At 42.5% G+C, this 576,716-nt stretch overlaps 1 protein-coding gene, 6 non-coding genes and 1 pseudogene across 7 annotated transcripts; 7 read left to right on the top strand and 1 right to left on the bottom strand.

Moving 5' to 3' along the window:
• The first annotated feature begins 12,856 nt into the window (after nucleotides 1–12,856).
• trnastop-uca (transfer RNA opal suppressor (anticodon UCA)) lies at nucleotides 12,857–12,943 on the top strand. The gene has a single exon. It is a non-coding gene; the product is annotated as a tRNA-Sec (tRNA).
• Nucleotides 12,944–16,346: 3,403 nt separating this feature from the next.
• trnastop-uca (transfer RNA opal suppressor (anticodon UCA)) lies at nucleotides 16,347–16,433 on the top strand. The gene has a single exon. It is a non-coding gene; the product is annotated as a tRNA-Sec (tRNA).
• A 4,144-nt stretch (nucleotides 16,434–20,577) lies between these two features.
• Nucleotides 20,578–20,664, top strand: trnastop-uca (transfer RNA opal suppressor (anticodon UCA)). Its single transcript has one exon. It is a non-coding gene; the product is annotated as a tRNA-Sec (tRNA).
• A 4,681-nt stretch (nucleotides 20,665–25,345) lies between these two features.
• On the top strand, nucleotides 25,346–25,432 carry trnastop-uca (transfer RNA opal suppressor (anticodon UCA)). The gene has a single exon. It is a non-coding gene; the product is annotated as a tRNA-Sec (tRNA).
• Nucleotides 25,433–36,321: 10,889 nt separating this feature from the next.
• Nucleotides 36,322–36,408, top strand: trnastop-uca (transfer RNA opal suppressor (anticodon UCA)). The gene has a single exon. It is a non-coding gene; the product is annotated as a tRNA-Sec (tRNA).
• Nucleotides 36,409–40,221: 3,813 nt separating this feature from the next.
• On the top strand, nucleotides 40,222–40,308 carry trnastop-uca (transfer RNA opal suppressor (anticodon UCA)). The gene has a single exon. It is a non-coding gene; the product is annotated as a tRNA-Sec (tRNA).
• Nucleotides 40,309–91,854: 51,546 nt separating this feature from the next.
• On the bottom strand, nucleotides 91,855–489,185 carry LOC122542272 (glutamate receptor ionotropic, NMDA 2B-like). The gene is made up of 14 exons (XM_043679844.2): nucleotides 488,896–489,185; nucleotides 487,931–488,357; nucleotides 364,225–364,644; nucleotides 259,948–260,546; nucleotides 155,157–155,271; nucleotides 149,519–149,724; nucleotides 143,360–143,528; nucleotides 139,961–140,114; nucleotides 138,315–138,440; nucleotides 135,860–136,089; nucleotides 133,128–133,288; nucleotides 130,129–130,316; nucleotides 105,803–106,041; nucleotides 91,855–96,495 (listed from the first exon to the last, which is right to left on the bottom strand). Exons 3-14 carry the CDS (start codon nucleotides 364,630–364,632, stop codon nucleotides 94,687–94,689), a joined length of 4,404 nt encoding a protein of 1,467 aa, XP_043535779.1. The 5' UTR covers nucleotides 364,633–364,644; nucleotides 487,931–488,357; nucleotides 488,896–489,185; the 3' UTR covers nucleotides 91,855–94,686.
• LOC148141237 (uncharacterized) lies at nucleotides 357,691–364,092 on the top strand (annotated as a pseudogene).
• Nucleotides 489,186–576,716: the final 87,531 nt, after the last annotated feature.

Genomic DNA, 576,716 nt, shown 5'->3' with positions numbered 1-576,716 from the left:
TAACCTGCATGCACTGCAAGACTCTCCTTCCTATTGTCATGTCCTTATCACACATTTGTACCAAATCTTCAGCTTATGTCTAAGAATGTGGACATTGTTAAATTATCACTAGAAACATGACATCGCAGGCTCTATCCTACTTTGGTATTTTTATTCTTCAATCCTCAGCTTGTGCTTTCGAGAAATATTTGGTAACAAACATCAGCAACCAACTGGACTCGAGGAACTATGACACGTAACTAACCGGGCCATTGAGTGATTGCAGATAGCATTGACACGCATTCACATGAGGCTAGCATTACTTCAAGCTAATGTGCATGACTGAAAGTCAGCTTACTCCCATTAAAGAGGAGTTGCTGCATTGGGGTGGGAGAATTTGCTGCAAAGACATCCTGAGCAGGGTTAATACTGACTAGAGACCATGTCTTCAATTTCAAAGCGATAGCAATGGAAACCTTGCAATAGGAGATCTGTCCATGGAGAGCTGGAGAGTGGAGGCTATTAAATTCCAGGGATGTAAGAGTCAGAGGTTATACAGAGGAACCTCGATTACCCGAAGGACACAGGCGGGGAGTGTTTCATTTGGTTAATCAAATTCTGGAAAATTGAATGCCAGGTAACGTGGTGTAGCTGAGCATTGGGACCTTGCGATCTTGTCGCATAATCCACTATTCAGACAATCGACTGATGGATAATAGAGGTTCCTCTGTATTTGGAGGGAGATGTTAAGATATAGGGATTTGGGTTGGTTGGTGTTGGGGTAGGGTTTCTGATCAGATTGAGGTATGGTCAGTTTGGGGTTAGTGTTAAGTGGGAGGGTGTCAGTTTGAGATGGGGTTGGGTGGAGGGGATGTTGTTGAGCCAAGGGGTTTTGGGCTGGGCTGCTGTCCGGTTGGAGGGCTGTCTGGTTATTGTCAACAGACAAGGCCAGGATGGGGTGAGGGATTTTGGGTTGGCAGGTTGAGTTGAGGGCACTTGCCAGATCAGGGTGGGGTCTATCAAGTTCAGGGGTGTCAGGCACAGCAGCTGTGAAATGGGGGTGTGGAGGGGTCATTTTAAACAGTTACTTAGGTGTTAGAGTTTTCTTTTGAAATTAACATTTCCTGGGTTGCTGTCCAAGAACCCACCAAATTCTCCTATTTTAAAGGATTTATTCCAAGCACAGAGGAATTGCCCATTGGAAATTTCAATTTCCTGGTCCATTCCCATAGAGTCAGCTATTTTGGGATTTCTGCATTGCCCTGCTGAAAAACTCCAGTCTACAACACTGCAGTGAGTAACTCACCTCATGATTCGCCATCTATTCAACACGAGTCAGGGGTGTGATGGAAAACTCCCCACTTGTCTGGATGGGTGCAGCTCCAACAACACTCAAGAAGCTCAACACTATCCAAGGCAAAGCACCCACTTGATTGGCACCACATCCTCAAGAATCCACTCCCACCACCATCAATGCTCATTAACAGCAGAGTGTGCTATCCACAAGATGCAGAAGAAATTCTCCAAAGATCCTCAGACAGCACTTTCCAAACCCATGATCACTTCCATCTAGAAGGACAAGGTCTGCAGATACATGGGGACATCACCCCCCTGCAAGTATTTCTTGAAGCCACTCTCTTCCTGACTTGGAAATCTATTGTTGTTCCTTTGATCGAAAACATCGATTCTCTTGCTCCTTGGATGCTGCCAGACCTGCTGTGCTTTTCCAGTGTCACACTTTTTGGCTCTGACTCTCCAGCATTTGCAGTCCTCACTTTCTCCTAATGGTACCTGTGGGTCAACCCACAACAGGTGGACTGCAGTGGTTCAAGAAGGCAGCTCACCCCCACCTTCTCAAGGAGCAACAGGGGAATGGCAATAAATGCTGAGCCCAGCCAACAATGCCCACATCTCATAAGTGAATTAAAAAAGGCTTTAAATATCATTGACTGGGTGGGGTCCTTCGGCCTGGGAGAGGTCAAGACAGGCGAATTGATGTTGAAAATGCAACATTGGTGTCCAGTCAGTGTTAGACTTTGAATAAAGGCGAAATGCTGTGGTTGCTGGAGATCTGAAACAAACACAGAGAGTGGTGGAGAAACTCAGCTGGAGAGATAAACAGAGTTAACATTGAATCCTCTTCAGAACATTGAGTCTTGGGCTGTGTCTGATATCTCAATCTCATGGATCTTGATCTTGTCTCTTTGAACCAGAAGTGTGCAGAGTGCATCATGGTCACCATTTTGGACCTAAAATGGCACCCATGATACTGAAAATATGAACATAATGCAATCAGATTTTGTGACATGTGTCCACGTTCTTTGGCCCAATTAGTATACGTTTTGTCCTCCATATCCCCACCCTCATCAACAAACCCTAGAGAGACTTTCTGCTCATTGCAAACTGTGAAAAATGCCGCTTTCCATTGGCAAATTTGGTGGGATCTGACTCGTTTAAGCTTTATAGTTATCTATGAGCCGGTAGGGTGAGAGTTAGATACAGTAATACACCTCTGCTCTGATACTGGGCTGTCCTCCTCTTCCATTCAGTGTTTGAGTTGGTTTCTCTCCCATCCTGTGATGAAGGCAAGCCAGCCATAAGCTTGGACTGAACGCGCGCGCACACACACACACACATAATGATTGTGTTTGTGCAGTTAATTTCAGAGACAACTGGACCTGAGGGTTTGACAAGATTCCAGGGAACTGTACTGACCGACAGCTGAGAATGAATTCTCTCTATTTGAAGTCTAGCAGGCTCCATCAAAGTAGATTGAGTCTCTAAGGAAATGTGAGCCTCTGAATACAACAACTTCACAAAGGGAAGTGTGTGTGGAAAAGCTTAATGAAACAGCAGCACTGAGGAAGTGCTGCACTGTTGGAGGTCCCTCTTTGCAGTTGAGACTTTAAACCCTCTTTAACCCTCTAAGCTGAGTGTACAAGATCCAATGACAGTATTTGAAGAAAAGAGAGAGTTCTTAGGGGAGTCTTGGCCAATACCTATCCCTCAACAGATGACAATGTAAACTGGTCATGTACTTTATTGCTGATTTTGCAGTACAATGGTGTGTGCAAATTGGATGTTAGCTGAAAATGGGTTGCTGGAACAGCGCAGCAGGTCAGGCAGCATCCAGGGAATAGGAGAATCGACGTTTCGGGCATAAGCCCTTCTTCAGGAATGAGCTGAAAGTGTGTCCAGCAGGCTAAGATAAAAGTTAGGGAGGACGGACTTGGGGGAGGGGCGTTGGAAATGCAATAGGTGGAAAGAGGTCAAGGTGAGGGTGATAGGTCAGACTGGGGTGGAGGCGGAGAGGTCAGGAAGAAGATTGCAGGTTAGGAAGAAGGTGCTGAGTTCGATGGATTTGACTGAGACGAGGTGGGGGGAGGGGAAATGAGGAAACTGGTGAAATCCGAGTTCATCCCTTGTGGTTGGAGGGTTCCTAGGCGGAAGATGAGGCGCTCTTCCTCCAACCGTCGTGTTGTGGTCTGGCGATGGAGGAGTCCAAAGGCCTGCATATCCTTGGTGGAGTGGGAGGGGGAGTTGAAGTGTTGAGCCACAGGGTGGTTGGGTTGGTTGGTCCGGGTGTCCCAGAGGTGTTCTCTGAAACGCTCCGCAAGTAGGCGGCCTGTCTCCCCAATATAGAGGAGGCCATATCGGGTGCAGAGGATGCAATAGATGATGTGTGTGGAGGTGCAGGTGAATTTGTGGCGGATATGGAAGTTTCCTTTGGGGCCTTGGAGGGAGGTGAGGGGGGAGGTGTGGATGCAAGTCTTGCACCTCCTGCGGTTGCAGGGGAAGGTGCCGGGAGTGGAGGTTGGGTTGGTGGGGGGTGTGGATCTGACGAGGGAGTCACGGAGGGAGTGGTCTTTACGGAATGCTGATAGGGGAGGGGAGGGGAGGGAAATATATCCTTGGTGGTGGGGTCCGTTTGGAGGTGGCGGAAATGACGGCGGATGATACGCTGTACATGGAGATTGGTGGGGTGGTAGGTGAGGGTTCTGTCCTGGTGGCGGTTGGAAGGGCGGGGCTCAAGGGCGGAGGAGCGGGAAGTGGAAGAGATGCGGTGGAGGGCATCGTCAACCACATCGGGGGGGAAATTGCGGTCCTTGAAGAAGGAGGCCATCTGGGTTGTACGCTTTTGGAACTGGTCCTCCTGGGAGCAGATGCGGCGGAGACGAAGGAATTGGGAGAATGGGATGACTTTTTTACAGGGGGCAGGGTGGGAGGAGGTGTAGTCCAGGTAGCTGTGGGAGTCGGTCGGTTTGTAGTAGATGTCATTCCTGAAGAAGGGCTTATGCCCGAAACGTCGATTCTCCTATTCCCTGGATGCTGCCTGACCTGCTGCGCTGTTCCAGCAACACGTTTTCAGCTCTGATCTCCAGCATCTGCAGACCTCATTTTCTCCTCAAATTGGATGTTATACCTTTCTTCAAAGTATAAGTGATTATTGTAGAAATATGCAGATGAATCCTGAGATATGCACGGAATTATGACGTTAGCAGACAGAGACTATTCAGTTCATCATACCTGCTCCAGCTGTAATGTCTGGTGCCAATCTTTTGTCTTTTTCCCCAAAAAATGCCATTCCCTGACTGAGAACTAAATCCAGGGGCCACAGCAGTCCGAACCCTAAGTCCTAACCACTAGATGATACTTTGGGTCTTTGGAGGAAGTGCAGTGTAGGTTTCCTAGATGCCAGCAGGTGTCCATGACTTTGTGAGTTGGGCTGGCTACAGTAAGGTTGGGTGTGGGACTGCTTCAGTGCCAAATGAATGAATGCAAAGATTAAATGAATAGATGAATGAATCTGAAGATTGATTAAATGAATGAATGCAAAGTTTGAATGAGTGAATGAATGAATGAATGAACGAATGAGTGAACTGTTGGATCCTCAATGTAACTTGTACAAATAAAAGTAGTTTAATGACTCATGATTGGCTTGACTTTTGATGGACTCTTTCTACCCATATCCGAATAACTTTCAAAAGGGAACGGTAGACTATGGGTTTGGCCCAGTTTCTAACTGCGAGGCATTCACACCTCATTTCTGCACTGACAGTTCTAAGAGAGTTTGCAATCTCATTGGAAGCATGACCTTCTGAGTGAGACATAAAGTTAAAAGCAGTCCCTCTGTTCTTGGTCTTTAGAGGAAATGCAGCAAGGATTTCCCAGAATGATGCCTGGACTCTAACAGTTAAATTATGAGGGGAGATGACAGAAACAAAGGTTGTGTTTCCTGGAATTTTAGAATATTAAAGGATGATGAGATAAGAGTTTTCACATTGCATGAGGAAACAGAGGGCATTGGATTATTATTTAGATAGAAATGGCATGCAGGGATATGGAGATAAAGGCAGGAGATTGGCATTAGGGGATAGATCCGGTGCAGGGACAATGGGCTAAATGGTCTCCTTCTGTACCATAACAATTCTGTGATTGTATAAGCAGATAGATGAGATAGGCAAAAACTATTTCTCCAAGCTGAAGATTAGAGGGTATTGATTAAAAATTAGAACTAGAGTTTTGGAAGTGAAATTTGGAACTTCTGTACACAACGAAACACTCTTTCACAAAGAGGAACAGGAGTAGGCCATTTCACTTTCAAATCATTTTGCCGCAGTATCCACCCATTCCTTGATTCTTAGTACTGCTGTGAAAACTCTCAGTCTTGACCTTAATGTACTCAAATGATTGAGCCTTCTGGAGAAAGAAATGTAAAGATTCTCCGCCCTCTGCTTGAAGACATTCATCCTCATCTCAGTCCTAAGTGGGTTGCCCCTTATTCTGAGATAATGTCTCCTGGTACTAGATACCCACCAGTCAGGGCAGCATCATCCTTGTCTAGCCATTTTGGAAATTTCAATCAGATCATCGCCTTTTCTTCACAATAGCAGCATTCAAGAAACACCTGGAAGAATACATAAATTGGAAGGGAGCAAAGGGATACAGTTCCTGTAAGTGAAGACATTTTTTAGCATGGAAGGGCAAAATGTGTCAGCACAGGCTTAGAGAGCTAAAGGGCCTGTTCCTGTGCTGTAGTGCTCTTTGTTCTTTATTCTAAACTTGAGAGAACACAGTCCATGTTTGCTCACTCTCTCCCCATTGAACAATCCCATCATCCCAAGATTTAGTCTAGTGAACCTTTGCTGTACTCTCTCTATTGCAAGTTTGTCCTTCCTTATGTACGGTCTCACAAAGCCTCTATACAATCGTTCATAGGGGCTGGATTAATTGTTCATTTAAATTTGAAGCTGATAGATTTTGTCATCGAATGGTCTTATTTCAATAAATGACACAGACTCCAATAAGTCTGGGGTTGAAGGGTTTTAGGGCCAATTTGATAATAGCTAACGGATACTGCCTCAAGCAGAAGGCTTTCAAATTTTTTTTTAAAAAAAACACTTGTACAATGAAAGGGAGTGGCCAGTTCTTCCACTTCAGCTTTTCTCTGCTATCCCCACCATTACATGTGGGGACACCACTCACCATGTACATTGGAACCTCGATTATCAATTATTCAAATATCAGGTAATCCGAAGGGGAACTCAGGGTCCCGATAGAAACATTACACCAAAGAGTTGTTTCAACCCTGATTGCATCTTTTATTTACATGTACAGTGATTAAAAACGAACTCGGCTCACTGAAATGCTGCCGAGAACAATCCTGGACAGTCCAGGCACCATCTCTAAATGATTGACCTCCCGCCCTCTCTGTCTCTCCCAGCACCTTCCCTGAAGTTCTACACAGGGATGTACCCTAAACTTCCCCTTCCCCAGATAATCTCTCTAACATTGTCCTGAACAGGGCAGAGGTGGAACCTGTCAAAATGTTTGTATGTGTGTGTGTGTGTGTATGCGCACACGCAGGTTATTTGGAGATTTACTCCACAAAGGCAGCAGCAGTCTTACTGTTGGTGTCCAGTCAGCTGCCATGGAGGGTTGGAAGGCGGGGTGTGTGTTGGCCGGGAGGTGGGGCACAGACAGGGGTCAGATGGCGGGTGGAGATGGACAGAGGGCGGGGTTAGGGCGTGGGATTGGGGGGCAGGAGCGAATGGGGGGGTGGGGTCTTGTGCGCAGTGTGCTTTTACCTAGTTTCCTAAATGGGGAGCAAACTTCACAGAAAACATTTGACCTCGGACCTTCAGGTGTCCATCCTCCAAGGTGGACTTTGGGACAAGCAACAAAGCAAAGTGGCCGAGCAGAGGCTGTTAGTCAGGTTCGGCATCCATGGCGATGGCCTCAACCAGGACCTTGAGTTCATATCACACTACAGGTGATCCCACTACACTACACACAGACAGACAGACACACACTGACACTCCTACAGATGTACACACACACTCCTACAGACCCATACACTCACGCAGGCTCTCTCTCATATACAAGCTCTCTCTCGTATGCACACACATACGCACCCACACGTGCACCCTCTCACAGACCTATACCCCTTTATACTCATAATCACACACACACATACACATACACACGTGCACCCACTCTCTCACAGACACTCATACTCCCTCGTACACACACACCCACATGCACACATACACGTATAAGTTTGTGGAATGAACTTGTACTTGCAAAATTACATTTTATTTAGCTCAAAAACTGCAGAAATCCATGTGAGATTCTGTAAACTCCTTTTTTAGAAATAGAATCCGTCTGAACATTGGGGCACAGACAGCCTCACACAGGGCACCTCACACCTTTAATGCATTACCTGGGCCGACATGGCACCCATTGTTAAAGTTCATTTGAGAATGTAACTTTCAGAAAGTTCTGGAATTTATATATGAAAGAACTGAAACCAACATGCCTGTTCTAAAAGATGAGAGACTTAACAAACAATCCAGGTCTTTTTCAATATATAATTTTAGTTACATCACACTGTAACGTTTTGTTATAAATTCTGTGTCTTACGATCTTATATTCCACAACCGCCTAATGAAGGAGCAGTGCTCCGAAAGCTAGCGCTTCCAAATAAACATGTTGGACTATAAGCTGGTGTTGTGTGGTTTTTAACTTTCTCTGGCTTGGCTTGGTTTTTAGCAGTGTGTGAAAAGAAAGCTGCTGGACCCAAAGAAGTGGGTCTAGATTGGTATTTTCTCTCTGATTTCTATCCTGTAAGAACTTGTGTTTGACTTTACCTTTTGTGCCAAGGGGTATTTATGGGGAGTGTTGCAAGTATTTGGAACAGCATCATTAAATTGGGACGATCTGTTAAGATCATGAGAGGTTAAGATATTCGGTATTCTGTTTTCTGTTGTTTGTGTTTCATTCTATAATTTGTAAATAAATTCTGTTTTGTTTCACACGGAGTGGTTTCACCAGCTGCATCTCTCCTGGAATATACCTGCTTAAAACAACTATCAGAGTTAGGGTCTGGGTTTTGAGGGGTCTAGCCTAGTCCATAATAAGGGATATATGAAGTTAGTTCATGGTTGAGCCAAGGTATCACTGAGGGGCTGGAAAGGCCAGTTCTTGCTGCAGCATTCCTGTTTCATTGAAATTTAAAAACCTCATGCATCTTTTTCATGGAGAAAGGCAGGAGATTTTCCCAAGATTCTGGTCATATCTGCCCTTGGTCAATGTTAAATGATGGTCTGGAATTTCCTCCCTAAATAATTCCATTCCTCTAGCTCTTTCCTTTTGCTTTCTGATAATTGTTAGAACTCACCTGTTCAACCTAGTTGGGAAAAAGCTCTCTTGGCTTCCTCAGCATCAATTTCTGATTCCTAATGCTCCTGTAAAGTGTCTGGTGATATTGTATTGTAGGCAGTTTTCAGACACAGGTTGCTCTAAATCTGCAGGTGCTTTTGATATTCAATATCTTCACTCTCTTTACAAAACTAATGGAAAATTATATTAGAAATAAGTATTGCATCTGTTATATATCGAAACAGCTGGTGTTTTCAGTATTCCAAAGACATCACATCTGTAGGCAATGGGCTCAATGTAATGTTACGTGAAAGGGACATTCACTGTGCTTCACGCAACTGTTCAAGGGAGTTTCTTTTCTCCATATGTTCCTTTTAAAGAAAATTAATCCAAAACAAAATACGTCAGAAAATGCCCTAACCTCAAAATATGAAAGAAAACTTCTGCAAAGATACAATGTGGAAGGTATCTGTGACTGGCCAAGACAGAGTGGACTCTAGAAAAGATATAATCACTATAACCCATTTCATGGTGAATCAAAAATGAGTTATCTCAGCCCAGACAAACATCACCCATTGTCCTTTCACATAACAGTCATACATTATCCCCTTCTCCTCAGGCAAGTCTTGAACCCTGTATCTTCGCCATGCTATCTCCTGTACCAATGTTCCATCCCTCTCTCTGTTTTCTCTCTTTCTTTTCCTATAGTTTCCCTTGCTCTCGCTCCCTACCTTTCTCCATCTCCAGCATTCACAGGTTTTTGCTTATGCCTCCCTCCTCTCCTGTTAGCTTTTCCACCTCTCTTGTCCATTCTCTACTCATTCCCTTCCCTCCCTCTGCACCTTCATTCCTCCTTTTCCTCTCCATGACTCCCCTCAAACATCCTCCTCCTCCCTCATCGCCTTTTCCTCTGTCCCTTCTCTGCGCTGAATTCTTTGCTTCTCTTCCTCCCTCCCCCATCCAGCCTTCTCTCCACCTCCCTGTGGCCCATCTTCTTCTTCTCTCCTGCTTCTCCTCTCTCATGTCCTCAATTCCACAGGTAGTTTCTGTTCAAATGTGGACTTGGGAGGTGATAAAATAAGGAAGAGAATCAACACTTTTAAAATGGCAACTGAATTACATCTGTGGACCCAGTTTTAATTCGGCCCATTGTAACACTGCCTCATTTAAAGGTGAGAAGTGGGCTTAGCTCTCCATTGTATTCTCAAGAGAAAATGGCACAGGGAACTGCAGGGGCTTGAAGCCTCCTGGAACTCAATATTGGGGGAAAACTGAAGTAAAACTGGAGGTCCCCTACTGGAGTGTCTCACTGGCAGAAGGTGGACAGATGCCTCATTTCCAACTCACTGCTCTTTGAGAAACTCCTCGCTGTCATCATCCAAGTCCAACACCTAAAAAGAGACCAGAATGTTAGAGCACCCATCCAGTTAGAAAGGCGAGTTTCTGTAAGCAATAACAAAATTCAAGCATGCCCCCATTACTGAGGGCACAGTTTCTTGTCAATGATTGTGATCAGGAAGTGACTGTGTATTGCAGGACCGCACTCAGGTTGTTAGAGAGTGATAAATCCATTTGTCTGGAATTGTGGGATAATCTGATAGTTTGTGCCCTTACATCGACTGCCAATGAGCAGCGAATCCCGGCAACCTGAGTCTGAATGAGGATTTCTGTCGCCTCCCCAACAGCTCCATCCTAAACCAATCAATGAAAGCCACAGGATGTTTATTAACATGCAATCTGATTTGCATTATCAATTCATAGAAGGTTTGAAGATAAACACAGCTTTATTTAATACCAGTTTTGAATGTACATGGAAAATATTGGTAATGTGGATTGTGAATCTAAATATAACATTGAGAACTGGTTAGTTCACATTGACTATCTACTAACCCTGTACAACGTTCCCCTGTTTTATATAAGATTCTGTCCTCCTTTATTTAATGCCTGGATGATTCCTACCGGTCCAGGGTGCAGGCTTCAAACCAGGAGCTAACTAGTGACAGAGTGGTTCAATTCTGTCTTCCAGATGCAGTGTGGATAAGGGTTGCTGTCTGTGTTTATCTTGTGTTAGATGTTTTAAGGTTGGATCAGGTGTGCTATTTGTTAGAGGATATAAGGGGGCATTTGTTAAGATTATACTCATGTAATTTAAGAGCAAACATCAGAACCACTTCTTTACACACAAAGCAAGGATGCAGTTTGGTCCGACAGAGACTTGGCTTCATTTTCCCTGAGGTGGGGACAGGAACAGGAGGGGCAGTTGGAAAATAAGAAGTGGCAGGGTTTCCCGTGACATTGCACCATTCTCACCCAGATTGACCGTACCCACCAAGGAAGCTGTCAGCAACAGGAGATCATGTTCTCTTGTGTTTGGCTGCTCCACTCCCAACTCATCCCTGGTGTTGCCGTGACAATGGAATTGACCTCTCTCTGCCAGACCAGGAGATCACCAGTATGGATTTCCTGAGGTCATAAACAGGGATCCACAATGAAAAATGTTACGTTCCATGTGAAAGGATCAACACTGAGGCATGTCCCCTCATATTGTTTCAGCCCTAAACATTTTACTTTACAGTACCGGCTTCCCAATTCACACACCCCCATAGTTTGTGACCCACCTCAGCACTCCCAGCAGTGCTGCCTTCTGATTTGGTCAACTTCATCAAAGCTACACCCACTCCATCTGGCTTATCCCATTTCACTCGGAGTCACCAAAGGCAAATTGGTCACCCTTCTCCATCTCTCAGCCACCAAACCAAGTATTGTTATGGTGTGACAGGAGGCCATTTTGCCTGTGCTGGCCCTTCAGCCAAGCATCATTCCCTTGTTCCACTCTCCTGCCTTTTCCCCACATAACCTTGCTCACTATTTCTATCCAAATAATAATCCAATGTTCTCTTGCATGCCTGTTGAACCCTGTCTCCACAATACTCCCATGTAATTCATTTCATACCATAACTACTTGCTCAGGGAAAATGTCTTCTCTTCCATCACCAATCCCCATCTATCACCTCTCGTTCTTGGACCTTTTATGAGTGGGAAGAGTTTCTCCCTATCAACTCTATTCATCCTGGTCTCGGTTAATCCATTCCTCGTGCAATCCCGGCAGCATCTGTGGAGAGAAATCAGAGTTAAAGCTTTAGATCCAGTGACCTTTCTTCAGAAATGACGACACTTTGATTAAGCATAGATTTTATGCAGTAGATAGGGAGAGGGGAGGAAGGAAGAATAAAGGATGGTTGGAGATAGAGCCCCCAGAGACAGAAAAACAGTTGGACAGACAAAGGAGTGGATGAAGACCAGCCTGGGAGAATGATTCACTGCTAATGGGAACAATTAGTAGCTGACAATGGGTTGTGTGTGGTAGCAGCCTATGTAGTGATGAGACCTGATGTATCGGAGTGGGGGAAAGCTTGGGGAAAGTCATTCAAACACTAAATTGTTGAACTCAATAAGAAGTCCTGATTGCTGCAGGATTCCCAAATGAAAAATGAGGTGCTGTTCTTCCAGCTTGTGCTGAGCTTCACTGGAACACAGTAGCAAGACTGAGACAGAGATGTTGGCCAGGGTCCAGGCTGGGGTGTTGTAGTGACAGGCAACTGGAAGCTCAGGGTCTTCTTTGTGGACAGGATTTAAGTGTTCATCAAAATGGTCACCGGGTCTGTCTTTCGTTTCCGGAATGTACAGGAGAACACATCATGAGCAGATAAAGATGGAGATGAGATTATGGGATGTGCAGGTAAAGCGCTGCTTCACCTGGAAGGTGAATTTGGGACCTTAGGTGGTGAGGAGGGAGGAAGTAAATGGACAGATGTAGCACCTTCTGTGATTGCAGGGGAGTGTTCTGTTGGCTGTATATGCGGTGGGTGTGTTGGGAGTGAATGAGGAGTGCACTAGGGTGTCCTGGAGGGAATGGTCCTTGCGGATGATTGACAAGGGAGGGGATTGGAATATGGGTCTGGTGGTGGCATCCCTTTGGAGATCACAGAAATGTTGTCTAATGATCCTCATTTGCATTATTAATCCATAAAATTGTGAAGATAATCACAATTTTATTTAAAAGCAGTTTTAAAATCAATGGAAGATATTGGTAATGTGTTCGATGAACCTGCATGGAATGTTGAGAACTGGTTGGATGAGACTGACTATTAACCCTGAGTGTAAAGTATTGCAATTTCCTCTGTTTTATATAAGACTTTCTCCACCCATACCTGATGCCTGGATGATTCCTAGTGGTCTAGGGTGCAGGCTTCAAACCTGTAGCTGTTTAGCAACAGAGTGGTTCAATTCCACCTTCCAGGCGCAGTCTGTCTCGAGGCTTATGTCAGATGTTTAAAGGTCAGCTCAGGAACGTTACTTGAGGGGGGCACTTTTTTAAGATTATACTCATGATTAAAGAGCAAGCATCAAAACCATTTCTTTACACACAAAGCAAAGATGCAGTTTGATATGGCAGAGAGTTGATTTGTGTTTCTCTGAGGTGGGTGCAAGAACAGCAGGGACAGTTTGAACAAAGAGGTGGCATGGTGATGCATCTGGGGGGAGTGACGGACAGGTCAGGAGACCCATGCCGAGTTGGAGATTTGGGACTTGGATAATGTGGAGGGAGTGGAAATTAGGAAGCTGTTGAAATCCACATTTATATTGTGTGGTTACAGGGTCCCAAGATGGAATATGAGGCATTCCTCCTCCAGGCATTGGGTGGGAATGGTTTGCCGTAGAGGCAGCCCAGTACCTGCATGGCCTTGATGGAGTGGAAGGTGAAATTGGAATGTTCAGTCACAGGGCAGTGAGCATAGTTTTTATGCAGTATTATGGAGATGGGAGGCAGGAGGATTAAAGGATAGGTGGAGATAGAGCCCCAAGAGAGAGAAAAACAGTTGGACAGAAAATGGAGTGGATAAAGACCAGCCTGGGAGAAGGTGCTAATGGGAACAATGAGTCGCTGACAATTGGTTGTGTGTGGTAGCAGCCCATGTAATGAAGAGTCCTGGTGTGTGGGTGTGGGAGTGGGGGAAAGCTTGGGGAAATGGGTTCCAACCCTAACATTGTTGAACTTGATAAGAAGTCCAGAATGCTGCATTTTCCAAATGGGAAATGTGGTGCTGTCCTTCCAGCTTGCTCTGAGCTTCACTGGAGCACTGCAGTGAGCCTGAGACAGAGATGTTGACCAGGGGCCAGGGTGGGTTGTTGTAATGGCGGGCAACTGGAAGCTCTGGGTTTTTTCACGGACAGGATGTAGGTGTTCGACAAAACAGTCACCCAGCCTCTGCTTTGTTTCCCAAATGTACCAGAGACCACATCGTGAGCAGAGAAAGCAGGAGACAAGATTATGGGATGTGCAAGTAAAGTGCTGCTTCACCTGGAAGGTGTATTTGGGACCTTGGATGTTGAGGAGGGAGGAAGTAAATGGACAGATGTAACACCTTCTGTGGTTGCAGGGGAATGTTCTGTGGGGCTGTGGATGGGGTGGGTGTGTTGGGAGTGAAGGAGGAGTGCACCAGGGTGTCCCGGAGGGAACAGTCTTTGTGGACGGCTGACAAGGGAGGGGAGGGGGATATGGGTCTGGTGGTGGCATCCCTCTGGAGGTCACAGAAATGTTGTCTAATGATTGTCATTTGCATTATTAATTCATAAAATGGTGAAAATAATCACAGTTTTATTTAAAAGCAGTTTTGAACATCAGTGGAAAATTATGGTAATACGGGACATAAACCTGAATGCAATATTGAGAATTGAATGGAAGACACTGACTATCTATTCATCCTGAATACAAAATATTGGACTTTCCTCTGTTTCATATCAGACTGTCTCCACCCATGATTAATGCTTGGGTGATTCCTAGTGCTCTAGGATGCTGGCTTCGAACCTGCAGCGGTCTAGCGACAGAGTGGCTCAATTCCATCTTCCAGACGCAGTGTGAGTAGGGGCTCGTGTTTAACTTGTGGTTGATGCTTAAAGGTTGGCTCAGGAGTGTCATTTGTCAGAGGGGCATTTTGCTAAGGTTATACTCATGTAATTTAAGAGCAAACATCAAAACCACTTCTTTACACACAAAACAAAGATGCAGTTGGTACGACAGGGAGTTGGTTCATTTTCCCTGAGGTGGGAAGTGGAACAGGAGGGGTAGTTGGAACTAAGAAGTTGCATGGTTTCCTGTGACATTGCTCCATTCCTGCCCACATTGACTGTACCTACCAAAGATGCTGTCACCAAGAGTAGGTTGAGTTCTCCTGTGATCGTTCGCTCCACCCCCACCTCGTCACTGGTGCTACCATGTCAATGGAGTTGACCTCAGTTTGGCAGGCCAGGAGATCATCAGGGCAGAATTCCCGAGGTCAGAAAAAGGGATGGAAAATGTCACATTCCAGTCGGAACGATCAACAGCAAGATATATCCCATCTTGGTTCAATTGGTCTTATTGTGACAGGCCTCAACATTTTACTTTCCATTTGAAATTCCTGTTGAAGAGCTTATGCCCAAAACATCGACTCTCCTGCTCCTTGGATGCTACCTGACGTGCTTTGCTTTTCCGGCAACACACTCCCGACTCTGATCTCCAGCATCTGCAATCCTCAATTTCTACTTTGCCAATCCCTCGCCCAATCCAGACAGCATCTGTGAAGAGAAATCAGTGTTAAAGCTTTAGGTCCAGTGACCTTTCTTCAGAAGTGATGACACCTCGATGAAACATTGTTTTTATGCAGTAGAAAGGGAGCGGAGAGGCAGGAGGATTAAAGGATAGGTGGGGATAGAGCCCCAAGAGAGAGAGAAACATTTGGACAGAGAAAGGAGTGGATAAAGACCAGCCTGGGAGAATGATTTGCTGCTAATGAGGACAATTAGTCGCTGACAATGGGTTATGTGGTAGCAGCCCATGTAATGAAAAGGCCTGGTGTGTGGGAGTTGGGGAAAGGTACTCAAGCCCTATAATTGTTTACCTCAATAAGAAGAACTGTATACTTCCAAATAGAAAATGAGGTTCTGTTCTTCCAGCTTGTGCTAAACTTTGCTGGAGCACTGCAGCGAGACTGAGACAGAGATGTTGGCCAGGGACCAGGGTGGGGTGTTGTAGTGACAGGCAACTGGAAGCTCAGGGTCTTCTTTGCAGACAGGTTGTAGGTGTTGGACAAAATGGTCACCGAATCTGTTGTTCGTTTCTGGAAAGTACAGGAGACCATATCGTGAGCAAAGAAAGCAGGAGATGAGATTGTGGGATGTGCAGGTAAAGCGCTGCTTCACCTGGAAGGTGTATTTGGCACCTTAGATGGTGGGGAGGGAGGAAGTAAACGGACAGATGTAGCACCTTCTGTGATTGCAGGGGAATGTTCTGTTGGCTGTATATGCGGTGGGTGTGTTGGGAGTGAATGAGGAGTGCACCAGGGTGTCCTGGAGGGAATGGTCCTTGTGGACAGTTGACAATGGAGGGGATTGGAATATTGGTCTGGTCGTGGCATCTCTTTGGAGATCACAGAAATGTTGTCTAATGATCTCCATTTGCATTATTAATGCATAACATTGTGAAGATAATCACAATTTTATTTAAAGGCAGTTTTAAAATCAATGGAAAATATTGATAATGTGTTAGATGAACCTGCATGGAATATTGAGAACTGGTTGGATGAGACTGACTATCTACTAACCCTGAGTGTAAAGTATTGCAATTTCCTCTGTTTTATATAAGACTTTCTCCACCCATACCTGATGCCTGGATGATTCCTAGTGGTCTAGGGTGCAGGCTTCAAACCTGTAGCTGTTTAGCGACAGAGTGGTTCAATTCCACCTTCCAGGCGCTGTGTGTGTTGGGGCTTGTGTTTAACTTGTGTCAGATGATTAAAGGTTGGCTCAGTAGTTTTATTTGTCAGAGGATTGACAGGGGCATTTTGGTAAGATTTTACTCATGATTTAAGAGCAAACATCAAAACCATTTCTTTACACACAAAGCAAAGATGAGGTTTGATGTGGCAGAGAGTTGATTTGTGTTTTTCTAAGATGGGTGCAAGAACAGCAGGGACAGTTTGAACAAAGAGGTGGCATGGTTTCCTGTGACACAGCTCCATTCCTGCCCAGATTGACCGTTCCCACCGAGGAAGCCATCAGCAAGAGTAGGTCAGAATCTCTTGTGTCCAGATCCATATCCCCCACCTCATTACTGGTGCTGCTTTAAAGTGGAGTTGACTTCTCTCAGCCAGTCCAGAAGATCATCAGAACAAATTTCCCAAGGTCATAAACACGCATCTGCAGTGAAAATATGTTGCAATCCATCTGAAACAATCAACAGCAAGGCAAATCCCTTCATAGCTCAACTGGCCATATTGTTTTAGCCCTAAACATTTTACTTTCCAGCACCGGCCTCCCAATTCACACACCCGCATAGTTTGTGACCTGCCTCAGCACTCACAGCGGTACTGACCTCTGATTTGATCAACATAATCGAAGCCACACTCACTCCAATTGGCTTATTCCTTTCCACTCAAGGTCACCAAAGGCAAATTGGTCACCCTGCTCCATCTCTCAGTCAACGAATCTAGAATTGTTATGGTGTGACAGGAGGCCATCTTGTCTTCACTGGCCCTTCAGACAAGCATCATTCCCTAGTGCCACTGTCCTGCCTTTCCCCCATAGCCTTGCTCACTATTTCTATACAAATAATAATCCAATGTTCTCTTGCACGCCTGTTGTACCCTGTCTCCATCACACTCCCACAATGTTCGTTTTGTACAATAACTACTCACTCAGTGAAAATGCTTTTCTCTTCCATTACCAATCCCCATCTATGATCTCTCACCGCACCTTTTACGAGTGGGAAGTGTTTCTCCTTATCTACTCTCTTCGTCCTGCTCATCGTTTACCTAATCCCCTGCAATCCTGGCAGCATCTGTGGAGAGAAATCAGACTTAAAGTTTTAGGTCCAGTGACCTTTCTTCAGAAAGGAGGAAGTGAGGACTGCAGATGCTGAGGATCAGAGCCGAGAGTGTGTTGCTGGGAAAGCACAGCAGGTCACGCAGCATCCGAGGAGTAGGAGAATCGATGTTTCAAGCATAAGCCCTTCATCAGGAATGACAGTTGTGGGCTGCAATATAGGGGAGGGAGGTTGGGTTGTGTGAAGGTAGTTGAAAAAGCGATAGGTGGATGAAGGTGTGGGAGAAGGTGATGCGTCTGGGGGGAGTGACGGACTGGTCAGGAGACCCATGCCGAGTTGGAGGTTTGGGACTTGGATAATGTGGAGGGAGGGGAAATTAGGAAGCTGTTGAAATCCACATTTATATTGTGTGGTTACAGGGTCCCAAGATGGAATATGAGGCATTCCTCCTCCAGGCATCGGGTGGTAATGGTTTGCCGTGGAGGCGGCCCAGTACCTGCATGACCTTGATGGAGTGGAAGGTGAAATTGGAATGTTCAGTCACAGGGCAGTGAGCATAGTTTTTATGCAGTATTATGGAGATGGGAGGCAGGAGGATTAAAGGATAGGTGAAGATAGAGCCCCGAGAGAGAGAAAAACAGTTGGGCAGATAAACGAGTGGATAAAGATCAGCCTGGGAGAAGGTGCTAATGGGGACAATTAGTCGCTGACAATGGGTTGTGTGTGGTAGCAGCCCATGTAATGAAGAGGCCTGGTGTGTGGGGGTGGGAGTGGGGGAAAGCTTGGGGAAATGGGTTCCAACCCTAACATTGTTGAACTTGATAAGAAGTCCAGAATGCTGCATTTTCTAAATGGGAAATGTGGTGCTGTCCTTCCAGCTTGCTCTGAGCTTCACTGGAGCACTGCAGTGAGCCTGAGACAGAGATGTTGGCCAGGGTCAGGGTGGGTTGTTGTAGTGGAGGGCAACTGGAAGTTCAGGGTTTTTTCACGGACAGGATGTAGGTGTTCGACAAAACAGTCACCCAGTCTCTGCTTTGTTTCCCAAATATACCAGAGACCACATCGTGAGCAGAGAAAGCAGGAGACAAGATTGTGGGATGTGCAATTCCGTCTTCCAGACGCAGTGTGAGCAGGGGCTCGTGTTTAACTTGTGGTTGATGCTTAAAGGTTGGCTCAGGAGTGTCATTTGTCAGAGGGGCATTTTGCTAAGGTTTTACTCATGTAATTTAAGAGCAAACATCAAAACCACTTCTTTACACACAAAACAAAGATGCAGTTGGTACGGCAGGGAGTTGGTTCATTTTCCCTGAGGTGGGGAGTGGAACAGGAGGGGTAATTGGAACTAAGAAGTGGCATGGTTTCCTGTGACATTGCTCCATTCCTGCCCACATTGACTGTACCTACCAAAGATGCTGTCACCAAGAGTAGGTTGAGTTCTCCTGTGATCGGTCGCTCCACCCCCACCTCGTCACTGGTGCTACCATGTCAATGGAGTTGACCTCGGTTTGGCAGGCCAGGAGATCATCAGGGCAGAATTCCCGAGGTCAGAACAAGGGATCCGCAATGAAAAATGTCACATTCCAGCCGGAAGATCAACAGCAAGATATATCCCATCTTGGTTCAATAGGTCTTATTGTGACAGTCCTCAACATTTTACTTTCCATTTGAAATTCCTGTTGAAGAGCTTATGCCCGAAACATCGACTCTCCTGCTCCTTGGATGCTACCTGACCTGCTTTGCTTTTCCGGCAACACACTCCCGACTCTGATCTCCAGCATCTGCAATCCTCAATTTCTACTTTGCCAATCCCTCGCCCAATCCAGACAGCATCTGTGAAGAGAAATCAGTGTTAAAGCTTTAGGTCCAGTGACCTTTCTTCAGAAGTGATGACACCTCGATGAAACATTGTTTTTATGCAGTAGAAAGGGAGTGGAGAGGCAGGAGGATTAAAGGATAGGTGGGGATAGAGCCCCAAGAGAGAGAGAAACATTTGGACAGAGAAAGGAGTGGATAAAGACCAGCCTGGGAGAATGATTTGCTGCTAATGGGGACAATTAGTCGCTGACAATGGGTTGTGTGGTAGCAGCCCATGTAATGAAAAGGCCTGGTGTGTGGGAGTTGGGGAAAGGTACTCAAGCCCTATAATTGTTTACCTCAATAAGAAGTACTCTATGCTTCCAAATAGAAAATGAGGTTCTGTTCTTCCAGCTTGTGCTGAACTTTGATGGAGCACTGCAGCGAGACTGAGACAGAGATGTTGGCCAGGGACCAGGGTGGGGTGTTGTAGTGACAGGCAACTGGAAGCTCAGGGTCTTCTTTGCGGACAGGTTGTAGGTGTTGGACAAAATGGTTACCGAGTCTGTTGTTCGTTTCTGGAAAGTGGAGCACAGGCCATTCCTGAAGAAGGGCCTGTGCCCGAAACGTCGAATCTCCTGTTCCCTGGATGCTGCCGAACCTGCTGTGCTGTTCCAGCAATAAAGTTTCAACTTTGATCTCCAGCATCTGCAGACCTCACTTTCTCCTCGTTTCTGGAAAGTACAGGAGACCATATCGTGAGCAAAGAAAGCAGGAGATGAGATTGTGGGATGTGCAGGTAAAGCGCTGCTTCACCTGGAAGGTGTATTTGGGACCTTAGATGGTGAGGAGGAAGGAAGTAAACGGACAGATGTAGCACCTTCTGTGATTGCAGGGGAATGTTCTGTTGGCTGTATATGCGGTGGGTGTGTTGGGAGTGAATGAGGAGTGCACCAGGGTGTCCTGGAGGGAATGGTCCTTGTGGATAGTTGACAATGGAGGGGATTGGAATATTGGTATGGAGGTGGCATCTCTTTGGAGATCACAGAAATGTTGTCTAATGATCCTCATTTGCATTATTAATCCATAACATTGTGAAGATAATCACAATGTTATTTAAAAGCAGTTTTAAAATCAATGGAAAATATTGATAATGTGTTAGATGAACCTGCATGGAATATTGAGAACTGGTTGGATGAGACTGACTATCTACTAACCCTGAGTGTAAAGTATTGCAATTTCCTCTGTTTTATATAAGACTTTCTCCACCCATACCTGATGCCTGGATGATTCCTAGTGGTCTAGGGTGCAGGCTTCAAACCTGTAGCTGTTTAACGACAGAGTGGTTCAATTCCACCTTCCAGGCGCTGTGTGTGTTGGTGCTTGTGTTTAACTTGTGTCAGATGTTTAAAGGTTGGCTCAGTAGTTTTATTTGTCAGAGGATTGACAGGGGCATTTTGGTAAGATTTTACTCATGATTTAAGAGCAAAAATCAATACCATTTCTTTACACACAAAACAAAGATGCAGTTTGATATGGCAGAGAGTTGATTTGTGTTTCTCTGAGGTGGGTGCAAGAACAGCAGGGACAGTTTGACCAAAGAGGTGGCATGGTTTCCTGTGACACAGCTCCATTCCTGCCCAGATTGACCGTACCCACCGAGGAAGTCATCAGCAAGAGTAGGTCAGAATCTCTTGTGTCCAGATACATATCCCCCACCTCATTACTGGTGCTGCTTTAAAGTGGAGTTGACTTCTCTCAGCCAGTCCAGAAGATCATCAGAACAGATTTCCCAAGGTCATAAACACGCATCTGCAGTGAAAATATGTTGCAATCCATCTGAAACAATCAACAGCAAGGCAAATCCCTTCATAGCTCAACTGGCCATATTGTTTTAACCCTAAACATTTTACTTTCCAGCACCGGCCTCCCAATTCACACATCCGCATAGTTTGTGACCTGCCTCAGCACTCACACCGGTACTGACCTCTGATTTGATCAATTTAATCGAAGCCACACTCACTCCATCTGGCTTATTCCTTTCCACTCAAGGTCACCAAAGGCAAATTGGTCACCCTTCTCCATCTCTCAGTCAACGAATTTAGAATTGTTATGGTGCGACAGGAGGCCATCTTGTCTTCACTGGCCCTTCAGACAAGCATCATTCCCTAGTGCCACTGTCCTGCCTTTCCCCCATAACCTTGCTCACTATTTCTATCCAAATAATAATCCAATATTCTCTTGCACACCTGTTGAACCCTGTCTCCATCACACTCCCATGATGTACAATAACTACTCACTCAGTGAAAATGCTTTTCTCTTCCATTACCTATCCCCATCTATGATCTCTCACCGCACCTTTTACGAGTGGGAAGAGTTTCTCCCTATCTACTCTCTTCGTCCTGCTTGTCGTTTACCTAATCCCCTGCAATCCTGGCAGCATCTGTGGAGAGAAATCAGACTTAAAGTTTTAAGTCCAGTGACCTTTCTTCAGAAAGGAGGAAGTGAGGACTGCAGATGCTGAGGATCAGAGCCGAGAGTGTGTTGCTGGGAAAGCACAGCAGGTCAGGCAGCATCCGAGGAGTAGGAGAATCGATGTTTCAAGCATAAGCCCTTCATCAGGAATGACAGTTGTGGGCTGCAATATAGGGGAGGGAGGTTGGGTTGTGTGAAGTTAGTTGAAAAAGCGATAGGTGGATGAAGGTGAGGGAGAAGGTGATGCATCTGGGGGGAGTGACGGACTGGTCAGGAGACCCATGCCGAGTTGGAGATTTGGGACTTGGATAATGTGGAGGGAGTGGAAATTAGGAAGCTGTTGAAATCCACATTTATATTGTGTGGTTACAGGGTCCCAAGATGGAATATGAGGCATTCCTCCTCCAGGCATCGGGTGGTAATGGTTTGCCGTGGAGGCGGCCCAGTACCTGCATGACCTTGATGGAGTGGAAGGTGAAATTGGAATGTTCAGTCACAGGGCAGTGAGCATAGTTTTTATGCAGTATTATGGAGATGGGAGGCAGGAGGATTAAAGGATAGGTGGAGATAGAGCCACAGGAGAGAAAAACAGTTGGGCATATAATGGAGTGGATAAAGATCAGCCTGGGAGAAGGTGCTAATGGGGACAATTAGTCGCTGACAATTGGTTGTGTGTGGTAGCAGCCCATGTAATGAAGAGACCTGGTGTGTGGGGGTGGGGGAAAGCTTGGGGAAATGGGTTCCAACCCTAACATTGTTGAACTTGATAAGAAGTCCAGAATGCTGCATTTTCCAAATGGAAAATATTGTGCTGTCCTTCCAGCTTGCTCTGAGCTTCACTGGAGCACTGCAGTGAGCCTGAGACAGAGATGTTGGCCAGGGGCCAGGGGGGTTGTTGTAGTGGCTGGCAACTGGAAGTTCAGGGTTTTTTCACGGACAGGATGTAGGTGTTCGACAAAACAGTCACCCAGTCTGTGCTTTGTTTCCAAAATATACCAGAGACCACATCGTGAGCAGAGAAAGCAGGAGACAAGATTATGGGATGTGCAAGTAAAGTGCTGCTTCATCTGGAAGGTGTATTTGGGGCCTTGGATGGTGAGGAGGGAGGAAGTAAATGGACAGATGTAACACCTTCTGTGGTTGCAGGGGAATGTTCTGTGGGGCTGTGGATGGAGTGGGTGTGTTGGGAGTGAAGGAGGAGTGCACCAGGGTGTCCCAGAGGGAACAGTCCTTGTGGACGGCTGACAAGGGAGGGGAGGGGGATATGGGTCTGGTGGTGGCATCCCTCTGGAGGTCACAGAAATGTTGTCTAATGATTGTCATTTGCATTATTAATTCATAAAATGGTGAAAATAATCACAGTTTTATTTAAAAGCAGTTTTGAACATCAGTGGATCATTGGTAATACGGGACATAAACCTGAATGCAATATTGAGAATTGAATGGAAGACACTGACTATCTATTCATCCTAAATACAAAATATTGGACTTTCTTCTGTTTCATATCAGACTGTCTCCATCCATGATTAATGCTTGGGTGATTCCTAGTGCTCTAGGATGCTGGCTTCGAACCTGCAGCGGTCTAGCGACAGAGTGGCTCAATTCCATCTTCCAGACGCAGTGTGAGTAGGGGCTCATGTTTAACTTGTGGTTGATGCTTAAAGGTTGGCTCAGGAGTGTCATTTGTCAGAGGGGCATTTTACTCAGGTTATACTCATGTAATTTAAGAGCAAACATCAAAACCACTTCTTTACACACAAAACAAAGATGCAGTTGGTACGGCAGGGAGTTGGGTTCACTTTCCCTGAGGTGGGGAGTGGAACAGGAGGGGTAATTGGAACTAAGAGGTGGCATGGTTTCCTGTGACATTGCTCCATTCCTGCCCACATTGACTGTACCTACCAAAGATGCTGTCACCAAGAGTAGGTTGAGTTCTCCTGTGATCGGTCGCTCCACCCCCACCTCGTCACTGGTGCTACCATGTCAATGGAGTTGACCTCGGTTTGGCAGGCCAGGAGATCATCAGGGCAGAATTCCCGAGGTCAGAAAAAGGGATCCGCAATGAAAAATGTCACATTCCAGTCGGAACGATCAACAGCAAGATATATCCCATCTTGGTTCAATTGGTCTTATTGTGACAGGCCTCAACATTTTACTTTCCATTTGAAATTCCTGTTGAAGAGCTTCTGCCCGAAACATCGACTCTCCTGCTCCTTGGATGCTACCTGACCTGCTTTGCTTTTCCGGCAACACACTCCCGATTCTGATCTCCATCATCTGCAATCCTCAATTTCTACTTTGCCAATCCCTCGCCCAATCCAGACAGCACCTGTGAAGAGAAATCAGTGTTAAAGCTTTAGGTCCAGTGACCTTTCTTCAGAAGTGATGACACCTCGATGAAACATTGTTTTTATGCAGTAGAAAGGGAGTGGAGAGGCAGGAGGATTAAAGGATAGGTGGGGATAGAGCCCCAAGAGAGAGAGAAACATTTGGACAGAGAAAGGAATGGATAAAGACCAGCCTGGGAGAATGATTTGCTGCTAATGGGGACAATTAGTCGCTGACAATGGGTTGTGTGGTAGCAGCCCATGTAATGAAAAGGCCTGGTGTGTGGGAGTTGGGGAAAGGTACTCAAGCCCTATAATTGTTTAACTCAATAAGAAGTACTGGATACTTCCAAATAGAAAATGAGGTTCTGTTCTTCCAGCTTGTGCTGAGCTTTGCTGGAGCACTGCAGCGAAACTGAGACAGAGATGTTGGCCAGGGACCAGGGTGGGGTGTTGTAGTGACAGGCAACTGGAAGCTCAGGGTCTTCTTTGCGGACAGGTTGTAAGTGTTGGACAAAATGGTTACCGAGTCTGTTGTTCGTTTCTGGAAAGTGGAGCACAGGCCATTCCTGAAGAAGGGCCTGTGCCCGAAACGTCGAATCTCCTGTTCCCTGGATGCTGCCTGACCTGCTGTGCTGTTCCAGCAATAAAGTTTCAACTTTGATCTCCAGCATCTGCAGACCTCACTTTCTCCTCGTTTCTGGAAAGTACAGGAGACCATATCGTGAGCAAAGAAAGCAGGAGATGAGATTGTGGGATGTGCAGGTAAAGCGCTGCTTCACCTGGAAGGTGTATTTGGGACCTTAGATGGTGAGGAGGAAGGAAGTAAACGGACAGATGTAGCACCTTCTGTGATTGCAGGGGAATGTTCTGTTGGCTGTATATGCGGTGGGTGTGTTGGGAGTGAATGAGGAGTGCACCAGGGTGTCCTGGAGGGAATGGTCCTTGTGGACAGTTGACAATGGAGGGGATTGGAATATTGGTCTGGTGGTGGCATCTCTTTGGAGATCACAGAAATATTGTCTAATGATCCTCATTTGCATTATTAATCCATAACATTGTGAAGATAATCACAATTTTATTTAAAAGCAGTTTTAAAATCAATGGAAGATATTGATAATGTGTTAGATGAACTTGCATGGAATATTGAGAACTGGTTGGATGAGACTGACTATCTACTAACCCTGAGTGTAAAGTATTGCAATTTCCTCTATTTTATATAAGACTTTCCCCACCCATATCTGATGCCTGGATGATTCCTAGTGGTCTAGGGTGCAGGCTTCAAACCTGTAGCTGTTTAGCGACAGAGTGGTTCAATTCCACCTTCCAGGCGCTGTGTGTGTTGGGGCTTGTGTTAAACTTGTGTCAGATGTTTAAAGGTTGGCTCAGTAGTTTTATTTGTCAGAGGATTAACAGGGGCATTTTGGTAAGATTTTACTCATGATTTAAGAGCAAACATCAAAACCATTTCTTTACACACAAAGCAAAGATGCAGTTTGATATGGCAGAGAGTTGATTTGTGTTTCTCTGAGGTGGGTGCAAGAACAGCAGGGACAGTTTGAACAAAGAGGTGGCATGGTTTCCTGTGACACAGCTCCATTCCTGCCCAGATTGACCGTACCCACCGAGGAAGCCATCAGCAAGAGTAGGTCAGAATCTCTTGTGTCCAGATCCATATCCCTCACCTCATTACTGGTGCTGCTTTAAAGTGGAGTTGACTTCTCTCAGCCAGTCCAGAAGATCATCAGAACAGATTTCCCAAGGTCATAAACACGCACCTGCAGTGAAAATATGTTGCAATCCATCTAAAACAATCAACAGCAAGGCAAATCCCTTCATAGCTCAACTGGCCATATTGTTTTAGCCCTAAACATTTTACTTTCCAGCACAGGCCTCCCAATTCACACACCCGCATAGTTTGTGACCTGCGTCAGCACTCACAGCGGTGCTATCCTCTGATTTGGTCAACTTAATCGAAGCCACACCCACTCCATCTGGCTTATTGCTTTCCACTCAAGGTCACCAAAGGCAAATTGGTCACCCTGCTCCATCTCTCAGTCAACGAATTTAGAATTGTTATGGTGCGACAGGAGGCCATCTTGTCTTCACTGGCCCTTCAGACAAGCATCATTCCCTAGTGCCACTGTCCTGCCTTTCCCCCATAACTTTGCTCACTATTTCTATCCAAATAATAATCCAATGTTCTCTTGCACGCCTGTTGTACCCTGTCTCCATCACACTCCCACGACGTTCGTTTTGTACAATAACTACTCACTCAGTGAAAATGCTTTTCTCTTCCATTACCAATCCCCATCTATGATCTCTCACCGCACCTTTTACGAGTGGGAAGTGTTTCTCCTTATCTACTCTCTTCGTCCTGCTCATCGTTTACCTAATCCCCTGCAATCCTGGCAGCATCTGTGGAGAGAAATCAGACTTAAAGTTTTAGGTCCGGTGACCTTTCTTCAGAAAGGAGGAAGTCAGGACTGCAGATACTGAGGATCAGAGCCGAAAGTGTGTTGCTGGGAAAGCACAGCAGGTCAGGCAGCATCCGAGGAGTAGGAGAATCGATGTTTCAAGCATAAGCCCTTCATCAGGAATGACAGTTGTGGGCTGCAATATAGGGGAGGGAGGTTGGGTTGTGTGAAGGTAGTTGAAAAAGCGATAGGTGGATGAAGGTGAGGGAGAAGGTGATGCGTCTGGGGGGAGTGACGGACAGGTCAGGAGACCCATGCCGAGTTGGAGGTTTGGGACTTGGATAATGTGGAGGGAGGGGAAATTAGGAAGCTGTTGAAATCCACATTTATATTGTGTGGTTACAGGGTCCCAAGATGGAATATGAGGCATTCCTCCTCCAGGCATCGGGTGGTAATGGTTTGCAGTGGAGGCGGCCCAGTACCTGCATGACCTTGATGGAGTGGAAGGTGAAATTGGAATGTTCAGTCACAGGGCAGTGAGCATAGTTTTTATGCAGTATTATGGAGATGGGAGGCAGGAGGATTAAAGGATAGGTGGAGATAGAGCCACAGGAGAGAAAAACAGTTGGGCAGATAAAGGAGTGGATAAAGACCAACCTGGGAGAAGGTGCTAATGGGGACAATTAGTCGCTGACAATTGGTTGTGTGTGGTAGCAGCCCATGTAATGAAGAGACATGGTGTGTGGGGGTGGGGGAAAGCTTGGGGAAATGGGTTCCAACCCTAACATTGTTGAACTTGATAAGAAGTCCAGAATGCTGCATTTTCCAAATGGGAAATGTGGTGCTGTCCTTCCAGCTTGCTCTCAGCTTCACTGTAGCACTGCAGCGAGCCTGAGACAGAGATGTTGGCCCGGGGCCAGGGTGGGTTGTTGTAGTGGCGGGCAACTGGAAGTTCAGGGTTTTTTCACGGACAGGATGTAGGTGTTCGACAAAACATTCACCCAGTCTGTGCTTTGTTTCCAAAATATACCAGAGACCACATCGTGAGCAGAGAAAGCAGGAGACAAGATTATGGAATGTGCAAGTAAAGTGCTGCTTCACCTGGAAACTGTATTTGGGACCTTGGATGCTGAGGAGGGAGGAAGTAAATGGACAGATGTAACACCTTCTGTGGTTGCAGGGGAATGCTCTGTGGGGCTGTGGATGGGGTGGGTGTGTTGTGAGTGAAGGAGGAGTGCACCAGGGTGTCCCGGAGGGAACAGTCCTTGTGGACGGCTGACAAGGGAGGGGAGGGAGATATGGGTCTGGTGGTGGCATCCCTCTGGAGGTCACAGAAATGTTGTCTAATGATTGTCATTTGCATTATTAATTCATAAAATGGTGAAAATCATCACAGTTTTATTTAAAAGCAGTTTTGAAAATCAGTGGAAAATATTGGTAATACGGAACATAAACCTGAATGCAATATTGAGAATTGAATGGAAGACACTGACTATCTATTCATCCTGAATACAAAATATTGGACTTTCCTCTGTTTCATATCAGACTGTCTCCACCCATGATTAATGCTTGGGTGGTTCCTAGTGCTCTAGGATGCTGGCTTCGAACCTGCAGCGGTCTAGCGACAGAGTGGCTCAATTCCATCTTCCAGACGCAGTGTGAGTAGGGGCTCGTGTTTAACTTGTGGTTGATGCTTAAAGGTTGGCTCAGGAGTGTCATTTGTCAGAGGGGCATTTTACTCAGGTTATACTCATGTAATTTAAGAGCAAACATCAAAACCACTTCTTTACACACAAAACAAAGATGCAGTTGGTACGACAGGGGGTTGGTTCATTTTCCCTGAGGTGGGGAGTGGAACAGGAGGGGTAATTGGAACTAAGAGGTGGCATGGTTTCCTGTGACATTGCTCCATTCCTGCCCACATTGACTGTACCTACCAAAGATGCTGTCACCAAGAGTAGGTCGAGTTCTCCTGTGATCGGTCGCTCCACCCCCACCTCATCACTGGTGCTATCATGTCAATGGAGTTGACCTCGGTTTGGCAGGCCAGGAGATCATCGGGGCAGAATTCCCGAGGTCAGAAAAAGGGATCCGCAATGAAAAATGTCACATTCCAGTCGGAACGATCAACAGCAAGATATATCCCATCTTGGTTCAATAGGTCTTATTGTGACAGTCCTCAACATTTTACTTTCCATTTGAAATTCCTGTTGAAGAGCTTATGCCCGAAACATCGACTCTCCTGCGCCTTGGATGCTACCTGACCTGCTTTGCTTTTCCGGCAACACACTCCCGACTCTGATCTCCAGCATCTGCAATCCTCAATTTCTACTTTGCCAATCCCTCGCCCAATCCAGACAGCATCTGTGAAGAGAAATCAGTGTTAAAGCTTTAGGTCCAGTGACCTTTCTTCAGAAGTGATGACACCTCGATTAAACATTGTTTTTATGCAGTAGAAAGGGAGCGGAGAGGCAGGAGGATGAAAGGATAGGTGGGGATAGAGCCCCAAGAGAGAGAGAAACATTTGGACAGAGAAAGGAGTGGATAAAGACCAGCCTGGGAGAATGATTTGCTGCTAATGGAGACAATTAGTCGCTGACAATGGGTTATGTGGTAGCAGCCCATGTAATGAAAAGGCCTGGTGTGTGGGAGTTGGGGAAAGGTACTCAAGCCCTATAATTGTTTAACTCAATAAGAAGTACTGTATACTTCCAAATAGAAAATGAGGTTCTGTTCTTCCAGCTTGTGCTGAGCTTTGCTGGAGCACTGCAGCGAGACTGAGACAGAGATGTTGGCCAGGGACCAGGGTGGGGTGTTGTAGTGACAGGCAACTGGAAGCTCAGGGTCTTCTTTGCGGACAGGTTGTAGGTGTTGGACAAAATGGTTACCGAGTCTGTTGTTCGTTTCTGGAAAGTACAGGAGACCATATCGTGAGCAAAGAAAGCAGGAGATGAGATTGTGGGATGTGCAGGTAAAGTGCTGCTTCACCTGGAAGGTGTATTTGGCACCTTAGATGGTGGGGAGGGAGGAAATAAATGGACAGATGTAGCACCTTCTGTGATTGCAGGGGAATGTTCTGTTGGCTGTATATGCGGTGGGTGTGTTGGGAGTGAATGAGGAGTGCACCAGGGTGTCCTGGAGGAAATGGTCCTTGTGGACAGTTGACAATGGAGGGGATTGGAATATTGGTCTGGTAGTGGCATCTCTTTGGAGATCACAGAAATGTTGTCTAATGATCCTCATTTGCATTATTAATCCATAACATTGTGAAGATAATCACAATTTTATTTAAAAGCAGTTTTAAAATCAATGGAAAATATTGATAATGTGTTAGATGAACCTGCATGGAATATTGAGAACTGGTTGGATGAGACTGACTATCAACTAACCCTGAGTGTAAAGTATTGCAATTTCCTCTGTTTTATATAAGACTTTCTCCACCCACACTGGATGCCTGGATGATTCCTAGTGGTCTAGGGTGCAGGCTTCTAAACCTGTAGCTGTTTAGCGACAGAGTGGTTCAATTCCACCTTCCAGGCGCTGTGTGTGTTGCGGCTTGTGTTTAACTTGTGTCAGATGTTTAAAGGTTGGCTCAGTAGTTTTATTTGTCAGAGGATTGACAGGGGCATTTTGGTAAGATTTTACTCATGATTTAAGAGCAAACATCAATACCATTTCTTTCCACACAAAGCAAAGATGCAGTTTGATAGGGCAGAGAGTTGATTTGTGTTTCTCTGAGGTGGGTGCAAGAACAGCAGGGACAGTTTGAACAAAGAGGTGGCATGGTTTCCTGTGACACAGCTCCATTCCTGCCCAGATTGACTGTACCCACCGAGGAAGCCATCAGCAAGAGTAGGTCAGAATCTCTTGTGTCCAGATCCATATCCTCCACCTCATTACTGGTGCTGCTTTAAAGTGGAGTTGACTTCTCTCAGCCAGTGCAGAAGATCGTCAGAACAGATTTCCCTAGGTCATAAACACGCACCTGCAGTGAAAATATGTTGCAATCCATCTGAAACAATCAATAGCAAGGCAAATCCCTTCATAGCTCAACTGGCCATATTGTTTTAGCCCTAAACATTTTACTTTCCAGCACCGGCCTCCCAATTCACACACTCGCATTGTTTGTGACCTGCCTCAGCACTCACAGCGGTACTGACCTCTGATTTGGTCAACTTAATCGAAGCCACACCCACTCCATCTGGCTTATTCCTTTCCACTCAAGGTCACCAAAGGCAAATTGGTCACCCTGACCCATCTCTCAGTCAACGAATTTAGAATTGTTATGGTGCGACAGGAGGCCATCTTGTCTTCACTGGCCCTTCAGACAAGCATCATTCCCTAGTGCCACTGTCCTGCCTTTCCCCATAACCTTGCTCACTATTTCTATCCAAATAATAATCCAATGTTCTCTTGCACGCCTGTTGTACCCTGTCTCCATCACACTCCCACGACGTTTGTTTTGTACAATAACTACTCACTCAGTGAAAATGCTTTTCTCTTCCATTACCAATCCCCATCTATGATCTCTCACCGCACCTTTTACGAGTGGGAAGAGTTTCTCCTTATCTACTCTCTTCGTCCTGCTCATCGTTTACCTAATCCCCTGCAATCCTGGCAGCATCTGTGGAGAGAAATCAGACTTAAAGTTTTAGGTCCAGTGACCTTTCTTCAGAAAGGAGGAAGTGAGGATTGCAGATGCTGAGGATCAGAGCCGAGAGTGTGTTGCTGGGAAAGCACAGCAGGTCAGGCAGCATCCAAGGAGTAGGAGAATCGATGCTTCAAGCATAAGCCCTTCATCAGGAATGACAGTTGTGGGCTGGAATATAGGGGAGGGAGGTTGGGTTGTGTGAAGGTAGTTGAAAAAGCGATAGGTGGATGAGGGTGAGGGAGAAGGTGATGCATCTGGGGGAAGTGACGGACTGGTCAGGTGACCCATGCCGAGTTGGAGGTTTGGGACTTGGATAATGTGGAGGGAGTGGAAATTAGGAAGCTGTTGAAATCCACATTTATATTGTGTGGTTACAGGGTCCCAAGATGGAATATGAGGCATTCCTCCTCCAGGCATCGGGTGGTAATGGTTTGCCGTGGAGGCGGCCCAGTACCTGCATGACCTTGATGGAGTTGAAGGTGAAATTGGAATGTTCAGTCACAGGGCAGTGAGCATAGTTTTTATGCAGTATTATGGAGATGGGAGGCAGGAGGATTAAAGGATAGGTGGAGATAGAGCCACAGGAGAGAAAAACAGTTGGGCAGATAAAGGAGTGGATAAAGACCAACCTGGGAGAAGGTGCTAATGGGGACAATTAGTCGCTGACAATTAGTTGTGTGTGGTAGCAGCCCATGTAATGAAGAGACGTGGTGTGTGGGGGTGGGGGAAAGCTTGGGGAAATGGGTTCCAACCCTAACATTGTTGAACTTGATAAGAAGTCCAGAATGCTGCATTTTCCAAATGGAAAATATTGTGCTGTCCTTCCAGCTTGCTCTGAGCTTCACTGGAGCACTGCAGTGAGCCTGAGACAGAGATGTTGGCTAGGGGCCAGGGGGGTTGTTGTAGTGGCGGGCAACTGGAAGTTCAGGGTTTTTTCACGGACAGGATGTAGGTGTTCGACAAAACAGTCACCCAGTCTGTGCTTTGTTTCCAAAATATACCAGAGACCACATCGTGAGCAGAGAAAGCAGGAGACAAGATTATGGGATGTGCAAGTAAAGTGCTGCTTCATCTGGAAGGTGTATTTGGGACCTTGGATGGTGTGGTGGGAGGAAGTAAATGGACAGATGTAACACCTTCTGTGGTTGCAGGGGAATGTTCTGTGGGGCTGTGGATGGGGTGGGTGTGTTGTGAGTGAAGGAGGAGTACACCAGGGTGTCCCGGAGGGAGCAATCCTTGTGGACGGCTGACAAGGGAGGGAAGGGGGATATGGGTCTGGTGGTGGCATCCCTCTGGAGGTCACAGAAATGTTGTCTAATGATTGTCATTTGCATTATTAATTCATAAAATGATGAAAATAATCACAGTTTTATTTAAAAGCAGTTTTGAACATCAGTGGAAAATATTGGTAAGACGGAACATAAACCTGAATGCAATATTGAGAATTGAATGGAAGACACTGACTATCTATTCATCCTGAATACAAAATATTGGACTTTCCTCTGTTTCATATCAGACTGTCTCCACCCATGATTAATGCTTGGGTGATTCCTAGTGCTCTAGGATGCTGGCTTCGAACCTGCAGCGGTCTAGCGACAGAGTGGCTCAATTCCGTCTTCCACACGCAGTGTGAGTAGGGGCTCGTGTTTAACTTGTGGTTGATGCTTAAAGGTTGGCTCAGGAGTGTCATTTGTCAGAGGGGCATTTTGCTCAGGTTATACTCATGTAATTTAAGAGCAAACATCAAAACCACTTCTTTACACACAAAACAAAGATGCAATTGGTACGGCAGGGAGTTGGGTTCATTTTCCCTGAGGTGGGGAGTGGAACAGGAGGGGTAATTGGAACTAAGAGGTGGCATGGTTTCCTGTGACATTGCTCCATTCCTGCCCACATTGACTGTACCTACCAAAGATGCTGTCACCAAGAGTAGGTCGAGTTCTCCTGTGTTCGGTCGTCCACCCCCACCTCATCACTGGTGCTATCATGTCAATGGAGTTGACCTCGGTTTGGCAGGCCAGGAGATCATCAGGGCAGAATTCCCGAGGTCAGAAAAAGGGATCCGCAATGAAAAATGTCACATTCCAGCTGGAACGATCAACAGCAAGATATATCCCATCTTGGTTCAATAGGTCTTATTGTGACAGTCCTCAACATTTTACTTTCCATTTGAAATTCCTGTTGAAGAGCTTATGCCCGAAACATCGACTCTCCTGCTCCTTGGATGCTACCTGACCTGCTTTGCTTTTCCGGCAACACACTCCCGACTCTGATCTCCAGCATCTGCAATCCTCAATTTCTACTTTGCCAATCCCTCGCCCAATCCAGACAGCATCTGTGAAGAGAAATCAGGTTTAAAGCTTTAGGTCCAGTGACCTTTCTTCAGAAGTGATGACACCTCGATTAAACATTGTTTTTATGCAGTAGAAAGGGAGTGGAGAGGCAGGAAGATTAAAGGATAGGTGGGGATAGAGCCCCAAGAGAGAGAGAAACATTTGGACAGAGAAAGGAGTGGATAAAGACCAGCCTGGGAGAATGTTTTGCTACTAATGGAGACAATTAGTCGCTGACAATGCGTTGTGTGGTAGCAGCCCATGTAATGAAAAGGCCTAGTGTGTGGGAGTTGGGGAAAGGTACTCATGCCCTATAATTGTTTAACTCAATCAGAAGTACTGTATACTTCCAAATAGAAAATGAGGTTCTGTTCTTCCAGCTTGTACTGAGCTTTGCTGGAGCACTGCAGCGAGACTGAGACAGAGATGTTGGCCAGGGACCAGGGTGGGGTGTTGTAGTGACAGGCAACTGGAAGCTCAGGGTCTTCTTTGCGGACAGGTTGTAGGTGTTGGACAAAATGGTTACTGAGTCTGTTGTTCGTTTCTGGAAAGTACAGGGGGCCATATCGTGAGCAAAGAAAGCAGGAGATGAGATTGTAGGATGTGCAGGTAAAGCGTTGCTTTACCTGGAAGGTGTATTTGGGACCTTAGATGGTGGGGAGGGAGGAAGTAAACAGACAGATGTAGCACCTTCTGTGATTGAAGGGGAATGTTCTGTTGGCTGTATATGCGGTGGGTGTGTTGGGAGTGAATGAGGAGTGCACCAGGGTGTCCTGGAGGGAATGGTCCTTGTGGACAGTTGACAATGGAGGGGATTGGAATATTGGTCTGGTGGTGGCATCCCTTTGGAGATCACAGAAATGTTGTCTAATGATCCTCATTTGCATTATTAATCCATTAAATTGTGAAGATAATCACAATTTTATTTAAAGACAGTTTTAAAATCAATGGAAAATATTGATAATGTGTTAGATGAACCTGCATGGAATATTGAGAACTGGTTGGATGAGACTGACTATCTACTAACCCTGAGTTTAAAGTATTTCAATTTCCTCTGTTCTATATAAGATTTTCTCCACCCATACTTGCTGCTTGGATGATTCCTAGTGGTCTAGGGTGCAGGCTTCAAACCTGTAGCTGTTTAGTGACAGAGTGGTCCAATTCCACCTTGTTGGGGCTTGTGTTTAACTTGTGTCAGATGATTAAAGGTTGGCTCAGTAGTTTTATTTGTCAGAGGATTGACAGGGGCATTTTGGTAAGATTTTACTCATGATTTAAGAGCAAACATCAAAACCATTTCTTTACACACAAAGCAAAGATGAGGTTTGATATGGCAGAGAGTTGATTTGTGTTTTTCTAAGATGGGTGCAAGAACAGCAGGGACAGTTTGAACAAAGAGGTGGCATGGTTTCCTGTGACACAGCTCCATTCCTGCCCAGATTGACCGTACCCACCGAGGAAGTCATCAGCAAGAGTAGGTCAGAATCTCTTGTGTCCAGATCCATATCCCCCACCTCATTACTGGTGCTGCTTTAAAGTGGAGTTGACTTCTCTCAGCCAGTCCAGAAGATCATCAGAACAGATTTTCCAAGGTCATAAACACGCATCTGCAGTGAAAATATGTTGCAATCCATCTGAAACAATCAACAGCAAGGCAAATCCCTTCATAGCTCAACTGGCCATATTGTTTTAGCCCTAAATATTTTACTTTCCAGCACCGGCCTCCCAATTCACACACCCGCATAGTTTGTGACCTGCCTCAGCACTCACAGCGGTGCTATCCTCTGATTTGGTCAACTTAATCGAAGCCACACCCACTCCATCTGGCTTATTCCTTTCCACTCAAGGTCACCAAAGGCAAATTGGTCACCCTTCTCCATCTATCAGTCAACGAATCAAGAATTGTTATCTGAAAGACCAGCCTGGGAGCATGATTCATTTCTAATGGGGACAATAAGTCGCTGACAATAGGTTGTGTGTAGTACCAGCCCATGTAATGACAGGGCCTGGTGTGTGGGGGTGGGGGAAAGCTTGGGGAAAGGAGTTCAAGCCCTCAAATTGTTGAACTCAATAGCAAGTCCTGAATGCTGCAGGGTTCCCAAATTGAAAATGAGGTGTTGTTCTTCCAGCTTGTGCTGAGCTTCGCTGGAGCACTGCAGCAAGTCTGAGACACAGATGTTGTCCAGGGACCAGGGTGGGGTATTAAAGTGACAGGCAACTGGAAGCTCAGGGTCTGCTTTGTGGACAGGATGTCGGTGTTCAACAGAACGGTCGCCGAGTCTGTGCTTTATTTCCCTAATGTACCGGAGACCACATCGTGAGCAGAGAAAGCAGTAGATAAGATTGTGTGATGTGCAGGTAAAGTGCTGCTTCACCTGGAAGGTGTATTTGGGATCTTAGATGGTGAGGAGGGAGGAAGTTAAAAGAACAGATGTAGCACCTTCTGTGGTTGCAGGGGAATGTCCAGTGGGTCTGTGGGTGGGGTGGGTGTGTTGGGAGTGCACCAGCGTGTTCCGAAGGGAACGGTCTATGTGAACGGAGAGGGGAGGGGAATATGGGTCTGGTGGCGGCATCTCTCCGGAGGTCGCAGAAGTGTTGTCTAATGATCTTCATTTGCATTATTAACCCATAAAACTGTGAAGCTAATCACATTTTTATTTCATATCAGTGTTTAACATAAATGGAAAATATTGGCATCTTGGAACATGAACCTGAACGTAATATTGAGAACTGGTTGGATGACAGACTATCTACTAACCCTGAATATAAAGTGTTGCACTTTCCTCACTTTTATATAAGACTCTCTCCATGTTTGCCTAATTCCTGGCTGATTCCCAGTGGTCTTGGATGCAAGCTTCAAACCTGCTGCTGTCTAGCAACAGAGTGGTTCAATTCCACCTTCCAGGTGCAGCGTGAGTAGGGATTTGTGCTAGATGATTCAAGGTCACCTCAAGTGTGTTATTTATCAAATGATTTAAAGGGGTAGTTTGTTAAGGTTATACTCACATAATTTAAGAGCAAACATCAAATCCACTTCCTTACACATGAAGCAAGGATGCACTTTGGTACAGCAGAGACTTTGGTTCACTTCCTTGTGGTGGAGACAAGAACAGGAGGGGCAGTTTGAACTGAGATGTGGCATGGTTTCCTGTGCCATTGCTCCATTCCTGCCCAGAGTGACCATACCCACCAAGGAAGCTGTCCCCAAGCATAGGTCGTGTTCTCTTGTGCTCACCTCATCACTGGTGCTACCATGTCAATGGAGTTAACCCCTCTTTAGGGCAGGCCAGGACATCATCAGGGTCGAATTCCTCAAGTCCAAAACCAGGATCTGCAATGAAAAATGTCACATTCCAGCCAGAAAGATCAACAACGAGGTGTCACCCATTCTGGTTCAATAGGTCTTAATGTTACAGTCCTAAACGTTTTACTTTCCATCAGAAATTCCTGCTTTTCTGGCACCACACTGTCGACTCTGATCTCCAGCATCTGCAATCCTCACTTTCTCCTTTGCCTATCCCTCACCCAATCCCGGCAGCATCTGTGAAGAGAGATCAGAGTTAAAGCTTTCGATCCAGTGACCTTTCTTCAGAAGTGATGACACCTCGATTGAGTATAGTTTTTACGCAGTAGATAGGGAGACGGGAAGCAGGAGAATTAAAGGATAAATGGACATAGAACCCAAGAGAGAGAAAAAAACAGTTAGACAGATGAAAGAGTGAATAAAGACCAGCCTGGGAGAATGATTCCCTGATAATGGGTTGTGTGTGGTAGCAGCTCATTTAATGACGAGGCCTGGTGTATGGGGGTGGGGGAAAGCTTGGGGAAAGGTGCTCAAGCCCTATAATAGTTGAACTCAGTAAGAAGTCCTGAATGCTGCAGGGTTCCCAAATGAAAAATGAGGTGCTGTTGTTCCAGCTTGTGCTGAGCTTCGCTGGAGCACTGCAGCAAGTCTGAGACAGAGATGTTGGCCATGGACCAGGGTGGGGTGTTGTAGTGGCAGGCAACTGGAAGCTCAGGGTCTTCTTTGCGGACAGGTTGTAGGTGTTTTACAAAACGGTCACCAAGTCTGTGCTTTGTTTCCCTCATGTACCAGAGACCACATTGTGAGCAGAGAAAGCAGTAGACGAGACTGTGGGATGTGCAAGTAAAGCACTGCTTCACCTGGAAGGTGTATTTGGGACCTTAGATGGTGAGGAGGGAGGAAGTAAGTGGGCAGATGTAGCATCTTCTGTGATTGCAGGAGAATGTTCTGTGGGACTGAGGATGGGTTGGGTGTGTTGGATGTGAAGGAGGCGTGCACCAGGGTGTCCCGGAAGGAATGGTCCTTGTGGACGGCTGATAAGTGAGGGGAGGGGAATATGGGTCCGGTGGTGCCATCCCTTTGGATGTAGCAGAAATGTCAGCTAATGTTCTTCATTTGCATTACTAATCCACGAAAGTTTGAAGATAATCACAGTTTTATTTAATACCAGTTCTCAACATAAATGTGTATAATGGTAACACGGAACACGAACGTGGATGCAATATTGAGAACCAGTTGGTTCACACTGGCTATCTATTAACCCTAAATATAATGTGCTGCAATGTGGGGTGCAGTGGTGGCTCAGTGGTTAGTACTAGGAGTCCTGGTTCAATTCCTGTCTTGGGTGGAGATTGTGCATGTCTGCGTGTGTTTCCTCTGCGTGCTCTGGTTTCCTCCCACAATCCCAACAGATGCAGGTTAGGTGAATTGGTCATGCTAAATTGTATGTAGTGTTAGGTGGATTAGTCAGGGGTAAGTATAGGGGGGTGGGTTCCTCTTTGGAGGGTTGTTGGGCCAAAGGGCCTGTTTCCACACTGTAGGTAATCTAATTACTTCTGTTTTATATAAAGCACCCTCCACATTTTTGTAAAACATTATTTCAAAAATAGCTTCCATCTGTCCAGTTTCTGCCTCACTTTGCTGATACGCTCCTCCCAAGACTTGGGGCATGCCCCAGCCCCTCCGAACCAAATACCCAGCACCTTCAGGTGGTCGGTCCTGACGGTGAAGGGGATCGAGGATTGGTCGGCCCAGTTCCCGAAGAGCATGGCCTCGCTCTTGCCTCGGTTGATCTTGGCCCCCGAGGCCCATTTGAACTGGTCACATATGCACATGAGTCTGTGCATGGCCAGCGGATCCGAGCAGAAAACGGCGACGTCATCCATGTACAGGGAGGCCTTGACCTGCAGGCCCCCACTGCCAGGAATAGTCACCCCTCTCAGGCTCGCGTCCTTCCTGATGGACTCAGCAAATGGCTCTATGCAGCACACAAACAAGTCAGAGGAGAGAGAGGGCAGCCCTGCCTGATTCCAGATCTGACTGGGAAGCTATCTGATTCCCACCCATTGATTGAGACTGCACTGACAATGTTGGTGTAGAGCAGTCTGATCCAATTGCAGATTCCCTCCCCAAAGCCCATTTTGGAGAGAACATCTCTCATACACGGGTGTGATATCCTGTCAAAGGCTTTCTCCTGGTCCACGCTGTTCAGGCAGGTGTCCAACCCTCGGTACTGCACGTAGGCGATCGTATCCCTGAGGAGTGCGAGACTTTCAGTGATCTTCCTACCCGGTACAGCACAGGTTTGGTCAGGGTGAATCGCCGACCCCAGAGCAGACCTGACCCGGTTGGCGATTACTTTTGACAGAATTTTGTAATCTGCATTCAACTGTGAGATTGGTCTCCAATTTCTGAGTTCCTCCCTCTCTCCCTTCTGCTTGTAGATGAGGGTGATGATGCCTTTCCTCATGAATTCACTCATGGTACCTGCCCGAAGCATACTGACATACACCTCCAACAGGTCCTGGCCAATCAAGTCCCACAGAGCGGAATAGTGCTCGACCGGTAAGCCGTCGCTTCCGGGAGTTTTATTCTTTTCGAAGGACTCGAGGGCCTTGGTCAGCTCGTCCAGAGATAGCGGCTGGTCCAGCCTCTCCCGTGTTCTGTCGTCTAAGACCTCCGTGATAGAGGACAGGAACGACTGGGAGGCCACGCTGTCGGTCGGCTTCGCGTCATACAGACTGGCATAGAAGGATTTACTGATCCTCATGACGTCAGCCTGAGATGACGTTATCGAGCCATCTTCTTCCTTCAGGCTGCTGAGCACAGAGCTCCCTTTGTGCACCTTCTGGAAGAAGAAACGTGAGCATGTCTCATCCTGCTCCACCGAGCAGACCCTGGACCGGAAGATTATCTTGGAGGCCTCCGAGGCAAAGAGCGAGGCTTGCTGGCCCTTCACCTCCTTGAGGTCCTCCGTGACATCCACCCCCATCGTCTGCAGCAGGAGCAGGTTCTGCATACTTTCCTGGAGCTGGGACAGTTTTTCCCGCCTCTCTCTCACCTCCTGAACACCTTTGAGGATGAAGAACCTCTTGATGTTCCCTTTTACTGTTTCCCACCAGTCCACTGGGGACTCAAAGAGGGGCTTCATGGTTCTCCAACCTGCATAGTCCCTCTTGAGCTCCTCAATGTTTCCCGGGGTCAACAGCTTTGTGTTCAGCTTCCACGTTCCCTTACCAGCCCGCTGCTCGTCCTGTAGGTGACAGTCGGCCAGCAGGAGGCAGTGGTCAGAGAAGAACACCGGCTTGACGTCGGTGGATCTGACTGAGAGCGTTCGGGACACAAACAGGTAATCTATCCTTGAGCGGATAGACCCGTCTGCCCGTGACCATGAAACTCCCTCCACACATGCATGATGCCTGGATGATTGCTAGTGGTGTAGGGTGCAGGTTTCAAACCTGTAGCTATCTAGAGACAGAATGGTTCAATTCCACCTTCCAGGCGCAGTGCACATAGGGGCTTGTGCCTAACTTGTGTCAGATGTTTAAAGGTTGGCTCAGGAGTGTTATTTGTCAGAGAATTAAGAGGGGCATTTTGTTAAGATTATACTCGTGATTTAAGAGCAAACATCAGAACGACTTCTTTACACATGAAGCAAGGATGCTGTTGTTGGGTTCACGGCAGAGAGTTGGGTTCACTTTCTCTGAGGTGGGGACAGGAACAGGAGGGGCAGTTTGAAAATAAGAGATCAAAGAGTGTGGTACTGGAAAAGCACAGCTGGTCAGGCAGCATCCGAGGAGCACGAGATTTGATGTTTTGAGCGTAATCTCTTTGTCAGGAATCAGACTAAGAGGTGGGGCAGGGTTTCCAGTGACATTGCCCCATTCCTGCCCAGATTACCGTATCCACCAGCGAAGCCATCGGCAAGAGTAGGTCGTGTTCTCTTGTGTCTGACTGCTCCTCCCCCACCTCATCACTGGAGCTTCCATAACAAAGGAGTTGACCTCTCTCTGCCAGGCCAGGAGATCATCAGGGCTGAATTCCTAAGATCAGGAGTAGGGATCCGCAGTGAAAAATGTTACATTCCAGCCACAATGATCAACAGTGAGGCATCTCCCCGCCTAGTTCAATGGGCCTTATCGTTTCAGCCCTAAATATTTTACCTTCCAGTTCTGGCCTCCCAATTCAGACACAGCATAGTTTGTGACCCACCTCAGCAATCCCAGCAGTGCTGCCCTCTGATTGTGTCAACTTTATCGTAGCTACGCACACTCCATCTGGCTTATCCCATTTCACTCTGGGTCAACAAAAGAAAATTGGTCACCCTTCTCCATCTCGTCATTGCTGAATCACAAAATTGTTATGGTGTGACAGGAGGCCATCTTGGCTGCAATAGGCTTTCAAACCAGCATCATTCCCTAGGTCCACTCTCCTGCCTTTTCCCCCCATAACCTTGCTCACTATTTCTATCCAGCTAATCATCCAATGTTCTCTTGAATGCCTCCTTTGAACTTGTCTCCACTGCACTCCCAATTAGTTAATTTCGTACCATAACTACTCGCTCAGCGAAAATGTTTTCTCTTCCATCACCCATCCCCATCTATGATGTCTCGTTCTTGGACCTTTTACGATGGGAAGAGTTTCTCCTTGTCCACTCTATTTCTTCCGCTCATGGTTTACCCATTTCTCGCCCAATCCTGGGCTGCACCCGTGAAGAGAAATCATACTTATCGTTTCGAGTTCTGTGTCCTGTTATGGACCAGATCAGACCACCTCAATATACAAGGTAGCCTAGACCCTAACGTTCTCTCATTTTCGAGGTAGCTGTGAAGTGCCATATTCCAGATGCAATGCAACTTGTCAAAACTACTCAAAGTCAAGGAAAACAATTTATTTAAACACTATTGTTAAAATAAAAAGTAAGGAAAGAGGAATTTAGAATAACTTAACTATTGGCAAACCAAACAAATAATAGACACAGTAACTATTACTAATTAACTGTTCGATATAAGAACATCCCATAAACGCACCCCTTGACCAAAATGACAAATTCTGAAGCAGAATCTCAAATGCAGTTCTCCAATCTAAGAGGAAACAAAATCAAGAGAAAATTCAGAGAAAGTAGCTGCTAGGGGACAGTCACTGAAGCTGCCAGCTTGGATAGCATGGTGGCTCAGTGGTTAGCACTGCTACCTCACAGCAGCAGGGCCCCGGGTTTGATTCCTGCCTCAGGTGACTGCCTGTGTGGTGTTTGCCCATTCTCCCTGTGTGTGCATGGGCTTGCTTTGGTTTCCTCCCACAATCCAAAGGTATGCAAGCCAGGTGAATTGGTCATGCCGAATTACCCAGAGTGTTAGGTTAGTCAGGGGGAATAGGTCTGGTGGGTTTCTCTTTGAATGGTCAGTGTGGACTTGTTGGGCCAAATGGCCTGTTCCCATACTGTAGGGAATCTAATCTAGCTCTTTTGAGACGCCAGTAGTTTCTGTTTAAAACTAAACCTAAAAACTAAAAGAAAACTAGAAGGGCTGGCCACAGCCAGACTGCTTCCATTGTTCCAACTTTTAAAAATAAAACCCCAAGGCCTCACAATTTGTTTATTTTCTTAGAGACGCCTCTCCATGTCAGCATTCCAACCTCTCTTAAAAAAATACCAGGACGAAATAACCTGTCAAAGTGACAGCATTGTCATAGACCCTTCTTCAAAACTGATGGTAACTAGGAAAAGTTTGGCTTTAATGTCGAAGATGAGGGGAGAGGGGAGGGATAAACTTTAGGCAGAGGTGAAGCCAAAAGGGAGAGAAAAACAAATGGATGGACAAAGGAATGAATATAGACCAGCTTAGGGGAACAAGTTGCTGCTAATGGAGACTATTAGTAGCTGACAATGGGCTGTGTGTGGCATCAGCCCCTGTAATGACAAGGCCTGGTGTGTGGGGATGGGGGAAAGTTTGGGGAAAGGGACGCAAGACCTAAAGTTGTTCAACTCGATATTGAGTCCAGAAGGCTTAGAGTTCCCAAGTGGAAAATAAGGTGCTGTTCTTCCAGCTTGTCCTGAGCTTCGCTGGAGCACAGCAGCAAGCCTAAGACAGAGATGTGGGCCTGGGAACAGGCTGGGGCGTTGAAGTGGCAGGCGACTGGAAACATGGGTTAATTCTGTGGACAGAACGCAGTGTTCTATGAATCACTAACCCAGTCTATGCTTGGTTTCGCCAATGTAGAGGAGGCCACATTTTGAGCAATGAATGCAGTATTCTAGATTTGAGTGAAGGGCAGGTAAATGTGCTGGTTCACCTGGAAGGTATGTTTGGGCCCTTGAATACTGAGGAGGGAGGAAGTAAATGCACAAGTGTTACACTTTCTGCCATTCTGTCCTGGGGCTGTGGGGTGATGTTAGTGGTAATGGAGAGTATACCAGGTGTTCCAGATGGAAGGGTCCCTGCAGAAGGCTGGCAAGGGAGGGAAAGAGAGTATGTGACTGTTGGGGGCATCCTGCTGTAGGTGGCGGAAATCGTGCTAATGATCTTCTGGATGTGGATGCTGGTGAGATGGTAGGTGAGGACAAGGGAGACCATATCGCTGTTGTGGAAGGGAAGAGAAGGGCTAAGGGCTGAAGTGTGGGAGATGGGCCCAACCTGGCTGAGGGTCCCGTCAAGCAATGATGGGGAATCTTCGATTGAGGAAGAAGGTGGACATTTTGGAGGCTTCCTTTTAAAAGTTGGCATCATCAAAACAGATGCAATGGAGATGGAGAAACTGGAACAAAGTCTTTACAGGAAGCAGGGAAGCAGCAAGCAGGCTACGTGGAATATTCCTCATTCCAGTCAATGTTTTGACACTCCTGTTTATATCTATCAACCAGGGCTCCCTGAGTAGACCAGGTTAACAGCCCCACTCAGGGAACCCCTATTTTTGAGGCCCACTTGGCTGACTTCACTACACATATTCCAGTGCGGTACTGATGGACAGCTGCACTGTTGGAGATGCTGCCTTTCAGATAAGACATTGAACCAAGGGCCTTATCTGCTTTTTTTAGGTGAATCTAAACAGTCCCAAAATGTGATAATGAGAACGGAAGTTTTAGCGAACTTATCCCTCCATCAACATCTCAGAAATAGAAGTATCTGAGCATTGCTGCTTGTGGATGTTTGATGCGTGCAAATTGGTTGCTGTGTTTCCTACAGGACAGCAATACACATCTAATTGGCTATAAATGCAGAAGAGAGGAGGGGAAGTAGGCCATTTGGCCCATCGAGTCCGTAAATGCCCTGTGGTCAGGAGTGCTGCTGAATAACAGCATGTGTTTCTTATTTGGATCCTGGGGGAAGGAACTGCTCCTTCCTCGAAACCCAGGAACGGGAAATAGGAGCAGGGCCCAGTTGGCCCATTGAGCCCCGTTCAATATGATCATGGCTCATTCTATAACTCAACACCAAGTTCCCACTCTCTCCTGTACTTCTTGAAGCATATGGCTTCTAGAAATCTATCCATTCCTTTCTTAAATATATTCAGTGACCTCACCTCCATGGCTTTCTGTGGTAGAGAATTCCACAGGTTCACCACTCTCTGAGTGAAGACATTTCTCCTCATCTCACCCTTAAATGGTCCATTCCGCGTCCTGAGGCTGTGGCCTATTGTTCTAGAACTGCCAGCCAGGGAGAACATCATTCCTGCATCGCATTTGTCATAATTTTATAGGCTTCAATGAGATCTCCACTCCCCATATTTTGAATTTGAACACGATCCTTCCTAATGTGTCTTTCCACCCTTTAATTCGTAAGATATTTCAAACAGCACAGGATTGCTGATGAGTGCTGGCCATTCCTCATCCTGTCCATGCACAGCCAAAGTGATAACTGTCTCCTGTGGAACATAGAACATAGAACAGTGCAGCACTGGACCAGACCCTTTAGCCCACAACACTGTGTCGAACATGACACCAAATGAAATTAATTCCTTCTGTCTGCCTTGGTCCATATCCCTCTATTTCTTGCATATTCATGTGTTTATCTAAAAGTCCTTTAAATGTCTTTATTGTATCTACCTCCATGACCACCCTGGCAATGCATTCTAAACTCCCATCTCTGTCTGTGTAAAAACTTGCCCCTCAAGTCTCCTTTTAATTCTCCCCCCACCTCACCTTAAATACATGTCACCTAGTATTAGACAGTTCAACTCTGGGAAAAAGATTCTGACCATCAACTCTATCTATGGATGTCATAATTTTATAGACCCCTATCAAAGTCTCCCCTCAGCCTCCGCCGCTCAAGATAAAACAACCCGAGTTTTTCCAACCTCATCTTATTGCTCATACCCTCTAATTCAGGCAGCATCCTGATAAGCCTCGTCAACAACCTTTCCAAAAACCTTCCCATCCTTCCTGTAGTGTGGCAACCAGAATTGAACACAATACTTGAAGTGTGGCCTCACCAAAGAGACTACATGGATGGATCTTTGTGCTACAGTTCTCAGGATTTCAACTCCTGGGCACTAAAGCAACTCTCTTGGAGTCATGCCTTATTTACATGGCACCAATCAGGAAGGGAGGACACCCTGAGCAAATGCGGAAATCTTGGCCAATGTTTGGTCGAAGCAATGCCTTTTCAAGGAGCGAAGAGAATTGTGAGAGCTGGAGGTATTTGAGAAAGGAATTCTTGAGTTCGATGACTTGGCATCTGTGGGTGGCATGGTGGCACAGTGGTTAGCATTGCTGCCTCACAGCGTCAGAGAGCTGGCTTCAATTCCCGACTCAGGCGACTGACTGTGTGGAGTTTGCACATTCTCCCCGTGTCTGTGTGGGTTTCCACCAGGTGCTCTGGTTTCCTCCCACAGTCCAAAGATTTGCAGGTTAGGTGAATTGGCCATGCTCAATTGCCCGTAGTGTTAGGGGTATGGGTGGGTTGTGGATCGGTGTGGACTTGTTGGGCCGAAGGGCCTGTTTCCACACTGTAAGTAATCTAAAACTGTCTGTAGGATGTTCAAGAAGCACAGGTTAAAGCAAGGACCACCCATGAAAGGAAAATACCAAACCAGTTTATTTTATTTTGACCTTCCTCCTTGACGGTTGTTTTGGTTACGGAGAGTTAATCCACTTTGGAGTGTGAAGAGTGGAAATTTGCAGCTTACCTTCATAGCAGCTCATGGTGTAACAACCTTGTACTTTTCAAACAATACTGAGGCTAAGATGTGTTACGCTTCCAGTGCATAGGGACTCAGTTCATGTGGCAATGCCAGTTATTTTTTTTGGACCGTTTATTTAATGTCTTTGTTCATTGATACCACTCTCATATCTGAGTCAGAATGAGATGATACTGGATGGGTGAGCATTCATTACCCTGAGGCCAGCTAAGAGCCAAACAAATTGGTCTGGAATCATGTCTAGGCCAGTGAAGGACAGTAGATTTCCTTGCCTGAAGGAAATTAGTGAACCAGATGGGGTTTTTTGATGACAATTGACAGAGTTTACACAGTTGCCTTCAGTCTTCTTTGGCAACATCTTCCTCCTTGATGAGGATAGACACAAAGTAGCCATTCAAAATATTAACAGGAAAAGACCATGCAGATAAAGATAAACTCTTTCTCCTGGTTGGGATTCTAGAACTACGATGCATTGTCTGAGAATTAGGACCAGAGCTTTCAGGGGACATGTTAGGAAGCAGTTCGACACACAAAGGGTAGTACAGGTTTGGAACTCTCTCTTCCATCAACGGCAGTGGATGCTGTAACAGTTGTTAGTTTTAAATCTGAGATAAATACATTAAGTTATTAAGGTAAATGGGCCAAGATCAGGTAGAAGGAGTCAGGTGCAGATCAGCTATGATCTCATTGAATGGTGGAACAGGCTTGAAGGGGCCTCACTCCAAGCTTTAAGCACAAAACTCAAGTTGAAGAATCTAGCACTGTATTGGCAGCGATGCTTCCTTCTGGTTAGATGTTAAACTGAAGCTCTCCCCATCTGCCTGTTTGGGTGAAAACTAAGACTTGTGGTATTACTTGAAAGAAGAGCAGTGGACATGTCCTGTACATAGTAACAGAGGCAAAGAGTATAAAAACAAGGAGCTCATGTTAACCTCATATAAGACACTTCTGATTAAAGGTTCCAACCTGAAACGTCACCTCCCCTGCTCTTCTGATGCTGTTTGACTTGCCATGCTTTTTCCAGCTCCACACTTCATCGACTCTAACTTCCCAGCATCTGCAGTCCTCAGTATCTGTGAGACACAAATTCAACCTCAGTTGGAGTATCGCATCCAGTGTGGCTACCACATGCTATGAAGGATGTGAGCACATTGAAGAGAGTGCAGAAAAGGTTTGTGAGAACGGTTCCAGGGATGAGGAGCCTCAGTAGTGAAGATAGATTAGAGAAGAGAAGGCTGGAAGGAGATCTGATTGAAGTATTCAAAGTCCCCAGAGGCCTGGAAAGCGTAGATGGGGAGAAACTGCTCAAATTCATACAATGACCGAGAACAAGGAGAGCACAATTTTGATGCAATTAGGAAGAGAAGCAAAAGCAACATGAGGAAAGTCTTTTTCATACAACAATAGGTTCGGGTCTGGAATACACTGTGAGTGGGGAGGAGGCAGGTCTAATCGAGGCATTTAGAAGTGCGTTAAACCGTAATTTGAACAGGAACGATATGTAGGGTCATGGGGCAGGGAAGACGGGAGAATGGAACGAAGTGAAATACTCATTCAGAGAGCTGGTGCAGCCGTGCAGTGGGATCAACAATTTCCTGCTGCACGAGAACCGTCCTGTGAAACAGATGATGTGCTCATTAGCTCATTTTGCTGCTTGTGGCAGTCTTTTGTGTGACCACATTCTCCACATTAGAAAAGTGATCATACTTTAAAAGTATTTTAATGACTGGCACAGCAGTCTGAGACTTTCAGTGGTGGCAAAACACACTCTATAAATGAAATGCCTTCTTTCCTCATTTTAATCACTTTTTGTTCATCATCGATACAAGTTGAAGGTAACAAACCATTAGTCAGTATTCAGGCTATTAGAATCCACAACCTCGAGTATCTCACTTTCCACCAGTGCAGATCAGAACGGTATCTTAAGCATTGTAAATTCCAAACACTCAGTCCCTTTGTCTGGAAGACTAATGGCCTCAGATTTACAAGCTCTATATAGACATAACTGTACACAATGAACAGATTACTCAAAAGGCTTTCATTATCAGTGTACTGTAAACATTTTCTTCAGTTTCTGCCTAGGTTAAAATTAATACACTGAGACACAATTTATTACAACAATATACTGCACAGCCAAATCTAATTAAAAACAGTGGTGGTGGTTAATGAAAAATAATTTCTTACGGTTAAAGGAAGCTGTGGCAGATGCTGGGGACCAAATGCTGGAACACAATAAGCTTCCAGCATAACCAGCTCCCTGACAAGAAAATCTAATAGCTGTTTGCAGGGGTCATACATTTTCACTAACTCTATATTGTGGGTTGCTATTTTGCAGAGATTTGAATTACATTTGCATCTTGTTCATCTCCACCCCCCACCCCCCTCCCCCAACCCCCTTTCTTTAAATCGAGGAAGTAAGGTGGAAACTGAAGGCTTGCAGTGGGATGAAGCAGGAGAGCTGCTGAACTAAGCAAGGAAGCTGCAATATCCAACTTGGGACCTGCAAGTCAGTCAGGAGGAGCGAAGTCTGAGAGAGTGGCAGACACCCTCAGTCTGGGATTCCTGAGAACGAATTTGCTGCAATCAAGCAACTCCTCAGCTTATGGATGTCGGCTATACAACAAGAAGCTAGGGTGGGCAGGTCCATTTGTTATGATGCCCCATTCCAATGATTTGCAGATGCCGGTGTTGGACTGGGGTATACAAAGTTAAAAATCACACAACACCAGGTTATAGTCCAACAGGTTTAATTGGAAGTACACTAGCTTTTCGAATCACCTGATGAAGGAGCAGCGCTCCGAAAACTTGTGCTTCCAATTAAACGTGTTGGACTATAACCTGGTGTTGTGTGATATTTAACTTTGTCCATTCCAATGAAGACAGTATACTTATCTCCTGTGCTTCTAAAATCTCGTGGGTGCAATATTCCGCATTTTGTGAGACAGCAGGAATGTCCAGACGTCAGCTCCTTCATGAGCTCTGTCAGCCCTGAGGTGCAAATATTCTAGACAATATGGAAGCACAAGGGCTTCGGAAACCCCCTGCAGGAGGGGCTTTATACAATCATGGACTGGTTACAGTAAGATGAAAGTTATTCAGCTGTATAATAGCTCTCTGCAGGGGAAATTCACTTCATCCACCTCTTAACACTGCAAATCATAGAATGGAATCTCTATAGCGTCGGAGCAGGCCATTTGGTCCATCAAGTCCACATCAATGAGCATCCCACCCGGACCCAACCCCCTAACCCTGCATTCCCCATGGTTAATCCCCCTCGCCTACACATCCCTGAACACTATGGGCAATTTAGCCTGGCCGATCCACCTAACCTGTACATCTTTGGACTGTGGGAGGAAACTAGAGCACCCAGAGGAAACCCGAACAGACATGGGGAGAATGTCCAACCTCCACACAGACAGTCACCTCAGGTGGAATTGAACCTGGATCCCTGGCACTCTGAGGCAGCAGTGCTAACTGCTGAGCCTGAGTGCCGTCTTTATTTTCTTTTCAAATAGTTATTTAACTCCCTTTGAAAGCCATTATTGGATGTTTCACGCTTGGGCCTTCCATTCCAGATCCTGAGGAGAAGGAATATTGATTTTCCTCGTGTCACCTTTGTTTCTATGTTTGTTTCACCTCAAATTGAAGTCATGAACCATAGGATTAATCTCTGTTACCCTATTTAAAATACTCAATCAAATTAGTTCAATGCAATTAGTTTTTAACAAACCCATTTTGTCATCCTTCAATTCATCCACCTTTGTCCAAGTTTATTAATTTTTTATTTGCTGCAAAAGCTTGCTATTGCTACCATTCTTTGGGGAGAGCATACAGCATTTACAATTCACCCATCCGTGTCTCTAAGGAGGATTGGAATATCTTGGCCAGTACATCCACAATTTCTATCCTTACTTCCCTCAGTGTTCTTGGATGGATATCATCTGGTCCTGGTTATGTATTGTCTTTACGTTCAACCAGCTTTCCCAGTGCCTCGTCATCATTTTTTTTTAACCCGCCCTGCATCTCAGCTACCTGCTCTTTCGCTATGCCTTTGGCAACATCTTCCTCCTTGATAAAGACAGGTGCAGAGTATTCATTCAAAATATTAACAGGAAAAGACCGTGTAGATAAAGATAAACTGCTTCTCCAGGTGGGGGATTCTAGAGCCAGGGTGTGTTGTCTGAGAATTAGGGCCAGTCAGTTCAGGGAATATGTTAGGAATTAATTCTACACACAAAAAGATGGTGGTGGTTTGAAACTCTCTTCCACAAATGGCAGTTGTTAATTTTAAATCTGAGATAAATAACTTTTTGTTAAGCGAAGTTATTAAGGAAAATGGGATCAAGTACAGTAGAAACTCAATTATCCAAACATCAATTATCTGAATTTCAGATTATCTGAACAAGATCTCAAGGTCTTATTAAAAACGGTATCAGGTAACTCAGCATTCAGTTATCAGTTAAATGGCATTATGGTGAGAATTGCCAGATAACCGAGAAATGTTCAATAACCAGCACTCATAAATTACCGCTTGTTTCCGGTTATCCAATAACTGATCTATTAACCGAACAAAATATTCCCTGCCCATCGCGTTCGGATAATTGAGGTCCTACTGTTTATGGAGTTAGGTTTATCAGTTATGATCTCATCTAATGATTTAAAGGCTTGAAGTGCTGAGTGGCCTACTCATGTTCCCATTTGGTGCATTAGCCATGCTCTCTGTGTCCCCCTTTTAAGCCCCTACTCAGCCCAAAGCCATTTTTCTCACTGTTAGTTATTTTATGCCTATGAAAGACTTTTGTATTCCTTCAAATACTAACTGCCAGCATCTTCTCCTTCTCATTCTGCCTCACTTATTACTTTTCCCTTTACTTTTTTTACTTTTCTTTTGAATGTTTTACACTTAACCTAATTTTAATTTGCATTATTGATCTGTCATGGAGTCGTAGAGTCATACAACATTGAAACAGATCCTTCGGTCCAACCAGTCCATGCCAAACTTCATCCCAAGCTAAATTAGTCCCACCTTCTGCTCCTGACCCATATTCCTCCAAACCTTTCCCATTGATGTACTTAACCAAATGCCTCTTAAGTGCCCACATGAACCACTTGTTCAGGAAGTTCACTCCACACCTGAACCACCCTCTTCGTAAAACATTTGCCCCTCACAACTTTTAAAAATCTTTCACCTCTCACCTTAAACATGTGCCCCCTATTCTTGAAACCCCCCATCCTCGGCAAAAAAAAATCTGTAAGATATTTCCCCTTTCTTGCCTTTATCTTATCCTCTCTCCCTTTATTTATCCTGACAGTATCACCTTTCTCCCTCATGAGAACACTTTTCAGTTATGCCCAAATATGTCTATTCTTTAAAAGCAGTCATTGCTCTGATAACATCTAGAAAATTCAGGTTTGTAACTATTATGCCTCACTGAGCTAATATGCGGGAAATCAAGCCTCACTCTTCAAAGTGTTGTCGTAAAAGTTAAAGATTTTATAAAAACACGCAAAATTCCTCAATTTACCTGTTTTTAGACTCAGACTGACAGAAGACCAGATTTCTGTGCTTAAGAAGAATTCCTATTGATGACAACTGGATTCTAGCTACAGATAGGCAATTAAGAACCATCAACCTATAATTCGACTTATTAAAACTCTAACCCTCATGTAAACTCCCCCTACTCCCACATGTAGACAGACATAAAAACCATGATTTTATGGGCAGAGGGAAAGATTGGGATGGCAGTTCAATGATACCTGTCCACAGAGTTTGCTGAGATGACCTCTTTGGATTGTTAGGACTAGCTGCTCTTGGATCTCACTTTTCTAGGAGGCATAGAGCAACTGGTTCCAGGTTATAAAGTCTCTGACTTATTGGTTAAAAGCCACAATGTACAGCAACTGACAAAAAAAACAAGTAAACTAGCTTTCTTCAGGCTTGAAGTTTTTTTTTGCAGAGAAAAGGATGGTATCGTACTTTTTAGATGTCCAATGGTTTCTCATTCATACCCACAAACTGTTCAGCTACCTGAGAGCCAATCACATAATTGTTGATAGGCAGAAAACCTTTGTCATCAAGAATGGTCATCATACCACAGACCATTCAGCTACTTGTTGCCGGTCGAATCTCCCTTGGTGCACACTCCCTGGTCCAGCTTATTCATCATAACTTCCCCATTGGTGTGTATTCACATACAATGAGTGTCAGGTACTACGCTTTTAAAAAGAGGATAAATCGCTTCCACAATGCTTGGTTTTTAAGACAGTGCTTTTCTTCCATTTCAATCCACACTCAAAACTACAGAGGAAAAAGATATCATCTGTACATAACAAGGAAAAAAAAGTGATACCATTTTTGTAGTGTGTGCAGTTGTTCTGCTGGAGTTGCATGCCAATCTTGAATGCTATTTATTGAGGAATGATCCATTCTCACTCCACTGAAACTGGCCCTCAATTATATAATCTTGCTCGCGACTTTTCCTCATCTTTGTCCACAGCTAATTCAGCTTTGTACACAATGATCACAGGCCCCTAATCTTTCCTTACTGACACTTAATCCACTTTAAATTAATTCTGCAGAACCAGATTTAGTGAAGCCTCCTTCCTCACTTGGTCATACTGATTTAAATAATTCTGAAACTTTTGGAAACTTTTCTCCTCTCTGTCTTTTGCCAATTACTATCCCACTCTATATTAGGGAATTAATGTTCCTATTGTACCTACTATGAAATCTTGTGCATTTTTATAGAATTTCCTTACAAATTTCTCTATATTTGCCCCAATTGTTGGATGACTATAAAATACATCCGGTTGTGTAATACTTCCTTTATTGCTTCTGAATTCCAAAAATAGATTTTATCCTTTACCACCTTCAAGACATCCCTTCTCAAGGGAACAATTCAGGTCCTTGAGCCTGCCATTCAATTAATACATGGTTGAACGTCTATATCAACTCCACTTTCCTATTCAGATGCTTATATTGTTATGAAGTTGAAGGTGTGTACTGACCTTTAAGAGAGAGAGAATGCTGTTCTGAATTGAGAGCTTGCAAGCACCTGTGTATATGAGTAGATGGCAACCCCAGAGTGTATTGAAAATATGTAACATTTGTTTGTGAAATGGATACCTAGATTTGGTTGTCGTTTTGGCAATGATTCGTATTTACCCATTCAGTTCAAATTATGCCCCAGGATACAAAAGTCCAATTGAGTTTGAATGTATTGTTTTGCCAACATTGACCCAATGAGACAACCCTATGTTTGAGGGTATAAGAATGTAGACATTTTGAAAAATTAGTCAGAGAGCAACTGCATAGAGAGAGAGAGAGCTAACTGCCAATATAACATCTTGCTCTCCAAGAAATTAGGAAACACTCTCTATCAAAAGTACTTTTTCATGTGAAACATACTTGCATTAAAAGGAGATCCTCAGCTGGAAGAGCGAAGACACAGAGTGTGTAGTTTTGAAATTGAGTAAATGTAATTTTAATAAGTGTCTTATTGGAACAGCATATTGTTATAGAGTTGTAGGCAGATACTGAGCTGTTCAGAGAAAGAGGGGCTTAGATTTGTGAATAGTTTTTGTTTATTGTTCACTTTTAGAGTTATAAAATAAATTGACATTATTTTCTTTAAATAGTGGAATTTGGAAGTTCTCTGTCACTCATACTTTAACAGATTACGAGGCGAGGTGAGCTTCTCTGGGTGTTCGGTTTAATTAACAGAAAGGTTCACTGCTGTGTCATAAGATTATCCTTTGATATCCTTACTGCCCAAAGTTCCATTCAGTTTTGAAAATATTCAGGGACAAGGCACCCACAAGACTCTAGTAGAGAATGTCAATGACTTACAATATTGAATGAATATGTTGCTCCTCAACTCAGTACTAAACAGACAGCTGAGATTGTGACCCGTAGTTTTTGACTCTATAGCTGGGGAAATAATGGTGTTGATTTTCTCATGGGCTTCAGTACCTGAATGTCAAAATGAAATGGGAACCTGGCCGCCCACCTAATCAGCTGCCTCTACTTCCACTGTGTGATGAAGGTTCAAGGTGCATTATTATTGATATTTGGCATCTCCACTTCTGAAGTTGACATACCCACATAGAAATTTAAGGTTGAATTGCATTTCTATATTACTTGGGTTAAAAAGGGAAGCACATAGTTTTTGCTTCATTTTTGGTTCTGTGAGTCACATAGGATTGTCAGGAAATTTGTTACCACACATTCAAAGTAAGATTTTTCAGGAAAAAAAAGACTTCAGGTGAATAGTTCAATGCATTAGAAAATGAAGGTAGACAAAAGGGGAAAAACTTAGGCTGTTACTTAGCAACACTGTGTTATATGACACAGGGAAACAGATAGAAATAGTTCTATTTTAGTAACACAGCAGCATTCTGAAGGTCAGTGAATGTTCAGGTTTCTCTGAGAGAGAAGCAGACCATTCAGGAAGAAGTCTGCAACACCAGTGTTGCAGTTTCACAGTCTCCAGAACAAGAAAAGCAGAACAGAAGGGTTTGGAATGAGTTAGAAGTTAAGAAGAGGACACCAAGGCTTTAAGATGTCAGAGAGGATGACATTTTACAAGCCTGTTAAATGTATGGGTTTAATGAGTCGATGTTAAAAAAAAGGTAAGCTGTGTTAATAGTCTGTTTTGGGCCTTAGGGATAGACTAGGAGAAAATGAGGACTGCAGATGCTGGAGATCAGAGTCAAAGAGTGTGGTGCTGGAAAAGCGCAGTTGGTCAGGCAGCATCTGAGGAGCAGGAGAGTTGAGTTTTCGAGCATAAACTCTTCATCAACTTGTTCCTGATGAAGTGCTTATGCTTGAAACATCGACTCTGCTGTTCCTCAGATACTGCCTAACCAGATGTGCTTTTCCAGCACCACACTTGTCGACCTTTCGGGATAGACATCAACTAAAGAAATAGCATTGAAGAAATAACACTGGGTGAATTTGTTGAGAAGACACTGATTGTAATTATGCCAAGAGAACACAATTTTAAAGTGGAATCAGAGTGACCCTTTAATCAGGGTTATTTCGAAGAGAAAAATCTTGAATGACTATTTCGGATTAGGATAATTAAGACCATTTCAACTAGTTCTTGTATAACGTAAAATATTCTGCATTTTTATTAATTTTTGTGTGAACAAAACTTTGATATCTGTTGCTAGATTCTGGATTAGTGGTGCTGGAAGAGCACAGCAGTTCAGGCAGCATCCAAGTCTGTTGCTAGATGTACACTGGCAGCTTTTTGTGTTTATGTTCATTCACCGGGGTGGACAAATGACAAAAACAAAGCTTATGATCTATCAAGCCAGTTTTCCTTCTGGGATTTGACTTGTCTAGTGTTACCATCAGCTGGGGTCATCATAGGGTGAGCAGGGTGGGGCTGATGGGGATAATAAGAACGTGACTGAATTCTGGACAAGAGGAGGGAAGAAGGCATTTGGTATGTTTGCCTTTATTGGTCAGTGCATTGAGTATTGAAATTGGGATGTCATGTTGCAGCTGTAGAAAACATTGGTAAGGCCACTTTTTGAACACTGCATTCAATTCTGGTTTCCCTACTATAGGAAAGATGTTGTGAAACCTGAAAGGGTTTAGAAAAGATTTCAAGAATGTTGCCAGGGGTGGAGGTTTTGAGGTACAGGGAGAGACTGAATAGGCTGGGGCTGTTTTCCCTGGAGCATCGGAGGCTGAGGGGTGACCTTATGGATGTTTATAAAATCATGAGGGGCATGGATAGGGTAAATAGCCATGGTAGGGGACTCCAAAACTAGAGGCCACAGGTTTAAGGTGAGAGGGTAAGTTTTAAGGGGAATTGAAGGAGCAATATTTTCATGCAGAGAGTGGTGCGTGTATGGAATGAGTTGCCAGAGGAAGTGGTGGAGGCTGATACAGTTACAACATTTAAAAGGCATCTGGATGGGTGTTTGAACAGGAAGAGTTTTGAGGGAAATGGGCCAAATGTTGGCAAATGGAACTAGATTAATTAGGACATCTGGTTGGCATGGACATGTTGGACCGAAGGGTCTGTTTCCATGCTGTACATCTCTATGACTCTACAACTGGAGAAAAACACTAGAGGACAAGTATATGAAGATTAGCAACCAAAGATCCAACCTATGGACTGTCAGTTTGAGCCTAACGAAGCGGATCAGAATGAAGGTGTAGAGATGCTGGATGAAGGCTTGGAAAAAGTGAATGGCAGCAGATAATTAAAAGACAGGAATGGAAATTCAGCAACGGATTGGCTCTGATAGGAGTGACTGGAAGAAGTGCAATGGAGTGTTATGTGTTAGAATAATATCGCTGAAACTGAAAGATATAGTGCAGAGGGCAACATTAAGAGGAAGAGTGACTGGCGACCAACAAGATATGGATGTGGAGGTAGCCATGGGGAAATGCCAAAGGTCAAAATCAGGAACCAGTACATCATTGGGGTGGTCAGTGAAGATTGTGGGAGCATCAAAGGAAGTAGTCCGTGAAGAGCTATTGAAGTGGTATGGTCATCTGTTGTGAGAGAGAGTGGGAATGTGATGAGTTGAAAAATGGAGATGAGATTGCCAGGAAAACGCAGAAGAGGAGGCCTGAAACAAGATAGAAATATGAGGTGGTGCGAGTCTTAAACACAGACAGATCGGAAGAGGAAAAAAAAAATCGAAAGAACTGCGGACACTGGAAATCTGAAACAAAAACAAATTGCTGGAAAATCTTAGCAGGTCTGTCAGGTTCTGAGGAGTTAATGTTTTTGGGTTGAGTGAGGCTTCCTCTGTGCTGATGGTAGCTAGGATAAAGTTGGTTTTGATGTAGAAGATAAGGGGAAGGACTGATTGATAGGTGGAGATAGAGCCCTCAGAGAGAGAGAAGCACATTTGGACAGGCAAAGAAGTAGATGAAGATAAGCCTAGGAGAATGAATAGCTGCTAATGGGTAGTATTAATAGATGACAATGTGATGACAAGACCTGGTGTGTGGGAGTGGGGGAAAGCGGGGAGAAAGAGGGGGGAAAGGGTATCAAGCCTTTAAATAGTTGAACACCTTTGTCGGTCTAACAGTTTTTCTTCTCTCTTTGGTCTCTATCTCCACCTATCATTTACTCCTCCCACTTATCTTTTACATAAAAACTGTCCTTTTCTTCATTTAGAAGTATAGAATCCCTACAATGTGGAAGCAGGCCCTTCGGCCCAACAAGTCTACACTGACCCTCCAAAGAGTAATCCACCCAGACACATTCCCCGACCCTATTATCCTATATTTACCCCTGACTAATGCACCTCACCTACTTAGGTACCATCACTTTTGAAGAGGGATCACTGGACCCAAAACGTGAACTTTCTCCACCGTTTCTCTCTGCACATGCTGTCTGGATTAGGCGAGGAATGGATAAACCATGAGCAGTATGAGTAGAGCAGATAGGGAGAAGCCCTTCTCATTTGTAAAAGGTCCAAGAACAAGAGGTCATGGATAGGGATAGGCGATGGAAGAAAAAACATTTTCACTGGGCGAGTAGTTATGATATGAAATGAATTGCTTGAGGTGTGATGTAGACAGGATCAACTGAGGCATTCAAGGGAATATTGGATGATCATTTGGATAGAAATAGTGAGCAACGTTATGGGGGGATAGGGAGAAGACTGATACTCAGGAGTGATGCTTGTCTGAAGATGGCCTCCTGTCACACCATAACAATTCTGTGATTCAGTGATGGAGAGATGGGGAAAGGTGACCAATTTGCCTTTGGTGACCCCAAGTGAAATGGGATAAGCCCAATGGAGTGGGCGTGGCTAAGATAAAGTTGACCCAATCAGAGGGCAGCACCACTGGGAGTGCTGAGGCGGGTCGCAAGCTATGGGAATTGGGAGGCTGGCACTGGAAAGTAAAATGTTTAGGGCCGAAACAATATGGCCCATTGAATTATGAGGGGTTATGCCTCACTGTTCATCACTCAGAGCTGGAATGTAACATTTTTCACTGCGGATCCCTGCTCCTGACCTCGGGAATTCAACCCTGATGAGAGGCAGAGAGAGGTCCATTGTCATGGCAGCGTGAGGTGGGGAGGAGCAGTCGGACACAAGGGAACCCGACCTACTCTTGCTGATGGCTTCCTTGGTGGGTATGGTCAATCTGGGCAGGAATGGGGCAATGTCACAAGAAACCATGATACCTCTTATTTTCAAACTGCCCTTCCTGTTCCTCTCCCCCAGCTCTGGGAAATTAAACCAAGTCTCTGCCATACCAAACTGCACCCTTCCTTTCTGTGTGACAAAGTAGTTCTGATGTTTGCACCAAAATGGCATCGTAACTGCATGTCCCTTTAAATCCTCCATCAAGTTAGAGCACTGGGCCAACCTTTAAACAGCTAACACAAGCTAGAACACAGCCACTATCCTATATTCAAACTCCACCTGGAAGGTGGAATTGAACTACTCTGTCAGTCAAAACCTACAGGTTTGAAACCTACGTACTAGAACAATATGAATCCAGGTGCTAACCAAATGTGGAAAGAGTCTTATATAAACCAGAGGAAGGTGCAACACATTATATTCAGGTTTAGTAGATAATCAGTGTGAATCAAACAGTTTGCAAAATTACATTCCAGTTCATGTTCTATATTATTTTCCATTTATGTTGAGAACTGGTATTAACTAAAACTGTGCTTATCTTCCAAACTTTAATGGATTAATGATGCAAATTACATTGCATGTTATTAAACATCTTGTGGCTTTCATAGAATCATAGAGTTATAGAGCTGTACAGCATAGAAACTGACCCTTTGGTCCTACTCACCCTAAACCTCCATTTTTGGACTCCCCTACCCTGGGGAAAAGACCTCAGCCAGTCACCCAATCCATGCCCCTCATGATTTTATAAACCTCTTAAAGTCACCCCTCAGCCTCTGACGCTCCAGGAAAAATAACTCCAGCCTATTGGGCCTTTCTCTATAGCTCAAACATCTTTGTAAATCTTTTTTGAGCACTTTCAAGTTTCACAACATCTTTCCATAGTAGAAAGACTAGAATTGAATGTGGTATTGTAAAAGTGGCCTAACCAATGTCCTGTACAGCTGCAACATGATCTCCCAATTCCTATACTCAATGCATTGACCAGTAAAGGCAAGCATACCAAACACCTTCTTCACTATCCTATCTACCTGTGACTCCACTTTCAAGGAGCTATGAACTTGCAGTCCAAGGTCTCTTTGTTAAGCAACACTCCCCAGGACTTTACCATTCAGTGTGTAAGTCCTGCCTTGATTTGCCTTTCCAAAATGCAGCAGCTCATATTTATCTAAATTAAACTCTATCTGCCACTCCTCGGCCCATCTGATTCATTAATTGTTTGAGGATGCAGCTGTTGAAGAGGCCAAGCACCTTCGAGGATAAAGGAATCCTCATACAGACTCAAGTTCCCAGGATTCGCTGCTCATTGTCAGCTGAGGGAAAGGCACAAACTATTGAATAATACCACAATTACAAACGGATGGGAGCATCACTCTCCATAAATCTGAGTGCGATCCTGTAACACACACTCACTTCCTGATCACAATCATTGACAAGAAACTGTGTCCTCAGTAATGGGGGCATGCTTGAATTTTGTTATTGCTTACAGAAACTCGCCTTTCTAACTGGATGGGTGCTCTAACTTTCTGGTCTCTTTTTAGGTGTTGGACTTGGATGATGACAGCGGGGAGTTTCTCAAAGAGCAGTGAGTTGGAAGTGAGGTATCTGTCCACCTTCTGCCAGTGAGACACTCCAGTAGGGGACCTCCAGTTTTACTTCAGTTTTCCCCCCAGTATTGAGTTCCAGGAGGCTTCAAGCCCCTGCAGTTCCCTGTGCCATTTTCTCTTGAGAATACAATGGAGAGCTAAGCCCACTTCTCACCTTTAAATGAGGCAGTGTTACGATGGGCCAAATTAAAACTGGGTCCACAGATGTAATTCAGTTGACATTTTAAAAATGTTGATTCTCTTTTTTTATTTTTTCACCTCCCAAGTCCACATTTGAACAGAAAATATCTGAGGAATTGAGGACATGAGAGAGGAGAAGCAGGAGAGAAGGTGAAGACGGGCCACAGGGAGGTGGAGAGAAGGCTGGACGGAAGAGGGAGAGAAGTGAAGCAATGAATTCAGCGCAAAGGACGGGTCAGAGGAAAAGGGGATGAGGGGGGAATGGGTGTGTAGGGGAGAGGGAGGAGGAGAAATTGTGGAGGGGAGTCATGGAGAGGAAAAGGAGGAATGAAGGTGCAGAGGGAGGGAAGGGAGCAAGCAGGGAGTGGACAAAGAAGGGGGAAGAGCTAGGGGAGAGGAGAGAGGCAGGAGGAAAGAAACATGAATGCTGGACATGGAGAAGGGTAGGGAGCAAGAGCAGGAGAAACAATAGGAAGAGAAAGAGAGAAAGTAGTGAGAGGGATGGAATGTTGGTATAAGAGATACAGTGGATAAGGTGAAAGATACAGGGTTCAAGACTTGCCTGAGGAGAAGGGGATAATGTATGACTTTTATATGAAAGGACAATGGGAGATGTTTGTCTGGGTGTGATGCATTGCTGGAACAGTGGGCGGGGAGAACTTATTTTTGATTCACCGTGAAGTGGGTTATAGTGACTATATCTTTTCCAGAGTTCATTCTGTCTTGGCCAGTCACAGATACCTTCCACATTGTATTTTTGCAGAAGCTTTCTTTCATATTTTGAGGTTAAGGCATTTTCTGACGTATTTTGTTTTGGATTAATTTTCTTTAAAAGGAGCATATGGAGAAAAGAAACTCCCTTGAACAGTTGTGTGAAGCACGGTGAATGTCCCTTTCACATAACATTACATTGAGCCCATTGCCTACAGATGTAATGGCTTTGGAATACTGCAAAGTGGGTGGCACAGTGGTTAGCACTGCTATCTCACAGTGCTAGAGAACTAGGTTCAGTTCCCATCTCAGGCAACTGTTGGTGTGGAGTTTGCACATTCTCCCCATGTCTGTGTGGGTTTCCTCCCACAGTCCAAAAAGAAAGTGTGCAGGTTAGGTGAATTGGCCATGCTAAATTGCCCGTAGTGTTAGATGTAGGGAAATGGGTTGGTGTGGACTTGTTGGGTCAAAGGGCCTGTTTCCACATTGTAAGTAATCTAAATAAATGCCAGTTGTTTTGATACATAACAGATGCAATACTTATTTCTAATACTATTTTCCATTAGTTTTGTAAAGAGAGTGAAGATATTGAATATCAAAAGCACCTGCAGATTTACAGCAACCTTTGTCTGAAAACTGCCTACAATACACTATCACCAGACACTTTACAGGCACATTAGGAATTAGAAATTGACTCTGAGGAAGGCAAGAGAGCTTTTTCCCAACTAGCTTGAAGATGTGAGTTCTAACAAATATCAGAAAAAAAAAGTAGAGCTAGAGGAATAGAATTATTTAGAGAGGAAATTCCAAACCATCATTTAATATTGACCAAGGGCAAATATGACCAGGATCTTGGGAAAATTTCCAGCCTTTCTTCAAGAAAGAAATGCTTAAAGTTTTTAAAGTTTAATTAAACATTTAATTAAAATTGTGGGTGGCACGGTGGCACAGTGGTTAGCACTGCTGCCTCACAGCGCCAGAGACCCGGGTTCAATTCCAGCCTCAGGCGACTCTCTGTGTGGAGTTTGCACATTCTCCCCGTGTCTGTGTGGGTTCCCTCTGGGTGCTCCAGTTTCCTCCCAGAATCCAAAAATGTGCAGGTTAGGTGAATTGGTAAATGTAGGGGAGTGGGTCGTGCTTTGGCGGGTTGGTGTGGACTTGTTGGGCCGAAGGGCCTGTTTCCACACTGTAAGTACTCTAATCTAGAATGTTGGAGAGAGAAAACAGGTATTCTATCACTCAATGATATCTTGGCTGAACTGCAAACTAACTTCATATACCCATTGATTGCCCCTAGTAGTTTGATTAAGAATGTAATAAGACCTTTAAATAACAATAATCTAACAACTTGAAATTTAGAATGAACAATTAATCCAGCACCAATGAATGATTGTATGGATGCTTTGTGGGATCATACATAAGGAAAGATAAACTTGCAATACGGGAAGTGTCTCTTAGGTTCACTTGACCAAATCTTGGGCTGGAGGGACTGTCCAATGGGGAGAGATTGAGCGAAGTTGGACTGTAGTCTCGAGAATTAAGAATAACAGGAAATGATCCTATTGAAACTTCCAAGACAGGGAAGAGGCTGCCCTGACTGGGGGTTATCTAACACCAGGAGAATGTCCTGATAGGAAAGATTGAGCAGATTGAAATCTTACCCATCAGAGTTTAGTAAAATGAGATTGAAACATAGACAGTAAGTTCACGAGGAGTCTTGAGAGGGTGAGTGGTGAGAGAATGCTTCTTGTCACAGCATGTAAATCGTAAAGTTTAAAACTAAAGGACCTCCCATTTAGAGCAGAGATGGGGAGGAGCTTCTGCTCTCAGTGGGTTTAATTCTTACAAACCTCTCCTCCAGTCAGTGGTGTAGATCAGATTCTTTGAATCTACTTAAGGCTGTGTTACATCAACTTCTGGAAACTGAAAGAACTGCAGATGCTGTAAATCAGAAAACACAAACAGAAATTGTTGGAAAAGTTCAGCAGGTCTGGCCGTACCTGCGAAGAGAAATCAGAGTCAATGGTTCGGGTCCAGTGACCCATCCTCCAAACTTGAGCTTTTCTAGCAATTTCTGCTTTTGTTACATAGAGTTCTGATGACAAAGATGTCAAGACAAGCATTCATCAGCAATCATGTGCTCTCTTACAAATTAAAGCCTGTACTCTAAGAAGGACTGTGCTCAAAATCAAAATAAGGGGAGAGGAGATCTCATTGAAGTATATAAACTTCTCGATGCAGGAATGATGTTCTCCCTGGCTGGCGATTCTAGAACAACAGGCCACAGTCTCAGGACATAGAATGGACTAGTTAAGGGTGAGATGAGGAGAAATGTCTTTACTCAGAGGATGGTGAACCTGTGGAATTCTCTACCACAGAAAGGTCGTGGAGGTGAGGTCACTGAATACATTTAAGAAAGAAATGGAAAGATATTGAGAAGCTAGATTGCGTCAAGGAGTACAGGGAGAGTGTGGGAGTGTGGTGTTGAGATATAGTATGAGCTGTGGTCATGTTGAGCAGGGGTAAATGAGGTGGCACAGTGGCTCAGTGGTTAATACTGCTGCCTCACAGCACTAGGGACCTGGGTTCCATTCTACCCTTGGGTAACTGTCTGTGTGGAGTTGCACATTCTCCCCATGTCTGTGTGGGCTTCCTCCCACAGTCCAACATGTATAGGCTAGGTGGATTGGTGATGCAAAATTGCTCATAATAAGGGAATGGGTCTGGGTGGGTAACTCTTTGGAGGGTTGGTGTGGACTTGTTGGGCCAAAGGATCTGTTTCCACACTGTGAGGATTCTCTGGGCCCTGCTCTCATTTTCCGTTCCTGGGTTTTGAGGAAGGAGCAGTTCCTTCCCCCAGGCTCCACAAAAAGAAACACATGTTGTTATTCAGCAGCACTCCTCACCACAGGACATTTACAGACTCGATGGGCTGAATGGCCTACTTCCCCTCCTCTCTTCTACGTTTACAACCAAATTAGTTGTGCACTGCTGTCCTATAGGAAACACAGCAGACAATTTGCACACATCAAACATCCACAAGCAGCAACACTCAGATACATCTATTTTTGAGATGTTGATGGAGGGATAAATTGTCCAAGGCTTCCTTGCTCATTGTCAAAATCACACTTTGGGATTGCTTAGATTCACCTAAAAAAAAGCAGATAAGGCCCTTGGTTTAACATCTCATCTGGAAGGCAGCATCTCCAACAGTACAGCACTCTCTCAGTACCGCACTGGAGCATGAGTATATGAATAAGACACCACTTGGCCCTTTGGAACCTATTTCTGCCATTCAATAAGATCATGGCTGATTTATTTTTAACCTCCACTCAATATTCCTGCAGCTCCCAATAATCATTCATCCTCTTGGTCATCAAGAACCTATCTCGCTCTGCCTTAAAAATATTTAAAGTTGTAACATTCATTGCCTTTTCAGGAAGGGAATTCTAAAGAGTCACAAACCTCTGAGAAAAATAAAATTGTTTCTTTATGTCTGTTTTAAATGATTGCCCATTATTTTTAATCTTTGACCCCTAGTTCGGGATTGTCCCATAAAAGGAAACATCCTTTCAACATCCACTTTCCAAGTCCCCTCAGGCACTGTTAATGCTGAGCTTTGTATGATATCACCTGATTGACAGTATTGGCATCTTATGGTCTCTGCTACTTCTGCCAGAATGTGATACAGGGTGAGGGTTGTTTGAGGGAGCTCCTTGCCATCAATCCTCCCCTATTTCATACCATGTCTAAAACCTACATATTGTTCTGCTATAATGCGTGTTTCATGAACTTGAATTCTCTGTAACGCGATTAATGAATTGGGGATACTTCCTAAAGCTTGAACTTTTAAAACCTGAGTTGGTTGAAACATGATTATATTGCTAATACTTTAAACGCTGTTTTGAGCATAAGCCCTTCATCAGCACCATTCCTTTTGACTCTGATCTCCAGCATCTGCAGTCCTCTCTTTTTATAATGTGGAATTGTACAAGAACCCAACCATCGTGTTATAGGAGAACTACCTATATTTAATCATCTATTATAGAGAATAGTCTACTGGTTAGTCTGTACAGAAGAGACACGCCTTAGTTAACAAGGTGGCTTATTACATGATTGCAACGAGTACAGACTGTGCAGGACATTGGTTAGGGCCATTTTTGGAATGCTGCATTCAATTCTGGTCTCTCTCCCATAGGAAAGATATTGTTAAACTTGAAAGGGTTCAGAAAAGTTTTTGTGCTACAGTGAGTGTCTGAATAGACTGGGAGCATCAGAATCTGAGGGATGCCCTTGTAGTTTATAAAATCATGAAGGGCATGGATAGGGTGAATAGTCAAGCTTGTTTTCCCCAGGGTAGGGGAGTCCAAAACTAGAGGGGATAGGTTTAAGGTGTGAGGGCAAATATATAAAAAGGACCTAAGGGGCAACTTTTTCACGCAGAGGGTGATGTATGTATGGATAGAACTGCCAGAAGAAGTAATGGAGGCTGGTACAATTACAGCATTTAAAAGGCGTCTGGGCGGATGAATGAATGTGAAGGGTTTAAAGGGATATGGGCCAAATGCTGGAAAATTGGACAAGATTAATTTAGGATATCTGGTTGGCATGGACAAGTTGGACCGAAGGATCTGTTTCATGCTGTACATTTCTATGACTCTAAGTAGTACAAAATTAAAAATCACATAACACCAGGTTATCATCCAACAGGTTAGTGTTGTTGGATGTTTTTAACTTTGTCCACCCCAGTCCAACACCGGCACCTCCACATCTAAGTAGCGCAACATTGCTTATCAGGTTTAATTGCCAAGGAAACTCAAGGAACTGTACAGAATGCATCTGCTTCCTCTGAGAATGTGAGGCGATCTCATTGAAAAGGGATAGACAGGATAGGTGCAGGTAAGATGTTTCTCCTGGTTGTGAGGAAGGGACATCTGAAGCAAAGTCAGGTTCATTAATTTCTGTCACTGTCACCTTGATCTTAGCGTTGAGCATCAATGGCTATGGTAATGGTGTGCAGGGACATCTGAAGCAAAGTCAGGTTCATTCATTTCTGTCACTGTCACCTTGATCTTAGTGTTGAGCATCAATGGCTATGGTAATGTGTGCAGGTCCATCTGCATATTTGGCAGCCTCTGAGACCTCAGTTTCTATGGCAATCTGTCCACGGAGTCGGCCATTGAGACTGCATGCCAGGGCCAGCAGAGTTCCTGTAGGCTATCAAGGATACTCGAAGGGAGATCAGGTCGGGTAGGTTTGATTGACATTTACAAAGAGGTGACTCAATGTGTAGATGAGGGTAGTGCTGTGGATCTAGTCCATATGGAGTTCAGTAAGGGCAATGACAAGGTCTCATGTGGCAGACTGGTCAAGAAGGTAGGAGGAGAAAGTGAGGACTGCAGATGCTGGAGATCAGAGCTGAAAATGTATTGCTGAAAAAGCGCAGCAGGTCAGGCAGCATCTAAGGAACAGGAGAATCGACGTTTCGGGCATAAGCCCTTCTTCAAGATTCCTGACCTGCTGCACTTTTCCAGCAACACATTTTCAGCTCTGGTCAAGAAGGTAGTCAAAACGTGTGGCACTGGAAAAGCACAGCCAGTCAGGCAGCATCCGAGGAGCAGGAGAGTTGGCGTTTCAAGCATAAGCCCTTCATCAGCACCATACGTTTTGACTCTGATCTCCAGCATCTGCAGTCCTCTCTTTCTCCTGATCAAGAAGGTAAGAGACCAAAGGATGCAGAAGAAGTTTGGTTAACTGGCAGAAGGCAGAGAGAGATGGCTGAAGGGTGCTTTTAGTGATTGGAAACCTATACCCAGTGGCATACACAGTGTTCAGTACTCGGTTCCTGAAGTTTGATTTGATTTAATTTGATTTATTACTGTCACCAAGGTACAATGAAAAGTGTTGTCTTATATGCTTTACAGGCAGGCTGTACTATACATCAGGGTAACAGCACAGAGTGCAGGATGCAGTGTTACAGCTGATGAGAAGGTGCAGAGCGAGATCAATGTGAACATTAAAGAGGTCCATTCAAAAGTCTGATAACAATGGGGATAAAGTGCATTTTGATGATCAAGACATGAATGCAGAGGTTTGATCAGAAAGTTTAAAGATGACATGAATATTGGTGACATGATCAATAGTGAGGAGGGAAGTCTTAGATAACAGGATGCTATAGCCAGGCTGGGCAAGTGGGCAAAACAATGGCAAATGGAATTAAATCCTGAAGTGAATGAGGTGATGCATGTTGGAAAGAGTAACAAGATAAGGGAGTACATGATAAATGGTAGGACCACTGGAATTACAGAGGATCAGAGGGACCTTGGCATGCACGTCCATAGAACATTGAAGGCAGCAGGACAGTTGGATAAGATGGTTAAGAAGGCACGTGGAATACTTGTCTTTATTAGTTGAGGCATTGAAAACAAATGTCACTGCATATAGTATTAGTTAATTAGTTATCACTGTGTATAGTTCTGGTCACCACAATGTAAGAAGGATGTGATTGCACTAGAGAGGCTGCAGAGGAGATTTACCAGGATGTTACCTGAGCTGAAGTGATTCAGTGATAAAGAGAGACTAGATAGAATGGGGCTTCCATGGAGCAGAGATGGTGGTGGGGGGGAGCCTGATTGAGGTACACAAGGTCATGAGTGGTGTAGGTAGGGGACATTATCCCATCTAGCAGAGCACACAGATACAAGGTGAAAGGCAGAAGGTTTACAGGGGATTTATTTCACCCAGAGGATGATCTGGAACTCACTGCCTGAAGGGGTGGTAGAGGCAGGAACTATCTCAGAATTGAAGAAGGGTTTCGATGATTCCTTGAATTGCCACAGATTGGATTAGTTCTTGATGACCAGAATGGTCACAATAGCCCTTCATCCTGCCCGCTGTTCCTGTCACTGCGTGTACGGTTGTCTACAGCCTCTACAAAAACAGAAATTACTGGAAACGCTCAGTAGGTCTGGCAGCCTCTGTGGAGAGAAACCAGAGTTAATGTTTCAGATTTTTTTATGCAGAAGGTAGGGCCGAGGAAGGGGATAAGGAGTAAATGATAGGTGCAGTGAGAGCCCAAAGAGAGAAAACAGTTGCACAGACAAAGGAATGTATAATGGTCAGTCCAGGAGAACGAACAGCTACTAATGGGGACAATTAGTGGCTAACAATGGGTCGTGTGTAATAGCTGACTATAACAAGGAAAATGAGGTTCTATTCTTCCAGCTTGATCTGAGCTTCGCTGGAGCACTGCAGCAAGACTGAGACAGAGATGTTGGCCTGGAAACAGGGTGGGATGTTGAAGTGACAGGCAACTGGAAGCTCTGGACCTTTTTTGCAGGCAGAACGTAGATGTCATTTTCCTCTTTGGAACTCTGCAGCCTTCAGGACTCAATATTGAGTTCAACAACTTTAAGGATTTGAAGCTCCTTCTCCCATATCCTTACCCAAATCCCACACACCAGGCCTTGGCATCACATGGTCTGCTATTATACACAACCTATTGTTAGTCACTAATTGTCCCCAAAAGTTGATTTACAAACAAGTGCTTTGCGTTTGGAATGAACTTCAGAGGAAGTGATGGATCCAGGTACAGCTACAACATTAAAAAGACATTTGGATAAGTTTACGAATAAGAAATGTTTGGAGGGATACGGACCAAGTGCAGGCAGGTGGGACTAGTTTAGTTTGGGATTATGGTCGGTGTGGACTGTTTTGGACCGAAGGGTCTGTTTCTCTATGACGCTATGATCTTCCTGAAAGGTTTGGGGAGGAAGAGCAAAGAATGTTGATAACAGGTGATTTATGACTATCAAGTCAGTGGGAAAACCCCCTCAGGCTCCTGTTTATTTCTGCATTCCTTTCTCTCATGTGCCACCCTTCCTTACTGACATGATCTAATCCAGTGACTGGCTTTCACTGTGTTTGGCCTTGAAAGGAGAACAAGTTCTCTTTGCATAACTGGAGGATATGCCCACTCTAACCAGGCATGCACAGAACAAGTCTGCAGAGAGCACTGCACTTGGCTGCTCCCACAATATATCAAATTGACAAATGACGGATTGATTTAATGTCAGGAGGTGTAGTGTTGCAGCGTATTGAGCAACTTTGTCATTTCACTTGAAGAGTGTACAGACATTGATAGAATAGCCCAATTACTCGCCAATGTTCAGCATGTGGGGAATAAGGGAATAAATATGATACTTTGTTTTGCAAAGTTGTCAAAGCAAGAGCGAAGCCAAGCGATATTTTCAAAGTAGTGAATGATTTACTGACTTCAGCGCTAATCAGGTAGACAAATTGCATTGGGTCTGCCTTGATGATCATTTCTTTTGGGCATTATTATGGTGTTGTACAATTAAGACAAAGGCTGCACCTCGAGCTATTTAGACACATTGTTTTCCATTGATAGACCCTGGCTGTGAAAGATATTCAATGAGGTCTTCACATTGTTCTCAAAGGATGACATTTATTGTTTTGCTGCAATTTGTGAGTGAGGGGTGCGTGAGGAGAATTCTTTGCTATCACGAGGCAGAAAGCTTAGCCGTTTATTTCAGATATATCTGGAGTATCGTGGCCAGTTCAACTTCAGGCAAGGTGTGAAGAAATGAGAGAGATTGCAGGATAGGTTCACAAAGACAGTTCCAGGAATGGGAAACCCCAGTTACATGGACAGCCAGGAGATTTTGGGCTGTTTTTCATAGAGAAGGGAAGGCTGTGAGGTGATTTTTCATTCAAAATCATAAGCTGTCTGCACAAATGAAAACAATGGAAGAAAAGCATTTTCTCCCCACAGGAAGTGGTATTGGACTCTGGAATGGATTAGCTGAGAGGATAGTGGAGGTAGGTTCAACTGAGGCATTCAAGAGGCAATTCGATTATTACCTGAAAAGGAAGAATGTGAAGGATTAGGGGAGGAACATAGAAAATAGGAGCAGTAGGCCATTCAGCCCTTCAAACCTTCTTCGCCCATTCAATATGCTTGAGGCTGATTGTCCAATTCAGTCCCTGTTGCCATTTTCTCCCCATACCATTTGATCCCTTAAGCCCTAAGAATTATGTCTAACACCTGCTTGAAAACATTCAATGTTTTGGCCTCAACCACTCTTTGTGGCACAGAATTCCACAGGCTCACCACTCTCTGGATGAAGACATTTCTCCTCATCTCTGTTCTAAATGGACTACCTCATATCTTTAAAGTAAGACCCCTGGTTCTGAACATCCTAGTCATCAGGGCCATCCTTCCCACATTCACTCTATCTAGTCCTATAAATACTTACGGATCCCCCTGGTTCTTGAATCGCCGAGTAAAACCAAAAGCATCAGAATTACAGGAGGCTAGTGGTTGTAATATTCCTTAACTAAATCTGTCAACTCTTGGAAGGTTTTAGTATCTTGTGCCTCAGGGAAAATTAGGCTCCTAATAACCAAAAAGCTGTGGGTCCACAGGCTGTCAGGAGAATGGCTCGATGCTTTTCATCTGCCCCAATGTTAATTGCCTGGAAAAAAAACCCACAGCTTTCCACATATTGAACCCAGTCTTTGATGGCAGGATCAAATGAGTCAAGCTTCCAAAATAGCGGCATGGTGCCAGAAATGTTTACCCTGACTCAAAGACGAATGCTGCAAGTGAATTTCTTCTTGGATAGACGTAATTTAGAATTTATATGGATTTCTACGGGATCACCCCTCCTTCTCCTAAACTGTGAATATAGCCCTAACTGACCCAGTCTCTCTTTGTATGTCATTCAATCAGTCAGGTGAACTTTTGTTGCACTCCTGCCATAGCTAGACCATCCTTCCTCAGGAAAGGAGACCAGAACTGAAGAAGGTGGGTGGACTGACACTTAGTGCATTGTTCATTTGGAGAGCTGGTGTAAATACATTGGCCAACACGGTGAAATCACTCTGCGACTGACCAAGGAACAGGTCTGTACTTTCTGAGTGGATTAAAAAGCCTGAACTTGGCGTGGTTCTGGCTTAACTGGGTTAACTCATGTACATACGCAGTGAAATGAAAAGCTGAATAAAACTACGCAAGATGGAAGAATTCATCTTTTTCGCCTGTGTGAAATGAATGATGCATTGAGAAGTAAATTTGAAATCTGCAATGTTCTTGCCTATAGGGGCACCATGGATTAGGTTTCAGCTCCAACATTCTGACATTCAAAAAAATGTTGACTTTGATGTGACTAAACTGCAGGTGGTAGAACATCTTTCTGGTCTATGGAATGTATGTAATACTTAGTTTCCAGAACTTACAATGGAGCAATTTGCTGAAAATTTGTAAGTTACGAAACCTTCGGGCTAGAAGCTTGATGAAACTCGTTAATGTGTGATTACCATGTACCCACTTGTATTGATATTGGTAGTGCATGCTCATCAACACAGTTGTAGCCTGCAGCTTGACACTGCTGATTGGCTTCATTGCTCCGTATAGTATATATATTATGTATATATCAGTGGGTGTGGTTTTTTTTAGCATTCAGGAGATGTAAGCATTATTGGCTTGGGCAGAATTTATTCTCTATCCTTCATTGCCCTTGAGAAGGTGGTGGTGAATTGCCTTCTTAAACTGCTGCAGTCCATGTGCTGCAGGTAGATCCACAATACCATTAGGGAGGGAATTCCAGGATCTTGAACCAGTGGTACTGAAGAAACATGATATTGGCAAGTCAGGGCAACTTTCAGGCATGGTGCTCCCGGTGGGGTGGCATGGTGGCTCAGTGGTTAGCGCTGTTGCCTCACAGCGCCAGGGACCTGGGTTTGATTCCAGCCTCGGGCGACTGACTGTATGGAGTTTGTTCATTCTCCCCGTGTCTGCATGGGTTCCTCCGGGTGCTCCTGTTTCCTGCCACAATCCAAAGATGTGCAGGTCAGGTGGATTGGCCACGCTAAATTGCCCATAGTGTCCAGGGATGTGTAGGTTAGGTGTATTAGTCGGGGGTAAATGTAGAGTAATAGGGTAGGGGAATGGGTCTGGCTGGGTTACTCTTTGGAGGGTTGGTGTGGACTTGTTGGGTCGAAGGGCCTGTTTCCACACTGTAGGGATTCTATGTATCAGCTGCTGATGGCAATGGTTGTGGGTTTGGAAGATGCTGTCAAAGAAACCTTGGTGGATTTCTGGAGTGCATCTTATAGATGGTACACACTGCTGCGACTGAGGGTCAGTGGTTCAGTTGCTGATGCATCTACTAAGGAACAAAGTTTCTTCCTAACTAGCCATCTATGCCCCTCAGAACCTTGTACACTTCAATCAGGTTCCCCTTCTCTGATGTAAGGAAAACAAACCTATTTATTTTCTCTATATCCTGTGAAGGAATTTTTAAAAGAAATGTTGTATGTGTCTTGATGTGTGCAACAGTGTTTCCCTTATCAGAAAGATTTCAGTTTGGTTTATAGGGAACACTAGCTGCTGAGTATATCATAGAGAAAAGCAGCCCCTATGTATGCCATTGAGACTAACAGATTTCATGTTACATTATAGGGAGCTGCAAACCCTGTCTGTATTGTAAAAAACACAGCTGCTGCTGTGTATATTCTAGAGAATTGCAACCCATGTACATTGTAGTGAATAGAATATATGCATTGGAATGAGTAAAAGGCTTCTAGTTGTCCCAGTGATGTCAAACACAACTCAAATTCTGAAAAAGGGTCCCTGGATCTGAAACATGAATTCTGATTTCTCTCCACAGATGTTGCCAGACCTGCAGAGTTTTTCCAGCAATTTCTGTTTTATTTCTGATTTCCAGCATCCAGGAATCTTTTTTGAAAATTGCCAGCATCTTTTGGCTTTTCATTACAACTCAAGTTGTGTTTGCCTCATTTGTTTGTAGCTTTTGTGCGGAGTCTCCCCTCTGTCACAGGCATTTTACACAGTGAGGGAAGTAGGACGTCCTCACTCAGGGTTGGTTCCTGAAAAGCATGACTTTAAGTGAAACAACTTTAAGTGAAGCATGGTTTCCCATATGAATCAATGTTACAGCCAGAGTTTGGTCCCTGTGGAGACTTTCTTTGCTCAGAACAAAACAATGTACGGATTGAAATACCATACAATAGTGTGTATTCCTAACTGAAATAACCTGAAAAATAAAGTAAATCACTAAATAATAAAGAATCACTGCAGTTCAGTCATTAGAATGAAAGAATAGATGCCCAACAATGTGTGTGCAGGTCATTCGACTCATCAGATTTACACTGACCCTCTGAAGAGCATCCCACCCAGACCCATCACCTTCCCAAACCTGTAACCTTGCATTCCGCATGGTTAATCTACTTAACCCACACACCCCTGAACACTATGGATAATTTACCCTAACCTGCACATTGTTGGACTATGGGAGAAAACTAGAGCAATGGAGGAAACACACACAGACATGGGGGAAATGTGCAAACTCTACACAGTCACCCGAAGATGGAATCAAACCCAGGTCCCTAGTGCTGACAGGCAGCAGTGCTAACCACTGAGCCACCCCAGAATATTTTCAACAGAAAGCAACTTTATACCTACATTCATAAAATGATTTAACTTCTAAATTAAATCGTTTGTAGAAATAAAGGAATAACACAATATGAATGCAGTTATTCTAAATGCTAACATTAAACTTGGTTGATGTCTTTAATTGTCCTGACTCCATCTAATGGCACATGTTGGTCAGTGCAGGCAAAATTATTTGCACTAACCCACTTGTGTCAATAGGTGGAGTACAGTACTGAATGCAAGTTTAGAATGGCACCTTGAAGAACAAATGATGGAATCAGGGAGCCAGGGGAAGGGAGGTGTTGTGAAAAGAGATTGAGACCAGGGGCAGAAACCTGATGAATGACAGAAGGACTGGAGGTGTGAGCAGAAGCTTGGGAGAAAGGGTCCTGAGAGGCAGGCAGACCACAATGCTGAACTGAAACTCACAACTTTAAATGAGTATCTTGCAACTATTGTATCAACAATGTTGAAGTGAAACATTGATGTGGAGGTGTCAGTATTGGACTGGGATGGACAAGGTCAGAAGTCACATGACACCAGATTATAGTTCAACAGATTGATTTGAAATCACAAGCTTTCAGAGCATTGCCCCTTCATCAGGTGAAGGCACAGAATTTATAGCAGAGATCAAAAGATAATACGAATGGTGTGAGTGGAGTGTCGACAAGTTGAATAATAAGTCTTTTCTCGGTGATCAAAAGTGTCAGATGGTGTGAGTAAGGTGTGAGCAGCAAGTGAAGGGGATGACCTACAATCCAATTCATTGAGGCAGAGAGACTACAATTACAAAAAAATTGAAAATAAGGAGACAAACCAAATGTTTGGAATAGGTCTAAGAATTGCATGTCGAGGGTCGAACCAAAGTAACAAGTAATCCAAAACTGTACAAACTAATTAAGGTAGACCGATCATAACAAGTTATCAAGACAGTGGTTTCAAAACAGAACAGTAAGGAAGATTTTACAGATACAGAACATGATGGTGGGATTACATGTGGCACGGCATGAACCCATGATCACGGTTCAGGACGTCTTCACGGGTATGGAACTTGACTATCAATTTCTGCTCGGCGATTCTGTGTTGTTGTGTATCTCAAAGGCAGCTTTGGAGGACACTTACCCGAAGATCGGAGGCTGAATGTCTTTGACCACTGAAATGTTCCCCGACTGGGAGGGACCTTCCTGCCTGGCAATTGTTGAGTTGACTTTAAGCTGTTTTATTGTATTATGAGCCTTTGATAGCCCTTACTGTATTCAGAAGTTGATTGATGGTCTTTGTGTGTAGGTCAAGCCTGATTTTTATTCTCTCTCTTACAGAACAGAAATTACCTGAGGGATGTCTGGGTTGACTGAAAACGTGTATCTCTCAATTAGGATGAGCACATCCTTCGAAGTAATATTTACCTTTCCCATTCATGGCTTATTCTTTTGTGAGCTAACTTTGGTCCTGGGAGTTAGAGTGTTCACTACACAGGAGCCCAAATCTAGTCATGGTCAGCCCATCCTCTCATGACAGGCTTTGACTCCATGAAATGGAAGAGACAGTGAAACAAAACATCGAATTTCTGCCGTCATTTCAGGATCCTCGGAATCCTCCAGGAATCCCAGCAGTAGCTACATCTGAATGAATGCATGACCTTGGAGTAGATATACAGAGGAACCTCGATTATCCGGCATTTGATTATCTGAATTTCAAATTTTAGGGCAAGATTGCAAGGTCCTGATGTATGGCTAAACTGTGTTATTTGGCATTCAATTATCCGAACATTTAATTATTGACACAGGCGGGGTGTAGTAGTTTGTTCATTTGGATAATTGAGGTTCCTCTGTATTAATTCTGGAGGAGTGCATCTGCAGAATCACCTGAGATTTAAATTGAGGAAAGAGTCCAAAAATACCTTGTTATTCCTGGAATAAAGGAAAAAGAAACAAAAACAGTTTGCATTCACGTAGCGTTTCTCACACTCACTGGATTTCACCAAACACTTTACAGTGGAAGTTGGAATGTGGGAATAACCACAGTCAATTCGCACAACTCAAGTTCTCACAAACTGTAATGTGATAAGGACCACGTTATCTGTTCTTTCATGATAAAGTTTGGACTGGGCGCAGGGAGAACACAACCACTCCCAATCTTGCTTTGAAATAGTCCCATGGAATCTTCAATATCCACCCAGACGGAGGCTGAGTCTAACATCTCATCCACAATATAGCATTGCTGAATGCTTTCTGTATACTGCACTGAAGTGCCAGCCTTGATTTAAGAGCCTAAGGAGTGGCAACTGGACCTGGAACCTTGCATCTCTGAGCCAATAATGCTGTTGGAACACAAATGGTTTCTTATGATTTCAATGGAACTGGATGGTGGCGTAGAGAGAAATATTTCATAGCAGTTGGGCATAGGGGCTCAAGGACAAATGGAACACACTACAACTCTCTTGAGAGAGTGCTCTGGTATCAAAATCACTATTCCCTGAATTTCCAAAAATGTGAACATTTAATTAAACCACCAAAAAACCCAATGTACATGTCCACTTCAGATTGAAAGTAATACACAGCAGGGTTTTTTTTCTCATTAACAAGAAAATGGCTATTAATTGCAACCAAACTGATGTTCTCAACTAACCAGAAAACAAAAGAAAAATGAATTGATAATTTCTGATTGCACCTTACCCCGGTTAAAGATTCCTAGTCCCCACCTCCAACACACACACTCACTCACCAAAAGAAACAAAGAGAATACAAATATAATGATGGAGAAAAATAACAATAGTCTGGGAAACAATTATTTATCATCAATCCAGATCACAAAACGGAATGGGTTGATGTCACAATTCTTTTAATTCTTTGGTGATGTAACCGAACCAATCAGATACTTGTTACTATGCTGAGTTTTCCTGATAGTGTCAATTTGTCTGCATTTCAATGTTGTCTACACAGCGATGGACAGTCATTATTTCACTGATTGGACCAGGGTCTTTCCTTTTCCATTGGAATTTATAATGATGTTTTTCAGCATCTATTAGTACAGATTTCCTGTTCTTTTGACTGTGAATTGGAGAGAGGAAGTTTACAGCAAAGTGGAACAGAAAGAAAGATGGTCATGCAGCCAACTTTGAGAGATTTCTCCTTGCCTCTGTTTACATTTCTGTCTCAGGGTCTAGAAAGCTGCAACCTAACCAATCAGAGGACTGTTACTATGCTGAGCTCTCCTGAACCCACAACAGATGGCGCCAATTTGTTGGACCCAATGTTCCAAAAAAGCAACAGGACCCATATGCATCAGTTAGCTTAACTTTTTTTTTGAAGTTTAAAGAATTCCTTGTACATTCTCCTCTTTGAAAAGCAGTGCCCATTTCCCTCAATTTCAGTCCATAACCCAAAAAGAAAATAAAAGGTGGTCTTTGCAGACATAAAAATGCACAAAATAAGAGCCAAACCAAGGTGGGAAGTTAAAGGAACACCTTGTGCAAAAGGTGGTAAGTGGGGAACCAGAGGGCAAGTGATAGCACAGTAACACTACCCCAAGGCAAGTAATCAGGAACCCAGGCTAATGTTCTACTGACACAGTATGGATAAACCATGATAAATGGTGAAATTTGAATTCAATAACACACTGAAATAATAATCTGCTTCACCTAATGTCCTTTGCAGAAGGAAATTTGCTGTCCTAACCTAGTCTGGTTTTCATGTGACTCCAGACCCAGAGCAATGTAGTTACATAAGAATGTAAGACCTAGGAGCAAGAGTCAGCAATTCAACCCCTTGAGCCTGCTCCGCTATTCAATGTAATCACAACTGACCTCAACTTAATCTCAACTCCACTTTGCCCACTCTCGATAACCCTTTAGCCAGTTACTGATTAAAAATCTGTCTGTCTCCTCTTTAAATTTATTCCGTGTCCACCACTCCCTGGGCTGATGAATTCCATAGATTCATAAACCTTGGAAAGAAGTAATTTTCCATCATTTCTGTTTTAACTGTGCCATCTCTTACACAAAAACTATGGCCTCTCATTCTCACAAGGGAAAATACTCATTCCATGTCTACATTATAATGCTCTTTAGCATCTTTTATGTCCCAATTAGATCTCCTGTCATTCTTCTCAACTCCAGAGAGTTGAGGCTCAGGGGGATGTGATGGCCTAGTGGTATTATCATTGGACTATTCATCCAGAGACCCATATAATGTTCTGGGGACCTGGGTTTGAATCCTGTCATGGCAGATGGTGGAATTTGAATTCACTAAAAAAAAGTCTAATAATGACCATTAATGTCAATCTGGTTTACTAACATCCTTTCGGAATGGAAACGATCTTACTTAGTCTGGCCTACACGTAACTCTAGACCCACAGTAATGTGATTAGAGATTGCAATAAATGCTGGCCTAGCTGGCTATGCCCACATCCTGTGAATGAATAAAAAAAATGCTTAATATCTCTTCATAAGACAAATCCCTCAGCTCTGGAACCAATCTTGTGAACCTCCTCTGAACCACCTCCAAAGCAACTACATCTCTCCTCAAGTAAGAGGACCAATATTCCCAGCTCAGTCTCATTAATATCTTGTACATTTGCAGAAACACATCCCTAATTCTCTATACTTTAGTAACAAATGCCAAAATTCTATTTGCCTTCCTTAGCACCTGCCAACTGGTTTACTATAATTCATGCACAAGGACACCCAGATCCCTCTTCACTGAAGCACTCTTAAGTTTCTCTCCATTTAGGTAATAAGTTGTCTTTCCATACCTCTGATCAAAATGGATAACCACACACTTATCTATGATAAACTTTATCTGCTAAATTTTTGTCCTTTCGCCTAACCACTTACATATCCACTTACAGTATTTTTTTACTTCTTCATTGCAATTTACTTTCCTACCTATTTTAATGTCATGTACACATTTGGCTATAATACCATGCTTCCAAGTTATTAATACAGATTGTAAATAGTTGGGGCCTGAGGACCAAACCCTGTGGCACCTAAGTACATCTTGCCAACTAGAAAAATACCTATTTGTCCAGACTCTCTGCTTTCTGTTAGTACCCCAATTCTTTATCCAGCTAATAAATTACCTAAACCCATATCATCTTACCTTGTGCATTAACCTTTTGTGCAGAATCATATCAAATGCCTTCTGGAAGTCCCATTATATTACATCTAGAGGATCCCCATTATCCACTGTGCTTGTTATATCCTCAAAGAGCTCTAGAAAATTAGTCAAACATTATTCACCCTTCATAAAACGATGCTGATTCCGATGGATTGTGTTTTGATTTTCCAAATGTCCTATTATTGCTTCCTTAATGGATTCTAACAATTCCCCAATCACAATTGCTAAACTAACCAGTCTAGTTTCCTACTTTCTGCTTTCCTCCCTTTCTTGAATAAGGGTGCTAGCATAGCTTCTTTCCAATCCAACCCGAGACTTGTCTGACTTCAATCCCAGCAGCTTTTTCCCTAGTGATGACAATTATAGTCATAATTGTTCGAAGTTTCTTCTTTTCCTATAACCTACCTGACACTTACCTGATAAAGTGGGCAGTTAAGGATGGACAATAAATGCTGGCATAGGCACCTGCATTACAAGAACAGAAGAGAACTACTGCAATAAAACAGGAGACAGACAGTAGCTCTATTAAAGGTGTTTAAGGGATATGAAACCAAGCAAAGTACATGGAGTTAGGGGAGGAGTTAGTTGTGAGTTCATTGCAGAACAGGCTTGAGAGGCTGACAGGCTTAGTCCTGTTCTTGTGTTCCTAAGATGGCAAGGGTTTTTGTTAAAAGTGGATCCCTGAACCGGGCAGCCTCTGAAACTGTAAATTAATACAAGGTGAAATCAATATCTGATAAAATCAGAAATCTGTGTTTCTCCATGTTGATATCTGATTAGACACAGCAAACGTTGTTGAGGAACCAGGAAGAAACCCAGCGTGATGTTTTACACTGGACAGGCACTCACAGGAGAGTAATCAGAAGAGTGCGAAAGACTGATCAGCACTTTGAATGGATTCCCATGCCAGATAGTACGAAGAAAATCTGGATCCTGTGAAACAGATGCATGCTACAAGGAACACAAAACATTGAAGTTAGATGGTCTTAATGACCACACCTAAAAGTCTGTATTAACCAAGATAGCATTTTGAAGTTCTGGAGACTTTATTTTTTTGAATATAAAGTGACAAGAAATGATTTCCAATAGAAAAAAGAATCTTTCTGTATGTACAGAATTTTACATAGCAACGTCTGTGTATTTTTTTTTAAAACAACCGCACCATAGTTATATACAGAGGAAAATATTGTGGCAAAAACGGTTTGTCTCTCACTTCCCATTCCTTTTCAATTTTGGGCATTTATTTTTCTTGGTTTCAAGTGTTTTTTTCTCCAATTTTCTTCCCAAATAAAGTGGCAAAAGTGGAAATTAAGTTTCAACAGAGCCGAACTGATATAGAGGAAAGGAAGTCAGCCAGGAGGCCCCTGTCCCTTGATCAATAGTCAAACCCCAAGACACTTTACCCACTGGGAGTTTAACCTCACAAGGTAAATGAGGGAGAGGGATTGAAACCTGAGCTAAAAAGATGTTCTCACAGCAAGTACAGCCATAAAGGGCATCTCTGCATTGGCATGATTTCACAAGAACTCTTCTTTTTTGACCCCCATCCCAAATGTTTCTTCAAGGAGTGCTGCTTGATATTAGCAAGCTGACCTTGTTAAATATCGAATTCAAAGCTATTAACCTCCCTTAAAATCCTAAGTAGGGGAATTTTATTTCCATATGATGGCAAGTGAGTTGCTAATATCAGGGCAGCATCCCTTCCAGACCCCTCTCTTAATAAGGGTCTTCAAAATAGATTTTACCGCACAACGGTTGGCTTCCGAAATTCCCATCAGCTTGGCTCATACCCAACAAACTGTTGGCTTGTAAAGTATCAAATTACTACGTATTTGTGTAACACATCCACACTTTGTGTGCCTATTTAAAACAATAGGGTTCAATGACTGCCATGTAGGATGTGTCTCGTGACTTAAAGCCCCCACCCTCCTGGATGGGAATCCCACTTCATGCCTGATAGATTATGTCAGTGCCATTGCTGGTGAGGGTGTCCCCATCTGGGGTGGGGAGAAAGAGGGAGGAAACGAGTGGCAATTTGCTGCAGTCACAGTGCACCTCTTTTGCACTGCGTTGCACATTGGCACAGACTGTGAGGCCAAGAGGCACTGTGGGCCCAGTTCAACCTCTGCCCTCTGAACCGAAGGAGGTCACAAATAACCATCATCTAAATAAAATAATCCTTGGCAGTTGGTTAGTGACTCTGCTTTGTTCCACTTGTGAATGAATTTATGATGTTTATCTGAGATTGTGGCTCTATCACTATGAGGCTTGCTACGCTAGGCCTGAAGCCTAAAGAGAGACTTTACAGACAGCATACAGTGTACCACTCCGACTTTGTATGATATCAGGCTCATATAAGTAACATCATCAAGTCTCAGTTGCTTCTATGACAGGAAATATTTTTGCAGAGTTGGAAGGGCATGAGGGAGGAGAGCAGAGGTCATAAAAAGGGCCAAAGGCCTTCAGAATAACAGAGATGGATGGCAACTAATGCTCATAGGAAGTTTTGATACTTAGTTCATTTTTGCAAGGTGGGTGGGGCGTGTGTTACAATACGTAGTAAAGGATTCAAAGGAAAACTTCCACTTCAAGTCCCAAAACATTTCGATGTAGAAATCACTGGAAATGCAAATAAAAAAGCCATCACAATCTCAACGAAGGAAAGGTTATTTCTAAAATGATTCTCACGTAACACACACAGCATAGTTCATCTCAGTACCTGAATTTAAAACCTTTAACTGCTGGAGGAGGGCCCAACTATTCCAAAAAAGATACACGGTCTATCTTTGGGCATTGGCCCTTTGTACCAGGCAAGGCCCTCATTAATGCCAATCCATCCTCCTCCGTTAGTTAGCAAATTTGAGCATTAATTTAAAAAAAAATCATTCTCAGCTACCTAAAGTCCTGATATATATATGTACAAGCAACAAATTAAACACTGTACTACAAAGCTACCTAACACAGATATTAATTTCCCCATGAACTACATATTCTCTTGTTTAAAAAGTTTGAAAACCAAACAAAACAATACTTTCCTCTCTTGAGCTAAAATGGCTTCGGGCTCCATTTTCGAAATGCTGCCGGGTTTGCCTGGTTGGTGGTTTTGCTTTTGTTAAAAGCTCTCTGCCTTGTGCTATTTGTTTGGAACAATGACATGTGGCGGTGAAAGGGTGGGGGAGTATGTGTCGGTGGGGAGGGAGTGACGGCACGGACACAGATAGGAGAAAGTGCCGTCTCACTATCAGCAGGAGGGACAAAGTATTTAGCAGCTTTGGAAAGCTCTGGCAGAATCTAAGCAGCAAGCTCTCAACATGACAGGCTTGGCTGAGCTGCAAGTGGAGATGAGGGAAATGCAAAATAAAAGCAAAGATTTCAACATGCTTGTGTAGTAATCTTTCTGAAGAAAACCTGTAATTTGATCAGCCTTAAAATTTAGCGTAACTCCTTTTGAGTAGGAGTGGGGTTGTGGGGGGTTAGTCAGGATGAGCAAAGTTGTGTACTCTGACAATGTCAAACCGCACAGGTTACACTGAGAAAAACAAATTTGAGAAGAAAAATTAACCAGCAGTTTAAAAGGCTGTCAAGAGCGATATTTGTTTTTGAGATATAACCTGCACAGCTCGATCTCAACTTTTATAAATCAGAACACAAACTTTAGAAGATATGGCCCCATTGTGCATTGGGGTGTTAAATCACTTCTGTTAAATCAGGGAATATAACAGGCAAAGTTACTGGATGGGAGTATCTGCACTTTACTCAAATCTCGTTAAAATTTATTAATTTTGGTGTGGGCTGTAGACCAACAGCAAACCATATTCCGGAAAATAATCGGCAGAATGAAAAGAATCAGATAGTCGCAAATGAGCACTGAAATCTGAGAAAGAAGACCTACACACATACTTACAAAGGCACACATTCTACACTCATGTATATACACAGAGGTATTGAAGTGCACAGAACATGCACCCAGTTAATTAGACATGTTGGCACACAGACCCATGTGCATATGTACTCATCACAAACCTACACCCACGCTTGTATAGAGACATGAGTACACACACACTCATACACACCACATGCAAATAATCAAAGACAGGCACATCTCCCTTTGAGCCACTGTTGTTGTATCCAGGGGAGATCTGGTTCATCAGACAACACGGCTTGGAAACAGAATTCTGAGTTTGTTGAGAAACTCCTGGGAATAGAGAAAGCCAAATGAATATAGATTGAAGAATATAGGAGAAGCAAAGGTAGGAGATAGGAAGTGAAGGAAGAGAGAAAAAAAATGCCCCATTTGGGTTTGTTAAGGCCCAATATGGTTTGCTGTATTGGAATGTGTGAATTAGAAAGGTACACTGCAATGGAAATGACTCTGCCACAAATTGCTCAATGGCTGGCGAGAGCACACCCTGTTGATCCTGTAGAAAATGTTTACATAGTGCATGGTTTGCATCATCAGAACGTATGGTTCTCCCCCTCATTGTCCTTGGCCAAACTGTCAGCGCCCTAAGACACAGAGGTCTCAAACTATACAGGAGGGTTCTGACTTTGCAGAACGCAAGAGAGCCACAAGACCTCATGTGGAATCAATAGTTAACATAGGAACCACAGTCACCTGGTTTAGGTAGCAGTGAGTGAGCATGAGGTTAAAAATGCCCAGCCAAATTTGAAGAAATTCTTACTGCAGATGGGAACCTATGCCATAGTCAAAAGATGGTGAGGTTCAGGTTAGCTGTCCAGGGTCCTGAAATCCATGCAACTGTACTTTGGAGATGCTTGTAAATGCTACAATTTTACTCCAATTGGTCTTGTTCCTTCTTTCCTGCATGCGTAAGACTCCAGGGAGACCCAGCATATAAAGTGCATGATTGTTAGGTATCGGTTTATGAGATATTGACAGCATCAGAATTTTTGCAACTTCTGGACAAAATACATTCTGGGACAAACACTACTGGCGCCAGCAGGCAAGAATGAAGGAGGCGAGATGTTGGCACCTGTGGAGAGAGAACTTTCAATTATTGATGTGAAGCCTTCTCCAAAACAAAGCTTCACACATTCAGAATACTAGTGGGCAGAGTCCATTACTTGCAGATCTAACTGTTGAAAACTTCCTTTTTTTAACATAGGATCAACGCTCCTCCTTTAAGATCATCCAGTCACTTCTTGTACAATATGTACTTCAGGTCAGATAGCCCATTCATGTCCCTCTCAAGTTCTGGGCTTTACTGTTCATGGGAGGTCTGTTTAGTTTCAACCCTTTTTTTTTAAGGACAATCATTTTCAGGCAATAATATGGACACCTCAGCTGCCATATTGAAGTGTGCACTGTGTGTTACCAATGGACACTGCACAACACAAGAAATTTTACAAGATTTTGTGATAAAACACTATTAAAATACATTTTTAATGAGTTCACATGGATATCAGAACAGATTTCTTCAAAGGAACCATGCATTTCAAGATGAAAAATCAGGTTTTTTGTCAAAGGCAACAATGGAAGCGAATCGTTGCACAGTCCAATATGGCAGATCATCAGGGTCCTTCAGTTCACCAAGACATTCTTAAGTAAGGTCTACAGCCAATCCTTAATCAAACTTTATCATCACACAATATACATTATGAATTCAAGTAAAGTTTACAAATGTATTTCAGCGGCCCAGGTAGTCAGCGAAGCTTGTATTCTGTACATTTGTTTAGAAATTTCAGATGTACTTGTAGTTAATAACTAGGGAGGTTGCCCCTCCTTGATCAATAATTCAAAAAGTGTAAACAAATCATAACATAACACAACAGTTAAGAGTATTTTCTTTTCGTACACCCTGTATTGTTTTAATAAAAGTCTTAATTGAAATCTATTTCTAAGTTTAATCATTTACAAAAAGAGCAAAATCCAAAAAGAAATGTGTACCGATAAAGTACTTGAATAAGAGATTGTTGTTACATTCAGGCACCCATCACACATCCTATGTACACATTGTGTTAACTACTTGATCATTCCTGGCATTAAGTCACTGCTTGCTTATTGGCTTCAGATACCAATTTGTTTCATCCTCTGACAGTCAAGCCTTTCCACTTGTCAACTCTCTACCTAACTGCACCCTTGCCATACGAATTGCAGCAGTCAAAGAAGACGACAGCTCACTGCCATATTCTCAAGGGAAATTAGAGATGGGTAGCAAATACCAGCCTTGCCAGTGATGCCAACATCCAAGGAATGATTTTTTTTCTTAAATGAAAAAAAGCATTTGAAAAAAACGTGGCTTCGAAGTATGTGGCATGCCTGACAGACCAAACTAGTTTATGCCCTTGCAGAAATCTAAGAGTGGGTTAAGATTGTTGTATCAAATGTATCACCATTTGGCTTGTGGTTTGATATGAAGCATTCTGCAGTGTGAATATGTTACATGTGAACTTTTTTTCAAAACATGCTTTCTTTGAACACTTTTCAACAGCAATATCCACCTAGGTTTACGAACGGAAGTAATTTCAGTACCAGTCAACACTGCTGCCATGCAGCAACAACGTAGGAACACCATCACTTTTGAAGCACCCTTGTGAGTCCCATAATGTATGTCTCTTGATCAAAATGCTGAACACCCAATCTGATACCAATGTGCCATCACCAGAAGAACTGTCATGGCTCAAGAGAAAAGACAATTACAAGTTTCTCACTGTAACTAGGGATGTGCAGTAAATGCAACCATGCTCGCATTGCCTACATTCCCAGAACAAATAGTAAAAATAAATGTTCTCCATATATGTTGGGATATACAGCAATCCCTTTTCTAATCTTCTTCATATACATTGTAATAAATACTAATCCTCAATCCGGAATCCTTCATATACTGTATTTACACACTTATATCTATATAGAATCCAACCTAATATCCTCCATATAATGGGGGTGTGTACATTCATTTGCATCTAACAACCTCCATGTGTAGGTTGCTCAATAATCATTCCTCAATAAATATATATTGTGATATCAATACTCAATCAATAATCCGCCAAATGCCACATACATATTCCAATTCCCAAATATACCTAGTCCAACATCCTTAATAATATCCCCAGTCTTTGGTCCCATTTCTACTCTAATATTGATGACCTTTCTGAATTGTTTCAAATTTGCATCTCCAATCCAGCTGCTCTCAAACTATTCAATATACAATTTTATTACAGCTCTGGCTTAAAACATTTAAGAGGAGGATTGCAGATGCCATAAGTTGGCCTGCAATGAGAGGTTATTCAGCAAACTGTAACAGTGTCATAGTTATTCAATTATTTGCTATTCATTTATAGGGTCAATACCATTAGTCAGCATAGATCATGTATTCAGATGTCGAGGCACAGTGGGCACTGCCCAAATGCATCTGACTTTGCTTTGGATGGGCAACATTATTTGCAAGGTTACAGTCCAGCTACAGAGGTTAAAGAGAGGCAGACACGAAGGTGAGGGGTTGGGGGGGGGGGGGGGGGGTGGGGGGGAGAAGAGGCGGAGGAGTGGGTAAATGTTTTAATAGGGCTTATTCACCACTTGTCCAGAAAATTAAAAAAAACAGCATGGGTGGGTTGACTCTATAGGTACAGTGGTGTTGCCTGTGAAATACAAAGGCCACGTGAGGTGATTTGTTTTCCAGAAATTCCTAAACTCCATGGGCCTCCTCATCATGGATTCAAGCATCATGATGGATATTAAGAGCTGTCAGAGTTTCTTCTTGGGTCCATATCCAGAGAGCCCCTGCCTCTCCCACTGAGAGGACTATAGCTGGTGTAATATTGAGCCTCTGGCCTGATTTATGCTACATATTAAAGTGCTACCCCACCACAGACACACCATGCCTTTGAAGAGCACAAATGCCTGGCCCTCTTCCCAAGTAAAAAAATCCATGATTCATTCTGGGTAGGGCAGGGAGGTGGGGGTTGTCAGTGCTAAATGGGTAACAGGAGTTGGGGAAGTGTAATCATGTCCACTGTGGAGCAAGGGAATGGGCTGGAACTTTGCTGCTTCTAGCTCAGCAGCAAGATTTGCTTCAGAAGTATTTCCAAAACACACCAGACCTGTGGAGGGCGACTGCAGCTGGAATCCCAGACCTGTCCCTCACTGTGGCCTCCAAGGGTCAATGAGAAGTGTTAAAGTAGTTGTTGCAGTCGTTGTTTTATCCAAACATCAGGTGCCTCAATTCTAATATGACTGCCAATTTGGGACACTGGACTATGCTCCTCAAAACTGAACCTTGCGCTCCTATAAAACAAGTTCAATTTATATCCAAGTTGTATTCCTACAAAAGGCAGTCCCAGACAAGCCACAGTGCTGACTTCGCAGAGTTTACAGACTTGACGCTTTTCACACAGGGGTACAATTATTAGGTGTTCTTCATTCCCAACGGCTGAAGCCACTCGCACTGCAGAAACAGCATCCCAACACAATTTAGTCCGAAGGTTTTGAGATGCGTCAGTCACACTTCAGGTCTCACGTTTAAGATCATTAAGAAAAAGAGGAAGAGTTATATTCCATCAGTTTCCAATGACCTTGGGGCCAAACCGGCTTTGCAAAGAGCTGCCAATCTATAGAAAAATGCCTCACAGCAATGGATTTGTAACTGCCATTAATCTTTGCCTGTTTGCACAAATTAGACCTTGTGATCTTAAAAGGATGTACAGTCTCAACCCAAGTAACTGAAATAATGGGTTGTGCCTCTTATGGTGTAGTGTTGCCATTCTTACAAGCCAGTAATTCCTCAGTAAATTCAGCAGTTCTCTTGTAGCTCACAGTCCATAAGACAATAAATCCTCTTATGGACTCTGAGCTACAAGAGAACTGCTAAATTACTTTAATTTCTGAACTTGGAGTAATGTGTTTATTCAACTTTATGTTAATCTCTGGACTCAGCAAGATACTGCCCCATTTGCCTGACTCACTCAAAATAATATTTAAGATTTTGTTTTAAGGGCTTTAACGTTTGATGATCTGGGCTCCTACAAGAGAAAGAAACATTTAAATGTTCATAATGGTGCAGAACACCTTTTAAGAGAGGGAATCTTCACTCACCTCCTCGGTTCCTCAATCAAAGATGCACTTAAGGCCTAATTTTTAAGGCAGAAGTTGACTTACGTAATGTTGGAAAGATTTTGTACCATTGGCAGCCAAGACATCAGCTGCACATTGTAAGAAACATCTGAGGGAGACCAATACTGAAACAGGTTGAATGTGATTGTAGATCTCTCCTCAGGACCCTGTCTTGGAGTAAACGTCATGTGGGATAATAAGATGGTGCAGCCAATCAGAAAACAGATGCTCTTGAAAGCGATAAGTATCCATCCATTAATATCATCTCCACACCCCATGAGATAATTTCTTCTGCTATTCCTTCCCAGGAAACACAGCCACCGCTTCCCCCCACCCATGTCACTGCCTCCATATTTATTGTCTGATCTTTCACAGCTGTCCCACAACTTGCTGGGACTCTTCAGAGGGAAGTAGATGGGAGACCGTGGTATAATCTGGGAGGGGAGTCTTGTGTAGGTCTAGAATGGGTTCAGGACGCTTAGCTCCCTTCCCTTAAGGGGGCTAGGAAATTAGTTGGGGTTTTTCAGATGATCCTGCATCTTTTAGAAAAAAACCTTGCTATGGTAGGAATTTAATTCACAATCTCCATGCTGCCAGACTGGGTCCATTAATCACTAAACCAGCTCTTAATCTGAGCTGATGACAGCCCTGTAGTGGGCACACATTGCTTTACATAGGACGACCTTCCTCTAGTGGGAGATTCTAAACTGCACCTCACGATGAGATGGCAGTGCCCACTCCTTCCATAATTCACCCATTCATCACCAAAAACTCTTGAGCTCATTGAGCAGCTTGGGGAGTTGAGAGGCAGGCTGAGTTTATGATGAAAAACTGACACTTCCTTCTCTCGTCCACAGACAGGCTAGCATTTTCTGCTTCTGATTCCCAGCGCCTCCAGTTGGGGAATTTGCAGGAATGATGAATTTGAGATTTAAGTCAGAACAGCCATGATCATAATGAACAACGGAGCAGACTCAAAGGGCTGAATGGCCTACATTTGCTCCTTGTTTGCATGGATGACTATGTGGTATGGAGCCTGGCTTGATTGATCTGCCTTTGAAAGACAGGAACAGCACGCTATCACTACATCCGCAATTCTCGTTCTTCATTCAGTTAGATCAAGACAATTCACTTGTCTCTCATTCACCTGTCTTGGTTGGGTAGCCCTTAATACTACCTTAGCCCCAACAGGGCGTAACAACCATGGATTTCCTTTGGATTGATCCACCATTATAATTAGCAAAGTTTCTGTAGGCTGACGGACTGACCCAGAGACTCTCCCAGTCTGGAGAGATTTACAGAATGACAGTCAACCTGTTTGGCCATGTTATGACCACATCTTCCAATCAGTCCTGAAGTGGGATTCGAACCTTGCGTTTCAGGCCCAGAAGTGGCTCTGTCACAAGGCCTATTTTCCTTACTGCCCTACTCGACAAAAACCTGTCGACTGTCCAGTTTGAATGGACCCAGCTGTTGGGCTTTGGCTTTGAAGTTACATTCCTCATTGAAATGAATGGCATCCTCCGCGGTAGAGTGTGCTCCTCCCTATCACAGGCATCGCTGGTAAGTCTGTGCAAGGAAGAAGGCCTAAAATGGCAGAGACCTTTTGCCTCATAAATAAATAACATTCAATTGGAACATCATGCGAGTATGTTAATAAGATAGTTCCTGATATGGCCCAGCATGATTTCACACCAGACATTTGCTTTAACATATACATTAAAGGAGATCTTTGAGTAACTTTCTTCCAGTTGGATTTTCCACCACGTCAATGTTCCATCTTTTCGAAAGAGATTAGCATCCAAAGGCTAAAGGGTTAATCCACCTGCTTCAGTCAACCAGCAGGAACGTCATTGTGTTCCTCCTGATGAACATCATCTAAACACTTCGCAAAAGCTGTAAAGCAGAACAAAAGGCCAAAATTATCAAAAAGAAATTGCCAATAAAGCTCACTGAGATTTGCAGACAATGCAAATTTACATTTCTGCCACCCACACTTAAAACTCTTCGATGTGAATATGCACGTCCAATAAAACTATTGCCACTAATTAATCTTGGCTTTCCGAAATCTTCTTCGTACCAAGGTACTTCAAAAATCACACAAACAACAAAAGCATAAACATCCTATTAAAGCTCCATAAAAACAGTCAACCACACTCTTCCTCAAATAATGTATGTATCTGCAGTCACACTATGTACAAATTGAATTATCGGTAAAAATAATTCCTACTAAAGGTTTAGCAATGGGTGATGTGCTTGAGTCCATGGATGATCATGGGATGGTCATCACTGGACTATTTGGAGCGAAGGACTCTGGGAAAGCTGCTACTGGTACCTCAAGAGCTGAATGGAAACCATTTCAGGGTTTGAGATCACAGCTTGATATTTGAACACTCGCTATCCAAACACGAAAACATTTAAGCTACCTGGCCTTGTTTTTTATCAATCAAAATACCCCATGAATTATTCTGTCAAGAGTATACCTATTGCACAGCATCCTTTGTGCCCCTTCTCCTCTCTCTAGCAGAACTAAGATTTTTTTGAATTCCTTGTCAAGATTTGGTATCACAAAATAGCCTCCCTACTGTATCATTCACTCCTTTGTTTCATGTCTCCTCTCTTTTGAAAGAGTTCACCACCTGCACAGCTCTATAAAGTGTTTCTTCCTGTACAGATCCAGAATACCATTTCACAGCATTTCTTCCAGAACAGGCACCAGTGACTACATTAGCAACATACAGCAGTTTCAGGGTCCACAGAATCCATTCACAGGGGTTTCCTGACTTTGTGCTGTCCCCCGGCTTACAGATCTCCTTTCTCCACATTAAATTCACAGGTTGCTGCTGACTTCCATTCACTACTACCACACCTGATCCCCTCCCCCAACCCCCGGACCAGTCTGTTCCCTTAGCTCCAGATCATCTCAACCCTCAGTTTCTCCTTTCAGTGCAGCACTTACTCCTTGCCAGTGTTCCTGAGCTCAATAAGGTGCTTTTAGACCCATGACATACTGCCACCAAATTTGCCCGGCAACAACTCCATTTGCTAGGCTGCTGCCTTGACAGGGGAGCTCAGATGTTGACAGAGATCATAGGAAGCATCATGCCTTAACCCTTTCCCATCCTCATCATGTTTCAATAAACATTGATCACGTGAGGGTACACTACCCACAGGGCTTGTCTGGGGCACTAAGTGACGATTGCACCTCAGACTCCTATGATTGTAGTGCAGCACCATGCCAACCACTGCCATCTGAAATCTCCACAATGTTAAAAATTTCCAATTCCTGCTCAGCCTCTAGATCTTACCCTGCAATGAGGTTCTACCCTTCAAAAAATAGTGATGGGACACTGCATTCTGGAGGGGGCTTGTATCCCACCCACAGTAATGGTGGTAGACACTCCCAAAATCCAAGACAGCCATATTTATCACATCATTGCAGAAATCCCACCCCAAAATTATATAGGACCAGAAAACGCGTTCACAGCACTTGTTCCACAACGGGCACCAGTGACTACATTAGCAATATACAGCAGTTCAGGGCCCACCAGAGAAGGTAGCCCATTGCAGCCTACAGTGGCACTGTCTTCCATTTGGCACAAGGTGGTGCCAGGCATCGCAAAGGGTCCTCGGTCAACATGCCCAATGATGGGTTGTACCCACTGCCATATCTACACAGAACAATCTCGGTTATCCGAACATCCATTATCCAAATTTCGGATAATCTGAACAAGATCTCATGGTCCCGTAAAAACGTTATCCAATCAATCAATTATCCAAACGATCAGGTATCCGAACAAAATACTCCCCAACCGTCTTATTCAGATAATCAAGGTTGTTCTGTATTGATCTATTGCATTCATCGACCGAATGAAACGCTTGGGCAATTCTACCTTCAAAGCAAAGTTAAATTGGACAGCCAGTCTTCTTGGTTCTGTTACTGGGAAAGGTCCTGTCAGTGGGGGAGAGGGAGCATGGCCAGTTGGGTTGGGAGGAGGTTTGGGGGGGGGTTCATACTTTCAGACCATGCCCCAATCCTTTTGGGTTAGAGTCAGCCTAGCAGGAGTTGGATTAAAATGCTCCCTCCATAAATTCACACTGGATTTACAATCTTCACCCCCTAGGAGAAAGTGAGGACTGCAGATGCTGGAGATCAGAGCTTAAAAATGTGTTGCTGGAAAAGCACAGCAGGTCAGGCAGCATCAAAGGAGCAGGAGAATCGATGTTTCGGGCATAAGCCCTTCTTCAGAAACCATTTCAGGGTTTGAGATCACAGCTTGATATTTGAACACTCGCTATGCAAACTGTGATAGGACTCCAAACACGAAAACACTTAAGCTACCTGGCCTTGTTTTTTATCAATCAAAATACCCCATGAAGTATTCTGTCAAGAGTATACCTATTGCACAGCATCCTTTGTGCCCCTTCTCCTCTCTCTAGCAGAACTAAGATTTTTTGAATTCCTTGTCAAGATTTGATATCGCAAAATAGCCTCCCTACTGTATCATTCACTCCTTTGTTTCATGTCTCCTCTCTTTTGAAAGAGTTCACCACCTGCACCATTCCTGAAGAAAGGCTTATGCCCGAAACGTCGATTCTCCTGCTCCTTTGATGCTGCCTGACCTGCTGCGCTTTTCCAGCAACACATTTTTAATCTTCACCCCCTCCCAACTGAGTCTCCCTCAAATTTAACTTTCACACAATGGATTGAGAACAACAGGTTTAACAGGAGAGAACAGAACCACGTTGCCTGTTCTCCATTACCATCACATCTGTATCTCAGTTCTAGCTGTGCATCCAGAATCAGAAAATGATACAGCACAGGATCTATCATGTCCATGCCCAGAAATCTCATTGCCTGCTGCTTCCCATAATCCCAGTCTCACAGGGTAGCTGCAACTAATATCAGCACAAGCCCCATAGACTGGAGATCAAATCTGGGATCTGGGAATTGGTCAACCATGGCCATATTTGAGTGTCAAGCAGAAGGCAATCGGCCTGTCATTTCAGTGCTGGCTCTCTGCAACAGCAACACAGCTAGCCCCTCTCTCTGCCAAAGTTAGAGCATAACCCCCTGAGCCACAGTTAACATTGTTAGACACAAAAAAAAACTGCTCACACCCTTGAATCCAAATAGACAGGCAGGAGGCTGGAAGAACACAGCAAGCCAGGCAGCATCAGAAGGTGGAGAAGTCGACATTTCGGGTGAAACTCTTCTTCAGGATAGTTAACATTGTGCCATCGACTGCACACTAGTTGGCGACAAATCCAAGAACGGGCACATCTGAATATAAAACTTAGCAAGTACTTGTGAAGCTAAGGGAGCCCTTTGTTTATAGTCCAGGTATTTCTGCTGTCTATCAGTCAATGGGAGAGGAGAAAAGGGTCCTCTATAAGGTGTAAATTGAAAAGTTGCTCACGTTTCCATAACAATAACAAATAACTCCCAGCCGACACCACTTAGAGCTAAAATCTCCCCAAATATTTAAGCCAGCATCATTTCTGAATTATCTGTCGGCACCGTAATGGTGTTCCTGCATTCTTTTCAATTTACCACTGTGCTCTCAGCATCATCTATGTCTAAAAGTACAAGATGACGAGTTTTAAATGGTGTCACAGCTAGGAGAAAACTAACACAGTGTAGCCAAAGGCTTCCCTTCCTAGACAAAGTTAGCAGACCTCACTCAACTCCACCTAGCCTTTACCAGCAGGATTGATCTAACCAGTCACCATAGATCCTTAGGGCCCTCCAGTCAGCTTGGGAAGAATGGGAGCTACTGACTAGTCAGGTCAAGATTTATCTCTATTAGCATAGTTTATTCAATGTTTTGACATCATATGTTGCACTCAGACATATGCTATAGTTGGGAGTGAAGGAGCGCCTTTTAACTAAGGGAAGAAACATGCATCGATTAAATGCAGACCGCCACACTGATGATGATATGCTGTTGAATGCCCACCTACAGATGGGAAAGATAGTTAATTTTTCCCACAAGCGAAGAGCATCGCTGAATCACCATCCGCATAGCAGCAGTCCACTAATTCCTGATCAGAAATATCAAATACTACTAGATTGTAGTGCAATATCATGTTTCATTCTTATTGCAATGAAACTTCACATCACGAGGCACTGGTGCAGTGAAATTATCATCTTAACCCATGGAATGAGAAGAGACCATCAATATGCTAACTGACAGATAGCAGCGTTCCGTCATAGAAAGACCTGTGAGGACTTTGTAAGTGATAATTTAATTATGAGTCATTAGTTTCCCTTCCAGTCTGACAATAACGTTGTTGGACACTAACATTATCACTCACCGTGGTGGAATAAAATTGTTTTCCCTGTATTGATAATTAGAGGCTGCACCTGAATTGAAGATTCATCTTTTTCTGTAGGCCTCACTCTCACGGTGGTTGCAATTGCAATATGCATTTGATAGCCACAGACCTTAAAAAAACTGGCCTCGATACATATTTCAAGGGCTTCAAAATCATTGACTTCTTGAAACACACCCATGTTGCTGAAACTGTGACATCACTGACATACCAACATCACTGTCATCATGATGTCACTGACAGTGGCATTATTGGAACAGTGATGTCATAATTATTGTTATATTGGTGCCACTGTGACATCAGCCATCGTGACATAACTGACACTGTGACACCAGCCATTGTGACAGCGCTGACACTGAGCCATCAGTTTGACATCAGTTCTGCACGATATCACAGGTTCTGTGATACCACAACCAGTATGACATCACTGGGCTTGATGACTTCACAGTCACTGTGACATCACTACCATTGAGACATCACTGACTCTGTGATGTCACCGAATGTGTGATGTCACAATGTTTCACCACTATGAAGACCTGACAATGCCAGTATAGGCTGCCCCTGGAGAGCATACACATGTATTCACACACACGTCCATGACTGGAGATACACACTTACGCACGGTCTCACACACACACACACACACACCCACCACCGATCTGAGATCGCTTTTACTAGAAGCCACATCCACTCGTGCAATTGTTTTCCAGAACCCTGGAGAGGCATTCAGAACGAAGCCATATGGAGTTTTCAGTGGCGAATGGGTTAATCCAGCTTTTAACTGTACAGTATTGGCACTGATATTAATATTTACTATATTAATCATCACCCCCTACACAAAGATGCATCACCCGATGTAACTTGATACAAATGACATGCAGTTAGAATTTTGTCATATTGTACTGGACCAGACATAATATAAATCATGGAATCCGATTCACTCCCATAGAAATGCAATGGGAAAAGAAAACGATGTTCTGTGGTGTTTTGCATGAAGATCAAAAACTTAAAAAATAGAAAACGAAGCAGGTCCATCCGGAACTCCAGTACGTCGTCCAAATGGGGATCTCCTAAATGACAGCTCCCCCTCCCTCCCCCCGATAAGCAGGAGTGACTCCGACCTCAGACATCGGACTCAATACTGGAGAGTTTCTCGTATACGTGTCCGTTGGTGGACCCGTTGAAAGCCCTGGGAGTCTTGTTATTTGCCACACACACCGTCGGTTGGCTTCCTGTGCACATTTCCTTCTGAAACCTGGCCGGGATGGCGTTGAACATGGACGATGCGGCCTTGGCCGATGGGTGAAAGTCGAGGCGGGCTTTGGAAGCGGCCGGGTGCTTGAAGAAGTGCGACTTGCTGCCGTGGAGCAGGCACTGGTCATCGCCGAAGGTGGGGATGAAGGGGTTCTGGGTGACCCGGTCGGGGTACAGGGATTTGCTCAGGGTGTAGCGGCTCAGGTTGTGGCGTTCCGGGGCGGCAGCCTTACCGACGAAGGCCGGCTCCGGAGTCGCTTCGAACATGTGGGCGTACGGGCTGCCCTCCAGGAAGCGGTCCTTCTCCTTCAGGCTGACGCTCCTCGGGGCGATGGCCACGCTGTCCTCCTTCTGCAGCTCCACGAAGGTGTCGTACGAGTGCTGGCGCCGCAGCTTGCCGCGGTTGCGCCGCTGCAGCTTGGTGGAGTCGGTGGGGCTCTGGTGGTACTTGGAGAGGCCGGAGCCCGGCACCAGGGCCTGGTCCACGTCCTGCAGCGAGTTGTCCTCGCTGATGTCGTACAGGGTGGCAGTCTTCTTGCACGCCTCGCACCACAGGCACGGGCCGCCACGGTTGGCGTTCTGGCCGCCGTAGTTGTGCAGCTTGCTGGGGCAGTTGTGGCAGTAGCTGTCGGCCTGGCGCTCGTCGCCCCAGTCCGGCACGCCGCCGGCGCTCTTGTCCCACAGGCCGACCGTCGACGCGTGCAGGTTGGCCTTGGCGGACGGCGCGAACTCGCCCACGTGCACAGGGCGGGGCCGGCTCAGGCGCGAGCCCGGCCCCTCATGTTTGCCGAAGTCGTCGTCGTGAGCCTGGTAGAGGTCGCTGAGGTCCACGTGCTCCCAGCGCGAGCCAGCGTTCTCCTTGCACCGGAACTGGTCGCGGTAGAAGTCGCGGAGCTTGTCCTTGTTGAAGAAGCGCGCCTTCCGGTCCGAGGTGTGCGCCTTGCGGCGGTACGCCAGCTCGATCTCGTCGAACTCCTTCCGCGACTTGGCCGACGCCGGCCGCTTCTTCAGGCTGTCCTTGTACTGCTTGCGCCGCTTGGTGTTACCGATGTTGCCGTAGGTCACCGTGTGCGTGGAGATGTCCGAGACGTCCGAGCGGATCAGGTCGTCATGGGCGTAGCGGTCGTTCTTGAACAGGTACTTGTGGCTCTCGTAGCTGTCGCCGAGCGGCCCCTGGGCGTGCTTCAGGGGCAGGCCGATCTCGAAGGGTTTCCTCGCCAGGGCCCGGCCCTGGGTGCCAAACATAGCGTTGTCGCACTCGTACGGGATGTCCAGCGAGCTGGTGCTGGCGATGCTGTGCGGCCGGTGATGGTGGTAGTGGTCCTGGTAGATGCTGTTGGTGTCCTTGGCGTGGAGGTTGCCAAACGTCCTCTCCACCTCGCTGATGTAGTCGCTGAAGAGGTTGTCGTCGGGCTGGTAGGATTTGCAGTCGGAGTGGGTGAAGCTCCGCCGGTGCTCGGAGACGTCGAAGACCGAGGGGTCCCGCCCGATGAAATCGAGGGCGCTCTGGGGGGAGCCGAAGTGTGTGCCGTTGACCCCGGTCAGGTTGGCCATGCTCTTGGCTGTCCGCAACAGCCGCATGATGTTGGAGTGGGTGTCGTTCACGGTGGCGGTGGGGGACTCCATGCAAGACTTGTTATCCTCGATGGGGACTCCATGGATGCAGCTATATATACCCTGCAATAAACCACAGAGAGGATAAGGAGTAGATCGGGTTGTGGGGGTGTGCGCAGCATGAACAAAGAGGCTCAGCTGAAATGTTATTGAAATGCCTGTTAACCTGCTTTAGACAGCAATTATGCAGAATCTGCAGCACAGAAATAGAGCACTGGTCTATTTATGCTCCACATGAGCCTCCTCCTACACTGCTCCATCTAACCCTATCACCTTATCTTCCTTTTTGGGGACAACACGGTGGCTCAGTGGTTAGCATTGCTGCCTCACAGCACCAGGGACCGGGGTTCAAATCCAAACTCGGGCAACTGTCTGTGTGGAGTTTGTACATTCTCCCCGTGTCTGGGTGGGGTTTGCTCCGGTTTCCTGCTGCAGTCCAAAGATGTGCAGGTTAGGTGAATTGGCCACGCTAAATAGCCCGTGGTCATGTTCAGGGGTGTATAGGTTAGGTGTGTTAGTCAGGGATGAGGGAATGGGTCTGGGTGGGTTACTCTCACGTGGACTTGTTGGGCGTGGACTTGTTGGGCCAAAGGGTCTGTTTCCACACGGTAGGGATTCCATGATTGTCCTTCCTCCCCCATGTGCCTTCAAAGCATTTGAGACTATTCCCCTCAAATACTTCACGTGGTGGCAAGTTTGACATTCCCACTACTGTCTGGGCAAAGAAAGCATCCCTAAATTCCCAAATTTGTGGCTGTCTTATCTTCATGGCCCCATTACTGGTGGAATGTTTCCTCCTGAGTCTACCCTGTTCAGATTTTCACAGACTTCCATTACATAATTTCCTTCATCTAAAACAAAAAGCCCCAATCTAATTCAGTCCTTCTTTTGAAACTGGTAACTGCTACCGACTAGTGTCAGGAGTTAGTATGAAGTTATATTGAGTGTGTCACCATGCCTTCTGCTCAGGCAACATTGGAGTTGGCATGTTGGGGGAACTTTAGAACATGCTTCACTATGGTTATAAGCTAGAGGTAGCAGGCAGCTCATAGAATCCCTACAAGGTGAAAAAAGGCCAATTGGCCCAATAAGTCCACACTAACCCTCTGAAGAGTAACCCACCCAGACCCATTCCTCTACCCTATTATGCTACATTTACCCCTGACTAATAATGCACCTAACCTTCACATCCCTGTGACACTATGGGCAATTTAGCATGACCAGTTCACATAACCTGCACATCTTTGGATTGTGGGAGGAAACCGGAGCATCTGGAGGAAACCCATGCAGACAAGGGGAGAATGGGTAAACTCCACACAGACAGTTGCCTGAGGCTGGAATCGAACTTGGGTCCCTGGCGCTGTGAGGGAGCAGTGCTAACCATTATGCAACCATGTCTCTTCTGGGCCAGTTGCACATTATTGGAAGTAACCTGGTATATTGTTAGAGACATCACAATAATGCTGTTCCACACTGACTTTTGTGACCATTATTCATATAGAGTCAAACAATTTGTACAAAAAGCATATTGGATAAAGGTCATGTTTCTATCTATTATTAGAATGCAGACTGAATAACAGGCAGTGAATTGCCCTTCCATGGGATAGGGAGTTTATTGCCGATGCCAATATTTATTGCCCATTCCTAATTGACCCTGAGAAGGTGGTGGTGAGCTGTCTTCTTAAACTGTTGGAGACTATAGGGGTAAGTGCACTCACAGTGCTGCTGGGGAGGGAGTTCCAGGATTTGGATCCAGCATCAGTGAAGGAATGGCACTATTATGATGATGCTATGGCTTTAAGAGGTTGTTTTGTCCTTTTTTTTAAGAGTGGTTTTAAGACTGAGGTGCTGAGCCATTTAGTTGGCAAGTCAATACAGTAAGCAGTTTGTGAGGCCTTGTTTTTTTTAATGTTGGAACAATAGAAGCAGCCTGAATGTCTGGCCAGCTCTCACAGACCAGGATTTCTAGTTGATTTTAGATTAGATTCCCGACAGTGTGGAAACAGGCCCTTCAGCCCAACTAGTCCACACCGACCCTCAGAAGAGTAGCCCACCCAGACCCATTTTCCTCTGACTAATGCACCTCACACTATGGGCAATTTAGTATCGCCAATTCACCTGACCTGCACATCTTTGGACTGTGGGAGGAAACCAGAGCACCCAGAGGAAACCCCCACAGACACAGGAAGAATGTGTAAACTCCACACAGACAGTCACCAGAGGCTAGTATTGAACCTGGGACTCTGGTGCAGTGAGGCAGCAGTGCGAACCACTGAGCCACTGAGGTTTAGCTTTAAGCAGTTGCTGTTGTGGACTTGAAGAGATAGAAGCTATTTTCCCTCTCTTGATTGCAGCCAAAAGCTGGGGGTTCTCTTCCTGGGCTGCTGGATTGCATGTGAGACAAAGTCTGTTATCCTGACTTTGCCTTTTTGCCAAGGGGTGAGTTTATGGAACGTTACTATGGAACAGTTAATTAGTAATAATTATGGTATCTATGCTTCTGTTACATTTTCCAATAGAGGTAAGTTATTTAAAATTCCTCTTTCTTTTACAAACTGAAAGACCAGCCGATGCTGTAAATCAGAACTTCTGAGGAAAGGTCACTGGAACTGAAACGTTAATTTTGATTTCTCTTCACAGATGCTGCCAGACCTGCTGAGATTTTCCAGCAGCTTCTGTTTTTGTTTCCTTTTTTTGTTGTTTTTAAATGAACTGTGTTTTGCTTAACATTGAGTAGTTTGACCAGTCGCTTTGCATCTGAAACACACACTTCAAATTTGCCTTTAAAAGAAGAAAATGTTAGGGTCCTGGCTATCTTCTTAAAATATTTTGAGGGGGTTTGGTCTGGTCCATGGCACTATGCAGCCAAGTTAGGACAATGTTGGTAAGTTGCAAGTGGTGGTGTTCCCATGTATGTACTGTCCTTGTCCAAGGTGGTAGATGTCACAGGTTTGGGTGGTGCTATTCTACCTGGCACACTATTCCATACCCATTTGGCACCTGCAAAGTACAAGACATGGCTTGGCTGGTGGTGAGAAGGACTCTGCCTGTGAGATCCTTTATGCACGCCCGGACTCTCAGCTGCACCGCACGCTGCCCTCGAAGCGGCTGCGGGGGGGACGAGACTGTCACACACCTCCTTCTGGAATGTGCCTACGCAGAGGAAGTCTGGAGAGGAATGCAGTGGTGTTTGTCGAGGTTCGTCCCGAGCAGCGCCGTGACACGGGACTCCGTGCTCTACGGTCTGTTCCCCGGGACGCACACCGAGACGAACATCAACTGTGCCTGGAGGGTCATAAACTCGGTGAAGGACGCTCTCTGGGTGGTCCGAAACCTGCTGATCTTCCAGCTGAAGGAGTTGACCCCGACTGAGTGTTGCAGACTGGCACATTCCATGGTCCAGGACTACGTGTTGAGGGACGCGCTGAAGCTTGGGGCAGCTGCCGCCAAGGCGCGGTGGGGAAAGACCACTGTGTAAAGTCTGCCTGCCTAACGAAGAACAGGGGGCCCTGCTGGGTCATTTGGGCTCTGCTGACGCCTCGGCTAATTATATGGGCATATGATCAAAAAATGTACAGACCTGTATAAAAATGATAAGGTTTGATTTCTGTATGTACATGTTTACATATGTATGGCATGACCAACTGTGCAGACCATCAAATTATTTTATGAATAAAGTATATTTTTGAAATAAAAAAAATGTACAAGTGACAAAGGTGGTACACACTGCCTTTGTGTGCCGATGGTAAAGGGAGTGAATGTGACAGATGGGGCAACAATCAAGCAGGTTACTTTGTCCTGGATAGTGTTGAGATTCTTGAGTGCTGTTGGAGTTGCATGCATCCAGACAAGTGGGGAATATTCCTTCATACTCCTGGGCTTGTGACTTGTAGGCTTTAGAAAGATAGGAGGTGAGTTATTCGCTGCAGAATTCCTAACCTCTGACTTGTTCTCGTAGCCCTAGTTTTTATATGACTAGTCCAATTTAGTATCTGGTCAATGGTAACCCCTAAGGTGTTGATTACTGTGCTGCAAATACATCTTTTCACACAAATGACCCCTTCTCCATTTTAAAATGAGAAATGTCTTCAGTTCTGACAGGAGATTCTGACCAAGGCTCCTTTAGAAATGTAAAGCTGTACCTCTCATTCTGTCAGCTGTCTCGCAGTGCAGAATTGTGGAGGGGAAGACAAACACACGGCCTTTTCACAAGCAGTCAGACACCCTATTGTGAAGTTTAAAGTTCCAGAATCACAGGCAGCTACTTTAACAGCTGCTATCAAAAGTAGAAAGTTAGAGTGTCAAGTGGGTATGAGATAGTGTGCCAGGTGGAATAGGGTGCCAACTGGGGTCAGGCAAATGCACCAATGCCCTAGACGACCATAGGATTGCTCTGTCAGATTTTAACCTGAGGGTCACCACATCTCAGGTGAGGGATGAGAGGACAGGACTTTCAATGGTCACCTCAGGCAGTGTGGGAATCAAACCCATGCTGTTGGTGGAATTCTTCAAGGCAAGGCAGCCATCCAAACTAACTAAACTCCCAAGGTGGTAGATATCAGGGACTAGGATGCCAGATGTGTATGGCGTAGGATGCCAGTTGGGTAGGGGTTGGCTGCAAGTTGGCAATGGGGCTAGGGAAGTGAAGCAGTGTTCAGGGTAGGTTGAGATGGATGGTGCACATTGGCTGTGGTTTAGGAGAATCAGTGTTTGGGGTTGGGGGGAGCGGTGGTTTGGTCTAATGGGGGACAGAGCCAAATCAGGTCCAGAGCAGCAGAAGGTGTTTGAGGGGGGTCCATGGCAGATCAGGCACTCGGGGAGGGGGAGCTGTTCCAGAGAAGGGGGAGCAGGGACTGGATCTGGACTGCAGAAGGGATGTCCATCCAGGTGGAGAAAGGAGAGTCTAGGGATGTGTAAGTGGATTGCGGGAAGTGTAGTTGGGGGTGATTGAGGTAGGTATGAGCGTCAGTCTAACTTTTCCTGAGTAATTATTTACTTAATTTCATTGCAACCCTCCAAAATCTCCCATTGAAAAGGATACTTTCAGAAGGCTTCCTGTGTAAGGGAGTTGCTCAAAAGATTATTCAATTTCCCAGGCAATTCCTTTAGACTCTGCTAAGCTGTGAATTCTGCACAGTCTGTGCACAATTCCCATTCTGTACTGGAATAATGACTGACCATTGGAAAATCTGGACCAAAACATATATAAAGTGAAACCCATGGTGTTGGTTTTGTTCAGTGAGTAGCACACTGCCTTAGTCTCTTCACTTCAGGAACATGAACATTTCATTGCAGTGTTGAGGGAGTGTTGAAGATGGAAATGTTAAACATTGGCCCTGACTGACCCCTCAACTGACTGCAAAGGATCATATGGAACAATTGGAAGTAGAGAAGGAAATTATCTAGCAAGGTCGCATTTATTGCTTGTGGGAGCGTACTGTGCACAAATTGGAAAACATTTCTGTCCACATGACAAGAAGTAACGCCTTCAGATCTCCCGAAGATATGGTCAGGTGTGACAGAAATCAGGTGAGTGGTTGAGAGGTGGGTCATAGAGATGATGGATAAAGGGAAGGCATAATAGGAAAATTGCAGAATGGGTTTCAAAGACTTCATATTTTCACCTACTTATTAATGATGAAGGACCAGAGTCTTGTATTTCCAAGTTTGGAGAGTATACCAAATAAAGGGGAACAGTGTATTTTGTAGAAAGAAGCACTATAACAGGGTATAGTCAGAAAGTGAACAGACAAAATGACAGCTAATTATCCTTTAATTACACACAGTTTGGATCATAGCTTCCCTACAGTGTGTAAGCAGGCCATTCGGCCCACCAAACCCACACTGAAGAGCATCCCACCTAGACATTTCCCACTACCCTATCCCTGTATTTTCCATGGCTAATCCATCTAGCCTGCACATCCCTGGACACTATGTGCAATTTAGCATGGCCAGTCCACCTAAGCTGCACATCTTTGGATTGTAGAAAGAAACCGGAGCACCTAGGGAAAACCCACACAGACATGGGGTAAATGTGCAAACTCCTCACAGACAGTCGCTGAAAGGTAGAATTGAACTTGAGTCCCTGTAAGGGAGCAGTGCTAACCACTGAGCTACTGTGCCACCCCAGTGGTTTGGGAGTTAAACAACCGAAGAATTGTACATTGGCTACGGAGTGTCTTCCCATCCCGGCAAAGTCACAGGACTTTTTTTTTAAACAGTTTTCAATGAACAACAAGACCGTACAAAATTACAAGATTGCCTGAACCCATCAAGATTTTAACAGAAAGCAAAATCCTTTAAATAGACAACAGGAGAGAGACAGGGAGAGGACTGTAATGGAAGATACGGCCAAAGTGATTGCCCTTCAAATTTCATTTAAGGATCTTGGTCAAAAGGAAACAAATATTTGCAGTTATATAGAGGCTTCAGGATGTTTCTAGAATTAGAATTAGGATTTCTACAGTGTGGAAACAAGTCTTTCAGCGCAGCAAGTCCACACCGACCCTCTGAAGAGTAACCCACCTTGGTCCATTCCCCTCTTACTCTACATTTATCTCTGACTAATGCACCTAACCTACACATCCCTGAACACTATGGGCAATTTAACATGGCTAATTCACACCTTTGGAGTATGGGAGGAAACCGGAGAACCCGGAGGAGACCCACACAGACATGGGGAGAATGTGCAAACTCCACACAGTCACCTGAGGCTGGAATGGAACCTGGGTCCCTGGCACTATGGGGCAGCAGTGCTAACCACTGAGACACCGTGTTGCTCCCTATTCAAATACTTGAATATTTCAACATATTTTACAGTCAATGCAAAATGTTTACAGGGTAATCACTCCAGTAATGCAGGAAACACAGCAATGGGATATTGACCAGATAATCTACAGGAAATGGATGGTTATGGTCTGTTGCACAGATCGGGGATCAGGTTTGGAAATGTCCAGGTCTTTTTGTCCCCTAGTGACTGGGTGATGTGTTTAAACATTAGCCTCCAAAAGTGGGTCTCATTCATTGCTCTCTGGTCATAGGCATAGAGTTCTACAGAGACAGGCCCTTTGGCTCAAACTGGTCCATGCTGACCAAAATGTCCATCTGCGCTAACCCCATTTCCTTGCACTGTGCCCATATTCTTCTAAATCTTTCCTATCCATGTATTTATCCAAATGCCTCTTAAATATTGTTAATGTACCCACCTCAACCACTTCCGCTGGCAGCTCATTCCATATGTGTGCCACCCTATTGTGTAAAAAAACAATGCCCCTCAGGGTCCCTTTTATTCTTTCCCCTCTAACCTTAAACTGATGCCCTCTAGTCATCGATTCCCCAACCCTGGGAAAAAGACTGAGTGCATTCACCCGATCCATGTCTCCCATGATCTTATACACTTCTATAAGATCCTCCCCTCAATCTCCTACACTCTCAAGGAAACATCCTAGCTTGTCCAACCTCTCCCTCTTACTCAGTCCCGTGAGTCCTGGCAACATCCTTGTAAATTTCTTCTGCACTCTTTACAGTTTAATAACATCCTTCCTATAGCAAGGTGACAAAAATTGGAAACAAATGCTGCCTCACCAACATCCTGTACAACTGCAACATAACTTCCCAATTTCTATACTCAGTGCCCTGACTGATGAAGGCCAATGTGACAGCGTAGGTTAAACCCTCGATCCATTGACAGGGTATGTAATCATTTAGTAATCTACAATAGATGTCCTATAATAAGAATGAAACACTTAGAAAAGTGAGAAACAAGAACAGGTAAAGGTTGACGGGAATTCAATTTTTGGTCTTTCCCCCGAAAAGGAGTCAGAGTTGAGGCAGACGTTTTTGTGTTAGAAGAAATTACCTGTTCAGGCACATCACCTCATAGCTCCATGGCAGATGAGAACATGGACACTAAACCCCTGGCCCAGAGATAGGTGGCATTACCACAACACTAGCAGAGTAACCAAGCTAATCCTAGGTTTTTATATACTCAAGCATGTAGTGGGACGTGAACATACAGCTCAAAGGCTAACAAGTGTACCTATTTATATACAAGCAGATAAATCACCCAATGAGCATCAGTAAGCTGGGGTGGATCACTTAATCACTACCCAATCAGAAACAGTGAGCAGGTTTACATATCAAAGGACTGGAGGCCTGTTACCAGTAATGTTCAAAGAAGATCGGTGCTGGGTCCACTTTTGTTTGTCATTTATATAAATGATTTAGATGAGGATATAGAAGGTATGGTTAGTAAGTTTGCAGATGACACCAAAATTGGTGGTGTAGTGGGCAGTGAAGAAGGATGTCTAAGTTTAAAAAAGAGATGTTGATCAATTGGGTCAATGGGCTGAGGAGTGGCAGATGGAGTTTAATTTGGATAAATGCGAGGTGCTGCAATTTTGTAAAACAAACAAATAAACATTATACAATTAAAAGTAGGGCCTTGGTTAGTGCCTTAAAACAGAGAGACTAAAGGGTTCATGTACATAATTCTTTGAAGTTTGTGTCACTGTACATCTCTATGACTCTGTGTAGACAGGGGGGTTAAGAGGGTGTTAACACACTTGTCTTCATTGCTTAGACCTCTAAGTATAGGAGCTGGGGTGTCATGTTGAGGTTGTACAGGACTTTGGTGAGGCCTCTTCTGGAGCACTGTGTCAAGTTCCGGTCACCCTGTTATAGGAAGCATGTTATTAAGCTGGAGAGGGTTCAGAAGAGATTTACCAGGAGGTTGCCAAGAATGGGGGGGGAGTTTGAGTTATAAGGAGAAGCTGCATAGGCTGGGACTTTTTATTGGATTGTAGGAGGTTGAGGGGTGACCTTACAGAGATTTATAAAGACATAAGGGGTATAGATAAGGTGAATGGCAGGTGTCTTTTCCCTAGGGTGGGGGATTTCAAGATTAGAGATTATATTTTTAAGGTGGGAGGAGACAGATATAGAAAAGACATGAAGGGCAATTTTTGTTACACAGAAAGTGGTTCGTGTGTGGTATGAACTTCCAGGGGAAGTGGTGGATGCAGGTACAGTTACAACTTTTAAAAGACATTTGGATAAGTACATGGATAAGAAATGTTTGGAGGGATATGGACCAAGTACAGGAAGCTGGGTCTGGTTTAGGTTGGGATTATGGTCAGCATGGATTGGTAGGGCTGAAGGGTCTGTTTCCATGCTGTACGACTCTATAACACTGTAACCAAAAGCTTTTAAGCTCAAGGCTTTCAATCAAGAGTCCAGGAGATTGAATGATCCCCATTCTCTCTGTTGTGTGCAGGAGCACCATTCCACGTGTTGATTCTAAAACCCTCCAAAGCCAAGCTGTGATTAATAACATTGGCAAGCAGGCACAGATGGAGAGATGTGGCCTTACCCTGCTGACTGAAAACATGACACCTGGTTTGCCAGTGCAGACGCCCATGAAACAATGCCGCAGCTGCCAGTAGAAGAGATGCTCGCAGATGAACGTGAGGAGACTCAGCGTCATTGCAGCACCCAACATGTAGAACACGCCCGCCATGTTATCGACATCCAGCTGGCTGCTCATCACCTCATTCTTCTCATTGTGACAGATACCAGTCAGCCAGAGGGCTTCCAGCTCCTCCATATCTCCTAAGAACAGGACAGAGGAAAGGAACAATTTGAGTCTGGGGTTGTCCGAGAAATATTCAACTTATTCATCAGTACCTTTGCAGATAAACAGCAAATCTCCACCAGATAAAAACAGAAAGGATACACAAATAATTATTTGAATAAATTCAAAACAAAACAGTATCATATAGAACCCCTAGAGTGCAGAAACAGACCATTTAGTCCGTCGAGTCCACACTGGTTCTTTGACCCCTGCATCCAAATCCCTGCATTTCCCATGGCTAACCCACACATCCCTGGACACTATGGGCACCATAACATGGCCAATCCATCCTAACCTGCGCATCTTTGGACAGTGTGAGGAAACTGGAGCACCCAGAGGGAACCCACATAGACATGGGGAGGATGTGCAAACTCCACACAGACAGTCGCCTGAGGCTGGAATCGAACCTTGGTCTTTGGTGCTGTGAGGCAGCAATGTTAACCACTGAGACACTGTGAGGAGAAAGAATTCTTGGAAAATTATTGGCTTAATGTCTTGAAAGCTCCTAAGAAGAGTCACAACAGATTCCACAGAGGCCAGTATCCTGTCAACAAGTCACCCTTTATTTCCACATGGAGAGTCCTTGACACTAATCCAGCTCCCTTAGAGCCAGAACTCAGAGTGAACAGAACCTCTGGTATGCCAGTTTATATCTGTCAGCCAGGGCTCCCCGATTGGACCAGGTTAACAGCTCCAATAAGGTAACTCATATTCTGTGAGGTCCACCTGGCTAACCTCGTTAACAATCACTACAGAGGCAAAGGAAATAAAAATTAATGAAATTGGAGAGAATAGAATACCTTTCTTGCATTATCAGGACAGCATTGCAAGAATGCCAAATCTCAAAGGGAATAGCAATACCACCCTGCATGAGAAGATTCTGTCCTGATCAATGCAAGATGAAAAGCTTCACCAGCCCACGCCTCTTCTGTCAGCAATATTTAATTGGTATGAACATAGTCATAGGAGAGAGGCAGGTCGTCAGGGACCAGTCAAGTGACTTTCTTTTTGTAAAACCCGTCACCAAATTAACTACCTTAACCAATTGAACAGTAATAATTAACAAGCACTACCCACCAGGAGCAGTGTAATCAAGTGACTTTCTTCACAAAAAAACCTCCACCAAACCACATATGTCGCTAATTAAATTAATCAAGCGACATTGTTTCTTATCTATCAAGAGATGCTACTATACACCTCTGAACCTATTGTTTTATTACCTTGAAATTACTAATTAAGTTAATCGAGCAATGACTTTTTTTCTTCTTTCTTTATCTGATTAAGCAACTCTTTTTCTTTTTTCCCAACCAGAACTGCTCTTGTACATGACTGAACTTTTTGTTTTCCCCATCACCGAATCACCTTTATCATCTATTAACCACCATCAGTAAATTATCCATACTTTTTGATTAATTAATTTACATGCAAAGCCTGTTCAGGACAATGCATCAAGCAACTATTAACGAAAGGAGAAAACCTAAAGCGTGACTGGTTAATTAAGATCTTGAGAAGCACAACTCAAGCAAGAGGTGGGAGAATGGAGTCTTTCCATAGGATGGGGGAATTTCAATACTGGGGGCACATTTTTAAGGTGGGGGAGAGAGATTTAAAAAAGACATGAGGGGCAAATATTTTACAAAGAGGGTGGTTCGCGTGTGGAATGAACTTTTGGATGAAGTGGTGATGTGGGTACAATTACGTTTAAAAGACATTTGGATAAGTTCATGAATAGGCAAGGTTTGGAGGGATATGGACCAGGAGGAGGCAAGTGGGACTAGTTTAGCTTGGGATTATGTTCAGCATGGACTGGTAGGACCAAAGAGTCTGTTTCTATGCTGTATGACTACGACAATGAAAGGACCTGAGGAACAGAATCTGTGGATCAGCAGTGAAGGGGCCATGTACCTCACGTCATGGTTGCTATAAAATTAGTCGTTCTCCCTGGCTCTTTCCGTCTAGCCTTGAAAATTTCTCGTTTGCAAGCTGCTGACAAATTCAGTAATTTCTGCTGCCCGCCCCTTGAAGACAAAAAGGAAATTAGAAACTCAAAGTCCACCATTTTAATCTGGTACTAACCCATCGAACCGTGGCCTTGGTATCCAGAAACCTAGCAGAGTCTAATCTCATACTTCTGCGACACCTTGTACATTTTTCAATGCTGAATTTCTGCGTCTGCATTGATAATGCAGCCTGAATAAACTCATCACGTAACTATACCCTGCAGCCAGTGGCAGTGCTGAAAATATTCATTCTCTATGGCATCCTCCAATTACCTCTATTCTCTTTGCTTCCCAAATCGCTGTACCTCTTGCTATTTAGCAATAATTTATTTTTATATAATACTTTAATTTAACATAATTAAGACAGAATGTGTGGCTTTGAAATGAAGGCTGAAATGCATCCCATACGCAATTATGCAGTGCCCTTGAACTCCACTTTGTCTGAAAACAGCACAGACTTGATTCCCCATTGGCAAAGACACAGGAGATCGATGATATGTTAATGGCTCCTCTACAGGAGCAGGGTAAGGAATATCATGTGAATGCATCAAAAGTTAACTGGCTCGTATCATCAACAGACTGTACTGGCCTTATGTGTGTCAGCATTAAAAGAAAAGGGACAGTAAATTATGCCTGAATTTTACACTAATCAGTATTGCCATGCTAACCTTTAGGATTCCATTCACTTATCCTATCCAATCCCCAGATCCCTCAAATCCTTGTCAAACCCAATCTTTCTACCTCAGCCTTAAATGTATTCATTGTTGGAGATGCCATAACCCACCGAGGTACAAAATTCTGAAGATTCGCAACACTTTGAGGGAAGTTTATTTTCTTTACAGTCCTAACTGATCAACTCCTCACCCGAAGACTGAGTCCCTATGTTTCCAGATACCATAGCCAGAGGAAACAACATCTCAGTGCCTGCCCTGTCAAGCCCCTTCAGAATCTTCGAGACACCAGAATGCCGAGGTCTAAGTTACTCAGTCTCTCACACAACACTCTCAACCCTGGTATCACCCTTGTGAACTTCTTTATGCGCTGTCTCCAATGCAAGTATATCCTGCCTTAAGTACACAGACCTGTGGACGTGTATGAATTCATAAGTGCATGTGCCGAATATTTATTTGCATGCATGTGTGCACAGAGAAGATGATAACCCCAACAATGCTGCACTGGAGTGTCGACCTGGATTATATGTTCAACCCTAAACCGGTGCTTTTTCAAACTACAATCTTACAAGTAGGGGTGCTACCAAGGAAGCTAGGCTTTCACAAAACAGTTAAAGAGTTGGACATGAGGCAAGAGTAGAGGAAAAGAGGAGGTGACCAAGACATTGGCTTTAACAACATCAAAGATCCCTCCCACCCTGGTAATACTCTCTTCCACCAGGCAGAAGATACAGAAGCCTGAGCACATGCACCAACAGGCTCAAGAACAGTTGCTTGCCTGCTGTTATTAGACTGCTGAATGGACCTCTCTAATTTCACAGCTAATGGTGATTTTGCTTTTCTGCACATGCTCTGCAATTGTGACTTGGTGTGCCTTGCTCTGACTAAGCACCCTATGATCTTTATGTCCTTGTATGTTATGATCTTTCTGTACTGCCCACAAAATAAAACTTTTCACTGTACTTTAGCTACATGTGACAACAATAAATCAAATCAAGTAAACTAAGAGGGAAACTGTAGTCCATGGGTGCACACAGAAGACAGCAGAGGCTCTGACTACTTGGGGTCAAGATTAGAGTGGTGCTGGAAAAGCACAGCAGGTCAGGCAACATCCGAGGAGTAAGAAAATCGATGTTTCGGGCAGGAGCCCTGCATCAGGAATGAGGCTGAGGGCCTCCGGGGTGGAGAGATAAAAAACTGACTGCTAGCGGTCTCAGTACAAGAGCAAATAGGTCTTGTTGCATTATACACAGCATGGCTGAGAGTGCAGCTGGAGTACTGTATACAGTTTTGGTTTCCTTATCTAAGGAAGGAGCTACTTCCTATAAAGGGAGTGCAACAAATGTTGACCATTCCTGAGATGGCAGCATCACCATAAGAGGGCTGATTTAGGAGACTGTGCTTGTATTCTCAAATGAAAAGAATGAGAGGTCATCTCAATAATGTGTACAAAATTCCAAGTCTCCAATCATATGATGGGAAATCTTTGAAATTTTCGACACAGAGGACCATGGGAACTCTGTCACTGAGTACATTCAAGACAGAGATTCACAATGTAATGGATATTAAAGACATAAAGCGATATTGGAATAGTGCAGGAGTACAGCATTGAGGTGGAAGATCAATCATAATTTAGTTGAATAGTAGAGCAGACTTGAGAAGTCAAATGACTATTCCTATTTCCTGTGTGTCTATGATTTATTGTGCTTCAGTTGAAGGTGGGGAACATGTTAAAGACATCAAGGGATATGGGGTTAGTGCAGGAGTACAGCATTGAGGTGGAAGAGCAGTCTTAATTTTGTTTAATAATAGAGCAGACTACAGAAGCCAAATGACTTCCTATTTCCTATTGTGCTTTGGATGAAGGTGGGGAACATATGGCATGACCCCACTAGAAAATTGAAGAGTTGAGAGTCATGGCAGAGGAACATGGGCTCAAATCATTGTAGAGATTTGTAAATTGGGATCTTCAAAATAGTATATATAGACAGGTTGTCTTCAAGGTAGCTCTTTTCCTACCTTGTCTGTCCTGTAAACATTGGGGATATTCAGACCATTGGTAGTCCTGCTGAATCTCCAGATACAGACTGGCATTTACCTGCAATTAGTGCTGATTTCATGTTGCAACAACTAAAATAAATAACACATTCATCCAAACCTCAATTCAGAATACTGCAGGAGCTCTGCTGGAGCTCATCAAAAGATCTGGGTCATAGAATCTTTACAGTGCGGCAGGCTATTCAGCCCATCAAGGCATCACTGACCCTTTAGAGAGCATCTCATCCAATCTCACCCTATCCCTTTGACCATGCTTATCCCATGATTAATCCACCTAACCTACACACCACCCCTGGACACTATGGGCAATTTAGCCCAACCAATTCACCTAAATTCCTGCACATTTTTGGACTGTGGAGGAAACCAGAGCACCCGAAGGAAACCCACATGGGCAGAATGTGTAAACTCTGTACAGACAGTCACCTGAGGCTGGAATAAAACCTGGGTCCCCAATGCTGTGAGGCAGCAGTTCTAACCACTGAGCTGTTACGCCACTGGTTTACCGGGTTCAATTTAGTAAGATCCCAGTCTTTACAATCCTGCCCTGTTCTCCAGAACACGAACAAAACTGTCATATGTCCCTCTCTGAGCTCATTGTCCAGATTGCAGTATAATGAGTGTATATGTTAACGAAATAATGACATATAAGGTGATTTAACACTATCATCAGTTGCACGCTATTGAGATAGAGAAGAGGATGGAATAATTTGTACTAGAGAGCTGTAATACAGAAATCAATATTCTGCATGTTGGTATAGAAATAAAAGAGGAGAAAGTGAGGACTGCAGATGCTGGAGATCAGAGCTGAAAATGTGTTGCTGGAAAAGCGCAGCAGGTCAGGCAGCATCCAAGGAACAGGAGAATCAACGTTTCGGGCATAAGCCCTTCTTCAGGAATGGCTGAAGAAGGGCTTATGCCCGAAACGTCGATTCTCCTGTTCCTTGGATGCTGCCTGACCTGCTGCGCTTTTCCAGCAACACATTTTCAGCATAGAAATAAAAGAGTTTATTGAAACTACCAAGAGTCATTTTTAGCTAAGGTAGAGAAGGGTATGCAGCAGACTCAGAGTAGAGCGATATGAATAGATGAATATAGAACAAAAGTAGGCCATTCAGCCCCACGTGCCTGCTTGGCCATTCGATAATATCATGGTTGACCTGGTTGTGTTTTTGAATTCCACATTCCCATCTCCCTTTGATTCCCAAACCTATTTACCTCCACTGTAAAAATAAGGTACTCACATCCACTACCTTCTGAGGCAGAGTTCCAAAATCACACAGCCCTCTGAGAGAAAAAAGGATCTCCTCATTCCCATCCTAAAAGTGTGTCCCCTGTTTCTGGAGTCAGCTGCAAGAGCAAACATCTTTCCCCCATTCAACTTGTTAAGAAATTTTAGCCCACTTGAATCAAGTCATTCTGCACCTGTCTAACTTCCGGCACAAACAAGCCCAGTTTTGCTAATCTTTCTTCCTAGGTCAACCCATTCATTCCAGCTATCAATCTAGAAAGACAATCTAGTCTAAGACAGCAGCTGCTAAGAACTGTAGGACTGAATTCTAATGCGAGAGTGTGTTGCTGGGAAAGCACAGCAGGTCAGGCAGCATCTGAGGAGCAGGAGAATTGACATTTTGGGCATACGTCCTTCAGCAGGAATGAGGCTTGTGGGCCGGGGGGGCTGAGAGATAAATGGGACGAGGGTGGGGTTGGGGGGAAGGTAGCTGAGAAAGCCATAGATGAGGGAGAAGGTGATAGGTCAGAGGGGGGAGTGATGGACAGGTCCGGAGGGCAGTGCCGAGTTGGAGGCTTGGTACTGAGATAATGTGGGGGGAGGGGAAATGAGGAAGCTGTTGAAATCCACATTTATCCCATGTGGTTGCAGGGTTCCTGAATTCTAATGCCCAAACCTCATTGAAGGCAGCATCCATCTAATGAACTGAGGGTGTATTCAAGGTCAAATCAAGAAAATGAGGGATGTTAGTGCTGTAGGTGAATCCCAATCCATTGTGGTCACTTAATGTTTGTATCGAACACTGTTGGCCAATTACAGCCCAGTGAAATGCTTCAAATTCTGAACACTTCACAAGTCACAGCATTACCTCAGAAGAGGGTCACTTAACTGATCAGCTAGCCCCTTTGTAAGGGGGTTCATTAGACCCTAGGAACTAGATTTTGAGGATGTTGACCATGCCTGGACAGAGTGGGCATTGGGAAGATATTTCCATTGGCAGGATAGTCTAGGACCCGAGGTCACAGCCTTAGAGTAATGGGAAAACGTTTTAGAACAGAGATATGAGGAACTTCTTTCACCAGAGAGTGGTGAATCTGTCAAATTCATTGCTGTAGAAGGCTGTGGAGGCTAGGTCATTGAGTACATTTAAAACAGGGATAGATAGGTTCCTGGTTGTCAAGGGGATCAAAGGTTACGGGGAGAAAGCAGGATAATGGGGTTGAAAAACTTATCAGCCATGATTGAATGGTGGAGAAACCTTGATGGGCCGAATGGCCTCATTTCTGCTCCTATGGTCAGTAATCAGAGAAGATTTTGTTCTCTCTGGTCCCTTGGAGGGTGGAAAATAGGGAAGAGAGAGAGAAGGCTACATGCAGTGGCATCTTGTCCCTACTGAATAATAAACCATTGACCATAAGTGAGATAAAACCAAACATTTCTTGTGTATTGCGGTTGTGGTGTGAGATATTGCTAATGAACATGCAGTTGCTTTCAAACGGAAGAATGCAGAATGGGTTTGGTTTGGGAGAGAGGGAGAATGATCATCTTTTGTTCCTACAATGAAGGTAATTTGCTTCATCTGAATTCAATACTTCAAACGATTCAACATTCACCCGCCATTTCAACCATTTATTGAGATATTATCTTCCACTACTCTATAAGGGAATCCTTGCCTTATCTTGATTTCTGAATGTGTAATGAAGGTCCAAATATCAGAGCTTGTGCCCGTGCCAACTCAGGTTATTGTGGAGTTACACTTGAGTGAAACAGCATTGGAGGTGACTATTCTTCCTGCTGCTGGAATTGTATGTGAGACAATCTATTTTACTGAATTTGCCTTTGCCAAGTGTGTGTTCATGGGTTGTTATTTTATTGGAACTGTTAATTAATAGTAATAAATACATTATTTTGTTATGGATTTTGATAGAGTTATAGTTAAGGCAATTCTTTTTCTTATATTTTGTCTGTATTTTAACTGTGGTGTAAAAATAAGGTGTGTTTTGCTTAAAGCCGAGTTACTTGACCAATCAAATTGCATCCAGAATGCAAAACCTTACACTTTAAGATATGAAAACTTACAGTCCAGTCTATTTACTTAACATATTTTGAGGGGCTTTTGTCTAGTCTATAATTCATGTAAACATTACAGTGTTACAGTGTTAACAGGTACAGTACTTACATCGCAAAGCGAAAGTATATTCATTAGTGATATCACAGTTTTACACATTTATTACTGACATCAAGAGTGTTAACACATCCACTCTTGATATCACAATATTAAGGTTTGCATTATGAATATTACACAGCACCAACACTTCATTACTGATATCACATTCCATACTGACATTGCACACAACATGAGCACTGTTGACAGAGATCACAATCTCTGAACATATCCCTGACTGATATCACTGGAAATACACTGATAATAGATTAATATGGAAATCACACAATGTTAACACCTCATGTCTGATAGGACACATTGTTAACATCTTGATTACTGATATCATACCACATTCACCCATTCTTTATTGATGCCAGAAAATGTTGACACGGCATTACTGATACATTCATTACTAATATCACACTACTTGATACCTTCCTTACTGATATCGCAATGTTAATATGTTTCTTATTGGTATTGTAGCATTACCAGCTTACTACTGATTTGAAAATGTGAACATTTTCATTACTGATCTCATACAACGTTAACTCACTAATGACTCCTTGAAAGTGGAGTTGCACGTAGACAGCATAGTGAAGAAGGTGTTTGATATGCTTGTCTTTATTGGTCAGTGCATTGAGTATAGGAGTTGGGAGGTTATGTTGAGGCTGTACAGGACATTAGTTAGGTCACTTTTGGCAAACTGTGTGTAATTCTCATTCCCGTGCTTTAGGAAGGATGTTGTGAAACTTGAAAGGTTTCAGAAAAGATTTACAAGGAGGTTGCCAAGGTTGGAGGGTTTGAGCAATAGGGAAAGGTTGAATAGGCTGGAACTGCTTTCCCTGGAGCGCCAGAGGCTGAGGCTGAGGTTTATAAAGTCATGAGGTGCATGAATAGGGTGAATAGCCAAGGTCTTTTTCCCTAGGTATGGAAATCCAAAACTAGAGGGCATAGGTTTAAGGTGAGGAGAAAGATTTAAAAGGGACCTATGGGGCAACTTTTTCACATGGAGGGTGGCACGTGGATGGAACAAACTAGATTGGTACAGCATTTAAAAGGCATCTGGATGGGTATATGAATAGGGAGGGTTTAGAGGGATATGGGCCAAATGGGACTTGATTAATTTGGGATATCTGGTCAGCACAAATGAGTTGGACCAAAGGGTCTGTGACTAGAGTTGTACAGCACAGGGAAAGGCTGAATAGGCTGGGGCTGCTTTCCCTGGAGCGCCAGAGGCTGAGATTGAGGTTTATAAAATCACGAGATTCATGAATAGGGTGAATAGCCTATGACTAGATTAGGTTCTCTACAGTGTGGAAACAGGCCCTTTGGCCCAACAAGCCCACACCAACCCACCCAGACCCATTTTCCTCTGATTAATGCACCTAACATCCTGGGCAATTTCACATGGTCAATTCGCCTGATCTGCACATCTTTGGACTGTGGGAGGGAACCAGAGCACCTAGAGGAAATCCAAGCAGACACAGGGAGAATGTGCAACTCCACACAGACAGTTGCCCAAGGCTGGAATCGAACCCAGGTCCCTGGCACTGTGAGGCAACAGTGCTAATCACTGAGCTGACTGTATGACTGATATCACAATGTAATGTTTTTATGGCTGATATCAGTTTGCACAATCCTTCCAGATATCACACATCTCTAACATATTCAAACAGGGCATTAGACAATGTTAATTAGATATTACACATCTTCAACAATACTTATTACAAAAAACACACATTTATTGCTGAGAATAGAGAACAGAGAATTAACACAATAATTACTGACATCACACGCTTTGAATACACATTCCCAATCATACAAAATATTAGTTGCTGATGTAAAACAGTGTTGTTACATTCATTACTGACATCAATCAGTGTTGACACATCCAGAACGGATATCATCTCATGTTAAATATTTATTAATGTTATCACCTAGCATTTACATAACCATTATTGACCTCACAGAGCATAAGCACAATCATTACTGGTCTTACACAATGTTAACACATTCGTTACTGATACCTCGTTTACTTTTTGGATCAGTATTAACAGATTCATTATTGGTATCTGGGTGTTAAACATAGTGGTTACTGTTATCACATCATGTCAGAGTATTAGTATGTGAGTAATATCACACATTAGCTGATTCATTACTCTTTATCTCATGGTGTTGTTTTCCTCATGGTGTTAGCTTAGTTATCACTGATATTACACATTCTTTTCTGATATTACACAGCTGTAATATTATCACTGTTGATATTGCACAGGTTTAAAATATTTCTTATTGAAACCAAACAGCACTATTGCATTCATTAATGTGGTGAGGCAGACTCAAAGGTATTGAATAGCCTGCTTCAGCTCCTAATTTGTATGTTTGTATGTCACAGCGTCAATCCATCCATTGCCAATGCCATGCAGTGTTGATGCCTCATTATTAATATCACACCAATAATATTTAATGACTAATATCAAACAGAACAAATACACTCATCACTGACATCACAATGCTGATGTGTTCAACACTGATATCATACATAGAGAATGCATTCATTGCTCTCATCACACAGCAGTAATATTTGGTTATTGACAAACCACTCCGTTGACAGTTCATGACTGATATCACAAATTAAGCTCACTCTTTACACAAGTCACACAATAGTAATGATGCACTGATATCACATGTTAACCCTTTGTGATATCAGCAAAATGTTATTACTGATCATAGAATCCTTATGGAGTGGAAGCAGGCCATTCGGTCCATTGAGTCCACCCTGACCATCTGAAGAGTATCCCTAGACCTACCACCCTATCCTAACCTTTTGACCCTGCATTTCCATGTTAATTCACCTAACCTACATGTCCCTGAACACTATAGGGCAATTTAGCACAACCAGTCTACCTAACCTGCACATCTTTGAACTGTGGGTGGAAACCGGAGTACCCAGAGGAAACAAACTCCACACAGGTAGTTGCCTGAGGGTGAAATTGAAACTAGGTCCCTGGTGCTGTGAGGCAGCAGTGCTAACCACTGAATCACCATACCGCCATATTCAAAGTCTACTTACAATAGACACCGTCAATACATTCGTTACTGTTTCACAAACCTTATATGGTTATTGCTATCGTCACAGAGCTTTAAGCATCTTCACTGCCCATATTACACACATTTTCAAAAGTTGCCTTCGCTATTTACCTTATCCGTGCCCTTCATGATTTTATAAGCTTCTATAAAGTCACCCCTCAGCCTCCGATGCTCCAGGGAAAATAGTCCCAGACTATTCTGTGTGGAATGCTCTACCCCAGAGGGCAGTGGAGGCCCAGTCTCTGGCTTCATTTAAGAAAGAGTTGAATAGAGCTCTCAAAGATAGTGGAATCAAGGGTTATGGAGATAAGGCAGGAAGAGGATACTGATTAGGAATGATCAGCCATGATCATATTGAATGGCGGTGCAGACTCGAAGGGCTGAATGGCCTACACCTGCACCTATTGTCTATTATCTATTGTCTATTCAGCCTCCCTCGATAGCTCAAACTCTCCAATCCCAGCAACATTCTTGTAAATCTTTTCTGCGCCCTTTCAAGTTTAACAATATCCGATAGCGGGTAGACCAGAAGGAGGTCCTTAACAATTGCAGATGTGTTAACACACAACACTCATAAAGTTACCATAGCCCCACCATCACATTAAAGAGATTTAATGTGAGGAGCACCACACTCTCAGGGGAGAGGGAGGTTCAGAAAGCAGAATCTTCACGGTAACTTTAGCTGGTGCTAGATTTGAACCCATGCCGTTGGTGTCACCCTGTTGCAATTCAGCCATCCAGCCAACTGAGTGAACTGGCCACCAACATGATACTATGACATCCATTACTGATAATCATATAGTGTTAACAAATTAATTATTGATGTCAGACAGCTTTTGCACATTTATTAATGATGTAAATTGGATGAGAGATGGGAAACAGAGCAATGTTTAATGGGTATTTTTCAGGCTGGAGGAAGTGGAGGAGCCCTTGGATTGGTATTGGGACCCTTGCATTTCCTGATACAAATGTAAATGTTCTAGAACTTGGTGAGCAGGACAATTTCAAAGTATATGGAAGGGACATAACTTGGGAAGATGGCAAACTGAGAAGGACAGTGTAGAACATCAAAAAGGATAATAACAAGTGGTGGAATGGTCAGCTGAAGTTCAATGAGGAGAAGTGTGAGGTGATAATCATTGTCTTCTTCATTCATGGGATGTGGATATCATCAGCTAGGCCACCATATATTGCCAAATTCTAATTACCCAGAGGACAGCTAAGAGGCAAAAATATTTTGCGGTTCTGGAGTCTCATGTACATCAGACCAAGTAAAGCCCTTCCCAAAAGATAGCAGTGAACCACATCGGACTTTATGAAAACCAGCAGTGGTGTGTGGCTACTATTGGAATGGCTCTTTACTCCAGACATTTACTGAATTCAAGTTTTATGATCTCTTATGGTGTGTCTTGAACTCATGTCCTCAGAACATCACCTTGGAGTTCTGTATTTCTAGCTTAGTGACATTATCACTAGTGACATCATTGCTTGCTTTATATGGCAAACTAGTTACGCAAATGGTTCCCACAATGAGAAATGTCAGCTATGAGTGTAGATTGGAAAAGTTGAGATTGTTTTCCCTGAAGAAGAGAAAACTCAGAGGAGAATTGGTGGAAATTTTCCAAATCACGCAGGACTTAGAATAGCTAAGGAGCAACTGATCCCTTTTGAAAATGGATCAGAAGCAGTGCCCACAGTTCTGAACAAAGAAGAACAAAGAACAAAGAAAATTTACAGCCCAGGAACAGCCCTTCAGCCCTCCAAGCCTAAGCCGATCCAAATGTACTGTCTAAACTTGTTGGTCAATTACTAAGCACCTGTATCCCTCTGCTCCCCACCTACTCATGCATCTGTCCAAACGCATCTTAAATGAATTCACCGTGCCTGCCTCTACCACCTCTGCTAGCAACGCATTCCAGATGCCCATCACCCTCTGTGTGAAGTACTTGCTGCGTGTATCCCCCTTAAACTTTCCACTTCTCACCTTGAGAGAGAAACTTTTCACACAGTCAGTAGTTTGGTTTGAAATGCACTGACTGTAAGTGTGGCAGAGGCAGGTTCAATTGAGGCATTCAAGTGGGCATTGGAGGATTATTTAATTTGAAGCAATGTTTAGGGATATGGGGAAAAGGCAGGAGAATGCACCAAGTCAAAATCCTCAGACAACATGTGTGGATATGATGGCCTCCATTTGCAAAGTGACAATTCTGTGATATTGTGCGGTGTTACTATTCTGGTTAACAATATCACATAGGATTAACAATCATTACTGAAGGCGGGATTTTAACATGCATACTATTGATATTAAACCTTAACACATTGCATAGTATTTCCACAGAGCATTACACATTCATCTCTGATAATATGATATTAATACATTCATTGTTGTGGTTCTGTTCGCCAAGCTGGAAGTTTTTGTTGCAAACGTTTCATCCCCTGGCTAGGCGACATCATCAGTGCTTGGGAGCCTCCTGCGAAGCGCTTCTTTGATGTTTCCTCCGGTGTTTATAGTGGTCTGTCCCTGCCGCTTCCGGCTGTCAGTTTCAGCTGTCCGCTGTAGTGGTTGGTATATTGGGTCCAGGTCGATGTGTTTGTTGATGGAGTTTGTGGATGAATGCCATGCCTCTAGGAATTCCCTAGCTGTTCTCTGTCTGGCTTGCCCTATGATAGTAGTGTTGTCCCAGTCGAATACATTCACTAATGGTGTTCATAGGATCCAGGTGTTCCAATGCATGAGTCACAAAATGTTGTTATGCAGGTACAGTACATTATCACAAAAGCCTAATGGAATGTTATTCTTTGGAATGAAAGGAATTGAACAGAAAGTAAAGATGTTATGTTTCACTTATACTGGACATTGGTGAGACCATATCGCAGAATCTATTTAAATTTTATCCTCATTAATGAATTTTCTCATCCTCAGAACCACATAACTGAGCAGCAGAGAGCAGGTTATTGCTGTTGATGGAATTATTAAAGGCCCTTTCGATCAATTTGTTGAGGATTGAGAGGAGGCTGGTGGTGTGGTAGTTGATTGGGTTGAATCTTGAAGGCAGGAATGGCCTGGACAATTTTCCATAATACTGGGTAGATGCCAGTGCTTTAGCTGTACTGGAACAGCTTGGCTAGGGGCACAGCTAGTTCTGGAATATGTCTTCACTATTATCAACAATTTGTTGTCATTGCCCATAACCATTGCAGTATTCAATACCTTCAGCCATTTCTTGATATCACATGGTGTGAACCAAATATGCTGAAGACTGACCTCAGAAGAAGATTAAGATAGATCATTCACTCAGCATTTCTGGCTGAAGATGAATGCAAATGCTTCAGGTCTATCCTTTGCATTGATGTGCTGGGCATCCCCAACATTGAAGATGAAAATATTTGTGGATCCTCCTGCTCCTTTGGTTAGTTATAGAGTCATACAGCATGGAAACAGATCTTTTGGTCCAACCAGTCCATGCCAACCATAATCCCAAACTAAACTTGTCACACCTGCCTGCTCCTGGCCCATATCCATCCAAACCTTCCCTGTCCAGGTACTTACTAAATGTCTTTTACACATTGTAACTGTGCCCGCATCCACCACTTCCTCAGGAAGTTCATTCCACATGTGTAGAAATTGTCCCTTATATCTTTTTTAAATCTCTCACCTCTCACCTTAAAAATATGCCCCCTAGTCTTGAAATTCCCTATCCTAGGACAAAGACACTTACTATTAATCCTATTGATACTCCTCATGATTTTATAAGCTTCTATAAGGTTGTTTAATTGTCTATTACCATACATGATTGGATGTAGCAGGACTGGAGAGCTTAGATCAATTCATTTCAGTTGTCATGGAAACTTCATACATTCATGTTGATATTACAAAGATTAACACATGTATTACTGAAGCACATAATGCTATCGCATCCATTATTCACTTTCCACAACATTAACATATTAATTACTGATTTAAGACAAACCTAACATTTCCAATTCTAATATCACAGAACCTTAATACCTGTATCACTGATATCACAGTGTTAATGTGTTGATTAGAGCCTTTACACTGCTAAACATTCATTACTGAAGATATCAATCCAGCAGAGTATGGTTTTGAGAGTGTAACACTTCACTGATATCCCACAGTCTTCAACTTGGGCAGTCTCTCAAGACTGAGGTTGACTTTCTCCCACTCCGGAGTTGTGAGTCCTGAGGAATACAATGTTGGACCTGCAAATGCTGCTACAGGTGGAGCAGATGGGCTCTAAAGAGGTGAGTGGGTGGGAGGCTCTGATTTTCAAACATGCTCCTTCTTTTGGAACTTAGACTCAGCCTGTGCCTGTCAGAGATGCTAGCAAACAGAGATGTTTGTTACACCTTCAACCAATGCTTCTTCCTCAGTTTGGGTAGTCTCGGGCAGAGATTCCCAGGAGTCAATGGGAATGTTGCATTTTTTTCGGGACTTCCTTGAAGCATTTTCTTGATCCTCCTGCTAGCCACTTGCCATACAGACTTCAGAATGGAGGACCTGTTTTGAGAGTCAGTATGGAAACAATATGGCTGAACACAACATATTCGTTGGACATGGGTGCTGCTGGCTGGGTCAGGATTTATTACCCATCCCTAGTTGCCTTTCAGAAGGTGGAGGTGAGCTGCCTTCTTAAATCACTGCAGTCCATGTGCAGTAGGTAGACCCACATGACGGTGGCACAGTGGCTTAGTGGTGAGCACTGCTGCCCCACAGCGCCAGGGACCCAGGTTTGATTCTAATCTCGGGTGACTGTCTGTGTGGAGTTTGCACATTCTCCCCGTGTCTGCGTGAGTTTCCTTCGGGTGCTCCGGTTTCCTCCCACAGTCCAAAATGTGCAGATCAGGTGAATTGACCATGCTAAATTTCCCATAGTGTTAGGTGCATTAGTCAGAGGTAAATGCGTCTGGATAGGTTACTGTTCGGAGGGTTGGTGTTGGGCTTGTTGGGCTGAAGGGCCTGTTTCCACACTGTAGTGGAATCTAATCAAACCAATGCCCTTAGGGAAGGAATACCAGGATTTCGATAGTGAAGAAACAGCAATATATTTCCAAGTCAGGAGGTGAGTGGTTTGAAAGTAATAGCATTCCCATATACCTGCTGGCCTTGTCCTTACAGATGGTTGTGTTGGGAAGGTGCCAAATGATGATCTTAGATGCATTTCCACCATGCGTGTTGTAGATAATATACACTGATGCTACTGAGCATCTGTAGTTGAGTGACTGAACATTTATGGAGTTGTTGCCAATCAAGTGGGCTATTCTGTTCTGGATGGTGTCAAGCCTCTTCAGTGTTTTTGGAGCTGCATTCACGCAGGCAAGTGGGGAGTATTCCATTATACTCCTGACTTGTGCCTTGTAGATGGTTTATCAGGCTATGTGGAGTCAGGAGTTGAGTTATTCGCTGTAGCAATCTTGGCATCTGACTTACTCTTGTATCTATTGTATTTATCTGGTGAGTCAAGTACATTTTCTGCTCAATGGTAATCCCCAGGATGTTGATAGTGTGAGATTCAGTAATAGTTATGCTATTGAATGTTCAGGGGTGGTGGTTAGTTTCTCTCTTAATGGAGATGGTCATTGCCTGGCAATTGCAAAATGTTTACTTGCCGCTTGTCAGCCCAAAACTGGATATTGTGCAAGGGTCTTGTTGCATTTTAACATGGACTGCCTCAGTTGCTGAGGAGAAGCAAATGGTGTTGAATATTGTGCAATCACGGTAAACATCTCCAATTCTGACATTATAACAGAGGCGAGGTCATAAATGAAGCAGTTGGAGATGGTTGGGCCCAGGACACTACCCTGAGCAAGTCCTGAATAGATGTCCGAGAGCTGAGATGATTGATCTCCAACAACCACAACCATCTTCCTATATGCCAAGTATGACTCCAATGAGCAGAAAGTTTTCCCTGATTCCCATTGGCTCCAGTTTTGGTGCTATGGCTTGACACTACAATGCAGCCTCAAAGGTAGTCACTGTTATCTCACATCTGGAATTCAGCTGCTGTCCTGTTTTGAACTGAAGCTGTAAAGAGGTCAGAAGCTGTGTGGGCCATATTGACCAAAATCAGTGTCTCAGTGTCGGATGCTTGCCTGAGAGAAGATACTGACATTGGAGCATCTTTGCAGCTTTAAGGAGACAGTGCTGGTGGTACATCTCTCGGGATTTCAGGTGACTGTTGTACATTGTCTGTGATTCAGATGTTTTCAGATGGGCAGGTTGCACTATTGATCTTTGTCATCAAATGCTCTGCTTCTCAGATGGCCTATGACATTCTGGAGACAATAATGAATTTCATCATCAATGTTTGTCCTCATTAAGAGGAGGCTCCCAGGGTATAGGAACTGATCTACATTGTCTGGTGCCCCGTTGTAGGTCTTGATAGCCAGGGGAACAGGGACAAGGCAGGAGTGGACTGATAGAAGGTCTTTGATCTCTGGGTGTTGACCCTGTGGTCCTTTTTCTCATATGCCTCCGCAAATGTGTCGAAGATGGCTTAACACTCTGCCTTCGATATTTCTCACATACAAGCATCATCTGCTCATTCCACATGCATTGAGTCAATGGTAATCCATCGCTGAGGGTCACAGTTTGTATGCAAGGTAGAGGATGGTGGTGAATTTCAGTGCACAACAAAATATGAGGAGAATGTCCCACAGTCCTTCCTGGTTGACGCAGTCAAAGATCTTTGTGAAGTTGAAGAAAATCAGGTATAAAGGCTACTTTCCTTGAGCTTGTCTTGCAGTGAAGCCCATGTCCACTGAGACCCTTGATGGACTGAATCTGCATTGTGACTCCAAGAGGATATTTTCAGTTTCTGGGAACATGATTTTTGCAATGACCTTCCTTGTCTTGGACAGCAGGCAGACACCTGTGTCACACTGTATTGAGTCTTATCTCCTCTCTTTGAAAGTGGCTATAATTGTACAGTCTAAGACATTCGCTGGTACGATCTCCTCCTTTCTGATAAGGAAGAATACGTCATGTAATCATGCCAAGAGTGCTTCTTCACCATATTTCAGTATTTTGGTAGGTATTCCATCTGCTCTGTTGGCCTTATTCATCCTTAGTGGCCAGATGCCCTTTTCAACCTCATGTCAATTTGCGGTTGTGCTGACATGGTGGCAGGTAGCTTGCTGCTGGATGTGGCCAACTTAGTGGTTAGCACCCCTGCCTCACAGGGTGAAGGATACAGATTTGGGGGTGACTATGTGGAGTTTGCATATTTGCCCCGTGTCTGTGTAAGTTACCTTCGGGTGCTCTGGTTTCCTTCCATAATCCAAATATGCGCAAATGCGGTGGATTGGCCATGCTAAATTGTTCCATAGAGTCCTGGGATGTGCAGGAAAGGAGGATGGCAATGTTAATTCTCCCTGTAGTGTCCTGGGATGTGCAGGTTAGGGGGATTAGCCATGAGAAGTGTGGGGGTAGGGTGGGGCTTGGCTTGGATGGGATGCCCTTTGGAAGGTCAGTGCAGACTTCATGGGCTGCATGGCCTCTTTGTTGAAGGTGGCATTTGAGGTGATAATCAGACAGGCTGCTTTATCGTGGATGGTGTTGAGCTTCTTGCTGGAGCCACATTTAGGAATGTGGAGAGTATACTATCACACTCCTGACTTGGACTCTGTAGTGAGTTGCCAGACTTTGGGTAGATGGGAGATGGGTTACTTGCCCAGAATTTCTAGCCTCTGAGCTGTTATTTCGCCACAGCATTTATATAGCTCAACCAATTCCATTTCTGCACAACAGTAACCCCAATGATGTTCTGATATCACAGAGCTTAGGTTTAAATTTTTTGTACGTTTCAAATTTGTGGAACTCTGAGTAGCAGGTGGATCTGGATGTCAAAGAAGATGAATTGAAAAGATTGATATGCAGGTTCAGCAAGTAACTAGGAAAGCTAATAGAATGATTTTTTTGAAAGGGAAATTGAATACAAAAATATGGAGCCGAGGCTACAGTTATACAGGATACTGGTGAAACCACATCTGGAATATTGTACACACTATTGGTCTCCTTATTTAAGGAAGGAGGTAAATGTGTTAGAAACAATTCAGAATTGCTTTACTGGACTATACCTGGAATGGACAGCTTGTATTATAAGGTGAGATTGTGCAGGATAGGCTTGCATCCTTTGGAGTTAAGAAGTATAAGGGGCAACTTAATTGAAGTATATAAGATTATGAGGGGTCTTGAGTTGGTAGATGTGGAGAGGATGGTACCTCTTGCAGGAGAACATGAAATTCAGTGTCATTGTTGTAAAATAATGGGTTGCCCACTGAAAACATGGATAAGAATAAACTATGGAATACTCTTCCTCCAAGAGAGTGAAAGTGGAGACTTGGGATATTTTTAAGGCAGAGGTAGGTAGATTCTTGAGAAAGGAGTGAAAGTTTTTTTGAAGATAAGCAGTAATGTGAAGTAATCAGACCAGCCATGATCTTTTTTTAAAATTTATTCATTTGTTGGTATTGCTGGCTGGGCCCAGCATTTATTGCCCTTCCCTGGTTGCCCCTTGAGAAGGTGGGGGAGAGCTGCCTTCTTGAACCGCTGCTGTCACCTGCTGTGGGTTGACCCACAATGCCCTTAGGGAGGGAATTCCAGGATTTTGATGCAGCAATGGTGAAAGAACGGCAATATATGTCCAAGTTAGGATGGTGTGTGGCTTGGAGGGGAACTTGAAGGTGGAGGTGTTTCCATGTATCTGCTGCCATTGTCCTTCCAGTTGGAAGTGGTTGTGGGTTTGGAAGGTGCTGTCTGAGGATCTTGAGTGATGAAGCTGACTCAAGTGGTTTACTATTGTTCCTAACTCATAACTTCATAAGTGGTTTAATTCTCAACTGAATCCTAGCTAACTCAACCTGTGTTTTATCGAGATTACCTCTTTCTTCTTCAAGGTTCAAATATTGAGCCAATATCACATCCGTTTCTAACTCTGACTGCTTGCTTTGAAGTCAACTTTCAACTCTTCTGCTGTTATCTTCACATCAACCTTAGTTAACTGCTGCAAGGCACTCAAAGATAAGTTCTCTCTCTGACACACAGAATGCTTCAGCCATGGGTATAGCCATTTTAACTCTATAATAAATACTGGAATACTGAAAATGAACCAGAGAAAGGAATGCCAATGATCCCAAAGCCATGCACCAATTCCACCTCCAGGAAATAACTGTCAATGTGTGGTTAGAGATGCAACTCTAGGATTAGGATCATCAGTTACACAACATCCTACTGAATCACTGAACAGCAAGACACAAATTTCAAGGTGAACAATCATACATGTCAGTGAGCGATTGCCGCTGCCAATGACAATAAATACAATGAAAGGCGAAATCTTGCTCCTTTAAGCTGTGGCTAAATCCAACACACTTATCTGATCCTGTGGATTTGAAATCCCACAAGAGTCCCCAGTTTGGTACAATCCCCATAGAGACTGATCATTTCTGAGGAGAAGTTTAAACTTCAAGTTGATAAGCCATACAAGAAGAATTCATATTTTAAAACATTTCCTGTAATGAATATAGTGACAAAGGGTCACCGGACTTGGAACGTTAACTGTTTTTCCCTTCACAGATGCTGAAACTCTGCTGAGTTTCTCCAGCACTTTCTGATTCCGTTTCAGATTTCCAGCATCTGTAGCTCTTTGTTTTTATGTTCAAAGTGCTATTATCTAAATGCTTTTATTGAAAGTAACTTAGACTTTAAATTACTAGACAGAACCTTTCTCTTTTACTATTAACGCAACTGATATATAAAAAAAAACATCAGAGGTTAACCTTACACTGTCCATTGTGTCGTCATTTGATTTTCTCAGACCTTGTTCAAATTGATTCCTAGCTCCTAAGGGTTGACTTCCGTTTTTTTTTCATTTCCCAGCCTTAGTAACGTTTCATCTCAGATCTGTCTTTAATGGTAAGGGATTTTTTTCTGATGATTCTCTGTCTAGGGGAAACTAGGCACATTTTCCAGCTTCATTTTAAGTTCCCATGAATTTTGTTTTTTGTTCAATCCAAGCATGAACTCCCATCAATATTTCTAAACAGTCAGCCATTAAGACTGTTAGCGTTTAGATACAGACTGTCTCCTGGATCTTGGCAGACTGCCTGTACCAGTATCTTCACCTCTCAGAACCCACCACCATGATAATGTGAATCACAGGGGCCTTGTATCCAGGTTGAAATGCTGATTATCCGTCTTCAAGACACAAACTCCCTTATAATTTGGAAGTAAACAAATGGTGGGAACCTGGGAAGCACTGAGGATCAGCGGGACTTTGGTGCCTCCATCCACCAGTCCCTTAAGGTATCAGGATAGATGGATAAAGTGGTTAAAAAGGCATATGGAATACTTGCCTTAATCAGCCAAGGCAAAACAAAAGTGGGGTGGTACAGTGGCTCAGTGGTTAGCACTGCTGCCTGACAGCACCAGGGACCTGGGTTTGATTCCAGCCTCAAGCGACTGTCTGTGTGGAGTTTGCACATTCTCTCAGTGTCTGCGTGGGTTTCCTCCACTTTTCTCCCACAGCCTGAAAATGAGCAGGTTAGGTGGATGCCCATGCAACAGTGTCCAGGGCTGTGCAGGCTGGATAGATTAGCCATGGGGATTGCCGGGTTACATGGATAGGGTAGGGGGTTGGATCTTGATGGGATGGTCTTCAGAGAGTTGGCGTGGACTTAATAGAACAAATGGACTGCTTCCACACCCTAGGGATTCTTCATGCACTATAATCACTTTCTGCAAGTTTGTGAAATTCTTGATGGTACCAAATATCCTACACACCTTTTGTACACATTCATGTCTATGCTTACCAATCCCAAAGGGCACTTTATCTCTCCTGAAGGATCAATCCAAAATGGTAACCTAGATCTCTCAATAATTTCAGCAGCTTAAGACCTTTTCCTTCAAAGCTCCAAAATACAACCATCATGCATTGGTCAATCCAATAGCAAAAAGCTTCATCAGAGCTGATAAGAGTCATCTAGACTTCAAATGGTAGGTTTCTCTTTCTCATAGAGTCATAGTGATGTACAGCATGGAAACAGACCCTTCAGTCCAACTTGCCCACACCGAACCTAATCTAGTCCCATTTGCCAGCATTTGGCCTATATCCCTCTAAACCTTTCCTATTCATATACCCATTCTGATGCCTTTTAAATGTTTTATTTGTAGCAGCCTCCACCACTTCTTCTGGCAGCTTATTCCATACACACATCACCCTCTGAGTGAAAATAATTGCCCCTTAGGACACTTTAACAATTTTCCCCTCTCACCCTAGATCTGGACTCCCCCACCTTGGGAAATGACTTTGTCTATTTATCTTATCCATGCCCCTCATGATTTTATAAAGTTCTCCATGGATACTGCTTGACCTGCTGTGATTTCCAGCATTTCCTGTTTCCAATAATAAAAAACATGGGGCCTGTTTGAAGACATTGACACTCTTAGATGTTCAGATAGATGGGTGAATCATGGATGTGCAAACCAGAACCTGCCCTACTTCCCTCTAAACACCCCTCATTGAATCGTAGAATCCCTACAGTGTGGTAAAACATCAGTCAGCCTATCAAGTTCACACTGACCTTCCAAAAAGCATCCCACTCAGACCCAGCCCACCTCTCAATCCCTGTAACCCTTAATTTCCCATGGATAACCCACCTGGCCTGCACATCCCCAGACACTATGGGACAATTTAGCATGGCCAATCCACCTAATCTGCATATTTTTGGACATAATCCCCGACAATGATGGTGGATGTCAGAATTGGGAGAAGGACATCCAGAATCAGGGCTGCAGTGCCATTTTGGCTAAGTTGGAGACTGTTTCTGTTCCTCCGCAAATTCAGGTCCATTTCAAAACTTTCTTTAGAGATGCTACACTACTTCCATTATTAGTGTCACATGGTTTTAGCCCCTGGTACTGAACAGCAATAGCAAACTCACTTGTAATATTAATCAGCATGAACATTTTGATTTATAATGTCATGCAGTTTTAGCACTTTCATTACTGATACCTCACATGGCTAACATATTTATCATTAATATCATAGCAGTAATACATTGACTCCTGACATCACAGCATTGCTAAATTCAGTATTGCTCTCAGAACGTTAATACAAACACATTGCACAGCATTAACAGGTTCATTGCTGTCATCTCACATTACTGATATCACAACATTCTCTGTTGGCACCACACAACATTATCACATGGTGATGATACATTCTTCACTGGTATCACACTGTGTGAACTCTCAACACTGATATCTCACATTAGCACCTTAATTACTGATGTGGAGGTGCCAGTGTTGGACTGTGGTGGACAAAATCAGAAATCATACGACATCAGGTTATAGTCTATCAGATTTATTTGAAATCACAAGCCTTCAGAGCACTGCCCCTTCATCAAGTGAAGTGACTTCTCCTGACAAAGGTGGAGTGCTCTGAAAGCTTGTGATTTCAAATAAATCTGATAGGCTATGACCTGATGTTGTGTGACTTCTGACTTAATTACTGGTATCACACAAGCATTAAGGCATTCATCATTGATTTCACCGTGTTATCACATTCATTACAGATGTCAACGGTGTTACCACATTTAGCACGCCCATTAAAATGTGTTTACGCATATTAATTGAGAAAACACAGAGGTCCTGCCATCAGGATGTTAATACAGATTGAAATCAAGGTTCCATAATGAAAGGTCTCTGATGTAATTGGGTTCTGCTCAACCTCCCATTCCCCTCATCAACTAGACTGCTGCCTTGCTCGATTTGATTCTGCACACTTCAGATCCTTAGCCTGGTGATTACACGGATGTCAAATGATTGAATTCTCTCTTACCGTCACCAAATAACTGCAGGATGGCAAGGTCTACTGGACGTTTCCAGCCACTGCTTTTCTGGATGGCGATGCCGTAGCCAGTGGTTGCGAATACCTTGCCACTGCCGATCGTCACAAGCTTGCAGCCTTCATCTCTCCCGGCCATGTAATTCAGCACAGCCGCATCATAGATAAAAGCATCCAGCTTCCTGCAGGGAGAGGAAACATGGATCAGAGTTCCAGTTTCTGGTGAGAATGAACAACACGAAGAAAGAAATGTTGCTATTTCTACAGGACCTCCCCTTCAGAGAGGCGACAGAGTCTCCAAGAAGTGAGTTATTTTTATTATCAAGGCCCCATTTTCACCCATCACCATCCCATGGATCGCTGCTTTCTGGCAGTGTTTGTGGAGGGGGAAATCTGTTGATCAAAGCACAAGGAGAGTTCCTCTGCTGCCTCGTAAGCATAAATCTGCAGAAAGGAGTGGAAGCTAGTGCAATGTCTGAACCAAACAATAGCCAGGTAGCCTAAATCAGAGATGATCAAAATGGGATCCCACAAGGAGATCCCTGGGTGTTCCCAAGGTCAGCTACTTTTCTTCATATAAAGAAAGAGAACCAAAACAAAACACTTTTCTTCATATGTTGACTTATGAACATATCATTTCTGACGATGAATAAAGTGTTTTCATTGCAATTTTGCCATCAATTCCTTTGGCAATGTCTATGAGGAGGTTCAGATAGTCTTACAAGAACTTAATCTCAACCCCACCCATCCCAGCATGACATGATCACATTGGGTGGAACTTATTATAGTGTCCTACATGACATGAGCCTGCCAACAGTTGGAGATGACTCCTGTAAGTACATTAATATACAAGGATGTGGCGGGAGTCCATCTTCTTTTAATAGAACATAAGAATAGAAGAAATAGGAGCAGGAGTAGGCCATTTGGCCCATTGAGCCTGCCTCTCCATTCAATAAGATTATGGCTCCTTTGTGAACTCAGCTCCACTTACCTGCTCCACTCACCATAACCTTTTTTTTTTACTGTTAAAGCATCTGTCTATCTTTGTCTTAAAAACATGAAATATAACAGCTTTGGCTGTGGGTTCAAGTCTGAAAGTGAGGCATGAACTGTGAGCCTTCTGAAAAGGCTAAAGTGTTTTTCACTGAGTCAGCCTCTAATATAGGACATGTGTGGACAGAGACTCACCTTACAATAGCTAAGGAGACATAATAGCCATGTTACTGATCTAGTAATACATAATCCTGGACTAATAATTTGGAGATAGGAATTCAACCACCCACCCCATTATACCAGTTATGGAGTTTAAATTCAATTAAATCAATCTGGAATAAAAGCCATTATTAGTAATGGTGACCATGAAACTATTGTACAAATCCAGATGTTTCATAATGCCCTTAAGTGAAGAAAAGCCACAGTTTAAACTATCTGTTTAAATTAACTATACCTTTGAAGTGGCCTACCGAACCACTCAGTTATCCCATCAAACCTAAGAGTAATTAGGAATAACCAATAAACTGGCTTTGTCAGTGCCATCTGCTGTACCAAGTAATGGTTCTCAAAGAATTAATGTTGGAGAATATAATAAGCTCCACCCAATGAGATCATGTCATGCTGAGATGGGTGGGGATAAGGTTAGGTTCAGTATGATGGCCCAATGGTTAGCGCTGCTGCCTCACAGTGCCAAGGATCTGGGTTTGATTTCACACTCAGGCGACCGTCAGTGTGAAGTTTGAACATTCTCCCCCTGTCTGGGAGATGTACAGGTGAGGTGGTTTGACCATGCTAAATTGCCCATAGTGTTCAGGGATATGCAGGCTGGATGGATTAACCATGGGAAATGCAGGATCACAGGGATAGTGTAAGGAGTTGGGTCTGGTTTGGGTGCTCTTCGGAGGGTTGATGGACTGAATGGCCTGCTTCCACACTGTCAGGATTCCATAATCCTAAGAGAACTTTTGGCTTGGAGGTAGGGACAGTAGCATCACATCGCAACATATGAGATCTTTTGATAGCCTCAGTAGTAATACCTGATGAGCTAATGTAATTTACACCTATTAAGAAGGGATAATCTACATCTTGATAAGAGATATTTCTTATCAAGATTTGATCGTGTCTGATCTTCCAGATCTATCCCAGCCAAAGAAGAGATGTGGTCAAAGCAGTTTCCTCCCTCAAGTGCAGCAATGTGCCCATCTCTTGAATGAAGAAAAAGAAATATGCTTTGCATAAGTTAGCACACCAGACCAACTCTTTAAAACTCAACTTCAGATTCAGATTCAAGGCTCATGATCATGTTTTTCTATTTAGCACATCACAGACTTCAGTTATTTCCCTTCCTTCTAATTATTTTCAGGATTACCAGAGCTTAAAGTGTTAAATTACAGGCCACAGTTGCACAAACATGGGCAGCACTGCCTGCATTTCGAAGGGGGTGAAGTTAATAAGGTGTTTAAACCGATAAACGATAGGGAGAAGCTATTTCCTTTCCTGCGAGAATTTCAGCCAAAGCTTTATAATTAGAGTTGAGCCATTCAGGTTATGTGTTCAAGTCTCTAGAGTGGGGATTGAACCTGTGAACCGCTGAAACAGAGGCCAGAAGCACACAGTAATTTGTCCGTTATAGCTGTCTCTCTGGTATCAAGGATAAACCTTCCTGCTGTCTGTCAGGCAGCTTTTAGAGACTGGATAGGTGAACAAGATTAAAATCTGTGCAATTATAACATTTTTAATTCTACGATATTGAGAAAACTTTAACCACAAACAGATCAAAACATAAATAGAAAATGAAAATCTAACTGGCTGGCAAAACCTCTAGTAATTCAACATTATCTTAGGAAGTAGTGTAGTATAACAGCAACAGACAAAGGAATGATAATGTGATAATGAACTTCTTCCCGAAGCAAGACTTGGCCAATTAAATCTACCATTCGTGACATGGCACCCACATTAGCAGTAGCCCCCACAAGAAGGCGATTTCACAGAATTCTTACCCTGCCTTCAAGCTTATTAATGCATCCAGCACCGACTTCTGGTTGTACTTAGTCATGTAGCTGTGCATCTCAAAGTAATTGTTCCGGATGTTTCTCTCGGTGCTTCCATTGGGAACAGTCCCAAACCGAAAAGGAGGAGAAAAATCATTTGGTCTTTGAAACTGTGGAGTAAAAGAAAAGGCAAACTGACTCTGGCTGAGATTTAGATATATATCCGTGGGGAACCCACTCAAGCACACTCTTGTGCAGCCATATGATTTGAAAAGTGATGCGGAGGATTGGACTGATAATCCGCCAGAGCATTTTAAATAAGAAGCAGTATCAGTAAATGTCACTACGGGGCTGTTAGATTGTCACAAAATCCCATTGATTCATTCATGTCCTCACCTGCCACCTGTACCCACTCTGCCCAATATGTGATTCCAGTTTCACACAGTTGCCTTCTGAAGTGACCTGGAAAGCCACTTAGCCGTAAGTACAACAACGATGTGTATTTATATAGCACCTTGCAAAACGTTCAAAGCTATGTTCCCACTAACTTTCCTGACCCTCCCATTTTCATGCAGCTTATTAGTTTGAAGGCATTGAAACATTCCTGCATTGCATTGTCCAAAAGCTTAGGATGTGCCTGTGGGATAACAGCAACAGTCAAAGGAGTGAACTGGATTGTGATAATGAAATTCCTCCCAGAGCAAAACTCGACAATTATATGTGACATGGCATCCACCTTACCACAATCCCCAATTAAAACTATCATTCCCCTCCAAGCCACATGCCACCCTGACCTGGCAGTATAGCACTGTTATTTCACTACTTTTGCATCCAAATCCTGGGACTCCCTTCCTAACAGTGTCCCTACAGCCCAGGAACTGAAGCAGTTAAAGAAGGCAGCTCACCAGCTACTTCTCTCGGGCAACTTAGGCTGGACAATAACTGCCGCCCCAGCCAATGAGTCTCCCATCCCGTGAACTCATTTAAAAGAAAATGAATAGAACTTCACATCTAAAATATTAGGCCTATTAGAGTTAGGCAGTTAAACAGAACAGAAACAGACCCTTCAGCCCATTTTATCCACCCGACCAGATATCCTACATTAATCTAGTCCCATTTGCCAGCATTTGGCCCATATCCATCTATACCTATCCAGATGCCTTTTAAATGTTGTACTAGCCTCCACCACTTCCTCTGGCAGCTCATCCCATACACGCACCACCCTCTGCGTGAAAAAGTTGGCCCTTATGTCTCTTTTAAATCTTTCCCCTCTCACCCTCTAGGTTTGGACTCCCCCACCCTGGCAGAAAGACTTTGTCTATTCACCATATCCGTAACCCTCATGATTTTATAAACCTCTATAAGGTCACCCCTCTGATGTTCCAGGGAAAAGAGCTCCAACCTATCCTATCCTAGCCTCTCCCTATAGCTGCAACATCTTTGCAAATCTTTTCTGCAACCTGTCAAGTTTGGCAGCATATTTTCTGTAGCAGAATTGAACGCAATAATTCCCAAACTGGCTTCACCAACGTCCTATAGAGCCGCAACATGACCTACCAATTCCTGTACTTAATGCACAGATCAATAAAGGCAAGCATACCTAATCACCAAAAGCTTGTTCAAAAAGGTGGGTTGTTCAAAAAAGTAGAAAGAGAGGACGAGGGGTTTTGGGGAGGCAATTTCACAGTTTCGAGTTCAGACAGCTGAAGGAATAGCCACCAATGGTGGAGTCAGTAAGAACAGGGAATGTACAAGCAGTTGGAAGGTGAGCAGGGGCTGGATGGCCAGAGGAGACTGGAGAGGTAAGAAGAGATGAGCCCATGGAGTGATTTGAAAAACAAATGCAAACCCATAGACTTTGTAAACTGGAATCCAATCATTCAGGGGCTAAAGCATTAGAAGCTGCAGAAATTCTCAGAAAAAGGTCACTGCTACTTGCTCAGGGAATCGAAAGATATGCAAAAATAAAAGGCCAGCCTTGCCAACGAGACTGACACCTTGAGAATGAATAGCAGTAACTTTAACCAAATCCATTTGTCAAAATCAAAGACGGAAAAAACTGAGTCTGGGCTTAAACGGGTATTTTATCCAATCCCATGGGGTTCCGATCCATACAAGACCAGTTACAATAATAGCCTTGATGTCTCTTTCATAACTCAGCGTTTTATACGCATGTACACAACGCTGATAGTTCAGGTTGCCCTGTGAAGTATTTGCTCCTGTGCTCCTCTCCAACTCTATTTCACTGGTGAAATCAATTACACTGAAGCAGAGGGGAAGAAATACAAACCGTGGGCTTTACTGCTGCTGCTAGTCCTGGCCTCTGACCCAGACCTGAGCACAGCAAGCCCCTTTAGATCCTGCCATAGCCACCCTGTCCTGGAAAAGAATGCTTCCAGTAATCCAAGCCAATGTACCAAGGCCACCTTTGATAAAGTAGTGAGAGTACTTAGCATGTACAAATAATAATGCAGGAAAATCTCATCGCTCTTTCACAAACTTGTTTATTTGTGCGAATCTTAGTATACACCATTGTGAGTCTAATCTCCATTTAACTACAGATCTTTCAAAGAGATTTAAAGAAATCTTAATTCCTGGATCAGAAAGTGTGCATGTGCGCAGTCCACATGTTTGCTCACCAATAAGGAAACGCTGGCTTTCTCAGGTCAAATCAATAATTTACAGAGAATGGTCACTCAGCTATTCGAGTGCATCTGGGTTGAAGGTGGCTGGAACCTTACCTTCTTATCGCTGAGGCCTGATACTTGGTCCACATATTCCTCTTGGATCATAAATGCAGCGAGGTTGGCTGTGTAACTGGCCAGGAAGATCACAGCGAAGAAGGCCCAAACCGACACCATAATCTTGCTCGTGGTTCCCTTTGGATTCTGGACTGGCACCGAGTTGTTGAAAACAAGGCCCCAGAGCAGCCAGATGGCTTTGCCGATGGTGAAAGAAGGCCCTCCTGGTTCTGCAGGACATGATACGGGACAGGTTAATAGTTTCAAAGGCTGCAGCCCCACCATCATCCCACTTGAGTGAAAGCTTTGTGAGGGTATAGGCTATGAATGCTGAAACCATTGGCTCCTCACTCAGCATCACATTGTTGACTTCCTATTCAATCCAAGCCTCATAGGATGCATGTAGGACATGTATTGCAGCAGTAACCAGGGTAACATTGAGGGAAATTGTAGGTTATTCTAAGTAACTCTACTTGAGAAGGAAAAGATACCTGGGAGTGTGTTTGAAATTTGAATTTAATCAAGGAGTTCATGATGGTTCTGACGGGATAACAGATAGTCTTGGGTTAATTTCACAATGGTTTGACTCACTGAGGCACTCTTAAGTCAATTACAATCTGAAGTTTGCAGCAATCAGTCCCCAGTTGCTCCTAGTTTCCCCCCGTTCCAGTTTCACTGAGTCCCTGTCTCAAGGCAGCTTCCACCATTTCCAGAGAGTTTCATAAATCTACTAACAGCAGTGAAGCCTGCTTTGATGATTCATCTTCCCCTGATTCCTGACCCTTGAACAAATCTTTAGAAATCCTTAGAAGGTGGCAGGATGTGTCTCTTCGACTGTGACTGTCTCCATCCCATTCCCAGATATGGTAGTTTGCAACATTGTGAAGCTCATTCTTTCTACTGACTACACAGACCCTGCTGCTGGTCTGTGGTTTTTAGAGAACCCTGTAAACTAATCTCAAAATTGGCTTCTTCCTTATCTCAATGTGAAACACGTCAATCTTGTATTCAGGTAGAAATGCTAGTTAGCAATTTTAGCCTCAACTCTCTAACATCATAAGAAAACGTATGCCTGAAATGTCGATTCTCCTGCTCCTCAGATGCTGTCTGACCTGCCGTGCTTTTCCAGCACTGCACTCTCTACCTGATCTCCAGCATCTGCAGTCCTCACTTTCTCCCTGTGTACGACCTTCAGATAAACATGATGTGGAGGTGCCAGTGTTGGACTGGTGTGGACAAAGTTGGAAGTTCAGCTGATGAAGGAGCAGCGCTCCGAAAGCTTGTGATTTCAAATAAACCTGTTGGACTATAACATGGTGTCATGTGACTTCTGACTTTGTACAACCTTCAACACATTTCTGGGACTTTGGGAGACCCAGAACTTACCGATTTTGAACTCAGTCAATGCTGCCATTGTCTCCAAGTAAATACGCCTTGCACGTTCTTCCCAGTAAAACTATTTCAGCTATCCTTTGATCTCTAATGAACCTCCCAGTCTAACTCCAGAACATGTCACATGATCCCTTTTATTTATGCTAGATGTAAAGGCATAGCTTATAAAACCACACAATTGTAACAACAAATGATTGGTTGGGGGGTTTGTGTGGATTATAATAAAAATAACATGTAACTGGAAGCAACCCAAAATCAAATTCAATTGATGTTATCTAGAGAGTAATAGAAACTTAGGTGTGAGTTACAGACTGGAATACAATCTGAAGGTTCAGGATGGGGACCTATACAATTAATTTATTTGAAAGATTATAGCACCACCCTGATCAAAAGATCAAAAGGATTCTGTCACCGATGCATGTACTATCTAGAAGGTGCACTACAGAAGTTCACCAAAGATCCTTAGACAGCACCTTCCAAACCCACAACCACTTCCATCTAGAAGGTCAAGGGCAGCAGCTACATAGGAATATTACCACCCGATAAGTTTCTCTCCAAGCCACTCACCATCCTGACTTGGAAATATATTGCTGTTCCTTCACTGTTGCTAGGTCAAAGTTCTGGAGCTCCCATTATGAGTCAACCTACAGCAGGTGAACTGCAGCAGTTCAAGAAGGCAGCTCACCCCCACTTTCTCAAGGGCAACTAGGGGTGGGCAATACAATGCTGACTAGCCAGCGAAATCCATGTCCCATAAGTGAAGAAAAGAAATTGGATGGATAAAGTGTGTGAAAAAAAGATATACAAGTGTAAGTAAGGCACACAGGTTGGAACTTAACTGATGAAGTTTGATAGCCAAATTTGGAGAGCGATGTAGATTTCAACAGAGTCAGATCCCTTGCTTCAGGTAAAATCTGTTAAAGTGAGGCAGCAAGCTCAATTGTTTACTGCTGCTCTGTAATTGGGTTACAGCAAGCATTCTATTCAATTCCAGCTGTAAGATGTTTTATATATAGAATAAGAGGCTGGCTGAGAGATCAATGGCACGAATACAGCAGCTTACCCCTTCCATCAGCCAGACACCGGTTGTATCCCACAGGGCTGAAGTACTCAAAGACGAACACTGCGACAGCAGAGACAATCAGGAGCATTACGAACATCATCACCCAGACATCTGCACTGAATGGCTCTGTGGCATCAAAAAGCAAAATGTTAGAACCCACAGCATCAACACATCATACGTTAAACCCCCTGCATCCAAAACAGTGCTGCAACGGAGATAGTGAGTGTCATTGAGAGAATGAATATCCAATCAGCTCAGTAATACCTTTCATTTCAACACAAATGTGGGCCGCATCTTAAAAGAGAATGTCACAAATTTTCACCAAGATGAACTACTTAAGTTTAGGTGAGTTTTTTTTCTCAAATTTATTGTAGGGATGTCACTAACATGGCAGTAATTTGCTACACTTCTCAATATCAAAAAGGAATTCCTTCAGCCCAACTCATTATAGAATAAAGTTGTCCACCATGAAGAATTGTGGTTTTCAGTCAAAGCTCTATTACAAAAGATGAAAGGCACCCCTCAAAAATCTGAAAACCCAATCGTCATGATGCTCAGAGTTTAATTATCACTGGCACTGACCTGGGTCTTGCTGGTAATTTTGTGAACAAGAAAAGGAACAGTATTTGGAAAAGGCATTGTCAAAGTAAAGAGTAGACATTCCTTTCTATGTTGAATAAGAGGGCCAATGAGGTTCAGGTCAATGTTGTGGTTAAGGAAGGGGGGATGGGGAGGAGGAAAAGAGGGGGAAAGAATTGAGGAAGGAAAGCTTACATTTTTGTGGTGTCTTTCATGGCAGTCAGAAATCTCAAAGTGCTTTGTAGCTAATGACTGGGGTGGCATGGTGGCGCAGTGGTTAGCACTGCTGCCTCACAGCGCCAGGGACCTGGGTTCGAATCTAGCCTCGGGCAACTGTCTGCATGGAGTTTGCGTATTCTCCCTGTGGGTTTCCTCCCACAATCCAAAGGTGTGCAGGTTAGGTGAATTGGCTGAGCTAAATTGCCCCATAGTGTTCAGGGATGTGCAGTTTAGGTGCATTGTTGGGGGTAAATGTAGGGTAAGGCTTTGGGTGGGTTACTCTTTGGAGGGTCAGTTGGACTTGTTGGGCACACTGTATCGATTTGATGATGATGAAGAAATTTGGTCACTGTTACAATGTGACAGTTAATTGATCTTCAACAATCTTTCAAAAGCAGTAATGTGATAATGTCTAGATAATGCATTTTTGATGGAAGGTAAAATGTTGGCCATAACATCATGGATAACTCTCTACTTCTTCAAAATAGTACAATAGGATCTCTTAAATCCCACGCTGGAATGATTTAATGTCTCATCCAAAAAGATGGCATTGCCTATAGTCAGTATCATTGCCTCAATGTGGCATTGCAGGTCAATCTTGATTTTAGGGTTCAAGGACTGAAGTGGCTTCAATTCAGAACAATCTGACTCGCAAGGTATTACTTCTTCTAAGATGTCTTGGGGTTTCTGAGGATCATGATGATAAGGACAGCTAATGAGTGAAATTACCTCAGTTGGTGTCACAGAGAAACATTCCATTTAGTCAAGTCTCAAACTGAAATTACTCAACTTAGCATGACCTTTGACCACAAACAAAATGAAGGCATGGTGAACTTTAAGCCAGTTACCCAGAAACGCAGACGGTGACACAGTTCCATTGCTCCGTGACACCATTACACTGATTCCAGTCTCTATAAAAGGGACTGAGAAGTCCACCACCTCCGATCGTTCTTCATTAATAGTCAATGAGCCAACAGCCATCTGTGCCTGCTTCCTTACCACCTAGAAATAGAAAAGAGTACTTTCATAAAGGTGAGCATTAGCTATGTCACCAGCCATTTATTCCCAGTAATCAGTCAATTGGTATAACCCAATGACATAATGTGGATAGATCGTACCAAGTGTTTATTCCCTTGAGTACAGGAATATTAAGAATCATAGGATCCCTTAAGTGTGGAAGCAGGCCATTCAGCCTATCGAGTCCACACCGCCCCTCCGATCAGTATCCTACCTAGGCCCACTCCCTTACCCTATCCTGGTAACCCTGCATTTCCCATTGCTAATCTACGTAGTCTACACATCCCTGAACATGATGGGCAATTTAGCACTGCCAATCTGCCTAACCTATACATCTTCTGTTTAAGAATTGAATGAGATGAGTTTTTTTTTAATGGAGGGATTACAGAAGATATTTCACACAGAAATAGGCCTCTCAGCCCTCCATCCCTCTTCTTCTCCATCTCTCTCACTATATACCTCAATGCCATATGCTTCAATCACTGCATCCAATAAAAGGTTCAGCAATTTCTGTTAACAATTTTCTCCTAAATTCTCTGCATCAATTTTATTGCTAAACCCCTTTGTGGAATTGTTGACAAGTTGTCTAAATGAGACAGAAAACAGAGTGGGCTGTTAAAAGAGTTGCCAATCTACTGTCGCCTGTTTCATATTGAGACCCGACTTCATTGTCAGGTATTGTCGAGATCAGGTAGGAGAGTTAGGTAGACTTTGCAGAAGAACAAGGAACCATACTGACTTATACAACAATTCTGCAGCACTCACCATTATATCTCCGGCCTCAGCTCAACAATTTATTGAATTTGAATTCAGATTGCTATAGCAAGACTTAAACTCATGGCCTTCGAGTTACATGACCCCTCCTCTTCAGTACACTTTCTAAATGCTAACAATTTGTTAGAACCGGCCTTATATATATTTTGTTTTGCTTCTTTCTCTCTTCCACCTTCCCAATATATCTTTTTGAAAGTTGAAAAGGTTCAGAAAAGATTTATAAGGATGCTTCCAGGGTTGGAGGATTTGAGCTATAGGGAGAGGTTGAATAAGCTGGGGCTGTTTTCTCTGGAGTGTTGGAGGCTGAGGGGTGACCTCGTTGAGATTTATAAAATCATGAGGGGCATGGATAGGATAAATAGACAAAGTCATTTCCCTAGGATGGGGGAGTCCAGAACTATGGGGCATAGGTTTAGAGTGAGAGGAGAAAGATATAAGAGACCTAAGGGAGAACGTTTTCACTCAGAGGGTGGTGCATGTATGGAATGAGCTACCAGAGGAAGTGGTGGAGGCGAGTACAATTGCAACATTTAAAAGGCATCTGGATGGGTATATGAATGGGAAGGGTTTGGAGGGATATGTACCAGATGTTGGCAGGTGGGACTAGATTGGGTTGGGATATCTGGTCAGCATGGACGAGTTGGACCAAAGGGTCTGTTTCTATGCTGTACATCTCTATGACTGTATGAGGAGCAAGCCTGCTCCACCATTCAACAAGATCACAGCTAATCTGGTTGGGGGCATCTCAACTTCACTTTCCTTCATCTATTAAAATTCTATCTAACTCTGCCTTGAATAAACTCAATGATCCCACCACCATTGCTTTCTGGGGAAGAAAACTCTTTATACCAGTTACTCTTTAAGAGAAAAGTTCTCCCCATTTCTGCCTTAAAAGGGAGACAGCTTATTCTGAAGCTATGTTTCCTTGTTCTAAAATAAAAATAAATTATTGCAGAGATTGAAATAAAAACAAGAAAGTGCTAGAAGAGCTCAGCAAGTCTGGTAGCATATGTAGAAAGAGAAACAGAGTTAATATTTTGAGTTTAATGGTCATCTTCAGCACCTAATTTTAGTCTTTCCCATAATAGGAAGTATCTTCTTGCTCTTCACCCTATCCAGTTCCTTCACGGATCTCATACATTACAATAAGATCACCTCTCACTCTTCCAAACTCCAATGGATGAGACCCAGTTGGTTCAACCTTTCTTCATAAAATAAGCTCTCCGTCCCAGGAATGAGTCAATCAGATTCTCTCTGAACTGCATCTGACACAATTTTATCTTTTGTTCAAATAAGGGAACCAAAATTGTGAACTGCATTCCAAATGTGAAGATGTTTAAATGGAGAGAGATTACCGAACTCAGTGGTTCAGGAGCATCTGGGTGGCCTAGTAAATGCATCATATTTTAATATGCAGGTTCAGCTCACAGATAGGAAGGCAAATGTAATGCTGTAGTTCAATGCAAAGGGATTGGAATATAAAACTAGAGGCATTTAGGATAGCAATTTTCTTTTCAAAAAGAGATATTTCCTTACCTTAGTCCCGTCAAGCAATTACAAGTTGTCTTTTTTTTAAGGAAGCAGTTCTGCATGCGTTGGACACTCATTAGATTGTTTCTAAATTTCATATCTCAAATACAGGGGCCGCATGGTGGCCTAGTGATTAGCACTACTGCCTTAAAATACCGGCGATTTGAATTTGATTCCAGCCTCGGGCAACTGTCTGTGCAGAGTTTGCATGTTCTCCCCGTGTCTGTGTGGGTTTCCTTTGGGTGCTCTGGTTTCCTCCCACAGTCCAAAGATGTGCAGGTTAGCTGGATTGGCTGTGGGAAATTACCCACTGTGTCCAGGGATGTGCAAACAAGGTGGATTAGCCAAATGTAGAGTTATGGGGATAGGGTAAGGAGACATGGCTGGGTGGGATGCTCTTCAGAGAGTCAGTGAGGACTTGATGGGCTGAATGTCCGGCTTCCACACTATAGAGATTCTACTATTCTAAAACCAACAACCTTAATTGGCATCTTTTGAGCCGGCATCCTACAACTCTGTGTGGGTTTCCTCTGAGTGTTTCAGTTTCCTCCCACAGTCTGAATGTGCAAATTAGGTGAGGTGGCCATGGGAAGTTGCTAATAGTGTTCAGAGATGTGTAGGTTAGATGCATTAGTCAGCAGAAATGTGGGGTAATAGGGTAGGGGAATAGGTCTGGATGGGTTACTATTCGGAGGGTCGGTGTGGACTTGGTCTGTTTCCACACTGTAAGGATTCTGTGAATTCGATGAATTAATCCAATTTAAGAGTATAACCTATCAAAAAGTGGTTTTGAACTAATAACATTGGGTTACTAACACAATGCCAAAACAACTAAATGTCTGCTGCAACGTGAACTCACAGAATCTCTTAGTGACGCACAACCAGAGGCGATTCCATTTTGCAACAACTAAAGAGAATTGACTTACTTCTCCAACCAGGCCATTCCATGTCCCGTTGATTTTCTTCCCATGTTTTCCATTTGTCACCAGATATAAATCATATGTAAACTTGACGTACTTTGCAATTTTCTTCAAAATGTCAATACAAAATCCTTTACAGCACCGCTTGATGTAGATTCCTCCTTCAGTCTCGTTGCTGGGAGCAATAAAAAGAACAAAATAAATGGGTTTTTTTTGTTATGAAGAGCTGACGAAGATTCTTCCAGTGATTGTTCTCGTCTCCTTACACTGTCTTCACAATTTATGGATTCAGAAGCTGCTCTCCACTGAATTATTCCCAGGTTTTCCACTATCGTAGCTTTTATGACCTTGGCTTTTGCAATTATTTCTCCATTTTTTAAAGTAATTTCTGCCTCTTGCCCAGGTCATTTACAGACCTTTCCAATAAAACGATCATTCTCTACAGCAACAACAAAGTTAACAGGTAATTTATTTGTCTATTCTAGCCACCATCTTTCAGATATTAGTGATGTGATGTGTGGCACGAAGACACTGGAGCAAACACATCTACTTAACAATCAGAAAAGGACTGTTGGCATGTTATTTATTTAAGTATTTGAAATGATTAACGTCTTGCTTGCCTGGACATTGAGAACAGTTCTCTTTGCTCCTCAAATAAACCATTTCCTTCTCAAGGGAATACATAACAGAATATATCTGCTCTAAGATCTTTGATTAACTCCTTGCACGGACTAACTCAGTGAAGGCAGTCAACAAGGCAGTCACTCCTACAGAAAGATTCATCAAGAATTCAGGTCACAAAATAGTGTTGGATAAAATTCAGGTCCTTTTGCTATTTTGGAACAGTTTGTGCATTGAGTAAATCAAATATTGTGAGGGACTTGCCTTGGAACTGCTATTGCTTTAACAGCAGAATATTCCTCCAAGTGCATTAAGGAGCATAAACAGGGCTTTCTTTCAGTGCTTTCATGGTGAAATTACCATAGTATACCAAAGGCATTTCTAACAAAATTGCTGCCTGTGGCAATTTTTATTTTTATTTTTATTTTTTGCTCTGTACTTTGCTTCTATGTAATTACTTTAACTTTACAATAAATTTCATTCTTAGTTTAAGCCTGAATATAATGTTATGACAGTGTGACATTTACCAATTTGCAGAATGGTTATAGAATCAGAAAAGTTCAGCCAGTAATGCATCATGCAGTAGTAATAGGGATAATTGACATGGTAGCCCAAACATATCATCTAGAACATGAAAAAGTCAGCCTAAACTTAAACAGAGATTGTGAATTAAAATGGTGAGCATACGACAACATTCTGTTTCTGTTCCATAATAATATTCCATTTTATCAATGGAAGGAAATAGAGTATTAAAAGTATTAGTTGGCAGAATGGGTGAACACAATGCAGTTACACAATTGCAGATTCAGGAGCCTTAGAAGAATTTAGTGGTGCAGTGGCTTTGTTACTGGTAATACATCAATCTGAGTCAATTATCCAGAAGTACAAGCTCAAATCTCATCATAGTAGTTAGAGAATTTAAATTCAGGCAATAAACAATTATTTGTTTAATAAAAGCTTTGATTACTATGTCGAGCGTGTGGTGCTGGAGATGCACAGCTGGTCAGGCAGCATCTGAGGAGCAGGAGAATCAACGTTTTGGGCATAAGCCCTTCATCAGGAATGATGACTATGTAACTACCTGTTTGTTTTTAAAAAAATAATTTGATGTCCTTCAGAGAAATTGATTTGCTATCATTCATAGGTTGAGCCTTTATGTGACTCCAAACCTTAGCAATGTGGATGGTAGGAGACGGTGGTATAATGGTATCATGGACAGAGGGATAAACAGAAATCATCCCCAAAAATGCAGTCCCTTTTACATTATGATGTCTAAATTGCATTTCTTTTAAAATTGGACAACTTTACTGGACTCAGAAAACAGCTGAGTCAAAAAGTGTGGTGCTGGAAAAGCACAGCAGGTCAGGCAGCATCCAAGGAGCAGGAGAATCAATGAATGTCCTGATGAAGGGCTTATGCCTGAAACGTTGACTCTCCTGCGCCTCAGATGCTGCCTGACCTGCTGTGCTTTTCCAGCGCCACACTTTTCAACTCTGACTCTCCAGTATCTGCAGTCCTCACTTTCTCCTAGTCTCAAAAAACAGCTGAGGTCAATCATATTTCCAGCAGCTGTGAACCCTTGGAATTGTAGATATATCCCTTATATAGAGGGCTTCAAGCTGAGCTGCCTCCCTCCAGCCAACCCTGGACAAAGGAAAATTTCAAAACCCATCATGTTAAAGTGGGCACTAATGTTTTTACAATCCCTTCTTCACTTTGCAATGGGTAACTCTGACTGGGGAAATAAAGCTACACTGTTGGTGTTACAACCTTCCAATTATCCCACCGAGATGGGCCCACAGCATCTGAAATGACTATCTTTATGACCGAGCTTGTTTAATTGCTTTAGGATACAATTCTATGATTCTAAGTCATTTGCTGTTTGACTTCCAAAGGGAGAGCAGGACTCCAGGCTGAGTTGGTTGATTAGATTAGATTCCCTACAGTGTGGAAACAGGCCCTTCGGCCCAACAAGTCCACACCAACCCTCCGAAGAGTAACCCACCCAGACCCATTTCCCTCTGACTAATGCACCTAACACTATGGGCCACTTAACATGGTCAATTTACCTGACCTGCATATTTTTGGACTGTGGGAGGAAACCAGAGCACCCAGAGGAAACCCACGCAGACATGGGGAGAATGTGCAAACGCCACATAGAGGCTGGAATCAAACCTGGGACCCTGGTGCTGTGAGGCAGCAGGACTAACCACTGAGCCACCATAGCCTACCTCAGATTGCCATCTCTTACCCCAAGTTGCTGGCTAGAAAGAAACCCACAAGTTGCCTTCAAGAAATAAAACTATTGGACCTGGTCACTGATCACCAATAACTACCATTGGACATTGACATCTGAGAAGTTGTAATTCATTTGAACTGATTGTTAATATCTCTGGATTTACTAAAGCATGTAATTTGTAGCAAAAACAGAAATTGCCAGAAAATCTCAGCAGGTCTGGCAGCAAGTGTGAAGAGAAATCAATGTTAATGTTTTGCATCCAGTGACCCTTCCTCAGGGTCTCCCATCTCCTGTCTGGTCCTGTCCTGCTTAATACTTACGGATGTGGTTGCAATAACAAAGCAATCTCCCCACCTTTTTAGTCTTTTGTTAACAAACCTATCTTTGATTGCATTTTAGGGTGACACGGTGACTCAGCGATTTGCACTACAGCCTCACAGCACCAGGGGACCTGGGTTCAAATCCAGACTCAGATGACTGTCTGCGAGGAGCTTGTACAGTCTCCCCAGGCTTGTGTGGGTTTCCTCTGGGTGTGCAGGTTTCCTCCCACAGTCCAAAGCTGTGCAGGCTAGGCGAATTGGCCATGCTAATTGCCCCCGTTGTGTCCAGAGGTGTGCTGGCTAGTCATGGCAAATGCATGGTTACAGGGATGAGATGGGTCTGGGTGGGATGTTTTTCAGAGAGTTGGTGTGGACTTGATGGGCTGAATGGCCTAATTCCACACTGTAGGGATTCTATGAAAGGTTTTTGCTATGGGCTTAAACTGGAATCCAAAAACCATGGTTTGGGAACATCCTTCAGCCTACCTTAATAAGAGATGGGATTAAGACAGAAAGGGGTAAATCAACAGTACCTCACTGTCTTGGACTTAAGAGAGGAAAAGCAATCATAACTAAAATTCACCATCATTCTCTCTTTGTCTGTGACAATGATATTGCAATTAGCCTATCAATTCAGAGGCCTTGGCAAATGCTCTGGGGACACAGGTTCAAATCTTACTGTGGCAGCTAATGGAATTTCAATTTAATTAATAAATCTGGAATATAAAACTATACTCAGTAACAGTGACCATGAAGCTATTCTCAATTGTTCTAAAAACCCCTCTGCTTTCCTTATCTGGTCTGGCCAAGATGTGACTTAAGACGTACAATAATGTGGTTGACTGTTAAATACCCTCTGAAGTGGCATAACAAGCCACTCAGTTCAAGGGCAAATATAGCCAGGTGATAAATGCTGGAAGTGCCAGCTACATCCACATCGCATGAAAGGGTTGAAAAACGTTGTAGGTAACTCTTGTTGACTCTTGAAAATGGCCTGGGAATCCATTCCGCTCAGGACAATAAACATTGGCCTTGCTGGTCAACTTTCCACAAATGAATACAGCCACCATATCCAATGTACTGGCAGCAGAAAGTTGGCCTTTCAATATCTAAGAGATAAATGGAAAACTAATTTTGGGAAACAGTTTGACCAGGTTTGACCAAACCTCTCTGTCAGGAAACTGGTGTAACTTTGGTCGTCCATGACAACCAATTTTACTTCCTATTGAACTCAATTTTGAGTCTGACATAAAAACAGTTTTTTACCCAATCCTCTGGGTTCCCATCCAGTGAGTTTTATTAAAATAATAATCAATATTTCAGTGACTGGTCAATTGATTGAATGAGATCCACATTTCCATTGTAAAAACTGTTGGCATTGATTCATTCAAAACCAAAATTGCAGATTTATACAATGAAAACCATTAAAAAGAAGACCATTTGGCCCATCATGTTTGCACTGGCATTCCATGTGAGCAACTCACTTAATGTCATTCTCTAGTCTTATTCGTGTGACCCTGTAAATTGTGTCTTTTCAAACATAACTAACATCCATCTACGTATTGATTAAATCTGCCTCTACCTCACATTCCTGATGAAGCACTTATGCCCAAAACATTGACTGTCTTGCTCCTCGGATGCTGCCTGACCTGCAGTACTTTTCCAGCCCACTTTTCGACTCTGAGCTCCAGCATTTACAGTCCTCACTTTCTCCTCCACCTCACCTGTCAGGCAGTGCGTTCCAGACTGTAAATATTGACTGTGGGAAAAGTATTTTTCTCTTGTCACATTTGCTACCTTTGCTAATTTCCTTAAATCTGTGCCTGTTTGTATGTGAATGGGAACAATATCCCAAGGTGTCTACTCTATCCAGGTCCAGATTCAGTCTCTTTCAGAAAATAATATTTTACATTGAGACAATGCGGTAAGTTTGTGCAGAGTGAGGAGGATTGGACAAAACTAGGCCTCAATGGTTTCAACAGGTCTACATGTCTGAGTCTCTAGTTGACAAATTGATTGTCATGATTACTGAACGTCTCCATTGTCATTGCATTACTTGACGATACAGTACTGGGAAAGTCAAAGGCAAACTGGATGGTCAGTGGTCTTTCTTCCTCTTGTTTGTAAGGCAGCTCTGTTGCTGAAGCAGTCTCTGTGCCGTATGGGTTTTTTAAGTGGCTGCAGTTGTTCCCTGCTCCTGGAGGGCAGAAGCTTCTCCAATCTGTTTGCATTTCATGGGTGTGATGCAACTATCTGCAGGATTAATAGATCTGACAAAAAAATTAGGACGACCAGAGGTACAAGGCTCTCATTTGCACAGATAATCTTCCTTGGCTGCAAGGAGATAAGGGATTCTAGGAGACACTTCATGGAACAGCTAATGAGAAATTTAATTGCATTCCATATTCCTTGATTTAATGCAGATTGTGTAAGTGCTTCTTTTCTTTGATAATTTCATCACATAACAGTATAAGAGAGATGAGCTGGAGTAGTCTATTCAGCCCTTTGAGCCGACTCCACCATTCAAGATCTCAATTCAAGCTTTCCATACTCTTTCTATCTCCCTAAATTGTCTTCGTATCCAAGAATCTATCAACCTCTGTTTTGTAATACTTGATGCCCTAGCTAGAGGAGAAAATTCCTCTAGCTAGGGCATCCTCTAGCTAGAAGTAGCCCATTCAGCCCATTGGGTCTGCTCTGCCATTTAATGAGAACTTGGTTAATATGATAATCCTCAACTCCACCTCCTGCCTAGATTCTATTTGAGTAAGGAATCTCTCTCAAGGAGAATCAGGGCCCAGACAGCCAAAGGAATATATGCCAAACATACCTTTGGCACCAAGGTAGAATGGCTACTCATTATACTGCCTATCAACACTGCCTCAGTCTCCACAATTGTTAAAGTCAGGCCTCCACCCGGCTGTTCTGCCCCATTAGTGAACCATCATTGTAAAAGTAAAATGCATCAAAGTTGCCCAAACTTACATGGCTTTAACTTGCTTCCGGCAGGGCACTGTGTTTCTCATGCACGTTCCACTCAGTGAGTCGACATCCTCCACGATGACAAATGGCGCTTCCTCCAGCGTGACGATGCTCAAGTGGTCATCCTCCTCCTCCGACTCTGAGAACAAGTAGTACCGGGGCCAAACGTGGTACTTCATGGTCAACCTCTTTGCTTCCCATTTCCCGACCTGGAGAGAAGCAAACATGGACTGATGAGCAAAACAACAGGCAAATAAGCAGCACCCAAGTGAGGGCACATGGTAAATGGTGGTCACCAGAATCACCGGCTGGTCAGTTGAGTCTCATATGGTGTTCCCAATGAGACTCATTCTTTGGCTAGACCTGTAATTGTGCAGTTTGAAATTACAGTTTTGTATATTATTCATCCAGTAATTTAACAACATTACCATGCCCTGAGCCATTAATGGTCAGAGAATCATGCCAGATGTGGCATTGCAGGAAAAGATGTCCCACTGGGATATAGCACATTCAGAATCCTGTCGCATTTGTGTCATTTTGAGGCTCAGAATCATAGAATCTCTACAGTGTGGAAGCAGGCTATTTGGCCCATTAAGTATGCACTGACCCTTCAAAGAACATTTCACCCAAGCCCACCACCACCCACAAAACCCAACCCTATTCCCGTAACACTGCATTTCCCATGGCTAACCCACACATCCTTGGACACCAATGGGAAATTTAGCATGGCCAGTCCACCTAACCTACACATCTTTGGACTTTGGGAGGAAACCAGAGCACCCGGTAGAAACGTAGGCAGACATGGGGAGAAGGTGCAAACTCCTCACAGACTGCTTCCCAAGGCTGGAATCCAACCTGGATCTCTGGGGCCATGAGGAGGCAGTGCTGGCCTCTGAACCACTGGGCCACCCTGTCGCATTTGGCATGTCACATGAAACTTTCCGTGGTACATTAATGAAAATATGTTAAAGGAAGGTCCATCTGAACTCTGATTGACCCACAGCTTTGCAGCAGAAAGAAAATTGTTGTAAAGACTCAGCAGGTCAGACAGCATGAGGGAAGGTGAGACTTTCAGTTTTTTACCAGAACTGGCAGTCACTGCAAACATTTGGAAGACGTTTATTTGTACAGAGGGTGAGAAACCTATAAATGTCAATAGTATTAGACAGGGTAAATGCAGGAATGATGTTCTTAAGGCCCAGGGAGCCCAAAACCAGGGGTCACTGTCTAAGGATGTAGGGTAGGCCATTGAGGACTGAGATGAGGAGAAATTTCTTCACCCAAAGTCATAGAATCGTAGAGTTGTACAGCATGGAAACAGATCCTTCAGTCCAACTTGACAATGACAATCAGATATCCTAAATTAATCTAGTCCCATTTGACAGCCTTTGGCCCATATCCCTCTAAATCTTTCCTATTCATATACTCATCCAGGTGCCTTTTAAATATTGCAATTGTACTAGCTTCCACCACTTCCTCTGGCAACTCATTCCATACATGCACCACCCTCTGCATGAAAAATGCCCCTCAGGTCCTTTTTTAAATCCTATCCCTTTCACTTAAAACTATGCTCTCTATTCCTGATGAAGAACTTATGCCCAAAATGTTGATTCTCCTGCTCCTCGGATGCTGCCTGATCTGCTGTGCTTTTCCAGCACCACACTCTTGGCCCTATGCCCTCTAGTACTAGACTCCCCCATCTTGGGAAAAAGACTTTATTATATAAACCTCTATAAGATAACCTCTCAGTCTCTAAAACTGCAGGGAAATAAGCCCCAGCCTATTTAGCCTCCCCTAAAACTCAAACCCTCCAACCCTGGCAACATCCTGCTAAATCTTTTTTGCACCCTTTCAAATTTAACAACGAGTTTCCTCTATTATGCAGGTCAGAATTGAATGCAGTTTTCCAAAGGTGGCCTAACTAATGTCCTGTACAGCCACAATATGATCACCCAACTCCTATACTCAATGCACTGACCAATAAGGCATGCGTACCAAATGTCTTCTTCACCATCCTGTCTACCTGCGATTCCACTTTCAAGGAATTATGAACCTGCACAAACCTGTTGCTTTGTTCAGCAGCACTCCCCAGGACCTTACCATTTTAAGTGTAGAAGTCCTATCCTGGTTTGCCTTTCCAAAATGAAACACCTTACATTTATCTAAATTAAATTCCATCTGCCACTGACTCTGTGGAATTATCTGCCACAAGAAACAGTTGAGGCCAAAACGTTGAATATTTTTGAGAAGGAGTTAGATATAGTCCTTAGGGCTGGAGGGATCAAAGGATATGAAATGAAAGTGGGAACAGGGGACTGGGTTAGATGATCAGCCACAGTCATACTGAATGGAAAATTTGGCTCAAACGGATGAACGGTCTATTCCTGCTATTATTTTCTATGTTTCTATGTTAAAATCACACAGGATGCTTTAAGACACATGGCCATTGAAAAAAATTAGGCCGGGCAAGAAACAAAAACAAAATTATATGAAGAAGTATTTGGAAAGGGATTAATGTAGACAGCTCCAGCTGAAGAGGCAGTAATAGAACAGAGTCGAGAGAGTGGTGCTGGAAAAGCACAGCAGGTCAGGCAGCATCCAAGGAGCAGGAAAATCGACATTTCGGACAAAAGCCCTTCAAGCCGGAAATGTTGATTTTCCTGCTCCTCAGATGCTGCTTCATCTGCTGTACTTTTCCAGCACCACACTCTCGACTCTGATCTCCAGCATCTGCAGACCTCACTTTTGCCCAGTAATAGAACAGGTACAGTGGGCTGAATGGCCTCTCCTTGGACTTATTTGAGTTTTGATTGTAATGCCTCAAAGTGAGTGTGAGCTGCCAAAAAGAACAACAGTTCTGCACACAATACATTTCCATTAAAAAGTGTAATTTAATCCATATTTGTTGCACTGGTTGAGGGATCAATGCTGAATAGACATCCTCTCCCACCCTTGCAATTTGAAAATTGCCATAATATCTTTATTATATATCTGGACAGGTAAACAGAACCTCAAATTAGTATCACAACTGACTTAGAGGATTGTAGAGAGTCAAGTTATGAGGATAGCATGCATAAGTGTGACTTCCATTCTTTTTGAGTTTAGAAGATTGAAGGGTGACCTGATGGAGGTGGACCAGAAACGTTCACCGGTTTGACATCTCTCTGCAGATGCGTTGCATGTGGAAACCATCATTCAGAAAACAACTCATATATATGGCTGTTTAAAAGTCTCACACAAGGTCTTTATACATCAGCACAGATCTGAGTCAGTTAGTTATTGACTAACGAGCTGTCAAGCTCACCCATTTAGATGAGTATTTAACAGATTGGCATTTGGGAAGTTGTAAAGGTTCTCGTTAATTTATCTTACGTCTGCATTGTGTATGGAGATGATGCAACTAATCATCTCAATGATCAGTATCTTATTTAATAAACACTCCAACCCACAATAAAGTCTTGTTTCTATTCTGGAAATGCTTCCAAAAAATAACCACTTGATTAAAACAATCAACCTGGCGGCATTTAATTGGCATGAAATGTTATTGCAGCTACCCACTCTGAATGTGCTGGTGTTTAGAAGGATAAAAAGCAATTTAAAGGGTCTTCACGGGGTGGCTGTGATGAGGTCATTTTCACTGGTGGGAGAATCTAGATCTAGGGGTCATTGTTTAAAAATTAGACGCTGTTCATTTTAAACAAAGTTCAGGAGAATTTTAAAAATTCTCCTTAACTTTGTTTAAAATGAACGGCATCTAATTTTTAAACAATGAAGCTTTGGAATTCTCTTCCTCAAAAGTGAGTGAAAGCAGAGTCTTTGAATACAATTTTAGGCAAAGGCAATAGATTCTGGCTATGCAAAGGGGTGAAATGTTATCTGGCAGAGACAGGAGTTATAGAATCATACAGACAGAAACAGACCCTTCAGTTCAACCAGTCCATGCCGAACATAACCCCAAATCAAACTAGACCCCAGCTGCCTGCTCCTGGCCCATATCCCGCCAAACCTTTCCAATTCATGTACTTATCCAGATACCTATTAAATATTGTGATGATACCCACATCTACCACTTCTTCAGGAAGTTCATTCCACGTGTGAAGCACCTTCTGTGTAAAACATTTGCCCCGTGTGAAGTAATCAGATCAGATGTGATCTTATTGAATGGGTGGGGTAGGTATGAGGGGTCGAATGGTCTACTTATGAACCTTATAACGTGGTGAAGGTGGCAGGGGAGGGAGTGCAGTTTAAGGTATGCACAGTCCAAGATTTTATAAATAGAGGTATAGAGTACAAACAGGAAAGCTATGGTGAGTCTCTATGAAACTTTGGTCTGGCCTTAACTGGAATATCATGTCCAATTCTGGGCACCACAATTTGGGAAGAATGTGACTGTGTTTGAGAGATGACAGAAAAGATTTACGAGGATCATACTGGGTCTGAGAGATTTCAGTTACATGGATACTTTGGCAAAGCCAGGAACTGTGCTTCTAAAGAACAGAAGGTTGAGACAAGATTTGGCAAGATTTGATATTATCATGAGGAAAGTGGATAGATTGGAGAAATAGAAACTGTTCTGATTGGCAGCAGAGTCTAAAATCAGATAGCACTGGCTCGAAGTGCTTGACAAAAGAAGGAGAGACATTTATTTTTTGCAGTGAGTGGTTAGGATCTGGAATGTGTCATCTGGGAATGTGGAAGAGGAAGATTCAGCCATGGCTTTTAAGACGAATTGGGTGATTACCCAAGGAGAAAAGATTCTCAGAGCCATGGGCAAGTGAGATGAGATGAGGTGCTCTTGCAGAGAGCTTGGAGCAGATACGCCAGATCAAAAGTCTTCCTTTTGTGCTCTATTCAAACTATGGCACTGTGTTGCTGTGGCACGTGGATGCCAAACTAAAAGTCAACATGAAACAAACCGGGCTGGAAATATTATCATAAAATCCATATAGTGTGGAAGCAGTCCATTCAGTCCATCAAGTCCACCCTCCAAAGAGTACCCCACCTAGATCCATAATTCCCGTTGCTAATCCACCTAACCTGATCATCCCTGAACACTATGGGCAATTTCCCATGGCCAATCCTCCTAAATTGCACATCTTTGGACTGTGGGAGGAAACCGCAGCACCCTAAGGAAACCCACACAGACACAGGGAGAATATGCAACTTCACACAGACAGTCACCCAAGGGTGAAATCAAACCCAGGTCCCTTGCGCTCTGAGGCAGCAGTGCTAACTACTGAGCGACTGTACCACACTGTTAGCACTGTTTCTCATTCAATAGACACATTGCCGGAACTTGCTGATTTTATTTCAAGCTGACGTGAGGTGAAGTGACTAAATATTCAGTTAAAATGATGGGTTCACTGGAGGATTGCAAGTGGAAAGCTGCATTAGTTTCGGGTGATGCTGACAGGAAGAGCAGGAGGGATTATACAACAATCATGAAGATTTTCAATTATAACTATGGATAGGGTCATTCCTCAGCAACTTGTATTTGCTGTTAGTGGCTAAGCTGGTGGGTGCATAGGATAGACTGGACAAATTGTGCACTTTTGCTGCATTATTATGTCAAAGAATTTCACACAACACAAATGCATGCAGTAAATATTCCTTGCAAAGAAAGCCCCCTGAACGTCTTTACCTTCTCCCAAACTCGCTCTTTGTTGAGTAAGATAATAACTAATTTGGGATGCATCTGGTACCCGTCTTCACTGAAGGAAAGGTTTCTTCCCTCGAAGCTTACATTCATAAGGTATCTGCAAAAAATAGAAGAGAAGCTGGAGATTAATGTCGAGAATGCGGAGTTGCCTCTGTTTATTGTCAGTCATCACTAGGTGCTTAACAAAGCACTACAATTAGAAGCTCTGAAAAGAAACCATTACTCAATAGAGAAACCTGTGGGTTGGTTCTTCTTAAGGTTTATACTTGCAGTTAGCATTCACTGCCTGACTGTGTGATGCTATTTTCAGGGCATTCAAGAGCCAACTGTATTCAGTAATCTCCAAATCGACATGCTCAAATGTGCAAGGTTGAATATGCATCAATTATTATAGCACCTGCCTTTAGTGGCACCATAGGTTAGACAGTGGCCTGCCACACACAACTAAAACTTGCATTTGTATTGCGTCTGGGATGTAGAATATAAACAATCGGGAGGCGTTTTGCAGAGGAGTAGTCAGACAGAGAAATTGACACTGGACAAAGGGAGGAGGCGTTGCGAGATGTGGTCAAAAGATGGTCAGAAAAGTGGATTATAAGGAAGATTTTAAAAGGATGAGAGGGAAGTGGAGAGGCAAAGAGATTTACTGAGAGAATTACAAGGTAATGTTATGCATAACTTGCCAACCTGGAAAATTCACACATGATGACAATCTCCACATAGTTAAAAGCTCAAAATTAATAAAAGGAGGCCTGTGATTCTAGTCCCTCCACTCCACCTTTACAGGGGCTACGCTCAATTGCACATTAGTCCATGCTTAAGGAGCAGAGCACGACAATATAATCCATTTTCTGTGACAGGGTCAAAAGGCTTCATCCTTTTCAATGATACTTGAGACTCAAAACATAGAATGCAGAAAGGCACAAGCTTCCAGTAACCATAACTGCAGCTATTCCCAAAACTTTCCATCTTTTGAATTATGGAGAAATCGAAATTACACCAAATTGTAATCTGGGGATATAGTTTAAAAATTATACTGAGTGCTGTGCAGATACAGAAATGAGCATCAAGAGAACATGATCCAGGAGTTATATTAAACAGCAGGTAAAAAGAACAAATCAATGTGTTCAACAGTGGCCCTACACCATCTGAACTCGTATCACAAGTTTGATTTTCCAAATATTGCTACTTGTGCTATGCACTGAAGAACGTATCTGTAAATAAATTTCCTGTAGTTGATGGAATATTCAAATATTGCCTCCTCATATAAAATAATTAAACCCTAACAAATGGCAGATACACTGAGGAAGATTATAGTGCTGGAATATAGTGCTGAAACAATTACAGAACAACAGGAATAGGAATAGGTCATTCAGTCCATCAAGCCTACCCCATCATTCCCGATCTTCACTGGTCAAACACTTTAATACCTTTAACCCATCCCGTTACTACAACCCTGTACAATAGAAACACAGAAACAGGAGTAGGCCATTCAGCCCATTGAAGGAACAAATGTCTCAGAAAGAAAGCAAACATTATTTCTTTATATCCTTACAGATATGACCAGATTGCAGTCAACTTGGGAAAGGAATCGAGTGAATCATCCCATTTCAAGAAATTAGGTGATTCCCTGACAAATGACCAAGTTGTTCCCTGTGTTGAAGGGTTTGACTTTCATGGGATACAAGTTAGGACTGAGAAAGGTTGAAAGGGAGACTCACACAGAATTTTCCTGCCTCATAATTTACAGTGACAGAGAAAGACTTGTATTCAAAATTATGTTTTCCACAGATTTTGAATGTACCTAATACTTTCCAGTCAACACGAAATGTAACAGGCAATTGGCACTTACAAAGCTTTCACAGATAGTAAAATTATTGTCTCCTGTTAACCAGTCGATTGAGGGATAAAAAATCATCAGGACACAGGTCTAACTCTCCTGCAATTGTAGAATGGGATCTGTACAGCCCACCTGAGAAGGCAGAAGATTTAATGTTTCATTCAAGTGGCTGCTACCTCTAACAGTGTAGTACTCCCTCAGTGCAGCAGTCAGTGTGTCAGCCTGGATTTTGTCCTCAGATTCTGGTTTGAGGTTAGAAGCCCCCAACTTTCTGATTCAGTTGAGAATGCACTGAGCCACCATTAATGTCCATGTAATACACAGCACTTTTGACATGGAAAAGTGCTCCCAAAGTACAAAGCTGTGGACGGAGAAATTATGGAAGTTCCATGAAGCAGTCATTGCCACTGAGAATCTCCTTGGGGTATCTTTTGACTTCATCAATGGAATGAGCTAGGTTTGGGCACACAGCCAATCTCCAACCTATCTGAACTTATGCCCAATGAAGACTGGAGAGTAAACTCACATATCTGACCTGAATCCAACCCAACCCATTCTCCCGGAGTGATTCAGGTTACAATTTACTACTACAAGTTCTGTTCTCTTGTGTCTCTGTGCAGAGTGTGGCTCAGTGGCTCAGTGGTTAGCTCCGCTGCCTTGCAGCACTAGGGACCTGGGTTCGATTCCAGCCTCAGGTAACTGTCTGCGTGAGTTTGCACATTCTCCCTGTGTCTGTGTGGGTTTCCTCCGGGTGCTCCCATTTCCTTCCACAGTCCAAAGATGTGCGGGTCAGGTGAATTGGCCATGCTAAATTGCCCATAGTCACAGGTGCATTAGTAGGCAGTAGGCGAATGGGTCTGGATGGGTTACTCTCTGGAGTGTTGGTGTGAACTTGTTGGAATCTAATCTACCTCTGGGCCAGAAACTCAGAGTTCAATACCTGGTTCAGGACTTCATAGCTATGGAACACACTTCATAACACAGCCAAAAAGATTTCTTATCAATCTGTAAATCCTTTGGCTGGCTGTAAGTGCAGGAGATTTCTTTGTCATCCAGAAATGTGTGGTAGTCACAGCACAACAGCGTCCCTATGTTAGTAAGCATCACCTTCATTCTAAGGGACTACCACACACATATTCCATTTCACTCCAGGGGTCTGAAAAGAGGTAGACAGCAAAATCACTGATGTGTTGGTTATAATAAAACTCATTTGATTCAGGGAAGGTTCCTTTAAATCAGAAAATTGCTGATGTAACTCCTCATTCAAAAATGGAGGGATGTAAAGTAGGATGCAGGCCAGTAAACCTAACATCCGTCACAGCTAAAATGTTAGAAGCTATTATTAAAGGCATTATGGCAGAGAACTTGAAAAAATTCAAGGTAATCAGGCAGATTCAACATTATTTTGTCAAAGGGAAATCATGTTTGACTAATTTATTGGAGTTCTTCGAAGAATTAACTTGTGATGTAGACAAAGGGGAACTAGTGGACTTTTTAAAAAACTCATTCATGGGATGAGGATATTGCTGGCTAGGTCAGCACTCATTGCCCAGAGGGCAGTTAAGAGTCAACCACATTGCTGTGGGTCTGGTGTCACATGTAGTCCAGATCAGGTAAGGATGGCAGCTTCCTTCCCTAAAGGACATTAGTGAACTAGATGGGTTGTTCCTGACAGTCTACAATGGATTCATTAGACTCTTAATTCCAGATATTTATTGAATTCAAATTCCGCCATCTGCCATGGCAGGATTAGAACATTACTTGGGTCTCTGGATTAACAGTCCAGCAATAACATCAAGGCCATCACCTCCCCTTATTGTATTTAGATTTCCAGAAGGCATTTGATAAGGTGCTAGGTAAAGGTTATTGTGGAAAGTAAGAACTCATGGTGTTGGGATAATATGGCTAAGGGAAGTAGACTGACAGGATGTCATGGGTGCTGGGACCTCAACTCTTTACAATGTATATCAATTACTTGGATGAAGGGATCAAAGGTATGGTGACTAAATTTGCTGATGACACAAAATAGATAGAAAAGTGAGTTGGGAAGAGGGCATCAGCAGCCTACAAATGCATATAGGTAGGTTAAGTGAGTGGCAAGGATTGAGCAAATGAGTGCGATGGGAAAGTGTGTGAAATTGTCTATTTTGACAGAATTGATAAATAAGGTGGTTTAGCATTCTTGCCTTCATTGCTCAGACCTTTAAGTACAGAAATTGGGACGTTATGTTGAGATTGTACAGGATGTTGGTGAGGCCCCTTCTGACATACTGGTTGCCCTGTTATAGCAAGGATATTAAGCTAGAGAGGGTTCAGAAAAGATTTTCCAGGAAGTTGCTGAGTATGGAGAGTTTGGGTTATAAGGAGACATTGGATAGGCGGGAACATTTTTCACTGGAGTGTCTAGAGGTTTATAAAATCATGAGGAGTATAGATAAGGTGAGTGACAGGTGTCTTTTCCCTAAGGTGGTGGATTTCAAGACTAGGGGGCATATTTTTAAGGTGAGAGGAGAATGATTTAAAAAAGACATGCATGGCAATTGTTTTACGCAGAGTGGTTTATGTGTGGAATGAACTTCCAGAAAAATATGTTGGATGCAACTAAAGTTACAACATTTAAAAGACATTTGGATAAGTACATGAATAAGGAATGTTTGAAGGGAAATGGACCAGTGCAGGCAGGTGGAACTAGTTTAGTTTGGGATTATGGTTGGAATGGACTGGTTGGACCAAAGGGTCTGTTTCCGTGCTGTATGACTCTATGACTATATGTTATGTCCTTTTGTCAGCTTATGGACACAATATAAATGAATTTCTGGGCATGAGGTTCTGTATCCAATTTGCATGATTACGGGAATATTGATATACCAGTCACTGCTTTTGGAGTAAAGAAATGTCTTATGGTATGCTTAAAGATCCTTGCAGCAATCTGGACACTTCCTTTAGCACAATGGAATCTGAATTGCTTACCAACAGATCCCATAAGAAAAGTTTGTCTCCAAAGAGAATCATCAGATGCAGTTTGATGTGTTTTCAGAAGGAGGTAGAGTTGAGGTCGGGGTAAGGAAAGGAACTGGATTGCATTTACATAGCACTGAGGGAGGGAGGTACAGTTCAAGCTATACAGGCCAGAGGGTTGTTGTAGACATTGATGTTACTGCAAGTTATAGTGAAGAAGGGTAACTTTAACTGAGTATGGAGCAAGGAGATGGCAATTCAGCTCATTGGAGATGACTTAGGGAAGAAACATTGAGATTAATCAAGATGAGGTAAGGAGCAGAAGTTTGAGATTCTTGAGGTTGGACTAGACAGGAGAGATTGAGTTTATTAGGAATTAGATAAAAATAGGGTGTTGTTGCTCTTGGGATGGGGTAAGGGGGAGGCACTGAGGTTATTAAGAATGAAAGTTTTGGGTTATAGAGGATGGGGTAGGAATGAGGGGTCGAATTATATAGAAAAGAAATGGCAAAATGTGACTGATTCATCAGACTGGATACTCATTGAATCAATTGGTTCTGGTGTGAACCTAAAACATCTTAAGAGGCAGTCCAAGTGAAATTTGTTATTTTTAATCATTTTCTGATCTGTGATTCACAAATTAACAACTGACAGGCTTAAATTTCAAAATGCAGAGAGCCCTTTCTTTTCTCCCTCCAGACAAAGCAAATGCAGTTAGCAATAAAATTACTGATATATTCTAATTAAATCTTTATTTTTAAATTCCCTGGCATCAAAGACTTCGCATGCTGACTCAGACCCGCACATATCATGGTGACATCACATGTTTTAGTTGGCCAAATATTTACCTGTGTGGCTGACCGAGGCAGAACATGTTATTCCCTTGGGAATTCTGCACTGACAGAGATTTATATCCCCACTTGAAGCAAATAATTACTTACAAGGCAGTCTCTACCTAACCTCCAAATCGGTAGGAAAAATAAAGCTCATTAGCTTCAACTAATCTATCTACTTCAGGTAATAGCTTTTCTTCTTTTAGACACAGTTAGGTACAGGTCAATATTTAGTAATTTACATCTCTAGAGATCTTATTGTCAGCTTTTTTTTTTGGTGGTATTATTTTGATGGTGACAGTACTTGTTTAAGCCAATGCCAATGCTAAATCAGCAGACAATAAAACATGCATCAAATTTTCCAGCACTAACATTCCAAAAAGTGGCAAACAAGAGTTACGGTGGCTGCAGTTCTAACATCATCCATAAGAAGGTTTTTGCCACTGTTTCCCTGTTATTTACTATCTATGCTACTTAACTCTGTGATCTGCCTGTCTTGCTCACAAGGCAAAGCTTTTCACTGTGCCTCGGTACATGTGACAATAAATTCAATTCAATTCAATTCAATTCAATTCAATTCAATTCAATTCCATTCAATTCAATTCATTAGAAAGGATGATTTAGAGGTGCCAGTGTTGGGCTGGGGTGGACAAAGTTAAAAATCACACAACATCAGGTTATAGTCCAACAGGTTTATTTGGAAGCACTTTCAGAGCATTGCTGATGAACCACCTGATGAAGGAGCAGTGCTCCTAAAGCTAGTGCTTCCAAATAAACCTGTTGGACTATAATCAGGTGTTGTGTGATTTTTAAGAAAGGATGAAGTAAAGTTTGTTCTGCTTTAATAATGAACATCACACACTTAGCAGAAAGAACTCAGATGCTTATCTCTGAATGACAGCACAGATCCCATGAGTGATGAAGAGTATGCTTCCAAATGAGGTGAGTATTGTTCCACCCAACAGAGAATAAAACTGTTGCTTCCGCTGGGAAAATGACGCTGTTAATCCTGGTAGAAAACAGCTCTGTTATTCCCAGTGAAGAAAGCAGTTGCTCCCAATAGGGAAGAGCAGAGTTACACTACTGGGAAAGAGCAATATCACGCCCAAAGGAGAACAACTGTCAGCTACAAGGAGTTCAGTTTGTTTTAGTAACACTCAGTGGGTCTGACTCCAACTTTGGAGAGAAAACAGAGTGAACATTTTGAGTCTAGATCCTTCTTCAGCACCTTGGAAAATGCAGTATTCATGCTGATGATAGGCTGGGGAGGAGTGATAGATAGATGGAGACCAGAAAGAGAGGGAAAAAAAGTACCTTGCAAAAGGCAGGCACAGCTTACTTTAGTGCTGTCGTTCATGAATATTGATTAAGTGTAGTGTATCTGCAGTGAATTTATCTCAATCTTATATAATGTCAATTATATTGCTGCATCAAAAACTGGGTAAATTCATGAAGGAAGATTGTAAACTCATACAAAATGTATTCATTTTTCCATGACAACACTATGTATCACATCCCTGCATAGCAACAGTAAGTTCCAATTTTATTTTTCATTCATTGCTGAGATGAAATTTGTCTTGATTTCAAATCCTCCAACTGAAGAGGATACATTTTGACATTCTTCAGTAGTATACAATGAATGATAACAAATCAGAAACCCGTTTTACATTTTGCCTGATTTTTACTTCACTTGACGTCGAGAGGTAGTTTCTGGAAAATCTTGAGATGACAAAGGCCTGGCTCATTTCTGAAACCACTTTTGCAAGAGTGAAACCACTTTCAACCAATATTCAGCTCCTAATTAACATCTCTAAGGAGCCTAAAAATGAAGGTCATCAAAACTGAATATAGCACTGACCAGAATGTTCATGATTTTGCAGTTGGGCTGGGCCACTGGCCATACACTCAGTAAACTGAAGCAAAAACTGTCATTCTCCACTCTTACAAATTCCTTCTGTGCTATTTATTACTCAGAGCAGATCCATGCATTCTGGAATCCCAACTGAAAACTTGCAGACTGTTTAGAGTGGGATTTTTCAGAATTAAACACCCTTGAAGTTATGGAAAGGTTTATGGAGCACAAACTCTCAAATTAGTGCATCCAGACTACCCTTAGATTATCAACCTCTGAGATTAGCGTAGCCTCATTGCTGCATTCTCATTAGCACACAGTCAAATTGTTAGATTGTAAAACTGGTGCACTCTCAAATTGCACTTTCATATTGGTTCATTCTTATTAGTACCATTCACAATTGTTCAAATCTAAATGGATATAGTCAGCATGGTGCACTCTTAAAAGTGGTGCACTTTCAGACTGCGCACCCTTAAATTGATGCATGCTCATACCACACACCCTCAAATCGGTGTATCTTCATACTGCACACCCCAACTTGGTACACCTTTATACTGTGCAGACTCAACATGGTACACCTTCATACTGTGCACCCTCGAACCAGTATACCCTCATACTTGCGCATCCTTATTAGGTGCGTGCTCAGATAGAGCAACCTAACACCAGTGAACTACTAGAAAGTTCTACTCTCATTTGAACATTTCCAGACTGTTAAACTTACTACTGGACACACTCTCAATAGAAGATTATCAATTGCTGCACTCTCATTGATACAAACTATGATTGGACTACTTTTGGAATAGTACACTCAAAAGATGTTCTCATTTGTATATTCATTTAGTTACATTTCAAGATTGGTGAAATTTCATCAGTGCATTTTCTCACTTTTACCACATTGTTTTATATTCACACGTGTTCTGTTAGATTTGTACACTTTCAAACTGAGGCAGTCCCATTGGTATATGCTGCAATTGGTGCACTCAGATGAGTTTCATGGTGCATTCTTAGATTGTTACATGTAGATTCACGCAATCTTGGTTTTGCATTTTCTAAAATTGATGGAATTCCATTGGTACATCTTGGATTAATTTTCATGAGTGTACAAGCACACAGACACACAGAGTTTTTGGTGCACAAACAAGTTGAATCACCCATTTTTACACTCTTATATTGAATGATCATCATTGAGCACTCTCAGAGGAGTATTTTCTCATTTGTCCACACACAGATTCAACGTTGGGATCGCTTTACATATTCAAAGTGGTAAGCTCTCATTGTTACAAACTGAGTTTGTTATACTTGGGTTGGGCCATTCTCAGAGTGGTACATTATTCAACTGGTGCAACCTCAGCTTGTTAAATTTATCAGTACTCTCTAAATCAGATGATTATACTGCTAGTTTGCTGCACTGTCACTGATATAAAATAAAATTATTGGATACAGATTGGAATGGCACACTCTCAAGTGATTATACTACCAAAATGGTTCACTCTCACTGGGTACATCCTCAAACTATTAAACTTTCACTGGTACATGCTGAAATTCGGTTACTCTCAAATTGACACTGTCGTTGGTATTTTTTCAGAGTGTTACACTGCAAGATTGGTGCAATTCCATTGTTCTGCTCTCATATTGCTGTCCTGATGAAGGGCTTTTGCCAAAACATTGACTTTCCTGCTCCTCTGATGCTGCCTGACCTGCTGTGCTTTTCCAGCACCACTCTAATCTAGACTCTGGTTTCCAACATCTGCAGTCCTCACTTTTTCCTAGTCAGACAAATTGGGTTTGTTCTTGTTGATACATGTTCAGATTTGCACACAATAGATTGGAAAACTTTCATTGTTATATTATAATTATCATTGGTACACTGTTAGATTGTTACACTCACAGGTACACTCTCGGATTGGAGCACACTCAGTGGAACATGGAAATTAGTGCATCTCAGAATGGATTGTTCTAAATAGTAGATGCTCAGATTACTGCACTCAGCTTGTCACCCTCATTGGTATACTCAACTGGTATACACACACATTGAAACACTGTAGGATTGGTGTAAAATCATACATTTACTCTCTGATTGATGCAGATTAGCACACTCTTGTCATTACACTCTCATATCGGTGCAAACTCAATTTAGTGAACGCATATACTGAATTGGTACATTCACTGATTGTGTACAGAGTGATTGCACACTGTTATTAGTAGACTCGTTGACACATTCTCAGATGTTTGAACTGTTAGATGGGTGTCTTTTTAATCATGTACTCTGATTGTAGGGGACTAACTGGTATGCACCCAGGTTGTTAAATTGCCATATTGGTGTACATTCAATTAATTGGTGTGGCATGCATTTGTGCAAACTCATTAATATATTATCAAATGGGACATGTTCAGATTGTTCCAATTTTATTGATATACAGTACTTTCATATTGTTGCAGTGCCAGTCTGACACACTCTCAATGCCCCATTCTCAGACTGACACACTATCAGATTGACATACTCCCAAATTGGGTAGCTCTTGGATTGGTACACTCTTAGTGGTACACTGAGATTGAAGTGAACAGAAATGGATACACACTCAGATTGATGCACTGTCATTGGTACTGTCTCAGAATATTACAAAAAAAAATTACATGCCTGGCAGTACACTCTCAGACTTGTGTACTTCTAGATTGCTGTATTCACAGATTAATGCACACACAGGCTTTGGTAAATGAGTATTTGTTATACCTTGGATTTAGAACACTGTCAATGGTACACTCACATTTTGTCATCTCACTGGTATATTGGCAGAAAGTTCTCATGCTAATTTGGTGCCCTGTCAGTGATATTTTTTTTAGACTGATGCACACTCAGATTAACATAATCTCAATTTGACACCTTCTGATTTGTACGCTCTCCAGTAATGCACTCCTGGATTGGCACACTCTGAGACTGGTACACACTCATTGGTACACTCTCCAATATTTGCGTGCATTGCCAAAATCTTGCTGGTCTACTATCAAATTGGTACACTCTTTGGCAGACTGTTAGATTGTTACACTCCATACTTTCAGATTGTTTCACTCGAAAATGAGCACATTCAAAGATTGGTACATGCTCACTGGTACACAGATTGGTATGCCATGATTGGTCCATATTTAATGGTTTGTTGTCATTGCTGTACTCTGATTGGTAAACATGAATTGGCAAATACTTGAATTGTTGAACTGATAGGCTGGTGCAGTCTCATTGGTTCATTCACAGATTGATGTACTGTTTGATTGGTGCACATTTATTGGTCCACTTTCAGATTGGTTAATAATTAAAATGGTTCTCATCATTGGATTGGTACATACTCAGATTCTCACACTTTCAGTTTTGGTACTGAACACCCATTGGTAGGTTCTCAGATTTTTACACCTAGGTTGCTACCTCTGTATTGGTACACTGTCACATATTTACATTGTCACTAGTGCGCTGTTCAGTTTTAACAATGAATGGTGGCTCTTTTTTGGCACTCGCAGTTTCGCTTTCAAAGTGTTACAATGCCACATTGAGGCCCTTTAATTGGTAATCTCTTTTGCTTGCTCCAGTTGGTACACCCTACATATTCAAGATGAGTCAATCCCATTGACACAAACTTTGATTGCTACTTTAAACAGCACTCAGAAACAGAAACAGCTGAAAAATCTCAGCAGGTCTAACAGTATCTGTGGAGCGGAGTCGGAGATTCTCAAATAATCATACAATCAGAATACGCTGGTTCTCAAATAAACATACACTGTCAGAGTACTACACTCTTGTATTGCACGCTCAGTGAGCCTGAAAATTTGCCATTCTCTGGTTACTGCTCACTGTTTCACTCTCAATTTATTGCATTTTCAAATGGTTACACTGTTAGTTTGCTGCATTCAGATTGCTCCACTTTCACTGATACATTTTCAGATTGATACACTGCCAAATTTGTTCAGGCTGATTATTACTCCCACATGGTTCTTCTCTCATTGCTGCACTCACATTGATTACACTCTCCAATATTACACTGCTAGAGTGGAACTGCTTTGTTGGTAAACTCACACAGTTTCTTTATAAATTATTTCACTCAATTGGAACACTCTCAGATTTGTTCACTTTCTTTGGGATAGTCTTAGATTATTACTCTCTAACTGGTATACACTGTGCTTAGTGGTACTCCTGGTTTGGTGCACATACTGATATATTCTTAGACATTTCAATGTACAGATTTGTGTATTTTGATTAGGACACTCCCAGATTGTAAACTGCCAGATTGGTGACCCTGTTGCATTCTCAGATGAGTATGTTTGGATATTTATTGATACACTGGTACACTTTCAGATTTTCATGAATGATACATTTTCTCTGGCTTGCTCTCATATCATGCATGTTTGATCAGTACAAACATCAGAAAAGGATGCCCTCAGATTATTACCAGTTTAGATTAGTTCACTCTCATTGGTATGCTGTCAGTATTACACACACTCAAAGCCCCTTGAACAGTTGTTCTGCCCCTTTAGTGCAGTGTATTGGTGCATACAAATTGCTGCATGTTCAGAATTTGACACTCTTACATTGATGTACTTTGACTGTTGCTCTCTCATATTGGTACAAGCTGATTGGTGCAATATCAGAATGACACACTGTCAGATTGTGACCCTGCCCAATTGGATGCAATATCCACATTGGCAAACTCGCTAATTCAAGTTTACTAAGATCATCATTACGTGCTCAAACTGGTGCTTATTCAAACTCACTCCTACCGGTACACTCTTGATTGGTGTATGTTTGGCAATCTTGCAAGATTGGTACATTCACAGTTTGTTGCACTCATTGGCACACTTTTCAAAGTTTGCACTGCTAGATTGATGACCTCATTACTGCACTCTCATAGCGGTGCACTGTCAAATTCCATATCATATTGTTACCCACTATGCTGCACTCTCATAGCGGTGCACTGTCAAATTCCATATCATATTGTTACCCACTATGCTGCACTCTCATAGCGGTGCAATGTCAAATTCCATATCATATTGTTACCCACTATGCACTGTCACGCTAATGTATTTTCAGAACGTTACCCTGTCAGATTTGCAGACCTTCTGATTTATTTTCTGGTAAACTCCCAGATTGTTGCATTCTTAGATGGCTACACTTCAAGGTGGGTGATCTTTGGTTGATGCACTTGTAGACGGTTACATTCATTGGTACTTGTTCAAATGGTTATGTTGCTAGACTGGTCTTCTAATGGTGCACTCTCATACAGGAACAGAGTGGTTGGTGCATTAGAATGGCACAATTTCAAGACAGATACATTTTCATTTATTATCTCTCGAATTGTCACATTCATTGGTACACACTCAAATAATTATACATCCAGACCAGTTCACCCTTACTGGGCTTTCTGATTGAACATGCTCAGGTTGTTATGCTGGACGATTGATGTGCTTAGAAATATGCACTGACAGATTTGCTCCTTTCATTAACACATTCCAAGATTGGCGTATGCTATGATTAGTGCTCACTTAATGGCACACTCTTGGATTAGCATATTTGCATTGTTATGTTCTCAGTGTTGAACCTACAGATTGCTAGTTACATTTTTCTGAATGGTTACACAATGAGACTGATGCCCTCTTATGTGCTTCTTGACATTGTTACTCTTTCAGATGGAGCCATTCTGATTGTAACAATCTTTTTGGTACGCTCACATTAGTAGTGTCAGATTCTTCCATTCGGAGTTACATTCTCAGCTGGATGCATTGTCATGTGTGCACTCTCATTGATACTCTCTTGTACTGATGCACATTGGTAGGAAAATGTCAGAAAAGCACACGCTCAGGTTGTTACACTGACAGACTGGTGCATTCTTATTCGTTGGCCTACCCATTTTTAATCTCAATTTCTTGTACTCTTAAACAGATTCACTCTCATTGCTACAATTGCAGATTGGTGTATTCTTATGGGGAATATAATGGAGGCAATGAGGGTCGAGGATGAACGTACCATGTCATTTCCTTTAGAGGGGGTCCCATTATAAGCCAATCAGACAACGAATAGGCAACAGAACCTTCCAAGGAGAAGAACAAATTATAAACCAGTATTCATTTGCTCAAAAGCACCACCAGAGATGGAAATGTACTTACTAGAGAGCCCAGGGTTGTAGAATGACCTCAGCCAGATGTACATGACGGCAAGAGGGGTTTGGTGGGGATCATGCGGAGGTGGGAGTCACACAAGTGACAAATTTAAATCTAAATAAACGAGGACGGCACGTAGCAAGTCTCCCCTTCCTAATGCCATGTCCCACAACCTTAGAGTCCTTGAACAAGGGTCTTCCCCAAGTGACAACAAGCAACACCAATACATTTGCTGGGCGTGCTCCCCTCATGCTGGCTGACAGGTCTGCCTGCAGACAGACCTCAATATTGTGTGGGCAGGGTTCACACCAAAGCCCATCTCTCCCAATTAAATGCTTACTCCATCTCCAGACTGACTGGGAGGAGAATATGAGCTACTTCCTCAAAGTATTGCATGTCAAGTTTTGTACAATATCACCAGTGCAATCAGATTGGCACATTAACAACATTGATGCAGTCTCTGATACAGTTGAACATTGGTTCATCTAACACTGATACTTGCTGAGATCTTATTGCTGCCAGAATGGTACAACCTCAGACTGTTACACTGTCAATTGTTGAACTGGCATCCTCTCATTGGTACACTGTCAGGTTGGACTATTCAATGATAATTGTTCATAATGCTGTAGACTCTGATTGCAGCATTGGCAGCTTGATGTGCAGTCATTGTTATACATTGACTACCAGACTTTCAGATCATAACACTGCCAGATTGATGTCATCCCACCGCACACGCTTAGACTCTGACACTTTCAGATTAAGTCACTATATTGGTGAACTCTTATATTGGTGCACTCTTGTATAACTTCAGAATGTATATTTGTAGCTTGTCGCACTGCTGAATTGATGCTCTCTCACACACACTCTCAATTTATGTTCATTGTCACGATCTCATTAACACACCATGAAATTGCTGAACTCTCAGATTGCGACACTGTATAACCATACATTATTGCGCTGGATGCAGATTGTTACATTTAAGCTGACACATCCTCATCAGTATGCCTGTGTAATGCAATATCCTCATTGGTATACTGTCAGAATGGTATACGCATTATATTACACTCTCAAATTGGCACAAGCTCAGATTGGTGAGCTCGCAGACTGACACAATCTCATCAGTATACTCTCAGCTTTTAATCTCAGGTTAGCAAACTCTCATTAAAAGTTCTCAAATTCTTTCAGTCATATTCCTACATGAGCAGATGTTTACATCTATTGATATATTCTCAGATATCTATACTCCCAGAGTGGTGCAATCTGATTAGTGCACAATGATTGGCACACTCTCAGACTCTTAAATTGCCAGACTGATACAGCCATATTGGTAAACTCAGGCTGTGTCCCTTATCATTGGTATACTGTTAGACTGGAGCACACTCATTGTTAGTCTCAGATTGTTACAATGTAAGATAATTGCAGCCTCACTGGTGCACTTTCATTCAGATTGGTACACACCCAGATTGGTACATTCTCAGTTTGGTACATTGTCATAATTCTGAATTTGCAGATACTCTCACATAAAATGTATCAACAAATTGTGGCACTGCAGGCTTGTGTACAATGACACAACTCAAATTTATGCCCTCTCTTTGGTACATTTTCAAACTGTTACACTTTCCAACTATTACACTTTCAGACTGTGACACTCAGAGTGGCTTAGTCTCAATGGTCTATTTCCCAAATTGCTTATTTTCATCAGTAAATGCTCATTTGCCTCCATCTACCACACTATCAAACTGATACATTCTGCATTGTCAAAGTGATGCACTTTCTTTGAACAGCCCTCAGCTTCTTACATTTGATAGATTCACAAGTGTGATACAAATTTTAGAGTACTCATGTTTCCTGGAGCAGAATCTAAAACCATGGTTTACTACACCCTCTTTCTCAGGCAAAAGTAGATGGCAATCGCATGAGTGTAGAACTCTGAGGCCTGATGTTCATCAGGACTAGCAGAACCTTTGGGTCTCACCAATGAACTAAATACAGCCATGATCCTAATCACTATGGCCAAATTAATTGCATTGTAAATGAACATATATATTTTGTCAGTAACTGAAGCACAGATCCCATGTGGTGGAGCAGATACAAAGAGTCTGTCAGCCTACATGCTATAGCCATTCAGTGTAGTACGCTGAATGCAGCAATCAAGAGCTTTTCAAATAAAAGTAAAGGATACTCCTGGAAAACTGAATCCAAAGAGGAAATAGTGAAGCCACTCAGAAGGTCAGCCGCCATCTGTGGAGAGAAAAAAAATGAGTATCAACACTTCAGGTCAATAGTCTTTCATGAGAACTGAAGGAAGTTAGACTGTTAATGATGTAATGCTTCAAGAGGTTAGAGATGACTCAGATTGACTCCCGCCTATCAAATTGCTTTGACCCTTTGCAATTCATCTGCCAGCACAACAGGTCCACAGCAGTTGCCATCTCCCTGGCCATACAGTCATCCCTGGAGCATCTGGATAACAAGGGTACCTAGGACAGGCTCTGACTTATTGACTACAGTTTTGCCTTCAACCCCATAATTCCAAACAAACTCATCTCTAAACTCTGAGACCTAGGTCTCAGCTCCCTCCTCTATAACTGGATCCTTGACTTCCTGATCCATAGACTGCAATCACTAAGAATAGGCAACAACACCAGTGCCCCACAAGGCTGTTTATTCAGTCCGCTACTATACTCCTTATATACTCAATCATGTGGCCAAATTCTTCCCCGATTCCATTTATAAGTTTGTTGGCGACATCACCTTCATAGGTCAGATCACAAACAATGAGACAGAATACAGGAAAGAGATAGAGTGCCCAGCAGCATGGTATAGACAACAATCTCTCCATCAACATTAGCAAAATGAAGGATCCGAGCTTTGACTTCAGGAAGCGGAGTGGAAGCAAGCCCCTGTCTGCATCACTAGTGCTGAGGTGGAGATGGTTGAAAGTTTCAAGTTCCTGGGAGTGATGATCGCTAACAATCTGTCCTGGTCCACCCCCGAGAAAGTCTCCCCTTTCTCGGGAAGCTAAGGAAATATGGCATGTCCAGAAGGACGCTTACTAATTTTCATAAATGCACCATAGAAAGCATCCTTCTGGCAACTGCTCTTCCCAAGACCATAAGAAACTACAGAGAGTTGTGAACACAGCCCAGTCCATCACACAAACCAACCTTCCATCCATTGACTCCATCTACACTTCCCACTGCCTCAGGAAAGCAACCAACATAGTCAAAGGCCACCCACCCAGGCTATACTGTCGTCCAGCCTCATCTATCAGGCAGAAGATATAAAGTTCGAATACACTTACGAACAGATTCAAGAACAGCTTCTTCCCCACTGTTATGTCATCCGACTTCTGAATGGACCTCTCAAATGTTAATTCTGATCTCTCTCTCTGCACCTTCTCTGCATTGTAACACTGTTTTTTTCACTCTTTTCTGCTACCCTGATGCACTATCTGCCTGTACAGCAAGCAAAACAACACTTTTCACTGTATCTTGGTACATGTGACAACAATAAATCAATCAATCTATTTTTAAGCAATTATAGAGGCAGAAAAATAGAAGGGAACATAGAACTGTGATAAGGTGGAGGACATAAGTGATTAAATTATAAACATTGATCCTAAAAGGTAAAGAAAAAAAGGTGGGTTAGAGGAGGTGTAAATTGTAACAAGCAGAAACATTTCCAGCTACTACTGTACATGAAAATGGCAGCAGTGCCTAATGATCTAATGGGCGGCACAGTGGCACACTGCCTCACAGCACCAGAGATCCGGGTTCAATTCCCGCCTCAGGCGACTGACTGTGTGGAGTTTGCACGTTCTCCCCGTGTCTGCGTGGGTTTCCTCCGGGTGCTCCGGTTTCCTCCCACAGTCCAAAAATGTGCAGGTAAGGTGAATTGGCCATGCTAAATTGCCCGTAGTGTTAGGTAAGGGGTAAATGTAGGGGTATGGGTGGGTTGCACTTCGGCGGGGCGGTGTGGACTTGTTGGGCCTAAGGGCCTGTTTCCACACTGTAATGTAATCTAATCTAATGTAATGTAATCTAATCTAAACTGATTGAATTCAATGCTTTTTAATATTTGTTTCTCGAGATATAAATGGTAAAGGCAAACCCATCTTCTTAGTGACAAACATTCAATTCAGTGCTATCCCATGTTGGACAAATGATTGCCATTTCTCCAGTGGTGCTGGGAGTATGGTAGTCCAAACAAATGGCCCACCACATACTATTAGCTTGACTGCTGTTCACCAACAATTTTCCACCTATTTCTAAATAAGGCTTAGACTCGTAATCAAGAGGCATGAACTAATAATCCAGAGATTAAATCTCCAATGGCAGTTTGAGGATTTGAATTTAGTTTAAAAAAAAGCAGAAAAAAAACAGATGGTTTCAGAAAAAGTGACCACAGAACTGTGGAATTGTAGCAAAAATCCAAATGGTTTTTGAATATCCTCTTTGGCAAGGAATCGGGTCGTTCTCACCAGAGAATAAATTTAGAGTTGTACTCTAAGATTAGAAATTTATTAGTGGTGAGAGTGTGTCAGGTTTTGGTGCGACAATATTGCAATCATGTGTAAAAGATTGACAATGCTTCACACTTGAACCATTGCTATTCAAAATTACTTCCCTCCCCAATCCCCCCAACTCCCCAAGCCTGTTCCTTGCTCAACCCCATTCCCAAGCACCAGAATGTTAATCTATCTCCAAGGCATTGAAGGTGGGATGACATTTGACTCCATACAGGCAGTTCTGCTGGATGAAGATCAGAAACCTGGGGCTGTTTCTTTGTCATTATTAACTCAATGACACTGATGGACTTTAGTAAAAAATCAGCACCTACTTTGTATCTATCTAGAAATACACCAATATATGCTGCATTAAGACCATTCAAATTCTCACAGCGCCACCCCCCCCGTAATTTCCTTCAGTCAATAATCCTCCAAATTATCTCTTGAGCATCGCAGATTTCAGTTACTCCAATGGTGGCCCCGGTTTGAGCAGCCAAGGCCCTGGAATTCTCTCCCTAAACCTCTCTACCTCATTTTTCTTCTCTAAGGTGTCCCTTACAACTGTCTTTTTGACTAATCTGTTCGCTATTCTGCCTTAATATCTCTAATATTAGTTTGTGTCAAATTCTATCTTACAACATACAAGTGAGCACTTTGGGATGCTTTACTACATTAAAGGCACTATATTCACATTTTTGTTATGTAGAGGTTCAATTCTGGATATAGGTTTGCTTACTCAACTGGAAGGTTCATTTTCAGATATTTCATCACCATACGAGGTAACATCTTCACTGATGCCTTCCTGATGAAGGGCTTTTGCCCGAAACGTCGATTTTCCTGCTCCTCGGATGCTGCATGATCTGCTGTGCCTTTCCAGCACTACTCTAACCTTAACATCTTCAGTGAGTCTCCGGATGAAGCACTGGTGGTGTAGCCCACTTTCTATTTATATGTTTGGTTTTTCTTGGGTTAGTGATGTCATTTCCTATGGTGACATCATTTCCTGTTCTTTTTCTCAGGGGGTGGTAAATGGGATCCAAGCCAATGTGTTTGTTGATAGAGTTCCAGTTGGAATGCCGTGCTTCTAGGAATTCTCATGTGTGTCTCCAGGATACATGAACATCAACTAGCCACAAAAAGACATGACCCACTCTCACTAGTATCCTTACATATGGATGAGGAAGGACAACACTTTGACTGGGACAACACATCCATCCTAGGACAAACCAAACAGAGACACACACAAGAATTCCTAGAAGCATGGCATTCCAACCAGAACTCTATCAACAAACACATTGACTTGGATTCCATTTACCACACCCTGAGAAAAAGAACAGGAAATGATGTCTCCACAGGAAATGATGTCACCAACCCAAGGAACCCCAAACATATAAATAGAAAGTGGGCTACACCACCAGTGCTTCATCTGGAGGCTCACTGAAGATGTTACCTAGTATGGTGACGAAACATCTCAAAATGAAGCTTCCAGCTCAGTGAGCAAACCTACATTCAGAACCTCAACCTGAGCTACAAAGCTTCTCAAAACCCACTAAGAGGTTCAATTATTCTGGGGATTGGTTCTGTTATTTTGTCTGCAAAGTCAATGTTTTGTTCTATTACTAACTGAACCTATTCTTCCCAACTATTAAGACTTTGTATATGGTGTATTAATATTACAGACACTTATGCACTGGATCCAGGAATAACAGCTCGGATTTGATCTCAGCCAAAGCTATCCTTTAAAATCAGGCACTCCTGCTGTTATGGGGAGTCTTTGGAAGCAATATGTGAATGGTGTAGCTGAATATCTTTGGATGCCAGCTACTTGATCTGCCAACCTCATGTACGTCCAACAGTTCCTCTCTTCTGCCCATCACATCACCCATCTAAATGTGCATGAACCTGTTAGTCCAGTCTTTTAACCCCATGAAAAGATGGGATTTGAAAGCAAGGATACAATCTTTAAAATCAAGTAGTTTATAGAATCCCTTCTATGCATAAGTAGGCCATTCAGCCCATTGAGTCCACACCAACCCTCTTAAGAGCATCCCAATCAGACCCAGTCCCTCTACTCTATCCCTATATTTCTCATGGCCAACCAAGTAACCTGCACATCCCTGGACACTATGGGGAAGTTTAGCACTGCTAATCCACCTAACCTGAACATCTTTCGACTGTGGGAGGAAACAAGAGCATGCAGGCACAGGGAGATTGAGCAAACTCCACACATCCAGTCACCCCAAGGGTGGAATCGAACCTAGCTCCCTGGTAGTGTAAGGCAGCAGTACTAACCACTGAGCCACATGTCATCATAGTTGCTCCACCACGAGTCAATGAGGTCACTGACCTCAGGCTCAGTTGGTGAAAAGGATTTGCAAGCAGAGTTATGGATAACTACAAACTTCCATAGGGTCACAGAGGTAGATTGGTCAGTGCTGCATTGGAATAGTCAAGCCCAGAGATAATAACAGCAAATAAGAAAGCTCAGTAGCAGATGAGTTAGAGTAAGGTGGTGTTGTGGAGGTGAAAATGGGCAATCTTATTGACGACATGGCTACGTGGTTGGAAGTTTATCTCGGGGTCAGATACGACACCAAGGTTGTGAACAGAAAGGCTTAATTCAGACTGTTGTCAGAGAGATAGAGTAGGCAGGTAGAGTTTGTGGTAGAGTCTGAAGAGAATGGTATGTGATGTTCTCACTACCTGGATGTGGAAGTCAATGCATTGGCACCATTACAGGGGATTTCTGTTCATCCAGTACAGCATGTCAGTCAAGACATGTGACAGTTCAGAAACAGCAGAGGGGTGCAAAGAGGTTCTTATTGGCCAGAGCTGGGTGTCACAAATGTACATGTGCAAAATAGTCCTGCAATTTTGAATGATGTTGCCAAGGTTAATGTGTAGGTGAGAGGTTAGGAATAGAGTCAAGAGTTAAGTATGACCGTGTCTACAAGAATGCCATTAAGCATGTGAAGTCACCCAGCTGGACATTGGTACGTAGCTGTTTGAAAAGGATAGTGCAGTCAGCCTTGTCAAAGCTGCAGGCAAGTTGAGAAGGGATTAGTTTACCATTGCACATGCCATTTGTGACTTTGATAAAAGCTATTTTGGTAGTTAATAGCTGTAATTGCAAAGACACAAACATGAACTTATGGGAAAGAGGGACACCAACCAGAATACAAATTTGTTAACTTTTGCATCAAGACGTTGCTGCCTATGCATGGACTCTGGAGATCCACATGGTGGACAAAATTAGGAGAAGCATTAAAGGACAGAACTTTTTTACACAGCGTATATGGAATGAACTACCAAAGAAAGCAGTAGGGGCAGGTACACTTACAGTCAGTTCTGCTATAATGCAAGTAATTCTGCTCTTGTACAATTCTGCATTATAAGGAAATTGCACAATAGCAGCACCATTTCAACTAATAGGGCCGGAATCGCACTATAATCTATGCACGCTTTAAAAGCTCACACTTTAGAAACAGTGTCCCCAATTCATCAATGATGTTACAGCGCATTTGTATGAACAAAATGTATGTTATATAAGAATGACCGAGAGGAAAGTTAAAAACATTTGGACAGTTGCAGGAGTAGAAACGGTTTAGAGGGATATGGCCAAATATGGCAAAAGGGACTAGTTCAATTTAGGATGCCTGGTCGGCACAGACGAGTTGGACCAAAGGGTCTGTTTTTATTCTGTGTGACTCTGTAATTCAGTGATGTGGATTTGAAAGACAATATTACATTAAAGGATTTCAATGGAAAGGGAGGCGGGAGTTGGAGTGGTAAGGATGGTAGGGTCAAGAATTTGGAAAGGCGTCATGATAAGACTTGAAGGAGAGAGGGCATAGTACCAAAGGAGAGCCATTAACAATATTGGCTAACAGGGGGACCAAAGGGAAGTTGTAGGTCAACAGTTAAGAGGAAATGGGGTTGACGGAAAAGGATGTGTTCTCACAGATGCGATCCATTTCGAGAGGACATGAGGCGAGATGGGAGAGAAATGAGAAAGTACAGGGCTAGGACAAGTGTGAAAACAAGGAGGATATTTGTCTGATAGGCTTCCGGAAGGCAGTGATACATCAAAGACAACCAATTACATCGTCACAATTGTAGTGACAAAGAAGCTGATGAACTCCTCACTTTTGTTGTAACTCAGGATGGGGAAACCTAGCAAGACAAGGTTAAGAAGGCAGTTTGCAGTACAGAATGAATCTGGGGGTTATCTTTGCATTCCAGGCAGCAAATGTAGAGGTGTTGATGGGGTTTCCAGCACATTGGTAACTAACGTCACAGTAGGTAAAGGACAACCCTCTTGCATTTGGGGTTTTGGCTTTGACATTCTCAATGAATGGGGAGACTTTCTTTCCTGGAACAACCGTGGAAAGAATGAAGATTGGGAGATTGAAAGAACAAAAAGAGAAATAAGGGTCTTGGTGCTAAATAGATATTAGTGTCAAAGTTATAACAGCCAGTTGGTGCCATAGGAAATAGACCTTCATCTTTTGCTTACAGAATTCAACATTACCTACATCTGTCTCTTCTCTAACCAAAATACAATCTCTCAGAAGTCCTTCTTTTATTTTTTGTATACTTTCTAAACCATAGATGTATTTATTTATGGTATGGGTGCTATAGCGATTGGAACCAGATGGAACTCATTGACTATGAGATCCATGATTAGGGTATGATAACCTCGGCCAATTAGGGAGCCCTGGCTGACAGATATAAATGGGAGATTCAGAGAGTCTCCTGATTTCAAGAATTGACTCTGAGCTGCTGGTCACAGCCAGTGTACTGTGTATGTGTAAGTAACAGGTGACTTGTTGTCCAGATACCAGCCTCTGTGCAGTTACGTCAGACTCCTTGGTAGTTGACACAGTGCTATAGGAATCCATTTTGACACATTTGAGTTTTGGGATGGTTCACTCACTGTCTCCATTCCTGATGCAGCAATTTACCACCTTCATGTGACTATATGTTACACCTTTTGGCTTTAGTATTCCAATTATTATTTCCTCTTTCTCTTTGCAGGGTACCACAGTTACCACAAGTGAATTTCTTTGGCCCTGACATTCCTGAGACAGAGTCTGGTCTTGTTCCACTCCCTGTTAATTGATGAAGTTACCTTTGTCAGTTTCATTATGCATCTTCATCAATTTCATTATGCACTTGAGAGGCCATTCGAACATTCTCCTTTATTTTTATAAATTTGTGACTATTCCAACTTAGACTTACAGGCTTAATAAAGATCGAAAGAACTGTGGATGCTGTGAAAACAGAAATTGCTGGAAAGCTCAGCAGGTCTGACAGCATCTGTGGAGAGAAATCAGAGTTAACGTTTCAGAGCGAGTGAGGAGGGGTTCTGAGGAAGGGTCACTTGATCCGAAAAGTTAACTCTGATTTATCTCCACAGACGCTGTCAGACCTGCTGAGCTTTTCCAGAAATTTCTAGACTTTTGTGTTGATACAGGAGCCAGATAAAGCATGTGGGTATGTCTGTTTTCGTTGTTTATTTATCCTTAAAGCAGGTCACTAACCTGTCACCCGAGGGGCACCACTCCAAATCAAGCAAAGCTAAACAGGTGTCTACCTGATCTTACTGGCTGGCACAGACTGAATTGGAAAGATATACAATGTTACTAAATGTACTTCCCTCAGCCATCAAGTCCTGGAGTGGCATTTCAACCTGTAGCTTCTCGGTTAGAGAGTGGGACATGACCCACTGCTCCATAAAATCTGCTTGAGGGAAAATCAAAGCCAAATGTCAGGTTCAGGACCATGATTCAGGGTTTAAGAGAACTAAAAACTGGAAATTATTTTAAGTTTAAATCCATGCTGCTGTAGCTGAAATCCATGTTCCCAGAGATTAAGCAGGTTACAGTCTAATGACATTGCCATGAAAGCCCTGAGACTATGCTCTCGTTATTTTTTCTTTTTATCGTTAGTCTGATTGATCTAAACAGAGTGAATTATTGGGAGAATGCTTTTATGCCTTCAGGACCACCCTCCAGTTCAATGGCAGCATAAAGACTTGGACAACTTGCCACATTGTAAGGTGTAAGAGGCAGACAAAGCATTTGCTCAAGATCTATTTTCCATCGCTTCTTTCTTCCTAGAACATAACCCTAGTCAGAAGTCAGAAGGAAGCTCAAGTTTGAGTATCTACAGTCATTGGCCAGGGGCCTCTCCAGTTCTTAGTGCTTACCCAAGGTGTCTTGGAAGGATTTATAGATTAAGATTCAACCTGTTTGGCCATATTACATACACACCTTCCTTAACTGTCAAGTCCTAGTGTGGGACTTGAACCCAGAGCGTTCATCTCAGAGGCAGGGCCATTACTCACTGTGGCACAAGACGGCCCACCATTCTGTTGGGCTTTTATTGTCACCAATCTTTCTGTTATATTCCTTTTAATCTTTCTGTTATATTCATTACAGGTTATTCACTTTAAATTAAACCTCAGCACTGTGGACAGTATTTGAGAAGGAAAAGCAGTTTCACACCAATAGTTTGTTTTATTTTCTTCCTCAGTAATGTTTACATTTCCGTCCTCGCTCTTTCAGCTTTTTTCTGGTTCCATGAATACTGAGCGATCTGTTGCAGTTCATCATTCAAGTGGTCATTTTCATGTCTGAGCCTTCCCTAATGAGTTGCCAGCTGATTATTTGATTGCTGGGGTCTTATTCACTAAATGATTCCAGTCTTCAATCAAAATCCACACAATCAGTTCCAGTAAGGGCCACACTGGAGAGCGCCCAGGAGTAACAACCCTCTGTTCCAAACTCTTCAAGCCTAGAAAGAATTGGCTCTACTGTCTGCACTAACCCTTGCAACAAGTTAAAATGTGACACATACTTTTTGACATTGATTCCAACCTAACTGGCTTGCCTCTTAATCCATCATCAATCATATTTGCCAGGTCACCATTGACCAGAAACTGAACTGGACTAGCCATATAAATACAATGGCTACAAAAGGAGATCAGAGGCTAGGAATATTACAGCAAGTAACTCACCTCCTGACTCCCCAAATCCAGTCCACCATCTACAAGGTACAAAGTCAGGAGTGCGATGGAATACTTTCCTGAGTGAGTGCAACTCAAGAACTTTGGCACAATTCACATCAAAGCATTTGTGTTGCAGACGTTTCGTCCCCTGTCTAGGTGACATCCTCAGTGCTTGGGAGCCTCCTGTGAAGCGCTTCTGTGATCTTTCCTCTGGCATTTGTAGTGGTTTGAATCTGCCACTTCCAGTTGTCTGTTCCAGCTGTCCGCTGCAGTGGTCGGTATATTGGGTCCAGGTCGATGTGCTTATTGATTGAATCTGTGGATGAGTGCCATGTCTATAGGGATTCCCTGGATGTTCTCTGTTTGGCTTGTCCTATAATAGTAGTGTTGTCCCAGTCGAATTCATGTTGCTTGTCATCTGCGTGTGTGGCTACTAAGGATAGCTGGTCGTGTTGTTTCGTGGCTAGTTGGTGTTCATGGATGCAGATCGTTAGCTGTCTTCCTGTTTGTCCTATGTAGTGTTTTGTGCAGTCCTTGCATGGGATTTTGTACACTGCGTTGGTTTTGCTCATGCTGGGTATTGGGTCCTTCGTCCTGGTGAGTTGTTGTCAGAGAGTGGCTGTTGGTTTGTGTGCTGTTATGAGTCCTAGTGGTCGCAGTAGTCTGGCTGTCAGTTCGGAAATGCTCTTGATGTATGGTAGTGTGGCTAGTCCTTTGGGTTGCGGCATGTCTTCATTCCGTTGTCTTTCCCTTAGGCATCTGTTGATGAAATTGCGCGGGTATCCGTTTTTGGCGAATACATTGTATAGGTGATCTTCTTCCTCTTTTTGCAGTTCTGGTGTACTGCAGTGTGTTGTGGCCCTTTTGAATAGTGTCTTGATGCAACTTCTTTTGTGTGTGTTAGGGTGGTTGCTTTCGTAGTTTAGGACTTGGTCTGTGTGTGTGGCTTTCCTGTATACCTTTGTGGTGAATTCTCCGTTCGATGTTCTCTGTACCATCACGTCTAGGAATGGGAGTTGGTTGTCCTTTTCTTCCTTTTTAGTGACAACAACTCACCAGAACGAAGGACCCAATACCCAGCATGAGCAAAACCAATGTAGTGTACAAAATCCCAAGCAAGGACTGCACAAAACACTTCACAGGACAACAGGAAGCCAGCTAATGATCCGTATCCACCAACTAGCCACGAAACGACACGACCAGCTATCCTTAGTAGCCACACACGCAGATGACAAGCAACATGAATTCGACTGGGACAACACTACTATTATAGGACAAGCCAGGGAATTCCTAGAGGCATGGCACTCATCCATAGATTCAATCAATAAGCACATCGACCTGGACCCAATATACCGACCACTGCAGCAGACAGCTGGAACTGACAACCGGAAGCGGCAGATTCAAACCACTACAAATGCCAGAGGAAAGATCACAGAAGCACTTCACAGGAGGCTCCCAAGCACTGAGGATGTCACCTGGACAGGGGACGAAACGTCTGCAACACAAATTCCCAACTCGGCGAACAGAACCACAACAACGAGCACCCAAGCTACAAATCTTCTCACAGACTTTGATCACATCAAAGCAATTTGCCTCATTGGCGCCACTTCCACAAACATTTACTGACATTCAAAAGCAGCAACGGGTACCATCTACAAGACATATTGCTGAAATTCACAAAAGACCCTGAGGCAGTACCTTCCAAACCAACAAGCACTTCCATCCAGAAGGTCCAGGTCAGCAGATACTTGGAAACACTACCATCTGCAAATTTCTTTCCAAACCATTCATCATCATGGCTTGGAAATTGATCATTGTTCCTTCAATGTAATTGGATCAAAATCCGAGAATTCCTTCCCTAACGGCATTGTGGGTCTATCTATAGAGCATGGATTGCGGTAATTCAAGAAGGCAGCTCATCCCCACCTTCTCAAGGGCAGATAGGGATTGGCAATTAATGCTGGTCCAGCCAGCGACGCCCACACCCCACAAGTGGATAAGAAACTATGTACCACCTTTGACTGTAGGCTGCTCACCACAACTATTCCATTATGTCATTTTTGCTTTCAGCTACTCTAACTTGGACAGGCAGTGAGGAGCAGGAGGATTATGCTGAAGAGGCATACTATCGATAATCCGGACATTCTCAGCATCGACTCAGTTGCTGGAGGCTTAGAGGCAGGAGCCATGTGTAGTGAGGCATCATGGCTTGCCAGTGGGACAGGGAGAACTTGCCAGAAGGTGAGGTTGCACTCGAGTTTGGCTGCAGAGGAATTCAAAACGTCACACAGTGACCTGACTTTGAAGGAATGAAAATTCAGTTGTGGTACATCTCAAAGTGGACCTTTGATATCCACAAAGCAAAGTGTGCACAGTCAATAGTATACCACACAATAAGGGAAGCCTGCATGATGCTATGTGGTCAGTTGATCCACTTGGAATGCAGAATCTTAGTTCTTTTTTATTCTTGTGTGGGATGTGGGCATTATTGATGAGACTGGTATTCTTTGCCCACACCTTAATGGCCTTGAACTAAATGGCTTGCCACGCTATTTCAGATGGCAGCTGAGCCATTCATGTTGCCATAGGTCTGGAGCCATCCATAAGCTGTGCCAAGAATTGTAGTTTTACTTACTGGGTATTATTGAACTACAGATGGGTTGTTGAACAATTGACAGTGGGTATATGGTCACCATGAGACTAGATTTTAACTATTTCAAATTTCATCTCCTGCCACCATGGGTTTGAATGCACACCCCCTGGGTTACCAGCCCAGTGACACGACCACTGTGCCATGCCTCCCCTTTGCACATTGAAAGGTTTTGAAAATGTGATCTGCTGCAGACTGGAAGAAGCCAGGCAGCTCATGACCCATGTCAACTACACAGTCACCAGTATAGCTGTCCATGTGCTGCTCTGGGGCTGCAGTTATGGCAGATTCCAATGCAAATGCCCTGAGTGAAATAAAGTTGTTTGACACACTATTTCTGGAGTTTCACTTAAGAGGACAAATTTAAGAATTTAAGACAGGACCTCCAGCTGACAACATTTCTCACCCTTCTCCCTTTCCCGGCAGCTCGCACTCTGTATTGCTCATACTCATTGTCCATGCCTTGCTATGCTTCAAACAGCACAGCCACTGTACTCTTGTCTGGCAGAAATGTTGTTCTTGTAGAATCCTTGAAGTCAGGACAAAGTCCTTCCAATACCAGTTCCTGGATACCCCACTGACTTCAACAACTTTCAACAACTCCAAACACATTCACAATCACAGCTCAAGAGAGCAGAAATCAAACAGCAATCAAGCAGAAAGAAATCAATGATCCCTCTCAATAGCATTGGCAGGAGGGTGGGGGTGAGCGATGGGGAGGGTCATTTGTGTTACTGTCCAGCTGTGTGTGTTTAAGAGAGGGATTTCATTGGAGCACTGGGCTCCAATAATGGTAGCATTTCCTTCAGGCACTGATTAGAGTCAAAGTTATTCTAATCTGTATACATTCAGCCGCTGCGTCCCGTGTGTGCTAAACTCCTCACCAAACTGGCATCCAGCATGGCTGGCACCAGAGGCTTGCATGAATTTGTGAGTGTGCCCACATCATTATAGTGGCAAACAACTCACAGTATTCATAAAACAGGCACCAGGGAGTCAAATTCCATCAGCAAACTACATGGAATAGAATAGAATCCCTAAAGTGTGGAAACAGACCCTTCAGCCCAACAAGTCCACACTGACCCTCTGAAGGGTATCCTACCTAAACCCATTCCCCTAAATTTATCTCAGACTAATGCACTTAACCTATACATCCCTGAACCTATCCTGTTATGTACACCCTGTTCACAACTGGGCAGCAGATTACTACAATTAGCAAACAGGCTTAGATTAAAGACTATATTGACAACACATTACTACAGTAAAGGAGCTTTTTGATGTTGCAGGATTCAGCGCAGGAACAGATCACTGCAGAAAGAAATATACTGAGACGACAGGGTGTTCCATGGTCAAACACTGACCAAACATTCTTGGGAAAACAATGCTAGCCCATTGTTGATTTTGCCCAGTAATTTGTGGGTGGGCTAATGGCAGGGAAAGGGAAGGAAGAAATACCCCATGAGGTGATAATTGCCATAAAACTTTGATCCTTAGTCTCACAAAGTTCACAAACTACACCCTTGATGTTTTGTCCATACTGAGAAATTGTTGAATTTGTGTTGTAGAGATGAATACATCTCGCTTCTATCATTCAACTTAGAAACAAACTCACATCACAATTATCCCTTCAAGCATTTAGTTCATTGGAGCTTTATCTGCCCGACCTCCCAAGTCCGGGGGTGAGGGTAGGGGGCATGGTGTAAGGAAATGGCCCTGACACCTTCTTTCCTGCTGGTCTTGTATCCTTAGTGGGTGTTGCTCAGTAGGGGAATGTATTCAGGAGTTGCTGATCAAGCTATAAACTGACAAAGTCTACCTACATTGATGTCAAGATTGGTTGAATTCTGCAGTTGACCTCCAATTATTTTTATAATGACATTTAATGACATTTAATCTCTGAGCTCAGTGACCAAGTTATCTGCCCAACACCTCAGCCTCCATCTGCAATCAACTTTCTTCAATTTTCTCCATTCTTGAAATTCTCCTCTCATTGGTCCTCCGGCTGACTGCACCACATCCTACAGATGACCAAGGCACATATCTGCCAGCGCTCCCTCACCGACATTTCCCCAACGCTAACCCCTGAAAGCTTGGACTCAGGCGAAAAGCCCAACCTCACAAATCCCTCCTCCTGACCCCTGGTGGCATCAGCTTGATGGGATGCATGGCATGTATGAATCCGGCAGGAGTGGGAAGCAATGAGATGGGCGTGGGACAAGGGGATGAGGTGAATGCCACTCATGCATGCAATCTCCTCCTCTTCCTAAAGCAAGCCCATGACCACCTCCACCATCACACCCCACTCCTCCTCTGCCTCTCATCCCATTCAGAGAGTGCCCTCTGCAAGTCTTGCTGTCTTTGAGTTGCTGTGGACCTGTGAGAAATGAAAACAAAACAGTACCTGTTAAAGGAGGTCCAGAAGTCACACAGCATCATTGCATCAGTGTACAACACTGGCACAGACAAGGCAGCTCAAGCAGGCTTACATATCCCAGAATCCTCCTTTTCAAAAAGCCTGTACTCGCCCTGCAGTACAAAGATAATGCAGCCCATGGAACACACATGCAGTTCACAAGTCTCAATTCCCCTTCTTCTACTTCCTCAATCATCTTTGTTTTCTGGGAAGAATACAATAAAAGACAATGTGACACTCACCTCACCTGAGTCTAATCCCTCTTTGGAATTCTTTCGGGTTATCAGCAGGGTTGGTAGTGGAGGGATGTGGTTAAACCCCCTCAGGAATTACCCACCTCAAACCTTCGCCCATAATCTACACAGACAGAAAGCAACACATTAGTTGCTGGCGACTTATGGGGCATACTTTTAATCCATTCAACTACACTTTCACTGTTGCCTGGATAAAAAGGCACAAAATGGATCACCTTGGGAAGATTCGCTGTCACCCACGACAACGCAGTTTTTATAACTCACTTGACTGTGGGATTCAGCCGTCCATAAGCAACTTTGGAAAAAAAGTACTCACTGATGTGCAAACATATATTTACCCAATAAACTATACCTACCTTCCATGCTCTGGTAAGATCATTAGACTTCTTCCCTGCATCGGTCCATGGGATCCCGGGTGTTACAGTGAAATTCACTGCCACTTCCGTTTTGTGATTGCATGGTGAATTTGCCTCAATTTCTTGTTTTCCGGTCGACCCAAACATTTCATAACAACCTGGTCTAACAGCTTCTGCTGGTCATCTTTACATCTGACTGGTCTTTCAGGAGTGTTCTGTGAAGAAGTGCATAGGCAAACACTATCAGTTACTTTCGACTGCCTGGCATCATTTTAGTAACTTCCTAATGTTATCCTCAGTGAAATATGCCTTAATGGAGTTGAATTTTCAGTTGTTTACAGCACACTGCAGTTAACTTGTTTGACAACTGAGTGAGATGTCCTCGAGATACTTGAGGCTGCATCGACCCTGTCACACCATTATCAATACTCCTTGGCAGCGATTCAAGGTGCAAAACTAACATAGTCTCAAGGGTGAAGTCAAACAAGAATCCAATTCACAAGTCTCCAGCAATTTTTGAAGTACTCGTACAATAAATAAGATGATAAGATGCATCACAGCAATACAGCACAAGAGTAAGTAAATGCTGAGGCTATAGTCTGCATTGTGGCAACACCTTATTATAGTAAGTAGGCAGATTGAGGCTACATGCTTTATATTAACACATTACTTCAATAAATTATCACACAAATATTGTTGGGTATGTCACATTAAATTATTGCTATAATAGGTTTTACTTCAGTAAGTATCCGTACTGATGTTATTTGATGCAAGACAGCATTACATTACTACAGTAACTAAACCTACCAAGACTGTAGCGTTCACCAAGTACAGTATACTGAATACTGCAGTAGGTAAATGCATTGACTGGCTAAAAAGAGACGTCTATTTTCACTTAGAAAGTGGTCAGAATGTGGTCACAGCAAGAGCTTAGGTGTTTTCAGAAGGAAACTAGCCGGCCACATGAAAGAGAAAGATGTAGAAAGAAATCCTCACAAGCTGAGGTGAGCTAGGTTGATTGAGAGGAGACCCATATGGAGTATGAACAACATACAATGGATGGGCTGAATAGCCTGTTTCTGTGCTGTATAGTCAAATTAATTCTGTGTACTGAGGCTACAGTATACATCATAGCTATGTGTTACTGTTGGAAGTAGGGAGAATCTTAACCGTACATGTAGGAATTAAATTTAGAGACTAGAGTGTGCATCACTGTTTTGCGTTACTGAGACATGTAAACCTACTGAGGCAACAGGCTGATTTATGACCACAAATAACTGCAGCAGAAAATAAACTCAAGGTGAATCATGGCAACATGGGCAGTAAACCTTGAGCTAACAACAGCATCATAACAAACATGTTACTCCAGTAACTAAAATGAACACTGATAGATGATGCATCATAGCAATACCTTACCACAGCAAGTAAACGGACTGAGGGTGGAGGTAACATCATTGTAACACCTTACAGGAGTCAGAAAACATATTGTGTCTATAGAACTGCCATCATCATAATATGTAATTGGAGTAATTAAATGGACAAGACATTGTGGCAAACACCATAAGATACTAACTCTGCTGGCTGAGTTAGGTTAAAAGATTACTGGAGAACATAACCATACTTGGTCTATGTGGAAATGCAAAAACTGGAAAGCTAAGGCTAAATGGGATATTTTATTTCAAAAAATTACTAAATTAAGTAAAGGTACTGCAGCTACACATGGTTACAGAATATGAAAGACTGCATCTAAATGTCTAAGTTTCCTGATATACTGAAGCAACAAAGATATCGATTACAGTAAGTAAAAGTACAAAAGCTGCAGGGTGCATCATCGAAAGACAACATCACTGCAAGTAAAGACACCATTTGGGGAATAAGGCAAAACCTCTTCATTCAGCGAGTATATTGAATTTGGAAGTCATAGGAAGTGATTGAGTTAAAAAACACAGCGGTCAGGCAGCATCTGAGGATCAGGAGAGTTGACGTTTCGATTATAAGCTCTTCATCAGATACATAGAATATGTCCTCACTTTCTCCATAGGAAGTAGTTGAGGCAAATATAGTTTAGATGCTTTCGAAAGGAAATTAGGTGACTATATGAGGGAAAAGGGAATAGAAAGGCATGCTGGAAAGTTTCAATGAGGCATGTGGAATAGAAGAAAGCACATCTGGAGTATAAATAACAGGACAGTTGGGCTGAATGGTCTGTTTCTGTTTCTTATTGCATATTTTATGTACTCCGGTCATAGCAAGCATCATACAGAAAAATATTATTGCAGTAAGTAAACAGATTGGGACAGATGGTGCATTACAACAACATCACCACAGCAATTGTAGAGTGGAACATGGCAATACTTGCTCCGGTTTTCTTATATTACTTGAGAAATCAATATATTGAGGCTGCAGGTTCCCCCAAGGTGGCACAATACTACAAAAAGTGAACATATCGAGACTGTAGGATGTGGTTAGGCAACTTGCAATGACAGAACGTAAACATAGCGACAGAATCGAGTTCATCATTGGCAACATATTACCATATGAAGTGAACACATTGATGCTCGAAACAGCACTGTGACAGCATAAAAATGAGGCATTGGGACTCATTAGGGTCACAGATCACTGCAGTAAGTGCACATTTCAAGGAAAAAGTGAGGACTGCAGATGCTAGAGAGTCAGAGTTGAAAACTCTGGTGCTGGAAAAGCACAGTGGGCTGGCAGCATCCGAAGAGTAGGAGCGTACTGATGAAGAACTTATACCTGAAACGTTGACTCTCCTGCTCCTCAGATGTTGCCTGACCTGCTGTGCTTTTCCAGCACCACACGTTTTGATGCTAATCAGCATCTCAAGCCTAGTTGCACCATTTAATGAGATTGAAGCTGATCAGCATCTGAATTCTATCCAGCTATCCCATTCCAAATCCTGTTCTGTCACACGTTTATGGGGGAGGCAATGGCCTAGTGGTATTATCACCAGACTGTTGATCCAGAGACTCAAGGAATGGTCTGGGGAATCTGGGTTCAAATCCTGCCATGGCAGGTGTTAGAATTTCAATTCAATAAAAATCTGGAATTAGGAGTCTAAATATGACCTTGAATCCATTGCCAATTGTCAGGAAAACCCATCTGGTTCACAAATGTCCTTTAGGGAAAGAAACTGCCATCCTTGTCTGGTCTGGTCTCCATGCGACTCCAGCCCCACAGCAATGTGGTTGACTCTAAACTGGTGCTGGAAATTAGGGATGGGTAATAAATGCTGACCCAGTCTGAAACACCCTCACTTCATCAATGAATGATACACACAAATTTCCCAAATGATCAACTAAGAAAGAACCATTTGCTTGATGTGGGCAAGAATTGCACCCCTTGAAGACATATTTTCCAAAGTTATTTCCCATACGGCCTTTGTTTTTAAGCTTGTCCTTCAGTTTCAGTGGAAAACGGTATTCCTTATTTATCCAATCTATTCACATTAAAATTCCAGGATCCTCTATCCAATTACCCCTTAAACCCTCAATAAATCTGGGAACAAGTTACATCTCTTTGCCTCATACAGTAACCCTTGGAAACCTAGTGGCATTCTAATGAACATGCACTGCACTCCTTCAAAGCAACATGTCCTTTCTTTGGCAACGTCCACCTGAGACTGTGGGTGTTACCATGGCAACATATTATAACAGTAAAAGAAGATACTCTCTAATAGATGACCGCAATGCATTACAATGGTAAATAAACGTACCAAGGTGGAAGGTACATCTCTAGAAAAGTAACAATACATTACTACAGTAATGGAATATAATGAGGCTTTTGTTTGAATCATGGTCACATAGAACTAGAGTAAATCAATATTTTGAGGCCTGAAGGAGTAATTCTCTAACTTGACCCTCAGTGAGGAATAACTTATGAGATATTTGTGCTTTTAAAAGGGTGCTCTCTCTGAAAGCTGCCACCAACTGTACTCCCAACCACTACCTCAGAACAGGACTTGCACTGCATTTCCATTGGTTGTGAAAGGCACTGTGACTAGGAGCTTTCACGCATCCAAAACCTTCAAGGCTGGAACTGTTCGCAACATCGCAACATCTTGCAGTTCACTGTCACTGTTGACTGAGAGACAGAACTGATGATCTCTATTCTATGAGAGGTAACTACTTTTCATCCTTTCCCATCAGAGCTAAAGAGATTCCAATCCCTCCAACGAGTGTCTGACCATATGTTATTGCTCAGTGCCCTGGCAGCAATTTTGATGTCTTCGTTTTGTAGCGGTTCACCATACCATCTGTATGTCAGACCAAAGGCTGGTTACTGGGCGCAGTGCACACAAGAAGAGCCATGCTGCTATGTGGAATCTGATAGAGCAAATCATTGAGGTACTCAAACAATGTTTTCACTGCCAGAATCCTTTGAGAGAAACCCTGCACTACTCAGTAGAGAGGCTGTCAAGATTCATTGTAGCTTCAGGTATGCAGTACTTGACCATCCAGAGAGAACAGTCCTTCTCTAACTACACATCATTAATTCAGGAATGGGAGACATCTAGAATTTTTAGACTTCAGAAGGAGACCACTCAGTCCACCAATAGGCTCTTTGAATGAACGTTTCACTAATGCCATTCTCCCTGTAACCCTGTGCATTGTTCCTTTTCAATAACAGTCTAATTCTCTTTCAAATACGGTGATTAAAGCTGCCTCCACCACACTCTCTAGCTATTCAATCCAGACCCGAGCCACTTACTGCGTGTAAAAGCTTTTTCTCAGATTGCTTCTGCCTTTTGCCAATCACCTCAATTCTGTGCCTTCTTGTTCCTGCACCTCTTGGGAAAGGCAACAGTTTCTCCCTGACTGATCTGTCCTCGTGATTCTGAATTACCTTGATGAACCCTTCTCAGCCTTCTCTTTTTCAAGGAAAACAGTACCAACATCTCCAATTTATCTTCATAACTGAAATTACTAAAGTTCCTCATCCCTGGAGGCATCCTTGCAAACCTTTTCTCCATTGTCTCATGTGACCTCACATCCTTCTGAAACTGTGGCATCCACATTTTGGACAAGAGTCCGGCGGAGGCTGAACCCTTATCCAGTGGATTGTCCATTAAATACTCATCTGAATGCAATACCAGTAACTGCAACGCTAACTCCTCACTCCACAAGATACCTATATTTTACCTTCCTTCGTTCGTTGACCAGCAGTTGAGCCCAATGTCAAGTAAAGGTCACCACATAATAAATATTCCAAACCAAACTTCTAAATAAAAGCACTTCACAACCAAACTTCTAAATAAAAGCAGTCTCAATGGAGGAGGCTGCAGATGGTCACCAAGGATTACTTCAAAGAACTTTGAGTCTAGAAGGCCTCTCTGTGGACCACAACACTTTGGCGTGGACAGCGGTCTGGGCTGGCTTACTGATGGGCACCCACGGAGCTGTCCTAGAGTGGCCCAAATGTTGCCATCTTGAAAGAGTTCCAAAAGTCTGTGCTCCATAGAATCAGTGCCCTCCACATGGACAGTTGCTCAGCAATCTTATCTGGTTGAAGGACAGAGTGCTGCAGTGACCTGCTATGATCCACAGCCATTCGGGCAGGATCTTAAGTTAGGAGCAAGCTGCTTTGCACCATTTCAGGACTCCACACTGAGTCAACCTGCTGCTTGTGGAAGCAGTGACATTGACCATCGTATTGGCTCCCCAAAAGTGCTGACAGAGTTGGCCACCATTTCCAGACCAGAGAGGAAGGACCCCAAGCTCGGTGCATACCCATTGGTTCTCTTCTTTAAGCTACCCATTGAAATGCTTGACCTGAGTCCTCTGTAACAGAACTCATGTGTAACCACACCATCTGGAGAGTTGGAAGCTGTGCATCCATCTTCCCCTGACCTGGCTGCATAGCACTCATGTCCAGTGTCTCGCCATATGCAAGTCCCACCTCGATTGTTTCCTCAGTAAATGGACAATGTCGATATTTCAGCTTGTGGCCGTGAGTGTGAATTTAGTGACAAGGTTGAGTCTTCACCATTGCTCTCTTGTTGCTGTTCCTCCACTGCCTGGTCAAGCTGACCTTTTTGCAGCTGAAAGGAGAAATACACAAAGATAAAGCTGTAGTGCAGGGAAGAGAGCACCGTGTAAATCTGTCACATAGCAGGAGAGGAAATGGGTAGAAGCTAAGCTGTCAATCCAGAGAACCAGATAATGTCCCGTGGTCTTGAGTGCTAATCCCAGAATCTAGATGATGGTGTTTGAACTCAATATAAATCTGGCATAAAGAGTCTAATGGTATTCATAGAGTCCCTACAGTATGGAAGCAGGTCATTCGGCCCCTCAAATCCTACACCAACTCTCCAAAGGGTATCCCACCCAAACTCACCCCACCCTTGTGATTTCCCATGGCTAATCCACATACACTGCTCATTATTGGACATGGGAGGACACCCATGCAGAAACAGGAACAATATGCAAACTCCATACAGATAGTCACCTAAGGGTGGAATCGAACCCAGGTCCCTGGCGTTGTGAGGCAGTAATGCTAACCACTGAGACACCATGCCACCCAAATCTGGAATTGAAAGCTAGCCTTGGTGATGGTGATCATTAACCTATCATTGATGGTGAGAAAAAAATCTGGTTCAATAATGTCCTTACCAGGTCTGGCCTACCTGTGACTCCACAACAACAAAGTTGACACTTAACTACCCTCTGAAATGGCCCAGGAAACCATTCAATTTAAAAACAATTAGGGATGGGCAACAAACCCTTGCCTTGCCAGTGATGCATACATGCCATTAAACAATAAAGAAATAAAAGTTGAAAGAAACAGGGGCAAAATGGAATGTGGGAGAGAGAATTAGGGAGGGAGAATTGAAAATACCCTCACCTTTGATGGTTTCAGCACCTTCACTGATCATGGCCTGAGCAATGGCAGTCAACAGGATATGCTTGCCTCCAGTTAATTGCTGCCACCTCTGGCTTTGTGTCACATTCTCCTGCAAAAGAGAAGTGTCTCACTGAGTGTCATACAATCTGTGTGAGCGATGTGGCTGTCATTGTTCAATAATTGTTTGCGTACGCAAGGTCGGAAGAATGGAATTGAGCCTTGCATCAGTGTGAGGGTTTGATATAGCATAGAGACAGTAGGTAGGAATCTGCAACGATGGATGCAGTTGGTAAGTGATGGGGCTGAAGTGGATTGATCAGTGTCTGAGACTATTGGTGTATTTGGCAGGATACGGTGTTTGATGATTCACAATTTAATTGTCCCACTCATATGATGTCAATGGATGTCCTTTGGCACTGTGACATCCAGCTCCTCAGAGGTTGACACCTAGCATTAAGCTCCATAGCTATCTGCCCTCACCTCTTTCTAAGAATGTGTGTGAGCCTTTGTAGATATGGTACATTATCATTGCCATCCTGGATTTCTAATGACCTGAAGCTAACTGCTCCAATATATATAATAGGGCTGCAGCAGATCAGAAGCTGGGAATTCTGCAGTGAGTAACTCACCCGCTGACTCCCCAAAACCCATTCAGCATTTTCAAGTCACAAATTGGGACTGTGCTGGAATACTTCTTGTTTGCTGGGTAAATGCAACTCCAACAACACTCAAAGGATTTTGATACCATCCAAGACAAAGCGATTCCCTTGATTAGCACACCATCCATCACTTTCAAAATTCACTCCCATCAACTCAATGCACAGTAGCAGTAGTGTGTATCATTTACAAGATGTACTGCAGCAATTGACCAAGACTCCTTTAACAGTACCTTCCAAATTGTGGCCTCTAGCACTTAGAAGGATAAAGGTAGTAGATACATGGGAACACTATCATCTGCATATCCTCCTCAAAGCGACACATCAGCCTGACCCAGAACTATAATTGTCATTCCTTCACTGTTGTTGCTTCTTAATAGCACTGTGAACTTGGCTATACTTTACGGACTGCAGCAGTTCAAAATGGTGTAAAAACAATGACTGCAGATGCTGGAAACCAGATTCTAGATTAGTGGTGCTGGAAGAGCACAGCAGTTCAGGCAGCATCCAAGCAGCTTCAAAATCGACGTTTCAGGCAAAAGCCCTTCATCAGGAATAAAGGCAGAGAGCCTGAAGCATGGAGAGATAAGCTAGAGGAGGGTGGGGGTGGGGAGAAAGTAGCATAGAGTACAATGGGTGAGTGGGGGAGAGGATGAAGGTGATAGGTCAGGGAGGAGAGGGTGGAGTGGATAGGTGGAAAAGGAGATAGGCAGGTAGGACAAGTCCAGACAAGTCATGGGGACAGTGCTGAGCTGGAAGTTTGGAACTAGGGTGAGGTGGGGAAAGGGAAATGAGGAAACTGTTGAAGTCCACATTGATGCCCTGGGGTTGAAGTGTTCCGAGGCGGAGATGAGAGGTTCTTCCTCCAGGCGTCTGGTGGTGAGGGAGCTGCGGTGAAGGAGGCCCAGGACCCCCTTGTCCTCGGCAGAGTGGGAGGAGGAGTTGAAATGTTGGGCTACGGGGCGGTGTGGTTGATTGTTGCGGGTGTCCCGGAGATGTTCCCTAAAGCACTCTGCTAGGAGGCGCCCAGTCTCCCCAATTTAGAGGAGACCGCATCGGGAGCAACGGATACAATAAATGATATTAGTGGATGTGCAAGTAAAACTTTGATGAATGTGGAAGGCTCCTTTAGGGCCTTGGATAGAGGTGAGGGAGGAGGTGTGGGCGCAGGTTTTACAGTTCCTGCGGTGGCAGGGGAAAGTGCCAGGATGGGAGGGTGGGTTGTAGGGGGGCGTGGACCTGACCAGGTAGTCACGGAGGGAACGGTCTTTGCGGAAGGCGGAAAGGGGTGTGGAGGGAAATATATTCCTGTCTACATTGGGGAGACTGGGCGCCTCTTAGCAGAGCGCTTTAGGGAACATCTCCGGGACACCCGCACCAATCAACCACACCGCCCCGTGGCCCAACATTCCAACTCCCCCTCCCACTCTGCCGAGGACATGGGGGTCCTGGGCCTCCTACACCGGCGCTCCCTCACCACCAGACACCTGGAGGAAGAACACCTCATCTTCCGCCTCGGAACACTTCAACCCCAGGGCATCAATGTGGACTTCAACAGTTTTTTCATTTCCCCTTCTCTCACCTCACCCTAGTTCCAAACTTCCAGCTCAGCACTGTCCCCATGACTTGTCCGGACTTGTCCTACCTGCCTATCTCTTTTTCCACCTATCCACTCCACCCTCTCCTCCCTGACCTATCACCTTCATTCCCTCCCCCACTCACCCATTGTACTCTATGCTACTTTCTCCCCACTCCCATCCTCCTCTAGCTTATCTCTCCACACTTCAGGCTCACTGCCTTTATTCCTGAAGAAGGGCTTTTGCCCGAAATGTCGATTTCGAAGTTCAAAATGGTGGCTGACTGCCCCCTTCCTAAGAGCAATTAAGGATGTGTAACAAATGCTAGCTCACATCCCATGAAAAATTTTAGAAAATTCTTCTTTCAGTCTCATCGAAGAACTCCAGATAAAAATCCAAAAATCTTGAAGGCAGCGTTCTCCCATGCTGTGTCATTCTTTTCCAGGTCAGATTCAGGTCATGGAAGACTCACAGTGTCTATACCATCTTGTTAAGAGGCACAGGCTAACGGTGAGTCATGTTAGCTGGCTTTAACTGTTGCTAGCCACTCCTGATACTGTGTACACACATCAACCACCAGGGATCCCCCTTCCTCAATGTGGTTTGTGATCCAATTTCTGCAAATTTAGACAGTGTTCCCAGGACAGACACCACCATGGCTTTGTTCTGTCTTGCTAAGTGCTGGGGTGGCACGGTGGCTCAATGGTTAGCACTAATGCCTCACAGCACCAGGAACTGGGTTTGATTCTGGTCGCGGGCCACTTTCTGTGTGGAGTTTTTCTACCATCACCATAACACTTCAAGATATCTGCACTTGTCTAAGTCTGACCTCTTTTATTGTTGCTGTATTGCTGGCTGTACAAACAGTGGAAAAGGGCCCAAGCTTTGGGATTCCCTCAAACTCTTGACTTTGCTTTCCTCCTTTAAAGCGCTCCACAAAACCAACCCTTTTTGACCAGCTTTTGGTCATCCATTTCACTCCCAAATTTTATTGATTGATGTCCCTGTGAAGCAGATTTGGGTGGTTCATGATGCTAAAAGTGCAATAGAGGTTGTTGTTCAACAATGGCACTTATCGGAACTCTGATCCACTATGACTGACAGTGATACAAGGGCTGCCATTTGTGTGTTTGGTGCACTGAAGGTGCACTGCAGGTTCCTTGAAACCAAGTCTCCAGGCTGGTCCTGGTGGGCTGGGCTCTTCACAGCATTGCCAAGCAGGACATACAGGAAGACCATTGTGCAAATGTACAGATTATGGAGGATTCTGAGGAGAGGAGGGGAAAGGTGACTGAATAACATCTGTCCGGAATGTCAGTCATGCACTTGTTAATGCAAAATTTACTGAGTTGGTTCAGTCGAACCTTGTCATAGTTACAAGTTCCTCTCAGCCAATAATCCCTTGCAAATCACTACATCCCCACAATACTCCTGACGAATCCCATCTCTTGCCATTCATCATCAAGATGGTTAAAACTCAACAAATGAGCATTGGCAAGGACATAAAGTCTTACAAACTCAAAAATCATACAGAGGAATTTCAAAATATCACAATTTTTGCATGCAGTCATGTAGGTACTCTTCTACAATTACAAGACTTTAGTCTACCTTTCCTACCCATTTGGTTCCACCAGGGACGCAGACAGGCCATGCAGATCCATATATCCTGACTGCTAAGATGCTCTGGGCTGACAACATCCAGTTTCAGGAGCCCATGTGGGTCCCACCAGATACTGCTCCCCCTGAGGGGCCAAACTCAGTCATTGAGACTTGAGGTAGCATGTCGGATATTGACTGATGTGGGATGATGTGGAGCTCCACAGCTTTCCTTACTACCATTGTCTGCCCTTGTTCACTTGTTAGCAGGAGAAAAGCCAACTATCTGTCTCACTGAACCTACCAAATTGTGCATATCTGAGTGGGTTCATGGTCTGCATAAATCCTGTGACTGTGCTTCTTCAGAAAGGAACCAACTTCCCACTGAGGATCCACAAGGTCCACAGATTGCTGAAACTGGTGGAGAGAAAAGATATGAATTAGACCCGTCAAAGTAAGTAAGGCGCAAGTCATTATTCTGAACCTGATCAAATTTCACTCACTGTTGAAATGAAGTATGACATGGCTGTCACTGATATATTGTGTCAGCAGGATGTTGGGAGGTTCCCATTTTCCAGTGTCCCAGTGTCTCAGAGTCAGGGATGCTGAAATACCAGCACTCCCTCCTCTGAAGTTAATAGTTGGACTTTTGTGGAGTGACACTTGCTCTTATCTGAATAGCCTGTGCTCTTTTCTCCTGCAACAGGAAGAAGTGCAAATTTACTAGTGATTGCAATGGTAGATGTCCCAGCAATGGGTGCAATATTTTTTGGTCTGGCTGAGGGATAAGATAGCAGGAGGGTGACTTTGAGTGTCAATAGTAGATGGCTCACTGGAATCATGGGAATGTGCATACAAAGTGCATGGGGTGCACTTGGAAGGTGAGTGAGCGTGAGGAGCGATGGGATAGGTTGGCTTGGCAAGGGAGAACAAAGGGTTGAAGCGATCGACTTAGGAGATTGTGCAACCGTACTCACCCTCCCTGACCCTCGATAATTCGAAAACACTTCCTGCACTGAATCCAGAAGTGTGTCTTAATATCACTATTCCTGTCCTCTTGGACCACAATTCCTGCCAATGGCAACAGCACGTTCCCTTTGCCTGTCACTGAGGGACAGCATCTCCCTCACGTTTCCTCTCAGCAGTATGTCAAGGGAGGCATCACAGGCAAGGAGTGCACTAAGATGGGAACACAGACAGGGAGTGAATGGAGATAGGAACACAGACAGGGAATGCACTGGAGGAGGATCATAGACAGCCTTTGACTGTCCTGAAATTTCTGCCAATGCTTGGATTCTCTCGCTTGCAACTTCAGACTCGTCCAAATTCCACTCTTGGATTGGCCTTTCAAAATCCAGAGTTGAGATTGCTCACTCTGTCTCTCCAATAGCCTGACCGCTGAACACTCACTCCCAAAACTAAAGGCAATAAGATAATAAGCTGGCTGTGGTAAAATGTAACAGGCCAGAGGGAAAAACCTAGACAAACCAGTAAGAAATCTGCACGAAACCAGATCAAGATCTCCTGGTTTTGTCTGTTCAGGTATGGATTTGCCTTGGAGGTGACCACAAGACTGATCATTCTATTGGTCAGAAATCTGGTAGCAGTAGTTTCGTGCCTTTTCAGCACAGACTGTGATTACACCGCACTAAACCTTGAGTTCATGTCAATGTGAATGCTTGGATATGAAACCCCAGGAATGCTCATCATCTCATTTATCTTTTCCTTTATTTTCAAACATCTCCTGACCATTCACCTCCACCCTTGATTTCCCCACCCGCACAGTCCCTGTCCACATCACTCCACACCCTCACGTGCCCTGTCTCCAACACTCCCCACCCCCTCAGCCAGGCAGCTCTTTCTGCTGATGCAGATGACTCCCCACAGTCATGTGCTGCTCCTGGTCTGACTCTCCACCCTCACAGATCCTGCATGCACCGTGCACCCCAAACTCTATTATCATTCAAATGAATCTAAGAATTGCTGATGCTGGAAGTCTGAAAGGCAGAAATTGCTGGAGAAACTCAGCAAGTCTGGCAGCATCTGTGGAAAGGGAGAAAGCAGGGTTAATATTTCAAGTCCAGTGGTGAAATGTCTGAAGATGGCCCTGTGCCTGAAACGTTGAGTATGCTTTCTCTCTACAGACGCTGCCAGACCTGCTGATATATACTCCAGCAATTTCTGTTTTTGTCTTCGACTTTGTGATTGCTTTGTTTAAAGTCTTAGTAAGTGAAAAAAACAACAGAGCCGCATATTCATTGCTGCACCACTCATTTCACTTCATAATTAAGTATCACAAACTCATACACAAGTGGCTGCAAATGAAATGTCAACATCCAATGTCAATGTAGATGTAATGTCTGTGTGTTATTATGTATATGTAGCTATAATTGGTCCTTGTGTATGATGCATTAGGAGCTATGATCTACCTGTCTCAAGCATAGAACAATAAAACTGAATTCATTCATATTAATTCAATCTGAAAGAAATGAAATCTGCAATATCCACCTAGTTTAGAGCTACATAATTTGTCAAATAAGGATTGTAACATTTACCTTGAATGGATGGTCAGGGCAGTGTCTTGTACAGACTTTTAAATGCGTGAAGCTCTCCCATTTTCTGATTCTTGAATGGCGGAGCGTCCTCTATCAACATCTCCCTGACAATGAGCACACGGTTACCTAGTAAAGTCAGGATACTGCCTAGCTATGGGGGAGGTAATGGCCTAGTGGGATTGTCACTGGGCTCTTAATCCAGGGACCCAGGTTTGAGTCTTTTGGCAGATGATAGAATTCGAGTTTAAAAATGCCCCTGAAATTAAGACTCTAATGATGGTCGATTGGTATTATCGCTGGACTGTTAGTTCAGAGACCTTGGTAATGTTCTGGATTCTTCAAATGCTACCACGGCAGATGGTGGAATTTGAGTCCAATAAAAATCTGGAATCAAGAGTCTAATGATGATCACGAACCAATGCCAATTGTCAGAAAAAAGCCATCTGGTTCATTGACATCCTTTAGGGAAGGAAACTGCCATCCTTATTTGGTCTGGCCTACATGTAACTCCAAACCCACAGCAATGGGTTGATTCTTAACTCCCCTTTTGACAATTAGGAATGGATAACAAATGCTACCTATCCAGCAATGCCCTGATCCCTTGAATGAATTTTTAAAATTAGAGAGAAAACCCCACCTGGTTTTATCATGTCCTTTAGGGAAGATAGCTGCCATTTTACCTGGTCTTGCCTATATGTGACTCCAGACCTACTATAATGTGGTGTGCATTTACCTCAATAAGGGATAAGCAAGTATTGTTGGCAGTGAAGTCCATGTCCAGTGAATGAATTAAAAAAAGATGTTGACTGATTTTGTTCCTGCTGAACAGAGCTGGAAAATGCTCACTTTGCAATGTCCTGTACCATCTTGCACATTCTTTGATGCTCACAAACAATATCTACTTAATGTGAATACAGCTCCAACAATATAAGGCTGCCATTTCCTGACGATTTAACATTCTACTGTGACCTGTGCACCTCCCTAAAGATCTACAGGATTGTTTTCTCACCTTTTTTTGGGGCTTAACATAATGTAGCAGATTTCTGACTCACTCGTCAAGGATGGCAGATTCTGCAAGAGGAACAGCTCATGTACCACTTCGGAGGAAAAAAAACCCGAAACCTTTCAGCTGCTGCTTCACTTCCCATTTACACACCTCAAAGGAGAAGCAGGAATGTGACCACAAGAGTCCCTCCTGACTTCAGAATTGGGAAGATGCTTCAATGAGTGTACATTGTACATCACAGCTGCATCAGGATAGAGAATGTATCCTTCTGAAAATAAAAACATCAGTCTGCAAAGTGCTCATCTAAAGGAGGGAGGTAGGGGCAATTGACTTTTGCAACAGAATGAAAGGAGCCTGGATAAGGAGTGCCCAATGCTCCAGCTATTCCTGCGGGAGGACATAATATGGTGGACTATAAAGCAGCAGCTGTCTGTATCTCTCTTGAGGTCTGGTGGTACTCCCTTCTAGACAATGACCTCCTTCACAAACTTTAGGGGCTTAATGGAACAGCAAACGAGGACAGCCACAATTCAGTTAGCTGCCTTGTGACTCCCAGCAGAAGGCAACACATGAAGCCCATGGAGAATCCCCAAACTAGAGGGAAGTTTGGCAACTTGGGAAGTCAAAGAATAATACAAGCACAGGAACAGGCCCTTCGACCCACCAAGACCACGTCAACACCATGTCTTTCTAAACAAAAATCCTTAGCCTCTATATGATTTGTTTCTTTCGACTCCCTTCCCATACATGTGTCTGTCAAAATGCCTGTCAAACATTGCTACTGTATCCACCTCCACCACCTCCTCTGACAATGCATTCCAGGTATTTACTCTGTGTAAAAAAAAATGCCTCTCACATCTCCTTTAAACTTATCCCCTTTTACCTTAAACCTATGTCCCCTCGTAATGGACATTTCTACCCTGGGAAAATGACTGACTATTCACCCTATCCATACCTCTAACAATTTTGTAAACTTTTATCAGGTTGCCTCTCATCCTTCCACGTTCAAGTGGAAACAAATCAAGTTTATTCAATCTCTCCTCACAGTTAATACTTTCCAAACCTGGCCACATCCTGGTAAACCTCTTCTGTACTCTCTCCAAAGACTCCACATTCTTCAGATAGTGTGGTGACCAATATTTCAAATGTGGCCTAACTAAAATTCTATACAGCTGCAACATGACTTGTTCGGTTTTTTTACTCTATGCTCTGACAAATGAAGGCAAACATGCCATATGCCTTCTTCACTACCTTATCCACTTATGTTCCCACTTTCAGGGAATTGTGGACCTGTACATCTAGATCCCTCTGCATGTAGACGCTACTAAAGGACCTGCCATTTATTCTCTACTGTCAGAGGACTTGGGAGAGTACCTGTTGAAGCAGAAGCGGGTACTACAGACGCTGGAGATTAGAGTGGTGCTGGAAAAGCACAGCAGGTCAGGCAACACCTGACGAGAAGGAAAATCGATGTTTCAGGCAAAAGCCCTTCATCAGTACCTGTTGAGTCCTGACAATGGCTAGTACAAAGTGCATATCCTGTTTACTGGCGGGTAAGCCTGTAAGAGCAAAACATAAATAGAGAGCTTTGCAAAGAAAGGTATAAATGAATTTTTTTTAGTGTGTATGCGTTGCTAGAACATAGGTAATTGTTGTGCATTCCCCAAGTACAGAGACTCTAATGGATTTCGGGCTCAAAACACAAAGTGGAGGCTGATGAATTAGCCCCTCAAGGTCAGCACTGTTGCGTTTGAAAACAACGATGCCCAAGGTCTACAACGGCAGTACCATCCAGGTCAGGATGGCATTGAAAGCTAGCAGTACAAACAGGGTAGGTGATTAAACCACTCACTCATTCATGCCGGGCAGTGTATGTTAGCAGAATTGAGATGAATCTGTAGAGTAGCACATGGTGCGCAAAGCAAATCATTCTTAACAATACCAGAATGCAATCTCCAATCTGTCTTCGCTGATAGAAGCACAAGAGAGGACAGATGAAGAAGGCCCACAGGATACAGCTGCAGAATTGATGGATGGGGGTCATGTCAGGGCTTCCCAGCTGTAGTTCAGGGGCCTTGGCATTAGATCCCCCTCTATATCGGGGCAGGCTATGAATGAGGTGGCTTCTCCATCAACAGTAGTCTCTTTGGACATGGATGTCCCCGTATATTGAAGCAGATGAGACAGAGGAACTGGATGGATTGCATTTTAATCCATTGCCCACAAAGAAGAATGGACCAGCTTCACTCGCTGCCTCCAGAAAAACTCCTGAGTGACACAGTGTAAAATTTTGGATGCCAAAAACATAGATTGCTACTTTGATTCAGGATTATCTCTCTCCCCAAGACTATCAGTGAAAGTCTTGAGACGAGACCATGTCAGTCTTGATTGAGTTTGCCATCCAGCCTAATCTGATGTTGCCATACAACCAAGTCAAAAATCACACCAGGTCTTAGTGAGAATATGGAGTCTCTTGTATAACGTGTTGCATGATTTTTGACTTTGTCCACCCCAATCCAACACTGGCACTTCCTAATCATGGCCATACAACCCAGTCTGAGGTTGCCAACAAGGTTAAAGAACTCCCAATCATCTGGGGGAATTTCCAACACCTCCCCAATCATCTGGGGGAATATCCAACAAGGAAAATAATCTTTATCTCACCTAGTACCTTGTCTCTTTCTCATTCTAAATAGCCCACAACTGGGCAGAAAGAGTCAAGACAGATGATAAGCTGACTGATATTCAGCTCCTCACCCTTTATGTGGAGACTATCCTGACTCTGACTACCCAGAGTAGCTAACTGATCATGTCCAAGGTCCTGGACTGGTATCGAAGGTTGCCCTTGGCTTACTGAGCCAGGACCCCTGAGCGAATGCTATCCCTGGACTTGGCCAAGGTCTGCTGACAACCATGACAAGCTTCCGATCTTTATGTCCGTCCCAAACAATTATTTAATTTCCCTCCAATTTGGGAGTTTTTGTTTGGTCACCTTGACATCTGATGAGGATAGTTTAGTCATGACTGAGTTATAGACAATCGTCAATCCCACCTGTAAATCAGAATGCCTTGTGTACCTCAAGATTGACTTTTTGTAATCTATAGAAATGTTCAAAGCTCATTAGGCTTGTGTGTCCCCTTAATTAAGCGAATGGAAAAGCTGTAACAGCAAAGGGCTATAATTAAAACGCTGACCACAGAAGCTTTCAAATGAGGCAAATGAAAATGACATAGATCTGAATCACCCAGTCATGATCGTAACCATGGGAACTCACCTGGAACATTAGCTGTGAGTCAGTCAGTGGCACTTTGGGTTCAAGGTCAGAAAGTCATGGGTTCAAGTCCCATTCCACACCCATAGTGAAAATATCTAGGATCATGTTCTAGTGCAGTACTGTCAGAGTGATGACTTTCTTTTAGAAACCATACAGTGTGGAAACAGGCCATTCAGCCCACACTGTCCCTCTGAAAAGCATCCCACTCCAATCCCATAATCCTGCATTTCCCATGGCTAATCCACCCAACCTACACATCCCTTGACACTATGGACAATTTAACAAGGCCAATCCACCTAATCTGCATGCCTTTGTACCGTGAGAGGAAGCTCATACAGACACAGGGAGTACATGCAAAAGCCACACAGACAGTCATCCAAGGGTGGAATTGAACCCAGGCCCCTGGTGCTGTAAGGCAGCAGTGCTAACCACTGAGGCATCTCCCTTTCAGATGAAACAATAAACTTGCGAGCCTGTCTTCTCTCTCAGATGGTGCTATTTCAAAGAACAGCAAGGGTACATTATCTTATTACAACCCTTCAATTCAGGAGCATAAGATGGTTTTTACGATGGTCAGAATTTGGTGTCACAATAGTGATGAGGCATTTGTTAGTATCAGTACAGAAATAGCAAATTCAAATACTTTTCCAAGATAGTTTAATGAAAGCAACAGCACACTCTCTGCTTCACCACTGGAAAGCATTAGTAGTCTGTACTAAGTAAATTCACCAGTGAAAGTCAGTGCTTGACTGACATGATGATGGAGCATGCTTTGGCATCACCTAAAGTCCGTGCATATGTAATTTGGTCTTGATTCGGCCAGAGGGAGCTTTTTAGCTGCCAGAGAATTTTTTTTTCAGAGGGATCATCTGCGAGATCCAGGGTGTCAATGCTGTCAAATTTAAGTGACATCCACAGCCAAAGTGATTAAATAAACCAGTGAGATAAATGAGGGGAAAAAGAAAATGCCTCGTCCTCCTGGCATCATACCATTCATAATTGTATGGTACAACATCAAAACTGGCATATGGGACAACGGCTAATAACTGACACCGTGCCTGCAAACTGACCAAAACAAATAATTACCTACCTCAGAGAGTCACAGAGTGGGTGGTGTTTAAGGTGATGCCTGTGGAGCTGTGTGCATAACAAGAATAGGCATTGGCAAGGATGCCAACAACATGTTAAAATATCATTTTCAGCCACCTCCTTACTCCCATAGGGCCATCTCAATGGCCATGAAGGTACTGCAGCCTTGATGCATGAGGTCATTTCAGCTTGGCAGGTGGCAAGTGCATCACGCAATTGGCCTGGCAATAAGGTGATCTCAGATGCCATAGTCCACACAGCATCTGCGTTTATCCCCAGCACTAACCCATTTCACAGGATCGATTGATTCCACAGAGTGCAGTGAACATTAGAGAGACTCACAAACCCCATTGGAGATACAAAACAATTTGCCTGTAATCTACCTGAACAGGAACATAGTCCATTTGTAAAATCTGATCATTCTTTACAATATCGAATTGCAGATTGTAAATGTCAGTGCAAATCACTAGGATGGTGCTCCTGACGCTGTTGTCCTTCAGGATTGGAACTTATACTCCAGCACAGCAAGGGCCCAGATAGATGATCTACAACATCTCTACAACATCACCAACATCACCAACAGTCTCACAAAGAGGAGCATTCCAAGGATTAGGACTAAGATAAAGAGAAATTTCACGACTCATAGAGTTGAGAATCTTTGAAATTCTCCACCTCAGATGATTGTGGATGCTCAGCTGATAAATATATTCAAGACTGAGACTGATAGATTCTTGGACATGAAGGGAACCAACTGTTACTGGAATCTGGAAAGTTGCTATGATGTCCAAATTCATCCATAATGTTGTGAATGATGGAACAAGTTCACAGGAGTAAATAACATACTCCTGTTCCTGCTTCTTATGCCAAGTGGCATGTGCATTTTATTCCTCTTAAAAAAGGTTTTGCAGAGGTTGGATACTGTAGTGTAAGGGATTGACAGTATCTGAACTCTAAGAAGAGCATGTTCGAAACTTGCAATGTCATAGTGACATCCAATTCTGTGAACCAAAGCCTAAGTCCTTAGAGATCTGAAGGATATCATCCTGTACCATCCCCTACATATAACAGAGCCTATTAATGTTCACTCACACAGTGTGGAACGGGTCTTACTACAAATAAAACTCAGTGTCTTTAATATGTTCCTTCTCCAAAGAATATGAGTAAGTCAGTTGGGTTTTTATTACAATCTGATAGCTTTACAGTTACCAGAACTATTATCAGAATTTTATTCTGGATTTGTTTTATTAACTGATCTCAAATTCACAAATTGCCACAGTGAAGCACTGGCCAAGGGATTTGGATTATTAATCCTGAAACATAACCATTATGCTACAGTAGGCATTAAAATGTTCCACAAAACATGCTGAGGCCATTGGCTAAACCATGGCAATGCATTAATCGATATTAAGTGAACATAATTAGGGTACAGCATGTATTGCAGCAAGGCATTGCTGAAATAGGTAAATGTACTGAGGCTGAAGTGGGATCACAGCCACACCACTACAGATAAGCATAGTACATGGTGCAATGTGTCAACACTTTACTAATGAAAAGGGAGGTTATATGGATGTTCATGGCAATACATTCCTAAAATAAGTAAATAAACTCTGGATCCACTGCACCTCATGTCTATGAGACTATAAGAAGTAAATGTACTGATCATATATGATACATTATTCCCATAAGAAAAGAAATATGCAGAGTTTGCAGAAAATATGGCACCAGTGAGCAGAAGCAACGTAGCGAGGCTTTAAGGTACATTATCTGACTGAAACTATTGAGTGAATAATGGCAACCAAATTGCCACTCGAAAGGAACACATTGAGTCTTATAGCTACATTGAGGAAAACACACTGCAACAACACAGGATCTCATCGAGTGGATTGCGGCAATATGTTCCTGAACGAAATAGGTGCCAAGGCTTTAAGAGGCACCAATGCAACACAACATTGTTCTTACACTAAGGGAGTGCACTGGAACAACCTGCAGCACATTACTGTTTAAAAATAAATGTTCAACCACATGTCAACACTTAACTACAATAACAGAAGATTCTGTGTCAATAAAGTGGATCCCTGAATTTTGTTACTGCAATAAAGGGACATATGGAAGATATAAACCATGTTATGTCAATTCAGAAATATACTTTGGCTTTACAGTGCATCATGGCAACAAATTCCTGCAGCAAAGAAATGCGTTAAAGTGCAGCACAACTACATATGCTGCGGTTAATCTGCATTGCTTTAGGGTGCATCAAAGCAACAGATTATTACTAAGTGGGAATGTGCTGATCCAACAGGAGCCATAACTAAATCAACTAATATTTTTTTAATTTCAACATGGCGCATGAAGATGAAGAATATAGAATTATTTCAAGAATAAAATGTGTTTCATTGTGATGCATTACTGCAGTAAGTCAATGCACTGAAACTGTAGGGTGTACCATGCCAACTCTAAAATTGTAGAGGATTTTCTGAGGTTGTGGGTTGCAGTAAGGCAATACATTACTGCAGGAAACAAGGCTGAAGATGAATCATTGCAAAATATTACTTCAATAAGTAAAGCAAAAGGGATATTATACAGTGCATCATACCAGCACTACAGTGTGTGTTTTTTATGCGATAGAGTGTAATATGGTAAAACAATAACACAATAAGGCAGTATTCTGTGGCTCTCGGATGCATCCAGCAAATTGTGTCAAAGAATGCAGGGTTATTTGAGGATATGGTTGTGTTATAACAATGCATTTCCGTAATAATTTACTGAAGCTGTAGTTTGCATCACAGATTATTACAATAAGTAAAAATGTAGAAGCTAAGTCTTACTAGACTATCCCGAAAAAATTCAGGGACAAAGTAATGGAAAGACAGGAGAAGAATAATTGAATAGGTGTCAATTTAAATTTAACTTGAATTTTCAAAATGTTTTCAACAAATCGCAAGCCATAGCTCATGACAAAGGTTAGCGTGTATGAACAGCAGTTTTCCATAAATATCAGCGCTTTCCTAAATGTTGTACACACTTCACTTTGATGATTTGGACTCAGAAACAAATAGCTCAATATCAAAATTTGCAGATATTACAATGCAGGAAGCATAGCCAGAACTGAAGGAGAATGCAATACGTAGAGATAGGATTCTAAGAATACGTAGATGAGATAAGTTATGTTGTCACTATGACCTAAAAGTTGTGTATTAATGCTCTGTTAAGAAGGTAGAACCTGTATAGCTCAGAACATGCTGCTGTGTCGCCTTATCATCAAGTACATTCTAACAGTAGATATAATCTTATTGTTACCAAGAAGTACAACCCAAAATAGAACATGATCAAATACAAATTAGTACAAGAAGGCTTTGAAAAACTTATAGAATGGGCAGTTAAGTCAAAAATAAACTTTGTCATAGATAAATGTGAAGAGCTTTGGTAGGAAAAATGGAAAGATTGCCTGCAACCTAGAAAAGTAAAAAATAAACTGACGTGGGTAGAACAGCACGAGGTGGGGTGGTGGTCTGGGAATAGAAGGGAGCAGGTCATTAAAAGTAGTACAGCATGCAATCAAAACAATTAAAAGTGCTAACAAAGATCAAGTGGATCAAAGGTTACGGGGAGAAAGCAGGAGATTGGGATTGAGAATCATATCAGTCATGATCGAATAGCAGAGCAGACTCAATGGGCTGAATGGCCTCATTCCATTCCTATATCTTGTGGTCTAAGTCATTGCTATCTATTCTTTGGAACACATAACTCAGAAACAGTAAAGTTATATTAAACCTCTGGTCAGGTCCCAGTGCAGAGTATTGAACACCATATTATGAAAATGACACAAATTGATTGGAGCAAGTGCAAAATCAGTGACAAAGCTAGTACCACATTGAGAGATTACAACCTGGCAAGTTCAAATAGTAAAAGGCTGTCCCTTTATAAAAGATATGGAGTTGACCCAATAGAGTTCAATACCGAATCGGAAAGGGGAGATGCAGAGAAAATCTTTCCAACTGATGGGAGATTTTAGATCTAGAGGCAATCCAAACAACACACTAAATCTAAATGAGAAATTTGGAAGCGTTTGTTTATGCAGAGGGTGTTTAGAATGTAGCACTCACTACCACTGGTATTGATTGAGGTACCACCTTTCAGATGTTACAGAGTGAACGCGATGAGTACATGAAAGAAAAATGAACAGAAAGATATGCTTAAAGGCTGCAATGAAATACACTACACGAGAAGAGGTTTGTGTGAAACATAAATAACAACCCAGTCTAGCTGAGGCGAATGGTCTATTTTTTGTACTGTATATTCTTCGACATTTTATGAATATAGAGGATATATGGCCTATGATGATGACACATAGGAAGCAAACATGCTGAGGCTATTGGGTACAATATTACAACACATTGGTACAATGACTGAACATGATGAGCCAATAAGGTGTGAGTACAGACATTTTATTATGTTGAGATGTTATATTAGAATGCTATATACAAGATGTTGCATACAAGTTGCTGTAGTATCATGGCAACACATTCCCACATTAAATAAATGCACTGAAATGATCAGGTGAATCATGGCAACATATTGCTGCAGCTAATGAACATATTGAGCCAATAGGATATTACCTTGGTCATTTTTGCAACATATACATGATAAGTAGATTCCAACCCATTTGGAGGTACAGGAGAAATTATTCACTTTCGTAGCCTTGTCCAAAATGGATTGTATAGACAAGCTTGACATAATATAGCAACACATTAATATGAAGCAGGAATGTACAGAAGCTTTAAAGTGCCTCATGGAAACCTTACAACAGTAAAGTAACATACTGAAGGCTAATGGGAGCAACACTGCAATATCCAACTGCAGTTCATGAACATACTAAAACTATCAGAGCGACATCAGCATATGCTATTATTACAATAAGATAACATACTGCCCAGTAAGGTGTATTATTACAACATGGTATGGCATAAAAGGCAGATGTCAGACTGACACACTGTCTTGTGGCAAAACATTCCTCTGACAAGTAAAACACCAAAGATATAGGAAGTATCGAATAGTCGCTAAGTAAGAACATACTGAGATGACATCATGGTATCACTTTACTTTGGAAATAATGATATTGACACTGTAGTGTGAACCATAACAAAATGTTACTACAGGAAAGAAACATGTTGATATTGATGCTATAGAGTCCATGATGGCAACATATTACAACAAGAATAAACATACTGAGGTTACACATGAACAAAATAGTGTGGACACTGAAAATCTGAAATAACGATTCCTGACATTACAGTTAAAGATACTCAGGCTGTAGTTTGCCTCAGGTAAACACATTACCAAAAATAAGGAAACAGGCAGAGTCCATAGGGAGCATCATGTAAATGTGCAAACATTATCCTCTGGTCCATCCAGGCTGTCCCAAACAAGTGTGATAACTTAATGTGTGACACAATACTCTGTCCAATCCATACATAATTCTCTTGGGAGAGAGGAGTACAACTAAGCTGGAAAGCCCTTGGTCAAACATTCTGTGGAGTTCCTCACTGACTCCCCCTCAGTAATGAGGCAAGAGATCACTCTACTCCTGAACTCCTTGCACTGTCTACCTTTTGCAAGAAGTGACCTCCACTGCAGTCAGAGACAGTTCCATCTCTTGCTTGAGGGAAAAATCATACTCACTGCATATGCTGGCAGCCTCTCTCAGATGTTCATTGTTTTCTGTGGAAATGTAAAACTCTCCTGCAAAGATAATTATCTCTTACATGGAAGTTATTCACCTACATGATTCACAACTTTTGTAACAGCTATGCGACAGAAGATCGTCCAACCCAAATAGTAGTGTTCATAAGGTGTCTGATTTCACCAATCATGCTAAGTTTTGAAAAGTTATGGCAACACGTTACCTAAAATGGTTTAAGACTGAGATTGTAGAATACCACATGGCAATATTCAACAGTGAAGCATCATACTGAGGCCACTGGGTGTATCACTAGAATGCATTTCTACAGTCAGTTAACAGCCGTGCTATATGGTGCATCATAAAAATATACTATTTTGTAATTCCTACACAAATAGACGTATGGCATGCCTCATGACAAATCATTAAGTAAAAATGCTGAAGATATAGGTGCATCATGGTAAAACATTGCCTCTGAGTAGGAACTTTTGACGTTTCACATTACAAGGTATAACAATAACAGAGAAACATTTTGATCATTCAGTTTGCAACATGACAATATATCATGAGAATATAGGAACCAACAAGGGATTGTTGGTGAATCATGGCAATGCTACAGCAGGAAAAGAATTTAGCCTACCCTTTAAGGCCCATCATGGTAAACATTACTACAATAAATAAACATACAGAGGTGAGAGGTACATAGAGAAATATCTTGTACAATTATTATAGGTTCAGAGCTAATAGTGTCCATTATGGCAATACATTGCTAGAAAGCAGAAACACAGTGACATTACAGAGTGCCTCATGTAAACACATTACTAGAATTTGAGAGATACTGAGTCTATCAGGAACATTATGTGAATATACAAGCATTGCTTGGAACAAAAAGATCCATTGGCCCATCCTGACTGTCCCACATAATTACAATACCTCTTTGTGCTTCACAATTTCTAAATCCAAAATCCTGTGATTTTCCAGCCAGAAACAAGGGGAAGAAAATGAACATTAGCCCTGCTCAACTGAAGAAAAATATTTTGAAACATTCCTTGCCAACTCCCCTTCCTCAATGATTGAAACTAGGTCAGCAGTCTGTTATTTTAGTTTATTAACTAGGTCAGCAGTAATTGAAATACCTACCTTTGGTAAGAAATGATCTCCAGCTAGAAACAGGTCAAGGTCTTGCAGGATAGCAATCAATGAAATGGCATCCACCATTCGAACTGGTAGACTTTCCCACTGTCTCCTGAGGAAGTTTAGTACACTCCTGGAAAGATAATTGTCAGAGAGTCATAGAATCTTTACTAGCTAAGTCAATAGACAGTTGTTGTAATATGCACATAAAAGGAAGCTATTCAATCCAAATAGGAATTCAATGACTTGGTAATTTCTCAGATTCCTCCAAAACTCTTATAACTGATCACAGCTATACATCACCAATAGACACCTAATGAAGGTGTGGAGTATATAAGTGAGATCCTGAAGTAAGTTAAGGAAATTGAGACTATAAATGGTATATTATGGCAACATTATTATGGTAAGTAAATGCATTGAAGCTACTCTGTTGGGAACATCAGATCAAGAGTGGTATACAGCAAAAGACCCTTGGTCTAATCCTCCTGTCCCACTCAACTGTGATACCTTATTATGTTTTATGATATATCCACTCTACACTGAACCAAAACTATATACAGTATCTTGGAAGATATAAAAACCAGGTAAAAAATTAAATAAAGCTGGAGAAAGAAAAAAAAAACTCGAGGAAATTCATCTCTGACTTCCTTAGGTGACCAAAACTAGTCCAAGAGATCTCTCTCCCTCTCTTTCTCTCACTGGCTTGCTGGTTTATTTGATGTACTCACCTTTTTAAAAGGTCACCTGCCCCTGTCAGCCAGAATCATGTCTGGATCTCTCACAAGTTGATATTCGGTGCACTATACGAAATGCACAGCCCATTAATGACGTTCACTATTTTCTGTGAAAATATAAAACACTCCTGCAAAGATAATGTCTCTTAGGTACAAGTCATTGACCATCACAATGGACATTTTTTTTTGTGACACCCCTGACACTGGGATATCTAGCAATACAGAAATTGTTAATTTTTCATTTTTCACAGACTCTACCAGAATAGTTCCCACAGAAGATCATATGTTAAAACCTGGAGTATTATGGCAGCACCTTAATTGCTACAAAACAAGAATATACTGGGGCTATAATGTGCATCATATGCAACACATTCTTAGATTATACACTGTAGAATATACCACTGTAACATATTACTGCAATAGATAAATATATTGAAGCTTGGGTACAAATCATATCAATACATGATTATATCAAACAAGAAAATGGGTACATCATTGCAAGAGATTAAGAATAAGTAAACATTTGTAAACAATAGGGTGCACATCACAGCAACACTACAGTTTCAAAGGAATATATTAAATCCATGCGATGTACATTAGCGACAAAGTCTACCTAGGTTCTACTGTTCATTATGGCAGCACATGTGAACATCAAGGAACATACAGCAGCTATCAATTACATCATGGTAAAACTGTAACAACTGACAAATGTACTGAGATTATATGATGCACCATAGCAACAAAATTATAAAGACTTATACATTACAACAATGGAGTGCATTATGGAAACACATTCATATGGTAAGTAAATATGCTGAGGCTATAGAGTCATTATGGCAATACAAAAAAGGGCTAGGGCAAGGCTTTAGAGTCCATTATTGCAAAACGTTACGATGATATGCAAGCATACTGAGGTCAATGTTACACCATAATGCATTATAATGGTAACTAAGGCTATTTGGCACAACTTGTCCATACATTTTTCCATTAAACTCTGTGGCTCTGTGGGGTTGGAGGTGATATGTTGAGGGACAAATTGGTAGCTGCAATGGTCCAGCTTTATTGGTGTTAGGCAGAACAGTTGGATTAACCGATAATTTTTTACCTAACTGTTTTGTATATTGACATTGCTACAATGAAATACCTACCATGGCTGCAGGGTCCGCAAAGGCCACACAATATTATTGTCAAAAAATGCACGGAGGCAATGCAATGTGTCATGGTTAAACATTTTGTTCATCAACCTCTTTTCCTCTAAAGTTCAGGCAAAATGCTTTGATCAAGTGAAATATTATTGAATGTAAAGAGCAAACTTTATTTGTATAGCATAGGTGATGAAAACAGACAATGCGTAAGATAGTAAATCAGGTTGTCTTCCTCCTGCTACTGAACGTTAATGTACGACTCTGTCATTGTTACGTGCTGTTTCTTTGTCACAAAGACAATATTTCAAGGACAGTCAGATGGACCTGTAGATTGGCAGCTTCTTCCAATTTCTTTGAAATAATTTCTGACTGAGGACTACACTTGTCATTCATTTTCATAGTGTCAAGACCATGGATTACAATTCTCAACGTTATTCAAAGTATTTCTTTCAGTTTTTACACTTTAGTGAACCAGGGCACCATAATTTATGTTCATTATTACATCTCTTCTTGTATTTCCAAGGCAACCTGTAGACATATCTATCAGGTGTGGACATAATGGATTATTTTATTATTAACTCTCAATTTTTCCATATGTCCAACAGTTACTACAACAAACAAACATTAAAGCTCTAAGATGCATCTTGGTAACACATTGCTATAATACCAGAACATATGAGTCTAAAGGCTGCTTCTAGGAGGCACACTTCTATAGAAAAGGAGCATAATGAGCCTTTCTGCTATTGCTTGACAAAATATTACTGCAATAAAAGTCACACATTGAGTGGACAGTATTATCAGGACAACACATTAACCAAGGTAGCATGGCTATGAAGTCCATCATGGCAACTCTATTAAAAAAGAACAGACCTAAAGTGGTAGATGGATCATGGCAACACATTACGAGAAGAAGTAAACATACCAGGGCTATATGGCAACAAATCATTGCAATAAGTAAATATTCAGAAGCTATAGACTGCATCCTATAAGCACATCATTGGAATAATATTATATGTGTTATATGATGTATCACGGCATCACAGTTCAATAGTGGATGAATCTAATAGTGCTATAAAGTGCAATGTGGCAACATATTCATATAATGAAAATAATGTCCTGATGTTGCAGTGTATATTACAATGGCACAATAAAAAAATCAGAAAATATTGATGTCTTAGGATCCCTCACAGCATGATCAACACATTTGATATATGGTATTATTCTGATCGAGCAAGAGGCTGCAGAGTAGGTTGCAACCAGCAAAGATCAATACAATAAATAGATATATTCAGGATACAGGGTACACCAAGCTGGCATTGACCTGATGGGCCAAATGACCTCATTTTGTGCTGTAACCATTCTATGATTCTATGACTACAATCCAGCATGTATATGAAACAATAGCAACATGGCAACACATTATAATAGTCAATGAACATACTAATATCCACACATTTTCCAATGAGATTATAATACTGCATGGATTAGAAGATATGGGTGAAGGTTACAAATGTAGACTTTCTGGTCTAGCTAGCATTGTATGAGGAAACTGTTGAATCAGCTGGAATATTCCTGACTAGATATATTCCTGAAGTTCAGGATCTTACTGAGGTGATATTTTCTGCATTGGTAATACATTGCTATGGTCAAGAAACATACTTCAGCAATACCATGTCAGGACAAATCATTTCTGCTAATCAACCTTCTTCCCCCTACAGTTCCGGTAAACACGTATTTACTACAAACATCATGTTTACAGTATGGGTGATTAAATGAGACAATAAAAAGGGTAGCAATTTGAGTTTTCTTGCTCCTGTAGTAAATGTGCATTATTTTACTGTTTGTGTATCAAAGATGGCATTTTAAGCAAAACAGATGTTTTGATGGCAATGGCTTGTAACTCCCTTCTGGGATCATTTCTAACTGAGGATTACAATGGTTGCTTATTTCAAAGAATGCATAGGGCAGACCACAGTTCTATGTTATTTTACATTAATCACTCACAGTTGATATTCAAATTCAGTCGACACTTGTGAGGAACATGCTTCCATTATCTAAGCCTCATGTTTCCCAGACAACCAGCAGACACACTGACCAGTTGTGGGCACAACAGGATGATTTGCTTGTTATTGCAATTATTGCAACAAGTAAACATTCCGAACTGTAAGATGCCATAGGGCAACACAGTTCCACAATAATGGAACATAGTGAGACTTCGAGTTGGAACATGGCACCACATAATTATATTAAAAGTACACAGTGAGATGTAAGTAAATGCTGTCATAGAACCGGATCAGTCAAGCAAGGAAATATATCAAGGCTATACTGAAAATATAGCAACATTGATGAGCAAGAGGAGCATATGGAATCTACAAATTAAATCATGGCAACAAATTGCAATAACAAATAAATATACAGAGGGTACAGGATATGCCATGTCAACAAGTTACTGAAACGCAGGAACATATTGATGCTATACCTGTACAGTGCATCATGTCATCACAGTTGTGTAGGATATATCAGAGCTGAAAAATGTGTTGCTGGAAAAGCGCAGCAGATCAGGCAGCATCTAAGGAGCAGGAGAATCGACGTTTCGGGCTTTAGCCCTTTTTCAGGAATGAGAAGGGTGTGCCAAGCAGGCTAAGATAAAAGGTAGGGAGGAGGGACTTGGGGGAGAGGCGTTGGGAATGCGATAGGTGGAAGGAGGTTAAGGTGAGGGTGATAGGCCAGAGAGGGGGTGGGGGCGGAGAGATCGGGAAGAAGATTGCAGGTCAAGAAGGCGGTGCTGAGTCCAAGGGTTGGGACTGAGATAGGAGAAACCCTCCAACCACAAAGGATGAATGCAGATTTCTCCAGATTCCTCATTTCCCCTCCCCCCACCTTATCTCAGTCCCAACCCTCGGATTCAGCACTGCCTTCTTGACCTGCAATTTTCTTCCCGACCTCGCCGCCCCCACTCCCTCTCCGGCCTATCACCCTCACCTGAACCTCCTTCCACCTACTGCATTCCCAACACCCCTCCCCCAAGTCCCTCCTCCCTACCTTTTATCTTAGCCTGTTTGGCACACCCTCCTCATTCCTGAAGAAGGGCTTAAGCCCGAAACATCAATTCTCCTGTTCCGTGGATGCTGCCTGACCTGCTGCGCTTTTCCAGCAACACATTTTTCAGCTCTGATTTTCAGCATCTGCAGTCCTCATTTTCTCCTAGGATATATCAGAGGTTATAATGTGCCATCATGTGTTCATACAGCACAAAGGCCTGACTCATGTTGTAATGCATCAGGGCAACACTACAGAAACAATTATTAATTACCTGTTCAGAGATGTTATTACACATCTCTGGAGCAGGAGAGACTTGAACCCAGGCTTTCTGGCTCAGAGGTGGAGACACTACCACTGATCCACTGGACCCTTTTTACTGAGGGCTTAGAGTGCATGACGGTGGCATATTCCTATGACAGGGAAAGATGTGAGGCTTGATTACTACAGAAAAAGAAAATGTAGGATATATCAGGATGCATTTTACTACAAGCAGTAAAACATACTGAAGACAGATATATGTTGCATTATGGCAACGCTTTGGGTGGTGAGAAAAGCTACTAAGACTTTGGGGCTGTATCATGACACTACTTTGCCACAATACTGAGGTATTGGGGAATCATTGTTAATTATTATGACAGGAAGTGAATGTGTTGAACATCATGACAATAGGGTTAGTAGCAATATATAGGATATGGGCTGTCTCATCACGACATGTTATTATAATACATAGTGAAGCTCTAGGAGATCATTACAAAACATTATTGCATCAAAGATTAAGGCTTGCATTATATCAACACTTTGTTTCAATAAACTACATGCTTAGTCCATAGCCTGCTTCATAGCAATATAAAAATAATAGTTAGGTGATATGGTGAAAGATTACAACAATGCAGGATCATGCTGATAGCCATTAATGTAATAAATATATATCAAGGGATTACTTTGCATAGAGATTAAATATTTGGATTTACATAGCATTTTCAAGATATGATAAAGTACTTTACAACCATTGAAGTAATCATTGTCTTAGTGTAGGAAACATAACAATCAATGTTTTTAAAAATGTATTTGTCGGATCTAGGTGTCACTTGCCAGATCAACATTTACTGCCTGACTCTGATTGCCCAAAGGGCAGTTAGGAGTCACCCATGATGTTGTGGATCTGGAGTCACATGTCGGCCAGGCCAGTTAAGGATGGCAATTTCCTTCCCTACAGGACATTAGTGACCCAGATGGGTTTTTCTCAATAATTCTCAATGATTGCGTGGTCATCATGAAACTCTTAATTCCCAATTTTTAAAAAAAATTTATTTTAAACTCCACCATGACTTCATTCAATCCCAAGTCCCCAGCCCCTAGGTCTCTGGATTAGGTCTGGCAATAATTCCACTAGGCCATCACCTCTACCACATAGGCAGAAAACTCCCACTTGAAAGAACAGATAAAGTCTTGGTTGAATGTCTCATCCAGAAGACATCAGCAACACAAAACTGCACCAGAGCATCAGATAATATTCAGAGCTCAAGTCCTGGAGTGGAACTTGAACCCACAATCTTTTAAGTTAGAGGTAAGAACACCAAATCATGGCATGGGCTACGTCATAGCAACTTATTACTTACGTAAAATAAAATACTATGGCTATATGCGACACTTGAAGTAGTGAGTATCCATACTGCAACCAGCTGCTTTAATTCATGTCCATATCCCTCTGTGACTGATTTGGAAATCAGACAGTTGCCTTTATGAACATGTTGAATGAGTCAGCAGCCACAGTTCTTGCTGACAGGTTTTTTTTTTCAACTGTAAGTGAAATGGATACATTTCTATTTATTTTCTATGGATGCATTTATTTTAAGCTCTTTGCAAATGTTTATCTATTTTATAACTCAAATTGTACAATGCAAAAAGCACACTGACCTTTTCATCGCTGAATGAACTGAAAATTTGATCTGTAATTGTAGCAGTTTTGTAATCCCATTAAATCAGGTCTTGAATTACAGTACTGTAGCAGATCAAATAGCTGTCATTAATTATGTATGTCATTGTGTACCCAAGTGTCAGCATGGTTCAGTTTCTAACTCTCTCACTTCTCAGTCCACAGGTTGTAGATTGACGTTAACTAACTTTCTGAATGGATATGCAATTGGCAAATTCATTCTGATTAATATAAGTGTGAGGTGATAAATTTTGGTCAGGAGAGCAAGAGGCTACAGAATCATTGAAGATCAGCACCTGTGGCTACAAATGTGCAATAGTTTCTAATAAATCAGAAAGGAAATCGAGGAGAAACTTCTTTATCCTGAGAATGATCAGAATGTGCCATATGAAGAACATGAACAGGAGATGAAGAATTTAATAGGAAATGAAATAAATGCACGAGTTGTCAAGATAAGGTACTATCATATAAACAAGGTCTCAATAACTTCACTATCACCAGCATAATCACCTCAGCACACTGCATCCACCATCTGACTATGCTCTACTATGCTGACGCACCTATCACAATCTTTATTGGCACTTATACCTTAAATTTATCTCACATCTCTGCAAACATGCCAAGCATCACCCATGAACGCCTGCTAATCTGCTCAGTTACAATTACTACTCTTTCTCTTCTAGGACAAGGTAACAGCCAACAATAGAACCTGAGCACGAGAGGAAAGAATGACCTCAGGTGATTCCTTGCCTTAAGAAGGTAGTGATGGAGTAATTGGGAGAGAAGTGCCAGGGATATAGAGCCATAGAGTCATAGAGTTATGTAGCATGGAAACAGACCTTGCAGGGAGAAAGTGAGGACTGCAGATGCTGGAGATCAGAGCTTAAAAATGTGTTGCTGGAAAAACGCAGCAGGTCAGGAAGCATCAAAGGAACAGGAGAATAGACGTTTCGGGCATAAGCCCTTCTTCAGGAATTCCAGCAACACATTTTTAAACAGACCTTGCAGTCCAACTCATCCATGCTGGCCAGACATCCTAAACCTATCTTGTTCCATTTGCCAGCATTTGGCCCATATCCCTCCAAACCCTTCCCATTCATGTTCCCATCCAGTTGCCTTTTAATGTTGTAATTGTACCAGCCTCCAACACTTCCTCCGATAGCTGATTCCATACACGCACTGCCCTCTGTGTGAAAACATTCTCCCTCGGTCCCTTTAAAATCTTCCTCCTCTCACTTTAAACCTATGTCATCTAGTTTTGGACTGCCCTCCCCTGGGGAAAAGACCTTAGCTATTCACCCTATCCATGCCCCTCACGATTTTGTAAACTTCTATAGGACTTCCCATTGCTCTCCGACACTCTAGGGAAAATAGCCCTCCCTATTCAGCCTTTCCTTGTAACTCAAATCTTCCAATCCTGGCAACATCCTTGTAAAATGTTTCTGCAGTCTTTCAAGTCTAACAACATCTTTTCTATAGCAGGGAGACCAGAATAGAAGGCAATATTCCAAAAGGGCCTCACCAATGTCCTGTACAGCCACAACGTGACATGTCAACTCCAATACTCAATGCAATGACCAATAAAGGCAAGTGTGTCAAGCACTATCTCACAGCCCTGTCTCCTTGTGATTCCACCTTCAAGGAACCAGAACCCCTGCACCCCAAGGTCTCTTTTTTCGGCAACATTCCCTAAGACCCTACCATTAAGTGTATTAGTCCTGCCACAGGCACAAATATGCACCCACCCCAGCTTCCTTATACCAGACTATTCCTGAGCCCTGACCTCCAAACTGACCCTTACTCAATATGGTCTCATCATAACTGTAACGTGGTATAGCAGACACAAAGGCTGCTCCTTAACTCTCCCACATTGCAGACTCTCAGGAGCCAGAAGCAGCTCAGACCCTGCTACCCCGATACACTGGAAGAGCAAGACTCTCTCCTCCAAAACCCACCTCTGAGGACAGAGAAGGAGGAGGAAGAGAGCAGGGAGGAACTATCTGCCTTCTCAAAAGTGCATTTAAGTATTTTGAAGGGAGAAATTCTTGGTAAGGCAAGGGAGCTAAAAAGTAACTGGGGGTAGGTGTGAATGTGGATTTGAGGTAACAATCAGATTAGCCATTATCTTATCAAATGTCAGAGCAGCCTTGAGAGGCCAAATGGCCCCCAAAGTACTGCTGTTCCCAATTTGTATGTTGTATGTTTGTAGGTAAAAACAATGACTGCAGATGCTGGAAACCAGATTCTGGATTAGTGGTGCTGGAAGAACACAGCAGTTCAGACAGCATCCGAGGAGCAGTAAAATTGACGTTTCGGGCAAAAGCCCTTCATCAGGAATACGTGATGAAGGGCTTTTGCCCGAAACGTCGATTTTACTGCTCCTCGGATGCTGCCTGAACTGCTGTGCTCTTCCAGCACCACTAATCCAGAATGTTGTATGTTTGCAAGCAGGCACTATATTCATCACTACCACTGCCACAGATGATTTAGTCAATGGTACCATGCACAACATAGAGGCTAGGTTAGAAATTAGATCTTTTCAATGCCAGGCACTGATAGGTAACAAACATGTCAAGTAGAAGGGACATGGTAGGTAACACCTGACCAAGGGAGATGTATTCTAGTTTTGCTGCTGAGGGGCCACCTGTGGACCTCACTATGATAAGGCAATTTCTTGATCCAGTGAGTGGTCTGTCTGAATGTTTATGCTTCATGGCAAGAGAGATAAAGGAGTCGGTAAAAACAAGGACTGCAGATGCTGGAAACCAGAGTCTAGATTAGAATGGTGCTGGAAAAGCACAGGAGGTCAGGCAGCATCCGAGGAGCAGGAAAATTGACATTTCGGGCAAAAGCCCTTCATCAGGAAAAGGCTTTTGCCTGAAACATCGATTTTCCTGCTCCTCAGATGCTGCCTGACCTGCTGTGCTTTTCCAGCACCACTCTAATCTAGATAAAGGAGTCGATCATCAGTTCAGCCCATGGCCTGATGCAGAAGCCTGGCTCATGCAGTGACCTGCAGAAACCAATAGCATGCAACGTGTTAACTATGTTTGCAGCTTCTACTACAATTGTAACAGCTTGTACATGATAACAAATAGCTACAATAGAAGCACAAGTGATCATTGCATTGCTACATAGATCGTGGAGTGATAAGGTGATACAGTGAATTGCAGAATTAGAGAAATGACACAGTGCAGAATCACTGAGTTATTATGGCCCATATTGTCTGCACCCACTGTTTGAGCATTTTACCTTAGTAACGATCTCCCGCCTTTTCCCTGTAACTCTGCACATTGCTTCTACTTAAATAATCATCCAATCCCCTTTGGAATGCCTCAATTAAACCTGTCTTCATACACTCTCAGGCATTGCATTACAGAACCTACCTACTAACTGCCATTAACTAATTAAAGGAAGCATGGGCAGTTGTCATTGGGACTCAGGGCTCTTTTTTGGGAAGTCGTTTGCAGAATGTCAGAGCCAACAGAGACCTATTCTCTAGCAGATCACTGAACTGTTGAAAACACCAAATGAGAGAAGTGAGTGTAAATCTGCTGAGACCTCTCTCTCTCTCCAGCATTTTATCACCTCCCCATGGCTCAGTGGTTAGCTTTGCTGCCCCACAGCACCAGGAACCCGAGTCTGATTCCACCCTCAGGTGACTGTCTGTGTGGAGTTTGCACGTTCTCCCCGTGTCTGCATGGGTTTCTGCTGGGTCCTCTAGTTTCCTCCCACAGTCCAAAGATATGCGGGTTAGTGGCCCAGTGGTTAGCACTGCTGCCTTACAGCACCAGGGTCCCAGGTTCAATTCCAGCCTCGGGTGACTGTCTGTGTGGAGTTTGCACATTCTCTCCGTGTCTGTGTGGGTTTCCTCTGGGTGCTCTGGTTTACCTCCCACAATCCAAACATGTGCAGGCCAGGTGAATTGGTCATGCTAAATTGTCTCATAGTGTTAGGTCAATTAGTCAGATGGAAATGGGTCTGGGTGGGTTACTCTTCAGAGGGTCGGTGTGGACTGTAGGTAATCTAATTTTAGGTGAACTGGCTGTGCTAAATTGCCCCATTGTTTCCAAGGATGTATTGGCTAGGTGGATTAGCTGTGGGAAACATAGGGATTAGGTAGGGTGGTATGTCTGGCTGGGATGCTGTTCAGATAGTCAATGTTATCGTGATGGGCCAAATGGCCTCTTCCACATTGTAGGGATACTAAGGTGGAGCTGAATGTTGTCAGTGAATGTATGAAATCTGAAGTGTTTTAAGATCATATCACTGAGAGGCAGAATCTAGATGAAAATTAAAAACATCGTAACAGTGGCTCCTGAGGTAAAAGGGCATTTCGGGACGGGTGATAAATGCTCATACCCTGTGACTGAAGTAGAGAAAGAATGGTCTCCATCTTAGTGACAAAGAGGTCCACAATCTCCTTGCACTTGCTGCTGAGGTAAATATGGAAATAAAAGAGGTTAATGAATTGTTTTGCTGTATATTAAAAAGTGAGGGCTCTTCTTTGCATTCTAGGATGGTCTTGGAATAGTGTGTAGTTTTGACAGAAAAAAGGAAGACCCCATACTGCTTATCTGTCTCAGCTAGTTCTGGCAGTGATTTGACTCTGTATTCCTAGCAGGAAAAAGGAGGGTCATTACTGGCTGAGGCAGACTGATGTTTTTAAATGGGAACAAGGGCACCAAAGGCTTATCAGAAACTGTGATTGAGAGGATTGATAACTACAGAAATGTAGGGACAAAGGATAGTGTTGAGAATTTGGAAGTGCAGTGGCAAATGATCCCAGGGACAGCTTTGTGCAAGGATAAAGAAGTTCATTATTACAACACATTATTAAAATGAATGAAACACTGAGGCTGTTGTCTGTCTCACTGGGCTAATGCACCAAGCCCCACTATTCCTGAAGTTGTTGCAGTGTAAAAATTTGATTAGACCAAACTATCTAATTCAGGTCAAAAGAATATACATAGTGGACATTTTCATTAACAAGAGAATAATATATTTGTCAAACTGTTTTTAACGAAAGGCAAGAAAGAAACATGCAATGCTAACTTATAACTCCATGACTTAAACTCTACTCTCTTTTTATTTAAATTTCAATGCACATACATACAGAAAAAGACAAGAAACAAGTATTGTGGGTGGGGAAGTGAAATAAAGTAGGCATAAATGTACAGCTGGATCATAGACCACGATGAGTTGTTTTCTTTCAGTTCGTTTTTATTCCTTTTGACTTTTGGTTGAAACCACAAAGTTGAGGTTATGTTGATTTTGAGTCTTTCATTCGATGGTTGAGGATTTGTGCTTTCAGTGTCTCTGAAAGTGATTTCCCCCCTTTTTGCTTTCAGCAGGGAAATTTGTAGAGAGCAGCTTGCAGGAAACTAGTGAGTGAGAACAGCCACCATGAGGTTTTCTGTTATTTCTCCACACAAGTGGGAGAGAAAGATACTTAGGTGTTTTCCCTTTGCAGGCTGTCAGCTTTTCATCTATTGCCCACATATAGGGGTATAGTCACTTGCCCAGCAACTAATTAGGTCATCGTTTCTATGCTGAGTCTGCCTGAGCCCGCAACAATTGAAAAAAAGAGGATTGTCACTGGGCAAAATGTCCCTGAATGCAGCCACATGGAGCTGATAATGTCTTGTAACCTCCCCATTGCTGAATGAGGCAACATTGTAGATACAATTCTGCATGAGTTCCAGCAACCCGCTTTTAAAAGTACAACAGCTACTAATACATTTCCTTGGTTTAAGGCCCTCTGCATGATTGTTTTTAGTCCACAGTCCAAAAAAATTGTTGTGTTTCTACCATACAGAGCAACACAGTAACCTTACAGCACAGTAAATAAACCGAGTGTGTTCTTGAGGGAATGTCCTTATCTCTGAACCAAGAAACATGGGTTCAACTCCCAGCGACACCAGAGATGTGTAATAATATTTCTGAGTAGGTTGAGGTTGGTTCGTGTGTGGAATGAACTTCCTGAGAAAGTGGTGGATGTGGGTACAATTACAATGTTTAAAAGACGTGATAGGAAAGTACATGATAGGAAAGGTTTGGAGGGATATAGACCAGAAGCAGGCAGATGGGACTAGTTTAATTTGGGATTATGGCTGGCATGGACTGGTTGGACCGAAGGGTCTGTTTCCATGCTGTATGACTCAATGATTAGAAAACATATAGATAAATATACTGGGGCTTCAGGGTGTTAATTTATGTAAATATACAAGGTTTTATAGTGCATCAAGAGAAGGCATAATTATGGAATAGGATTGTACTGACATTATTAGGTTCTACTATTGTAAAACATTACTCTAGAAGTTCCTGAACCAGATTGGCTATCTGTGAAAATTTGTCAAGCCCTCTGCATGATTGAATAACTGCTACCATTTTCAGCAGACAGGATTATGATGTCTTTCCCAACAGAACTGGTGTCAAGTGAGGATGTGTGCTTAACCCATGCTTTTCTCCATTCTTCCAGCGGCCATATTTGGCATGGTCAAGGAGACCCTTGCACCCAGTCTCTGAATTAGGCACAGGTGCAACAGGATAGCTCTAGAATACAGGTAATTTTCTTTCTTGGCACACACAGTGGATTATCTACCCTTGACCTGTTTGAAGAATCCCATTGGTCTCTAGGACTGCACCTGAATTCCAAAAAGGCAAGAATCATCCTTCATTCAAAACCAGAAATCACGCCAAATCCCCTCAGCAAGAGAGAGAACAACAAGAAACTTCAAAAAGATGCACAACCCCTTACCAACTACAGATGCCCAACGTGATTGGGAATTATGTGACTTTCATTCATCTTTAAGGATGTTTCTCGCTAAGTCTTTTACTTTCACTTTTCCACCTCCTTCACCTTTCACTAACCTCGCTCCTCTCTCTTATAACCTCTCTCCTTCCATCTTTCCCTTACTTTTGATCACCATCTGTCTTTCCTTACTCTGGGACTCTATGAGAAAGTGAGGACTGCAGATGCTGGAGATCAGAGCTAAAAATGTGTTGCTGGAAAAGCGCAGCAGGTCAGGCAGCATCCAAGGAGCATGTGAATCGACGTTTCGGGCATGAGCCCTTCTTCGGGAAGGGTAGGTCAAGGGTAGGTAATTCCTGAAGAAGGGCTCATGCCCGAAACGTCGATTCTCCTGCTCCTTGGATGCTGCCTGACCTGCTGCGCTTTTCCAGCAACACATTTTCAGCTCTGGGACTCTATGACAAGTTTCACCCTCCCTGTGAGGGACTGCCAAGGCGAAGACTGCAGGAGGAAAACATGAGGAGATCATAAGTATCATCATTGCAAAACATGATCACGGTCAGCTGACAGTACTCAACAGAATGTCAAACCCTGAGTTGATCAAATCATAGGATACTGTCATTCTATTAAAAAAGAAAATGTCATGAAAGCTTTGCATCGTTTTGCATCAATTACAAAGGATGTGAAAATGCTGTCAAATGCAAATCAAGACAAAATTATAGAAAAACGTCAAAGAATAACTTGTTGCCATATGCTCTGTACTTAAGGTATTGCATGAGCAAGTGAAGAACGGTGAAGCCAGCATCAACTGTGTTTCAGGGCATAGAACTCTTGTCTCTGAGTCAGAATGGTGTGGTCTTAGATTCCACTCCAGGGGCTTTAGCAGAAAATTCTGGGCTAATACTCAGCAAAATGCTAAAGGAGTAGTGCCACACTGGAGATGTCACCTTTTGGATGAGATGTTAAACCCATATTCAATATGGACAAATACAAAACATTCTTAGACAGCGTTTTAAAGAAGTGAAAGGAAGTTATTGTATCCTGGACAATGTTTACCTCTCAATCAACAAGGAATTTTTACAATTTACAATTCTACTGGGGGGCTATAGAGTTTGTCACGGTAATATGTTACTGACCTATGAGACTACACGGTGCATATTTGCAACACACTACTCCAGACTAAACAAATATATAGAGTCATACAGCAGGGAATCAGATCCTTCTGTCCAACTCATCCACACCGACCTGACATTCCAATCTGACCTAGTCCCATTTTCCAGCACTTGGCCCATATCCCTCTAAACCCTTCCTATTCATGTACCCATCCAGATACCTTTTAAATATTTTAATTGTACCAGCTTCCACGACTTCCTCTGGCTGCTCATTCCATACACGCACCGCCCTCTGTGTGTAAACGTAATCTCTCAGGTCCTTTTTAAATCTTTCCCTCCTTCACCTTAAACCTATGCCCCCCTAGTTTTGAACTCCCCCAATCCTAGGAAAAAGACATTGGCTATTCACCCTACCCATGCCCCTCGTGATTTTATAATCTTCTACAAGATCACCCCTCAGCCTCCAATGCTCCTATTTAAAAAGACCCAGCCTATTCAGCCTCTCCTTATAATTCCAGTCCCGTTTTGAGGTATGAAAATGTGTTGCTGGAAAAGCGCAGCAGGTCAGGCAGCATCCAAGGAACAGGAGAATCGACATTTCAGGCATAAGCCCTTCTTCAGGACTTCTTCGGGCTTATGCCGAAACGTCGATTCTCCTGTTCCTTGGATGCTGCCTGACCTGCTGCGCTTTTCCAGCAACACATTTTCAGCTCTGATCTCCAGCATCTGCAGCCCTCACTTTCTCCCCATATTGAGGTATGTCATGGAAACATATTACCAAAGTTTACAATCATACTGATGTCAAAGAGCATATCATGGGAAATACCCTACTATGGGAAGTAAACATAATGATGCAATAACAAACAAGGAAAATGCTGGAGAAACTCAGCAGGTTTGATCAGTAGAGAGAGGAACAGAGTTAATGTTTCGAACCCTGTATGATGCTGCTTCAGTACCATCAAAACTATCAAGAGTCTTATTGAGTTTGAAACATTAAATCTGTTTGTCTCTCTCCACCAATTCTGCCAGGCCTGCTGAATTTCTCCAGTAATCTCTGTGCTTGTTTCCGATGTCCAGCAGTATAATGATGTAGATGATATATTTATAATGCTGAATCATGGCAACACATTAATAATGTGTAAATATTCTGAGAAAATTGGGCATATTGGAGCATCACATTGCCATGGTAAAAGAATACATATTGAGGCTATATTGTTCCTCATAGCAACTCATTCCTATGACTGTGGAATATACAGAGGCTACAAAGTGCTGCATAGTGATGACATGCCTCAACATCAGGGAAACATACTACTAACTTAAGTAACCACATCACGGCTTGTCTGTGCATCATGTCATCACATTACAAAAAAGATATAATTGCAACACATTACTGAAGAAATTTAACACACCGATGCTATGGAGCATATGATGGTAATGTAACAGCTTGGTAGGTTAACATACTTCAGTTATAAGTTGCATCATGCCAACATGTTACCACATAAAGTAAATGTGCAGATGCCATAGGGTCCACATTGCCAATGCATGGCTGAAATAACTAAACAGTTGAGGCTGTGGCGTATTGGTACAACATGTAACTGCACTGAAGAAACATGCTGAGGCTATATGCTACATTATGTTCACACTTCATAACAGTAAATCAACACAATGATGCTATAGGATAGAATGTGTGACACAAATCCAGGACAGTGCTACCTGGTCCACTTAAGTCTCACCCCATTCTGCTTCATGTAATCCCATCAACATATTCTTCCCTTTAATTTTCTTCATGTGTTGATCTAGCATCCCTTTAAATGCAATTACCCTTACCATTCTGCTACTGCTTGTAGTGTAGGTGCCACATTCTTTGTAAAGATGCACCTCTGTAATTTCTCATTTAGATATAATTGTGACTATCTTATATTTATCACCCAAAGTTCTGCCCTCCTCAGTAAATAGAAGCATCTTTCCTATATCTCTCCTATCACACACCTACAACATTTTAAGGCTCTGTCAGGTCACCTATTGGCCATTTGTTCCTGAGAAAAGTGCTTCAACCTGTCATTCCTTCCCCAGAATGAAAACATCTCAGTTCTGCTAGCATCTTCCCAGATTCCCCAATGCTGCTACATCCATTTTCTAAATTAAAAGGACCAATAAAAAAATGCACAGTACTTTAAGTGTATAAACCAAAGTTCCACACAGGTCCAATATAGATTAGATTAGATTAGATTAGATTAGATTAGATTAGATTAGATTAGATTACTTACAGTGTGGAAACAGGCCCTTCGGCCCAACAAGTCCACACCGACCCGCCGAAGCGTAACCTACCCATTCCCGTACATTTACCCCTTTACCTAACACTACAGGCAATTTAGCATGGCCAATTCACCTGACCTGCACATCTTTGGACTGTGGGAGGAAACCGGAGCACCCGGAGGAAACCCACGCAGACACGGGGAGAATGTGCAAACTCCAATATAATGTCTTAGCTTTTTAGTTCAATCCATCTAGAAATAAACCTAATGTTTTCTTCACTTTTTATGCATATTAGCATGTACATTAAGGGATTTGAGCACCTATACCACTTATTCCCTCTATCTCTCTTCCCTTTGTCAACTCTTATCTTCCAAGGAATATATGACTTTCCTATTCTTCCTATGAAATTGTAAATCCTTACAATTACAATGAGGTTAATTTGCAAATTGAACATCCATTCTGCGAGTTTATTGATGTCTCTGAAGTTTTTCGGAATTTTCCTCAACATGAACTAACTTAGAGTCATCCACAATTGTTAAAATTTTAATGATGATTACAGAGTCCAAATTGTTATGTAAATAGTGAAAAGTGGCTCCCATTCTGCTGCTTGACATCTGTCTCCATTTGCTCTGATTTTAGCTATGCATCCATAATGTGCTACTTTAACAAAAGCCTTTTGAAAATCCAAAATTATTAGATCTGTTATATTTCCTTGTCTACTCTTTTTGTCACTTCTTTAAATAATCTAGTCAGGTTCAATCAAGCATAACCTTTTCTTTTAAAGTCCATGCTGTCTACTCTTCTGTAATATTTTTGGTTGTTTTCCATTACATTTTTGAGAAAAGGTTCCCTTATTTTAAGCTTACTGGTTTAAAGTTGCTGAGTTTGTTCAATCTCCTGATTCTGCAAAATGAAAATCGCATAAACTGTCCACCAGTCCTCTACCAGTATTCTCAACTCTAATGAATTTTTATTTTTTTTGCACTTCAATTGCATTGCTTGTTAAGCACAGATGCAATAAATCCACTCTGAGGATTAATCCCTTTTAAGATCGATTAGTTGATCAATTATGTCCTGAGATTTTAAAAGGATTATATCTCCTTTGATCTCTTCTTCTCATAGCTCCCTAATGGGCAGTCTGATAACCATGAGGCAAATAAATTTTCACATTGTCATTACCCTTCACTAACATGTCTTTTGGATATATTGATAGATTTGGGACAGATATTAGGATTAGTTTCTTTAGTCAGAGAGTAGTAGCGACGTGGAACGGCCTGCCTGCAACAGTAGTAGACTCATTGACATGAAGGGCATTTAAATGGGCATTGGACATGCGTATGGATAATAATGGAACAGTGAAGGTTAGATTGGCATCAGATTAATTTCACAGGTCAGCGCAACATCGAGGGCCAAAGGGCCTGTACTGCGCTATAACGTTCTATGTTCTATATTATGACTTCATATCACTACAGTAAAGACACATACTTAGACCATAGATAGTATCACATCAACATATTATTCCTGTAAGGTAATGTACTGGAATTATAGTATGCATCAGGGTAACACATTACTGAAGTAAAGGAACATACCTAAACTACATACAATGGTATTGCAACTCATTACTACAGAAAGGCATATACTGAAAACATCAGTGGCTATACATGATCACAATAAGGTACATACTAAAAAAACTGGGCTAAATCTTCCAGGTCAAATAATATTGTGCCAATGCCATTAAGCATTATTAATGCCAATATTAGTTAGCATGTTTCAAGGTTTAAGGGATATGTTTATAAATATCTAATATTTGTTATTCTTTTACATAACTTTCTGTTTACTTCACACTAACGGACTCATGCCCTTGGCTTCCTCATTCCTTTGAATAATTCTATTGGATTTGTACATTAATTACACATTAAAGTCACTGCAAAATGTTAGGGCTGGAAAATAACAGCAACATTATATTTTTCAATAATGTGATAATTGTTGACATAACACTGTTCCATCTCTCTGCTGCACAAAGGAAACAATCTAAACTGCCATGGTGAATGTGTCTTTTTCACTCCTCGGGGTGCAGGAACTAAGAATTAACTGAGAGCGAAATACCTCTCTAAACAAAAGCTTTTATTTGCAATTATGACCAGTTTCACGGAGAACAATTCTTGCAATCATATTTAGCAATAAAACTGAGGAACAAAGATAATCAATTGTATGAATGGCACATTGAGGGATTCATTTTTCTTTGACACCTTTAACCACTCAGAGAAATATCTATAGACCATGTATTTTTATACCATGTTGCTCGTGTAAAACAACCTGTCGTTTCTCTCTCTTTCTCATTGTTTGAGAGGACAGCTGTGTTTTCCTTATCTCTAAACTTGTCCTTCCAAAGTATTATAAGCCGCTTGATGATACCAGTTAGTAGCAGCACATTTATTCATCAACATTCTAAAGCAGTCGTAATAACCAATTTGCCTTTCAAACAAAGTCAAGCTTTCCAAAATGCCTTCCAATTTCAATCAACTTTAACATTTCTCTGTTCCTTCCTCTGTCATGGAGAAAACTGTCCTTTTACACGTTCATGCCTTTAGTTATTTCCTAATCACCAGGCTAATGTCTCCCTGACAGTCCACTGACCTTAATTAATCTTGTTTAAGAGCAATACCAAAAAGGTCTAAATCTAAGGATTCTAATGCATTGTTTTCGTCATTCTTAAAAATTGGCGTTAAAGCTCATATTGAAAAGTCCATGATCTTTCAGACCCCCTCAACTGAGTAGGTGGTTGAACAAATCTCTTCAAGTTTTATCATTCTTTGAATCAGTACTGTCTTCACAACATATGAGGATAATCATTGTTGTTTCAAAAAGGTCAAGTCATAGGCATTTGCAGAAATGTTCTTCTGAGTACTACGAATAAAAATAATAGCATGCAACAAAAGTGCTGAAAGCACAAAAGAGCACAGACATGATTTTCACCAAAAGAAATGTTCCTCCACATTGTAGACTACCTCTTTCACCAGGCATGGTTCATCAATTGCAGATAACCTCTTTTCAATACTAGCATTACATTCTATCATATGCATTGATAATCCTACAGCGTTAGGGTTTTTAAAGTACAGCAATAATCCAAAATTGCTCCTTTAACAGCATTGTCTCCGCTCTCTTCAGGATTCAGGGGTGTTTTGTAAAGTCTGGATTAGTGGTGCTGGAAAAGCACAGCAGTTCAGGCAGCATCCGAGGAGCAGTTACTGCTCCTCGAATGCTGCCTGAACTGCTATGCTTTTCCAGCACCACTAATCCAGAATCTGGTTTCCAGCATCTGCAGTCATTGTTTTTACCCCGTTATGTAAAGTCCACATCTCAACTAATTTGTATCACATACTTAGCTGTAACCATTTGCTCTTTTGTCTACATTTTATTTAGTTAATAATACATTGTGACACAAAGACAAAAACATACAGAAAACTACGGTTGAAAATTAAGCTTTTCCCAAATGCTATTACATTATGAAGAAACGAGCAGATTTGAAAGATTCTCCAGCAGCTATTTTGTACTGTTATCTATCATGTAGGTCACTCTGAGAAAGTAATATTTCTCCTCAACAGTCAATTGTCACAACTTCACTCTTATTACAAAGGAATCCAATTTTGTAATTCCAAATTTTCCACCTCCCTTCAATTTAATTTCAATCCCTCAGATAGGAATCAGTGTGGTCAACTCTATCTCAATTGTTTCAATGGAGTAGGTGCCAGTTCCTTGATTAAAAGTTCAGCTCTGCATGTGTTCTCACACTCCACAGCTGTCTTAACCATTTCAATGGAGTGAAGTTGTCAATGTGACTGACTGTGTCAAGATCTATTCTTCAGTGCATCATCGTTATCGCTACATCGAAACTGATCATCTGACGGTAAAATAATCACATTCAGCACCATCCCAGATTTCCTATACATGAGATCAAATACAGATCACTCCTGCACATTCAAGCCATCTTATCAAAAGATTCTGGTGCTCCACAGGTCTTTCATTGTCTCCTTCAGTGGAGCGATCGAGCTACAGAATTGTACGAGGATGCTAATGTCTCAAATAGAAAGCTATTTTGACTACTCGTTCCTGACTTCAACTGGATTCTGCACTGATACCTCACTGATTTCCTTTGGTGATTATTTCCAAGTGATTGATGTTTCTCATGAATACACTCATACATTCTTTCCTGACCCTGGAACAGAGTATTGCAAAACTCTTATTAACTAAAGCAATTATTAACTAAAGTGTTGATTTTAAACCCCAGCTGGTGATGTTATTATCCTGTGCATGCTACATACTCTAATCACATGTTCAATTCAGTTAACCATCTCACAATATTACCATTTATTAGGGTCATGAGAAACCTTGGAGGAACAATGAAAAGTAAATCATTATCTCTTTAAATATACATTAAAATTCCTGTGCTGCTAATGTAGCAATATGGTTGTTAGTTTATTAATTCTTCTCTGGGTTTTCATATTATAGAAAGGAAGCTACCAAGACTGCTTTTTGCATTATAGCAACACATTAAGCAAGTCACATTAGACCTAATGACCAGCTTCAGCTGAAATATTGCATCCAGATCAGAGAAAGGATGTGAAGGCTTGAGTGAAGGTGCAGAGAATCTTCAAGAGAATGGGTCCAGAGATATGGGTGGCACGGTGGCTCAGTGGTTAGTACTGCTGCCTCACAGTATCAGGTTCCTGGGTTCGATTCCTGCCTGTCTGTGTGGAGTTTGCACAGTCTCCCTGTGGGGTGGAGTGGACTTGTTGGGCTGAAGGGCCTGTTTCCACATTGTAGAGAATCTAATCTAAAACGAGGAGCTTTAGTTATGTATGAGGATTGGGGAATATGAGACAGTTCTCCATAGAAACAAGAAGACTGATGGTGGCTCAGTGGTTAGCACTGCTGCATACAGTGCCAGGGGCCTCGGCTCAATTCCAATCTTGGGTGACTGTCTGTATGGAGTTTGCATGTTCTCCGCTTGTCTGCGTGAGTTTCCATTCTGTGCCCTGGTTTCCACCCACAGTCCAAAGATATTCAGGTTAGCTTTATTGGCCATACTAAATTGCCCTACATTGTACAGGGTTGTATAAGGTAGGTGGACTAGCCACTGTAAATGCAGGGTTATGAGGATAATGTAGGGGGTGTGAGACCGGGTGTAATGTTCTTCGGAGGATCGCTGCAGACTTGACGGGTCATATACCCTCTTTCTGTTCCACTGCATTAAAAAGAAAAGGTAGAGGAAAACTGTGCTGTTGCAAAAGTGTCCAATGGCATACAAAGGTAGAACAATCAGAAAGTCAGTATGGTGCCAGAGAGTGAAGGGGGCTGGTGGAGTTTAGAGGACTTTTGGGTTTGCTGCGAAAATAAAGTCATAGTGAGTTTAGTGTGCCGATTGTTTTCAGTGTATCAGGGAGAGATTCCAGATGAACACAGCTAGTACCTAGTGAATGAACTGAAATTCACCAGAAAAAATTACAGCATGCCAGCCTGAGCAAGCAGCCTTAATGTGGACGTAATAGTAACTATTCACTGAGGTTTGGGTGTATGTAAAAGGCTATTACTAGGATGAAAAGAATAATGTGAATTTGAATCCAGTTCTAAAGTCTGCAATTAACTCTACCCAACCTTTCTATTTTATTTAGTGTAACATAAATCATGCTTTTCTTCCTTAAATAAAGTTGTATTCTTTTTGATATTGGCAGCCTTCTCTAAATGTGCTCAATCATTTCAATGTTCAAACAAAAGATTAGGTGCTAACAAGCCAGGTTTCACTCTGGGATCTGCCTTGTCCAGTATTCACATCTAAAAACTGAGGCCTCTTATCGGATTGAGCACTGTTGCATTTTGGAGGTATCTGTCCATCCTTAAAAACACAAGTGTTTGGAGATACTCAGCATGGGCACAAGGGAGCTGCTGTGAAGTATATTGCAAAAGGTGGAATTTTAAAATGGCTTTGACTGTTGCTAAGTGTTTTGATTTGACTTGATTTGTTATTGTCACATGTACCTAGGTACAGCGAAAGGTTTTGTTTTGCATGCAGTACAGGCAGCTCATACCATACAAAGTATATTTGGGTAATAGAACAGAGTGAGGAATACAATGGTACAGCTGCAGAGAAGGTGCACAAAGAACAAGATCAATTTTAAATTTAAAATCTGAGTGGTCCATTCAGAATCTAATAACTTCTGTCTTTTCCGGAAGTAATGGATGTAATAGTAGATTATTTGAAATCCTTGACTATGGCTAAACTTTGTGTTATCAGACAAATTAAAACTGGGAATAAAAGCAAGATCCTGTCAGGATGAGATGACGAAAGTGTTTACCCAGTGGTTAGAACTAAGGGGAGTAAAACCATAAGATGGTATGGCACGGCTAGGATTAATTAAGATTTTGTTCTTAATAAAAATGATCTTGAATTGGAAATGTAAGAGGATAAGTGAAACAAACTTGAATTGAAGAAAAAACATAGAAATGAAATGGGAGGAGAAAGAATTAAAAAGAGAAATGGAGAGAGAGAAACTGAAATGAGAAAGCTTGAATTGACAAGCTGGGGAACGACAAAGAAACAGCGATGGAAAGGTTAATGGAATTTTTTTTAAAAACTTGAAATGATAGAGCAACAGAGAGAGGGAAAATTCAGACAGCATGGCTTACATAGTCATACAGCACAGAAACAGACCTTTCAGTCCAATCAGTCCATGCCAAACGTAATTCCAAACTAAGCTAATCTCACCTGCCTGCTCCTGGCCTGTATCCCTCCAAATCTTTCCTATTCATGTATCTACGCAAATGTCTTAGAAATGTTGTAATTGTACCCAAATCCACCACTTCCTCAGGACATACATTCCACAAGCAAACCACCCTCTGTGTAAAAGACTTGACCCTCATAAGTTTTTTTAAAATCTCTCTCCTTTCACCTTAAAAATTGCCCCTTAGTTTTGAAATCCCCCATCCAAGGGAAAAGACAGCTATCATTAAATATATTTATATCACTTATTATTTTATAAACTTCTATAAAGTCACCTCTCAACGTCTTACACTCCAGTGAAAAGAGTCCCAGCTTATCCAGCCTCTCTGTATAACTCAAAGCTTCCATACCCAGCAACATCCTGGTAAATCTTTCTGAACTGTCTCCAGCTTAATAATATCCTTCCAATAACTGGTTGACCAGAACTGGACACAGTATTCCAGTATAGGCCTCAGAAATGTCCTATACAACCTCAGCATAACTTTCCAATTACCATAATCAAAGAACTGAGCAATGAAAGTAAGTGTGCCAAATACCTTTTTAACCAAATACCTATATGTGATGCAAACTTCAAAGAATTATGCACCTGAACCCTCAGGTCCCTCTGTTCTACAACACTACTCAAGGCCCTAATATTAATTGTGTAAACCCCCCTACCCTTGTTTGTTGTACCAGAATGCAAGCAACAGAGTAAAGGATAGAAGAAGAGATAATAATTCAGGGGATGGTTCTGATTCCACGAGGGAATTCAACTGAACTAAAATTCTTTATTTAGTTCCTAAATTTATAGGGGAGGGAGTTGAGTGATAGTTCAATGTATTCAACAAGATAGTTCTAATATAGAAGTGACCAAAAGGTACTTTAATGTTAATGTTGTGGAGTGTCCTAACAGGTACAGCTATGAAAATGCACACCAGTCTGTCAGAAGTTTAGTTTGTTGATTATGAAGCAGCTAAACTCAATGCATATGCCTGTCCCTGAAGTTTATCAATTAAATTTTGGGACTATAAGAAAGAAACCTAATCAAACAATAGTAAGAAAAGAAAATCTTTGAGCAGCTGAGGAAAACCATGAAAATAGAACATTTCCAAAGTAGTATTCCAGTGATAGAATTCTAATAACCCTTAAGACATACTTTGGTGAGAATCAAGTCCCAAAAATCCAAGAGCTAACTGTTCTGGCCAATATTTATGACATATCAAGTACACAATTATGTGTGAGGTAATAGTCATAAGGGAAGCAACAAGGAAGTTGCAGGAATAGAAAATCTGAGGATGAAATACAAATGAGCCTTTGGGAACAACAGAAAGACACTAAAATAATAAATGAGAGAGGCTAGAACTTAAAAATGAGATAAAAATAAATAATATGCTTCCATTACAATAAGAAATGGCTCAGGATAGCCAAGAGAATTCTTCCTCAGTTATTGTGAGAGAGAGAGTCAGACTTCTTGAGCTTCTGGATGTTTTATCTTGAAGGAAGAAGTATTATCTTACTTCTCCAACAAAATAAGAAAGGCATCTATGGAAAAGATGATCTTTGTTTTAAAGAGGAGAGGTGTTCTCTTAATCTATTAATCAAGGGATTAGACCAATAAAGATATTGGCACGATTCAGTCAGTGATGCTGGCTAAGGATACACTTTGTCTGCCAGAAAGTCTAATGAAGGAAAAAACACTAATTAGCGATCTATCTAGAAGTTATAAACTGGTTCCATGTTATAGATTAGGATTAAAGAGTGACTTGGTCATTGGAGAATTATAGTTGGAGTTATGCATCAAACCCCTATACAAGAAATTGATTTTAACTTGGGGAAAATGACCTGGCTGATGCAAAATTATTAGCCACAGTGAAGGTGTTGGAACAACCAGAGGAAGCTAAAGAAAGTGAATATCCTGGATTGTTTCTTGACTGTGTTGTAACTAAGATCTCAGATCCACAGAATTAGAGAGGAGGAAGAATCTATACAAAAGGTGACATGGAAGTTAATTATTTTACCCTAATTTTGAAAATTTAAGTAAAAAGTAAGAAGTAAAAGCAAACAAGTCCAAAAGTAAATGAGTTCAGTCCATTTTCTTTAATAGATGGATCCTGAGTTGAGAGAGCTATATGAAACAGTCTACTCAGAAATTGAATCAGGCCAATATCTGACTTTTATTACAATATTTACAAGATAAAGTGTTCATGAGGAAATGGAGTCTATCTCAAATACCAGCCAATGAGAAATGGGCCATAGCTCATCAGGTGATAGTTCCTTTTGGGTATTATAGCAATGTTTTGCAAGTGGATGATGAAAATCCAATGGGAAATCACTTAGGTATGAGTAAAGCACAGGCTAAAATGTTTAAAAAGTCTTTATTAGCCAGGGTTGCCTAAAGACATGGTCATATTTTTCCCTACCACCTAATTTACATTAGGTGGTAGGGAAATCCCAGCCACAAACTAAACTTGCAACTGTAATTTTGATACCAGTCTTTAGAATGATGGTGGGATCCAATTCTAAGAATTCCACAATCACTCCCATTTCTGGTCATTTCTGCCAGCATAGGTTGCATTCATTAGATGGCAGCATGGTGAGATGGTGATTGTACAATGATGTTGCTGAGATGGAGATGTTGGTTTGATAGTGATGCTGTGATTTGGTCATGACATGGTAGTATTGGCATGATGGTGTCAGTGTTGATGAGGTAGGGATGTTGGAGAGATGGGAGTGTTAGTGAGACTGTGGCATTGGTGCTGCAAGTGAGATGTTGGCATGTTGATGGAGTTGGTAAGTTGGTGCTGAGTTAGGTGTTTGTAGGATGATGGTGCTGTTGATAGTGAGATAGTAGTCTTGGTGAGATTGAAATGCTGAATCTGATAAGATGTTGGCATAGCACTTGGCAAAATGTTGAAACTAGTAAAGTCTTGTTATTGCTTCTGATATCCATGCTGGCACTGAAATCATGTTGGTATTAAGTTTGTTGTTATTTATCCTTGTCATTGGTGCAATGTTGACATAATATTAGTGTTATTGTTGATGTGATGTTCATGTTGGTGGTATTCTGGTTTTGTACAATACTTTGGTTGATTTTTATGTTGGTGCCAGTAGTGACATTTAGTATTCCTATGACATAGACCTTGATGCAATGTTGGATTTTTTTTATTTGCTCATGGGAGGTGAGTATTGCTAGCTGGCCAGCATTTATTGCCCATCCCAAATTGGCCTGGAGAAGATGGTTTATTGAACTGTGCAATCCTTGGGATGTATCAACACACAAAGCGCTGCTCTGAAGGGAGTTCCAAGATTTTGACTCAGCGACAGTGAAAGAATAATGATATAGTTCCCATACAGAGTGGAGTTTGACCTGGAAATAAATTATAGGTAATTGTGTTCCCAATCATCTGCCACCTTTGTCCCCACTTAGTAGAGGTCACAAGTTTGGAAGTTGCTAACGACAGAATCTTAATGTCTTACTGTAGAGATTGTGCGGACAGCTATCATCATCTGTGGTTAAGGGAGTGAATGTTGAAGGTGGTGGATGTTGAAGGAGGGCTGCTTTGTGCTGGGTGGTGTCAAGTTTCTTGAGGAAGCTGCACCAGGTGAGTGAATAGTATTTCATCACATTATTGATTTGAGTGTGTTACTTGCTGCAGAATTTCCTGGTGCTTGATCTCCTCTGTAGCCACAGGATATATGAAGAGGTCCAATTCAGTTTCTAATCAATAGTAACCTTCAGAATGTTGACGCAGGGTTTGACATTGGTATTGCTGTGAATTTGGAATTAGTGTGCTTTTGCTTGGTATATTTTTGACATAAGGTTTGATGGTGGTATTGGTTTAAAGCTGGTACTGACGATATTGTCGATTAGAATTTGGATGTGAAATTATGCAAGACCAGATTTTATGGTCTCCTTTACTTTTATAACTCAAATGTCATTAGTTTTGTTTCCCCTCATTCATTCATTTTGCATATCATTCTGCAGTGACTCGAGAAAGGCGACATCAATGTACATTGCTTGATTAGTTGATTGATTTATTGTCGTCACATGTACCAGATACAGTGAAAAGTGTTGTTTTGCATGCTATATAGGCAGATCATACCATACCATATAGGGTAGCAGAACAGAGTGCAGAATATAATGTTATAGCCACAGAGAAGGTGCAGCAAGAGAGAAATCAGGATTAACACTTGGGAGATCCATTCAAAAGTCTGATAACAGTGGGGAGGAAGCTGTTCTTGAATGTTTTAGGGCATGTATTCAAACTTTTATATCTTCTGTTTGAAGTAAGAGGGTGGAAGAGAGTTAACCGTGCTGGAAGGGGTCTTTGATTATGTTGGTTGCTTTCCCGAGACATTGGGAAATGTAGATGGAGTCAATGGAAAGAGGCTGGTTTTTGTGTTGGGCTATGCTGTGTTGACGACTCTCTGTCCATGTCTGAGCTACATAAATAACACATCTTTGGGCATTGCAAAAAGCTTCCAACTTGGCATCAGAGTGTCTGAGAGTTCTGCTCCATCACTCCTAATTCACATGAATTTAAAGGGATAGTGAGAAAACAGTGCCATGAGGTGAAGGAAACAAAAGATTTCTCAACATATAGCAAGATTATTATGGATGGGTAGCACATCCATTAAGCATGGGGATCAGTCGTCAATAAGGTCAAACCATAGTGGTTCCTGATAGCTTGATGTACTGGAATTAAACCTTCAATTCAATCTAGATCAAAGTCAATCAACCTATTATACCTGCAAGTCTATCAGTCTCATGGTCAATCTGTTGTCTCACATGTAATGCATGCCATTTGCAAAATGCCCTGGAACCATTGTCATGCCTAACATCTACCATATGTAAAAAGCAATCAGTGTTAGAGTCAATGATGTGCTCAACTTCTACAATACATGATAGCTAACACCCCTGAAAGCAATCCAGAAAAATCAGTTGATGAAAGGTAAAACTGGAGCCAATCTTTTTGCACTTTTGTATTTGTTCACAGGCCTGCACATTACACACATCACCCAGGTTAACAAACTGATTTTTCTCTGTGCTGACTTTTGTAAGACTCAAGTGAATTCTCAATTAATGCCAATCATCTTCCTACAATTAAACACAATTAATATGCAATTAACATCCACTTGAGTCAATATGTGGCCCATGTAAGTATGTAAGTCATTAATCCCTTAAGGGAGCAATGTGCTTCCCTCAATGCAGTATCAGATAATGCTTATCCCTTGGATCAATAAATGCCCTGCATCTGCAGTTTGGTTCTAGGGGTTAATGACTCCCACAATGTATGGGCTCCATCTCCTGTCAGTGGAAATGAATATCCTTTAGAGGCAATATAGTGCTTTAGAGCCAATGCACAGGACAGATATAATTGGAAAAATAGGCAAAACAGAATGGATGACTGTCATTTAACTCGCACAGTTACAGTTAAATCAGCTCAGCAAGCAATACCTGGTTTGATCTGCAATTATTTTCCACGGCTATGAATGAACATTACACTTATTTGTTGTACACTGATGTCAATGGCAATCTAAGGAGGTACTAGATGTCAGCTGTAGTTTAATGACTGCTTTCACTAAATGTTATCCATTAATGGGATGCATGTACAGCACAAAAAGCAGGTAATAAAAATTACAGGCTGTAAAAATCGCACTTTACATGTTGTCAAGAATACTTGGGAGAGTGGGGAATAGGAAACAATTTGCATTTTTACAACACATTTCACCACCTCAAAATGTACCAAAACAATGGAGTGCTTTTGAAATGTAGGCACTGTCACAATGTAAAGAGACACGGCAGAAAATTTTCACAGAGCAAGATCCTACAAACAGAAGTACAAGAAATTTTAAAACATACAAAACAGGAGCAGGAATAGGCCACTTGACAACACAGGTCAGCATCACCATTCAGTAAGTACATGGCTTTTCTGATTAATCCTTATTCCTGCCTATCCACTACTCTTTCGTCCCTCTGCATAGCTCAGTTGGCTGAATGGCTGGTTTGTGATGCAAAGCACTACCAACGATTTCTGTTCAATTCCCACACTGCCTGAGGTTACTATGAAAGTCATTCCTTTGCAACCAGTTTTCTCTCTCTCTCTCTAAAGAGAGAGTAGCCTTTGGTCTGGTAAGACTACGGCATGGATGTAGGTTTGCTCACTGAGCTGGAGGGCTCATTTTCAGACGTTTCGTCACCATACTAGATAACATCTTCAGTGAGCTTCCGGATGCTCACTGAAGATGTTATCTACTATGGTGACGAAACGTCTGAAAATAAACCTTCCAGCTTCATCCAGCTTCGAGTCAGCTTCATCCAGAGGCTCTCTGAAGATGCTACCAAGTATGGTAATGAAACGTCTGAAAATGAACCTTCCAGCTCAGCGAGCAAACCTACATCCAGAACCTCAACCTGAGCTAAAATCTTCTCAAAGCTCACTAGGACTACAGCATTTGTACTTTTATCCATTGTCTATCTGTTTCTGCCTTAAGAAGTCCCTGCTTTCCCCACCTCTTAGGAAGGGTGCTTCAAAGACCCATGACTACCTGTGAGAACTGTTAAAGTCCCCAGCTGATGTTAGTACTGGACAATTCAGATCCCAGACAGAAATTAACAGATCATTTTTTATTTGTCCTTGTTATGATCTGGGTTGATGGTATTACGGACAAGTCAGATCCCAGACATGACTTTATATAGATGGATCATATTTTTATTTATTTTGGTTTCAGTGAAGTGGTCTCTCATGGAAACATCAGCACAGAATGCTGCAGATGTTGTTTTAACAATAAAATGGAAGCTTATTACAAAGAAGTGAAAATAAAATAGAATACTCCAGATTACTTATTTATAGTACAAATTTAAACATTTTAAATACAGTATAGGTATAATCTTATAAAACCCAAAACACTCCTTCTATAGTACCCAAATCACACCACAGTAAATGCCTAAAACAGCACTCACACAATCTCTACAGTGCAGAAAGAGGACATTCAGCCCATCAAGTCTGCACTGACCCTCCAACATGCCTCTCACTAAGACCCAGTCCCCACCCACCCCGATCTATCCTCATAACCTCATAATTCCACATTTACTATGGCCAATACATCTAATCTGCACATCTTTGGGCCATGGGAGGAATTCCATGTAGACAACGGGAGAATGTGCAAACTCAACACAAGGCTGGAATCAAACCTGGGTCCATGACGCTGTCAGGCAGTACTGCTAACCACTGAGCCAGTCTTGCAACACTCACTCCAGAATCCCTATATCTAACATCTTGGAGTGTTTAGGTCACTTGTGACTTCAATTTTTAGATCAAAACTACAGATAGCTTCTTCCTGGAGTTATCATATACCTGAGCTTAAATATATTCAGCTTCAACTAACCTCTTCAGGACTTTATCTAAACATTTCTGGTCTGGAATTAATGCTTCACTCGAAGGTAACCTAGTTCACTTATATCCTTCCCTTCTCAGGAGAGTTCTTTTACACAAATACTGAATTCCAAGGATTTTACATAGCTGCCCCATTCAAAGTCAAAATTCTCTCTCTGTCTCTCTCTCTCAGAGCTTTGGGCATTTCCCTTCAGCTCAAAAATAGCTTGAATTTTCATTTTCAGACGTTTTGTCACCATACTAGATAACATCTTCAGTGAGCTTCCGGATGCTCACTGAAGATGTTACCTATAGACTCTTGAATAAACTTTGATGCCCCATTCTTTAACTTGCTGGGTCACAAAACAATGTAAGTTAACAAAGTTCATTAGTAGTGCACAAGACCTATTTATCTAAAACAAAACCTCAAAACCCATTTCTTTTCAAGTAAATCACCATGGCTAGGGGGAGTTGTCAAAATTAGAGGATTGAGTTCAGATGTGGGGTCCAGGCTAACTAGAATTCAGTCTAAGAGATTCTATGGGTGCAGGCTGGTGGGTAACTGTCAGTGGGGGTGGGAGATATTATGGTTGAGAGAGAGTTGAGGTCCTAGGACGTTATAGGTGAGAGGATAGAGCTATCAACTGTTACAGGAGGTTATGCTTCATATGACTCATCATGTGACATATTTCTACAAAACAGCACTTACTTTCGAAAGGTTAGCTCTTGTGTTGTATATATACTCATGGCGCAGAAGAATAGGGAAGTCTTCTTGCAATTGTACAAAGTGCTGTTGAGACCACATCTGGAGTAATGTAAGCAGTTTTTATCCCTTATTTAAGGAAAGGAATCATTTCATTGGAGGCAGTTCAGAGAAGATTTACAAGGTTGATCCCTCGGATTGTCTTATGAGAAAACGTTAAACAGATAGGAACTTGACTCACTGGAGTTTAGAAGAATGAGAGGTGATCTCATTGAAACATATTGGATTCTTAAGGGTTAAATACTGACAGGATGCTTCCCCTATGGGAGAGTCGAGGACGGGAGGGCACAGTCTCAGAATAAAGGGGTTCCAATTTAAGACTGAGATGAGGGGGACCTTTTTTACTCTCAGAGGGTTGTGAGTTGAGGGAGGGGATGGCCAAGGTAGACAGTCAATCCAGAGACTCAAGTAATGTTTTGGGGACACAGGTTCAAATCCCTCCATGGCAGGTAGTGGAATTTGAATTCAATAATGAAAAGAAAATCTGGAATGAAGAGTCCAATGATGACCGTGAATCCATTGTCTATTTTTGGGAAAAACCCATCTGGTTTGCTAATATCCTTTCGAGAAGGAAACAGCCATCTTTACCTGGTCTGGCCTACATGTGATTCCAGACCCACAGCAATGTGGTTAACTCTTAACTACCCTCTGGGCAATTAGGGATGGGCAATAACTACTAGCCAGTAATGTCCTCACTCTGTGAATCAATTTTTAAAAAAGAAAGTCTTTGGAACACCTTGCCACAGACAGCTGTGGGAACGGAGTCCTTGTGTATATTTAAGGCTAAGATGGATAGATTTGCAATCGTTAGGGGGGAAATCAAGGGTTACAGGGAAAATGCAGGAAAATGGGCAGGAAGAATGTTGGATCAGCCATGATCCCATTGAATGGTAGTTAAGGCTCAAGGGGCCAAGTAGCCTACTCCTGTTCCTATTTCTTATGGCGTTATGGTAGTTGAATATTTTTGCATGTGGTTCTGTGCTACAAACAGTTGTTAGAGGTGTTCCAGTAACTAATTGGAATACTGGGTACACCCAGATATCACTCATAACTCATGGGCTTTATGTAATATGCTGTCATTCGATCTGTAACTGATAGTAGTCTTGAAGTCCACTCAGATTCACACTGAAACCAGTCAGAATTCTCCTGTGTTATTCAAGGCATCCAGTTCACTTCACTTTTAATAGGTCTATTTCTCTCTCTCTCTCTTTGTCTCTCCATCGCCTTGATCTCTCGTTCTGGAGTCAAAGAGTGGAACTTTCTGGCGTTGCCAAGGGCACTTAAAAGGGAGGGATGAGGACCTAAACTGGGGGTAGAGGCTAAAGTTCAGATTTCCCCACAACAGGTTAAAGTTCTGGTATTAAGTTCTCAGAATGTTTAAGGTGAGTTACCTTCCCCCACTATAATGATTGGGAATTTCTTTACATTCATTAGCACATCAAAGAGGAAAACCTCATGCTCACAATCCTGCCCATATAGAGGCATGTACTTGGCAAGGGAGACTTCGTCCTGGAAGCTGTAATGAATAAACACTTTATCTGTAACTTGATGAAGGGCTGAAGAAGGGCTTATGCACGAAATGTTCACTCTCCTGCTCCTCGGATGCTGCCTGACCTGCTATCCATTTCCAGTGCCACACTTTTCAATTCTGACTCTCCAGCATATGCAGTCCTCACTTTCTTCTATGCATACTGCCCGGTCTAATCAGTTTATGCATCGTCTCAATCATAACTGGTCTTACAAGATGCTGTTGTCAACCTCAAACCGCCATTGGGACATAGTCCAGTTGCACTGTCTGATGCCAGTAGACCTGACCAGGGCATGCATGAGGGGCTAATAACCAAAGGAGATGAAGAGGAATGTTACAAATAAAAGTGGGCAGGTATTTCAGGCAGTTACATAGTTAGGGGTGCCAGAAGGATCTTGGGCCTTGAAGGTACACCTCTGGGAGGCAGAGGGGTGAGTCACAGTGATCAGGACGAGGGGGACAAGGAAGGGTAGAAGATTGGGAACAATATTGTGCGGTTGAGGGGGAAGGAGAGGTGAATTGAATAAGGGGTTGTACAAAACAAATAGTGATGGTGAGGAGCTGGATGAGTGTGCATTTAGGGAGGGCAGAGCAGGAAGGTCAAGAGAAATTATGCAGCCACAGTTACGGGGGAGATGAGAGAGGGGACATCAGGGATGCAGGTTAGAGGAGAGGATTGAGGGTGAAGGAATCAAAAGAAAAATTGGCACAAAACAATATCCTAATCAGACCTGTCAAAAATAAAACACGACCCACCAAGAATGTATATTAGAAATAGGAAGGACCCGAGATCTGCTTGCACAACTTCCTCTTCAACACAAACATCCAGAGCTGAGTGAATCGAAGCACAAACCTAAGTAAAACTGATTTGTAAGCATTCTTTTGAGATTTTAACAGGCTCTAATTCAAGACCTATAACTCATGCTCAACAATATTGATGGTGGTGGCATTGGTGGTGGTGATCTAGCAGACTCGATAGGCCAAAGGGCCTTTTTATACACTCTATGATTGTACGGTTCTCTAAGCTATGCAGGACTGTGCACTGACCCAGGTATCTGAATCTTAAGGACATGTGGATGAAACTGTTATATAAGTTGTTGATTCCAAGATTGCTAGGTTGTGTCATAGTCAATAATGAATCAGAGAATACCTACAGTGTGGAAACATGCCCAACAAGTCCACAACAACCCTCTGAAGAGTAATCCACCCAGACACATTACCTTACTCTATTACTCTACATTTACTCTTGACAAATGCACCTAACATACATATCCCTGAACACTGTGGGCAATTTAGTTTGGTCAATTTACCTAACCTGCACATCTTTGGATTGTGGGAGGAAACCAGAACACCCGGAGGAAACCCAAGCAGACACGGGGAGAATGAGCAAACTCCACAGTTGCCTGAGGCTGGAATCAAACCTGGGTCCCTGGCGATGTGAGGCAGTAATGCTAACCACTGAGCCATCGTGCCACTCAATGAAGGCTGCCAAGAGTCAAAGTGAGCCACAATGCCACAGCAATAGAATGCACTATAAAGCTCAACACAAATTCCTTGCACATGACTGAATAAAGAAGAGGGCAAGCAGCCATGGGTCCTGCAGAATGGGCCTCACCATGTTGAGGTGACTGCAGAATAGGCTTTCGATTAAAATGCAAGCAACCTGATAAGGGCCTAAAGTTTTGGGTAATTCTCAAAGGGAAACCAAACATCTCTTCCTTGCTAGTTATCACAGATGCTTACTGTAAAGCAAACTGCTTGCCCAACTGAAGCCAGCAGCTGGTATGACTTTGGTGCAGTACAGGAGAGAAGATGAAGGAATTATCAGAACCAGTTGCACCAGGGACTGGGTGCTCAGGGGGTTCCAGCTGTGGATGAGAGAACAATTCCTGAAGAGAGAAACCAGAGTCTTCAGCATCGTCAAGCAGTGTACCAAGACAGGGACTATCAAGAATGGAGCAATGTATCAAGACAGGGTCTCCAAGATTGGAGTAGTATACCAAGACAGGGTCCACCAAGAATGGAGTAGTATATCAAGACTGGGTCCACCAAGAATGGAGTAGTATACCAAGACAGGGACTGCTGAGAATGGAGCAATATACCAAAACAGGATCAAGCAAGAATGGAGTAGTATTCCAAGACAGGGTCTACCAAGAATGGAGCAATGTATCAAGACATGGTCTACCAAGAATGGAGTAGTATACCAAGACAGGGTCCACCAAGAATGGAGCAGTGTACCAAGACAGGGTCTACCAAGAATGGAGCAGTGTATCAAGACAGGGTCTATCAAGAATGGAGCAATGCATCAATAAAGGGTCAACTAAGAATGGAGCAATGTATCAAGACAGGGTCTCCAAGATTGGAGTAGTATACCAAGACAAGGTCTGCTGAGAATGGAGCAATATACCAAGACAGGATCTAGCAAGAATGGAGTAGTATACCAAGACAGGGTCCACCAAGAATGGAGCAATGAATCAAGACAGGGTCTACCAAGAATGGAGCAGTGTATCAAGACAGGGTCTCCAAGGTTGGAGTAGTATACCAAGACAGGGTCCATCAAGAATGGAGTAGTATACCAAGATAGGGTCCACCAAGAATGGAGCAGTGTAACAAGACAGGGTCTGCTGAGAATGGAGCAATATACCAAACAGGATCTAGCAAGAATGGAGTAGTATTCCAAGACAGGGTCTAGCAAGAATGGAGTAGTATTCCAAGACAGGGTCTAGCAAGAATGGAGTAGTATATTAAGACAGGGTCTGCTGCGAATGGAGCAACGTTTCAAAACAGGGTCTACCAAGATTGGAGCAGTGTACCAAGACAGGGACTACCAAGAATGGAGCAATGTATCAAGACAGGGTCTACCAAGAATGGAGCAGTGTCCTAAGACATGGTCGACCGAAGATTTAGCAGGTACTGGCAGAGAGGTGCAGGGTCCTTCCGTGACTAGGAATATGATCATGTAAACCTGCCAGTCCCTGCAGTAAGATTTTCAGCCATGTGGCTTTGGAAGAAGCACTGTGCCTGGAGCACTGACGATCACAGTGGCATTGAACATCCTGACCAGTGACTCCGTTCAAACCTTAACTAGAAACATGTGTAGTAAAATGGTAAAGGTAACGTCATTGTAGACCTAGCAGGCTATAGGACTGCTCTCTCATTAGACAAATGACTGGTGATGGCTTAACTCAAGGGTAGGAAGTTGGGAAGGAGAATCCTTCATGATAAACATCAGCCAGAAGATTGTAGGATCGTTGGAGAGAGAAGTTCATAAAATATACAGTGTGCTGGGCTTTATTAATAGGGGCATAGAGTACAAGAGCAAGGGCATTACACTTTAGGAATAATGTGAAGGCATTGGAAAGAGTGTAGAAGGCGTTTACAGGGATTGGAAACTTCAGTTATGAAGATAGACTAGGAAGGTTGGGATTGTTCTCTTTGAAGAAGAACATGCTAATTCTGATAGAAGTTTTTAAAATCATAAAGGATCCGGATAGGGTTTCAATTTAATCATTCAAAAGATACTGCACTTTCCCATTGCAATAGGTCCAGTGATTCAAGGGCATTGCTCCTAATACACCATCACAATCCTACTCTACATGTTGGTCACTCTTCAATGTGGAGAGGCATTTCTTGACATCAGTTCTGAATTCATTCTCATTAGTGATCTCTTTTTCTGATTCTTCAATCTCAGGAGAATCTATCTGACAAAACTTGATAACTCGCATGCACCTTCCATCCAGGCAGAAATGTCCCCTGTCTTTCCAGTCCCTTCCCAACATTCCAACCCCGGATATGGGCATCAGCCTTGTGGCTTTTCTCTGTGCTGCTCCCAGCAATTATTTTTGTCACTTAATGACCAGAACTGGACATGGTATGCAAGCTGCAGTCTGACAAAAACCCTGTGCAGTTTGATCACAATTTTGATTTGATTTGACTTATCATTGTCATATGTACCTAGGTACAGTGAAAAGTTTTGTCTACAGCTCTACTCTCAATATTATAATCTCAATCAAAAGTATCTCTAAACTCCAAAACCTCGGTCTCTGCTCCATCCTCTGCAACTTGGATCCTTGACTTCCTGACCCACAGACCGCAATCAGTGAGGACAGGCAAGAGCACCTTCTCCACAACAATCCTCAACACCAGTGCCCCACAAGGCTGCGTACTCAATTCCTTACTGTTATGATACACTCATGACTGTGTGGCCAAATTTCATCTGAGTTGCACCTACAAGTTTGCTGGCGACACCATCAGTGTGACAGAATTTCCTCTGACTTACTTTTCACTCTTACTTCAAGGCCTTAATTTTGTGATGTCTGCCTTCATGGTTAAAAGTTGTCAAGGACTGAATCTATTAAATTGCCTAAGTCACCTGCTACTCCATTCTTGGAAGATGCAACATCATTCAGGAAGTCCAGTTCCAAGCATAATAACCATCTGCACTTGTCTTGGAACTTGGGCTTGTTTGAATGACTTTGAATGACTGTTTTTCAAAAGGCAGCGGAAAAATAGTCCTTGAATATTTCAAAGCCAGAGGTAGATAGTTTCTTGATAAGAAAGTTTTATCAGGGATATTCGGGAACATGAATTAATCAGATCAACCATGATCTGACAGAATGGTGAAACGGGCTTAACAGGTCAAGTGACCTACTCCTGCTCTCGATTGTAAGCTTGTGTATTTAGTTTGGGGATCTTTTGCCTTCATAACATCAATGAGTGAACTCAGAATTGTAACTTGATTTTATTCTGTTGTAAAAAAAGCCTGCATCTGACTCCTAGTGATATTTTATTCAGCTATTGTCTAGACCAAACTCATCCAGCTGAAAGGATTTGCATTATTAAAATAAAATTCCATTTTATTATTAAAATAGAAGTGACAAGATTAACATTTCACCTGCCAAAGGCAGCATGGTAAATTAGCAATCAAATTTCGACAGGGCGGCACTTTCAAAGCTGTTGAGGCTTTTCTCTGACATGCTGACCTCTCACAAAGTCAGGCGCTGTCAAAAGAGGCTTCAGGTAGGAAATTGTCAGCCTTTTTGTTCAGATACTGCAGTACTAAGAACAAGATTGACCTTTCCAACATGCCTGCAAACCCACTGCAGGAAGCCATTAGCAATGTCTTGAAAAAGATTGTTGCCTCCTTCCACACACCCCAGAGTAAATTTAATTTGCCTTCTGTAATTTCAAAATTCCTTCTTGAGATGCAACATCTTCCTATGACATCATATTCAGTTTCACATGTTAATATAGATCCCTACAGTGTTTTGAAGCAGGCCATTCAGCCCATTGAGTCCACACAAACCCTCTTAAGAGCATCCCATTCAGGCCCCAGCCCCCAACCTTATCCTTGTAACCCTGCATTCCCCATAGCTAATTCACCCAGCCTGCACATTCCTGGACACTATAGACAATTTAACATGGCCAATCCACCTAACCTTTACATCTTTGGCCTGTAGGAGAAACTGGAGCACCAAGAGGAAACCCACACAGGCACAGGGAGAATGTGCAAACTACACACAGACTGGAATCACACCCAATCCCTAGTACTGTGAGACAGCAGTGCTAATCGCTGAGCCATCATGATTTCCCATGCAAGGGTTCAACTGATTACTTATTCTCTGTCAACAAAGTAACTGTTCAATGCTTAAAAACAACTCTGTAAATCCTTCAGACACATATGTTTGCATTATGATGATGTCTGTGGTAATTATTAAATATGAAAAAGATTAAATAACTGTTTTCCTCTATGGATAATAAATTGTCAATGTAATGTTGCTGTTTAATCAATTCTGGTTGATGCCTATTTTGTGAGTGTAAGCCAGTGTAAGGAAAGAATTAAAGGACCTCAGAGCAGTATTTTTAATGTCAAAAACCAGATGGATGCAATACTTACTCATTACATCAGTACTTGTTAATTGCAGCGATAATACTGTATTGAATAAAGCAATTTATATTAGAACAGTAATTGTGGGCTGTTGTGGTGCTTTGGCAGTGTCCCGACCTCTGGATCAAAAGACCTGGATTCTAATCTCCAGAGATGAGTTGTTGCATGTCTGTACAGGTAGAGTTTTTTTAAAATATCTGGAATAGCAATCATAACAAGCTGGTTGGAATTAGGGTAAGATAATTGAAATCAGAGTGGAAATTCCTTTCTGAAGAAGGGTCACTGGACAGGAAACTCAGTTTCACGCTCCACAAATGTTGCCAGAGCTGTTGAGTTTCTCTGGCAATTTCTGTTTTTGTTTCTTTCAGATCTCCAACATCCAAAGTTTTTTGTTTTGTTATTTAGGCAGTCAGAATGGGACACTGATAGTGGGCTATCAGTGAACAACCCAATGGAAAATACCTTAACCAACCACCAGCCAATCATGCAATCAACAAAACTAACCTCCATCCAAGAGTATATCAGCTCTTTCTGAAACTGTATTCTGTAAGTCAAGCCCTGATAAGTCCCACACTGCAGCACTCAAGAAATAAGACAGAAGGTACATATTGACAGGAAAGGTCCTGGTGAACCAAGTGGCAAAATCTTAGCCATCTCATTTGCACCAACTGATTGGTAACTACATTGCTTCAGTGAAACTTTCATTTTTTAATTCCCTGTAATGGATTTAAGTAAAGGTAATGTCACCATTGTCTTACCAGACTGGAAGGCTCACCTCTCATTAGAGAGAGACAACTAGAGGTGTTTTAAACTGAGGGTAATCATGGAGAGAGATTGTAAAGGAGAATCCTTCAAGGTAACCTCAGCTAGTACAGGAATTGAACCCACCATGATAGTGTTACATCAGCAGTGCAAATCATCTTTCCAGCCAACCAAACCCAAAGGAAAAGTTAGCATAGTCTTACAGGTATCTATTTTAATAGGGTTGCTTTCTCATTAGACAGAGACAACTGGTGGCGGTTTAACCTGAAGGTCATCATGCCTCAGGAGAAGGGAAAGATTCAGAAGGAAAGTTCTTCATGGTAACCGAAGCCAGTGCAGGAACTGATTAAGCATGAAATGATATCAATCATGATTCTCTGCCCCAAATTTAAGAGGTGAAATCCCCTATATCAGTATAATTAATTAGTTCACATGCACTTGCTACACTGAGACACCATTAGAAACTGCTTGGACAAATGTAGATTAATTAAGGACAGACAGCATGGGATTTTGTTAAAGACAAGCTAACTAACTTGCTTCAGTTTTCTTATGAGAAATCGAGATTGACGAGGGTAATATGTTTGACGAAATTTCAAAAGGCATTCAATAAAGTGCCAAATAACAGACTTGCTGGTAAAGTTGAAGCGCATGGTATAAAAGGGACAATATCAATATGGTCTGGATTCAAGTCTGACTGAGTGACAAGAAATGGAAAACACTGGTGAACAAGTGTTTTTCAACATGGAGAAAGATAAATAATAGGATCTTCAGGGTTTGATTATGATATCTATTAATGAGCTATTGTACAATTTCAAAATTTGCAAAACTTGGAAGTGTTGTGATCTGTGAAGATGGTCTAGCAACTTAAGAAATGGTCAGATAAGTGGCTGATGAAATCAATGCAGAGAAGTGTGGAACATTACATTTTGGTAAATGGAATGAGGAAATTGTAAACAAAGAACGCAATTGTAATGAAAACATAGAAAATCCAGGTGGCACTTGGGTTCACACAGGGTGGATAGTGAAAAGATGATTCCCATTGTACAAGAGACCTAGAACTAGGTATGACTATCATGAGGCAGTGACAGCCTAGTGGTATTATTGCTGGACTCTTTATTTAGAGACCCATGTCATACCCTGGAGACTTGGGTTCAAATCCTGTCATGGCAGAATTTGAATTAAATAATATGTTTAGAAATACGAGTCTAATATGACTATGGACCTGTTGCCAATTATCAGGAAAAAATTATTTGGTTCACTACCATCCTTTAGGGAAGGAGACTGCCATCCTTACCTGACCTGGCTGGCATGTGACTCCAGACCCACAGCAAAATGGGTGACCCTTAACTGCCATTTGGTCATGAATGCTGACCTAACCAGTAATGCTCCATGTCTGGTAAACAAATAAAACAAAATTAAATGAGGACAATGTTTTTTCCTCTTGGAGGTTTGAGTCTTTGGAATCCTCATCCCATTGGAGTGGTGGAAGTGGGATAATTGAATACTTATAAAGGTCCCTCCCACTTATCTCTCCACCCTAGAGGCTCCCAGCCTCATTCCTGATGAAGGACTGATGCCCGAAACATCGATTCTTGGATGTTGCCTGACCTGCTGTGCTTTTCCAGCACCAGTCTAATGTTGACTTTGATCTCCAGCATCTGCAGTCCTCACTTTCGCCTCACCGAATACTTATTAAGGCAAAGGTAAATAGATTTTTAGTTAACAAGGGAGTCAAAGATCACCTGAGGTAGGTGGGAGTGTAGGAGTAGGCAACAATCAGGTCTGCCATGATCTATTTCAATTCTTTTAATCTCCACTGAGTACACACCCAACATACTCAACGTCTCCTCAAAATAAACTCTCTTCGTATCTGGCATTGAATGGCAGGGCAGGCACAAAGTACTAAATGGTCTACTCTTGCTTCTTGCTGGCATATAAGGAGGTGATTGGAAAAAAAAACAGGTGTCTGGATATAAATAAATAAGTACAGGTTGAGAAACTGACTAAGAGAGCGCACCTTAGAACCTGGACTTTAGTCCAGGTAGAGCATGTCGAGTATAAGAGCAAGTATGGTGAGCCTTTGTAAAACACTGGATTTGTCTCAACTGCAATGCTGTGACCTATGCTGGGTGCTACACTTTAGAAAGAATATGAAAACTTTAGAGAGGGTGTGAGAAAGATTTACGAGAATGGTTTCAGGGATGAGGGCACTGTGGATAGTTTACGGAAGCTGTGGGCTAGTGATCTTAGAGAAAAGGAGATTGAGAGAAGAGTCATGAAGGGTCTGGAAAAAGTAAACAGAGAGAAGCTGTTCCCATTGGCAGAAGGGCCAAGAATGACCCTTCTTGTAGACAATGAGTTAAGGTGATTAGAAAAAGAACCAAAAAAAAATCATTTTTTCACCCGGCAACTAGTTGGGATCTGGAATGCACTGCCTGAGAGTGTGGTGAAGACATGTTTAATTATCACTTTAAAAAGGAATTTGGATCTGTGAGAAAAAGATTTTCAAAGCTATGTGGCAAAGGATATGACAGTGGAACTAGTTGAGTTGTAGAAAGTGGACACTGGTATGATGGAGAAAGTGAGGACTGCAGATGCTGGAGATCAGAGCTGAAAAATGTGTTGCTGGAAAAGCGCAGCAGGTCAGGCAGCATCCAAGGAGCAGGAGAATCGACGTTTCGGGCTTAAGCCCTTCTTCAGGAGTGAGGAGGGTGTGCCAAGCAGGCTAAGATAAAAGGTAGGGAGGAGCGTTGGGAATGCGATAGGTGGAAGGAGGTTAAGGGCCAAATGGTCTGCTTCTACACTGAAGTACATTTCTTGGAAGACAGATGTTCAGTTCTGTGGCTGCTTGGTAGTTTCCATTAGACTAGATAAGACATATTCCAATTTGCAGAGTATTCTGGATATGGATGTCCACCATTAGCATTCAAATCATGGACTGCTTAATATTAAGGTCCAGTCTAGGAAAATCGAGATTGCACTAGGGAATCTATATAAATTAAATTAATCATTTATATAAGATTCCCTGACTGTGACCTTGAGAAATGAAAACGTGATAGAGCAAACCATAAATACAGAGTTGTTCTCCTTTGTTTTTTCCCAGTAACAAGCTCGGAGAGACAATACGTCCATTCTAAGACACCCCTGAGCAACCGTATTAATTACAAATGAAAGTAAACCCTTTAGTTCTTTAAAAATCAGACAAACATTGCTTTCAGGTAATTGGGCTACAATCAAAACCATAAAACCATATAATACATAGGAGCAGAAATAGGTCATTCAGCCCATCAAGTCTGCTCCACCATTCAATGAGATCATGGATGATCTGATAATGCTCAACTCCACTTTCCTGTCTTTATTCCCTAACCCTTGATTCTCCAACTGATAAAAAATCTAGTTGTCTCAACCCTGAATATACTTAATGATTCAATTTCTGCAGTAAAAAATTTCACAGCCTCACTACCCTTAGAGAGGAGAAATTCCTCCCCTGTCTGTCCTGATGGACATTTACTCTGTTATTATGTCCTCTGGTCCTGGACTGTCCCACAAACAATCTATCAGCATGACTCTGTCAAGCCTCCTAAGAAAACTATCTGTTTCAATTCTTTTAATTTCCACTGAGTACACACCCAACCTACTCAACCTCTCCTGAAAAGAAATTCTCTTCATATCTGTGATCAACCAAGTGAACCTTCTCTCAACTGCTTCCAATGCCTTTCCTTCACTGAGGGGCCCAAAACTGTTCACAGTATTCCAAGTGTGGTCTGACTTAGTGCCTTGTATAGTTTTAACAGCCCCTCCCTTACTTTTATACTCCAGTTCCTTTGAAATGAAAGTCAAGGTGCAATTTCAACATTAAACTTAATTTATCTCCTAATAATCTGAGCAGGATAAATACTTTTGTCCATGACTACAAAAGTTACATAGCCTTTAAGATACTGCAAAGTGTAAAATAAGCCATCATTGCATGTGAGCCCCAATTAGACAGGTTTATCTTGTTAAGGTGGCAGAAATCCTACAGCCTAAAACAAACTCACCTAACACAACCTGGCTATCATTAAAGTAATAGATTAACGCCCTGATTTCTAAAGGTGGAGACCATCCCATGAAAGTGCCAAAGAAAATTAACAAATTTGAAAGATTTTGTGAACATGCAAAGGGAAGAGGCTCTCTCCCACAACAAGTTCTTCTGAAGTTAGTCATTGCCAAAAGAAGTTTTAGGAGAAAGCTATTGGAATCCTGCAAGTGGCAATGTGACCATAACAACATTGCTGCAAATTTATCCATTAAGGCTATCCCTCTAAATTACAGCCCAGTTTTGGAACTCAGTAAACTCCTTTGTATTACATGTAATGGAGCGTGCTTGACACAAAATGTACATTATGAATGTAACCTTTAATGTTAAATTTTATAATTAGGGTTTAGATGAATGAGAAATGCTATTGATACTTGGCAGGGTGGATCCTAAAAGGATGTTTCCCTTTGTGGGAGAGACTTGAACCAGGTGGCACAGTTTAAAAGTAAAAGTTCTTTAAATTTAAGATAGCAATGAGGAGGAATTATTTTCTGTCAGTGAGTTGTGAATCGATAGTTATTGGTAATAGGTTGGAATGTGAAATGGTGGCCACAATCAGATCAGCCATGATCTTATTGAATGATGGATCAGGTCAATTGAGGGGCTGAATGGCCTGCTTATGCTCCTAATTAAACATTTATTTGTTCATAAATGTAGTCAAGACCCTCATGGCGCCACTTACCATACTGAAAAAATTTGAACTTTATTGCATTCTATATAATGTCAAATTTCAAAAAAGTACTTTCACAGATTTTATGATTTAAGTACATTTCCTGAAAAATTATTCATTAAGACAGCAGTCTCTTGAATAAACCTTTTACAACCTCTTCCATCATTGTACAATCACTCCCCTATTTACAACCCAGAGTAAATTTAATCACTTATTTACAACTTCAAAATTCTCATTTTTGAAATAAAATATGTCTATAATGATATATTCTAACAACATTCAGTGCATTTAATGTTCACTTTCGATGGATAACTTATTCTCTGTCAACAGAGTCTGGGAAGATGAAAGAAACAAATTCCCCACATGTACCAACACTTGAGCTCAGTGTAACCCCCACATGCACTTGCAGAGAGACACAAAAAATGCTACACATTACCGAGGAGTGATCCCTTTACACGCAAATTAGTGGATGATTCACCTTAATCTGAACAAATGAGAAGGCCATCACTTATCTCTGGAAGCTGCATTCATGAATTAACGTACCTACTTATGCATTTTGATGTCTGCAATAATTATCCAATATAAAGAATGAAAGCGCATATGTTTGTACCTTATAATTTTGACACACTGGCAATGTAATGTTGCATTTTAGTTAATACAGCTTGCTGCATAAGTTGTTGATTTGCCAACTTTATTATTACATACTTGCTGCACTGCTGGCATGACTTTTCACAATGCATCAAGCCCCTTTATTTCGCTGTCTATGGGTCACTCTTAAATCAGGTAAGGCCATAGCTCTTACTTATGTAATTCTCGGTATAGATAGCCACCATTAGGTCTCAGATTCTGCTTAGATTCTCTTTAGACTTAACTGAGGAAAATCACATTTTGAGCAGAAGATCAATACATTGGATTAGTTATTACTATAAGTTCCCTGACTGCAGCTCAAGCTGGCCCACAAGTAGAATTGGATTGGCACTAGCCACAAAAACAAAATGCTTTATCACTTAACTTGCCAGCACCAGGTCACAGGAGACCAAACATACAGGACACTTGCTTTGTTATAAACAACAAGCCCTGTTTTCAAAATTTATCTCACGTCTCAGGGCATTGGTTGTTGGGAGTTCACACTCAGAAACTTGCAAATACCATATATGTATGTAAGAGAAATAAAAAATCAAGTCATACATCACAAGTACTTTATTCCATTGTTAAAATGTAATGCATTAAAGATAAATTACAGTAAAGCTCAACATTTCATGGGGTGGACTTGCTCCCAGATCATCATCGAGAATAAAGTTGTGCCATCATTGATCAAATCCCCCTTCAGAAACATCAAAGAATTGCAATAAATGATGTAACTTTCATTTTAAATTATATAGCAATTCTATTCATTTGTGTTCTTAGAATAACTATTATTTCCACATGTTATAGACTGATCTACTGGGTTTCACTTTTTGCAAACAAATGGGAGTGAATAGCCAAATGTTATCAACGAAGCACCAGAACTGCATGCAATAAAAATGAGAACTTAACTCATCCGATTAATATAAAAGCAATTGTCCTTACCACTGCCTTAAGGCCAAGGTTGTTGTTTGAATTAATGCCAATTTTATAAATTGACTGGTCAACTGTTGCAGGTTCTCTACATTGATAGTCACATCACAAAGATGCTTATGTTTAAATTAGGTCTGAAACATTGGCACTTCATGGAACAAACCATATCTCTCGCATTTCACTAGGGTTCCCTATAGGATGCAATGGTTTAGTAATGTTAAACATATTGAAGGATTTTGAACATTGCCATTTTAATGCCTGCATTTAAGGATTACCAGATAGATGAACCAAAAACTCTAGATTAACTTGTTACAAAAAAAAAGAATTTGGTTAACAATTGTTAAGCTTAACCAAAGTCACAAGGCATGCTGGGCAACTGTTAAACTTGACCACGCTCACAAAGTACCATGAGTATCGTTATTGCTCTAAGTTGGAAGGATGTTTTAAAGACAAGCAAACCAGCAAAGACATACGTCTTCTCATCACACAAGAGGAAGGTAAGCTCTAAATAGACTTTTTCTGCCAGGAAGAAAATAGACACTTTATAATCATTCATAGGAGACAGAATGAAAAGCAGTTCAAAGAAGGTCTCAAAAAACAATTACCCCTCCACAAAAGGAATTGATCACTTCTGATTGAGTTGTGTTTCAGGTAAAGATTGGAGGCATCTCTATCTGCAAATCTAGGTTTCAAAGCATCACTAAAACCAATTAAATTGTAAAGTATTTCAATCTTGGTTGATTCTTACCTCTTGTATCCTAAGGAATACAAAAACATACATACACTCTCTCAAAACTTAACAAAATCTCAACATCATGAGTACAGTATTAGGCTTTCCTTTGGTGAGTGTAAAACTCAACCACACTGGTAATTGAAGAAATTTAGCACAACAAATACTGAACGAATTGACTCCTTTCTACCATTAGATAAATGCATATTATTGAGTGAAGATGCTAGAAACATTCAAAATCATCCAAGGAAGAGACAGATGGAAGTGGGCTGTTTCCATTAGCTGTGAGGTCAGTATTAATGGTTTGTAGGTGCAAGATTAAATATTAGCGATTTAGACCATAGGGTATGAGAAGCATTTTTATGCAAAGTGTGGAAATCAATTATGGTTAGTGGCTCAGCTAACAGCGATGTCAACATGAAAGGTCAACCTGGATAAGTGGATGAAGGAAAAGAATTAAAGGGATAATTATTAGTTGGTTCCTCTTTTGGCTTTTCCCATGTTACAAAGGATCGGCACAATATTGGTTCATCGCCTCCGCACCTACCATCAATTTTTGATATGGAAGGGTGGCTTTACAGCTGTTGGCCCGTCCTGCTACTAACTCCATCTTAATTACCTCAGCTGGGAGACTGAAGGGACAATCTAACCATTGGTAATCATGGTTTAGACTACTTTCTCACATGGAGAATAAACAAGCACATGGATTGGCTGGGCCAGAAGTCCAATTTCCATGATGTAACTTTGCTGTATATTCCTGGTGCAGTTGCAAGTCTCCGTTCTTCCACCAGCCTCAGATTTTGCTTCTATCTCTGAACCAAGGCCAATTGGAGGCTGCCAATCTCTGGAAGCTAGAATGGAGGTAATCTGCCTTCGGGTCAGTTGTAGGGTCCAAGAGCAGGAATGAAACATGTCTTTCAGAAACCATAAATTGCACATTAAAGAATGACAGGATTGTGAAATTTCCCAATATTTCTTCAACAAACAGTTATAGCTATACTTATAAGCTCTGGTTACTAAACCATTCCTGCTTCATGGGGTGGGTCCAGACTGAAGAAATCTGATGGTGCTGTCCAATCACGACCTTGAAATGATGACCGTGTTCTGAGCGACATTTAATTGTATTCACCACTGGGAATCCTGAGAAATGGCTAACTGCCACCTTGTAAGGTGTGCTGTAGTACTCAGAGAATATTAGCAAATGGCTAGCAGCATATGTTAGAATACTGTCAGAAGTTAACAAGTGCAGACATTGATAAAGGCAAATACATAGACAGCATGTGTTTTATGAGGTTGTGCATATACCTGCCGAGGTGCGTTTTCACCTGGCATGTCCTGTCCCTACCAATACTGCATTTCAACAATGCAACTCAACACTTGTTACTTAGTCATGAGTGTCAACACTTGCCAATTCCACAGCAAAAATCTTAGAATCAGGTCCTACCTGTGCAAAGTGTTTGATTGATGAGCCCTTCTCTCCTGTACACTGTAGCAGCTGGTTTTGGGTTCCATGATTTCCCTTCGTTCAGCCAGCATTGTCGAGGCTGCTGTGGTGATAATGGCCACTCCATCCCTCACCCTGGCTGGGAGTCCATAATCCCACTCGTCATAGGAAACGGAAATTAATCCTGTCGGGAATTCGGGCAGAATAATATCTGTGTTCCCTGTGACAGTACTTGGCACAATCCAGATGTAGCCATAGCCAGTGAGGCCAACTGACTCAGCCACCTCAAAGATATAGGTAGCCTCATCCTTGGTGCAAAAAAGGAGGATGACAGGGCTCTGAAGCTTCTTCAATTGGTTTTGGATTTTGGACTCACCATCGTCCATTGAAACATCCAGAGACATGACCTCCTCCATCTCCCAACCTACAAAACTGTTTTCAATGGTGCTTCGGATCTTATTGATAAACTCCTGGTATCCAGGGAAGTAGCTTGTTACAATAGAAAATATATACCAGTCATACTCCTCCATAACGTTCAACATCACTGAGGCCTGCTGTTCAATGGACGGTCCAAATTGGAAGAACATTGATGAATCATCCTGCAATACAGAACAGAGCAGAGTTACTGAACTAAGCTATTCCACTGTCACTTAGAAACCAACTTTTCTGGCATCTTCTGCTTTATTTTCTAAGCGAATTCCATCTCATTTTCCACCCGTCCCTTTTTCTTCTCCTTGTCTATTGGCCTCTCTCTGTAATAGATATTCATTCAAACTTTTTGACAAAAGGCTATTGATCTGGAATGTTAACTTTATTCCACTCTCCATTGAGTATTTCCAGTATCTTCTGTTAATTCAGATTTCCAGCATCTGCAATATTTTGCTCTTGTTTCATTCATTCTTTGCTCTGATGATGGGGTGGCATGGTGGCTCAGTGGTTAGCATTGAAACCTCACAGTGCTAGGGACCTGAGTTCAATTCCATCCATGGGCAACTGTGTGAAGTTTTCACATTCTCCCCATGTCTGCGTGGGTTTCCTCCCACAGTCCAAAGATGTGCAGGTTAGGTGGATTGCCCATGGTAATTTGCCCATAGTGTCCAGGGATGTGTGGGTTAGCCATGGGAAATGTGGGGTTATGGAGATAGGGTTAGTTTAGGTGGGATGCTCTTCAGAGAGTCAGAATAGCCTGCTCCCAAACTGTAGGGATCCTATGTCCTCAACATTCTGATTGTTAAATGGCGGAGCTGACATGTTACTCAAATTGATATTCACTTCCTGTTTGTGCCTATCTCTATCGTACCTTTCCTTCTACAACTACATCTGTTCATCTCTTATTTCCAGCTTTGCTAAATCTAAATTCTTTGCGAATGAGCAGCACGGTGGCTCAGTGGTTAGTACTGCTGCCTCACAGTGCCAGGGTCCCAGGTTCAATTCCAGTCTTGGGCAACTGTCTGTGTGGAGTTTGCACATTCACCCTGTGTCTACATGAGTTTCCTCTTCCCACAATTCAAAAACTTGCAGGTTAGGTAAATTGGCCATGCTAAATTGCCCATAGTGTGAGGTGCATTAATCAGGGGTAAATATGGGGGGTGGGTCACTCTTTAGAGGGTCGGTGTGGACTTGTTGGGCCAAAGGGCCTGTTTCTGTACTGTAGGTAATCTAATCTAATCTAAATCTCAGCTGTCTGCTCCACTCAGAGAGACTGACTCCTCAGTGCAATTCCTTTATCGCAATTTTCCTGTATCTGAGGTTTGATTATGCTACTGGAATAGACATGAACCAACTCCAATGACACTATCCCTTGGTGCACGTTGAATAATTGAACCAAATGGAAAAGTCACATCTTTGATACCCAGCCTATGCTCAGTTCAGAGTAGACAAGGAGGTAGTGACACCACTGCAATTGCCTCAGAAGTGGAGATGATGTATAGTGGTAATACCACATGAGTAATCTAGATACTAGGCCAAAGTTCTGGGAGCACAGGTCCCAATGCTATCATGGAAGCTGATGGAAATTCAATTCCACTCATAAAACCTGGAATTATAGGGTTCTTGTTGTGTAAAAACAGAAATTGCTGGTGAAACTCAGCAGTCTGGCAGCAGCTGTGGGAGGAAAGCAGAGATAATGTTTTGAGGCCGGAGACTGTTCATCAGAATCTTCATCAGTTCTGATGAAGTGTCACCAGACTTGTAGTGTTATCCCTTTTTTTTCCCCACAGATGCTACCAGACCAGCTGAGTTTCTCCAGCAATTTCTGTTTTTGTTTCCGATCTCAAGCATCCACAGTTCTTTGTTTTATTCTTGTCATGCAGTGGTAATGTCCCTACATCTGCTGGGGTTAAGATCCACCTGTTCCAGAGGTGTGTAATAATTTCTCTGCCACAGTTTGGTTTAAAAAAATACTGGGATTGAGAGTTGCGGACACCAGTGAGGTTGGAATGCATTATTTCCCCCTCCAACTCCATTTTAATTTAACCTCCCCTCTCTCTTCCCACACTCCCTATGTATGTTATTGTTGCACTCACCCTGGTGAATAGTGCTTGACAATAGTTCATTTAATTAGAAACACAGGTTACCTAGAGAGGGGGAACGGAGTTTTAAAAAAAACTGGGATTGACAACCATGACTACTATCGTTGGCAATTGCGAAAACGCATCGAGTTTAAAAATTAAGAGTTATGGAAGGCTGACCTGAAAGCGGAACTGAAACTACAACCAGCTAAGCATGACCTTATTGAATGGTAGAACCTGCCTGAATGGTATATTCTTGCTCTTAATACTCTCAGGGAAGGAAATTGCCCATCCTTGGCTGGTCTGGCCTAACTCCAGATGAACAGCGATGTGACTGTCTCTTATCTGCCCTCCAAAATTGCCTTGCAAGCAATTCAGCTTGAGGGTAGTGATGATTGGGCAAAAATACAGGCTTTGCTAGTTATGCCAAAGTACTTTTGCTCTGGCAGTGATTCTGGACAGGGATGTCCTCCACTGTCCCTTTCCAACTCTTGCTGTATTTTTATGGGATCATCAAAAGTGGGATGTAGCCAGTAATGTATACCTCCTTCTCTCATTCCGGTCCCTTTGCCTTTTCTCTTGTTGACTTAATTGCACAAGGATAACTGTAAAATGTCCCTGTTAAAATATCCTGTGTCTGTTATTTTTTGTGTTACTGTAGTAGTGCTTCCCTTGCAGAACTGATCAGATCCTATTGGGAGCGGTGGATTCACAATTTTTGATAGGAAGCTTGTCAGCAGTCTGTCCAATATACAATGCACCCAAAATCAGGAGAAATACGTCCTTCTTTGATGTTCAATGACATCATCATCACTGAATTCCCCACTATCAGCATCCTGAAGGTTAACATTGACCAGAAGCTGAATTGAAGTGAACAATGCAGAATGGAATTCCATGACAAGTAACTCACTTCCTGACTCCCCAAAGTTTATGATTCAATATCCTCCACTTGACCGGATGGGTTCAGCTCCAACAATTCTCAATAAATTCAACACCAGAACAAAATAGCCCACTTAGCACCCATCTACCATTTTAAACATTCACTCCCTCAATTACCAGTCACAGCATTGTGTAAGAATGCTGCAGGAATTATCCAAGTTATCTTCGATAGAACTTCCAAATCTGTGACTGTCAGCTCCCAGAAGGACAAGATCGGAAGTGAGCACTACCACCTGCAAGTTCCCCTCCAAGTCACATACCATCTTGACTTGGGAATATAATCACTGTTCTTTCATTTTCACTCAGCCAAAATCCTGGAACATCTCCCTATCAACACTGTGGCTGTCTTTTCACAACAGGGCCTGCAGCAGTTCAAGAAGGTGACACTCTACCACTTTCTCAAGGGATAATTACAGATGGGTAAAAGAAAAAATAAGCTTGCATCCCAGAAATGAATTTTGAAACAATGAGCCCCCAGTCATGCTGTATGACTTAGCAGTCTCACAATCAAGGTCAGAGGTCAGCTGTGCTGAGAAGCCTCAAAGAAGAAGTCTGCTGAGGTCATGTTCCGTCAGGGAAGGCAGTAGAAGTCTTGCCTTGATAACTCACCACATCCAGTGCAGAGAGTCAATTGATTGGAAAGTTGAGTCCAATCCTGTTCTCACCCACCGGCCCTGCATGCACTCAATGGAAAAAGGATAAGAATCAGGAACAGGAACTGTTCCTTTTGCTAACACAGGATAGCGAGAGAAATTGTAGCATTCCTACTTAATGGTGGGATAGAATCATGGAGATTTGCAGCATCTACCATGAGACTGTTTGCATTTAATGAAAGCAAGATATTGAGCCTAACCCATTATCCAGCTCGACACTTTCAGTGCATATTCAAAACTTTACTAAATGTGATGAATATTCCTGTCTCAACCCCCATTTCAGTCAGTGAGCTTCAGAGCTCATCAGCTTCAGTTGATAAAAGTACCCCATATCTCTCCTCTTATCATTCTACAATTATTTAAATGCTATTCTCTCTGCTAAAGGAAATATCCACTCTATCAAGGCCTCTTAGTTTGTATAAGTTGATTAAAACCCCACCTTTATTCTTGAGCTTCAAGTCGACAAGGACTTTTCCCTGGGGTGAGGGAGTCCAAAACTAGAGGGCATAGGTTTAGGATGAGAGGGGAAAAACTAAAAAGGGACATAAGGGGCAACTTGTTCATGCAGAGGGTGGTGCATGTATGGAGTGTGCTGCCAGAGGAAGTGCTGGAGGCTGGTACAATTACAACACTTAAAAGGCATTTGGATGAATAGGAAGGGATTAGAGGGATATAGGCCAAGTGCCAGTAAATGGGACTAAATTAGGTTAGGATATTGGTCGACATGGACGAGTTGGATCGAATGGTCTGTTTCTGTGCTGTACATCTCTATGACTCTATGACTCTATGACTCTAAACATTCCCAGTAATTCCAACCTCCCCCCTAGAGTCATTCCTCTAAAGGTCTGCTGGTCTATATATCCTAAAGACTTTGGAGGAGTTAAAAATTATTTATATACAAATCGAGAGTTTTCTATTATCCCTTAGAGGCAGAGAGCAGAATTGATGTTACAGAATGGAAAGCTGATGTGCTGTTTCTAGTGTAACAAATTTACCTCGGGGTGTTAAACTTTTAAAAGGAAGAAAATCTGTAAATTTATGATATTTGTCTCGAAGTGTCGGTCTCCAAATTTCCTTTAAGATAGCGCAATTGTACTCTCAATGATCTTTGGAAAAATTCCACCTGCTTTCTGACATCCCCAGGAATTCCTAAGACTTAATGTGATGGGTCAGCAAAACATCACAACCTTGGTCAAATCAGATACGACCCCAAAAGCAATCTAAGACAGTAGGAGGCATGAAAATTGGAAATCATGTTACAGGTCGATTGCCGGGTGTGCAAATTGCTGTGCCATGATTAAAGCTAAAGATCAAAACCAAAAAAGAAAGTAATCATCTGTGTGGGTGAGTCGTCTAAATTTGACATGCATCATGGGGCTTGTCACACCAAACAAGGCATTAGATGAGAACTGAAAGAACTCAGATTTATGCAGAATCTTTCATAACCTCAGAGCAGCCTAAAACCAATGGAATATTTCTGAAATATAGTAATCAAATATAGTGGGCAGTTCATACACAGCAAGCTCCCATAACAGCAATGTGATACTGAATCATGTTTTGGAGCTGAAGTACTTTCAGAAATCTGTTGAACAGAGTTGCGTGGATGGACAGCTACAGTTGGACCCCATCTATTACAGTAAGTCAATGCTATACACGTGTTTTGAAAAGATGTCTAAAATATTTACTGATCTATTCCCTTCTCTACTGGATATACAGTTCTGGATAGATAGTTTTTAAATCTGTTTCCATTGTCAGTACAGTTTCCTTTCACCAATTAGAAGCTTGTTTTAATAACATATATAAATATTGTCCAACATATGATGCATTTTATGTTATTGATGAACCTATATGAAGAAATATAGGTTTATTATGTGTAGTACCTGAATATGCAATGGTGAAAGGTATTAGAATAGTTTAGTCCTGTTCACCTATCTTTTGTATACATTGATATAAATCAAAGCAGGCAGCATGGTGACTCGGTGGCCAGCACTGCTGCCTCACAGTGCTAAGGATTTGAGTTCAATTCTAGCCTTTGTTGACTGTCTGTGTGGAGTTTGCACATTCTACCCGTGACTGCGTGGGTTTCCTCTGGTATTCTGGCTTCCTCCCATAGTCCAAAGATGGGCAGGTTAGGTGTATTGGCCATGGGGGTAACACCCCATGCAGGTTTATGGAGATGTTGGGTGTTCTTTGGAGGATTGGTGTGGGCTGAATGGCCTCTTTCTGCATTACAGGGATTCTATGACAAGATAGGCAGTTTTGGGTGTTGACTGAGGGGCAGATATTGTGCAGACTACTAAGGAGAACACCCCTGTCCTTCTTCGAAATCCTGCCTTGGTGATTATTTACATCTATCTGCGTGGTTAAAGTGGGCTGCACTATGATGAGTCATCCTGAAGACATGAACTTATGGGGGCGTTCACAGCATTTTCAACAAAAAAAAACTCCCATTGAAAAATAAATGCTTCAAATCCATTTTTTCCCAATTAATTATCATTCTGTTGCAGTCAGTTAGCAGATTATCAGAGCAAGGAAATAATCATTCACATGTTGACGATGAATGTCTAATTGCTTTACGTTTGACACTGGGAAGGCCCTTCCATGAGTGTGACAACACAGTAAATAAATCTTCATCTTAATGTGCTGCTCTGCTGGGCTGCTCTGAAGAGAGACAACTTAGGAAACACTGCGAGCTCACAGACACCTTTTTGGGTTCAGAAAGTCAGCCATTGATCTCGGCATGCCAGGGAAGAGGTGACAGCTTCACTTTATACTGCAGTGTGGAGCAGATCTGGAGCTCGTCATCGCTCATCAAAGACAGTGAACAGGAAAGGAGCATATTTAACCCTGGTTAGTAAAACGGGACAGAACAAACAGAGACATGTAAAGCGATGAGAACGACCAGGAGTAATGAGTGGTTTCTGTAGTCACTCCGCTTCTGATTCCAATTATCAAATGAGAAAAGATGACATGCTGTAACAGATCTGATTGTGACTGCCTTTCCTGTGGTGAAACCCACAACACAATAATTCAGGCATATTTATGCATCCTTAATGTTAATCACTTCACTATTACGTAGTGTTGCCAAAACTTTAAACACCGGAACTCCCTCCATACACCTCTCTGTTTGCTTCTCTATCCTGTTTTAAGACACTCCCTACAATGTAGCTCTTTAGCCCAGCTTTTCAAAACCCAGGAGGGTAGCCTGAGTCCACAAATTTCCTAACTTAGCAGACCTTTCTCAGTATTAAGTGCCCCTTTATACGTTATTCCCATTCTGGAGAGGTGAGAGAAGCTCTGGGACAGTGTGACAGCCCAGCCGGGTTGGTTAATAGGCCTCCACTTGGTTCTCTGGACAGATGTTGGGTGAGACAGTATTTTATGTCCTCTAGCCCTCACCCCTCTACCTTCGCAACCTCCACCACCCCATGCCAAATCCATGCCTCCACGCACCCATACTACTTATACCACCCAATGCCATCTCACGCTGCCCAACTATTTACATATCTTCATGCAACTCAATGCCAACTATATCAAACACAATGGCATCTCATGGTCCTTCCATGTCCATGCATCCAGTATACACTATGATTTGAACATTGAAATACAAGATCACAGAAGAATAACTTACTATATTTTAATCTAGATAGCAATCAACTTCAACACATTTCTCCATCGTTGGAACAAAATCTCTTACATAATGCTTGTCTGGACTCTAAGTGAAATTTTATTATGGAATGCTTAGTATCAACTGATTAGAACCTCTATTAATGATGATCTTATTTTCTGTTTGATTGACATTTTTATTGGGTTGTAAGAATAACAGTATTTTTTTTCTCAAAAATTATGAATAGATTTTTTTCTAAGCAATTTTATACATACCATTGTTACTATATGGCTCTGTACATAATGTATGATTAGATTAGAATACTTAGATTAGATTACTTACAGTGTGGAAACAGGCCCTTTGGCCCAACAAGTCCACACCGACCCGCCAAAGCGCAAAGACCCATTCTCCTACATTTATCCCTTCTATTAACACCACGAGCAATTTAGCATGGCCAATTCACCTAATGTATATTGGGTAAAAAGATATGGAATGACCATGATTGTCATGGAGGGTATAGGGGGCCAAATGGGTGTGAGTGGGCTCATGAATTGGCATGGAGCTGGCATGGAGAGATTAAACAGGGCTGACTCCACAAAAAAATTGCAGGGAAGCAGGAGCGGATGTCAAGGCCTCTAAGACATATTTCCCCCCACCATGAAGCCAGCCAAACCAGGAGTGCCAGATGTGGTTTTTCACTTTCCCCTCAGGTAAGTCAAAATGGGGGGTGTCGGTAATTAGGTAGCATTTCCATGACCCAATCCTATCTGCCTTTTCTAAATGGCTCTGGAGTCCCTTAGACGGTAAAATAAATCTGGCCCATAATATCTTTGGATGTTTTCTCATCATATAACTCCTCCCACCCTGGTCATACTCTCTTCCACCTGCTTCTATCAGGCAGAAGATATAAAAGTTTGAATACAAATTTTTTTCAAGAACAGATTCTTCCCTGCTGTTATCAGACTTTTAAACAGATCTCTTAAATGTTAATTCTGATCTCTCTCTCTGCACCTTATCTGCAGCTGTAATACTGTAAACTGCAATCTGTTCTGCTACCTTGATGCATTATGTATGGTATGATTTGCCTGTAAAGCACTCAAAACAACACTTTTCACTGTATCTCGCTACATGTGGCAATAATTAATCAGTTAATATATTGCATTGTGTGTTTTACAGTACTCCTGTGAAGCAGCTTAGGACACTTAATTATGTTAATGTAACAATGTAAATATGAGTTACTCGTGTTGTCAGGAGGTCAAATTTGTGCAGAATTGTGAGTGGAATGAACACAAGTTCCCAACTCTCACACAGATGTGATTATTGTAAGGACAGGTACAATAATGAACTCTTAGGGCAGTACCAACATTCCAGAAGGTAATGAGAGAAAACGAGCACAAGCTGAGTTGTACTGTCATACCTTGTCTGACTCACTGCCAGTCCCTTTAAGTTTTTCATTGACCAGGACAGGGACAGAGAAACAAAATATCCAACTGTATTCTGTGTCACTCTGTAGAAAATTATCAATCCCGCTCTAATACCTTTCTTTCAACGTTGTTTGTGAATGTTGCTCAGTTGCAACGTGTTCCAAACACCTCCTTCTCTATTCGTTTGTCATATGGCGGATGAGGACGGACAGAGAGGACATAGGTCTAAGGTAAAAAGGGGAAACTATAAGTGAGATGTGAGAGCAATGATTTTTACACAGAAGGTGTAAGTGCAAGGAATGTGCTGCCAGTGAAAGTGGTAGAAGCAGATGCAATAGCAATGTTTAAGGGTCATCTTAACAGATACAGAACAACCTTGGTTATCCGAACATCAATTATCTGGATTTCAGATTATCCGAACAAGATCTCAAGGTCCTGTAAAAACGTTATCCATTACCTGAACAATCAGTTATCCAAACAAAATACTCCCCGCCCATCTCATTCAGATAATCGAGGTTGTTCTGTACATGAATAGGCAGGGAATAGAAGGATGGGGGCTGCATGGAGGCAAGGGCTTTTAGTTTGGAAAGACATCTGTGTCAATGTAGGCTGATGGGCCAAAGGGCCTGTTCCCATACTGCACTGCTCTTTATCTTTGAGGGTGATGTTTTACCCGGTCCCTCTGCTTCTGGCCTAGCAGTGCTTCATTGTAAGGGTTACCAAAATGCAGCCTCTCTAACAAACACTGGTCAAGAGACATCCACATGGGGTTTTGCTCACTACAGAAGAGAACAGCAACACAGGATAACACAGAGAAAATGGCAAGCAACAATTGAGGAGGATGAGAGATGAGACAGCGGGTTGGCATGTCATTACTTTACCAAGTCTTTTAGAAGGTCTTTTAGAAGCAGTTTCTGCTGGAACAGTCATGATTTGGAGATGCCAGTGTTGGACTGGGGTGTACAAAGTTAAAAATCACACTACGCCAGGTTATAGTCCAACAGGTTTATTTGGAAGCCCTAGCTTTTGGAGCACTGGTAATCTGCTAGCTCTTATATTCTATTTCTTGGCCAATAAAGGCTTGTATCCTGTATCTTCTTGAACACTCTATTCACCCACCTTCAGGAATCTGTGGACCTGCTCTCTAAAATTGTCCTATATTTCTACACTTCTCAATATCCTGTCATTTTTTCTGTCTGCTCTTGTCTTGTTAACCTTTTCCAAAATGGAGTACCACCCACGTCTCCAGATTGAATCCACTTGCCGCTGTTCCCATATGTCTGACAAATCCATCGATAACTTCCTCCAGCTTACTTCTTCAGTCTCAACCACATAGTCAATTTTTGTAATGTTGATAAATTCCTTAGCCTTCATTCAAGTTCCAATCATTGAAAAATGCCTCAAACTTCAAAAGACTTTGTACTAAGCACTGCAGAACCTGCTGGAAAAAAGCCTTCACGTCACATAAATGCCCCACTAACCATTACCCAATGCTTCCCTCTTCTGAGCTATGTGAGACCTTCTAAAAGACTTGGTAAGTAATGATTCTCCAACCCACTGTCTCAGCTCTCATCCTCCTCAATTGTTGCTTGTCATTTTCTCTGTGTTATCCTGTGTTGTTGTTCTCTTCTGTAGTGAGCAAAACCCCATGTGGATCCTTCATCACAACCACCTGATGAAGGAGCAGCGCTTTGAAAGCTAGTGCTTCCAAATAAACCTGTTGGACTATAACCTGGTGTTGGGTGATTTCTAACAATGCTGGAACGGAAACTCTGTTGAGGCCTCAGCTTGCACATTTTGTACAGTTCCAGAGAGTGCATTATAGGAAAGAGATGATTGCACTAAAGAGGATACCGAGAAGACTTATGAAGATTTCACCTTTTTCTTTCATTGTTTTATTTGCTGGGCCAATATTTATTGCCCTTCGTAATTGCCCTTGAGAAGAAGGTTGTGAGCTGCATTTGTGAATCACTGCAGTTGTCGTGGTGTAGGTACAAGTGTTGTTACAGAGAGAGTTCCAGAACTTCGACCCAGTGAGGGTGAAGGAAAGTGATTTCACAGAATCCCTACAGTGCAGCAGCAGACCATTCAGTCCATCTGTTCCACACCGACCCTCCAAAGAGCATCCCACCCCCGCACCCTCCCCACCCCCCCACATCCCTGAAACCCTACATTCCCCATGGTTAATCCAGCTAGCCTGCATACTATGGGCAATTTAGCATAGCCAATCCACTTATTCTGCACAAGTTTGGACTGTGGGAGGAAACTGGAGCATCTGGAGGAAACCCACACAGTTGGGGAGAGAATGTGCAAATCCCATACAGACAGTCGCCTGAGGCTGGAATTGAACCTGAGTCACTAGCACTGTGAGGCAGCAGTGCTACCCACTATGCCAGTTAAATTAATTACCAATTAGGAGGTGTGTGACTTGGAAGGGAACTTGTAGGTGAAGCTTCCATGTGTTGTTGCCTTGTCCCTCTATGTGGTAGAGGATGCAGATTTGGAAAATTATGTCTTTATTGAGCCTCGGTGAGTTGTTGCACTGAATCTTAAAGATCTTACACACTACTGATGCTGTGCATCAACGGTGGAAGGTTTTAGATCGGATGCCAATCAAAGGTGGTTTCTATGACAACCAACAATGGTTCAAATTTCACCATCTGCCATAGTAGGATTTTAACAATTTCCCCCAGAGTATTATCCTGTATCTCTGAATTACTGGTCCAGTAACAATATCACTCTGCCACTACACCCCTACTGCCTGGACTGGTGTGATGTAATGCCATGGAATTGGTAATCCAGAGCAGCAGGCTAATATTCCCCAGACATGGGTTCAAATCCCATCATAGTGGATGGTGAAATTTGAACTCAGTAAAATCCAGTTAAACTGTCACCACACAATCACTGCTAAGTATTGTTTAAAAATAACTCATCTGGGCAGTTAGGGATGATCAGTAAATGCTGGCGTGGCCAGTGATGGCCACAATCTAAGACAAAAGAGGGGAAAAAAATTATGAGGGAAGACAGAACAATCAGGTGTTGTTTTCTACAGTACAGAGGAGGCTCTGAGAAGACCGAATTGATGAATATAAAATATAAGTGATGGAGAACTTTGGAAGGCTCTATTCCACTTGGTTGAGGGGCCCATAATCAGGAGACATTTGTTTAAGGGGAAATTCTTTCACACATCGGATGGTGGACTCTGCAATGCGCTGTCTGAAAGGGTGGTAAGTCCAGAAACCCTCATAACATCTGGTCCCCAACTTAGCAACGGTTTTTATGTACAAATAAGATCCCAATTGCCATTAATATTAACGATCCGACAAACAAACATTCACTTCTATTTATGAATGGTATCTGTTTTACTGTATAGTGTTTTCCAACGTCATCCAAATCAACTTAAGAATGTACTCAGGAATGGAATCCTTTCAGAACCTGGGAATTCCCCTGTACTTGGATATGCACTTGAAGTGCTGTGATCTGCAAAGTTATAAGCAAAGGGCTAGAAAATGGGATTAGGCTAGATGGCTATTTGTCAGTTGATATGGACACAATGGCTAAACAATAAGTTCCTATGATTCTCTTTTTCATTCTTGTGGGACTTGGGTATCGCTGGTTGGGCAGCATTTTATTGCCAATTCCTAGTTGCCCTGCAGAAGGTGGTGGTGAACTACCTTCTTGAACCGCTGCAGTCCATGTGCTGTAGGTTGACCCAAAATGCTATTAGGGAAGGAATGCCAGAATTTTGATCCAGCAACACTGAAAGAATGGCGATACATTTCTAAGTCAGAAGGATAATTGGATTGGAGGGGAACTTGGAGGTGGTGGTGTTTCCATATATCTGCTGCCCTTGTCCTTCTACATATAAGCAGTCGTGGGTGGGAAGGTGTTTATTGTCACTTCGTGGTTGAAGAAACCTGAGGATCCTGCCTCTGGCTAATCCTGATTTCACGAGAAGGCTGGTCTTCAGAGTATCACATATGTGTGCAGATGCTGAGGGCAGCCACCAACAATGTGCACTAAATGGCAGATCAAGTGGGAGGGTTCACAATTTACTGCTTCCCAGTTCTGGTGTACATCAGTAACAAGGCTGGTCTACAGGGAGATCTTCCATTGTGACCGAAAGACAGTCTATGCTTTGGCCTTTGACTGCTGACAAACTTCAAAACAGCAACAAGCCACTCAACCCTCTGAATTGGGATCGGGCTGCCTTAAAACAAGTAGAAATGTTACTAGATTAGCAATCCAGAGGCCTGGAATAATGGTCTGAAAATAAGATCAAGTCCAGCTCCATAAGTGGGGAGAATTAAAATTAATTAGTCAGTCTAAAATCAAAGCTAATCTCATTTAAAAATTATCATGAAGCTACCAAGTTGTCATTTAAACCCATCTGGTCCACACATATTCTTCCTTCAGCAAAGGAAATCTTCCATCCTTCCCTTGTCTGGCCTACAAGTGACTCCAGGTCCATTGCAAAAGGTTAATCCTTTACTGCATTCTGAAATGACCGATCACGCCACACTGTTGTACTTAGATCATATGGACTGCAGAAATTCAAGAAATGACCACACCACCACTTTCTCAAGGGTAATTAGAGAGGGCCAGGAAATACTGACCTTGCGAGTAACAATATCCAAATTTTAGAAGTATTCCTTGAGTTTGTGTCTCCTTTCAATCAATCAGGAATGAGCTGTGCCTCAACTCTGTTTACTCCATGTCCCTTGATACCATTACCCTACAGCAAAATGGATTTTTATGATGTCAGAGAGTAAAGATGGTTAATGGTAGCAACTGAAGACTTGGGGGGTAAATTGACCATTCACTTAACACTATGCCTGAATATCTACTGCAGCGTTCCATCCCGTATAACTTGAGAGATGCTAACACTAGACAGAGGGAGAGGGAAAAGGAGAGAAACTTTCATAATCGTGCTCTGAGCCTTGATCATGGAGGTAACAGGCTGGTTTTCCAGCCCCAGTGAACTATTCAGAACATTGATTCCTTGTTGTTACCAGTTGTAAGAGACTGCACCTCAGGCCAATTTTGCCCAGATGTGCACTCACAGTGGCAATGCGCTTGCTTGTTTCCTTGCTGAGAATCCAAGCAAGCTGATACTCTCTTAACGATGACTTGGTTAAATGTACTGCTTCTTTCCTCTGCCCTGGGACTGGGTCTGAATCACACCACTCACTGCTGTGATTCATTTGCCACATGCAATTATTTCAAACAGGCACAATTTCTTTCCTCTCTCCTCCCATTAGGCAATCCATAATTTCACCGCTGAATGAATTTGATTTCCAGTAATCATTTATGCTAAAGAGACACGTCTCTCACACTCAAGGAGCCTCAGTTCCACTCCTCATGATCTAAAACTGTAATTAGAGTGGTTTTAATTTAATTTTCTGATGATTATTTTCAACTGTAATTTTCCTCAGCTGTGACTCCCAGCAGTGTTAAACATTCTTTCTTTTTGACGTCTTTTCTGTGTTGCTTTCTTCTCCCTATATTTTTGACAGTTGAACCCTATCCCTATATTCCCCATTTCTATCTGGTGTACTTTTGACTACTTCTCTGTCTGATCTCCATGTTTCTATTTTTCTCTCTCGTCAATTTCTTTATTGTTGCTCTTTCCTTCTGTTTTTCTTACAGTGACTATGTCTCACTCTATCCTTGTTTTCATTATTTTTTTCCAATTCTCTTGTTGTCTTTTTTGTCCCTGTCTTCTCTTCCCCTTTACCTATTTTCTCTTTTGTATCTCTTCTTTCCCTTCTCCTTGTATTTGATAATTAAAGGAGATGGTGACCTTGATTTTGGGTCTTGTTTTTGGATGGGTGGGAGACTGGACATACCTCCCAAGATGTTCTACAGAACCCTTCAGAAAGGACTTTGTAAGAACTGCTTAGGAAGTTTGGACCTCTGATGGGCAGTTCTGTTGCTTCCTGGACCTTCTGAAAAAATCTCCAACCTTGAATTGGATTCATAGAACACAGAACAGTACAATACAGGAACAGGTCTTTTGGCCCATCATAGCTGGACCGACTATGGTGCTATCCTAAACTAATCCCATCTGCCTGCACATGGTTCATGTCTCTCTATTCTCTACCTGTTCATGTGTCTGTCTAAATGTCTCTTAAAATTTGCTATTGTATCTGCTTCTACCACCTTCCCCTGGCAGTACGTTCCAGGCACCTACTAGTCTCTGTGTATAAAAACTTTCCTCGCACATCTCTTTTAAACTTTCTCCCTCTCGCCTTAAACCTATGCCCTCTAGTATTTGACATTTCCACTCTGTCGGAGACTTTGTTCATTTCCGACATAGTTACCTGCATAGCTGCTGTATAGAGTGGGTCAGAATTGTTGATGATATTTGACAGCTGCATGACCTTGAATATGTCCTGTGATGGGTGACTCACATTCCTGTACATGCCAAAGACGGCACAACCAATTTGTTTTTCTGTACTTGTGGCTCATTACACTGTACAAGAGAGCGACTTTTGTTCTGAATCATTGGACTTCTCCTCAGACCAGGGAACGGTGCCAGGAACGAACTTAAACTTCCAAACCAGTCGTCGATCAAGGAGTCCACAACGGGCAGAAGGACATGAAAGTTATTGTTTTTCCCTTTCTTTTTCATCTTTTTATTTATTTGATAAATGCTTAAATTTAAGTAAATTTATGTTGTTGAGTCTTCTCTTAACTACATTTAACTGAACCCGAAGAATCGTTTGGATACAGTTTGTGATCCAAGACAAATACGCACGAAATTTTGTACATAAATATCCTAGTCTAACTTCTGAGTAACTGTGTAACTGACTCCTTTACCCCCATCACTCACACCGATACTCAGATTACTCTTTGACCTCCTCCCGCAAACATTGTCCCAATTGTCCAAACACCATCACTCACCTGACTCCACCTGTCTAGCTCCCATCCCATTTCCTCTGCCCTTCAGACCTCTGCCCTAATCTGGCCAGAAACTCCACCAAGCCTCACCTAACTAACCCCAAAGTGACAACCCTCCCTGCCCATTTACTCAACTTACCCACCTGTCACCTTACCTTTCTTAACCATCCTGCCCCCAGACATACATCCCTCAAACACTTGACATTGTCTCCCTAGTCTTTCAGAAAACCATTTAGACATTTAAACTTTACTTACTGAAACACAGCAAGAGTGCTATAAAAAATGGTAGTGTAGTTTCTACACTGCATCCCCCTAGAAGTTTTCTATTTTTAAATTCATTCATAGGATGTAGGTGTCACTGGCTAGGCCAGCATTTATTCCCAAAACAAAAGGCAGTTAAGAGTCAACTGCAGGCCACACCAGATAAGGATAGCAGATCCCTTCTCTAAAGGACATTAGTGAATCAGATGGGTTTCTCCTCAACAATTGATTCATGGTCATTACAAGACTTGTAAATCCAGACTTTTATTGAATTCAAATTCCACCATCTGCCGTAGTGGGATTTGAACCCAAATCTCCAGAATATTACTTGGGTGCCTCGATTAACAGTCCAATGATAATACTACTAGATCATTGCCACCCAACTGCACACAGTTGGTTTTAAAGAATCCTCCATCAGAAGATTGCTCGAGAAAAATCAGAGAATTGTAAATGGATCCAATCAAGGTCATTAATATGGTTTCCAATCCTGACTGGCAGAACTGGGCTGTTAACACACTTACTTCCCACACTCGATTAGATAATGTCAGTCACTGTATTTTTTCAGTGTGATACTGAATCACAATTTCTAAGCTTATGTTTCCTCAGGGAATTGTGTGTGAAGGAAGGGGTGTTCTATGTAATATACTCCCTTTCTTCTCAGGAGCCAAGGGGAACAGTGTCATATCGAGGACAGTACTCCACTTCAAAGCTCATTTCCAAAATAGCACAAGTGCTTTGTATAACTTTATTTGAATAAAGTTTTACATGTGTTGCAATGAAGTAGGCTGTTATTTTGTTAGAAAGCTTAAAACAAATGCAACCCAGATCTTTACATTATATACAATGATTTGAACATTTTTCATTCACTCATGAGGCATGGGCATCACTGGTTAACCAGCATTTATTGCCCCTAGTTGCCCCTTGAGTAATTGATGGTGAGTTGCCTTCTTGAACTGCTGCAGTCTATGTTCTATATGTTGACCCACAATGCCATTAGAGAGGGAATTCCAGGACTTTGAACTGGTCATAGTGAAAGAATGGCAATATATTTCCAAATCAGGATGGTGAGTGGCTTGGAGGGGATCTTGCAAGTGGGTGGTGTGCCCATGTATCTTCTGCTCATGTTCTTCCAGATGAAAGTGATCATGGATTTAGAAGATGCTGTCTAAGGATCTTTGGTGCATTTCTGCAGTGCATCTTATAGATTATAACACTACAGCTACCGAGCATCTGTGGTGGACGGAGTGGATGCTTATGGATGTCATGCCAATCATACAGGTTGCTTTGTCCTGGATGGCGTCAAGCTTCTTGAGTGTTGTTGGAGCTGCATCTATCCAGGCAAGTGGGTAGTATTCCATTACACACCTGACTTGTGCCTTGTATATGTTCGACAGACTTTGGAAAGTCAGGAGGAAAGTTACTCACTGCAGTATTCCTTGCCTCTGACCTGCTCTTGAGGCCATCTGGTGAGTCTGGGAGATTCAATGATGGTAACACTATTGAATGTCAAGGAATGGTGTTTAGATTGTCTCTTATTGTAGATGATCATTGCCTGGCATTTATGTTGCTTGTATGGTGCTAGTTGTCAGCCCAAGTCTGGACATTGTCCAGATTTTGTTGCATTTGAACATAGATTGCTTCATCCATCTGAGGAATCGCGAATGGTACTGAACATGGTACAACAAGTGGTAAACATCCCCACTTCTCACCTTGCAGTGGATGGGAGGGCATTGATGAAGTGGCTGAAGATAGTTGGGCCTATGACACCACCCTGAGAAACTCCTGCGGAGATGACCTGGAGCTGAGATGGCTGACTTCCAGCAACCACAACCGTCTTCCTATGTGCCAGGTATGACTCTAACCAATGGAGAGTTTGCCCTCTGAAACTCATTAATTCCAGTTTTGCTAGGACTGTGTGATGACACACCTCTATCAAATGTGGCCCCGATGTCAAGGACTTTCACTCTCACATCGCCTCTGGAATTCATCTCCTTTGTGCATGTTTGAACCAAGGTTATAATGAGGTCAGGAGCTGAGAGGCCCTGGCAGAACTCAAGCTGGACATCAACGAGCAGCTTATTATTGAGTAGGTGCTGCTTGATAGCACGGTTGATAACACCTTCCATCAATTAACTGATGATCAAGGGTAGACTGATGGAGTGGTAATTGACTGTGCTGAATTTGTCCTGCTTTTTGTGTTCAGGACAAACCTGTGCAATTTACACAGTGGTTAGCACTGCTGCTTCACAGTGTCAGAGACCCAGGTTTGATTCCAGCTTTGGGCAATGGTCTCTGTGGAGTTTGAGTGTTCTTCCCATGTCTGTCTGGGTATCTTCCAGCTACACTGGTTTCCACCCATATTCCAAAGATGTGTATGTTAGGTAGATTGGCCATGTTAAATTGTTCATAATATTCAAGGGTGTGCAGGCTGGCTGGATTAGCAATGGAAAATGTGAGGTGATGGTGATAGGATAGGCGATTGGGTCTGGGTGGGATGCTCTTTCAATGGTGTGGACCTGATGGGTCGAATGGCCTGCTTCCGCACTATATCTATTCTATGATTCTTTGAATTTTCCACATCGTCAGGTTGACGACAGTGTTGTAACTGCACTGAAGGAATTTGGAGAGGAGAATGGTAAGTTCTGGAGCATAAGTCTTCAGTACTATTGTCAGAATGTTGCCAGGGACCATAGGCATTGCAGTATCCAGTGCTTCCAAATGTTTTTGATATCACATGGAGTTGATCAAATTGTCTGAAGACCAGTATCTGTGATGGGTGAATGATTAGAGGAGGCCAAGATAGATCATCTACTTGGCGCATCTGGCTGAAGATGAGTATTCAGCCTTATCGTTTGCACTGATGTGGGCTCTTCCCTCAATGATATTTGTGGAGCCTCCTCCTTGAGTGAGTTGTTTAATTGCCACCCACCATTCACAACTGGATTTGCCAAACTACAGAGCTTAGGTCTGATTGGTTGCTTGTGGGATCAATTAGCTCTGAGCACTTGTTGCTAATGCTGTTTGGTATGCAAGTAGTCATTTTTGGTAGCTTCACCAGGTTGACACCTCATTTTTAGGTATGCCTGGTGCTGCTTCTGGCATGGCCTCCTGCACCCTCCATTGAATCAGATTGTTGCTCTCACATGATGTTAATGGTATTCAGATTGTATTGAATACTATTCTGTTGCTGTTGGTGGCTGACAATCCACCATGATTCGGCTGAATGGCGGGCTTGAGAGACCAAATGGCCTACCCCTTCTCCTCTTCTTTATGTTTTTATGACTGCCATGAAAATATTCATTTACCCCTTTCCTTTTGAGGAAACCAGCTCAAACATCACATGACCCTGCTCATAGTTAAACCCTTGAAATTCAAGTATCATTCTGGTGAACCTACAATTCCTCCAAATCCATTGTACTCTTCCAAATACATAATGCCCTGACCTGCCTACAGTACTCAAGAAGTATTCCAAACAGGTATATCTGAAGCATGACTTCTACCTCCTTGCTTTCTACTCCCTTGGTATCAGCTGGTTTTTTGTATGCCAGGTTTGTGAAGGTTTTTAGCTCAGGTTGAGATTTAGGGTGTAGGTTTGCTCGCTGAGCTGTAGGTTTGATATCCAGACGTTTCATTACCTGGCTAGGTAACATCATCAGTGGCACCCTTTGGAGGTCGCCACTGATGATGTTACCTAGCCAGGTAATGAAACGTCTGGATATCAAACCTACAGCTCAGCGAGCAAACCTATACCCTGTTTTTTTTTTATTCATTCACAAGATGAGGTTGTCACTGGCTAGGCCAGCATTTATCGCCCATTCCTAATTGCCCAGAGGGCGTTGAGAGTTTTAGATTAGATTAGATTACTTACAGTGTGGAAACAGGCCCTTCGGCCCAACAAGTCCACACCGACCCGCCGAAGCACACCCACCCAGACCCATTCCCCTACATTTACCCCTGCACCTAACACTACGGGCAATTTAGCACGGCAAATTCACCTAACCTGCACATTTTTGGACAGTGGGCGGAAACCGGAGCACCCGGAGGAAACCCACGCAGACACGGGGAGAATGTGCAAACTCCACACAATCAGTCGCCTGAGGCGGGAATTGAACCCGGGTCTCTGGCACTGTGAGGCAGCAGTGCTTGCCACCGTGCCACCCACAGAGAGTTAACCACTTTGCTGTGGCTCTAGAGTCACATGTAGACCAGACCAGGTAAGGATGGCAGTTTCTTTCCCTAAAGGACATTAGTGAACTAGATGGGGTTTTCCAACAATCCACAATGGATTCATGGCTATCATTAGACTCTTAATTCCAGATTTTTATTGAATTCAATTTCCACCATCTGCCGTGGTGGGAATCAAACCCGGGGCCCCAGAACATTACCTGGGATTCTGGATTAACAGCCCAACAATAATACCACTGGCCAAAGATCCCCTGCCATTGGAATATTTTCTGATCTATTCATTGGACCAAGGACTTAGGAGACAGGCCAAATGGTCTACTCCTTAAGGCCTGTTCTGCCATCATATAAGATCATGACTAATCTAGTTGTAGTTTCAACTCCGTTTTCCCATCTGTCCCCATCCCTCACCCCCTTTACCCTTAATTCCTTTATGTCAAGAACACTCTGAATTCTGGGAACGAGAATTCCACACCCTCTGAGATAAGAATTTCTCCTAATCGTTATGCTAATTCTTCTTGCTCTTAAACAATAGTGCCCCATAGTATTCATTTTTCCCTCAAATTAAAAGTTAATAATCTGTGTATCTGGGCCCCCAAGCCTCTTTGGATCCCATCTGTTTCCAGCTTTTCACTGTTTAGAAAGCACCCTGTTCTATCCTTTACCAAAGTGGACAACCTCACTTTTACCTGCACTGAAATCCATTTGCCACTATTTTGCCCACCGTCTGCCCGATACAGATACAGTGATTGCTCAGCTTTCAGCCTCACCAATCTAGGACTGCCCTAAGTCAAATAAACTGGAGTATTCCTGCAGGGATTGATTATGTGTCCCAGGGGAAGCATTTTCCACATGTATCAGGCTTCCTGTTCCCCAGAATGTTGAACTAAAACCAACATGGAGTCTCACTGGGTGGCAGCCTGGATTAGAGATGACGTGGGAAGGGGTTGAATCACTGTAACATGACTATGGCCAGTCACACCTAAAAATGTACCAATCATCAACAACTTTTGTCTTTCTGCAATATTAGTTCAGGCAACAGATCGTCATCTCAATTTGCAAATAGTATTCTGCACCATCCTCTCCCTATGCATTATGCACTATCCCCTCCCGCTTTGCCTGCATTCTATCCACACCATCTGTGCACTCCTTCTTTTGTCTACAAATCCATAATAAGTACTAACCTCTCAAGCCAGGAACTCAACGGCTTCTATTGGCAATGTCAACAGAGATCAAATACACTATTTCTGAACGATATGGAATAGGCTGCTCAGCCTGAAATCTGTTCTGAGAGCTGTGTTGGGGAATGGACATCTGACTGGAGGGAACTGAAGCAAAAGCAGACTGCTCTCACCCTCCTCAGTTCCAAGTTACTCCTGAGCTGACCTCCTAGGACCAATTACGTTTACTTCTCGCTGTGTTACTGTTGCACAATAACAAGGATTGAGCCAACTTAGAGTGGCTTCATTCAATTTCAGTGAAGCACCTCTCAGATATTGAACCTTGAGCCAACCAGCAGAGAGAATAATTGATTGGGTCTGCCTTAGCCAACGAGGGTGCTCAGTCTGCCAAAGTCTGCAGCATACTGCTGCCAGGTTAGTTGCCTGGCATTGCACACAATTATCACGCTGATTTAATAGGCTAGTTTTTTTTGTAAATTCTATCATGCAATGTAGATATCATTAGCAAAGCCAACATTTGTTGTTGGGTCCGAAATGCCCTTGAATTGAATGGCTTACTCAGTCATTTCAGAGGGCAGTTTAGAGTCAATCACATTGCTGTGAGTCTGGACTCACATATAGGTCAGACCAGGTAAGGATGGCAGATTTCCTTCCCTAAAGGACATTATTAAACCAGATGAGTTTTTGATGATAGTTTCATGGTTACAGAAATGAGATTTTAATTTCAGATTTAATTCATTGAATTTAAATTAAACTACAGAATCGTTAAGGCACAGAGGGAGGCCATTTGGCTCACCAGTTCTCTTACCCGGTGCCAATCTCCTACCTTTTTCCCATATCCCTGCACACCATTTCTATCCAAATGTCTTTTTGAATGCCTCAATTGAAACTGCCTCAACCACATTTCCAGGCAATCTATCTATGATTTGAACTATGCTCTCCCATGCTCTAGATCTGGACCTGTAGGTTTCTAGTCAATTGGCATTACCATTACACCACTATTTCCCCACTGATATTTCCCAATGACAGCTAAGGTGACAGCGCTTGCCATTATTGAATTGTAAGTAGTGCAGCAATGTCCTATGACCAAAATTATATACTGAAGTTTATAAGTTAAGATGATATGCTCTTCCCCATACTTTTGTAATAATGGGATCTCACCAACTGACCCACCATTTAAATACTTTGAAAAGCATGGAGTTCCTGTACTCACAGCTAGGAATTAAATTTAGCAGGAACAGGCATGGCTTGACTTTTTCATAATTTTAATTGTATCGCAAATCTTAACCATTGTGAAACAACTCCTTTGGTGCTGAAAATCATAGATTCCCTATAGTGTTGAAGCAGGCCATTCAGTTCACACCAACCCTCTGAAGAACATTCCATTCTGGTCCACCCCTCCACCCCATTATTTCCCATGGCTAATCCATCAAATCTTTGGCCTGTGAGAGGAAACCCACACAGACTTGGGAAGAATGTGCAAGCTTCACACAGACAGTTGCCCAGGACTGGAATTGAACCTAGGACCCGAGCACTACTAAGGACCCTAGGATAGCAGTGCTAACCAGTAAGCCACCCGAACAAAGCTTACAAAAGTATGAACAATTATTCATCCAGATTTTAATCTTTGTTGGAGATGTCAATGAAAAACAAATTTAAACCTTTTTCTTTTATGTTTTCTCTCTTAATCTCATTCTTTCTTTCCGTCTTTATTTTGCATTGCCTTTCTGATTTGATATTGAATTCAACATTCTAACTGACACCTCCTACTCCAATCTCTGACCTGCTTTGGTTCAAAATATACACGTTTACTTGTTAGGGTTATATGGGTCCTAGATGTTCTGAAGAGTGTGCTGAGCATTTTGTCTCTCCATGGTAAATTCCAGTGCAAAATTCCATTTAAAATTTGTGGAAAATTGGAATGAATTGTAGGAGCTGTATGCAGACTTCTGAATGTACATTGTAGGTTAGCTAGAGGTTGCATATCTGGGCCACATACTTTCACCTGAGACACATGGTCCCTTCCGGTATTTAACTGCAGATGCTGGAGATCTGAAACAAAAACAAAACTTAGTAGGTCTGGCTTTATCTGTGGTAGGAAAGCAGAGTTACCTTTCAGGTTCGCTCTTTCTTTTATCAGAAGAGTCTTCATCTAATGAAGAGTCATCATTCTGATTAAGAGTTACCAGACATGAAATGTTAATTCTGCTTTTTTCCACAGATGCCACCAGACCTGCTGAATTTTGCCAGCATTTTCTGTTTTTGTTTCCTTCCAGTACTGCTTGTCCTTGGAATCTGGTAGATGAGCTTGAAAGCCTCACAGTAAGTCACCTTTATTAAGAACACCAAATGTTTTCTGCTTAAGAAAAGTAGCAAATATTTAGATCTTTGGCCAACCAGTGTTCAGTACTGTTTCATGACTTGAAGATCCCTCTAAAGTTAAGAAATTTAAAATTAAGTTGACAAATCAGACCTCTAGAGACACATTCAGAACTTGGACATTCATTTTTGTTAGATAAAGGACAGGAATTTGGATAAGGAGAGTGAGGCAATGAGATTAATGTCGGATTGCACTAGCAAAGGGCTGGCAGAGACATAAGATTAGATTCCCTACAGTATAGAAACAGTCCCTTCGGCCCAACAAGTCCATACCAACCCTCTGAAAAGCAACCCACCCAGACCCATTCCTCCAGCCTATATTTACCCCTGACTAATGCACCTCTCACTATGGGCAATTTAGCATGGCTAATTTACCTGACCTGCACATCTTTGGATTGTGGGAGGAAACCGGAGCACCCAGAGGAAACCCATGCAGACACGGGGAGAACGTGCAAACGCCACACAGACAGTCACCTAAGGCAAGAATTGAACACGGGCCCCTAGCACTGTGAGGCAGCAGTGCTAACCACTGAGCCACCATGCCGCCCAATTGGCCCAAATGATCTTTCTAGTTCTGTGAATGTCTATGATCGTCTAAATGATGAGATGGGGCCAGCCTCAAGGCCATTTCTACTTTCTTAATCAAAGTTGGAGAGGGATAAATTTAACAAGGCCCTGAAGGTCAAAAGGATAAATTAAAATGCAAAGTATCAGAGACTCGCCTGTAAAGGAATGTCATTGTAATTGATTTAGAGTTTTGATCAATTAGCCAGGGAATCAGTGAGCTATTGACAGAATGTCAACATGGATCAGTGACCTGTTGAGTGGATGAAAGAATCTGTTGGAGTAAATTGTTGGTGTTTTAGGAAGGGGTGAGTCCCTGGGCTGATTATCATCCCAGTCTTTCAGAGGTCTTTATATACAACCTGGCTTTTTGCAACAGGAAGTTAGAGCTGGTAAAAGACACAAAGTGCAGCAGTGGTGGTGCAATCAATCTATTATATACACTGTCAGTGGGATCAACTGGCCTCCTTTAAGGCTTTTATGACAATCTGACAGCTTTGTGGTCACTTTTACAGAAATTTGTCTTTTGTTTAATTTCCAGACTTTATTTTGAATTGATTCCAAATTCTCACAAACTGTTAAAATGGGATTTAAACTCCCAATTTCTGGATTATCAGTTTGGAAATTAAGCCATAACTCCGTTGTTAAAGGCATTTATTTCACATTCCTCATGACCTCTGGATATCTCAAAGAATTTGAATAGCTAAGGGAGTGGAAGTGAAGAACAATCACTTCAGAAACACAGGCACTATAAACAGCAAACTGATAATGGCCAGAAGATCAGTTTTAATGATGTTAAGGGATAAATATAATACAGGGAGGGCAAGTCCTGGTTTATTAAAAGTGCCTTGGGATCTTTTCCACCCACGAGATGGAGCTGGATTGAAAGTCTCTTGTGGAAAATAGCCTCTCTGACTCTGCAGCACTCCCTCAATACTGCCAGGAGGTCAGTGAACCTTTGCTCCCACATGAGTTATGACAAAGACACTTATTTATGTACAAAGGATTGTGTTCCTGCTTTATTCTATCCTCCTGGGCTGCAGCTCTATTAAGGTGCTCCAAGACATTGTGCTAACTCACCACACCATCATTTATCATTGCTGACTCATGTAGCCTCATATTGGACACTTCCATCTCAGAAACATATTAATAATCTTTCTGTTCTTGTCTGGACAGGTAAAGAAATGTAATCTTCAGGGATGAATGAACACTACCATAAAATATTCACCGAGTAGCTCAGGGTTCCTACATAAATGATGGCATTTACTATTTTTAAATGTTTAATATGTTAACTGAAAATGATCTCTCATTCCGTCCCCCTCTCTCTCTTTCTAGTTTCTTTCATTCCATCTCTTGCTACTCAAAGGCAGGCCATTCTAAGCATCTTGGGCCTCTTCCCTGAGAGCACATTTTACTTAAAGATTAGAGGGCAGGACAGTCTATTGCTGTTGCGATTTAAATGAAGGGGTAAATTTTCATTGATAGCAGTCTGGCTCCAGAGTCACAGGGAAACAATTTTTACCATCAGGTCATGCGTGTTTGTTCAGGCTTCTTACTGCAGGCTGGTTAAATACCATTGTTCAGTTCTCGTGGTTGCTCACTTAGTAAAGGGGTCAAACATTTGAATCATAAATAATTGGAGATCTCAGGTTTGAAGCAACACATGTAAACCTATCCTCACTATTAACACTTTCCCTAGCCTATCACCACATTCAACCAACTAAAACTCCTGAAAAGGGGATGGAAACACATTCAAGGAATTACTTTCTGAGAAGAGTTGCATGTACAATGAAACATTTATACGGCTAAGGGGAAAGGGAAGTGGGACCAATTGAGGAGCGTTCAGGGCCGACAGAAAACTGATTGACCTTCTCCCACTCTGTAAAATTTCATTATTCTAGCTCTAGTGACACAGCCTTCAGCACATGAAAGTAGATCAGTCAGGTTCCCTTTCCAGTTCCTCCTGCTGGAATGTTCTTGTAGATGGCATGTGTGTAGTTTACAAAACTACAGGCACTAAGAGATATATGACAAGCACTCACAGACTCACCAGTTATTCACAGACACATCACAGGCACTCAGATACAACACGCACTCAGACATGACAGACACTCAGAAATAACAGGCACTAAATGATAGGTCGGGCAATCACAGATACAACAGGCACTCACAAAAATGACCGTCACTCCTAGACACAAAAGCACTCACAGAAATGACAGGTACTCATGAACATGACAGGCACTCGCTGATATGACAGGCACTCGTTGATACAACAGGCATTCACTGACATGACAAGCAATCACAGACACTACAGTGATTTACTGACACCACAGACACTCATTGATACTACCGAGCATGGAAGAACAATCAACCACTCAGGATACAGTAAAGCGCTGATGAAACTGGCATTCATTTTCATCACATTCACTGACTCTTTATCGAATCAATGATATTTTAGTGTAGCACTGACAGCATACTGAAGCTTTGGAGTTTCATATAAATATGCCTCTCTGTGTGTATGTATTTATGCATGCAAAGCTCTCTGTTAATAATTGTGTGTATATGCAAACATTGTAATGGTAGAATCATCAGATCATGCTGAAGAATACATTCAGTCCATGGTGCCTGTGCTAGCTCTTCAAAGGAGTTAATTAGTTTCATTTCCCCCAGTCTTTCCACATGGCCCTCCATGCGTATGTATATTGTGCCTTGCGTATGCAATATGTATATCCCTCCCTATCACTTCTTGTGCGTATGAACATCACTTTCTGTTTATAAAAACACCACTCCTTCTTGATACATACATTACTCCTTATGTATACAAACATTGTTTCCAGTGCATATAAACACTACATATTGTGTATACAAACACTGTTTATATGTACATCATTCCTTGTGTATATGAACATTCCCTGCTTATATGTATGTAAGTTCACCTGTATGTATACATCACTCCCTCCATACTTGCATCACTTCCTGCATATATGAACATCACTTTCTTTCTATATGAACTCCACTCCTTCTGTAAGTGGACATCAATGCTTGTGTATATGTGCACCATTAGTTTGTGCAGTGTAGCCAGTGAAATGTCACAGACTCAATTATTATTTTCCATGCATTCAATGCTCATTGTCATACTGATCAGAGCACTAGACAGCAGCGATCACTGACAGATCAGGGTCTTGAGAAAATAAGCTGCACAGGCACCTTTACTGAGCTGAGATTTTGGCCAAAGTCCACAGGTTGAGCAATGACAGGTATCCAACTTATTCAGTCACTGCAATAGGATTGAAGCCCAGACACAGGGCTGGATGTTTAATCACTGTGAATATCAAGGATCTTTCTGGGGAAATTAAAATAAATGAGCTTTTGAGATGGCTTTGATCCAGAACTGATTCTTTTTATTCTAATTCAATGCCTCAATCCCTCCTGAACATTCTTGCCGAGGCCGACTGGGGCCTGTTCTCTGCGCTTTCCACAGGATTAAAATCTGCCTCTGCAAGCATGAACACTCGCCAAATCACTTATAGGTGAAGCACAAGGTCAATGTTGTTGATGTTGTGTTTACCTGCTTCTGCAGGACTGCCCTCTCCAGCAGAAGCCACTGACTGTTGTCTGCTGCAGCTACTTGATCTTGCAGCTACCCCAGCCGAGATCAGCTTCCTGACTGTCACTCATTAATCCAAGCAGCAGGAAATAGTGATATCATGGTAATATCACTGGACTAGTAATGTAGAGCACCAGGCTAGTATCCTGGGGAGGGGGGTTTGAATCTCATCATGATACATGGTGAAATTTGAATTCAATGAGAATCTGCAATAGAAAGCTTTCCTAATGTCGACTAATGGCTCTTTTGAGGAAGGAATTCTGCAGTCTTTACCTGGTCAGGCTTATGTGCAATTCTAAACCAGCAGCAATGTGGTGGACTCTTAATTGATTTCTGGGCAAATTAGGGATTGGCAATAAATATTGGCCTTTCTCGTGATGCCCACATTCCATCCCAGCAGGAAGAAATGGTGATCACTGGAAATGAATGCACTGCATTTTGAAGTGTACAAGATGAGCCAGACTAATGTGTCTCAATTACTAGTTTTATTGGTTTCTCCTTCCAGGATAAACAACTACAAAAAAAAAGTTTCCACATTCACAAAGGCTTTGGGGAACTCACAATGGCAGTAATAGACAGGATGGGGTCTAGAAATTTGTGTCTTGGTTAAAATGTTGCTTTAAAGGACTCTACAAAAGGAGAGAGAAAGACAGAGAGGTTCAGGGAGACAGTAGCAGAGACAAGGGCTTGGGAAACTGAAGGCATGGCTACCAAAAATGGAACAAAAACCATGATTGACAGACAACCTTATGGGGAGGTGATGTAGTAGTAATATTAATATTAGGCTTAGTAATCTAGAATCCCAGTTTAATGTTCTAGGGTCATGGGTTTGAGTCCCACCATAGTAGATGGCAAAATTAATGTTCAATAAAAATCTGGAATTAAATGTTAGCCTAATGATGACAATGTCAATTGTCATTAAAAACCCTGTCCTTTTTCAATGTTATAGTGGGATAATAAAGCCTGAGCAGGTTTAAACAATTTTGGACCAAAAGTTCAACAACCCTTTAGCTCATTTCCATGTTAACTGAAACAGGAGTTTCAGTTAACATTCCTGAAGAAGGGCTTATGCCCGAAACGTCGATTCTCCTGTTCCCTGGATGCTGCCTGACCTGCTGCGCTTTTCCAGCAACACATTTCCAGCTCTGATCTCCAGCATCTGCAGACCTCACTTTCTCCTCAACTGAAACAGGAGCTCAGCCAAAGATCACCGATGAACTAGAATCTGAATGCGTAGACGCCTGACCTTAACCAGAGTTAAAGGATAAGTAGATCGAGACCGAAAAATCAATGGGGAGAAGAGGGGAGGCAAGGGATGGGTAAAACATCAGATGGGGCAGTCTCATCCTTCGAAAATTGCAGCTTAGGAGAGGGTGACCAGGGCATAGTGAGAAACTCCTAATCTCAGGAGTTCTATGTACTGAAACTGGAAATGTTGGCACGCATTTGTGTCCAGGTTCAGCTGCCATGCTCAATATGGCGCATGTCATTGCGGATAGGTAAAGCTGTCCAAAAGGTGGCACGTGATTTTGGAGGGAGTGGGATCGTGGAGGAGCAGGGTGTGGATCTCACTCGTTCGTGATGACCATCAGCGAACCCCTTCTGGGAACTCCCACGTGATCAAGAACCTGCCCCCTAATGGCCGTGGTCAACCAATGAGGAGGCGATCTCCCACCGGCCTCTTGGGGTCGGAGGTCACGGAAAGGCGGTAAAGTCCTGCGGCGGTTTAACTGCCCCTCCCTCAGCCCGCGGCCATCTTCCGAAGGGAGACCAAAGCAGCATAGGGAGGACGTCCAACTGGCAGCCACAGACGGCACTGAAAACTTTGAAGGCGGGGTGCCGGTTACCCCGTTTAAAATAAAAATCCTCGTGTGAAGGAGTCGATCACGCGAAGGTTCTGATCTCCTGTGGTTTTCTTTCTGGAGGCACGGGCGTCGTCGCGCGGAAAAGCTTTGCCGCCTAACCAGAGCGGGGAGGCGCCTGGTATCTTCACACGGAGAATCAGTAATTCGCAGGGCGTTAGTCAGGCATTACGCTACCCCGCTTACTGCAATGAAGTTTATATTCAGGAACACATCAGATGTCAGAGCCTGTAGAACCTCTCGGCTCGACGGTGTAATTTATGCATTTTAATCTGCATTCATAGCGTACTTGAACTCCGTGGCACTGGCTGCCTGCCTGAAAATCAAGAGAGCTGAGGCTCTTGAAAGGAACAAAGGAAACACATGTTAATGAAGTGATGGAATGAAAACTATTTAAAGGTAACCTCCAGGGGTGAAAGGGCACTATGTAATACATAAAGATAGCTATTCTCACTGCACGGAGGGCACTTGGGGTTTGGAGGGGAGGGAGTTGGTGGTGGCCCTTTTGGATAGAGGCATAGAGTCATACAGCACGGAAGCAGACCCTGAAGCTGACTAGGTATCCAAACTTAATCAGTCCCATTTGCCTGTGTTTGGTCCATATCCCTCTAAAACTTTCCTATTCGTGTATGAAATAAGTGCACAGAGGCCTGTATCCAGTCACATGTGCACTGTACACTGACTGACCAGCCAGCTCAGGGTCAGTCCCTTAAGTCAGGGACTCTCTGGTTCCTGTTTTTTTTTATTTTATTAAACAGTACAGTTTACAAAACAGTTAACATTAACAGCTGTATACAAAGAAACAGCAATTTTATAAGGGAGAGGGGCAGAAAGCCAGGCCCCAAACCCTGCCGTTCAAACAGTTTTCAGGGAAATGATGACAAACCTCCAATCCCAGTTTCAATCATCACAAAACAGTAACAATGACAAGTACATATAAGGTAGCCCAATTACATTTTTAAAAAGTGCACAAAATAGACCCCCAGCAAGCCACTCGTCCCTCCCACCTTCTGGCCACACTAAGGCAGCCCGCCCCATGTCCCTTCTGGCTCTCGGTCGGCCCCATGCCCCTTCTGGCTCTCAGTCTGCCCTGACGCACCTTCTGACCACTTCTAGGACAGTCTGTACTGGTTCCTAGGACGCCAGCGGTCAGGATGGCCTACTCACCTTCCAGCTTCCCTAACCACCCTTCGCACCTTCTGGCCACCTCTAGGACAGCCCGCCCTGCTACCTGCCCAGGGTGACAGTGCTGAGGGTGGCCTACCCACCTTTCGGATCTCTGTCTGCCCCGACGTACCATCTAGCTCTCGCCCATCCTGACACGCTATCTGGCCTGTGGACTACCCTTACACATCTGGTTGCCTCTAGGACAGCCCGTCCCTTCCCTGTGATGTCAGCACGCAGGCCAGCCCACAAGCCTTCCGGATCTCAGCCAGCCCCTACGCACCTTCTGGCTCTTGGCCGCTCTGACACACCTTCCGACACCTCTAGGACAGCCTGTCTCAATTACCCTTCTCAGGAAGACAACGCTCAGAACGGCCTACCCACCTTCCAGCTTTCGTGACAGCCTACCCACCTTCAGGTTTGCAGGACAGCCTACCCACCCTCGAGCTCTCAGGACAACAGCTTTCAGGACAACCTATGAGCCTTCCAAATCATGGTAAGGCCTGTCAGACTCAGGGACACAAGACAGTGCAGGTGATAAACCCAACAAACAACAAGACAAAGTCAATTATCAACAAACAGAGTCCCTTCTAATATAGAGTTTAGAACATATTTAGAGCATAGAATGTTACAGCACAGTACAGGTCCTTCGGCCCTCGAGCTGTGAAATTAATCTGATGCCCATCTAATCTACACCGTTCCATTATTATCCATATGTATGTCTGATGCCCATTCATTACGATAAACATTTCACTTCAAAATATAGAGTTCATTCCCAGGAACAGATCCACTCCAGTATACAAAGTGCATTGTCAGAAATAGAGTCCACTCCAAACTGCAGAGTCCATTGCTAAAAACAGTCCACAATCGAGGGCAGAGTCCATTCTTGAAGGCAGCTAATGCATGCCCCACAGCACATAGGTGTTCAGCCTCCACAGAGTCCTGGCCCATCCATAGAGAATCAGGTCCACTCACAGGAACACAGTACATTGTAAAGGTGCAGTTAACTCACAGGGGTTTAGTCCACTCCCAAAGGCAAGGTCTATTCCCAAACTCCAGGTTACAGCAAGTGCTACCTCCCAGCACACACACAGGTCTTCAGTCTTTGCAGAGGCCTAATCCTTGGGTCAGGCCTACCTACAGTAACAGCTGGAAAGTTGTATTTTTCTCACAAGGGCTCAGTCCAAACACCAAAAAACAGTGAAGACATATACAAAAACCAAAGAAAATTAGAGTTCAAGAGCTAAGCCCTACCACAAAATCAACATTGTCCTTTTCTCAAAGTAAAAGAGAAAAGAGTAATACACAGGATATAACCAGCCTGCGAAACAACAATCCCCTAATGAGAACTGAGTTACACCTGAAACACAGTGACTGTGTGGACAGGCAGTTTAAAAATCAGTCCTCGCTAAAAAAGGAATGCCAGTTAACAAACTGGCTATATAATTCAGCCAATTTGGAAATCCGGTTTCCCCCATAAAAGCAGAAACCCGGGTGTTTTCCTATCTTCCTGGTGGTGGAAATTGAATAAAGATTGGTGCACTTTGTGTCTTCCACTGTGTCTCACACCTGCACACACACACCATGGGTTCTGGGGATAAAATAAGCACTACCGCACTTAGGTGGTAGTGTGGGGGTTAATAGAAATAAAAAAAAGAGAAAAAAAAAAGCAGAAACCAACAATAGCAGTAACACACTGACTGTGGCCTAGCCAGCACAGAGTCAGTCCCTTAAGTCAGAGGACTCTCTGAATCCTCTGTTTATATATTTTCTTATTTTTTTCCCCAATGTGTGTATGCAGGTGTAGGACACAGTGAAGAAAAACAGGTGTACAAATCTTTATTCATTTCCCACCACCAGTGACAACCAAGGCGCTTCTCATCAAAGGACAATGCTGCGTGATCAAAAAAGTGAAAGGGAGGACAGGGATTAAATGAAAATAGAGTTGGAGGGGGAAATAAAACACTCCACTCCCTGCGGTGCTGACCTCTCCCTGAACAGCTCGATCCCCTATTTATTTATTCTTTGTTTCTTTTTTAGTGAACAGAATGTCTGACATTCCTGTTTTTTTTTTGTTCTTTTATTACCCCCACAATACTGCCTAACTGCAGTAGTGCTTATTTTTTCCCCAGCACCCATGTTGTATGTGTGCAGGCGTGAGACACCGTGAAAGACACAAGGTGCGCGAATCTTTATTCAGTTTCCATCACCAGGAAGAAAAGAAACACCCAAGTGGCCAGTGACAAGCAGTGCCCTTCACATCAAAGGGCAATGCGATGTGATCAAACAGTGAAAGGGAGGGTAGGGATTAAATCAAAATAGAGTTGGAGAGGGAAATAAAGCACTCAATTCCCTCCAAGTCACCAGTGCTGAAACTGACTTTCAATTCCACATCTTATTAATTGTAGGCTTTGTTAGCAAAGCCAGCACTTATTGCCCATTCCTCCGTTATTCCAAAGTCAACCACGATGTCAGTCTGGAGTTAGAGGCCAGATTGGGTAAAATCGGCAGATTTTCTTCCCGAAAGGACATTAGTGAATCAGATAAGCTTATACAAAATAGAGTTGGAGAGGGAAATAAAGCACTCCACTCCCTCCAAGTCACCAGTGCTGAAACTGACTTTCAATTCCACATCTTATTAATTGAATTTAAATTCCAGTGGCTGCCATAAAGTATTGACGACAGAGCCCACAGAGCTTGGCCTGGGGGTCTGAATTATGGTCCCAGTGATATTCCCAATACACAACTATATTGTTACTTATGTTGGGCTTGCTGTAAATATTAAGATATTCTGGGGGGGTGGGAGGAATCATTCTGTCAGATTCTTCACTGGGAACCTGTATATCTGTAAAACCTATGCTTGTACAAAATACAAATAAATTCTTCAAGTGTTCCATTGCTTTCCCCATTCCCACAGTCCTGAACACCACACAGAAATCACAGAATGATAACAGTACTGAAGAAGGCCATTGCCCATCAGATCTGTAACCAACTCTCTCCAAGAGCAACTCACCTGTGGGAGCTGCCATGTCTTTTCCTTCATAGTCTTGCATTTCCCCTTTCGTTTCAGTTAATTAACCTTTTGAAGGCTCAGATTGAACCTGGCTCCACCACGCTTGTAGGCTATTGAATTCCAGATCTTAAACATTCACTGAGGGGTGTTAGCTGGACACAACAATCCAATTACCACAATGGGGGAAAAGCCAGTAGAATTTGCAAATGACACACAGTGGGTCAGATTCATCTGGCATACTTCAAAATGGAGGGCTAGTACAAGCAATGCATTCTCTAAGTACCACAGTATTTTGACCCTACTGGGAAAGAAAACTTCATGGTGAAATGTCAACATTCTTTTAAGTCATTTATCTTTGAATGCTGCTGATGAACTGCACTGTGAACCACAGATGTGCAAGTTTTCACAATTAAAACTGTCACAAAGGGTAGTTTATTCATTGGTTGAAGGAGAGTGTTGCTCCAACTCTTTCAACCATGCCTAATATCTCGATTTGGAGATGCCAGTGTTGGACTGGAGTGTACAAAGTTAAAAGTCACACAACACCAGGTTATAGTTCAACAGGTTTAATTGGAAGCACACTAGCTTTCGGAGCGACGCTCCTTCATCAGGTGATAATGGAGGGCTCGATCGTAACACAGAATTTATAGCAAAAATTTACAGTGTGGTGTAACTGAAATTATACATTGAAAAATTGATTATCTGTTAAGCCTTTCATCTGTTAGAATGCAGTGATAGTTTCACTTCTTTCATGTGTAAATCACAAAACCTTTTTTTAAAAGTTGCATTCTCTGGTTAGCTGTTAACAATGGTGATAGCTAGACAATATGTTGACGGTGTTGGCCCCCTGTGTTCTCTGTCTATGCCATGATGTTTAGATTGATTCTAATCTAAAAAGTGAGATAACAGAGTTCTACATGAATGAATGCAGTTTTTGAGCAAAGTACAATGTAACTCTGCAAGTACAAATTCACCCCACAAAATATATGTGTGCATGTGGGTCTTTGTCTGTGTGTGTCTGTCTGTCTGGGGTGGGGGTTGAGTGTGAGAAAGTGTGTGTGTGTGTAATATCTCGAGGCATGGATTGGAGAGATATGGAACTCAGTGCTGCCATCCTCTGTCTGTTTTCATCATTGTACATTATTCCAGGTCTGTTTTACAGTATTTCCGATTGTAACGTGTCTCAGGATTTTGGTTTTGCCCTTAACACATGGAAATCTCAGCCAGCGAGATTACTAATGCAATTGTGTTGTCAGTTCTCCCACCCACCCACAAATAAATAGGTCTCTGATTCAAGGGCTGAACCCGGTGCAATTTGATCATTGTTTATTCCTGAAGGTGAACTCCGGTTCAGTTTGATTAAAATCAAAAATATAACTGCTGCATCTAAGAGGAAATGACTTTACCCCCCCCCCCCACACAAAAATTGGAAACAAGTAGGAGGACTCGTCTGACAGAGCAGCTGCCATACGCCGACCCCTTGTAACAAATTATTCCCACTTTCTTATTCACTTAATCACCCACTATCACATGGATTCAGTTGATTGCAAGCAGGCAGGTTGTGCAGAGCTGTGCTCAGTTGTGTGGAGGAGGTGTGTGTGCGTATGTGGAGGAGGGTTGAGTTGTATAAAAGACAGGATATGAGCACTACAAACAGGTATAATTTAGACAATTGTAGCTGAACTCAGTGCAGGTTTTGAAAGTGATTTTGAACATGTATTGGGATCCATTCAGGAATTTTACAGGAGGTCACATCCTAATGACGTGTTTTTCTAAAAATACACCAATTAATTTGTCTTCATGTGAAACAGGAATTTGGGTTCACGCACATTCATTATCTGAAACTACAGTTAATCAATGTCAAGTGGAATTGTTCATTGTTTCTGTTTGTCCTCAAGCTCTCAGTGGCAATCCAGGGGGAGAATACTTGTGTGATGTCGTCCAGAAGAAACCAGTTTGGAAGAAGCTTGTGTATGAAGGGACACAATTCTTTGAGAATTCCCATAGGCAAGATTGAATAGGGAAAAAAGAATCAGAGAAAGGAATGCCAATGATTTCAAGACCAAGAACTGTTCCTACTTCACAGAAACTCCTGCCAAATGTGTGGTTTGAGATGTGGCTCTAGGATCGGGCTTATCAGACACACAAGGACCCACAAAACCCATGACCAGTGACATGAAATTTCGGAGCGAGACGATAATTTTCATTAGCTTGTGATTGCTGACAACGGTGACTTTCTATTTGCCATTTCAGCTTCTGTCACTTCTTTCCATTGTTTCACTCTCCCCTTTTTCTGGGTGCTAGTTTCAGTTGCTATTTTCATTTTTCATCTGACAAGTGGGCACCTGACAGAGTATCTGATGGACATCGATTTAATGCCAAAGCCTTGCCTGATTAAATTGTCAATCAGGCCTTACATTTGAACTCCTGTACGAGAGGGGCAAAGAGATGTTGCAAGCATCCCCAGTTACAATTTTTAGATACAAATGGAGTGTGTGTTGTTATAGATAAAGCAATATCAAGCCTAAGTGAGTAAACCAATCATTTTTAAAGTTGATCGCAGTGAACACCTGGATTAAAAGAATGTCTTTTGTTGGCTTCAAGATCTCCCAGCCTAATGAATTTCCACTCTTGGTCATTTCCTGGGATTGTCAGCAATGGTTCTGCTGTTTGCACTCCTGTCTCTGAACCACAAAGGCTCTTGTTTCAACTCTTAATCTGAGGCAAAAGTGCAAAAATCTATGCTGACTCAGTAGTGCAACACAGATGTCGTACTACACTTTCAGAAGATGCTACAATTTAGACAAGATGACTATGTGAATTGCAATTGCTGAACATACTCCATAGGTTGAATGGACTTGTCCTCTGCTACAGTAATTCTACAGTTCCATGTTAAACCAAGGCCTTATCAGCCTGCTTGGATGGAAGTAAGATATCTCACCGTGTTATTTCGAAGGAGGATTTGGGGGAGTTACCACCCGTGCCCCAGTCAATGTTTTATTCTTCTATCAATATCACAAAAAATTCAGATTATCCAATCATTACTCCATGCTGTTTGTCGGAGCTTGCTATCCAAATTGGCTGTCGTGTCCCCTGCAGTCTGCAACGCGGATTATCATTTAAATAAAACAAAAACTGCCGGAGAAACTCAGCAGATCTAGCAGCATCTTTGTAGATGACAAATAGAGTTAATGTTCTGAGTCCAGTATGAATTCTTCAGAACTGTCAGAAGTAGTTGTGCAATCTAACGGAGGGTCACTGGACTGTAATTGTTAACTTTGTCTCTCTCTCCACAGAGGAGAAAGTGAGGTCTGCAGATGCTGGAGATCAGAGCTGGAAATGTGTTGCTGGAAAAGCGCAGCAGGTCAGGCAGCATCCAGGGAACAGGAGAATCGACGTTTCGGGCATAAGCCCTTCTTCAGGAAGAAGGGCTTATGCTCGAAACGTCGATTCTCCTGTTCCCTGGATGCTGCCTGACCTGCTGCGCTTTTCCAGCAACACATTTCCAGCTCTCTCTCCACAGATGCCACCAGACCTGTTGAGTTTCTCCAACATTTTATTTTTGTCAGATTGCCAGCATCTGCAGTACTTGGCTTTTATTTGACTAACTACATTTCATTGTAACACTTTTAACACCCTCTTGTTCAACCACTCTTCCATACTGCCAACTTGTTCTAAGAGCCGGTTTAAGTGAAATCCCCACCACTGCTTGTACATGTGGTGAAAACAAATCTGCATGTTATCAAGCGGCAGGTTTGCTTTCACCATTCTCTTTAACTGTAGGACACAATTGATCCTGCTCTATCTAATGTGGTAGAGGAAAACCCCTTCCTGGTCTAACTAAAAGAGGCCCTTGCACTGAACAAGAAGTAGCTTATTGAATGTTCGCAGCTAGTTACAAGTTAGATTAATATGAGAGATCTTGTTACAGAAGCTCTAAGACCGTAAGAAGACCATAAAACCCTAAAAAGTAGGAACAGGACTCGACTTAAGAATTTCGAGCTTGCTCCATCATTTAATAGGATCATGGCTGCTCCAACATTCCTCACATTCACTTTCCTGTTCTTTCTCCTAACCCTTTATTCCTCTATTGATTAATAATCTTTTTATCTCAGCATGAAATATACACAAGGATTCCATCTCCACAGCTGTCTGTGGCAAGTAGTTCCATAAACTCTCAACCCTCTCAGAGGAAAAAAAATACTCATCTCAGTTTTACGTTGGCACTCCTTAATTCTGAGGCTATGTCCTTTTGTCTTAGACTCTCCAGTGAGGGGAACATTCTTCAGAATTTGTCCTTACAAGCCCTTTAAGAATCCCATATGTTTCAATGAGATTATTTCTCATTTATCTAAATTCCAGGAAGGAGAGTTCCAACCTGTTTCACCTTTGTTCATAAGTCAATCCCTCCATGCCAGGGATCATCCTAGTGAACTTTCTTTGAACTGCCTCCAATTAAATAATATTTTTCCTTAAATAAGGCAATCAGAACTGCTCACAGTTCTCCAGATGTGGTCTCACCAGCATCTTTTCTATTCTTACACTCCAACCCCCTTGAAATAAGGGCCAATGTTCCATTGGTCTTCCTGATTACCTTGCGTATAACTTTGTGTTTCATGCACAAGTCCCTTTGTGTTGCAAAATTCTGCACATTTTCTCCCCATAATGTCAGGTCTTCCTCCTTTGAGTTCCTATGCTGTGGTTGCCTCCAGTCTGTCTTGACTTGAGGTAATCTAGAGGTTTCACTGATGAGATTTCTCTACACACTTGATAGATTGTTAAGTGTCTTTGTTGAAGCCAAATGACTTGCATACTTTTCCTGAACATTTTCCCTACTGAAAACAGGCAATTTCTGTTTTGCAATCTCAGGGATTTCCATTGTGGAGTATGGCTGCCCTGCTGAAACAAGCAATTTCTTCTTTTCAATATTCCAGATGTCCGATAAAGCGATTTTTCTTCACAGTATCTCAGATTGTTGCTCGTACCTTCTCAGTGGTATCTTACATGTAGTTGCATGCACCACATCAACAGATTGTATTCTCAATCTACTGGTAAATTTGTACTGAAGCGTGTAAACATTTTCCTTCAGTTTGTTGATTTGGCTTGGACGCTCTCATTTGAACTTAGCAATTGCATTATTGATGAAATCAACATGTTCCCTTCCTCAGTTGCATGTTTGAAAATTGCTTCTTACTTGGCATGATCTCTGTCCCTGTTGCTAAGGATTCTTCCTAGGAAGATAAGGAAATGAAATTCTCTGCTTGAACTTGTGTAATCCAAGTCACCTCAGAATCCACCATCAGACTGAAATCTGTCACTCCTATTTGTTCACCAATCTGAGTCTCACTTTAGATACGTCAGTTATGGCTTCATTGTTTAACTTAAATAGGGCATACGATTCATTAGCTATTGATTGCTCATGTTTCCATGCAAATTTTATTGATTCTTAAAATCTGGATTCTTTTCTGTGTTGGTAGCAGTGGAAAACATTTCTGCCAGTCCAGTACAGTCACTAGTTTCTGTCTTGCTAACAAAACGAAATCGATTCCTTTTGCTAACATAGCAAATCTCAGTAGATTTTGTCTTCTCTTTGGGTTCCAAGAGTCTCGGGAGCCCAATTAAATCCTCTGCTGGTTGTTCCACAACCAGCTGTTTCTTAACAGGCTGATCTTGGCTTACTATTCTATGGCTGGTTGCTCCTGAATCAGATGTTTCTTGCTTTTTAACTCTTCCACAATTTGAAGAGAATTGAGAGCAAGGTATACATTCATACTCTAGTGAAAATTCTTGATTTATAATAAATGTATATGTTTCTTACTATTTGGCATTCCTTACACTGGAGAGTTGCTTATACCATACCTTTAATCTTAAGTATCATGCTTCCTGGACCATGCAGTTGCAATGTTGACAGCTTGAACAGTTTTTCCTGCATCATGATGTATTATCTGATTTCTGTAGTAACATTTGTCCCAGTCTCTAAATTTATTAGATGACCATTGACATAAATATCCTCTTTCCAAAAGATAAGTTCTTCATTACTTATTTTCCCTTGGAATGTTTCTCATTTCTCTTCTGTTGTCAACTACTTCTGTGTGAGCAGTTATTTGAATCTTTGTTTCTCTGTAACTGTGTCCTATCTTGGTAAGTTTTCTGTAAGTGATCTTTGTGTTATAGATGGAGCATTTACTTTTAATAGCTGGGCACTGTCTGTGCCTCTGAGGCTTCTTGGCTCCACAGCACTGACAAGGACTGGTACCTATCCTACTCAGTGTGCTGATCTATTGCATGTATCTTTAATATCTTAAGATCTTTGTATCTTAAGAACTGAATGGATTTTGCTGATCCTCTGTGCTGAGTTTGATCTTCCCCTTTTAGGATTGATCTGTGACTTCTGTTTCAGTCACCATCTGAATGCCTTTCTCTAGAAGTAAAACATTCCTTAAATAAAAATACATCTCACGAGTCATAGAGACTTAGAACTTCAATGTCCACACACTCAGTAGAAGTAACACAACTTAGGAAATCTACACACCACTGTCATGCATTAGTCTGTTTCTCCTTTGGAGTTGTGCATGGCCCTTCTCTAGTATAGTTGCTAACTCTCTTCCTGCAGCAGGTATCTTTCCCAAAGTTTCTGTAAGTTCCCATCTTTCTATAAGTTTCTCCCCGTTACCTTTGATCCTCTTGGCAATGAAGAACATATCTATCTCTGTTTGAAATATACTCAATGACGTGACCTCCACAGCTTTCTGTGGCAATGAATTCCACAGATTCATGACTCTTTGGCCAAAGAAGCTTCTCCTTATCTCTGTTCTAAAAGGTCTTCCTTTTAAGCTGTGCTCCCGTATCCTTGTCTCTCCGGCAAATCAAAAATTTTCCTAACATGCATGCTATCAAGGCCATTTAGTATTCTAAAAGTTTCAATTAAATTCTCCCATATCCTCAACACCATCAAGTGTAGTCCTAGAGTTCTCAACATTCCTCAAATGTTAAACCTTTCATTTCTGGGGTCATTTTTGTTAACTTCCTGTGGACCTGCTCCAAGGCCAGTACATCTTTCCTGAGGTATGCGACTCAAAATTGCTCACTGCTCCCAGCATGTAATTGAAGGCAGTGAAATTAAGTCCTCACCACTGCTCACCATGTTTTATGAAGCAGTGGAAATTAAATTTCACCACTGCTCATCATTTTATATGTCGCAATGAAACCAGGTCTGCACTAATCTTATGGTTTGCTGCCACCATCCTCTTTAAATACAGGGATCTCCAGACCTAATCGGTCCAGTTATGCAGTCACTTAAACTACTCACTGGTCTAACTAGAGAAAGCTCTCATATTGAACAAGAAGTAGTAGCATGTTGGCAACTAGTTATGTGTAACATTAAAATGATTGGTACAGAGACTGTAAAAAGGATCTGATGTTAGGGTTCATTCTTTCGTGACCCTAAGTTGTTCTGTGCACAAGTCTACATGATATCATCATTACAGGTGGTGCTGATGTCACTCCTCAGTGTGAACCCTTTTAGACACTTATACCTATACAACACAACTTGCTAGCCTTTCCTTTAGAAACTAACTTTTAAAGGATTAAGGGGATGTCTTTATATGCTTTGAAGGGGAAGCTAGATAGATCCATGAAGGGGGAAGTGAGTATCTGACAGGTGAGATGGTTATGTTGGGAGAAGGCTTGAAGCATAAACGCCAGTCAAACTGCTTGTTTCTGTGCTGCAAGTGTATTGTAAATTTCAGACTTCCTAAACTAGTGTACTGAGCTGCCGTTGCCTCCCACTGCTCCCCACACCAGATCAGCTGAATTCAAATAAGGCTGAATCTGAAAATAGTTTGGCTCTCCCAACCATTGCTTTGAACAGATTCTGCAGACCACCCACCAACTCATGCCAACTGTGAGCACAGCTTGAAAATGTCGCCTTCCATCTCCTTCCTCATACTCTATTGCATTGTTGGTAATTCTGGCCATATCTCCTCTGTTGCTGCCTATGTGTCTCTTGCACACTCGCTGTATGTCTCCCTGTCTTTCTCTATTTCTGTTGCTGCTTGTTTCTCTTGAAATCTATTTCTGTTTGTATTGCCCTCTTGTCTGTACTTTTTTCTCTCACTCTGTGCTTCATTCTATTTCTCTTGATCTGTTTTTCTCTTTCTTGCTTTTCTCTGTTCTGTCTGTCTTTCTTTTTCTTTCCCTGTTTCTATCAATATCTCTGAGTCTACCTCTCCATCTTTTTGTGCCATTTTTTTTCTCTCTCTCTCTCACTCACTCACTCACTCACTCACTCACTCACTCACTCACTCACACTCACACACACACACACACACATACCATGTGTGTGCCTTTTTCCACTGTCTCCATCAATTCCTTGCCTCGGTCTCTAGCTCTTCTGCATCTCTCACTTTCTGTGTCTTTCTCATTTCTGCTTTCACTGTGTTTCTCTTGTTTTGTTTCTATTTGTTGCTTTTTCGGTCTCTCGCTCTCTTCTGTCCCCAGCTACAGTTCATGACAAGTACAATGGAATCTGCTTCAGCAGCCACTCCTCCTGCTGCTTCCCACCTCTGCACAGCCTTGTCCCTCAATTCACATCTTCCCAGGAGCTGTCCTTCCTCAAAGAGCCCCATAATTAAAATATCTGCTGCCTCCCACCTCTGAGACAAGCACCTCAAATTCACAGCATCTGGGGAGCAGCCAAGCTTTCCCGTGGTGGCAAAGACCCATAATTATAGTCCCCATGTTGTCTGTTCTCTGGAATCAAGAAGGGAAATAACACAACAGTCAACAGCAAGGCCGCCAGTTCTTCCTGCCTTCTGAATACTGTGTGTGTAAGACGCAGAAACGTCATAGCAACTTCTTTAGAATCCCTCACAGCAGCCAGTCATCCAGCAGTCATATACAGATTTTATTTATTCACTCAGATGGTTTTGTGCATTGTTGGAAGGTTGGCATTTGTTGCACAAATGCCCATCCCTAGGTGCCCATGAGAAGATGCTCATATGCATTATTAGTGACCCACTACTGCCTACAGAGGTGGTAGAAATGATGCTCCCACAGGAGTCTTAGTGAGGGATCTTCAGGGTTTTGGCCCAGCAATGATGAACGAACAGCAGGCAATGTATGTCCAAGATTGGGAGATTTTGCGATGCATAGGGAAACTTTTGAAGTGGTGATGTCTCCTTGTTCCTGTGAAGGTGAAGGTCATGGATGTGGAGTTGGCTAGGCGAGTTGCTAGTGCATCCTGAAGGTTGACACACAATGTCTACAGTGTGTACTGTGGTCAGGGATGGGAGCAGGGATAATGATAGTAGTACCAGATGATTTCCAGTGACATTACTAATTTCTTGTATGTATTGTCAAACTTCAGACATGCAGTTTAAGTAATCTCAAAAACGATGCCTTTCAGAGGAGACATTGAACCAAAATCCTATCTGTCCACTGAGTAGGCATAAAAGTGTTCATTACTAAGAAGAACAGTATAGTTCTCCCTGATATCTTGGCCGATATTTATCCCTCAATCAGGATTATTAAAAAGAGATGATCTGGTTGTTGTCACATTGCTGTTTTGGGAGCTTGCTTTGCACAAATTGACTGCCTTATTTCCTGTGTTACAACAGTTCAGAAATTCTGGCCATGATTGTGAAAATAAACTTTAGAATGTCCGGATAGTGTGAAAGTTGCTATAAAAGTCTAAATCTTTGATGTAAACTTTGCAAGGGTTTTATGATACTGTAAAAATAATGACAATAATGACCTCTCCCAGTGACATTGACTGACACAGTAGTTGATCATTCAGACAAATAGATCCTAGTTTGGCTCTCGTAGACTGAGTCTTTGAGTCAGTGATCAGGAATCTTAGTCTAAGGATATTGAGACCAATTGCAGCAGATCTCCATCCACCTGAACTGATGGCCTTTCAAAACCATGCTAGGCATTGACCTTAATCACTTGGTTTTCAAGAGAGCTTGAAGGGTTTCACTACTGAGGGAAAGAAAAACAGAGGTTTAGATACTTATTTAGGTAGCAGACCATTTCTCAGCCCCTTACAGAATCTGCTTATTCTATTACATCCCAGGTACCCACATCCGGTGAAAGGCACCTCATGCTAAGGTATGTAACAGTTAAAAGAAGTGCTAGATTCTCTGTTGATGAACACTGAATATTTGCATTTATTTCACAAATTGCTTGCTAATAGGTGACTTCAAATTGATTAATTTTGGTGTTTGTTCAGGAAGCATGACGTTGTCTCAGCCACACGTACAAAATAAACCCCACAGGTATATATTTCCCCACACACACAGTTATATGTATCCATATGCACAATAACCTTGCTGTAATTCACTAGCTCAGTGCACAATTTATGATGTAAATCCAGCTAATTGGTCAAATTAGATAGTGGCCAGCTTTTGGAACAAAATCCCTTTTTTTTTCTCTTTCAAGTAATTTTTTTTTGAGAGAAAGAAGGATTCAATTATAAAAATATTGTATATTTTAGAGGGGCCACTACAACTATGTATACAATAAACAGACTCAAATGCAGCAACCCCAGTGAGCAAGAGGCTTGCTGGTATACCAAGTCACACAAGAGTCCAGGTTCAATTGCAGGTCAGTCAGTTGGTCTCAGTCAAAAGAAAGAAGAGAATGGTAACTGGGCTGTGACTCTTGGCCTCAGTGCCCAAAATGGCTATCTCAAAAATCCCACACGGAACATGGTGCCTAGAGTTTGGCAGCAATGATAGGGAAGTACTGGAGCAAAGGATCCCTGTCACATTTAGATTCCTGAGCATCTCTAAGCATGAAATGAGAGGGAGAGAATGTTGTTCTCTTTATACACATGAACAAGGAGCTGGAAGTGTTTCTATGGAAACAGTGAACAAGTGAGTAAAGGTGTTACCATGGAAACATTCTGTAGAAATCGAAATACAAAGCATTGTATAATTTGCTTTCAATGCCTTATGGGTTAATAAAATATCTAGGTGCCACAGACCAGATGGGGATGGTGAGTGACTGAGAGAGGACCTTGAAACTGAAGGTAATCCCATGCTCCTGTAGCCAATACCATGCTCCTGTAGCCAATATACTCTCAGGTGGTGAAGGCTGTGGGCTTTGAATAGACCAGGTTGGACCATATCCTCTATATTTACATACCTGGTGGACTAACTTCCAACCTCCTGCACACTTCACTCATTCATAGTCAAGATCAAAAGGCACCTTTAACAAGGCCACATTCGAATGGCTTTCCCAATTAAATGAAGTGTTAAACCCTTTACTGGGGAAGTACAGGATTCAGTTCACAAATTACTGTTAATTTGGAATAGATGATTTCAAAATGATTGAAGCTTTCATCTACCACCTTGATGTTTACATAGGAGACAATGTGTATTATCTCACTCATCCCATAGTTACACATTCACTTACACCTCACATGAAGCATACACAAACACACTTCCCACCAGCCCCTCACAACCCCACAGAACTTTCATGTATCTATACCACAGTATCCTCACTATTATTCATTGCAGTCACCCAATGAATAATGTAAAGTATGAACCCAGCTAGTTGTCGAATTACAGCACTGACTAGATTTGAAAAAACACCCATGTTTCTTTCAAATGATTTAAAACACATTTTTGAAGGAAAGAGTGACCAATTAGTTAAAAAGAATCGTGGATGTCTCAGAGGAGATATATGAATAGCCTGAACATCTTCCCATTATGTCCATTGAAAATAAACATAATAATATCCACTTGATCAGCACCCCAACCACCCCTGGAACACTATTCCATCTCAACACTGAAGCATAATGGCACCAGTGTGTATTACAATCTAGAAAATCTGCTAGCTTCCTGCCAACGATCCTTTGACAGCACCTTCCAAACCATTACCTCTCCCTCTAGAAGGCCGAGGACAGCAGATGCATGGGAACACCACAAGCTGCAAGTTCCCCTCCAAGTCACTCAACATCCTGACTTGGAAATATATCGTTCCTTCAGTGTCACGAGGTCAAAATCCTGGATCTCCTTTCCTAACAGGACTGTGGGTGTTCTTATACAAGGACGACTGTAGCAGTTCAAGGAGGCAGCCAACCAGTACCTTCTCAAGGGACAATTAGGGAAGGTCTGGCCTTAATACTAACGTAACATACCAAGAACAAATTTTAAAAACACGGCAACTTCAAGGAATTATACCTGGACCCAGGTACAATTGCTGGTGGTTCAATTGGTTTAACTTGAGAGCAGGAAGAGAACGGCAACTGAGCTGTGATTATTAGCTTCAGTGGTTGTGGTAGTCCCACATAGGATAGCATTATGCCCTGGGATTGATGGCTTAGTGATGATGGAGGAAAGACTCCAAGTCACATTTAGATTCCTGAGCAGCTAAAAGGATGAAACAAGAGAGAGAAAATTGGTCCCTTTGTACACATGAACAAGGAGCTGGTTGTGTTTCCATGGAAACCAGGAACAAGTGAGTGAAGGTGTTGCTGTGGAAACGTTCTGCAGAAATCCACATACAATGCATTGTAAAATTAGTTTCACAGTGTTAGGGGTTAATAAAATATCTCTAGTGCCACAGGCAAATTTTTTTTTCCCTTCACTGTGTAATGTTCCAGCGGGCGTTCTGCGGCTGACGAACAAATCCAGAGCTTTGCTTCAACTAGTAATTTCAGCCCTTCAGCTGCAGGCAGGAGTGTGAGACAGGTATAATTATACTGTGCTGGAGGAACAAAGAGACAGCACTTTGAGCAGTGCTTTGAACCATCTCCTCCGCTACCATGCTCCACAGCAGGTTCAGCAATGGGACTGGTTTGGCATTCTGCAGACTGCATCCAAGCCTTTTAACCCTTGCTGAGCCTGCTCCCAGTGTGCTCAATCTTTTTCACAACCAGTGTCAGCAGAACATATAATTCTTGATCAAAAGTGGCTATTTAGTCCCTTTTAATTCAGTATTTCCAGGAGTTCTATCTTTCATTCCCCATTCTTTTCATTGCAGCAACCAACTGGTCCTTAAGTAAATCTTAGCATTTTCACACCCAATTCATTCCAAGTATTGGGAGAAAGTGAGGACTGCAGATGCTGGAGATTAGAGTCAAGAGTGTGATGCTGGAAAAGCACAGCAGGTCAGGCAGCATCCGAGAAGCAGGAGAATCGACGTTTTGGGCAAAAGCCCTTCATCAGGAATGAGGCTGTGAGCTGAGGGAATGGAGAGATAAATGGGAAAGGTTGGGGCTGGGGGGGCAAGGTGATAGGTCGGAGAGGAGGGTGGAGCGGATAGGTGGGAAGGAAAATGGACAGGTTAGGGCGGTGCTTAATTGGAAGAGTGGAACTGAGATGGGGGAGGATTAATGAGGAAACTGATGAAATCTATATTGATGTTGTGGTTGGAGGGTGCTGAGGCAGAAGATGAGGTGATCTTCCTCCAGGCGTTAGATGGTTAGGGAGTGGTGATGAGGAGGCCCAGGACCTGCATGCCCTTGGCGGAGTGGGAAAAGGAGTTGAAGTGTTCAGCCATGGGGCGGTGGGGTTAGTTGGTGCACATGTCCCAGAGATGTTCTCTGAAGGCCTGCTCCATTGCCACTCCCTAACCACCCGACCCTGGAGAAAGAATGCCTCATCTACTGCCTCGGGACCCCACAACCCCAAGGCATCAATATGGATTTCACCAGTTTCCTCATTTCAGCCCCCCCCCATCCCAGTTCTAACCTTTCAACTCGGCACTGCCCTCATGACCTGTCCTACCTGTCAATCTTCCTTCCTACCTATCTGCTCCACCCTTTTCTATGACCTATCACCACTACCCTCACCTCCATCTACCTATCACAATCTCAGGCACCTTCCCCCAGCCCCACCCCTCCCTTTTATCTCTCCACTCCCTTGGCTCACAGCCTCATTCCCCAAAACATTGTATCTCCTGCTCGTCAGATGCTGCCTGACTTGCTGTGCTTTTCCAACACCCCACACTCAACTCATTCCAGGTATTGACCATGCTAGTTTATGGAGTATATTTGGATATCGATCCTCCAATTGACCTTTCATTGCATTGAAACTGGTCTCCATGCTTTAATTGAAAGAACGTTGCAATAGTTATATCTGTGCCATGTTTATTTTTAGTTACCTCTATGGGACCAGACAATGTGTTTTTAATGATTTGAAGATGCTGGTGTTGGACTAGGGTGTACAAAGTTAAAAATCACACAACAACAGGTTATAGTCCAACAGGTTTAATTGGAAGCACACCAGCTTTCGGAGTGCCGCTCCTTCATCAGGTGATTGTGGAGGACACAATTGCAAGGCACAGAATTTATAGCAAAAATTTACTGTGTGATGTAACTGAAATAATACATTGAAAAATACCTTTCTTGTCTGTTGAGTCTTTCATCTGTTTGAATACCATGATAGTTTCACTTCTTTCATGTGTAAATTACAAAAACTTTTTTTAAAAGTTGCATTCTCGGGTTAACTGTAACATTTGGTGTTAGCTAGACAATATGTTGAAGTTGTTAGCCCCCTGTGTTCTCTGTCTGTGTGTTGATGTTTAGATTGACAGACACACAGACAGACACAAAGAGCCACATGCACACACATATTTTGTGGGGTGAATTTGTACTTACAGAGTTACATTGTACTTTGCTCAAAAACTGCATGAATTCATGTAAAGCTCTGTTATCTCACTTTTTTGATTCTAATTTAAAAAGTGAGATAACAGAGCTTTACATGAATTCATGCAGTTTTTGAGCAAAGTACAATGTAACTCTGCAAATACAAATTCACCCCACAAAATATGTGTGTGCATGTGGCTCTTTGTGTCTGTCTGTGTGTCTGTCAATCTAAACATCAACGCACAGACAGAGAACACGGGGCTAACAACTTCAACATATTGTCTAGCTAACACCAAATGTTACAGTTAACCTGAGAATGCAACTTTTAAAAAAAGGTTTTGTAATTTACACATGAAAGAAGTGAAACTATCATGGTATTCAAATAGATGAAAGACCCAACAGACAATCAAGGTATTTTTCAATGTATAATTTCAGTTACATCACACAGTAAATTTTTTGCTCTAAATTCTGTGCCTTACAATTGTCCTCCACAATCACCTGATGAAGGAGGCGGTGCTCAGAAAGCCAGTATGCTTCCAATTAAACCTGTTGGACTATAACCTGGTGTTGTGTGATTTTTAACTGTCTTTTTAATGAGGTTGCTTGAGAAATAAAATTGGGTGGGACACTGGGCTAAAGTCTGTTGCTTTTCTTTGATAAATTCTCTGGAGTCCTCCATACATCTGCCTAAGAGAACACATTCCGCCTTCGTAAGATGGCACCCGTTTCAGTGGGAACATTGGGAATGTTGGCCTGGATGAGGTGCTCAGTAAAACCATAGGAATAGGAGTAGACCATTCGATCCCCCGAAACTGCTCATTCTGGAGAGGATTTGGCCTCAGGAGATATACAACACACAAATGATTGGCAAATTGCTCACCTTGCAGTGAAATAGAATATAAATCCCAGTCCTTCCTGTTCTATAGGACACAGAAGTAGGCCATTGAGTCTGCTTTGTCATTCAGTGAGATCGTGCTGATCTAATAATCCTCAATTCTACTTTTCTGTCCTTTCTCATACTGATTACTGTTGAGATAATGCATCTGTTGACTGAGTGAAATGCAATAGGTCACCACTGAATGATGTGCTACAGCATTGAGGGGTTAATGTTGAGAGAAACGATCAGATTGACAAACATTCTAGCTAAGGTTGGAGATGTAAACTATCTTTAGACCCACTATGTCACTGACCACAGCATAAATTTCAATATATCAACCAATTAACAGTAGAGCCATTTCAATCATTTTTTCTATATTAGGCTTACAATAAAAAGATCCATCAACCATCTTTCTTCAATTAATAATAAAATGATTGTGAAAATGGGATTTATTTAGCAAAGATGTAAAGCTAATTGATACACAATTTGAAATATAAAGATAAATTCCCCAACATGAATGCAGAAACACACATGATACCAGAACATACAAATATCTTCCTCTGAAGAGATTCACTTTAGAAAAATAAACACTTTTTGGTCAAAGAGGGTTAGGTTTTGAAGATAAAAGGGATAAGATACGGAATATTCAGATTGTTGGTTCCAATATACTGTCATATGTTGCAGATAACACCAAACATAGGCAGTTATCTCTAGGATTTTTATAAATGTAGAATCCCAAGAAATGCAATAACTGAAGATTTTGCTTTTCAAGAGGGCCACCAGGTTTCATATTGAACTGTCGATTTTTTTTTTTCCCCAGAAACAGGAGAGCTAAGCTGGGATCTCCTTTCCTTCAGTAGGCTGGTCACCAGTGACCCAAAACTATATCCAAAGCAAATTGATTTGATTAGATTAGATTACTTACAGTGTGGAAACAGGCCCTTCGGCCCAACAAGTCCACACCGACCCGCCACCCACCCATACCCCTACATTTACCCCTAACCTAACACTACAGGCAGTTTAGCATGGCCAATTCACCTGACCTGCACATCTTTGGACTGTGGGAGGAAACCGGAACACCCGGAGGAAACCCACGCAGACACGGGGAGAACATGCAAACTCCACACAGTCAGTCGCCTGAGGCGGGAATTGAACCCGGGACTCTGGCGCTATGAGGCAGCAGTGCTAACCACTGTGCCACCACTGAGAGATTCTGGAACCTCACAGTCATAAACCTGCACAGGAGGTTCCAGTAAAGATGAAGTTACACAATATATGTGCATACCATGCATTTAAAAATGAATCAATGTTTTTTATTGACCTCTTCAAAAATAACCAATCCACAAAATATAATTGTAACATAATGTTTTCTTTATATGTTTTCTCAGGTCATTTGACCAAGTTAGATTTTGTGATGAATCATGGGTTGCATGTTCTACAGAGGAAAGAAACTTATGTTCTGTTTTCAACTATCCGAGCTCACTAACTTTCAGGTCTGACCTCACCTTGAACTAAAATGTTTCATCTTTAGATTAAAAAACTCATGGTGTTGGGGATGATCTATTTGCATATATAGAGTTTGATCCTCAGAAGGACTTGAGTATCCTTGTCCACGAGTCACTGAAAGTTCACACACAAGTACTCTAAGCAATTAAGAAAGAAAATGGTATGTTGGCCTTAATTGCAAGATGATTTGAGTACAGGAGTAAAGATATCTTTTTGAACTTATATGGAGCTTTGGATATTGTGTGCAGTTTTGGTCTTCCTACCAACAGAAAGATACACTTATAAATGAGGGAGTGCAACAAAGGTTCACCAAAGTAATTTCTGGTGTGGAGGGATTGCCTTCTGAGGAAGGGTTAAATACACTGAGCGTTTATTCTCTGGAATTTGGAAGATTGAAAAGTGATCTCATTCAAGATACAAAATTCTTACAGGGCTCAACAGGGTAAATGCAGAAAAGACATTTCCCGTGGCTGGGGCTATATATAACCAGGGGAAACATTCTCAAATAAGGGGTAAGCCATTTATGGTGGAAGTGAGATTCAGATGTTGATGAATCTTTGGAATTCCCTGCCCTAGGGGCTTTGGAGGCTCAATTCTGGGTATGTTCAAGATTGAGATTAATAGATTTGTACAGGTTATAAACCATAGAAGGATAGGGGATAGTGTAGGGAAAATGGTACTTATGCAGAAGGTCAGTCATGCCCTCATTAATGGCAGAGTGGGCTGAATGCTCTGATTTTTAGAATGTTCTTAGAAACAGAAGCTGTAATGTTTTTCCCTCCTAGAGGCAGTAAGAAAGGGAAATAGTCCTGCAAGTTACTCCCTTCTCACCATCTTACTTGCTATGTTCTGGTCAAGAAAGTCCATGTGCACCCTTCTCACCTTGCCAACTATTAGGGCCCTTAAGTAATCCATTAATGGCCACTCAAGGACCTCCAACTCACTATTGGCCAACTATCTGTCATCAGATCTATCTTCACAGTGAGCTGGTTTCCCACCTTTTTTTACCAGCCCTTCTTTCCCTATGAACCACACACAGGCATAAGATATTGCAACACCTTCCCCTCCCATCCTCCCTCATTTCAACCGTGGGAAGAAGAAAACAAACTTACCTCCTCCCTACTGAATCCTATAAGAATTAGGCCTTGATTGGCAATTCTTAAACCCAGAGGCTGCCAGCTTCTGATGGGCAAACAGCCCCAGTCAGCCCAGGATGTCAAAGCCCATTATCTAACTATGCTCTGCCAGTTGCCCCTTAAGCTCATTGGTTAAGTTTTCTCAGAAGAGGGGATGGCAAGTTATTCACTACCTAATACACTGACCCCCCCCCCCCCCCCCCACCTCTTCTCACAATCTTTTTTTAAATGAGAAAAATCATACCCAGAACATCAGGATAAATAAAAACAAAAGTGTTGGAGAAACCCAGCAGTTCTGGTTGCAAGAGAAATAGAACTAACCTTGCAGGTCCAAAATTGATTTTTCTTTGGAACTGATGATGCACGACCTGCTGAGTTCCTCAATCACTTTCTATTTTTCCTTCAGATCTCTGACATCCACATTATGTTGCTTTTTAGACAAGATAAATTGGCCATTTTCAGATCGGCAAATTTTAGTGGATTGGCAAATGGATCAGTACTTGGATTTCAACGACTGAATTTGCAATGTGTATTCATAACTTAGTTTAATAGCCTGAGTATATTACAAAGATACAAAGTCTGTTATGTGACATGGATAGGTTAGATGGGTAAGCAAAAGCTTGGAATGTAGAATATAATGTGGGAAACGGGTTGTCTACTTTGTCAGATAAAATAGAAAAGTAGGATTTAAATGGAGAGAGACTGTAGGTTGTACAAAAGGATTTGGGTGTCTTTCTAAAATTGCATGTGCAGACAGCAAGCACTTAGGAAGGCAAATGACATGTTGGTCTTTATTGCAAGTGGAATGGAGTACAAACATTGGGAGTATTTGCTGCAGCTGTACAAGGGCATTGGTGAGACTGCTCCCAAGTACAGTTTTGCTGTTATATAAACAAGGATATACTTCCATTCGAAGCAGTTCAAAGAAGGTTCACTCACCTGACTCCTGGATTGAAGGGATTTATTTATGAGGAATAGTTGAGCAGGTTGGGTCTGCCTCAATGGAGTTCTGAAGAATGAGAAGTGATCCTATTGAAACTTCTGAGTAAGATTCTGAGGGGTCTTGTCAAAGCTAGGTACTGAGAAGGTACTTCCTCTTGGCAATCTAGAACCGGTGGTACAGCTTAAAAACACTGGCCCTGCCATTTAAGAAGAGCAGGAGGACGTTTGGGGCAGCACAGTTGCTGAGTGGTTAGTCGGTGCAGACTCAATGGCCAAATGGCCTCTTTCCACACTAGGGATTCAATGATGTTTGTCAACCAGACGGCCTTTAGACCTACAAGTTTGCTTCCCCAAAATGGCTGCATCACTGAATACATTCAAGGCTTAATGCAGCAAATCTTTGCACGATGGAAAAATTAAAGGTTGTTGGGAATGAGTACGAATACGGAGTTCAGACCTCAATCAAATCCACCTTGACTTTATTGAATGGTAAGCAAGCTTGAGGAGCCAAATGGCATACTCCTGCTCTCTGTTCTTATGACCTTAAATCTAAACTGGACTAACTCCAGACAATAACCTTCTGAGAACTCTGCATTCCTTCAGTCTGGCCTCTTGCACATTCTCAATGGTCAAAACACAATTAGCAGCCATATCATCAGCTGTCTCAACCGCAAGCTGTGGAAATCAGCTTTTCAACTCTCTCCCCCTCCCCCCCTTTCCTACTAAAAATTTAGTTTCAGGTTTTGGGCAAGAGATGCAAAAGGTATTTCAGATAAAACATTTTTGCACAGTAAGCAGTTATGACTTTGAATTTGGCACTCGTGAAGATAGTGGAAATGGAGATGATAAGTGTTTCTGAAGGGAATTCGATAAGTGCTGGCAGGAAAGGAATTTGCAAATCTATGGAGCAGGAGAATACTCGAGAGAATCAGTATGGATCTAATAGGATGAATGACCTCCTTCCAAGCTGTAATGATTGTCACTCTTTATGTGGCCTGTCATTCACCATTTGATCTGGCAATGATATTGTGAAGTCCTGTGGGATGTCTTTGCTATGTTAAAGGCAGTAGAGAAATGAAATTTATTGGAATTGGGCCTTAGTTGTTCAGTTGGCTTTGATTAGTCCATATGGTCAGTATTTATTAACAGCCTGGAAGAGCTAACCTAAAATTCTGATGGTTGAACACTTGCTGGAGATCCATTCTCAAAAGCACAGATGAACTGATATACTGTGGAGACTTCAGGGCTAATGATGAGCAAAACCAAAGTTGATGCAAGTGTCAGTTGATTTGCCTTAAGCACACAACAGTGGGCGCAGCTCTGAAGCCTCCATATAGCATAATCTTCCACTAATGAAATGGATGGAAAGCTGTGTCACACATCATTCACTGATCCCAAAAACTGCAGTTCACCTGATTCATTATCAACTTTATTCAGGGTGTCAATCTCCCTCTGGAGCATGAATTAATTTCACTGTACCTCCAAAGCACTTTGCATCCAATAAATACCTTTGTGATTTCACTGTTGCAGGAAACACAGCAGCCAGTGTGCACATAGCAAAATTCCACATGCTGCTCCTGTTGTGATATACTGGCACAGAACACTTTTTATGCCCACCAGGCAATCTCAGTTTAACAGCTCACCTGAAAGACTGCAATACATGCTGTCTCCCCCCCATTACCACCAGGATTGTATTGGAGACCAGCCTTGATTTTTATGCTTAAGTCTCGGGAATGCAATTTGAAACCCAACTTTCCAACTCAGAGGTGGGAGTTCTGTCACTGTCCTGCCTGAAGATGGGATGTTGATCAAGAAAAACACTATTGATTATTCCTGAAGATTTTTGTTTTGGTTTTTCTTGGATGGAGATTTTCAGCATTGACTAATTAAACTTTTGTTCAACTTTCCTCTACAACCAAGTATTCTCAAGGCAATTACAATACAAGTTGACTGTAATGTATAAATTCCACAGCATTACTCAATAAAAATACCAATCTTGCAAACATCACTATAAGTCCATTGTCACCAATACCCATCCTTCATACCTACTCTGATGAACAATGCCAGTAAATGCCATTCTAAGGATGTTACTGTTTCAAAACGTGTGGCACTGGAAAAAGCACAGCAAGTTGGGCAGCATCTGAGGAGCAGGAGAGTCAACGTTTCAGGCATAAGCCCTTCATCAGGAATACTTTGGGAGAACCGTTTCTGGAGGCTTTGGAGCTGGTGTGGGTAGCAGTTGCCCCGGTCAGATCCAAATTGAGGTGGTCTGAATGTAGTTTGGACTCCATAGGGGATAGGTTGGTCGTGTAGGCAGATGCTGAGGAAGGAAATGTGGCTGTAGTAGTGGGGCTGCTTCAGGATGTGGTTGAAGAGCTTCAGGGCAGAGGAGATGACCTGGGGTGTGCAGCAGAAGAGAGACTCATTGAGATCCTTGTGGAAGGACGAGGAGAACTTCTTCAGGATGAGTAACAAGGCTTCGCAGTATGGTTTCAGTGACTAGAGGAAAGTGAGGATTGCAGAAGCTAGTCGAGAAAAAGCATAGCAATAAGCCCTTCAATGTCGACTGTCCTGCACCTCTGATATTGCCTGACCTGTTGTGCTTTTTCCAGTGTCACATTTTTTCACTCTGACTGTCCAGCATCTGCATTTCTCACTTTCTCCTCCATGCTACTGATTGATTCCCACACAAAACAAAATTGATTAAAGACTTCCCCAAGGGATATGTTGCAAATTGGTAAATGTCATCCCCAACACGAGGATTATCATATGAAATGGTTTAGTTCTCTCACGGGACATGCGAGTCGCTGACTGACCGGAGTTTATTGTCCATCCCTTGCAGTTAATACTTTTTAAAAATTGGATGCAAACTAGTTGTTAAGATGGCTTACCCAAATTATATGTTTTTGACATTTGGACTACATATTGGACCAAGTCTTGGGTGACTACCTAATTTGTATTGAAATAGGTGAGCCATCTGTGGAATTTACATATCTCATTATATAAGAATGGGCCCATACACAACATGGGTGCTGGGGGGAAAAAAGCACTACCGCAGTTAGGGGGTAGTGTGGGTTTTTTAAAAAAAAACAGGAGAGTCAGCCATTTAAAAAAAAGAACAGGACTGTCAGACATCCTGTTCAGTCTGGCAGCTGGCTCTAGGGATCAGTGTTGAAGACTCTCCACATATAAATAGAAGGTGATTTGGCAAAAGAAAAAATATATAAGAATGGGCCAACACTTAAAGACTATAGAGTTTCCAGACTGTCCATACTTGGCAACAGAGAAGATTGAAATTTAATGGCCTTTGTCAATTTGCCTTTGAATCATGAGGACGTCACCGACCAAACTAGTCTTGAAGCATTAATCCTGGTCATGTGATTGTAACTGGTTTCAAAACTGTGCCCTTATTACTCCAGGATTCAGCAGATTCATCAGAACCAACAGTCAGCTTGAAAACCAGACTCTGAAATGACCTATAAGACATCAAGCAACCAGAGTACTTCGTCCAGTTCAACATTCACGTAGATGCCACTTTCCCAGATACTCAACTGTAAGAAACTTCACAACCTGCTATGAGCACTTCACTTTACAAGACCCTCATGTCAATATTATAACATCAAATCTGCTTGACAAATCATAGTTCTACATGTACAGGACTGGAGTTCATAAAGCAGAAATTATGTTAATTGTAATTTGTAGAAGTGTACTATATGGAATCTGATTCTTATGCATTTATATGTGTTTGCATGAGACAAGTGTGTGATACAGGTCGTTCTGCTACAACACGCGTTTCGTTAATGCGAGTTTGCTTTAATGTGATTGACGAATTGAGGACACTTTCTAAAGCATGAACTTTTAAAACCTGTCTTGGCTGTAAAGTAATTGCATCACCAACAGTTTAAGTGCTATTTCTAAAGTGCAATTTTTCTATAACACAGGGTTGTACAAGAATGCAATCAATGCTTTATAGAAGAATTATCTGTATTGTGTTAATTTGGGTTGTGTGCGAGAATAAGCATTTTTTATTTTTAAATTTGCAAAAGTTTATTGCTAAAGTATATAACTGAAATACATGTTGAGGGTAAGAAAAGACACACTCTTTCCACATAAAACATTATGATTGCACATTGTACGAAACGCACTGTTTTGTCCAGGACGTAAAGCTGTCTATTCTGACAAACAGCTGTGCTTAGGAATGTACATTTCTAGAGTGCCTTCATGGGCATCTGTGGTGTAATAGTGATCTCCCTAATTCTGGGCCAGAGGACCTGGGCTCAAATCCCACCTACTCCAGAGGGATGTCAAACATATGTGAACATGTTGATTTGACATATCTAAAATTAAACCACTTTAGATTCACTGACGGAATGTTTAAGGCACTGGACAAAGCTGTCATTATGTCTACTCTCAGTATGCCAGTTAAGTTCTTATAGACTGTAGCATAACCTTATTTTCAGAGGGTCCTGTGACACAGTGGTTATATCCCTATCTCTGGACTAGAAGACCTGGGTCCAAGTTCCACAGGCGTGTCTGAACAGGGTGATTAAAACATTTCTATAGTGCCTTACATGATTTAGAATAATTGAAAATGCTTTACAGACAATAAAGTATTTTTGGAATGTGGCAGATAATTTACGGATGGGCAATAATTGCTCACCCAGTCAGCGACACTCATATCGTATGAATGAATAAAAAATAATTATTCATAGCAAGTTCTCACAAAAAACTATGTGATAATGACCAAAGAATCAATCTTTGTATGTTGTTTTAAGGATAAATATTGACCAGGGTGAACATTCCTGCTCTTTAAAATAGTGTCGTGGAATATTTATGTCCTCAGAGAGAAGGTGGGGTGAGTGTTTCTTTGATGTTACAGCCCTTTTCACATCAATTAACATTGACCTAGCCAAAGAAACACTGGCATCACTACTAGGAAAAGCAGGACCACAACCACCAGACAGCACCAACTTCATCAGCAAAGACAACATTCTCAAGTTAGCGGACTTGTGCCTCACCACCCACTTCATATTCAATAACAAAACCTACAAACAAGTCAACGGAACACCTATGAAATCACCAATATCAGGGCTCATAGGGGAAGCAGTAATGCAGAGACTTGAACAAGCTGCCCTGTCATCTATCCAATCCAAACTTTGGGTCTGCTATGTAGATGACACCTTTGTCATCACAAAACAGAACAAATTATAGGAAACATACAACACCATCAATAATATCCTGACAGGCATAAAATCCGCAAAAGAGGATGAGAATGACAACAGACTTCCATTCCTAGACATGACAGTTGAACGTACAGATAGTGGAGAGCTTCAAACCAGCGTCTACAGAAAAACAACACATCCAGACCAAATACTTCAGAAACAATCGTCCCAACACCCACAAACAGAGCTGCATCAAGACATTATTTCAACGAGCTACATTACACTGCAGCATCCAAGAACTACAAAAAGTAGAAGAATATCTACAATGTTTTCAAAAAAAAGTACCCAATAAACAGAATCAGCAGATTCCTCAGAAACCAACCCCAAACAAGCAGACACAACACAACTAAGAACTATAGCCACTTTACGTTACATCAAAGACATATCAGAAATGAGTTCCAGACTACCCAGACCCCTCGGCATCATGGTAGTCTGCAAACCTACCAACACATTTAAGCAGTGACTAATTAACCTAAAGGATCCATTAGATACCACCAATAAAACATGTCATTTACAAGATACTATGTAAAAACTGTAAAAAAAACACTACATCGGTCAAACTACCAGGATACATGAACACCAACTGGCCACCAAAAGACAGGATCCACTATCACTAGTTTTGATACATACAGACAAAGAAGGATACTGCTTTGACTGGGACAATACACGTCTTAAGACAGGCGAAACAAAGACACACATGAGAATTCTTAGAGGCATGGCATTCTAACCAGAACTTCATCAATAGGCACATGGATTTAGATCCAATCTACCTTCCCTTGAGAAAAAGAACTGGAAATGACAACACCCACCTTAAGAAACCAAGACCAATAAATAGAGAGGTGGGACATACCACCAGAAACTGCTTCACTAGAGACTCACACTAATAATGATTGTAGATATTCTTCTCCTTTTCGTAGTTATTGGATGCTGCAGTGTAATGTAGTATGGTGACGAAAATCTGAAAACAAACCTTCAAGCTCAGTGAGCTAACTTAGATACTTATCGTCAACCTGAGCTACAAATTTCTCAAAAATTGCTAAGTTTCTTTCTTTATCTGAAAGTCAATATCTCCAGTAGTGCAGGAGTAGAGGTAGAAATTTGTTTTGACTACCATCAATACTATCAACCTCTACAGCTGATGAAAAACTGCGCAGACTCATACCACTTGTGGTGTAGCTGCCAGCTGTCTGATAGGTGAAGGTAGATCTACAGATATTATAGCATAGTGCAAATTTCAGCAGTCCATCTCTTGTACCTGCTGATCTCCCAAGTATCACATCTTTTGTCTGGCAGCACTTAAAACATTTAACCAGGAGGAAGACATTGAGATGGAGTGGATAATTCAGAGAATGAGTTCAAACCCCAGTGTGACAGTTTATGAATTTGAGTTCAGTGAAAAAAGATGTGGAAACAAAAAGATGGAATTGATAGAAGTGACTACAAAGTCTTTACAGAAAGACCTGGCATCATTATTACCGCTGACCTCCATGTGACTCCACTCTGATACCAGCTCTTAACCAATCTCTGAAATGACCAATCAATCTATTCAGTAGATTCAAACTGCTCTCCAGTGGATTAAGAAAAGCAAGTACTAACACCTTATCACGACAATCAAAGATGGGCAATAAATGCCAGAAATATCCTAACAAATCCTGTGTTGGCGTTGTTTCAAAACATAGAAATTGTAGAAATATAAAGAATAAGAGGAGGCCATTCATTCCTCTAGCCTGCTCCTGTACCCAAACTAACAAACTCCCAACAATAATTTTGCATTTCCTTAGACACTGATGAAAGACTGAATGGCTTATGAGATCTTCTGAGACCTCACTCTGTTCCAAAGCTCTTTCCAGCCAACAAATAACTTTTTTGAGGTGAAATCACAGACATACAGAAACATTTTTGGTGTAGAAAGAGGTGCTCATCCCATCGTCCCTGCACAGGCTTGTTAAATGAATATTATTACCTGGTGTCAATCTCCTGCTTTTCCCCTTTATCCTTTCACAATTTTTTTTTACCCAAATAAATATCCAATGCTCTCTTGAATACCTCAATTAACTTAGGAAAATGGGAATTATTTTGCATAAAGCAAGGAGCAACCAACTGCAGTGCAATAATATTGTAACAATCTAGAATAGAACATAGGATTGTTCACTTTCACCTGATAAGAAAGGTAGGGCCTTCGTTTAACATTTCATCTCACAGATCTCCCACAGCATAGTGCTCCACCAGTCTTATACTGTACAGTGGAAACTTAGGTTTTGGGTACATAGTGGCTGGAGTGGGGTTTTAACCCATAACTTCAGATGGTGAGAGCAAGTGTTATCAACTGAATCATAGCTGACATTTAACATATGGTCTTATCATTTTGTCAGGCCCTGTGCAATATTGTAAGAGCTCCTTTTCCAGTTGAAGTCTTGCTAATGCTTCAATGATTAGCGAACTTAAACTGGCAAGTGTCCAGCTATTGTTGGATGGGAGCCAGTTTCTCTGGATGCCGATGCCTGCTCCACTCCTGAGCAACCAGTAAATATATCCTGCATGGTACAAGCTTTCTGTGGCTCTCAGTCAGCCATGGTTCAGCAACTTTGACCGAGGTGTGCAGGATCAACATCATAAATCAGCTACAGTCCATTTGGTTCTGCCGTATGCTTCTTTGGGAATTCTGTTTTTTTAAATCCTGTAATAAAATCAAATTATACAGCTGCTTCACAATAGTCTGAGCTCAGAGTGAAAAAGACAGCAACAGACTTTACAGCAGGACTCTTCAGAAATCAATTTGCAATGTTATCAAGTCACTTCTGTCTGCGGATAGGTGTTCAATACCTACCCAAGGTGAAGTCCATCAACAGGATTCAGCATCAACACAAATATAAATAGCCATGACACTATACCAATAAATTTTGGGTTAGAACACCAACAAGAAAATGAACTCAATGTGACCCATACTTCTCTTTCCTTTCTATCTGTTCCTCAGTTCTTTTCCTCCTATTGCTTTTCTCATTGCTTTCTGTCTTACTTCAGTTTCTTTCTCTCTCACGCATTTTTAAAATATATTTCTTTCTTGGCTCCCTCCCACATTCTATCGTCCATGAAGGTGGGCTCATCAAAACCTATCTTGCCCAAATTCAAATATATATCCCATTGAACCATCATCCCTAGCTTGACAGGACTGCCATCTCCTGGGTTTTTTAATACTTTTGTACAATTTTAAAATTCTCATTCTGATTTTCAATTCTCTCACCGCTTCCCATCCTGCAATCTTTTAATCAATTTTGGAAAATAGGATCAGAAACAGAAGTTCTCGATTTGGGAAGATCTAGTTTTAGGTCTAATGTGATTTAGCTAACAGTGGTTGCAAGGTAAATCAATGCCAGATCAGTGGGAGGCATTCAAAGAGACAGTGGGTTCAGAGCAAGATTGATCCCTCAAAGAAACAGCATGGGACTAACAAATCCAAAAGTTCCTGGAGGTCAAGGAGGCAGATAAAGAAAATGAGAGAGGTCTACGATAAGAGTGCAGTATCACAGCAAACTCAAAAATATAGAGAGTATAAGAATGAATTGAAACAGGTAATTAGGAAAGCAATAAGAAGGCATTCACAAATATCAAGGGTAAATTAGGGAACTTTGAAAGAGATAAGTGCATAAAGAGTATCATAACCACTCGTCAGTGTGCTATAGATAATAAGTCTTATTTAGCTACATGTTTTAAAAAGTATGATTCAAGTTGTAGTGATTGGAACGAGGTTGGCCAGGTGGATCTCATTAAGCATGAGATCCCTGAATGAGGCTGTTAACCTGGGCCAACAGGGAGCTCTGGCTGACAGAAATAAACAGGGAGAAATTGAATAAAGATTCTTGCACTTTGTGTCTCTCACTGTGTCTCACACCTACACACACACACCATGGGTGCTGGGGAAAAAATAAGCACTACCGCACTTAGGTGGTAGTGTAAAAAAAAATAAACAGGGTGAAATTGAATAAAGATTCGTGCACTTTGTGTCTCTCACTGTGTCTCACACCTACACACACACACCATGGGTGCTGGGGAAAAAATAAGCACTACCGCACTTAGGTGGTTGTGTGGGGGTTAAATTATATAAGAAAAAAGAGAAAAAAAATAAACAGGAGTGTTCTCCCTTTTTGATTTTATTAAAAAAAGAAAAAATAAATAAACAGGAGTGTTCTCCCTTTTTGATTTTCTTTAAAAAAAGAAAAAAATAAGTCTTATTTAGCTACATGTTTTTAAAAAAGTATGATTCAAGTTGTAGTGATTGGAACGAGGTTGGCCAGGTGGATCTCATTAAGCATGAGATCCTTGAATGAGGCTGTTAACCTGGGCCAATCAGGGAGCTCTGGCTGACAGAAATAAACAGGGAGAAATTGAATAAAGATTCTTGCACTTTGTGTCTCTCACTGTGTCTCACACCTTCACACACACACCATGGGTGCTGGGGAAAAAATAAGCACTACCGCACTTAGGTGGTAGTGTAAAAAAAAATAAACAGGGTGAAATTGAATAAAGATTCGTGCACTTTGTGTCTCTCACTGTGTCTCACACCTACACACACACACCATGGGTGCTGGGGAAAAAATAAGCACTACCGCACTTAGGTGGTAGTGTGGGGGTTAAAATAAAAAAAAAATTAAAAAAAATTAAAATTTAAAAAAAATAAACGGGGGATGAATAAGCACGAAAAAAAAATAAACAGGGACAAATTGAAAAAAGATTTGTGCACTTTGTGTCTCACACCTTCACATACACACCATGGGTGCTGGGGATAAAATAAGCACTACCGCACTTAGGTGGTAGTGTGGGGGTTAAAAAAGAAAGGGGAAAAAAAATAGAAAAAAAAATAAAATAAACAGGGACAAATTGAAAAAAGATTTGTGCACTTTGTGTCTCTCACTGTGTCTCACACCTTCACATACACACCATGGGTGCTGTGGAAAAAATAAGCACTACTGCACTTAGGTGGTAGTGTGGGGGTTAAAATAAAAAAAAAGGAATGTAAGAGCCCGGGTGTCCTTGAGAAAAAAAAGTAAACAGGAGTGTACACCCGGTACGGAGAAGGGAGGGCAGAAAAAAAGAAATAAACGGAGAAATTGAAAAAAGATTTGTGCACTTTGTGTCTTTCACTGTGTCTCACACCTGCACACACACACCATGGGTGCTGGGGATAAAATAAGCACTACCACACTTAGGTGGTAGTGTGTGGGTTAAATTTTTTTAAAAAAGAGTTTGAAAAAGAAAAAATAAATAAACAGGGAGAAATTGAAAAAAGATTCGTGCACTTTGTGTCTCTCACTGTGTCTCACACCTGCACACACACACACCATGGGTGCTGGGGAAAAAAATAAGCACTACCGCACTTAGGTGGTAGTGTGGGGGTTAATTAAAAAAGAAAAAAAAAACAGGTGTCTCGAAAAAAAAACAGGGGGTTACAAAAAAAAGAACAGGAGTGTCCGCGGTTATGTAAAAAAAAATAAACAGGGAGAAAGGGCAGTGTTTGTCACTGGCCACCCGGGTGTTTTCCTATCATCCTGGTGGTGGAATTTGAATAAAGATTCGTACACTTTGTGTCTTTCACTGTGTCTCACACCTGCACACACACACCATGGGTGCAGGGGATAAAATAAGCACTACTGCGGTTAGGCGGTAGTGTGGGGGGGAAAAAAAATACAGGAGCTTCACGCGGTACAGAGGAGGGAGGGCATGTCAAAAAAAAAGAAAAGGAAAAAAAAAATAAACAGGGAGAAAGGGCAGTGTTTGTCACTGGCCACCCGGGTGTTTTCCTATCTTCATGGTGGTGGAATTTGAATAAAGATTCGTGCACTTTGTTTCTCTCACTGTGTCTCACACCTGCACACACACACACACCATGGGTGCTGGGGAAAAAAATAAGCACTAAAAGAAAAAAAAGATAAACAGGGAGAAAGGGCAATGTTTGTCACTGGGCACCGAGGTGTTTTCCTATCTTCCTGGTGGTGGAATTTGAATAATGATTCGTGCACTTTGTGTCTTTCACTGTGTCTCACACCTGCACACACACACCATGGGTGCTGGGGGAAAAAAAAGCACTACCGCACTTCGGTGGTAGTGTGGGGGTTTAAAAAAAATTTTTTTAAAATGAGGGGATCACTCGAAAAAAATAAATAAACAGGGAGATTCAGAGGTCTTCTCAGTTTAGGGGACTCACTCTGTGCTGGCTGGTATTACAGTCAGTATGTTATTGTGAGCTTTTGCTTCCCTTTTTTGGAGGGGGAACCCTGATTCCTGAACTGGCTGAATTATTTAGCCAGTTTGTTAACTGGCATTCCTTTTAGTGAGGACTGATGATTGTTAAACTCCTGATGCACATAATGTGTTTCAGGTGTAACTCAGTTCTCATTAGGGGATTGTTGTTTCACTGGCTGGTTACAGCCTGTGTGTTACTCTCTCCTCTTTCTGAGAAAAGGACAATGTTAATTTTATGGTAGGGTTTGGCCCTTGGACTGTAGTTTTCTTTGTTTTTTGTATCTGTCTTCACTTTTTATTGGTATTTTGACTGAGCCCTTGTGGAAGACATACATTTTACCAGAGGAGCTGTTCCTGTGGGGAGGCCTAGCCCTGGGACTGGGCCTCTGAAGATTGAACACCTGTGTGTGTGCTGGGAGGTGAGCAGTTGCTGTATCCTGGAGTTTGGGAGAAGACCTTTCCTTCAGGAGTGGACCAAACCCCTGTGAGTTAACTGCACCTGTAGTATGTACTGTGTTCCTGTGAGTGGGCCTGGCTCTCCAAGGCTGGACCAGGACTCCATTGAGACTGAACACCCGTGTGCTGTGGGGTGTGCATTTGCTGCCTCCAGGAGTGGACTCTGCCCTTGGTTGTGGACTGTTTTTAGCAATGGACTCTACAGTTTGGAGTGGACTCTAACTCTGACATTGCACATTGTATACTGGAGTGGACTCCTCCTCCTGGAAATGTATTCCATATCTTGAAGACTGTGTATAGATTTGGACTGAGTACTAGCAAGAACTATGTTTTTTGGTAACTAACTGTATTGTGGTGTATCCTGGATCTATCACCCGCACTGTCTTGTATGTCCCTGGGTCTGGCAGGCCTTGCTGTGAGCGGGGAGGCTTATGGGTCGTCCTGAAAGCTGTCACCCCGAGAGCCAGAGAGTGGGTAGGTCAACCTGTGAACCTGAAGGGTGGTAGGCTGTCCTGAGAGCCAGATGGTGGGTAGGCCGTTCTGAGCGCTGTCATCCCGATAAGGGGTAATCGGGACGGGCTGTCCTAGAGGTGGTCGAAAGGTGTCAGAGCAGCCGAGAGCCAGAAGGTGCGTAGGAGCGGGCTGGGATCTGGAAGGCTTGTGGGCTACCCTACACGCTGTCATCCCAGGGAAGGGGACGGGCTGTCCTAGAGGTGGCCGAAAGGTGTGCCAGGATAGCCCACTGGTCAGAGGTGCAACGGTGTGGATGAGAGCCCAATGGTCTGTCGGGGCAGACCAAGAGCTAGAAGGTGGGTAGCCGTCCTCAGCGCTGGCACCCTGGGCAGGTACCGGGGCGGACTGCCCCAGAGGTGGTCGAAAGGTGCTGAGGGTGGTTAGTGAAGCTGAAAGATGGGTAGGCTGTCCTGACCGCTGTCTACCGGGGCGGGCTGTCCTAGAGGTGGTCGAAAGATGTATCAGGGCGGACCGAGAACTGAAAGGGGCATGGAGTGGACAGAGAACCGGAAGGTGGGTAGGGGCGGGCTGCCTTAGAGTGGTCGGAAGGTGGGAGGGGCAGGGGCTTGCTGGGTCTGTATTGTCTGCACTTTTGTATGTAACAGTTAGGTCTAATGTACAAATGTCATTGTTAATGTCTCTTTATATTTTCATATGTGAAACTGGGATTTGAGGTTTGTCCTCATGTCCCTGTAAACTGTTTGAATGGTAGTGTTTGGGGCCTGGCTTTGCTGCTCCTTTCCCTTGTAAAATTGCTGTCTCTTGTATGCAGCTGTAAATGTAACTGTTTATTTAAAAATTACAAAACAGTTTACAACAAAGAAAAACGGAGATTCAGAGGTCTCCTCAGTTTAGGAGACTGACTCTGTGCTGGCTGGTATTAGTCAGTATGTTACTGTTTCCCTTTCTTTTGGAGGGGGAAACCTGATTCCTGAACTGGCATTCCTTTTAGTGAGGACTGATTGTTAAACTCCTGATGCACATAATGTGTTTCAGGTGTAACTCAGTTCTCATTAGGGGATTGTTTCACTGGCTGGTTACAGCCTGTGTTTCTCCTTTTCTTGAGAAAAGGATAATGTTAATTTTGTGGTAGGGCTTAGCCCTTGGACTGTAGTTTTCTCTGGGTTTTTTTTGTATGTGTCTTCACTTTTTTTTAATTGGTGTTTGGACTGAGCCCTTGTGGAAGACATACATTTCACCAGAGGAGCTGTTCCTGTGGGGAGGCCTAGCCCTGGGACTGGGCCTCTGAAGATTGAACACCTGTGTGTGTGCTGGGAGGTGAGCAGTTGCTGTATCCTGGAGTTTGGGTGAAGACCTTTCCTTCAAGAGTGGACCAAACCCCTGTGAGTTAACTGCACCTGCACCTGCACAATGTACTATGTTTCTGTGAGTGGGCCTGGTTTTCCAAGGCTGGGCCAGGATTCCAAGGAGACTGAACACCTGTGTGCTGTGGGGTGTGAATTTGCTGCCTTCAGGCATGGACTCTGAAGTTTGGTGTGGACTCCATTTTGGACAATGCGCCTCAAACTGGAGAGGACTCCATTTCTGGAAATGGACTCTATATTTTGAAGACTCTATATTTGGAATGTGCACCAGAAAGGACTGTTTTTTTGGTAACTAACTGTATTGTGTTTGTTGGGTCTATCACTTGCACTGGATTGTGTGTCCCTGGGTCTGGCAGGCCTTAACTGTGAGCTGGGAGGCTCATGGGACATCCTGAAAGCTGTCACCCTGAGAGCCGGAGGGTGGGTAGACCATCCTTTTGAACTTGAAGGTTGGTGGGCTGTCCTAGAGGTGGTCAGAAGGTGTGTCGGGGCAGACGAGCACCAGAAGGTACGTAGGGGTGGGCTGAGATCCGGAAGGTTTGTGGGCTATCCTGCACGCTGTTGTCCCAGGAAAGGGGCTGGGGCTGGGGCTGGGGCTATCCTAGAGGTGGCCGGAAGGTGTGCCAGGATAGCCCACTGGCCGGATGGTGCGTCGGGGTGGGTGAGAGCCCAATGGTACGTAGGAGCAGACCGAGAGCCAGAAGGCGCGTAGCCATCCTCAGCGCTGTCACCTGGGGCAGGTGTTGGGGCAGGCTGCCCCAGAGGTGGTCGAAAGGTGTCGAGGGTGGTTAGTGAAGGTGGTTAGGGCGTCCTGACTGCTGTCACCCTGGGCGGGTACTGGGGTGGGCTGTCCTAGAGGTGGTTGAAAGGTCTCAGGGCAGACCGAGAGCCAGAAGGCGCATAGGGGCGGGCTGACTTAGAGTGGCTGGAAGGTGGGAGGGACGGGGGCTTGCTGGGTCTGTATTGTATGCACCAGTTTATGTAACTGGATTGTCCTTTTATGTACAAATGTCATTGTCCCTGTCTTTTATATGTGAAACTGGGATTTGAGATTTGTTCTCATCTCCCTGTAAACTGGTTGAACGGTAGGGTTTGGGGTCTGGCTTTGCTCCTCTCCCTTGCAAAATTGCTGTTGTAAACCGCTGTAAATGTTAACTTTTTTTTTCTTAACTGTTTTTTGTAAACTTTTGTAATTTGTTTAATAAATATTATAAACGGGGAGATTCTGAGGTCTTCTCAGTTTAGGGGGACTGACTCTGTGCTGGCTGGTATTAGTCAGTATGTTACTGTTGGTTTCTGCTTTTTTTTTGAAGGGGGAAACCTGATTACTGAACTGGCTGAATTACTTAGCCAGTTTGTTAACTGGCATTCCTTTTAGTGAGGACTGATTTGTGTTAAACTCCTGATGCACAATGTATTTCAGGTGTAACTCAGTTCTCATTAGGGGATTGTTGTTTCACTGGCTAGTTACAGCCTGTTACTCTTTATCCTTTTCTCAAAAAGAGTAAAAGGAGAAATGTTAATTTTGTGGTAGGGCTTAGCCCTTGGACTCTAGTTTTCTCTGGGTTTTTTTGTGTCTTTTTTTTTTAATTGGTGTTTGGACTGAGCCCTTGTGGAAGACATACATTTCACCAGAGGAGCTGTTCCTGTGGGGAGGCCTAGTCCTGGGACTGGGCCTCTGAAGATTGAACACCTGTGTGTGTGCTGGGAGGTGAGCACTTGCTGTATCCTGGAGTTTGGATGAACTCCTTTCCTTTAGGAGTGGACCAAACCCCTGTAAGTAAACTGCACCTGTACAATACTGTTCCTGTGAATGGGCCTGGTTTTCCAAGGCTGGGCCAGGACTCTATGAAGACTGAACACCTGTGTGCTGTGGGGTGTGCATTTGCTGCCTTCAGGAGTAGACTCTGCCCTTGGTTGCTGACTCTGTATTTAGCAATGGACTCTACAGTTTGGAGTGGACTCTCATTCTGATAATGCACATTGGATACTGGAGTGGACTCTTCCTGGAAATGGATTCTATATCTTGAAGACTGTATAGATTTGGACTGAGTACTAGCAAGAACTATGTTTTTTGGTAACTAACTGTATTGTGGTGTGTCCTGGGTCTATCACCTGCACTGTCCTGCGTGTGCCTGGGTCTGGCAGGCCTTCCTGTGAGCTAGGAGGCTCATGGGTCGTCCTGAAAGCTGTCACCCTGAGAACTGGCAGGTGGATAGGCTATCCTGTGAACCTGAAGGTTGGTAGCCTGTCCTGAAAGCCAGAGGGTGGGTAGGCCACCCTGATGCCAGTCGCCCTGAGAGCCAGATGGTGGGTAGGCTGTTCTGAGCACTGTCTTCCCAAGAAGGGGTAATCGGGACGGGCTGTCCTAGAGGTGGTCGAAGGTGTGTCAGAGCAGCCAAGAGCTGACAGGCTGAGATCCGGAAAGCTTGTGGCCTACCCTGCACACTGCCCTCCCAGGGAAGGGGAGGGGATGTCCTAGAGGTAGCTGCAAGGTGTCAGGATAGCCCACTGGCTGGATGGCGCATCAGGGTGGGTGAGAGCCCAATGGTATGTAGGCAGACAGAGCCAGAAGGCGGGTAGCTGGCCTTAGCACTGTCACCTGGGGCAGGTGTCAGGGCAGGCTACCCCAGAGGTGGTCGAAAAGTGCTGAGGGTGGTTAGTGAAGCCGGAAGGTGGGTAGGCTGTCCTGACCACTGTCACCCCGGGCGAGTACTGGGGCGGGCTATCCTAGAGGTGGTCAAAGGGTGTTGGGGTGGACCGAGAACTGGAAGGGGCATGGGCTGGACCGAGAGCCGGAAGGTGCGTAGGGGTGGGCTGCCTTAGAGTGGTTGTAAGGTGGGAGGGATAGGGGCTTTCTGGATCTGTATTGTCTGCAATTTTGTATGTAACAGTATTGTCTCATGTACAAATGTCATTGTCGCTGTCTTTTATATGTGGGACTGGGATTTGAGGTTTGTTCTCATTTCCCTGTAAACTGGTTGAACGGTAGGGTTTGGGGCCTGGCTTTGCTGCTCCTCTCCCTTGTAAAATTGCTGTTGTATACAGCTGTAAATGTTGATGGTTTTCCTTTTGTAAACTTTTGTAACTTTTTAATAAAATTAAACAGCAGTTACAAGAAGAGGGGGGAAAATACTTGGAAGTTTTCTAAGAAGGTCCGGGAATTATCAAAGGGGTCAACACAACATGTTAACTAGGAAACAATTCCATGATTCTGCAGCCTAGTGCCATTTATGTGCAAAAGTAGAGGCAGACAGCAAGAGGCTGAAAAGCAAAGGAATCATCAAACCAGTACAGTTTGTGGAACCAGTCATACCTATTGTGAAGCCTGATGGGTTGGTTTACCTTTGGGAGGATTTTAAGCAAATGGTAAACCGCTTCTTGCATCTGGATAAATACCTAATCCCTTGCCTATAAGATTTGTACACAAAACTGGCGGGGTGCTGTTCTTCACGAAGCTGGATATGAGCCATACTTCCCTGCAATTGCAATGAGAAGAGGTGTCCCAGCGGTATGCTACAATTAATACCTAGCATGATTTGCACCAATATGTGAGACTGCCATTTGGGGTATCATCAGCCTGTGCCTTTTTCAAGGGGACAATGGAGAACATTTTACAAAGTCTACCCCAGGATACCATTTATTTGGATGATGATCTAATAACTGGGAAGACCAATAAAGAGCACTTGGATATAGTGCTTAAATGTTTCTCCCAGGCAAGCTATGGTTTAGAAGGGAAAGATGTGTGTTCCAGGTACCACAAGTGATCTATGAGCTACAGAGTCAACAAGACCAGGTAACACCATTGGAAGATGAAGTGAGGGTGATCAACTGTTCCCTGACTCCCATGTCTGTACTGGAACTGAGGTCTTTGCATTAGGTTGGCAAATTATTACGGAAAATTCATACATAACCTGGCCTCCATCTTGACACCATCATGCTTGCTATTGAAAAAAGGTCTGCCTTGGCAATGGTCAAGTAACCAAGAAGTAGCCTTTAGGAGTTGAAAAAGCAGTTATTGTAGTCTGGGATGCTGGCCCACTATAATCCCAAGTGAGATGTAGTCCTGACATGCAATGCTTCCCTGTACGGTATCGGGATAGCGTTGGCTCACCAATGGCCCAATGGAGAGAAATGTCCAATAGTGTATGTTTCCTAGACTTTGGTCAAGGCCAAGCACAAATCCACTCAAATAGAGAAGGAAAGTTTGGTGGTAATCTTTGGTGTGAGAAAGTTCCATCAACACCTTTACGAATGTAGACTTGTAATAGTAATGTACCACAAACCCTTGCTCAGGCTACTTAAGTGCCATCCATAGCTTCTAGTCAAATTTAGCATGGGCCCTTATTCTCAGTGTCTAGATTAGAGTGGTGCTGGAAAAGCTCAGGTCAGGCAGCATCCGAGGAGCAGGAAAATCGATGTTTCAGGCAAAAGCCCTTCATCAGGAGTGGATGCAGGGAGCCTCCAGTGTGGAGAGGTTAATGGTGGAGGGTTGGCTGGAGAGAAGGTAGCAAAGGATACAATGGGTGGATGGGGGTGGGGATGAAGGTGATAGGTCAGAGGAGAGGGTGGAGTAGATAGATAGGAAGGGAGATTGGCAGGTAGGATAGGTCATGAGGATGGTGCTGAGCTGGAAGTTAGGAACTGGGGGAAGGGGAAATGAGGAAACTGGTGAAGTCTACATTGATGCCTGGGTTGAAGAGTTCCGAGGTGGAAAATGAGGCGTTCTTCCTCCAGGCGTCAGGTGATGAGGGAGCGGCAGTGGAGGAGGCCCAGGACCTGCATGTCCGTGGCAGAGTGGGAAGGAGAGTTGAAATGTTGGGCCATGGGGCGGTGGGTTTGATAGGTGCAGCATCTGCAGTCCTCACTTTTGCCTTATTCTCAGTGTGTACAATTACAAGTTGGAACACATCCAGGAGGTCATGTGACAAATGCAGATGCCTTGAGCCCCCCCCTCCCACTAGCAGATACACCGTCAGTGTGCCTCCCCTGGAAGGAGCAGTCCAAATGTTCAAGTCTTAAAGAAACAGCCAAAGCTTAACTTGATACCAAAGTGTCTTGGTTTCTATTCAATTATAGGACCACCCCTCATGCAACCACAAGGATAGCTGCGGCACAGAAGGTTGCTGATTCCAGACCTGATGTTGGTGGCTGTGGTGCGCAGTTGGGAGGGGGGAACGAAATGACATCCACAACACCAGTGCTGGCCACATACTCCACTAAGTGAAAGAGTTTACTTCAGGGGATAAGGTTTAGTGTTGGAACAATAGAATTGGCCCTGCATGGGTGTGAGGCGAGGTTGATGCAAGGTCAGGTCCCATGGTGCACACAGTTTGAGTAGGTGAGACAGTACTGAACAAGCATGTGGATCATGTGAAAGCTACTACCTCACAAATTGGGCAGGAGCAAAACATACCGGACCCCTCCGAACAGCCAGAAAGGCTGATAGAAACCGTGGCTTCTCCCTATCCATCTTGTGTCAAAGAAACCTCACAGTCTGAAATGGATACAGCCTCGATACTGTTACAGACTGAAGAGGAAGAGAGATTCCTCCCAAGGTGCTCTGAGTATAAAAGATGAACTAGTCTGGTACATACCAGAATCGGAGGAACTGGTTCTGAAGCAAAAGAAAACACCCCAGGAGAAGCTACAAGAAGAGCAGGCCTAAACATCTGGACTTAGTGTGGATGGGATGTAATAATTTGAACAAGGTTGGCCATGTGGCGCTCATTGAGTATGAGATTCCTGATTGGCCCAAGTTAACAGCCTCAATCAGGGTTTTCGGATATAAACAGGAGCCTCAGAGGACAGGCTGTGAGCTGGTCAGAGTCCACATGTGCAGTTATTTCAAGTGTTAAAGCAGACCAATAGTCAAAAAGTTTAAACAGGTTAAAGGTTAATTATTCCAAACTACCACTAATGAGAGAAAGCTATTCTTAAAAATGACAGATATCAGATCTAAATCAAATATAGGTCTGATCCAACTGTTGTGATGGTCTCTGTCATTGAATAGTAAGTATTTTGTTATGGACCTAGCAGGTCAAAAGACTGGGAGGGGGAGAGAGAAGATTTCTGGCTTGTGATTCTGCGGGTTTGGCTCTTTTTTAGCTGCACAATTACTCTCCATTGCAAACTATTAGCTATAAAAAGGTGTCTTTCTCTATGTCTCACTTTGGAGAGGAGTTTCTTCCAGATGGTTCAAGATGAAATCACCCTTTGTATAGGCAGCTTGCCTTTTGTTTCAGTCTCATAAGACAAGCTAAAATGATCGCTGTTACCAGAAACCTGTGCAAAAAGCTAAGTCACGTTCCATGTAAGGCAATGGCATTCCAGAAAATACCTTCTACCACTGCCAGTTCTTAGCATTTGTTCTGGTAAATGCCTAATTTTATATTTCCACTGTGTCAATGAAAGTCATTATCTCTTGGGCAAGAGTTTTAGAATGAAGGGTCATCTTATAACAGTCAGATTAAGTGTTTTTTTTGTTCCAAGAAAAGAGTAGCCTTTAAAAGTTTTCAGATCATAATTACACAATTGAGACAAGAGAATGATAACTAAAAGAAGGAGAATTGCCTGTTCGGAACCATAGGGGTGATCAATGGTGTGGAGGTAGAAGTTGTGAATATGATTCTTCATCAATACTTCAGTCTGTCTTCGCAAAAGAAAAGGATGATACACATTTTTTAGATCAGGGAGGAGAAATGTGAAGTACAAGATAAAATTGACATAGTGAAAGCGGAAGAATTAAGGGTTAACATCTTTGGAAGTCAATAAATCCCAAAGTCTGGAAAAATTGTTTCCTTGGCTGGTAAAGGAAGCAACAGACAAAATATTGAAGGCTCTGACCATCATTTTCCCAATCCTGTCTGGCTACAGGCACAATTCCAGAACCCGATAGAAAATTGCTAATTTTGTATTATTGTTTAAAACATGAGCAAGGGATAGATTGAGTTATCACAGACCAGTAAGCCTAATGTCAGTGGTTGGAAAGCTACTGGGAGCATTTCTGAGCAACTGAATAAATCTTCATTTAGAAAGACACACATTAATCAAGGAGTCAGGACAGATTTGTTAGGGAATGTTCAAGTCTGACTGACGGTTGAATTTTCTGAGGAATCAACAATCGGGCATTGATGGGAATCATGCATTTAATGTGTTTCATATGGACATTAGTGGAACTTTTGGTAAGGTCTTGAACTGGTCACAAGTTAAAATCCATGAGAGCTAAGCTAAAATGACAAGTTAGATCCATTATTGATTCAGTAACTGGAACAAATGTGTAATGCTCAATGGTTTTTTTTTGTGATTGAATCATAGAATCCCTTCTGTAAGGAAGCAGGCCATTCAGCCCACTAAGTCCATACTGGCCCACCAAAGAGCAACCCAACCAAACCTATCTCCCATCCCAACCCTGTACTTCCCATGGCTAATCCACCTAGCCTGCACATTCCTGGACACTGGGCAATCCACCTAACCTGTACATCTTTGCACTGTGGGAGGAAACCAGAGCACCCTGAGGGAACACGTGCAGACACAGGGAGAATGTGCAAACTCCACAAAGACAGTCGTCCGAGGGTGGAATCGAAACCGAGTCCCTTGCACTGTGAAGCTGTTATGCTAACCACCAAAAACACCCTGTGAAAAGGTTCAACTGATTACTTATTCTCTGTCAACAGAGTGGCTATTGAATGCAGACTGGAAGGCCGTTTCAAAGAACTTGGTACTAGGTTCTTTGCTGTTTGATGCTATGTCAAATATATTAAAACTAAGTGTCAGGTATATATCAAAGAAGTCTGTAGATGACACAAAAATTTGCCAAGTGGCTGATAATGGAAATAAAAATGGGTAGTACAGTGGTGAATAGAGTTCAATCTGAAGAAATGCTTTGGGGGAGGCTAATAAGACAAAGGGGATACTCAACAAGTGCTAAGATAGTTCAAAGTGTAAAGGAACAGAGGAACTATGTGTCCACAGATCCCTGAAGGAGTATAGACAAGGTAGTGAAGAAGGCATACTAAATACTTTCCTTTGGAATATATGCATTGGCAGGCTATGTGGAAACTAGAAGACACAGGTTAGAGCACAACTGAAGTACACATACAGTACCTGTCTTTGCTCTATTGGAGCATTGTGATTACAACTGAAGGAGTACAGAGGAATTTAGTTGGATGGACTGGAGAATTTCAGTTACTAGAAAGCTTGAATAGGGTTGAAAAAGACGGAGGGATATCCTTATAGAGGGCTTTGAACCTATAAAAGGTTTTGATGGAGTCGACTCCGAGGTATTCTTTTCTCTTGTGGGGCAGAATATTACAGAAGATCACTAATATTCAACTCATCAAGAAATCCAAGAGGGAATTCATTAGAAACCACATTGACCAAAGAGTGATGAGAATGTGGATTTGGGACCACAGAAACTGGGAGAATAAATAGTGAAAATCCATTTAAGGGAAAGCCAGACAATCATATGAGGGAGAAGAGAATACAGGATTACTGTAGCGATTGCAACAAGGTCAGCCAGCTGGACCTCATAGAATGAGTTCCCTGATTCGAACTGTTAATCTTGTCCAATCAGAGAGCCCTGTCTAACATTAAAGAGGTTAAATGTCAGAGATACTGACACTCTAGTGCCTGACTCTGTATGAACAGTCCTGGACTAAAGTACTGCCTCATATGTAAATAAAGGATTACTTAGATACAGGATACAGCCTCTGTACAGTTATTTCAGTTACGATGGTGGATTTAGATGACACAAGTTGGGGGTGGTGGCTAAAGTGGAGCCAAAACACAACCATGGACTGGATGGGCAGAATTGCTTGTTTCTATGCTGGATCCTTTAGAAGGTTCAGACCTATCTAATCCTTTTTAGAAGGCTCAGATGTGATATCACCCACCACAACAGACCAAGACACACAAATAGAAAGCAGGACAGAACACCAGCACTTCAACAGAGGCTCACTGATGATGTTACCTAGCACGGTGACAAAACGTCTTCCAAATCTTCCAGCTCAGCAAGCAAACTTACAATCTGATTCAAAGCTACCTCTGATAAGTTTTGATTATCTCACCTAGAGAATCTACCCAACTTAGTCCTAAAGATTTCACTAACCTCGTCACCACTGTCATTTGAAGCAGAGTTTCAAAGTCACACAGCTCCTCACCTTAGTTCTAAAAGGGCATACCCTAATTTTTAAACAGCTATCATCAGGTCTGGAGTCACCCACAACAGAAAAATGTCCTTTCCTTGTCAAGACCATTCAATATCTTGTATGCTTCAATCAAATGTCACCTTTCATTTTTATAAATTCTTCTGGAATCAAGCCCAATGTGTAAAATATTTTGTCATAAGACAACTAGGTCATTCCACATATCAATCTAGTGAACTTACTCTGAATGACCTCCAATGCATTTCCATCTTTCCTTAGTACAGTTTTGGTTTCCTTATCTATGATCTTACCAATGCTCTGCATAACTAAATGTCGCATCCTTGCCTTTATATTCACTTCCTCTCATAATAAAGGATAGCATTCCATTAGCCTCCTTAATTACTTTCTATAACTGCATACAAACTATTTGTAACTCATCCAAGAGGTGCTGTGAGCTATCAACAGTAGCAGCATTGTACTCCAGCACAGTCTGCAAGGTTATGGCCCAATATATTCCCACTCAACCATTACTATCAAGCCAGGGGATCAACCCTGGTTAGAATTCCCTACAGTATAGAAACAGGCCATTCAGCCCATCAAGTCCATATCGACCCTGCAAAGAGCATCCCACTCAACTCACAAACCTATCATTGCTTTTCCCATGGCTAATCCACATACCCCTGCACATCCCTGGACACTCTAAGCAATTTAGCATCGCCAATTCACCTAACCCATGCAGACACAGGGAAATTGCAAACTACACACAGTCACCTGAGGGTGCAATCTAACCAGGGTCCCTGGTGCTGTGAGGCAGCAGTACTAACCATGGTGCCACCTCAATGGACAGTGCAGGAGGACATGCCAGGAGCAGCACCTGGCATACATAGTGAAGCTACCAAACAGGACTAATTGTATATCAAACAGCATAAGCAGCAAATGTTAGAGCTAAACGTTCCCATAATCAGTGGATCAGATGTACACTCCCCAGTCCTGCTACATCTAGTAGTGGACAATTAAACAACTCACGGGAGGAGAAGGGTTCACAAATCTCTACATTGGATTTGTGTTCTATGCACTGTTTCTCATTTGATTGCACTGTATTGTTTGTGTTTGTTATTGTTATCTTTGTGATAACTGGAAGTGGGATTTAAGGTTTGTCCTCCGCCCCCTGAAAACTGGTTGAATTTTGGGGTTTGGCTTTGCTGCCCTTTCCCCTGTACTCCAGATTGTGGAGGTTGCAATCTCCATGTAGACAGTGGGTTTTTTTTTATGAACTACTGCTTTCTGTTTATTGTTAACTGTATTTTGTACTGTTTAATAAAACGTTTTTTAAAACTCCAGGGGAAGGCACGGAGCGGCGGTCAAGAAAGCTGGAAAGTGGCTAGGCTATCCTGATCACTGTCATCCCAAGGAAGATGGAGAAACAGGAGGGCCTGCCCTTGAGGTGACTGGAAGGTCTGTCAGGGTGCACCGAGAGCAGGAAGGGGCGTAGGGGCGGGCTGCCTTTGAGTGGGCGGAAGGTGGAGGGATGGGTGGTTTACTGGGTTGCCAGGGGTGTTTGTGCTAAATGCACTGTTTTATTGTGCGATTTACCGGACTGTTGTACGTAATTGTGTTTACTTTTTTTCTTTGATAATGTAAGGTGGAATTCGAGGTTCGTCCTTATTTCCCTGTGAACTGGTTGTATGGTGGGGTCTGGAGGTCTGGCTTGCCACCCTTTCCCCTGTAAATTGCTGTAAATGGCTGTTAATGTTAACTATTTGATTGTAACTTGTACTGTTTCATAAAATAAAAATGGTGTGGAGAGTCGGTCAGGGAAGCTGGAAGGTGGGTAGGCCACTCTGATAGTTGTCCCAAGGGGGTGGGGAAACAGGATGGGCTGTCCTAGAGAAGACCGGAATGTGTGTCAGATTGGACTGATAGTCGGAAGAGGCATGGGGCTGATCAAGAGCCGGGAGGGGCAGGCTGCCTTTGGCCAGAAGATGGGAAGGACGGTTGGTTCGTTGGGTTGGCAGGGGTGTTTGTGATATATGCATTGTTTTATTGTTCTGTTTATCGGACTGTCTATATGTGATTGCATCTACTGTTTCCTTTTTGATATAATAAGGTGTGATTGGAGGTTTGTCGTCTTTTCCAGGTGAACTGGTTGTATGGTGAGGTTGGGAGTTTGGCTTTGTTGCCACTTTGCCCAGTAAATTGCTGTTTCTTGTAAACTGCTGTTCATTGTTAACTGTTTGTTTGTAATTTGTACCGGTTAATAAAATTTTTAAAAATTAGAATCTCCTCAGTGGAGGACTGACTCTGAGCTGGCTGGCCACAGGTAGTGTGTACTGTTGTTGTTTTCTGTTTTTTGGGGGAAACCTGATTCATAAACTGGCTGATCTACACAGTCAGTTTGTTAACTGCTATGTTTTTTATTGGGGACTGATTTCTAAACTGCCTGATCTACACAGTCAATGTGTTGCAGGTGTAATTCAATTCTCAGTAGGGAACTTCTGTTTCACTGACTGGTTACAGCCTGTGTGTTACTCTTTTCTTTTACTTTTGAGAAAAGGATCATACTGATTTTGTGGCAGGGCTTAGCCCTTGCATTCTGGTTTTCTTTCTTTTTTGCATGTGTTTTCACTTTTTTTGGTATTTGGACTGAGGCCCTGTGAGATAACACACTTTTCCAGCTAACTGTTCCCTGTGGGTAGGCCTGGCCCTTTTGTGGGTTGACTAGGCCTCTGTAAAAACCGAAGGTGTTTGTGTGCTGGGAGGTGAGCATTTGCTACCCTACCTGTTGGAGTGGACCATCCCCTGTGAGTTAACTGCATCTTTTACAATGAACTGTATTCCTGTGAGTGGGTCTGGCTCTGTGTGGATGGACCAGGCCTCCATGGAGACTGAACACCTGTGTGTGCCCTGTGAGGTGGACTCTGCCTTCAGGTTTGGACTCTGCACGCTGCATTGTCTTGTGTGTCCCTGGGTATGGCAGGCTTCACTGTGAGCTGGGAGGCTCATAGGTCATCCCGAAAGCTGTCACCTCGTGAGCCAAAGGGTGGGTAAGCCATCCTGAGAACCGGAAGATGGGTAGGCTGCCCCAAGAGCCGTTAGGTCAGTAGGCCACCTGGATGCTGGTCACCCCGAGAGCCGGAGGATGGGTAGGCCGTTCTGAATGCTGTCGTTCTGGGAAAGTGTAATCGGGATGGGCTGTCCTAGAGGTGGCTGGAAGGTGTGACGGAGCAGCTGAGAGCCAGAAGGTGCATAGGGGCAGATGGAAATCTGGAAGGCTTGTGGGCTGCCCTGTGCACAGTCGTCCCAGGAAAGGGGACGAGCTGTTCTAGACACAGCCCAGACATTTGTCAGCACAGCCCACAGGCCGGGCGTGAGCCAGATGGTATGTAGGGGCAGACCAAGAGCGGGAAGGCAGGTAGGCCGTCCTCAGCACTTTCTCCCCAGGCAGGTACCAGGACGAGATGTCGTAGAGGTGGCCGGAAGGGTAGTCTGGGAAGCCGGAAGGTGGGTAAGCCGGCTTGATCACTGTCGTCTTGGGTGGTGATGGGGAAACAGAACGGGCTGTCCTAGAGGTGGCCGGAAGGTGTGTCAAGGCAGACCAAGAGCCAGAAGGGGCATAAGAGCAGGCTGCCTTTGATTGGCTAGAAGGTGGGAGAGACAGGTAATTTGCTGGGTTGTTAGGGGTGTCTGTGTATCGTGCACTGTTTTTTATTGTTCAGTTTTTCAGGCTGTCTGTAGGTGATTGTGTTCACTGTTTCCTTCTTGGTAATGTAAAGTGGGATTCGAAGTTATCAAGTTCCCTGCGAACTGGTTGTACGGTGGGGTTTGGAGTCTGGCTTGCCGCACCTTTCACTTGTAAATTGCTGTTGCTTGTATACGCCTGTTAAAGTTAACTGTTTGTATTTTGTACTGGTAAGTAAAATTATGAACGGGGGAAAACGTCTATAATTAGGAGTTTAGAGTCTTCTCAGTGGAGGACTGACTCCAAGCTGGCTGGCCAGCCGGCCACACAGCCAGTGTGTACTGCTACTGTTAGTGCCCGTGTTTGTTGGAGGAAACCTGATTCCTGAACTGGCTGAGTCTACACAGCCAGTTTGTTAACTGGTATTCCTTTTTTATTGAGGACTGATTTCTAAACTGGCTGACATTCAGTCAATGTGTTACAGGTGTAATTCAGTTCTCATTAGGGAACTGTTGATTCACTGGTTGGTTACACTGCCTGTATGTTACTCTTTTCTTTTAAAAAAGAAAAGGAGCATACTGATTTTGTGGCAGGGTTTAGCCCTTGAACTCTGGTTTTCTTACATTTTTGCATTCACTTTTATTGGTGCTTGGACTAAGCCCCTGTGAGAGACTGCACCTTTCCAGTTGAGCTGGTCCTCTGTGGGGTGACTAGGCCTCTAAAGACTGACCACCAGTGTGTGTGCTGGGAGGTGAGTATTTGTTGCAAGCTGGAATGTACTCTGCCTTCGGGAGTGACCAAACCTCTGTTAGTTAACTGCACCTTTATGATGAACTGTGTTCCTGTTAGTGGGCCTGGTCCTGGTCCTCTGTGTATGGACCAGGCCTCTACGGAAAGTGAAACACCTGTGTGAGTGCTATGAGGTGTACATTTGCTGCCTTCAGGAGTGGACTCTATTTCTGACAATGCACTTTGTATACTGGAGTGGACTCTGTTCCTGAGAATGGCCGCTGCATTTTGAAGAGAACTGTTTATGGTAATGGACTCTGTTTACCAGAAAGGACTTTGTTTGTAATTGGCTCTGTCTTGTTGCTTATTGGGTTTATTACTTGCACGGTTGTGTGTCCCTGGATCTAACAGGCCTTGCTGTGAACTGGGAGGCTCATGGGGTGACAGCTGCCAGGTCAACCTAAGAGCCGGAGATGGGCAGGACATATGGATGCAGGTTGCTGAGAGCCAGAAGGTGGGTAAGCCGTTCTGAGTGCTGTTGTCCTGAGAAGGGGTAATCAGGATGGACTGTCCTAGAGGTGGCTGGAAAGTATGTCAGAGCAGCTGAGAGCCAGCAGGTGCATACAGGCAGCTCAAGATCCAGAAGGCTTGTGGCTGCCCTGTGCGCCATTGTCCCAGGGAGGGAGAGGAGCTGTTCTAGATGTCTCAGGACAGTCCATAAGCCGGATGGTGCATAATGATGTGCGAGGGGCAGACCGAGAGCCAGAAGACGTGTAGGCCGTCCACGGTGCTGTCACCCCAGGAAGGTATCAGAGTGTGCTGTCTTAAAGGTGAGAGTATGGTGCTGGAAAAGCACAGCAGGTCAGGCAGTATCTGAGGAGCAGGAAATCAACTTTTCTGGCAAAAGCCCTTCATCAGGAATAAGGCTGGGAGCCTCCGATGTGGAGAGATAAATGGGTGGGGCTTGGGGGAAGGTAGCTGAGAGTGCAGTAAGTGGATGGAGGTGGCGATAATGGTAATAGGTCAGAGAGGAGGTGGAATGAAATGGTAGGTTGGAAGGAAGATGGACAGGTCATGGGGGTGGTGCTGAGCTGGAAGGTTGGAACTGGGATAAGGTGGGGGGAGGGGAATTGAGGAAACTAGTGAAGTTGACATTGATACCATGGGATTGGAGTGTCCCGAAGTGAAAGATGAGGCATTTTTCCTCCAGGCATCAGGTGGAAAGGGAGTGGAGATAGAGGAGGCCCAGGACCCTGCATGTCCTCAGCAGAGTTGGAGGGGGAGTTGAAGTGTTCGGCCACGAGGCGGTGGGGTTGGTTGGTGCAGGTGTCCTGGAGATATTCTCTGAAGCGCTCTGCAAGTAGACATCCTGTCTGCCCAGTGTAGAGGAGACTGTTTCAGGAAGAACAGATACAGTAAATGATATGTGTAGACATGCAGGTGAAATTTTTATGTATGTGGAAGGCTCCTTTGGGGCCTTGGATGGAGGTGAGGGGGAAGGTGTGGATGCAGGTTTTGCAATTCCTGCTGTGGCAGGGGAAGGTGCCGGGAGGGTGGGTTGTTTTATTTTGGCGGGGGCAGGGGAGGGAGTGTGGACTTGATGAGGTAATCGGGGAGGGAATGGTCTTTATGGAAAGCAGATAGGAGCAGGGAGAGAAATATATGTCTGGTGGTGGAGACCGTTTGTAGGTGGCAGAAATGGCAGAGGATGATGCGATGTATGTGGAGGTGAGGACCGGGGGGGGGGGGGGTTCTGTCCTTGTTGTGCTTGAAGGTGGGAGGAGGTATAATCCAGGTAGCTGGATTGGGAGGAGGTATAATCCAGGTAGCTGTGGGAGTCAGTGGCCCGGGAGGGTGGCTAGGGAAGCTGGAAGGTGGATAGACCATCCTATTCACTGTCATCTAGGATGGGGAAACAGGACAGGCTGTCCTAGAGGTGGCCGGAAGGTGTGTCAGAGTGGACCGAGAGTCAGAAGGAGCATGGGGTGGACCGAGAGCTGGAAGGGGCATAGGGGCGGGCTGCCTTTGAGTGACCGGAAGGTGGGAAGGATGGGTGTTTTGCTGGGCTGCCAGGAGTATATGTGATGTATGCATTATTTTATTGTTCAGTTTATTGGACTATCTGCATGTGATTGTGTTTACCATTTTCTTTTTGATATAATAAGGTGGGATTTGAGATTCGCCCTCTTTTCCCTGTGAACTGGTTGTATGGTAGGGTTTGTGGGTCTGGCTTTGCTGTGCCTTTCCCCTGTAAATTGCTGTTACTTATAAACTGCTGTTCATTGTTAACTGTTTGTGATTTGTACTGGTTAATAAAATAAATATAACTAAGGAAGAAAATATAAATAGGAGGTTAGAATCTCCTCAGTAGAGGACTGACTCCGAACTGGTCGGCCACAGCCAGTGTACTGTGCACTAGTAACTAGAGGGTGACTTGATGATGGGACCCAGCCTTTGTGCAGTTATTTCAGGTCTGTTCCTGTTTTCCGAAATAGTTTCAAGGAATGGAATGGCCGCCTCCTTCTTCCTATGTAATAAGTTGGATGGCCTACCTTTCCTATGTAACTGTTTAAAGAGGGTGAATGGCCTTCCCCTGTTCCAATGCAACAATCTCAAAGAACTGAGTAGTATAAACCTATTCCTATATCTTATTGAGTGAGCGGTTGAAAAATCTTCACCAGATGTTCTAAAACAAATTACTGATATCTGTCGTTCAGAATAAAAGATAACCGAGTCAAAATGATTAGCAGAAATAACAGCCATCAATATTAGACTAGATTTTTGCTTTTTGTACCTTTGGAAAATTGGGTGTTGTGAACGCATGGAATGCAAGCGGGGGCAAAGTCACACCTTTATAAAACACCCCCTTTCCTGTCCACCTAAACTGGCAGATGATAAACGAGATTCTGGATTAGTGGTGCTGGAAGAGCACTGCAGTTCAGGCAGCATCCAAGGAGCAGCGAAATCGATGATGTTGCCTGAACTGCTGTGCTCTTCCAGCACTACTAATCCAGAATCTGGTTTCCAGCATCTGCAGTCATTGTTTTTACCTAGATGGTAAACGAGGCAGACTGCATTAACATCTTTCTGATGAAGGGCTCCTCGGATGACCTGCTGTGCTTTTCCAACACCACTCTAATCTTGACTCTAATCTCCATCTGCAGTCCTCACTTTCGCCCTGCATTAACATCTTGTAAACTAGCTAGCCAGTGTTCAGGGCAAGTTCAATTGCTTCTGGGTGGCAAAAGTGTTTAGCACTGCTGTCTCAATGCCAGGGACCCAGGTTTGATTCCAGCCTTGAACAATTGTGTGGAATTTGCTTGTTCTCTCCATGTTTGTGTGGGTTTCCACCCACAGTCCAGAGGTGTGCAGGTTAGTTGGATTGGCCATGCTAAATTGCACCGGTGTCCAGGTATGTGTAGTTTAGGTAGATTAGTCAGGGTTAATGTGGGGTTATAAGTAGGGGAAATGGGTTTGGGGATGGGATGCTCTTCAGAGCCAAAAGGCCCCCGCACTGTAGGGATTCTATGATTGTGTTATATTCCTGCTAAAACAGGCAACGAACAAAACATGTTCATTGTGATAGCATCTTTTTAAAACAGCTGCCATATGATGTTCACACAAATGTGATCAGCCTTTGTCTTAACCAGCTCTGTCCCACCAGCTCCTCCAGGGGACAGTGTTTGATTATATTAAAAAATACAGTTGTTAAAAATCAATTTTCACTAACCATCTATGATTTCACAGAATTGTCGCCATTTGAATGTAGTTGTTGCATTTCCCCATTCACATACCAATCTCCAATCACACTTCATGCTTTGAGAGGTGAATGTCATCCAGCTGAAAGATCATGTAGATTTTGCCAGTGATTTTTGACCAGTTCCAGACTACCGAAAGCCAGAAAGGCAATTTGTACAACATCTGTCTATTCATGTTGTAAAAGTATGTTTGTATATGCCCTGAGCGCTATTTCCTTCCCAATTATAAATATCAGGTGCAGCAGAGTTTGCATATGTAAATGTGTCACTTTACCATGTTACCTTACCTTCCTGAGCAGCGCCACCATTGGCAAAAGCGTGTAAGTATGGCAGGCCATACAGCAGTTTACATGGAAACTTTATTGCATAAAAATATGGATGTGTGAATTCAAAATACAAAATTAAGGACAGAATGGGCTGATTATGTCATCACACCCTGATGCAATTATATCATACTATTTAACGTAGCTTCAGCTGAGGTCTACATATGTTCATAACAAGACTAAAGTTCAAATCACACAACACCAGGTTATAGTTCAACAGGTTTATAACAGGACTATAACCTGGTATTGTGTGATTTTGAACTTTGTCTACCCCAGTCCAACACCGGCACCTCCACATCATATCAAGACAGATCAGGAGATCAATCACCTATCCGTAGCGTCTATTACACTTTGATCATTTTGAGTTGGAAGGACATGATAGACACAGGTAGGCTTGTGAAAAAATATGTTTGTCCTTCAGCAAGTAGCCTTACTGATCAAAAGGTTCAGGGAACAAATATGAGAAGATGGTTCAGAGACTGTAATAACTTCAAAGCTTGGCTCTGCCAACTAACTTATGCAACATAATCATTTAATAGATCTAATAGCAGTTATTTACGGAGTATGTTATGTGGTCCTTATGTCCTAGCTCCCAATTTAACTGCTGGACAAGTCCCACACACTTCGTGCAAATTTCCCCACTCCATCTGTGTGGATGAACAGGTTACATGGCTCTTCCCTCTGAGCTTGTCCTTAAAGGAGCCAGCTACTACAATATAATGAGTAATATAATCCAAGCTCTTCAATCTGCCCATAGAGGAAGTGTGTGCTGAGGCCAATTGCTGTTTCTCAGGGAGGGTTAATACATAAGAAAATGTTAACTTTTATTTAAGATGTTGCCTATTTATTGGTGGGTTCCTGTTCCCATCCAGTTGTGATTTGCTCCTAAAAAATGGTTTCAGCAGAGAGTAAATCTGATCACATGTACATGTCCTGCATGAGGCATTTTCAAATGTGACATTTTGAGATGTCAGTACTGTCATATGTCAATTGGAAGATTGTCACAAGCAAAAGTAGATTCAACATGATCTAAGATTGGCTCTTCAGGAAACACATGACACAGTGGGTGCCATTCTTGCCTCTGCGAAGGTTTGAGTTTAAGTTCCACTCTGGATATCTGAGTACAAAATGAAGATCGCCACTTCAGAGGTGCTGTTTTTCAGATGAGATCTTAAATTAAAATGCCACCTGCAGGATTGGATGGATGTAATTGATCATGGTATTCTCTCAGGTATGCTAGCCAACACTTCTCTTGAATCTTTAAACAGGCTATCAAGTGACTATCTCATTGCTGAGTGCACAAACTGGCTGCTGTGTTTCCTACACCACTTCAAAAGTACTTCTGTAGCTGCAAAGTATCTTGGGACAGCCAGAGGTCATTAAAGCCTCAGAAAGCTAGCACACAGGTGCAGCAGATATTTGGGAAAGCAAATGGAATGTTGGACCTTATTTCAAGGAGGTTGGAATATGAGCCTTACTGTAATTGTACAAATGAGACCATATCTAGGGTCCTGTGAGCAGTTTTGATCTCCTTATTTAAGGAAAAAGATCATTTTAACTGGAGGCGGTTCAGAATAGGTTCACTGGAGCAGTCACTGGCATGGAGGGATTGTCTTATGAGCAAAGGTTAAACATGTTGGGGCTGTACTCAGGAGTTTAGAAGAATGAGAAGTAATCTCATGAAACATATGGGATTCTTAAGGGCTTGATAATGTAAATGCTGAGAGGATGCTTCCCCTCATGGAAGCGTCCAGGACCAAAGGGTATAGTCTCAATAAAAGGGTGCCAATTTAAGACTGAGATGTGGAGGAACTTCTTCTGTCAGAGGCTTGAGAGTCTTTGGAACTCCTTGCCACAGAGATCTGCGGAGCCAGAGTTCGTGTGCATATTCAGTGCTGCAATAAGTGGATTCTTGATCAGTAAGAGAATCAAGGGTTAATGGGAAAGGGCAGGAAAGTTGATGTGAGGAATGTCCGATAAGCCATAATCCTATTAAAAGCAAAGCAGATTTGAGAGGCTGAATGGCCTACTGCTATCCTGTTTACTATGGTATTATCACATAAATAATAGTGTTACTTCACAAGTAGACTCCACTATGGACCTTCACCTAGTTTTTTTTTATATATTCATTTATGGAATGTGGATATCACTGGATAGACCAACATTTATTGTCCATTCCTTGAAGTCCTTAAGAATTTGGTGGTAAGCTGCCTTCTTACACTGCTGCAGTCCATGTGTGTTAGTACACCCACAGTGTTGTTAGGGAGGGAGTTCCAGATTTTCTTTTTAGTGACAGGAACAGCAGTGTAATTCCAAGTCAGGATGGTGTGTGATTTGGCAGGGAGTTTGCTGGCGTGATGTTCCCATTCATCTGCAGCCTTCATCCTTTGAGATGATACAGATTGCAGTTTTGAAAGATGCTGTCGAATGAACAATGTCTACAAAACAAGGTGGAAGAGCCATTAAATGCTGCACTCAGTTGAGGTTTCCCAAATTCAAAATAAAATCTTTTTGGGATGCTGGTGACAGAAAGACAGCACACTATTCCTGAGGAACAGCTGCCCTTTCTTTGCCTCCCTTTTTTTTTTTGACACACCATCTGCTTTTAAATTGGAATGTGACCCTTTGTGAAACACTCAATGTTTAGAGACAGCTGGCTATGTGCTGCTGAGGATGTGAAGCCTTTCAGCTTCATTTCACCCCCTGTTGATAACAGGACCACAGGTCCTCAGCTCCCATTGATTCACAGTTTGATAGTAGACAAAGCGACCTTTTCATTTAGTGTTGGATAGACTGTGATCGGAGAGGTGGCTGCTGACTTTTAATTCCTCTGCGTCACACTGGATTGAATGATTTGCATTGGGTCAGATTGCTTGCCAAGAAAATATCTTTAGTACTTCTCACTTTGATGTGACTTAGTGATTTGACTCATCAAATCTGATTTACTTTCCTTCAAAAGCATAATTAATTCTTGTATTTAGAAAAAGGAAGTAGAGATATATTAATAGAAAGGGCTAATCCAAAGGTGAGTTCACAGATGGGCAGGCTTTGTTCAGGAAAATAAAGAGAGACTGAGATGTAATATAGAGGGAGACAATTACTGAAAAGAAAAACAGAAAAGTAGAGAGAGATTGAGAAACTATTCTCGCAAATTGACATTGTCTCAAAATTACAGTTAGACATGAAATTAGAAGGTCAATTATGGAGGGGTGGACTTCCACCTACTGCGTTGATCCAGAAATCAGTCGGCAACTACAGAGATAACACTGGGACTGGCAGCCTTTGAGTGCAGGATGGGATTTTAGCCCCTCAAGCACAGGAAGCTCCACCCCAAGGAACAAATATGTTTGTCCAGCAACTCTGTAGATACAATTGCGTTGTAGGACACTTGCCACTCCAGGGTTCTCATCCAGACCCTTGAAGAAGTGAAGGCATTTCCTGGAAGAACAAAAGACATTTTAAAGTGGTCCAGAGGAAGCAAGGATGAAGTGAGGAAAGCCTTTTTTCTTAGTGAGTAGTTAGAGTATGGAATGCACTGCCTGGAAAGGCACATATGATGATTATATGGATAACAATAATATTAAAGGTATGGGGGCAAAGCAGGAGATGTTTAGCAAATTGTTGGAACCATGCTAGAGGAAATCAGTTTTTAGGAGGCATTGTTAAACATGGGGAGGTGAGGCTTATTTGAAACCGAGAGATGGGAAAGCCAAAAGTGGTCACTAAGGGAGTTCAGGAGCATAGCATCAATCGGTACAGTTTCTGACTGCACATGGCTAGAGTGCCATCGCTGTGTTGCTCTAACCGTTCATTACATGACTATTTCATCATGTACAAAGTGATGTGTGGTTGTTGCAGGCTCTTGGATGGATCTTGGCCAGAATGTACACTTTCAGCTGGTATTATCTGATACTAAATTAAATCCTTCTATCTTCCATTAATTTCTATTCAATTATAGTTCCACAGTACAGCACAGCACAGAATGCTATATCTTGGATATGAACCAGACAGGTCCACAAATCTACCAAGATTTCCCATTTCACGATCTTCTATAATTTCTGTGCTAGTTACAGTCTAAAGTATAAAAGAAATATTTGGATTTATATCTTGTATCTAATTGAAAGACCTATTCACTTGGTCCAACTCCTGCAAATTCTCCATGGTAGCACAGTGGTTAGCACTGCTGCCTCACAGCGCCAGAGACCCGGGTTCAATTCCCACCTCTGGCAACTGTCTGTGCGGAGTTTGCACATTCTCCCCGTGTCTGTGTGGGTTTCCTCCGGGTGCTGTGGTTTCCTCACACAGTCCAAAGATGTACAAGTTAGGTTAATTGGCCGTGCTAAAATTGCACCTAGTATTAGGTGAAGGAGTAAGTGTAGGGGAATGGGCCTAGGTGGGTTGCTCTTCAGAGGGTCGAAGGGCCTGCTTCCACACTAAATAATCTAAATCTTAAAAAAAAATTAAACTTTTTTTCCTTTTCAACTACATATCCAGTTCCCCCTTAGAAAATTAATACTAAATTTGCTATCCAGACTTAGAAAATTTAGGGGGTATCACTCTTGTCTAGGAATCAGCTGAGTCTGGGTTCAAGTTCCATTCCAGGATCCAATGATTCCATCATACTTAAAAGTCCCATGTGGAACTGAGGGAGTGTTCCACTGTTGTGGATAAAATCTTTCAGATTAGATGTGAAACATCATTTTGAAGAACAGCAAGGAATTTATCCCTTTCATCCTGGTCAATGTTTATCCCTCAACCAACATTAGTAAAACAGTTTACCTGGCTATTATCACGTTGTTTGTGGGAGTTTACTGTGCAAATCAGCTCGACTTATCAATAACAAAGTTGTATAGTAAGTTAATTTTTTAAAAGTTAGAACACCAACTTCAATTCATAGACACTTCATAAAACATAGTGAAATGTTCAGTGGCCATGAAATGTACCATATAAATGTAAGTCATTCCTTTTGTTTTGTCTGTTTAGCACCCTCCAAATCTCACAAATGCATTGTGAAAAGATAGTCTCACTTCCTCCAGCCATACAAACATAAGGATCAGACATAGGAATAGGACGTTCAGCCCCTTGAGCCTGCTCTGTCATTCAATAAGATCATAGCTGAACTGATTCCTTCAAAAACCTGTTTATCACCCCATCCCCCACCCACCAATAAACTGTTTTCCCTTCCATATCATGTATCTATCTATGCCTTACAAATATTTAAAGACTATTTCCACAACCTTTTAGAAGAAGAGTTATGAAGACTCAGAACTCTGAGTAAAAAAACAAAATTCCCTGTCCCAATTGGGTGACCATTATGTTTAAACAGTTACCCCTAGTTCCAGATTCTTCCACAGAAGAAAACATCCTTTCCATATCTACCTCTCGGGATCTTATTTGTATCAATGAAGTCACATCCTAGTCTTTGCAATTCTAGTGGATATAAGCCTAGCCTACCCATCTTTCCTCAAGACAGCCTGTCCTTTCTGGGTATCTATCTAGTAAACTTTCTTTACAGATTCTTCCTTTAAATAAGGAGACCAATATGATATGCAAAGTTAAAAATCACACAACACCAGGTTATAGTCCAACAGGTTTACTTGGAAGCACACTAGCTTTCGGAGTGACGCTCCTTCATCAGGTAATCACCTGATGAAGGAGCGTTGCTCCGAAAGCTAGTGTGCTTCCAATTAAACCTGTTGGACTATAACCTGGTGTTGTGATTTTTAACTTTGCACACCCAGTCCAACACCGGCATCTCTGAAATATGATATGCAGTATTCCAGATGTGGTCTCACCAGTGCAGTGTATAACTGAAGCAAAGCCTCTGTATTTTTGTACTAAATTTTTCTCATAACAAATAAAAAGACATTCTTTTAGCTTTCCTAATTATTTGCTGTATGTGCATCCTATTTTTTGTGTTTCACGCACTTGTATGGCCAGATCTTTCTGCATCTCCGAGCTCTATAATCTCTCGCCATTGAGATTATATGTTCTTTCTTTAATTTTTCCTGATGAAAATGTCACATTTTCCCACATTATACCCCATTTGCCAGCTGTTTCTCCTACTCACAACTCATTGTTACATGTTCGTAACCTCCTTATGACATCCTCATAACTTGCAAGATTGGGATGAATGTGCAGTAAGTTTGCACCACTTGTGAAGCAGACTGGGGAATCTGTATGAGAAGGGCAGCAACTGTGAGAGATAAAAACTGGGCCAGAGAGTCTATCAAACCTTTTTGACCCTATCAGAGCGATATCACAGGAAAACAGGTAGCTGATTTGTGGGTATTTCTTCCAAGTCTCTCTTGATTTGCCAAACAGTTTAACTCGGGAGACGTTATTACGCTGAAAAGTACAGTTGGGAAATTCACTTTTAAACACCCAAATTAACTAACTGGAATAGGGATGGCTGAGCAGGTAATGTGTTGCAGCTGTAATATGTGGGAACTATGAACATTTGTGCAAAATCCATGGTGACCATGTCTGCAGCAGATGTTGGCTGCTTGAGGTACTTTGGCTCAGAGTTAATGTACTGGAGTCTGAGCTGTGGATGCTGACCCATCACAGAGCGGTGGTGTTGCTTGGACACTGTTTAAAGAGACAATCATGTTCATTAGAAGATTATTATTAAATCAATTTGAGTCTGTGGTCAGGGATGGATGTGACCGTCAAGCTATTGGGATCTTTGGAGAAGCCTTAGCCAGTGTCTTTGTCAAGATTCTTGCTCAAGTGGAGTTAGAAAAGAGAAATGTGGTAGAAATAAGGGATGACATAGTTAGGGGAACAAATACTGTTCTGTGTAGCAAAGCCTGGTTCCAAGGTTCGGAACATTCTCTGGCTGAAGAGGAACTTGAAGTGGGAGAAAAGGATCCAGTTTTCACAGTCCATTTTAGATACTAACAACATTGGTAGGACTAGGAAAGTGGTTCTACAGTGCAATTACAAGCAGCTGAAGGCTAAATCGAAAAGTCACTAAAATAACAATCTCAGGATTCCAAACTGAGCCACATGCAAAATGATGTAGAGTAAATAAGATTAGAGAGGAAAATGTGTGGCTAAAAGATTGGTGTAGGAGAAATTGGTTCTGAATCATGGGACACTAGCATTAGTACTGGGGAAAGCGAGAACTTTTCCGTTGGGGTGAACTTCATTTGAATCATGTTGGAACCTGTGTCCTGGCAAATCGTATAACTGCATAGGGCTTTATAATAATTCTTGGCAGTCGGAACTTGATTGAGTTTTTTAAAGAAGTAACAAAGAGGATTAATGAGGGCAGAGCAGTGGACATGATCTATATGGACTTAAGTAAGGCATTCAACAACGTTCCCCATGGGAGACTGGTTGGCAAGGTTAGATCTCATGGAATGCGGGGAGAACTGGCCATTTGGTACAGAACTGACTCAAAGATAGAAGACAGAGGGTAGTGATGGAGGGTTGCGACAAAGATTGGTGCACGGGTCCACTATTTTTCATCATTTATATAAATATTTGGATGTGAACATAGGAGGTGTAGTTAGTCGGTTTGCAGATGACACCAAAATTGGAGGTGTAGTGGACAGTGAAGAAGGTTACCTCTGAGTATAATGGGATCTAGATCAGATGGGCTAATGGGCTGAGGAGTGGCAGATGGAGTTTAATTTGGATAAATGTGAGGTGCTGCATTTTGGAAAAGCAAATCAGAGTAGGACTTAATGGTAAGGTTCTAGGGGGTGTTGCTGAACAAAGACTTTGGAGTGCAGGTTCATAGTTCCTTGAAAGTAAAGTTGCAGGTGGATAGGATAGTGAAGAAGGTGTTTGGTATGCTTTTCTTTATTGGTCAGAGCGTTGATTATAGGGGTTGGGAAGTCATGTTGCAGCTGTACAGGACATTGGTTAGGCCACTTTTGGAATATTGCATGCATTTCTGGTCTCCTTCCTATTGGAAGGATGTGGTGAAACTTAAAAGGGTTCAGAAAAGATTTACAAGGATGTTGCCAGGGTTAGAGGATTTGACCTAATAGGGAGAGGCTGAATAAGCCAGGGCTGTTTTTCCTGGGGCATTGGAGGCTGAGGGATGACCTTATAAGAGGCTTATAAAATCATGTGGGGCATGGATAGGATAAGTAGACAAGGTCTTTTTCCCTGGGGTGGGTGGAGTCCAGAACTAGAGGGCATGGGTTTAGGGTGAGAGGGTAAGATATAAAAGGGACCTAAGGGGCAACGTTTTCACGCAGAGAGTGGTGTGTATATAGAATGAGTTGCCAGAGGAAGTGGTGCAGGCTGGTACAATTACAGCATTTAAAAGGCAGCTGGATGGGTATATGAATAGGAAGGATTTAGAGGGATATGGGCCAAATGCTGACAAATGGGACTAGATTACCTGGTCAGCATGGACAAGTCGGACCGAAGGGTCTGTTTCCATGCTGTACATTTCTGACTCCAAGAGCAGTGTAGTGAAGAGGTGAACAATAATCAGGGAGGGGCAGAAAATATTAATGGCAGATCTGATAATGAATTTTATATTAATAAGGCATCTCCTGGTTAAGGATTCTCTGGAGCAGGGAAGGTAGCAATCACAACGGGGTAGAATTTCAAATTTAGTTTGAAGGACTTGGACCTCAAACCTCTGTGCTCAAATTAAATAGGCGTTGTCTAAAATGAGCGGGGCTGGGGTGGAGGGGGAGGAGTGAAGAAGACTGGGAAAGTTAATGGATAAGCAATGACAGACATTAAAGCGGATATTTCAACACAAGGAGAATTTATTTCATTCAAAAGAAGGACTTAATGAGAAAGATAAAACATCCACAATTAATAAAAGCAGTTAAGGAGAACATCCAATCAAAACCTAAGGCAAGCAGTTTCAGTGATTGGGCAACAATTTGGAATTAAATGCAGTGAAGTATGACGTCATGCATTTTGGTAGGAAAAATCAAAAGGCAGAGAATTATTTAAATAGAGAGACTCCTTTTTTAAAAAAAAAAGGCAGCACAGGAATTTGGGTGTTCTTCTGGATGAAACACAATGTTAGCATATAGATACAGCAAGTAATTAAGGAGGCAAAAGAAATTATGGCTTTTATTGGAGATTAAAAATAATGAAATCTTGTTGCAACTCTATGGGATATTGGTGAAGCTGCACCTGGAGTGGTATGTGCAGTTTTGGTCCCTGTTTTTAAGGAAGGATATACTAGCATTGGACACCATTCAAAAGAAATTCGCTAGGCTAATACCTGGGATGAGGGGGTTGACTTACCATGAATGGCTAAATAGGTTAGACCTTGCATCATTAGAGTTTAAAAAAAGGAGGATGATCTGACTGAAACATACAAGATTTTGAGGGGGCTTGCCAGGGTAGATGTTGAGAAAATGTTTCCACTGGTGTGGAAATTTCAAACTACAGGACATCATACAGATTAAGAGGGTAATCATTTAAAACTGAGTTTGCTGCACCCAGGCAGGAAAGGCCTTTCAGCCTGTCTGGAATACAGATTTTCAGCTCTGCCACCTCCAGGCAGTTTATCGGCCCTTGCTGTGTAATGACAGATTTACATCTAACAGCAGACGTTTTGTTCCAGGTTTTGCAAACATGGCTAAGGAAGGTGTTTCATGCTGTTACTATAGATTGGCTACATGAGTGACATTTTCCACTAACTGGCTATTGTCACCAATCCAAAGTAAAACTGCTGTTTTCCTCCTATCCAACAATTGAACAATGTCAAATTTCAATTTCAATGCCAGTGTATTGCTGGGTACATTGGTTGTACATCCCAGTGATTAGCTGATGAATGAACAAAAAGCTTGTTCTTTTGGTTATTCATAATTTGTAATGGGCAGAGTATGCATGATACTCAGCCAGCCTGAGTTTGCAAAACTCATACAATATAATGCATCCACCCTGCTGGATGTGATCCTGCAATTGGGTAACAAATGCTGAACAATCCCGAGTGAGTTTATGGCTATACTATCGACCAATTTAAGCTATTCACTCAAGCTCATCATAGGACTCATTTATATTTGCTAGAAATGACATGCATTCTTACAGAGGGACAAGTTCTTTGCAAACATAAGGAATATGCCTTCTATCATTATAGAATTTCCCATAAACTTGGGGTTCTTCAGTTCTCCACAATAAGCCAATCAGAGTCCATTCACCAAGCAATCAGCAACCTTTTCTCATATGTATAAATTGTTGTGATCACTTGAAATTTGGCATTCTTGCATTTGTCTTGATGAGTGCAAGTCAAAAAGCTTTGGTCTCTCTTTCCAGCAAATATTTAAGTTTTTCTTTAACCTTCTCACCTCTGGTCCCAAACCCAGCCAATGCTAAAATTCAAGCCCATGGTCTCTGAAAGGTTTAAACGTATCCAGGTTTGACAGTCTTAGGCTGTGCACTATGGTAGAGGGGACAGATTCAGTTTCCAGAGTGGAAATGGTCACATCTGACAATTGTCTCTCTGGTTCACTCGTCCTCTAAAAGCTGCAACTACAACGAGTGGCTACATTGCTTCCACATATGCAACTCCCAGGAGGTATGACTGTTATGGTGCCAAGGCACATAAATAGAGTTGAGTACATATCAGCTAAGTTCTAACTGAATTATTGAAGGAAAATCAAGGGATTGAACAGGCTAACCTGTTGCAAAGCCTGTCTGTTTCTGATTCTGTGAGTGGAATCCTCTATGTTAGGCAGGTTACTTACATACTGCCTGCAAAAGCAAAGAGGGACAGTGCCTATCAGGCACCCATGAGGATAGGCGGAGGCCCCCAGGAAATGAAGTCCCAACCCACCTAGCATTGGCAGCTATTCATTTCCAGTAGTTCTAGCATTTGGCACCACTATGGAGGAGATTGTGGCTGTGGTCAGTACAGCAACACCCCATTACTTGTAAAGTAATGGAGCGACTTGCTGGGGCAAGGAAAGGGTGTCCCACAGGGTGGGAGACAGTGAGGTCTACAGATGCTGGAGATCAGAGTCGAGAGTATGCTGTGCTTTTCCAGCAACATCCGAGGAAAATCAACGTTTCGGGCCAGAGCCCTTCATCAGGAATGAGGGCTCACAGGGTGGGCATTACGGAGAGAAAGGAGCTATGGCAGTTAGAAGCAAGGGCAAGAGATGACAGCTATTCTCCTGTCCATGTCAATGCCCACAATTATGCAGAAATAAGTGCACCCCTATTATCTCTCAGCCCACATGGAATAACCTATCAGATGAGCCATATATACTTGTCCCACCTACACCCCCAGCAGGAATAAGACCTTAAGTGGTCTTGAGGTGGTTGCTAATCAGCCATTTAGGAGGTGGAACAGGAAAGTCATCCATGGGCCATCCCACTTGGGGGAAGGTGGGAAAAGTTCAGGTATGTTTCCAGATGACAATATCTTTAATTTTCTGCACTTCCTCTGCCTCCTCTGGGCTCAGAAGATTCCATCAATTGATTTACATTCCCAACACATGAAATGCTGATGAAATATTTACTATCTTCAAGAGATCTTATCAATGTGAAAAGGAGGTGGAGGATGACGGAAGTCTGATGTTTGTTAATTTATCTCATTCTCAATTAGGTTTGATGATACACCATCAAAGCTCTGCACATTGGAATACAATAAGGTTTGAACCTATCTTATTGAAAATTGATAAAAACAAATTAAGGACACGCCAACCTGAGGTTGCCTTAATTTATATTGATTGCAATGTTACAATGTACAAAATTCATTAGAAGGATATTAATCATGGTACAAAAATAATTTGATTTAAGTGAATAGTCAACATACAAGAAATAGCAAGATAAAATATTAGATTTGGCCTTTCATCTTTGGTTTTCAATACACAAACAAGTCAGTCAATCCGATTTATCAATATTGGTGCTTTCTCTCATACAAGCCTCCTTCCATATAATTTCTGAGACTAGCAATTTGTCTGTCATGTATTTATCTACTTTTCCTCTACTGTGCAATTAATCTCAACTACCCCTTTAAATTGAAATGGAGACCCATCACAAAAGTCAGTGGTGCAGAACCTGGTACATGAATCTCGTAAAGTTCGTGAGCAGGTATAGCAAGTCAAGAGAAAGGTAAAGAGATGTTTATTTCAAGGGGAATTGATTATAGAAAATAAGTTTTTAATGGAGTTGTACAGGTCTTTAGTTATATCACAACTACCATGTGCACTTTTGATTTCCTTATTTGAAATAAAGAATCACAGAAGAGCTATGGTATAGGAGATGTTTTGATCAATCATATGCACACCAGCTCTTCAATGATGCTATGGACCAGACCAGACTCCCCAAAGTATATCATGGAGGTAGCCTAGACTCTAACTTTTATAATTTTTTTTAAAAGGCAAGTGTAAGGCGCTGTGTTGCAAACATTATTTGATTAATCCACCACTAAGCTTTAATCAAAACACACTTTTTATTCTTACAACACTGTTAAAATATAACAAAAGAAGAATTGGCACAATTTTACTCCGTGGAAATACTTAACAAGATAATGTATTATTTAACCACTAATCATCAACTGTTCCAATATATGCAGCATCCTAAGAAAATATATATAACCAGGAGATTAGGAAAAAAGAAAAGCAATATGCAGCATCCTATTCAATTCAGCAACAGAGTTATTATTCTCACAGGGTTCTGAGGAAGGGTCACCAGACTCAAAACGTTAACTTTGATTTCTGGATGCAGGTTTGCTCGCTGAGCTGGAAGGTTCATTTTCAGACATTTCATCACCATACTAGGTAACATCTTCAGTGAACCTCTGGACGAAGCACTGCTGGTGTTTCCTGCTTGCTATTTATATGATTGCGTTTCCTCGGGTTGGTGATGTCACTTCCTATGGTGATGTCATTTCCTGTTCTCTTTCTCCGGGGTTGGTAAATGGGGTCCAAGTCAATGTTTTTGTTGATAGAGTTCCGATTGGAATGCCATGCTCGTGTGTATCTCTGTTTGGCTTGTCCCAACATGGATGTTTTGTTCCAGCCAAAGTAGTGTCCTTCCTTATCTGTATGTAAGGATACCACCCAAGAATTCCTGATGACCATCAAAGACACCAGATAGAAGCGGATGAAATAATGGTGTCCTTTGTAACAGCCCTGTTCTAATCAATCAGCATCAACCTAGCCAAGGAAACACTGACTACACTATTAGAAGACCCAAAGACACACACACATCAGTGGGTGGACCTATGCCTTACCACCCAATTCGCCTTCAACAACAAAACCTACAGACAAACCAACAGAACACCCATGGGATCTCCGATATCCGGATTCTTAGCAGAAACAGTAATGCAGAGACTTGAACAAACAGCTCTGCCAACCATCCAACCCAAACTCTGGATCCGCTATATGGATGACAGCTTTGTCATCACTAAACAAAACAAATTAGAGGAAATCTTCAAGACTATCAATAATATCCTTACTGGCATAAAATTCATTAAAGAGGACGAAAACAACAGCAAACTGCCATTCCGAGATGTCACAGTAAAGCGAACAGCCAATGGGGAACTTCAAACCAGTGCTTACAGGAAAACAATACATATGGACCAAATATTCAACAACAGAAGCAATCATCCCAACATCCACTAGCTAAGCTGCATCTGAACACTATTTCCATGAGCCACCACACGCTACAGCACAGAGGAACTATGCAGAGCAGAGGGAAATCACCTATACAGTATATTCAAAAAGAATTGGTATCCAATGAACACAGTCCACCGATTTCTCAGCAACAAACGCAAAGAAGCTGACAAAATGCATCCGGAAATCCTAGTTACTCTCCCCTACATCAAAGACATCTCAGAAATGACTGCCAGACTACTCCGACACCTTAGCCCACAAACCCACCAACACACTAAAACAGCAGCTAATGAACTTGAAAGACCCTATGCAGACAACAAGCAAAACTAATGTCATTTACAAAATACCGTGCTAGAACTGTAACAAACACTACATTAGACAAACAGGCAGAAAACTAACCACCAGGATACATGAATTTCAACTAGCCACAAAACGACATGACCCTCTCTCACTACTGTCCTTACATACAGATGAAGAAGGATACCACTTTGACTGGGAAAACACATCCACTCTAGGACAAGCCAATCAGAAACATTCACAAGAATTCCTAGAAGCATGGCATTCTAACTGGAAATCTATCAACAAATACATTGACTTGGACACATGACAGGAAATGACATCACCAACCCAAGGAAACCCAAACATAAGAGTAGAAAGCAGGAAACACCAGCAGTGCTTCGTCCGGAGGCTCACTGAAGATGTTACCTAGTATGGCGATGAAATGTCCAAAAATAACCTTCCAGCTCAGCGAGCGAACCTACATCCAGAACCTCAACCTGAGCTACAAATCTTCTCAACTTGCTGGCTTTGATTTCTCTTCACAGATGCTGCCAGACCTGCTGAGCTTTTCCATCAACTTCTCTTTTTGTTTATTGTTCTCCCGTGCTGTCTCTCTCCAGTCCGGTAGAAAGAAACAATGTGCCCATACAATGTTTTAAGAGGAAGCCCCTCTGTCTAAGACTTCATTCCAGCATCAGCAAATCAAATCTTGCAGCTCCAGCAGCCAGAAAATAACACCGACTAACTGAAATCAAAATCATTTTAGGTCTGTGTAAGCCTGACCCCACCCACTCATGATTCTCTTGTCTTATTAAAAAAAAAAGCCATGATGAACTCAAAGCCAAAATAAAAGCAAATTACTGCGGATGCTAGAATCTGAAACCAAAAGAGAAAATGCTGGAAAATTTCAGCAGGTCTGGCAGCATCTGTAAGGAGAGAAAAGAGCTGACCTTTCGAGTCTAACTGACCTTTTACCAAAGCTTTGACAAAGGGTCAGTTAGACTCGAAACATCAGTTCTTTTTTTCTCTCCTTAAATGCTGCCAGACCTGCTGAGATTTTCCAGCATTTTTTCTTTTGGTTATGAACTCAAAGCTGTTTACCAACTGCCTGTCTGAAGCAAATATTTTGGCACCACTGTGACACCCCTCTGCAAGAGAAACAGGATAGAAGAGATATTTTAAAGGCTCAGTATTGTCACAAATGAGCATCGCCACCTCATGCCAAACTCCTTTACTCCACATATCCAAACAATCATCCTCTTGAATGCCTCCAACACACTTCAAGGCAGTGAATTCCATGCCCTGACTACTCACTGTGTGAAAATGTTTTCCCTCACATCACCTTTGCTTCTTTTGCAGATCATTTTAAATCTATTCCCTCATTTTGTTCCCTTTACGGACAAGAGTAATCATATGAGTTTAATCATACCTACTCTGTCTTGGAGTTTTAGCTCCATTTTTCTCATCTGCTCTCAAAAGCACAATTCATTTGTCTATTAAAAATGTGTCCAACTCAGCCTTGAATACATTTCACTATCTTCTAGGAAAGACAATTGCGCAGTTTTAACGACCATCTGAGAGAAGATATCTCTCCTCCTGTTTGTCTTAAAAGGGAGTCCTCTTACTCTTAGGCTAGTTTTAGTTTCCACCCAAGGCTAGTTTTAGTTTCCACCCAAGAATAAACATTCTCCAGGTATCCAGTCCTCTCAAGATCTTATATACATAAGTTTACTTCTTCTGAACCCTAATGGGTATAGGCCAGACTTAATCAAGCTTTATTAATAAGATTAGACTTTCATCCCAGGAATAAGTTGTAAACCTTCTCTCTGAACTGTTTCTAAGGTAATTTTCTGTTTTCAAAGGATGGATGTGAATGTATTAGAGAGAATGTAGAAGTCCTTTTCAAAAATGGTTTCAAGGTTGGGAAACTTCAGTTACGATGGCAGATTGAAGAAACTGGGACTATTCTCCATGGAGAGGAGAAGGCTACGAGGAGATTCAATAGAGGTTTTCAAAATCAGGAGCAGGATAGGAGTTTTAAAAGTCAGGAGTTTTACTCCTCCCATAGCTGACTGCCAAGCACATGGTGGAAAGTGCAGGGGTATCACAAAAGTCTGCATACAATGACATACTTTAAATTGTTTTTAGGTAGTCATTTCAAATTGTTTGTTCTAAATAATGTGAATATTGTTGTGTGTTTGTCAAGCCACACTGCTGTAATATGAATTTTTAATACTTACAGTTTACAAATTTCTTGAAAGGATGCCGTGCCTTCCAAGATTAGGTTTGTAATGAATCGTATTTTTGAGGGAAGACAGGCAAGTGGAACTGAAATCACAACTGGAGCAGCTATGATCTTATTGAAGAACCAAATGGCCTATTCATGTCTGTGTTTTCATCTGCCCTTGCAGTAGTAATTCACAGAAGGATAGAAGCACTGAATAATTACAGAACAGCAGGAAGCCATTCAACCCATTATGTCTGTACTGACTCTACAAAGGCCAGTCACCTTATCCCATTCCTCCACCTTTTCTCCATAGCCCTGCAATTTTTTTTCATCAGAATAATATCTGATTCTCTTTTAGAAACCATGTTTGAATCTGCCACTATACTATTTTCACATTCTCATGACCCTCTTGATAGACATTTCTGCAGAACTCCTCAGTGAATTTGTTTGTAACTATGGTCCCCAATCAGTTTTCTATTTTCTGTGCAATGCTTCCTACAAGTTATAACCTCTCAGTTCTGATATAATTCTAGTAGATACCGTTTGCACCTTTTGCTTATATCTATTTTATAATATGGAGATCAGAACTATTTGTGGTTACAGCAAATGTGGTCCAAGTAGATTTGGAGACAAGCTGGTGTCACTGCTTCCCAAAGCTGTCCCTCTACAAATGAACCCATGTTTTTTATTTCCATTTTTAAAATGATATTATGAACATGCAAGGAGTTTCTGTGATGCGTTAGGTGGCATTCCTCCTCTGGGTCAGAGGCTCTAAGTTCAAGTCCCACCTCAGGACTTAATAGCTATGGAAGACTTTTCTTTTGGCTATGGAAGACTTTTTAATTCATTCACAGGAAGTCGGCATAATTGTCTAACCCAGCATTTATTGCCCATCTTTAATTGCCCAGAGAGAAGTTAAGAGTTATCCACATTGCTGAGGGTCTGGAGTCTTACACAGGACAGAAGAGGTAAGGCAACTGATTTACTTCTCTGAAGGACATTAGATTGATGATTATCAGGAAAAAAATCTATGGTTTCATGCTGATCATTAGACTTTTTTTTTAATGCCAAATTTTTTTTTAACCGAATTCAAATTCCACCATGCCACATGGCAGGATTTGAACCCAAGTCTCCAAAATATTTACCGAAGTCTCGTGATTAATAATCTAGGCCATCAGCCCCCACCACTCCCCCAAAAGAAAAGGAGTGTCATACCGTCATCAAAAAGGTTGAATGTCGATCTATAAATCTTTCCATTAGGCTTATGCAAGGCAGTAAAAGCATTAGGGATTTATGCTCAGCTAGAACTATGCAGTAATGCAGTGCAACATGCATCCCAAGTTTAAAAACACTCCAGGTACGGTTCTTGTCATGAGCAAGCATTATCCGCCTTCAGACAGTACGTAAATTCATGTTTCATTAGACAGCAACAGTTGATTGGTCAAGACTCGATTACTGCAGTATTGTATCAGTATTGAGCCATGCAGCAGGGCACAACATCCAGATGGTCTACAGATCTCGCCAGTTTCTGGTGTGCTACTACAGATTAATTTCAATTAAAGGATAGCTACTCTCTCGAATTATTTCAGAAGAGGGTTTTTCAACTGATGAAGTCCATGGTGGCTCTCTGTTGAACAATCCCATTTCCAGTTCATCCCTTCCTCCCTCTGTATCCCCGTAGTCCTGCAAGTTAATTTCCTAACATTCAATGGTTTTTAAAGGAAATTGGAAGGCAATCTCCATTCCCACCAGCCTTGTCAGCTGGGTTTCAGGATATTATCACTCACTAAGTTTTTTAAAAAAAAAGTCCTTATCCAAATTCCACCTGCATCTCTTCCTCAGAACCATAAATTGAAGTCTGGCAACGAGTGTAGTTTTTCTTCTTCTGTACTATCTCAACTTGGCATCATTTTATAAACTTTACTAAATTTCCCTTGCTGAAGAAGAGGAACCCCAGCTCCTCTAACCTGATTTTGTAGTTAAAATCCTTCATCACTTAAACCATTCCATTTTTGTTTTTTCAGGAGATGTGGGTGTTGCTGGCTAGGCCAGCATTTATTGCTTATGCCTAATTGTTCAGAGGGCAATTAAGAGTCCACTGCATTAACGTGACTCTGGAGTCACATGTAGGCCAGATAGGGTAAGGGTGGCAGATTTCCTTCTCTAAAGGACATCAGTGACCCAGATGAGTTTTTACAACAATCAACAGTGGATATATGGACACCATTTGGTTATCTATTTATTCCAACTTTATTATTGAATTTTGAATTCAATAAAATCATGAGATTTGAACTGTTGCCTCAGAATACTAGCCTGGTATTCTGGTATTAATAGTCTAGTGGCATTACCACTACATCACTGTCTCCCCTTAAATCAGGCAAGTCTCTTCTGCAACCTCTCAAAAAAACTCTCATCCTTCAGAGGAGAAGTGTAAGACCGGGGGAGACAGTGCCTCACAGTGCCAGAGACCCGAGTTCAATTCCCGCCTCAGGCAACTGTCCGTGTGGAGTTTGCACATTCTCCCTCGTGTCTGCGTGGATTTCCTCCAGGTGCTCCGGTTTCCTCCCACCGTCCAAAAATGAGCAGGTTAGGCGAATTGGCCAAGCTAAATTGTCCATGGTGTTAGGTGAAGGGATAAATGTAGGGGAATGGGTCTGGGTGGGTTGCTCTTCGGAGGGTCGGTGTGGACTTGTTGGGCCAAAGGGCCTGTTTCCACACTGTAAGTAATCTAATCTAATCTATTATCAGCACACTCTTGCACTCACCTTAAATTGACATGTAGTGTCAGGAAGCACATGACTACACAGTCTTGATTACAGGTATTGAATTTTGCCCATGGATACTCGGAAAGTGGAAGAAATGCATTTTCAGAAAGAGAATGTACTCATGCAAAACAAATCAAACATTGAGGGTGATTTTGCTTCCTTGTCATGATATAATGTGACAATGGAGGATTCATTAAGACATAAAAGGAGGTTGTGCAGCAGGTTAGCACATCATCAAAGGTGGGATACTTGATTCCTCTCTCTGTTGGCTCTAAGTATCCTCCATGCTTGAGCAGTCGCAACACATACTCTCAGAGAAAAATAAAATGCTATCAGAATAAATTAGAACATAAAGCACAGAGAAAGGCTTTTTGACCCATTTGTGCCGATACCATTTGAAAGAGCTATCCATTTAGCTATTCAGACAACTCTGTTCATTCACTGTTGTCCTAGAAATTTCTTTTTAAATTTTTTTTTAAAGTTGTTATGGATTCTGCTTCTACCATCTCTCCAGCTAACACCTTTGAACAACAAACTGGATGGCTGGTGGAGAAAGTGAAAATGAATCACAGTGGCCAAAAATGTGATCTTCTATTGCTAGTAACTGAAGTAAAGCCACAGTGATGGTGAGTGAAACGAGTTTTTATCTTTAACCAATTGATGTTACATCTAATCATTAAAATTTGGTGTCAATAGTAGCAACATATTTCCTTACGCAGCACTGACCAACTCAAACAAAAACAAGCTAATTCTTACCTTGTCAGCCATTATCATCGAGGAACCACCATGTATTCCAAGAATTGGGATCATAGTCTGAGCTGAAATAAAATCCAAAATTTCTGCGATGGACTCATGATCCGTGTCATCACCAAAAACCACACCGTGCATTTTCATCCCAGACATGAGATCGCACACACGTGTAATGATACTCTTGGGGTCAGTCTCATTTACGGTCACCTGCACCACATTGGGATCAATGGGCAAATGTTGGAAATCATCTTTGTTCAAAACATCTTTGATGTCCATCTCACAGGATGTGCCCCCAAGGATCACGGCAATGTTCAAGGTAGGGGTACTTTTCAAGATTCCTTTTGCCCAATCCACATGAGACGCGAGTATTAATAAAATCTTCAGGAGTTGTAAGCCCATGTGCCTCATCTTCATTGAGTTTAATCCCTGCAATAGATAATAAACCTTAAAGAAAAGTGCATGTCAGATTCTAATCATACAACAATACAGTTCTGATGAATATTGATTATTACTCCTGCAACACCCAGTTGTAAGTCTGATGAAAAATCTGCACCTCCACCAATTGCTGGTAACTTGCTGATAAGTACTCCACATCAGGCCTTGTCCGACAATGTTGGCTTTGTGAATTTATATATTTACAGATGGAGAAAAAACATGTTTGATTGAACCACGCAATCAAAGTAATTACAGGTATTTAGAGTTTATTGTGAGAAAAAGTTGTTTTTCTTTGGAAGTCAATAAGCATTACATATTTGAGAAAGTTTTGTATCTTTACTCAATTGTCTCTTGATGTTTAGATAGGTAGGACAGCATCATTGCTGACCCACCTAGCTAGATATGTTTCCAAGAGTAAATCTAAGTAAGCACCAGTTCAGTTTTGTTTGAAGCCCATGCCCAGGGACTGAACGTCTAATCAAGACTGATACTGAGATATTAAATTGAGGCCTCCACCTCCCCTGTCAAGAGAATTGAAGTAATCCCATGACACTGTTCAAAAAAAGCAAAGGAATCTAATGTTTTCTGGTCTGATCTCCACCAAGAGTACCAAAAACAAATTGTCTGATCACGAAGCTTGCTGTGGATTGTGAATCACAGAATCCCGACAGTGTGGAAATACGCCATTGTCTCAAGACATCCACACCAACCCTCTGAAGAGTATCCCACCCAGACCCACTCCCCTACCCTATTACTCTACATTTCCCCTATTGCACCTAACCTACACATCCCTAAACACTATGGACAATTTAGCCTGGCCAGTTCACCTAACCTGCACATAGAACATTACAGCACATTACAGGCCCTTCAGCCCTCGATGTGTGAAATGACCTGTGAAATTAATCTAAACACCGTTCCATTATTATCCATTTTGTATGTCCAGTGCCCATTTAAATGCCCTTAACATCAACGAGTTTACTACTGTTGCAGGCAGGTCATTCTGAGTAAAGCTACTACCCCTGATATCTGTCCTAAATCTATCACCCCTCAATTTAAAGCTATGTCCTCTCACGTTGGCCTTCACCATCTGAGGAAAAAGGGTCTCACTGTCCACCCTATCTAATCCTCTGATTATCTTATACGCCTCAATTAAGTCACCTCTCAACCTCCTTCTCTCCAATGAAAACAGCCTCAGTTCCCTCAGCCTTTCCTTGTAAGACCTTCCTTCCATACCATGAAACATTCTAGTAAATCTCCTCTGAACCCTTTCCAAAGCTTCCACATCCTTCCTATAATGCGGTGACCAGAACTGTACGCAATACTCCAGGTGTAGCCTGACCAGTGTCTTGTACAGCTGAAGCATGACCTTGTGGCTCCAAAACTCAATCCTCCTACCAATAAGTGGCAACACACCATATGACTTCTTAACAACCCTACCAACCTGGGTGGCAACTTTCAGGGATTTAAGTACTTGGACACCGAGATATCTCTGTTCATCTACACTGCCAAGAACTTTACCATTAGCCCAGTACTCTGCATTCCTGTTATTTCTTCTGAAGTGAGCTACCTCACACGTTAATGCATTAAAGTCCATTTGCCATTTCTCAGCCCAGCTCTGCATCTTACCTATGTCCCTCTGTGACCCACAACATCCTTCGGCACTATCCACAACTCTGCCTACTTTAGTATCATCCACAAATTTAATAACCCAACCTTCTATGCCAACATCCAGATCATTTATAAAATTGACAAACAGCAGTGGCCTCAAAACAGATCCTTGCAGCACACCATTGGTAACTGAGCTCTAGGATGAATATTTCCCATCAACTACCACCCTATGTCTACTTTCAGCTAGCCCCAATTTCTGATCCAAACTGCTAAATCACCTTCAATCCTGAAACTCTGTGTATTTTGTACAATAGCCTACCATGTGGAACCTTCTCAAATGCCTTACTGAAGTCCATATACACCACATCAACGGCTTTGCCTTCTTGAAGAACTCAATAAGGTCAGTTACACACGACCTATCCTTTGCAAAACTGTGCTGACTATCCTTAATCAAACTATTCCTTTCCAGATTATTATAAATCCATTTATAATAACTCTTTCCAACACCTTACCCATAACCGAAGTAAGGCTCACTGGCCTATAATTACCAGGGTTGTCCCGACTCCCTTTTAAACAAGGGAACAACACTTGCTATCCTCCAGTCTTCTGGCACTACTCCTGTTGACAATGATAACATAAAGATCAAAGCTCTGCAATCCCCTCTCTGGCTTTCCAGAGAATCCGAGGATAAATACCACCTGACCCAGGATCCTATCTATTTTTAGATCTTCCAAAATTGCTAAAACCTCCTCTTTGTCAACCACAATCCTATCTAATTTAGTATCCTGTATCTTCATATTCTCACTAACATTGCCCTTCTCCAATGTGAATACTGACTAAAAGTATTCATTAAGCGCTTTCCCTATGTCCTCAGATTCCACACACAGCTTCCCACTATTGCATTTGATTGACCCTAATCTTACTCTAGGCGAAAGTGAGGACTGCAGATGCTGGAAACCAGAGTTTAGATCAGATTGATGCTGGAAAAGCAGAGCAGGTCAGGCAGCATCCGAGGAGCAGGAAAATCAATGTTTTGGGCAAGAGTCCTTCATCAGCTATACTCTAGTCATTCGTTTTTTTCCTAATGTATCGATAGAAGGCCTTAGGGTTTTCCTTGATCCTATCCGCCAACAATTTCTCATGTCCCCTCCTGGCTCTTCTTAGCCCTCTCTTTAGATCTTTTCTGGCTAACTTATAACTCTCAAGCCCCCTAACTGAGCCTTCACGCCTCATCCTCACATAAGCCTTCTTTCTCTTGACAAGAGCTTCAACTTCTTTAGTAAACTTATGGCTCCCTCTCTCGACAACTATCAACTGCCTGACAGGTACATACTTATCAAGGACCTGCAGTAGCTGTTCCTTGAATAAGCTCCACATTTCAATTGTGTCCATCCCCTGCAGTTTCCTTCCCCATCCTGTGCATCCTAACTCTTGTGTAATTGCATCATAATTGGCTTTCCCCCAATTATACCTCTTTCCCTGCGGTATATACCAATTCCTGCACATTGCTATTGTAAACATAACCGAATTATGGTCACTTTTCACTAAAGTGCTCACCTACCTCCAAACCTAACACCTGGGCCGGGTTTACTCCCTAGTATCAAATCCAATATGGCATCGCCCCTTGTTGGCCTGTCCCCATACTGTCAGAAAACCCTCCTGCACACATTGAACAAAAACTGACCCATCTAAACTACTTAAACTATAATGATCCCAGTCAATATTAGAGAAGTTAACGTCCCCCATAACAACTACCCTGTTACTCTCGCACCTATTGAGAATCATCTTTGACATCCTTTCCTCTACATCCCTGGAACAATTTGGAGGCCTATAGAAAGCTCCCAACAGGGTGACCTCCTTTCCTGTTTCTAACCTCAGCTCAAACTACCTCAGTAGATGAGTCCTCAAATGTTATCTTAGCTGTTGTAATACCACGCTTGATTAACAATGCTACACTCCCCTCTTTTATCATCTTCTCTGTTCATACTGAAACATCTAAATCCCAGAATCTGCAATAACCATTCCTGTCCCTCCTCTAGCCATATCTCTGAAATGGCCACAACATCAAAATCCCAAGTACTAACCCATGCTGCAAGTTCACCTACCTTATTCCGGATGCTCCTGGCACCGAAATACACATTTCAAACCAACATCCTGATTGCCAGTGCCCTCTTGCGACCTTGTAAACCCCTATCCCTGACCTCACTACCCTCAATCTCCTGTACACTGGGACTACTATTCAGGTTCCCATTCCCCTGCTGCATTAATTGAAGCCCCCCTGAAGAGCATTAGCAAATTTTTGCCCCAGGATATTGGTACCCCTCTGGTTCAGGTGAAGATCATCCTGTCTGTAGAGGTCCCACCTTCCTCAGAAAGAGCTCCAATTATCCAAGAATCCAAAACCCTCCCCCCTGCACCATCCCTGAAGCCATGTGTTCAGCTCCACACTCTCTCCCTGTTCCTCGCTTCACTAGTAGATGGCACATGCAACAAACCAAAAATAACAACTCTTTGTTCTAGCTCTAAGCTTCCATCCTAGATCCCTGAATTTCTGCCTTAGATCCCTGCCTTTCTTCCTAACTATGTCATTGGTGCCTATGTGGACCACGACTTGGTGCTGCTCTCCCTCCCCCTCAAGGATCCCAAAAACACGATCAGAGACATCACGAACCCTGGCACCTGGGAGGAAACACATCACTTGTGAGTCTCTCTCGTTCCCACAAAACCTCCTATCTGTCCCCCTAACTATCGAGTCCCCAGTGACTAAAGCTCTGCTCCTCTTACCCCTTCCCCTCTGAGCAACAGGGATAGACTCTGCACAAGAGACCTGCACCCCATTGTTTATCCCTGGGAAGCCATCCCCCTGAACAGTATCCAAAATGGTATAATTGTTGTTGAGGGGAACCACCACAGGAGATCCCCGCGTTGCCTGCCAGTTCCCTTCCCTATCCCTGACAGTAACCCATCTACCTCCTCCACATGGCTGTGGAGTAACTACCTACCTGTAGCTCCCCTCAATAACCCCCTCCACCTCCCAAATGATCTGAAGTTCATCTAACTCCAACTCCAGTTCCCTAACATGGTTCTCGAGGAGCTGGAGTTGGGTGCACTTCCTATAAATGAAGTCAGCAGGGACACTACAGTTGACCCTTAACCTCCCACATACTGCAGGAGGAACATTCAACTATCCTAACTCTATTCTCATCTTTGGACTGTGGGAGGAAACTGGAGTACCTGGAGGAAACCTACGCAGACACGGGGAATGTGCAAACTCTACACACACTTGCCTGAGGTTGGAATCGAATCCAGGTCCCTGGTGCTGTGCAAACCACTGAGTCAACATGCTGCCCCTAAAGTAAATCAAAGAATCCCTACAGTGTGGAAACAGGCCATTTGGCCCAACAAGTCCATACCAACGTTCCAAAGAGTATCCCACCCAGGCCCATTCCCTTTTTCCCCTGAACGGTGCACCCAACCAACACATCCCTGAACACTATGGGCAATTTAGCCTGGCCAATTCACCTAACCTGCACAGCTTTGGACTGTGGGGAAAAAACTGGAGCACCCGGAGGGGAACCCACACAGACACAGGGAGAGTGTGCAAACTGCACACAGACAGTTGCCTGAGGCTGGAATCAAACCTGGGTCCCTGGTGCTGTGAGGCAGCAGTGCTAACCACTGAGCCACCATGCCAACCATGAACTGGTTTGAGTCATGAACTATCAAACAAGTAACTAGCGCATAGATGGGTCAGAAAACATTTAACAGTAGACTAAATGCTTTCAATCAGCACACTAAACTGTTATTTTGGATGTAACATATTCAGTTACTGCCTGGTACTTTCCAGTTGTGCCAGTTAACTGGTCAAATCTATCTTTATGAAATTGCAAACCAATTACATTGGACATAAAAGTACAAAACCAGGCCATTCGGCCAACTGATTCATGCCAGTTTTTATGCTGCTCTCAAGCCTCCTTGATCTTCTTCATTTAACTCTATCACTGTAACCCTTTACTCTTTCCTTCTTCAACCATTCATCTAGATTCCTCTTAAGTGTGTCTATTCACATTAACTACTCCCAGTGCCAGCAAGATCCACATTCTCATCCTCAAGTTGAAAACGTTTCTCTTAATCCCCAATCTGATTTTTTGCATTCTTGCTAGAGCATTCTTGTGGCATGCTGAATGGTGAGTTGAGTGGCTGTCTGTGTCGTCTTGGGTCTGCATTATCCAACTGTGGAGATCATAGATCATGTGTGCAAAAAAAGCCCAATCTCCCGCGAGCCAAATGGTCATCTTCTCAGGAATTTCAAACAATGCTGGCATGAGAGCAAGAACAATGAGAAGGAATCATAGTACAAATCAAAGTACACATAGGGGCTCACTGATCTGGGTCGAGTACAGAGGTGGTGCACGATGGGAGAGGCCATTAATATGGGATACAGATAAGAAATATATTGGGTTTTTGATTGGGTTGTACGGATGGGGGAGTCACTGACTGGGGGAACACTGAGGGTGGTTGATACCAATTGGCTTAATTTCTGGTGGGACACTGATGAATAGACATTGATCAGGATCTCCAATGGCGGGTCACTGATGGCGGAGGGACAATGATGCAACTCATTGTGCAGTATACTGATGGAGGTACACTGGGAGGTAAACAGCTGATAGGAATAGAAGACTGACTATGGATGCTTTGATTTGGGAAACACCAATAATGGGAGGCAAATATGGAGTGACTAGTAGGGAGCACAGATTAGGGAGTCTTGGATCAGGCCATAACATCAAGAAGTAGACCTATTGAGTCTGCTCTGCCATTTGATCATGGCTGATATGTTTCTCAACCTCATTCTCCTACCTTCTCCCTGTAACCCTTGATTCACTTACTAATAAGATCATAAATTATGAGGTTACTTTGATTGGAATGAAACTGATGGAAGTGCACATATGGCGGGTCAAAGAGTGGAAGGTGGGTACACTGATGGTTGGTACCTGATAGGGCTACATGGACAGAGATTAAATCTATGTATGGGAACACAAGGAGTAGGGAGATAAAAAGGCGGTGTATCCCACTTGGCGTCTCATGCCTACTTAAGTGTTCCTGCCTCCAAACTTGCCTCAGAGAGAGCATTAAGTTCAATGCATATAAAACTGAGACAATTCATAGAACACACTGTAACACTGGATATCATGCAAAAGCCTCACTAAACCTGTCAAGTTGGAAGCTGCAAAATGTCAATCCATAGACTCACTTTGTTCAGGCTGAAATAACTAATCAAGTGTAATTATAATTAATCAGTTGCAAAAGGCAAATGTTATCCATCAAAGTAAAGATATGTAAAAGGTGTGCATCTGTTAAAGTCAACCCAATAAGCTATACATCAGTAATCATTTTCAGTTCCAAGAGATCTGTGTTTGTGAAAGTAGAATAATGTATGCTTTCATTATAGAATTCCTTCTTTCTGACATCTTCAGAATGAGAAACAGCAATGATGGATGGGTGCCACAGTTTAATTTTTAACAATGTTTAATGTAGTGTCATTTGGCTCAATGGTGCCACCCATGCCTCTAAGCCAGAAATTAATAGCACCATAACAGGCCATTTGGCCCAACTGATCCATGTCAGTGTTTAAGCATCATAAAAGGACCTCCTCCCACTATGCTTCATTTAACTCTATCAACATGACCTTTAATCCCTTTGCCCCTCATGTACTTACTTAGCTCAGCTTAAATATACCTGCGTAATTTGATTTAACTCTTTGCTGTAGTCATGTCCAGCTATTCTGTAGGTAAGGATGTTTTCCCCCAAATTCCCAGTTCAGTTTATTAGTGATTATCTTCATTTTGAACTCACCATATATGAGAAAAATATTTTCTACGTCTTCACTATTAAAGGCTGACATGATCTTTTTTCCTTTATTTCTTCATGGGATATGCACACCACTGGCTAAGTCAGCATTTATCACCCATTTATAATTGCCCAGATGGCAGTTAAGAGTCAACCAACTGTGGGCCTGAAGTCACATGTTGGCCAGACCAGGTAAGGACAGCAAACTCTCTTTCCTAAAGGAATCAGATGGGTTTTACAACAATTAAAAATGGTCAGCATTAGGCTGTTAACCCAGGTTTTTATTAAATTCCAAATTCATTAACTGCCACAGTAGGATTTGAACCCATTTCCCCCGTAACATTAGCCTGGGATTTTGGGCTGTTAGTCCAATGACATTATCACTACATCACTGCCACTGAGATGAGGTTAATGCCTTTGCCTACTTTCCTCCTGACAGAACAGCCCAGCTTGTTCAGTTTGTCACAAGATCACAAAAGAAAGTAGAGACTATTCAGGCCCTCCAGTGCACTCTGGCATTTGATAACACCATACTGATCCAACTGTACCCCCTATTTGCTTTCCTGTACCATCACTCCCCACCCCACCACGATGCCCTCTTAACTTTTGACTCCCTTTATAGATCAAAAATCTGTTCTAAATACATGTAATGAGTAGCCTCCACTGATCTCTATGATAGTGAATTCCAAAGATTAACAAACCTCTGAGAGCAGAACTTTCTCATCTTCCTTTTAAATGGGAAACCCCTTATTTTAAAACTGCCCCTCATAGTTCTAGATGTCCCCATGAGGGAAAACATCCTCTCAAAATGTACCTATTCAAACCCCCTCAGAATTTTACATCTTACCTCTAATTCTTCTAAACTCTAACAAGTATAGGCCCAACCTTCACAACTTCATCACAGGACTACTATATCATGGCCATCAAATCAACAGGTCAATCTAGTTCAGATAATGTTGACTACATTCATAAATGTTGGTGAATACGGAGTTTGTTCATGATTCGAACACGATAGAAAGAAGCGGGAATCAGTCTAGTGAACCTTCTCTACAGTACTTTCAATATAAGTATAACCCTCCTTAAATAAAATGACCAAAACTGCACACTACAATAGGAGTGGTTTCATCAATATTTTGTACAGCTTTAGCAAGATTTCCTTGCTCTTATACTTCATTATCAATGCATTAAAAGCCAACATTCAATTTGCCTTCCCAAATACTTTCTGCATCTACACACAAATGTTTTTGTGATTCCTGTACAGTAACACCCAGATCCCTCTGTACTAAGCATTCTCTAGTCTTGTTCCATTCAAATAATATTCCCCTTTCATATTCTTCCTGCCAAAGTAGACAACCTCCTATTTCTCGCATGATTAGATTAGATTAGATTACTTTACAGTGTGGAAACAGGCCCTTCGGCCCAACAAGTCCACACCGACCCGCCGAAGCGTAACCCACCCATACCCCTACATTTACCCCTTACCTAACACTACGGGCAATTTAGCATGGCTAATTCACCTGACCTGCACATCTTTGGACTGTGGGAGGAAACCGGAGCACCCGGAGGAAACCCACGCAGACACGGGGAGAACGTGCAAACTCCACACAGTCAGTCGCCTGAGGTGGGAATTGAACCCGGGTCTCTGGCGCTGCGAGGCAGCAGTGCTAACTACTGTGCTACCGTGCCGCCCATGAACGTTACCTGCTAAATTTTGCCCACTCTTTACCTATCTGTATCCTTGTGCAGATGCATAGGCTGGATTCTCCTCATGGAGTCAGGAATTTTCCTACTGCCACAATCTTGCCAGTATCCTGAAAGTGCTGGCCAGCTGATCTTTCATCCTTTAGGGGAAGGAGCATCCTGGAATCAAGTCTGAGGCAGAGACTGAGGTAAGCTGATTGCAAGTTGGCCATGTGCAAAAGTAGAATTCACAAGGACATCAACCTAGTTCCACAGAGCCTTCATTCCCTGACACTACTCCCAGCCCCCCAGATGCCTCAACCTGTCTCTGAACCCTTAAACATCACCCCCACCCCCCAACCTTTGAAACAGACCCACTTTCCTTAACTCCTTTATCCCACTAAGACTCCCCTCAGCCTTCAACCAACCACACACGTCCCCTGTTCGGAAAATTATGACTTATGATTCCACAGTTTAGGCATGTGGCAAAAACTTGACACATAGAATATAATATGGGAAAATGTGATGTTATGTGCTTTCGTAGGACTGCTGAATGTTATTTAAATGACGAAAGACTGCAGAAAGTTGCTGAACAGGAAGATTTGGGAATCCTTATGCATGAATCACAAAAAGCTAGCATACAATTTCAGCAGGCAATGGAATGTTGGACTTTATTTCAGAAAGAATGGAATATAAAAATAGAGAATTCTTGCTGTAAGTATGCAAGGCACTAGTTAGACCACACCTGGAGTAAACTGAACACTTTTAGGTCCACTTATCTAAGGAAAGATGTACTGGCATTGGAGAATTCCAGAGAAGGTTCACTAGGTTGATACCACATGTGGAAGGATTGTCTTTTGAGGAGAGGTTGAATTGTTTGAGTCCGTACTCAATGGAGCTTGGAATAATAAGAGACAACTTTATTCACCCATAAAAGATTCTTACGGGGCTTGACAGGGTAGATATGCAGAGTTTGTTTTCCCCAGTGAAAGATTCTGGGACCTAAGGGCCTCAGATTAAGGGGTCACCAGTTAGGACAGAGATGAGGAGGAATTTATTATTTCAGTGGGTAGTGATTCTGAGGAATTCCTTAATGCAGAGGGCGCTAGGTGTTGGGTTGTTAGGTACTTTCAAAGTTGAGATGCTCAGAACCTTCAATAATAGAGTAAAAGGTTATGGGGAGGAGCCATGGAAGTGGAGTTGAGGATTATCAGATCAACCATGATCTCTTTAAATAGGGAAGCAAACTTGATGGGCTGAATTGCGTACTTCCGCTCCTACATCTTATGATCTTTTCAGAATCTTGGGAAATTTGGAAGATTACAGCAATGTATCCATTACTGCTTTCAAATTGTCACTGTCAATTTAAAATCTGGAAGTGCAGGCCATAGCTCTAAGAGGCTGATCACTTTTTAATCCCATGAGTTTTTTTTTGTACCTTGTGCGATCCTATTTATTCCTTTCTCCCTTTATCACTACTGTGAATGTCAATAATAAATACTTGCTCAAAGTCTCAAATGCTACTTCTCCAGTCTCACCTCCAAGGGACCAACACTAACTGTGCCACTTACTTTGGTTTTTATCTACTCGCAGAGTTATAGAGTCATACAGCATGGAAACTGACCTTTCAGTCCAACCAGTCCATGCTGACCATAATCCCAAACTAAACTAATCCCACCTGCCTGTGCTTGGCCCACATCTCTCCAAACATTTCTTATTCATGTACCTATCTAAATGTCTTTAAAACATTGTAACTATACTCACATGCACCACTTCCTCTGGAAGTTCATTCCAGACACAAATTACCCTCTGTGTGAAAAAGTTGCCACTCAAGTCCTTTTTGAAATATGCCCCCTGGTTTTGAACTTAACCATTTTAGGGAAAATACACCTGCCATTCGCCTTATCTTATACCCCGCCTGATTTTACAAACCTCTGTAAGATCACCCCACAACCTCCTACACTTCAGTGAAAAAAGTACCAGCCTATCCAGCCTCTCCTTATAGCTCAACACCATGGGGTGGCATGGTGGCTCAGTGGTTAGCAATGCTGCCTCACAGTGCCAGAGACCTGGGTTTGATTCCCACTTTGGATAACTGCCTGTGTGGAGTTTGCACATTCTCCCTGTGTCTGTGTGGGTTTCCTCCGGGTGCTCTGGTTTCCTCCCACAATCCCAAAGACATGCAGGCTAAGTGAATTGGCAATGCCTAAATTGCCCATAGTGTTAGGTGCATTAGTCAGGGGTAAATATGAGTCTGGGTGGGTTACTCTTTGGAGGGTCGGTGTGGACTTGTTGAGCCAAAGGGCCTTTTTCCATACTATAGGGAATCTAATCTAATCAAACCCTCCATTCCCGGCAATATCCTGGTCAATCTCTTCTGAACCTGCTCGACATTAATAGTATATTTCCTAAATAGGGAGACCAAAACTGAACACCATACTCCAGAAGAATATAAGTCTTTACTGTCTTCTTTTTCATATTTCTTTGGTTTTCTTTCAAGTTATAACTTCTTTTATTTTTGTCACCCTTTGCTGGTTTCCAAAATTCCCCAATCTTCTAGTCTACTACTAATCTTTGAGTAATTGTACAACTTTTCGGTAAATTTGATACCATTTTCTTAGTAAGTCTCAGATGACACATTTTTCTCATAAATTAGTTTTTGCTCAATGGAATATATTTTTGGTGGGAGCTATGAAATATCTCTGTAGAATGTCTGACACTATTTCTCTACCCTCTTACCATTTAAACTACCTTCCCATTCCATTTTAATGAACTCTGTCTCTGTTGCCTCATGATTGCCTTCATTTAAATTTAAGACATTAATTTCAGACTCCATCATCTCACCCACAATCCAAACATGAAGTTCCTTAATCTTATGATCACTCTTGCCTAGAAAATTCTTCACTATAATATTATTAATTAATCTTGTCTCATTAAACATTACCAAGTCTAAAATATCTGTTTGCTGGTTGGATTCAAAGAATTTGTGCATTAATTGGCTTCAAATACACTCTATCTATAAACTCATTCTTCATTTGTTTGATTTCTTGATTTCTATTCTGTTCTACAGTATGATTACTGTCAAGGGCCCAAAACTACTAATTTTCTTTGCTGCCTTTCAAAGGGCCTGTGACTTTATTTGAAAAATAATGTCAACCTTTCTAGACATCCTAGCCTATATTTACCCCTCAACCAATACCTAAAGCAGATTTTCTGGTTATTTTCCAAAGGCACGAGATAGAGTTGGATTAGATACGGAAGGCAGTGTAGGCACAATGGACCCAATGGCCGCCTCCTGCACCATAATAATTGTGTTCTCATTGCTCATTGCTTGCGGATTCGTTACCATGTTTCCTACGTTAAAAACTGACTTGCACTTCAGAAATACTTCATTAAGTGGAAATTTTTGAAATGGTTGAAAAGATACTGTATAAATAAATGTCTTTTGCTTTGCCTATCGTGAGTCATTCCAGGCAGATGCACAGGAATGTGCTTTATACTAACAAATTATTACACGATTTAAATCCTATTATCAAAGATATCTAAGTTTAAGACATGCTTCTTTGTTTAGAGGTAGACATCTGCAGGACAGAGCTTCTCACCAGTCAAATTAGAATAGTTTATAACAAGAACTAACATTTTTCTCTCAATGAGGCACGTTCATTTTTTTGTTAACAACCCATCGGCTGCTGAGCCCAGCTTCTCTCCCACAACACACCCACTAATGCGATGAAATATTTCTTTTTCAATTTGTGTCCCTCATTTCCTCGAGGCTCTTACATAAGAATTCCCTGGGGAATCTGACCCAACTGGTCATTATCCAGGGAGCAATAATTTGAAGATAATTGGCGAAACAACCAAAAGAGTCGAAGAGTGTGGTGCTGGGAAAGCATAGCCGGTCAGGCAGCATCTGAGAGTCGACGTTTTGGGCATAAGCCAGTCATCAGGAATGAGGCTTGTGGGCCGAGCAGGCTGAGAGATAAATGGGAGGGAGGTGGGACTGGGGGGAAGGTAGCTGGGAATGCAATAGATCGATGAAGGTGGGGGTGATAGGTCAGAGAGGAGGGTGGAGCAGATAGGTGGGAAGGTAAATGAACAGGTAGGACCATTCAAGAAGGTGGTGCTGAGTTGGGAAGTTGAGATTGGGATGAGAGGGGAGGGGAAAGGGAGAAACTGGTGAAATCCACATTGAACCCATGTGGTTGAAATGTCCCAAGATGGGAGATGAGGCATTCTTCCTATAGGCATCAGATGGTTAGGGTTTGGAGATAGAGGAGGCCCAGGACCTGCATGTTCTTGGCAGAGCAGGAGGAGGAGTTAAAATGCTCAGCTACCGGTTGTTGTGGGTATCCAGAGATGTTCTCTGAAACAATCCACAAGTTGGCATCCTGTCTCCCCAGTGCAGAGAAGGCCACAACAGATAGATGCAATTGATGATGTGTGGAAATACAGGTAAATATCTGTTGGATCTGGAAGGATCTGTTAAGGCCTTGGAGATGAGGTGGGAGGTGTGGGCGCAGGTTTTGCATTTCCTGTGATGGCAAGGGAAGGTGCTGAGAGGGGAGGGTGGATTGGTGGGGAGCATGGACCTAACAAAGGAGTCACGGAGGGAATGGTCACTCCAGAGGGCAGATGGGGTGGGGAGGGAAATATATCTCCGGTGGTAGGGTCTGTTTGTAGGTGGTGGAAATGGCAGAGGATGATGCAGTGTATCTGGAGTTGGTGGGGTGGAAGGTGAGGACCGGGGGTTCTGTCGTTGCGGTTGGAGGGGTGGAATTCAAGGGCAGAGGTGCAGAAAGTGGAGGAGCTGGAGGGCATCATTGACCACATGGGAGCGAAAATTGCAGTCTTTGAAGAAGGAGGCCATCTGGGATGTTCTATGGTGGAATTGGCCCTCCTGGAAGCCAATGCAGCAGAGGCAGAGGAATTGGGAATAAGGGATAGCATTTTTACAGGAGGCAGGGTGGGAGGAGGTATAGATCAAGTAGCTGTGGGAGTCGGTGGGTTTGTAGTGGATGTCCATGTTGAGTCGGTCACCGGAAATGGAGATGGAGAGGTCCAGAAAGGAGAGCGAGATGTATGAGATCCAGCGAGATCTCAGAGATCCGTCTGAGGTCGGGGTGGAAGGTGTTGGTGAAGTTGATGAACTGTTCAACTTCCTCGTAGGCACGAGGTGGCACCGTTACAGTCATCGATGTAGCAGGGGAAAAGGTGGGGAATTATGCCATTATAGCGGAACATGGACTGTTCCACATACCTGACAAAGAGGCAGGCATAGCTGGGGCCCATATGGGTGCCCCTTTGGTCTGGAGGAAATGGGAAGATTGGAAGGAGAACTTGTTGAGGTTGAGGACCAGTTTAGCCAGACGAATGAGAATGTCAGTGGAGGGGTTTTTGAATATAGCAAATTTATGTGATCTGCCTGAATGGTGTTGGAAGCAGGTTCTATTGATAAGTTTTTAAAGGAAATGGGATATATAAATAAAAAAGGAAAACAAAAAAAATTGTAGCACCATAGGTCACAAAACAAGACGATGGATTACTAGATAATTTCTCCAAACTGCTAGAACAGACATAAAATGCTAAATGGCCTAATTATCTGGAATGACAGATTATCTTATGAGGAACATTTGGAGGGGCTAAGTTTGTATATGTCACAATTTTGAAGATTAAGAGGAAATTTGATTGAAAAATACAAAATCCTGCGGCATCTTGACTGGATAGATGTGGAATGGATGTTTCCTCTTGTGAAAGAGTCTAGAACTTGGGGTCATTGTTTCACAATAAGATTTTTTTTCTCAGTGTTGTGAGATTTTGTAACTCTCTTCCTCTAAAGGCAGTGGAAGCAAAGTCATTGGATATTTTTAAGGCTGAGGTCGACACAGCCTTGATAAGCAAAGGGGGTGAAAACCCATAAGGTATAGGCAGGACTGTGGAGTAATGGGGTCAGCTATGAACACATTTAATAGCAGAGCAGGCACAAAAGAGCCGAGTGTTGTGTTCTTGCTCCTAGTTCATATCTTGCATGGCCTCCTATGTGTGATTCTACTTTAGGAAAGGAAAGCCCATCTGGATTCAGAAGATTGGGATCCTCCATCCACACAATGCTGACAGATCTCAGAGCCTCCATCCACACAGCCCAATCAAGTCCAAGCCATTCGTTCTGTTCAGTGCTGACAAAGGCTAGGAATTTTGTGAGCCTCATTCCTGATGAAGGCCTTATGCCTGAAACGTCGATTCTCCTGTTCCCCGGATGCTGCCTGACTGGCTGTGCTTTTCCAGCACCACACTCTTGACTCGTCTGTCACATGGCCAGCATTTACTGCATATCCCTATTAGTCACAGAATCATGTAGTTCAAAGGGAGCCCTTCAGACAAGCAAGTCTATACTATCAAGCATACACTATTACCTACACAAATCCCATTTCCCACTCCTACACAATCATGTTATGACACTTCAAGTGTTCATCCAAGAACTTTTCTGAAGATTGTGAGATTTCCCATCCCAACTACCCTTCCAGTTCCCCACAATGCTCTGGATGAAAACTATTTTCTCAAATCCCCTCTAAACCTTTTATCATAGATTCCCTACAGTGTGGAAGCAGGCTGTCCAACTCACACTAACCCTCCGAAGAGTATCCCACCCAGACCTACATCCCCTACCATATCCCTCTAATTCTGCATTCCTCATGACTAATCCACCTAGCCTGCATGTCCCTGGAGACTATGGGCAATTTACCATTGTCAATCCACCTAACCTACACATCTTTGCACTGTGGAAAGAAACCAGAGCACCCGGAGGAAACTCATGTAGATACAGGGAGAATGTCACCTGACTTCCTTGCCTTTGACTTTATATTTATGCCCCCAAGTTATTCAACTAAGGGGAACAGCTGCTTTCTACTCACCCTGTCCATCCCCCTCTCATAATCTTACACACCTTTGTCAGGTCCCCTTCAACCTTCTCTGCTCCAAAGAAAAAAACTCGAGCTTCCAGTCTCTCTTCACAACTAAAATGCTCATCCCAGGTGAATCTTCTTTGCACTTTCTCCAGTGCAACACAACCTTCCTATAATGTGGCAAACAGAACCATGCACAGTACTCCAGCTGTGTCCTTAACTAAAAGACTTGCTAGGACATTTCAGAAGGTAGATAGGTGGAGGAGGCGACAGAGAAAAAAAAGCGTAAGCAGACAGAGGGATTGTTGATAGAAAGCCAGGGAAGAAGAGAAGCTAAGAATAAGAACTGCAAATGCTGGAGATCTGAAATGAACAAAATCAGAAATTGCTGGAGAGATTCAGCAGGTTTGACAGCAACTGGAGAAAACATTTTAGTCCAGTGACCATCCTTCAGAATCTTTTAAACCTTCAGAAATTCCAGCAATTTCTGTTCTTTGTTTAAGAAACTAAGCGAGAGAGGTGATAATGGGAATGATGAGTAGTTGACATTGACTTCACTGAGAGCAACCCATTTCATGGCTGGATAAGAAGTGAGTGCTTATTATATTCCATGCGAAGCAGGGAAGTAGAATTAGTTGAAGCATTGATGTTTCTCAGTAGCACAAACAGTATGGAGGTTGTGTTACAATGTTGGAGGTGACGTTTGTCGGATGAGACATCAGTCTGAGAACCCAATTGTCCTGTCAGCTGCATGCAAAAGATCTCATGGTACTATTTTCAAGAAGAGGAGGGGAGGTGGTCACCATCTCATTGCTGTTTGTGGAATCTTGCCATGCACAAGCTATCTACCCCATTTCTTACATTACAGATGTGATGACACTTCAGTTTTCTACTGCAACACCGTTACATTTAAATTAAGTAGCGGGGGGGGAGGGGACAAGCTGGATGTTTAAAAAGGAAATTGAAGGGAAAGTTAGAACAAGAGAAGTCAAGAAAGACAACTGTATTAATGAGGCAGAAAACTCGGAAAGGCATCATGCTGTAAGGTTGAGTGAAATAAGGGTTGATGGGAAGGGTGAGAGCAGTAACAAATTAAAAATACTATACATGAATGCACGAAGCATTAGACATAAGATGGATGAGCTTGAGGCTCTTTTGGAAATTGGCAGATACGATATTGTGGGGATAACTGAGATGTGGCTTCAAGTGGACAGGGCCTGGGAAATGAATATTCAAGGATACACGTGTTATCGTAAGGACAGACTGACGGGCAGAGGGGGTGGGGTGGCCTTGTTAGTAAGGGATGATATTCAGTTCCTTGCGCGGGGGGACCTAGAGTCAGGAGATGTAGAGTCAGTGTGGATAGAGCTTCGAAATACCAAGGGTAAAAAGACCCTCTTGGGAGTCATCTACAGGCCCCCAAACAGTAGTCTGGATGTCGGATGTAAGATAAATCAGGAGCTGAAATTGGCCTGTCGCAAAAATGTCACTACAGTTGTTATGGGGGATTTTAACATGCAGGTAGACTGGGAGAATCAGGATGGTATTGGGCCACAAGAAAGAGACTTTGTGGAGTGCCTCAGAGATGGATTCTTAGAGCAGCTGGTGCTGGAGCCGACCAGGGAGAAGGCAATTCTGGATCTGGTATTGTGTAACGAACCAGAATTGGTCAGAGACCTCGAAGTGAAGGAGCCATTAGGAAGTAGTGACCATAATACATTAAGCTTCAATCTGCAATTTGAGAGGGAGAGGGTACAGTCGGAAGTGACAGTACTTCTGTTGAATAAAGGGAATTATGGAGCTATGAGGGAGGAGCTGGCCAAAGTTCAATGGTGCAATACCTTAGCAGGGATGACCGTGGAGGAACAATGGCGGATATTTCTGTGTATAATGCAGAAGTTGCAGGATCAGTTCATTCCTAAAAGGAAGAAAGATCCCAGGAGGAGGCATGGGCGGACGTGGCTGACGAGGGAAGTAAAGAAACATATAAAGTTAAAAGAGAAAAAGTATAACATAGCTAAGATAAGTGGGAAAACTGAGGACTGGGAAGCTTTTAAAGAGCAACAGAGGATTACTAAGAAGGAAATACGCAGAGGAAAAATGAGGTATGAAGGTAAACTGGCCAAGAATATAAAGGAGGATAGTAAAAGCTTTTTTAGGTATGTGCAAGGCAAAAAAATGGTTAGGACAAAAATTGGGCCCTTGAAGACAGAAACAGGGGAATATACTACTAGGAACAAAGAAATGGCAGAGGAATTAAATGGGTACTTCAGATCTGTGTTCACTTGGGAAGATACAAGCAATCTCCCTGAGGTAACAGTGGCTGAAGGACCTGAACTTAAGGGAATTTATATTTGCCAGGATTTGGTGTTGGAGAAGCTGTTAGGTCTGAAGGTTGATAAGTCTCCGGGGCCTGATGGTCTGCATCCCAGGGTACTGAAGGAGGTGGCTCGGGAAATCGTGGATGCGTTGGTGATTATTTTCCAGAGTTCAATAGATTCGGGGTCGGTTCCTGAGGATTGGAGGGTGGCTAATGTTATACCACTTTTTAAGAAAGGTGGGCGAGAGAAAGCAGGTAATTATAGACCAGTTAGTCTGACCTCAGTGGTGGGAAAGATGCTGGAGTCTATTATAAAGGATTAAATTACTGCACATCTGGATAGTAGTAACAGGATAGGACAGAGTCAGCATGGATTTATGAAGGGGAAATCATGCTTGACTAATCTTCTTGAATTTTTTGAGGATGTAACTATGAAGTTGGACGAGGGAAATCCAGTAGATGTAGTGTACCTGGACTTTCAGAAAGCTTTTGATAAAGTCCCACACAGGAGGTTAGTGAGTAAAATTAGGGTGCATGGTATTGGGGGCAAAGTACTAGATTGGATTGAAAATTGGTTGGCTAATAGGAAACAAAAGGTAGTGATAAACGGCTCCATTTCGGAATGGCAGGCAGTGACCAGTGGGGTACCGCAGGGATCCGTGCTGGGACCACAGCTTTTTGCAATATATGTTAATGATATAGAAGATGGTATCAGCAATAACATTAGCAAATTTGCTGATGATACAAAGCTGGGTGGCAGGGTGAAAAGTGATGAGGATGTTAGGAGATTACAGGGTGACCTGGACAAGTTAGGTGAGTGGGCAGATGCATGGCAGATGCAGTTTAATGTGGATAAATGTATGGTTATCCACTTTGGTAGCAAGAACAGGAAGGCAGACTACTACCTCAATGGAATCAATTTATGTAAAGGGGCAGTACAGAGAGATCTGGGTGTTCTTGTACACCAGTCAATGAAGGCAAGCATGCAGGTACAGCAGGTAGTGAAGAAGGCTAATAGCATGCTGGCCTTCATAACAAGAGGAATTGAGTATAGAAGCAAAGAGGTGCTTCTGCAGCTGTACAGGGCCCTGGTGAGACCACACCTGGAGTACTGTGTGCAGTTCTGGTCTCCAAATTTGAGAAAAGACATTCTGGCTATTGAGGGAGTGCAGCGTAGGTTCACGAGGTCAATTCCTGGAATGGCAGGATTACCTTACACTGAAAGACTGAAGCGACTGGGCTTGTATACCCTTGAGTTTCGAAGATTGAGAGGGGATCTGATTGAGATGTATAAGATTATGAAAGGATTGGACACTCTGGCAGTAGGAAAATTATTTCCACTGATGGGTGAGTGCCGAACCAGAGGACACAGCTTAAAAATACGGGGTAAACCATTTAGGACAGAGATGAGGAGAAACTTCTTCACCCAGAGAGTGGTGGCTGTGTGGAATGCTCTGCCACAGGGGGCAGTGGAGGCCCACTCTCTGGATTCATTTAAGAAGGAGTTCGATAGAGCTCTCAAAGATAGTGGAATCAAGGGTTATGGAGATAAGGCAGGAACAGGATACTGATTAGGAATGATCAGCCATGATTATATTGAATGGCGGTGCAGGCTCGAAGGGCTGAATGGCCTACTCCTGCACCTATTGTCTAACAGCTGCAATATATTTTTCAGATGTCCCATGGCATTATCAAATTTTTTTGTTTCTTGGTTCTTCAATGGGTATTTGTTACCCATCCCTAATTCTCCATGATCTGAGTGGCTCACTTTGCCATTTCAGAGGACAGTTGAGAGTCAACCATATTGCTAAGATTTGAATTACATATCGGCCAAACCAGGTAATGAGGGCAATTTCCTTCCCATAATGGCATTTGCAAACCAATTTTTTTTTCATTCCCCACTGATAAATTTGTGGTCAATCATTACTGAGCCTAGCTTTCAACTTAAGGTTTTTTTGATTTGTCAAATCTGCCTCAGTGGGTTTTGAACACATGTCCCTGGAGCATTAAGGTCTTCATTTTACGAGTGACATTATTAGATTAGATTCCCCACAGTGTGATAACAGATCCTTCGGCCCAACAAGTCCACACCGACCCTCTGAAGAGTAACCCACCTATGACCCATTCCCCTACTATAGCACCTATCACTGTGGGCAATTTAGCATGGCCAATTCACCTGACCTGCACATCTTTGGATTGTGGGAGGAAACCCACGCAGACATGGGGAGAACGTGCAAACTCCACGCAGACAGTTGCCCAAGGCGGATTCCAACCTGGGTCCCTGGCACTGCGAGACAGGAGTGCTAACCACTGAGCCACTGTGCCGCCCCCCCCAGCCCTCCCCACCTCTCTGAGCCACTGTGCCGTCATGATATCACCATTTCCCCTGTGAAGTTATTCATCTCTCCCTTACAACACACACATGATTTGGTCATGTTTAAAATTTAATTCTGCTTTACATACTTTTCACTTGTAGTGGCACAAGTCTTCCCCATAAGTTGTCTAACATAGTCACAGAGATATACAGCACAGAAACAGAGCCTTCGGTCTAACCCGTCCGTGCCGACCAGATATCCCAACCTAATCTAGTCCCATCTGCTAGCACCTAGCCCATATTCCTCTGAACTCTTTCTATTCATACACCCATCCAGATGCCTTTTAAAAGTTGCAATTTCCACCACTTCCTCTGGCAGCCCATTACATACATGCACTGCCCTCTGCGTGATAAAGTTGCCCCTTATGTCTCTTTTATATCTTTCCCCTCTCACCCTAAACCTATGCCCTCTCATTCTGTACTCCCCCTCCCTAGGGAAAAGACCTTGTCTATGTATCCTATCCATGCCCCTCATGATTTTATAAATCTCTATAAGGTCACCCCTCAGCCTCCGACGCTCCAGGGAAAACAGCCCCAGCCTATTCAATCTCTACCTATAGCTCAAACCCTCCAACCCTGGCAACATCCTTGTAAATTTTCTCTGAACTCTTTCAAGTTTCACAACATCCTTCCGACAGGAAGGAGGCCAGAATTGCACGCAATATTCCAAAAGTGTCCTAACCAATGTCCTGTACAGCCATCTTCTATGAGAATTAACTTGTGTTTCCCTATATCTACCTGTGCAATGGTGTAAGCCAGGGTCATAATAATAGCCTATTTTTATATCAAATAGCTGGCTTTCATACACTTAGGTCTTACAGCTCTCCACAGACAGGCCAAAAGCTGGCTCTTGGTGAGACAAAGTTCAATACAAAGAGCTAAGCTGATGTACTTCATATCAAGCACCCATATATTGTAATGGTTTGTGATCATATTCACTCAGTTTGATTATCCTTCTCTTCATATAATAATTGAAAGTTACTTAGACATCATACTTGTCACTCATGTTGATTGTCTAACTTCAATTATTTCTCCAGCACTTCTGGCTGCCCAGTTCTCTTAAAAATGTTCATAGCTCTTGAATTAAATGTCAGACTGCCCTCAGAATACTTTCTTTCTCAAAAGCCTGTTAAGCCTTGTCTTTAGCTCGCAGCTGTACAAAGACTGGTGAGGATCTGAAGCTTTCCAAATGTAGAATCGAAGATGTTCTTTCTGAACATCCAGGCAACAAATTGCTTAATGTTGAGTTTTTGAGGGAACTAACTTCCATAATATGAAATTGAAAAAGAAAACAACGGAAATACCCAGCAGTTTTGGAAGTATCTGTGTAGGGAGAGTTAACATTGCAAGTCAATGACCTTTCCTCACCTATCTACCTCCCTTGAGAAAAAGAACAGGAAATGACATCACCACAACCCAAGGAAACCCAAACATATAAATAGAAAGTAGGAATTATCAGCAGTGCTTCGCCAGAAGGCCCACTGAAGATGTTACCTAGTAGGGTGATGAAACGTTTGGAAATGAACTTCCAGCTCAGTGAGCAAACCTACATCCAGAACCTTAACCTGAGCTACAAATCTTCTCAAAACCTTTCCTCACACTAATGAAAAGCCACAAGCAACCATTTGGTAAGAAAGTCATTTCATTTTAGTACAGAAATTGAGTATTGCAGAAAAAAGACACATTTTGTTAAAAAGTTTCATCTTGCACTCTTCAGGAAAATTCACGAGCCTACGAATTTTAGGAGAAAACCAATATCTATAATGTATGAGAGGACAGTCCTGATTGATTTGGCAAGTGGACTTTGCTAGAGGTATTCTCCCTTCATAAATTGTCCTGAGACATGCAAGACAAAAGGCTTCAACAAAATTTGTCTTATCAGCCTCACAAAAGTCACAGACTTGAAACATCAACTCTGTTACTCTTCCCACAGATGCTAACTTGAGTATTTCAAACACTTTGCAAAAAAAATTTCAGATCTCAAGTATCACTGTTGTATTAGCAGCACATTTTATTAACCATCTTTCACCCAAGTGCCTTTATTTAAGTTAAAAATCACACAACACCAGGTTTCAGTCCAACAGGTTTAATTGGAAACACTACCTTTCAGAACACTGCTCCTTCATCAGGTGGTTGTGATTTTTAACTTTGTACACCCCAGTCCTTTTCTTTAAACATTCCACAAATAGATAGTAAAAAGCACTGAAATTCATTCTTATTTTGAAAGCTTTGCAGTGGTTAAATTGGTGAAAAATTGTGACAAGCCTTTGTTCCATCAGGGGCTGTAGTGTTTTCTATGGGAGATGCTGCAACCAACACCCGACAATAGGCTTATGAGGATTCTGTTTTTTAGGACATCACACTGTAACAGTAGCTCCCAGTTGACAAAACTTTCCTTTTGACCTCAACAATCAATCATGATTTTTAAATACAACATTGTGAAGTCTGAAGCAAGGTAATCTGTCCCTATCCAGTTCAGGCATGGACTAGAAGGATTGAAATACCTTGGATTCAATGCCTGATCCTTTCACTTACACCAATCTACAGGGCTAAATTTTCTTATATCCATCAGACACCAAATAATGAATATTGCTGGGATTTGCTTGGAATGTGGCCAGTATTTATTGCCCATCACTGCCCTTGTGTTATTGAACTGTGGTGGGCCTCACAGCCAGGCCAAATGCAAATTGCATTCCTGATGCCTGAAAGCACAGGAGGTCAAACTGAAGCCTGGTGGGTGGCCTGATTACAGACTTTAAATACACAAGCAATTTTGAATATCAGCATTTGCTTTCTCAAATACATCCACCAAAAGAGGAGATCGCTGTGGTATAGCTGCTGAACATTTAAAATAGCATGAGAGAGTGAAGCATGCCTGTGGATCTCTTCAGCAAAGACAGACAGGACGTTTTTTTTAAATGTAGGACCATTTACATGTAAAGTTAATCACAATTATTCCACACCTGCCTTCTTTGGCCCCATGAAGTCAAAATGTTTCCTGTATTCTGCAGTACCTTTATTGTGGGCGGCACGGTGGCACAGTGCTTAGCACTGCTGCCTCACAGCACCAGAGACCCGGGTTCAATTCCCGCCTCAGGCGACTCTCTGTGTGGAGTTTGCACGTTCTCCCCGTGTCTGCGTGGGTTTCCTCCGGGTGCTCCGGTTTCCTCCCACAGTCCAAAAATGTGCCGGTCAGGTGAATTGGTCAAGTTAAATTGCCCATAGTGTTAGGGAAATGGGTCTGTGTGGGTTGCGCTTCGGCAGGTCGGTGTGGACTTGTTGGGCCGAAGGGCCTGTTTCCACACTGTAAGTAATCTAATCTAATCTAATCTCACATCTCTGGCACATGAGACAGTCAAAACACAAGCTCACTTTAATATGTTTTCACCACTACTACCATGGGTTGATACATCCTACCTTGTATCTCTACACATTGGATGAGACTGCCCCATTTTCTCTAGGTTACCACCATTCTTGATCTCCAGCATTCTTGATCTCCTGGATTCCTAATTCATCCTTAGCCTCAAGCAAGGCTTTTATACTTCCTTCAGTGCTGTAACACTATTTATACATTTACTGTTTGCTGAATACAGTTTTGTGGTGTATTATCTAAGATCTGCTTTTTACATCTTTCTTACTGGTCTGATCTTTTGCTCAGCTGATGTCAAGGTAACATCAGTTAAATAATGGGAATGTGGGTCGTGGTGTAAGTAGTAATGTCATTGTACTAGTAACTTAGAACCCCAAGTTAATGTTCTGAGGAGATGAGTTCAAATCTCAACATGGCTGAAATTTGAAGGTAGAATTAATAGCCAATGACCATGCTACCATTATCAATTGGTTGACAAACCTGTTTGGTTTACTAATGCCTTTTAGGAAAGGAAATCTGTTGTCCTTAGCTGGTCTGGCCTACATCTGAGTCCAGAACTGACAATAATGTTGACTCTTAACTGCCATCTGGATAATTAGGGATGGGGAAATAAGTGTTGACCTTGCCATTGATGGCTAATTCCCATGAACAAATAAAGAAGTAATTCCATTATACCACAGTGCTTGACTCTGCTTCAATTGTTAGATTAATTGTGGAAAAGTTCAATAGTTTGTTGCCAGAGGCTATGTCTTGGGAGGCACCATGCTACAACAAGCATAGCTGACCAGGGTTCTCTCCTACTTTTACCATCTTAGAATTCCTACACTGCAGAAAGAGGCCATTTAGCCATTAAACACAGTTGGAATGTTTGACATGCAAATAAAGTATCAGCCTAATGAAAGCAGTTCCTCCTTCCAAACAGCATCCCACTACCCCCTATCTTTATAACCCCACATTCACCATGGCCGGTCCACGTAGCCTACACATCTTTGGGCAGTGGAGAGAAACCAGAGCAGCCAAAGGGAACCCACTCAGACGCAGGAAGAATGTGCAAACTCTGAGACTGGAATCAAACAAAGACCCCTGGAGCTGTGAGGTAGTCCAGCTATTCACTGAGCCATCATGCCGCCACAAGCAGGTTGATGGTCATCCTAATAATGCAAACATGATAGAAATCTGAAACAAAACAGAGAGTGCTGCAGAAACTCAGCAGGTCTGGCAGCATCTGTAGTGAGTTCACTTTTTGACTTCAGTGATCGTTTGTTCAACATATCAGTTCTGACAAAAGCACGTTGGACTTGAAACGTAAACTCTGGTAACTCTCCACAGATGCTGCCAGACATTCAGAGTTTCTCCAGCACTTTGTGTTCCTGATGCATCACCACTTTATGTATGCACTATCCTTGGTCATTAAGTCTTAAGAGTGGGTCTTGAACCTGGAGTTACTGGCACAGAGGCAAGGAGACTACACATTGGCCTTCAAGACCAAGTGGAGGTTTGCATTACACTTTATTATCTCTTTTTGGGAGAGCATATGAGATCCTGAGAGATCAATTCCTTGTAAGGAAGGTGAGAGCACATTAGAAATCAGAGTGGCTGGTTTGTTCAATAAGAGGTAAGATGTTCTGGTATTTTTATTACCATTAGGAATAATCACATCTACTATTGAGATCTGTAACCATCATCAGCATGAATTGGAAAACCGTGTTTCCTGACACCAGTAACCATTTAGTAGTTAAACGTGTTTGGAGTGTTTGACATGTAAATAAAGCATCAGCCTGATGAAAGCAGTTCCTCCCTCAATCCAGGATGCTATCCTCTTTATTAAATGCTTCCTGCCTGGTCCTTCAGCTCCTGAATTCTGTGCCAATCAGTTAAGAAATCTGTGAAATCACTACTCAACACAGCAGCACACATCCTTTGCCTAGGGTCCTTCCAAGTTTGAACTTTCCTGGACCACTGTAGCTCACAAGCTCTCATGAGCCACATTACATTCGATCATCTCTATTTATCCTTGTCCCACTCTCAGCTGCATTCCTAACTAGCGATTTAAAGATGTTAGCTGATATCCACCAGCTGCTTCATCATGATTCTGCATCATTGCAACTCTGTGGGATTAAATTCCTTGCAGTCCTTTCTTCTTTCAAGCATGTTAGTTTCATATTTGGGATGTCTAGCTCAGCACTCTCTGCCCGAGTTAAATGAGCCACTTCTGTCTAACTTTCCAATCCATTCAAATAGCTGTCAGGTAAGTCAATGTTTGTCTATGTCATTGAAATCTGCTTGCCTTGGGGGGGGGGGTGGGGGATGGTGCTCTTGTGGTGAGAGACAGTGTCCCTGCCCCTGGTCCAAGAGGCCTGGCTTCAAGTCCCACTTACTCTGTAGGTGCGTAATAACACCTCTTAACAGGTTGATTAGAAAAAATAAGTTAATGAAAAAAAGTGAAATCTGTTTAGCGGGCCCTCTTGTATTGCAATGGTAGTCATGGAGCTGTATAACACAGAAACAGACCCTTTGATCCAATCCATCCAGACATACTAAATTAATCTAATCTCATTTGCCAGCATTTGGCCCATATCTCTCTCAACTCTTCCTATTCTTGTACTCATCCCGATGCCTTTTAAATATTGCTATTGTACCAGTCTCCATCACTTTCTCTGGCAGCTCATTCCATACATGCAACACCCTCTGCGTGGAAAAGTTGCCCCATATGTTCCTTTTAAATCCTCCAATATCACTTTAAATCTATCCTGTCTAGTTTTGAACTCCCCTACCTTGGGGAAAAAGACTTTGGCCTTTGACTTTAATCTATGCCCCTCATGATTTTATAAACTTCTATAAAGTCACCCCTCATAGTAGTTCCTGACCCCTGGACTCCGAGCCCTGAGTTCAAAGCCCACTGCTTCAGAGCTATACAATAACATCTCTGAACAGTTTGATTAAAAAAAGATTAAGTATTTAAAAATTGAAATCTACTTAAGGGCCCTCTTGTGGTACACCAGTAATATCCCTACCCTTGAACCTGGAGATCTGGGTTCAAGTTCCACCTGCTCCAGAGTTATGTAATAGCATCTCTGAACAGGTTGATTAGTAAAATAGATTAAATAAAAAGGAAATTAAAATTAGAAGCTCTTGCGGCACACTGATAGTGTCCCTAACTTTAAGCTCGGAGGTCTGTGTTCAAGTTTGAGAGATATGTCACAATATTTCTGAACTGGTTGATAAGAAAATATCTACCCTGAGGAATCAGGGTATCCACACTCCAAGATAGAACTAAGTTGAAATCTACTTAGGGACTCTTGTGGTGCAGTGGTAGTGTCCCTACCTCTGAGCAAGGAAACTTAGGTTCAAAGTCTCACCTGCACTAGCTGTGTGTCAAACATGTTCATATGAGTTAATAGGGTTGATATCTAAACATAGTTTGATTTCAAACGTAAGCTGAATGGTGTTCCAAGAATTTACCTTGAGAATAGGGATTTCATCAAAATGAAACCAGAAGTGCTGAGAACCAAACATATGGAAATCTGCTTCAGGTTTCTAGTGGTGCAGTGGTAGTGTCCCTACCTCTGAGCCAGGAGGCCTGGTTTGAAGCCCTACCTGCTCCTGAGGTATTGAATAACATATTTGAACATGTTTGTTAAAAGTATCTAAGAGCTTGGTTGTTAGAAGCCCTTGTGATGGCAAAGGTAGTGTCCCTACCTCTGAACTAGGAGGCCTGGTTTGAAGCCCTACCTGCTCCTGAGGTATTGAATAACATGTTTGAACATGTTGTTTAAAAATATCTAAGAGCTTGTGGTGGCGGTGGTAGTATCCCTATCTCTGAGCCACGAGTCCCTGATTCAAGACTCACCTGGTCCAGCATTATTGAACAGTTTTTTTTTGTCTAGAAAATATACTAAAATATTGGGAAGGTGATGATTGGGGGTATGGTGGTGCAGTGATACTGTCCCTGCCTCTGAGCTAGGAGACCCAAGCTCATGTCCTACCTGTTGCATATGTATGACAGAGCATCTCTAAACAGATTGATTAGAATATATCTTGAAACCTGCTTGGTGATCTCAGCCCATACTGTGGAATAGAGTCCTTTCTGGTAACAGTGTCCCACAGGTGACACAGTGTAGATCATTCAACTGTGTGCTTTAGTGCATTAGGGGACAAAGGATAGTGCAGTAGAATTGGGCTTGGGGAAGACATGATGCAGTGAATTTGAAATAGTACAATATTTTTGGGGAATAGTCTGAACAAAAAGTAACAGATTTCTGACAGTCAGGGAGAATAGAATGAAGAGATTTAGCTGGTTAAAAAGATAAAGTGTCAAAGATCTGGCTGGAATCTAATTAGAAATGTACCTCTGATGACCCATCCTATGGTCTTTGATTTGTCATGCTTTTTTTCAACAACCAATATTGATTGAGCAAAAATTTCCAAATAAATATTGGAGAAATGAAAAATATTATTTGCAGTCCCATAACCATAAACACCCTGTTATATGTTGAAGTTACGTCTATCAGAATAATCTGAGATGCCTTGATAGATTCACTGCTATTAATCCTTCTTATTTGTAACAGTCTACAATACTGACCAATTGGAGAAGAATGCCCAAAGTCTGTGGCAGGAGAAAAGCTCAGACTTAATAACCAAGATAGGTTTATTACATTGTACTCAATAGCTAGTTACATTATATCTAATGTTATGAAGAGGTGGGTGTACTGTACCTTTAAGAAAGTTAAAAGCTAGCAGAAGTACCTGACAGCACCAAGTGTTCTGAAAAAAATATATAATGTAACATTTGGTCGAACAATTCAATTAGCTGGTTACCTGGAGACAAAAACAAATTCAAAATTGACCAATCAGTTCAAATTATACCCAAAATACCAACCTCCCAATCAAGTTTCAATTGAGTATATTGACAATCTTTAAAGCCAATGACACAATCTGATGCTTTGAGGGTATAAGACCAGGAAAAATTGAACAGTTGGGAGGAGAACTGCCACGCCACCAGCATGTAGACACTGCCTGAAAAATAGCTCTCTTAAAGGTACCTTTATCGATCAGTAACCTGTGAAGCAGAATCACCAAGAAGAAGAAAAGAAGATAGGAATACAGAAAAGAACCGAAAGCTGCCTGGTTTTGGAAAAAAGAAATTTTGTTTTGTAAATATCAATCAGGATTTTTATCTGAGCAGTATTGTAGAGGGGGCACTAAAAAATAGGTTAGAGGAAGAAGCTGTAAATAGTTAGTTAATTATTTTCTGTTATACTTGGATTAGTGTAGGTTAGATGGGCTTCAGATTGGTTTCACAGGTCAGTGAAATATCGAGGGCTGAAGGGCCTGTACTGTGTTGTAATGTTCTATGTCTTCAAGATTCTGACTAGGCAAATATAGCTTCACTAGCAAGGAAGACCAGAAATAAGAGCCAGAAGCTAGTCAATACAAATACAATAAAGAATTCTGGAGAAGATCCATTAGCCTTAGGTTAGAATGTACTTGAATGGATGCTTTGCAATGCAGAGGGAGGCTAAAAACGTGGGTTTAATTCCCACACTGGCTGAGGTTACTGTGATGGCAACTTTACCACTTGCCTTACGTATGGTGACCCTCAGGTTAACACACCACAATCATCTCTCTAGATTTGATTTATTTATTGTCACGTGTATTTTGTTACAAAATACAATGCAAAGTATTGTATAGCATCGCCACTCTCTCAGACCATCTTCAAACACAGAAAAATAAACCAAACCATAAAATATAATGGCAGAAAAATGAAGAAATAGAGAAATAGTGTCCAGCTTTCCAGTCCTTCTTGTTAAATGCTCTGCCATGGGCCATGTGCCTGGTGGCCAGGCAGGAGTGCCCTTCACCACGCCACCGTCACTGGAATGACAGTCACCCCTCTTCAGCACCAGTCCATCTCCACTGATGCCCTCACTATTATGAATGCTCCCTAGACCTCATTAGTGCAGACACCCCTGATGCCGCCAGGTATTGCAACGGCCAAACCTCGCCTCTGTCGCTGCCGTGAGTCTGCTTCAGGCCCACCACACTAATGCAGTCACTGCTGGTGCCATTGAGTCTTGTATTGGACCCAAACTTGCCTCCACTGCTGCCTCTATGAATCTGCGCTAGATGTAGATGCTGCCAGGAACCTAAACTCACCTCCGCCACAGCAGTGATGAGTCGATGCCAGGACCACATCATCAGAAGCTGCTAGAACACACGCTAGCTTCCAACACTGCCAACCAAAGTCCACGCTGCTGGGCTTATGAGAGAGCAGAGTAGAAGGGAGTGCTGGAGATTAGAGTCAAGACTAGAGTGATGTTCTAGAATGATTTTAGTGATTAGAGCACCACTCTAACCTTGACTATGAGAGAGCAGCCCAGTGGCGACTTTCCTTTAAAACATGGAAGGATCAGTTGAAACGGTTGGCATAAATGCATTTATTTAATGGGAAGGCAGATTAATGAAGAATAAATGAAGAAAAGTGTAAGTTAATGGGACGAAATAAAGAAAAGTCAGAGGAGGTTTTTATGAATATTAAATCCCAGCTTGGACTAGCTGGGCTAAGTGGCCTGCTTCTGTGTTTGTAAATGCTACTTAACATATTCAGAAGTCTGGGTGAGAAAAATACTCCAATTATAAAACAACACTGTCTCAGCAACAAGCATATGTGGCTCAGGATCTCCTCCTGCAGCAGCGAGAATGTAGTGGCTCATTAACAGAACACCAGTTGGTATTTTCCCAGTCACCCAGCCCTGATTCAAGCTGGGTATTAACTCAGGCGGTTGAGACAGGATGCTTGCGTAACTTAACTCCAAGTGTGATGATGTTGCTCCTTTAACAAAGTTTTATTGTCCTTAGCTGTTTTTTTTTTCTGAGAGGTCATAAAACACACAGACTCTGAAAAATCTAAGTTTGAGGATTTTATGGGCAGTCTGATTATAACTACCAATACTGGCTCAGGCAAAAGGTTTTCAAATTTTACAAAAAATACACTTGTACAATGAAAGGGTAGTGGCCATTTCTCCCAGCTCAGCTTTCTCTGGTTTGATTTGGTTTGGGCAGTCTGGCTATCCACTCAAAGTAGTTAGGCAGTTTTGAAGCTGTTGGCCCCAAAGAAGCAGGTCCATGTTGGTCCTCTCTCTGTCTGACATCTCTCCTGTGAAACCCTGTGTTTGATTTTACCTTTTGTGCCAAGGGATGTTTATTGGGATTGTTGCAAGTATTTGGAACAGCATCATTAAATTGGCTTAGTCTGTTTGGTTTTCGGATAGGTTAAGTTACGCAGTATTCTGTTCTTGTTTGTGTTTCATGCAGTAATCTTGTAAATAAATTTGGTTTTATTTAAAATAAGTGGTTTGACCAGCTGCATCACTCGTGGAATATCCACATTACCCCTGCTTAAAACAACTAGCAAAGTTAAGGTCTGGGCTACTTTCTTGAAATGTTTTGAGGGGGTCTGGCCTGGTCCATAACACAAGTCTCCAGACAATAGCCAAACAGAATGGATTTGGTAGTAGGGTTACTCCTGTTGGCCTTGGCACCCCTGGGTGAGGGAACAACACACCAGCTCGGACTCCCTCTGTTTACAATTTGGCAACATGAGAGTCAGAAAATATTTATGTGGAGGTGCCTGTGTTGTACTGTGGTGGGCAAAGTCAGAAGTCACACAACACCAGGTTATAGTCCAACAGGTTTATTTGAAATCTCAAGCTTTTGGAGCGCTGCTCCCTAATCAGGTGAAGTGGGGACTTCACCTGACGAAGGACCAGCAATCCAAAAGTTTGTGATTTCAAATAAACCTGTTGGACTATAATCTGGTGTTGTGTGACTTCTGACTCAGAAAATGTTCACAGCACAGGAAGAGGCCACTTGGCCCATCATGTCTGCACCAACTGGAACTGAGCCAGCCGACCTACTTTCCAAGCATTTGGCCTAAAGAGATGCAGGTTTCGGCAGTTGAGGTGCCTCTAATGTCTCGTTTTAAATGAGTTGAGGGTTTCTGGTTCTTCTATCCTTTCAGGCAGTGAGTTTCAGATACTTACCACCATTGCCAGCACTTTTTCTCATCTCTTCTGCAATCTTTCTACCAATCACTTTAAATCTGTGCCCCCAAGTCACTGATCTCTCTGCTCAAGTAAGTAAATGCCTCCAATCCACACTCTTCAGCCACCTCACTATTTTTGTACATGCAGTGAAATGTAATGAGGTCAGCCAGGTGGGCCTTACCAAATATGAGTTCTCTGATTGGGGCTGTTAATTTGGTCCAGGTACAAACAGAAGTGTCAGACATCTTGTTCACTCTGAGAGCTGGTACGGAGGGAGTTGGATCAATGCCAAGGCCCTTCCACGCATAAATAAAGGATGACTGTGACAGGATACCTGCCTCTGTAGGGTTATTTCAGTATATCCCAAACAAATCGCCCCTCACCTTCCTTGTAGCAGAGAGAACAACCCCAGCTTGTCAAACCTGGAATGTTTGTGTGCACCCAGTTGATGTGTTTGTGTGTTCAGAATCGATAAAGTGTGGTGCTTGAAAAAGCACAGCAGATCAGGCAGCATCTGAGAAACAAGAGAGTCAACGTTTCAGGCTTAACTTTCATCAGGACTGCGGAGAGGAAAGGGGGCTGAGGGATAAATAGGCGTTTGGGGCTGGGGGAAAGTCACTGGGACAACGATAGGTGGGCGAAGGTGGAAGATGATTGTGATAGATCGTTGGGAAGTGTGGAGCGGATAGGTGGAAAGGAAGATGGACAGGTAGGTCAAGTCAAGAGAGTGGATGCAAGTCGGAGGGTTGGATCTGGAATGGGGTGGGGGGAGGGGAAGTTTGGAAACTAGTGAATTCCACGTCATGTGGTTGTAAGCTCCCAAGGCAGAAGATGAGGTGTTCCTCCTCCAGATTGCAGGTGGCCTTGTTTAGGTGGTGGAGGAGGCCCAGAATGAACATGTCATAATGGGAGGGGTGTTGAAGTGGATGGTCACAGGAAGACAGAGTTGGTTGGTGTGTACATACTAGAGATGTTTCCTGAACTGCTCCATGAGTTTGTGTCCGGTCTGTCTAATGTAGAGGAGACCACATTGAGAGGAATGGATGCAGTAAATGAGGTTCAAGGATATGCATGTAAATCTCTGCCACATTTGGAAAAATCCTTTGGGACCTTGGATGGAGGTGAGTGGGGAAGTGTAGGTGCAGGTTTTGTATCTCTTATGGTGGCAGGGGAACATGCTAGGTGTGGAAAAGGAGTTGGTGGGGTATGTGGACCTAATGAGGGAGTCACGAAGGGAACGGTGCCTACGGAATGCAGAAAGGGATGGGAGGGAAATATATTTTTGGTGGTTGGGTCTGACTATAGATGGTAAAAATGGCAGAGGATGATATGCTGGATTTGGAGATTAGTGAGGTGTAATGAAAGGACCAGAGGAATTCAATCCTTGTTGTGGTTAGGGGAATGGGGTTCAAGGCATAGGAAATGGATGAGATGCAATTGAGGGCATTGTTGATAAGAGGGGAGGGGAAATTATGGTCCTGCAAGTAGGAGGACGTGGGATGTCCTAGAGTGAATCACTCAAACTGGGAGCAGATACGGTGGAGGAGGAGTAAGAAATCACATTTTTACAGGAGAGGGATTGGGAGGAGGTGTAGTCAAGGTAGCTGTGAGAGTTGGTGGGTTTGAAGTAGATGTCAGTATTAAGCTAGTCACCAGAGACGGAGAGGCCCAGGAAGGGGAGGGAGATGTCGAAGTTGATCCAAGTGAATTTGAGGTTCAGGATGGAAGGTGTTGGTGTAGTGGATGAACTGCTCAAGCTCTTTGTAGGAGCACAAGGCAGTGCCAATACAGTCATCAATGTAGCAGAGGAAAAGGTAGGGGATGGTGCCAGTGTAACTGTGGAACAGGGACTGTTCCACGTATCCTACAAAGAGGCAAGCATAGCTGGAACCCATGCGGGTAACCCATAGCCACCCCTCTGATTTGTAGGAAGTGGGAGCATTGAAAGGAGAAATTGTTTAGGGTGAGGACCAATTCCGCCAATCGAATGAGAGTGTCGATGGAGGGGGACTGGGTAGGTCGGCAGGAAAAGGAAAAATCGAGGGCTTTGAGGCATTCCTCATGGGGTATATATGTGCAGAGGGATGGAGGTCCATGGTGAAGATGAGGTGTTGAGGGCTGGGGAATTGAAGTACTGGAGGAGGTGGAGGGCGTGGGTGGTGTCTCAAACATATGTAGAGAGTTCCTGGACCCAAGAGGACAGGACGGAGTTGAGATAAATGGAGACAAGTTTGGTAGGGCAGGAGCAGGTGGAGATGGTCGTCCAAGTCGATCATGTTTGGGGATTTTGAGTAGGAGGTAGAACTGGGTCGTGCGGGTTTGGGGAACTATGAGATTGGAGGCTGAGGATGGGAGATCACTTGAAGTGACAAGGTTGTGGATGGTCTTGGAGATAATGGTTTGGTGATGAGAGGTGGGGTCATAGTTGGGGGGGCAATAGGAGGGAGTCCTGACAAGTTGACGCCTAGCCTCCTCGATGTAAAGGTCGGTGCGCGAGACAACTATTGCACGTCTCTTGTCCGCAGGATTGATGGTGAGGTTGAGATTGGAGCAAAGGGAATAGAGGGCTGTGTGTTGCAATGGTGGGAGGTTGGAGTGGGTGAAAGAGGTGAAGAGATTGAGGCAGTTAATGTCACAAGAGCAGTTGGAGATGAAGAGGTCAAGGGAAGGAAAGAGGTCAGCGTGGGGTGTCCAAGAAGGAGTTTGTTGAAGGTGGGAGAATGGATCTTCAGAGGGTGGGTGTGAGTCACGATTGAAAAGACAATGGAAGAAGAGTTCAACATCGCGGCGCATATGGAATTCGCTGACATCAGGTGAAGTGGAATGAAGGTGAGTCCTTTGTTGAGGACTGACCGTTCATCCTCAGTGAGGGGGAGGTCTGAGGGGATGGTGAATACCCAGTAGGGCTTGGGGCTGGGGCCAGGTGTTCAGCTGGAGTGAGGATGGAGACTGTTTCTGGAGTGACCGTGTGTATGGGAGCAGTCATGTGATCAATGATGATGTTCACACTGGCAAAGGAATAGGGAGGGGATTGGGTAATTTGGAAGGTCTGAAATGGATGGGCAATTTGATTCCTTCTATGCCCGATGAAGAGAAGACTGGATGTGACATTTCCACTGTTGAACAGCACAACATGAAGAGTGGAGACGAGCCATAGAATCGTATGTCAGGAACGAGGGTGACACCTTCAGTACAGTTAGGAGGGTAGTTTGTCGATAGTGATATCTCTATATCAACTCTTAACCCTGGAACTGTAATGCAGTTGCTTCTGGAGCGAACAGCGCAGTATTAAACCTCCCCATTTTAATTCTGTCCAAGAAATTCTTTTTTTAATCATGTTACAACAAACACATCACTATTTTAATCACCGTACCTTCTTTGCTTCCAGGCCACTATTGCCAAGAGTGATTACTACATCAATTATTAAATACATTATTATGACTGATTTTTATTTTAATATAAAATGTTGAATGCTTGCAAAAATATGTTTTGCTTTGTGCTTTGCACAATAAGCAATGTAGCTGCAGGATTTCAGTTGACCTCAGCTCTAAATGGAGCCCATGACTGGAATAATAATCTTGGGAATTTGGTAGCATAGTGATTACGTTACCAGACTAGTAATCCTGAGGCCCGGACTAATGATCTAAGAGACATGAGCTCAAATCCCACCACAGCAGCTGGGGATTTTAAATTCAATTAATTAAATACAGCCCATTTCAGCAAAGGAGACCAACAAATTACTGCATAGTCATAAAAACCCATCTGGTTCACTAATATCTTTTATGGAAGGGAATTTACCATCTACATGTAGGGCTGATTTACATGTGACCCCAAACCCACAGCAATGCAGGTGATTTATAACTGCCCTCTGACGTGACCAGCAATGCATTTCATTGTCTTCAAGATAACAGTTCACCAACACCTCTCTCAAGGGCAATTAGGAATAGGCAATAAATGCTGGATTTTCGAATGATGCTGACAAAACAGTGAATTTTTGAATGAAACATCCAGTTCTTCATCGAATTATCCTGGTGCCAATTATGATGCAGTCTTTATTTGAATCCTGCTGAGATAAAAATTAAAACTAAAGTCACCATAGTCTTACCAGACCACAGAGCTGCCCTCTAATTAGAGAGAGGCAAACTGGTGGTAGTTTAACCTGAAGGTTACAATGTCTGAGGGTCACCATGCCTCAGGCGAGGAGAAAGGTTGAGAAGGAGAATCTTTCATGGTAACTTCAGCCAGTGCAGGAATTAAACCCACATTGTTGGCGTCACTCTGCATTGCAAACCAGCCATCCAGCTAACCAATCCCTCTTAGAATGAAATATAATATAGACAAACAATGTACGAGTATTCAATGTAAAGTGAGACAGAGAAGATCATTGCATGAGCAAGGGAGTGTATTTTTCAATTTTAAGGGAGTCATTTCTTTTCATAACATTTTACACTGCCTGCTTCAAATAGTATTTTACTTAAATGTACTGCTTTAGGTTTCTGACAGTTGTGTGAGGCTAATCAAGCTCTCTGCTGGCGAGAAGCTCATTAAATAACTGTCCTAAGCTGGATCTATAACTACTACATGGTAGGATCATCTGAATCTCAGTAGTATAAATAAGAGAGATTTATTGCAGTGCATAGAATGGAATCACTGCGAGTTTTGTGTGTTGGGAAGGTCATTATTTTTTCTTTTTCTATCCTTGTCAGCCTACAGGAGTTAAAATCTGCACAAGTAACAAACATCCACGAGTGACATTTCAGCAGAACTGTAACTTCATTGATTTCTGATCTTCAGTTTATAGTTCAGAGTACAAAAGTAAGGTATGGCTGGACAACTCAGCTTTGCAGAATAGCCATTCTGTAGCATGTGGGGAGTCACTGCATGTGAGTTGGATGAACACATGTGAAGGAAGTGTCCGAGCTGCTGAAACTAGAGTTCTTGGGTTCAAAACTCAAGCAGTAGCTGGAGTCGCTGTGGTGCACCCTGTGGCTAACAGTTGGGTAGATAGCACATTCAGAAAGGTAATCACATTGCAGGTTAGGAGCATGCAGTCATACAGGGAATAGATTACTGCCAGATAGTCCAAAAGTACCAAGTAGGTGATGCAAGAGTCCCCGAGGTCCTGACAATTGTTTTCAATTCTGGATACAGGATGGTTCCTTGGAGGAATGCAACACGCACCAGGCCTATGGTGCCACTGGTCAGTCAGCTGTGCAGAAGGGATGGAAGAAGATTGGAAGATTGGTAGTGTTGGGGGGAGATTCATTAGTTAGAACAGCCAGACTCTTCTGTAGCCATGAATGTGATTCCAGGATGGTATGTTGCCTTCCTTGTACCAGGGTCAAGCATGTCACAAAGCAACTGTAGGACATTCTACTGGCAAGGATCATCAGTCAGAGATTGTGGTCCATAGTGGTACCAAAGTTGAGGAAGGAAGGGTAAAGTGGTCCTGCAATTAGAATTTGAGGAACTAGGCAGAAAATTAGCAAGGAGGACATTAAAATTATTAACCATGATATTATTACATGCAACAGTGAATACAAAAAAAAGGAGCACAAGACGGATGAGTGTGTGGTTCGACAGGTGATCCAGGAGGAAAGGTTTCAAATCCCTGGGATAGAGAGACAGATTCTGGGAGTGATGGCATGTGTACAAACCAGACAGGTTATATTTGAATAAGAGTGGGATTGATTTCCTTGTAGAGCATTTTGCAAGTGTCATTGGGAAGTGTTCAAACTAACACTACAGGGGTGTGAGAATGACAACTATAAATCATAGGTTGAGCTGAAGTAGGGGAGAACTTAAAAAAACTCTAAATCAGGATTACACTGCATGTATGTGAATGCAAGAAGTGTAGTAAATCAGATTAGTGAATTACAGGCACAGATTGCCATGTGGAACAATGGTGATGCTGTAGCAATAACTGAGATCTGGATGAAGCAAGTGTATTAAATATTCCTGCTTGCAGACTTTTCAGGAAAGGAAGGAAGTAAGCAAAGGAGGAACATTATTAGTCTTGCTGCACTGGAAAAAGAGGATAATTTGGAGAGTTCAAGACTGAATCAATGTTCCTCAAGTTAAGTAACAAGAAATGTGCAATTACATTGCTCAATGTAGAATACAAACCCACCAACTAGTGGGCAGAATGTAGAGGAACAATCTGCAAGGGAATTAGATATATTCAGCCATTATAGAGTAGTTGTAATGGAGGATTTTAAAACCTAAATATAGACTGGGATAGTGGTAGTGTTCAGGGCATTCTTACGTTGTGTTCAGGACAACTTTCAACAGCAGTACACATCAAGTCTAACAAGAAAGGAGTAATGTAGTTTTTGTGAATAAGGTGGACTAACTGGATCAAATGTCAGTGGCGGGGGGAGTAGTTGGGAGGTAATGATCATTGTATCGTAAGGTTCAGGATGTTATTGGTAAAGGACAGTGGACAAAACCAGAGTTAACTGAGGGGCAACTGACTTCAATGACACAAGGACAAAGCTAAAGTTTGGCTGGAAAACCTGTGGATGAATAATGGTCTGCCATCAAAGAAGAAATGGTTTGGATACAGTCAAGTCTTTGGTACAGTCACAACAACGAACGACTTAGAAAGAGGAGAAAAACAGCCTTGCATTGAAGCATCTCCCAAAAACATTGGAAAATACTCACTGTCGAAAAAATTGCTTTAAAGACTGACTGCTGTATGTGATCAGTACAACAGAGGGTTTATACACAGAAAGATCCCACAAATAGCAATGAGAAACAAAGCTACCTGAAATAAAAACCAGAAGGAGTTGGATAAATTCAGCAGGTGTGGCACAATCCATGGGGAGAGAAACAGAGTTAGCGTTTCAAATCTAGAGCTGCAATCCTTCAGAACTGGGTACCAAAGTTCAACGTACGCCAGACCTGCTGAGTTTCTCCAGTGCGTTCAGTTCCTCTTTCAGATCTTCAGCATCTGCAGTATTTCGCTATTTCTTAAGGAACAATCTGTCCTGTTTTGTTGGTGGTCAAGCAGTATTTAAAATCCGCTGCCTGAATGCCAGTGCTCCATGTCAGTAATATTTTACAGAATCTAATTACGTAAACATTTTTTTTTGAAAAACGATTGAAAGAAAAACATCATTATGGGATGAGTCAGAGGCTTTTGAGAAATAAAATGAAAGGTGGAATAATGTTGTGGCATCACACAATGTAATAACTGCAGCAGGTTCATGATTTTACACAGAATGTTAGACAGCACAGGGCGAGAGAAGACCAATTAGCCGATTTAGCCCACGCCTACTGCCCTTTCATAGACTCTTCCCACCTGTTTAATCTCCTTCCACAGCCCACATATGCACTACCCTATCATAGATGCTATCCACCAATTTGATCTCTTCACACATGAAGGAGATCCAGAAGAGGCCTTTGCCAAAATCTTTATTAAGGTGGAGGAAGGTTCTGAGTCTCTACACGTGGGTCATGTGGAGCATGTTCAGGTATCACCGCAGAATAGACAGCAGTTAATGACACACAAACATACAGTTGCATATTTTATGGACCAGGCCAGACCCCCCTCAAAACGTTTCAAGAAAGTAGTCCAGACCCTAACTTTTCTAGTTTTAAGCAGATGTAACACAGGTATTCCAGGAGAGATGCAGTTGGTCAAACCACTTAGTTTTAAACAAAATAGAATTTATTTATTTACCGAATGAAATACAAACAAAAGAGAACAGAATACTGAATAACTTAACCTATCCGAAAACCCAATAGATCATCCCACCTGAAATGGTGCTGTTCCAATTACTTGCAACAATCCCCATAAACATCCCTTGGCACATAAAGTAAAATCAAACACAGGGTCTTAGAGGAAAGAAGTCAAAGAGAGATCAGCATGGATCTATTTCTTTGGGTGCAGCGGCTTTAACAACTGCCTGACTGCTTGCTAACTAAACCAGAGCAAAACTGAGCTGGGAGAACTGGCCATTCCCCTTTCATCATACAAGTGTTTTTTTTTCAAAACTTAAAAGCCTTTTGCCTGAGACAATATCTGTTAGTTATAATCAAATTAGCCCTGAAACCCTTCAACCCCAGATCTTTCAGAGTTTGTGTCTTATACGATCTCTCTGAAGGAAAAGCCAAGGAGAACAGAGCCTTGTTAAAAGGAGTAGCATTGTCACACATACAGTTCTGGTCACCACACTACCAGAAGGATATGGTGGCTTTGGAGAAGGTAGAGAAGCGGAAACCCAAACATATAAATAGAAAGCAGGAATCATCAGCAATGCTTTGTCCGGAGGCTCATTGAAAATGTTACCTAGTATGGTGACGAAACATCTAAACATGAACCTTCCAGCTCAGCAAGCAAACCTACATCTGGTTTACCAGGACGTAGCCTGGTTTGGACAGTATTGGCTATGGTTTGTTTTCACTTGAACGTCTGAGGCGGAGGGGCAATCTGATAGATGTTTTCAATATTATGAGAGGCATGGATAGTCAGAATCTTTCTCCCAGGGTAGAAATAACAATCATGAGGAAACATAGGTTCAAGGTTAGAAGGGGAAAAGTTTAAAGGAGAGGTGAGAGGTAACTTTTTTGCAGAAAGGTGTAAGTGCCAGGAATGCACTGTCAGGGGAAGTGGTAAAAGAATGCAATAACAATGTTTAAGAGATATCTTGACAGATACATGAGTAGGCAGGGAATAGATGATACAAATTGGTTTAGAAAGGCATTATGTTTTGGCTAGGCTTGCTGGGCTGAAGGACCTGTTCCTGTGCTGTACTGTTCTTTGTTCTAGATGAACTAGGAGCAGGAATGAGCCCACTAACAAAACTCAACAGAAGGGTGTGTTCTTGTGAGTGCACTGAGGAATGGCAGTATCACACAGCAAGTGTGAGATCAATGAAGGCCAATGGTGTCACTCAATCAAGCAATCTCTTTGGGATTGCAATAGGGATGTTGTACAGATAGGAATCATAGAATTCCTACAGTGTAGGAAGACTATTCAGCCCATCGAGTCCACACACCCTCCAAAGAGCATTCCAGCCAGACCCATCCACTTATTCTATCCCTGTAGCCCTGCATTTCTCATGGCTAATTCACTGAACTTAGACATCCCTGGACACTATGGGTAACTTAGCACGGCTAATCCACCTAACTTGCACATCTTTGGACTGTGGGTGGAAACCAGAGCACCCAGAGGAAACCCACATAGGCACTCACCCAAGGCTGGAATCAAACGTGGGTCCCTGGTGCTGTGAGGCAGCATTGCTAACCGCTGAGCCATCGTGCCACTTTATGAACATGTTGATGAGGTTCTGAGGCAAGTAATGATGACTTAAGGTGCCTGTACAGCTTGGCGCATGTTGTTCTGTCGCCTTACAATCACATGCAGTGCAATAATGAACATAGTTTACCAGTTGCTAAGACATCTGATTCAAGTTTGCGTCAAGACCCAAAGAACCCACACAAGAACCCAATCTGTCACATGCTACAAGTAGCTCGAGCACCTTTTGGGTTATGAAAGACAGAACAATTCAAACTTATGTTCCGACAAATAATCACCCACTGAAAACCATGAGTTTTGTGGGAGTGACTTGTTTTGTGATGTCCCAACAGTTAAATAAGCTGATTTCCCCTCATTCACAAAGACTGGGCATGCAAGTGAGGTGGAGGAAGCTGCAATCCCTTGCCCCACAACAATTTGCTAACAGAGTCAGCACCTTCAGGGCAGAAAACCAGAGGGGATGGGGGAAGAACAATTAACAAGACATAAGTTCTTATCACTTCCTATGTGAGAACTCTGCAATTTTGCTTCACTCCTGCCTCACAATGGTTCCAATAAGTGTCTTTTTTTTGGATTTCTGACTGCAGACGGAATCACGACAATAGACATCCGATAAATAAAAGCTTGCAAAGCACCTCGTTTATGTAACCAAAAGCAAAGCTTGCTTGCTAAGCACATAAAACTGTCAAATAATTGGTGATGCTTTTTAGTCCTGCACTTAATTCACTCCATTTTGCATAGACAGCGAGTCCAATAATAACATGCACTTGAGTCAAATGCCACCTTGTAACATTAATGATATTCATGGCTCAATCCCTCTTATTATGAGCTCCATAAGAGGCCTAAATCAACAAGCAAGAACTCTGCAGACTCATAGTATGCCACAATATTTTCCGACATGTTACTTGAATCACAGAGCTAGCCAAAGACGCTGGCTTCCCACCTTTCACTTTTCTGCTCCTATCCCTTGGACATATCTCTCTTCTTCTCCTTGGTGCTCTGAAAATCGTTCCATTATCACTGATCTATTGTAATCTTTCTCATAGCTCTCCAAACTAATACCTATATACACTTGTTTGTTCGTTCAGATGATTAACTGCCCATCCCGAACTGCCCTGGAGAAGGTGGCAGTGAACCACCTTCTAATATTGCCACAATAAATGGAGTGTAGGGACATCCACTAAGAAGAGTTTCAGGATATTGTCCCAGCAACAGTGAGGAAACAGTGATATATCTCCAAGTAAGGATGCGTGTGGCTTGAAGGGAAACCTATTTAAAGCGACATTCCCATAAACTTCTGTCCTTGTCATTGAAGGTGGTAGAGGTTGCAGATTTACAAATTGCTTTTGGAGCAGCCTTGGTGAGTTACTGCAGTCAATTTTGTAACTGGTGCACACTGTTGCTGCTGTGCATCCAGGGTGGAGGGAGTGAATATTTAAGGTGGTGGACAATGTGTCAATCAAGTGGGCTGTTTTGTCTTGGATGGTGTTGAGCTTCTTGAGTGTTGTTGAAGCTGCCCCCATCTAGGCAAGTGAAGAGAATTCCATCCCAGTCCTGACTTGTGCCTTGTAAATGGTGAACAGGGTTTGGGGATACAGGAGGTGAGATACTACAAAATTCTGAGCTATGTCTTCCATGAAAACCACAGTAACAACTAATCTTGTATTTTTCATCGCTAGCTAAAGAATATCTTTGCAAGTCATTGTCAGTAACTCTGAAAATCCTTAGAGAACAATCCTTCTTCATTATCAAACCAGCAAAACAGATACTTGATGCTTACTGATTTGTATTACACACAATAACTATTACATTGATCCCACTCCCACCTTCAAACAATAATCTTCATATCTTGGGCAAGCAGTGCAGTAATCAAAAGACAATGTTTAAGTGCAGACTGGACAACCTTCTGATTTTAACCCTAACTATGAAAGAAACAGGGATGTAAGTATCTGATGGTATGGGTGACCCCCCTTCTCTTGTTATGTGTTTTTTTGGAAGCTCCAGAAAACCCTCCTACAGGTTAGGAATAATAACTACAATTGAAGGAGCATTCACATTGTCACTGATGAGACAATTTATCATTCCATCAATCCTTCCAGCACCAGGAACAACAGTGATGGCAGCCAAGTTGTCTCAAGAGCACCTGCAAAACAAAACTGCTCAATCTGTATTAATTATCAATCTCAATTAGGGGACGGAGGTGTTTTCAGGGATGAAAGAGGAAACATCACACTGATACAAGTGGGTAGACTTTACCAGGATTCTTCTCACTCTTATTTAAACATGCTAGTAAGATGCTTGTCTTTTAATCACATGGCCCTTGTTAAGATGGTACCTTTACACTAGTGTTAGGTAAGAAATTCCATGTCTTAGCATCAGTAATGTCCAAGTCAGGATTGCTTCTTTAGTGCTGTTGCTGAAGACCATTTTCACCAGCAGAGAGTGCAACAAGAATCCAAAATGTGACATTGATCTGACACCCATTTTATCAATAATATTAGTGGGTCCTTTCTCCTTAAGATGACCTTCATTCTTCAGCAAAGCAGAATTTTCTTCAATAGTCATCTTCTCAATACTAAAAACTAATTACTTATTAATCTTAACAGATGATTGCTTTCAGAATGATGATGATAGACAGGTGAATATTGTAGAACTTGACAGGTAAGTATCCCATGTATCTTAAGATAGAGGTTCTTATCTCTGTCTTTGGTGGATTCTCTCCATCAGAAAATTTTAGTTGTTATGTGCCATTGCTTAAAATTTCTAAAGTTTGTTTCTCGTCCCTTCCCAACAACTCACCCGTCATCCTATCCCACCCAACCTGGAGCACAGTTGGCCAAAGTACACATACAGTAAAACCTTCCCCTTGAAGAAGCCGCAGGTATTGCAGCCTTGGTGTTGCTCAAATTGGGATTTGGAATACCAACTGGCATCCAACCGTGTCTATGGTTCCCACCATTAATGCCTGGTTATCTCAAATGATCCTTTGCTGCTTTGTCATACATTCCCATGTGTTCACCCCAATGGTAACGACTACACCCGTGATGAGAGTTAGCGATGTCAAATCAGCTTGAAGTGAGTACATTCAATTCAACACAAACAGCCTCCTAATGTGGCACTAATTATCATTTTCATGCCAACAAACCTGAGAGATAGATGGTGTGAGAATTGGAAAATTTCCCACTGGTGCAGTCAAGGAAGTTGAGAGAAGTAGCTTTTCATTGTGGCTCACTGAGTTGTACCTAACCTGGCTTGCTAATAGTCAAAGAAGACAGAAAGACAAATGTTCTATTCCTCAGCATTGATACCTTCACACTGGCTAGCATGAAACTAGCTAAAAATCTATTAACTTATTAAAAATCCTCCTTACATATACACTTTCTGTATATAGTTCCTATTGTCACTAATTTTATTTGTTTCAAATGAAAAATTGCCTCCATTGATCTAGTTGCAACAAGAACAACTGCAATTACACTTGCATTGCTTTTAATGCAATACAGTGTCTGAAGGCATTTGACAAGAAGGTCATTTGGCAGATTTGACACTGAAATTAAGAGATTAAGGACAAGTGACCAAAGGCTTGGTCAATGTGGTAGGTTTTAAAGAACATCTTAAATGAGGGAAAATTGGAGGTGAGATTGGGGGAGAGAATTGCAAAGCCAAGGCAATTGAAGACGTGGTCATAATTATTAAAATGGTGAAAATCAGAAATGCAGAGTGTGCCAAACTGGAGGAGGACAAAAATCTTGGAAGGTTATAAGGCTGGAAGAGATTATGGAAATAGGGAGGGATTTGAAAGCAAGGGCAAGAAGTTTAAAATTTACTCACTGCCACATCAGAAGCTCATGGAGATCACTGAATGATGCTGAGTACAAGGCTGGGACATGATGAAATTTGAATGATCTCAGGTTTAGGGAGAGTGGGAAGCTGGCCAGGAAAGCATTACAATACTTGAACTTGGAATTATCAAGAGCACTGATCAGAGTTTCTGAAGCAGAGAGATTGAAGTAGTGGCAGAGTCAGTAATATTAAAGAGGTGGAAGTACACTGTTTTAGTTATGAGGAGGATATGGGATTGGAAGGTCAGGTCTGGGTAAATTAAGCCCCAAAGTTCGAAAGATATGGTTCGGCCTCGGACAGTGTCCAGATACGCAAATGTAATCAAGAGTTTGAGGCAGCAGCCATAAAAGAAGTCTTTCCAATACTTAATTGACAAGAAATTTTTACTCATCTAACATGACAAGTCAGAGGTAGAGCCAGATGTGGTCAGTGTACACAGAATGTGGAGGAGCCAGTGTTGGACTGGGATGGACAAAGTTAAAAATCACACAACATCAGGTTATAGTCCAACAGGTTTATTTTTAAGCACTAGCTTTCGGAGCACTGCTCCTTCACCAGGTGGATGTGTGGCTACCTGATGAAGGAGCAGCGCTCTGAAAGCTAGTGCTTTCAAATAAACCTGTTGGACTATAACCTGGTGTTGTGTGATGTTTAAGTGTTCACAGGGAACATATTCAGGCTCTCTCCAGCAGTTGGCTGTGTTGAATTAGATTCATTTCAAACTCCATGGCCATCTTGTATATATACATTGAGGTTTAGCAACATCTTTAGTAATTTATTTAATTGAAAAAATGTAAGACACATAACTAATAAATGTCGAATTCAAGGGACACTCATGACAGGTTGGCAGGCAGATAGACCAGATGAGAGCCAGTGCGAAAGAAAATCAGGGAAGCAAGGTAAGTGAACAGATCTACAAAGACATCAAAAAGGTCAGTAGCATGCAACTGGAATTCAAAACAAAAGATGATGAGAGACTGATGCTTCAGTTTATAGGAATGAAGGGCAAGGGGAATGGGCACAGGCATGAGAAGGTACAGCATACAGATTTATATTTCCTATTTAATTATGGAATTTGTTCAAAGGGCCTTGCTAGCTACTCCTGTGCCTATTTCATATGTTCTTGTGCTCTTTAGTTGGACCATGTGGAGAACATTCTGCTGTTCATTTTGATTAGTTACAGTGTGGAATCAGGTCCTTCGGCCCAACAAGTCCACACCGACCCGCCGAAGCACAACCCACCCATTCTCCTACATTTACCCCTTCACCTAACACTACGGGCAATTTAGCTTGGCCAATTCACCTGACCTGCACATTTTTGGACTGTGGGAGGAAAATGGAGCACCGGTAGAAAACACACGCAGACACGGGGAGAATGTGCAAGCTCCACACAGTCAGTCACCTCAGGCGGGAATTGAACCCGAGTCTCTGGCTCTGTGAGGCAGCAGTGCTAACCACTATGCCACCTGAACCTTAGAAAGGATATATCTTAATGGGAGGGGCTACAGTGGACATTCAGCAGTATGCTAGGAAGCAAAAAGGGATAAATTTCATTAATTTATCTTACATTCCCATGAGTTTAGATTAGATTAGATTAGATTAGATTACAGTGTGGAAACAGGCCCTTCGGCCCAACAAGTCCACACCGACCCGCCGAAGCAAAACCCACCCATACCCCTACATTTACCCCTTACCTAACACTACAGGCAATTTAGTATGGCCAATTCACCTGACCCTGCACATCTTTGGATGGTGGGAGGAAACCGGAGCACCCGGAGGAAACCCACGCAGACACGGGGAGAATGTGCAAACTCCACACAGTCAGTCGCCTGAGGCGGGAATTGAACCCGGGTCTCTGGCGCTGTGAGGCAGCAGTGCTAACCACTGTGATCACCGTGGTGATTTCCACTCACTTAGTCAAGTGAGTGGAAATCTAAATTAGGTTTTTAAAATGATGAATGAATTCAATACAATAGATGCATGAAAATAATTTTTTCTGGGTGGGGAGTCTAGAGTAAAAGGAGCTAATCTTAAAATTAGAGTAAAGTCAGTTGATAGCCAAGTCAGGCAGTATTTTTTTAAATGTATATGATAGTCGAGATTGCTCTGCTAGCACACTGGCCTTTGAACTACAACATACAGGGTTCAAGTCCCGCTCCAGGGCTTAATTCTGGGTGAAACTTTAAACCAACACCCTCTTTCTCCTCTTGGAGCATGGGAATTACATGATACAATTTCAAGGGGAGAGAGAGCGGTTTATCCTTGTGCCCTGGCCAAGATTTATCTTTCAATCAACATCACAACAGACAGATTTTGTGGTCATTCTGGCATTGTTTGTCGGGAGTTCGGAGAGCTTAAACGTACCGTTATGTCATCTACATTACATAACTGTGCAATAACTCCACAGGGGCTAGTATCCCCTCACCAAGTCACACCTTGTTTACATGTGGAGAGCTCTTGACACTGGTCCAGCTTCCTCAGAGCCAGCTCTAAGTGAAAAGAACCTCTGGCACTGCTGTTCTTTTTATTTTCCCACTCTACCGCCGAAGTGCTTATTTTCCCAGCACCCATGTCATCTTTGTGTAGGTGTAGGACACAGTGAAAAAAAAAACGACTGCAGAAAACTTCATTCATATTCCACCAGCAGGAAGAAGGAAACACCCGAATGGCCAGTGACAAGCAGAGACCTTCTCAACAAAATGCAATGCTAAGTGATCAAAAAAGTGAAGGAGAGCAGGGATTAAATCAAAATACCGTCAGAGGGGGAAGTAAAACACTCCAACACCACATGGTGCCCACCTTTCCCTGAACAGCTCAAGGGTGTTAATGGGCAGCATGTGCTCCTTCTCCAGGGACACCTGGGCACGGACGTAACCACGGAAGAGGGACAGGCAATTGGCCCTAACGACCCCCTCTACAGCCCGCTGCCTGGACCTGTTTATTGCCAGTTTGGCCAGGCCCAGGAGCAGACCCAGGAGGAGATCCTCTGACCTAGCCTCCCCTCTCTGTACCGGGGCCTGAAACATCAGGAGCGTGGGGCTGAAGTGCAACCAAGAGCAGAGGAGATGGGTTTTAAGAAAATCAAAAAGGGAGTGCAAGTGCCACACCCAATATATACATGGTCCATGGACTCCACAGCACCACAGAACAAGCAGTTGGGCTGGGAGTCTGTGAACCACCTCAATCTGTGGTTGCAGGGGACCGCTGCGTGCAGCATCCTCCACCCCAGATCTCTGAGAGAAAGGGGGAGGACTCCTGTGTAGAGAGCCCTCCACTAGGGATCCCCACCACCTGGTGGCAAATGGGCAAGCACTCCTGTTCTTCCTTTTTTTTATTCTAATGTCTGACAGTCCTGTTCCTTTTGTTTTGTTCCTTAGAGAGAGCAGAATGTCTGACACTCCTGTTTGATTTTTTTTTCTTCTGAGTGAGCAGAATACTTTTTTCTTTTTGTTAAATCTTTTCTTTTTCTCCAGTACCCATGTCGTGTGTGTGCAGGTGTCAGACACAGTGAAAAAACAACAAGTGTGTAAATCTTTATTTATATTCCATCACCAGGAAGAAAAACCCGAGTGGCCAGTGATAAGCAGTGCCCTTCTCATTAAAGGACAATGCTGCATGATCAAACAGTGAAGGGAAGGCAGGGATTAAATCAAAACATAGTTGGAGGGGGAAATAATACACTCCACTCCCTGCGATGCCCACCTCTCCCTGGGGAGAGAGCCCTCCACTGAGGATCCCTACCGCCCGCCGGCAAATGGGCAAGTGCTCCTGTTCTATTTTTTTCTAAAGAAAAATAAAAAAAAAGCAAAGTCCATCTGAAACAAGGGGAAAGGGACAAAAAGGAAAGCTCTCTTCCTCAATAGGAAACGTCAACAGAAGTATTAAGACACATTGACTGTGTGGTCCAGGCAGTTCAGAGGTCAGTCCTCTCCCTAACACAAAATGGAAAGCCCTTCACACACTGATCCAGCTCCCTCCTAGGCAGCTCACAGACCGAACAGAACCCCCTGACACTCCTGTTTATGTTTTTTTCCTTTTGTCCCCACACTACCACCTGACAGCAGTAATGCTTATTTTTCCCCAGCACCATGTCACGTGTGTGCAGGTGTCGGACACAGTGAAGAACAACAAGTGTGTCATCCTTGATTTATATTCCACCACCAGGAAGAAAGGAAATACCCGAGTGGCCAGTGACAAGCAGTGCCCTTCTCAGAGGGCAATGCTGTGTGATCAAACAGTGAAGGAGAGGGCAGGGATTAAATCAAAATAGAGTTGTGGGGGAAATAATACACTCCACTCCCTGCAGTGCCCACCTTTCCCTGGAAATCTCGAGGGAGGATACTGCATGCTCCTTCTCCAGGGACACCCGGGCTCTGACGTAACCTCAGAAGAGGGGCAGGCAATCGGCACTAATGACTCCATCCACGGCCCGCTGCCTGGACCTGTTTATGGCCAGTTTGGCCAGTCCCAGGAGCAGATCCACGAGGAGATCCTCCGACCTATCCTCCCCCATCCACACTGGGTGCCCAAAGATCAGGAGCGTGGAACTGAAGTGCAACCAAAACCAGAGAGGAAGGTTTTTAAGAAAATCAAAAAAAGGAGTGTTAGTGCCCATACCCAATATATACATGGTCCACAGCACCACAGAACAAGCAGTTGAGCTGGGAGTCTATGAACCATTGTAATCTGTGCCCAGAGCATCTCGGAAAAATTAATTCTCTTCTTCAGGCAGCAAAGGCATCAAGTTAACTTCAACACTTGATCGAGAGGGAGAACCCACCAGTTCCAGAACGGTCCTGCACCATTTGCAAGTTTACAGATTTCATATGATCCACGGATTGTTCAGGACCGTTGAACCCACCCAAAATTTATATGTCACTGGACCTGACCCCACATCTTACCCATGCAGAGCCTTTCCCATGGTTCCCACACCAAACTTCATTCCCTGAAGTAAACTCTCTCTCTTGCTTAGTGGAATATTGTGTCTGGCATTGGCATCCCTGATGCCATTTCACCCTCCTCCTGCCAGGTCTGGGAAGATCAGGCTTAACCTGGTGCAGTGTCATCTCCCCATTAGCAACTCTGCTGGAGCTATCCCTGTAGTTGCACAGAGGATGGTCCTATAATCAAACAGGAGCTGGAACAATTTGTATCTAGTGAAGCTGTAGGCTGTTTCTTCAAGCCTGCCTTTGGACTTCTCTTTCTGCCAAACCATTGGATGGTGGATATTATAGAACTGTCCTTGTATGTCAAATACCATTCAACTTTAGAAAATTCTCAAATACCCTGCTGGTAAAAATGATGGCCCATTATCTGTGACCAACACTTCCAGGAGTTCATGTATTGCAAATAATGCATGCAATGTTTCTAGCGTCAACCCCATCTTTGATGAATGATCTCACTTTGCGTGGGCGACCATAATGACTAAGAACATTGAACTCATGAAAAGACCTAAATAAATCGACATGTAACCAAATCATGAGTTTACCCAGTCGCTCCCATGAATGTGGGGGAACAGCTGGTGGTTATTCTTGTTGGCACTCTGCACAATGCCCCACCAATGCAGCTATGTCTGCATACAATCCTGGCCACCAGACATAACCTCTGACTAACATCTTCATTTTGGAAACCCCTGGATGGCCCTCGGTAATAATTCACCAACCCAAACAAATTCCAAAGCTCCAGGACAAATGTAAGATACTGGGCAGCTTTGATTGCCCTCATTTTATCTTCCAATGGGTGTAACCCGGTCTTGTCCAGTCTGCAGCCTAAATAGTTCACTTGGGTGTCTGGAACACACATTTTTCCCTTTTAAAGCAATGACCCACCTGGGAGGCATATCTAAGGACTGCGTCTGAGTTCTCTAAATGGTCCTTATTAGTCTTCCTGTTATTGGCGTGCCATCTAGATAAATGGTGACGCCTGGGGTAGACCTTGTAAACTATTCTCCAGCATCCACTGAAAAATTGCATAGACTGATGATACCCCAAGTATAGTCCTCTATATTGGTACAATCCCATATGGGTATTAATTGTAGCATACTTCTGGGAATCCTCATCTCACTGCAATTGCAAGCACTGGCTCATATCCAGCTTCGTGAAGGTCAGCTCCCTTTCCAGTGCTGTATATAAATCCTCTGTCTGAGGGATTGGGTATTTGTCCAGCTGTGAAAAGTTGTTTACCATTTGTTTAACATCACCACATAGACGAACCGACCCTTTGGGCTTCACAGTTGGTACAATTGATGCTGCCCATCCCTCAAACTGGATTAGTTTGATGATTCCTTTGCTTTTAATTTCTGCTTCTACTTTTGCATGTAAGCCAAGTAGCATTGGGTGTGCCTTGCAGAATCATGGAATTGCTTCCTGGTCAATATGCAAGGTGGCCTTGGCTCCTTTGATAGTCCCTAGACCTTCCTGAAAAATGTCCAGATATCTAATTACGACTTCACTCAGGCAACCATTTTTTAACCGAAAAATGTTAAGCTAATGTAGATGAATCTTTTTCAACCAATTTCACCCCATCAAGCTTGGCTCCGAGGCTTTTAAATGGTAACTAAACTAGCTGCTTCTCATAACAGAATGGAACTGAAGTCATACACTTAATCTGTAAATGCTCCCCAGTATAGGTCTCAGCCTAACCAAGGTCTTGTAAAAACTTAAGGACCGGGGTCCAGAGGGAATTTTGTTAAAAACTGGCTCTGCAATCACTGAAATAATATTGACTTCCATTAGAACCAGATGACCATTTAACCAAATGCTTATTTTGATTGGTTCTGATTTTGATGTGCTAAGCAATTTAACTATTCCAAACCAAGCTGTAGGTGGGCTTTCCAGGGAGGAACTCTTGGGTACTGGCATATGAATGATCTTACTCACTTTAGGACTAGTTGGACTTTTTACTGTCTCGAGTCTATGTACTGGCAGCAACTAGAATGGCTTGTCGGTTGTAGATCCTGAAGACAATTTTAACTGTTTGGCTGATGCTTGGGTTTTTTTGGGGGTTTTGCTGTTGGCCAACCTAAAGTCCCTCTGTTCAGAATGTGTCCTGAGTGAAGCTGTGCAATTGCTGCACTCAAGTGGTGTTCTCCAAGCTCAGTCAGACTGGTGAGCGAATCCACTTTCATTGGAATACCCTGCAACTCATATGGTCAACTTGCTGCCTTTTGCAATAATAAAAGCCGAAAATGTGTTGCTGGAGAAGCGCAGCAGGTCAGGCAGCATCCAGGGAACAGGAGAATCGACGTTTCGGGCATAAGCCCTTCTTCAGGAATCTTTGCAATGATAAAGCCAGTTGTAGTGCCTGTTTGAAGTCCAGTTAGGCTTCAGCTAGTAGGCACTTTTGCATGGTTACATCATTAATCTCACATACCAAACAATTTCTCAGCATCTCATTAAGCATTAAATCAAAGTCACAGACTCCTGTCAGTCATCTTAAAACTCGTCAAAAATCCTAAGACAGATTCCCCAGGTTTTTAAATTGCTGAGTAAAAACAATAGCATCTCACAATTAGAGGAGGCTTGGGTCATAACATTCCTTAACTATGTCCTTCAAGTCTTGACAGGTTTTAGTATAGATGAAAAGCCTGTGGTTCCACAAGTTCTCAGGAGAATGACTCGATGCTTTTCATCTGCCACAGTGTCATTTGCCCAGAAAAAATAATGCATTCTTTCCACATATTGGGCCGAGGTCTCGACAGCTGGATCGATCAAGTCAAGCTTCCCAAACAAAGGCGCGATCTAAGAAATGCTTACTCCAACTCAAAGAGAACTGTTGCAAGTGAGTTTCTCCATGCTTTACTCTTGTCACCACTGAAATAATTTCAGAGACCGGTGACCCATCACCAAATCACCCATTATTTACAAATGAAGAGTCCTTGATTCTAATATTGCCTCTTCAGATTCATTTCTCAGAGTACCAGAATCTCTGACACTCCTCTTTTTATCTGTCAGTCAGGGGTCCCTATTTGGACCAGATTAACAGCTCCAATCAGGGAACTCATATTCTATGAGGTCCAGCTTGCTGACTTATCACAATTCAAATTAATCTAGTGAACCTTCTCTGAACTTTGAGATGTCCCATAGTCAAGCAAAGTGGTCTATAAATGTGAGTCTTTCCATTTGTTCAAAACCTGAGGATGCCATCTCAGTAAACATTTTTAGCAGTGAGATGGATAGACTGTAGTTGGATACAGGGAGCAAAGAATGTGGAGCAGACGTGATTTAGTGGGTTCAGCATTGATGTCAAGCATGTTTTCACTGTATATCAAAGCAAACTTGAGGGTCTGAATACACAATCCTATTTCCTATTAAGGCAGGTTAGTGGCCAGAGACAGAAGAGCAGAAATAAAATACACTCTTTCCTACAAAGCAAGGAAGGTACTATTTTTTATCCTTAGGGTTAGCTGCATTGTGTTAGTGTTAGTACAGGTAGTGTTATCTAAGTTGAGAGATGTAATGTAATGCATATTGGTTGATAAGTAAGTAAGATTTTGTACTCTTCTGAGAAACACAATTCAGAAGAAGTATATAAAATGTGATGACAAACTCAATATTGCACTGCCTTTATAAAACTCACTAACCATATAATAATAAGCTGCTGTTATTCTGTAAAATATAAAGCACGTTTCATGCTTTATGACACTGCTAAAAATAATAACATTTATTGATTTAAAATAATATCTAATTTATTGTCACTGAAACGTGCCCTTTGTGGAATATTGTTAGTCACAGCCCTGAGGAAGAGGAAGGACATATTAAGATGCTTCATCATTGATAGCCTAGGCTTCTGGCCTGCAGGCTCCTTCTAGAAGAATCCGTGCTCCAGAATGTTTGGGATGCAGCCAGTTTTCCACTCTACGCTGTGTTCTACAGATCAACGTCATCAGCAGATGGGCTGAGTGGAAAGGATCCAATTCTAATGATGGACGTTGCCAGTGGAGAGGTGGCCCAAAGAGTTGGCTGGCAGGAGGTTGATGATTGAGCTCAGCGTCCTGCAGTCTCCTGCACAAATCCATTCATTGACAGCTGGTCAGTTCCTCACAGGGAGCATGATAATAAAATTATGTCGAGTGATCAAACCGATTAGAGCAGATAAAGATGGCTTGCCACTTCATTACTCTGCCACTGCCTTTGCACAGGAAGGGTGCTGAGGTGAACAAATTTCATTCCTGTTTGGCTGCACATCCTCAGCGAAATACTACCCAAGTCAGGTGAGGGATTCGTTTACTCATCCCAACTGCCAACACAACAATAAGGTTCACAAGTGATTGAAAGGTTTGGGTTCTCCTGCTGTTAATCACACCCAGTATTCAGCCATGTTCATTCAGACAGTTAATGTTTGTCTCTGGTGATCTTGATAACTAATTCTAATGACTGCACTTCTGAATAAATTCTGGATCTATAGCTGCTGGTGATTTTGGGGCTGGATTGTTGCTCAACGGCCTACTAACTGCGGTTTTTCTCCTTAATTCAGAGACTCTCATCAATGATGGAATAAAGCTGACAAGTTCCATTCAATGTTTTCAATCAGCCACATCTATCATTGGGCCTTCCTTTCTTCACTGGAAACATGTCGTAGTGAAGTAGGATGAGCTTCAAGAGAATTCGGCTCACTCCACATCTCAGAATCTGGTGCATACTAGCCATAAGTTCAAGCATCACCTGATATGAATCCATTCCTTGAGGTTAATTGAGTTCATTGTCAGTCTACAACTTTTGATCAAAGTTTAACAAAGAATTACCCAATGTCTCAGTCAATGTTCCTCCTTTAACTTACACCATAAAAACAGATTGACCTCCTCTTTTACTTGTGGGATCTAGCTGTCCACCAGTGCCTTTTCACCTGAACAACAGAACATGAAGAAGATGGAGCGGCTGAGATTGCTGTTACAATTTTATTGCTAGTAAAGCCAAGATTCATTGCCCATCCTGAATCACTCTTGAAAAGGTGATGGTGAGACTGGAAACACTGCAGTCTGTGAGGTGTATAGAGAATCCTAGGATTTTGACTCAGCATCATGGTGAAGGAATGGCAAGTGAGGATGGTGAGTGGTTTGGAGACTAGTTTGTAGGTGATGGATTTCCATGTGTTTGACACCTCCTAGGTGGCAGAAGTTGATGGTTTGGGTGGGACTGCCAAAACATCTTTTGCAAATTGCTGCAATCCATTTTGTCTTGTATACATTGCAGTTTCAGTGCTCCAATAGTACAGAAAAGGAATGTTTCCCATGTTGGACAGGGTGCCAATCAAACAAACTGCTTTACCCAGGACCCCTTGAGCTTCCTGAAATGTTGTTGGGGATGCATTTATCCAGACAAGCCTTGTGGTCTCTCTAGAGCAAATAGGATTAAGGGAGATTTGATAGAGGTGTTGAAATAGTAGAGGTGTTTTTTTTATAGTACATGCAGGGAAACAGTCTCATCTGGCAAGACACTTGGTAAGTCAAATTTACAGTAATTCATAGAAGTACTCGGGGGAGGGGGTGTTATGGGAAGTGAGAATGTTTTTATTTTTTATGCAGCATGTTGAGATGATCTGAAATGTCCTGCCTGCAAAGGAGGTGGAAGCAAATTCAGCATAACTTCCAGAAAGGAAGTAGATAAATACTTGAAAAGAAAGGGTTTGCAGAGTAACCAGAAGGGAGGAGAAGGACTAATGGATTATTTCAAAGAGCTGGCACAATCATAAGCCGAATGGCCACAAGTTATACCATATGATTCACTGACTGAAGTTCAAATATATTTAATTCTTTGTGAAGAGCTTTGGAATATCTTGAGGATGGAAAAAGTTTATATAAATTCTATAAGTCCATTTTTTAAAAACTTAGGTTATGTGTTCCTCAGTTATTCTCACCACCCACCTAGTTGGGAAGGTGGTTTCACTGCCTTGCCCATATGAATGGTCAAGACGTATAGGACTTCAAGCCTGTATGTCATAGATGGTAAGACTGAGGTGGGAGACAAGCTCAATATTCTGAGCAAGAATGAATTGTAATGGAAGAGATCGCTATCAGTCTTTGATGTCAACACATTGAGGATTTTACAGTTAGAGGCTCGGAGATAAACACTCAGAGTGTAGCAACAAAACACCAAATCTTTCAAGACAGAGTCAGATAGAGAATAAATTGGACAGAAAGAGGGAGAGAAATTGGGAGACACAATGAGGGGATGTGAAAATAATGATGCTCAGTAATTACACCTGCAGCCAGAATAAGGCAAAGTGCTTGGCAGCTTTGGTGCAAATCAGGTAGCTCTCATGAAAAGGAGAAGCAAATTTACGGAGCTAATGCAAGGCTTCATTTCAGAGATATGTTACCAGTACCTAGGGCATAGGACATCAAATATTAAGCAATGAACCTGAAATAGTTTGCAGTTTATAAGCTGAATAATACTTACATGGAAATAACCATGATACAATGAGATTTTCTCCATTGACAGAGATAATGGGAAGCAATAACAATATGAATACTATAGATTTCAAAGGGAAATGTTAAAGACCATGCATTAGGGAAACACAATACAAGTGAAAATCACTATGGTAACCAAATTGCCTTTGAGAGTAAGATGGAAGGGCTACATTCTCTTGGGAATTGGGAGACTCAAGGCAGATGGTTATTGGCTGAACAGAGTTTAAAGGATGTAGAAGGAAACTACAGTCAGTTCTGCTATAACGCGCTAGTTCCATTCTCATGCAATTCCACATTATAAGAAAATCACGTAATAGCAACAGTTTTTAAACTAATAGGGCTGGAATTGCGTTATAACCAATACATGCTTTAAAAGTTCGCAGTTTAGAAACAATTTCCCCAATTTGTCAATTGTGTTATAACGAATTTGCATTAATGAAACAGGTGTTACAGCAGAACAACCTGTATAAAAAACTTCTAATGCTTTGAAGATTAATTAAGGGAATGAGATATGAATGTGCAGATAAATATATGAACTATTGTAATATTTGAACAGAATAAGGCACCAGGCTACTCTGGGAAAATAGGAATTCCTATTTTGTTTTTACTACAGCTACAACCTTAATAAACAATGCAGAAACAGGGAGAACAAGCAAAGAGGTAAGAGAGAAGGGCAAGGAAGAACCTTAGATTAAATCCTGCAGAGCTACATTCACAACGTCATGCATTCGTCAATGTGATGACAACAGCAATGTTTTGAAAATCAAATTGCTGTCTGATAGAACTCTCAAACATACAACTGAAGCAGCATCAATTGGGCATTTGCTAAAACCTTTTAGAAAATGGATAGCAGAGCAAAATATGATCCCATTTTCCAAGAGCAAGCCAAGTCTCTCACAAAAGTGAGCCATTAAGCTCCACCATAGAAAACGGTCTGTTTGTGATAGTTCCTTAGAACAGAGATGACACTTGTCCATGGGCAAGAACTTGTTCATAAAGACTTTTAATATGGGGGAGACTATTGTACTGTAGCTACTGCACAGTTCTCACTGATCAGTAACTCTTCAGGTCTTACCACCTGCCATAGGTGTATTGGGATTTACAGATTGACGATCGACCCTGACTAGTCTGTTCTGACAGAACATCCATTGCCATCATGTCCTGAGGTGGGGCCTAAATCTGGAGCACCTGACCCAGAAGTAAAGATGCTGTTCACTGTATCACAAGATCTCCTTTGAGAAAATTTGTAAAAGGCCAATAGAATCTATTTCAAAGAAAGTATACATTAAGAATGAAGATAAACACTGCAATGGTTATGTAGGAAACAAGACATTGAAATAAAAACAAAATGCTGAAGAAACTCAGCAGGTGTAGTAAGATCCGTGAGAGAGACATTTCAAGTGTTCTGAAGAAGTCATTTCATGCTCTAAACATTAAATTTCATTATCTATTGTTAGCAGTAAAAGAAAACTAGCATTCATACATCATATTTCATAATCTCAAAGCACTCTAAAATATTTTACTGCCAGTGAAGCACTCTTGAAGTGTAGTTCTAGTTGGATTGTATGAAAAGCAGCAGGCAATTTGTATACAGGAGGACCCCACAAAAGTCAATGTGATTACAAATGTATTATATATCATAATATTGCCTTATATTGTAAGGAACTAAGTATCCAGAAACAAATTGTTATGTATAAGTTCTCCAGGAAACCACATACATGATTGCATTTGAAAATCATTGGACTTGCAACAGGACACCAGTCAAAGGCAGTCTCCTTGCTAGATAGCATTTATCAAATAGTCCTGAGTGTGTGAAGAATTATGCTGACAATTAATTTAGGATTGTCAGTCAGGTTCCAAGATTCTTTACAGATGAAAAACACACACTGATTGTTTCACCTCAACAAAATAAGTGACAGCTATTTTCTGGTGTATTTCTAGAAGTAATGCCTGGACAGAATAGATGTTGCGAAGTTGTTTCCATTAGTAGGAGAGGCAAGAACCCAAGGGCACAGCCTTACAGTAAAGGGACGACCTTTTTGAACAGAGCTAAAAGGGAAACTTCTTCATCTAGAGAGTGGTGAATCAATGGAATTCATTGCCACAAAAGGCTGTGGAGGCCAGGTCATTGAGTTTATTTAAAACTGAGATAGAAATGTCCTTGAGTTAAGGGGATCAAAAGTTACGGAGAGAAAGTGAAAGAGAGGGGATGAGAAACTTATCAGCCATGACTGAATGGCGGAGCAGACTCGATGGGCTGAATGGCTTAATTTCTGCTTCAAAACAGAGCCAGTCTATGTGGCTTAAAATCTAAACAAAATGTGCTGGTAAACTGCCAGTCATCATTAACTGGTGCATTCTCCATGGCAACTCCTTTATCAATCAAAATCCCCTTACCAATCAATCAGCACTTTCCTCTTATAGAGTATAATGTTGTTTTCCTTTTACTTTGGCATTTCTTGTGAATTGTCCTGCTAAGTGCAAGGTGAAAATATTCAACAAAATGTGACTTTTTTTCTGCAGTATTCATTTTCTGCACTGGCAAACAACTGTACACAATAAACTGCACCATTTATTTTCATGGTGTTGGTTGGGAAGATCACTCCTGCCCTTGTTTGAATGGATCTCCCATAAATCATCAATTAGGTACAGCAATGACAAATGGTTACTTGATGCGAGATATGGAGGATTATAGCACTCCTGCAACATTGACAGCAGTACCTTCAGGAGTGATTTGCTTAATGAGTTAAACAAAAAGGAAGGATAAGGAATGAAGGCTCGCATGGGTTTTGGAAGACAAATTTAAGCTAACAAATGAACTGGAATAAAAAAGCGAACATGAAAGGATGATGATAACACATTGGATATTATATATCTTGACTTCCAGAAGGCATTTTGCTATGTGTCTCACCAAAGTAAGTGCTCAAGGGACTGAGAGAGAAGTTGCAAGTCTGACAGAAAATTGGCTTGACAATAGAAGGGAAAGGAGATATAAGTGGTAATTATTGGTGCTGGGTAGTAGTGACTAGTGAATCTGTAGGGATCAGTCCTGTGGCTTCTGTTATTCACAACATTTATTAATGACCTTGAGAGAAGAATTTTAAGCAGAAAGCTGATAATGAATCAACAGAAAGATAATAGTTGAACAACCTTCAAATGTATTTTTAAATTAGTGCCTGTGCAAATTAGTGGCATATGGTATTCAGGCCTGGTAAATGGAAGATAATGTGAATGAATATTAATAACTATGATTACATAAGGAGCAGGCATAATTTTTGTAGAGCACAAGAAAAATGTCTAAAATGATAGTTGACTTCTCCTTAACAAGTTATCCTTAACAAATGGCACAGTGAATATATATGTATAAATATCTTATATATTCAGTGTGTATGAATCCAAGAGAATAATATTGACTTTCGGTGATCTATTATTGACACCACAGGAGATAATTAAACCTTCAAAAAGATGTAGGGTTATTACAAAAGACAGAATAAAGAGCAACAAGGGAAAAGGGCAAATGTTCGTGATTTCACTGCATAAATATTTACACTAATTAATTATTCCTATATTGTAATATTCAAGAGCTCATGTTGAACACCTAATTGCCCGTGACCTCTACCTTGCACTCTGTGACTAATTTAATATGGGACACCTCAGTGCTTGATGAACTTGCATGTTCATTATGACAATTTCCTTTTGTCTCTATCTATGCTATTCCATTGTAAAGGCTAAAATTGCAAGGCAAGCAGTTAGGAAATAATAACAAAGTAAATGCAGTGGCAAATGGGAATCACTAAAAATGAACCAAAGGGCAGATTTCATAGATGAAGACTACAAATAAAATCTCATGAATTCAGGTCAAATTGCTCCACATTTCAAGCTGTTAAGAAATTGGAATGAGTTTCTCTCAGCTTCCTAACTAATAGGCAATCTGTCCCTCACCTCCAGTCTCTAAACGTGCTCTTTTCTGTCCCAACCTTGTTATTTTATTGATGCAGTCACAGTTGGAGTCCTTCTGGCCTTCCGTTCATCATTCCAATCCTCAATGCTTCCTCACTTTGCTGCAACTAAAATCCACAGTGTAGTCTTTCCCCAAGATCATAGAACTATAAAGTTCTATACCTTCTTCAGATTTCAGAGGAGGCTAGAGTCAACCATAACCATGTCATCCTTTGAACAGCTTTTTTTTTTTCAAATCAGTACTTTCGAATTGATGAAAGAGGAGGGGAAACAATACTAATGGCCCCGCTATGGTAACAATAACTGTGCTAACTTCCCATATGACCATAAGAAATAGGAACAGGAGTAAGTCATTCAGCCTCACAATATCACTCAATAGGATCATGACTGATCTGACACTTGTCACATTCTACTTTTTCTCCATAACCCCTGATTCCCTACTGATCAAGAATCTCTTCAGCTCAGCATTAAGTATGCCCAAGGACTCTACCCCCATATGTGTCTGTGGTAGGAAGTTCCAAAAACTCACAATCCTCTGAGAGGATAAAGCCCCCTGGCCCTAGACTCTCCCATGAAGGGAACCATCATTTAAGCATTTACCCTCTCAATCTCCTCAAGAATCCTGTATATTTCAATGAGCTCACCTCTCACTCCTTTAAAACTCCAGTGAACAGAGTCCCAACCTGTTGAATGTTTGCTCATGAGACAATCTTCCATACCGGGTGTAATCCAGTGAACATTCTCTGAAATGCCTCCAAAAACATAATATCTTTCCTTAAATATGGGACCAAAACTGCTCACAGTCCTCCAGATGTGCTCTCACCAGTGCCTTGTACAGCTACAGTAAGATTTCCCTACTCTTACACTCCAACCCCCTTGAAGTAAGTGCCAGCATTCCATTAGCCTTTCTGATTGCCTGCTCCGCCTATGTGCTACCTTTCTGAGCTTTGTGTGCAAGTACAAGTTTCCAAATTACCTTCCCATCTATTCCTTGTAAATATAGTGATGCTCTGTACCATACCCTTGATCCTTCATGTTGTAACCATATTGATGTTGTGCACTATCATCTTTGGCCTTCCCACATGTAATAAGGCAGTTTATGCAAAGTCTCCTGAAAGAGTTAACCTCTTCTGGTTTGGAACAGAGTGAAGGAGCACAGGTTTGGGAATTCATCAATTCAGCATCTTACATACTTCCAAGATTCAAAAAATTCTTCCATGGGAAGTTGATGTCACTGGCTGTCAGCATTTGTTGCCCATCCCTAATTGCCCTTGAACTAAGTGGCTTGCTATGCAATTTCTGAGGTCAGTTAAAAACCAATCACATTTCTGTGGATCTGGAGTCACATGTAGGCCAGGATGGCAGACTTCCTTCCCTTAATGGAATTAGTGAACCATGTGAAGTTCTACCACAATAGATGATAGTATCATAATCACTATTATTGAGGCAAGCTTCCAATTCCGGATTTGTTAATTACATTTTACATGTTGCCATGGTGGGATTTGAACCCACATCCCAAGTCATATTCCCTGAGCCTCTGGATTGCTGGTCCAGTGACATTATAACTACATTGCTGTCTGCCCATTAAATATTGTGACATAACTGGTACGCTATTACTCTTAGGAGCAGGTTATGTAGCTTTGTAATAGGATTCTTCTGCAATGTTTTTCCACATTGGGGAATTTTTGTGAGGTCACATTTACTGTCAATCCATTTCCAGGTTAGTTACAACTGGAATTAAATAAAAGAGAGGGAGTGACTGAAGGAGAAAGAATTAGGCATAGAGGGAGAAGGAAAAAGTAGTAGAAATTAGGCTTTGAAAGATGACCCAGGCTTGGGCCTGAACATTATTCACCTAAACTGCAACAGCAAATCTGAAATTTGTTTCTGAAAAAGCTGTGAATTTTGGGTCAAATTATATATTCGAGGCTGAAAAGGACAGATTTTTGTTAGGTAAGGATAATAAGAAAAAAGTAGGGAGTTAAGGTACTGATCAGCTATAATCCAACTGAATGATAGAACAGACTCAAGGGTTAGATGGCCTACTCCTCAAAATATGTCACTAGACTAATAATCCGGAAGAGTCAAAAAGTGTGGTGCTGGAAAGGCACAGCGGGTCAGACAGCATCTGAGGAGCAGGAAAGCAGTCCTCACTTTCTCCTAATATTCCAGAAGCACAGGCTCATATTCATGGTTTAAATCCCACCATGGCAAAAGGTGAAATTTGAATTAAATTAAAAGACTAACCTCATGGTGACCAAGAAACCACTGTTAATTGTCATAAAAAGAAACCCATCTGGTTCACTAATGCCTTTTAGAGATATAAATCTGCCGCCCTTACCTGTTCCGTCCGACATGTGACTGCAGATCCACAGGACTGAGGTTGACTCCCAATTGCCCTCTGGTCAATTAGAGATGATCAATAAATGCCTAGCTAGTGACTCTCACATCACATGAACAAATTAAAATATAAAGAGAATGTTCATCAAAAAATTGGGAAGTTCATCAATTTCTCTCTCCCAGCCTAATTCCTGCTCCCAATTCTCATAATTCATGATGCCAATTTGTAGTACCGGAATACTATTCTATCACAGGTCAACTAGCTCAGTGCACAGAAACTCCATGTTGCTCAACACCAAACAGCATCATAGGTCACAGTTCATGGACACCAGCTACATGCACCCCTTGCACATGGACACTGGCTTTGAACATCTGCCAACCAGTGTGGTGAGGGTGGAATAGAGGCATTTTCAGAGGTAGGGTCAAGGACAGTAATGAGGAAAGCTCAAGGTGTATGGGAGGGGTATGCAGAAAAATATTGGAGAGTATAGGCTGCAAGAGGGGGGCATTAGTGACAATGACCACCACCATTGTCTCCACATGGGGTGGGAGCAAAGAGGAGCAGAATGGGCTCATTAAGGTGTAATACCAGTGTTCAGAGGCATGGTGGACAGTTGTAGATGAAGTTCAATATAATGGGTCTTAATAGAAGTTTGAGGGTGGGGGATGGATGGAAATGGGCTATATGGGTCGTGTGAGGTTAAAGGAGACATGGGGGCATTAGAGGGGTTAGCTGGTGTTAATTGTGAACTGTGTTCTCTGCCATCACTTGCCATTCTCTAAATGCAAAATGCAACTGGAAGATGGCTGGGATAATGCCCGGGGGTGGGTGGCGTCAGTGCCACTATGCTGGGCAAAAATACAAGATTCACATTTGTTAGACATTCAGATATTGAACTGGCAAATACATGAAGCAACTGTACCCCAGCCAATTGATCTGCAATCATTTCATTGTCCATTTGCAATACAAGCAGAGGAATGGCCCTTAGAGGTCAGATGCAATTCGCCCATTGGTCATTGCAAATTGAATACTGGTATCTCGATGCTGGAGTTAGCAGCAATGACTTAAAAAGAGGCCAACACTGGCCAAAGGTGATCAGAAACTCTACCCTCTCTCATGACATTCCGTCGAACACTTCAACTCCCCCTCCCAATCTGTCAAGGACATGCAGGTTCTGGGCCTCCTCCACCACCAAACTGTTACCACCCTACGCCTGGAAGAGGAACGCCTCATATTCCGCCTTGGGACTCTGCAACCACACGGGATAAATGTGGATTTCAACAGTTTCCTCATTTCCCCTCCACCCTCATTATCCCTGTCCCAAGCCTCCAACTCAGCACCGCTCTCCGGACCCGTCCATCACTGCTCCCTCTGACCTATCACCTTCTCCCTCACCTTCATCCACCTATTGCTTCTCCAGCTACCTCCCCCCAACCCCAACCCTTCCTCCCATTTATCTCTCAACCCCAACCCACAAGCCTCATTCCTGATGAGGGGCTTTATGCCCTAAACGTCAATTCTCCTGTTCCTCGGATGCTGCCTGACTGGTTGTGCTTTTCCAGCACCACACTCTCGACTCTGATCTCCAGGATCTGCAGTCCTCACTTTCTCCTCCATGATAAAGAGCCTGTTAGAAAGTTGGAACCACATTAACTGTGGGCAACAGGGCCTTCTCTAAATCATACTGTGTATCTTGGGGATTGGTTCACTGAGATGGTTCGATGTAATACAGAGTAATACCAACAGTATTATTACGCATCACATGATAACTGACAGGAGCTCATTGTGTCCGAGGGCAATAGAAGCAGAGATGTATGAACGTTTTCAAAAGGAAATTGGATGGTCAATTCAGGGAAATAAACTCGCAAGGTCACAGAGATGGAGTAGGAGACTGGGGCTGATTGGTTTATTTCACAGAAAACCAGCATGAATTTGATGGGCAGAATGGCTTCCTTCTATGGACAGAATTTTCTGTTGTTTTCTTTAGGTTTGGAGATGAGTGCATTAGGTGCCAATTAGTATTAGCTCCACCAAAGAGATAACTCAATAAGAGATGTAGGCAGAGCAAGGCCAGTGTCTCATCCTATCACTGTCCGTAACACTGTCGGGTTGCCAGAGCCACCTGGCTGTGACTTCTGGATCTTGAGTTCCGCCAATTAAGGCCTACTCCAAAGAGGATCCAGAAGTGAGAAGGTAAATTTTACTTTTTCTTGAGGGTAGGGATTGTGGGGTGAGGGGTGTCACAGGCAAGACTGGGCGGGACCATTTGGCTTTTTGTTTGCCTACTCTCAGCCTCCAGCCCAGTGCCTAAACCCCTAAGTGAGAGGCAAGTTTCTGCGTTTCCCACCTCTCTTGTCTACTGGGTGATCGGGAGATGGCAAGTTGAAGTCCTTAAGTGACCATGACTTGGCAGCTTAAGAACCTTAGTTGCTGCCAAGTTGTGAAAGCTCCTCATGGACAAGCTCACCCAATATTTGATTGGTGAGATTTCAGAAGGGGGCAAGTTTCTGGCCAGTGCCAATTATTTTCCCCTTCTTGCCACCTCTAAGTACAGTAATTCTATGTTATTATGTTCTGAAAAGCATTATAGATTCAATGGTAACTTTCAAAAGCAAACTGGAGATAGAGTTGAGAAGAAAAATAACTTATAGGGCTTTGATATAATAGCAAACTATTGAAAGCAATTGAATAGTTCTCTACAATCTCTGAACAAGATGATGGGCTGAATGGTTTTAGGTGCTTAAAATTTATCTTTAGGGCAGCATGGTGGCTCAGTGGTTAGCACTGCTGCCTCACAGTGCCAAGGATCCAGGTTTGATTCCTGCCTCGGGTGACTGAGTGGAGTTTGCACATTCTTCCCCATGTCTGCTCCGGTTTCCTCCCACAATCCAAAGATGTACAGGTCAGGTGAATTGGCCATGCTAAATTGCCCATCATGTTAGATGCATTAGGGTAAATATAGAGTAGGGGAATGGCTCTGGGTGGGTTACTCTTCAGAGGATCAGTTTGGACTTATTGGGCCAAAGGGCCTGTTTCCATACTGTAGGGAATCTAATCTCAAATGTTCTAGTCTTAAGACTAGCCGCTCTGCACGCTATATAAAATATAGTTGCCACATAGTCATTGCTAACACGAGGCTTATTGCCTGAGATTTTAGATGGTGGATTTTGAAATATTAGCACAATGTGGGCCATTACACAGCACAAAATACACCATGATGTCACGGTCCACTGGAAATCGGACTTTAAGTCGAGTTAACATGAGACGACATTTAAGACCAGGCACTCTGCTTTAACTGCATGACCCTTGGAATGATACTGCTTTTCATTTGTAAATCTTCTTTCCTCCTGAGGCTTGCTAGTCTCAAAGCGATCAATAAAATGTGATAATCCCTATATAACAATCAGAACTAATGGGCTTAAATTGCTCCCATTCAAACATCCTTTTGGGTCCCTGGATAATGAAAGTAAATCCTTATCCTCAATTACCAACTGTAAATGTTCTCAATTCTCACAAGTTGATCCTGCGCTAACATGTCTGTAACCTAATGTGTAATGCCTTCAGTTTATTGGTTCTGGAGCTCTAAGTCCCCTCCCGTTATTTCTCAAAGCTTTTGATTCATATTTAAGAAAATCATCAAGATTTTCAGGAACACAGGACAGGAGGTCTCACAAGGTAGCAGGACTGAGAGTTTGCTTTCTTTTCAAGCCCCTTCCCTATTTGAAATGAGCCATCCTGAAGAGGACTGCTCATTCACAAATGCTGCTACCATAAAACTCCTCTGTCTCAATATAAATATTGAGCAAGCTCATCCATCTGATATATGTGTGCAGATCATTGTCTAAGAACTTCTAGGTTCACAACGCTGTCCCTGTCTCCAATTCTCCATCCCCACAAGACTTGGCAATTAGATCCTGGCGAAGGGCTATGCAAGACTTTGTATAATGGGGGACCTTAGGATACCATCATTATCATCAAGATCTTAAGGATTGGTGATCAGATTTCAGTCATGTGTCTGGCCACAATGATCCAGGACCACTTTGCCATGGCAGCCTCTTCTCACCTTCACAGCTTGCGAGTCTTCCATCGCCTGAGAACCTTTCAGCCCACACTTCATCTGACACTCCTCTAAGTTACCACAATTGGAGCTCTACAAGAAGTGAGAAGCTTCCGATGGGATCACTCAAGAGTTCACAAGCCCCTCCACCACATCAAGCCAGTGATCCACGGAGGGCTAATCAACTGACAAGGGACTCACAGCCAAGCTTGTTTTCTACACAATTTACACATTCTGTCGAGCGTGCATTCTCACGTCTTCACGGTGGCTTTGTACTTCAATGTCAGAAGGTGCTGAGTTCAAACCTTGGTCCATTTCAACTTGTCGTACACAATCAAGATATTCATCAGAATTTGTGAATTGCAGAGGGGTGTGGATGGTGGTGGATGAACCATCAACAGGTGGCTAGCAGAAGCTTGTAAAATCCTCTTGCTCCTCAGGTCTACATAGTGAGGAGAGGAGCATCATGGGGGACCTCAGGGATCTCACCTGCCCTTTAGCAAGTTGCCCTAGATCAGGATCATGATCAGAATAATGAGTTGCAGCAGAAGCAGTGAATTTTTCATGGTGATTGAGGAAAAACTAGTAGAGCGAACAGCTGCTTAGAGAGAGAAGACACTTTGGGAAGAAAATTTTTGTTTCTTACAAGAACACATGAGGAAGGCAAAAAGAAAATACCTCCTGTTCTTTTCCATTTACACATCGTTCATTACTTATTAAAATTAAGAATGGAAGGTTCTTATAAGCAAAGGAAGGGGAGTAGAGGAATGAATAGAAGACCCACACTCAAGCAGATCACTACTACATTGTTACTGCCTGTTATAAAGATAAGTTTGGCCATAGAAGGAACACTTCACAGATTGTCAGATTGCAAGCCCTTCCTGTGGGACAAAGGAAGAGACAACGATATGGAAACAAAACATTTCCAGCAGGGGTTATAGAATAATGTTCAGGAGTAGGAGTCTTGGCCAATTCTATTCCTCACTCCTCAAGTCAGGGTCCCAGAAGGCGGTCGTACTGCACCGATTCCCAGCTCAGTGGCAATAAATTAAGAATCTTGCATCAGACCAGCACAAACAAAGCAACAAAGGAATTGTGTGGGGCTCAGCAGCACATGCACTATGGAGTCATTGAGTTATCCAGCATGGAAATAGACCCTTCAGTCAAAGCACTCCATGCCAAACATAATCCCAAATTAAACTAGTCCCATCTGCCCGTACTTGGCCCATAACTCTCCAAATATATCTTATCATGCATTATTCATGTATTTAAATGTTGTACATCTACCTGCATCGACCACTTCCTCTGGAAGTTCATTCCACAAACTATTCTGTTTTTAAAAATTTCCCTTCATGTCTTTTTTAAATCTTTCTCCTCTCACCTTAAAAATGTACCTCCTAGTCTTGAGATTCCCCACCTTAGGGACAAGACACCTGTCATTCATCTTATCTATGCCCTTCATGATTTTATAAATCTCTATAAGCTCACCCCTCAACTTCCTACATTCTAATAAGAAAAGTCCCAGACTATCCAACCTCTCCTGAAAGCTCACACCCTCCATTCCTGGCAACATCCTGGTAAATCCCTTCTCTACGCTCTTCAGTTTGATAATACCTTTCCCATAACAAGGCAATCAGAACTGGATACAACAGGCTTCACTCACAAGGATCTCAATGAAGGCAGTCTAGACAGGGTAGCTGTAGAAAAGATCCCTGGCAGGGAGATGCTCTCGAAATAAGGGTCACAGTCTCAGAACATTTATGGCTGGAAAGAGGAGCAAATTTTACACTTTGGAATTCTCTTCATTATAGTACGGTCTTCCTGCCAGTACAAAGATCCAAATGTCACCAATGAAATATTAACTATATATTCACAAGAGCTGGCAGTAATGACAATTATTTCAGGTGCATTTTTGTCCTTGTCACGATGAGGGCTGTTACTGTTAAGATCAGATTTTGTGATCAAGAAAGCCTTTTACCCAACTATCTGGCTCAGACTTGAGCAGCTATTGCCCAGACATTGCTACAGCCAGTACTCAATCAGAGAAGAGCCCTTTGTTAATTTGTTTAATTTATCTGGATTTGATCCATCAGAATACAGGCTCTCCCTCAATTGATTATTTGTTTTGTTGAATTGGCAATAGTTTGTCAATTAAAGTTAGCTGTACAACATTCCCATTTCCATACCCGTCCTGGGAGTCTGAGGGATAGCCAATTTGTTTTAACCAAATCCTGAACCATTTTGGATAGTGGACTCACACCTACTTAATTTAAATAGTCTGAAAACATATACTGGAAGCTCAAGGCAAAATCTGTAGACAGTAAAGTCTCACATCAATTCAAGGAAGCAAGCACATTGCAAATGGAATCCAGCAGAGAGAGACATTCACCACAGCAGACGGGCCTGAATTTAAAAATGTGCTGTAACCGAAGGGTGAAAGCATAGCTACTAATAAACTATCCAGTCAGAGAGACTTTCATCTAGTCTCTGGGCTGAATTTGAACCCAGTCCCAGATGGTGAAAGGACAGTGTTATTCAATCTCCCACTGTCTCAGCAAAGTGTTTTCAATTGTGAAAGGACTTGACGAAATCCATGTTGCAAAATTGTTTGTGTGTGTGTGTGGACGAGCATAGCATTACAATATGGTCATCACCAACAGGTCAAATAATAAATTTAAAAGGAATTTCTTTACAGAGAGCATAGTGAAAGTTGTGGGATTCACTGCCCTGACCGATCAGTGTCAAACTGCCTGTCAAAATATTTTAAAAAAACCTTGGTAGAGAACTGTCAGTTATTAATTGGTGCGTCAATTAATCAATACTCTGCTCTATGATAAATATGTTGTTTTCCTTTTAAATTGTTATTTGCAAATTGTCTGGGTGAATGCAAGACAAAAAATTTGGCGAAATGTGATCTTTTCCGACCATACACAAGTTCTATAGTTCCAAGTATCAATCTATATATTATTAAAATTCTTGATGTAAATCAATGCAAATGGCAGGTCTGTCAAATCCTTGAAATAATGATGCAGGTTCATTGAACTTTTAAGATTCATTTCCTCCCAGCAATTTCAATAGTCAGCATGCAGTCTGTAATCCACTGCCATGTTTGTGGAATCTCCACATCAAACGGAAAGAATATACAAACCATCCCAAAGAATATGCCATAGTTACTAAGCAAATAATGCAGAGCACAGGTCTTCAGCCCATAGCTTTTGTTTTATCCAAATTAGACATCTGTTAATTGATATGACATAGAATGACTATCATTGAGCAAAGACTCACATTGTGATGGTGGGGACATTTAGAGGAGCCAAGTCAGATCACCCACAAGCAATGTCTGACTAAAGACGGTTGCAAATGCTTCATTCCTGTCTTTTGAACCCAGATGCTGGGCACTGCCATCATTAAGAATGCCATTGTTCATGGCATCTCCTTCTGTTAGTTGTTTAGTTGCCCAGCACTAATCACAAGTAGATATAACAGGACTGCAAAGGCTTGATCAGATTCTCTGGTACTAAGATCACTTTGTATATGCCGCTTTTATACTTTTGCACTCAAAAAGCCTCTCATGATTCAAAGACATTTCCTTCCAGTATCTCAGCTCATTCAAAGTTCTGTTTGCTCTGCATGAAGAGCTTCCTAACAATGCTGTTATGGTTCCCTGACACCAGCTGGAATCTGAGCCTCTTTGGTCTATTACTAACATTTCCTTGAAGTATAGGTTTATGATAATTTACCACTTAATATCTGAGTAAGAGGAAGTGTACACTGTGGTACACCTAGGAGTGTTCCTGCCTCTTGGCTGAAAGATACAAGTCCAACTCCCACACCAGAACTTGCTGATCATGGAAGGACCATTTGTATTATGGCCAAACTGTTTGGTTGTCATTTGTAAATCTTTTACATGCATCTGAGGGCAGATAGAAAGAATGGGAGATGCTACTGGTCAGGAGAACGTAAATTAAACATATTTTACATATAGACCAATGGACATCTATGGCCCAGCGTTCAGAAACCAGAACAGGAGAGAAGACAGACTTTATACATCGGAGTGTCCAGTCCATCCCCTGTTATCAATGCTAGAAGCGAGGTCACATCATTACTTCAGAGACGGCTTTCAGTTGTAGCAAATGTTTTGTTTCAGAGTTCCTCTTGGAAATATTGTTTTTTCTTGTGATCAAGTTGATAGCTCTCTAGATAATGAGGGGCATCAAATTATACAAAAGGAACAGCATTTCAGGATTTCAAGACTAGGAGGCATATTTTTAAGGTGAGAGGAGAAAGATTAAGAAAAAACATGGGGCAACTTTTTTTTACATGGGGTGATTCATGTGTGGAATGAACTGCCCAAGGAAGTTGTGGATGCAGGTATAGTTACAATGTTTGAAAGACATTTCGATAAATATATGAGTAAGAAATATTTAGAGGGATATAGGTCAGGTGCAGGCAGGGACTAGTTTAGTTTGGGAATCATAATGGGCATAGACTGGTTGGACAGAAGAGTCTGTTTCTGTGCTGCATGGCTCCAAGACTCTATAACAGTAGGTTTATTAGATAGTTTCGAAGAAAGGGCTGAATAACAAGGAAAGGCAAACGGGGCATGGAAGGTCATGGAAGCCTATCTCTTGTGATTATTGTCTCTCAACTGAAGGTTGACTTCGACTCAAGGTCACAGGTTTTTGCCATGAGTCTTTATGGGCTGGATTTTATGGCCTTCCATCAGCATATTTTAGTGGTGAGGAAGGGGTGCACATAAAATGCAGCACGTGTCCAGCCCATCAAGTTCCTGCTCACTGCCGATCACTCTTCCACTTCACAGGGCTCAGTTGAGACATTGGCTTATTGAAGCCACTAAATAGTCAGTCAAATAAAGAGTTTAATCCTGCACCAGACACCCATTCATCCAAAGTAAGGAGAGCCCTATGTTAACCGGATTATCCTACAGGTTTTACCAGGCAAACTGGTTTCAGAGAAGTGGAGCTCTGGGGGTGGGCTGGAGTGGGGAGGGAGAAACCTCCTTTGGAGGGATCCTCTGTGTACATATGAATCACCCCTTCAGTCCCAAGTCACAGCATCTTTAACGCTCCCACACCAACCTCTCAAACCAAGTGCCCACCTCCCTAATCCCCTCACTGTCACTTATCAGCTAGGCCCTGCCAACACCCTGCATTTGTCTTCCATCCAGCCACCATAATCGCCTCTCCCTTGGGTTCTAGCCATAGTTCCAGAAGTGGCCATCTCTTCAACCTGGCGCAACTGGGACAAGAAAGCTGATGGCTAACAGGATATAAGGGTATCTTTTGTTATTTTCTGTATTTCTAATTGTGGACTGAAACAAGAGAAGTAATGTTTGAAAACCAAGGATTGCTACATGCTTTGACAACAAGTACCCTGACACTTTTTGTAAGCACCATTTGTACAGCTACTCTTTGAGCAGTAGTTAACGTGAGTGGAATCACTCCACGGAGGCTGGTATTGTGTCAGCAAGTCACCCTTTATTTACGTGTTCATAGTACATGACACTGACCCAGCTGGCTCAGAGCCAGCTCCTTGAGTGAACAGAATCCCTGACACTCCTGTTTATATCTGTCAACCAGGACTCTGTTTGGACCAGGCTAACACCCCCATTCAGGGAACTCATTTTCTGTGAGATCCACCTGGCCAATCTTGTTCCAATCACTACAATGAGGTGTCAGATGAACTGAAGTTTCGGATGGTACAAGTAACAGATTGGTAACTGGTCACTAGACTCAGGCCAATGGCAAAGGCCTTCTGCTTTCCATCAATGATGTGATTGGTTCTCAAATCGCTGAGTCTGAGGTTGGGACTGTAGCCAACAGATTTACATCAGCTCAGGAGCTTGTTGTTTCCTGCAGTAAAAGCTACTTTAAATCTGAAGAAAACCATAAACAGAAATTGCTTGTGAAACTCGGCGGGTCTGGCAGCATCTGTGGGGAGAAAGCACAGTTAACATTTTGAATCTGGTAATTCTTCAGAGTCTTCTGGAAACATTAAACCTATTTTCTTCCCACAGAAAGTGGGAAAAATTTCTGTTTTTGTTTCAGACCTCAAGTGAGTTCATAGCAAGGTTTGAGAAGATTTGTAGCTCAGGGTGAGGTTCTAGATGTAAGTTTGTTCGCTGAGCTGAAAGGTTCATTTTCAGATGTTTCATCACCGTACTGGGTAACATCATCAGTGTGCCCCTGGTGAAGCACTGGTGTTAGTGACCTGCTTTCTATTGATGTGTTCAGGTTTCCTTGGGTTGGTGATGCCACTTCCTATGGTGATGCCATTTCCTGTTATTTTTCTCAGATTGTGGTAAATGGGGACCAAGTCAATGTGTTTGTTGATATAAATATCCAAAACTAGTTCATCCTTACTTGCTATAAGCTGTGACTTTTAATTGATAATTAAGAGATATTTGATAAGTGAGCCAGCAATCCTGTCCCTCTTCCAAACCAATGAGAGCATCTGGAGAAGGATAACCAAGAGCAGTATTCTGTCCAGCACAAGAATCATATGAATCGTGCCAGGAATCACTCAACTGCCTTCCCAGTCTTTCCCTCCATCCATAAACCCATGCTTTTCTCTTGTGGGTGTAAGTAAGGGGCACTTTCTAATGGGATTACAGTTTTATTTAGTTGAATTATATACCAACAGTCCACAGCAGCTTATCTGTACCTTGAGTCTAATAACTTGTAATAAATAGTATTTTTTTGTTGAGTACATTCATCTTGCCGGATACTTTCTGTCAACCTGGATCCAGAAGGCAGATAAATTGGGCAATCTTTGCATATTTTTTAAAGTCTTTAACTATTTAGATGACTCCAGGAAGAGCAGGGCTGGATTTGCAGTGCACCACCGCAACGAAGCATGACAAGGATTTTCTCCCCAGAAGAGCGCAGATGTCTTGTTCTGAACCAATTAATGCCCTCCAGAGTGGGACAGTCATTTTATCCACAGGGAAGTTCCCCACTGACTGAGGGTTGCGGCATGGCACCCCATGAAATACAAACTCGTGACTGAGCAGGCCAATTTTAGACACTCAGTTCTTTGGGCACATGTGACAGGATTTCATTTGAGGTAGTGGGGCTTCAAGATTTGTTTCCTTCTCTGCCTCAGTGAGATATTTGGACTCAAAGCGTGATGATGGGTAGCAAGCAGCTACCAGTCATTAATGTAAATGTTGCTGTACTTGAAGGAGCTTCAACTGTCTTTGAAACATTTTCCTTGCCTTCCCCTGAAATGTTGGCCATTTGAGATTTGCAAGAACAAGACCTTGTTAGCTTTCAACCATGCAGACGTGCATCCATCAAAGTTGACATTGCAGAGTTTTGTCAGACTGCTTGTGGACTTGGCTGCGAGAAGGTAGACTTAGTGGGCGGCACGGTGGCACAGTGGTTAGCACTGTTGCCTCGCAGCGCCAGAGACCCGGGTTCAATTCCCGCCTCAGGCGACTGACTGTGTGGAGTTTGCACGTTCTCCCCGTGTCTGCGTGGGTTTCCTCCGGGTGCTCCGGTTTCCTCCCACAGTCCAAAGATGTGCAGGGCCAGGTGAATTGGCCATGCTAAATTGCCCGTAGTGTTAGGTAAGGGGTAAATGTAGGGGTAGGGGTATGGGTGGGTTCGCTTCGGCGGGTCGGCGTGGACTTGTTGGGCCGAAGGGCCTGTTTCCACACTGTAATGTAATCTAGACTTGATTCAATGGTCTTCCTGCTATGTCAAAAGAATGGGAGGAAGACACTGCTGATGGAATTTCCCTCGAGTTCCCATGTGTTACTGGTGCATGCTTTAGGTCTCATTGCAATTAAGGAGCATGGGGACAACAACTGGTGTGTGAATTAAGACTTCAGCTGACCTGTGCTGGTCTTTGTGGTCAAACACACACTGATGGAAGGCTGTGTTGATGCAGTTGATCCACTGTTGGATGTCCTCCTCAAAGGTGGCTTTTTGACAGAGGTGGCTATCAAGGCACAGAAACTGCTCAGAATATTCCAGACTCTTTCCTTCAACATGTATGGTAAATGGAATACTTTGGCTGAACAAGTCTGGGTTAAAATAGGAGTTTTATTCTGGAAATGTTCAAACGCAGAGCGCAAAGTGGGTCAATGACACTGCAATCATCCACAAACTGTAGATTATGTATACTGTGGTGGTCAGTTTAATTTTGGCACAGAAATTACAGAGGTTAAAGTGTTTTTCAGCAAGACACCATTTAATAAAGACATCAGAGAGCAGCTGACACAAAACAGAAATTGGAAAGCTTCAACAGGTCTGGCAACATCTGTGGAGAGAAATCAGAATTAATGTCCTGGAAAGAATGTTTCTGATGTTCTGAAGAAGGGTCACTGGACCCAAACATTAATTCTGGTTTCTGTCCTGACAGGCTGCCAGACCTGCTGAGGTTTTCCAGCAATTTCTGTTTTTTATTTCTAATTTCCAACATCTGCAGATTTTGGTTTTTTTTTGTTTAGAGAGCAGTTGAACTTTGCTGAGGTGAATAGCTACCTCCAGGTAGATTGTGAATAATATTACAAATATCGTAAGCCTTGCTTGACCGTAGTCTGTTTTACATCTTAAAGTTTTAAACACTCAACAACATCTCACTGGCAAACCTAAATAGAGAAATAGAGTACACTTGAAGGAATGAAGGCCACAGATAATGGGGCAAAGTGCTTAGGTTCCTAGCTTCCTCAGGGTTATATCATGAGAACTATTGCTTCAGCCATAGGACTAGTCGGAAACCAGTACACTGCACTTTCATATCTAGCATTTAAATTCAAATCCTTTTCAGTTTATCATCTCTAGTTGGACAATTTCCTGGAAGTCTGATCACATGATATTAAATCAAATGACACTTCTCAGCAGTTCAAACTCATTGTTCCTTTATCTTATAAAAGGCCACACCTGCCAAGCATTACCATTGAAGGAGAACTTTTGGTCCATCATGCCTGTGATGACTCTTTGAGAGCGCAGTCCATGAAGTTCTTGCAGATTATTCCTTTATATCTTGAATGTTGCTGAACAGAAAGTTGTCAGTCTTTTGAACTTCTTCCCACTGACAGCTGTGAGAACAAGGCTCTTGTGTATATTTAAGGCTGAAATAGATTCTTGATTGGTAAGGGTCATGGAGAAAAAACAGGAATGAGAAATGTCAGATCAGCCATGATTCTATTAAATGGTGGAGGAGGCTCAAAGGACCGGGTGGCCTACTCCTGTTCCAATTTCTTATGGTCTTCCATCAGAAATCTATTAGCCATTGGATATGCAATTCATTGTGTTGCTGGAAAAGCGCAGCAGGTCAGGCAGCATCCAAGGAGCAAGAGAATCGACGTTTCGGGCATAAGCCCTTCTTCAGGAATCGTGAAGGATTCCTGAAGAAGGGCTTATGCCCGAAACGTCGATTCTCCTGCTTCTTGGATGCTGCCTGACCTGCTGCGCTTTTCCAGCAACACATTTTTAAGCTCTGATCTCCAGCATCTGCAGTCCTCACTTTCTCCCAGTATGCAATTCATTGACAGTTGCGTTAAGAATTTTCTGATTGCTTAGTCATCAATAATATTGGGGGAGTCCTCTTCATTTCTCATCCTATCCTTCAGTCCAAATCATGAAAGCATTACCATGTTAATTTATTGTATTGATTAAGAATTTTACTGCAATTCTTCACAGAATCATAGAATGACATAGCATCAAAGGAGCACATTGAGGTCCTTATTGAGTCATTGGGATCTATAGCACAGAAAAGGCCTTTTGACCCATCACATCCTTGCTGGTCAAAAACAACTACCTAGCTATTTTAATCCTATTTTCCAGCACTTGATCTTGTATGCCTTGGCATCGCAAATGCACATCTAAATAATCTTATTTAGGATTTCTGCCTCTACTACCTGTATCTCAGATAGCCAAGTGGAAAAAGCTATGCAATTAGTTCCACTCAGCTATCCAAACCAGTAAATGTCATTTTTTTCAAATATTACCCAACTCTCCTTTAAATGTTGCTCTTGAATCTGCTTCCACCACTCTTTCAGGCAGAAAATTCCAGATCATAGCAACTATCCTGTGTATTGGAGTTTAATGCTTGAAATCTTCAAAATAACATGTGTGTACAGTATGGTTAACTTAATAATACACTCCAGAAATGTAAGCAAACTAAATTTGATACTCAGCCACATAAGATGATATTAGAAATAACCAAAAGCTTGGTGAAAGAAGTAAGTTTTAACCTTAAATGGAGGAAAGCGTGGTGGGTGGGTTCAAGGAGGGAAATCTAGAGATTAGAGCTCACACAACAGATGACACAATCAACATATTCAATGAGGCATAAAACTTCTGAAGATGTGTCTAAACAGTCATATTAATTGAAAAAGCTATCTATTAAAATAATTTCTCTGGCATGTCTGTCACCAGTGATTCTAGATTTCAAGAAACAACCTACATTAAATATTTATTTTTCCATGTCTTCTGTAAACAGCTGTTGTAAAATGAGTTTCTCTTATTAAAACAAAACAACTTTTGAAGATCAATGGAAATTGCTTAGATGTCCTCTGAGTGACAATGACAGATCTATTTTCACTCTCTCAACCCAAGCCAAATAATGTTTATTTTCTCTATCGGTGTGTAAAATGCAATTTAAATTAATCAGGTAATCACTGTATATAGGATTATGTCATTGTGGTGAGCTCCTTCAACAGCACTTCCCAAATTTTATCATCTAGGTGCACAAGAGCAATAGGAAGAGCACTACCTGCAAGGTCCCCTCCAAGCAGTTTACTAATCTGACTTGGAACTCTTTTGTTATTCCTTCACTGTCACTGGGTCAAAGTCCTGCAAATCCCTCCCTAACAGCACTCTGAATGTAGCTACAGTCCAAAGACTGCAGCATTTCAAGAAGGTAACTCATCACACCTTCTCAAGAGCAATTAGAAATGGGCAATGTACAGTGGTCTAGCTAAAGGTATGCATATCCCCTAAAAGAAGAAAATAAGTACAAACTTCACACTGTATATAAAGCACTGCATTTGTAGATACGATTCAGCTGATCCAGTTACAGAAGTAAGGGGTTGGCGGGGGTGAGTGACTGTCTCCAATGTGAGGCATGACTGGAACTGATAATCTAAAAGACATGACTTTCAAATCCCACCATCATACTCTGAGAATTTGAATTCAATTAAAATGATAATACTGCCAGTTAGCTGTTAGATTGTCATAAAAATATAATGGGTTTGCTGATGTCATTGAGAAAAGGAAATTACTGTCATTATTGCATATAGGCTGCACAGAATTGACTCTTAAGCAGTTCAGGGAAACATACAATAAACCATATAATGAACCTTTGCTTTGCCAGAAATGTCTAGATTCTGGCCATTATTTTTTTAAAATACAATGACCCTCGTATTTCTGAAAGCTAGTTTAATGTTTCAGAAAAACAAATCTTCACCACAGATGGAAATATTTCAGCAGGAGGTGGTGATTTGCCTCCGAGAGCCAGTTCTGCCATTCAAAAAACTCCTGGCATTACTGAGAACAAACTTAATTTACTCGCGTTTGTTTAATATTCTTGATACCTTTGGTGAACAGAAATCTATCAATCTAAAAATTACAATTGGATTAGCATCAGTTGCAGTTTGAGTAGGAGAATCCAAAGCTTATCATATTTTCCTTCTGCTTCCTAGTTGCACTCTTGAAATATCAAGCTCTTTTCTTTTTACTATTTCCCCTTGTGCTCAACTCCAGGCAGAGCAGAAATAATTTCTCTCAATCTACCCTACCTGTTCCCCTAACTATCCTGAAAACTTTAATCAAATTATCCCTTCACCTCTAAATTCCAGGAAATACAATTCTAGTTTGTGTACTTTTACCTCATAACTAAACTTTTAGAATGCAGTTATCTCACTGATAAATCTAAACAGCACTCCCACGAATACCTCTATGAAAAATGTGATGCCCAGAACTGCACGCAATACTTCAGCTGTTTCTTTGTAGCCAGGCAAGGATTTGTATTGTGGAAAATGGTTTTTATCATCTTGTGTTTGTTTTTAGATACAAGGATCAGCATTCCACTAGTCTTTTTAATCATTTCCTTTACGTATCCATGGCCTTTTAGTCACCTATATGTCCCCTTGAAGGAATAAGTGAGGGCTTGTCTTCAGTGTAGCTGGAGCTGATAATCCAGATGATGTTGGTTCAAATCCCACCACAATACTTGGAGAATTCTGTACTTTTGTCGCAAAGTTGATGACCTCACATTTGTCTACATTGAAATAATTTGCCACAGATGTTCCCATTTACTTACTGTATCAATAATACTTTTTAACTTCATGCTTTCATTCATGCTGCCTACAATATGGATAATTTTGTATCATCAACAGATATGGATTTATGATTTTATATTCATCCAATGGGGTCATTATGAATAGAGTGGATTTTGAGTTCTCAACACAGATCCTTGCCGAACATCATTGGGAACACGCAGCAAATTCAAGTACCTCCATTATCCTTAGTCTCTGTCTCCTGCCATTCAGCCAGTTTTGTAGCCAGGTCCATAATTTGCCTTCAGTCCCATGAAGCTCATACAAATACAGGAATTAGGAGCAGGGTAAGCCATTTGGCATCTCAAGCCTGCTCTGCCCTTCAATAAGATAATAGCTGATCTGATTGTGGCCTCATCTCAACTTTGTCTATGATTAAGTTGTTCAGTCATGCAGAGCTTGAGTATTGCTGAAAAAGAGACATGTTTATCAAAGCTATTCCTCTTGCACTCATCAGGACAATTCACATGAATACCAATTTAAGGGAAAACAGCCATTTGTATTGAATGTGAGATAATGCCAATTGGTTGGGCTGTGGTTAGTAGGGGCATTACCATTGAGGATGCACCAGTCCATACTGATTGACAGTTAACTACCAGATTTTGTCTGAATTTTAGAACAGGTAGGTTGCCTCTGATTGCTCAAGACATTGCCATAAGAAATGAACACATGAATGGCTGTTACTATTTTGTTGAGTTGAAACAGGCGCAGTGCATGATTAGATTAGATTCCCTACAGTGTGGAAACAGGCCCTTCAGCCCAACAGGTCCAAACCGACCCTCTGAAGAGTAACCCACCCAGACCCATTTCCCTCTGACTAATGCACCTAACACTATGGGCAATTTAACATGACCAATTCACCTGACCTGCACATCTTTGGACTGTGGGAGGAAACCAGAGCACCCGGAGGAAATCAACACAGACACGGGGAGAATGTGCAAACTCCACATAGACAGTTCCAAGGCTGGAATCGAACCTGGGTCCCATTACTGTGAGGCAGCAGTTCTAACCACTGAGCCACTGTACCACCCATGCATGTATATGTTTCTTCTGTCTGCAAAGAACAGGGCCCTGTATATTAATGTAGCTTTCAACACACACACATACGCACCACACCAAGAAATCGAGTGACAATTCAAAAATACTTGTCAGTGTAACTTTTCACCCACTCAGCATTATCCAGAAAATATCCAATTGTAACCTCATATCTAATGCTGGACACTGTAGTGCGAGTTTTGGAAGCATAGGTTGGTTGGGTATAGTCAGTATTTGCTTACTGTGAACAGCAGAAGACATATGCTGTTTAAGTGACCTACAGTCTTTAGGACAAACATTCTTTTACAAGGGATGCCCTCTTATATAAATCATAGCAGCAAGAGAAAACCATTCAGCCCCTTGGGCATGGTCTTTAATTCAATATGTTTTTGATTAGCTGTCTGCGTCAAATCCACTTTATGATCCATTCCTGTTATGCCTCAATTCCTTGAGATATCCAAAATCCATCTCTGCCTTGACAATGGAGCATCCATAGCCCTCTTGGATAGAGAATTCCAATGATTTACAACAAAATGACTCCTTATCGCAGTCATAAATTATCAACATCTTACTCTGAGAATATGCCCTGTTTACATTTGAAATAACACATTCTCTGTTTGTTACTCCAGTCACCTCTTTGTAAATATAATTTGCAGAGATGGTGGCTTTGTGGTCATGTCACTGGACCAGTACTGCTGAGGACCAGATTAAGGTTTTGGGGCTATGGGTTCAAATTCCACCAGTGCAGCTGGTTGAATTTAAAATCAGTTAATTAAATCTGGAATTGAACTATAGTTACAGAGATGAAAACCAGGAGACTAAAAATAAAATCATTTCACTAATGTATTTTTGGGGATGAAATGTGCTGTCCTTTTCTGGTCTGGCCTGCATGTTATTCCAGACCCACAACAATGAGGCTGACCCTGAAATGGTCAGCAAATCACTCAGAAGTTAGAAGGTTAAGGGATGATCTGATTGAAGCCTTCAAAATATTAACAAGAAAAGACATGGTAAGTAAAGATAAATTATGACCACTGGTTGGGCATTCTAGAACCAAGGGGCATGGTCAAAGAAATAGGACCAGACCATTCATGAGAGATATTAGGAAGCACACAAAGGGAGATAGATGTTTGGAATTCTATTCCAGGAATGGACATGGATGCCAGGATAAGTAGTTAATTTTAAATCTGAAAGAGAATTTATCTTAATGAAAAAGTATTAAGGGAAATGGGCCAAAGGTAAGCAACAAATCGTGCAATCAAATAATTTATTTTCTCAAAATCCTGAGACATCTACTACTGATAAATCTATATTGCCTCCCTTGCAGCATTTGAAAATGTTCAAGGCATTCAGTTCATAATTATTTAAGAATTGTGATTTGTGCACATTTGGAATTTAAGTATCAACGAAAGAATGTCAAATCATTGTTTTCGAGGACATTCTGCAAATAGTCTCACTTGTTAGTACCCCAAAACCCTTTCTGCGGCTGCGCGCCAGTATCTTTGTAAATAAATAGGGTTTATTCTGACACTCGGTGCGTTCTGGGTAAGAACATCAGCCATTGACATGCGAAGAGTCGCGGTAAGGTTCCCATTAATGACTGGGGTATAATGGTAATTATCTTGGGAGCAGTGAGTGTGGCATGGGACTAATAAGAAGTGAACCGAAACCAGGACCTCAGAGCCGCACGCAAGGATCGCGAACCACAAAAATGTGAAGTACTTATCTCCTGACTAGTCGTTCCAGGAGATTAATTCTGGCGACTTCAGTCGAACCCGAGACTTTTGTAGTTTAAGAAATCGGGAAAGCAGCCTAGACCGTTGGTAGATCAAAAACAAAAGCTCTTCTCTTCCGTCAATGTGACATAGCGCGCCTACTCTCAATGTAGTTACTGCTGTTTGTGCCCGTATGCAAAACCTGTCGCCTCTAATTACTAATTAAGTGTTCGGTTCGGTGACATTTGTTGCATTGCAAACACACATCACCAATGGGAACTGCGCAGAAAATGAGACTCCCGCCGAAGGGGAGGCTCTTGGTGTGAGCCTGTGGGCTGAGGTGCTTTGAGACACATTGGAACATAATCCCTCAACAGCACGATCACAAACATTAAGAATGCTTTTAAAAATATTCACGGAGGAAATTATCCCCAAGTGAGACAGAATTAAACGAGCCTTGCTCTGCAGTTCGCTGCCTGGGACTGCTGGAGGCTGAAATGAGAGAGAGAGAGAATGAGAAAAATGTCTCATTCTCCACTGCTGTAATAAGGGCTCTGAAGTGTTTAATTGACACTCCCTGCACATCATATTTTCAGAGTCTGAGCTTCAAGTCCGACATCTTTGACCTGGTAATGTGTCCAGTACCTTGGTGCCACCTTAACCATGTTCACCTCCTCACACTATTACAATTTACTGCAAGCTACCTGTCACTTCATATTACCTGCACATCAAAGGACAGCTGCAGACACCTGGATCACTGTTGTTCTTTCCACACCATTACTTCTGGCTATTATTTGAGAATTATCACATTATACTGTTGCCTTGAAACCTGTCAGACTCAAAACAAAACCTTATATAACTGTGAAGGGCAGAAGGGCGGCGATCAGACAAGCATAAAGTGCCAGTTATTTCATGATGCACATCACCACTCGACTTGACAGGGTATTTTATTTTTCAGGTGAAAAGTATTCCCCACTTTCACCAACTCTTTCCAAAGCAAAACAATTCAGAAGTGGAGAGGCTCTCAACTGTCAAGAATAAGTCAGTCATGTCAGCATTTCCTGTAATGAAGTCTAACAGCGTTTGTCCTGAAAAGATGTTGCCAGTCAAAGAAGTGACCTGTTCAACAGTCCTTAAAGGAAAAGTGTGCATTTATATAGCACCTTTCAGAAATTCATGATTCCCCAGAGAAGTTTACAGTCAATGAAATACCTTTTGGAGTCAATTATAGAAATGTAGAAAGGTAGATGACAGGAGCAGGAATGAGCCATTCGAACCTTCGGGAATGCTCCATCATTCCATATGATCATGGCTGATCATCAAGCTCAGTACCTTAATCCCACCCTTCCCGATAGATATATGTACCTCCTTCACGGAATGTTTTTGCATCATCCATTTTCTGTCGTCGTGATTTCCACAGGCTCGTCATTCTACGGGTAAAGAAATTTCTCCTCAACTCCATCCTCTTATCCTCTTATCCTCTTACCTCTTATCCTGAAACTACAACCCCTGGTTTTGGACACTCCCACCATCACGAACATTCTTCTTGTATCTGACCTGTCCAGTCATAGAGTCATACAGCAGTGAAACAGACCCTCCAGTCCAACTAGTCCATGCCGACCAAGTTTCACAAATGAAATTATTCCCGCTTGCCCGTGTTTCACCATATTCCTCTAAATCTTGACTTTGCATGTACTATTCAAACATTTTTAAAATGTAACCATACCTACATCTTTTGGCATATTATTGCACATGTAAACAAAAGTTGCCCCTTAGGTCTCTTAAATCTTCCTCCTCTTACCTTAAAAATGTCCCCCAGTTTTGAACTCCCCCTCCAATGGAAAAGACCTTTGCTATTAACCTTGTTTATGCCCTTCATGATTTTATAAACCTCTACAAGATCACCTGTCAATCTCATATGCTCCAGTGAAAGACATTCTAGCCTATTACTGGTTTCTATGATAATCCTCTCATTCGTCTAAACACCAGTGAAGACAATCCTGACTGACTCAATCTGTCCTCATATATTGGTCCTATCATCCCAGGAATCAATTTGGTAAACCTTTGCTACACTCCCTCTATAGCAAGAAAATGCTTCACCCTATAAGGACAGAAAAAATGCACACTGTATTCCAAGTGTTGCTTCACCAATTGGCTGTGAAATTGCAGCAAGAAATCCTTGTTCCTGTACTTGAATCCTCTCACTATGAAAGCTAACATACATATTGCCTTCTTTACTGCCTGCTGCATCTGTACACAATTTCAACGAGTGGTGTATGAGGACACTGGATGGTAATGAGTCACTAATCCATTTTTCATAGAAGGATCAAACTTTTTCAGGGATGAACTTGCCTGCTCTTCATCAAAATAGTGCCTTGGGATCTTGTACATCCACCCAAAATGGCAGATGAGACCTTAATTAATCATTATATCTGAAAGATGGAGCCTCCTACAGTCAGCATTCACTCAGTGCTGAAGTGAAATGTCATCCTCAATTCAGTTCTTATTTCGCTGGGGTGAGGCTTAAAAAGTATAAACCCCAATACAAAGGCAGGAGCAATGCCAACCAAGTCAAAGACCAAACCCATCCAAAACTCGGACTCTGTTTCCATATCGGAGAGTGTCCATTACAACTCTTACATCCTGGAGAAATAAGTGTAAATTAGATTAGATTCCCTCCAGTGCAGAAACAGACCCTTCAGCCCAACCAGTCCACACCGACCCTCTGAAGAGTAACCACCCAGACCCATTTTCCTCTGACTAATGCACCTAGCATTATGGGTAATTTAGCATGGCCAGTTCACCTAACCTGCACAACTTTGGACTGTGGGAGGAAACCAGAGCACCGGAGGAAACCCACACAGACACAGGGAGAATGTGCAAGCTCCACACAGACAGTTGCCCAAGGTTGGAATCGAACCTGGGACCCTGGTGCTGTGAGGCAGCAGTGCTAACCACTGAGCCACCCTCAATTGCTCCTCAATTGATGCTAATCCTTCATTCCCTCCTTCACTCCAAATATTTACTTATTCAAAACATTAAATAAACCATCTTGTCAATGACATTAATTAAGAGGTTGATGGATATTTGGTACTAAGGCAGTCAAGGAATTTAGGGATCCAGTGAGAAAGGACAGTTAGTGTAGGAGATTGACCCCGATCTTACTGAGCTGCAGAGCAGGTTGGAGGGGCCATGTAGCCTATCCCTGTTCCTCTTTCTTATGTACCATACAGTCCTCTCAATATCCTCAGTCTTCAAATCAAGATTTGTTGAAAATAAAGGAAGAGTTGTGTTTAAATAGCTCTTTCAATGATCACCAGATATCACAAAGCACTTTATAGACTTTAGAGTTGTCAAGAATACTCACTGCTGTTGGAAATGCAGTTGTCAATTTGCACGCAGCTAGATCCCACTTCAGCACTAGCCCTGATTTTAGGTTTAGGCCAAGAATCAGGCTTGAATCCATAACTTCCCAAATCAGAGGGAAGAATGCTTTCAGTGAGCCACAGGGTGAAAGCAGTCAGTGATAAGATTACGAATCAAGGTGATGACAGCATGATTTGTATCAAACTCAATAGGAGCTTCTGCCTCAGGTCAGACAAGGGCTGGCAAGTGTGTGCTAACAGACATTAAAATGCTTTGTTGCATATTCAATGGACTTCCAATACTCTACTGCAACCAAACCAATATGGTGTCAGGCACGTTAATATTGTCCTCTAAATAAAATCTTTTTGCATATATCTTCTGCCTGGAAAATGGGCACAATATCTAAATCCAGCCTCTATTATCCTTTGAAATCTGGAAGCATTCTTTCCTGACAGAATACAGGGATTCTTTTGCCTCTTTATTCAGTCAATTTTCCAATATTTCAGAGACTGCTGGTAATTCTGATTTTTGAGTCAAAAATAATTGCCCCAGAATGAGCTACCGACATTTTAAGTATAACACTGAGCAAGCTACAGGGATTTCAATCCAACTGCACACTGCTCAACCCTTTCCATCTAACCCAAGGTTGACCATGATAATCAGATAATCAAATGACACCTTTTACAATACATCCCACAATAATCCTAGTCAATGTCAAATTCTATGAAACTGGCTTGACATTGCATCTGTTGCTGCCCCAGACCTCACAACAAGTTGCAAATACCCAAAATGGTGTTAATGCCATCCGAAATGATTTTTGCTATTAATTGTCTGTTTGGCTTAACATAGGTCAAGGGTGAATTGGTATCATTGAATCAAAACCTTTAAGTCACTTTGTAGCAAGAAAGCATTCTGAGATTTAATTTCTGTTTCAGATTTTAAAATAAATTGTGTTAAGTCATATTGTGGTTATGTTACTGTACATGAAATCTAGAGAGCTTGCGAACATACAATTTAGGAGCAAAAGTTTTTCAACTGGCCCCTGTAGCCTACTTTACAATTCAATAAGATCATGGCTGATCTGATTGTGGGCTGAGATGAGAAATTTCTATTTTCAAAGGTAAGCAAATCTTTTTAATTCTGTACCCCAGAATATTGTGGATGCTCCATCATGGATTATATTTATCACAGACTTTGATCTCTCAGGGAATAAAGAGATAGAATCATAGAATTCCCATCAAGTCTGCACTGACCTTCCGAAAAGCATCCTACCCACTTATGCCCTCACTCCTGATGAAGGGCTTATACCCAAAATGTCGATTTTTCTGCTCCTTGGATGCTGCCTGACCTGCTGTGCTTTTCCAGCACCACACTCTCCACCCAGATTCAGCCCGTTACACTATCCCGTAACCCTGCATTTACCATGGCTAATCAACCGAGCCTGCACATCCCTGGACACTACAGACAAATTAGCATGGTCAATCCACCTATCCCGCACATCTTTGGACTGTGGAAGGAAGCCAGAGCACATGGTTGAAAAATACGCAGACACGGGGAGAACATGCAAACTCCTATGGAAAGGGAGAGTGGGGGGAAAATTAAGTTAAGGCAAAAGATCAGTCATGATCACATTGAATGACAGAGCAGGTTCAAGGAATCCCATGGTCTATTCAGGTTCTTGTTTCTTCTGTTCAAGAAGGTAGCTCATTGCAACAACAATCAGAGCAGCTAGAAATAATTAATAAATGCAGGTGATACTCCCATCCAAGAAATGGAATTTTATCAACCTGTTGTGCATTTCAGACATATAATGCTTTTAAAAATTAATTAGGGAGGTAGTGGACTGGAGTATGTCTATGAATATTGTTTATGTGGATTTTCAGAAGACACTTGATAACATTCCACCTAAGAGGCTATTAACTAGGGTAAAAGTGCTCCAAATTGAGGGCACATTACTGACATGGCTAGGAAATTAGTTGATGGCAAGTGACAAAAATTAAGGATATTGGATAAGTACTCATACTGGTAGGATGTGACCTTTAGTGTCCCACAAGGATTGTGTTTGGACCTCAATCACCTGGATAACGGCGTAGGAAGTTATATATCCAAATTTGCTGATGAAACAAAGTTAGGCAGCATAGTAGACAGTTTAGATAATAGCATAACATTATAAAAGAATATTCATAGACTTGGTGAATGGGCAAAACTGTAGCAGATGGAGTTCAATGTAAGCAGTATGAGGTTATCCATTTTGGACTGAAAAAGACTAGATTGCCCCACTTTCTAGAAGGTATGAAATTAAATACAGTGGACATCAAAACATAGTTGGGCACTCAGGTGCGTGGACCTTTACAATGTCACGAATAGGTGCAAAAACTTATCAAGAAAGCTAATGAGATGCTGGCCTTTATATTTAGAGAAATTGCTGGAAAAGCTGAGCAGGTCTGGCAGCATCTGTGAAGAGAAATCAGAAGCTCAGAAGAGTTTCTGAGGACAGGTCACTGGAACTGAAACGTTAAATCTGATTTCTCTCCACAGATGCTGCCAGACCTGCTCAGCTTTTCCAGAAATTTCTGTTTTTTTTTTCTGATTTTCAACATGTGCAGTTCTTTCAGTTTTTATTTATATTTAGAAGATGAGTACAAGGAGGCTGACGTTATGCTGCAGTTATGCAAAACCTTGGTTAGACCCACTTGAATACTATGAGCAAATCTGGCATAACACTTTAGGAAGGATATATTGGCCTTGGAGGGAGTACAATATAGATTTACAAGTATGATAACTGGACTTTAAGCAATATGTTATGAGGAGAGATAACACAAACTAGACCTGTTTACTCTAGAATTTAGAAGGTTAAGGAATGATCTGATTAAAATCTTCAAGATATTAACATGAAAAGGCAAGACAGATAAACTATTTCCACTGGTTGGGGAATCTAGAACTAGGGAGCACAGTCTGTGAATTAGGGCCAGACAGTGCAGGAGAGGTCAGAGTTGAGAGTGGGGTGCTGGAAAAGCACAGTATGTCAGGCAGCATCCAAGAAGCAGGAGAATCGACATTTCGGGCAAGAGCCTTTCATCAGGAGAGATGTTAGGAAGCACTTCTACATACAAAGGGATGTAGATTTTGGAAATTTCTTCCACAAATGGGAGTGGATGCAGGATCAGTTGTTAATTTTATATCTGACAAAGGTAAATTTCTGTTTAGAAAAGGTATTAAGGGATAGGGGATAAAGGTGGTATGTGCAATTATACCACAGACCAGCCATGAACTCATTCAATGGTGATACGGGCCTGGGGGGCTGAATGGCCTATTCCAGTTCCAAAAGCCTTAAAACATGTAAGACATGAAATTTTGGTCAGTTATAACAATTTACTTTACAATCTGTTCAAAGATTTGTTATATAAAAGATATGTTAACTCATTTCACCAAGTTGTTTCTCAGTGACTAAGGATCTCAAAGGGATTGCTAGACAAGAAAAGACCAAGATCCATTTACTTTATCATTATTGCATTACAAAATGATAATGAAGCTGTTGACTAATTATGGCAATGAAACACGATCAATTGGTTGACAACAGAACCAGACATGAGGCAGAAATACCCTAGGGATAGGGAGCTTAGTTAACCTTGAGTTCACAGACAACACTTTCCCAAGCAAGTTAGACTTGCTCCGTGTTCTGTCTCAAATTAAACTGTATTCAAAAATATTATTTACTCAAAGAAAATGATCTAATTTGCATTTGAATGAATTAACACCAACTGCTTATATTGCCTCCTTTGGGAATCTATTCTATAGATTGACCACCTACCTGCTGAAAGGCTGCACATCAACTGTTTAGTTTTGAATTTAACCACTTCAAAGTCAGGCTGTTTTCTTGGTTTTAACTATTCTGAACCAGACAAAGAAGTTCATTTTGTATTTGGTATCATTAGCATCCTTAACAATGAAGATCAGAGCTGCTTTCATTTTTGTCTTTTCCGGTAAGAACATGCCCCAATTACATAATTGGTCCACCTAATCTGGTCAATCATCTGGTTTCTCACTCCTGTATCATCAAGAAAGCTACAATATCTATTTTGTGCTGTGGCCACCTGAACACTATTCTGAGTGTGGTCACCCCAATGATTTATGTAGTAGCAGGATGAGCTTGCCATTTTGAGTAAACGTAGATTCCTTAAGACAACCCAAATCTGATTTGCTCGACTCTCTGGCACCAAATATTACTGCAATAACTGCCATTTCTTGTCAGTAAGGAACACACAATCCAACCTCCAATCAATTTCATTCGTTCATGCAGCTTGAAATGTTTTGTGTAGTCACTGACTGCAATCATCAACTGCAATCAATGATTGCAATCACTGACTTCAATCTTCAACGGCAATCTCGTCTATCCTGCGAATAAAAGACTTGTTTTCTGGCACAGGAAATAAAAATGATTATAACATGTTTCACTCATTAATGGAAAAAAGCAAAAACATAAAGGTGACTTGCATTGACAGGCCTGAGAAATTGAACACTGTGCTGTCTGGTGTCCTTGCCTGACTGCCTCCAGTCTGAGTTGTACTATCTATTTCACTCTCTCTGATTATTAATGTCACTCCATGGCCACTGAAGTCTCCGAGAAGGATGGCTTAGACTCCCCCTCGCTCAGTTACTGAATGCTATCAAAAGGCAAATGTCCACCAAAGTGCGCTTACAGGCTGAAAGCAGCCACATGGGATGCAAGTAGACTGTGACTCATGCATGATAAAGCCATCACAGAACTAAGCTTCAAGAAAATCCAAAATATGGGATTATCTGGTCATTATCTCAGTGCTGCTTGTGGGGTTTACTCAGCTCAAATTGGTTGCCATGTTTCCTAAATTGTAATATTGAAATTCTACTTCAAATAACTTTCATGACTATGAAATACATTTGGGACATGAGGTGGCTACATAAATGCAAGCTTTTTGTTTCACCAATGATTAGGACCACGGTACACTCATTGAGAAATATCAAATTAAATTCAACAGAATTACATCACTCAACACTTAGGATAAAAAGCCTCAAGAGTCCAAAAGCAGTGAGAACTAAAACATGACTAATTAAAGATCAGATGGAGTGAATTCAAAATTGTACATTTACCTCGGTATTACATTTCTCTGAGGCACCCAGATCGCAGTGACACTTGTTACATCCACCTTTCTGCACATCAGTGAGGTAATAGTTCTGTCCAATTAGTTATTTACCAACTCAAAAGGGAGGATTAATTTATGCAGATGACTTGTGGGATTGCATTTATCAATAGGTCGGGGATTAAATAAATTAATGCATTAACTGATTAAATGTATCCATAATGATGCTTCTGGATAGTATCGGGGGCATTTTACTACTTTTAAATGATGCTATATAAATGCATGTCATTGTTGTTGTACTGTGGACTGGAGTTACTCTTCGTAGAGGAGATGCTGCAAGTTTTTATTTCCACATGTGAGTCAAAATGGATGTCTGAGGAACCTGCAAAATTCACCATCTTTCTTAATATTCCACCAAAGTCCTACAGAAACATTGGGCTGCTCTCTTATTAGTGAGAGATAACTGGTGCTGAATTCATCCTGAGGGTCACCATGCCTCAGGAAAGGAAAGAAGATCAAGAAGGCAGGACCTTCAGCAACTATGGGAATTGAACCCATGCTGTTGGCATCACTCTGTAGTAAAAACCGGCTACCCAGCTAACTAAGCTAACCAATTCTCATCATTCTTAATAGTCGTGCTGAAACACATTCACTCTCTTTCTCACTAAGTTAATACCAATTCTGAGCAGAGCTTCAAGGAGCAGTCTCCAGGTGATGGTCACTGTCAAGCAGTGTTCTACCACAGAGAACAGACATTGAGCTCCATCTCTGGCAAAGTTGCAGCTGAAATGGTGAAGAATCATGGCCTCAAGCACCAGATAGTGGCTGACCCTATTTAACTCAACCTCATTAAACATTAATGAAGCATCCCACCAGTCAGCTTGAGATTTAAGTTAGCAAAACACCAATACCGACTGTTTCTTTAGTCAGTATTAAGAGTATTTAGTCAATAAGTAGAGTCAATAATTAGCATAGTGTTCTGAAGAAGAGCTATATTGGACTCGAAATGCGAACTGTTCTTCCTCTCTGCACAGATGCCATCTGACCAACATTTTCTGTATATATCTCATAATTCCAGCATCCCTAAAATTGTACATTGATATCACTGTGGATGCAACTGGTCAAATGGGGGTCCATCTGTGTCCAAACACTCAACGTTATGAGCAGTCCCATGTTGGGTTCACAAGATAGTGTATCCAATTGACCAGTTTCCAAATCACCATCTAATTTCTGTAAAACAGTATCAAATTTACATATTTCATAATGCAGGCAGGCAGGTTTCCATAGTAACGTGAGCTTATTTTAAGAATATAGCGATATTACCAAAGTGGAAGACTAGAGAGGCTGCACTGATCTGAGTCAGAGATGTCACAGTGAATTGAATCAGCCCCAGTGACCTCAGAATCCCATTGGAGGCCCAAGGTCACTATCTGGCAGTACTGGTCAAAAGGGCATCTATGTAGTGTGCAAGATGAATATTGCATTGGCTGCAATGCCACCAAGAATCAAATACCTTGCTCTGCATACCGTCTAGGCTCACAAATGAGCACATACACACACACATTAATGTGCCTATATCAGTCCTGACAAGGAGGATGTGTAAAAAATGTTTCCATTTGTGAGTGAGTCCAGACCATGGCTTAAAAATTAAGGGTTATCCTTTTAGGGCAGAGATGTAGAAAATGTTGTTTTCTCTCAGAAGGTTGCGCGACTTTGGAAATCTCTGCCTCAGATGGGAGTGAAGGCAAAGTTATTGAGTATTTTAAAGGCAGAGGTATCAAAGGTTATCAGGGATTATGAGGAATGTATAATTCAAAACACAAACAGAGCAGCCATGATCTTATTGAATAGCCATTAGGCCAGACAGCCTGAATGGGTTACTTCTGCTTCCAATTCATTGTTCTGGCAAAACAGATCACACTCCAGCACATCAACATGTTTAGTAGATGAGGGGAGGGCATTTGGAAAAGAATACATAGGACGTGCAGCTTATATAATCATTGAAATGCAACATAGAAAGTGGCCATTCAGCCCTCTGAGCCTATGCTGGCTCTTTGAAGAAGTAGTTAAGCTTCCCACTTGTAACCCTGTAAGTTCCTTATCTCCAGTACCTGTCCAAATTCCATAGAAAGTTATTGACAGAATCAGCTTTCACTACCACTCCAAGTAGAACATTCCACATCTGCCATCTCTCTGAATGAATAAAAGGAGACCTTGTCTCCTCTTTTGCTAACACTTTTAAGGACAAAGATCTCTGGTTATTGCCCCACTCACTGGAAAATATTTTTCTTCTCTCCCTGCTCCATTGAAACTTCTCGTTACCATAGAATAATTCCGTTGTGATCATCTTTTTATCTTCCCCTGTTCCAAGGAGAACATTATTCACTTGTGCACCTTCTCATTGTTAACTAAAATCCCTTATCCCAGATAATATCCTGGATTGTTTTCAGAAAGCTGAAGGCAGGAAGGGTTCATGTTTCTTTTGCACATTTCATGATCTCAGGGCATTTCAAATGGCTTTACAGACAATGTATCAATTTCTTCAGTTTGTAGTGGAGGCAAAATGGCAGCTAATTTGTTCACAGCAAACTCTCAAAACAGCATTGGGCTTTGCAGTCTGGTGAGATACGGCCAACTTGCCTTGAAGAGGCAGTTATTGAAATGAGCAACTGGGAAATGATATATACCCATCAGACACATTCCAGCCATTTGCAATGAGTAGCTGCTTCAGTTATTGCACCCCACCACGCCTCAGAACAATGTTCCTTCTGCACATTTTCCCATCTATGATGCCTGTGGACTCAGATTTCCAAAGTATATAGGGATTCAAATAGTGTAATAAAGATCCTATGATCCATCAAACTGTTCACTGTAAATGTGAGCCCTTTGTTAACAGTGTACAGGGAACTAATAGCGTAGCAGCAAAGTCAATGGATATTCCAGCAATCCAGTCTAATGCTCTGAATTTTCAGGTTCAAAACCTAGTATGGTGGCTGGTAGAATTTAAATTCGATTAATGGAAATTGGGGAGGCAATGGCCTAATGGTAATATTGCTAGACCATTAATCCAGAGGCCTAGGTAATGTTCTGCGGACCTGGGTTCAAATCCTGCTAGGGCAGATGGTAGAATTTGAATTCAACAAGAATCTGGAATTAAGAGTCTAAATGATGACCATGAAACCATTGATGCGTTGTTGGGAGGAACCCATCTGCTTTACTAATGTCCTTCAGGGAAGGAAGTTGCTATCCTTACCTGGACTGGCCAACGTGTGACTCCAGACCCACAGCAATGTGGTTGACTCCTAAACGCCCTCCAGGCTATTAGTGATAGGCAATAAGTGCTGGTCTAGCCAGCGACGCCCACATCCTGTGAATGGTTTTTTTGTAATAATCGAAACTTAGCCTGGGATATTCCCCTCACTGGAGATGGTGAAATGGATTTGCCCAAGAGGGAACTATTCCCACTTCCCCTTCTCACTACCTCTGTTTTAGATTCTAGCTGTAAGGTCCGTGATGACTCTCTTGACTCACCACCAACTAAGGTCTTAAGTGATGAGTTGATGGCCACTCTAGTGCCTCAATGCAACACTTCCTTCCCCCCACCCCACCCCCCAGACCACACACACACCAATCCCGTGCCTCCCCAGGAGCCTAGAGAGGTGATTAACTTCAAAAATTGGGAAACCACAGTGATCTGCCTTCCACATTTGGGAAGGGTGGCCTTCACCTCAATTCTGACGTCAACTGGCAGCACGGATGGTGGACTAAGGAGTGACCTCTGAAAGCCACCCTGGCACACTTGTCTCCAATCTCCTTTGACCCTATCCCAAAACAAAAATGGCGACATAGCTTTTCAATACTGGGTTCCCTCCAGAGCAGTGCTTGGCAGGTGGTCTAAAGCTAGTGCCAGAAGCTGCTGGTTGGCAACCCAGCACAGTAGTGTTGAGATGTCTGATAGAGCAAGAGTCTCACCTATGCACTACCTGCCTGCTTTTAATGAGGTCATAGGCAGGCAATTGGTCAAGGTATCTCGGTGGTGGGACACTTTGTAAGTTGTCACCAAACCTGCTAACCCCCACACTTTAAAAAAAGTTGGAAATCCCCTCCCCACTCACCCCACCCAAGTGTTGATAATGGTGACCATGCTTGCTACGTGATTATTGCGAAAACCCATCAAGTTCACTAAAGTCCGTTCGGGAAGGAAATCTGCTGTTGTTACATGGTTCTTACTTGTGACTCCATATTCATAATAATATGATTGTCTCTTAACTGTTTTCTGAAGTGGCTTAGCAATCCATTCAGTTCAAGGGGCAACAAGGGAGGAGCAACAATTGGCCTGAGCAGTGATGCCTATTCGCAGAAACTTTCACAAGGAAATAAGGGCCCCCTGCAACCAGCAAACATGCATTCCTGCTGCCTGAGCTCAATTTGAACCTGGATTTGTGGAAAATAAATCTCATTGTTTGAGAAAAGGTCTGGTTATCCAAAACGTCCTGAGCTGTAGACAAAAGAGGTAGGCTTCCATGGCTATGACCTACTCCTTCACTGCAGAAACATTGTTCTCAGCCACTCACACTTCAACCATTCTTAGCACACACGACCACCTTAACACTGACAAAGACAATAATTCCACCCAATTAATTTAAATTGGCAGGATTTCCCTGGAGTCTCCAAGAACTAAACATTAATCTCATACAAGCTTCTGTGAGTAAACATCCCGAATCTTCAAGATGGAGCCAGTGCAGCAAGCAGCATTCAGGCTGAGCCCGGGGCTTGTCTGCTGTGTGTTTTTCCTTTGTTTTCTTTCTCAGTTTTTTTTTTCCTTTTTACATTATAATTTTATTTACCTTCTTATGGAGATGTCAGCCCCGGCAGCGCCAGCATCGGTGGCATCAGCGAGGCGCCCAGCACATCGGAGGAAGGTTTTGTGTTCCCAGCAGTGGCAGTTTGGGCCCAGTACAAGACCCAGCAGCATTTGCAGCGGCTGCTTCGGCATGGTGGGCCCAAAGTCAAGTGTGAACCCAGTTTAAGATTCGGTAGTATCAGCGACAGCTGCATTGCCAAGATCAGCCCAGGGCAGACTCATGGCAGTGGTGACGTTTGTGAAAGCAAGATGGTGCCGAAGAATGGTGACTCTGTTCCCGCGGTGGCAGCGTGGCAAAGGGACTCAAGGCTGGCTGACTGCTTCATCCTGGTGTTGGTCCAAATGTCAGGGTGGAAGAGCACAGATCCAGATCCACAGATAAGTGAAGTTGAACTCTTAATTTTATTTCCTTGTTGTCTACTTTTATATTCTATGTCTTGGTTTATTTTCTGACTTCTTAAGATGGCACCAGAGAGTGGCACCAGAGAGTGGCGACATTTTAGAACACTTTTCACAAATACATGCAACAAATACACCTGACAATCAAGGAATGATATCAAATCAAGGCAGAAAAATCACTGGAGACATTTGAAAAAGGTGCCAGTGATTTGATCATTTTCTCTGAAGAATTTGCATACGAGGTAAAAATTATTGGAGGGAGGTGTAAGCCTTTTTGATTGGTCTTGGTTGAAACACTGAGGTTAGAATTGGGACAATAGGAGAGTATGTTGAAACCTCCAGGATCATGTGCAGTCAGAGTTGGCAATATTAACCATCATCTGCGTAAAAAGCACCCCCTCCCAAATCTGTCCACCACCCCATCAATACTACCATTATTTTAAATTACGGTAAGGTTCCTGTCTACACAGTAACTTATGAATGCTTCTTCATAGAATCCCTACAATGGAGAAAGAGGCCAATTCAGCCCATCAGGTCTACACCAACCCTCCAGAGAGATCTCACGAGACCCCTACCCTGTCCCTGGATTGACCATTGACTAATTTACTTAGCCTGCATATCCCTGGACATAATGGTCAACTCGACATGATCGATCCATCTAACCTGCAAATCTTTGAACTGTGGGAGGAAACCAGCAGAAACCCATGCAGACACAGGGAGAAAAAGCAAACTTCACACAGACAGTCACCCGAGGCTGCGATCAAACCCAAGTCCTTGGCACTGTGGGTTAGCAATGCTAACCACTGACCCACCATATCACTTATACTTCATCCATGGTTACATTTTACAGCAAGATACTTCTGAAATCAGCCGCTAATGTCTTTTCATCTGAACCTCATCACCTTTACAGCCATGGCCCTGACCAGTTGTGATGTTTCCTATATCCTGCACTCCTTATTCAATGCAGTACCAACTGTGGATCAATGATTGAAGTTTGAGAATTTAAACAGTGTGTCTACTTCAACGCCAGGAGCATCCGGAATAAGGTGGGTTACCTTTCATCATTGGTTGGTACCTGGGACTTAGATGTTGTGGCCATTTCGGAGACATGGGTAGAGCAGGGACAGGGATGGTTATTGCAGGTTCCAGGATTTAGATATTTCAGGAAGAGCAGAGAAAATGATAAAAAGTAGGGGGGGTGGCAGGTGGGTGGCATTATTAGTCAAGAACAGTACTATGTTGTCAGAAAGGACATTTGAGGACTCATTTACTGAGGTAGTATGGGCTGAGATTAGAAACAGGAAAGGAGAAGTCACCCTGTTGGGAGTTTTCTATCAGCCTCTGAATAGTTCCAGAGATGTAGAGGATAGGAGAGCAAAAATGATCCTCAGTAGGAGCAAGAGTGACAGGGTAGTTGTTGTGGGGATTTTAACTTTCCAAATATTGACTGGGAATGCTATAATTCTATAATGCTATATTTTAGATGGGTCAGTTTTTGTACAGGAGGGTTTCCTGACACAGTATGTAGACAGGCCAACAAGGGGTGAGGCCACATTAGATTTGATACTGGGGAATGAACCCGGCCAGGTGTTAGATTTGGAGGTAGGTGAGCACTTTGGTGATAGTGACCACGATTCAGTTATGTTTACATTAGTGATGGAAAGGGATAGGAATATACCGCAGGGCAAGAGTTATAGCTGGGCAAAAGGCAGTTATGAGGTGATTAGGCAAGATTTAGGATGTGTAGGATGGGGAAGGAAACTGCAGGGGATGGGCACAATTGAAATGTGGAGCTTATTCAAGGAACAGCTACTGCGGATCCTTTATAAGTACGTACCAGTCAGGCAAGGAGGAAGTTGTTGAGCGCAGGAGCCATGGTTTACTAGGTTGAATTGCTTGTCAAGAGGAAGGCTTATATTAGGATGAGATGTGATGGCTCAGTTAGGGCACTTGAGAGTTACAAGTTAGCCAAGAAGGACCTAAAGAGCTAAGAAGAGCCAAGAGGGGACATGAGAAGTTGTTAGCGGATAGGATAAAGGAAACCCCTAGGGCTTTCTATAGGTATATCAGGAATAAAAGAATGGCGAGAATAAGATTAGGGCCAATCAAGGATTATAGTGGGAAGTTGTGTGTGGAGTCATAGGAGATAGGGGAAGCGCAAAATGAATACTTTTCATCAGTATTCACACTCGAAAAAGACAATGTGGTCGAGGAGAATACTGAGATTCAGGCTACTAGATGGGATTGAGGTTCAAAAGAAGGAGGTGTTAGCAATTCTGGAAAGTATAAAAATAGATAAGTCCCCTGGGCTGGATGGGATTTATCCTAGGATTTTCTGGGAAGCTAGGGAGGAGATTGCAGAGCCTTTGGCTTTCATCTTTCTGTCATCATTGTCTACAGGAATAGTGCCAGAAGACTAGAAGAGAGCAAATGTCGTTCCCTTGTTCAAGGAGGAGAGTAGAGACAACCCTGGTAGTTATAAACTAGTGAGTCTTTCTTTGGTTATGGGTGGAGTGTTGGAAAGGCTTATAAGTGATAGGGTTTATAATCATCTAAAAAGGAATAAGTTGATTAGGGATAGTCAGCGCGGTTTTGTGAAGGGTACATCATGCCTCACAAACCTTACTGAGTTCTTTGAGAAGGTGACCAAACAGGCGGATTGGAATAAAGTAGTTGATGTGGTGTATATGGATTTCAGCAAGGTGTTTGATAAGGTTCCCCACGGTAGGCTGTTGCACAAAATATGGAGGCATGGGATTGAGGGCGATTTAGCGGTTTGGATCAGAAATTGGCTAGCTGAAAGAAGACAGAGGATGGTGGTTGATGGGAACTGTTCATCCTGGAGTTCAGTTACTAGCGGTGTGCTGCAAGGATCTGTTTTGGGTCCACTGTTGTTTGTTATTTTTATAAATAACCTGGATGAGAGCATAGAAGGATGAATCAGTAAATTTGTGGATGACAATAAGGTCGGTAAAGTTGTGGATAGTGACGATGCATGTTGTAGGTTACAGAGGGACATAGATAAGCTGCAGAGCTAAGCTGAAAGGTAGCAAATGGAGTTTAATGTGGAAAAGTGTGAGGTGATTCACTTTGGAAGGACTAACAGGAATGCAGACTACTGGACTAATGGTAAGATTCTTAATAATGTAGATGAGCAGAGAGATCTCTGTGTCCAGGGACATAGATCCTTGAAAGTTGCCACCCAGGTCAATAAGGTTCTTAAGAAGGCATATAGTGTGTTAGCTTTTACTGGTAGAGGGACTGAGTTTTGGAACCATGAGGTCATGCTGCAGCTGTACAAAACTCTGGTGCGACCGCACTGGAGAATTGCGTTTACTCCTGGTCACTGTATTATAGAAAGGATGTGGAAGCTTTGGAAAGGGTTCAGAGGAGATTTACTAAGATGTTGTCTGGTATGGAGGGAAAGTCTTACAAGGAATGGATGAGGGACTTGAGGCTATTTTTGTTAGAGAGAAACAATTTGAGAGGTGACTTAATTGAGACATATAAAATAATCAGAGGGTTAGAAAGATTGGACAGTGAGAGCCTTTTTCCTCCGATGGTGATGGCTAGTGCGAGGGGACATAACTTTAAATTGAGGAGTGATGGATATAGGGCAGATGTCAGAGGTATTTTCTTTACTCTGAGAGTAGTAGGGGCGTGGAATGTCCTGCCTGCAACTGTAGGAGCCTCACCAACTTTAAGGACATTTAAATGGTCATTGGCTAGGCATATGGACAAGAATGGAATAGTGTTGGTTGAATAGACTTCAGATTGGTTTCACAGATCAGTGCAACATCGAGGGCCAAAGGGCCTGTACTGTGCTGTAATGTTCTATGTTCAAGGAGCTCAAACCCATATATATTTGGCCAAGCACTTGCTGTGCCATACTGAGAGAATGCTGCACTGTTCGAGGTACTGCCTTTTTGATGTGAGGTGAAAGTAAGCCCATGTTTAGCCTTCTTAGGTGTACGTAGAAGATCCTATGGCACCATTTCAAAGAAGATCAGAGGATCTCCCCAGTGTCCTGGCAAATATCCCTCAGAAAACATCACCAAACACAAATTAAAGTGACTGTTTATCCCATTCGTCGCTTGTGGGTATTACACTATGCACAAACCTGGCTGCTTTTAAAAAGCAGCAGTGGCTGCACATTTGAAACATGTTGATAGCTGTGAAGCACTCTGAGGCATCCTGAAGGGTGTGAAAGGCACTATATCAATGCATGTTTCCTTTCTGCCCCTCCCTCAGTCAACTCCCTTTGGTGTGTGTGAAAATTCACAAATCCTCCACTTTTCACTTGAGCCTACCCGACGCAAAACCCAAATAAGTTAGCACCATTTCAGGAATCCCTCTCAGATTCGCACAGTATTCGATGTGCACTTTTCAATTTGCATAAAGGCAAAAACCAAGATATTTGTACATCACATAACGAGTGAATGCAACCGAGAGAGACAGAGAGAGCTGAGTAAATATATTCAGCACTGATCACACCGGGATAATTCATCTTCAATCCTATTGTTTTTGGTGCCAGATTTCCTCACGATATTTGTTGTTTAAATTCAGACTGTGGGTTATTGCATTGCTAAAATTCAGCCAGCAGACTGTCAGCTGGGACTGTTCATAGCTGTTACTATTTACCATGTATAGGGTCCGTGTTCTCATTAACTGAGATGATCATTTGAAATAAGGTTTCACCCCTTCCTATTCAGCCATTGAAATGAAAGGAAATGTTAAAGGCACCATCTATAGTCTGGAATGTAATGTCAGAGAGAGTAGGACATGAAGAAGGGGAATGGGCTATTTCTTTTCCAACATTCTTCATTGGGATGTGGTACAAGGTTGTTTTTTTGTTTCAGTTCCCCCAAGCAGGATGTCTCGTTCAATCATTTCAGATGGCAGTGTAAGAGTCAACAACTTTGCTGTGGATTTGGTGTCACATGTAAGCCACACCAGACAATGGTAGAGACAAACAAAAAACTGCAGACGCTGGAATCCAAAATAGTCAGGCAGGAGGCTGGAAGAACACAGCAGCGGGAGGGCTGATGAAGTTACGGTGTTGTGGCAGTGAGATAGGGACTCACATAGTGCACATCTGAGGGAGACAGAGAACTTCTTCAAAATGGGCATCCTGTGTTCTTCCAGCCTCCTGCCTGTCTATTTTGGACACCTCCTGATGCTGCCTGGCCTGCTGTGTTCTTCCACCCTCCTGCCTATCTACACCGGACAAGGATGGCAGATTTCCTTCCCTAAAGCATTTTAGTGAATGGGGGTTGGATTTGTACACCAACTGACAATAGTTTCACAATTGTCATTAGAGTCATAGGGACGTACAACACGGGAAAAAAAACCCTTCGGTCCAACTCGTCCACACCGACGAGATATCCCAACCCAATCTAGTCTCATCTGCCAGCAGCCGGCCCATATCCCTCCAAACCCTTCCTTTTCAGATGCCCATCCAGATTACTTTTAAATGCTGCAATTGTACCAGCCTCCACTACTTCCTCTGGCAGTTCATTCCATACACATACCATCCACTGAGTGAAAAGTTGCCCCTTAGGTCTCTTTTATATCTTTCCCCTCTCACCTTAAACCTATGCCCTCTAGTTCTGGACTCTCACACCCCAAGGACGAGACCTTGTCTATTTATCCTATCCATGCCCCTCATGATTTTATAAACTTCTATAAGGTCACCCCTCAGCCTCCGACACTCCAGGGAAAACAGGCCCAGTCTATTCAACCTCTCCCTATAGCTCAAATCCTCCAACCTTGGCAATATCCTTGTAAATCTTTTCTGAACCCTTTCAAGTTTCAGAACATCTTCCAAAAGGAAGGAGACCAGAATTGCATGCAATATTCCAACAGTGGCCTAACCCAATGTCCTGTACAGCCACAACATGACCTCCCAACTCCTGTCCTCAATACTCTGACCAATAAAGGAAAGCATACCAAATGCCTTCTTCACTAACCTATCTACCTGCGACTGCACTTTCAAGGAGCTATGAACCTGAACTCCAAGGTCTCTTTTTTCAGCAACAGTCCCTAGAACCTTACCATTACTATAGAGACGAGTTTTCAATTCTTGATTTACTTATGAATTGAACTTAAATTTATATGGATTATTGTCATGGCACCTTCTTGGTTTTCACTGATGCTGAATTTTGTTAGCAAAAATAGAACAAAGAGGCTTTTGAGCCCATTCTGTCATTCATTTCAATCATGACTCACCCCCCTCAGCCCTCATTTTAGACAAACTCCTTCATGGGATTTTCTTTCCAAAATCAAGGGGCTTTTTTGCTTCTCCTTATCCTCCTGCAACTATTATTAGGACACTATATTTCTCTACCTCATTCAATAATACTAACAATACCAAACCATCTAGATTTTTATTGTGGTAAGCTGTTTTGAAACCAGTATTTTGATCATGCCATCATCACGAACACCACTGCAGCCCACTCCATGGTTATGTTTGCAGTCTATCTACAGCAGACCACATAGAAAAATTATAATCTGAAAATAATTGCTTGAAGGGACAGAGACTTACACCATGACCTAAATAAAATTATAGACTGACCAGCTCCTTACACATGTGTATAAACATTTCAGCCTGACAAATGATTCCATTCTAAAATAATAGTCTGTTAAGCCTCAACAACCTATGGCTTATAGAAATTAATATATATATACCTTGAATCTAGAAATATGTCAAGCAACTTAAATTTAAAATATTACATACTGAACATCTCAAATCTACATTTAGATTTACATCTTAAATCTAAAAGTTCTAACAACTCATGAATATCTCCATGATATAAACATCAGTGACTGAATCGTGATCAGGAAAAGAGTTTGTGAACTAGACCTGAAAAGTAATCACACTAAGTGGGATGTAAGTATCGGTTTAATCTGATGACAAGATGAACTACACTTATTTATAAAAATCATCAATGGGCCAATTGAAGAATGAAAGTCATGGATCTTGTCAGAAGGGCTAGATTTCTGCACTTCAGTTTTCTCTAGATTTGTGCAGATATCTGAGAATAAAGTCTCAACACATCTAATCAAATAAAACGTCATTACTGAAATCAAGCCTTTTTATCTTAATGTAACTCAATGGTGTAATTTGCATTATCGGTCAATTTTCCAAACCAAACAAGCTAACTGAATTCTTTGGAAGTCACGCTTGTGAACCATCCTGTAGTTTAATATGCCACCTCACAAATCAGGAAGATCCCAGGAACAATTCTGATTTGTGCCAATTACTGCCAGAAAAACACTATATTTGGCCCCTTGTGCCTGTGCACTGGGATGTTTGCCAAACTTGCAGTTCCTATCCAGTGTTTGGGAGTACACACAATTTGGGTCACTTTAAGTGTGCAGCAAACTTTCAGTGAGTTATTTTTCTCTCATCTTCTCCTGAGGTGGTACAGATCTACAGTTACCAAAGGAATTTTCACAGCTTAGTGGTCATTCCAGATGTTTAAGAAATCACAGCCAGTGTTACATTTTGTTCACAGGTTGACCGGCTTTTATTGTCTATCTCAAGAAGCAAGTAGCAAGGTGCCTTCTTGAACCACTGCAGTCAACATAGCATTGTTGGGCTCTTGACCAAGCCAGTTAAGTCCATTACAAATGAATGTTCCATCCACTTCATTGTAGAGAATCAATAGACAGCAATGAGAACTTGTCATGAAATAAAGAAAGAATTGTCTTGAGAGCAAAATCATGTCAGGAAAGATTTGATAAAGGTATTCAACATTTATGAGCAAGTTTTAATGGAGTAAAGAAAATGTTTGCACTGGTGATTTTGTTAGCAACAAGTAGTCATTGATTTAAGAATAATGGTGAAAGAACCAAAATGGAGGAGAGTGGAAATTGATTTATGCAGCAAATTTTTAACATCTGGAAGATACTACTTCTATTCAATTGTAACTTTCAAAAGGGAATTGGATACATATTTGGAAAATAAATATTTGCGGTGATATTCCAAAAGAGCTAAGGAGTGGGACTAATTTTTTAGCTTTATTAAATAGCTGGTAGTAATGAACTGGGCCGAATGGTCTGTTGTTATAATATTCTATGATTCTAAGTCAAAAAGGCCTTAAAATGCTCCACAGCCAACAAACAGTGCTGAGTGTTTACACGCTGCAGGATCCTACAGATTGGGACAAGATGAACAGATGATAGATTTAGGACAGATATTGGGATAGCTTCTTCACTCAGAGCAGTAGGGGCGTGGAACATCCTGTCTGCAACAGTAGTAGACTCGCCAATGTTAAGGGCATTTAAATGGGCATTGGACATACATATGGATAATAATGGAACTGTTAGGTTATCAGATTATTTTCACAGGTCGACGCAACATCAAGGGCTGAAGGGCCTGTACTGAGCTGTAATGTTCTATGTTCTATGAATGATAAAACGAAAGATAAATGTTGACCAGGGTATCTCTCCTGGTCTTCAAATAATTGCTGTGGGATATTAGATGGATTTGAGGTCAATTTAACATTTTTTTTAAAGTTAGCATCTCCAACAATGTAGTACTCCCTCAATCATGCAGCGAGGCTTATAATCACAATTTTCTGAATCAATCAGTATTGTTGTCAGTGAGACATCTGGTCAGATAATGACGACTATATTGTGATTCCAAATGGATTATCCCGATGAGGTGGTGAGCTACAGGGTAGGCATGCAAAGTGACCATCCAGAGTTGGCAACCTTAAAGCCATAGTGTTACAGGAATCTCCTTTTAAAGCAAAGGAACTGACTCTATTTACATGCATCATCATGTTTGAATTGAGTCATGAAAAATAAGATTCCAGGTTCCCTTATTAGTCTGCATTGCATCTTCGGGATGAGCTGGCAACAGCATCTGCTGAGGTAAAAGAATCTGTCAGTGTGCCTGTTCAGGAGACAATTGCTGGAAATCATGGAGTGTGACAACAATGGCCACTACCAACATCACCATCTCCACACACCCATTGGCAAGGCCACCAGCACTGATGTACAATCTCTCCTTGTCTATAACTTGAACAAGGTCATTTGAACAAGACACTTGAACAACCATATGCCACTGAGAGTTCCCAACTCCAAAGAAAGACTGACCTGCATTTATATAGCACCTTTCATGACTGCCTCAAAGTCACAGTACATTGTTGAAGAGTAGTCACTGTAGCAATGTAGAAAGCACAGCAGTCAATTTGTATACAGCAAGATCCCACAAGTAAGAATGTGATAATGACCAAATCTTCTACTTTTGTGAAGTTCATTGAGGCATAAACAATGGCCAGCAGGCTCAGAATAATACTCCATGCTCTTCTTTGGAATACTGCCTTGGATTCTTTTACACTCATCCAAATAGGCAGATGAGACCTTGGTTTAACATCTTATCTGAAAGACAACACTTTGGATGGTGGAGCTTTCCCTCTGTCGCAGACATTGTGACTTAGAGCCAAGAGTAGTAACAACTGAGGTATCACTGATACACTTTCACCAGGAGTGAAAGAACCAAAGGACAAGACAATTTGGTAAGAGTGAAAGAAAAAAAAGACAGTTCCTTTGCAGCAGTTTTTCCCAGTAATCCAATAAAAATAGCATGGCTGGGAGTTTAATCGGACAAGATGTCATCCTGGCAGAAAATACAAATTGGCAATAAGGGACACATGATGATCATGCAGCTGTCTCCATGTGTAGTGAAAATGACAAGTCAGAATGATCTAATCTATTATACAGCTAATAAACAAGATCTCTAGTGGTGTTGCTCATGGGTACCCTGAGGTCAAAAGCATGTTTTTGATCTTTACCTACTGATTTGGCCCGTGCAACTACTATGAACAACCAAAGCTTGTTAGATAGCATTACAGCATATCACATGACAGATACAGTACAGAAACAGGCCATTCAGCTCAACTGGTCTGCTTTACTTTCTATGCTCCATATAAACCATCTCTTCATCTGACCATGTCAACATATCCTTCTTTTCAATTTTTCTTTCAAGTGTTTACCTAGATACTCTTTAAATTATGTATTCTAGTCACCTCAAATACTCCATGTCCCAGTCACTTCCATATTTGTACTATCCTCTGGGTACATACGTGTTGACTTCCCTATTGGGCATATTAGTGACTGTCTTATATTCATGTCCCTGGTTCTAGTCTCTCCCACAATTGAATACATCTTCTCTATGTCTGCCCTTTCAAATACTTGCATCATTTCAAAACTCTCAATCAAGTCACCTCTCAGTTTCCACTTTTCTGGAGAAAAGTCCCAGCCTATTCAGCATTCCCTGTTATCTCTCAGTTTCAGTATCATCCCAATAATCTTTCTTGTAATCTCTCCAAGGACTCCATGGCTTCTTAAAATATGGAGATCAAAATTGTTCATGAAATTGCAAGTGCAGTCTAACCAAGGTTTAACCTAACTTCTCTGCTTTTCAATTCAATCCATACAGAAATGAATCCCAGTACTTTGCTTTCCTTCATACAAACTTATTATAATACATCACTACTCTTACTGAGTTGAGTCACATTCTTCTTTATCCTTTCACGAGATATGGGTGTCATTGGTGAGGCCAACATTTGTTGCTTGTTCCTGATTGCCTTTGAACTAAGTGGCTTGCAGTGGCCATTCAGAGGAAGGTTAAGGGTCGATCACATTGCTGAAATCCTGTTGGAAAGGGATTCTCTGTCCTTACCAAATCCGGCCTACATGAGACTCCAGACCAGGTAAATTTTGGAGTATTTCCTTCCTGAAAGGGCATGTGTGAATGAGTTGGCTTTTGACACAAACAATGATTATTTCCTATTCCCCGTTACTGATTTATTAATTGAATTCAAATTCCACCACTGCTGTGATGGAATTTGAACATGTGTCCCCAAGACATTTGCCTGGGCTTCTTGATTACTAGCCCACTGACATTTCCACTTCAACAGCATCTCCCATTTAGAATTTTCTTACCTGAGCAATATGAAGTCTCCTTCATCTACCATTCAAAATATAACACATATCTATATTGAAACTTGTTGGCCCAGTATATGCACATTCTGCAGATGTCATGAAACTTGGAAAGTTTTTTTTTAATTCATTCATAGGATGTGGGCTATTGCCCATCCCTAATTGCCACAGTTAAGAGTTGACCATATTGCTTGGATCTGAAGTCACATGTAGGCCAGACCAGGTAAGGGTGGCAGTTTTACTCCCTGAAGGATATTAGTGAACCAGATGGGGTTTTCCCCAAAAATGGTCATCATTAGACTCTCAACTCCATATTTGTATTGAATTCAAATTCTACCTTCTGTGGCAGGATTCGAGTCAAGGTACCCCGAACATTATCTAGGTCTCTGGATTAACAGTCCAACAATAATACCACTGGGCCTTAACCTCCCCTTGTGAACCTTTAGGATGAAAATGACAAACTTGAAGAGGAAATAGACAGTATAATGGAATGGGCAGCTAAGTGACAGATGAGATTTAATGGAAGACAAGAAGGAATTACTAATTTTGGAAGCATAAGCAAGAAGTGGCAGCATAAAGGAGACAAGTCCAATGGAGGAACAGAGGGACCTGAGGATGCATAATGAGGTGGCAGGATAGGTTGAAAATGTGGGTAATTAAGCATATGGAGTCCTGGGCTTTATAAAAGCTAATATTCCATAGTTTCAGTGTTCCCATATTTTGTCACAATCTTGCTTTGTGTTAATGAACTCCCCGCCCCATCCCATTTTACATGCATTTTACTGCCAATCTGAATCATTTATGTAAATGGGGATCCAGGGGTGGGAGAGCTCACTTGTTTTGCACACCAGGGTAACTACTTCTAATCTCTTTTCCCGGTTTTCTGTTTGTAGTCAGCTTGTCATCCACTCTGCAACTTTACCTCTCTGCTCTGACCTTAGTCATGAGTTGACTGGTCATGGTATTTGTCCACCTCAGGAGAGAATGGACAGTGCCTGAGATATATGTCACTTCTGGATTTACATTGACAATTGTGGCCATACAGGCCCAATTGAGAATGGCAGTCACTTCTGCAGCTGGCACAGATAAACAGCATTGGTTCATGGTCGATTATTGTTCCTGCCAAGCAGCTGTGAGACAACAATGTTTCTTTTTGAAAGTTCAGATATATATTACATTTGCTCGTTATCTAACTAGTAGCACCCTGTAATCAAACTCTGGGACAATGAATGACTTTCTGTCTTGTTTTAAAAAGATTCATGTACATTTATTATAAGGTTAGGTTAACTTTAAGGGTAAATAACTTTAACTAAAAGGTTAGACCTCACTTTAACACGTAACATCTAATGTCATAGGAATGTATCAAAGAATAGGCACTGATAATCAAAATAGTCCAGACAGCTTGTTTGTTGCAAGGAAGAAAGAAAGTGCATTTATATAGAATCTTTTATGGCCTCAGGACATTCCATAACACATTATAGCCAACTTTTGAAGTGTAATCAATACTGGATTCATGTAGCACTCAATTTGCACACAGCAAGCTCCCCCAAAACAACAATGTGATAATGAACAGTTAATCTGCTGTTTCCCTTTGTGAAATTGACTGAGAGATAAGTAATGATCAGGACCCATTTAATGCGCAGATCATTATGTAGTATGCAGCTATCTGAACTATTGCTCACCATGGGTAGGTTTGCTATTTTCTTTCAATGCAGGCATCTACAGGGCCCTCATGGTCTGGTGTGGTAGAGGAAAAGCACTCCATGGTGTAAGGAGGAAAGTGTCTTGTCTTAATCAAGATAAAGTTTATTGCATGTTAGCAACAAGTACAAGAGTTTGTTACAGATGCTGCGAGAACCAGTCTCATTTCTTTAAGATCCTAAGCTGTTCTCCCACCAAGTCCATATGACATCATCACAGTAAATGGTGCTTAAAGCACACCTCAGTAATGAAGTGCCTTACACTTCAATACAAGAGATCCCAGCTGAGAAATCCATTGCACTTCTTGAAATACTGTCATAAGTTTTTTGCAACCACCTCAACACTGAGTTCAAAAACTGCAGAGCTTAACCGCTGACCTTGTTGTTTCCTTATCTTTGGATGTTTCAGCTTTTTTCTTTCTTTCTACATTCAGACAGCAGCATTCTTGCTCCAGGCACAATTTTTCTTCCTCTGTTTCTATCCTTGCTGTGTCCCTTTGGCCCAGTGAGACTAAGAGTGGCTCCAGCACTTTCTGTTATCAGTTCAGATTTACAACTTTCCTTGGCATTCTGTTTTTCAATTCAGTGGGAAGAAGGTTAAGGGAGTAGGGGTGGGTCTCTTGAGAAGGTGAACTGAGAGAAGATGTCAGCAGAGATCGTTGAGAGATTAAAAAAAGATATGAGGTCAGGTCTAGAAGGTGGAAGGTTCGAGAAGGAATTCTAGAAAGATGCTTGGTCGGGCGGTCCAGTGGGAGGAGAGAAGAGGCAGCAGAGAAGTTTGTGAATGTTGGAGATGGGGAAGGAATTTTTTTTTTTAAATTTGCAGTTAGAGAAAGGAAGCCAGCAGTTATTTTTGCATTGCAAATGAACCTGGTGTAGAAATCAGTTTTAGCAGACAAAAACATCATATGATAGTGCTTTATGAGGTCCAGTCAGATCTGACGGTACAAGGAGAAATCATTTGTCAATCATAACTGTTCAAGTCTGTTCATACCTGGGACTAAAGGAAAAATGCATGAGCATCGTATCAGGTGAACAGCAGGGTGCAAGACAGTGATGGTTTTATGAAGCACTTAAGTCTCAAAGGTGGAATTCAGAGTGCGGCTGAGTGAATCAGTGACTGCAGAAACGCTATGGTGAATGGCAGCCAGCAGAGAACGTGGATTTTGAATGAGTCGGGAAAAATGCTGAAAGATGGCAAAAGTAGGATTTATGTCAAAGTGTGATTTGCTGATAAGAACCACACCATCACCACCACCATAACCGTGATGATCTTGAGTAATAGGAAGTACAACCAAGTAAGCAAACATCATTTAGGGTGAGGCTGTTACAACCTTCAGTCAGGTTTCAGTTAAGGTCATCATGTTAACTCAATCATCCACCAGTTATAGCCATGACTGGCAGCAGCTTGGATTGCAAGTGAAAAGGAAAAAGATGCAGAGAGGGTGACAGTAGCTCAGCACACTTGGGTTTACCACGCATAAAGAGGCCGTAATGAGTGCCTCAATGGGCCTTTGCACATGATGCCAAGGGAGGGAAGCTTTAGGTTTATCTGAATGCTAACCAAATGACCGACCTCAGCAGGTTAGACATATTGAAGGGCTGTGGTCAGGATTGGAAGAGCAGAGTATCTAAGTTGCGACAAAATTTAAAAATGGCTACAAAGGAACAGGAACCAAAATGGAAATGATTGACTCTGGTTTCATCTTGCAAACATTTCAGACTGTTCATTTATTCCTCAAGGAAAACAGTGTAGTCACTCACTTGACCAGTGTCTTTCCTTTCTGACAATTAGAATTAAAGGCTTATCCACCGTACATATAGGAGGAGAATGTGAAGAAATGTGCTTTTTCTAAAAATTTACTTTGAATCTTTTAGTGTAATAATTATAATATTTGTGATGGGAGTGAAAATGATGAGAGAAGGCAGCTGGTGATGTGAGCCCTGGGATGAAACCTCTCAGAGTAAACCAGAGTTGACAAAATTATTGCTGCCGCCTCTCAAAGTGAGAATGTCCCTTTCACAGACAGTTTTGGATCATCGGAGCATGGGAGCAGGACGAGGTCATTCAGCCTGTTGAGCCTACACCTCCATTCTATTTAATCAGAGTTGATCATTCACTTCAATGCCTTTTTCTCACTCTATATCCATCCCTCTCTATATCACAGGTATTCAGAAATCTGCCAATCTTTTAGTCATAGAGTTATACAGCACAGAAACAGACCCTTCAGCCCAACCAGTTCATGCCAACCATAATCCCAAAACTAGTCCCACCTACTTGCACTTGGTTCATATCCTTCTAAATATTTCTTATCCATGTACTTATCCAAATGTCTTTTAAATGTTGTAACTGCACCCACATCCACCACTTCCTCTAGGAGTTCATTCCACGCATGAACCACACTGTATAAAAAAAATTGCCCCCATGTCTTTTTTAAAACTTCCTCCTCTCACCTTAAAAATATGCCACAGTCTTTGAAATCCCCTACCCTAGAGGAAAGACACCTGCCGTTCACCTTACCTATATCATCAAGATTTTATAGGCATCTATAAAGTCACCCCTCAACCTCCTACGCTCTAGTGAAGAAAGTCCCATCCTATCCAGCCTCAGACCATAATGCAAACCCTCCATTCCCAGGAACATCCTGGTAAATATCTTCTCAATCTCTCTCCCTAAAAAATATCCAATGACAAAGCCTCTACAGCCCTCTGGGATCAAAAGAATTCTAAAGATTCCCAACACTGAATAAAAACATTTCTCCTCATCGCAGTCCTAAGTGACTTCCCCTTTCTCTGAAATTGTGTTCCCTGGTTCTAGACTCCCCACCAAGGAGAAACATCTTACTTGCATTCTTCCTGCCTATCTCTTGAAGTGTTTTGTAATTTTTTTTAAAAAAAACCAACATTGCCTTTCAACAATGTGGCCATGTAGCAGCCCAGACAGGCTGGGTACAATTTTGCCCCTTTAGGTTACTGCAACTCCACGGTCACGTTAAGAAAAAGTCTCACAATAGACCAGGCCACAGAAAATAAAGTAGCAGGAATGCTGCCAAAATCATAACTCAACATTGTTATCAATGCTTGGAGACCATCAACTTCATTAGCAGGGAAGACAATCTGGAGCAGTTACTAAACCCAGTGACCAAAGCTATGGATAGCCATTTCAATAATTTACATCCTTCCTGGTCTGTTTCAACTCCCTCACACAGTCATATTGAGATTTCCCCTCCTAGCCTTTTGCCAATGGGGCACTCAGTCTTTAAACAAAAAAAAACACTCAAACATTTCGACAGAAATAGGCAAAGAAACAAAAAGAAACACAAAAGAGATGGTAATGTTAATTATAATACTCTGCAGCTGGTTTGATTTATAAAAGGAGTCCTGAGGGGAAGCCTTTAGTCTTTAGCCGAGGTGCTGGTGGGGAACATTGCACTTTAATTGTGTCAGGAATACATAGCTCCCTCCTATCTCTCCGTCGGGATGGGGCAAGTACGCATTAATCACTGGGTCCTGGAGTGTAATGCATTCACGCAGCTGCAGAGACCAAGTTAATGTTGCAGGCTATATTTAAACAAGGAACCAGTCATCATTTAGGTTCATTAACTGACGTCTGAATACCCACAAACGCTACTGTTTATTCATTCACATGATGAAGGAGTCACTTGCTACATCAGCATTTATTGCCCGTCCCTCATTGCCCAGACGGCATGTCTGTGGGCCAGGAGTCACATGTAGGTTAGATTAGGTAAGGATGGCAGTTTCTCTCCCTAAAAGCTATTAGTGAACTTAGATATGATCAGTCCTGACTGACTTCTTTGCTCCCCTCCCATCAAGTATTGACAATATCACTGGTAGTCACTAAAGATCACTAACCACGAAGTCTATTTGCCTGCAGGACTCAGCACTTGCCCACAGTATCATTGTGGAATTGCAGGTTTCAGAGTTACACATAACTGCTTGATTTTAATTCTTTATTGAGTAAGGCAGGTCAAGAGATCTGGTAACCTGTAGCCAACTGTTACTCATCCACCTAACGTACTTCAGAAATGCACAACCTTCCCAATTCATACAGCACCCAGAAACACACAACACCCAGAAGTATGCAACACCTGGAAATATGCAACACAAAGTAACACACAAGACCTGAAATACCTGGAAACATGCAACATATAGAAACATGCAACATATAGAAACACACAATAGCAAGAAACACACAATGCCCAGAAACACACAACCAGAAACATGCAACTCAAAAAGACACTATACACAAAAACATGAAACACAAACACATTCCTCACCCAGAAACATAAAACATATGGAAACATGCAACACATAGTAACATACAATGCACAGAAATGTATAATACAAAGATAAATGTCTCACACACAGAAACACAACCCATAGACACATGCAATGCAAGAAAAATGCCATGCACACTGGAACATACAATGCAGGGAATCACACAATATTCCTTTAGAGACACCAAACAGATCAGCAGAAATATACAAAATCCACTCTGAAATACAAGATTTACACTCAGAAATATGCAATGCCAGAATCGCTCAGGCAAACATAATGCCCACGTTCAGGATAAAATACTCAGAATACCCAAAAGTACATTACTGGCATCAGAAACACACAAACACCCTGGCACATAAAAAGCAACATACAACATGAACGACTGATGTGTTAATGATAAATGACTTTGGCTATTCTTTATAGAGTTTTAACAATAATCGCATAAATAAAAACCAGGGTGTCACTGGGATACTTTTAACTCTCAGCTGAGATCGAATTAAGCACCTATTATATACCATGCCGTCCACCCTGCTCATTGAAGTTAATGCTCAGAAAAAAGCATATTTTTCACCATTGTCCAGAGTTAAATCTGCCTGCGCTCAGTGTGGCATTAGTGTCTCAGTGCCAAACAGAATCAATGACAACATTTTTGTATTTACATACTGCCCCAAGCTGCTTCCCAGAGGTATCATTGAACACAATTGGATGTTAAGCTGAAGAAGAGATTGGCATGGGTATCAAAAAACTTCATTAAAGAGAATATTTTAAAGGAAAACCTTAAAGGAGAAGGTTATTATTTTTTTGACTGTTTTAAACAGTGGAGTTAACTGCGTACTTTAAATTGGCTAATCTCCTGTTAAAATAGTCACGTAGATATGTTACAGTTTCCTAAATTGCTGCAGGACATGATAGCTTCTAGGCTGTAACTACAATTCATTCACGCTTCACTTAGTATGCCTTTCTTGTTGGTGTTATACTGAGGAACAGTCAGTCAGAAAACCTCCCTCTGCTTTATATTAAACTGGTCTACTATGCTGGTTTTTGCATGTTCTAAATTCAATCAGCCAACCCTGTTTCGGATCAGCTGCAGTATGTCACTATTCAGTGCAATACCGCGTCAAGCACTATGAGCTGGTCTTGATTGTTGTTCACAATCATCAACTATTTATTTGCAACACTCTCAACCTGCTATTATCCCTTCTATCTGAGTAAAGAAATATTTCAGAGATATTAACAATCCCTTCAAATAAAACATTCAGATACAAAATATAATTCATGAGCACCTCAAAAGACAGACTGAAATATATGTCTCAGCTGAAGTGAATTACAGGTGTAAGATTTATCCAGTAGTAAAGATTAATCTATATGTATTTCATATATGTATCTACATTTAGAGACAGATGATTGATTCACAGTGTCTAAGATATAGAGCTCAACATAAATACTCATATTCCTGCTAAATATCTCTGTATGACTCCTAACCTGCTCACAATTAGTCATTGAACTAATTTTCCCTACAATGAGTCAAAAGCTTTGAATAACTAAGGCAGGTTTCAGATAGCATTCTGCTCAAATGGGTCACTTCATCCATCTCACTTGATGCACGTTAGGAGCTAAATGTCCCTATATATAGAATGGTGAATACACCTAATTAAATACAAACATTACATATTGTACAATATATCCCAATATATATGCATTGCCTTGATTATATATTGGAATTCCTGAGTACACAGGTGACTCTTCACTGACTACAGTCTCAGGCTAAATTAGACTGATTTGTGACCTCCCTGTTCTCTCGGATCAAAAGTTGGGTTTCCTATACTTTTTCCATCAGGAAGACTGTCAACTTCCATCTCTGAAGTGTTGCCCCTCTCCATCCCTGCCTGAATCCTCACTCACGTTTTAATTACAGTTGAGAATGTATCCTGATGTGGGGCTTATGCCCGAAACATCGATTCTCCTGCTCCTCGGATGCTACCTGACCTGCTGAGCTTTCCCAGCAACATACTCTTGACTCTGATCTCCAGCATCTGCATTTCTCACTTTCTCCGCGTTTTGATTACACCAAGCTTAACTGTTTCAATTTCAATGGCCTTTCACTCTCTATTAGTTTTGGATAAGCTCAAAGTTATCAACCAACTCACAACAATTTTGTGTTTACCATCCCCCCTCCTCATTATTGTCAACCAGATTGGTTCGCAGTCCATCAACACCTCAATGTTACAACTGTATCCTCATGTTTGGGTTCCTCCATGGCCTCATCTCCTCCCAGTCTCTAAAATTTCTTCAGCCTTAAACTTAATTCTTTTGCCCATCGCCCACCAGTTCCCTTGGCCCAGCTTAGTCTTCAGTTGTCTCACCTCCAAGCTCTGAATCCCCTTCTTAAAGCCTCTTTGCACTTCCAATTTTTTTCTTCCTTTAAGATCCTACATGAAACGTACTTTCTCGATCGAGTTTGCTTACCTCTACTAATATCGTCTTCTGTGCCTCTATCAATTTTTGTGTAACAGTATTTCTGTAAAGTGTTCTAAGATGTTTATTACACTTAAAGGTGCTACAAAGAACAAAGAAAACTTACAGCCCAGGAACAGGCCCTTTGGCCCTCCAAGCCTGAGCAGATCCAAATCTACTGTCTAAACCTGTCGCCCAATTCCTAAGCATCTGTATCCCTCTGCTCCCCACCTACTCATGCATCTGTTCAGATGCATCTTAAATGAATCTATCGTGTCTGCCTCTACCACCTCTGCTGGCAATGCGTTCCAGATGTCACCACCCTCTGTGTGAAGTACTTGCCGCGTGTATCCCCCTTAAACTTTCCACCTGTCACCTTGAAAGCATGACCTCTCGTTATTGAATCCCTCACCCTGGGAAAAAGCTTGTCTCTATCCACCCTGTCTATACCCTTCATGGTTTTGTAAACCTCAATCAGGTCCCCCCTCAATCTCCTTTTTTCCAATGAAAACGAACCTAACCTACTCAACCTCTCTTCATAGCTAGCACCTTCCATATCAGGCAACATCCTCGTAAACCTTCTCTGCACTCTCTCCAAAGCGTCTACATCCTTTTGGTATTGTGGTGACCAGAACTGTACACAGTATTCTAAATGCGGCCGAACAAATGTCTTGTACAATTTTAACATGATTTGCCAGCTCTTATACTCAATACACCGTCCAATGAAGGTAAGCATACTATATGACTTCTTGACCACTCTATCCACCTTTGCCGCAACCTTCAGGGTACAATGGACCTGCACTCCCAGATCTCTCTGCCCACTTTTCCAAGACTCTTCCATTCATTGTATAATTCACTCTAGAATTAGTCTTGCCTAAATGCATCACCTCACATTTGTCTGAATTGAAATCCATCTGCCACTTTTCCATCCATCTCTCTAGTCTATCTATATCCTCCTGTATTCTTTGACAGTCCCTTATGCTTTCTGCTACTCCACCAATCTTTGTGTCATCTGCAAATTTGCTGATCATACCAACAGTGCCCTCTTCCAGATCATTTATGTATATTACAAACAACAGTGGCCCCAACACTGACCCCTGTGGAACATCACTGGCTACCTTTCTCCATTTTGAGAAACTCCCTTCAACTACTACTCTCTGTCTCCTGTTGCTCAACCAGTTCATTCTAGCTAGAACACCCTGCATATCATGTGACTTCGCTTTCTCCATTAATCTACCATGGGGAACCTTATCAAACACCTTACTAAGGTCCATGTATATGACATCTACAGCCCTTCTTTCATCTATCAACTTGGTCACTTCCTCAAAAAACTCTATTAAGTTGGTAAGGCACGATCTCCTCCGCACAAAACCATGTTGCCTAACACTGATAAGCCTATTCTTTTCTAAATATAAATAGATCCTATTCCTCAGTACCCTCTCCAGCAACTTTCCCACCACCGGCGTCAGGCTCACTGGTCTGTAGTTACCCGGAATATCCCTTCTACCCTTCTTGTACAAGGGGACAACATGAGCAACCTTCCAGTCCTCCGGCACCTCACCTGTATTTCAGGATTCCACAAAGATATCTGTCAGGGCCCCAGCTATTTCCTCTCTCACCTCCCTCAGGAACCTGGGATAGATCCCATCCGGTCCTGGGGATTTGTCCACCTTAATAACCTCTAGCCTACCCAACACATCTTCCCTACTTATGTCAACGTGATCCAGACTAATCAAATTTCTATCTCTAATCTCAAAATTCATCATGTTTCTCTCCTCAATGAACACTGATACAAAGTAATCATTCAGAATCTCACCCATTCTCTCACGTTCAACACACAGCCTTCCTTTATTATCCTTTAGTGGACCAATCCTTTCTCTAGTTACCCATTTGCTTCTTATATAAAAATAAAATGCTTTGCGATTCTCCTTAATTCTGCTCACCAAAGCTATTTCATGACCCCTTTTAGCCCGCTTGATTCCTCGTTTAAAACTTGTCCTACTCTTCTGATATTCCTCCAGGGCCCGTTCTGTTCTTAGCTGCCTAGATCTTATGTACGCTTCCCTTTTCCTCTTGGCTAGTCATACGATTTCTCCTGTCATCCACGATTCACGAATCTTGCCTTTCCTATCCTTTGCTTTCAACGGGACATGCCTATCCTGCACTACCTTTAATCTATCTTTGAAAGCCTCCCACATTCAATTCTAGCCTCGGGCGACTGTCTGTGTGGAGTTTGCACATTCTCCCCGTGTCTGCGTGGGTTTTCTCCGAATGCTCTGGTTTCCTCCCACAGTCCAAAGATATGCAGGTCAGGTGAATTGGCCATGCTAAATTGCCCATAGTGTTAGGTGCATTAGTCAGAGGGAAATGGGTCTGGGTGGGTTACTCTTCGGAGAGTCGGTGTGGAATGGTTGGGCCAAAGGGCCTGTTTCTAATCTAAACAAATGTGGGCTTCCCTTCAAATAGCTGTGTCCAATTCACATTTCCAAGTTCCTGCCTAATTTTGATATAATTAGCCTTGGCCCAGTTTAGTACTCTTCCCTTAGGACCACTCTCATCTTTATCTACGAGTATTCTAAAACTTACAGAATTGTGGTCACTGTTCCCAAAGAAATTCCCCATCGCAACTTCTACCACCTGTTCTGGCTCGTTCCCCAGTACCAGGTCAAATATGCCCCCTTCCCTCGTTGGACTGTTGACATACTGATCTAGAAAACTCTCCTGGACGCTTCTTACAAATTCTACCCCATCCAGACCTCTGGCGCTAAGTGTATCCCAGTCAATGTTGGGAAAATTAAAATCTCCCATCAACACTACCCTATTGACTCTACATCTTTTCATAATCTGTTTACCTATTTGTTCTTCTACCTCACGCTCACTGTTGGGAGGCCTGTAATACAGCCCCAACAATGTAACTGTACCTTTATTTCTCAGCTCCACTCATAATGCCTCACTACCCAAGACCTCCATAGTGTCCTCCTTTAGCACAGCCATGATATCATCCCTGACCAACAATGCAACTCCACCACCCCCTTTTACTTTCCTTCCTGTCTTGTCTGAAGCATCTATATCCTGGAACATTTAGTTGCCAATCATGCCCTTCCTTCAACCGAGTCTGTGTGATTGCAATAACGTCATACTCCCAGGCACCAATCCATAAGACCATAAGACCATAAGACATAGGAGTGGAAGTAAGGCCAAGTTCCAAGCCCTAAGTTCATCTGCCTTACACTCTATACTCCTTGCATTAAAGTAGATGCATTTCAAGCCACCAGTTCTTTTGCGTTCATCTGCTCTCTGCCTACTCTTCCCTTTATTAATGCTATCTTCATGATTCTTAAAGTCTCCAGTCTCCACCTCGCTGCTTAATTGTTTTCTCTTCTGGTTCCCAGCCCCCTGCCACATTAGGTGCTATCCAAATACAAGCCATCATTGTCCTCTATTATATACTATACATTTTATGCAGAGTGGCTTCTATTATACACTACGCAATATAAACAGTTATACTTACAACACTACAATAAATCCTGGTGTTATATAGTGTACAGTATGCTACTACAATCTAGGCTACTATTTTAGCGTTAGCAGACAATAATAGTGCAATTTTATAACAATCTTTTGTCTTCTGTATAATACAAGCTAAATAAATGGGTAATTCACATCAGCAAGAGCAGCAGACAGGAATGTCATATGAATGCATGAAGCATTTATCTGCTACTGTCAGTTACAGTAATCTATAGTATCCCATGTCCAGTTAGGTTTCTATTATGTACAATACCATTGAACCTGCAACAACTTTATTAACCAATAACCTGTTTGACATGAACATAAATTAGTCAGTGCATCTAAAATTGGGGTGTGGGGGGGAGCAGCATCTTATGTTTGTAATTTATCAGATTAATGAATGAACCATTACATAGGTAAAACATAGTATCTTCTACAACATTAGTGTTATCAAATGTTCTGCTTAAATAATTGTATATCAGAACTTAATGTCCATCTGTTATATCTTGTACTTATATTGTATTTTAAAGTAATGACATGTCCCAAGGTACTGCATATGAGCATGATCCACATAAGGACTTATTTAAACAGGCAATTAAATGTTTGGTTAAATATATCACTTTAAAAGATAAATGAGAGATACAGAGACAGAGAGATTTAGTCAAGAAATTTCATAGTTTTAAACCTCACCAACTGAAGGCACAGCCTCCACTGGTAGTGATTAAAACCAGGAATGCTCTAGAGGCCAGAATTGGAAGGCACAGAGAGATTGGAGACTTGTAGGATTGAAGATTACTGAGATTTAGGTCGGGTAGAGTGGGTGAGGCAATTAGAAATTTGAATAAGTGATAAAATTCTGATCCTGAAGGACCTCAAATGGTTAGATGTGAAGAGAATGTTTCCTGTTGTGGGAGAATCAAGAACTAGAGCTTATTGTTCAAAAACAAAGGCTCGACCATTTAAAACAGAGACGGTCAAAATGTTTTTCTCTCATGGGTTGTGAAACTTTTTCTGAAAATGTGATGGAAACAGGGGTTGGGGGGTTGAATATCTTTTAAAGCAGAGGTGGATAAGTTATTTTTAAGCAGGGAAGTGATAGGTGATTTGCAAAGTCAGGTAGGTAAATTTGAGGGAACAGTCAGATCAGTCATGATCTTACAAGGTGGTGGAGCAGGCTGGAGAGGCTGAATGGTCTGCTTCTACTCCTTGTTTATATGTAAATGTATGCAAGTCAACTCACTGCTTAACCAGGGACTAATGTAGGTCAGTGAACATAGAGATTACAGTTGAGCAAGAATTATTTCAATTTAAAATAGGGACAGCAGAATCTGAAGCTTATGAGGAATAGCAGTGATATACTGGATTAGTCAAGACTAGAACTAGTAAAGGCACTATGAGTGTTTTACCATCAATGAGTTGAGGCGAGATCAATTTGGACAATGTTAAAGAGGTGGAATTAAGCACTCTTAGTAACGGTGTGACTATATAGTTAGAATCTTATCTCATATCAAACTCTACATCAAGGTCACAAACTGCTCCTCGAAGTTGCAGATGAGCCAACAGCTAAGGAATAGCTGGGAGAAAAGGCAGTGGCATTCGTCTTCCCGATGTTCTGTTTGGAGGAGCTTTTCTGCTCACCCAATGCTAAGTGTTAAACAACGAGCCAGGAGATTTGGAGAAAGGAGAGGGCTTGAAAAAGGTGGTGGTCGGCCACAAATGGCCATCAGCTACATGTATCCAAACTGGGTTTCTGGGTGATATCACCAAGAGGCAACATGCAAATGATAAATATCGGGCTACCTCTTATTTAAGAGAGAGATAGCTCTAAAAGCATCTATGAACATCTTAACTGAGTGTGATGGCTTCTCCACACAGTACTTAAATTCTCACAGGCAGTTTGAACACAAAAAGACTCCAAACTATGAAAGCTTAAATCTCATTCAGTGAGAGAATCAGGCTTAATCTTTAGATGAGAGAACTGAACAAGGCAAGACCAATCAGAGTTAAACTATTTGATAATAACTGAAGAAGCTGATTGGCAAAAGAAGCAACATGAGGAGGAAGACCTTCTTTACACAGCAAGTGGTTAGAACCTTGCCATGCACTGCTTCAGGCAGTGCCTAATGCAGATTCAGTCACGGTTTTTAAACTACTTGAAGGCAAAATGTTACAACAGTATGGGGAGAAGGTTGACAGTGGGAATAGGAAAAGGCAGGAAAATGGATTGGAGAATTATCAGATCAGCTATGAACTCATTGAATGGCAAAGCAGACTCAAATGGTCTACTTCTGCTCCTATGTCTTTGGTTTTACTAGGTAAATTGGTTTTGCAGAGAGTCAGCACAGACATAACATGGCCTCGTTCTGACCTGCAACCACTTCATGATTGTATGATAGATTAGGACAATCAGAGTTTGATTGTTCAATGGGAGAACCATGCAGGGAAGTCAACCAGAATTAAACTGTATGACGGAAAAACTGTACTAGGGAGGTCAACCTGAGTTCAATTGTTGATTGAAAGAATTTTGCAAGGTGAGGCCAGTTAGAGTTTAATCGTTCTTCAGGTTGTCGGTCAGAATCCAGGATTACTTACGAGTTAGAAGCAGGAATTAGCTCCCTACGCCTGCTCTACCATTTAGTAAGATTATGACTGATCTGATTGTGACCTTAATCTACTTTCCTGTCTAGCCCTTATTACCTTTGACTCTATCATCTATCAAGAATCTATCTCAGTCATAAGAATATTCAATAATCTCTGTTTTAACTAAACTGGATTGCGAAGGTTATATTCTATAAGCTCAACATTTCAGTGAAAATAAGATATTATCTATTGCATAAAGTTTCTTGTTGCATATTACAATTAAGGAAGGAATTATTACAAGAAAAATGCATATGAAACATTCAACCAAGAGGTTGATTGAATGAATGAATTTGCCAATTCTTAGCAATATTACTGAAAAATGCAAGACAGGAAATGTGACAGGAAATGTGACAGGAAATAGACATAAACATACACTCTTCATCATGATGGATATATGTGTTGCTTCCCACATTAAAGCCACTCAATTGTATATAACTTGCGTCTATACATTTAGAACAATATTTCTATCTACAGTACGTCTCTATTTGTCCACTGTCTCCTGTACCTTATATATAATATGCTTCTATCAATCTCATGTGGCTGCTGGATGCTATATAACATACTCCTATATTTCTTGCGTAAATATAAAGTAAAGTCACCATAGTCCCAGAAGACCATAGGGCTGCTTTCTCATTAGAGAGAGACAACTGGTGGTGCTTTAACTTGAGGATCACCATGCCTCAGGCAAGGGGAGAGATTGAGTTCTTCAGTGGAACATTATGTGATAACATCTCTATATCTAATATTTTCTTTTATATGATAGAATCATGAAAGGTTTATTTGTATGCCATTTGGCCCATCATGTCTGTAAGTATTATTGTTAGTCCCAGTTCCCACCATTGTTTCCCTGTAACCCTGCAAACTTGTTTATATCTAAATATTCTGCAGAGCCTCTATCATGCGGAATGTGTCATAGAAGCATTCGGATGAGGCTATTCAGCCCGTCTGCTATTCAATGATTTGTTGAAACTTAACTTACCCATCTTAATCTCTGTATACCATTACCTGCCTCAGTCTCAAAATTTCAATTGACTCAACATCTACAGTCTTTCAGGGGAGGGAGTTCAATTTGACTGTCCAATGTTTGGAAAAGAGATTTGTGATGTCACTCCTGAATGACCTAGTTCTAATTTTAAGATCACTTTTTTTTGATTTCCCAACTAAATGTCTCTCCATATCTACCCGACCAAATATTCATAATGTTTTGAACACTTGGTTCAGATCACCCCTTAATCTTTTATATTCGAAGGAATGCAAGCCAAGCTTATGCAATGAGTCCTCCCAACTTAACCATTTAAGCCCCAGAATCATTCTCATCGATCTGCGTACCATCCTGTCCAAGGCCAGTCTTACCTTCCTGCCCACAACTGAACGTGTTTACTCCAATCTGGATCTGACTAAGCCTTTATATATCTGTTTAGAATCCAGGTCCAGGGCAACAATGGTTATGTGCTCAGTACTCCATCTTTACGCCTCTGCACTAAAATATACAGTGCCTTATAAATTACCACAAAATAAGACTATTTGCATAAGGTGTCAATCTCATCTCCTACTGCTGCTCTGACTTCAGCTGAAACCCATTCCCTAGCTGGATACAGAAAGGCCAGTCTGCCCCTTTACAAGGACCTATTTAAAACCAGCAGCCCCTTTAATATCAAGGCAGTGAGGGTCTCACTGCCTTTAAGATGGACCCAGAGCCATTCAGCATGTATAACATCACTTTAGCCTAATCACCACCATTGTCCATTGAGACCAACTATGACCAGCGACTTCCAAATCAGCTTGTGCCTGATGCCAATGCTTTGAATACCAGATAAACTTTGGGAATAAATGAAAACTGGGAACATTGACTGGCATCTCTTCACCACCCCCACCCCACTTTCCCATTCATTTTAATGTCATAAATCTTACCTTTCTGGTTACTGAAGGAGCTTGCTCTTGGGTTTGTTAGAGAGCTGAGCAATGGTGATAGGAGCCTCAGAGTGGCTCCCCCTTGCATTGCCACCAGCATGGATCTTCCATTGAACAGTGTCTGATTCCCTCGGTCTTGCTATCTGTCTCTCTCTCCCTCCCTCTCCAGCTCGGCGTAGATCAGGTCCTCCCGAGGACTGTCTGAGCTTGAGAACATTAGCCCTCGCTCCCTTGTGTTCAACAGCAAAGGAAGGTGGTCGTTACTTTGGGAGGAGGGAAAGGGGGTGCGGAAAACGAGGAGGAATGGGAGACGGGGAATCAAATCCAATCCGGCCGCTGTGTTATGTTTCAGCTCCTGCAATGCACAGACACGTTCAATCTCACAATCTTAACCTCCATATACTCGCAGCCCATGGACAGTTACTCCCTGTGGAAGGAAGGAGTAGATGATCAGTATTTATTAAAAACGTCAGGTGCTGAATATGAAATGCCAGAGGAACTTCAGATTAATAGTTATGGCTAGTGAATGGTAATCGTTTGATTTCTCCCCCCCCCCCCCCGTCTTCTCCCCGTCCTTTATTCTCTGAAGTGTTGCTTCACACACCATACAAAAAAAACCTCACCACAGCTTAACAGAAAAAAAAACCCCTCTGCAACCGGAGGATTTTTCCACACCCTCTCACCACCCCGCCAACCCCAACATTTAGCGAGGTTACACATGTTGCAATTACAATAGACTGCCTCACGACTGAAAAATTAGGTGCCATTCAAAGGGGGCAATATTTTTTGCCAGAAATGTCAAACGAAGCATTCAGCAGTTACTGCCCACTGCTAAGGAGTTCCTTCAATACATTCCGAGGCACTGTCTTTCTGTCAGATCCTATGACAAAGCACCGGCAAATGCCACCCGTGAAAAAGGACAAAGGCATTTTTTTAAAATTAAAATAAAATCGTATAATACTCACAAGAAGGAAAGATTTTTCTTGCTCTCGTTCTTCGGTAGCACCTTGCTTGCCACAGAAACGCTGGTCCAATAGAGCAAAATAAATTCCTCCTTATTAATTCACCCACACACCAAAAATAGATGCACTAAAAAAATTCCTTTAGGAAACAAATCACACACACAAAAAAAAGCCAAAACAAAAAAAAACAGAACAGCGTCCTGTTCATTAAAAAAAACCCTCACACACGACAGCTACCTTGTATTCCAGATGTGCGGTGGGATATAAAAATCAGGGCTGGTGGAGGGGGTGGGAGGAACAGAGTGTGAAAAATGCCACCTCAGTCTCCAGATGCCTCCCTTAGCTACATCAAGCACACATAAGGATGTGGGAAGAAAGGTTTGGAATCTCTCTCCTGCTGTATTGCTAGGAGACAGCGGAGGCTGCACGTCATGTGCCTAAAGGGTTTGATCTGAGAGAAACGGGCTGCTAGCACACCCTGGTGCCCGCCTGCTGCTCCTGCGCCGAGCCCAGATCAAAGGCTGCAGCCTCCAACTTGACAATCAAAGCCGACGCCAGTCTTCCATCCCCACGGTCGAGCCCAGGATGCCTGCCGTGGGAGCTTTGCCAAGCCAACTCCAGAGCTGCTGGGGGGCAGATTGGAGACCAAAGCTGGTCTTTGTGGAATCTAACTCTGCAGGACCCATAACCGGGCCCCTGTGCTTTCACAAGGGCTGGAAACAGAAAGACGGGCTGAAGAACGAGGAAGGTCCCGAATCCTGAGAGTTCCCTTTAGCTCAGTATAGTAGGTAGCCGTACAGAAGCAGTCGGGTCCAATCTGTCAATACCCCTGTCCTGTGCTGAGTTAGCTCCTCACCAAGGGAAGGGACAATAATAAGTAATCCAACAGTGAAGATTCCTGCTCCAAATGTTTTTTGTTTTGCAGAGTGGGCACACTTATAGAGGTTGAAAACAGAAGCCAGATGTATGAAGTACCCAACCTCCTTTGTGATTTAATTATCAGTAGGAACCCATTGTCGGCTTAGAGTCATAGAGTTGTACAGTACCCAAAAAGGCCCTTTAGCCCAAATCATCCTTGCTGGCCAGACATCCTAAATTAATCTAGGCCCATTTGCCAACATTTGGTCCATACCATTCGAAACCCTTCCTGATGTGGTGGGAAGAATAATGGCCATTCCAGTGAGATTTCAGAAACTAGCAAAGGTTAAGTGAACCAAACGCCTGAGCCTTCTGATTGACATTTAACCAGAACAGGTTACTACTGACATGAACCAGAAGATGCCTCCATGGAAAAGATAGAGGAGTATTGGGAATGGAGTCAATAAAGCAAGGAAATTGCACCTATGGTGAAGGGTCTTATGTCACTTTCACATTGCGGTCCTGTGCTGTACTGGTCTTTGGTCTTTGACCTATGACAGACTATATACTGTGACATTACAGTGCTAGCTGATAGGAGTCAACATTCAGCCACCTAGTACTCTGACAGCAGGAGAGAAGTACAGGTGCGTCTGCGACTGACTTGACAGGGAGTGCCATTTCAACTCTCAGCTTCAATTAAGCAAGTTAGGTCTAACTCCTGCAATAAATATTTGGCTGAGCACAATAGCAGGGGGCTGACATTTAAGATTTGAATTGATATTAGATTTACAGCCCCTTACTTCCTCCCCTCCCTCCTTCCCCTCAAAAGGAAGAACCAGTAAAACTTGTGAATGACACATGCTGTATAACCTCATAATGGAGCTCCAATATGACCAGGATGCTCATTTCCAAATAGAACTTTTTAAAAAACTTTTTCTTTCGCTTCTGGGTATCCTTTTCATTCTGCCCTCCTTCTTTCCTTCCCTTGTTTTCTACCTGTCTCACATCTTCCCTTCCTCTTCCCCATTATTTCCACATCACATGTTATTTGACTAATCACACTTCAAACTTCGTGGTATAGAACTCTATCTGTTTAATTCTGCTGGTACACAAAAAAGACTACAGTTCAGACTTCATTGGAGTAAGTGGTTCAGTTCCCCATTGCATGTTTTGCATGTGTTGCTGTGAAAATCTTCACTCCTAAAACACACATGTCTAACTTCAGTTCTGGGCTCTAATATACAATTATATTCCTTTCTATTCTTTCTGCCTCTTATTGTTTGCACTTTTTGTTGTGACTATTACTCCTTCTTCCTTTGCTTCACAGCATGTTGCTGTCATTCTGTGAAGCATTTTGAGTTGTTTTGTTAATGCTGGTTATAATTATTGATTCATCTAGTGGATTATGTAGTAAAATAGAAGAACACAAGGCAGGCCAAGGGTATGATTGTAAAAGGGGTGCAGGAATAGAGGGATCTGGAGATATCTGAACATATTTCATTAAAAGGGGGAGAGCAGGTTGAGAAAGCAGTTAATAAATGTACAGAATTTGGGGCTTTATAAATAGACACACAGAGTACAAAAACAAGGATGTTATAGTGAACCTTTACATAACACTGGCTCAGGCTCAGTTGAAGTATTTTGCACTTTACGAAGGATGTAATAGTGCAGAAAACTATTTCATGGGGTGTTTTCTAGGATGAGGAACTTCAGCTCCAACGATAGATTGGAGAAGCTGAGGCTGTTCTCCTTAGTGAAGAGCAGATTCAAGAAAGATTGGAATGAGATGCTCAAAATTATGGAGCAACTGAACAAAACAATAGATACATTGATGGAATGGCTCAAAATCAACCTAAGATGATTAACAAAAGAAACAACAAGAGGAAATTCTTTTCTGTACAGTGAGTGGTTGGGATCTGGAATGCACTGCCTGAGAGAGTGGAGGAGGCAAATTCTCTTAAAAAGAGAATAAGATTCAGAGAGAAGCAGTGTTCCAGTGAAAAGAGATAGTGAATGGGATTGGGTTAGTTGAGCTGACATGAACCTGATGGCCAAATGTTTCCTTCTGCTCTATAACTATCCTATGATATTGCATGCATGCATCTATTCACATTTCCAATCCTTCCACTTTTATATCACTGAGCTTGACACAGAAGGAATAAAAATACTTCCTAGTTTTCACATAAATAAGACAGAAGGATATACTCTGCATTAATATTGTACTTTCCACAACATACTGTAGCATTTCACCATAAATGGAATGTATTAAAGCATAGTCATTGTTACAATGTAGCCAATTGAAGTACAGCAAGCTCATCAGAAAGTGGGCACTTCTGACAGTGCAGCTGTCTCAAGCACTGCTCTCAAGTATCAGTCTGGACTTTGTGCTCAGCTCTCGTGAGTGGACTACTAGGCTATTATATGTTTACGAGATAGAAATGTTTGCCAATGGGACATGACTATCACAATACTAGGCAAAAAGTTGCGTTGAAGGAATTTATGGGTTACAATGATCAATAAACAGGTGGATTATGTAATGACACATCCTGCATCTCATGCAGTGTAGTTTTACTCATATGTATCTTTTTATATCTGCTTAAAGTTTCACAGCCTACACCTTGCCTGATTCTATTGGTTTGTCTTAAATTAATTATACCCTCTGGCCTACTTTAACTCCGTCACCTACAGCAATACACAGTGATCCCCAGGTAGCTGCTAATTATATAATGTTGTCACATTTCCCTTGCTTTAAAGCAAATCATTTAAACAAAAACTTCAAAACCATTCATTCCTCGATAAACCTCCTTGCCAATAATCCTTCTTCAAGTGCTTGTATTAATCATTTATTGCAAACAATTACACTAAAACATACAGTGCATCTATTCCCCTTTGACCTGATTTCTCTGCTATTACATGAGATTCCTGACTCGGAGTTTCCTGTTGACTCTTTGTTCCCAGGCTGTTTGGCCAAGGGGCGGGAGCAGGTGGCACAAGACAAGCAAGCTGCCTGAGTTTTGAGCCGGACAGCTCGATGCATTTACCATTCGCCACATGTGTCTAATTGGAGTTCCAGGTCTGGCTAATTGTAATTCTGATATGTGAACAGAAAAAATGTGCAATTGTCATCGTCATTCAGCTGTGCAATCTCGAACCTTAGCCACATAGTGTGCACCTGTGAACTTGAACCTTTATTGTTAAAATAGAGTGTGTGTTTTTTTTAGCAATTGTGAGTGCGTTGCTATTGCGATTTCTGAATGGCGGTGTATGTTAAAACAAACACATGAAGTACATTAATCTCTAGTCTGAATATCTTCCACATCCCCTTCCAATTCCAGTTTGATTTAGTCCCCTTCCCCTCACCCTAACTCTCCTTCACCTCTGATGGTATGCATTGCCCTTATAAAGGGCTTTGCACATAAATTATTCAATTGGAAACATGGGTAGTTAAGAGTCGGAACAAAATACCATGGATGATTTGATCATGGGGAGAAAAAAGCAGTGAGAGCACTTCTGGATAAGAGAAAAGACTTTAGAAAATAAAAGCGAAAAACAACAAAAATACTTCCACAGGAGCTAGCATGGTGCAATGGTAGTGTCGTGCCTCTGAGCCGGAAGGCTTGAGTTCAAGTCCCACCAGCTCCAGCACTACCCAGAATAACATCTCTAAACACATTGCTCAATAATACCTGGGTAGTTTCCATGAAAATTAGTGGCTAAAACACTGCTGCCAGCAGCACACATGAGGCTGGTCAACAATTTCTATTGGACAAAACAGAGTTAGATTTACCCCAGTTTGGCACCTCCAGGTCTCAGTGTCAGGAGTTGATTTTTCACGCCCTATTACCTTCAAAGACTTCATTGAAGCTATAAGGAGAATCATTCATGGATGTAGGTGCTGGAGCTTTTCAAGTCTGTGATTGGTATATCTTCCTTAGGCATCAAGGTGGATAAATAGAGCTGACATGCAGATCAGACATGATCTAATTCAATGGCAGAGTAGGAGTGAGTTGCTGCATGGCCTCCTCCTATTCATGTTTATTTACCTGAAGTCTTCATCTAGAACTGACACAGAACTCAATGATATGATGCTTCCTAGAAAGTTTTTTTATTATTCATTCATAGGATGTGGGCATCGCTGGCTGGGCCAGCATCTGTTACCCATCCCTAGTTGCTCTTGAGATGGTGATTGGTGAGCTGCTTTCCTGAACAGCTGCACTCCATCAGGTGTAAGCCGACACAAACTGCTATTCAGGAGTTCCAGAATTTGGAGGGGGGGCTTGCAGGCAGTGATGTTCCCGCATATTTGCTGTCTATGTCATAGAGTCATACAGCATGGAAACAGACCCTTTGGCCCAACCAGTCCATACCGATCAAGTTTCCCAAATTAAACTAGTCCCATCTGCCTGCACTTGGTCCATATGCCTCCAAATATGTCTTATTCACGTACTTATCCAAATGTCTTTTAAACATTATATCTGTACCCACATCATCACTTCCTCTGGAAATTTATTCCACACGCAAATCACCCTCTGTATAAAGAATTGCCCTTCATGGTCTTTTTAAAATCTTTTTAAAAACAAAACCCCTAATCTTGAAATCATCCACCCTCGGGAAAGACACCTGCCATTCATCTTATCTATACCTCTTGTGATTTCATAAAACTTTATAAAATCACACTGCAACTCTTAGACTCCAGTGAAAGAAGTCCCAGCCTATCCAGCTTCTCCTTATAACTCAAACCCTCTATTCCCAGCAACATCCTGGTAAATCTTTTCTGAACCCTCTCTAGCTTAATGCTATGCTTCCTCTAACAGGGCGACCAGAACTGGACACAGTACTCCAGAAGAGGCCTCACCAATGTCCCAAACAATCTCAACACAATGTCCCAATTCCTGTACACAAAGGTCTGAGCAATGAAGACAAATGTGCTAAATGCCTTCTTGACACCCAGACTATATGTAATGCAAACTTCAAAGAATTGGTCTCTGTTCTACAGCACTACCCAAAGCCTTACCTTTAATTGTATAAATCGTGGAGGGGAAAGTGAGGACTGCAGATGCTGGAGATCAGAGCTGAAAATATGTTGCTGGAAAAGCGCAGCAGGTCAGGCAGCATCCAAGGAGCAGGAGAATCGACATTTCGGGCATGAGCCCTTCTTCAGGAATGAAGAAAGTGTGTCCAGCAGGCTAAGATATAAGGTAGGGAGGAGGGACTTGGGGGAGAGGCGTTGGAAATGCGATAGGTGGAAGGAGGTCAAGGTGAGGGTGATAGGCCGGAGTGGGGGTGGGGGCGGAGACGTCAGGAAGAAGATTGTAGGTTAGAAAGGCGGTGCTGAGTTCGAGGGATTTGACTGAGACAAGGTGGGGGGAGGGGAAATGAGGAAACTGGAGAAATCCGAGTTCATCCCTTGTGGTTGGAGGGTTCCTAGGCGGAAGATGAGGCGCTCTTCCTCCAACCATCGTCCACCTTCCTAACTTGCAATCTTCTTCCTGACCTCTCCGTCCCCACCCCCACTCTGGCCTATCACCCTCACCTTGACCTCCTTCCACTATCGCATTTCCAACACCCCTCCCCCAAGTCCCTCCTCCCTACCTTTTGTCTTAGCCTGCTGGACACACTTTCCTCATTCCTGAAGAAGGACTCATGCCCGAAACGTCGATTCTCCTGCTCCATGGATGCTGCCTGACCTGCTGCGCTTTTCCAGCAACACATTTTCAGCTTGTATAAATCATACCCTTGTTTGTTTTACCAAAATGCAATACCTCACATTTTGTGGGTTTGGAAGATATTGTCCAAGGATTGTTGGTGAATTTCTACAGTGCATTTTGTAGATTATACACACTGCAACAACTGAGCTTGGCAGTGGAGGAGAGAATGTTTGTGGATAGGATGCCAATCTATTGGACTGCTTTGTCCTGGACGGTGTCAAGCTTCTTGAGTGTTGTTCGAGTAGCACTCATCCAGGCAAGTGGGGAGAATTCCACTAAACGCCTTATAGATTGGGAGTTGAATTGAACTTGAATCAGCCAGTGAGGAAAATTTCTGGTTTGTGTCTTGAGAATCATTTCCTCTGTAGCTGGGAGACCTCTTAGTTTTACAGATTAAACCCAATGCAGTTTAATCCTTGCAACCATTCCCATTGCTCAGAGGGAAAAGGGTGCTCTATTATAATGAGTCAATCAGTTTTTAAAAATTTGTTTATAGAATGTGGCTGTCACAGGCTGCTCCAGCATTTATTGACTATCCCTAATTGCCCTTGAGAATGTACGACCTTCTTAAACTGTTGCAGTCCATAGGGATGTGTAGGAACACCCTCAGGACTGTTAGGAAGGGAATTCGCAAATTTTGGCCAGCAACAGTGAAGGAATGGTGATTTAGTTCTCAGTCAGGAGAACATGTGGTTCCAAAGATGACTTGGTGATGCTCCCATTTATGAACAGCTTTTGTGCTTCGAAGTGGTAGGATTCCTGTGTTTGGAAGCTGCAGCTGAAGAAACTTTAATTAGTTGCATTAGATACCATAAGAGTTTTACACAAAATTGCCATTCCATATTTCAGGTTATTTCAATGTGTTTTTAGGTAACTAGGTCATTAGCAAGAACATCTCTAACACCCCTGTAAGTCAATGATTAATGTGAAATGTTTGTAATATCTATGTTTGCAGTATGAAATGTGAGATGGTAAACAATGCTCTGGTCTAATTCAGGTCTACTGGATCTTTCCCAGATCCACTTATTTTAGTTTTGAAGCCAAAAATGAGATGGTAGCCAAAACCCTCTCTTACCTCCAAGAGTTAGTCACACACCTGGGTTAACAAATTGTAGATTGAAATCAATGAAAAATAAATTTGAAATGAGCCATTGATGCTTGCCAATGATACTTTTCACCCTCATTAACTTTCAATCAAAATTCTTCAATGTTAAATGTATCATATTGATGCTGCTCTAACAGTACATTAGATTAGATTACTTACAGTGTGGAAACAGGCCCTTCGGCCCAACAAGTCCACACCGACCCGCCGAAGCGTAACCCACCCATACCCCTACATTTACCCCTTTACCTAACACTACGGGCAATTTAGCATGGCCAATTCACCTGACTTGCACATCTTTGGACTGTGGGAGGAAACCGGAGCCCCCGGAGGAAACCCACGCAGACACGGGGAGAACGTGCAAACTCCACACAGTCAGTCGCCTGAGTCGGGAATTGAACCCGGGTCTCTGGCGCTGCGAGGCAGCAGTGCTAACCACTGTGCCACCGTGCCGCCCTGAGAACATCTGAGAACAAAATCAGAACAAGCCTAACCAGGTCACATTCTCTGGAGTTTTAACCAGGTTTATTCTTCCCATTCACTTTTTAAAGTATCAACAGTTTCAACATTGTTGAATCATGTAGCTTCAGCAGTCTTCAGCACATCAACACGGAGATCACAACTGTGCATGCAGCTGAACTAAGTCTGAACCTCATCATGTGACAGCAACATATGAGCAGGAAGAATCCAATCAGCCCTTCGAGCCTGTCCTGCCTTTCAATACCATAATCCATGTCAGTGCCTATTCCCCATATCCCTTTACAGCATTGGAATTTAGAAATCTGTCAATCTCTACTTTAACATTCTCAATGAATAAGGATCCACAGGCCATTAGGATAGAGAATTCCAAAGATTCACAAGCTCCTCGAGTAAAAAGGTCTCTCTGCATCTCAGTCCTAAATGGCTTCACTCATATTTTAAAATTATGTCCCCGTCCAAAACTCCCTAATGTGGGGAAACATCTTCATCTACTCCATCTATTATGTATTTTGTAAGTTTCAGTGGCATTAACTTGCATTCTTCAAAACTCTAATGATCCAGACCAGTTTGCCCTCTTCTTTGGACAGCGATACCATCTTGGGAACATGTCTAGTGAATCCTCATTGCAATCCTTCAGTAATAATAATATTCTTCTCAAGGTAAGGGGGCTAAAACTACACACAGTGCTCTGGATGAGGTCTAAGCAGCATGCTATACAATTGAAGGACGACTTGGTCCATTGTGACGGAACTAATCTCAAATGAGATGTACTGATCATTAGTTCTCTCATCGTGTCTGTTTCCTCCCAAGCCTTGCTGATTCTCAAAGACTGAGTTGTCTTCCATGTTTATATCAGTGGAAACATTGCTGCTGAACCAATATAGTCACAGGTTCCCATTTCATTGACAGCATGAAACAAACTTCTTCTACCAACAAAATGGGTTGTTTTCTATTTGGGTTCTATTTGAGTCTAAGGAGCCCAGTGGCATCTTCTACCAGTTTTCCTTTGATCATGTGTTTCTTGATCAGTATTCCTTGGCTTTAACTAGTTTAACTCCATTCACGTTTGAATAATACTGAGACCAAGACGTGCACTCCCATTCAGGAGAATTTTATAACCAAATTAGGCAAGAGTTTGAGAATGTGGGTTGGGAGTGGCTGTTTTCAGGTAAATCCACATCTGACATGTGGGAGTCTTTCAAAGACTGTTGATTAGAGTGCGGGACAAGCACGTTCCTGTGAAAATGAAGGATAGGAATAGCAGGATTCGGAAACCAAATTATCAGCTCAGTCAAAAAAAAGGAAGCATACCTAAGATCTCGGCAGCCAAAAACAGATAAAGTCCTTGAAAAATATGGAAAAAGTAGGAAAGACCTCAAATAAGGAGTTTGGAGGGCTAAAAGAGCTTTGAAATGCCAATGGCCAGCTGGTTTAAGGAGAATTCCAAGGCATTTCATACATATATTAGAAGCAAGAAGGTATCTAGGGAAAGAGGAGGCACACTCAAGGGTAAAGGAGGGAGGTTATATGCGGAGCCAGAGAGTATGGGTGAGATCCGTAATGAGCACTTTACATTGATATTCACCAAAGAGAGGGACATGAGGGATGTTGAAGTTAGGGAAAGGCGTAAGAATCCTTTCAGGCAGTTCAATGTGATGAAGGAAGAAGTGTTGGGTGTCTTGAAATACTTTATGGTAGACAAGTCCCCAGGGCCAGGTGGGATCTGTCCCAGGATACTGTGATGGCAAGGAGAGAAGTAACTGGGGCCTGAACAGATATCTTTGCATCCTCTTTGGTCTCAGGCGAGATTCCAAAGGACTGAAGAAAGGCCAAAGATGTTTGTTTGTTTAAGAAGAGCAATATAATTAATCAGGTAATTACAATCCAGTGAGCTGGATGTCAGTGGTGGGGAAGCTTTTGGAGAAGATACTGAGAGACAGGATTTATTCACATTTGGAAGTGAATGCATTTGTTAGTGAAAGGCAGCTTGGGTTACTGCAGGGAAGGCCATGTCTCCACCAACTTGACTGCATTTTTTGAGGAGATGATGAGTAATTGATGAGGAAAGGGCAGTGGGTGTTGTCTCCTTGGACCCCTCAATAAGGCATTTTATAAGGTACCTCATGGCATGCTGGGACAAAAGATAGAGTCTCATGGGATCCAGAGTGAACTGGCTAGATGGATGCAAAACTGGTTTGGTCATAGAAAACAGAGAGTAGTGGTGGAAGGGTGCTTTTTGGAATGGAATTCAGTAACGACCAGTGTTCTGCAGGGATCAGTGCTTTTTTTGTTGTTTGCAATATATGTATCTGGAGCAAAATGTAGGTGGCCATAATAGTAAGCTTGCAGATGACACCACACTTAGCGGAGTTGCAGATAGTGAGGAGGACTGTCAAACGATACCGTTCCCTCCGTGACTACCTGGTCAGGTCCACGCCCCCCTACAACCCACCCTCCCATCCTGGCACCTTCCCCTGCAGGAATTGCAAAACCTGCGCCCACACCTCCTCCCTCACCTCCATCCAAGGCCCTAAAGGAGCCTTCCACATCCATCAAAGTTTTACCAGCAAATCCACCAATATCATTTATTGTATCCGTTGCTCCCGATGCGGTCTCCTCTACATTGGGGAGACTGGACGCCTCCTAGCAGAGCGCTTTAGGGAACATCTCTGGGACACCCACACCAATCAACCACGCTGCCCTGTAGCCCAACATTCCAACTCCCCCTCCCACTCTGCCAAGGACATGGAGGTCCTGGGCCTCCTTCACCACCCCTCCCTCACCACCAGACGCCTGGTGGAAGAACGCCTCATCTTCCGCCTTGGAACACTTCAACTCCAGGGCATCAATGTGGACTTCAACAGTTTCCTCATTTCCCCTGTCCCCACCTCACCCCAGTTCCAAACTTCCAGCTCAGCAGAATTCCCATGACTTGTCCTACCTGCCTATCTTCTTTTCCAACTATACACTCCACCCTCCACCCCCAACCTATCACCTTCATCCCCTCCCCCACTCACCTATTGTACTCTATGCTATTTTCTCCCCACCCCCATCCTCCTCTCATTTATCTCTCCACCCTTCAGGCACTCTGCCTGTATTCCTGATGAAGGGCTTTTGCCCGAAACGTCGATTTTCCTGCTCCTTGGATGCTGCCTGAACTGCTGTGCTTTTCCAGCACCACTCTAATCTAAACTCTGGTTTCCCGCATCTGCAATCATTGTTTTTACCTAACGTTTTATCAAGAGGGAAGTCTTTGTCCTATTCTTGTAGGCACTGTATTTACACAGTTGTTCAGTTAAGTTTCTGGCCAGTGAGGGCCATCAAGGCATGAGCTGCTTCATTAACACAAGAATTGAGAATTGTACTAAACGTTGACAATCATCAGTGTGCATTTTACTCTGACTTCATCATGGAGGGAAGGTGAAGACTGAAAAGCAGCTGATGATGTTTGGACCTAGGATACTGCTTTTCTCTGATAATACAGCATCCCTAAGGTTATTGTCTAGGTTTCTCAGTTGGCCTTCTCTCTATGTCTCCTTCTCTATCTCTCTGTCTCTCCCTTCTCTTTCTCTCTATCACACTCAGTGGGTTAAAACAATGACTGCAGATGCTGGAAACCAGATTCTGGATCAGTGGTGCTGGAAGAGCACAGCAATTCAGGCAGCATCCGAGGACAGGCAAAATCGACGTTTCGGGCAAAAGCCCTTCATCAGGAATAAAGCTTTATTCCTGATGAAGGGCTTTTGCCCGAAACGTCGATTTTACCTGTCCTCGGATGCTGCCTGAATTGCTGTGCTCTTCCAGCACCACTGATCCACACTCAGTGGGTGGCATTTAATGCTGTTGACTGGGTCCTGTTTTCTGCAATGAAATCTGGTGGCATCCGATGGTGCCAACATGTTTTCTGGGAGTCCCAATGGAATAAAGTGCCTAATCGAAAATGGTATCCCCTGGACTCCTGGCTCCTGTGAGGTTTTGAATTAAAATTTAAATTTAAATTTGCCAAAAAGTTTAGGAGGAAAGATAAAGGCCATACTTTTAGAATTAGCAAAGAAGTTAGATTTGGGTTTAACCAAGGACAAAAGTAAAGCTGAAATTGTAAGTGAATTACTCAAACACTTAGGTGTGTCAGATAAACAGACAAGTGCAGTAGAGGTGGAAAACTTAAATTACAATTGAGGAAAATGCAGTTAGAAGATAAACAAAGGGAGAGAGAAAGAGAGAGAGAGCGAAGAAAAAGAGAGAGACAGAGTAAAAAAAAGAGGAAAAAGAGAGAGAAGTTCTTGGCTGAGCAAAGAGAGAGGGAAGAAAGGAAGAGAGAAAGAGAGCGAAAGAGAGAATTTGAACTTGAGAAGTTGCGACTTAGTCAGCAAAGGAGAAAGTGAGGACTGCAGATGCTGGAGATCAGAGCTGAAAATGTGTTGCTGGAAAAGCGCAGCAGGTCAGGCAGCATCCAAGGAGCAGGAGAATCGACGTTTCAGGCATGAGCCCTTCTTCAGGAATGAGGAGCTCCAGTTGCCTGAGGTGGGAATTGAACCTGGGTCCCTAGTGGTGTAAGGCAGCAGTGCTAACCACTGAGCCACTGTGCTGCCTCATTCCTGAAGAAGGGCTCATGCCCGAAACGTCGATTCTCCTGCTCCTTGGATGCTGCCTGACCTGCTGCGCTTTTCCAGCAACACATTTTCAGCACTTAGTCAGCAAAGTCAAGTTAACAGGATGGAGATTAAAAGAGAAGGTAGTGATATATATAAATATGCCAAAACTCTGCCACGTTTTGTTGAGAAAGATATTGAAGCTTTTTTTATTTCATTTGAAAAATTGGCTAGGCAGATGGTGTGGTCTGAGGATTTATGGGCAATGCTAGTTCAGACTAAACTGGTAGGCAGAGCTAGTGAGGTATATGCCGCACTGTCAGATGAGGTGTCAAGAGGTTAAACAGGCTATTTTAAGTGCTTATGAATTGGTACCAGAAGCATATAGACAATGGTTCAGAAAAACAAAGAAGGAACCAGGTCAGACTGTTGTTGAGTTCAAAAGAATTAAACATAGTAATTTTGATCAACAGGTGTGTGCTTTGAAAATAGATAGGACATTTGAGGCTCTAAGAGAGATTATTCTGCTGGAGGAGTTTAAAGCTAACTTCCAGAGATAGAGGAACAGAAAGTTCAGGAAATGAGAAGGGCAGCAGAATTGGCAGATGAGTACATGCTTGTGCATAAGACAAGCTTCCAGCCAGAACTTCATCCTGTAAGGGATAGAGTTGGGAGAAGAGGAGATTCTACACTATTAAACCAAGAGTAGAAAGCACCGGTAAGATTTTACCACAGGATAAAAAAGAAGCCCAAGAGGATGGAAAGGAGGTGAAAGGCCTCAGGTATTTCCACTGTGGTAAAGTGGGACATGTAAAGACACAGTGCTGGTCATTAAAGAAAGGCACTGTCAGAAAAGATGTGGTAACAGAAGCTAAGCCAGTGGCATTAGCGCAGGTAGTAAAGGAGGCCACAGGAAGAGCCAAGGAGCTGCAAGAGAGTGCACAGCCGAGGCAGGGGCTGGGTATGGAGTTAGTACCCGATCTCTACAAAGAATTTGCCTCTGTGGATAAAGTTTACTCAGAAAGAACAGGGGGAGAAGGACAAGAAGTTATCATTCTGAGAGATACAGGATCTAACCAGTCGCTGATAATAAAGGATGAGCGAATATGCACTCTTTCTGATCTGTTACCCACGAGTGTGGTAATTTGTGGGATAGATGGACAGAAATCTAACGTTCCTCTATGTAAGATCAGATTGGAGTGCCAACTTAAGACTGGGGAAGTTACAGTGGGAGTGATTGACAGAATGTCACTTCCAGTATTTCAGTTTGTTCTTGGAAATGATTTGGCAGGATCCAAGATGGGAGTGACACCCCTTGTTGTGGAGAAGCCCAAGGAAAACCAAGAAACTGAGGAGTTAAAACAGAAATATCCTGGTATTTTTCCAGACTGTGTGGTAACCAGATGTCACTATCATAAGTCACAACATGAAGTGAAAAGTAAAGAGAAAGATGAAGGAGTTGAGATTCAGTTAGCAGATACCCTGTTTGATGCCATGCTGCAGGCAAAACCTGAACAGGCAGAGGGTCAGACAGAAGTGTTTAGTCCTGAAAGGCTAAGAGACTTGCAACAGCAAGACAAAACGATTAAAGATATATATGTGGATGCATGCTCTGAAAAGGAGGCGGAGAATATTCCAGAGGGTTATTATCTGAAAGATAGAATCCTCAGACGGAAATGGAGACTACGGCAGGTTAGTGCAGAGGAGAACTGCCAACTCCTAGCATGTGACAGACTGCTTGAAAAACTATCTCTTTTAAAAGTACTTTTTCAATCAGTAACCTGTAACGCAGAAATTCCTAACAAGGAGAAAAGAAGACACAGGAGTATCTGAAAAACAGCTGTCTGGTTTTGAGATAGGAAGTGTTGTTTTGTAAATCTTAATTGTGAGTTTTATTGGACTAGTATTATAGAAAGGAAGGTAAAAGATAGGTTAGAAAAAGAAATTGTAAATAATGGTTAGTTAATTACTCTCTGTTATACTTTAAGCAATAAAGTTGTTAATTTTTACTTTACGTAGTTCTTGGCCACTTGAACTTTTACAGATTACTGAATGGGATAAATCTTTTCTGTGTCAGTGGTTTTAAATTAGATTACCCTGTGTTGTAACAACCAAATCAGAAATGGTATCTCCTGGATTCCTGGCTCCTGTGAGGTCAGTTCATTGCTACACTATCATGACTAGGTTGGACGTCCAATACTTGAGAGCTGCTTACCAGCTAGAGGCCAACAGCACTGCAATGGTGATATTGTTACTACTGGGGGAAGGGGGGGGGGTGTTGGTGTTGGTGTTGGTCACTGCCAGTACATATTAGAGAAAGGACATAATTAAACCAGAAAGAGTGCAGAAAAGATTTACTAGGATGCTACCCAGACTGGAGGGTTTAATTTATAAGGACAGTTTGGATAGAGAGGGACTTTTTTCCCTGGAATATAGAAGAATGAGGGGTGATCTAATAGAGATCTATAAAATCATGAGAGATATTGATAAGGTAGAAAGTTAGAGGCTATAGGTTTAAGGTAAAAGGGGAGAGATACAAAAAGGTCCAGAGGGGCAAGTATTTCACACAGAAGGTGATTAGTGTCTGGCACAGGCTGCCAGAGGTAGTTATGGAAACAAGTATAATTTTGTCATTTAAGAAATATTTGGACAGATACATGGATGGGATAGGTTTAGACAGATATGGACCAAATGCTCGCAAATGGGACTAACTAACTTTGAAAACCAGGTGGTATGGACAAGTGGGCCCAAAGTGCCTGTTTCCATGCTGTGAACCTCTATGACTCCATGACTACAGCAGGATCTGCCCAAAGGATCAACAATGGATCTTCCAGAAATGCTCGTGGGATGGGAAGGAGGGATAATTTGCAGTGTGGGGGATCACAGTGACTGGGGCTGAAGGAGTGCCACAGCAAGAATAGATGGTGGTTTCCTGAGAGACTCCAACTTTCTGATGGTAGGAACCTTGATAGGGCATCGAGTGCTGAGAACAAGGGAGCTCAAGCCATTCCATATACACACACCATCCTCCTCCAAAACTCTGAGGAAAACCTGACAGGTTTTTTTGTGCAGCCTCCATTTTGCCAGAGGGGAGAGAAGAGAAGGAGTGGTGAAACGAGGGCTGCCGGGAAGGGTGAGTTTTCCAGCATTAAAAGAGACTTACCTCACGAGTCGGGCCTCCATTTGCTGAGAGGTACGAGGGAGGAGTGAAGGACTTATGGGAAGTCATATATTTGTGTAGTTGCATTACCCGAAACACTACTCGGGTAATGTCTTCCACCTATACTCCTCCTCTAACCAGGAAAAAAGGTTCTGTGCGCCAGAGTGGTAAGGTAACGAGTTTATTTTTTATTCCTTATTTTTCAACAGTCTCTTTGGGAATTTAGAATAGTGGGAATGGAGGTGAGGGCAGTTGAATGTTCCTCCTGCAGAATGTGGAAGGTAAGGGTCACCACTAGTGTCCCTGCTGACTACATCTGCGGGAAGTGCACCCAACTCCAGCTCCTCGAAAACTGCGTTAGGGAACTGGAGCTGGAGCTGGATGAACTTCGGATCATTCGGGAGGCAGAGGGGGTTATTGAGAGGAGTTACAAGGAGGTAGTCACTCCTCAGGTACAAGAAAAAGCTGGATGGGTTACAGCTTAAAAATGTGTTGCTGGAAAAGCGCAACAGGTTAGGCAGCATCAAAGGAGAAGGCGAATCGACGTTTCGGGCATAAGCCCTTCTTCAAGAATGAGGAGGGTGTGCCAAGCAGGTTAAGATAAAAGGTAGGGAGGAGGGACTTGAGGGAGGGGCGTTGGGAATGCGATAGGTGGAAGGAGGTTAAGGTGAGGGTGATAGGCCGGAGAGGGGGTGGGGGAAGAGAGGTCGGGAAGAAGATTGCAGGTCAAGAAGGCGGTGCTGAGTCTGAGGGTTGGGACTGAGAAAAGGTGGGGGGAGGGGAAATGAGGAAGCTGGAGAAATCTGCATTCATCCCTTGTGGTTGAAGGGTTCCTAGGCGGAAGATGAGTCACTCTTCCTCCAGGCGTCATGTTGCCATGGTCTGGCAATGGAGGAGGCCAAGGACCTGCATGTCCTTGGCGGAGTGCGAGGGGGAGTTAAAGTGTTCAGCCACGGGGCAGTTGGGTTGGCTGATCCGGGTATCCCAGAAGTGTTCTCTGAAACGTTCCGCAAGTAGGCGGCCTGTCTCCCCAATATAGAGGAGGCCACATCGGGTGCAGCGGATGCAATAAATGATGTGTGTGGAGGTGCAGGTGAATTTCTGATGGATATTGAAGAATCCCTTGGGGCCTTGGAGGGAAGTGAGGGGGGAGGTGTGGGCGCAAGTTTTGCATTTTTTGCAGTTGCAGGGGAAGGTGCCGGGAGTGGAGATTGGGTTGGTGGGGGGTGTGGATCTGACAAGGGAGTCGCGGAGTGAGTGGTCTTTCCGGAACGCTGATAGGGGTGAGGAGGGAAATATATCCGTAGTGGTGGGGTCCGTTTGGAGGTGGCGGAAATGACGAAGGATGATCCGATGTATCTGGAGGTTGGTGGGGTGGTAGGTGAGGACTAGTGGGGTTCTGTCCTGATGGTGATTGGAGGGGCAGGGTTCAAGGGTGGAGGAGCGGAAAGTGGAGGAGAAGCAGTGGAGAGCATCGTCAACCACGTCTGAGGGGAAATTGAGGTCTTTGAAGAAGGAGGCCATCTGGGTTGTTCGGTATTGGAATTGGTCCTCCTGGGAGCAAATGCGGCAAAGGCGAAGGAATTGGGAATATGGGATGGCGTTTTTACAGGGGGCAGGGTGGGAAGAGGTGTAATCTAGGTAGCTGTGGGAGTCAGTCGGTTTATAGTATACGTTCGTGTTGAGTAGGTCGTCCGAGATAGAGATGGAGAGGTCTAGGAAGGGGAGGGAGGAGTCTGAGTAAATTTGAGGTCGGGGTGGAAGGTGTTAGTAAAGTGGATGAACTGTTCAACCTCCTCATGGGAACACGAGGTAGCGCTGATACAGTCATCAATGTAGCGGAGGAAAAGGTGTGGGGTGGTGCCAGTGTAGCTGCAGAAGATGGACTGTTCCACATATCCAACGAAGAGGCAGGCATAGCTAGGGCCCACACGGGTGCCCATGGCTACTCCTTTGGTTGAGAGGAAGTGGGAGGATTGGAAGGAGTAGTTGTTAAGAGTGAGGACCAGTTCAGTCAGTCAAAGGAGAGTGTTGGTGGATGGGTACTGGTTGGTGCGGCGGGAAAGGAAGAAGCGGAGGGCTTTGAGGCCTTTGTTTGGGGGTGTATAGGGACTGGATGTCCATGGTGAAGATAAGGCGTTGGGGGCCGGGGAAGCAAAAATCATGGAGGAGGTGGAGGGTGTGGGTGGTGTCCCGAACGTAGGTGGGGAGTTCTTGGACTAAGGGCGACAGGACCATGTCAAGGTATGCAGAGATGAGTTCAGTGGGGCAGGAGCAGGCTGAGACAATGGGTCGGCCAGGGCAGTCAGGTCTGTGGATTTTGGGCAGGAGGTAGAAATGGGCGGTGCGGAGTTGTGGGACTATGAGGTTGGAGGTGGTGGATGGGAGATCCGCTGAGATGATGAGGTTATGGATGGTCTGGGAGATGACGGGAGGTGGTGGGAGGTGGGGTCATGGTCAAGGGGGCAGTAGGAGGAGGTGTCTGCGAGCTGGCGTTTAGCCTCAGCAATATAAAGATCGATGCACCAAACTACCACCAAGCCTCCCTTGTCTGCCGGTTTGATGGTGAGGTCGGGGCTGGAGCGGAGGGAGTGGAAGGCTGCACGTTCCAAGGGTGAGAGGTTTGAGTGGGTGAGAGGGGTGGAGAGGTTGAGGCGGTCAATGTCACGGCGGCAGTTGGCTATGAAGAGATCGAGGGCGGGAAAGAGGCCGGCACGGGGTGTCCAGGTGGATGCCGATCTCCGCCCCACGCCTAACCCCGCCCCCGTGCCGATCCCCACCCCCGTACCTAGCCCCGCCCCCACTCCTAGCTCCCACCCCACACCAGATCCTAGCTCCCAGCCCTGACATATTTTCACCATCCCTCCAGACCTCCCCCTCTCTGAGGATGAAAGATCAGTCCTCGGCAGAGGCCTCACCTTTATCCCCCTATGCTCCCGGTTTAATGAATTCAACACGCGGCAAGACGTCGAACAATTCTTCCGCTGCCTTTGCCTCCATGCCTACTTCTCCAACCAGGACTCTCGCCCACCCTCTGACGACCCCTTCTCCCGCCTCCAACACACCCTATCCACCTGGACACCCCGTGCTGGCCTCTTTCCCGCCCTCGATCTCTTCATAGCTTCCTCATTTTCCCTCCCCCCATATTTTCTCAGTCCCAACCCTCAGACTCAGCACCGCCTTCTTGACCTGCAATCTTCTTCCCGACCTCTCCTCCCCCACCCCCTCTCCGGCCTATCACCCTCACCTTAACCTCCTTCCACCTATCGCATTCCCAACGCCCCTCCCCCAAGTCCCTCCTCCCTACCTTTTATCTTAGCCTGCTTGGCACACCCTCCTCATTCCTGAAGAAGGGCTTATGCCCGAAACGTCGATTCTCCTTCTCCTTTGATGCTGCCTGACCTGCTGCGCTTTTCCAGCAATACATTTTTAAGCTCTGATCCCCAGCATCTGCAGTCCTCACTTTCTCTTAGATGGGTTACAGTCAGGGGATGGAAAGGGAACTGGCAGGTAGTGCAGGGATCCCCTGTGGCTATTCCCCTCAACAATAAGTATACCGTTTTGGATACTGTTGGGGGGGATGACTTACCAGGGGATAGCAGTGGGGCACAGGGCTCTGGCACAGAGTCTGCCCCTGCTGCTCAGAAGGGAAGGGGGAAGAGGAGCAGAGCAGTAGTCATTGGGGACTCCATAGTTAGGGGGACAGATAAGAGGTTCTGTGGGGACGAGAGAGACTCACGGTTCGTGTGTTGCCTCCCAGGTGCCAGGGTTCATGATGTCTCTGATCGTGTTTTTGGGATTCTTAAGGGGGAGGGGGAGCAGCCGCAAGTCGTGCTCCACATAGGCACCAACGACATAGGTAGGAAGAAAAATGGGGATTTAAGGCAGAAATTCAGGGAGCTAGGATGGAAGCTTAGAGCTAGGACAAACAGAGTTGTTGTCTCTGGTTTGTTGCCCTTGGCACGTGCTAATGAGACGAGGAATAGGGAGAGAGAAGAGTTGAACACGTGGCTACAGGGATGGTGCAGGAGGGAGGGTTTTGGATTCTTGGATAATTGGGGCTCTTTCTGGGGTAGGTGGGACCTCTACAAGCAGGATGGTCTTCATCTGAACCAGAGGGGTACCAATATCCTGGGGGAAATTCGCTAAGGCTATTGGGGTGGGTTTAAACTAATCCAGCAGGGGGATGGGAACCAAAATTGTAGTTCAAGTATAGAAAAGGTTGAGAGTAGAGAGGTCCAAAATCAAGTTTCAGGGATGCAAGATGGCACCAGCAAGCAAGAAGTTGGTTTTAAGTGTGTCTACTTCAATACCAGGAGCATCCGGAATAAGGTGGATGAACTTGCAGCATGGGTTGGTACCTGGAACTTCAATGTTGTGGCCATTTTGGAGACATGGATAGAGCAGGGACAGGAATGGTTGTTGCAGGTTCCAGGATTTAGATGTTTCAGTAAGAACAGAGAAGATGGTAAAAGAGGGGGAGGTGTGGCATTGTTGGTCAAGGACAGTATTGCAGTTGCAGAAAGGATGTTTGGGGACTTGTCAACTGAGGTAGTATGGGCTGAGGTTAGAAACAGGAAAGGAGAGGTCACCCTGTTGGGAGTTTTCTATAGGCCTCCGAGTAGTTCCAGAGATGTAGAAGAAATGATAGCAAAGATGATTCTCGTTAGAAGTGAGAGAGACAGGGTAGTTGTCATGGGGGAGTTCAACTTTCCAAATATTGACTGGGAACACAATACTACGAGTACTATAGATGGGTCAGTTTTTGTCCAGTGTGTGCAGGAGGGCTTCCTGACACAGTATGTAGACAGACCAACAAGGGGCGAAGCCACATTAGATTTGGTACTGTGTAACGAGCCCGGCCACATGTAAGACTTGGAAGTAGGTGAGCACTTTGATGATAGCGATCACAATTCTGTTATGTTTACTTTAATGATAGAAAGGATAGGTGTATACCACTGGGCAAGAGTTACAGCTGGGGGAAAGGCAATTACGATGCGATTAGGCAAGATTTAGGAAGCATAGGATGTGGAAGGAAACTGCAGGGGATGGGCACATTAGAAATGGGGAGCTTATTCAAGGAAAAGCTCCTGAGTGTCCTACATAAGTATGTACCTGTCAGGCAGGGAGAAAGCTGTAGAGCGCGGGAGCCATGGTTTACGAAGGAAGTGGAATCTCTGGTCAAGAGGAAGAAGAAGGCTTATGTTAGGATGAGATGTGAAGGCTCAGTTAGGGCACTTGAGGATTACAAGGTAGCCAGGATAGACCTAAAGAGAGAGCTCAGGAGAGCCAGGAGGAGACATGAGAAGTTGTTGGCGGATAGGATCAGGGTAAACCCTAAGGCTTTTTATATAAGGAAGAAAGGAATGACGAGAGTAAGATTAGGGCCAATCAAGGATAGTAGTGGGAAGTTGTGTGCGGAGTCAGAGGAGATAGGGGAAGCACTAAATGAATATTTTTCGATAGTATTCACTCTAGAAAACGACAATGTTGTCGAGGAGAATACTGAGATACAGGCTACTAGACTAGGTGGGATTGAGGGTCACAAGGAAGAGGTATTAGAAATCCAGCAGAGTGTGAAAATAGATAAGTCCCCTGGGCCAGATGGGATTTATCCTAGGATCCTCTGGGAAGCCAGGGAGGAGATTGCCGAGCCTTTAACATTGATCTTTAAATCGTCATTGTCTACAGGAATAATGCCAGAAGACTGGAGGATAGCAAATGTGGTTCCCCTGTTCAATAAGGGGAATAGAGACAATTATAGACCAGTGAGCCTACTTCAGTTGTTGGTAAAGTGTTGGAAAAGGTTATAAGAGATAGGATTTATAATCATCTAGAAAATAATAATTTGATTAGGAATAGTCAGCACGGTTTTGTGAAGGTCGTGCCTCACAAACCTTATTGAATTCTGTGAGAAGGTGACCAAACAGGTAGATGAGAGTAAACTGGTTGATGTGGTGTATATGGATTTCAGCAAAGCGTTCGATAAGGTTCCCCACAGTAGGCTATTGTACAAAATGCAGAGGAATGGGATTGTGGGAGATACAGCAGTTTGGATCAGTAATTGATTAGATTACTTACAGTGTGGAAACAGGCCCTTCGGCCCAACAAGTCCACACCGACCCTCCGAACAGCAACCCACCCAGACCCATTCCCCTATACCTAACACTATGGGCAATTTAGCATGGCCAATTCACCTAACCTGCACATTTTTGGACTGTGGGAAGAAACCGGAGCACCCGGAGGAAACCACACAGACACAGGGAGAATGTGCAAGCTCCACACAGACAGTTGCCTGAGGCAGGAATTGAACCTGGGTCTCTAGTACTGTGAGGCAGCAGTGTTAACCACTGTGCCACCGTGCCACCCCACACAGCTTGCTGAAAGAAGACAGAGGTTGGTGGTTGATGGGAAATGTTCATCCTGGAGTCCAGTTACTGGTGGTGTACCGCAAGGGTCGGTGTTGGGTCCACTGCTGTTCGTCATTTTTATAAATGACCTGGATGAGGGCGTTAAAGGGTGGGTTAGTAAATTCGCAGATGACACTAAGGTCGGTGGAGTTGTGGATAGTGATGAAGGATGTTGTAGGTTACAGAGAGACATAGATAAGCTGCAGAGCTGGGCTGAGAGGTGGCAAATGGAGTTTAATGCAGACACCTGTGAGGTGATTCACTTTGGTCGGAGTAACCGGAATGCAAAGTACTGGGCTAATGGTAAGATTCTTGATAGTGTCGATGAGCAGAGAGATCTCGGTGTCCAGGTACACAGATCCTTGAAAGTTGCCACCCAGGTTGACAGGGTTGTTAAGAAGGCATAAGTGTTTTAGCTTTTATTAATAGAGGGATCGGGTTCCGGAACCATGAGGTTATGCTACAGCTGTACAAAACGCTGGTGCGGCTGCACTTGGAGTATTGTGTACAGTTCTGGTCACCACATTATAAGAAGGATGTGGAAGCTTTGGAAAGGGTGCAGAGGAGATTTAGTAGGATGTTGCCTGGTATAGAGGGGAGGTCTTACGAGGAAAGGCTGAGGGACTTGAGGCTGTTTTCGTTGCAGAGAAGAAGGTTGAGAGGTGACTCAATAGAGACATATAAGATAATCAGAGGGTTAGATAGGGTGGACAGGGAAAGCCTTTTTCCAAGTATGTTGAGGGCGAGCATGAGGGGGCATAGCTTTAAATTGAGGGGTGATAGATATAGGACAGGTGTCAGAGGTAGTTTCTTTTTTCAGAGAGTAGTAAGGGTATGGAATGCTTTGCCTGCAACAGTAATAGATTCACCGACTTTAAGTGCATTTAAGTCATCATTGGACAAACATATGGACATATATGGAATAGTGTAGGTTAGATGGGTTTCAGATTGGTATGACTGGTTGGCGCAACATTGAGGGCCGAAGGGCCTATACTGCGCTGTAATGTTCTCTGTTCTCCTCTGACAATGATTTGTTTGACAGCAGCATTGGCTGAATGAATGCCTTCAGTAGCCCTAAAGTGGCCATTTAAGAGTTTCAAATGTCCTCCAGGCAGGAAGGCCACTCGTCATATTTTCCATTTTGGTCTTAATCTGAGAAGGTGAGAGGATCTTCATCCTGTCGGGTCCCATACCACCTAACCTCCAAAACCACTCACAGTTGGGCAACATGGTGGCTCAGTGGTTAGCACTGCAGCTTCACAGTGCCAGGGACCTGGGTTCAGTTCTATCCTCGGGTGACTGTGTGGAGTTTGTACAATCTCCCTGTGTCTGCATGGGTTTCCTCCCATAATCCAAAGATGTGCAGGTCAGGTGGATTGGCCAAGCTAAATTGCCCATAGTATTAGCTGCATTAGTCTGATAGAAATGGGTCTGGTGGGTTACTCCTTGGAGGGTCAGTGTGCACTTGTTGGGCCAAATGGCCTGTAGGAAATCTAATCTAATCAAAAAGGAGGGAGCCATAAATTCTGCTGACTCTCTTTCTGTCTCTCCCAAGATTGTTTCTGATTCCTAATACTATTTTATCATTTGGCAATCATAAGTATCTGAAAAGCTCTTCAAAAGCATAGCCAAAGTTCATTAACATATTTCTTCAGTTGAATACATATTACCATATATGTGTAAAAGCAAAATTTAATCGGCAGAAAATCTTAAGTTGTTATAATTGTCCACATCTTCCTTCAGTTGCTGACTCAGATATTAATTGTTCTCACACTGACTACAGGGGAAGATGGTTGTGCCATTTGACTCTTTCTTTTCCAAGAGCATCTGGGATAAATCTTAGTTCACCTTCCTGTGTAAAATTCTAGTTCCGTGCTAGGTTTCACTCATAAGTTGTCAATGGTGTTAATTTTGTCACAACAATTTAAGTCACCAGTTTTTAATTTTAGCACTTCTGGCACCCATGCACTGATTTATTTCACAAGGTACTCAGTTGGTTTCATACTGCTCAGTTCTCAAAACATAAGACGTACAATGATATATTCCTTACCCCAGTACTTCAGTATTAGCCAGGCAATATAATTAATGCAAATGGGGTCTCCGTGCAGGGAATCACCACTCAGGTTGGGGCTATTGGCGATTGTCAGGCAATTCAGTTAATGCAGATGACTGATTTCACCTCACTTGTTTCTGGTGGCTTATTTTTATTCGTCTTTGACTAGGAGATCATGGGTCTTCTTGAACTGCTACTGACTGTTCAGCAAAGTGGTCCTATAATGCTGTTATGGAGAAAGTTCCAGGTTTTTAACTCAATACTGCTGAAGAAATGGTAATATGTTTCATAGGGTTACTTATGGAATATAGTACAAAAATAGACCATTTGGCCCAACCAATCTATTTATGCTCTGCTCAAACTTCCTCCCATCTTTCTTCATCAGAACCCATTATTATGATCCTCTTGCAAATTTCTGACCGTAAGACCAAATGATGTAGGAGCAGAAATAGACTGTTTGGCCCATTGAGTCTACTCTGCTATTCAATGAGATCATGACTGATCTGATCATTCTGAACTCCATTTTGTTGCCTTATTCCCATGAGCCTTGATTCCCTTACTGATTAAAAATCTGTCAGTTTCTGTCTTGAATATTCTTAATGATCCTAACTTCACAGTTCTCTCAAATAAAGAATTCCACAGATTCACTACCTTCTAACAGAATAAATTCTTCCTCAAATCTGTCTTAAGTCGGTGAACCTTACTCTGAGATTATGCAGATTGCTCCCAGACTCTCCCACAAGAAAAAGCAACCTCTCTGCATCTAACCTGTCAAGCCCCCTAAGACTTTTATATTTCGATAAGGTCCCTGTCATCGAAATTCCAATGAGTACAGGCTGAACCTACCCAAGCTCTCCTCATTAGAAAATCCCTCCATAACCTTTCCATAACCTAGCTCAGTGGTTAGCATTGCTGCCTCACAGCGCCAGGAACCCAGGTTCAATTCCAGCCTTGGGTGACTGTCTGTGTGAAGTTTGCACTTTCTCCCTGTGTCTGCGTGGGTTTCCTCCGCATGCTCCGGTTTCCTCCCACTGGCCAAAGATGTGCAGGTCAGGTGAATTGGCCATGCTAAATTGCCCGTAGTCTTAGGTGCTTTAGTCGGAGGGAAATGGGTCTGGCTGGGTTACTCTTCGGAGGGTCGGTATGGACTTGTTGGGCTGAAGGACCTGTTTCCAAACTGTAGGGAATCTAATCTAATTTAGTGAATTTTCTCTAGACTGCCTCCAATGCAAGTATATTTTCCTTAGGCGAATGGACCAGAACTGTTTGCAGCATTCTAGGTATGGTCTGACAAGTTCCTTGTATAGGTTTAGTATCTATTCACTCTTATATATCTATTTTTACATATATCTATTTTATATACACTCTTATATATCTAGTTTTATATCTATTCACTCTAAAATAAAGCCCAAAAGTCCATTTGCTTTTCCTATTATCCACTGAACTTGAATGTTGGCTTTACATGATTGATGCACAAGAACCTCCCAATCTATCTGTAGAAAGCCACAGCTCTCTGTAGTTTTTCTCCATTTAAATAGTATTCAGCTCTTCTATTCTTCCTGCTAAAGTGTATAACTTCATATTTTTCCATGTTATATCCCATCTGCTAAGTTTGTGTCCAATTACTTAACCTGTCTATATCCATCTGTAGCTGGAAATGTGTTGCTGGAAAAGCGCAGCAGGTCAGGCAGCATCCAGGGAACAGGAGAATCGACGTTTCGGGCATAAGCCCTTCTTCAGGAATGAGGAAAGTTTGTCCAGCAGGCTAAGATATCCATCTGTAGACTCTTTGTGTCATCCTCACCAATTACCTTTCCACCTTCTTTCTGTGTCATCTGCAAACCTGGCTATTGTACAGTTCCCTCATCCAAATTATTAATGTATTTTGCAAATAATTATTATCCCAGAGGCACTCTATAAAATCCCTACAGTGTGGAAACAGGCCCTTCGGCCCAACAAGTCCACACCAACATTCCAAAGAGTAATCCACCCAGACCCATTCCCCCACCTTATATTTACCCTGACTAATGCACCTAACCTACACATCCCTGAACACTATGGGTAGTTTAACATGGCCAATTCACCTAACCTGCACCTCTTTGGACTGTGGGAGGAAACCAGAGCCACCCAGAGGAAATCCACGCAGACACGGGGAGAATGTGCAAACTTCAGACAGACAGGCTCCAGAGGCTAGAATTGAAGCCGGGTCCCTGGCGCTGTGAGGCAGCAGTGCTAGCCACTGAGTCACCATGCCGCCCACTCTGTTTGTTACAGTTTGCTAACCTGAAAATGTCCTCTTTATTCCAAATCTCTCTTTTCTATTAGCCAATACTCCAATCATGCTAATAAACTAATTCCAACACCATGTATTCTTAGGTTATGAAATAGTCTTCTATGCAATATCTATTGGACAGCCTTTGAACATCTAAATGTATGATATCTACTGGTCCCCCTTTATCTAACCCAATTGTTACTTCCTTATAGAAGTCTAATAAATTTGTGAGGCATGATATCCCTTTCATGAAACCAAGCTGACTCTGCTTGATTATATTGTGTATTTCTAAATGCTCAGTACTTGCACCCTTTATAATAGACTCTCATATTTTTCAAAATGACAGATGTTAAGCAAACTGGCCTTGTTCTTGTCTCCCTCCCTTTTTAGAAAAGTGTATTACAGGTTTCCAGTTCTCTGGGACATTTCCAGAATCTAAGAATTCTTGAAATATTATGACCAAGGAATTCATTATCTCTGTTGCTACTTCCTTTAATATCCTAGGATGGATCCCATTAGGTCCAGAGAACTCATAAAACCTGATCCCCATTAGTTCTCCTATTAGTTTATATCTTCCCAGAATCCTTCTACCTCTTTTGAATATATCTTTTCTGTGAATCATTATTTATCAACCGTGTTTTTGTTAAATCCCTTTCCCAGTCCATATCAGTCAAACCCTGCCCTCATTCCTTTGTAATTACCCTTATTTAAGTTGACTGCAGATGTTTCTGACCCAGGCTTCTCACTCTCAAACTGAATGCTAAATTCCTCCATGTCACAGTCACTGTTTCCCAAAGGAATATTTATGTTGAGATCATTTACTAAATATGCCATTACAGATTACCAGATCCAAAATAGCCTGATCCCTGGTTGGATCCACAACATTTTGTTCTTGGAAACTGTTCTGACTATACACTATGAATTCTTCTCCATAGATACCTCTGCAAATTTGATTTTCCCAATCAAAGTCACCCATAATTAATGTACTACCTTTGTTATTAGCACTCATTATCTCCTGATTTATTCTCTGTCCTCCAATTTAGCTACTCTTGGGGGGACCAGTCGACTACTTCCACCAGTATCTCCTTCCTCTTTTCAGTTATCTTTACACATATAGATTCTACATATTCCAAATCAAGACCATTTCTTGCTATCATATTATTCCATCTTTTACTAACAAAGTTATCCCACACTCAACTTTTCCTTCCTGTCTGTCCTACTGAAAAGTCACATACCCCTGAATATTTAGTTTTCAGCTTTGATCTCCTTGTAATGGTATTTCCATAATGCCTATAAGATTAAACCCATTAACCTTTACAGAATCATGGAATTCCTACAGTGTGGAAGCAAGCCATTCAACCCATGAAGTCCACAATAACCCTCTGAAGAGCAGCCCATTCAATCGCTATAACCCTACATTTCCCATGGCTAGTCTACCTAGCCTTTACATCCCTGGACACTGTGGGCAATTTAGCATGGCCAATCCACCTAATCTGCACACTTTTGCACTGTGGGAGGAAACCAGAGCACCCAGAGGAAACCCACACAGACACAGGGAGAATGTGCAAACTCCATGCAGACAGTTGTCCAAGAGTGGAATTGAACCTGGGGTCCCTGGCACTGTGAGGCAATAGTGCTAACTATTTTGCCACTGTGGTTCTCTTATTAAAGCAGCTTTTTTTTTGTTGAGAATGCTATGTATATTTAAGTGAAGATCTATTAATTTTTTTCCCTTTTGACCTCTTGTTGCAGTTGTTTAAGTTTGGATACACTGTCTATTCTGGGCATCATTACCTAAATAGCTATCCTACAAAGTCACCATATCCTTTGCTTTGTGAGCCTAATTATCCCCTCACCCAAACACTCCTCTTCTACTTGGTTCAAAGCCTGCTGTATAACTGTAGCTACTCAGTTTGCCAGGACATTGGACCCAGCATGGTTCAAGTGAAACCCATCCCACCAGAACAGCTCCCTTCTATCCCAGTACTGGAGCCAGTGCCCCATGAACTGAAAGCCATTCCTCACCAACAATATTTAAGCTACCCATTTAGCTCACTGACTTTATTTCCTGTATACTACTTTGCCCGTGGCTTAGGCAGCAATCTTGAGATTATTACCTTGGAGGTTCTGCTTTTTAACTAAGCTCCTAACTGTTCAAATTATTTTAGAGGAACCACTTTTCTAGTCCTAGCAATGTCATTGCCATCCATTGGCAGTCCATGCCAGTTCCTTAAGTCAGGAATTCCTTTCCCAAATCTTTCTGCCCCATCCCCTCTTTGGACCTGCTGTTTACATCTACTTCTTCAGCCAAACAAGTAGTCAATTTTCCTAATGTCTCTTTTGAGTGCCATGCAATTTCCACACAGTGCTTTCATGTTGATACATACATTAGTGCAGGGAAGGCACAATATAGAAGCAAGCTGTTCCTCTGAAGGAACAGGCTCACTATATTTGCACTTCAATCTGCATTGCCTTATTCTCTATCTCTCCTCCCTTGCCTCAGCAAGCAGAATTCCACAGAATTTTATAGCCTCAGTGACCAGTTACTGACATCGATTTTCAGAGGTCATTAGGATTTGTGCTTACTCTTGGCATCATGCCGCCTACATGAAAACACAAAGGGAAAATCGTACAAAATATAATGGTGTAATATCTCCCTCTGGTGTGCGTAGGCTTCTGGCTATAATAATCCTACCCAGGGAACTTGGTCTGCAGTTCAGTTGGCTAAAAATTGTGAAATTCAGTGGCTCAGCAACTCTCAGAATGCTGTCGCTGAACATTAAAGAAGAAATCGTAACTGACAAAGTTTCTTTTAATTCTTTTGGGGATGTGGGCTTCGCAAGCTGGTCCAGAATTTACTGCCTTTCCCTAATTGCCTGAGAGACAGTATTGTCAGAAACCCACAAGACTGAGTGGATATTATCCTCAGATTGAGGGACAGCTCAGTCAACCTCCTGCATCTGCCAGCTCATGCCAGAATGTTATCGCCAGGTCGTCAAGGCTTGGGGAATCTGGATCTCAGTGGTTGTATTTAAAAAGAACTTGATAACCATGAAGCTCACACAATCATTTTTAAAGTGTTAATCCTTCCCCACCCTCCTATTTGAAACAGGATGTAGGTAGGTTCTGATTTCTAGAACTTTGACCTCACCCCACCTGATCCAGACTGATCCTCTTTTGGCTAAAGTTCCTCTTTGATGTCACAACGAAGATTAAACATTCATCCAAGGTACAAGGGCGCTAACACCTCTACAAGAGCGTCAACTGTTGAAAGCTGAGATTACTATTATGAGACTTCTGAAACAAAAAAAATCAAACTCCCTCCATTCACCTTCCACTGTAACCATGTAATATAGCAATAGCATAGTTACTGACTAATTATGGTCATTAATCTTTATCGCAGACATGAGGTGAGGAAACCCTGTTCCCTGTGGTGGAGAACTTTGAGATGCATTGATCTAAAGTCACCTGTTCCTTCAGAGCATGCTACAGTTGTCACATGTCATGTCTCAAATTACTCATGTACTGTATCCCAAAATGTTATTTTCTGCAGGAAATCTAATTTGCATTTGAATGAATCAACGCAAACAATCCATCTGTTAACCCACCCACCCACCCCGTACCATGTGTTTTAGTGAATTCCGACCTTGTTTTTTTGCACATGAAAAGATTGATCAGAATTCTCATCAGGCATGACTCCCGATGCCATCCTGCATCATCTTTTGTAGTCTTTTGGCCCAGATGTGCGAGTGAAATTACACCCAGATCTCCGAAATGGGACTTCATCTCTATCTAGCTGATATTCCTGCTAGTAAACAAAACATAAGATGGCTGTTTCCTTTCCTTCCAGGTGACATACCTAATCTGTCCCACAATGCATCCTGAAATGATGGGGTACACCTTGACAACCTGCAAAGGACAGCAATCAGTAAAACCCTGAGTGAGCTGAAACTTTTCACAGCAATGTTAGAGAGCAAAGTTTAACATGGAGCCAACAACAGAGAAAATTGAGTAAATGACAAGATAATGAATATTCACAATTTCAAAATAACATTCTTTTATTTCTTTTTTTGTCAGAACTCTACTTACTCAACAGCACATTGCTGATGGGCCGGAAGGCTGGAAAAATGATGCAGGAAAGCATCGGGTGCCGTGCCTTGTGGCGGCTCCCCTCCCATTGCCAACCATTTTGTCAGTGGTAGTGATGCTCTACATCACCGCCATGGAGATATGCTGAGCCACTGAAGTGGCCAATTAAGGTCACTTTCTGTCTTTGTGGGCATTTGGGCTTCAAACCTCCAAGCAGATCCCTGAGCGAACCACCCCCTCCTTTATGGTTTGTGGAAGGGACCTCAGTTGCCCTCACAGGTGACATTGCCCCAAACACTAATTCCACACAATACTACCCCTCCCAATCTCTGGGGTATGCTTGCCTCAAGCCCTCTTGCCTTTGTTCAAAGCCTTTGGGACATCCTTGATTTGCAGTTGCTGCACCAGCAATGGCCATCACTAATGGCGGTGCTACTGAGGCTACTAAGCTGTCTTCCTCTGACAGGGGTGACCAAATTCCTTAATTAAGACAGTGACCTTAATTAGTGACAATGGCAGCGGTTATTTAATTGGCCATGTCTTCCCAGGTTTTGCCACCAGCTGAGATCTATGTTACCTTCTACCTTTGGCTCCTTTGGCCATTGTTCAAAATCCTGTCTTTGAGCTCATAAGTTCATCAGCCCTTGAACTGGCACCCCACTGCATTACAGAGGGAGAGCGGCATTGTCAGAGGGAACAGCATTTTAGTTAAACCATTAAACATTGCCCCCTTATGGAAACGTAAAAGATCCCAGGGTGTTATTTGAGAAGACCAAGGGGTCTCAAATTTTTATCCCTTAATCAATGTCACTAAAATTGATCATCGCATCATAATCACACCGCTATTTGTGGGAGCTTACTGCGTATAAACTGGTTGCCACATTTCATAACCGTGACGACACTTCAAAAGTGCTATTAGGCTGTGAAACTGTTGAGATATCCTAAGATTATGCTACATAAACAGAAGTGTATCTCTTCCAGCCCACGGCGGATTTTGATAAAGGAACAGGAATTTGTGGACTGAGTTAATTTTTGATTTGTAATTCTGTGCCGCGTTGAGTCCATCTATTTGATTCTCTCCTTGTCAAGCTGGATGCGCAGGATACAGGTTTATACAATGTGCTTGAATATTGATTCATAGTTTATATGTTTTAAAATATTACTTTTGATTTTGGGAATTAAATTTTAATTGTAAATAATAGGGTATATGAATGATAAGCAACCCTGAAGTACATACAGTTCAAACAAACTTTGTGTGCAGTACACTTAAAAGATTGAAATCAAGGTGACATCAGAACATCCAGTTCTGAACGAGAAAGTTGTAAGACCCAATTAGAGATAGAAATTATTCATGTGGTTTCACAAAATCAAGGAAAACAAAGCAGTTAATTTGCATCTATACCTGGGAACAGGCCGCACATGCCATAGAGATAGTGATTCAGAATACAATCTTGGATATCTGTACGTGTTTACTGACAGAAGCTGGCAGTTCAGTTTGGGATTCGACAGGGCCAGTTATAGCTCTGCTTTCATGATGACTGTATCCGCACGGTTTGAAAGAGCCAAAAAGAAGTGATAGTCAGTTAGGTCTGCATTTCAAGCAGAGAAAATTCAACCTTCACTACTCACTGTATGGAGTTTGTGTGGGGCTGTATCTAAGTTTGGATTTCAGGAGGGAAAAGCAGCAGGAGGATTTGCTATAGCTTGCAGAAAGTGGAAGAAATCCACACTGGTCCTCACAAAGACTTCCGGCAAAAAGCACTCTGCAAACTTAGTTTAGAAAGTTGTGGGAAGGCCGTTAGATCTGGCAGTATTCCAAACAAGGAACTGAAGCATCTCCAATCATGAGGCCTGTAATGGAAAATGTGGAGGATCATGTAGCTGGAACCTAATGGAAAGACCTCTCCCCACCTTAGAATCTTACCTTAGAGAATTAACTGGAATACAAAGGAAAGATACGGTGAACACTGGATGTCAGTGGGATAGCTTTTAGTGTGGCTTCCAGGTAAAGTGACTGGGCTTTCAAGACTTTGTAAGAAAAGGAAATTTTGGAGCAGGGTGAGTAAAAGTGAAATTGAATACATTTCATGAGAAGTTATAAACAATAGAGTTAACTTAGGAAGTCTTGTGATGTAATGTACAATTCTGGGCCAGAAGCTCAAGTCCAACATCAGGACTTGTTGGCCCTGGAAGGTGCTTTCATAATGTGGCCAAATACTTTAATTGTCATTCCGTAAATCCTTTTGACATGCCTAATAGCATGGGAGAGTCGCCTGGTTGGCAATCCTGCAAGAGGGAATGGCAAACCACTACATCCATGACCAAACCATTACATCCATGGCCCAAACCATATATCTGTGGCCCAACCCTCATAATGAAGAATTGAAAATCAGACAAACAATATTAAGATAAAAGCATTTATTTTGTTTGATTCTTGTTCATGCATAATAAGGTTTGTTCTGAGTGAAACTCTTAAAATTGTGACACACAGTTTTGTCAGCTAACTAATGGGTGTGTGGAATTCCTCTTGAAGCATTAAAGGTCCTTTACAGAGTTAGAATTGATACAGTATAGACAGACTCCTTTCATGCCTCTACCAGCTCTTCAGTACAGCTATTCTGTTGATCTAATTCTAAAACACCTCTAAACCTTTGTTTATCTTCATAATATTCTGTTAGCTAATCTCACCCGCTGTCAAATTAATTTAAACCCTCTCTACAATGTTCATTAAACTTCCAACAGGGAAATTTGTTGAGTGCAATCTTGGTGAGTGCGCCAGAGTTGATCTGTATGTCACGGGAGTCTGAAGTCCCCTCTCCAGCTCTATTTTTCAAGCCTCGTGTTAACTTGTGTTATGAAGATGTGGATGTACTGTACCTTTAAGAGATTTAAATGCTAGCAGTGACAGTACCAAGTGTTCTCAATAAGAAACAATGTAACATGTGCTCAAGCTACTGGGTACCTAGGGTAGCTGGTTGCCCGGAAACAACAAAACAAATTCAAATTAGGCCATTCAGTTTAAATTATACCCCGGAAAATACCAAACTCCAATCCAGTTTGAATTTAGTATATTGACAATCTTAAAAGCCAATGACACAATCCGATGAGTTGGGGATATAAGACCAGGGAAAATTGAACAGTTGAGGGGAGAACTGCCAAGCCACCGATATCTGCACACTGCCCAGAAAATAGCTCTTTTACAAGGTACCTGTGAAGCAGCATCCTCAAGAAGAAGAAAAGAAGACCAAAATACCGAGAAGAAGAAAATCGGCCGGGTTTGAGATAAGACGTTTGTTTTGTAAATCATAACTGGGAGTTTCATCGGACTAGAATTACAGAAGGGAAGGTAAAAGATAGCTTAGAATAAGGACTTGTAAATATTTGTTACTTAATTTATTCTCTGTTATACTTTTAAAAATAAAGTTGTTAATTTTTACCTTAATTAGTTCTAGGCCACTCGAATATTTACAGATTACTGCATGGCATAAATCTTTTCTGTGTTGCTGATTTTAAATTAAGCAGGATGAGTTACCCCATGTCATAACACTTGTTTTATCCTACTCCTCAGCAACGCATGGAAATAATCTAGAGATTGCTCTGCCATTACCACTGGATTCCTGTAACCCTGCCCCTTCATTTGGGTTTCTCTTCTTGTTTTGTAAATGTTTTTATTGAGAAAAGGGTTTTGAATTTTTTACAAAATTATAAAATTACTATAAAATAGCACAACAATCTTATAACAACAAAAAAACAAACTACTACTCTACTCCACAAACAGTTTAAAAGAAAAACAATAAAGACAAAAACTCTACCCATACTACAATTCAATAAATAAATTAAACAAAGAAAAACTACATTAAATTGAATTGAACCAAGGTAAACTAAACTAAATGAAGTTACAACACTCAGCACAAACCCACTCAAAACTCCCATCACTGGCAACATCGGTTGGCATACCAGTATATTTATTGGGAATTCCTCCTCCAGGAGCCCCTGGTCGCCAGACACAGCCCTCATGGCGACACAAAGACCCCTTCCAAAACACTCGTCAAAGCACCCCAGTACCTACAAAGCTTGTAGCATGACCACAAGCAATGAATAAGAATACCAATATCTGTTTCACATTTGGGACATATTGGAGACGGTCCTGTCTTAAATTTCGCAGGCCGTTCTGGTGCCATGTAAGTCCTGTGGAGTACCTTCAGTTGCATAGCCTGCATTCTATTGCAAGTTGAAATCTTCCTTACGTTCTCCCAAATATCTGCCCATGCCTCTGACGAGATCTCTACCTTCAATTCATGAGTCCAGAACCCGCACAGCTGCTCAATGTCCTGCGAGACACTACCCCCTAATAAATGATAGAGGGTGCTGACTGAAAGCGTACCCTTGGAACAAAGTACTCTCCTCTCCACATCAGACTTATAGGGACTAACCATTAATGTAGTCTTTTTTTGTATAAAGTCTCTAATCTGAAAATAACGAAAGAGGTCCCTCCTAGATAGTTCATATTTCTGGCTCAACTGATCGAAAGACATCATGACCTCCCTCTCAAATAAATCTCCAAACAGGAAACTCCCCTAGACTCCCAGAGCTTAAAGCCAGAATCCATTGACCCCTGCTGGAATCCTAACATTCCTACTTTGGGAGTGAAAGGGGAAGTTTTTTGTAAATTACCCTCACCTTGTCGCATCATTCTCCATGCTTTAACCGTATTAAGGACAATCGGATTTCTGCAATGGTCCATAACAGTCCTCATCTTGTCCATGAGCAACAAATTGATGAGGGGGCATTCTGCCAGGACGTCCAACCAAATTGACCTCGGGTCCTGGCTGGCCCAGTCAGCTACATAGGATAGTAAGGAACTCAATTGATATTTCTGACACGGTGGCACAGTGGTTAGCACTGCTGCCTCACAGGGCCCGATACCTGGGTTCAATTCCTGCCTCAGGCAACTGTCTGTGTGGAGTTTGCACATTCTCCCCGTGTCTGCGTGGGTTTCCTCCCACTGTCCAAAAATGTGCAGGTTAGGTGAATTGGCCTTCTAAATTGCCCATCGTGTTAGTTGAAAGGTAAATGTAGGGGAAGGGGTCTGGGTGGGTTGCTCTTCGCAGGGTCGGTGTGGACTTGCTGGGCCGAAGGGACTGTTTCCACACTGTAAGTAATATAATCTAAAAAATATGGAAAGTCCACAGGTCCCGTCCCCTGCAGGAGCTGCAATTTGGCAAGTTTAATAGGAGGCCACCTGTGATAAAAGAGCCGAACCAACTGTAAAGTCTCCATAGTAATTGCCTGGGCAGCATTAAGGGGAGCATTCATGTGGTATATAATAAACAAGGAAGAACATTCATTTTGACCGGAGCTATTCTACCCAACCAGGATATCGGATGATCCTCCCAGCACTGAAGGTCCTGTCTTATCTTCTCTAGCAATTGCACAAAATTAGCTTTATATAATTGATCAAAGGCCGGGGTGATAAAAATGTTTAAATACAGGAAACATTACTGTAACCACCACTTTACCGCTCTGGAGCTGCCTCACCACCTCCTTTATTTCTTGGATTGTCAGAGGGGCATTCAGAAAGGACGCCTGCTCTGAAGTTACACCTGAGAGGTCCAAGATCTTAAAAAAGGACTCCATCTTCGCCAATCTGTCCTCACAACTCTCCAAATGATACAACTCAGAGTAGAATTTCCAGAATGCCAAGTTAATCTTTTTGGAATCACAAGTGAGAGTACCAACACACTTTCTGATGGATGTGATAGATTGGGGGGGGGCACTCTTCTTTCTGGCCAGATACGCCAGATAGAGGTCCTGCTCTTTAATTTTCTCCTAAGCTCCTAAAACTCTGTCTCCTTAGGACCGCTAGCCGTCTCTTTCTGCAGTCATTAGTTCCAACATAGACCACAATTACAAATGCATTCACTGCGTTTTAATCTTGGCACAGAAAGGCAAAACTCCAAGTGGGATTCGCGTCAATAGTTACAACATATCCTGTATATCCCCTTGGACTCTCAAATCCCCTATGACTATTATATTTCTATGTTTTCTGTGAACACTACAATATTGTGGATGGCTTTCGACTCCAGTTCCCTGAAGGCATCAGCAAGTTTAGCGTTATTCAACATTAGAGGAACAATTTGAGTGTACCACAAGCCTGAAGGATTCCTGATTCTCCTTCTCCAGCTGGACAGCTAGCTATCTGTAGGGGTGACAACCTCCTGCAATATGTTCTCCTGGGCATTTTCAGCCTCCAGTGCAGTGACTCCAAGAGGGCATTGTGTGGGGAAATCAGGGGATGCATATGCTGTTCGGACTCATTTACACCACACCTACAGTGCAGCAGTTACAATGCAGTCATCAGTGAACTGTGCAGTCTCTTCAGCAGCAAAGTCGCAGTATCAATTAAACCCCATCCGCAGAGTTTGTAAACTGTAGTTCATTTATCATGCCACCCCTACAGCAATGCTCCCTATGATTACTCCTGCTCCGACTTTGCTTTGATGTTCTTTCCTTGTGTCTTGTACAGTTGTATCCCCTGAAACACACTGTTCATCACGACATTTGCAGGGACAAGCTACCCCTTCCCCATAAAACATGCTCCATATCACTTTCTTCCAACTGCGTTCAGTGCAGGTCTCTTTTATATCATAAGACCATAAGACATAGGAGTGGAAGTAAGGCCATTCGGCCCATCGAGTCCATTCTGCCATTCAATCATGGCTGATGGGCATTTCAACTCCACTTACCCGCATTCTCCCCGTAGCCCTTAATTCCTTGTGACATCAAGAATTTATCAATCTCTGCCTTGAAGACATTTAGCGTCCCAGCCTCCACTGCACTCTGCGGCAATGAATTCCACAGGCCCACCACTCTCTGGCTGAAGAAATGTCTCCGCATTTCTGTTCTGAATTTACCCCCTCTAATTCTAAGGCTGTGCCCAGGGGTCCTAGTCTCCTCGCCTAACGGAAACAATTTCCTAGCGTCCACCCTTTCCAAGCCATGTATTATCTTGTAAGTTTCTATTAGATCTCCCCTTAATCTTCTAAACTCCAATGAATACAATCCCAGGATCCTCAGCCGTTCCTCGTATGTTAGACCTACCATTCCAGGGATCATCCGTGTGAATCTCCGCTGGACACGCTCCAGTGCCAGTATGTCCTTCCTGAGGTGTGGGGACCAAAACTGGACACAGTAGTCCAAATGGGGCCTAACCAGAGTTTTATAAAGTCTCAGTAGCACAATGGTGCTTTTATATTCCAACTCTCTTGAGATAAATATCTTTCCCCTCTACCTATGCCCTCTAGTTCTGGACTCCCTGACCTCAGGGAAAAGACTTTGCCTTTTAACCTATCCATGCCCCTCATAATTTTGTAAACCTCTATAAGGTCACCCCTCAGCCTCCGACGCTCTAGGGAAAACAGCCCCAGCTTGTTCAGCCTCTCCCTATAGCTCAAATCCTCCAACCCTGGCAACATCCTTGTAAATCTTTTCTGAACCCTTTCAAGTTTCACAACATAATCCAAATGATGCAAACATCTGAGGTAACTTGGTGATGGTTTGCACTGGATCATTCAACAAACTTTATTCATTTGTGGCTTCTAAAACTCCAATTGGTTCTCTCGTGGTACTCTAACGGTGCTCATGTCTAAACCTATACACGAATTCAGTCCCACACATCACCATCGACCACGTTCCCAAACTAAACTAGTCCCACTTGCCTGTGCTTGGTCCGTATCCCTCCAAATCTTTCTTATCATGATTTTATCCAAATGTCGTATTATTACTGCACCCACAACCCCCATTTTCTCTGGTGGTTTATTCCACACACGAACAATTCTCTAAGTAGAAAGGTTAACCCTCGGGTCCCTTTTAAATCTTTCTCCTCTCACTTTAAAAGTATGTCCATGAGTTTTGAACTGCCCCACCCAAAGGAGGGAGAGAGAAAACAGGGAATTGTAGACCGGTTAGCCTGACGTCAGTGGTGGGAAAGATGCTGGAGTCAATTAAACAAGATGGAATTATGACACATTTGGATATCAGTAACAGAATAGGTCAGAGTCAGCATGGATTTACGAAGGGGAAATCATGCTTGAATAATCTTCTTCAATTTTTTTGAGGATGTAACTATGAAGATGGACAAGGGAGACCCAGTAGATGTCACGTACCTGGACTTTCAGAAAGCCTTTGATAAAGTCCCACATAGGAAATTATTGAGCAAAATTAGACCACATGGTACTGGGGGCAAAATACTGACTTGGAGTGAAAATTAGCTGGTTGACAGGAAGCAAAGACTAGTGATAAATGGGTCCCTTTCCAATGGGGTACCAGAAGGTTCAGTGCTGGGACCACAGCTGTTTACAATATATATTAATGATATAGATGAAGGTATTAAAAGTAATATTAGCAAATTTTCTGATGACACAAAGCTGGGTGGCAAGGTGAAATTGAAGTGGATGTTATGAGAATACAGGGTGACTTGGACAGGCTAGGTGAGTGGACAGATGCATGGCAGATGCAGTTTAATGTGGATAAATGTGTGGTTATCCACTTTGGCAGCAAGAACAGGACGGCAGATTACTATCTAAATGGAGTCAAGTTAGGTAAAGGGGAAGTACAATGAGATCTGGGTATTCTTGAACATCAGTCAATGAAAGTAAGCATGCAGGTACAGAAGGTAGTGAAGAAAGCTAATGGCATGCTGGCCTTCATAACAAGAGGAATTGAGTATAGGAGCAAAGGGGTCCTTCTGCAGCTGTACAGGGCCCTGGTGAAACTGCATCTGGAGTATTGTGTGCGGTTTTAGTCTCCAAATTTAAGGAAGGACATTCTGGCTATTGAGGGAATGCAGCGTAGATTCACGAGGTCAATTTTCACAATGGCAGGACTATCATATGTTGAAAGATTGGAGCGACTGGGCTTATAGGATTGAGCTTAGAAGGATGAGAGGGGATCTGATTGAGACATATAAGATTATGAAAGGATTGGACACTCTGGAGGCAGGAAGCATGTTTCTGCTGATGGATGAGTCCAGAACCAGAGGACACGGTTTAAAAATAAGGGGTAGGCCATTTAGAACAAAGTTAAGGAAAAACTTCTTCACCCAGAGAGTGGTGGATATATGGAATGCTGTGCCCCAGAGGCAGTGGAAGCCAAGTCTCTGAATACTTTCAAGAAAGAGATGGATAGAGGTCTTAAAGATAGTGGAATCAAGGGTTATGGGGATAAGGCAGGAACAGGATACTGATTGTGGATGATCAGCCATGATCATAATGAATGGTAGTGTTGGCTCAAAGGACCAAATGGCCTAATCCTGCATCTATTGTCTATTGTCTCAAGGAAAAGGTTGCAGACCAGTTCAGGTAAAGATGACAGTCTTTCTATTCATAATGGGATTGTGGGTATCAATGGCTAGGCCAGCATTTATTGCCCATCACTAATCGCCCAGAGGGCAGTTAAGAGTCAACTATCTTGTGTCTGGAGTCACATGTAGGCCAGATTAGGTAAGGACAGCAGTTTCTTTCCCTAAAGGACATGAGTGAACCGGATGGGTATTTACAACAATGGTTTCAATGTCAACGTTACTCAGATGAATTTCAGTGCAATTATCTAAGGGCAGGAAAGGTTAGTAGTATGAGAAGATGAGGTGGGTGCAAACCATGAGTATGATGCTGTGATTGCAGGCTAAGACCATTTGTGTGATGTCTGTACTGCGTCAGAGTGAGGTGAGTGATGCCCTTGTGAGTGTAAAGTAGCTGAGAGCAGACGGCGCCCATACTGAGTGGGGGAGAACATTCGTTTTCCTGCGCACACTCCTTTTCTGATAGCCAATGGCACTGACCCATGCTGCAATCTACTCCCAAAGTGGATGGGTCTGATGGGATGGCCTCCTGAATAGGGTGGATCGTTTCTAAACAACTTTTTCTCAAGACAAGGCAGCCATCAGGAAACCTGGAAACCAATTCTACTTCTTCAGCAGGATTTCTGGGGACGACAACCATAGGCTCCAGGGAGATTGTTGGCTTTGCAGTAGCTTTCCAACCAGCTTGTAAATATGATGCCAGAATCTTCAATCCTGAAGGGCCTAGCCAGGGGTGAGAATCTCTAGTTCGTTTGCCACATTATTCACTGAATAACTGATGCAGAGTGACAGACATTGGGACTTACTGGTCAGGCAAGCAAGGTTTATGGGGAAAATACAGAAAAGAGGACTTGAGGAATATCAGTTCAACCATGATGCTATTGAAATGGGCAGGGCAGGCTCAATGAACCAAATTAGATTACTTACTTACAGTGTGGAAACAGGCCCTTCGGCTCAACAAGTCCACACCGACCCCCCGAAGCGCAACCCACCCAGACCCATTCCCCTACATTTACCCCTGCACCTAACACTACGGGCAATTTAGCATGGCCAATTCACCTGACCTGCACATTTTTGGACTATGGGAGGAAACTGGAGCACCCGGAGGAAACCCACGCAGACACGGGGAGAATGTGAAAACTCCACACAGTCAGTCGCCTGAGGCGGAAATTGAACCCGGGTCTCTGGCGCTGTGAGGCAACAGTGCTAACCACTATGCCACCGTGCCACCCACCAAATGGTCTACTCCTGTTCATATTTTGTATGGTTTTATGAACTGTCAGTGAATGGAGATTTGAGCTATCATATTTGTGTCTATTATCACACACAGCCCAGTCAGGAAGGGGCTGTCTCATTTTTATCTCTTCTCTTTCATTGCCCTCTGTTGATTCTTCACTTCAAGACCTCACCATGTACATAGCATTGGCAGGCTTGTGGGCCATTGAGTGGTTTCCTTATCTCTGGGCTCTAGGTTCGAGTCACATCTCAGGACATGATGTCCGGGAAAGGTGTATCATAGCATTATCAAACATGTTTATTATCAGTCCGTAAGCTCTTCCAATGTGGCAAGCAGGAGAGTTTCCGGATCAGCCAGATCTTTGTGGTGGCTGGAGCAACACAGCCTCCTTTGTGTTACAAAACACCGCGCGTAGGTTCTTGCCATCCTCATTCTGATTATACATTGCAAAAACAGACTTAGCTAACTTTCCTCTAAATATTCACCCACAAGCACTGCATGAGTTTGCAAATTTACATTCAAAGTAGTCTCTTGAGTCAACAAGCTTGTCTTGAGTTTCCTGCTGGATTTCATAAGATCCCTGTCTCGTCCTCACCAAAAAATGATTGAAAACAAATGACAAAAATATTGAGTGCCCACTAAAGGGAACCAAATACTTGATTTGAGGATGAATCCTAAAAGGATAATACTGTTATTTTCTCTATCTTCACATTACAGTGGGAAGATAGAGAAAATAACTGAAAAATCAGGAGAACTGCAAAAGGATAGTCTCCAAGGTCTGTATGCTTTCTGGAGGAAGCTGGGGAGAAGATAACAGAGATCCTAGTTTACATGAGTATTGCAAACAGATAGGCATACTATAGCAGGGCATAGTGACAGAGGACTGGCAGAAAGCTAATGTTCCTAAAGACAGTTTAGAAGATAGATTAAACTTTGCATCTATGAACCAGTCAGCTAATGTCAGTGATAGGAAAGATGCTGGAATCTACACTAAAATATAAAATAAAACAGAAAATATAACAGAACTTTTAAAAATCTACATGGTTTCCAAAAAGTTACAATATGCTTTACTAAACTGATATAATTATTTGATGAGGAAATGGAAAATATAGAGAAGGATACTGCAGTTGAAGCCATATACTTGGTTTTTCAAATGGTGTTTTGTTATTTTGATCAACCTGTTCAGAACTGCTATGACACACGTCCAGAGTGGTAGACCAGGCCTTCTGGTTGGGAGATAGGGACACTGTCACTGCACCATAAGAGCCCACAAAAGGCAATTACTTGATGAGGTACCACAAGGACCATCTAGAATCGAGAACACGCTCATCTGAGCCAAGCTTCATTGGATTTATGTGAAAGTTGTCATGGTGGATCTTCGAATACTAAACGTCCTTCTCTACATCCAGCTGAGTGTGGGAACCCACACCGCAGAATGTCCCAACTTCAATAAAAAGACAATCTGAAAGTCAACCTCAAAGCTTGCAAGCTGGATGCCAATTCAGAGAGAAAAAGAAATTTTGAACAGACGCAAATGGAGATATCTCTGTCATCAAGCATCTTGTACAATGGGTCCTCATCGCGCCTCATCTTAGTCAAAGGTACGTCTGGTAAACTTGTTATCACCATCCCTTTTCCCAGTAGGGATCTCAAGTTCCTTGTCGGTGTGATGTGGTACAGGAAAGTGACTTGGTAGAATAATGAGATGAAGCTCTTATCTTAAACAACACTTAGTTTATAGGATGATAGCAACTCGATGCAAGATACATTGGTGTGATCAACATTGTTGCAGAGACAATGAGAGAAATTTCCATGTTAGGTCTTACGACTTTGAGATCCAAAGTGTTCCCCTGCCCAATTCCATAAAACATCACTGTACTGTGAAGTGGTTAATGCACTCCTCAGCACTAACTCTTACATCTTTGTACCAAAGCCAGGTTTTGACATGTAGGGGAAGAAAGTCTTCAGGGCAAATGAACATGGCACAAAGCCAAAACCTCCATTCATTCCTCCAATATTGTCTTCATATACAGTTATTTGCAATTTGTAATGCAAACTGAAATTTGTCTCATATCATATGAGATAATATCAACCCAGACTTTAAAGCAATTGTCTTACTTCTATTTTAGATTAGGTTCCCTACAGTATGGAAACAGGCCCTTTGGCTCAGCAAGTCTACACTGACCCTCCAAAGAGTAACTCACCCAGACCCATTCCCCTACACTTACCCCTGACTAATGCACCTAACACTACAGGCAATTTAGCCTGGCCAATTCACCTGACATGCACATCTTTGGATTGTGGGAGGAAATCAGATCACCTGGAGGAAACCCACGCAGACACGGGGAGAATGTGCAACTTCCACACAGACAATCACCTGAGGTGGGAATTGAACCTGGGTCCTTGACACTGTGAGGCAGCAGTGCTAACCACTGAGCCACCCTACCACCCTAAATCACTTATCTGTTGAAGTGATGGAAGAATCCATTATCATCACATAGTGGATGCATGATAAGTGTAAGGACTTGTGGAGTCAAAAGTTGAGTGGATAGTAGACTATCCACTCTTAACAAAGGTAAGAGTGTCCTTAAAGGATAATCATTCAGATTGGATACGGGCAGGAAGTGACATTACACAAGAATCACTGCAGGAGCAATGCTGTTCATAATTAATTTTGATAATTTAGAACAGGGTGACACAGTGGCTCAGTGGTTAGCACTGCTGCCTCACAGTGCCAAATGTGTGATTTATATAAATATCATTTTTAAAGAGTTCAGATCTCAAACTAGTGGCATATAGGTATTGGTCTTTTTTTGTGAAGAGTTAGAATAATTACGTAGAACAGTATTTTCAGAACCATGATTTTAAACCAGTAAGTTTCAAAGAACAGATGACTTGTGGAGGGTTAATAAATGTTTGTTTATATTCTATTTTATGACAGGAGAAGAAAAAACATTAAGCCATTAGCTTAGGAAAAGCTAGGATGAACTAAGTTTTGTTTCAATTTAGTTAAACTTCAGTTTGAAGGGGACTTGACAGAAGTCAGATGTAAGAATAATTTCTCTGAGAGAAAAGAATTCTTGAGAGCAGTTAAGGGAATAAGTTACCTCAGAGCAAGGATTTCAATTTGTTAAAACTTCCAGACCGTGAGTGTTTGTTTAGAAATCTGCACTTGTTATTCAAACTGAGAAAGTCTAAAGATCTCAGTTGTATGAGTCAAAGAAAAAGGTTTCACAGCTCACAGGACTGGAACTGAAAAAAAGCAGTTAAGTCAACCTACAGATCTGACAGGAAAGGAGAATTTCTCCCATTTTTGATTACTTGTAAAGTGATTTATATATAGAATTTTGTTTAACCAGTTGTAAGGAAATTTTTCAAGCTTGTTATATTTAAATAGATTTGTTTTATCTTATCTTTATTTTATTTCTTTTGTGTAACATACTTCTGTTTTATTGTTAAAAACAAATCTAATGCCTTGTGTGCTTGCATTTTAGTATAAGACCATCAGATTTTTTTTTACATTGATCTGTCAAGCAAGATTTTTTTCTAAGATCTGACTTGTGGAGTAATAACATCAGCTAGGATCATAACAGTATGTTGATGATACCAAGCTCAACCTAGACAACCTCTCCGCTGTCTCTAAATGATCAGACGTACTTATCTAACATTCAGGAGAAAGTGAGGACTGCAAATGCTGGAGAAGTCAGAGTCAGAAAGGGTGGCCCTGAAAAAGCACAGCAGGTCAGTTAGCATCTGAGGAGCAGGAGAGTCAGCATTCCTAATAACAGGCTTATGCCCGAAATGTCGATTCTCCTATTCCTTGGATGCTGCCTGACCTGCTGTGTCTTTTCAGCGCCACCCTTTCAATGCTGACTTATCCAAAGTTCAGTTATAATTGAGCCAACATTTCCTCCAATTATATTTTGGGGAGACAGAAACTACCGTCTTGGCCCTCAGTTCCAAATTCCATTCCATAACCATTTTTCCAAGCTGACAGTTTGAGCCTAAATTAGAATGTTCACAATCCCAGTGTCACAACCTGGAGACTTCCACAAACAAAACATTCAAAGTCTGGAAATTTCTACAAACTGAAGAAATACCCTTCTGCAGGGATAACCTTTTTTTTCTCAACCCAACCTCACTGGTAGCCCCAAAACATTTATCTGTGTAAGTTATAAAAACTCAACCTCATTAACATTTAACAATTGATTCCCCAGGTAGCTGATTGAGGCATTTAACTTAAGTCACATATGTCCTTGGAAATAATGTATGAACTCACTGTTCAAAAATGACTTTCAGACCTTTGTTAAAAAGAAAACCAAGTGGCCTTTGTAGATAGAAAATTAAGATACGTCTTTCTTGAACTTTCAATCTAAGTTTTCAAATTCTGTTGATACATTATTGAACCCCATCACAGCTTCAAACAAGCAGAGAATCAGACATTAAATTAGTTGAATCAAATAATACAGTAAGTTCTTGTTAACTGGTTGATCAAATGTTCCAGTTGATTAAGAGATCCACATAATCCATGTAAAAACATATATTAAGTAATAAAAATGTAATGCAAGGGGTGGACACGTCACTGTTATACTTTATTTACAGCATAAATCACTTAAATAATAATTTAAATAAAACTTACCAGCAGAGAGCTTTCTCACTCACACCCTGAACTAACTACTCAGATGTCACAGAGTTCGCAACAATACAGTAAATCTCCGGTATTTGAGGAATATAATTTTTGCCAGTTTATCAAGACTGCCAGTTCATTAGGTACTGGTTAAAATAAATTTGCAGTAAATGTGTTTGAGGGAAACCATACATAAACATCTGAGGGAGAAAAGAATAGATGGGCCTGTTTCTATGCTGTACATTCCTTCAACCCAAGAAGACTTTTAAGCCATCAGTCTGACTGAGTTGAAAGCCTACTTCCATATTGTTTTAACACTGGCATTTTGTGTTAGCAGTATCATGCTGGATCCTGAGAGTTATTGAGTCAGTCTGTTATGGAGCTGCAGCATCATCTACCAAGATACAGTCACCAACACAGCGATGATTCAACGTCAAATGTGCATTTCCAATTCAACTGCCTCTCTCTTTCAGGCTCAGTAACTCTAGCTACACCCTTCAAACATGTCATCAGCACCTGGTATTTAAAACATTTTTTGCTTGGAATTTAATAAAACTGGACATAAAAGGAGATCAACTGACCTTTAATCATAATCTTTTGTTCCAAGTTGAAAAGAACTTTCAGTCTTTTTTACATCTGGAAAGAAAGACTTGAATTTAATGCGGAGGTTGGTTTCGAAGTAAGTGATTTTTCTCAGCTCATCTTCAGTGATATATGGATCTTGAATCTTTAGGAGCAGATTTAAGCTGCTTGGAATTACCATGCATAAAAAGGAAAGGAAAATTCATCATTAATTTTCAACATATTCTACAATTCACTTTCCCCATGTTTCCTACATTACAATGTTAACCAACACTTCAATTCACTGACTATAAAGTACCTTGTGATATCTGGTGGTCATGAAAGGGTGCTAAACAAATAAGAGTCTTGCTCTATTTCTATATCTTGCCTCTCACAACCCCAGAACTTCCAAAAGAACTTTACACCCAATAAAGTACCTTTGAAGTATATTAACTGTGTAATATAGGCAGCCATTTTGTGCACAACATTTGTTTTTTGTGATGCTAACTGAGGGAATAATATTGTCCAGGAGAGAATCTTTGCTCTTCTTTGAAGAAGTGCCATTTTAGATCCCTGCAAGAGGGTAGAACTTAGTTTAAAATCTTTTCTAAAACACAACAACTCCTATCTAAGTTTTCAAATTGTGTTGATACAGTGTTAAACTCTGTCACAGCTTCAAAAGAACAGAGCTTAGACATTAAAGCAATTGAGTCAAATAGTACAGATGTATTTAAGGGGCAGCTGTATATAAACAGCTGAGGGGGAAATGAATAGTTATATAAAGAGATGAGAGGGATGGGAATGGAACATTAACACCAGTATATACTGGTTGTACAGTGCTCCCTCAGTGCAGTCAGAGCTAAGTGTGACTAGACTAATTATCTCACTTACTGGCTTGAGTGTTTACCAGGAGCAAAAGATTTGGACAGCAATTGCTTTCCTCAGTGCCAGTCCCAATTATTCCCAACTTGACAGCCATGGCTCACTCCATTGCTTCAACTGCCAGTACAGAGGCTAACATGACCAAACTTGGAAGTCAGTAGCTCATCAGCACTCATGGTCTAAGAGTTTGCGCAGAAATAATGGCCAGTTTGGAAAGATGGTTGTCATGCAACAGCATTCTCGAAAACCATGCAACAATGCCCCAGGATTCTGGGGAATCCCAAAAGAAAATTAACAAGAGAAAGAAAAGTAATGGTGAACCTGTTGGACTCAAAGAGTTGGGGCTTGACACTCAAAAGTAAAGTGTGGATTCTACAGAAGCAGTTCAATCAAGTTTTTTTTTACATTGTCAGTCAGCTGCTTGAGCACCTCAGAGTCAGGAGTCTGTATTACTGCAGTCCGGGGAATGGCCACAGTCATTTCTGCTGACACAGTGCAACCAGTCTGGAGATTCATTGTCAGACAGGAAACTGCACAGATATCAGTCAGGGGTGTGGTCAGTCTTCAGTGAAGGTTGGCTGTCCAAGTCAGTCAGTAGAGTGGGCTGCAGCTAGTCCTGGAGGTCAGTTCAATGAAAATCAAGGGGTATGGGCATCATCAGGGGCCAGTGTTATTGTTGGGAAATTGGGGGTTTATATTCTGGGGATTGGAGGCAGCAGGCTGGTATGCAGATGGACATTAATTGTGAAGGGCAAGTGGGGAGAGAGAGAAATGCATTGGAGGACATAGTGAGCGTGATGGCCATTACGCATTAAAAATGGTGCCAGTGCTGGGAATTTAAGGAGTCCCAACAATGGCCTCTAGCAAGAAACATGATTGGATGAGTGGAATATCATGGAGTTATGGTGCATAGGTAATAAGGCAGGTTCCAGAGAATGCCATGAGAAATCACGTTAGGGCTCAAAGAGAGAAACCTTCCATAAAATTCACTAATTAGTCAATTTCTGATAAAATTCAGCCCAATGTTTTCAGATTTCTCCCTGCCCAAAGTTTACCTGAAGTTTTAATTTGGTGTTTCACTGCTCTCAGGAGGCCTATTCCCAGTGAGCTGAGACAAGTACTGAGTCTTTGCATTGTGATGTAAGTCGACTGGACCATCGTGTCTTTTTCTGTCCATCACCATTTCCAAGTGCACTGGAAATGTTGGACTGGATGAAGACCATCCAGCCTGTCCCATGTAGTTGCAACTTCTTATTCCTCGGGTAAAGACATCCCTTACCATTTAAGTGCTTTCTGACAGTGTTAAAATCTTAAGAACAGAAACCTTATGGGAAAAGAAAATGGAAAATTTCTTTAAAGTCATGCCAATGGAGCCTACAATGAGCATAACCTATTTATTTGATGTGTACCTTCTGGATGATATGGGGTTGAAAATTTTGCACCTGATGGGGGTGAGCACAGAGGTGGTGAAGTGTGAAAATGCATCTGTTTGCCGTCATCCTGCTTTTGGCAGCACTGCTCCCATCCTGAGCCATATTCCCAAATTTGGGATGAAGCAGTGCTCATACAATCAGTAACCATCTAAGAGTTCATAAAGGTCATTAGGGGCTTTTATTTGGAATCAGCTGGAATTTCTAGACTTTCCTTCTCTTCCTGGCTTTCACTGCAACCTCAGGCTATATTTTTTGTTAAAGCTTTAAAATGTTGAAGAGAGGGCGCCACTCACTCATTAACCTGAAAACCAGGCCCACTGTTTCTTCAATGCCAGAAGGCCTCCTATTAGCCATGTATATTTGAGAGCCCACCCACTATCTTTAATTGGATGGGAGGCCATTCCCTGGCCCCTAATTGGCCAAATCAGAGAAAATCACTGCTAGGTCACTGCTCTTCACATGATGTAGAATCGTCATCTTCATTTGATTTTAACAATGGGGCCTCAACTCAACTAGAATGATTTTGTCCCTGATCTCTATCCCAGCCAGGATCCAGTCTAGCCCTTTCTGGAAGGTTTATGGCTAAATCTCATAATTTCCCTATCTGGATGCGTCATCAGACCAGCTGGGTGTTTAGATGGAAGGTTACAAGCGTGCCTAGAATCCTAAACACTGCAAACCATTCAGAGATGTTTCTCATTGAACAGCGGGGAGTTAATAATGGTGCTGAAGTAATCAGCTCGGAAAAGGATCACTAATGAGTTCAAAATCATTGTCCTCACCTTTAACTCCTTACATGGCCTTGCTCTGAGCTGATAAATATCCAGTAAAGTTAGCTAACCATGCTGAGAAACTTAGTCCATTCCCTGTACCCCTCTCTCCCACTACCAAGTCCATTCCACAGTCTAGATTACTCTTTGATCCTGATTTTTCTTTCCTCTGAACTGCCCTTCATTAAGGTTCTTCACCTCCCAGAGAAGAGGTGGCAAGAGAGAAACTGCGAGGCAACTGGGAGCCGCGTGGTTAGCACTGCTGCCTCATAGCACCTGGGTTTGATTCCAGCCTTAGGCAACTTTCTGTGTGGAGTTTACGCATTCTCCCCATGTCTGCATGGGTTCTTGCTGGGTGCTCTGGTTTCCTTTCAGAGTCCAGGTTAAGTGGGTGTGCCATGGTCTGGGTGTGATGGTCTTCAGAGAGTCAGTGCAGACTTGATGGGCCAGAGGGCCTCTTCCTGCACTGTAGGGACTCTACACTTCAGTAAGGCAGCCAGCCAGAAAAGTGATGAAACTATGAATAAAGAAGCATCTGGTCCATTAGATATTTAAGCATGAAATTTGATAAAAAGGAACAAGAACAGGCCCAGACTGCAGAACCCTTTCACAGTAACCTGGTTAACGGCTTTCTGAAGATACAGACATCTACCTCAGAAAGGAAAGGAAAAGTTTGGAGTGGGGGAAGAGAGTGGATTGGATGTCTCTGTCAAAGAGTCAGCATCAGCACCAGAGGCTAATCAGTTTTTGTGCTGTAAGATTCCACAGAGAGTGAGTCAAAGCGAGTTGAGGAAAGCTGCAAAGTAAACAGAGGATTGGAGAAATACAGGAAGGAAATTGTGGTCTAAGAGGCAATGCCTAACTTTGATAAAATTGGCAGACTGTGTTCTCTCTGGCTCAGGACTCTTTGTGTATTTCATAACACCTTCCATCGCTAACATGACCTGGGCTAACCACTGGGTCTCATCCTTCCCACCAGTGCCAGGAAACAGGGAATAAAACTGGAATTACTGCTGCAACTCTGGCATTTGGATTTTGATTGTGGAAAACAGAGCTAGAATTATAGGCTCCGTGGAGGCACGTAGAAAGGACAAAAAGTTCTGTTTGTCTCTGCTGTTCATTCTATCTTTAGATTCTCAGATATCTGAAATAATCACATTGTAAGCTTGGAAAGACGGTAGTATTTGTTTTGTTTCTTACCTGCAATGCTGCCTTGTACTAGTGAACAGTTTGAGGTTGGTCTAGATATATTCCACATCACTCTGTAGTGCAGCTTTGAATGTGTCTCCCCAGAACACTTACACATGACAGATAACATCCAGTCTGTGAGCATTATCTTCGGATGCCTAAGGATGAGCATCTTCGATGACTATAATATCCACACATATAGCAAGATCTTTGTCTGTAAGGCAGTCATGCGTTTACATCTTCTAAATCGTGGGCTACATATAGGCATCACCTCCAGACCTTGAGAAGTACAGTCATTGCTGTTTGAAAACAATTCTCCACATAAAGATGGGAAGACGGGTGGACTTGAAAGAGCCAATAGCATTAGCTTCAAGAGCATGATCATCTGAAACCAACTCCACTGGGATGGCCATGTGCTTCAGACGCCTGTGTTCCGACTACCAAAGCAGATCTTCTTCACCCAGCTCAAGGGTGGCACTCGAAAGAAGGGAGGACAATGAAAGCATTTGAAAGGCTCACTAAAGGCTTCTCTCAAGAAATGCAACATATATGTCAATGTATGGGAGTCGCTTGTTCAGAAGAAACAGCCTTGGAGGAACCTTCTGTATGAAGGGGCACAATTCTTTTAGAACACTCATCAGTAAGAGGAAGTACGGAAAAGGAACCGGAGAAAGGAATGCCAATGATCTCAAGGCCAATGCCACCTCCTAGAAAGACCTGCCAAATGTGTGGTGGAAGATGTGGCTCTAGGATGGGGCTCATCAACCACAGAAGGCCTCACAGAACCTGTAACCAGTGACACGAAATTTCCTACAATCATCCCCTCAGCATATCGGAAAGATGTTGTGAAACTTGAAAGGGTTCAGAAAATATTTGCAAGGATGTCGCCAGGGTTGGAGGATTTGAGCTATAGGGAGAGGCTGAACAGGCTGGGTCTGTTTTCCCTGGAGCGTCGAAGGCTGAGGGGTGACCTTATAGAGGTTTACAAAATTATGAGGGGCATGGATAGGGTAAATAGGCAAAGTCGTTTCCCTGGGGTCAAGGAGTCCAGAACTAGAGTGCATAAGTTTAGAGTGAGAGGGGAAAATATAAAAGAGACCTACGGGGCAACCTTTTCACACAGAGGGTGGTACGTGTATGGAATGAGCTGCCAGAGGAAGTGGTGGAGGCTGGTATAATTGCAACATTTAAGAGGCATTTGGATGGGAATATGAATAGGTAGGGTTTGAAAGGATATGGGTCGGGTGCTGGCAGATGGGACTAGATTGGGCTGGGATATCTGGTCGGCATGGACAGGTTGGACCGAAGGGTCTGTTTCCATGCTGTACATCTCTATGACTCTATGACTCTATAAGTGATTGCCTGTGATTACTGCGACACCTAACAGTTAGTTCCTATCTCTTTAGATCAATAATTATGTGGCACTTATCTGTAACAATAGATAACAGCCTGTAGGTGCATCTCTTCAGCTTACTCCAATGCTCTCTGGGTGCACTCCTCTTGCATCTCGGTCCCAGAACAAACACACGACTGGTTTCCAGGAACCCCACTGTTCCTGATTGCACCATTGTTGAACAAATGGGAATGACCTGGTGTGTCATTCTAAACCATACTAACCTGCCTAGAACGTTGGTTGTAATTGCTACAATCCTGGGATTGGCTATGTGTTTGCTGATCAACTTGTATGTAAATATACCTATAATAAATTTATGTATATGTCTTAAAAATCAGTTTAACAACAAAAGATTTTGATAAATAATTGTACAATTTTGTTTTCCAAGCATGATTAAAAGAATCCACAATAACAGTCATTGCTGTTCACATGTGCTTCCTCTCACAGCTGTTGTTTGGTTTTGTGGAGTTCATAACAGGAGTACTGTGAAGATGCTGCTCCTTTAACCAGGTTATGTTGTCCTTGGTTTTTTTTTCAGAGGGGTTATAAAGTCATGGATTCTGAAATGTCTGGCTTTATCTATTTGAAGAAGCTTTTAAGTTAAAAAAAAAACACTTGTACAATGAAAGGGGAGTGGCCAGTTTTCCCAGCTCAGCTTTTCTTTTTTTTGTGTGGTTTTAGCAGTCTGCCCATTCAGGGGCTGCTGGTCAATTTAAGCTGGGGAATCCAAAGAAACAGCTACAGTGGAAGGAGGTTCCATGCTAAATCTCTCTGCCATCTCTCTCTTTCCTGTAAGAACCTGTGACTGATTTTACCTTTTTGCCAAGAGGGTGTTTATGGGGACTGTTGCAGGCATTTGGATAGTCTGTTGGGTTTTCGGAGAGGTTGTTATTCTGCATTCTGTTCTCTTTTGTTTGTGTTTCGTTCGGTAGTCTGTAAATAAATTCTGCTTTGTTTAATACGGAGAGATTTTGACCAGCTGCATCACTCCTAGAATATCCACTCTACACCTGCTCAAATAACTGGAAAAGTTAGGGTCAGGACTACCTTGTTGAAATATTTTGACTGGCCATAACAGATTGGGGGCTCTTTGCAGGATTTGTTCTGTAGATCTGATTTGGGGATTAGTGTTGCTGGACTTGAAGGCAGCAAGTGGTAGGTGTTGATGTCTTTTGTTCTGGGTGTTGACTTCAGTCAGTTTAAACAGTGCTTGGGATAGCAATGGCTCTTTCAGTGGCTCAGAGTTTTCTCGGGGTGGAAGAAGTGACTTTGAGGGTTTACAAAAAGTGAACAAGACAAAGTTGCTGGAATTGGCAACCAGGCTGGAACTGAAATTGCCAGCGTCACCAATAAAAGATGTGGTCATTACCGAAATTTAACTGTGCTGGAAAGGCCATTAGGGATCTTTGGAAATGGCTCTTAACATTGCTCAGAGATTCTGGGGTTTGAAGATACTTCCCAAATTTGTCAAGAAAGTATAGAAAGACAGAGGAAAGATGGACGTTTAGAATTAGCAAACAGGTTAGAATTGGGTTTACCCAGGGACAGAAGAAAAGCAGAAATTTTAATGGAGTTGGTCAAGCACTTGGGTATATCAGAAAAACAGAGAAGTGCAGTGGAATTAGAAAAAAATAAATTACAAGCGAGGCAACAGGAGTTAGAAGATAAAGAAAAGGAAAGAAGGGCCATGTTACATGGTAAAGCAAGAGAGAGAAGGTTATCACCTGAATACATAGAAAAGGAGAGGAAGGGTCTAGCAGAGGAAAGAGAAAAAGTACACACCACTTTAGCAGAAAAAAATGACAGTGTAAAGAGAGAGAAAAGGAGAGAGAGGAAAAGAAGAAAGAAAGCGAGAGTTTGAACTTCAGGAATTGGCACTTAGAAAGGAAAGTTAGCTTAAAAGGATGGAGATGAAGGCTGAAGGTAGGCTTAGTGAGGAAGAGAGTGAAGGTGAGCAAACCCATGGTGGCTAAAGGCCTGGTGAGAATCTGTTTAATTATATTCAAGCATTTTCTTAATTTGGTGAGAAGGATGGGGAAGCCTTTTTCATCTCATTTGAAAAAGTAGCTAAACAAATGCAGTGGCCAGTGGCCTTGTAAGTTCTGTTGATCCAAACAAAACCTGTAGGTAGAGCTCGTGAGGTATTCACATCACTATCAGAGAAGGTATCTGGGGCACATGAGGATGTGAAGAAAGCCATCTTAAGTGCATATGAGCTTGTGCAAGACGCCTGCAGAAATATTTCAGCAATCTGAGGAGGCAACCTGGTCAAATATACATTGAGGTTGAAAGGAACAAACAAAGTAATTTTGATAGGTGGAAAAGGGCATTAAAAATAGAGCAAACCTATGAGATGCTCTTAAAGAGATGATTATTTTGGAGGAGTTCAAAAATTCACTTCCTGAGGTAGTGAGGACTTACGTGGAAGATCAGGAGTTAAAATGGCTAGATTAGCAGCTGAAATAGCTGATGATAATGAGTTGGTTCATTAATCAAAGTTTGGCTTCCAACATCAATTTCAATCTGTGAGGAATAGAAATTGGGGAAAAGAGAAATCTTCATATGGTAAGGGTAAGTAGATCTTAGTGAAGATCATAAGGATAACTTACCACAGGGTAAAAATGTAACCCTTGAAGTGGAAAGAGAAGTTAAAAAGCTCTAGTGTTTTCACTGCAATTAAGTAGGCCATGTGAAATCACAGTGTTGTTGGGTTACATAAAGCACTGGGAAGCCAGATGTAGGAAAACAGGATAAGCCAATGAATTTTGTTGGAGTGGTAACAGAAAGCACAGTGAAGGTTAAAAAGCTGCACCAGACTGTACAATCTGCTCAGAAGTTGGTTAAGGAGGAAGTGCCAGATCTTCTTAAACTATATGCTTGCAACGGTAAAGTTTACTCACATAGGCTAGGGGCAGCAAGTAAAGAAGTTACAATATTAAGAGATACAGGATCCCTCAATCTTTGATGTTGAAAAATTGGAACTATGTATCTTTGAAGGACTATTGCCAGAAAAAGTGCTAGTAACGGGAATTCATGGTGAGAACAAGAAGTGATCAATTATGTAGAGTGAGGTGAGAGTGTCCAGTGAAGAGTGGAGAAATCGTGGTCAGAGTACTGAACAAACTCTCAGCTCTAGGAATACAATAATTTGATGGTTCACTGGTAGGAGTGCTGCTTACTATGGTCGAAAAGCCAGTGGGAACGCAGGCAACTGAACTATTAAAAACTGTATCTCCTGGGACGTTTCCTGACTGTGTGGTAACAAAGTAACAAAATCACCAGTTGAAACAGGAGAGATAAAGGGTATTGATAAGAGAGTTGAAGTGGAAGTAGCAGAGATCCTGTTTGATCAAATGGTTGACGTAAAACAAGAGTAAATGCTGACAAAGTAGAAATCTTTAACTCAGACAAATTAACTGATTTACAGCAGAAAGATGAAAATTTAAAGAAATTGTATCAAAAGGCATACATGGAGGAGGAACCAGAATGTATCCCTGAATTATACTACCTTAAAAATGATGTCTTAATACAGAAATGGAGACTATCACATATTCAGGCAGATGAAAAATGGGACAGAAGTTCATCAAATGGTATTGCCAGTGGGTTATTGAATTGAATTGAATTTATTGTCACGTGTACCGAGGCACAGTGAAAAGCTTTGTCTTGCAAGCAATACTGGCAGATCACAGAGTTAGGTAGCATAGATAGTAAAAATAGGTAAACAGCAGCAAAAACAAAAACACAGGTACAGGCAAATGTTAAGGGTTTGTGAGTCCATTCAGTATTCTAACAACAGTAGAGTAGAAACTGTTGCAAAACTGGCTGGTGCGTGTGTTCAGGCTTCTGTATCTTCTCCCCAGTGGTAGAGGTTGTAGAAAAATATTGCCAGGGTGGGTTGGATCTTTAAGGATGCTGACAGCCTTTCCTTGGCAGTGGGCCTGGTAGATGGATACTATAGATGGGACGTTGGCCTTTGTGATTGATCAGACTGAGTTCACTACTCTCTGTAACCGTCTCTGATCTTGAATGGTAAGTTGCCATACCAGGTAGTGATACATCCAGACAGAATGCTCTTGATGGCACACCTATAAAAGTTGGCAAGGGTATTTGCCATCACGCCAAATTTCCTCAGCTGCCTGAGGAAAAATAGACATTGTTGGGCCTTTGTAACCAGCGCATCCACATGAAGAGTCCAAGAAAGCATGTTGTTGATGACCACTCCCAGGAGCTTGACAATCTCCATTTGTTCCTCCTCTGTGCTGTTAATGTGTCAGGGGGCATGAGCAACATCCCGCCGAAAGTCAATAATGAGTTCCTTGGTTTTACTGGCATTGAGAGCTAGATTGTTCACAGTGCACCATTTTTCCAGGTCTTCCACCTCCCATCTGTAGTCTGTTTTGTCGCCATCTGAGATTCAACCGACGATGGTGGTGTCATCAGCGAACTTGTAAATGGCATTAGCCTGGTATTTGACAACACCTTCATGGGTATACAGTGAGTACAGTAGGGGGCTACGTACGCACCCCTGGGGGGCTCCAGTGTTGAGTGCGAGTAGCGATGAAATATTGTCCCCAATCTTCACTGATTGTGGCCTGTGGGTCAGGAAACTGAGAATCCAGTTGCAGAGATTGGGGCTTAGTCCGAGAGCACGAAGTTTAGTAATCAGTCTCAAGGGGATAATAGTGTTGAAGGCTCAACTGTAGTCAATGAATAGGATTCTTACATAGCTTTATAGGGTTTATGGAAGGGTTTACATAGGGTTACAGAAAGGAGATGTTGCGAGTGGCGCCTGAGCTACCACTTGGGGGGTCATCAAGAAGTGAGAAAAATCCAAGCTAAAATACAAAAACATTTTTACTTTCCTTGACTGCACACAGATGTAGTTGAATTTTGCCAGACATGTCATACATATCAGGTAATTGGAAAACCACAGACAGTAATAAAACCCGTACCTTTAATTCCTATTCTTGCATTTGAAGAACCTCTTATAAGAGTCTTAATTGATTGCACAGGACCCCTACCTAAAACAAAAAGTGGGAATCAATACTTGTTAAAAATAATGAATGTGTCCACTAGATTTCCAGAGGCCATTTCATTATGCAATATCACAGCTAAAAAGATTGTAGAGGATTTACTCAAATTTTTCATTAGATATGGACTACCCATAGAGATACAATCCGATCAAGGGTAAAAGTTTACCTCAAAATTATTCAAGGAAGTTATGGACAGCTTAGGAATAAAACAATTCAAATCTACTGCGTACCATCCAGAATCACAGGGAGCGCTAGAAAGGTGGCATTAGACATTAAAGACCTTTTTTGAGGGCTTATAGTCAAGACTATCCAGATGATTGGGCAACGGAATTCCGTTTATACTTTTTGGCATCAGAGATGCATCAAATGAATTGACCAAATTCAGTCCATTTGATCTAGTTTTTGGGTATGAAGTGAGAGGACAGCTAAAATTGATTAAGGAGAATTTGCTAAATCAGAATTCAGAGACCACATATTTGGACTATGTGTCAGATTTTAGGGAACAATTAGATAAGAGTGGGGAAGTTAGCAAGACAGCATTTAAAAGAATTACAGCATGGAATGAAATGGAAAGCAGATAAGAAATCAAAAACTTGCAATTTTGCTATCGGGGATGAGGTGTTAGTGTTACTTCCGGTGATAGGTGAACCTTTAAAAGCAAGGTTTAGTGGACCTTATCAAGTCAAAAGAAGGTTGAGTGAGGTGAACTATTTGATAAGGACTCCAGACAGAAAGAAATCTCACAGAGTGTGTCATGTGAATATGCTCAAAAGCTGTTTGACAGGAAAGGAAAGCAAAAGGAGGCTGTGTTATTGGTTGCAACACAGTGTGTGAAGAACCAAGTTCAGAGGATTTTGAACTGGACATTCCTCAAATTAAATTGGACAATGAGGAAGTTGTCAAAAATTGGGATAAATTATTGAGTTACCTTCCAAAGGAAAATCAAAATGACCTGAAAGAGTTATTGCTATTATATGTGGAGATATGTGGAAATAAGTTAGGAAGTACTAACCTAACTATGCATGATGTAGATATAGGAGATGCTGTTCCGATTAAGCAACATCCTTACAGGCATAATCCTCTAAAGTTGTATAGGGTCAAAAGGAGATTGAATGCATGCTTCAAGGCAACATAATTGAAGTGAGTTGCAGTGACTGGAGCTCACCCATAGTAATGGTGCCAAAACCAAATGCTACCCAACAGCTATGTGTGGACAATCGCAAAGTCAATGCATTTACAAAGACTAATGCATACCTGATTCCACACTTGCAAGACTGTATTGTAAAAGTGGGACAAGAAACTTATATTTCAAAGTTGGGCTTGCTCAGAGGCTACTGGCAGGTACCTCTGTCCAAAAGAGTGAAGTCTATTTTGGCTTTCATGATGTCGAATGGACTATATCAGTTTAAAGTCATGCTATTTGGTATGAAAAATGCGCCAGCCACATTTCAGAGACTAACCAATAAGGTCATTTCCGGCTTACCCAATTCAGTAGTTTATATTGATGACCTGGTGATATTTAGTTACACATGGAAGGAACATTTGCAAAATTTATCCAAATTGTTGATTGATTTTGGGAGGCAAGCTTGGTAATAAACCTGGCTATAAGTGAATTTGCTAAAGTCCAAGTCACTTTACTGGGCCATGTTATTAGACGTGGACAAATGTCCCCACGGAATGCAAAAACAAAGGTAACGGGGGAGTTTCCCAAACTATCAACCAAAACAGCAGTACTACGATTCCTGGAATTGTGTGGATTTTATCAGACATTCGTACCAAATTTTTGCAGTGTGGCTGTTCCACTCACTGAATTGTTAAAGAAAGGCAAGAAGTTTCAGTGGACAGTGGACTGTCAGAAAGCATTTGACAGCCTAAAAGTTGTGTTAACTAATGCCCCAGAATTAGCCACACCTAATTACGCAAAGCCATTCAAGGCAGCTATCAATGCGAGGGATGTGGGTGTCGGTGCTGTGCTGTTACAGGATGACAACAGGAAGATAAAAAAGACCTATCGGGTATTTCTCCAGGAAACTGAACATTCATCAGAAGAAATATTCAACAATTAAGAAGGACACTTTGAGCTTGGTGTTGGCGTTACAACATTTCAATGTCTATGTTACCAGTAATGTATGTGAGATAATCATATACACTGAAAATAGCCCATTGAAATTTGTAGAGAGAGTTAAAGACAAAAATCCCAGACTGTGTGGGTGGAGATTGTTGTTAGAGCCGTTCAATTTGAAAATTGTGTATGTGGCAGGACGAGACATAATGATTGCCGACGCATTGCTGAGACCTGGATGAAAAATGGAGGCAGACTGAAATAGCCTGTAGTAGTGTATATTTGCATGTTTATGGTCAATATAATGTACAGTATATGGGTGTTGTCATGTACTAACAGTGTAATATTAAGGTGTATTAAAATGAAGCCATCTTTGGATATTGATGGGGTTTTTTTGAAGGGGGAGATGTGACGATGCTGCTTCTTTAACAAGGTTATGTTATCCTTGCCTTTTTTCAGAGGGGCCATAAAGTCATAGATTCGGAGATGTCTGGCTTTATCTATTTGAAGAAGCTTTTAAGTTTAAAAAAAAACACTTGTACAATGAAAGGGGAGTGGCCAGTTTTCCTAGCTCACCTTTCTCTATTTTCATTTTGTGGTTTTAGCAGTCTATCCGTTCAGGGGCTGCTGTTCAGTTTAACCTGGGGAATCCAAAGAAACAGCTACAGTGGAAGGAGGTTCCATGCTTAATCTCTTTGCCATTTCTCTATCTCCTATAAGAACCTGTGTCTGATTTTACCTTTTTGCCAAAGGGATGTTTATGGGGACTGTTGCATGTACTTGGAACATTAAGTTGGGGTAGTCTGTTGGGTTTTTGGAGAGGTTATGTTATTCTGCATTCTGTTCTCTTTTGTTTGTGTTTCGTTCGGTACTCTGTAAATAAATTCTGCTTTGTTTAATACAGAGAGATTTTGACCAGCTGCATCACTCCTAGAATATCCACTCTACACCTGCTCAAAACAACTGGAAAAGTTAGCGTCTGGGCTACCTTCTTGAAATGTTTTGAGGGGGTCTAAACTGGTCCATAACAGTGCACAATTATAATATATTTGTTTAAGTGTGTAACTGATCTGAAATAGCAACTTTCAAAATTCAGATTATCTATGTCTCTTCTTTGAAAAGGGTGAGGGAACAATCCAAATCTCAAGTTGCCAACTGACTTTCCAGGAGTCAAAGATGTCCAGGACACTGTTGAGTGCAGCCCTGGTGAAAAATCACATGATAAAATAACTCTTCAGAGACCAGCATCCCATCACCAATCACCTTTTATTTATAAAGCACAGTCTTTAGCAATAGCACTGCCTCTCTATAAGTCAGGCATTCACCATTCAATATCTCTGACATTCACCCTTTAATGTCAGCCAAGGCTCCCTGATTGGACCATGCTAACAGCCCCAATCAGGTAACTCATATTCTATGAGGTCCACCTGGCTGACCTCATTACAATCACTATGAAGGGTATTATCAAAAGATCCTTTGTTATTCATTTGAATATTTCTCTTCACCCAAAATAGAAATATTGAAAATGTTTAATTAAGACATCTATTTGGTTGACAGTCAAGCATCACCTTGTTGGGTAATGACTTTTATTTGCATTCCGATTGGTTTAGGAAGGTAGTGCATCGCAATGTGTTTGGCCTAGAATGGGCACATGTCATAGGAACACATTCAGTCACATTGGCAACTCTAGCTTGAACTGTCATGAGTTAAGAGAGATAGACTTTTTAACTCCAGTTCCTGGATAAATGGCATTCTGCTGACTGCAAGAAGTTTTAGAAATTTATTCAGGAGAAATGGGGGTTAGAGATAAGCCCAGGATTTAGTGCCTATCCCTGGGCCCCTTGGGAAGGTAGTTATGATCTGCTTTCTCAAACTGCTGCAACTCGTGATGTATGAACTGTTATGGTACTGTTGGATAAAAAGTTTAAAAATATTAATCAGCACCCAGAAGGAATAAAAAATTGTGATAATGTCCACTTGATGGTGTTTGACTTAGAAAAAAGCTTGGAGGTGATGGTGATTCCATGCACCATCTGGTTTATCCTTCAAGATGGTGGAGGTTGCAAATTTGGGAGGTACTGGCGAATTGTTGAAATGCATATTGCAGACAGTATTTGGTGTTGGCACATTGCACCACTGATGTAGAAAGTGAATCTTTACATAGCCAAATGTGTGTTTCACTGTCACACGCACATTAGACAGCTTTCCATTCAATGATCTACATTAGGGTGTCTCCTGGGTGGTAACAGCTGACTCTGCCACTGCCTCAGCTCATTTGCTGCTCCAAACCTCATCCATATCTTAACTCTAAGTATTCTGAAAGTGTGAGGGTTCAAGTTAGGATTACCAACTGTGTTTGAATGTGTTCCTGGAGGTGTTACCACATGACTTGCCCCTAATCTCCAACCTTATCAGCCAAACAATAGACGTCTGGCCAGTTCCAACCTCCAGGAACTTGAGGCCATTTGCAAGTCAAGTAAAAGCATTGTGCTATGTTTGCTGGGGATTGAAATCTAAACAGAAAGTACATGAGACACCCAACAGAGTAAGCAGCATTTACAGACAGAGAACCAGAGTTGATGTTTTGAGTCTGCTATGACTCTGCTTCAGAACTAAAGTTGGGGGGTGGGGGGCTAGAATGTTGGCTTTATGCTGCTCACAAAGAAGGAGGATGCATGGGTGGAACAAATAGCGAAGGCACCCTGAGCAAAAGAGAAAGGAGAGGAGTGATACATCGATACAGATTAGGCATTGATAGTAAATAGTGGAAACTAGGTCAGCTTTGCTGAGAGCAAATCCAACCAGAGAAGATGCTGATGGCAAAGGGGCTAATCAAAATGGAAGGCAATGTGCATGATCTGAAGTGATTGCACACAATGTTGAGTCTTGAAGGCTGTAAAGTACCCAAGTTTAAAACAAGGTGCTGTTCCCCAATCTGTCATTTGAAAATTTTCCCAAGCCCAAATTGGTGCCATTGCCCATTCACTTATCATCACTGCGTTCACTAACATTCCACTGGCTCCCTGATAACCAGGATGCTGCCTGGACTGGAGGGCTTACCTTATGAAGAGAGTTTGAATAAGCTCAGACTTTTCTCTTTGGAGAGAAGGAAGAAGACAGGTAACCTGATCGAGGTATACAAGATAATGAGAGGAATGGAGAGAGTCAATAGCCAGAGACTTCCCCCCAAGGCAGGATTGACTGGTACGAGGAGTCATAGTTTTAAGATATTAGGAGAAAGGTACAGAGGGGACGTCAGAGAAAGGTTCTTTACGCAGAGAGTTGTGAATGCATGGAATGCGTTGCCAGCGGTGGTGGTGGAAGCAGAGTCATTAGGGACATTTAAGCGACTGCTGGAATGCACATGAATAACAGTGAGTTGAGGGGTGCATAGGTGAAGTAATTTTATTTTACATTAGGATTAACCTTCGGCACAACATTGTGTGCCAAAGGGCCTGTTCTGTGATGTACTTTTCTATGTTCTATGTTCTAACCATGTTGATTTTCAAATTCTCATCCTTGTTTTCAAATCACTCCACAGGCTGACCATGTCTTATCTCTCTGGTTCTCCGGCATATCTATGCTCCTCTAAATCTGGCCTCTTCAACATTCTTGGTTTCCATCGCTGCACCATTGACGACTGTTGCCTCCAGCTACCAGGGCCCAAACTCTGGAATATTCCCTCCCTGAACCTGTGTGACTCTTACCTGACTCTTAAGAGAAGATCATTTAAGACCCTCCTCAAAATTCTTTGACCAACCTTTTCAACATCTAATAATCTCTGATCTCCAGCATCTGCAGATTTCACTTTCTCCTCAACATCTAATAAACACATCCAAAACATTTGACACCATTCAGGACAAAGCAGCCCGCTTGATTGGCTCTACATCAACAAGCATCAACTCCCTCCACCACCGACACTCAGTAGCAGCAGCGTGTTCTATCTACAAGATGCACTGCAGAAATTCACCAAAGATCCTCAGACAGCACCTTCCAAACCCATGACCACTTCTGTCTGGAAGGACAAGGGCAGCAGATATATGGGAACAACACCACCTTCAAGTTTATTTCCAAGCCACTCACCATCCTGACTTGGCAATATACCACTGTGTCTTCACTGTTGCTGGGTCAAAATCCTGGATTTCCCTCCCTGATGGCAATATGAATCAACCCACAGTAGGTGAACTGCAGCGGTTCAAGAAGACTGCTCACCAGCACCTTCTCGAGGGCACCTAGGGACCGACAATAAGTGCTGGGTCCAACCAGTGACACCCACAACCCACGAATGAATAAATTTTTTTAAATAATAAAATTAAAACCAAAAGATCTGTGGATGCTGGAAATCAGATACAGAACAGAAATTGCTGGAGAAGCTCAGCAGGTCTGGCAGCATCTGAGGGAGAGAAATCAGAGTTAACGTTTCGTGTCCAATTACCTTTTCTCAGAACTGGACCCAAAAGTTAATTCTGATTTCGCTCCACAGATGCTGCCAGACTTGCTGAGCTTTTCAAGTAATTTCTGTATTTGCTTTTCAAAGTCCATCCTGATATCTCCTCATGTTCTACAGTGTCATATTTTGTTTGTAAGTTGCTTTGAAGCTGGTGTATTGTGTTAAAGGCGCTACAGAAAGTTCTTATTCCCACCACTCATTGAATTCAGCTGTTTTCTGCAAGAAGGAAATGTAACAGCAAATGAGTAAATCTTTTGTTCTGTGTATTTTAAGTAGCAAACAAGTTTTATGGTAAATGGGTAGCTTTTCTTAAAGAAATGTTGTGAAAATGCTTGAGTGCTGCCTGAATGCATTGGGACTGTAGGTATGAATAATTACTGTCAGTCTGTAGTGTTCATCATTCGCAGTCTTCCAAGTTATTGTTTGACCCTGCTGCTCCTGCTCTTGAACAAGCTCATTACTTCCTCTCATGTTTCATTTGCAATGAGTGAACAGATCAATTCAGTTTAAGGATAATATGGTAACTGAGAAAATTAATTGAACATTTTTTTTCACTATCATAATCTGTTACCTTTAACATCCTCAAGTGACACTTGCCCTCCATTGTTATCTCAATATGTGATTGATTTGGAGGTCTATTTCTAATGTAACAGGATAAGGGGCTTTTTGCGGTGCAGTGTGAGTGTCCCTATCACTGTGCTGGGAAGCTTAGGTTCAAGACCTATCTGCTCCAGATGCGTGCGGTAACAACTCTGAACAAGTTGATTAAGATAGCACAGTGGTTAGCACTGCTGCCTCACAGTGCCAGGGAAACAAGTTCCATTCCACCCTGGGGTGAATGTGTGCACATTCTCCCTGTGTCTGCGTGGGTTTCCTCTGGGTGCTCCGGTTTCTTCTCACAGTCCAAAGAGGTGCAAATTAAATGGATTGGCCATGCTAAATTGCCCATAGTATCCAGGGATGTGCAGACTAGGTGGATTAGCCATGGAAAATGTAGGGTTATAGGGTAGGGTGGGTGGGTCTGGGCGCAATACTCTTCAGACGGTCGGCGTGGACTCAATGGGCCAAATGCACTGCTTCCACACTATTGGGATTCTCTGAAAATACCTATGGTTATTGGGCTACTAATCCAGAGTCCCAAATTAATGTTCCAAGGATTTAGATTCAAATCCCAGATAGTGAAGTTTGAATTCAACAAAATAATATACAGATAAAAGATAGCCTCATAATCACTGTCAATTATTTGTAAAAGCCCACCTGTTTCATGCAATTCTTATCTTGTCTGGCCTTCATGTGAGTCAAGAGTGTGGTTGACTCTGAAATAACTTACCAAGCCATTCAGTTCAAGGTCTTGCTTCCCATACAATAAAAAGGGCACTAAAATGTTCTCTGATAATTTCCATAAGGCAGATCAGCATTTGATGCACATCCATAAATGCCCTTGAACTGAGTGGGAGAGGAGTCACATGTAAAGCAGAGAGAGAAACTAGTAATAAAAAATCGCTATGAACTGAAATAACTCCAACAATGTATACATCTCAACACCACATCAATCTTTATTTACATGTGCATATTACATAAGCTCAGACTCAGATCCAGTCCCTAGGATAAAGACACTCTCCAAACCTCCTGTTTATTTTTTTTGCAGTGAAGGCAGGCTCCAGGCAGCAGCAGTTAAGGTAGGCCCCAGGTGTGGTTGGGGTCCAGGCAGCAGCAGCAGCAACAAGGCTAGGTATAGGTGGGGCTCAGGCAACAGCAGCAGTGCTGAGGTGTAGGCAAGACCTCATGTTTATTTTTTTTTTAATTTTATTAAACAATTCACAGTTTACAAAACAGTTAACATTTACAGCTGTGTACAGAGACACAGAGGAATGGCAAAGCCAAGCCCCAAACACTGACATTCAACCGGTTTTCAGGGAAATGAGGACAAACCACAAATCCCTAGACCTCCTGTTTATATCTGACAGCCAGGGCTCCCTGATTAGACCAGGTTAACAACCACAATCAAGGATGTCATCATCACCTGGCCTTTGTTCAAATCATTACATCAATGTGTTGGAGCTCTATTCTGAGATGTACAAGACACAAAGGAACAGTATGTGTGATTTGCAAGCTTTGCTGTTTTTACTTTAGGGAGGTCAGACCGGGGAAAGACAGCAGATTGCCTTCCCTGAAGGGTATTAGTGAACTGGATGGATGCCTACACTACCAATGATAACTCTCATGGTCACCATTACTGAGACTAGCTTTGCATTTCAGATTTATTGAATTTAAATATTACCAGCTGCTGTGATGGGATTTGAACCTGTGTCCCCACAGCATTAGCCTAGCCCGCTAGATGACCATTGCAGGGAAACCACCACTAAACCACTGTCTTCCAATTCACATGTCCTATATCTGGCAACTTACATATAGGGGGTCAGTCTCCTATAATACTTAATGCACTTGCCTAACAAAATATATTAATATCAATTTTGAAATTTGCAAGTGACCTCAGCCCCGACTGCAAACCTCAATATCATGCTATTGGATTTTCATGTCTGTATGAAATACATTCCTGACATTACCACTGAACGGTTGAACTGTAATTTTGATTTCATGCTTTCTTGTTCTGGAGTCTTCCTCCAGAGTACTAAGAACCTAAGAACTTCTCCAATAATCTTAAGCACTGCAACTAGTTAGTTAAATACCTTGAATCAATTACCACTACAGATTGGTTCTATCCTATCCTCTGCTTCCTTAAGATCAGGAAGCCCATATTTGTCACAGTTTCGCAGAATGCTACACAGTTCCAAGTTAGACGCTAAATTGTTACCGGTAGTTAGTGCTGGAATTAGTCATTGCTAGTTGTAAGTATGCATTATCTCCACCCTTCTAACCCTTCATTACAAGCTTAATTAGCTCTTGATCACTCTGGCAGTAACCATAGCAACATGGAAACTCTGATCAGGCAGCATAATGTGTTACGTCCGTGTTTATAGCCCAAAAAAAGCATGAGCATTGACGTTGAATCAACTTAATTGCTTCCCCTGCAGTGGAGTTATTTTACGAACATGCTACGATCGGCTATGTAAACCTAAGCCAACCCTTGTTCACATTGGCAGGAACAGTCACAGCCTCTGAGGTCCCTAACACTTGGTTTTAATGTGATGGTTTTCTGGCTTTTTATTTAAGGTAGCAGCTATATCTGAATGTGTCACACCAGGAAGGCCCAAGTCCCCCTTCAGAATTTTTTTTCTTTTGGGAGTAATATTTGGGCTCATGCTGCAGTGCAGCACCAAATGAGTGTTGTGCTGTCTTTCAGAAAAGTCATTAAAACAAAGATCAGTCTGTCCTATCAGGATGTGGGAGTTTCCAGACATTACTCAAAGAGTTGTGGAGCTCATCTGGTGTTCCAGCCTATACACATCCTACAATCATACACAGGACCAGTAGGACACATGGAGGCCATTCATTTGTGTCATGTCTCAACCAGTCTTTGAAAGGGATATTCACTTGTCCCATATCCTACTCTTTTGTAATATCCCTGCAAATTTTCCTTTTTAAGTGCTCATCATATTCCCCTTTGAAAGTAATATTGCTGATTGCTTTCTGCCACCACGTCAGACATTGGGGGATTGGGAGTGTAGTTGGTGGTCTGGGTCACAGTCTCAGACAGCCCAGATGGGCCTTCTGACGTGTCTGTCTCGGAACCTGACCACCTTCCCTAGTTCCCTCCTCTGCCTCCACTCTGCTCTAAACCCCACTCCACCACCCCCAGCAGAGTTTGAATCATGCGGACCTACGTCGCATCAATTGAAATGGGTCAGTTCGGTTGGGATGTTTTCAACTCAAGCTTTCAGCTACAGAATGAAAATCCAGCCCTAGACAGACAAACAATGTTAGAATAAGGAGTAGTTCAGTAAACGCAGGGGGCCAAACAAAGTGGAAAGCAGAATTAGATGGGTTCAGAGTCCATCAGTGTACAGAGGTAACAAACAAGGATCAGAGGTGTAGACACCTGTTAAGTCACAGTAAGGATCAATACCATAGCAATAACTTGGCTCACACTAATAAGAGTCAAAACGTGTGGCACTGGATCAGGCAGCATCCGAGGAGCAGGAGAGTCCTCGCCCTAATAGGAGAAGAGGGATTAACCTGACAAAGACAAACCTCTTTTTGGTAGTGGGAAAACTTAGTGGGGACAAAATTATCTGTCTGGGACAAAGTCATTTGTCACTTAGAAAAGCATGAGCTAATAATGCAAGACAGCCTTAAAAATAAATTGGAGCTGAGAAGTAATAGGAGAGGTGATGGCCCAGTGGTATTAACCCCATCTGGTTCATTAATGCCCTTCAGGGAGGGAGACTGCCTCCTTGTCTGGTATGATGACTCCAGAACTACTGAAATCTAGTTGACTCCTAACTGCCTATGGGCAGTTAGGGATGAGCAATAAATGCTGGTCTCGTCAGTGATGCCCACATCCCATGAATGAGTAAAACAGCTGATGAAGTAGTGTGGTAGATGTCATGCAATTGATATTTAGCAAAGTATCATAATAAACCTGTTTGGAAAATTAAAGCCTGTAGAATTCATAGAACAGTAGCAGTGTTGATGCAGAATTGGCTGAGAAGCAGAACATATCTAATCGTAGTGAGCAGTTATTTTTCAGACCAGAGAAAATATACACTGGTATATTCAGGAATACAGACAGACACACACATGAACACACACTCACACACAAACAAGCATTCACAAATAAACACTAACATACATTCAGTAAAAGTTGCCCTAGTCTTATTGAACCGTAAGTTGCTCTATTGTTAGAGAGAGATAGCTGGTAGTGGTTTAACCTGAAAGTCACCATACCTTGGGCAAGGGTCAAGGTTCAGACGGAGAATCCTTCATGTTGACGTCAGCTGGTGCAGAAATTGAACCCATGCTTTAAGCATCAGTCTGCACCAAAAGCCAGACAAAAGCCAACTGAGCTAGTCAACCCCAAAACAAGAACATACACACAAACACACATGAACGCTAACACAGTGTAAGCACAGAGAGCACCACAGACACAAAAACACATGAACATTAAACATTAAGCATTCACTCACAAACACAAATATGAACATATACACATGTGTGCTCTTCTTAGACACAAACACACATGTACCAAGACACATAAATAGAAAGTGGAACATAACACCAGCTCTTCACTGGAGGCTCACTGATGATGTTACCTAGTCTGGTTACGGAACATCTGAAAACAAACCTTCCAGCTCAGTGAGCAAACTTACAATCTGAACCTCAACCTGAGCTACAAATCTGCTCAAACATTGTAAACACATGTACACACATGAGCACTCAAATGCAGACACAAACTTGTAGTCATACATGCATATATCCCCTCACACACAAGCAAGCATATCCACATATGTACATATGCATATATAAATAATCACATACATACATATACAAATGTATATACTGTACATACTTGAAAATTTACAATCTGTTTGCTTCAATGGAGCCAAAGACTCAGCAGTCTAAATTACCAGATGCATCAGGTTAAAATCAAGACCATAGGCACAGATGTAATCACAAATGCACACAGACACACATACAGCCACCTACACACTCACACTCACTGCTAGTGAAATGTACTCAACAGACTGTGGGCATCACATTAAAAAAGCAGCTTCTCCAGAACAAGATATCCACCAACATGACTCTCACTTGTAAAGTGAAGTGCTACAATCATCACCATGGATACTATTAGACATGGAAGGATTTCAGTGACACCTCTTGATAACGGACTGAGTATGAAAATAAATGTAATGCCAAATGTCACAATTTAATCTGTTTTTGAACAGTTTTTTACTAGGTGATTAGTTTGTCTGGGCTGTTCTTTGCCATGGGTTGATCAGGTACTGTTGCCAGTTCCTCAGTGGCATAATATGACTCGCCTTCTGTCGTTTCCTGCCTGTTCTTGGAACAGTGCCCGCACTTGGCTCCAGATAATGCCATGACACCAGGGGCTGAGACTGGGAACTAGTGGGTACAAGCACTTTACATGGGCTCCCTCTGCTGGCTCAGTTGATTAATCCCTGGCCCAGGCAGACCTGGGAGATCTCAGATCTAATTTTCACTCTGAACTGGCTTATTGATCTCAGCAAGATTATTTAATGATCACAGTGGGCAACTGGAAAGTTGATTTTAATTTCTGTAGCAAGAAAGTGTGCATGTGTGTATATGTACATTTGTGTGTGGTCCCCATAGGCATGCTTGTGTGCCTACATGCTTATGTGTGTGCCCACATGTGTGTACCAATGTATGTCTTTTCTATGCACCTGTATGTTGCACAGATGTGCCTGCATATTTGTTGGCGCGTGTGTGTATGTGTGCGTGTGTGTGTGTGTGAGTATCCAAGTATCTGTACACGTCTGTGTACCTGAGTGTGCACATGTATGTGAGCATTGATAAGTATGATTTGGAAGTGCCAGTGTTGGACAGGGGTGGATAAACTTAAAAATCACACAACACCAGGCTATAGCCCAACACGTTTATTCAGAGGCACTAGCTTTCAAAGCGTTGCACCTGATGAAGAAGCAGCACTTCAAAAGCCAGTGCCTCTGAATGAACCTGTTGGACTATAACCTGGTGATGTGTGATTTTTAACTCTGTATATGTATGTGTGTGTATGTGCACATCTGTGTGTGTGTGTGTGTAAACATATGTATTTGTGCACGTGTGTAGTTGTGTTTATATCTTTTTATTCATCCAGTGGACATCATTGGCTAGTCATTATTTATTGGTCATCCCTATTCGATCAGGAGAATGTAGTGGTGAGCCGCATTCTTGAAACACTGCAGCACTTGTGATGTAGCGATTCCCATAGTGTTTTTGGGGAGAGAGTTCCAGGATTTTGACCCAGCAGCAGTGAAGGAACAGTGATGTATTTCCAAGTCAGGATGGTGTACCTTTAATGTGGTGGTGTTCTCATGAATCTGCTGCATTTGTCCTTCCAGTCAAGGTTGATTGTTTGGAAGATACTGTTAAAGGAGCCTTGGTAGATTGTAGCTCCTCGAGATCAGTCTCTTATTTATTTATCTCGCATTATTGCCAATTCTATTGGAAGGTCATTAACCAGAAATGTTGACTATGTGCTAATTTTTCACATATTTTGGCAAAGTGTCATTCTCACTGAGTTTCAAAGAGAGATTTCCTCTGTAAGGCCTAGTGAGTTTTGTCTCAGTAACTTCATTGGACAGCTCCGAGGGCAGTTAAGAGTTAACCATGTTGGCATGAGACTGGTCACCACGGTGGCACAGTGGTTAGCACTGCTGTCTCACAGCGCCAGAGACCTGGGTTCAATTCCCCCCTCAGGCGACTGTGTGGAGTTTGCACGTTCTCCCCGTCTCTGCGTGGGTTTCCTCCAGGTGCTCCAGTTTCCTCCCACAGTCCAAAGATGTGCAGGTCAGGTGAATTGGCCACGCTAAATTGTCCGTAGTGTTAGGTAAGGGGTAAATGTAGGGGTATGGGTGGGTTGCGCTTCGGCGGGTCAGTGTGGACTTGTTGGGCCGAAGGGCCTGTTTCCACACTGTAATGTAATCTAATCTAATGACCCAAACCAGGTAAAGATGACAGAAATATTTCCCTAAAAGATTTTAGTAAGCCAGATGGACTTTTAACTGCAATAAACTTCACCAATTTCTGTCCCTTAAACAATGCTACAGGTACGATACCTGAAATCTGGCCCATCTGAGATCAATTTCCCACCAGATTGTAGATATTTTTGTATCTCGAGTCGGGTGGTTTGGAGCAATTGCTGGTCAATGCTGGTTATATGACAAGTTAGTTGGAGTGGTGCACAAAGCAATGAAGCCTGTAACTAGTCTGGAGCCACATCACATCAATGCAGTCCATAACTAAAGTGTCCAGGTAAGTTTATGCTTTAATTTTATTCATTAAAACCTATGCAAAGAAGTGTCTTGTTTTCAGATAACTCAGATTTTTAGATGAGTGGATTTCAGGCACTTTCCGTGCACTCAATCAAGATCTGGTCTGGAGTTGCTATGAGCAAGTTAGCTGCTGCGTTTCCCAATTACAATATTAACCATACTTCAGAAAAAATACTTCATTAGTCAAAATTTCTTAGAATGACTTATTATTGTAAAAGGCGCTTCCTGATTGCAACTTCTTTCTCTCTCCTCTTGCTGTCTACAGCCTTTCCCAACTACGAAGAGAATGAGCTGGATTGCAGTGGATGACATTACAAAGTGTTCTTTTTGCCTCAGGGCTTTCAGCTTATGTATATCAAGGAGATTGTCTGTAGTTGGCCCATGCATATGGGGCATATGCATTAAATGAAAGGATATTCACATTCCAGGGTTCCTGGATACCATAAATTAAGGCTCACCACTTCAATTGCTGCTCAGGAATAGGGAGCTTCAGATCAAAGCAGTTGTTCAATTCAGGTCATACATGGTCTGAAGATTACTGGAGCAGGATAACTAAATGGTTCCATCTTGTGCTTTATCCCTGGACCTTGCAACATGCAAAGGACTTTTTTGAACTTTGTAATTCCTGGAGAAAATATAAACAGGGCCTGGAATTTGACCAGCTCCTTGGTGCTGGGCTGGGAGGTGGCAAAGTGGCATAGGAATTGAGCAGTGCCCAATGTTTTCCTGCACCCATGCCATTTTGAGAGAGAAGAAGGACCCACTCAGATCCCTCTCAAGGTACTTAAGTGTCCAATGAAATGTCTTCCCACTTCTGCTACCATGTTGCCAGCTTGTGAGGTTAGGCCTGGTGCCTACTCATGGCCTCTGGGGGGGAGGCAGCCTTCATTTTGGGCACTCCATGATCCACAGAGGTGCACCTCACTCTGCCTCCCAGTACCTGCACTGACACCAGTCTGGAACTGTGTGTGTGTGTATTATTCATTCAAGGGATACGGGTGTCTCCAACCATTTATTACTCATTCCTAATTGACTGGGAAAATGCGGTGTCAAGTTGGTTCATGATCTACCACAGTGCATTAGAAGAAGCAAGTCAAGTAATATTGGTTACCAGTACAATCAACATATTACTTGTAGACTTTTCTTGTTGGTATGAGTCAAGGTTTATTGTACCACTTGTACAAGGATACCCATAGACGATGAGCTTTGCCTTCATTAACATGACTGGTTATAGCATATTATTTAATAGCTAGTTACATTATATCTATGACACTCTTGTGAGAGACCCAGCTCAACATAAGAAGAAGTACATGTTATTACTTTGTCTGTTAACACTGAATCACTGTACACCACCCAGTAAACACATGGAGAACAGAAACAGTCTTTATGTCCTTTTGGGTGGAACTTATCTTGTGATTTCAGGGACTAACTGCCTTGTACAGCTTGAGGAATAAACAAGAACATTCAGCGGGCCAAGAAGAGAGCCATTGGATTGTACTATCTGAGCCACTGCTCCAGATAGTACTGAGTGTACACTAAGGATGGAATCTTAAAAAAAGGCCCCTCTCTGATGTCTCAGGTAGATGTTTAAAGATCCCACAGCATCATCTTGAAGAATACCAGAGAGGTGCTCCCCTGTATCACAGCTCACAGTCTTCCCTCAACCAACTGATGGCTGTTTGTTGTAAAGTTATAGAGTTATATAGCACAGAAGCACACCCTTCAGTCCAACTTGTCCATGCCAACCAAATATCCTCAATTAATCTGGACCCATTTGACAACATTTGGCCCACATCCAACTAAACCCTTCTTGTTAATATACCCATCCAGATGCCTTTTAAACATTGTAACTGCACCCGTCTCCACCACTTCCTCTGACAGCTCATTCCATACATGAAAAAGTTGCCCTTAGGTTCATTTTAAATCTTTCCTCTCTCACCTTAAATTTATGCTCCTAGTTTTGGACTGCCTACCCTGGAAAAAGACCATGGCTATTCACCCCATCCATGCTTCTCATGATTTTATAAACCTCCATAATGTCACCCCCTCAGCTTCCTATGCTCCAGGGAATTGGGAGCTTGCTGTGCGTGAATTGTTTGCCACATTTCCAACATGGCAACACTCCCCAGGTTTTTGTTGGCTGTAAAACACTTTGTGGCTTTCGTCATGAAAGCGACAATGGAAATGCAAGATATTTCTCTCTTTCTATGCTTCATTCTGGCTTCTTATATATGAGTGCAGTTTTAACACACTAACAGCAGGGGAGACATCTGATGGCAATAATTTCCCCGTATCCATAGCAATAGTTGATGACGAAAAGTGGGTCATCTCTCTGATGTCTGTGTCACTGATATACACACAGAGAGCATTGTGTTTGTAACTGGCAGTTATCAGTGTTATCTGCAGCACACCAGTCATTGAGGAGATGACTTTCAGGAGCATAACTTCTTCAGATGAGAAGAGGTGAGATGGTGCTGGGCCGGAGCCAGTCGATAGAGACTACAGGTGTGGGCCCTATGGGTAAAATAATCATACAATCCTGGGTTCAAATCTCAGCAGAGTCATCAGCTCATAGACACAATGAACCAAATGGCTTCTTGCTGCAGTGCATGTCCTTACAAATTTGAGTGCGGGTCAGTCAGTGCATCACTGCAATAAAGAAAATCAAACCACTCTTGGTGCTATTTTTGCCTTCCTGAGCTAAGTTCTTTTTCAGTCCACACATACACTGGAATGATTCTATGGGCTGCCCTGGGGCACCAGGGCCAGTCAACTGTTGGGTCCATTACCTATCAGGGTAATCCTGTCTCCAGCAGATGGTCCTTGCTTCCAAATGTAGATGGAAGTACTGATCAAGGCATGGAGTTACTCAGGATTTATACAGCTCAGCAACAGGCTATTTTGATGATAGGGTTCCACACCACTGCCTGCCCTATCAATATATTCCTCTATTCCTTTCTCCCTTACACACTGATCTATCAGTTAAGTCCATCAATGATATTTCCCTCAGCCAGCCCTCTCAGTAGCTGGTTTTACGTTGTCACTATTCTTTGGCTGAAAATGATTCTCCCGAGCTCCTCACTGGATTGATTCATGGCTTGGTTTAATTATTGTGCCGAGATTTGGATTCTCCCATACGTGAAACTGTCACCCCTATGAAACACCTTCAGTGACTGGTTATTCAGGCTCCCTGGGATTTACCATAGAGACAGAGTTTAATGAGCCTCTGATGTTTGTTGTGATGTAACTGTGACCTCGGTAGGCGTGTGATAAGACTCTAGTAGAAGATCGGAACTTGTACATCTAAAAGCCTGGATCCCCACAGCCTTACCATCAAGTGCATCCCACATACTCACACACTAACACAGACCCTCTCTCATACGCAAACACATACAGCCCCCACACTCACACCCACGCACACACCCTCTCACAGGTTTATACCTCATCACACTCACACATGTACTTTACCACGCTTACACACACACATAGACACACTCTCTCGTGTGCACTTACACCCCACACGCATACACTCACATACACACTCACTCCATCTCTCCTGCAAACATATACATAGAAGTTAATGGGGTGAATCTGTATTTGCAGAATTATATTTAATTTTGCTCAGAAAATGCATAACCTACAGTCAGTCCATGTAGGATTCTGCCAATCCCACTTTAGAACTAGAATCAGTCAAGATTGGAACACAGACAGACTTTAACCGCACAACTTTAATACATTGCCTGAGCTGAGATGACACGTATTGTTAGAAAACTTGAAGTTATCTTGAGAATGTGACTTAAAAGGAGTTCTGGGATTTTACATATTAACAAACCGAAATGAGCAAAACCATTCTAAAAGATGAAAGACTTAATCTAAGTTCATTTAATATATTTCAGCCACATGACACTGCAACCTCTTGCTGTAAATTCTGTGTCATATGGTCCGACTCCACAACCACCTGATGAAGAAGTGACACTTCGAAAGCTAGCGCTTCCAAATAAACCTGTTGGACTATAACCTGGTGTTGTGTGATTTTTAACTTCCTAATGCTGTAATTGTACCAGACTCCACCACTTGCTCTGGTAGTTCATTCCACACAAGCACCATCCTCTGTGTGAAACTATTGCCCCTGAGATCCCTTTCAAATCTTCCGCCCCCAACCCCACCTCCCCACCTTAAACTTTGAACTTCCCCACCCTGAGGAAAAGACCTTGATTAATCATCTTATGCATGAACTCATGATTTTATGAATTTCTATAAGGTCACCCCTCAGCCTCCAACGGTCCAGAAAAAATAACTTCAGCCTCTTCAGCCTCTCCCTATAGCTCAAACCCTCCAACCGTAGCAACATCCTTGTAAATGTTTTCTGAACTCTTTCAAATATCATAACTTTCCCATTAGCAGGAGTCCAAAATTGAATGCAGTATTCCAAAAGTTAACCAATGTCCTGTACAGCTGCAACATGACCTTCCAACTCCTATACTCAATGCACTGACCAATAAAGGCAAGCAAACCAAATGCCCTTTTCACTATCCTGTCTACCTGGGACCCCACTTTCAAGGAACTATGAACTTGCACTCCAAGGTCTCTGTGCTCGGCAACACTCCCCAGGAACTTGATTCTCCAAGAGATCAAATATTTGTGTCTTACCAAATCTAACAATGGTTGGCTAGAGATTTAAAGCATTACAATTCAGAAATCTTTACCATGAGCCAATTTTTTATACATTTCTGGCACTAATTTTAATGAGAAGGAATCCAGTGCTCTTTATCATAGAACCCATCGAAAATGATTCTGAATGTGTTCACTCCATCCACCTCTCAACTCAAACAGGGACAGTTAAACTTATGAGTATTATTACAATCAAGGTTAGAGAGTACATTGTCACTTGGTCTCACTACTGCATGGGTCATAACATAAAATGAAAATACTTTTCCCAGTTGCTAAAATGGCTAATTGAGTAACTTTTCCAATATCAGATTTTTAATTAAAAGATCTAGCAAGCAGATATTTCCAACAAATACAATTATTATTTTATTAGGAAAATAATCTTATTCAAGGAAGATGATTGACTTGTAAAATGAAATATAGTCTGGATGATGGAAGTATAAATGATTATTCCTCTAATTAACCAAAAATACAAACACAAACACGCATAATAAAAGAGGGAAAATGGACTTCTCTCAGCAGAGGTACACATTAAAGCAAAGCACTCTCAAACTATTAATGTTATTCTAGAAGGCAAAAGGGATAAGGTACAAGTGCCTCAAGATGGCAATGGAATAGCAGTCCTGCGTGCAGCTCTTGAGCCTAGAGGTCATCTGCTCCTGTCTGCTTTCTTCCTTTTTTTTCTTTATACTTTTGCTCTTTTCCCCCCCTTTTGTTTTCGCATTCATTTTTCTTTAAAGCCTATTGCAGGGGGTTAATTGGCAACATCAGCACAACAGCGAGAGCAGGCCATGCATAGAATGGCAGCAGCACCTCGGCAGTAGAAGGTGGCAGCAGTGAATGCGGCTCCGTCCGTTGATCGAAGGTGGCAGCAGTGGCATCAGGGTTGTTGTCCTGGTGTTCGGGACTGCCAACAGTGGCAGTGGCGGTGAAGCTCCTCCAGCAATCAGAGGCGGCAGCAACAGTAGACTTTTGAAAATGGCTGCACCAGCAAGGCGACATCTCAGAGGAGAGCCACTGGAGCTGGACTCTTGGCGAGGCAGTGGTGGCAGCCTGGCCCGACAACAGAGTCATGGATTCCAGGTTGCAGTAAGCCCAGAGCGGAGACTCCTGGTATTGGCAGTAAGGTATGCCCAGGGTAATGACTCCTGATGTCATCAAGGCAGCAACGGAGCTAGGGACTCCTGGTTGTGGTCATGGCAGCCTGGTGCAGTCACTCCTGGTTATCAATGAGGTGGCGGCAGCAGCAGCTCCCTGATTGTGGTAGACTCAGAGCCAGGGACTCCTGGTTGTTGGTGAGGCAGTAGGAGTAGTAATGGAGTCAGGGACTCCTGGTTTCAGGATGAGTGGGGGTTCAACATGGGACCTGGCATGGGAATCAGCATCAGTGAGGAAGGCTCAGCGGCAAAGTGATGGCACCTAAAGAGTGGAGACTCCTACATTGGCAGGTTCAGTGCAGGCAGTGGTGAGGCAATGAAGGAGGGGTGAAGGTGAAGGGGCAGGCATCTTTGGTGAACCAGCTCATGGTTCAGGACTCATTGCAGAGGCAGCAAGAAGATAGATTCTCTATCAGTTATATCTTCTTACTCTTAAAAAATTCAAAATGATGCTGGTTTGGTGTCAGTTAAAGCTTTTCTACTGTATTATTCACTTTAAAATGCAAGTGACAATAAACCAATTCAATATTCCAAAATCTGTCCATCTGGTGTTCTGACATGTGGAGAAAGTGAGGGCTGCAGATGCTGGAGATCAGAGCTGAAAATGTGTTGCTGGAAAAGCGCAGCAGGTCAGGCAGCATCCAGGGAACAGGAGAATCGACGTTTCGGGCATAAGCCCTTCTTCAGGAGTGAGGAAAGTTTGTCCAGCAGGCTAAGATAAAAGATAGGGAGGAGGGACTTGGGGGAGGGGCGTCGGAAATGTGATAGGCGGAAAGAGGTCAAGGTGAGGGTGATAGGTCAGACTGGGGTGGGGGCGGAGAGGTCGGGAAGAAGATTGCAGGTTAGGAAGGCGGTGCTGAATTCGATGGATTTGACTGAGACAGGGTGGGGGGAGGGGAAATGAGGAAAGTGGTGAAATCCGAGTTCATCCCTTGTGGTTGGAGGGTTCCTAGCCGGAAGATGAGGCGTTCTTCCTCCAACCGTCGTTTTGTTGTGGTCTGACGATGGAGGAGTCCAAAGACCTGCATATCCTTGGTGGAGTGGGAGGGGGAATTGAAATGTTGAGCTACAGGGTGGTTGGGTTGGTTGGTCCGGGTGTCCCAGAGGTGTTCTCTGAAACGCTCCGCAAGTAGGCGGCCTGTCTCCCCAATATAGAGGAGGCCACATCGGGTGCAAAGGATGCAATAGATGATATGTGTGGAGGTACAGGTGAATCTGTGGCGGATATGGAGGTTTCCTTTGGGGCCTTGGAGGGAGGTGAGGGGGGAGGTGTGGGCGCAAGTCTTGCACCTCCTGCGGTTGCAGGGGAAGGTGTCGGGAGTGGAGGTTGGGTTGGTGGGGGGTGTGGATCTGACGAGGGAGTCACGGAGGGAGTGGTCTTTACGGAATGCTGATAGGGGAGGGAGGGAAATATATCCTTGGTGGTGGGGTCCGTTTGGAGGTGGCGGAAATGACGGCGGATGATGCGCTGTACATGGAGATTGGTGGGGTGGTAGGTGAGGACCAGTGGGGTTCTGTCCTGGTGGCGGTTGGAGGGGCGGGGTTCAAGGGCAGAGGAGTGGGAAGTGGAAGAGATGCGGTGGAGGGCATCGTCGACCACGTCGGGGGGGAAATTGCGGTCCTTGAAGAAGGAGGCCACCTGGGATGTGCGTTTTTGGAACTGGTCCTCCTGGGAGCAGATGCGGCGGAGTCGAAGGAATTGGGAGAATGGGATGGCATTTTTACAGGGATGGGAGGAGGTGTAGTCCAGGTAGCTGTGGGAGTCGGTCGGTTTGTAGTAGATGTCCGTGTTGATTCGGTCGCCTGAGATAGAAATAGAAAGGTCGAGGAAGGGGAGGGAGGAATCTGAGACTGTCCAGGTGAATTTGAGGTCGGGCTGGAAGGTGTTGGTGAAGTGGATGAACTGTTCAACCTCCTCGTGGGAGCACGAGGCGGCGCCGATACAGTCATCGATGTAGCGGAGGAAAAGGTGGGGGGTGGGGCCAGTGTAGTTGCGGAAGATGGATTGTTCCACATATCCTACGAAGAGGCAGGCATAGCTGGGGCCCATGCGGGTGCCCATGGCTGACCTGACATGTGGTCAGGTCACTAATCCCTGAAGTCTTAGTAGACATATCTTGCTCCAGAAATACAATATTGGGATGTTCCTGAAATCACTCTTCCTTGAACTCAACAAGAGGGTTCTTTTCAGAGATTGGAGAGACCAGCTGGATAGCCCTTCCTCACAGGTTTCTTGTTCCCTAACAAATTCCCAAACTAAAACATTCTCTACCCAGTCAGGATCAAACAGTAACAGCAGGTATCTGCAGCAACACAAGCAGTTTTTACCATCCATGTGATTTAGAGTCATTGAGACATACAGTTTTACAGTACGAATACTACTCGTCCATACTAACTAAACATCCTAAATTAATCTAGTTCCATTTGCCAGCATGTGGCCCATATCCTTCTAAACATATTCTATTCAGATATCCATCCAGATGCCTGTTAAATGTTGTTATTATACCAGCCTCTACCACTTCTGATAGAAGCTCATTCTATACATGTATCACCCTCTGCATGAAAATGTTGCCCCTTCAGTCTCTTTTAAATCTTTCCCCTCTCACCTTAAATCTATGTCCTCTAGTTTTGGACTCGCACACTCCAGGAAAAACAACTTACCAACTTACCCTATCCATTCCCCTCATGATTTTATAAAGTCTATAAAGTCACCCCTCAGCCTCCAACACTCCAGGGAAAATAGTCACAGCCTATTCAGTTTCTCCCTGTATCACAAACCCTCCAACCCTGGCAACATCCCCATAAATGTTTTCTGAAGCTTTTCAAGTTTCACATCATTCCCAAAGCAGGGTGACCAGAACTGCATGCAGTTTCCAAAAGTGGCCTAACCAATGTCCTGTACAGTCACAACATGACCTCCCCAACTACTATAGTCAATACTCTGACCAATAGAGGAAAGCAAAGCAAGCACCTTCTTCACTATCCTATCTACCTACAACTCCACTTTCAAGAAACTGTGAACCTGCACTCCAAGGTCTCTTTGTTCAGCAACACTCCCCAGGACCTTACTATTAAGTGTATAAGTCCTGCCCTCATTTGCCTTTCCAAAATGCAGCACCTCGCATTTATCTAAATTAAACTCCATTTGCCACTCCTCAGCCCATTGATCCATTTGATCAAGATCCCGCTGTACTTTGAAGTAACCTTCTTTATTGTCCACTACATCTCCAATTTTGGTGTAATCTGCAAACTAACTAACCATACCTCCTATGTTCACATCCAAAATCATTTCCATAAATGATGAAAAGCAGTGAACCCAGCACCCATCCTTTTGATACATCACTGGTCACAGGTCACTGGTCTGAAAAGCAACCTTTCACCACCATGCTCTGTCTTCTACCTTCGAGCTTGTTTTGTATCCAAATGGCTAGTTCTCCCTGTATTCCACATGATCTAACCCTGCTAACCAGTCTACCATGAGGAACCTTGTTGAAGGCCTTACTGAAGTCTGTATAGGTCACATCCATCACTCTGCCATCATCAATCCTCTTTGTTACTTCTTTAAAAACTCAATCATTTTAGTGAGACCATGATTTCCCATGTATAAAGCCATATTGACTATCCCTAATGAATCCTAGCCTTTCCAAATACATGTAAATCCTGTCCCTCAGGATTTCCTCTGACAACTTTCCTGCCACCAATGTCAGGCGCACCAGTCTATTGTTCCATAACTTTTCCTTACCACCTTCTTTCAATAGTAGCACCGAATCACCCAACCTCCAGTCTTCCAGCACCTCACCTATGACTATCGATGATCAAATATCTCAGCAAGGGGCCCTCCAATCGCTTCCCTAGCTTCCCACACAAAATTAGGGTACACCTGATCGGGTCCCAGTGATTTATCCACTTTATGCGTCTTAAAACATCCAGCACCTCCTCTTCTGCAATATGGACATTTTTCAAGATGTTGCTACTTATTTCTCCACATTCTCTATCTTCCATATCCTTCACCATAATAAACACTGACGCAAAATACTCATCTAGTTCCACACATAAGAGGACTTGTTCAGAAAAATCTTCAAAGTCTACAGTGACCCTTCAATTAGCTTTTTTTTAAAGAAACCACTCCAGGTATTTCAGGAACATGAAATAAATCCTTTTATCCATAATATTTTAAAAATGAAGTCCTCCAAAAGTACTAAATATGAAGCATCTTCGGACTCAATCCCTCTGCCATCAGAGAAGTAGAGGACCAGTTTTTTGAACAGTTTAACATTGAATTATGGCATCATTACAGTACAAGAGCTTGACCCACTATGTCTGTGCTAATCCTCCTAACTCACAATTAATGTACAGTCATTCACTACTGTTTCCCCAACTCCCTATATACTCTTCTCTTTATATACTTAGAAAATTTTGAAAATGTAGAAACATTTATTACACAGAAGGTAGCCACTTTAGGCATTGTGTCTATGCTGGCCAAAAAGTGAACCATCCAGTCAAATTTTTCCAGCCACTTGGCCCATATGCCTGGTGATTATGGGACTTCAGGTGAAGATTCAGACATCTTTTAAATGAGTTGCGCATTTTTGTCTCAACTATCTTATCCCTGAAGATATCCCTATCCATCTACCTTATCGACCATTACCAATGGGAAGTTCAAGCCATAGCTCAATATGCCTGGGGATGCTACATTGGGACTGCTACAGGAATCTTTGTGAGTGATTGAGTGAAGAACTGACATAAAAGGAGGAGAGGATGGATCAAATTTTTCCCAACGGTGACTACACTTTCACTTTCACCTGCTGTGGGAGAAACTGCTGGTCATGGAGAGGTCTCACTAACCACCAATGGGCCATAGTCAATGAGTACAAACATCCTAAAATCTTCATCCATGAAAAAAAATGCAAAAAGACCCTTTGAGGAAGTAAGTTCCAGACCCCTATCACCTTCTGGGGAAAACATTTTGAAGTCATGTTGCAGCTGGACAGGACATTGGTTATGGAAATGTGTTGCTGGAAAAGCGCAGCAGGTCAGGCAGCATCTAGGGAACAGGAGAATCGACGTTTCGGGCATTAGCCCTTCTTCAGGAATGAGGAAAGTTGGTCCAGCAGGCTAAGATAAAAGATAGGGAGGAGGGACTTGGGGGAGGGGCGTCGGAAATGTGATAGGTGGAAAGAGGTCAAGGTGAGGGTGATAGGTCAGACTGGGGTGGGGGCGAAGAGGTCGGGAAGAAGATTGCAGGTTAGGAAGGCGGTGCTGAATTCGATGGATTTGACTGAGACAGGCTGGGGGGAGGGGAAATGAGGAAACTGGTGAAATCCGAGTTCATCCCTTGTGGTTGGAGGGTTCCTAGCCGGAAGATGAGGCGTTCTTCCTCCAACCGTGGTTTCGCTGTGGTCTGACGATGGAGGAGTCCAAAGACCTGCATATCCTTGGTGGAGTGGGAGGGGGAATTGAAATGTTGAGCTACAGGGTGGTTGGGTTGGTTGGTCCGGGTGTCCCAGAGGTGTTCTCTGAAACGCTCCGCAAGTAGGCGGCCTGTCTCCCCAATATAGAGGAGGCCACATCGGGTGCAAAGGATGCAATAGATGATATGTGTGGAGGTACAGGTGAATCTGTGGCGGATATGGAAGTTTCCTTTGGGGCCTTGGAGGGAGGTGAGGGGGGAGGTGTGGGCGCAAGTCTTGCACCTCCTGCGGTTGCAGGGGAAGGTGCCGGGAGTGGAGGTTGGGTTGGTGGGGGGTGTGGATCTGACGAGGGAGTCACGGAGGGAGTGGTCTTTACGGAATGCTGATAGGGGAGGGGAGGGAAATATATCCTTGGTGGTGGGGTCCGTTTGGAGGTGACGGAAATGACGGCGGAGGATTGGAAAGAGAAGTTGTTCAGGGTGAGGACCAGTTCAGTCAGTCGAAGGAGGGTGTCAGTGGAAGGGTACTGGTCGGTACGGCGGGAAAGAAAGAAGCGGAGGGCTTTGAGTCCTTCGTGATGGGGGATGGAGGTGTACAGGGACTGGATGTCCATGGTGAAAATAAGGCGTTGGGGACCGGGAAGCGAAAATCATGGAGCAGGTGGAGGGCATGGGTGGTGTCCCGAACATAGGTGGGGAGATCTTGGACTAAGGGGGACAGGACGGTGTCAAGGTATGCGGAGATGAGTTCGATGGGGCAGGAGCAGGCGGAGACAATGGGTCGGCCGGGGCAGTCAGGTTTGTGGATTTTGGGCAGGAGGTAGAAGCGGGATGTCCCACCCCCCACCACCAAACTATCATCTCCCAGACCGTCCATAACCTCATCACCTCGGGGGATCTCCCATCCACCGCCTCCAACCTCATAGTCCCACAACCCCGCACCTCCCGCTTCTACCTCCTGCCCAAAATCCACAAACCTGACTGCCCCGGCCGACCCATTGTCTCCGCCTGCTCCTGCCGCACCGAACTCATCTCCGCCTACCTTGACACCGTCCTGTCCCCCTTAGTCCAAGAACTCCCCACCTACGTTCGGGACACCACCCATGCCCTCCACCTGCTCCATGATTTTCGCTTCCCCGGTCCCCAACGCCTTATTTTCACCATGGACATCTAGTCCCTGTACACCTCCATCCCCCATCACGAAGGACTCAAAGCCCTCCACTTCTTTCTTTCCCGCCGTACCGACCAGTACCCTTCCACTGACACCCTCCTTCGACTGACTGAACTGGTCCTCACCCTGAACAACTTCTCTTTCCAATCCTCCCACTTCCTCCAAACGAAAGGAGTAGCCATGGGCACCCGCATGGGCCCCAGCTATGCCTGCCTCTTCGTAGGATATGTGGAACAATCCATCTTCCGCAACTACACTGGCCCCACCCCCCACCTTTTCCTCCGCTACATCGATGACTGTATCGGCGCCGCCTCGTGCTCCCACGAGGAGGTTGAACAGTTCATCCACTTCACCAACACCTTCCACCCCGACCTCAAATTCACCTGGACAGTCTCAGATTCCTCCCTCCCCTTCCTCGACCTTTCTATTTCTATCTCAGGCGACCGAATCAACACGGACATCTACTACAAACCGACCGACTCCCACAGCTACCTGGACTACACTTCCTCCCATCCTGCCCCCTGTAAAAACGCCATCCCATTCTCCCAATTCCTTCGACTCCGCCGCATCTGCTCCCAGGAGGACCAGTTCCAAAAACGCACATCCCAGGTGGCCTCCTTCTTCAAGGACCGCAATTTCCCCCCCGACGTGGTCGACGATGCCCTCCACCGCATCTCTTCCACTTCCCACTCCTCCGCCCTTGAACCCCGCCCCTCCAACCGCCACCAGGACAGAACCCCACTGGTCCTCACCTACCACCCCACCAATCTCCATGTACAGCGCATCATCCGCCGTCATTTCCGCCACCTCCAAACGGACCCCACCACCAAAGATATATTTCCCTCCCCTCCCCTATCAGCATTCCGTAAAGACCACTCCCTCCGTGACTCCCTCGTCAGATCCACACCCCCCACCAACCCAACCTCCACTCCCGGCACCTTCCCCTGCAACCGCAGGAGGTGCAAGACTTGCGCCCACACCTCCTCCCTCACCTCCCTCCAAGGCCCCAAAGGAAACTTCCATATCCGCCACAGATTCACCTGTACCTCCACACATATCATCTATTGCATCCTTTGCACCCGATGTGGCCTCCTCTATATTGGGGAGACAGGCCGCCTACTTGCGGAGCGTTTCAGAGAACACCTCTGGGACACCCGGACCAACCAACCCAACCACCCTGTAGCTCAACATTTCAATTCCCCCTCCCACTCCACCAAGGATATGCAGGTCTTTGGACTCCTCCATCGTCAGACCACAGCGAAACGACGGTTGGAGGAAGAACGCCTCATCTTCCGGCTAGGAACCCTCCAACCACAAGGGATGAACTCGGATTTCACCACTTTCCTCATTTCCCCTCCCCCCAGCCTGTCTCAGTCAAATCCATCAAATTCAGCACCGCCTTCCTAACCTGCAATCTTCTTCCCGACCTCTTCGCCCCCACCCCAGTCTGACCTATCACCCTCACCTTGACCTCTTTCCACCTATCACATTTCCGACGCCCCTCCCCCAAGTCCCTCCTCCCTATCTTTTATCTTAGCCTGCTGGACCAACTTTCCTCATTCCTGAAGAAGGGCTAATGCCCGAAACGTCGATTCTCCTGTTCCCTAGATGCTGCCTGACCTGCTGCGCTTTTCCAGCAACACATTTCCATCTCTGATCTCCAGCATCTGCAGACCTCACTTTCTCCTCAAGGACATTGGTTAGGCTACTTTTGAAATATTGTGTGTAATTCTAGTCTCCCTCCTATCGGAAAGATGTTGTGAAACGTGAAAGGGTTCAGAAAACATTTACAAGGATGTTGCCAGAGTTGGACTATTGAGCTATAGGGAGAGGCTGAATAGGCTGGGGCTGTTTTCCCTGCAGCGTCGGAGGCTGAGGGGTGACTTATAGAGGTTTATAAAATCATAAGGGTCATGATAGGATAAATAGACAAGGTCTTTTCCCTGGAGTGGGGGAGTCCAGAACTAGAGGGCATTGATTTAGGGTGAGAGGGGAAAAATTTAAAGGGACCTAAGGGACAACGTTTTCATGCAGAGGGTGGTGCGTGTATGGAACGAGTTGCCAGAGGAAGTGATGGAGGCTGGTACAATTACAACATTTAAAAGGCATCTGGATGGGTGTATGAATAGGAAGGGTTTAGAGGGATATGGGCCAAGTGCTGGCAAATGGGACTAGGTTTGGTTAGGATATCTGATCGGCATGGACGAGTTGAACCGTAGGGTGTGTTTCCATGCTGCACATCTCTATGACTGTATGACACTATGACTCATCTACCCTCTATTCCATCTACTAATCATTTTAAATCCATGCCCCCTAAAGATTATCTACACTGATAAGAGAAATAGATCCTTCCCACCCACTTTAGCTCTGGCCCCTCACAACATTGTATGTACACCTCAATAAAATCTCCCCTCCCTTTCAAGGAAAATAACAAGAATATATCCAATTTTTCCACATTTCTGCAACTTTCCAGTCCTAGTTATACCATTTTAAATTTCATCCCTACATTTTTTAATGCAATTACATCCTTTCTGTAATTAGGTGACCTAAATTGCATCAGTTCTCAAGTTGTGACATATTTCATGTTTTGGATGGTTCCAGCATAACCTTGCTGCTCTTATATCCTATGACTTTGCTGATAAAGGGAAGGATTTCATATCCTGAAAGTACTGGAAAAACTCAGTAGGTCTGGCAGCAGCTGTGGATAGAGAAACGAGTTAACGTTTCATGTCCGGTGACCCTTCAAAACTTAACAGCTATTCCAAAACTTCTGCAGTGACTGTCTTTTCATACTGCCACCACCAGCAGCACCTCATCCTCAAGTTGTTCTTTACAATACTCTTACTACCATTCTTCATTCTCCCTACTCCCCATTTCCCAGATTCCCTGTCTCCGGTCTCTGTGCTAGCTGTTCCCAATGCTTCCTGCTACCCATTCCCCAGATCTCTTGAAGAAGGGCTTATGCCCGAAACGTCGATACTCCTGTTCCTTTGATACTGCCTGACCTGCTGTGCTTTTCCAGCAACACATTTTTAAGTTCTGATCTCCAGCATCTGCAGTCCTCACTTTCTCCCATTCCCCAGATCTCCCCAAACTCTCTGGTATCTGTTTCCCAGATTCTCTGTCTTTCTCCTACTGGTTCCTCAGGCCTCCTCCTTCTCATTCCCTGGACTCATTGTCCACAATATCTCTGCTATCTATCCTTATTCCCCAGATACCACGATCCTGTCCCTATCTGTCCCCAAGTTGCTGCTCTCCTTTCTGGGACCTTCTGCTACCTGCTCCCCAGTGGGTCTTTGACTAGTTTCCCAGATTCTCTTTCCCCAAAGGCCTCCTATTACCCCTCCCCAAGACTCCCTGTGCCCAGACCTCTACCATCTGGCCCCATAGCCTCCTCCTGCTACTCGTTCCCCCAGTTTTCTGTCACCTAGTCTGCAGGCTGCTTGACTTGACAGCCTAACCCAGACTTTCTGATATTTGTTGGCCAGACTTTGTTTTGCTACCTTTTCTGCAGTCTGCTTTCTACCTTCAGGACATCTGTTGAATTTCCCAAGGCCTACAAGGACAATTGTCCGAGCCTGCTACCAACTGTCACCCAGGCTGCACTTAGATCTGCCTCGCTCATCCCATCTAATCCTTGTCCTAACGTGCATTTATTTTCTCATCTTTTTTCTTGGCCTCTGATTGGGACAATCGCTGCTATGGAAGATGTGCACACTGACTAAATCAGGGCTTGGTTCTGTGAATCAGATTAATAGGGCACTCT

Source organism: Chiloscyllium plagiosum, unplaced genomic scaffold, assembly GCF_037043375.1.
Source record: "Chiloscyllium plagiosum isolate Xiang-an unplaced genomic scaffold, Cpla_swu_hap1 HiC_scaffold_33, whole genome shotgun sequence".
NCBI classification, from domain to species: domain Eukaryota; kingdom Metazoa; phylum Chordata; class Chondrichthyes; order Orectolobiformes; family Hemiscylliidae; genus Chiloscyllium; species Chiloscyllium plagiosum.
The sequence above is the reverse complement of the archived record's forward strand: the minus strand, read 5'-3'. Positions and strand labels throughout refer to the sequence as shown.

Coding starts and splice junctions, on each gene's coding strand:
- LOC122542272 (XM_043679844.2), bottom strand. CDS start 364,632: ATGAAGATGAGGCACATGGGCTTACAACTCCTGAAGATTTTATTAATA. Junction 155,272..259,947: donor CAATCAAACACTTTGCACAG/GTAGGACCTGAT, acceptor TATTTTTTGCAG/ATACCTTATGAATGTAAGCT. Junction 133,289..135,859: donor CAGGCCTCAGCGATAAGAAG/GTAAGGTTCCAG, acceptor TTTACTCCACAG/TTTCAAAGACCAAATGATTT.